The sequence below is a fragment of the Bos indicus genome, chromosome 4 (assembly GCF_029378745.1).
Source record: "Bos indicus isolate NIAB-ARS_2022 breed Sahiwal x Tharparkar chromosome 4, NIAB-ARS_B.indTharparkar_mat_pri_1.0, whole genome shotgun sequence".
Classification (NCBI taxonomy): domain Eukaryota; kingdom Metazoa; phylum Chordata; class Mammalia; order Artiodactyla; family Bovidae; genus Bos; species Bos indicus.
The window spans coordinates 68,278,117-68,811,173 of NC_091763.1; the positions used below are offsets into that span (position 1 = coordinate 68,278,117).

The 533,057-nt window shown below is 41.0% G+C and overlaps 2 protein-coding genes and 2 pseudogenes across 8 annotated transcripts; 2 read left to right on the plus strand and 2 right to left on the minus strand.

Annotated features, from left to right (window-relative positions):
- The first annotated feature begins 54,154 nt into the window (after positions 1 to 54,154).
- Positions 54,155 to 384,770, plus strand: JAZF1 (JAZF zinc finger 1). 3 transcript variants are annotated; one of them, XM_019958841.2, is made up of 5 exons: positions 54,155 to 54,465; positions 236,516 to 236,588; positions 340,809 to 341,005; positions 375,583 to 375,752; positions 382,397 to 384,770. In XM_019958841.2, the coding sequence occupies exons 1-5, from the start codon at positions 54,351 to 54,353 to the stop codon at positions 382,571 to 382,573; spliced, it is 732 nt and encodes a 243-aa protein (XP_019814400.1). In that variant the 5' UTR covers positions 54,155 to 54,350; the 3' UTR covers positions 382,574 to 384,770. The 3 variants fall into 3 exon arrangements, with proteins under 3 accessions (XP_019814400.1, XP_070643379.1, XP_070643378.1); XM_070787278.1 differs by lacking the exons at positions 54,155 to 54,465; positions 382,397 to 384,770 and adding exons at positions 112,878 to 116,799; positions 381,179 to 382,390; XM_070787277.1 differs by lacking the exon at positions 54,155 to 54,465 and adding an exon at positions 112,888 to 116,799.
- TAX1BP1 (Tax1 binding protein 1) lies at positions 384,762 to 468,909 on the minus strand. 5 transcript variants are annotated; one of them, XM_019958837.2, is made up of 19 exons: positions 468,756 to 468,907; positions 463,297 to 463,382; positions 461,852 to 462,020; positions 451,831 to 451,933; positions 445,742 to 445,929; positions 441,896 to 442,054; positions 433,036 to 433,184; positions 432,858 to 432,948; positions 427,689 to 427,874; positions 422,200 to 422,424; positions 421,512 to 421,658; positions 421,032 to 421,155; positions 419,666 to 419,769; positions 415,846 to 415,971; positions 410,724 to 410,795; positions 397,624 to 397,807; positions 397,133 to 397,281; positions 387,210 to 387,292; positions 384,762 to 386,627 (listed from the first exon to the last, which is right to left on the minus strand). In XM_019958837.2, exons 3-19 carry the CDS (start codon positions 462,011 to 462,013, stop codon positions 386,426 to 386,428), a joined length of 2,454 nt encoding a protein of 817 aa, XP_019814396.2. In that variant the 5' UTR covers positions 462,014 to 462,020; positions 463,297 to 463,382; positions 468,756 to 468,907; the 3' UTR covers positions 384,762 to 386,425. The 5 variants fall into 5 exon arrangements, with proteins under 5 accessions (XP_019814396.2, XP_019814397.2, XP_019814398.2 ...); XM_019958838.2 differs by lacking the exon at positions 463,297 to 463,382 and having other exon boundaries at positions 468,756 to 468,909; XM_019958839.2 differs by lacking the exon at positions 410,724 to 410,795.
- On the plus strand, positions 454,241 to 454,964 carry LOC109557492 (EEF1A lysine methyltransferase 2-like; annotated as a pseudogene).
- Positions 468,910 to 491,043: 22,134 nt separating the features above from the next.
- LOC109558105 (GTP-binding nuclear protein Ran-like) lies at positions 491,044 to 492,107 on the minus strand (annotated as a pseudogene).
- Positions 492,108 to 533,057: the final 40,950 nt, after the last annotated feature.

A 533,057-nucleotide genomic window follows, 5' to 3' on the forward strand; every position in this document is an offset into this window, starting at 1 on the left:
TTTTCTTAGATTCTACATATAAGTGATATCATATAATACTTGGCTTTGTCTGACTTACTATGATAATCTTTGGGTCAATCTACATTGCTGCAAATGACAATATTTCATTCTTTTTTATGGCTGAGTAGTATTCTGGATTTTATCACACTTCTTTATCCATTCATCTGTTGATGCACACTTAAGTAGTTAGCAGATATTTTTAAAACAGATTTTTAAGAAACTAGCATATGTAATTTTTTATATACCATGTGATTGCAATTATGTAAAGATATATACATGGAAAGGAATACACATCACAAAGTATTTGTATGTGAGACTATTGATACTTTTTCCTTCTATTTTATTTTTAAATTTTCAATAAGAGCAGGTATTACATCTGTAAGGGGAAATTTTTTTTTAATTAAGAAAAGATGGTGAGCTTGCCTAAAGAGAGCAAATAGATTGCTATGTGGATGCCCAAAAATTAACTACTAGTTACACACAATTCTCATTTTCATCAAAACTAATCAGTCAGTTTCTACTTATACTTCTACCAGAAGCCAATGTTTTTAGCTGGAAAAAGTGGAATTTTGTTTATAGTATTTTAAAGTTCAAACTGCTCACATAAGCTCTTCAAGAGCATTAGTGAAAAATCTGCACTGAGTAGGTCCACATTAAAAAAAAATTTTCTATAGGAGGAAGGGGAACAGACCATGAGTTGTAGCCTTAAGAGGGATTAAACACTCAGATCTTTCTAGGCCCAAAGCAGATCCTACCAGGTGCTCAGAAAAAGTGCTGGTTTTTCACATAAACCCCTCATATAGCTTGGTCCAATTTGGACACCAACTTATTCCTTAATTCTCTTCAGACCTCAAGGCTAACATTAGAAAGAATCAAAGAAGTAGGTTTCCAAGTTCATTGTTGTACCTTAGAACATGGTGTTTTAGGAGTTGAAATGTCCACCAAATGTACTGACTTTTACTGAAGGATTGGAAATGACAACCAAAAAAACCTGAGTTGTGAGAAAGAGCCCTCCACATAGGAGTCATGTGCTAGCTCTATCTCTCTCATCCCTGGCCTGAAGCACCAACTGGCAACGGCCGGTGCCTTCCCCAAAATGGACACCCCAGACCAGTTTTCTTCTGCTGGAGCCCAGGCCTCAACCAGGGCTTGCATGAGGATCTTGCAGTTGAAGATCTTCTACCTACTGGAATGGCTAACTATCCAAGAAGCCCTGACCTTCAGGAAGACCTCGCTCTTATCGCCAACAAGACAATGAATCAGGATCCAACCTGACAGGGTAACTTTCCCACAGTTTGGGACATTTTGTCTACAGTAACACCAAAGGGAGTCACGCACAGAACTAAAGGTGTTGGGCTTTGCCATTTTTAGTCCTACTCCCACTCTTTGCAGGCTTCACACCTGCAAAAGCAATCTAGACTTTCTTTCCTCCTGATCCTGTTCATCTCTGCTCCAGTTCTCCTAGTGAAACTATTCGGTAATTCTTTGGGAAGTAAAATAGTCCAGATTCATAGCAGTCTAAATCTGCATTAAGAACAATCACTTCCTACAAAAAACAATCTGCCAAAATTCTGCATCTCACTCACAATGAAGACAGCCTTTTATTTTACTTTGCTTATCTACTTAGGTTTCATTGTCTTAAATCTTTCCACTTTGAGTTTTTCCTTTGAATTTTTCATTTTCCCTTAGAATTACCAAAAGACTCATTAAAGAGACTTTCCCAAAACAGTGTATTCTCAAAGTGAAAATCAATGCACAATTTCTCCAGCCATGTTTCTCAGTTTGTCCACGGCTGTTTTGCCTCAGAACGACCAGGGTGCTTTTTCAAAATACAGATTCCTAGGTCTGGATTCCAAGGTCTTCTCCATCAAAATTTCTTAGGAAAGGGCCCCAGACATTGCATTTAAAAACAAATTTCCTGAGGAAAGAACATATGTGTCTCAAGTATGTTTGTAGTTAATATGTGCTGAATATATTAACAGAGAAAGGGGGCAAAGTTTTCTCAGTGCTTCTATTGCAAACTGAAGCATAAGAACCTCTGCTTTCTCTAGAAAAATTAACTGCAGTTTAAAAAATTTGGTCTGTTCTAAACACCCTCCCTTCAATGTTTTTCCATTCATTCCAAATTATTAGAGTTCAGACTCAGCTCAAGAACCCTCTTGTATTCCACTTTACAGATAGGAAAAGAGATTGAGGACATGCTGTTGTACGGAAATCACAGCTTCAAAGGCGTCTGACTTCAGAGGCAGAGTGACAACAGCCAGTATTTATCAAGCACTGAGTGGATCCAGAGTACTTTACAGACATTATCCTGTGTGATTCACACTATAAAAAGATAAAATCTTACAAAATAGATGCCATTATTTCCATTTTGTACTTAAAGAAACTGACACTCAGAAAGAATTTGAACCCAGGTGTTTTCTGTCTGTGGTCTGATGCCTGCGCCCACCTCAAGGTTTCTCTTCCTTTGTTTTGCCCAAATATATTCTATATGCTCACCAGTGCCTTCAATTGCTTATTTAGAGTTAGCCCTTTAACGTAAAGCTCTGTTTTCTGCTGAAGTTTGCATTTTATTACTCTCTGGGCATTAATATCAGATTAGTAATTGAAAAACCATTGAAAAGCAAAGGGTAGGAGAAGCATAAGAGGTTGGATGCAGAGAATGGGAAGGAAGCCTGTGACATCATCTAGGAGAGGGCATCAATGATCAGCGGCTATTATGCTCACAGTTTTACCCAGGACCTTCTTGTCCTGAAAGCCTGATCTCTTAAGGTCCATGGTCGCTGAGGACAATCCTATTATGCCAATAATGAAGCTTGTCAAAGGATTTCTGTATATGTATGATGGAGCGGGGGTGGGGGGTGTTAACCGCCTAACCAGAGACTAAGATTACAGTTGATATCAACTAAAATAGCTATGTTTGTTATTCATGCTCCTTCTCTGTTGATCTCTGTTATTAAAAGGGTGCATTGGGAGTATGCTTCAACCTGCCAAATCACTTTTAAGAAATTTTCTTTAAAAGTTAGGCCAGTACCCACCCCTACTGCCATTTTCCAAAAAGGAAGTGAACTGAAAAAGGTGGCTTAGCATCTGAGAAGACAATGGAAAGGGGAAAAGATCCTGTAGAAGTCTGGTCATTTGCTTCTTAATTTCATTCTTTCCATTAGAGTATGGTTTTTGGTTACAAGTTCTGTGAGTTCAGGAAAGGCTCTGTCTGGCTCGCTGGCACCTAGCCCTGCAACTAGACCACAGAAGGTGCTCAGTAAACATTTGTGATGAATGTTGTATTTGAAGCCTTTCAGAAAATCCTATGTTGGCTTTGTTACAGTGATTTTTGTATTTTCTAATCTCTTACAGAGCAATAGAATTGAATGCAGTAACAATGTCTTGAGTTGTTTAAATAACTGAGCCCGTATGTAAGATTTCAAACATTCCTTTTTGTTATTAAAGATCCAGCTAGAAAAATGGAATAAAACAGAAAGTATGATAGATTAGAACAGTGTTGAAAAATCAAATCAATCCAAATTTTAAAATCACAACAACGTTTGTTACTATTTTTCTCTTTCCTTTTGTTCCAGAATGATATTACTTGGCTCTAGGAACAATGAATCATTTGTCATCTGCATTATGCTCTCTTCCAAATAAAAGAGTTACGTAGGGTAGATTTATAGACAAAGCCTTCTTAAGTCTAAAGACATGCTAGAATAGCATGTTTAAAACTGGTGATTAATAGCAGTTATAGGAATGTCTTACTTAAATTTTAAAATCTAAAAATAATCAATCTTTAGGTTGCTCCAAGTTTGTTCCTAAGGATCATAAACATGGAAAATATATTACTTCTTTATATAGGTATAACTTTTTAAATGACTTTGTTTTGTTTTCAAAGTGTGTTAGTCACTTAGCCGTGTCCAACTCTTTGTGACTCCATGATCTGTCCGTGGAATTCACCAGGCAAGAATACTGGAATGGGTTGCCATTACGTTCTCCAGGGAATCTTCCTGACTCAGGGATCAAACCTGGGTCTTCTGCATTGCAGGCAGATTCTTTATCAGATGTAAAGTCATAAGCAATCTGTTTAATTATCATGGTTTATGCTTATTCTACAAGAATCATTGAGAATTCCGTAATCTTCCACTGTTGCATAGGGTGTTTCCAATTTCATATCATTATAGAGATATGATGTACCTATTTATACATATATCTTTATACACATTCTGATAAATTTCTTGAAGTAGACTTACTGGATCAGAGGGCATACATGTTTTTAGGACTTTTTATCATATTGCTTAGCCCATAATATGTACATCAACAAGGCCCATGCCTTATGAGCTTTTGAAGTCTTTTCTAACATTATTATTCTATAATTATCCCATTCTAATGTGCAATTATCAACGATTCTTGTAGAGGTTAGAAATGGTAAGGGGGATATATAACATTAGGACAAATACTTTTGTCTGCAGTATAAGAACACACACATATAATTATATTAACCCCAACAATAAATATATGGGACCCATATATCAAGAGCTGCCAAATTTTCTGAGGGATTATGAGTCTTAGAAAAATGGAGGGACTACCATGTGAAGGACTTGGAATCCTTAACCTAATTCCCTTTCCACCTATAATAGGGTCAGGTTCTTTGAAACCCCCAGTAGTTACAATGCAGGGCTTCAGACAATCTTAAGTTTGCCTCTTTCCCATTTGCTTTGTCTGTAGTTTCTAAGTGTGTGTGTACTATGTGTATGTATACACACATTTTTGTGTGTGCACACACATGTGTGCGCACACACAAAAATGTGTGTATACATACACATAAAATCATAACTATGAAAAGAAATACATCTAAAGGTTTAAAAAGTCTAGGTGTGGTAGATTTATAGTGACATTTATTTTCTTCTTTGTAGTTTTTCCATTTTCTAAAATAAAGCTATGTTTTATATTACTTCTATAATCAGAAAAGAAGTATTTAAAGTCAAATTCAAATGGGACAAACAGTTTTAGGCTCTCAGGTACTTATGCCTAAGTTCTCTCCCCTCAAGCCTGTATCACTCCCACCAGATGGCCATCTTCAAAATTCCGTCATCAAGTACAAGGCACCTGGGGTTCTAGACTTCATAAATCTAGCCTATATCAGTGGCAGCAATGGTCACAACGGAGAAGTTTAGAAGCTACACAGCTGAAATGAAAGTGTGGCTAAGCAATGCCTTGGGGTTTGAGAGATGCTGAGAGAATTCAGTGGCAGAGAGCTGCTCTTTTCCTGGGCAACTGGTTTATCTGGTGCTGGTTTATATTTCCCTCTTTCCTGAGAGTGTAATTCATGGCACAACTTTCCCAACTCCATCTGATCTTAAAGCATATATATATATTTTTTAAATTTTATTTTATTTTATTTTTAAACTTTACAATATTGTATTAGTTTTGCCCAACATCGAAATGAATCCGCCACAGGTATATCTGTGCTCCCCATCCTGAACCCTCCTCCCTCCTCCCTCCCCATACCCTCCCTCTGGGCCATCCCAGTGCACCAGCCCCAAGCATCCAGCATCGTGCTTCGAACCTGGACTGGCGACTCGTCTCATACATGATATCTTAAAGCATATATTTTTGGAAGGTATGTATTTTGCTTGCTCATAGTTTCTCTTTGATCTGATTATCTTTTTATTTTGCCATTATTGTACTGTATTTTATGTCTCTGTATATAATCTGCCTGAAATCACTTTTGGAAGAGAAAGGACACAAAAATCAACAAACTAAACAGAGTCAGGAACACACTGAGTTCTAAGACTCGGGGAGTTCCCTGAGATGCTCCACTCAGTGCAATAAAAAGAATTTAATGGGGAAAGGAAAACCAGTTTCTTAACATGCCTTCTCCCAAGCGAGCTCTCAGTCAGTGGCTTGACTTCCTTGGACCACAGTGTATGGGGGGATTTGCTTTCTTCCCCAAATTCTTTGGAACTTTCTCTTGTCCTGGCTTCCCTGACTTGTAGAAGCCATATGTATTACCTGCCGTAAAGTAAATATGGATGCTGAGGGTCACCACTTAACAAACATTCTATGGGGATGTGTATGTAGGCCCATGTGGGACGTTAAAATCTTCATACTCTTTGCCCTAAAACCCAACTTCTCTGAGTTAATTCTGAGAATTCCTTTCAACACCTTCTTGAAAGAAAGAACAACTTTATAACAGTTTCATTCATAATGGCAGAACATTTTGATACAGCATAAATATTCAACTATAGGGAACCAAGATAAGCAGTTTCTCAAATGTAATTTTAAAAGTATAAATATTAAGATGATATGGAAATGGCAAAAATAATATGTGTAGTAGAAACAAAAAGCAAAACGATATTGTTTACATACATATATACATATTATATATGTGTGCATGCATGCTAAGACACTTTAGTTATGTCTGACTCTGTGCAATCCTATGGACTACAGTCTGCCAGGCTCCTCTGTCCATGGGTTTCTCTAGGCAAGAATACTGGAGTGGGTTGCTGTCCCCTCCTCCAGGGGATCTTCCCGACCCAGGGATTAAACCCACGTCTCTAATGTCTACCTGTTCTTTGCCACTAGGTGGGTTCTTTACCAATAGGGCCACATGGGAAGCCCATGAATTATATATGTTTGTATGTATATATGTATGTACATATTATATAGTCAGTATGACTGCACAGGAATTTAAATGGCTGAGTTTGAATTAGAGTTATAGGTATATATTGGGGGGATGACAGGTAGAAAAAAATGATTCTTGCTAATATCAAGTCATTGATTGCTTTAAATGTTTAAGTTTAAAATTTTGGATGAACTTTTATTTATGTGAGTGTTAGTGCCCATGAGTGTGTTCAAATCATAAATTCTTCATCCACGGATCTGATTATCATTTGAGAAAATGTCAAGGTAAATTATTGCCTCATGAACAACTTTGGACAGCTTCGCTAACAATTTTAACAGTTTTCAGCTATTTTTGGCTTTAACAGGACTTAAGTTTTTTTCCAAGAGTTCTTTTGCTTCTGTTTCTTATTCTTTACTGTATGTCATAATTTTCTGTTTGTAGCAAAATAATCATTTCCATAGTAACCAACTGAACTGTCTCAAGGAGAAGACTATGACTTCAGGAAAGGAATAAACAACAGGAGAGAATGAATAATGACAATAATCATAATTCCTGTTCTCAATACAAATAGAACATTAGGATGAGAAAGTGTGTTATAGGTCTTCCAGAATTATTGCTGCATTAAAAAAAAAAAACCTACTTCAGCACAGTTTTCCAGGAGTCATCAGTTGTTCCAGGAGGAGGCTCCTCCCACACCACAGACCACTGCATGCATAAAAGAGGTCGGGGTTGGAGGCAAGCCTAATAAAGTCACCTTAACAGTTTGATTTACTATTATGTATTTGAAAGAAATGCATCGCTATATGTAAGTACACTACAGGCACAGAGCTCAACTACTGTATTTTTAAATTTGCTCTTTTCTAGAACAAAAGGAATTCATGAGGAGTAGGACAAAGAAGAGTAATCCATTTGAAGACTGTTTAAATGAAGCAGGGATTAATTTGGTCTGCACTTTTCCTGTTAAAAAAATTTCTGGAGGAAGAAAATACCCCCAATTATTGATATAATGTACTTTTGAGTCATCTCTATTTTAGAGCAAGTATCACATAGTAAAGTGATTAATAACATGGCACGTAGGCAACCCTAAATGTATAGCACTTCAACAAATAGCAATTTGCTCTTCGGCCTCTACACTAGAACTACCTGCATTGTCAATCACCTCAGCCAGCCAGCCAGCCAATGCCGCTGAATGAGGAAAGATAGGCCATCAGGACACCAGGAAATGTTTTTTTGAATTTGTTTTCATTGTGGTATATTTTATAGATGGTAAAATGCACATATATGAATTGAATAATTCTAGGAGCTTGACAAATATATGAGTGTCCAGGTGAATAACACCTGAATCAAGATAGACATTTCTATCATCCCCAAAAGCTCCCTCATGTCCCCTTCCTCCCCTCTTACCTCTACCAAGGTAACCAGCATTCAGATTGCTTTCATCCTAGATGAATTTTACCTGTTCAAAAACATTGTATAAATGGAATCATATGGTATATAACCTGTGTCTAGCTTATTTACTCAGTAGATGTTGAGAGTTTTTAAGATTCATCCACATGGCTGCATATATCCATAATTCCTTCCTTTCTATTGCTGAGTCGTATCCCATTGTATGAATAGTTCATTTTAAGTTGTACATGCCGATTGATCTTTGTGATCTGTCTGTATCATAGAAATTGTAAACCACAAGCCAGCCAGCTTATATGACCTACATTTCTTCTCTCATCTGATGATCAATAAAACTCTATCATTTGTACTGATAGAAAAAGTCAAAAGGAGAGAAGTTTTTTAACAATGTCTCATTACTTTCATATTTATACCTAAACTACTAACTACCCTTAGTGCAAAGCAGAGATTTCTTCTCAGGACTACTTTAATGAATCCACAGGGATTTTAATTAACACATCAATTACTTCAGTGCTACCATGGGGCAAATTTTGTGGAGCAGGCAAACTTCGATTTGGACGTCCACCCCTATCACCCACTTCGTTGCCCTCTCTTCCGTCTCAGGGCTCATTACTCAGGGCCCTCCCCAGGAAGGTTATCCCAACTCCAGTCTCACGTGGCCTTGACCACAGCTGACTATGACAGATGGAAATGGTTCTAATTAGTTAATTCTAGGGGTTAGATAATGAGGACTTAAGGGGTTTTCCTTGCCAACGGAAATTTACATTTTAAAAAGGGAACACTTGGAAAGGAATGCCTAGTGTGTGGAAGGTAATCAATAAATGTTATCTCCACTCCCTTGAAGAACCAAAGTTATGAGACTTTATAAGTAAAATTAGAGGACAGAAAAAAAAAAGATGTTTTCTACTCAGTTGCTAAGTCGTGCCAACTCTTTGCAACCACATGGACTGTAGCCCACCAGAGTCCTCTGTCCATGGAATTTCTCAGGCAAAAATACTGGAGTGGGTTGCCATTTCCTTCTCCAGGAGCAGCCTTTGAACTCTACTGAATTCTACTGACAACATTGTTGTGGAACTGCCAGCTAGCGTCTTACTGTTGCAGAAAGACAAGCAGAAGAGTGGACTATGGCACAGAGAGGAGCAGCCTGAGAAATCATCCAAGCCCTGGGTTCGGACATCCCGTGAACTTCATTTACTAAAGCTGCAGCTATGGCTATGTGTGATCTTCACAAATAGGGATGAGTGGAACTTTGAAATACTAACTGATGCTCTTTCTTTTCCTGATATCCCAAGCTATTCCCACCCTTCCCCCAATTCAGGCATCAGAGGGTATTTATATGTGCATGCCCGTGTGTGTGTGTGTGTGTGTGTGTGTGTGTGTGTGTGTGCATGCACACTCATGCACTCAGAGTAGGGTTGCCATTAACAGAAATGCAAAAAGATAGAAAAGAGATGCTAACTTTCAAAATGGACTTTTGAAACTAGAGACAATAGTTTGAGATAAAGCATTTTTGAGTTTTAAAAACCTGGATTATCAGAATCAAGACCAAGATCCTTAAGGACTAGAGGCATAAAGTTTATCCTATTATTCACAAATTTGGGGGAAAACCTTTTCTGAAGGAGATACAGACTTTTCAAGCTGAGAGAAGAGGAAGAATAAAGCTATTTAGACACTGATGGGTATCACAAAGAAGGAGTGAAACAGGGAGAGCCTACTGAGGAGTGTGGGGATCTGAGAGCAATCAATGGCTGTGTCTCACTCCTTAGCTGGGCAGCAATGAAACAGCAAATTGTGCTATGATCTCCCAACACCACCCAAGTAGGACTGCAGCAGCAGACAAAGTACAATCTATCTAGGCAGAGGGAGCCTTAGGTACCCTCACTCTCCAAGTCATTCAGGAGAGTATTTAAAAGTCTTTAATTTACCCCTAAAATCATGAGGGAAATTACCCTGATGCCATGGCAGCCTCTAACTATACCAACAAGAAAGTTCCCCCAGCAGTGCTGGATTGGAAAGGCTCAGAGACCACATTAAGATGTGCGAATCACACAGTTTATTAAACCAAGTTAAACTATACAACAAGAAACAAAGAGAAAGAAGTGGGATCAGGTAGGATACTTAGAAAAGGGTGTGAACAAGATGGTTGGACCACCCTACCTAAAACCTGGATTATACAATACTCATAGGGCCCCTCTCCCTGTCCCTTCAGCCTTTGCCGCTGCTGATGGTGTGGCTACAAGGACCAAAGATGAGGTTTGAGCAAAGAGATCCAAGAGACAGAAGATGCCTGGAACTCACACAGACACTATTTTGTAAGAGACACAGAGGTGTGTAGACCTGGCCAAAGCTGTGGCTCTCCAATTAGCCTGATGTGCAGCTGTGGGTTTTATCTGGCAGAGGACATCTGGGGCTGGAACCAGTGTTACATGAATATCAAGTGCTTCATACCTCCTGTGTATGTAGCACGTTGTGAAGATTAGGTGACACTGCTGCCCCACGTATATCGACTGTTTCATGACAATTAGGCATATCTTGGTTCTTGCCTTTCTTCTCATCTGTTTTCAGTACACATAAACCTCACTTTATCTATGTTTAACATGTCTCATGAGCTACTAACATAGTTAGTATGTATGTATGTAACACATTTAAATACAGTGTTATCCCATTTCTTTTTCTGTAACAGAATTATATATTCTCAAATATTAGAGCAAGTGTATATTCACACATTACACACATACCCACACACACCACAAGGTCACAAATAATACTTCTGAGTTCACCCCACAAAATAGAAGCTACAGTCAACTAACAGACCAATGACCAGAGACCAAGAAAGAACTCAGACATCTCAGCAAATGACAGTTGGAAGACAGAACCAGAGACTCTCAAGGAGCCTTGTCAAGCTTAGATGCAACTGATGGGATAAAGAGAGGATAGGGCTTCATTGAACTGATGGAGAAATCCTGACTTTGACTAAGTTTGCCCAACATTGATTATGTTTTAAATGTCTGGGAAGCATAGGAGCTCTGGGTCTGTGCTGTTTAAGGCGGAAGATGGCTACTATACTTGACAGTGGCAATATACGACTTTTCCATCATCTGAGAAAGTTCTGTGGGACAGCACTGCTCTAGATACAAATTCAGTTCAGTTCAGTTCAGTCGCTCAGTCGTGTCCGACTCTTTGCGACCCTATGAATTGCAGCACGCCAGGCCTCCCTGTCCATCACCAACTCCCGGAGTTCACTCAAACTCATGTCCATCAAGTCGGTGATGCCATCCAGCCATCTCATCCTCTGTCGTCCCCTTCTCCTCCTGCCCCTAATCCCTCCCAGCATCAAAGTCTTTTCCAATGAGTCAACTCTTCACATGAGATACAAATTAAGTTATAGGAAATAGAGTACATCCCTGGAACACCTGGTTTTATAGACACATTTTTACTTATATATATAAACATTCATTACTGGAGCATCATCACATGATTCTTTTTTCTGCTTTATTTTCTGTTTGTTTTTAGCAAATAGAAATACTCTGTTTCAGCCACTTACTCTTGCTTAATATTTTCTGTGTTCAGTGGCCAATATTTTCAAGAGAGCTAGCTGCAGGAAAAAAAATTCATACAGGACAGAGTGAAACAAACCCTGGTAAAAGAAAGAGAATCATGGTATCACTTGCTGTATAAGGTCATACCTGGGAGAAAATATAAAGACTTTGCCTTTTTTCTCTGGGTGGGATGGGAGACCATATATTGCAAATAATCCAGGCCAAAATGCTGGCTGCTTGGTCCTGGGTTTTGGTAATAGAGATATTGAGCAGTGGTCTTCTGAATATACCCAAAGGGAGAGCTGCACCATTGCTGATAGATTGCAGCGGGGGTGGGAGAGGAACCAGGGTAAATCCATGTGCTTTGGACTAGGCAACTAAGAGTGTTTTCATTTATTGAATTAGGAAAGCCTGCAAAAGAATATGGGTTGGCAGGGAAAGTGTTTTGGAATGTGTCAAATTTGAAATGACTATTTATTCATCACGCAAGAAGAGAACTTTGTAGGCAGCTGAAAGTACAAGTCAGCAGTTCAGATAAAGTTGAATGTTATCAGCCATGTGAAGTCATGAGCCTTGGATCATATCATTTCCAGAATGAGTAGGTGAGTGTAGCTAGAGAGGAGAGGAAGTTTGAGAACTGATCCCTGAGGCATCTGATGTTTAGAGGTGGAACCAAAAAGAGAGCTAAAAAGAAACAATCAGCAAAGTCTGAAAATCAAGGTGGTGGGGTCCTGGGAGCCAAGGGAAGATGGTGAAAGAGGTAAATGATCAGCTGGGGTTGCTAGATTGCACAGGTGTGCACCATGAATTGACCACTGAGGCTGGAAACCCAAAGGTCATTAGGACTTGAAGAGGTGGGTTTTGGACAGTGATGATGCTGACAGCCTGATTGGAATGTGACTCAAGCTTCCTGGGATGCCTGGTCATCACTGTGAAGTGTAAAAACACAGAACTTAGAGCACTGAAGGCACTCATAGGTGTTATTGATTTGGGTTGACCAAGTGAAACAAATCTATAGAAAGATACATTTCATACCTGGGAGAAAAAGGCAACAGCAACTCAAAATTAGACAAGAAAAGTAACAAGACAATCAAAGATTTTGTGATATTAACTTACACTGAAAATATATCAATTACTGAGGCTTTGGAAACACTCGAGATTATTTGTGTTCAGTTCAGTTCAGTCACTCAGTCATGTCCAACTCTTTGTGACCCCACAATCGCAGCATGCCAGGCCTCCCTGTCCATCACCAACTCCCAGAGTTCACTCAAACTCATGTCCATCGAGTCGGTGATGCCATTAAGCCATCTCATCCTCTGTCGTCCCCTTCTCCTCCTGCCCCCAATCCCTCCCAGCATCAGAGTCTTTTCCAATGAGTCAACTCTTCGCATGAGGTGGCCAAAGTACTGGAGTTTCAGCTTTAGCATCATTCCTTCCAAAGAACACCTGGGGCTGATCTTCTTTAGAATGGACTGGTTAGATCTCCTTGCAGTTCAAGGGACTCTCAAGAGTCTTCTCCAACACCACAGTTCAAAAGCATCAATTCTTCGGCGCTCAGCTTTATTCACAGTTACTGTCAGATGAACATTCCTCATATTTAATTCCCTGGCATTTCCTCTTAAAACTCCTGGGTTTTCAGATTTACTCATAAACTGTAGCTGATACTTTAAGAGGGATCAAATTAGTGACATAAAAAAGTGAGATTAATAGAGACTATAAATTGCTTCATAAGAAGGCTGTTAATTAAAAAAAAATAAACACTTTATTTTGTTTGTTTGTGGTCACACTGTGAAACCTGTGGGATCTTAGTTCTCTGATCAGGTATCAAACCCAGACCCTTGGCAATGAAAGCATGGAGTACTAACCTCTGGACCACCAGGGAATTTCCAGTATTTTTTTCTAAGTACAGAAAAGTGTTTAATTAAAAGTTCCACCCTGATCATCTCATCAGAGTAAATTTGTTCTAATTATTTCTGGGTTTGGTTATTTTTACACAATAAGCTTATCTTTCTTTCCAAAACTTCATCATTTTAAGAGACTATCTTTCAAAAGATTCAAAATCATTCAAGAGATTGCCAAAAAGGGATTGGAGACTTAATTCATTTTCATTCTTCTTTTCTCCCCTTGAAAATGTTGATGACTACTTTTTTAATTCTTTGTATAAGGTACTTGGATATCTATTTAAATAAACTTTCAAGGTTTTCATATTAACTTTAACCATTACCTCCTGACTCACTGCTTTGATAGCTAAGATAGATAAGTATATTAGGACTGTTTCAGAAGTGTTTCCAGATACACCTGATAAAAATAATTTTAAGAGCATGATCATTTGAGATGAGGGAGGGAATTACTTTTACTCCCCTCCTTCAATCCAGTCAATCCCCATCTATCTCTTTATCCCCATTTCTATCACCTTACTTCAAACCACCAATCCCCACTATTTCTTACCTGGATTATTAAAATAGCATCTTAAATGCTTTCCTTCAGTCCTTTCATATTTTCTAATCCACTGGCCCTCAAATTCTAGTGTGCATCAGAATTACCTAGCAGGCTTGTTCAAACACAGATTGCTGGGTTCCACTCCCAATGTTTCTGATTCAGCAAATGTGGAGTAAAGCTTGAAAATGTGCATTTGTAACAACTTCTGGAATGAGGCTGATACTGCTGGCCCAAGGTCACACTTTGAGAATCACTGTTCTATTTCTTCTCCACACTGACCCCAAACTCCTACGCACCAGCATAAAAGATCCTTCATAATCCGGACACAAATTGTTTCCTTTTTAAAATAGCTTTATTGAGATGTAGTACAAATACCATACAATTCACCCATTGAAGTATACAATTCAATAACTTTTAGTATAGTCACAGAATTGTGCATCCATTATCACAATTTTAGAATTATAAAAGAAACCCCACATCCTTCAGCCATCACCCCCAATTTCCCATATCCCCTACCCAGCCCTCAGTTCAGTTCAGTTCAGTTCAGTCACTCAGTCGTGTCTGACTCTTTGCCACCCCATGAATTGCAGCACGCCAGGCCTCCCTGTCCATCACCAACTCCTGGAATTCACTCAAACTCACGTCCATTGAGTCAGTGATGCCATCCAGCCATCTCATCCTCTCTCGTCCCCTTCTCCTCCTGCCCCCAATCCCTCCCAGCATCAGAGTCTTTTCCAATGAATCAACTCTTCGCATGAGGTGGCCAAAGTACTGGAGTTTCAGCTTTAGCATCATTCCTTCCAAAGAAATCCCAGGGCTGATCTCCTTCAGAATGGACTGGTTGGATCTTCTTGCTGTCCAAGGGACTCTCAAGAGTCTTCTCCAACACCACAGTTCAAAAACATCAATTCTTTGGTGCTCAGCCTTCTTCACAGTCCAACTCTCACATCCATACGTGACCACAGGAAAAACCATAGCCTTGACTAGACGAACCTTTGTTGGTAAAGTAATGTCTCTGCTTTTCAATATGCTGTCTAGGTTGGTCATAACTTTCCATCCAAGGAGTAAGCATCTTTTAATTTCATGGCTGCGGTCACCATCTGCAGGGATTTTGGAGCCCCAAAAAATAAATTCTGACACTGTTTCCACTGTTTCCCCATCTATTTCCCATGAAGTGATGGGACCGGATGCCATGATCTTCTTTTTCTGAATGTTGAGATTTAAGCCAACTTTTTCACTCTCCTCTTTCACTTTCATCAAGAGGCTTTTTAGTTCCTCTTCACTTTCTGCCATAAGGGTGGTGTCATCTGCATATCTGAGGTTATTGATATTTCTCCTGGCAATCTTGATTCCAGCTTGTGCTTCTTCCAGCCCAGCGTTTCTCATGATGTACTCTGCATAGAAGTTAAATAAGCAGGGTGACAATATACAGCCTTGACGAACTCCTTTTCCTATTTGGAACCAGTCTGTTGTTCCATGTCCAGTTCTAACTGTTGCTTCCTGACCTGCATACAAATTTCTCAAGAGGCAGATCAGGTGGTCTGGTATTCCCATCTCTTTCAGAATTTTCCACAGTTTATTGTGATCCAACAGTCAAAGGCTTTGGCATAGTCAATAAAGCAGAAATAGATGTTTTTCTGGAACTCTCTTGCTTTTTCCATGATCCAGCGGATGTTGGCAATTTGATCTCTGGTTCCTCTGCCTTTTCTAAAACCAGCTTGAATAACTGGAAGTTCACGGTTCACGTATTGCTGAAGCCTGGCTTGGAGAATTTTAAGCATTACTTTACTAGCGTGTGAGATGAGTGCAATTGTGCGGTAGTTTGAGCATTCTTTGGCATTGCCTTTCTTTGGGATTGGAATGAAAACTGACCTTTCCAGTTCTGTGGCCACTGCTGAGTTTTCCAAATTTGCTAGCATATTGAGTGCAGCACTCTCACAGCATCATCTTTCAGGATTTGAAATAGCTCAACTGGAATTCCATCACCTCCACTAGCTTTGTTCGTAGTGATGCTTTCTAAGGCCCACTTGACTTCATAAACTAGTCTGTCTCTGTCTACAAGAGTCTCTGTCTCTTTAGATTCACCTTTTCTAGACATTTCATATAATTGGAATCACACAATATGTGGTCCTTTGAGATTAGTATCTTTCACTTAGCATAATGTTTTCAAGGTTCATCCTATTAGAGCATGTGTCAGTACTTCATTTCTTTTCATTGCTGAGCTATATTCTATTGCATGGATACCCATTCTATTTCTCCATTTATCGGCTGATGGACATTTGGGTTGTTCTCATGTTGGGTCTATTACAAATAATGCTGCTCTGAACATCTGTGTACAACTTTTAAACAAGTTTGTGTGGACTTATGTTTTCATTTCTCTTGGGCAATTCCTAGGAGTGGAATTTCTGGGTCAAATGGTAATTCTTCGTTTAACTTTATGAGGAACTGCCAGACTGTTTCCCAAAGCTGTTACACCGAGTTACCTTCCCAGCAGCAGTGTATTTCTCCATATACTCACCAACCCTTATCTTTTTGAGTAGAGCAATGCTAATGGGTGTGAAGTGGTATCTTATTGTAGTTTTGATTTACATTTTCTTAGCAGCAGCAGTGATTAATAATGTTGAGCATTTAAGTTTTACATATTGGTAATTTGTATAACTTCTCTGGAAAAATGTCTATTCTGATCCTTTACACATCTTTTAATTTGGTTATTTGTCTTTTTATTATTAGTGAGCTGTAAGAGTTCTCTATATATTTTAAATACTATTCCTTCATCAGGCACGCCATTTGCAAAAACTTTTTCCTATTCTCTGGAAGTAATTTTCTTAATGGTGTCCTTTGATGCATGATTTTTAAAAATTTTGATGAAGCCCAGCTCAAATTGTGTCTTATTGGTCTTTGTATCCCAAGCACTTAACATAGTGCCAGGCATACAGTAGGCATCAACCTGTATTTGTCAAATGAATGAAAAAATTCAATCAATTTAGTTGATAGGCTAAGATTCTACAATATAATAAAGAAGCATAGACTATATTAGAGCAAATAGTGTTAGCTCTCTGAGCACACTTCCCACTCTCCCTTGTAATAATCAGCCATGTGACTAAGATCTGACTTCAACTGAAATAGAAATACTATGTAAAACAGCTGAAGTGTTCCCAAAGGAAAGGGGCCACATAGTTTTTTAGCCCTCCTTTAATCCTGATGCCTGGAATAAGGATGTGATATCTGGAACTCTAGCAACCACCTTGGACAATGAGAAAAAAAAACAGATAGCTGGAAGGACCACCCGCCACCTCCACAACCCTGAAAACCAATGTGTTTCCTACCATTTTCTACATGCAAAATAAATATACTTCTAATTTTTAAGCTACTGTTCTTGGAATTTCAATTATTCTGAGACTAATATAATTCTCCCTGATTTATAAAAGCCCATACTCTTTTCACTTCATTACAGGATTCAAGGCACAAAAATGTCTCTGTCATTATTTAGCATACTCTTAGAAATCATCTATTAGTATTCCTTAAGCATCCCTTGAACTTGGGGTCAGTGCCAAAGTTTCCCAGTCTCTTGGAGTAGCTCTGATTTATTGCAAGAGAAGGGGACCTGCAGTCAGACAATCTTACAGTCAGTCCTTATTCTGTCTCTTAACAAACCTTGTTGAGCCTCAGCTTCTTGAGTCAAAGGGTCATAACAAGACCTACTTGCAGGCTAGCTAAGAAGATGAAAGGAGCTGAGACATGTTAGGCAGACAGAGTAGCTGACACATAGCATTTGGGGTCTCTCTAGAGAGCTCAGTTCAGAAATTAGTTAATTTGAGACATCCTTGGGTATTTCATGGAGCCCACAGAAGACATGAGACAACTATGATCTAGAAGAACTTGAATAGGATTTTAAAGTCCGTGAGGACAGGGACTGTCTTATTTATTGCTATGTACCTATTGTCAAGGGATATTGGCTGAATGAATGAATAAGAGTGTGTAAGTTCCATGGCCCCAGTGCTTCAGAACCAATATGTCCCTGAATGTAACCCAGACTACATACAGGCCACTGTTTTATGTGAAAGTGACCAATCAGACCACATTAGGATCTCCTCAGGTCTATGCCAGAACAACCTCCAAAACATCCCCTATAGCTGTTTCAGGGTTCTTGAATTCTACAACCTAAAAGAAGGGCCAAGATGCTCAACCATCAATAATAAACAGTAAGTAATGGATGCAAGTGAAAGTCACAGTATGGCAAAATAGAGCCAACCTGGTAAAAATCAACTGAAATCCCAGATGCCAGGGAAGATTAAAATTCCCTTTCTTTCTTTTTTTTGCCACTTTTCTTTCTCTTCTTGGGGAGAGTCTTACAGAGGGTATAAATTCTGTACTCAGGTTCTGCTTTATCTGCTCTGTTAAAAAAATAAAAAATAAAACAATCTCTTCTCACCTCCAGAGCTCTTAGGAGCTAATTACTTAAAATTGCTGTGAGAGCCTTTAGCAAATATTATATCGCTATAGAGATACTAGTAGATGCCTCAGGAGTAAAGCAGCAATCTCTCTCTTGACTATTTTTACATTTTAAAAGGTTTAACTAAAGCTCCTTGCAGTCCCCCTGGAAATTCCCTCCTAAAGTCTGTGAATAAACTGGAACAGCTACCAGCATCTCTGACTTCAGATACTCATTCTGAAACACAGGTGCAAGATGCATATCAACAGCGTCAGTTTTGATCCACACAAAATTTTAAGGAAGCAGATTTTACAGAGGAGGTAAATTCAATATGTGGGGAAATTTTGGAGCCAAAAGCATGAGAAGTAGGGAAAGATGAAAAAATATGGCCTTTCTCTCCCTGGCAGTGCATTTACTGTCTTAGCTGGGCCCTCACTTCTCTGAGAGCGAGGACCAGGGCACTTTCTCACTGTGGCACCCACCAGTAAAAAGTTCTGGGCATGACAGCTTGCCAATCCTGTCCTTCATTTAGTTTCTTACTTTCCTGGTCCTCTGTCCATCTTCATTACTTTATTATTAAAGGAATGAAATGCTGAAACATTCTATTAATACATGAATGAACTTTGAAAACATTAGGTGGAGTGAAAGAAACCAAGTTTTAAAAAGTCATATGATTTCTTTCCTATGAAATACCTAGAATAGGCAATCTATAGAGATAGAAAGTGTATTCATGATTGCTTAGGACTAGAGTTCGGGTGGAATGGAATGAAGGAGGAGAGTTAGCTAAAAGAATAGATTTCTTTTTGAGATGGTGAAAGTATTCTAAGATTGACTATGGTGATGTTTGCACAACTCTGAATATCCAAAATCCATTGAGTTATTCACTTTAGATGAGTGATTTGTATAGTATGTGCATTGTATCTCAAGAAAGCTATTATCAAAAAAAAAAAAAAAGGCAAAAAATCCTTTATGGCTACTTTTAAATCACATTATTCTTTATGTAAAAACAATGAAATATCAGGAAGAGAAATTAAGCAAACAATTCCATTTACCATTTAAACAAATAATAAAATAAAATACCTGGAATAAACTACCTAAGGCAAAAGACCTGTACTGTAAAAACTATAAAATGCTGGTGAAAGAAATTGAAGATGACATAATCAGAAAGAAAAATATACTGTTTTTGGATTAGAAGAATCAATATTGCTAAAATGGCCATATACCCAAGGTAATCCACAGATTCAATGGAACCCCTATCAAATTATCAATGACATTTTCCTCAGAATTAAAACAAAGAATTTTTAAATTTGTATGGAAATATATGGGGGAGCTTCCCTGATGGCTCAGACGGTAAAAGCGTCTGCTTGCAATGCCAGAGACCCAGGTTTGATACCTGGGTAGGGAAGATGCCCTGGAGAAGGAAATGGCAACCCGCTCCAGTACTCTTGCCTGAAAAATTTCATGGATGGAGGAACCTCATAGGCTACAGTCCATAGGGCTGCAAAGAGTCGGACACAACTTTACTTTCACTTTCACGGAAATATAAAAGATCCTGAATAATCAAAGTAACAATTTTTTTGGATCTGTCTTCTAAAGTGAGGGAAACAAAAGCAAAAATAAACAAATGGGACCTAATTAAACTTAGACGCTTTTGGACAGCCATGGACACCATATACACAGTGAAAGACAGCCTACAGAATGGGAGAAAGTACCTGCAAATGATGTGACCAACAGATATTAATTTCCAAAACAGGTAAATAGCTCATACAGCTTAATATCAAAAAAACAAACCAACCAATCAAAAGTGGGCAGAAGACCCAAACATTTCTCCAGAGAAGACATACAAATAGCAAACAGGTACGTGAAAAGATGCTCAGTGTCCCTAATTATCAGAGAAATGCAAATCAAAACTACAATGAGGTATCACCGGTCAAAGTTGCCATCATCAAAAAGTCTGTAAATAATAAATGCTGGAGAGGGTGTGGAGAAGAGGGAATCCTCCTACACTGATGGTAGAATTGTAAATTGGTACAGCGACTATGAAGAATAGTATGGAAATTCCTTGAAAATCTAAAAATAGAACTAACATGATTCAGCAGTCCCACTCCGTGGTATATATCAAAAGAAAACTCTTAATTTAAAAACATACATCACCTCAGTGTTCATAGCAGCTCTATGAACAATAGCCAAGACAAGGAAGTAACTTAAGTATCTACCAACAGAAGAATGGATACACACATCTTACATATATATATATATGTGTGTGTGTGTATATATATACATATATATATATATATGGGCTTCCCTCGCAGCTCAGTAAGCAAAAGAATCTGCCTGCACTGCCTGCAATGCAGGAGATCCAGATTCAATCCCTGGGTCAGGAAGATCCCCTAGAGAAGGAAACGGCAATCCACTCCTATTAATAGGTATAATAATAATTAATTTTTAAAAGTTTCCATAGTCAAAGCAATTTGGGAATGACAGAGTTAAATAAGCTTAAACAGGATCTTTACTGTTGCTCAGAGTTTTAGTAGGCTGACATGCAATCTGAATCTCCAAACGCAGGATAAGAGCACGCATGGTTTACCAAACCGGTTTAATCTTAAAACATTTCATCACCGAGCATGGTGCCGAATCAGTCTTCCATGACATTATGCTGGTAAATGCAGGTATAAGTCTCTAATCTCAACAGGAAACCCTGGAAACAAACGTTATTACATAAAAATTAATCCAGGCCTTCACACAGTTGAAATATATTTCCAATTACATGCCTGCATCCATTTTTAAAATTTCTGTCACAAACGTTTTGCTTTCCAAATTCTTTTCATTCTATATTTAAGATCTGTAAACATCATGAGTGTGGTTTGGAGTAAAAATTCACTTCTTTACTAAATCAGTAATTCTCTGGTATAATTCCACTTGCTTGTGTGAAATGAATTTGTATTATTTTCCTCCTGAAATAGAAAGGCATTCTAAGAACATATAAAAATCCTCAGTAATCCTTCTGTCCCTGACCCAAAGATCAAATCATTCTCTCAGAATTCCACTGACTGCATTTCTCAGCAACGATGTGTTGGCAAGTGAAATGGGAGAGGTTTCAAGTTACTCAGGCTTTTAGTAATTTCACAGAATATGCTTTGAAATACTAAAATAATAATTAAAATTGAGTGGCACATTTGAAATTAGTGGGCAAAAGTGTGAGGGCATTACTCTTTCTACCCTATTGTTCTCTACTGACGACAGTACAGAAAATAGTCATCCAGGTTACCTCTTTCTTTCCTCACTGTTGGGTTCCATTGCCCAGACTGATGTAGAAATAACGATTTAAGAGGAAAGGGAAGGAGACTAATGATTACTGAGCATAAGAACTCGAAAGAGAGAAGTATGAAGAAAGAGCCCTCTAGGCTGAGGAAGCCACCAAGTTGAGAAACTTTAAATGACTCTTCGCAGTAGCTCTTTGGGTGTCTAAAAACAGGTAGCATTCCTAGGATTTTCCAGTGTATGAAGCACTGTCACATGCGATATCTTACCCCTCAAATCAACCATGAGATGTGAGCCTTCTCTCCCCATTTTACATATAGGGACACTAGGGCCCAGAGAAATTAAGAAACCAAGCCAAGATTCTCAGATAGAAAGAATATTGTCGTATAGCGATTTGACTCTGACATTTACGGATTCAAAATGTACGACCCCTCTTTCCACTGATACTCAACTGGGAGAAGTTAGAAAGCCAGGCTGGGGAGAGGTTGTGAAGGTCTTTGAACAGCAGAGAAGTTTATATTTTATTCTACAAGCAATATGACTAATTATGTTATCTTATCCAAATGCTTACAGATATGCTTGGACAAACGGATTAGCCATTTCTGATTCTCCTATGAAAAGTTCCTCAGTATGCCTAACCTTCAAATAAGTTCAGGTAATCACAATAAGCATCAAATATTTTACTTGCCAATTTTACAAATGTTCATTGTACAATTAGGAACAGCAAGCAAGTGGTCAATATCAGTCATTCACAAAGGATACAGTCTATTTCCTGGTATGTCTACTCCTCTCTAAGTTTTATACTAGAACAGAAAGCAGTATGACAGATGGTTTAAGTCCAGCTTTATGTTTTTATTTACTAATATGTGCAACACACATTAAATGAGCACCTATTATGTGTTAGGCCCCATGTCAGGAGCAGGGCATCCAATAAATGAAGATGATAGGCTCTATCTTTATAGATCTTACAGTCAGCTATGTATGGGAAAGATTACAGGCAAATACAGTGTTGTGTAATAAAGAATATCATAGGGAAAATAGAGAGGGGCATAAGAGGACATAATCTAGAACTAAAGGATGGGGAGGTGCCCCGGGAAGTGATGTAAAGGTTGAATGCCCAGGAACTACAACTGTGTCAGGACTGGATGCAGGGATTTCAATCCTGGCTTTGCATTAGACTCACCCAGGGAATTTTTTTAAACTACTGCTATCCAGACCCCACCCATGCCAATTCAACCTGAATCTCTGTGAGTGAGGACCAGGCAATGATCCTTATAAACCTCCCCAGAGGATTCTAATGTGTGGGCAGGATTGAGAATGGCTGACTTACACAGTTACTAAAAAGTTTTTCAAAGCAAAAACTATGTGACCCATTTCTAAATTCAGATTTAAGTCCCATGGAAATTCAGAAGGAAATCATTTTAAAATGATTTTCTCAGTTGCTAAATGGGACCTTTATCTTCATTATCTTGGAGTTCAAAATTATTTGTGGCTACAAGGAGATAATAAATTTCTTTACCAAAGTAGTGAATCTGAATAGTCTGACTATTGCTAGCTTTTCCTGACAGTGGGGAGAAAATGCTTTGTGGTAGTTATCCTCTTGTTTACCAGTATTTTCTACTCTCCTCTCAGAGGCAATGTGGAGGATCATTATTTGCCCCTGAAATGATGAGTGGTCACATGACTTTCTTTAATCAATAAATAGTGAGAAGAATTGACATGTGTCCCTTCCATAACAAAGTGCTTCAGAGTTGGTCAACTATGCTCTTTCCCTGCCTCGGAGGTCCCTGAAGGCTAGTGTTGATACAGGAGCATCAGAAGATGGAGGGACAATGAGGTTAAAGCAGAGTTACTGAAAAAAGAGCAGTCATCTGGCAGAGCCACACAAGAGGGGCTGAAGAAATAAATGTTTGTTATAAAGGGCTAAGATGTTAGGGATGTTTATCACTGCAGCATAACCTAGCCTCACCTGACTTATACTACCTTCTCAATCAGGTGGATCCCTATTGTTGTATTTTCTTTCTCTGATTCACAGACTTTCTATTCATATATTATACTTAAGCATAATCAGTATTATAATTAATATCCGTCCCTCCTTCCTCTATTCCATCCTTTCCCCCTTCCTTTTTCCCCTACTTAGTAGTTAATTTAAAAGCTCATTAGGGAGGCCCAAACAAGAGGGACAGCAAGAAAGAAGTTGAATGAATGGTGGCCCAGCAGGTTAGAGGCTTTGTTGCATATAGGTGGATTGAGCAAATAAGTAAATATATTGAGGATCGTGGAGCCAGATTTCTTGTTGTCAGAAAAGGGAATTATAAGTATAAAAAGAGAGAAGGATAATGAACTCTGAAGCATTGTGTTTGAATTGAACTGAAAATACTCTTGGCAACCCACTCCAGTGTTCTTGCCTAGAGAATTCTATGGACAAAGAAGCCTGGCGTGCTATGATCCATAGGGTCGCAAAGAGTTGGACATGACTGAAGCAACTATGCACGGATGTACACATGGAAATACTCTTGTGAATTCATTTTAGATAGATAGATAGATAGAAATATGAATACAGAGGTATCTCTGTTCTGTTGTAGTTCTGTCTACCAAGAGTTCCTGGAAGCTGCAATAGTCCATAGCAGTAAACATACTCAGCATGCAGAATCTTGATTTTTAGAAACCATTTTCCACTGACAATGGAATTAGATGAGGAGGTCTTAGAGAAAGTGACTGATTTCAAAACTAGAGCAGAAAAAGCACAAGATGAGTATGAAAGTTAATTTAATGTCTCAAAGTGATGAAGTACACAAAAATGATAGGGGCATGTCAAAAGTAAACAGGAGCCACTCTGAAGAGTCAACCACTGGGAAAACCTGGGACAGTATGAGATCAAAATCAACAGTGATAGGAATGGATTATACTCCACTGAATAAACTATCCTTTTAGCTCATGCAGGTTTAAACAAACAAATGAATAAATGGGAGAAGAAAAAGCTCTTTATTTAGTAGATTATTGTTGCTGTTAAGTTGTGTCTGACTCTTTTTTCGACCCCATGGATTGTAGCCTGGCCAGGGTCCTCTGTCCGTGGGATTGAACAAGGAAGTTCTTTACCACTGAGCCACCAGAGAAGTATTAAATGTAAGAGGAATAAAAAAAATCATGGTTATGCAACAATCTTAGCAATAATCAATTCAGGCAACAAATATCAATGGATGCTACAACTCATGGGTAAAAGATGACAAATAGAATATTTATATAGCCTCAAAGTATCTCCCCATAAAAGACTTTATAAGTAAGTGGAAAAAGTAGCCTTCCACTGAAGTAAAAACAGCAGCAGACACTACCTTATTCAAGTGTAACGTTAAATGTAACATCACCAGATTGAAATCATGTGCCATCTGACAAGATGCAAGGAGAAGTTAGCATTGTTTTTGTAATATTCCTGCCAGAAAGCACACATAACCTGAATCTAAGTGTAAGGAAACATCAGACTACCCTAAATCGAGGAGCATTCTATAAAATAACTTGCTAGTTGTCTGTAAAAATGTTTTAGTTCTGAAAGCCAAGGACGGACTTGTGGAATTGTTCTGGATTGAAAGAGACTGAAGCGTGTTGACAACTTAAGACAAAGATGATGCTGTATTGGGTCATTTTGCTATGAAGGACACTACCCAGGACACATTGTGAACGTGACTAGGGTCTCTGACTGATGGATAGATAGGAGGTCTTAATTCCTGCACCTTTACTGTGCTTTTGCAATTATTTCAAAACTAAAAGTATTGCAATGTGAAATACTTTCATAGACTTCCTATTCAGGTTTACATTATAAAGTGAAAAGATGTGGGAAGTTTGAGAGAAAGTTCAAATCGCTTGGTTTAGCTATAGTGTGTTTTATTTTTTTTGTTTGTTTTTAAATAAAGTACCCTAAGTTAGGGGTCTTGATTTTTGTAAGTTTGTTTTCTACAGTTAAGTTTGCAAATGTCTAATGCTTTAAGAATTATAATGGATTCTAGAGAAATGCAGGTATGGCAGTTAGGCATGTGTATAATACAAAGGATTTATGAAGAAACTATTTTCATCTAGGTCTTTAGCAATTTGAATGGATATCCAGAGCAGAGCATATGTCAACAGAATATGACTGAAGGGTCCTATATTTTACAATATTGTATATATTTAAATTCAGAATATAAAAGAAAAACAGACTGTAAGCATTAAGCCCTTTCTCTATGCTTAACATAAGTAAATTTCTTTGGCCAGAAGAACATCAAATGAAGAATTTTTTAAAAATCCTCCTCAAAAAATGTCAAATATTATGTTTTATCATAAGCATTCTGTAAAATAAACAATATGAAAATTTATTAAGCAAATAAAAGTTATTTTTTCTACCTCAATAAACCTATGTTAAATAGTTTACAAATTGTGTCCCCAAAGGCTGCGCTTCACCTTGCTAGTAAGCAGGTATCCTGTTGATAATCCCAGCATGCCTCTCCTGACACCTGCTGAGCCACATTCTACCCCCAAGTACTGAAGCAGACACAACAGGGAGTTCAAAATCTTGACCTAATATCTAGGGGTTGGTCTTTGAGTGAGCCTCAGATTGCCTTTATCCACAGAAGTGCGTGCAGTTCATCCGCTCTGTCACCCAGTCACCCAGGGAGGCATCTGTATTGAATGTCTACCTGTGCCAGGGACCCTGTCCAGGACCTGTCCAGGACCAATCTGGACTCTTTATTCCATTATGGCCAACACAGTACAAAGAGAAGCATAAGTCTGACTTGCAACCCTATTGAAAAGTTCTAGTGATCAATATATGTTATGCCATTTCATATCGCACTGCTTTCATAAAAAGCAAACATAAGAAAATATCACAGTTCTGAAAGTTTCACAAAAATTGATTTATCTCAAACTTGAATGACTTTGTGGACTCCTTAAGAAATATGATAAGTAGAGCAGAGACAAGGCAAGTATTGACAAGTTATCAAATAAGTTTCCACTCATGATATTTTCTTGATCTCAAAGCTGTGATATAAAATCAGGCATGATACACAATTCCTTGACCATCTCTGGCTGTGTTTATGTGCTAAGGTGGCCACAACAAAGTACCACAGACAGCGTGGGGTGAACAAGAGAAATTTATTTTCTCATGATTCTGGAGGCTAGAAGTCTAAGGCCAAGGTGTCAGCAGAGCTAGTTTCTTCTGTGATCTCTCTCCTTGGCTTGCAGGTGGCCATCTCCCTGTTTCTTTGCAAGGTGTTCCCTCTGTGCATGTTCCTGGTGTCTAATCTCTTTTTATAAGTACACCAGAAGATTTAAGGTTCCTCATAATGACCTCATTTAACGTTAAGTACCTCTTTAAAGGCATATCTCCAAATACATTCTGAGATAACGGGGATTAGGACTTCAATAAAGGAATAGCGGTGGGGGTGGGACACAGTTCAGTCCATGATACTAAGTGTTGCTTAAGAATTGTTCCTGTTGCCGGGATTCAGACTTTTATCAGTAATATGCACACCTTTTCAGAAGAGATAAAGTTCACCCCATGATGAGTTTCTAGAAAATTTTCACAGCCATTTGGACAAATTCAGTGTTGGAAAAATCACATTTCCTAGCCCCCAATTCAGAGCTGGCTCAGGTCACTCTGCACTAGACCTTTGGGAAATGAGCAGCATCATTAAATTCCAACTTCATCTCTGTCCTTCATGGCCTTACAGTTTTTGTTTAAGTCAAGACACTACAGGGCACAAGGATATGATTAAACACCCAGTATTCATTCTAAGGTGGGTTGTAAGAGGAGTCGTGGTCCATGCTTAGTAGGTCCCACCTTGATCACAATCTCATGGCCACAACTTCTAGACAAGCTAAGACAGCATTTGAGAACATAGTTTTAAGAGCTGTCTTCCTCCAAGTTCAAAAAGTATTAGAACACTCAGGAAGGTAATGATGAAACTATCATACATTGTTAGTACATTGGTGTGTAACTGGAAATAACTATCAAAAGTAAAGTTTTATGATACATGCTGGTCCTGATATCCATATCTGAGCATTTATGCTACAGAAATATATGTGTGTGTGTGTGTGTGTGTATATACATTATACATATATTATATATATCAATGGTAGAGGTGGAAATTTGATTGTTGCAGATTTATAAGACCAAAAGATTAGGAAAAAAGTCCCTCATAAGAAAGTGATTAAATTGCTCTGGTGTATTTGTATATCAAGAAAGTATGCAGTTGTTAAAACTAAATAAGTAATCATACTGCTATTTTTGATAATACCAAGCTAGGTTAGTCACAACAACCCTGCCACTGAAAGCAATTAAAAATAATGGAAAAACATTTTTAAAAAATATATCCCTTGAGACAAGGAAGATCTATCAAACAACAACAAATCTCTCTCTCTCTCTCTCTCTCTCTCTCTCTCTCTCTCTCAGCAAAAGCCAGAAAGCAAGACAGAAGTGAGTGAAGCAGCTTCTTGTACCCTGAGATTGTTCGTCACTCACAGCAACTTTGAAACTGCGTTTGTTGTGATGAAAGAAAGAAGGAGAGAAAGCTAAGTCTCAACCCCACCCCAAGTTGAGAATATAACAGAAAACCCCCACAATAAAAAGGAACAACAAGGTAAGACCTAACCGGAAGTAAAACCAACACATTCCAACCCTGGGGGAGGCAAGGAAATTGCTTTCAAGCTGGGCTGAGCAGGGGGGAAACCCATCCTGAGATTGTTTTTTAACCACAAAATACCCCTCACGAAGAATTTTACCTCAAATTTACATCCTGTGGGTGGTCCAAAAGAACCTCATACGATGGGTTTAGTTTGAAGTAATCCAGGCAGACAATAGTTATTCATGTGGCAACAACAAAGGCAACTTCTTTCTAGAAGCAGCATCTTTATTCTTGGCCTCAAAGAACCCCCATATATAATTTTGCAAAGGCAGGGAGAAGCACATAGTCAAAGTAACCAAACACCCAAGGAAGTCAGGCATCATATGTGAGAACAGCAGAAAAAACAGAAAGTAGAAACAGACCCACAAATAACTGAGGTCAAGGAATTATTAAGCACAAGTGACAGATAAAAAAAAAAAAACAAACAAACAACCCCACAAAGAGTGATCTAGCATATTTGAAAAAGAACTAAATTGAATGTCTTGAAACTAGTAACTCAAATTGAAAACTTTATAGATGGGGTTATCAGCTGTATTAGACAAAGGTATCTGGAACATAGCAGGGAGAATATAGGGGGGAAATGGAAGAGAGATGAAAAAGCACAGAACACAGAGTGATAAGGTCTGTATGTGTCAAGTCGCTTTAGTTGTGTCCAACTCTGTGCAACCCCATGGATTGTAGCCTGCCAGGCTCGTCTGTCCATGGGATTCTCCAGGTGAGAATACTGGAGTGGGTTGCCATGCCCTCCTCCAGAGGATCTTCCTCACCCAGGGATCAAAAAGATCTAATATACATTCAATAAAAATGATATTTTCTGTGTGCTGAAAGAATATAGTTACCAATGCAGAATTTTATTTACTTCCTAGTGAAAATAACTTTCAATAGTGAGAGCAATAAAGACCTTTGTAAAGAAACAAAAGCAGATAACTTATTACCAGCTGACCTTCATTTAAAGAAATTCGAAAGGTTACTGCAGTCAGAATGTAAGTGAACTCAGATGGAAGGTTTGAGATGTAGGAAGGAGTTAACCATAGAAAAAGAGAGAGGAGGTAAGAAAGTCAAGCAGAAAGGTGGGAGAGGGGTGATAACATAGGGGGATAAAACACGAGAGGTAGACAAAGCCTTTGGGTAAACTCAGCCCACATCTACAGCATCTTCTTTCTTGGTCCCTCACAACTTTTGGAGTGGAATTGACAAGTGCCTAAATGTAGAATTAGTCATAACAAAACTAAAACCGCCAGTTAGAAACTAAGATAACAGGAGACAGAGACGTTAATTTGTAGGCAAGGAAAGGGGTGATTGTCAAACATCCTCAACTGATGATATGGACAAAAGGAATAAAAATGAAATGAACACCAGCAACAACACTGAAAATAGTGGGACTAACCTATGTAAAAGTGGTTGTGAATCCTGCCAAAGAGTAAGTAAAAGGTTGCCATCCTCATCTGGAAATGAGAGAGGAAAGAGATGAAGATGTCATCTGTGCAGGCTGGCTGGCATGTCCCTGCACCCTCAGAGATGGCTGGCCCATGCTCTTGTCACCACCTCTCAGGTCTTATCCTCAATTCTGCAGGTCCCAGACCACAATTTGTCAGTGGACCCAAAGCGAACAGTTCTTTTTGACCTCTTCTCTCAGTTGCCCATTTATTCAAGTATAGCTTCTCCAGTGACCAGAATGCTTGCGTCCACTTTTAAAGTCATCTGATACTACCAGAATGAAGGTGAAATAAGCATGTATATTTAAATGTTCTTGTGTGTAGCCGAAGAAACTCTGAGCGGATGGCCTCTGTATGTTGGATGCTAACTAGCTAGGGGACAGGAATGAAGGCTTACTGGCATATATATTTACATGGTTCAATAGGGTTTGAGTCATGTGACTTACTTATAAATTCCTTTAAAGCTATTTATTCTCCTTCTCTGAAAACTCTTAAAGGCATAGACATTCTGAGCAACACAGTACCTTGCAGAGGTAGGTGGTAAGGGATCCTCTCTGTTCTTATTCTGCTACATAAATCTCAATCATATCTGCCTCTCTGCCTTAAATTGCACACTTCCTGCCACCTGCCACTCATCCACAAAACTACCTGAATCCTTCACTGTTGCCTCCCCTTGACCTGCCAGGGAAGCGACCCCTCCTGAGCCAGGAACAAGCCTGCAATCAGATTCCCTGCGGGGATGGAGAGATGAGCTGCCACTAGAGTGGCCAACTCATCCCAGTTTGCCCAGGACTCTCCCAGATTTAGCACTGGAAGTCTCATCCCTAGGGAAACCTCTTAGTCTCAGGCAAATTGCAGCGATCCATCATACTAGCTGCCACCAGCTAGGCTCTTGTTTCCTCTGGGAGCCCAGATAACTTCATGAAAACATAAACCTGGTTGAATAGAACTAAGCAATAATTACCAAACAGCACGTATGTAACAGTCACCACATGCTAGACACTACTGTAGGCAATCCATTCATGCAGACTCATTTAACCTGTCATAATAATTCTAACTCCATTTCAGGGATGAGAAAACTGAGGCCTGGATAAGTTAAGGAACTTGCCCGGGATCCCGGAGCTAGTATATGGCAGAGGTAGCATTCAAAGCCAGGTAACCTGGCTTCAGAGAACAGAACACATGCTTTAACTACTTCACTGTACATACTGCCTTGCTGATGTTATGTTCCCCACATAATTCCTGCTTCCTAAATGTTGTATCCCCTTCTACCATTATTTCTCTCTGTTGTCCTTGCTACTTAGATCTTGGCTCTGGGTCATGTATACATCTCCCCTTTACTTCCAACTATTGATTGATTCCACAAACATTTTTGATGTACCTACTGAGTGCCAGGCTGTCTTCAAGAGCTTGTGGTCTAGACGGGGTACCAGACATATAGGTGGACAACAAAATAGTACAGAAGTTTCCAAACTTTCTCTCAGTTCATACTACCTTTGGCATAATATTATGCTAATAATATTAGTAATATTTCACAGTACCCCTACATCAAAAGAAATATCTAATGTTTTTATTTATTAGTTTAGTTCCAAACAACTTAAGAGCAGGGGTTTAAGTGGTGTCTGATATATATCTTTGTATTTCCCTTAAAAATTAAAAGCTCCTACCATGGTCTTTAGTTCCCTGTAGTTTCTGGAGCATCTCAGCACACAGCTTGGGAAATGTGAACACAGTGATTTCTAGAGTCAGTTGCTTGGATTCAGACTGTGGCCTTTCCCCAGCAGTGTGAGCTTAGAATGGAATGAGGCTTCCCTGAGCTTTACTTTTCCTCACTGGTAACAGGGATTATAATAATAGGTATCTCACAAGTCCATGACCAGAATTTAATGAGTGTATATAAAGCCTCTGGACAAATACCTAGCATTTAGTCAGTAGAATGCAAGTTGCGCAAGAGTGGGATTTGGGATCCTTTCTGTCTACTGCTGTTACCTCCAGGGCCTGTTTTTCTTTACATTTTTCTTTCTGTATTTTAAATAAGCCACACACACACACACAAAGGGCTGTCCTGAATTTAATGTAATTAGCAGGGGGCAAACCACAAAGAAAGTAGGTTTCTATAACACATAAAAAGCAAGAACAAGTTCTGTGCTAGAGACCAAATGTCCAAGCCCCTCAAAATTCATGTGTTGAAACCTAATCCCTAATCCCCAGTGTGATGGTATCTGGAAGTGGGCTTTGGGAGATGATTAGGTCATGAGAGTGGAACCCCAAACACAGGCATAGTGCCCTTATAGAAGAGACCCCAGAGAGCTCTTTCATCCTTTCTGCCATGCGAGCACACAGCAAGAAGACAACCCTCACTGGACACTGAATCAGTCAGAGCCATGATCTCGGGTCATGGGTCCAGCCTCCAGAACTGTGAGAAATATAAGCCACCCACTCTATGGCATTCTACTACTGCAGCCCAAATGGATTCAGACAGTCTGGATCCAGTTCCTGAGTAGAAACATCATCTTTGTTATGAATGAAAGAGGCATGCAGTTCTTTGCACTGGACCCCTCACTCGTGGTGTATCATACTGTATAAGCTAGTGTTTTTCTTGGTCTTGCTCTGTGGGTTTTATCAATGAGTCTCTCCTGTTCTATCTTAAAGTTTCATCAGACTAACTCATATAGCCCAGACAATGTGGGGAGAGGTGGAAGAGACAGGTTCTCTAGGAGCCCCATTCCCAGTGGCAGACTTAAGGCAGCTATTATCATAACGTGGTAAGGCATTTGCCTCACCAGGATAAGCTGTGTTATTGTCTTCTATAGCCTTTCATTCTCCAGAAGGCCCTCTCTGATGAAGTTATAGCAATCCTGTTTCTCTCTGAATAACTGGCTTTTTTTCTTATAACTGGTGTCATTTGTTTAGTTTACTTGCTGAAATGTACCATTCGGTGGTTTTTAGTATATTCACAAAGTCATTCAACCATCACCACTATCTATTGGACATCATCCCCCATAGAAACCCCCTAACCACTAGACTATTGCCTTCTTCCCCGCTTCTCCAGGCTCAGTCCCTGACAACCTTTAATCTACTTTCTGTCTCTATAGATTTGCTTATTATGGGCATTTAATAATAATGGAATCATACTATATGTGATCATTTATGATTGACTTCTTTTACTTAATGTTTTCAAGGTTTATTGTTGTGGCATGTATTAGTACTTCATTTCTTTTTATTTACTTAGTTTCTTACTTAAACTAAGATACACTTCGATATTTTCATCTATGAATTTTATATTTTTATTTCTTATATGTAGGTCTTTAATTATTTTTGAGTTAATATTTATATTGATATGAGATAGGTCTAACTTCATTCTTTCCATGTGGTATTGTTAGTTGTTCCAATGCCATTTGTTGAAACATCTATTATCTCATTCAGTGGATTGTCTTTTGGCACCATTGTTGAAAATCACTTGACCATAAATGTAGGAGTTTATTTCTACCCTCTCAATTCTATTCCATTGATCTATGTGTCTATACTTAAGCCAGTACCACACTGAGTTAATTAATATAAATTTGTACTAAGTTTTGGAATTAAGAAGCACTGGTCCTCCAACTTTCTTCTTCTTTTTCAAGGTTGTTTTGACTGCTCTAGAGTTTTTGAATTTCCAAATGATCTTTAGGGTCAGCTCGTAAATTCCAAAAAAAAAAAAAAAAAAAAGTGGCAGCTGGGATTTTGTTAGGAATTAATCTGATAAGTTTGGGTTGTATTATTATAGATGATTTTGAGGAGTATTGTTATCTTAACAATATTATGTCTTTCAATGAGATGTCTATATCATTTAGTTATACCTTAACTTCTTTCAATAATATTTTATTTCTTTCAACATAGTTTCCCATGTCCACACCTGGCACTTCTTTGTTAAATTTATTACTAAATATTTCATTCTTTTTGATGCTATTGTAAATGGAATTGTTTTCTTAATTTCAGTTTTAATTATTCATTGCTAGTATACAGAAATACAATTGATTTTTATATATTGATCTTGTGTCCTGCAACCTTGCTGAACTCATTTATTAGTACTAATAGATATGTGTGTGTGTGTGAAATCCTTAAGATTTTCTATGTATGAGATCATGTCATCTGTGAATAAACAATTGACTTTTGAATGTTAAATTTGCCAGTCAAAAGTCCTGCCTGCACTGGAGTCCAGGAAGGCTTGCCAGTGAGCAGCAAAATGCCTATCTTGTTATTCAAGACAGAAGGAAAATTTTCATCTTAGGGTTTTGCTGGAATGTTTGATTAAGCAGCTGTTCTTGAACAGAGGAGTTTTTGCCCCAGGGGACATTTGGCAGTGTCTAAAGACATTTTCGGTCTTCACATCTTGATTGGGGTGGGGGTGTGGTGATGATACCAGCATCGTACATAGAAACCAGGGATGCTGGTAAACATCGTATAATAAACAGGACAGCCTCCAACCTCACCCTCCATCAGAGAATTATCTGGCACAGCATGTCGATAGCGCTGAGACTGTGGTGACTTGGATTACAGGAATGGCTTCCAAAAATGATCTCTTTTCTCATTGGTGCCTGAGCCACTCTTCTCAGATCTGAAGGGTTTTAAAGCACAAGTTTATTTATTTATTTAAATTTTATTTTATTTTTAAACTTTACATAATTGAATTAGTTTTGCCAAATATCAAAATGAATCCACCACAGGTATACATGTGTTCCCCATCCTGAACCCTCCTCCCTCCTCCCTCCTCCCTCCTCCCTCCCCATACCATCCCTCTGGGTCATCCCAGTGCACTAGCCCCAAGCATCCAGTATCGTGCATCGAACCTGGACTGGCATCTCGTTTCATACATGATATTTTACATGTTTCAATGCCATTCTCCCAAATCTTCCCACCCTCTCCCTCTCCCACAGAGTCCGTAAGACTGTTCTATACATCAATGTCTCTTTTTAAAGCACAAGTTTAGAGTGGAGTTCAGGGAGTGATTTCTCAGCCCACAAGCCTGCCCAACAGAGGTGGAGACAGTGTTCTGCACCCTGGGTCAGCATGTCCATGAACAACTGGACCAAATCGCACACAATCCCCAGCAAGACAGAGATCATCACTCAGCACAGAACACATTGCAGCTGCCCGGTGCCAATGACTGTGTATGATAATTACTATGACACCAGCAAGGCGTATTAGGTTTTGTGGAGCTTGATGCTTATACAGGTGGGAGGGGGAGCACTTTAAGGATACTGCATTTAGTCAGACACAGGGACTTGGTAGAGACCCATGTAAGTTCCAGGGCCCTGAAACAGAAGTGTCATTAGCTTTAGGGTGCACCTGCCTCGGAGCAGAGGTGGTACTGAGTGTGGTAGGACCACCTAAAAATTGCTTCACCCTTCCTGCTTTTGTGAAGGCCACTGTAGTCAATTTGCACTAAGGAAACTATAAGCAATATGGTGTGTTTTATCCTCTTACTCGTATATATTTTTTAACATTTTATTTGCTGAAAACAATCTAAAGTCCTGCAGCTTGGCTTTAAGATCGAAGTTGACAGTTGCAGAAAGATAAACAACAGTCCTAGACACTGAAAAGCAGGTGCTAAGTTAGAACAACAAATGGCTTTGATAAAATGTATTACCAAATGTTGTATGATGCATTTAGTACTGAAGCGGTAGACTTCACAGATACAAATGAGTCAGGTAACCCATACTGCAATAAAAGCAATGAAATGTGCATTTTTATAGTTCAAAGCATTATTATTTCACGTTTATATAGCACTTTGTATCTGCTGAATGTTCCTTTAATTATTTCTTTTAATGATCTAGGGAGGTCAGTCCTAGTGAGGATTAGTATCATTTCAAAGATGGGGAGAAGAGGAAGAGGTTACCAAAAAAAGGCTGAGGTAGGAAGAGGGGAATGTCATAGGACAGACTCAGAAGCAGGAGAATGGGAGAAATCCAAAGGAAGGCATGACTGAAATGGCTGCAATCATGACCATCATGAAACTCTGAATTTCTTGCCGGTGAAGAGGGAGAATCTTTCAGAATTTGAGAGGGAGAGCATCAGAATCAATAAAAGCACATATTGCTTGTCTCACTTATAAGTAAGCACACGGAGCAGGAAGAAGTTGTTCTTGGCCAAATACACGAAATAGATTTGGCCAAATTTACGAATGACCAAGCTGTGGCTAACTACTGTGAGAGTATAAAATTCTGTCCATGTCAGAGAGGAAATCCAGGCTGTCTGACTACACATTCCCTCACTGCCACTGTCCCATCCAGGGTCCGGGGAGGGCAGGCTGGGGCCCTGAACCAGGACAGCCATGTACATGTCACACCTGTCTCACTGACTGGTCAGACCTGGATAGATTCCTGCAAAGCACTGAACTCCTGCATGGTCTGTCCAGAACCAACTGAAACATTTAGATTCTTTCCAGGTATCTGAAATTCCAGCATTACAGTTATTTATGTTTACATAATAATAATAATGACTGGCACTAAGTACTCAGTAAGTGCCAGATTCTGTCCTAAACACTTAACGACATTAACTCATGTAATCCTCCCAATAATGTTATGACATATATACTAATTTAAGGGATGAGAAAACTGAGGCCCAGAAGGGTTAAGTAATATGTCCAAGGTCACACAGCTAGTAAATAGTGAAGTCTGGATTTGAACCCCATGTGGCCTGGCTGCAGAGCCTGTGCTACCGTTTTTCTCTATAATGCATTATTAAGAGGTTTTAAAATGCTTAATTTTGTTATTTACAAATAAAATACCAAAGAACAGTCCAACATTTCAATAGCATTAGAAAAAATGGACAATGAGCAAGCTGTTTTTAAAGACGGGAGAATAGTTTTTATTTTTTTACTTTTTCTTTTTTTTTTGTAATTTTTTAAAAATTTTTATTTTATTTTTAAACTTTACATAATTGTATTAGTTTTGCCAAATATCAAAATGAATCCTTTAAATTATTATCTTCAGGATCACTCACACACTGTATGTTCTTCTTTTGTGCCCTAAATTGCTTTGAAACTTACTGTAGTAATTGTTAACAGTTATAGTTAGTTGGTATTCCTGGGCTGAGTCCAATAAACACTTTTGTTTTCCTCCATTGATTTCTGACCTACCTGAGACAGGGACCTTTAAAAAAAATCATCTTGGTCTTCCCTGGTGATCCAGTGGCTAAGACTCTGAGCTCCCAATGCAGGGTACCTGGGTTCAATCCCTGGTCAGGGAACTAGATGCCAGATGCTGCAACTAAGAGTTTTCATGCTGCAACTACAGATTCCTTGTGCTGCAACAAAGACTGAAGATCCTGTGTGCCACAACTAAGACCCAGCAGCCAAATAAATAAATAAAAATAAGTGTTACCAAAAAAATCATCATCTTACGCTTTGCACAAGGTAGACATTCAATTAATTTTCACTGAATTAATGGAATTGAGTTAAGTGCGGTTTAGGCAGTGGGTTGGTTCTAACTTGATAGACGATCCAAGGCTCACTCTATAGGACCACTGTCCAGTGGAACCTTCTGCAACGAAGGAAATGGCCTACATCTGCACTGTCTGACGTGCTAGCCTCAAGCCACGTGTGACTGTCGGGCACTTGAAATATGGCCAGCGTGTGACCAAAGATCTAAATATCTAATTGTACTTAATTTTGATTAACTTTACATTTAAATAGCTACAGCTTTATATATTAGGTGTTTAGCCAAACACATTAATTTGAGTCCCTATTTTTGAAGTTGTTGCCCAAGATTTGTAGCCTTTGTTAAAGCCAAGAACCCAGCCCTAGCCATCACAGATAAGAAGCCAAAGAGAGTGAAATGATACTATCTTCTAAATGATTTTACGATAATTGTGCCTTCAGAAGTATCTCAAGTGCCTTCAGAAATATCTCGAGTACTATTTTAACAACCGTGACAAAGATATATTAAAATTTCAAATGCACATCCCCTTTGAAATTGTAACTCATCTTCAAGGAGTTGCTTCTATTCCTACACACAGTGTAAGGCATATGTACAAGGATAGTCATTAAGTTACTGCTTATAATAACAGCAAAAGACAATCTAAAATTCCATATTGAGGAAGCAAGTTACATGGAGGTAATCAGGTGGCATTAGTGGTAAAGAAACCTGCCTGCCAAGGCAGGAGACATAAGAGACGAGAGCTCGATCCCTGCATCAGGAAGATCCTCTGGAGAAGGGCACAGCAACTCACTCCAGTATTCTTGCCTGGAGAATCCCATGGACAAAGGAGCCTGGCAGGCTACAGTCTATGGGGTCGCAAAGAGTTGGACATGACTGATGCGACTTAGCACATACGCAAGTAGAATAATGGCCCTCCAAAGATGTCCACACCCTAATCCCTGGAATCTGTGAACATGTTACTTTACGTGGCAAAAGGGACTTTTCAGATGTAATTTAGTTAAGCATCTTGAGATGGGGAGAGTATCCTGAATTACCCAGATGGGCCTAATGTAACCACAAGTCCTAATACAGGGAGGCAGAAGGGTCAGAGTCAGAGAGAACAAGACGTGATGACAGACACAGAAGTCACAGCGACGCAGTTGCTGACTGGGCCCATAAGCCAAGGAATGGGGTGGCCTCTAGAAGATGAAAAAGACACAAAACAGATTCTGCCTGGAGCCTCCAGATGGAGCACAGCCCTGACAACACCTTGACTTTAGCCCAGTAAGGCCAGTTTTGGACTGCTGACCTCCAAAACTGTGAGGAAATTAATTTGTGTTGTTTTAAGCCACTAAATGTTGATGATTTGTTATAGCCGCAATAGGAAACTAAGGCAGGTATCTTCATACATAGTGAAATACTGGGCAACCTTTAAAAAGAATGAAGAACACCTATATGTTTTCATATAGAAAGATCACCAAGACATATTATTAATGAAAAAAAAAATTAAGGTCCAAAACATTGTGTATATCATGGTACCCCTCAGTTACAAAGGGTACGCCAAGTCCTATGTATTTCTGGAACGCAAAACAAAAAATTGGTGATAGCAACTTCCTCTGGGAAAGGGCAAGCTGGGGAAGGGGTGGTCAGTGTTAGAAGAGAGACTTGCTTTTCACAGTGTGCTTATCAAAACCATATTATATTGTGAAAAAATCAATTTTCACACCAAATTCTTTGGCAGATGAGATAAAGAAACCACACGAAGCTCTCTGGGCCTTTTGCAGCTGGGTGGCTCTGAATCTCAGGGAAGAGTCAGTTCAGTTCAGTCGCTCAGTCGTGTCCGACTCTTTGCAACCCCATGAATTGCAGCACACCAGGCCTCCCTGTCCATCACCAACTCCCGGAGATCACTCAAACTCACATCCATCGAGGCGGTGATGCCATCCAGCCATTCTCATCCTCCGTCATCTCCTTTTCCTCCTGCCCTAATCCTTCCCAGCATCAGAGTCTTTTCCAATGAGTCAACTCTTCACATGAGGTGGCCAAAGTACTGGAGTTTCAGCTTTAGCATCATTCCTTCCAAAGCATATCCAGGGCTGATGTCCTTTAGGATGGATGGGTTGGATCTTCTTGCAGTCCAAGGGACTCTCAAGAGTCTTCTCCAACACCACAGTTGAAAAGCATCAATTCTTCGGTGCTCAGCTTTCTTCACAGTCCAACTCTCACATCCATACATGACCACAGGAAAAACCATAGCCTTGACTAGATGGACCTTTGTTGGCAAAGTAATGTCTCTGCTTTTCAATATGCTATCTAGGTTGGTCATAACTTCCCTTCCAAGGAGTAAGCATCTTTTAATTTCATGGCTGCAGTCACCATCTGCAGTGATTTTGGAGCCCCCAAAAATAAAATCTGCCACTGTTTCCCCATCTATTTCCCATGAAGTGATGGGACCAGATGCCATGATCTTCATTTTCTGAATGTTGAGCTTTAAGCCAACTTTTTCACTCTCCTCTCTCACTTTCATCAAGAGGCTTTTGAGTTCCTCTTCACTTTCTGCCATAAGGGTGGTGTCATCTGCATATCTGAGGTTATTGATATTTCTCCCGGCAATCTTGATTCCAGCTTGTGGTTCTTCCAGCCCAGCGTTTCTCATGATGTACTCTGCATATATACAGAGAAGAGTAGATAAATAATATTTTCTGACATGAGCAATTAGCTGCTGAGTGTGAGAACTGCTAATGTGTGCTCTTGAGCAGCCAAACTTGACCGTCAAACGGAAGGGAAGAGAAAAAGCTCCAAGGTCAGTGTGGAAAAAATAGACACTAATTCCATGTCTAGAATGAGACCATCAGAAGTAGGAGATTGTGATACTTTCCCAGAGGTGTGCTAAGTCAGAGGAGGATTTGAGTTCTGTGAGCCGGGAAAACCAAAGTGGAAACCCAAGAAGGTGGTGAGGCTACCGCTCATTATTAAGCGTGAACTGCAGAAGAGAAGAAACCGCCTATAGCCACTCCTGCAAACAGGTGCGGTCATCACCTAACACCCGCATAGCTGAACAAAGGGACAAGCGTGCACATGGTTCCATAGGCTATAAGCTGCGCTGCCCCCTCTGCAAGGAGGCACGTCGCATCCCCCGGAGGTTTTCACCGCGAAGCTTGGGAGCACCTGGGAGAGAGAAGGAGCCTGACTGGGAGAGGATGAAGGGAGTTAGCTTTAGGAAAAGGCTAACGAATGGATCTGCAGTTTGAAGTGTGGAGAAACGACTTGAAAGCCCTGATACTAGTTGGAGAAGAAAGGTTACCAACTTTTCTCCAGGCTGTGGGATCTAAGGCTTCTCAGAGTAAGGGAGAAAAGGAGAGAAATCTCTGAGGTCCTCAAATGCGCAGTTACTTAACACTTGAATCATTTAATCCTTCTAAACCACGGTTTATTTATCTGTCAGATAGTACTTATTTCTATGGCTTCTCTGGTGGCTCAGATGGTAAAGAATCTGCTGCAGTGCAGGAGACCCAGGTTTGATCCCTGGGTTGGGAAGACCCCCTGGAGAAGGGAATGGCTACCCACTCCAGTATTCTTGCCTAGATAATTCCATGGACAGAGGATCCTGGCAGGCTATAGTCCATGGGATCGCAAAGAGTCGGACACGACTGAGCAACTAACGCTACTACTTCCCTGGGGAGGGTTAACAAAGCTTATCACCACATTGGGAAAACTCCGTTACACTCACTATGTTAATGTACACAGTGCATTGTTAGCTCCCTTAATTTCCATAGCAGTCCTGTATGGCAGGCTTGTTGTTGTCCCCATTCTACAGATGAAGAAACTGAGGTGCAAAGCACTCAAGTGCCATATTTACCCAGGGATTCAGTAGTACAGGCAGGATTTAACTCTAGCCAATCTGACATTGCAGGTTGTACACCTCTTGGAATTGTGGTTGTAGTGGTATAATGGCTGTGAGCAGCAAAGGCACCATGATTCCCATCTTAGCAGCTGAACTGAAGGAGGAGAGGGTGATTCAAATGTTAAGTAGCTGCACTTTTGAGATCTTATGTCAGGGGCTCAGCTGCCCCCACTAAGGGGATCCAGATGCCTGTCGCCTGCCCCAGTGACAGCTCCTGGGAGGGCTGGTGAGAGCCAGAGAAAAGGGACCACCTAAGCACATCTGGAGAGGGGGCAGTTCCTGGGGCAGTATGAGGTGGCCTGTGCTGTTGGGACTCCCCACCTCACTGGTGTTCCCAGGGTGAAGGGGGCCTTGATGGGCCTGGTGTGGCTCCAGGCTGAGGCTAGAGCAGAGTGGCACTGTGGTAGCACAGAGACCCTACAAAAGCCACAGGACTCTCCAGGGAAAGCTGCCAGGAGCAGACATTGATACTGGTGGGAATGGAAGATGTTCTAGGGCTCTCAGCGATCCCCTGTCTCAGTCGGGTCAGGAGGAGGAGATCTATATGGGGGCAGACTCAGAGCACGAGCTCCATTCCTCATCAGTACTTTGCCTCTACACCTACCTTGGTGGTCTGGGATACAGCTCCTAAAGCTCCCCTTAAAGTTCATGCACATTAAGGTGGTCTTTGAGTTAAATGTAGTTTGCAAAGCTTATCTCAGGCTCAGCTTCAGAAACCACGGGGGACTGAAAAGTTTAAAGCTACACGATTACTAAAATAACTGTAGTATTAAGGGAAATGGCTCAGGTAATTAATTTCATAACCGACAGGATGTAGGAAATGTCCTTATTTTGGAAATGGGCTCATTTATTTGCCAGGCTGGTAGGTCAGGCTTGCTTTTGTTTGTTTTCCCAGTTTTATTGAGAAGTAATTGATATACATGTTGTATAAATTTAAGGGGTACAACATAATGATTCGATACTGTGAAATGATCAGTACAATAAGTACAGTTAATATCCATCACCTGACAGAATTCCAAAGATTCTTTTTCCCTTATGACAAGAACTTTTAAAATCTATTCCCTTAGAAACTTTCAAATAATAGTATTATCCACTATAGACATCCCCAGAACTTATCGTAAAACTGGAAGTTTGTACCTTTAGAAAACCTTTCTGCCACTCCCCCTCCCTCACACCCCACTGTGGTACCACAAATCTGATCTTTGTTTCTATAGGTTTAAATTTGAACTCATTTCTTCTTCTCTTTCTTCTTTTCCTGCCTTAGTCTTCAATTTGCTTTAGCTTTGTGCCTCTATCAATTGCTTTTTGGAAGTTGTACTTTACAGAAATGTCACAGTATACTATTGACCTTTTTTGTTGATTTCTGTACACATTTTGATTTTTCTTAATCAAATGACGATTTAGGGAAACAAAATGAAAAAGGAGGGAGTGAGGAATAGAGATTGAGTAGAAATGATTCTGGCCCCAGGCATCAGGTTCATTGCTGACTGCAGGGACATCTCCACTAGTGGTGTTACTGGCGTAGGGGTGGGGGCTGGAGAAACACCCCTAGTCCAAGGCCAGGTGGAGGAAGGCAGATGCAGTGAGGTGTCCATGGGCTCCTTATAGAATTATTTTATATCTACCAGAAGATCTTGACATTTAGATTCAGGGGGCCTGATTAAACGAGGAGGCCTACAAGGCTCAGTGTAAAGACAGGAGGAAGTCTCATATCTGTTCTCACATATTGCCATGGATATATCTTTGCTGCCATGACAATGGGCTGAGAGCTCTGTTATGATAACTCTTAGAACTCAGCTTTTGATTCTGCCTTGTGGACTGCCCAGTATTGCCCCAGAGCAGAAGGACTTGCCCTGCCACTTAGTCCCCAGTTTCACAGTGGATAAATCAGCATGGTGGGGCCTTTAAAGTTTAATTTTTCATGATCCAGGCCAGGAACCTGAATGAGCTGTACACATTTCTGTTGTGTATGGCTTCTGTTCAAAGACGGTTATAAAATGTTGAACAAATCAAATGGAGGATTGCACTAAATGAATAGTTTGAATACCAGAGTTGCATTTGACTATGAGTAATAGAAATCAGAGAAGCAGTGGTTTAAATAAGACAAGAATTAATTTTTCTCACAAAATGAGAATTCCTGAAGTAGGTATCCATGGCTAATGTGGCAGTTCTAGATCATCCCCCTAGAATCCCCGTATCTTCACATTCATGAGATAGCTGCTAGAACTCCAGCTATCACATCATGTTCTTCTTGGAAGTGAAAGGAAGAAGGCCAAGTGAAAATGGTGCCTAGCAGTTGATTCTGTAAGATTTTTAAGAAGCTAATGCTGAAAGCTCACTCCAGTGCCAAATCGAATCTTGGAGACAGAATTTGGGGTGAAGTAGAAAAGAGTAGCTTTAGTGCTTTGCCAGGCAAAAGTAGGCTATTGCCCTCAAAACCATGTGTCCTAACTTGGGGAAGATAGAAGGTTTATGGTAATTGTTCAAAGAGGGTGTGATCTGCTTATGGATATTATTTTGATGGGTTGGTGGTGAGATAAGTAGGAGTCAACATCATCAACCTTCAGGTCCAACTGGTCTGGGGTCTACATGTTTGTGGGCAGCATACATCATTAATCCTTAACTTCTCCCACCTAGAGGGGTTTTCAATATCTTCAAAATAGCTCAAAGATATTGTTGTGTATCTGTTGATGGGGAACCAGGACCTTGCCCAGGGCTGCTCTTGACAGTTCGTTACCCTTGGCCTTGCATCCCCTCCCTTCCCTAATTAACAACTGCTTGAATCTGCCCATTGGAACTCAGAGAAGGTCTGGAGGCTGAATGAATGCTGTTTCCTATAATCAAAGAAATGGGGGACACAGAAAGACCTGGTGCCCAGGAGTCCCCCAGGGCCCTGTGCAGGATTAAAGCCTTCCTAGAATCCCCATCCAACAACATTCACTTATATCTCAGTGGCCAGAATTTAGTCATATGGCTACCCCTATCTGCAAGGGAGACTGGGGAATGTTGGGTTTAATTTGAACATACTGTTTCCCTTGACAAAATCTGTTACTAAGGAACAAGGAGAAGATGGCTATTGGCTAGGCATCTAGAAGTCTCTATGGTGAGATGACTGTTAATGAATGAAAATGTGAGTTGCTGAAAATGACCGAAAATGAGGTGGTAAGAATGAGGCCATGGAAGAAGCCAGGATTTTCTGAGGTCTGTTCATTAGCTCCCAAAGGCTAGCAGATAATACTGACTGCTAATCATGCCACTAATCTAGCATGTATGACAAGTCTATACGGAAGGACACTGGATTTGGGAACAAAGAAATCAATTCATGGGGTTACCACCCCTTACTCCAAGGATGAAAGATAACATAGGGATATATATTAGGTGCTAGTTGAATGAATCTGTACAGTTTTGTTGGTTTGCATGTTTACTTATTTTCAGTAAAAACATATTTAAATGAGAATATATGCCAGTTAAATTTATGTCAACTCTTCACCATTTTCAGGTAAATCTTTCATGCTTAATAAGCTACGGCCACTGGTTAACTAAGCCTAAGTTGATGAATCTTTTAGATAACTGAAATGCTATTTTAAGCAACAATTAGCAAAAAATTCCAAGTGTTAGCAGACACCATACAATATCTTACTGCCTGTTTCATCAACATATATTGAATAATTTAATGTAATGGAACATTTTTGACTGACTACCTCTTGTGCAGAAAACAGTTTTTCTTATCATTCTTCACCTGTTCACCTGCCACACACAGACACACACACCACAACCACAACTAAATATAAGGAAGGGAAATTTTGACACAGTGCTGATTTACCCCTGTACAATTTTGATCCAGTGGGTAGTCAGGCACTTGGGTTATACTTGTGTTTTTTTAAATAACTTAATGAAGATAATTAAAATGTATTTACCTCTAAATCACCACTCCAAATTACTATGCTACTTGAATTTGTATGCTTTTGTGTGATTGTGTGGGTGTGTACACTTTTTTTTTGGTGTGTCTTATTCTAGCAGCAACCTTTTAATTTGCTATTTGTAAATGAGTGTGCTCTGGTAAAGCCAGAACATCTCATTTATTAGCCTGTGGGCAAAGCCAAAGTAAGAGGCTCTGGGAACTCTCAAACACTGATGGTGAGTATGTAAATTGGTAAATCCACTTTGGAAAATGGTTTGGCAGCATTGACTAAAACTGAACATAGGCATATTCATGGACCATACTCCTGACCACCAACCTACTGACGCAGCTTTATCCATCCCCCCATTTTAAGATAACTCCAGCTTTCCTTTTTCTATGACAACGCAGGCCTTGGTGTTGATAGCCACGCCAGTGGTGCTCTAACCATCAGTTTAATCTTAGGCAGACTGCCTCAGCCCATCAGAGGCAAGCTCACAACTGTGAACCTACGCAGGCAAGATTAGGAGACTTGGGTAGCTTTACTCTCAGTAAAATCCTTGAACCCTATGTGACATTCCCACCCCTTCTCTGGAAACCATCCAACTTTCTGTGATTTAGAATGACTTCTCCATCGGTGTCTATAAAGCCCAACACAAACTGGCTTAGACAATAAAGTTGAGTCACTGCTGCTGCTGCTGCTGCTGCTAAGTCGCTTCAGTTGTGTCTGACTCTGTGCAACCCCATAGACAGCAGCCCACCAGGCTCCCCTGTCCCTGGGATTCTCCAGGCAAGAACACTGGAGTGAGTTGCCATTTCCTTCTCCAATGCATGAAAGTGAAAAGTGAAAGTGAAGTCGCTCAGTCGTGTCCGACTCATCGCGACCCCATGGACTGCAGCCTACCAGGCTCCTCCGTCCATGGGATTTTCCAGGCAAGACTACTGGAGTGGGGTGCCATTGCCTTCTCCGAAAGTTGAGTCACTGGCTTGTATAAATGCAAAGACCAATGTGGGCTTCAGGCACAGTTACATCAGAGCTCTTGTTCAGTTTCTTGGAAATCTCTCAACTCTGTTCTGTCAGGTTGGTTTTATCCTTGGGCTGACGTTCCTCATGGTCATAGAGGCCTGCTGGCATCAACGGGGTAACATGCTTGTTTAGATGAGGGGAGAGCAGGTCTTTATCCAGATAATCACTGATCTAAGCACAGCTCTTGAGATCTTCTGGGACCACCCTCCTGAACCAGTCATTTTGGTAGCAAGACCCCCATCTGCCTACAGAGTTGAAGTCCCAAGCCTTAGTTAAGCAAACAGAACAAACAAAAAATGACTCCTATTGCAACTTTTCCCAGAGTAATGGGTGCCTGCTCTTAACATGCCTACATAACTATTGATAAAAAGTTGACAATTTAAAATACCAACTTCCCTTCTGAAACATAAAGTTCTGCCTCTCTGCTGTAACAGATGGTACCACCCCATTCTCTAAGAATTGCAAGGACATTTGGTGAGATGACCTCAGGCCACAGCATCTGCAGCACTGGACACAGGATAATAGTAACAATAAGGTTTCATCTTGGATTAATATTTTACAGTTTCTAGTGTTTTCCCATGCAGTATCTCATTTTATCCCTGGGAGCTGGGTACGCTCTGTACTGTTATATCCAGCTTGTAGATAAGGAAATCTCATAGAGATTGAATGGTTGACTTAGCCAAGGTCAACGGCCTGTATAAGTGACAGAGCTGGCATTTCTTTTTGATGTTAAACTTTGGTGGGGACCTTTCCTCTGATTAGTCTTTTAAACCAGGGCACAGAGTGAAAAAGATAAGCCAGATGTAAATTTGATGGTGTGAGGCTGAGGAGGGGTTGTCTGAAAGGATTCCTCTGCTGCAGGACTTTGGTGTATATGAGAGAGAAGACAGAAAACATCTTTTCAACCTCTGCTTTTACCCTTTTTGGTTTTTCTTTCCCAGTTACCTTTTTATTGTGTTTCTTTCTCAAATTCTCTTCTCTGGTACAACTTTCTTAAATACAGTACCAAACACTTTTCATTCACAGGCCTTATTCAAGAATCAGTCCCGAAAAGGAATCCCAGGGTGGATGTGAGGGGACAAAGTGGGGGATGGTGGGAGGTTTATAAAATTGGGAAGCAGTGTGAGAAAGGGGGATGTTAGAGGAAGAGAAAAGAGAAACAAGACTGAAATCACGAGTTGGCTCTGACAACAAAGATTAACTGTAATATAAAATGTTTAGATTATTTAGTACATTTTTTAAGAGAACTAATGCCTTCAAGGCAATATGACGCTGAAGTGGGAACCCAGGAGTGGGAAGACTCAAAGATTGGGAAGGGTATTTCCCTGGTGGTCCAGTGGTGAAGAATCCACATTGCAGTGCTGGACGCTGGATATCCCGGGGTGGGGAGCTTGGATCCCAGGTGTTGTGCACCATAGCTACTGAACCCATTCACTCACTCTAGAGCCCTTTGAGGTGGTGTTCAGCAGGCAGTCTGTTCTATGACTCGGGAAATTAAAACTGCAACAGAAAATACAATTACACCAAACGATTGGATGAAAAGAAACCTAATTAGAGTTATTACAGACTGGAGACAAAGGCAAAGACCATGACAAACGCAAAAAGAGTTACCTTACCACATGATAGGTTGACTCCTGTGTTCCCCTACCCAGCCCCAAAATAAACAGTAGGAAGGTACACAATGCATGCATAAGTCAGGAAGTGGATGAAGAACCAAACAAGGGTATCTTTTCAAAGTCTTACTTCCCTATAAAGTTCAATTTTAAAATCAGGTACTTAAGGCCAGTAAACGAGCTTGGCAACAGCAATGAAAGAACCTTTCAAAGGGGACAGAAATGGAAAAGACAAGCCAAGTTTCTCAATATCTGTTGGAGGTCCCAGCCCCCTCCATCATCAATACCCTGTCCTGACACCCAGGACCCAATCCTAAGTACAGTTAGTAAAGTACGACAATTTTGCCCCTCAATCTTAGTGTTTTGATGTATGTGAGCCTAATCCTGCCTGTGGCCAAGAACCCAACTTCTCCCCAGATTCAAGGGGAGAGGAGGAAAATGTTCAAAAACACCCCAATTCAAGTAGGAACATCATGTTAAGAGCCAAGATGCTAGAATCAGACAGACTGGAGCTCGTTAAAACTTAGTTCCAACACTTATTAGCTTTATGGACCTCAGTAAGTTACCTCATTTCCCTGGGTCTTGTTTTTTTCTCATCCATAATCTGGGCATAATGTATTTATCTACCTCATAGGGTTTAAAAACAGATCTGTGTTAAGACATCTAGTCCAACAGTGCCTGACCCAACAGTAGGCACTGGATGAATAGTGGTAATTGTTATGTAAAATAATCATCATAATAAACTTGAACATCTGTGAAAGGGAAAGGGGTCCTAGTCAGTGAAATAAAAGGAGAGCTAGTGTCAGATCTCATGTCATGGCTCAATGCTTCCCTGCTTATCTCTGTCCAACTGAGCAGCTTTGTCTGCATTAGCAGAGCCTAGGAAACGAGTGCCATCAAAACCAATGAGACAAGCATTTTATAAGTGCCTGTTAGGGGCACAGGGCAGTGACACTGTGCTAGACCTGAAAAGAGGTCTCACTAAAGGTTGGGCCATGATCATGGGATATAACTGTTGGGGTATAACTGTTGTAATCTACACAAGGTGAGAGATGACTGAATACTTTCATTGATGTTGCATAAGAGAACAGTAACAGATTGTTGGAAATTGCTTCAGCATTGAAAACTGAAGTCTTAGTGCACTGCTTTATCACAGCGCTGAGTTATACGCTATACAACTTGTACTGAGCCCTGTGTACAGGCACAGTGAGAGATAGCCTTCTTTTTCATGGAGACTAGGATCAGTCACCTCCAAGGTGGAATGCATTCAACCCAGGATGTGGGCCAGACAATACTCTGGGGTGTGGGGTGAAGATATTAGACCTTCCATTTCTGTTTTTTAAAAGGATCTTCTGAAAGCATCTGACTTACTTTATAATATACATACTATATTTGAGTAGTAGTATCTATATATAATTTGTAAATAAAAGACATGAACGTTCATGTGATCACATTTTGTTTTTATTGGTGGGGTTCTTAATTTAAAAATTTTGGGAATGACTGGTCTAGAGGAGAAGGAAGACCAGTAAGCCAGCAGTCAAAATTAATGCAGAGGGAGCTTAGGTGGAACACAGATGATAAGCATGTAGCTTAGCAGGGAAGAAAGAGGAGATAGGATGCAGGGAAGGCTTCCTGGAGGAGGTGACAGGATGAGCTGCTGCAATGTGTTTGGTGAGGGGAGAGGAAGGGAGGGAAGGCTGTTTCAGGCAGACTATAAAACACATGCAAAGGCAAGGTGGCTTGTGTGTGTACAGTGAATGCATTTTGAAAACAAATAATCTGATCCATCTTAAACTGTTGATGTAAAGAGGGAACTACAGGAGGTAAAGCTGGAAGACTTCTGCAGAGATCCAGTTATTGAAGGTCATTAAATAGAGAGTTTAGTCTCATGGTGCAGGCCGGCGCTGCAGGATTCCAGCAGGGGAGGGGAGATCATGGAGCAGTATTCCCAACTTGATCCCCTCATCCATTCTCCATCAACACTTGTCCGAGTCCTAAAGGAAGAACATTGTACTTATGGAAGCTGATGAAACCTCCAAAGGCTAGGACAAAAAAGATGATAGAAGCCTTTGAAGGGATAGAAAATCTTCAATACTGGGCACTGCTGGATAAGCATCACTGGTGCCTAAAGATGCATCTCTGGGCAAAAAGGCTGTGCAGTCTCATGCAAGCATTCGTGCTTTAGTGGCTCCAATACAGTCAAGAGCAACAAGAGTTACCACCTGAGTGGCCAGAGCTGGAAAGGAGGGAAATGGCAGACACCGGAGCAACCAAGAGGACATATGTGGAGTCCACTGAGCTGCCCTAGGCAGGCTTTAGGAACCAGTTCAGGAGGACTTGCAAAGTCTTTGACGTTCCCTCACGAGAAGAGGCTGTACTTATTCAAATTGTATCCCCCATGTGCTGCATGACAGATCAGGCTCTGGTGTTTACAAATCTTGAAGTCACCGTCCAGGCAGTTCTTCTATAAATATTCCTTTGGGAGTTGTACAACAGGAGCCTGGCATAGCTTTTTGATCAAGATGTCAGGAATGAATAAAATAGTGATTGGCTGGCTGCTTTCATGACCGTAGTTAAACCTCAGACTGGGCTGGCCAAATCCCACCAGAGTTGAGCGTGGAGCTATTATTTGGGTGCACGTGGCAGACTGCAGTAGGGGAATAAATCCAGGAGCTCAGTTACAATGACAGTCAATGGCTGGGTATTTTATCACCTTATTCTGGAGAAATCTTACAAAAAACTAGAAATGTAATGCCATAACTATGTATACAGTCAGTAAGGCAGAAGCATAGGTAGAGAGATACAGGCTAACACCCATGAGGACTAGTCACTGGTGTTGTCCAACTAGAGAACCCCTGTTACTCATTCTAAGGTTAATGCTAAATTCTAGGCAGAATGAGACTAGGGGCCAAAATGGGAATTAATCACCAAAAAAGCAGATAAAACTGATTCATTTCTGAGCTGGAACACAAGCAGTACGATGAACCTGAAAACTTGGTTGCATGCATATTAAACAGGAAAAGCTGGAATAGACATTGTCCTCCCTGGAAGAAGGTGGGAACCTCAAGAAAACATCCTGTTGAAGCAAAGGTGGTTGTTGGCAGAACTGGAACCCTGGGTCTTCGGAGAGCATCATTCATTCTTAGAAGTGGTCACACTGGCATGAGCTGAAGAAGACCTACCTGGGTACATGATCTACTCAGTCTACATAGTGCTGGCAGTAATGGGAGTGTCTCAAGGCCTTACGGGCTGGTTTACATCCAGTAAACCTGAAAAGCTCCTTAAGTGGAACTTTGAAGAATGATACAGAAAACTTAAGAGCTGAGGGCAGTACGGATAGTTAATAGGATCTAATGCTCATAGACATACTCTTGTAGTGCTAACAGATGTCCATGCAGGACACAGGAAGTGCACACTTCTGATGATCAGTGTACCCCTAAATTAACCTAATCCTTTGGTGGCTTTGGCTGGCTCCGTTAGACCAACGGATTCACACCTTCTTGGCAGCTGCCCCCATCCCGTGGGCAATGGCCATGCTGGATTTTGGAGACTGCTACTGGATCCCAAAGCATTTGTAATGCTAAGCACCATGCTATGGGGCCACTTTATGCCTGCATTTTGTGTGGGCCTTCACTTCAGAAGGCACAGAGATCTGGGGAGAGGCAAATGGTTTCTGAGAAACGGATCTTAAGCCAGAGAGCACTTCTAGTCTGCAATCACCATCATCTCTGTCTGCCTCCTCAGTTCTCTCACTGTCCCTTTCATTTGACTATCTTCACTACTCAAATCAGGTAGACAAATAGTTTCTGTAAGTATCAGCCATCATCTTCTCTGGGACCCAACAGGTTGAAATGTTTGTTCTATATATTCTTCTACCTTTAGGCTGACTTTATATGAAAGGACACCCTTGAAACAAACATTTTTATAAATCTTAATACTGGATTGGCCAAAAAGTCTGTTGTTTTTCAGTAAAAACAAAAGATGCAGTTTTCATTTTCACCAAGAACTTTCATTTTCACCAAGTTGATGATATCAGTTAATGTAATCATTAACTGAATGAACTTTTTGGCCAAACTAATACATAAGGGTGAGCATGCCATGGTAAGGCATTTTTTAAAAAGTTTGTCTGTATTACCATATCTTTGTCTTTCAATTGTTTGTTGATGCCTTAACTGAATGCATTAAGAACACAGAGAGGAAAGTTGGCTGTGTGTATTTGGAAAGAATTCACTCTACGCCTCTGACCTCAGTTTATCACATCTGCAAAATCAGTGAGTCTGCTGGCCAGAGCATCTTCCAGATCTAAAAGACTATGATTATGTATCTAATACGAAGGCCAGAAATGCCTAGAGTGTGCAGATTTTAAAAAAATAGAATGGGCAGTATGTTACAAAAGCAGAGCTTCAATTCATACATGAAGAATTAGGGTAGGTTATTTTTTGCTAAATAAACTGAGTCCTTACAAAATATTAATGATTGCCATAGATAAAGAAAAAATTTTAATCTTAAAAATTAACATTTTTCTTCGTTTTATAGGTTATTTTGGCTTGTTCCATTTTAAAAACTCTATTCATTAAATTTGGCGTATGAAGTTTTTATTTTAGGAATACTCAAACAGTGGAGACTTAAACATTCATGAAACCCAGTCTCCTTACTTCATCTTTTACCCGCACATTTCTGGCACTTTCTGTCTGTGAGGTCTCTTGTCTGAACTACCTCTGTGCCTGTCCACACTCTCTCTAGAGTTAATAATTCCACATGGACAGTTTTTCCTCCAGAGGACAGAGATGCTACTTCTCCAAAGCTCTCAGTGCTTCCTAAATGCTGCCTCATGGTGGGGGTACCAAACACTCATCTCTAAGGGAAGCTGTTTTGGCATTGCTTTGGTTGAAGGATTTGCATTGCATTGCCCTGTTGGTGGTACTTGGTGTGGTGTGTATTCTGCCTGCTGTAGCTAAAGGCCTTCCCAGATTGGGCAGCTGAATGCACTGCACAGCTGCCAAAATTCTAATTCTGCTCTTTAGACCCTTGTCTGGCCCTCGCTCCAGTCTCCCGCCAACTGGGTCCCTGGCTCGTTATCAGGCCCACCCGGGCCCTGTCTCCACCCCCAAGTGGGCCCAGGAAATCATTCTTGGCACCAAACTGAACTTTAACCACATAACTGCCCCAACCTCATTCAACCCAACTCTCATCTCAACAAAAGTTTGTTACCCTGTGAGCTGGCAGACAAGAAGAGAGGGGCCAGAAAAGAGGAAATGCCACGGGTGAGGGCACTCATCACCCTCAATCACTGTGACTCTCAGATTGTAAAACGTTTTGTGGCGCCTTTCTTCTAAATTTTCAAATGAAAAGAATCAAGAATCCTACTAGAAAAAACAGTAGAAATGAATATAGTTTATTTTATGGAGAGGGGAATACTATTTCTCTGTGTATCTGCACCAGAGCATAAGTGAAATTTGTCTTATAGAAAAATACTAAATTCAGTATACTTCCATAATGAAAAAATGCACTGTGAGATCATAAACTGCTGATAATATGTAGGCACCTGTAAAACCACTATCAGAAAACAGATTTAAAGGTAAAAATATCAGTAATATTGTGGAGACAAGGAGGTAATTGATTCTTAGCAAAATGAGGTTTCAGATAACTACCTGATCCAACTTTAAGTGCTTAACTGGTCCACATTATGGTTTAAATACTCACAGAATGGTGTAATCTAGACTGATTGGAAGAATCTCTTCTCTTTTAGGTGAAAATATGTCCCTTGATTCTCTTTCTACTCCTTTTAGCCTTAACCAATCTGGTATCCTTTCTGCTATGATAGTTTTGCTCCCAAGAAGCCACATGGGTTAATTTGCAGATCTGCGTTGGGGCAGTGGGGTATTGTAATTTGGGGAAATGAAATTGTTTTAGTTTTTGTTTTCCCAAAAGGAGCAGGGAATATTACAAACGTGGTACACTTGTAAAACACAGGCAAATGCACTTGACAATCAAGCACTCTATTTTGAAATTTAAATAAAGCTAAGATTTTCCTCTGGCCTAGAGGGAAACTTCATTAAAATCAATTAGTACAATCCTCCAGAGAAAAATGGGCTTTTTTTTTTTTTTTTTTTAAGGTTTAAAGAGTAAGGTGCACACAATTACCTTTCCGGGATCCTTTGTGAATGTCAGTATCAAACCTAGCAGGTGGCCAGGTGCAAACAAATGTCCCCGACAGGGGCCTGGGTAACTCCCTAAGTTCTCATTGAAGGGATGTAAGTGTAATTAATGGATGTATATATACCAAGAATGTAATATACATAACCAAGGAGGCTCCAAACTGATTGCATGTATTACCAACTGTGAAGGGCAGGCCGAGTGAGATAAAGTTGGTGGCAGGCGCTCCCAGGTGAGGCCTCAGTCCAGGGGCGGAGGTTGGGGCCGCACAGCTGTTGCCGCGCGCCCTGGTCCCTCCTCCCAGCTGCGGCGGCTTCACCCCCACCCCCACCCTCCCCCCGCCGCTCCCAACGCCGCCGCCGCCTCCCCTCTGGCTCCCGGTCTCTTCTCGCAATCCTTCCATCGCTCTCGCCCCCTCTCCCTCTGTCCCGTCCTCTCCGCTCCCCTCACCCCGCCTCTCTCCCCCTCCCCCAGCCCCTCCTCTCTTCACCCCACCCTGCCTCCCTCCCTCCCTCCGCCCGCCTGCCCGGCGCTCGCTGAGCCGACACCAGGGGGGCTCTCGATGTAGCACCATGACAGGCATCGCCGCCGCCTCCTTCTTCTCCAATACCTGCCGGTTCGGGGGCTGCGGACTCCACTTCCCCACCCTGGCCGACCTCATCGAGCACATCGAGGACAACCACATCGGTAAATGGCCCGGGGTGGGCGGGGGTGCCCGGCGTGCGGAAACTCCTGCCCGGGCGAGAACCCCAGAATGGCCAGGGCTGGTTAGGAGCGAGGAAGGCGGCGGCGGGGCGGGGAGGGTGTGTTCGAGCCCAGGGCATGGGGGTGGCGGGATGCGGAGGCGCGAGGTGCCGGTGGGGTGTGGGGGGGGGCGGGGAGCAGGGTGGGGGAGGGGGCGGGCGCCCCGAGGTGCGGCGGGCGGGCTGGGGGGATTCCGCGGGGCGTGCGCGCCGGCGGCGAAGTGGTTGGGAGTGGGGCTGCGCTGCGGCGGGGGCGGCGGGAGGAGGGACTCGGCGGCGGGGAGATGCGGCGGCGGGGCCGGGCGCCGGGGGAGGGGGCGCCGGGCGGAGGGCGCGGTGGGGCAGGCTAGGCGGCCGGCCGGCCGGCGCTGGGCAGGGGCGCGGAGTTAGTTGGCCCTGGTGGTCGGAGCGGCCAGGGGCGGCGGGGGGCGGGAGCTGCACGCCGCCCGCCGCTTCCGCCCGGGCTCGAGCTGTCAGGGCTCGGCGGCGGCTGCAGCCGCTGGGAGGTGGGAGCGGGGGGGCGGGGGTGGCTCCACCGCGGCAGCCATTCCGCTTCCTCCTCCCGCCGCCGCCGCCACTGCGTCCTGTCAGCGCCGGTTGCTAGGTGTGGTGCGCCGGGAGGGGGCCCGGAGCCGAGGCCGCTGGCGGAGGACCGGCGCTCTCCCTCTCCACGGCGGCGGCAGGGCTCTCTGGCCTGGGGGCGCCCGCTTCTGCCCGGGCCTGGCGCGGATGCCCGGGCGCTGCGGGCAGAGGTCCCGGGTGCGCCCGCGGGCCGCGCCCAGTGCCCAGGGCCGCGCCGCCCCGGAGGCCCCTGCGGCTGCGTCTGCAGGAGAGCCATCCCCCGGGGACCGGGGGTCGGGCATTTAAATGCGCCCCGGCTCTGAGATTTGCCTTTCAAATGGTGCTAGGCCCGAGGTGCGTCGGCTGCGCAGAGGATCCGTAGCGGCGGCCTGCGCAGCGCCCGGGGCGCGGGGGACTTCGTGGCTGCGGGGGAGGGGGCGCCCTGCGGGGCTGCGACTTTCTCTTCCTTCCCAAGACCCCGAGGCCTTTCAACAAGTCCTTAATTCGCACAAGAGCTTGCACACATTTACACGCTCCTATCCGGAGCCCCTCCGAGGAGAGATGAGTCGGGTTCGTGTGGCTCGGCCGATCCATCCACCTGCGGAAGGTGTGGCCGGCGCCCACGAGTTGTTCTATGTGGACCGCGTGGTGCCCTAACGGGGCTGTCTAATCCAGAGAACCTGTGAATTGCCCCCAGAAAATCATTTCCCAGTGAATGCTGTGGATTCACCCATGTCGATGCTGCTCACGTTTCTACAAAGTTGAGAGAATAAATCACTACTGCTGTCTATTTATACACGAATAAAATGAGGCCGAGCCTTATGCTCCTTCTCTGAGTATGCTTTCTGTGCACACAGTGCGTGCTTAACAGCATTGAATGCTGCTTGAGAATGGGTATATGATGGGACGTCCAGGATGGGAAATACTCATAGAAAACGTCTGTAGAACGTCTTTCAAAAGATAATCTGGATGAGTAATTGTCCAGGTTTTGAAACTTACAAAGTTCTAAAACATCCGTGTAATAGCTTTCGCTATCTCCTCTGATAAAGGTGTGACAGAAAAGCTAGGCAAGTTTTGGTGGTCTTAAAAGCAGGAGTTTAATGGAGTAGCATATTTGCTGATTCATCATCATGATTGAATAGGCATAACTCAAGGTGCTTAAGGAATAAATCAGATTTTTCATGATGAGTAGTTTAAAATAATATTTAAAGTCCCATAATACAAAGCTACAGTAGAAGTTTTATTAGTTCAAGTCTCTTCTCTTACATTCAATGATAAGTAGAAAGTTATATATATATATATATATATATATATAATGTAAATATATAAATAACATTTCCTAACCTTGGGAGGGATGTCATTGCATATCCCATTCACTCACTAGCAATTTTATTTTAGAATAAACTATAAGTAATAATTTCTCCACATTGCCTCCCTGCTTGGACTAGCTAGTTAAAAGGAAATATAAATTATATTTATTAAAGTGTGTTAAAGACAGTTAACTATTTGAGGGTTTAAGTTTGTAATCAGATAATTTTGAAACTAACTCTTGGTGAATCACCAGTTAAGTTTGCAGAGATTGTCTTTAGTGCTGTGCAAACATTTTAAAGAGGGTTTACAGATTCTATAAATTTTATAAATTTAAATTTTAAGTAATGGTCACTTCCAAAGGGCTAGTATTTTTCTTTGTGAAAATATTGAACAGTTAAATGTACAACAATAGCTTAAGTGAATTTTGGGGCACTGCTAACAATTACTATACTTTGAAATTAGTTTGAAACCAGAAAACTTTATGGAAAGTAAATGTTAAACAAACACTTAAAATTCCTTGGGTGAAGAAACCAGCTGAAACTATTCTGTACCTTAAAGTGAGGAGAAGCCCCTCACTTTGAAAGACAGCCCCGTATGCAAAAAGAAGTAGGAACTGATTTCAAGAAGAATAAAAACAATCTGGTTTTAGTAGGCAGTATCATATAAATACACTTTCAATGAAGAGACATGAGTGAAAATACATCAGACAAAGCATTTGGTGAAAGTTCTATACTACAGGTATTTTTAAGTGGAATTTATTGTTTGTGGTTGTCTATATATTTTTGGAGAGAGATTGTTATTTTTAATGACTGATTTACCAGTTCTATATTCTTGTCATCAAGTGGCTGCAGTAAAAAGATGCATGAAAAGATTATCAAAAGATATAGTATTACCTGTAATTTTTTTAAGATGCATGTTATTTAGAAATCACAGGAGCATTAGAGGTGTGCCTAATGACAGGTCCATCTTGAGGACCTTTCTGAGTTACTGCCGTTTAACCACTAGTCAGAATCCTTAAGCAGTAATGAGATGAAGGTTTATGGATGGGAATATGGCATATTTCTTGCATGAGAGATTTTTCAAGGCCTTTAGTGTACAAGGCCCATAGTTTTCATAATAACTGTATTGTTTAGTTCAGATTAAGTACATTAAGTTGAAAGTAGCTGTTACAGATAAACACTCAACTCTTTTTGTTAACCAGTTAACCTTGTTAGCAAGGATTTGGGGCTGTAGGGCTGAAGAAAGTGTAATTTCCCCTTCCTCGGTTTTTCCTCCTTCCTCCTAGAGGAATTCCTCACCTGAGGTCCTGTTGTCTTCCTTGTGTTTCATTGCTGGTCTAGTCCTGGAGCACCTGTCTCCATGTACAAGCTGAATACGCCAACTAAAACCCTTCTCCCAACTTAAATTGCCTAGAAATTTCACTGCCCTGCAACTGTGAAGTGTTTCTATGTCAGCTTCGCTATTAATTCATTCATACCTTGTCTCTGTTTCCTGGAGATGAAAAAAGCTGATCAAGATTTGTTTGCTTCTTACTGTAAGTAGATACTTGAGTTTGTAAAAACACTCTTGACACGCACATCCTAGGTAGGTGAAGATGAGTTGATAACTAGAAATCATAGAAACACCAAGAGCACTAAATATGGCATTGAAGGTCTTGTCACAGACTCATGGGACTTCGCTTGGTCTGTGCATCCCAGTGCCCCAGTGCTGTGGAGTCTTTTGGCTTTTGGTCTCAGAAAGAAATCATTCTTACTAGATGTGATTATTTGGTACATTTGTAAAAGTACCTCTGCATTTTTTATTTATGTATTAATATATATCAAGCACCTGATTTGCAATAGGTATAGTTCTAGGCGCTTGGTATATTTTGGTGAACAAATTTCCCAACCTTTGGGGAATTTGTGTCCTAGTGGTGGGAGATAGACAATAAATAGTCAGCATAAAATGTAAATTATGTAGTATCCTGGTTAGTGGTATGGAAAGAGTCCTGTTACAGCAGGCTAAAGTGGGTTGGGAGATGAAATGTGGAATTTTAATTGGTTGGTCAGGATAGGCCTTACTGTGAAGCTGATAGGTGATTCAAAATCTTCACAGAAGTGAAGGAGTTAGCTATGAGGCCAACCAAGGACCATGGATGTCCAGGCAGAGGAAACAGACAGTGCAAATGCCCCCAGGTAGCCTGCATACCTTAAAGTGAAACACGGATTTTCCTGGATTCAGTTACTCTTGTGATAGTACTAAACTAGCAGGTTATTTAGAACCTTCTCCAGATGTTAGGGACTTCAGCTTTGCCATTGTTGATTGGGATTTTCCTGTTGGGGCTCCATAAGGAGATGGGTTATCATTGACTATAGTGGCTTGCCGTAGCTATGACTTGGTGGATCTGGACCCTGAATGTCAGCAGGTTTCTTGTTGTGAGTTTCTACTTGTTAGTTTCCTCATCTCCAAACCTGGGTAATAAATGCATGCTGCTTCATTTCATAGGATAGATTCATAGACCATCTAATTAATAAATATCAAAATCTCTGGAAAGAAAAATAAGGTAGTTATTATCAACAATGTAGAATTTGACTCCTAGGACAGTTTGGTAAAAATTTGCATTCTCTTAAAGCAGCACTGTTGTATATTAAATAGATCAGTGTATGATAAGCAGCAAGCCCTTATCCCTGTTTTATAGGTGAACAAACTGAGACATAGAAAAATTACTTAATTTGCCTAAATTTCCATGACTGGTAAATATGAGCAGAAATCTGAATATCAGACAGGTATGCAGAGCTGGCCTTGTGCCAAGCTGCCATACAGGTGAAGAACTAGAGCATACTGGCCCTACTGCCCCTCCAGACCAAAGTAGCTTGTTTCCTCCTTTACAAAGTAACTCTGAATCCTTGAGATGAAGATTATATGAGGGCCCCATAGTGAACCCAGCTTGCTTGGTTTTGAATATGGTCCTCTGCCACTTACCAGCCATTTGACTGTGAACAAATGACTACCACACTGAGCTTCAGTTTCCTCTGCTGTCTAATGAAGGTAGTAAAAGCATCTACCCCAGGGAGTAGCTGATGAGGATTACATGAGCTAATTTGTGTAAAGTACTCATTTTCTTAAGTAGTATTCGATTATATACGTCATCCAGTTTCTTGCCATTTTGTGTGTTTGCCAAATAAGTATGTTGGAAATCTATGAAGGTGTGCATTAGAGTTTAGTAGGACGTGGGTTGTGTCTACCTACAACTATGTAAAATCACTAGACTCATCCTAGGACAGATTGAGAATGGGAAATGGGACATCCTTCCACAGTCCAGCATTGGGGTTTCGGCCTCTGGCCATTTGTGCTTCTGTGTGGCCAGAGGTACTTTAGATGCTGGCAAAAGTTGCCGCTGTGGACTGGGAAGTGGTGTCAAGGCCAGCGGCTTCTAACGTGGCCTTTCCTTGTGGCCTGCACTTATTTGAAAAAAATGCAAGACTAGAAAGAGGCACTGTGCCTGGGCCTGTGGGCACATTCCCACGAGGGCCTTTCCTGTGGGGAGAAGGAATGACTGAATGAATAAATGAATGAATGAAAGGCTTGTCACTGCCTGCCCTGTTCTTTGCCTGCACCCTGTAGCTTGGTGGCAAGATGCCCTGTTATACCCTCCTATGGTTCACCAGAAGATCCCAGGTAGATAGTTGGGGGAATTTTTACGTGCTTGTGTGTGCACAGACCACACATTGGGGGACCCCTCACTGTAATGCTTCATGGCATTCTCCAAAGCACTGTCTTCAGTGGCTTTTCCATTTGCCCACATGTCTCCTGAAAACAGTCAAATCACCCTTTATAAAAACATTGCTAGGGAACATACTGACTCATAAGTTTCACAAGCTTCTGATTGTTTCTTTTAGTGTCCATTTTCTGATACGTGACTGAAATGTACAGAGAGGAAAACTCTGCCTACCACCTACTAACTCTATAGAAGCTCCCATATTCTTTGGAAACTAGTTTCCTTTACAGTGCATATATTTTGGTGACATCTGCCACCCTGACAGTTCTAGAAGAGCAAACTGACAGCTGTTTTCAGAAAAACCTATTCTTTCGTTGATGACAGGGAAGAAGCCTCCAGACTGAGAAGGCTGGTGACACTTGAGAGGGGCTTTCTTAGGACGGTCTGGAAGCCAAAAGCCTTGAGATTTAGATTCAGGTCCCAGAGACAGGACATAATGCTGTTGAAACCCTTAAAAATCCTCCCTTTCTTCCAGTTTTTGTCTTAAAGACAAGAACCATACCCTGGGCTTCTCTGGTGGCTCAGAATCAGGAGACCCGGGTTCTATCCCTGGGTTGGAAAGATCCCCTGAGGAAGGGAATGGCAACCCACTGCAGTATTTTTGCCTAGAGAATTCCATGGACAGAGGAGCCTGGCAGGCTGCTGCTGCTAAGTCACTTCAGTCGTGTCTGACTCTTCGACCCCAGAGACGGCAGCCCACCAGGCTCCCCCGTCCCTGGGATTCTCCAGGCAAGAACACTGGAAGGGGTTGCCATTTCCTTCTCCAATGCATGAAAGTGAAGAGTGAAAGTGAAGTCGCTCAGTCGTGTCCGACTCTGAGGGACCCCATGGAGTGCAGCCTACCAGGCTCCTGCGTCTATGGGATTTTCCAGGCAAGAGTACTGGAGTGAGGTGCCATTGCCTTCTCTGTCTCTGAGGCTACATGTCCTTAAATTTCTCTTCCCAGCACATCCTTACCCTTGCCCTCAGATCTTAGGAGTGCAGACATGGCCTGGGTACTACTGAAGAATCCACTTGCTGGATTGCATATAATACATTTCATTTCACGACAGGGTAATAGATTTGTTCTGTTGGCCATATTGATCTGGCTAAAGTGTGGAATAGCAAACATTGTTTTATTTAGAATTTGAAAATCAAACTGCAAATGTCAGAGTTAGTTTGTTTTTAAAAAGACTTTCCTTTAGTATGCTAAATCAGTTGAAAGAAAATTATGTTTTCCCCCTGCACTAAGCACTATAATCTTGCAGTAGTTTTCACCTGTTTTTTTTTTTTTTTTCTAAAGTCCAGATGCAAGCATGGAACAGATTAATGGATATTCTCTTTAAGAATGAAGTCTTCCCAGTAACTTTCTTTCCACTTTGGCAGGAGTCAAAGTGCTTCTTTTGGGTCAGACTACAGACTCTCTGTCCAGGACCAGAGAGCATTGAAAGTCTCTTGATGGCCTGGCTCACCCATTGGCCTCCTCAAGGAAGCCCTGTTCTTTGTTTGCCAGGCTCTAATGGTGACTTTCTTCTGAGCTAGATGATCTGGATACCATGTTGTTAACTTGAAAAGACTCACTCTTTCTTTGATATTATGCATATATATAATTAACATATATACATAATGTATAGATAAATGCTGTATATGTAAAATATTATACAAATGCATATATAAATGATACATGTGTTTTTACATGTATGTGTATATACACCACACATATGTGTACATTATACATATGTGTATTTATATGTGTGTATATAATATATTCATTCTCTAGATCACTGTGGATAGTGAGGATTACCACATACATTTTTGAGTATTTTCTGTCTATAGTACTTAAGACTGTACTTCCTGTTTCCAATGAATTGAAATTTATTTGGAGAAGTCAGACATGTATAGACTGAGATAAATGATGAACGATAATGGGGACCACAGAGACTGATTCAGTGTGAAGCTCATGAATTGCAAGCACCAGGGCCCCTCACTTGTACAATACATGTTTTACCATTTCTGCATATATTGCTTGGGCCCACCTAGACCTTTCCAAGGGCCTGGGGGGACCCTATACCAGTGTACACAGGCATGCATTCATGGATAACATCATAATTTGTAACTTTTGTAAGGCATAAAATTTTAATTGCAGGTAACTTACCCTTTTCCACTCTGACTTCCCTTCTATGACGTTTCTTCTTGGCTTTGGTGACATTGGAGTTAAGAGTGTTTCTGAGATACAGCTAAGGAAGATTTGAATTGCAGACACTTTTAGTTTGGGTTGAGTGGAATGTATTTATTCAGCTCACAGTTTTCTGTAGTTAAGTTATTCCTAGGCCTCCTAGGGTAAGACTCACTACCCAGGAATGCCATCCAGTGTTCCAGCTCACCTGGGGTCTGTCCACATGGTAGGGATGAGTTAGTATTGCAGCATGAGTCTATACCATGACATCTGCTGGTGGAAGCATGGTTTGAATATGGTTTGGAGCCAGAATCGAGTCTGGAAAATTCTTCTCCTTTATTAGATGTATAAAACTGTAAGTAAAAGATTCGGTTCTTATTTAAGTATATTTGATATGGAAGTTCTTTCTGTTAAGAATATACCCAATAATGCAAATACACGTTCATAACTGCACCATGTTTTTTAATGAGAATTTTGTGTTTCTTCTTCAATTGAACACACATACTCATACACACACACACACACACACATCAGTGACAACAAACATTACTGAGTGTTATCAAAACAAAAAATATTTAAACTTAGACAATTCACTAGAAGATGTGGAATGCCCTGAATTCTTATGGCTCACATGTGAAAGAAATAGGTGTTTACAAATTTGACAACAATCCTAAAAATTTATATGGCATTAAAAAGGACCTATGAGGCTGAAAGTAACTTTTCTGAATTATCAATAATTAAAAATACATTTTGATCACCCATGTTTGTGGTTTGTGTTTTATAGAAATGCTGTTAATATGAATCATTGTCATATGAGAAGTAATCAGAGTGTGCAGCCCAAAAGAAGTATTTACAGCAGTGTTGCAGTGTTTCAGATTCACATAGTGGATTCTTTTTCTGGATCTTGGTTTTGTGATGTTTTGGTAAGGTCAGGTTTAAAATTTGGGGTTTTAACTTTGTAATCTAAATAATCACTTTGCTAAGCATTTTGTATTTGTGATGTTGCATTTTTTTCATAAACAGAGTGTAAATCTGCATAAAACTTGGATACGGTTCTTGGTACCAGATAGAGAATCATTACTGTTCTAAACAATTTTAATAGAATATCTAATTCACCATCGTAGCAAGCTGTGAATTTGACATTTATTCCTAGAAGTGCTGCCTTCTAATTGGAAATTAAATATACTACCATATTAGTTGATTACCTTAACTTCATAGTGAAATATGACTAGAATGCTTATTTTGATAAGATTAAAAAATAAACAATAGCATCTTTATGATTGGTCCTTTCTTCTTTGTGCTGTAGTGTGGGCTCATGTCGCTACAGTGAGCGTATAGAATTATGTGCACCATACTTGATGATAACCACCCATGTACTTTGCCTCACGCACTATAGAAATAATAAGTTTCAAAGCTAACTTTGGCGGTGAAAAACATTTCTGAAGACTGTCATCTCTGGAGGGGTGCATTTGTGAGGACTTACATATTTATTTGTTCATGTGTATATGTTTATGATACACACAAACACCAGTTATGCAATTAGTCTAGGATAATTTACAGTAAGGAAATTGGAAGAGAAAATCCATTTCTTTATTTTTACACTTGGATATTGAACTTGGTTAGTCTTTTTCCAGGTTGAGGATATTGTGAAGTTTAATTGTATCATTGTTTGCTTTACCTACAATATTTGGTTGCCTAGAATATTCTAGGGCTAAAACAATGCTAGGACAAAAGTATATCTTGCATCCTTCCCATGTCTTGCCTGAGAGGTTTAGTATAAAGGAGGTGGGAGTGGGGTAGGAGGGGTTGCTGGGTGGGGGGCGGGGAAGCTGGGACTTCCTGAAGCTGGACAGAACTGGATTTTGAATCCTGAATCCACTTGGACAGTTCTGACAATCTTATTTACATAAAGTAGTAACAGTATCTACTAGAATTAAGCACCACATGAGTGAGGCACTGGTTAGCTGCTTTATGTGCATTGTCTGGAAGTTAAGTATTAGTCCCATTTGATGCAAGACACAGACCAAGACAGAGACCAAATAACCCAGCACGCAGTATACACAGCAGTAAAATGCTCAGGGGAGGGAGGGGCAAATAACCCAGCACGCAGTATACACAGCAGTAAAATGCTCGGGAGCGGGGGGCAAGCTTTGCTCTCTGCTGTCTGCATATCCCTTAGTACTTGCTCTTTATAAGCTGACTTTTTATAAAATATTTGCATTTTAATAGAAGGCTTTTGTGTACCTAAGTGTCTTAACGTTCAGAATGGCTGCATTTCCAAAGGGAAATGCTTGGCTGGCTGGGGAGATATTACTTTTGGTAGAAAAAGAAATGTTTTGAGGCTTCTAAGAAAATGTTAGGAGGATCCATGAGCATCCCAGTAACAATAATGAAAACAATAACTTGGCAGTTCTAAAATGATTATAATTACTGAATTGTCTAAAGATACTAACCAGTTTTCTCTCCTTTACTGATACTTTTAATCTGGGAGTAGAAGACTCTTTTCAAACACTCTTTTCAAAAATAGTTAACACTATTAACACTTATAAACATCTATTTTACTTTAGATTTTCAAAATTAAAATACTGTCATTATGTTCATGTGAATTATTTTAAAAGTTTGTTTGGACCAATGATACCTAACCAGACCTAGCTGTATGAACATTGTGAATTAAGAGCCGGAACCCTGGCCTCTTGGCGCGTGTTTCCAGCCCTCCCTGCTGGACATTTCGCTGGTGGCATTTACAGAGAGGGCACGCTGTAGGTCACGTTACTGTGTCACCAGACCTCAGATGGCTGGTGCAGGAGTGTATCTGAGCTTAAAAATGAAAGACCCTCTTTTCTTGCCAAACTCATTCAGTGAAAGTTTCTCGAATGCTAATTTAACTGCCTGATTCTCAATACATGCCATAATTATATAAGAAATGGCGAAATCAGGGGAATCTGTAGAGATGTATTTGTACAGCTTACTGTTAAGCAAATTGAATATCATGATAATAAGCATAAATTATGCCCATGTTCCCTCTGGTATCAAACAAAAATATATATTATGTAAAACCATCACCTCTGAAGTTGCAGATGAACTTTTCTAGGCCTCTGACTGTTTTGAGCTCATCTCTTACTGGGGTATCTGACAGGCTGGTGTGTCTATGGGCTGAGACTTCAGGACTCCCAGCAGGTGTCACACAGGTGTTTCATGGCCCCATATAATCTATAGCTAGTTTAGATTTTAGATCTTTATCAAATAGATCTTTTGATAGAATATTTTTGACCCTAGATGTCTGGAGTTTGGCACCAACTCAGCACAGTGGTTGACAGTGTGTGATTTACGTTAATATGTTTCAGTGTTCTGCTAGGGCTGGAAACCAGAGAAGGAAATGGCAACCCACTCCAGTGTTCTTGCCTGGAGAATCCCAGGGACGGGAGCCTGGTGGGCTGCTGTCTATGGGGTCGCACAGAGTCGGACACGACTGAAGTGACTTAGCAGCAGCAGGGCTGGAAACTCCCATTTATATGTTGGCTTCACTTTAGCACTTTCAGGGACTCACACCAGAAGGTCTGCTGGAAAAGTATGCAAATATCAGACCAAAAATTTTGGTCAAGAGATGTTAAGTCATATGTGCCTTTCACTTTGGATGTTAGAATAAAGAAATGATATTTTGTCAAAACCTGGAAAAACTATTCAGTTCAGTCACTCAGTCGTGTCCGACTCTCTGCGACCCCGTGGACTGCAGCACTCCAGACAAGATGATAGCATCGTAAATATTTATGTCATGTTGTTATGTAAATGATGAAAGTGATTCTCACCTGTGGAAATCAGTCTTATTGATTTATAAGTCATACCTGTATAGCAGTAGTGTTTAAGTAAGTAGTGCTCAACAGGAGCAGAATCACTTGCATGAACCTGGAAAAAATAAGAATGCCTGGGCTCCACCCCCAGACCTTCTGGTGTGCTTGACCAGAGGTGGTCTGGGTGTGAACTTCATAAAGTTGATTCTCATATGTTGCCAAGGTTGGGAACCTGTTGGCTTTTGAAATAATGAACATTGTGAGGTTTAGGGAGTATGAGAAAGGAATCAGACTTTTAAAGAACTGTAAATTTGGGGGGGGGTTCATTCAAATAGATGTAATTATTTTAATAGATATACTTTTTAGTTATACTGGAGGCAGGCATTTAATATAGGCCAATATGAAGATGTGATACCAACTCAGGTATGTAGTTAGAGCAGACGTGTTCAAACTAGAGAGCCTAAGAGTCTCAAACTCAGATGCCCTCAGGATGCAATATACATATGAGTAAACTGACCAAGTTCAGTGTTACTTGGAGTAGGGGCAACTCTGGCAGACTGAAGAGCCCTTCAGTTCAGTTCATTTCAGTCACTCAGTTGTGTCCAACTCTTTGCGACCCCATGAACTGCAGCACGCCAGGCCTCCCTGTCCATCACCAACTCTCGGAGTTTACCCAAACTCATGTCCATTGAGTCGGTGATGCCATCCAGCCATCTCATCCTCTGTTGTCCCCTTCTCCTCCTGCCCTCAATCTTACCCAGCATTAGGGTCTTTTCAGATGAGTCGGCTCTTTGCATCAGGTGGCCAAAGTATTGGAGTTTCAGCTTCAACATCAGTCCTTCCAATGAACACCCAGGACTAATCTCCTCCAGGATGGACTGGTTGGACCTCCTTGCAGTCCAAGGGACTCTTAAGAGTCTTCTCCAACACCACAGTTCAAAAGCATCAATTCTTGGGCACTCAGCTTTCTTTATAGTCCAACTCTCAAATCCATACATGACTAATGGAAAAACTATAGCCTTGACTAGACGGACCTTTGTTGGCAAAGTAATGTTTCTGCTTTTTAATATGCTGTCTAGGTTGGTCATAACTTTCCTTCCAAGGAGTAAGTGTCTTTTAATTTCATGGCTGCAGTCACCATCTGCAGTGATTTTGGAGCCCCTCAAAGTAAAGTCAGCCACTGTTTCCACTGTTTCCCCATCTATTTGCCATGGAGTGGTGGGACCGGATGCCATGATCTTGCTTCACTTAAAGGGGCAGCTGCTACTGACCTGCAGCCAAGTGCTACCATATTGGAGTGCAGGCCCTTTGTCAACAGGTTCTATTATTATTATTACTCCTGCTTTTGGAAATTAGGAATTAAGATTTTTATGTGAAATTTACCTTTGAATGTTTGTAACTAATATAGATGAGTTTTAAAACATTGTGCAAGAAAACTACAGCATTGCACGGAGATGGTAATGATGGGCCCTGTGTTTGTAATGGAGTACATTTGAATGCTGTGATGCAGAGTAAACTTTGAAGACCATTCTTTCCAGCAAGGAAGTGTGAAATGGTTCACTATTTTTTAAATGTGATTTAAAATTTTTCTTTTATACCAAATTCTAAAAAAAAAATGATCTTTAGCCCTGAAAGTGTATTAGTGTATATAATCTCTCTCTACCTTATTTTCTTTAAAATGGAGTATTAGTATGTATCTCAAAGTGTAATGAGGTGGCACTAGTGGTAAAGAACCCACCTACCAATGCAGGAAACATAAGAGACAAGGGTTCGATCCCTGGGTCAGGAAGATCCCCTAGAGGAGGGCATGGCAACCCACTCCAGTATTTCTTGCCTGGAGAATCCCCATGGACAGAGGAACCTGGAAGCCCGCAGTCCCTGAAGTCGCAAACAATCAGACATGATTGAAGCAACTTAGCAGCCAAGAACCAGTAAGGTACCACACATATATGGTAGCTGTTGGAACTCTGCAGAATTCTGAAAAGAAAGCTCACCAGTGCGTTCCCTTCATTGTCTCTAGGGGGAGCTGTGTGGAGGCGTTACTGTAGGGTAGTCAGGATGCTGCCTCCAGTCCCACTGCCTCCGTGACCTTAGCCAAATTATTCAGTTTATCTAGACCTCAGCTTCTGTGAGATGAGGAAAATTAGTATTTATCTCGGAGTGCTGTTATGAGGATTAAATAAAAACATGCATTTGAGCGGCCTGGCAATCAGGAAGCCCTCCGTAAATGTTAATACTGATAGGATTGTACCATTTTCTTATATACATGATGGTGCTTTCAATGCCACAAGTCCTCAGATTCTAATGTCCTCTTTATTTTCATAATACAATGGAAGAAGATGAATTCAAGTACCGTTACACGTTTCTGTTCTCCGTTAAGCATTTTTACTTTGATATATTTGATGAGATTTGATTTCCCTGGTAGAGTTTTGGTTTGTGTTTGAGTAAGTCATACTGAATGGTCGTCAGAATTCATGCGCTGTTAAAACATTCCACATACAAATTCTTGCTGTTTCAAAATATACCAGCCTTAATTTAGTATTGTTTGTCTGGATCTAAGTTTTTGAGACGTTAGATCATGTGATTAGAAAAATGACTTCCATGTTTGATAAATACAATTTTTTGTTTGGGAGAAAAGACAATTTGGGAGTCTAGAGAGATTTAAAGTATGTAAACAGAAAACATAATTTTTTCATGTTTTACTAAGTAAGCAATAGAAAAACGAGATGGCTTTGAATGTATTTTTTGTGATGGTTTATTGTGAAGGATTTGAAAGGGGATTTGTAGGGCTTTTATGAAGAAATCCAAGAACATGACTGTAGGACTAACAGAATGCCATGTTCTTGTTAAGTGGCTGTGCCTCTCTTTAATAATAGTTCTTGAAATTTCACATATGCAAATCCTGGAAGCTTCTCAGGAAAGTCCCAGGATAGGCCTTGTTTTAGAGGCTTGAGTGGCAATAGTTGAGTTGTTTACTGATTGCAGAAGACATTTAAAATACTTGATTCCTAAATGGTATCTGACAATGACTGAAATCTTTTTCAGTCCTGTAGCATATATTTCCACTGGGTTTCCCCTTTGAAGCGTATGCTGGGATCTGATACAGTTAAGTAGCTGGTCCAGGCTTCTGAGACTTATCAATAATTGAATTTAAAAATAGTTTGCAACTCTTTTATTACTGAGGGTCTCTTTAGTTATTTTCCTTCTCCCTCCCCTGAGAATTCAAAGTCTTGAAAGATTTTTGTCTAACAAACAACCTGACTTGGTAAGTAATTAAAAGCTTTGTTTTTTTGCATTTTCATGCAGCAGGAGCTAAAACTCTCAATTTTTATATTTGATACATATTTATGAGTAGCAGCTATACGGGTGTAACACAGTTAAAGTTTGTGCTCACGGGAGAAGCAGACAAAACACGTATATAATTTCAAACAGTCATATTGCTGTGAAGAAACAGTGAGTCTGGAGAGAGAGACTGAGAGGTCTATTTGAGATAAGGTAGGGGGAGGCATGTGGGAAGGGACATGAATGGAGTAGGGGGTGAACGAGCCATCTGGGTGTCTGGGGAAAGAGAGTGAAGGTGGGATAAGAGCAGTTGCCAGGGGACTTAGCATGCTGACCTGTGTCAACCAGCGTCACCTGAAGGAGTTAAAATAATCCCGGCCCGCAAAGATGATGTGGAATGTTGTATAGCTTTATTATGATTATAGTTTCCACTATGCTTTTTGTAACATCCAAATAGCTCAAGGATCCCATTTCCACTTACAAAACCCTGTAGAGATTAGGAAACCCTAATTGGCTTCTAGATCTCTTCAGATCTAGTTTGCTTTTTGCTTAAACTTAAAAGCTCTATTTACATTTTGCAATATGTGTTGAAGTAAAAGTTTTTGACTAGTAGAATTCATTTAATGTTTGCTATTTTATTTTGGAATGGAAGTGAACATAGGGATTATCAATAATCATGATGCAGTTAAAAAAAAATCTTTGGTGTAGTTTTCAAACTTTGGGGACCTATGGATTTAAAAAAAATTTTCTTCTGGAGCTTTGTGAAATCTTGCATAGATTTTAGTGGATATGTTGGCAGAAAGGGGGGTGTGGGGTAAAGAGAGGAGAGAATGGTCTTGACAGCAGTAAGTTAAAACATATTGACAGAAGGACAAACAATTACTGAGGGAGATTATATAGACCATGAGCCTGAAGATATTATTTCACCATCAGTTCCTTTTTTTTTTTATTCTGAAAGGTAGTATTTTATGTAGCTCTACCATGAAAAAAATAGATATTTTTAACTTTTTTTTTCTTCATCTTGTGGGGAAATACTAGTGTAAACATTTCACTGTCAAATCAAGTCACATGGCCAGGCACAGAGCTGATAGGAAAGGAAATTTATTCCTTCCTAAGGGGAGGAGGGTAGATGTGAGTGAACAGTGATCCATTATTGCAGATATCTTTTATCAGAAATAGAAAATATCCAAAAACATTTGACATTTAGTATAGAGAGGTATATAAATTTTCCCTAAAATGATCATGTGAAAGAAAAGTGTTATTGCTCAGTCATGTCCAACTCTTTGCCTGTAGCTCTCCAGGCTTCTCTGTCCATGGGATTCTCCAGGCAGGAACACTGGAGTGGGTAGCCTTTCCCTTCTCCAGGGGATCTTCCCAACCCAGGGATTGAACCCAGGTCTCCTGCACTGTAGGCAGATTCTTTACTATCTGAGCCACTAGGGAAGCCCAAAATGATTATAATACCGTATAAAATAATAAAATGATTATAATTATTTTAATTAATATGAACTATAATAATAATTAAACATAAAATTTATAATTAAATACAATAATTAATAACAAATATTTAATTACGACAATAATTTGATATATTAGTATAATATAATATAATTAATATTAACATAATGTAATAATATAATTAATATAAATATAATAATCAACATATTAATTTAATATAATTAATATGATTAAGTAAATATAATTTAATATATAATTTATAATTAACTATAATAATTATAATAATTAAACATAATTGTTGTAATAATTAAATATAATAATATTATTATTATTATTATTATAAAATAATAGTATATAGGAACTTGCTCCCAGAGGTCATGGGAGGCATACCTTGGGACTCCCAAGTGAGGAAGGAATAAGCGTTCCACATGGAGAAATTAATACTTAGATTCAGTTAAATGATTTTTAACAAAGAACAGGGAATCTACTCTCCTGATTAGGGACTACCCCATTTCCATTCTGAAGGTAACTTAATCCAAAGGCTTCAATTTGGGTGGCCCAATGTTCTGTGCTTATCTTGGGTTCCTGATCTGTTTGGCAAGGATCCGAAGGTTGGGAACACTTCCTGTGATGCCCTTTGCCAGCACACAGAGCTTTAGAAAAGCTTTGGGACCGCATTGTGGGGTGGATCTGGTGCTCCTTCTCTTGCCCTGATTCTGAGTCAGCATCACAGAGGATGGAAAAGGGCTGGCCTGCTAGTCCGGAGCCTGCTTTCCCTGTGCTCCCACTGTACATCACACCTTCTGGTGGCTGAGGGAGTGGCCACTGGTATTGGACCCCTCAGGTTCTGATTGGACTGCTCTTTGATTTGGGGCAACTTACTAATGTGTGTGTTTCTCATTTGCAAAGTGGGAAATGTGATATCTACCATGTTGGGCTGTTGTGAAGGTTAAGTAAGTGGCAAGTCCTAACACAGGGTCTGGAACATGTTAAACATTTAATAAATATGAGCTGATAATGCTTTTATTATTATCTGCCATGACAGGTACTACAGACAGCATTCCATTATTGTTATTCTAGTATTTCTGTTTCTCCTCACTAAATCCTCAGCCTCCAAAAAGCATGGTTTCATTTCTGGTCCCCTCTCTGCAGCAACACTAAATTTATGATGTAGGAACTTAAACCGATATCGACTCAATTGTATCCAGACATGTATCTTCTACCATGAAGCCTTTAGCTCCAAGGACCAGATTCAGTTCAGTTCAGTTGCTCAGTCGTGTCCGACTCTTTGCAACCCCATGAACCGCAGCAGGCCAGGACTCCCTGTCCATCACCAACTCCCAGAGTCCACCCAAACCCATGTCCATTGAGTCGGTGATGCCATCCAGCCATCTCATCCTCTGTCGTCCCCTTCTCCTCCTGCCCTCAATCTTTTCCAGCATCAGGGTCTTATCAAATGAGTCAGCTCTTCGCATCAGGTGGCCAAAGTACTGGAGTTTCAGCTTCAACATCAGTCCTTCCAATGAACACCCAGGACTGATCTCCTCCAGGAAGGACTGGTTGGATCTCCTTGCAGTCCAAGGGACTCTCAAGAGTCTTCTCCAACACCACAGTTCAAAAGCATCAGTTCTTCGGCGCTCAGCTTTCTTTATACTCCAACTCTCGCACACATACACGACCACTGGAAAAACCATAGCCTTGACTAGACGGACCTTTGTTGGCAAAGTAATGTCTCTGCTTTTTAATATGCTGTCTAGGTTGGTCATAACTTTGCTTCCAAGGAGTATGCGTCTTTTAATTTCATGGCTGCAATCACCGTCTCCAGTGATTTTAGAGCCCAGAAAATAAAGTCAGCCACTGTTTCCACTGTTCCCATCTATTTGCCATGAAGTGATGGGACTGGATGCCATGATCTTCGTTTCCTGAATGTTGAGCTTTAAGCCAACTTTTTCACTCTCCTCTTTCACTTTCATCAAGAGGCTCTTCTTCACTTTATGCCATAAGGGTGGTGTCATCTGCATATCTGAGGTTATTGATATTTCTCCCGGCAATCTTGATTCCAGCTTGTGCTTCCTCCAGCCCAGCGTTTCTCATGATGTACTCTGCATAGAAGTTTAATAAGCAGGGTGACAATATACAGCCTTGACGTACTCCTTTTCCTATTTGGAACCAGTCTGTTGTTCCATGTCCAGTTCTAACTGTTGCTTCCTGACCTGCATATAGGTTTCTCAAGAGGCAGGTCAGGTGGTCTGGTATTCCCATCTCTTTCAGAATTGTCCACAGTTTCTTGTGATCCACACAGTCAAAGGCTTTGGCATAGTCAATAAAGCAGAAATAGATGTTTTTCTGGAACTCTCTTGCCTTTTCCATGATCCAGTGGATGTTGGCAATTTGATCTCTGGTTCCTCTGCCTTTTCTAAAACCAGCTTGAACATCTGGAAGTTCACGGTTCACGTATTGCTGAAGCCTGGCTTGGCGAATTTTGAGCATTACTTTACTAGCATGTGAGATGAGTGGAATTGTGCAGTAGTTTGAGCATTCTTTGGCATTGCCTTTCTTTGGGATTGAAATGAAAACTGACCTTTTCCAGTCCTGTGGTCACTGCTGAGTTTTCCAAATGTTCTGGCATACTGAACGCAGCACTTTCACAGCATCGTCTTTCAGGATTTGAAATCGCGCAACTGGAATTCCATCACCTCCACTAGCTTTGTTCATAGTGATGCTTTCTAAGGCCCACTTGACTTCTCATTCCAGGATGTCTACCTCAAGGTGAGTGATCATACCATTGTGATTATCTGGGTCATGAAGATCTTTTTTGTACAATTCTTCTGTGTATTCTTGCCACCTCTTCTTAATATCTTCTGCTTCTGTTAGGTCCCTACCATTTCTGTCCCTTATTGAGCCCATCTTTGCATGAAATGTTCCCTTGGTATCTCTAATTTTCTTGAAGAGATCTCTAGTCTTTCCCATTGTATTGTTTTCCTCTATTTCTTTGCATTGATCGCTGAGGACCAGATTTAATGTTACTAAAAACAGTCATTCTTTTTTCCCTTTCACATTTGGCCTTGAAATAAAGACTTTTGAAGCCATAGAAATTTAAAGGTTTTTTCTCTAATATTCTTCTAACTCCTGTCCTTTGAGTTGCTTCTCAGATGGTGGTTGTGATCTTTTTTTTTTTTTTTAAACTTTATTTATTTTGGCCACAATGTGCAGCTTGTGGGGTCATTGCAGGAAATTAGTTCCCTGGCCAGGGATGGAAACCATGCCCCCTACATTGGGAGCTCAGAGGCTTAACCACTGGACTACCTGGGAAACCCTTCAGCCTGATCAAAAGTAATTGTAAATTTTCAGCTGAGTCATTGCTCCCAGTGAGGGGTCACTCAGAATAAAGACTCAGCCATTATAACGAACAGGCCCAACATCACATAGATTAGGGTCCAAGAAGCTTCTTTTTCACATAAGGATTCAAGGGTAGACCTGCAGGCTGCTGAGTTCCATATAGTCTTTCAGGGCATTGTGTTCCTTCCATCTTATTTCTCTGCTCTCCCACATCTATTCCCCTTTTTTATGGTACACGTTGGGTTCCCTGGGATCCTTCCCTGAAAATGACCCTTTGTGTTCATGTTGGAGGAGAGGAAAAGAGTGTGGTTCAGGGCACATACAATGTGTTATGGCCCAAGGCTCCAAGGGTAACCTGTCTTCCATTCTGATCCATTGGTGTGAACTTGATTGCATGACTCCATGTTGCTGCAGAAATGCTGGCACATGTAACCCCCAGCAGGACCTAAGTATTATAATTCCAGTACTATGTCCACCCTAATTTGGGTGGACAACTCTCTGGTACCTGCCCTAGATCAGCAAGTAAGTCTGCTTTTGAGAATTTTGCCTTTCCATTGAATAGCTGACATACAGTCCCGTGGTTTAATGAGTGGGTAGTTATAATAATTATTAATTGGATTTACAGTTTATTGAGCTCCAATGATATGCTGGGGACTATTAAACACAATTGAAAGCTTTATCTCTTTTGACCCTTTCAGAAAGGCTATGAGGGCGATTTTATTCTTATTATTACTGAACCTTAAGTAAGTTTGGTAAGGTTGACCTTGTCAAGTTGACTCCAAAATCTTCATCTGACTGTCTTAGGAATGGTGAGAGTCCTCAAGAATAAAGGATACCTGCATACTGCTTCTAATTCTGGCTTCTGGAGCTAGTCAGTAGCAAAGGCTACCAGGAAAAGCAACGGATTTTCTGGAAATAGTCAAGCAGGGGCTGTATAACCCTCCGTTAGGGATTCCACGGGGAGACTTTCTGCTTTGCACTGCAGGACATGGTGAACATCTTTGATTGTCTCTGAAGGTCAAGTGGTCTGTTTTGTGCACTCTGGTTTCTGCGTGTCACCTATGACCCCTCATTCCTGCGACAGTAATGCAGTTCCATTGGCACACACATTCTGGCCTTTCTGCAAAATGAGGAGGCACCTGATAACGTTGGGCAAGAGGGTCAGTAGTTGAGATGGGGTTCCTAGTGTGACTTTGAGCAGTCTCTTCAACTTTGAGTCTCCATTTACTGGGGAGTAAAATAAGTGCATTAGGCTTAATCACTGGCCTTCTCGGAGTGCTACTTGGGGCTCTCAAATTTCTGTAGAACTCTCTAGTGGTTTTTCTCCCCTACATATTAGAACTTTTGGGTAAATCTTTCTTTAAAGGATTTTTTTTTAAGTTTTAACAAAAGTGAAAATCACATAGCTGATTATAGTGAGAATGGATAATATTTGTAAATGCTATAGGGCCCTACGCATTGCTGCTGTTCTGAGTGTGTTCATGAATTAATTCACCTGTGGCATGCACCTGAAGATGAAGAAACTGAGCCGCAGGATGGTTAAAAACCTGTCCGTTGTCACTCACTAGAAAGTAACCGGAATTTCAACTTGGACTTTGAGACCTGAAACTATTCTTCTGCAGGAGTGGATAATTTCTAAGGTTTCTCCCAGTTCAAAAAAGCTTTGGTTCTATGCCTATTGTGGTGTATAGATAGCTCAAGAACTTTTCCTTCTCCAAGAAAGGCTCCCAGACATTTCAAGATCTCTCTTTTGACAAGTAGAGGCTGAATGTGAGTCATGAAGGTCCATATCTTGCTGATAATTTCAGAAATCCTGTCATCTGTTCATCATCACCTGATGCAGCAGGAGGTTCTGTTACACTGATGTTTCTGACCGAGGAGCTGCTTTGATAAATATACCAACGACTTTCTAAAACACAGCTGGTCCTGGGCAGAGGGAGTCATAAAGGGGACCACATTCTTATGAGATGATTTTGGTATGTACGGAATGGCCTCCTGGGGTGGATCAAAAAATGATGCTTTGTGGGTAATAGTGCTATTAAAGGCATCTTAGAATCAGGGAACATTACAGGAGAGGGAACCTTTGGGAACATCTGATCCAACAGTCTGCTTTCAACCCCACCTCCTGTGTGCCTGTTCTGAGTGCTGTGGACACAGCCGTGAACAGGGCCTGTGCTCTCTTGGACCCTACATTCTATTTGGGAGACCCAGATCGACCACCACCATAGTACGGAGTATGTCATGTTAGGTAGCGGTAAGTGCTGGGAAGGAAAGCAGGGTAAGGGGATAAGAGAGTGATCATGGGGGTTTGGTCTGAATTTTGTTTTGGATGAGGTATTCATGTGAATCAGTGTTTCTCAGCCTTTTTTTCATGAAGCCCCTTCTCAGAACTATTTTTGACATTGTCTCCTGTTCTTTTCACCTGTGCATTTTAATACCATGAATATACTGTATCTTTGTTTCTGTACTGTATGTTTATGTGTGCTTTATATATAAAGAGTGAGGTTCCTCAACCCTACTGGAGATCCAGTTTTCACCACCTTGGGGGCAGTATCACCCCATTGTTCTGTTAAATTCTGCTTTCTGCCATTGTAAACAAATCTCAACTAGCTGCTTTTAAAAGATCACAGTCTAAGCTAAAAGAGCTTCTAAAGTCAAAGGACTTTATTTCCTAATGATGTTTTATATAAAAGAAGTATCAGGGCTGTAGGTAAATTTTTTTGTTTGTTTAGGTGTTAGAAGTGAAGTCTAAGATTCAAGACTCCCAGTTTTTATGTAATATATAGTATAGTAGGCTCTATGTACACCGTGAAGGATGCAATTCATTAAGTGGGCTTCCCTGGTGGCTCAGACAGTAAAGAATCTGCCTGCAATGCAAGAGACCCCGGTTCGATCCCTGGGATTGGAAGATCCCATGGAGGAGGAAATGGCAACTCACTCTAGTATTCTTGCCTAGAGAATTCCATGGACAGAGGAGCCTGGCAAGCCACAGTCCATGGGGTCACAGAGAGTTGGACATGACCGAGCAACTAACACTTTCACTTTTGTTTCATACACACTAGGAAGGATGCGATTCATTAAGTGTAACTGATTCTTTACTGTCATTCAGGGAGGAGCCCGACAGCAGAGACTCCAGGCCACTGTCATGCAGTGCTGTGGACTCCTAACTGGTCTCCTTGCCTCTGTGTCAGTTCTTCTGCCCCCTAAAGCTTGTCCTCTGCAGCAGCAAGCATGATCTTTCAAAAGTGTCAATCATATCAAGCCCCCTTGCTTATCAGCATCCCCTTTCCAACAAGAGAATATCCAAATGCCTTATGATACTAACAGGTCTCACCACGTCCTACACCTGCTGCTTCTCAGATCCAGTGTCCTTTCCCCACTGTGTGCTAACTACGCTGCAACCACACTCACATCCCCTCCTTTCAGCACACCAGTGTCCTTCGTGCCTCAAGCTCTTTGCTTTTGCTCCTTCCACCTATGTTTCTCTTTAGGTTTTTAAAAAAATTGCATCATGATTTTTACAGCCATTTTAGATTTACAGAAAAATTGTATGATGGTAGTACAGAATTCCCCTCAACCCTGCCCGTAGTTACTTCTCTAAATTGTCCCATCCCTGTCTCCTTATCATTCAAGTTTCAGCTGTTCCAAGGCTTTCTCTCTCCATCTCAGGTAGTATCTCATGTCCTCCTCATTCTATCACATCACCCAGTTCAATTTTGTGTAGAACTTAACCTCTACTGGAATTATTATTTATGTATTGCTTGTTCACTGGCTCCCTTTACCAGCATGTGAGCTCATGGAGGGTGGGGACGCACTGCCAAGCGCACTGTGGTTTCCCAGGGCCCAGAGCAGTGGCTGGCACCTAAGGATGTGTGACCAGCTGGCTGGCTTTCAGCCAGGGAAGGCTGATCTCAGACCGAAAGCCGTTCAGTTCAGTTCAGTTGGTCAGTTGTGTCCGACTCTTTGCAATCCCATGAATTGCAGCACACTAGGCCTCCCTGTCCATCACCAACTCCCAGAGTTCACTCAAACTCACATCCATCGAGTCGGTGATGCCATCCAGCCATCTCATCCTCTGTCGTCCCCTTTTCCTCCTGCCCCCAATCCCTCCCAGCATCAGAGTCTTTTCCAATGAGTCAACTCTTTGCATGAGGTGGCCAAAGCACTGGAGTTTCAGCTTCAGCATCATTCCTTCCAAAGAACACCCAGGACTGATCTCCTTTAGAATGGACTGGTTGGATCTCCTTGCAGTCCAAGGGACTCTCAAGAATCTTTAATACCACAGTTCAAAAGCATCAATTCTTTGGCGCTCAGCTTTCTTCACAGTCCAAGCGTCACATCCATACATGACCACAGGAAAAACCATAGCCGTGAGTAGATGGACCTTTGTTGGCAAAATAACGTCTCTGCTTTTGAATATGCCATCTAGGTTGGTCATAACTTTCCTTCCAAGGAGTAAGCGTCTCTTAATTTCATGGCTGCAGTCACCATCTGCAGTGATTTTGGAGCCCAGAAAAATAAAGTCTGACACTGTTTCCACTGTTTCCCCATCTATTTCCCACGAAGTGATGGGACCAGATGCCATGATCTTCGTTTTCTGAATGTTGAGCTTTAAGCCAACTTTTTCACTCTCCTCTTTCACTTTCATCAAGAGGCTTTTGAATTCCTCTTCACTTTCTGCCATAAGGGTGGTGTCATCTGCATATCTGGGGCGGGGCTGGCGGCAAGAATACTGGAGTGGGTTGCCATTCCCTTCTCCAGGAGATCTTCCCAACCCAGGGATTGAACCCGGGTCTCCCGCGTTATAGGTAGACGCTTTACCCTGTGAGCCACCAGGGAAGTTCGAAAGCCATTAGTGGAGACCCAAAATGATGAGCTAGGTTCCTTGACACCCATTTGAACGATGGATGTCACTAGGCCCAGTCCATGTCCACATCAGACTGAATTCTCAGCTGCAGGGGGCCAGTCGGGAGGTGACTTAGGATCAGAGTAAACTGATGGTGACAGGACCCTCAGGCAAGTTGACCTTCCCAGAATCACCCCGGAAGACATCCACTCGACCCTGTGTATTGCTGCTCTCATATATCTGAGAATTCTCTGTCTCTGAGCTGTGTACTCTGCGGATGTGGGTATTGTCTTTGTTCATGTGTACAAATAGGACCTAATTTGAGGCCTGTGTGAGTTAGAATCACATTTGTTGTTGTTCAGCCATTAAGTTGTGTCTGATTCTCTGCAACCCCATGGACTGTAGCATGCCAGGCTTCCTTGTCCTTCACTATCTCCCTGAGTTTGCTCAAACTTATGTCCATTGAGTCGGTGATACCATCCAACCATCTCACGCTCTCTCATCCTGTCTCCCGCTTGGCTGCTGGTAACAGACACCTGAGCACTAAAGAATTCTAGATTCAGCTTCTTCTTTTTCAGTGGCCCAGGATGTTTGTGCCATCTGAGATCTTGGTCATTTTCTTCCTCTTTGTCTCATGGTCCCAAGTTAATGTTCCTGATTTCCAGGCTTCCAGGATGGCCAAAGGGGCTTTCTGGGAAGCCTGCCCAACAGCTACTGCTTATATTACATTGGCCACCACTGTCTTAATGGGAGGGAGGGGCCTCTTTACCTCCTCTTGGTCCCTTGTGAGCTATGGTTTGGAGAGAGTTCTGGAAAGTGCCTGGAAATTGTGTGTGTGTGTGAGTGTGTGCTTTCTCCTTAGGCCCACAGTCCCTGTTCCGAGCTGAGCTTGGGGAGGCGGAGAAGCGTAATTCTTCTGCAGAATAAATCATCCAGGGTTCTGTTATGAAGGAATAAGGAAAGAGTAGACATTGGGCAATCTCCGCTGCAGCCGCCAAGATAGATGTTTACGCCTATCAGTTCCACCACTGTGGAAGGTTATAAGGAAGCATGGAATTTAAGCTTATATCAGGGCTTTGAAAAAAAGACTCTTCCATTCCTGTAATTTTTTGTTCATTTTGAATAGTCCTAATATTTCTATCATACCAAAATGTGATTTTATATATGTAGATGCATGGTCTGTTGGTGCACACTAAACATTTTTAACAAGGACCCTGAAATGCAATTACTCGGACAAGTTTGAAGCCTCTTTCTCTGTTGTTAACAGAAGTTGACTGTTGTTTGGATGGGTAGTACTTCTGCTCCATGAGGCTCTCTCAGGACATCTCCCTTCTCTCTTGTTGCTTCATCATCCTCTAGGGCATGGTTGGCCAATAATGGCCCATGGGCCAAATTTGGCCTGTTCCTTGTTTCTTTATGGACCACATACTGAGAATGGTTTTTACATTTTTAAATGGTTGGGAAAATGTTTTCTCATGGAAATTTATATGCAACTCAAATTTCATGCCCATAAATAAAGCTTTATTGGAACACAGCCATGCCCACTTATTTTCATATTGTTTGTGCTTGATTTTGTGCTACAGTGGCAGAGTTGAATAGTTGCGACAGAGACCATCTGAGCCACAGTGCCAGAACATTACTGTCTGGCCCTCTACAGAAGTTTCCCAATGTCTGATCCAGACTGTGGTCCTAGACTTCATGGCTGAAGCCACCTTCTTCTACCTCATCTATTCTTCAACCTATGGGAAGTGGAACTTGTTATTTGGCATACATATCTGCAGGGAGATAGAGAAATGAAGTTTGCAACTGGGCCAGCCTTTGTCAAGCTAAAACTCTGAAACTCATATTATTAAGAGAAAGAAGGAGGGTTTAGATGTTGGATCCATTTAGCAGACCATCACAGGGGTGTGTGTATGCTACAGTCTTTTTTTCTGTTTTAAAAATCCATTGTGGTTGGTTTAAGGATATTGAAGGTTATCTTGATTCATATACAGTGTTTGGTAGTATAGGAACTGTAGTGTTGATGGAGGGAGACTTGCTCACTTGTATGTTCATTCAACAAGTATCTAATGAGAATGATTACTCTCTTTTTTGCTTACTAGTATGCTGTGTCCTAGGCTTCCCCCATAGCTCAGTGATAAAGAATCCACCTGCAATGCAGGAGCCACAGGAGATGAAGGTTCAATCCCTGGGTCGGGAAGATCCCCTGGAGGAGGACATGGTTACCCACTCCAGTATTCTTGCCTGGAGAATCCCATAGACAGAGGAGCCTGGCTGGCTACAGTACATAGGGTCATGTAGAGTCTGACAAGATTGAAGTGACTTAGCATGCATGCGTGCTCTGTCCTAGGCTCTGAACTTGACTTTCTTACAGCTGGGGAGGTATTCTTGTTATATAGAACAGTGGTTCTCAAAGTGTGGTTCCCAGAGCAGCAGCAGCAGTATCTACAGGGAGTGTGTTAGAAATGCAAATTCTCTTACCCCAGACTAGCCCAGAAACTTTGGGAATGGGACCCAGTAATTTATATTTTAACAAGCTCCCAGGCAATTCTGATGTGTTTTTGGGAATCATTGCTATAGAAGATGTAGCCTTAATCCATAATTATAATGAGTGAATGTCCACCCCCTTCACTGAATGAGCATTTTGTGCTTTCAGGGGGAATCAACAAACATTTTCTCCTCTTACCTAGTTTCCTTATCAATAGTCTCTTGTACTCGGAAAATGTACACAAGTCAAAATAGACAAATCATAGTTTGGCTCTGAGCTTGTTCCAGCAGACACTGGCAGACTCTGCCAAAGCCACAAAGTGACTCCCCTTGAAATTGGCCAGGTGACCACCACTACCACCACCACCACCACCACCGCACAGAGCGTTCTTAGTTCTTGACTCACTTCTCTGTGTGAAAAGGGGCCTTGACAGCCTTGACCCAGTGACTTTCAGATTCTGAGGAAAACAGATGCTTGATGCCCATCCAAAGTAAACAGGGCCAAGAGACCCTTTCACAAGTAAGGACTGGGTTAGGAGCCATGGCTCCAGCTGAAAGATTGAGGTGATTTGGTGTTTAAGTATATCATTGCAAAGCTCCTGGCAGCCACACAACACCAGTTTGCTGGAGTGTACAGCAATCTGGGTTGAATGAATACTGTGTCTGTCAGGGGTGTGTCTGTCTGTATATGCTCGGTACTGTACTTGGGACATTACCTGTATTAGCCTGAACAACCTTCACAGTCACCTTACGAGTTAGGTACCCTTATGATCACCTTACAGATAGAAAGCTGAGCCATTATAAGGTCGATGTGCTCAAGGTCATCCACCCCAGTAAGAAGGAGGATGAGAATTTGAACCCAGGTATTCAGGTTCTACAGACCATCTTCTTGACTGCCGTGTAGCACAACCTCTAAAAGTGGTGCCTGTGTTTATACTTCTCTGGTTACACAAACACACACGCACACACATTCTGACTCATCACAGCCTGGCTGTGGCGGTTTCTCCTGGCCTTCTTGGCATTCATCATTTCTTAGCATGAGAATTCAAAATTTGGGTGGCGGTTCTGTGTGTTGCATGGCCCTGAGCAATCAGGCCCTGCTTTCGGCATTCAGTCCCTTTGCTGACTGACTCTGAAAAGGGAAGAAAGGATTACTTACTGTGGGTCAGAGAGCTGTAAGAGGTTCCCATCTGAATTTCTTTGCTTGCCTCAAAACTAAAACACGCTTTCTAGGGGAAGGATGACAGGCGTATGGCTCTGTGGCTCCATGTTTTGGTAATAAATGGACATGCGCCTCAATCAGATGAGGAGCGCGTTATTCCAGAGTCATGCAGAATGAGTTAAACCCAGAGTGAATGATTCACTTTGACTGATGTGTGCAGTAACTGAAGACAGTTTATTACTGAAGTGGGTCTTAATCTTCTTTCAAAATGAGTTCTTGTATTTAGCCAAACTGCCCAGACCCTTTAATGGACCTGAAATTGAGTAACATGAGAAGGTGCTAAAATAGTTGAAACAAGAAGTGAAACCTTCTGTTTCATCCTTCATTCCAGAAAATATACAGTGTATTTTTACTACAGCCTTTCTTCCAGCCCCCTTCCAATCATTTTTATTAGTGATTGATGTGATTGCAGAGTGCTTTGGTGGGAAAAGCACTTGCAACCAAATTTGGTAAACCACAGGCCAATTTTATTTTTAGTTTTACTGAACAAGGGCAGATAGCAGTGGCAAATAGATTACTGTATCTGCTTCTAAACATTCACTTTTTAAAAATGTTTTGGCTCTTGGTCTCCCTAGTATATTTTGTCTATTCTGAATATATGTTTTCTTTGAGGAGAAAGAAATTTTTTCTATCATAGACACCCCATTTTTTATTTCAATATGTAGACTCCACCTTAGTTAAAAAAAGGATGTGTTTGTAGTCATTGATGCTGTAGAAATGTTGAAACTGAGAAATTACTATGTATCATAATTAATAAGGGCTTCCCTGGTGGTTCAGTGGTAAAGAATCCGCCTGCCAATGCAAGAGATGCGGTTTTGATCCCTAGGTCGGGATGATCCTCTGGAGAAGGACATGGCATCCCACACCAACTTACTGCCTGGAGAATTCCATGGACAGAGGAATCTGGCAGGCTGCAGTACATGGGATCACAAAAGAGTCGGACACGACTTAGCGACTAAACAATAACAACAACAATAATTAATAAATGATAGATAGGCATAGGGAATCATAAATAATGGCCTAATATTAATTGTGATCAATATCCTAAAGTTTCTCAGATTAATAAGGTACAAGTGGAATAATAAAGAAGGCAGTTAGATAGGGAATGTGAATGGGATTCAGTTTTCACCTGTACACACAGGAGCAGACATCCGGAAGATAGTTAATGAATGTGATTTGGTTAGTTGGTTGATTGTTGAGTGAATGTTTGAGTCCTGCACTCACTCCAGGGCACCAGATTTTGAAAATAAGATTAAGTTTGCCCAGGGATCTTGAAGGGCTTGTATAATTATCAAATCTTAAGCACTGGAAGGGTCATTAGAGGTCTCAAACTTACCCAGCAGCCCCACACAAGATTTCTTCTATAGGAATCCTAACAAATGGCCCACTGCCATGCTTAACCATTGTAATGATTAAGGGCACATCAATCCTTTTCTGGTCTTCTATTGTTGGACAACTCTGATTGTGGGACTGTGGCAAAAGCTCATTTGTGCTTTGCAGATTCTCCTTTATGTGGCAAGACATCCTCATGGGTAGAGGAAAGTCAAGCAAGACAGTATTTCCAAAAATTTTGGGAAGCCTGTACTGTATTAGGGGCTGCATTTATATACTTCCTTCATTGCATTTTGAAAAGACCTGGCACTGAGAATTTTTAGGATTTCCCAGCATTCTTGCTGAATTTTCCATAGTGAAGTTTTAATGGGGACTTCTTTTAGATTCCCATAATGATTGTTTAGGAAGCAACAATTAGAACTGGACATGGCACAACAGACTGGTTCCAAATAGGAAAAGGAGTACATCAAGGCTGTATATTGTCACCCTGCTTATTTAACTTCTATGCAGAGTACATCATGAGAAACGCTGGGCTGGAGGAAGCACAAGCTGGAATCAAGATTGCCGGGAGAAATATCAATAACCTTAGATATACAGATGGCACCACCCTTATGGCAGAAAGTGAAGAACTAAAGAACCTCTTGATGAAAGTGAAAGAGGAGAGTGAAAAAGTTGGCTTAAAGCTCAACATTCAGAAAACTAAGATCATGGCATCTGGTCTCATCACTTCATGGCAGATAGATGAGGAAACAGTGGCAACAGCGTCAGACTTTATTTTTTGGGGCTCCAAAATCACTGGAGGTGGTGACTGCAGCCATGAAATTAAAAGACGCTTACTTCTTGGAAGGAAGGTTATGACCAACCTAGACAGCATATTAAAAAGCAGAGACGTTACTTTGCCAACAAAGGTCCGTCTAGTCAAGGCTATGGTTTTTCAAGTGGTCATGTATGGATGTGAGAGGTGGACTGTGAAGAAATCTGAGCACCAAAGAATTGATGCTTTTGAACTGTGGTGTTGGAGAAGACTGTTGAAAGTTCATCGACTGCAAGGAGATCCAACCAGTCCATCCTAAAGGAGATCAGTCCTGGGTGTTCATTGGAAGGACTGATGTTAAAGCTGAAACTCCAATACTTTGGCCATCTGATGTGAAGAGCTGACTCATTTGAAAAGACCCTGATGCTGGGAAAGATTGAGGGCAGGAGGAGAAGGGGACGACAGAGGATGAGATGGCTGGATGGCATCACCGACTCAATGGACATGGATTTGGGTGGACTCCGGGAGTTGGTGATGAACAGGGAGGCCTGGCGTGCTGCGGTTCATGGGGTCGCAGAGTCTGACACGACTGAGCAACTGAACTGAACCGAATGATTGTTCTAGGAGGAGACAGGGGGAGGGTATTTGGGAGGCAGGAGAGGATCTATGGTGTGGAAAAACATTCTGGGCTTTTGGTTCCTCACAAATTCAGTATAAGCCCACATTGTTGCAGGCCTCCCAAACTGCCCTTAGTAGAGGTATTGCATTCCCCCTGTGGTGAGTGGTAGCCCCACCAAGATCATTGCTTGTTATCATTCAGTCACTATTTCATGCCTGACTCCTTGCAACCCCATGGACTGCAGCACACCAGGCTATCCTGTCCTCCATTATCTCCCAGAGTTTGCTCAAAAATGGAGTTTGTCCATTGAGTCGATGATGCCATCCAACCATCTCATCCTCTCTCAGCCCCTTCTACTCCTGCCCTCAGTCTTTCCCAGTATCAGGGTCTTTTACCATTAGTTAGCTCTTCGCATCAGGTGGCCAAAGTATTGGAGCTTCAGCTTCAGCATCCTTCCAATGAATATTCAGGGTTGATTTCCTTTAGAATTGACTGGTTTGATCTCCTTGCTGTCCAGGAGACTCTCAAGAGTCTTTTCCAGAACCACTGTTAGTTCTGGATGTGAGGAGGTCTGTCAAGAAGAGGGAACAGATGTGCTCAGTGTGACTGCAGAGAGTGAAGGTGGGGACACTGCTGTGAAGGGTGACCATTGAAGGTGGGGAGAGGAAAAACAGAGATTATGGCAGGCCAGGTTTACCTCAGAGTTTCCTGGTATCTTCATCTGCTGCTGCTGCTGCTGCTGCTAAGTCGCTTCAGTCGTGTCTGACTCTGTGTGACCCCATAGATGGCAGCCCACCAGGCTCCCCCGTGCCTGGGATTCTCCAGGCAGGAACACTGGAGTGGGTTGCCATTTCCTTCTCCAATGCATGAAAGTGAGAAGTGAAAGTGAAGTCGCTCAGTCGTGTCCAACTCTTAGCGACCCCATGGACTGCAGCCCACCAGGCTCCTCGGTCCATGGGATTTTCCAGGCAAGAGTACTGGAGTGGGGTGCCATTGCCTTCTCTGGGTATCTTCATCTAGAACTGACCAAACCCTCTTTTTTGATCCCTGCCTTTTTATTGTCTTTGGGGAAAAAGCTGCAATCTGGATATTAATCATGAAAATTTCCCCAATAGAAAAGTTAGTCTTTTTTTTTTTTAATCCTGATTTGAATGTAGACTTGAGGAAAAAAGATTTTTTTAAAAACATTGTTACCACTTTTTTAGTGTAAAATGGATGCTCTTGGTTAACATGTGCAAAAAGCTGCATGTTGTGATACATGTGCAAAAAGCTGCATCTGCTATGCAATCAATTTCAGTGAAACATTTTCTAGGAGCCTACTCCTGGCTGATACTGCGCTTGGAACTGTGTGCTCATAGGTGAACATACTTGGGTTTCCTGGGGCGGGGTGCAGTGGGGGAGCTGGTTCCTGGTGACCCCACACTGCTTATAGGAGATGAGTGAGGGCTGGGTGAGGGGAAGTCAGTGGGAAAAAGGCAAATTTAAGGGTGACCTTTGAGCAGGATCTAGGAGGAGGAGTCAGATGGTAGAGAAGGGCAGATGTTTCCACACCGCTCACTCTGTGTGCAGAGGCATGGGGTGTGGGACGAGCAGACAGCAGCTCTTAGCTCCCAGGGACTAGTACTGCACGAGACCAAGCCGACCTGATGGAGGGAAGGATAGGAGAAGCGTGCTAGGGCTTTCGTGGTAGGTTGGTCTTCCTTCTCTTTTGTTATGTTGGACTGCGGGCTGTATAGTTTAGTTGGAGACAGTCCCAAGCTGTTCTGTACACAAGCATTTTTCTCCACCTTTGCTTCTGGATCAAAAGAAAAATTGTCATAAATGGGAAGTTGGCCTCTGGAAGTTGGCACTTAGCCAGAGAGCTCAACAAACCATTTATATGATTTATAATTTTAAAAATTCTTCCTAGAAACTATGCAACTCAATAGTGCTGTGTCTGTTGTGAAAATGCAACACAGATTTTTTTAAAGCATGTAGTCATAATACTTCTAAAGCCTTTTCTATTCCAATAATCTTTATATCCCAGTACTTGTTTATTTGTGCATCTTTTTTGTGCTTTCTTACTCTTTATCATTTTTCCCCCTTCTCACACTACTGCCCTCTTGCTCTCTCTCTCTCCCTCCCCCCCCATCCCTGCTCTTCCATCCATTATTCTTCATTAATGTGCCACATTAACTCTTTTTTTTAAATTGAAGGATAATTGCTTTACAATAGTGTGTCAGTTTCTACCATACATCAGCATGACATTTACTCTTGAGTAGAATTTTATATTTTTGCCTTTCTCTTTTACAAAGGAAGACTAAAGCACAATTCAGTTTTTACGTCTGTGGCCTTTAATTTTCCCCCTCCCTCTGAGTCAGTGGGAAATAGAATAAACTAATAAAGTATCTTGCAGAAGTTAAGCATTTAAGTAAAATTAGAAGAAATTCGATTAAGTTTGAGAGAAAATAATGTGCTAACAGGTGGCTACCATAGTGGGGTAAAGGGTGGATAAGGTCCTCCTCTGAGGGTCGGAGGACCAGCTTACTTATACCAGGAACTAGACTCAAGGTTTCATGAGTAATAAAGCCATTTTGGGGGTTCATACTGTTAGGAGTTTATACTAAATGTAAGACTTTTAGGTATTCAGATGAATCTTAGTAAAACTGTTGGAATGATATGGTCAAATATGGGGAAATCCTTCACAGACGTTTGGCAACCCTTTTATGAATCCATCAAATGTAATTCATGTCCTTTTAAACCTGCCTATTGTTAGCTGACCTGTAGCCCTTTTTTAAAGTATAAGATGATCTGATTAATCAATAGATCTGGCTGAATTTCACCTCCTTGTAATGAAATAATTAAATCAAATTGAAATTCCTACTTCATCACATCAGCCTGAAACTACATGAAGACATGAGCCTGATGATTTGTTTTGGAAAATCTATAAGTAAAATAATACTGTGATAGATGTTCTAAAGCAGAAAGAAAAGCAATAAGTATATGTCACTATGAGCCACAAGTGAGTTTTTTTTTTTTTTTAACTAGTAAAGAGTATTTTTGCAAACTTTTACTGAATTGTGGGCTTCCCCGATGGCTCAGACGGTAAAGAATCTGCAGTGCAAGAGACCCGGGTTCAATCTCTGGGTTGAGAGGATCCCCTGGAGAAGGGAATGGTGATTCACTCCAGTATTCTTGCCTTGAGAATCACATGGAAGAGGAGCCTGGTGGGCTACAGACCATGGAGTCGCCAAGAGTCGAATACGACTGAGCAACTAACATTACTAAATTGTGGCCGTTTGTAAGTTTGAAATGAAGGATTTAAAAAAATTTAGTTTCAAACCTCAAAGCACTGAAAATAAAAATATTTTATCCTCAGGTTTTAAATGGATTGTAGAAAATGAAAAAGATACAGAAAATGGGAACATAAATTATAGAAAATTTAGAAAACATATAAGAACATAAAGTACATTGATAATCCCCCTTCTCAGGGCCAGTGCTATTAATATTTGGATGCATTTCAGTCTCTCTTTGTGTTTACATGATTCATTAATTATTATGTATAATTTACATCATGCTTTTTCCATTAATCTTATAACTTAATCATTTCTTCCTTCTAGTACAGATTCTTTGTCCAGGAACTTTTAATGGCTCCTTAGATTGACTTCACACACTGTAATTTAAAATAGTTCCTGAGTATACTTCACATTCCGGAGAAGGCAATGGCAATCCACTCCAGTACTCTTGCCTGGAAAACCCCATGGATGGAGGAGCCTGGAAGGCTGAGTCCATGGGGTCGCTAAGAGTCGGGCACGACTGAGCGACTTCACTTTCACTTCTCACTTTCATGCATTGGAGAAGGAAATGGCAACCCACTCCAGTGTTCTTGCCTGGAGAATCCCAGGGATGGGGGAGCCTGGTGGGCTGCCGTCTCTGGGGTCGCACAGAGTCGGATATGACTGAAGTGACTTAGCAGCAGCAGCAGCAGCATACTTCACATTCAGCCTAGAGACCCCAATACCCCTGGTGGAATTTCAGACCTCAAGGGCTGCTCTTTCAGCTGTTAGGCCACTGCAGGGGAACTGGTGGCCTCGTGCATGTGGCAGCCACTCAGGCCTGCCCCTTCAGATCCTACCTGAGTGCTTCCTAACCTCTCGCCATTGAGGACATTGATGAACTGCTTTGCCTCTTAGGGGGAAAGCCCCCTCCAGAGCTCTAGTAATCCTGCCCGAAGATGCAGACCTGGACCAGCTCAGGACATCATGTCCACTGGTCTGCAGCAAAATGAGCAAAAATGACAGAGCCACGGTGTGAGCGTTTCTTCAGGTTAAGTTCATCCTTTGCCTCCTTTATGCTGAGATGAGATCCTTGGGTGAGTGTGCACTGGGCTGTTGTTTCTTTTACAGGAGGAAGATGGTAGTGGTACATAGGCATCCTTGGCCTGTCACTTGTCTTTACAGCCCTGCTCTGTGGAATCCCCATTTGCAAGCAGCCCAGTCACAGCCCAGCTGTTGGCGTTTCCTTGTCTGTTCCCTGCATGTCTTTGCTCACCTTGCTTGCTCTTCCTGGGATACCTGTCTTCATCCTTTGCCAGGACGGAAAGTCTGTCTGGGTCCCTCAAGCAGAGCCTTCAAGCTTCCCAGACCTGCCTCTTCACCAGATAGAATGAGCAGCTCCCCCTTGTGTAACACACTTCCTGCTTCCTCAATTCCCTGAAGAGCCTAGATGCTCCTTGAGGAAGCCAAGTCCTGTCCCGAGGACCCAAAGGAGACTGGGGACAGGCAAATTAATTAGTAATTATTTAGCTCACTGTCATATCACATGTTTGTGTATGTGTGTGCTAAGTCGCTTCAGTTGTGTCCGACTCTTTTCGACCCTATGAACTCTACCAGGCTCCTATGTCCATGGGGATTCTCCAGGCAAGAATACTGGAGTGGGGTGCTGTGCCCTCCTCCAGAGGATCTTCCTGACCTAGGGATCGAACCTGCATCTCATATGTCTCCTGCTTTGGCAGGTGGGTTCTTTACCACTAGTGCCACCCTGGAAGACCCCAGATGGGTGAACAATGAATAGCCTCCTCTCCTCAGACAGTCCAAGCTCAGATTTTCACAATCAGAATGAGACAGTCATACCCCCTTTCTCGTTCTGTCAACAAATGCATGAAAACCTTTTTTTTTTTTCTTTTTCTTTAGTGCCTATCAGACTGGAAATAGTGTCAAAGAGGTATGTTGCCCTCTCCCTTTGTCTCTTGAACATATGGGGCCTTGGCTGTGTGGGCCTAGCAGGTCCCCCCTCACTGGTGAATTGCTCAGTGTCAGAAATTGGGGGAAGCATCCTGCTAGTAAGAGCATGGAAATAAAAAAGCAATGTTAGCCCAAACCCTTGGCTTCAAATACATTCCCACACAAGCAACAGATTTTAAACCTGGTATTTGTTTAAAATGCATGTATCTGTGTAGATATTTGATGTTTACAGGGAGATTGTCTGGTTCCAACTGTGAAAATCTGAGCTCGAGCTGTCTGAGGATAGGAGGCTGTTTATTACCACACAGCCCCGCTCATGTGTAAACGCTCCCTGGTATCACAAGAAAGGTCTAGATTCACCAGAAATGGCAGTGACAGTGCTTCATCCCAGAAAGAAAAAGATATACCGTTTCTGTGTTTCGTTTTGGATTGGTAGGAAAGGTTTGGACACCACCTCTTTGTTAGTGTCAGAGCAGAATAGGGGATGGGACAGCCTTACCTGTCCTAAGACCCCTCACCCATCTGTGTCTGACTACCTCAGGCATGGAGGCTTTCCTCCCACACATGCTGAGCTGCCCATGTCCTCAGGGCAGTGAACGTGACTTAGCAGCGAATCCTTTGTTGCTCTCTGATTGTTTCAAGTGTGGCAAGCTAGTTTGTGAGCTTATGGAGGGCAGGGACCATGTTTTACCCCTTTTAATTTATTTTACTAAAGACTTCTAACGTCACCTAGGAACTTGGCAATTTTTTTTTTTAATGAATGCTTAGATGGATGGATGAATTAATGAGGGAAAGCATTTCTTGGACCTCACTCTTATTATACCGAGGAGTCACTCCCAAGCCCAGTAATACTCAGATATGCTTTCTGAGTAGACTAAAAGTCAGGAGATTAGATTATGTGCATAAAGATATTCGCCGAAGTCTGTGCACAAGAGCAAAGAGTTGTAAATATCCTGAATGAGTAATGATGACATGGGATTGGTTCCGTAACTGGAATGTTTACTTGCTCTACTGTGCAGCCTCGAGAAAAATGATGGCTATGCAGCAACCTAAAGAAACGTGCTTGACAAAGTGTTGTCATGAAAGTGGCATTCCAAATGCCACAAATATTTGGGAAACCCAGATGTTCTGGGAAAAAGAAGGAAGTTTACCAAAATGTGAATACTGGTCGTTCAAATAGTAGGTTATGAGTGATTTCTTTTCTCTGGTTTCCCAATGCCTTGCAAAGTGTCTCAACTACTTTTATGATGTGACAAAAACCTTTTTTTCTTTGCAAATAGGGGGAAAATTATCTAAAACAAACATATCAGTTGTGAACAGTTTTTAAGTCTTGGAAGGTTAAGTACTCCAATACTTATCCTCTAGACTTTTTTTTGTATCCTGGAACTATTTTGATTAATTTTTAATGGGAAAATAGTAATAGGTTTGCAGCAGGACACAGCAATAGCGTCCAGAGTGCTAAGTAACATAGGAAGACGGAATCTTCTGTTTAAACATGGTGATAGTCTTGAGCTTTTTGGAATAGGGAGGTCCAGGTCTGCCAAACTTGGTAGCCCCTGAGAACATCTCTGTTCAGGAACTTAGCACAGCAGTCAGACTGTTTATAATGATGATTGTGTATCATCAAATATTTAATTATGTTCAGTAGACTCTGTTTAATAAGGTGTGGAGTTAGTACTTTTAGTACTTGATTAGTACTTAAAGGCACTAAATAAAATTTTCAGTTATCTGAAAATTCACTCATGTGAAACACCTGAAGATCATGAATCTTCAGTGCTGTGGGGTAGTTCACGTACCCCTCACAGTGGACAGGTGGCAGCTGTCAGGTGTCTCACTGTTTTTTTTGTAACACAACATACTGATCAGTCAGTGGGGAAATGGTGTTTCCTAATGTGCTGGTCTCCTCTTTCATCATCAAGAGATTTCACCAGGGTGTTGGCTTCCCATCTTCTCATTCTTTACTTTAGCATATCTAGTCATTTTCACCTCTGGGCTTAAATTCTTCCTGGCTTGCATAACATGGCCATCTAGGCAGTTTTTGTAACTGGCCAAGTGACCAACGTCATGTGGACATTTCTTTGAGGGACTAAATCAAGGAAAATCAAGAAATAGCTTTGGGATATTTGCACCAGGCTTATTTTTAGGGCTTCTAGGAAGGATATAAAGGTGATAGGAAAACATGGGGTACTTATACAGCAGTGAAAAGGAATAGGCTCTCAATCCACATAGCAAAATGTGTAACTCTCCAGACTACTGTGCTAAGCGAAAGTAGCCAGGCACAGAAGGCTACATACTGTATGATTCTATTCATATGAAATTCTAGAAAAGGCATAACTACAGTGGCAGAAACCAGATCAGGTTGCCTAGGACTGGAATGGAGGGAAGGGGCTTGCCTACGAAGAGGTATCAGGGAACTTTTGGGGGGTGATGCAAACACTCTTTTTTTTTTTTTTTTTACTGTGGTGTTGCTTACACAACTGTATGCATTTGCCAAAATTCATTAACTTGTACACTTCAAATGGATGAATTTTATATAAACTTTATAAAGCTGTTAAAAATAAGTTGATGTGGAGAAAACTTTAAATCACTTTTCGTGCTTCTTTGAGGATGAATTATTGCCAGACTATTTTCAGTATTGTTATGGCTTGTTGGATGCTTACAATAAACTCCATCCTAAAAGTTTAAAAGTGCCTCATCTGACTTTACTCAGAGTGGAGTTTAAATAAGTGATTGATTAAGCCGCAGGGGCAGGATATAATTCACTCCCAGCTTTGAATTTCCCTTGTCTCCATCTCAAAGTGTGCTCAGATGTGTTTTCGTATTTGCTTCTGGTATTTTGGAAGACATGACCTCATGGTATCATACCCTCAGGCCCTGGAGAAGCAGAGATTGTGCACTTGAGCCTTGGCTTGGAGACCTTTCAGTGCCCTAGACATTTTAGTTAGTTTTTCCTTGGACCTTCCACTGATTTAAATATGGATCCAGCTACAGGGTATCCAGGGTAGGGGCTTTCTTTTTCCCTAGTTCTCTTGGTTGCTTCATTCACCATTAGTTAGGGCAAACTCACTATGACCTCTTTACTTCCCACAGTATTGAATGGATGTTTTTATGTTTTGGTGGAAAATAATTTCTTAAACAGAAGGAGATTTCATTTTAAACGAATTAAAAGTAAATTGAAAAAGACCAACCAAAATTAATGTCTAAGTTTCATCAAAATTTACATTTTATTCTCCCTTCTTGGACTATATGAGTCATAATGCTAGGAAACCAAGGTCAGTTTTTCAGCAAATGAAATTTTAATTAAAAAAAAAAACCTGAACTCGAAAAATTAGGACTGTTTGCCATCTGTCCATTTTCCTTCATATTGGGGGTTGTAATTTGTAATATAAATGAGCATATTTGCTGCTCTATGATTGTACTGTGATTAAACTGTGATTTTATATATATATATATATTATGTCAGCCTATTGTTTATTTGTTGTTAATGCTTTCTTTTTTTTTAAGTTGTTGTTTTATTCTCTTCTCTTTCTACCTGCTGCATCCTCTCTATAAAGAGCCTGTGCAGGGCCTGGTGGTGAGCGAGCCCCAGTCTCGTGGTGACAGAGTGCTGTCACTGCTGATTGGCAGCCTGGGCCTGAGACTCTGGAACAACATTGCAGCTCCCATTGTTCCCTGCAAATGTCTGCCACTCTGGGCTTTGGAAATTGATGAGTGAATAATGTAGTGTACACACACTGAGAACTTACCGTTCCAGACAGAACAGTCTGTTTTTCTTTCGATGCAGTGTTCTAAGAATATGTACAAGGCTTTTCTGGTCCCCATGCCTTCAAATCTTTTATTTTCTCTAGTATTTCAGCCTCTTACAAATCAGCAGTATCTTTAATCTTATTCTCATTACCAGCTAGGGGCTAAGCATGGACTGAAGCTGATTTGCTGTGTGACCTTGGGTTTGAATTTCCTTATCTTCTAATTGGGAGGATAGCACTGCCTGTGTCTAAGGGGATGTGGTTTATGGTTTACTAAAGCTAATTAGTGACTATAAAGCAATTTGTAAGCATGCTTAGCAGTGCAAAATCTCTCGAAGTTTATTCTCTTCTCCTGATCCCCTCACTTAACAACTTTAATCTGCACAGGTTCATTTGTTAGCCATTTCATTTCTTGATTCAACACTTTTTTTTTTTTTTTTTTATAACAGAGTACATGCTAGGTCGCACCCACACTGCTTTGGGTGCTAGGAATTCAGCAGTGAATGAAACTGACTCTTCCTTTCCAGAGGTTACATTTTAGTAGGAAAGACAGATAATAAATAAGACATGGCTTTTGTTTTAAAAGCTCTACTCAGACTGCATTGATGAGACTATATCATGCTATGCTATGCTATGCTAAGTCACTTCAGTCGTGTCCGACTCTGTGTGACCCCACAGACGGTAGCCACCAGGCTCCCCCGTCCCTGGGATTCTCCAGGCAAGAACACTGGAGTGGCCATTTCCTTAGACTATATCATAGATTCCTTTAATAGATAGTTATCATTTTCTCTTATATTTAAAAGATCCATCTATCTGTAGTTCTAAAGGCAGAGCATGGGTAATGTCCCTTCTCCTCGATATAGGAGGACACCAGTAATTGCTAGAGGGTAGAAGGATAGTCTTTCTATTCATTAATTCTTCCAGCAAATATTAAGCATGGTGTACACCTGTACTGGGTGGTCAGAGGAACATCCTCTTCAAAGAATGTGGTTCCTACCTGTAATGGGGAGATGATAGACACATGGGCCAAGAATTACAACTCAGTAAGACACTGCTTTAAGGAAGGATGTACATTCAAAACATAGTGGAACCTGAGAGAGTCAGGGAAGTCTTTACCAGAGATACAGATAGCCTTAAACTAGAACTTGAAGGACATGGACAAGTTGGCAGTGTACAGCTGTCAAAAGGGACTCACCAAGCAGGGAACAATTGTACAACACAACAAAGGCCAGGTACGCCAGAGATCAAAGCCTGGTGATTCTGGCAGAAGGGTGTCTCAGTTGAGCTGGGTATGGAAAAGGAAGGTGTAGAGCTGTGCAAAAGGAGGCTGTACCCAGCGTGTTAGACCTCGGCTTAGGTAAAACCCTTCACTCTGTCTCTAAGGAGACTGCAGACCAGAGTAGCCCCTGACCATCCAAGTCATGTAGCTGGTTGGAGGCAGAATTGACACTGGTTGGAGCTCTCCGGACTCCTAGTGCAGTACCTGGGACTTTTATCACTGGAACCCAGAACAAGTCCTAGGCCAGGGTTGACCAGTCCAGTGAATTGTGTTGGATATGGTTGCCTGGGAGGGATTGGGGGTGCTGAAACCCAGCATGGTCTCTGCTGGCCATACTCTGCATCCAGTGCAGACTTATCTCCACTCCCCGCTGCAAGAGGAAGAGGCACTTCTTTGAAGTCCCAGACAGGGCTACATGAGCTAGCAGGGCCCTCGGTTACCCTAGCTTGAAGGGGCGAATTCAGAAATGAAAACGTTGTCATTCCAACACCAGGGCTTTCCTCTCTACTTGGCCTCTTAGTCTGTAGGTAAGGTAAGTCACTTCAGTCGTGTCCAACTCTGTGCAACCCCATAGACTGCAGCCCACCAGGCTCCCCCGTCCCTGGGATTCTCCAGGCAAGAACACTGGAGTGGGTTGCCATTTCCTTCTCCAATGCATGAAAGTGAAAAGTGAAAGTGAAGTCTCTCAATCGTGTCTGACTCTTAGTGACCCCATGGACCGCAGCCTATCAGGCTCCTCCGTCCATGGGATTTTCCAGGCAAGAGTACTGGAGTGGGGTGCCATTGCCTTCTCCGATGCTAGGACCTAAAAATGGGGATGGGAGGAGGGGACAAAAGGAAAGATGCCCACAGTAGATAGGCCTTGAGTATTTGACAAGGACATCTGGAGTCCAAGGGCATCCTCCACTGCCCTTAGAACTGATTTCTTTTCTTTTTTGATTCATAGCTACCATATTCAGCCTTCTTTTTTAAAACATTTATTTATTTTTAATTAGAGGATAATTGCTTTGCAATGTTGTGCTGGTTTTTGCCATACATCAACACGAATCAGCCATGGGTATACAGATGTCCCCTCCCTCTCAGCTTTCTGTAGTTTTTAAATTTTTAAAAGTAATTTTATTTATTTATTTTTGGCTGTGCTGGGTCTCCCTTGCCACGTGGGCTTTTCTTTAGTTGCGGCAGGCAGGGGCTCCTCCCTGCTTGTGGTGCATGGGCTTCTCCCTGTGATGGCTTCTCTTACTGCGGAGCGCTGGTTCGGTAGTTGTGGCACAGAGGCTTAGTTGCTCCTCGGGATGTGAGATCTTCCCAGAATAGGGATCAAACCCCAATCTCCTGTGTTGGCAGGCGAATGCTTTACCACTGAGTCACCAGGGAAGCCCAGAACTGATTTCTGATGTTGGAGATGGGTGCTCCCTGTGTGGCAGGCTCTCTGTGAGCCTCAGGAAACTGCTGCTCACCTGGCTCTCAGAGAGCACAAAGCTTCTGGCCTATAGCTGTGGCCTGACCCCTGTCATGGAGACTTCACAAGTGGCTCTCAGAGTGTTCTCAGACAACCTGTGTAGGGATTGTTGCACATGTGTACATTAGAGGGGTGCTACACAGGGGAAATTCAGGTTTCTGAGCCATACTCTAAACTTACTACATCAGCATCTCTGGAGGTGAGGCCCAGGAATTTCACTAACTCCCCAGATAATTTTTATGGGTGGTGACATCTGAGACATTCTTTTTTCTGGTGATTTTTTTTTTTTTACTGTCCTGCTGACAAAGAAGAGGGGAAAATGTTTGAACATCATTAGGAATTTAGCCCTAACATTTGAAAGTTAAGTTTCTGTCATTTAATAACCTGTCTTGGAAATTATTCCATATCAGTAGTAGAACTGCCTCATTACCTAAATGGCTGCGTAGTATTTCACTCTGCAGACACACTATAATTTAGCTAACTAGTATTTTTCTGACTGTAGTGTTTTTAACTATAATCCAGTTATAGGTTATAAATCAATTTTCCTTGACCAGCATGAATTTTTAAGTATATTTTTAAAAAGAAAAAAATTAGAAAAGAATATTTGTGAAACTTTTTTTTTTCAGTTTTCCATGCGGTTGAAATATTAAAAGTTATTTCTTAGTGTAGGCTGTGGTCAGAAGTCTGAAAGCCATAGATTAAGAGAACTATAAATATTTAAATTATCTCTCAAGCACCCAACATCAGAAACTTGCTGTTATCTTTCTGAGGGTAAGTTCATAGTAACAGCTGAACTTACTTTATATGAACATTTATACCAAAACCAGGACTTTAAAAAAAATTGTTATTAGTTTAGTCTATGCCCGATAATGAAGCCTTCCAGTTCTTAAGGCATGCTTTATTGAAAATGTCTATTTTGATCTTGGAACTGTAGATAATATAAGAACATAAAAGTTGAATTGAGAGTCTTGTTGGCATTCACTTGATGTTACTCTAAATACAGCCTTTTTTACAGAGGGAACTGGCTTGGTTTGAGTAGTTGCTGGCCCCTTACCAACACCTTACAGGAATTTTCTGGCATTCTATCACTGTGTACCTAAAGAACATAGGGCAAGTTCTTTGACTTCACTTCTGGAGCTCAGAAAACTGAGCCTTTAAAAAAATCCTTTTCTTAAACCGTCTGTTCTGGTTTTCAGGGTTTCTACACAGGAGCCGTGTGTTCAGTTTGTTTGCTAACTTAAACTTTCTAGAAGTCACATGTCTCTGAGCTGTGTCTAGATCGACTTTCTATTTAACATTTGGCTTAAGATTTCACTGGAACCGGATGCAGGCTGTGGCTGCATCTTTTGAGCCTATGAATTTTTGTTCTGTCCTGAATTGAAAGCTGGGATAATATAACGTAACTGCTGCTGCTGCTAAGTCACTTCAGTTGTGTCCGACTCTGTGCGACCCCATAGATGGCAGCCCACCAGGCTCCCCCGTCCCTGGGATTCTCCAGGCAAGAACACTGGAGTGGGTTGCCATTTCCTTCTCCAGTGCATGAAAGTGAAAAGTGAAAGTGAAGTCGCTCAGTCGTGTCCAACTCTTAGCGACCCTATGGACTGCAGCCCACCAGGCTCCTGCATCCACCTGAGAGCTTCCTATAACTATGAGCCACGAATGGCTTTCACATGTCACCACATATTCATGGTTGTAAATTTCTTACTGTGTTAAAATTTAATATTTCCTACAAACATTCAAAAAGTTATAACCATTCAAATTACATTTGAACATTGTTTGTAGGGCTGCCCTTGTAAACTTCTTGAATTTAGTGATATCAAAAGGTTATATTTGGAATATTTATAAAAATCCACTGTTCAGTGTTTTTCCTAGCGTTTTGTTTTTCTTATAATAATGTAATACAAAGAAATAAAATTGATTTTTTCCCCCACTGGTCCCTATACGTGTTGCCAGATCATCTCTATGTTAATTCAGTGTGTTGAAATATTATCATTTACTGTGTTCTCCCATGATGTGAAACATGTTGGAGGCACCAACAGAAAGCACTGCAGGCCAGATACTATATCCGGTAGAACTTTCTAAGTACATACTTGGGCTCTCCTGCCCCAGACCTACTGAATCAGAATCTCCATGGGGTTTGGGTTGAGGGAGGAATAAACACACCATCATGAGTGTTTCTGTCTCTGTCAGTTCTCCTTTATTTTGACTTGGCGACTAAACAATAACAGTTTTAACACCTCAGTCACTTTGCTCTCTGCCAGGGACCTGCAGTGACTTCACTGCAAGTGAATCTGGAACTTGGCACCCGGGACTTGCAGTGACTTCATTCAACCTCCGTGGGAGCTCTGTAGCCTTTCCTTTCCTCCTCCCCACCATCTCTTTCGTGAAAGAGTGTGGCCTCTCTCTGCCCACCCACAGCATCCACAGCATGCTCTCGGCAGACCTTCCTGACCACTTTGTCCACAGGGCTGCTGCCTCCTGCTCCACTCTGAGCTCCTTGAGGGCAGAATGTTTTCCTTGTCCTTCCTCACACAGAGCCTAGTCACATGGTGCACGCTCAGTAAACACAGTACTGAATGAATGAATTCCTCAGGGCAGAGCAGCTCGAGAAGCAAGTGCTAAGTATTCCCTGGTCCTCTGATTGGTGCAGAGGCAAGGGAATGAGTGGACCTTGCTAAGAGTTCCCTTTGGTCTTTTCCTTGAAAGGTTGGACCATTTCAGGCTTGGATGCCCTTTGGGTCCTCAGGCACTGATGGGAGCACATGAAAGTAGTGTTTTATGGCAGGATCTGAACCAGGATATGGCTCATTAGAGGGAATGGGGAAGTTTGTTTCCAATGCGAAGCAGAAATAGTGGGGCAAGAGGTTATCAAAGCGGGGCCCTCAGGGGAGTAACTCAGCCCTTCCATTTTAGGTCTACCATAACCCAGTGAGTCACCTAACCAATGAATAAATTAATCAATTAATTAATTAGCCAAGTAATTAGTTAGTTAACTCATCAGTTAACTAGTTATCTAATCAGTTCACATTTGTGTGGTTGCAGTCTCCAGACAGCGTCAGTGTATATTTGTGCCTCCTGCCAACCCCAGGAGGGTAGTTAGCTGGGGGCTTCTATTTTATAGATAGGAAAGGTGAAGGCAGATCCGCATATCTCCTAAGTGGTGAGTCTGGGAGTGAGCCCAGGCCTCTGGACTTCTAATTCAGTGTCCCTTTCCCTGTTTCCAGCGTCCATAGTTTCTTCAGGGCCTGTTGGTCTCGGCAAGTGCTCTCTCAGCTCAGCAGTGAAACCCAGGACCCTTCAGAGAAAGCTGGAGACAGATATTCTTTAGAGCACCAGTTTGGATCAAAAGCCTACTAGGATTTACAAATCAGATTTCCTTGCTGTCTTTGAAAAGTGTCTTTAATATGAAAAGCTTGTCATGCCTGTCAAAAGAAGCTCACGACAGGTGAATAGCAAAGCATTCGGAAAATGAGAATGAAGGGTTTTTATGAGGGAGGGAAGGCATAGCAACTTAATAATTACTGTTGAAATAGTCACAGCAATGCTGAAGCTTCTCCATAATTTAATCTAACTTAATACTAACCGCCTCCTCCCTAGTGGCAATACATAAATTAATTAATAGTAGGTTGGATTTGAAGCTGTGCTTTTATATTTAGGCCATTATTAACTTGTTCTCTGCGCCTTTCTTACTTGGATGGGTTTGTTCTCAGAAATGAAAGTAGCTTCTGGTTCTTATTTCTGTTGTGACTTCTACCAGCATCAGGATTTTGAAAACGTATGCTATTCTATCTAGTTTTTACTCCCTTCTTGTAATGAATGCCTGAGTCCTACAGAGAGGTTACATCACCTTGCTTTGTAGCGTGTGATAGCTGTGGTTCCACAGTGTGGGTCTTGCCTCTTTAGTTTTTCTCCTTAGAGGCAATTTGTTGTTGTTGTTTAGTCATTCAGTCATGTCCGATCTTTTGTGACCCTATAGGCTGTAGCCCACCAGGCTCCTCTGTCCATGGAATTCTCCAGGTGAGAATACTGGAGTGGGTTGCTACTTCCTTCTCCTGGGGACTTTCCTGTCACAGGGATCAAACCTGCATCTCCTGAATTGGCAGGCGGGTTTTTTTTTTTTTTTTTTATCACTGAGCCACCCTGGGAAGCCCCCAGGAGGCAATTAGTAGAAAGTGGTGAAGACTCTGGGCTCTAAGTGAGATAACCTGGAGTTGAATTTTGGCTCTACTACTTACTGATTTTGTGACCTTGGGCAAGGTGTATAACCTACCTGTACCTCAGTCTCCCCATCAGTAACATGGGTGATAAGTACATCTACGCTATGGGGTTGTCATGACAATTAAATAAATTCCTACCTGTAAAGTTCTTAGAAGAATGTCCAGTGTGTTCTCAGAACCAATATATATTGGTTAACATGACTAACAGTATCCCTGTGGGTCCCTTGTTGCTCTTCATTCCCAAGGTGGTGACATAATATTCTCTTGCTTGTCACCAAGTCTCTCCATCACCCAGATGGTCTGAAAGGAGCCAGGTTGGCCACCTGAGCTCCTGGATCCATTCCAGACACCACACATGTGATGACCGTTCAGAAACAGCTTTGGTGAAGAAGCAGAGGCATCATTCAGAGAGCATTGCCATCCATGTTCTGGGGATTTGCAAAGATGAATTGCGCATAATTTGAAATTTCACCATTCACCGGGGAAAAAGGACTCACAAGGAAGTACTTCTGATTCTGGAGATAAATGCTGTTGAGGAGCCTGGAGGCGTGGTGGGGAAAGGTATTTCTGGTTGTCTGTGGATCACCTATCCCAAGTAGATTTCACCCTCATGTCTTGGAATGCCACAAGTTTGTGAAGGGTGACTTGGAGCAGAACAGAGGAACCACCAATGAGGTGGGAAAGTCTGGCTACAGAGAAACTACTGCACCTTAGCAGTTGATGGGCCTCGTGCCCTGAACCCACCCCTTTCCCCTTTCTTTTCCTATAGCCGGACGGTGGTTTCTATCCTGCCAGTTCCTCGTGTAAACCACTTCTTGACCTCGGGAGCTTGCTGAGCCCATGAGGCCACACAGCACAGAGCTTCCTGTGGGCTTTGGGATAGGATGACTTGAGCCTTAGCGCCCCCAGCCTCACCACTTTGCTGTGCACTTCATGTGGTCACTGTCCCCTCTGTGCCTCAGCCTCACCCCTAAGAGGGCATCAGAGTGCCTAGCGCAGTGGGTTGTTAGGCAGCAGAGTGCTTTTGCACAGGGCCTATCACAGAGTAAGCAAGCAACATTAATCTTTATTTTCTGGCCCCCAGCCTTATCTCCTGCAGATGGGTGGTGTAGACGGCCCAGCCCACCCTCCTGCCCTTGGCTTGGCTGCTCCCCTTGCTCTGCTGGCTCCCTCATAGCTCATCTCAAGATCCAGCACCCCTGGGAAGCCCTCCTGGCAGTCCCTCTGTCTGCCTCACCTAACATAGTCCTGTGCCTGAGCAAGTGGTACTGATGTCAGTACTGGATCTTATTGTGCAGGTTTTAGTTATTACTCCTATGGGTCTCTCTCCCCCAACTAAACTGCAAATCCATGGAGGCAAGGACTGAAATTCTGGAGATTGAAGTGGCCAGTGTATGACAGGTGCTCTCTAAACATTGGTGGATTTGAACCACCCAGTCAGAGCACACCACACACTCAGCTCCATGCTTAAGGCTCCCCAACCTAGACCCACCTCACAAGTGTTGTTTCTATCTCCGTTGTAAACACATGACTGTTTCTAGACTCATCCTTGCTGGAGGGGCACAGGTTATATTCTTGTATGCATCCAGGTGATTTCCTTTTTCTTCCCTCTTCTCAAGAGGGACTGACTTCCTATTCAGGAGGTCACAAGAGCAAGAAAAAGTGTAATGTGGTGGATAAAGGCTTGGGTTTAGAGTTTGGAAGACTGGGTTTGAATCCCAGTTGTACCATTTATTTTTAGCTGGACTAGCTCAGACAAGTACCTTCGACTTTCCGAGTACAGTGCTTTCATCTGTAACTAGGAAGAGTATAGCTTCTTCATGGTGTTGTGAGGGTTACGTGTGATGATAAATGCACACCATTCAACACAGGACCTGACACCTAGTGAACTTTAATGATTGGTACCTGCTCTGAATGATCACTGTTGTGTTTATAGCTTCCATAGCAGCATTGTAGATTGGTGATGCTCTCCTTACATTTTGGAAGACTGAATTTTTTTTTTGCCTGAGGTAAAACAGAGCATAGAAAAAGGTATTTGTCCCGTTGCCAATCTCAGCCGCTTGCAGAAACTTCATTACATGGAGTTGCTTAAAATAAGAGACCCAGTACAATAGCACAAGACGTTAATACAGGAAGAGGACTAGAGATGACTCTGCTGATAACCTCCTTCTACCTAGATACGGAGCTACAAACAGAACTTTATGTTGGTACCACCTACTTAGCCAGAATACCACCAGCCCGTTTATAAGTATTTTGTTCTTGGTGTTGCTGTAAATGTCACTTCACCTCAGCCTGAAATGAGTCTTTTAAGAGGCATTTTACAGTTCATGCTCTATGCTATTGATCAGACTTGAAAAGTAATTGCTTCTTTTGAAGCTCTCTTTTGCCCTTGAAAACATCTCCTCTGTGTTCTCTCAGAGCAGTGCCTCACAATACCGTCCCCAGATGTCCATGTGTGGGGGTGTTTATCAGATAAGGTTTTGGCTCAGAGTTTCAAGTAAAGTTATTTTGCTGTAAATCCAAGCCAGTTCTTATTAGAACAGCCACAGAACATGTGGTTCTGAGCACGTGGCAGGGTGCTGTTTGCTCTTATAAGCAATTAGCTGACATAAGGACAGTTGTAAAACTTGTAACATGCAGCAACCCCTACATCTTAAACTCTGTGTTTTGTGACACGTGGCGAAAGCTCTGTCTAACGTCTGCTTTTCGGTTCACGTTTGTAGTAGCAACACAATTCTGTTGTTAGGCATACAGCCTGTTGAGGAGAAAGCGGTATTTCATTTAGGGGAGCAGAAACATTGAGCCTAGAACTTTGCACATTTAATGTTCACTCAAACCCGTGTCTGTGTGTATGCAGTGTAGTGCAGGTTTGTGTTTCAAGTAGTCTGTGTCTCTCAGTGGTAATTGATGATGTTATTGTAGAAGGGAAATATTAATTCCCCCACTTACTCAGTGGGGAAAATAGCTACTTTGCAGACAAGATAGCTCATCGTTTGCTTCATTTTGAATAGTAATGGAATATCATCCATACATCTGTTTGGTGTTTATTGAGCGCCTACAGTATACGAAACATAATGCTAGGCATTTGGGAGGTAGAAGGAATCAGGTGTGAATCCCATCCCTAAATGGGCTTATAGTCCAGGAGAGAGAATACAAATGTATTCTGAAAACTGTAATACAAAATAGAAGATGATAAATGATAGCATAAAAATGGATTGGACAATACAGTAGGAGTTATAAACCTACACACACACACACACACACACACACACACACACACACACACTTTTCTATCCTCTGTTCTCATATCCCTGGGAAGTCCCCTACCCTGAAACTTGTATTGTCACTATAGGATCCTGTTTTGAAACTAACTAGAATGACCTCATATGGATATTTTAAAAAATCACTTCGAGATTGGACCCTGATTGGTGCTTCTCAAAAACAAGGTCATGTTCTGTGTCTTCAGTAGAAGACAAAAACTGGTAAATTTTAAACCAACTGTAGAGACCCAACTCTGGATGTTAAAACTGTAAATGTTTAGTTAGAGATTGTCATTGTATATGCCTTTGATGCTTTATATAATGGTGAAATACCTAATGTAAGAAAAATTGTCATGTTTCATATGTCTGTTAAAGTTCTTTTTGAGACAGCCAGTATTCATGGAGTGCTTAGTGCATGCCGTTGCACAGGTTAGAGAACAGTGAACAAGAAATTGCACTCCTGCTTTGGTGAAAATTTGGCTTTTAGTGAGGAAGACAGGTGATCCACAAAATAAACAAAGAAATGAACAACGTTTCTGATAGGCCTATATGCTAGGAACCAGATCAAATAGGCCAGAGGACCAATAAAAATGGACAGGTACATTTGCGTTTTGTTGGTGGCAGGTGGGACAACATTGGCTAGGGTCAGGGAAGGTCCATCTGGAGAGGTGAAATTTATTCTGAGACCAGAGTGATGCGAAAGACTCTGGAAGACTGGAGAGAGAGAGAGAAGGAGCAGAGGGAAGACAGAGGGAGCAGCAAGTGCCAGGGCCCTGAGATTGGAACAAGTTGGCCTTTTCAGGGAACAGGATGAAGCGTGGTGCAGTTGGAACATTGTGAGTGAGGTTGAATGGGGAGGTGGGGTCCTGGGAGGTTACAGTGAGGAGATGTTATAGCAGGTTGGTTTCGAGGCTAGTGCACAAAATTCCATTTATCTTAAGCTGAAGTCGAATTCCAGTGCTGTTCATACTAGGTTGAATCCTGGGTCTTAAGAGCAAGTTGCTGCTAGGTATCAAAACGAAGAAAAAAAGAAAATTTTCTATTTCCTTTCCTGGGTCCTCCCAGCAGAATTTTAAAAAGTAAATACAATTTGCATTGTCTGTGTCATCATCTCTATCTGTATCCCTTTATCTAGGCGACAGGTGTTAATGACTCTAACTTGATTTCACCATTGTGATACCCCTTCCTTTTTATCCCTGCAACGCTTTATTTTCTAAACTTAATTTTGCCTTACTTCCCCTTTTGATGGTCCTCAATCAGAACTCATTTCTTCACAGCAACCGATTATAGCTGATAGGAAGCAAGTGTGGTTCATGGTGTATATAACTGATAGGGTTTAATCTGCTTATAAAATTATTTGCATGTTTAAAAGAGTGTTGGTTAAGCCAAATGAATCATCGGTTTTAATGAATAAGATGGTAAAATAAAGAGGAGTAAACTATTGGAGAGGCTTTGAACAGATGAGACCCAGCCTTGCTTGTTTGGAATTTGCTTCAGTTGGTTAAAAGTGTCTGCTTTGTGTGGCTTCTTCCTTCCCTCCACCGAGAGATTCCTTCAAGATTTCCATACCTACCCATGAAGATTCTTTTGTAGCAGGAAGTTTCAGATTTGGGAGTAGTGTGAAGGGTCAGAGATGGGTTGAGGGTGAGGGTGGGAGAGAGTGGTGGCTCTCCAAGTTTCTCAGTTTGTAAAGGGTTGTCTTTCAGGTATATCCAACTCTTTGTGATCCCATGGACTGTAGCCTGTCTGTGGAATTCTCCAGGCAAGATTACTGGAGTGGTTAGCCATTCCTTTGCCAGGGAAACTTCCTAACCAGGGATTGAACCTGGGTCTCATGGATTACAGGCAGATTGTTCACCATCTGAGCCACCAGGGAAGCCCTGATTGATTGTAAATTGATTATAAATTGAGAGCTAACTGTATTCGGGTGTTTTATTTGGAAATTTTCACCTGCAATTGGAGGATAAAAAAAAATTTGTTTATGGTTGACCTTTCTTCCACATCTATGTTTCATTTTCACTCTATGTTTATGCATGTGGATGCAGGGTAATTCTGAATAATGGTAATGATGAAGGGCCATCATTACGCAGAAGATCATTCTGGGCTTCTAATTAAAATTATGGCTGGAAATTGCTTCCTTATGTGTAGCTCAAATTGCCTTCACAGTAACTTCACTTTATAACTTCTATTTAATCCTCTCTTACCACCCTTAAGAATCCTGCCTCGTCCTTGAAGTTCACTCTTTTGAAATCTTTACGGGCAGCCCTGGTTTCCCCTAAACTATGAGTATCCTGATCCTTTGTTCCCAGAAGTCTTCAAGCTTGTAAGCAAAACAGTCTTTGCTCCCTTTAACCACCCTCCCACACACTTCTAATGAGTTCTGGTTCTGGAACACAACTTGATTTCATGTCGTGGTCAATATTATAAATTAACCGAGCCTTGCTGATCCTTCTTCTCCCTAATGAATTCATTGCTCACTGTCTTTCAGGCCAAGGCTGCCACACTCTGTTTACCCTAGTTAGTATTCTCTAATGGTAACCAAGTGACCAGTAACTCACATCCTTTCAAAATGAGCGCTTATTACATTCCAGCTCATCAGTTGCAGGAAAATTATATATAATGACCTTCTCCTTGGGATTCCAACTAAGAATGTTTTAGCCAAGCAATATCTGATCATGAGGGCAGTAGGATCCAAGAGGTTTTGTTTTTTTTTAAATCAATATTTTAGGTAGTCAGTCTCTGACCCGTATGTTCCAGGTGAAATTGCTCAGTACAATAAATTTGGAAGTTTATATGTTGACGTGTTTTTATTTCATCAGATTTCAAGAATGGTACTTAACAGTATTTCATTTTGAAAACTGTGCTCTTTCTTTTCCCACAGTAGAGGGAAGTTTTGAGAGAGAATGCCTATGGCAAAGGGACAGCCCAGTTTTCCAACCCTGAGGTTAGAAAAATCAGGCAATATTTGACTCGCTGAAAGAGTGGTAACAGAACTCCTATGCAAATTGTAGGATATGCTCTGTGGATTTGTGGTTGGTGCTGAGAAATGCTTATTTGGGTCATTTGTTGAATGAATAAAAGAATGTTGTGTCCAGAGCTTTGTCAGTATGTGCAGAGAGCAGGTGGTAGGGGCCAAATGTCTATCCTTTTGGCTTGTTGCTTATGGGAAAAAGAGAAGGAAAAATAGATGATAATTATGATTTTCAGGGTATTTTAAACCATTTATAATCATCTAGTGCACACTGTGGTATTATTTATGTAAGCAGAGAAGGCTGTGGTGAAATAAAAAAATGTTTTGGAAGGGAAGTGGCAATCTTTGTTATTTCCCCAACCTTGGTACTAAGGGGAAAGTTCATTGTGCATATGCAGGTAGTCCTTTATATAGATGTTTTTGTTGAAGTGACTAGAGGGTAGTTTTGTGAGGGCCTTCTGTCTTTGTGAATATATTTATAAGGTCATGGCATGCTCTTCAATCATGTTGTTTTTAGGGTTCTGAATCTTATAGAAACTAATGAACAATTTTTAATGTCGAGAATAATTTGGCTTAGAAACTACTGTGACAGGTCAGGCATCAGAAAATTTCCTGTGTGGTTACACTAAAAGCTTACCAGAATCTCTGATGTGGGGCCTGGGGATCTTTGTTTCTTATAAGCTCCCCAGGTAGTGTGCTGATCAGCCTGCTGTGGGACCCTTCCTGTCCCTCCCAGAGAACTGTTATTCATGAAGAACTGCCCAGAATACATCACTGTGACTTCTGATGACCATAATCAGAGACCCTTGGGTCTGATTAAGTTGTAAAGCAGTTACTAGAACAAGTATTGACAGGTTAAGTTATTCCTTGTTCTTTGGTCTGACAGTTTTGTCCAATCTGTTGTTGTCTTGAGAGATTGTGGGTTATGATGGCAGGGCATAGACTAAGAAATGGGGAGTTGGCCCCATTTCAAAGAGCCTATCCAGATACAGGCTCTGGATAACACTGGAGCCGTACTTTAGAACTTAACGTGTATCATCCCATTTGGCCCTCAGAAAACTCTTGGGAAATCAGTTACACAGACATACTTCATTAGCACTCCTCGTTTCCCAGATAGGAAAACCCAAGCGTAGAAGACATAAGGCTTGCTTAATTTCACTTGGCTGCTAAGTGTTGAAGCCCTTGCAAGCTCTCTGATACCTGGGAGCAGGGCAGTGTGAATGTGGCATAGTCACAGAAACTCATATTCTTTCTGCCCCGTTTATAAAACATCAAGAGTTTACCTTTCAAGTTATGAGGAGTGTGTTCTGTGAAATGCATTTATGTTTTGACCACTTCCTGGTTGAATAGAATTAAAGTTTATAGACTCTAGGGGCATGTTAAAAATTTTTTGTGTGTCTCAGTTTTGTTCCAATAGAGCCTTTTGATTCCTTTTGAATTAATGAGAAAAACCTTGGTCTAATAAGTTTCATTAAAGTGAATACTCATAGTATTTATATATTGTACATATGTCTAGAAGCCTTCAAGTATTGGGTACACATTCATTAAAATGAACTAATGAACTAATAAAAATTACTAATAAACTCTGTATCAATGCTAAATCACTTAATAAAAACAATAATGAGATTTTTAGCATACTTTTACAAATGACACAAATATTTGTATTTATGTGCTGGCCACATAAATAGAATTTTAATTCCTTGATTTAAAAAAAAACTCTTGGCAACAGAGAATTGATGTTTAGACATTCTGCGTTTTATATCTAGAAGAATCAAGGACTGGTAAAAAGATGTTGACAATATTATTAGATGTAAAACACACACACACACACACCCCCCACAACAACTATATATACTCGGATGTTGACAATATTATTAGATGTAAAACACACACACACACACACACACACACACACACACACACACACACACACACACACACACACACACACACACACCACAACAACTATATATACTCGGATCCCACTATTTTTAAAATAAGTGTGTGTATGTCGGTGTAAGCACCCTGCAAGTCATCTGAAGAATATAACGTACCACGTTAACTCATTGTGAGATTATGGGTATTTTTGCTTTATCCCTTTTGCTTTTCTTTTTCTTTCTGCAATGAATGTGCATAACTTTGGTAATGAGAAAAAAATTACTTATTAAAAAGTTTAAAATATGTGTAAACTTTCCCTTAACTTTCTCTCAACTCCAGCTTGAGCACACAGGTAGAGAAAAAGGACCTTGTAGTTCTTTTGCTACAGGATTGCTTATTTTCTTATGTAAAAACCTCTTATTAATATCCCTTGAAAATTGGAGAAATGACCATGTTGGTAGTTTAAATACAAACCCCTGCATCAAAATCACCTGGGCATGCTTACATAAAAGGTGAAATGCTGGCCCCCACGTCATGTGAATCAGAATGTCTGGTAATGGGGCTCAGAAGCATGCATGTTTATCACACACCACAGGTGTTTCTCATGCACAATCCAGTCTGAGATTCCCCCTTCTGATTGCAGGTTTCCTCATGTATATTTATCTTACAGTGATTAAAGCATCTTCTAGATTGCTTTTTTTCATCGTCAAAATTTTTAATGAATGCATGCCCACATAACATCCATTTTATTGTTGGGGACACTGAAGATTGAATGTTCTCTCTAAAATGTAAGAATTAGGGGGAGTCAGTTCATTTGGCAAGGGTTTTAGGCCATTTACAGTGAGTGCTCCTAGGACCTCTCTCCACCCTGAGGAGTGCCTGTTGCTCAGAAGGGAGCCCTGCCAGTGCTGGAACGGGTCCAGCAGGAGAGGATAGTCCTAGAGAACTCACTAGTTCTCAACGTTCTCGCAGAAGGCTACACTAAACTCGAGTTGCCTAAGGAATGACTGACTTTGCTTCTTTTCATTTCTCTCATTGTCAGAACAATTGGTTATCTTAAGAAATCAGTAAATCAGCATCTTGTGTTCTGAGTGGTGCATTCTTTGGAAAAAGTTACTGTGTCAGGAATTCACACAATTAGTGTGTTTATTTTGAATGCGTGCCATTGTGCCGAAGGTACAGAGCAACTATCCTTGGTTTCCTGTTGATTGAAATAATTTGCAGCAAGTTAGTGTTAAGTATAAACTCGGAGGTACACCATCTTGCTAAATTGGCCTCGGAAGGCCCTCAAATTTAGCGTGCACAGAATCACCTGGAGGGCTTGTTAAACTGATTTCTGGGCCCACTGCCAGATTTCTAATTCAATAAATGTGGGTCCCAGCCTTCTGAAGATGCATTTCTAATAAGCCCATCAGGTACTGCTGATGCTGCTTTGAGAAACACTGGCCTAAACAAAACATATCAATGGCCAGGACTGGGGTAACATGTACAGCCTATTTGATTTTTAACTCAGAATGCAGTATAGTCTCCTTGAACTGTGATGAGATGCTACAAATAGAGGATTATCCTCTATTCAATTGAGTAGGTTAACATGCTTTAAGGTAAGCCTGGCGAAATGTTTGTATCATCCACAGAAGTATGACAACTGCTCTGCAAACTGTGCCATTCCTGAAATAGGTTCATTCCAGGCCAACCAATTAGATTAGATCCCATCTCACTTGCGTTTATGTGCCCCAGGCTAAGCCTCACCCCAGCACCAGATGGGCTGCCCCTACGGTTTCATGTGTTTCTCTTATGGGCATGTGTGTTTAATAGTAACTTCTGAAGCCTTCAGAGACTTAAGGCATGAATTACAAGGCTGGAGAGTGATGTTTAGAAGAAGAATCTATCCAGATTTCCCTTGGCCCAGTACTCAGTAAGGTTAGTCTGGAGATCCTTGGCCTAGTATGAAGCTGTCCACAGAATCTTTATCATTTCTCTTCATAAACAAGCATCAGAACTTCTTGGAATATATGTTCTGAGCTTATGATCATTGCCTGAAATATCCTGGAGCCTTGATGGGTGTCTGGAACAAACTGTTTGTCTAATCTCCATTCCTTGGAGGCTTTAGGCAAGGGACTTCGGCCAGAAATGCTCAGTCCACCTCCTCCAGGGGTTTGGGGGGGGTGGGGGTGGTCTAAGAATGTCCTTTTCAGTTGGCTCAGAAGACTCTCAGGGGTCAGGAGGGGACTGAGCCTTGACCTAGAAAGGGAAGAACTTTTAGGGTTTAGTAAGACTGCCTCTCCCCTTTTTCTTCCACATATGTCAGACATCCTCCATCTTTAGTCCTAAAGTGTTGTCCTAAGGTGCTGCTGGACACAGCAATGTCCCTAAAATACTGTAAGGCAGGGGCTTAGGGGCACAGTTTTGTTGGCAGGTGGCCTGGAAACTTGGCTCAGAGCATCACTTCTCTCATATCACCTCCCCATCCTGTTCCTCATCATACTTAATGCCCCACTTCCACCTGTGCTTGGCTTCTTTCTTTTTTATTAATCTGTTCAAAAGACACTCTTGTGAGAGACCTCATCTACTGTGGTCCACCCAGCCCTGCCCATCTGCCTCTCCTCTTTAGGCTACTTTGCCTCTTCCTATTTTTTATCACTACCTGAAATTTTATTGTGTATGTGTTTCTTGATTTATTTGTCTCTCTTCTGCACTAAGACAGTTGAAGACAGGGATTTTTTTTCTTATTCACTGCTGTTTCTCCAGCACCCTGATCATTGCCTAACAGATTGTAAATATGCATTAAGTATTTGTTGCATGAGTAAGTGAAAGCATAGCCAGCACGTTGCTTTTCTTTGGAGTGGGTGTTACTGGGGTGGCTTTGGAGCCCATTGATGATTATAAGGGCTTTCTACCCCTTCTTGGTGTCTCTGTTGCCTGTGGAACGTGGTTGTTCTCTGGCTGCTTTTAAGCTGCTGGATGAAACTGGGTAGAGTTGAAGAAGAGTGCCTTATCTGACAGTTTTGAAGGGAATTTGTCTACTTGGGCTTTGATGGATGGAGTCATCTCAAGGCTTGGTTTTAAATGCAAAATCAAACTTGAGACCAACCTTGGTCTTGGGTTGGCAAGCCCCTTGCATCATCTGATTGAACTTTAAGCTGAAAACTAAATCTATCATTTAATGAGAAATAATTGTAGTGCCATTCAGTGAGGCCCAGCAATACCATTGTGGTATTTATCTCAGATGCTCGCCTTGAGGTGCGGGCATTGGTGAGGGAAGACAGGGAGGAGCCTAAGGAAGGTGGCTGCTGCTTGCAAAGGGAAGATCCTCAGCTCTGGTGCTTTGAACACCAAAATGCTGTTAATGGGGTGGGGGGGGGGGCGGCGACGGGGAGGGGGTGGAAGGGTGGGTTTGTATCAACATTGTCAACATTTACATTCATTTTACACATTGGATTTGCATCTGAAAAGACCAACTAAAATCAACATTTAAGAGATAACACTCATATTTGCATATGATTGAGCAGACATGTTAAGTAATTTTAGCCTGGCTGTTGCTAGGAAACCAATTAATAATGCTCTACATTTCATTAAAAAACTGGGTTCTATCTTTGCTTTCATTTAACTTCACAATTCAGCTGCTTGTACCGCACTTTTTCCCCTTGGTAAATTGTGACAGATAAATTATCATTTTACTAAATTTATTTCTGTGATTACAGTTGTTAGTCATATCTGTCAATACAACTGCAACGTTTTTTTTTTTTTTTCCCCAATGCTTTGGTGAAGGGGAGGGGGGCGCAAATTTTAACTGTTAATCATTTTTTTCTCCTCTATAGTTTAAGGGGACTTAAATCATATTTTTACAAAGGCCTCACAAATTGTGGGTTAACAACAACAACAAAAAAGCCATCGTCCCTGTTCTATAATTGCACCTTCTTAGTGTGGTGACTAATAATTAGAATATTAGTCACTATTCAGAAAGTGACAGACAGCTGATTAAGCATTCAACTGCGTTTTGTTTCTTATGTTTGCCATGGTTTGTGGGCTAGGCCAGGTTCTGTCCTTTAGCGGTGCAATTAAAATTTTCATGACTTTATTTTACATAATAGACTCCTGTTCTTATGAAGAGAAAATACCATCTGAGCTACCGTAAGTGCCTCTTTGAACCAATCACCTGGACAGTTGCATTGAAATTGTAATGACGTTTTGCAGTTTAGCATTTTGTAGTATTGATCTGGTCAGAATGCTCATTAAAAAGCAAAATTAACTCCTATTCACATCTGTTTCACAGGATTTCAGTCACTTTATTTGGGTGATGCATATAAATGCATTTGGTTCTTCAACTAAAATGGTGATCTTGCCCATTTTCTAAGGACAAAATAAAGCACTTAGAATCTGCTTTCACATTTTCTACTTGATTTGGGTCTGTAGCATCTGAAGGTCTAGTGCAAAAGAGGATATGGAATTTGGAAGCAGCCTTGGAGTGCGATTCTGGCTCAGCCCCTTTTGTGGCTCTGTGTCTCAGAGTTCTCATTTGTCAATAAAGAAGGGAGGACAGCTCTGGGGAAAGATGACACCCAGGACTGTAGAGAGCAGGGCGGGCAGGGGGTACTTGGCAGATATCCCTTTCCTTTTCCGCAAGAGCTGCTTGGGCACTGCATTAGTTTGCTAGGGCTGCCATCACAAAGCACCCCAGACCCAGAGGCTTAAACAACAGACACTTATTTTCCCACGGCTCCAGAGGCCAGAAGTCCCAGCTCAAGGTGCCAGCAGGGCTGGCTTCCTCTGAGGTCTCTCTCCTGGGCTCCAGGTGGCCATCTTCTCCCAGGATCTTCACGTGCTCTTCCCTCCATGTGTCTGCATCCTCATCTCTTATGAGATGAGGACACTGGTCACGCTGGCTTACAGCTCATCTTGAGACCCCATTTTCATTGAATCACATCTTAAAGGCCCCAGCTCCAAACACAGTCAAGTTCTGAGGTCCTGGGAGTCAGGGCTTCAACATACAGATTTCAGGGGGGGACACAGTTAAGCCACTAAAGGACAGACACTCACTGAGAAACTACACTTGGCACATGGCTGTATTCACTTGACTTGGGTCCTCTTCAGTGGTCAGAATAACGGAAAGGGAACGGAAGAGGAGGCAGGAAGTGGGCTTCTTTGGTTATGACTTTTCTGTTCAGGTCAGGGTTGATCAGAAACATTGAGTGATATTAACTGCCCCTTTATTTTTAGTTCTTATTTCACCCTTTTGGGATATATTCTAAGGCTACTTCTGCCTGACCTTAGTAATACGTGAGGATCATCAGCCCTAGGCGCATAAGATCCTTACATTTATCCATCCTTGTTACTATATCTGGATATACGAGGCAGTAGGGATAAATGTCCATTTCCTTTTTAAATGAATTGTAGAAAAGTGTTTGGGTTTGGAGAGGTGGGCAGAGGCCAGGCTTTGGGGCCAGTACACTATTGGGCAATTGGAATTTAGTGACACAGATACTAGAGAAAGTCATTCATTCGTTCAGCTACTGAGTGCCTACTGTATAACACTGTGCTAATCCCTGTGGTTACAATGATAAATAAAAATAGTCACGGTCCCTACTCTTAAAGAGCTGACAGTCCAGTGGGGGAATGGACTTTAATCAAATAACATGACAATCTTAAGAGAGTACCTCTAATAAGCACAGGGGAGGGAAGGCAGGTGATGCTAAGAGGGTGAAAACTGGTGAGGATCAGGGATGGCCTTTTGGTTCAGCTAAGATCTGACAGATGGTGAGGCTTCTCAATGAAGGGGTGAGCAGTAGGGACTGTGGTGCTGGGGGTGGTCATAGTTAGGATGTGAGCAGGAACACTTGAGGAGCACAGACTGTGTACAAAGGGCCTGAGGCAGAAAGCAGCTTAAGCGGAAAGGCAGGGGCTGAGTAAAGGCCAGTGTGCCTAAAGGAGAGACTAAAGGAGGGTGGAGTGGAAGATACAGCTAGAAAGCCTTCTAGGAAAACTGGGGAAGTTGGAAAAGACTTCCTAGAGAAGTGACATCTGTATTTTTCAGTTCAGTCGCTCAATCATGTCTGACTCTTTGCAACCCTATGGACTGCAGCACGCCAGGCCTCCCTGTCCATCACCAACTCCCGGAGTTTACTCAGACTCATGTCTATTGATTCGGTGATGCCATCCAACCATCTCATCCTCTGTTGTCCCCTTCTCCTCCCACCTTCAATCTTTCCCAGCATCAGGGTCTTTTCAAATGAGTCAGCTCTTCGCATCAGGTTGTCAAAGTATTGGAGTTTCAGCTTCAGCATCAGTCCTTCCAATGAATATTCAGGACTGATTTCCTCTAGGAGGGATTGGTTGGATCTCCTTGCAGTCCAAGGGGCTCTCAAGAGTCTTCTCCAGCACCATAGTTCAAAAGCATTAATTCTTGGGCACTCAGCTTTCTTTATAGTCCAACTCTCACATCCATACATGACTACTGGAAAAACCATAGCCTTGACTGGACATTTTTAAGTATAAATATAACTGATTTCTTCTAATAGAGAAAGGGGAGAAGCAATTTTAGATAGAATGTCATAACTTGGTGTTTTTATTATGGCTGAAGTATCCTTTTATGAAAGAATCCTGTTGTTCCAGTTAGTGGAAGTTCATACTTGAGTGTGTTCAAGCTAACTGGGAGTGTAGTAGATGTGCCATATTGACATGTGTCTGCCTAACCGTACTATGCCGAGGCTCATTTAAATAGAGAATGAATGAATGAACAAATGAACAAACTAATGAACAAATGTGTGCAGTTACTGAATGGGTGGCATTAGTGGGTGGTGCTCCAGCGTAGACCTGACCTTAGAAGCAGTAATAGTTAACTGATCCATCTGTTCAGGTCCAGTGGGCTAATGGAAGGCAGGCTGCATTGACATCTCAGGCCAGCTGTCCCCCAGCTATTTCCTCCTCCTCTGCAGTTCTGCAATGGCCCCTTAAATTCTGCTTGCTGGCCCAGTCTCACCCTAGTTGCCTGAACCAATCCCAGCTCCAGGAAGGAGAGACTAGACAGAACTGGAGCCCATGGTCTGGGTCAGCAGTTACTGTTAGGCTGACCTAGGTCACAGTGGCCCAGTTCTTGAGAGTAAGGTTCAGATAGTCACAGAAGCTGAGCTGCAGAGCATGTTCCAGACATAGTTAGAGTCCAGACCGGGTGGAAGAGGTCCTGCCTGCAGGGAGGGATGGGAGAGAAACTGGAGCAGAAAGTTGGGAGCACATCAGAGGAGACTGGCACCTGTACCACTGACAGAAGAACTCATATGTCGTTTGGTTTTGGCTCAGGCATGAATCTTTTCTTTCTTTCCCCAAAGAAACTAAAATCAGGTAAAAGAAGATTTAAAATTGGAGCTTAGAATGTTTTTTTTTCCTGCTTTTAATAATTCATTTACTTAAATAGACATAAACAAGGCCACTTGCTAGCTGCTGTTAGGTAGGAAATCTGTTTCAAAGGTTTTCATAAATGTAAGGAGTATTCTTTGATTTTGAAAACCAGGATTTTTCTTCCCATGTGATTATTGCCACTTCACAGTCCTCAGAAGTGGCCTGAGAGAGAACTATTGATGGCTTCCAAGATCATGGGATTCAGTTATACCAAAAGACCACGACGTCGAAGGATTGTTATAAATTGAGGGCACAGATTTACTTGTGAATAATGGACCAGCTGTCTAAAATAACATCTGAAGGGCAATTACCTCCAGTCTAATTTGATGAACATGTGCTTTATAATCTGTGGCCAGTTAAGACTATCAGTTCTTCAGGGCACCACAGAGAAATGTACAAACAGGAGACGCTCTTATCTACACTGGCCACATGTGCATAACTGTGCTTCTGTTAAATTTGACTTTTTTCAGCTCAAGCGATGAATTAACTGGTGTTTTACTTTGAGGAGATTCAGGAGATATTACTGAGAACCCATTGCCATTTCAGTAGGCACAAGGAGTAGGATGAAAACATCATGTGTTCCGCCCCCCACCTTGAGTTTCCTTATGAATAATGAGGAAGCAGACATAGAACTTATGATAAAGATCCTGGCATTTGTACATCATGTTACATCTCATGGGTTTGTAGATGACAAACCCATGAGACTGGGTTTGTCTGGACTCTACCAGTGTGTTCCAAATAATACTTATTCCAGGGTTCTTATTTTGAACTTGTAGATGTTTTAAACTGTATTTCCATTTTACCTGTGCCTGGGTATTCCTGCTGGTAACCAGCCATCTCCTTCAGACCACAGTTGGGCTTCCTGCAGGGGCAGCTCCCTGGCAGAGCAGAGAGTGTAGCCTTGACACGGCAAGATAGGGAAGCCCTGGATTTCATTGGTGCGGGGGCACAGTGAGGGGTGAGCAGTCTGGCATCTGGAAAATCTATGCCTTAGAGTTTAGTTGTTTAGCATCATTGAGGTCTCCAGCAGTCTTCAGGCAGTAAGGAATTGGAAAGAGAGCAACAGTGCAGAATGGGGCAAATCCATCAGTTGGGGTAGCTTTTTTGGGTTAGCAGTGGCTCTCAGCAAATTGTCAGACATCTTGGAAACAGATGCCTGGATTCCAGGGGGAAAGAACTGCTTGCAGCTATCAGTTCAGACATCATCTTCTCCCTGTGGAGCAAAGGGCAGGATGCCTGCCAGTCTGTCATTCATATTTATTCATTTTTTTATAGCACTTGATACTGTGACTTAACCTCTCTCTGCCTCAGGTTCCTCAAGCAGCAAGATGGGTTGGTGAACTGGAAGTCAGAGTGTTCCCTTCGTTGTCATGTTGTATGATTGCAGAATTCTGCTAGGAAAGGTGCATGTGGTCCTCAGAGACCTCTGCCCCATTTGGGAGTTTCATTAAACTCAGAAAAGTAAAACAAAACAGCATAAAAAATCATAAATACTTTCACACTTATGGTCAATGATGTTGCAAGACAGAAAGGAGCTGATGGCCCCTGCCACTGGCTGGGGTGCTCAGGGGAGTCTTTATGGAGTTTGAAGGTACAGAGTGTGTTTTTCAGGATAGGTAGGGTTTAGAGGGCGAGGAAAGGAGAAGGCCTTTGGAGTAGGAAGGTCAGGGAAGGCCAGAGAAGGGACACATGGAAAATCATCTGTCTTGTTCACTCCTGATTTCAGACTTAACTTGTTAGATTTCGTTGAATATATATCAGCATATAACTTCTATAAATATTTATAGGTAATGTTTAGAGCTGTCCTGGGGACAAGTACAGTAAAGGGCAGGGAGAAAACAGGCTAGGACAAAATTGAGCAGGGATATTTTTTTAATCTTGTTTATTGCTATGTCCCAAATTCCTAGAATAGTGCCTGGCACCCTGTGGGTACTCAGCAAATATTTATTAAATGAATGAAATAATCAGTGACATGATTTCAGACTGTTGAGAAATGGAGTATTTCATGCTATATCAGTAAACAAGGATGTCACAGTCATCTGTGGTCGCAGCCCTCTAATATGAGTTCCCGAGTCCTACGGCACTCAGGAAGAAGGCTACCTATGATCTAACAGCTCCCAACACTGCAGCCACTCCCTGTGGTGAGCTCCATGGGAGCTCAGGATGTGAAAAAATACAGGATGCTGGACCAGGATAGGTGAGATGCATATGAGAGGAGTGATTTCAGTGAGCCCAGACTCTTACATCTTCCCATACATTGAAAACTGCTAAATTCCTTAACTTGGGATATCTGGTCTTTCTTTTTTTTTTTTTTAAATTTTTTTTTGGTCTTTCTTAATTAACAATAATCTTTTGATGTTCAGACTACCTGCTCTTTGTTGCAAAACTTCTATATAACCTGGCTCCTCCCCTCACCTCCTCAGAACAGTTCTCTTGGGGTTACTTGAGATACTGGTCTCCTGGGCTTGAAGTCTGAAAAATTATCTCTTCAAGTCAAGAATCCACTGAAAAGGTATTGATGATGTGGGAGGAAAGATCCTGCTGTATGAATGCAGTTTAACAAAATTTGGCAGTTCCCATAAATAATTGAGGAGCATAACTTGTATTTACCTCTGTAATGTCTAGAGAATAAGAAACAAGAGTTTATTAAAAATCCAGACTGCTACCTATACAAATACAAAAGTATTTTAAAATTACGTTGCCAATGGGGGTAACAATGACATTTTTAGTATATGGTCTTGGACCAAGTGGGTAGTGTTGACTTGAAAAATATTCACAACCTAAAAGTTGAGTCAAGTATTATCCAACTCGTTGCGACCCCATAGACTGTAGCCTGCCAGGCTCCTTTGTCCATGGGATTCTTTAGGCAAGAATACTGGAGTGAGTTGCCATGCCTTTATTCAGGGGATCTTCCCAACCCAGGGATCGAACCCGGGTCTCCTGCATGCAGGCAGATTCTTGAGAGTTACGTTTTATTCAGTGGGAATTTTTAGGACTTCAAACCTGGCAGACAGCAAGTCAAGTAACCTTGTGAAAACTGCTCCAAGGAGGTGAGGAGAGGAGCCAGGTTATATAGAAGTTCTGCAACAAAGGGTAGGTTAGTCTGAAAGCCAAAAAATTGTTGTTAATTAAGGAAAACCAGATATCCTAAGTTAAGGAATTCAGTACTTTTCTATGTATGGGAAGATGCAAGCATCTGGGCTCACTGAAATCATCCCTTTCATAGGCATCTCAGCTATCCTGGGCTATCCTCAGCTATCCTGTGTTTTTCCAATCCTGAACTTCCTTGAGGCTCACCACAGGGGATGGCTGCAGTCTGATGACCGGTATTCTTCTCCTTCCTGAGTGCCCTTAGGGCTCACCAGCCCTCTTTGGAAGGCTGCAATCTCTGATGACTGTGACATCCTTGTTTGTTGATACGGCAGGAAATATTTCATTTCTCAGTAGCTATCCAAAGAAAGATGAACTTGGTTCTATGTCTCATACCATTCAAATAAATTCCATCTTAACAGTTCAGTTTATATGATGATCAGTGTGATATTCAAAAGAATTATGAAAAGAAAGAAGGGAGAAATCAGGAAGTCATTCTTAAAATGGTCTACTTCATTTGGAAAAAGTGGAGAAATGATATTTTTAACTAGGATTTCAAAAAAATGAATATACATATCTGCTTAAAGTAAAAGGACTGGAAGAAATATGTGTAAATTCCTTTTAACTTGTAGGTAAATAGTTAAACCTCTTAAATAAACTATGACTCAAAATTCAGAAACCATAAAAGAAAAAGATTGATAAATTTGACTAAATTCAGATTTTAAAATTTTACCTGGTTAAAAAAAAAAAACAATAATCAAATTCAAAAGATAAGTAACAGTTGAGGGAAGAAGTTTACAGTGGTCAAGGGCTAATCTCTATCTAGAGAACTTCTATAAATGAATAAGAAAATGACTGGCAAACCAATAGAAAAATATGCAAAGAACACAGATTATTCACAGAACAAGAAATTGTCTTTAAACCAAATAAAAGATCTTCAGACTCAGACATAGTAAGAGAAATGCAAATTTAAATTATGTAGCACTTTTTACTTAATAGGATTGGCAAAAATTCTGAAGTGTGATAATCATACATACATTGTTGATCAGATATGGAAAAAATGTCACTGTCCTTCTCATGAGTACAATTGCACAACCCTTATGAAGGCCAATTTGGCTGTATCTAGATTAAAAATGCAGTTACCCTTTGACCCAGTGATCTGGCTCTGGTACTTTTTCCCTCCAGGTACCTCTGAATGCCTATAAAGGCAGGTTTTTCATTAGATCATTGTTTGTAATAGAAAAGATTGGAAACAATTCAAATATCCATTAGTAGGAGACTGGTGAAATAAACTGAATCATCCATACAATTGAATATTGTGTAGCATTTAAAGAGAACATGGAAACTTTTTAGGCAGTGATGTGGAAAGTTCTTCAAGATATTGTTATTAAATCGACCTGCACCCCACTCCATTAATATTGCCTGGAAAATCCCATGGACGGAGGAGCCTGCAGTCCATGGGGTCGCTAAGAATCAGACACGACTGAGAGACTTCACTTTGACTTTTCACTTTCATGCATTGGAGAAGGAAATGGCAACCCACTCCAGTATTCTTGCCTAGAGAATCCCAGGGACGGGGGAGCCTGGTGGGCTGCCGTCTATGGGGTCGCACAGAGTCGGACACGACTGAAGCGACTTAGCAGCAGCAGCCAATGCAGGGGCCGCAGGAGAGATGTGGGTTCAGTCCCTGGGTCTGGAAGATCCCCTGCAGTAGGAAAAGGCAACCCACTCCTGTATTCTTGCCTGGAGAATCCCATGGACAGAGGAGCCTGGCAGGCTACAATCCATGGGGTTGCAAAAAGCTGGACATGATGGAGTACTCACTCACTCATCTTAGAAACCCAATTCATGTGGCCTCATTTTGATGATGCTTCCTTGGTTCTTCTGTTGTATTTCCTTACAGTGTCTGGCATACCTTTCTGTTCTCACGCTCATCATCTGATTTCACTATTCATCCTTTCAAAGCTATTGTTAGCCTCACCATACTATTAGCTCCTGGAAGGCAGAACCCATCCTTTTTGTATTTCCAGAACCTGAAACTGCCAGTAAATAAACTCCAAAAAGTCACTAGGAAAATGAATTTGGTTATGTTTTGTTGAGAGCACACCATGCCCATTTACCTGGCTAACACTCCTATTTGTCTGGTCTGTGTATTGAGGAAATCAGATTTAAACCTAGCAGGTCTTCCCGCGCTTGAAAATAGACCTCTTTGCATAGAAAACAATCTTATAGTTACCAAAGGGGAAAGAGGGATTATTCAGTTACACATATGTATAACTGAATCACTTTGCTATATACCTGAAATTAACACAACTTTGTAAGTAAACTATACTCCAATTATAAAAAAAAAAAAAAATAGCCCTCTTTGGAATGTTCTCGCTTTAAACAGGCCAGCCTCCCTACAGGCAGAAGACTGTAAACTACCGTAGCACCACACCCACCATGAGTCCTTGTTTCAGGGTTGTGTTCAGACTGGAAGATAGGAGGTGTTTGTTCAGTCAGAGAGCAGAAATCTCCTGGCTGGCCAAGTGCCCATGCTTGCAGAAGGTGAAGGTGGCAGGTGGTTGCCAGAAGGTGGAAGCGTGGGTGGAGGCTGGCTGGCCACAGGAAGGTGGGAACTGAAATAATAACGAAGTTCTCTTATCCTGTGGTCTTGTCAATTGGCTCTTTGGTGACTGTCTTTGCTGCTTTTTAAGATTCCTATTGTCCCTTCTCTTCTGCTGTGGGATCTTAAGCTTCTGCTTGAAAGAGAAAATAAGAAGAATAAACAGAATATCTAGGATCTGTGCAATGAAGATTTTAGGATGAAAACAAATTGGAATTTTGCAGGAAACTTCTCTCCTTAGCTAAGTAACCAAAAGGCTCATGTTTACACCCAGATTTTAGAAGTTTTCTTACCTTTGTTCAGGACCCATTTGTTTCTTGTATAAAAAAAATCCAGGCATTTTCACTAGGCTGAGCTGCTTGTGTCGCTGTCATAATCAGTCTAATGGGACTACTTCCTTTTGCAAAACTTGGGTGACTGGTGGTGTCGTAGGAAGCACTGTTTTTAAGGGGCTAGAGAAACTGGTCTGAAGCCAGGATTGCCACTTACCTAGTGCTGTGAGCATAAGCAAGTTACATCACCTCTCTAAGCCTCATTTTTCAGTAAAATGAGGTTATAAACACCTCCTGGATTGTGAGTATTGTAAAGAGAGTGAACCCTGGTCCTAATATGGCACCTGGCCCATGGTAGGTTTTGGTAAATTGGATTTATGGCTCCAGTGAGAATGTAGATTTTCCATTGCAGCTGTCTGGTGTTGAATCACCAAATGAGCACACCCAGGGTAGAAGAGGAGTGTGTCCTATCCTAGTTGTGATGGACCGCAGTGATTGCTGGACAATAGCAGTCCTTAGAAACTGCTCCTCAGAGCCTCCCCATCATCAGAAGGCGGAGCAGGGGGCTAAGGGTCAGGACATGCGGTTGGAGAACTGGCTTTACCATTAGTCAGTCTCATGAGAATTCATTCTACCTCCTCGGTCCTGAGTCTCCTCATTTGTGAAATGAACGTGTTGATCTTTTCCATCTCTAAAATGCTCTAGCTATATCTCCAGAAAGCAGTGGAAGTGGCCCCTGGTGGTTAGGCTACATTGTTTTTAGGGTAGCAGCAGTTCACTGAGCCTGACTGTGAGAACCTGAAAACTGCACAGCTGTGGTCTGTCGACTCTGAGTAGCCCTGACTCTGAGTATTGTCCTCCTTTCCCTCTGGGGTTGCATCCCGGGGCCAAAGCCTCCTTTCTGGGCTCCGCACGGTCTGCTCCCACATTCTCCTAGGACCCACTCAGCTGCATCTCTCGCCAGAGTTGCTCCCTGTTTTTCTGGAGTTGAAATCTGTTTTCCTTTTCATTCTTCAGACAAGAGACAGAGAATCATCATTTTTAAGAGGCACATCATCAGACCTTTTTTAAAAGTAACTTTTGTGCTTAGTAAACGTTGTGTGAACACTTTGCTTTCTCTTAGACACTTGGAGTCTGTGTGGTCGACCTCCTCTGCCTCCTTGTCTTATGTGACTCTTCAGCTTGAGGGCCCATTCTTCACTGTTGTTTGAGATGGAGGAACACAGTGCTTTGTGTGCCTCGTGACCAAAGAATTTGAACTGGCAGCAATCAAGATTTGGGGCTAATCATCATTAAAGGGTAATTTCATTGCTGCCCATAATTGATCTTGTCTTAGACCCATTATTGCAGTTCTTTTGTCACATGACTAAAAAAGAAAATGCTCTTGGCAATGAACTTTTGAAAGCAGGTTTCCTACATTCAGTTCTTTTTCAACTGACTTTATAAATTTCCAGTGTGCCTTTATTAGTGTAGTGATTTGCCTGCTTTATATTACATATTTGAAATAAAATTGAAACAGTTCATCATTGAAGTGAATGTTACAAAATCAGCATCTGGTTTGAATAATGAGTTTTTTGGTCCACGTTTTGCTTCATTGAATGAGGCTAATAAAACTGCCTTTGGTTGTTATGTGACTTCTCCTTCACTTTGGGCTCCTTTCAGTTCCCAGATTGGAGGCCACTAGGGCCTTCCAACTTTCAGAAAGTTCTTTCCTTGTTTTAAGGGACTCTCAGCTACTTTTTCATCACCAGGAAGGTAGAGTTGATGATATACCCCCGCCCTGATCCCAAAATCATGGGGTTGGGGATATTTCAGGTATCTTTACTATTGAAGCTCTTGGAGCAAGGGCAAAGTGAAAAAAGAGGCCTAGAGTTGGAAGGATAGAAAATTAGATGTTGGCATGGCAGCAACATACTAGCCATACTATTTGGGATCAGGTGTCTAGGCACCTGTCCCCAGATTTTGTTTCTACCTGGAACTTGGATGCTTGCAGAGAGGGAATTGTACCTGGGTAATGGTGATACTCCTTGGAGGACACAAAGCCATTCCTGCCACAGCTGCTGATAACACACATGTACACTCACACAACATGCTCCTGGGAAGTTTCCTGAAGGTAAATACACTTATTTTCTTCTTTTTAATTTCTTTTGTTTATCGAAGGCTAATTGCTTTACAGAATTTTGTTGTTTTCTGTCACACCTCAGCACGCATCAGCCATAGGTATACACTACTGATCCACACTGTAACACTTACAAGGCACTTTCAGGTTCAGCATTTGTTCTGGCTTTTGGAAAACCACGTAACCATTATCCCTCATGTACTAATGAGGAACCTCTTCCAAGAAGTACTGTGACTCAAAGATGTATAGTTGTTACCTGTTAGGAAGCAATGATGTTTTCTAAAGGCTTAGTTTGATGTTGTATCACAAAACCTATACTGCATGTAAGGTAATCCTGTGTGGCACATTCTACTTCAATGAAAAGCTTAATGAATGAATAAACAGACAAATGAAGAAACAAACAAGTAAAATTCTGACACAGTGAAACCTTAAAGAGAAATAGCTCCAGTAGTCAGGTAGTAAAAACAATTTTTTATCTAAATAGAAAAATAGCATAATATCCCTTTGTCTATTAATACTTTGATATAGATTGTTATCTAACAGAAACTAGGCTGGGGTTGACCATCAGTTCCCTACTTTTTAATCAGATGTAGTTGTCCACCCCAGGGAGGGCAGGGCAGGGTGGAGAGGGCCTTTCAGGAAGCTATAGACAAGAGAATCAGAGCATTGGTCCATCTTGTCAAGTAGATCATAAGCAATTTTCCCACACTATTCTTTAAAAAATTTTTCCTACGTTTTGTGTTTTCTCCTGTTCTCCTAACAAGGAGAAACCTTTTGGGTGGAATGGAAAGGTCCTGCCAGGTGAGGCTCGTGGGTGAGAGGGTGAGTCCAGATAACTGAGAGGTTGGACACCTGTGTGGTTGGCATGTGGGCACGTCACGATATCTTAATCTTTTGGGACATTGGGCAGAAGACAAGTCCCTTTCTCATCTCGTTGACAAAAGCCCACTTTCTTTGTCTGAGAATCCTGGAATCCTTGCTCTCTTTTTTTTTTAACTTTATAATCTTTGTAGTCAATTTTTCCCTTCTTGATCATGCTGCTTTTAAGATTCTAACTCTTCAAGAACCAGATGGATGTTTCCCCTCTAACTGATGAACATATGAGGCGTGCAAGTGTTCCTCGTATACTCTGTCATTGAACCTTTGCAGCTTCGTGTGTTCCAGGCTCTTTCCTGACAACTGCTTACTAGATCCTACTCTTAAATTCACTTAGGCCTTTAAGATTCCAGGCCTCAGATGCCTATCTCTTTGGTCTTGACTGCTTCTCTCTTCATTATTTCGTTTCCTTATGTGTAAAATGAGTTAAGTACTATTTCACAGTGTTGGTGAGGCTTGATTGAGATGATGTAATTGGAAGTGTTTTACAAAGTGGTCAGTGCTATCACTATGGACACTTTTTCATGGGGAGGTGATCGATACACATAGAGAAGGTGCTTAGATCATTTTCACATGAATTCTGTAGGAAAGGTAGGAGTTGCTTGAATAAGGGAAGGGGTGAGCTCCTGTAGATCAAGGCACCTTATCATGGGATGATTAGATTGATGAGATACTGAGTAAGTGAATGTTTGGGGAAAGGATAGAACTGGCAGGGAAGAGGGAAGACAAAGAACAGGAACTGGTTAGAATTTCTAGAGAGAGAAAAACCAAGGGTGGGGTCCTCTTGACATCAAGGTGTAATTATAGGATCATCATGAAGAGGCTCCTCGTTTGAAACTAGGATGCTGGCACCGTTGGGGACTGAATGAATTTAGCATTGCTGGTAAGGTAAACATGAGTGTAGAGTTTGGAAAGTTAATCCAATCAAGAAATTAATTGGACTTGGATACAGCTCTCTCTGCTAGGAAGAAGCAGGAGTAGGTGCTGGATGAATGTTTTTTGAATGGGTAAGTGGATGCAGTAGAGATGGTGTAAAGAACTAGTTCAAGTGAGCCGTATCCTCAAATTAACTATCCCTCTGCCTTGAAAAAGCCTGTTCTCTGAAGAAGTCACTTCATCCCGCCCAAGTGAACCCCTATAGCCTGGGGGGAAGGGCTTGATTTAACCCCTCCCCCCAGAGAGCATGCGTTTGTCTAGTGAAGGAAAGTGAGATTAGCCTGGTGAGATGTCATGGAAAAAAGCCTTTAGTCTTATGTCTCCTGTATTTTAATATGAAGATCACTGCTAGTTTAATAAATTACCCCTATGAAATTGTCTTAGTTCTATTTTAGGATCTGGAAAGAAGAGCTTTGTGCGCCTTCTTTGACAGTAAACTAGTTATACGTGTGTGTCCAGTAGTGGGAATGGTGACTGTGCAGTCCTTCCTTTGAACCACTCTAGAAAGACATTGATAATATTGTATCGTGTGGGGGTCACTATGTCCTTTATTCCTCCTTGGTTTAGACCTTGATGACATTTTTTCTTAATCTCGTATCTTTTCTCATCTCTGCTGGTCTGCTGTGGGTGGTGGTGGTTTCTGACTTTCATGGCTGCAGTGTAATTTTGGTTTAAGAGGACAGTTGGAACATTAGAGCCTGTATCCCTGACTGTTTCATCCCACATGTCACGAAACACATCCCCAGCTGAGGTTTCATCACTGTGGTGTGCAGAGCACAGTGACCATAGGTATAAGAAGATTCTCTGCCCTCCAAAGCTCTTTTCTTTACTATAGGTCACCTAGCATACAAGGATGAGCATGACTCCTGCTTCTGTTCTCTGCAGGCAACTTGGCTTAGTTGCTCTGTGACTTACCCTTTGCCTGATACGGGTTTGGTTTTTAAATATACAGAAGTGTTTTAAGAGACTGGCTGTAGAATTCTGCACAGGATGAGAAATGCCTCTAGATGCTTTATTCAGTAAGAACTGGAAACTTATTCTTGTGGGAGGTATGTGGGTTGGTTGATATTTTAGGGACAAATATAAAACACACCTGTAGTACTGGGAGATTTAGGTGACAGATTAATTTGATGTTTGTAGTTTGAGTCATTTGGAATTGCTTAAAGCTTAATTAAAATTGGTAGTCACCTCTGTTCCCTCTTTTCTGAGATAAAGCCACTGGGATATAATTTAAATAACTTTCTGAAACTGGAAACCCGTCAGCAGCTGAGAAAGTTCTATAAACCTTCAAATTTCTCCAGGCCTGTGCTAGCCCCAAAATCAAGGGGCCTGTGTGGAAGATGAACATGTGAGCCTGTGAACCTGTATTTCCTGAGTCAGTGGGATTTTGTCTCTGCTCATATGGAGTACAGTATTTCATAGTGGTACGTATGGAGTTCTGAGCTGAAAGGGATATTTATATGGAGCCAGTCAGAGGTATGCTTGGTATGAAAACCATAAGTGATTTGCCTCACTGCTTTGTATAAAATTCTCAGGCATCATGCTGAACTAACATAGCTTTAATTTGCTGAATCTTCTTTACAGTGGAGGGAAAATGACCCATGTGGTGAACGAAACAAATATACTGGACTTGCTCCTTGGAGCAAGAGAGACCTATAATATTTATGTTTAGAAGGTGATCCCTCTGTTCCTTCTGCTTGGCAGAAGGCCTGGATGTATAATGAGATATTCACATGTGTCAGAACTCTGTCTCCCAAGAATCCGGTGTTATCTTGGAACACTTGAGTTCTATTTATTGAAATGATGACATGCCATTATGGGGGCATTGATGCACACAAAGCCAGGTGCAAGGCTCTGTGAGGGGCTGATGGTAGGAGTGTCTGTTGGAACATTAACTCCAGATTTTCTAACTTGTGTGTGCTGAAAATATCAGATCCAGTGTGGAGTTAAGAGCAAGTGAAAAAGAAAAAAGAGCACTTTAAAAGAAAAAAATGTCATGTCAGCAATACTAGAGAATTTCTGTATTTCTAATCCTTGAGTATGGTTTCATTTATTTTTCTCTCATTTCTCTAGAATACATAAAGATGTCATGCACTGAAGTGAAGTGTAAGGTGTTAGACGCCGTCCACAGGGAAGATTATTCTTGATACCTGCCGAAAACCTCCACGTGTGCTCGGTTTGGCAGAATGAATCATGAACGTGCTTGTGTGTCGTCCTTAAAACAGTTTCCCCTTGCATCTGATCCTTCTTGGGACTGCGTTGTTACTTCTGGAAGAGAGTCCAGATGCAAAATAATTGGCATTATTCTGTTGTTGTTTATTTTTAATGAAGGAACAAGAAGCCAAGTTTGACCAGGATGAATTGCAATATTCTCAAGGAGTGAGTCACTCAAATAATGTGAAAGCTTTTTCTCTGTAGCAACTTGTGTAGTTCTTTCTGATTGATTCTCCTTCCTCCCACTTCTTGGGTAATGAAGCCTCAATGTCATGATGTGAAAGGAACATGACAAGCTTGGTATGCCGCTGACAAGCAGAACCTCACAATTAAGCTGATTAAGTCTTAAGTCGGTCAGTTTTCTGACTTTGATGTTAAGGTCTTTAATAGGATATAATTTTATAAGTTGCTTTTTTTCCAAAGGCACTGGAGGGTCTGATGAGGGAATCCTCTTGGAAAACTCAAGGCTGAGCTTGGTAAGACTGCCTTACTCTCCCCTCTGCCGGTTTCCTGAATGGAGCAGGCACTGCTGCTGGGCTCAGGTGTCCCAGGATGCAGTTTTATCCACTTGAAAACCCTTATCTGTTCAGCTCAATTAGATTAATTACCTTGCTCTTCAGGATTCACAATGCTCTGCAGTTTAGCTGCAGTAAGTAAATGTTACTTTTGCAAGTAAGATCTACTGTTACTGGCCTCTGAAGGGCTATGGTTTCTTTGAAACTCATAAAGAGGAGAACAGTCATTCTAGCCAAGATGGAATATAGGTTAGTAAATCTGTCTTCCAACTGAGTTTTCTACTGGCTGTGAGGCATCTGTGTTGAAAAGAGGGATATAACTCTTTGTCATTCCTGTTTGGTGCCTCTGAAAGTAATTTGGGATATTTCATCATAAAACATACTATTTTCTGTATCTCCTGGAGTTAATGGAGTATTCTGTATGCTCTTGGTTTCCACATGGAGATCACTGAACACAACCCAAGTTTCTGTACACTGAGAGTGTGCACAGAAGTCCACCCTGGGTGAGACATGGTTGTATCATTAGGGTTCTTATACACAATGAATGGAGATCAGGCGCTCTCTGGACTCTTAAGTGATCACACTTAATTGTTTAACCTCCCCTTCTCTCTTGTCATGTTCTTCTCCAAGGGAAGACAAAATGTGATTAAGATAATCATTTTTAGGGTTAGACATTGAGTGGATCTGTGAACCTCATCTTTTCCAGAATTCTAATGCTGTGGGAATTTCCCATTACCAACTTTTGTACTAAAACAGCTAAGTTACAAGGGAGGTAGGGAATCATACTTCAAGCATGACTAATTCAGGCCATATCTAGCAAGATTTGGGACATATCTTCAATATAATAGTAATGACAGTAATAGCATCCACATGTTGATCTAAGTGTCAAATTGTTCAGTGGTTCAACAGAAGGCTGGCGGGAGGGAAGAAGAGGGTAGTGGGAGTTGGGGGTGATGGTGCACCCGCAGGCCAACATAAGGGGTTGGACATTTTATCTCTGGGAGATGGAGAACCTTTGAGAGGTCGTACAGAAGATCCTACATGATGGATTGACACTTTAATAGTATCAGTCTGGCTGCTGTGCTCAGAAGAGACTGCAGGGGGCATGGGTGGGAGCAGAGAGACTGATTAGGGGGCTCCTGCAATAATCCTGGACTGAAAGGATAGTCCTGGACCAGAGTGGTAGCTTTGAAGGTGGTGTGAAGTGGTAGGGTTCTAGGTGTATTTTAGCGGTACGGTTAGAGGTTTGCATTTAGGGCATGACAGAAAGAAAGAAGCCCAGGATGATTCCAGAGCTCTTGGCCTGAGGAACAAGAAGGATTGTGTTGCCATCAGCTGTAATGAGGGTGGAGCATATTTTGAGGGCTGGAGGGAGGTTGCACTCTCAGTTTGGGCCACATTGAGTTTGAGCTGCCTGCCAGACCTCCAGATAATTATCTCCAGTGGGTAGTTTTTGTTATTCAGGCTTGGAATTCAAGGGAGAGGTCAGTACAGCAGATATTTAGAAATCATTAGGTCATCAGTGGTATTGAAGTCAGAGACTGGTGAGAGTGGACAGAGTGGAACACAGGTTAAGGGTTGACCCCTGGGCCCTAGGATGATGAGCAGCTGAGAGACGGAGAGGAACCAGCAAAGGAGACAGAGACAGAGCTGGGAGGAGAGCTAGGATGGGTGTGGGCTGCAAGCCAGATCTCAGTTCTCAGTAGGAGGGAATGGTCTTCCCTGTCTTGTTGTGATTGGTCAAAACTGAGTCTATCAATAGATCATAAACTGAGGCCGTGATAGATGACGCACCAGGGTCCATGACTGGGGAATAGCTGGATGAGGGCCCAAAGCCAAGTTCACTTTCTTTCTGCCGGGAGCATGCTCTGGGCGCACCTGACCTTTGTGTGCCCTTTTATGTCATCACATGCTTTTTGCATCGGAGGTGGTGTGGCACATGTCTGCACACTTTCACAGTTTTGGCAGCAGTGTCCTATGCTTTTGTTGTTTAGTTTGAGAATTCTGGTCTCTCATTTTTTGGTATAAATATGGAATGTGTGTTCTTTGTAAAAAAAAAAAAAAATTAGAGGAGCAAAAGGAAAAAAAGGTAAAATATTAATATTAATTGCATTACTCAGAGATGACCATGCTCACAGATTGGTAGTTATAGTCCTAGTTTTTTTCCAGCCATATATGTGGACATATTCTTTGCAAAAGCTTCTGTACTAAATATATAATATAATAGTTGTATAATATAACCTTTTCATAAACTTTTGTACCAAGAACAATGAGTGTCCATCATGGTGTCCATATTGTTTTATGTCTTAAAAGAAAACAGTGCATGACTGCCTATAGTATAGTTTGCCAAGATCATGGTAATAAGTAATCTAGGGATCACCTATGGGAATTAACCAAGAAATAGGAGTGATAATAGTGGGAAAAGTCTGTGTGCATGCAGCCCTACTGTGTGCCAGGCATTGTTGCCAAGCATTTTATTTGTTGTATGTCATTTAATTCTCCCAGCAACCCTGTGAGATAGGCCCATGTGCCCAGTTGAGACCCCAAGAGATGAAAACAAGAACAGCTGCTCATAGTTATGGTGCAGCCAGGACTGGGGCTGGGGTGGATTTAGACCCGGTCAGTCCGGCCCCAGCCAGGCCCACAGCATTCCCCACTGCCCTGCTCCTGTCTCGCTGTGCTTTCACGTTTGACTCCACACTGTCCCCTCTGCTGCCTGCCTTCGTGGGGGCTCTGGGTGTGCGGGGCTGTGGGTGAGAGCTCGTGCTGGGTCCCTCCTCACCCCAGTCACTGAGACACGTTTGATGAGGTGCTGTTTATTCATCTGTGGTTCATGTAGATGAACTAGGCTTTTTTTGCTTGAGGTTTACTCTGATGAAAACAAAGTTTTACATCTAAAAAAATCCTTAGTCATATTAATGCCTTCAGGCTTAAAAAAAGTGACATTTCAACCCATTAGTTAAATATGCTTTAAAAAAAAAACCAAAAAAACAGATTCTCAAGTACAGCAGACACACACCTTGAACGGGCTTAAACCTTTACCTGTCGGTTCCTTTTGCAATTCCTTTTTCAGACTGTCTTGTGCATCTTAGTTTCGTTAGGTATTCTCAGGGCAGAAATACACACATATATAATGTGTCATACTGTAAATACTGTATAGTATATAGCATCCAGCTGGGTATCTGTGCTGGAGAAGTGCTTTTATGTAGCACATAGCAGTCATTAAAATGTTGACGAGCTAGAGTGGTAGGTGTATCAGATGAATTACGTTTGAAATCATAGTGGTGGTATTTGCCAAATGAATGTGGCACAATGAGTATAAAAAGGGAACTTATTATTGATGCCCCTGTTGTTACCTGTAAAGCTGTTGGAATTGACAGCTCTCTTCATTAAGTCACTAAACATCGTGCTTTAAAGCAGTACTGAAAACGCACACTTCATGCAGGTCCCTTCAGTATTACTCTCCTTCTAGGTGCTCAGCTTTGTTATTGTTCAGTCACTAAGTCGTGTCCAGCTCTTTGTGACCCCGTGGACTGTATCCCGCCAAGCTCTGCTGTCCATGGGATTTCCCAGGCAAGAATACTGCAGTGGGTTGCCGTTTCCTTCTCCAGGGGATCTTCCTGATCCAAGGATCAAACCTACATCTCCTGCTTGGCAGGTGTGTTCTTTACCACTGAGCCACCAGAGAAGCTCTGGGTGCTCAGATTCTATAATCTCTAACTACTAGCACCAGATCAGTGTTAGATTAAGTAAAAGTCTTATCTTCATCCAAAAGTATATAAGCGGTGCTTAAGGTTTTTAGCTCAACAGAGAACACAGTGTTTCTACACAGATGCATCAAAGCTGCTTTACAGTGGTCCTGCGATCACTTTCCACCAGCTTGGTCTAGCTGTTCTCAGAACCTTCAGACTTTTGCTGTTCAGAATATTGACAGGAGGTTTTAAAAAGAGTGCGTATTGCTGGCGATCTTGTGACTCTGTTTTCTTTACCATCCTCATCCTCCTTTAGTGTTGCATGTAGAGTGATGAGAAAAGAAAGGCACTTCTGTGATGTGTTAAGTTCAGATGAACTCTTTCCTGGGAAACCGGTCATGCTGCTTACGGGCCTCTACATTGCTGTCTCTGAAAAACAGGACAGTAAATTAAACTTGCAGGGTCATCCTTAGCATCGGGTGCTGTTTGAGACCCCACATCCATGCCTCTGAAGGCACCCATTCCTGTTCATAAGCTGGAAACCTCCTCCTTCACAAAGTTCTGTCTCATTAGTTATGTCTCCATAAGTTCTATCCGAACAATCAGTAGTTTGAGAAGGAAGCCATTCCTTCATGTGGCTTGGTAGTGGCTTACTTTACAGAAGTCTTAGGCGGGCCCTGAGATGCTCCTCTGAACCCAGAGTTCATCTAAGGATTGTGGTTTATAGAAAGGCTCCTCTGTGTTGTTTTCTAAATCCCGGTTTATAGTTTGTTCTGAACATGATTTATGAACAGAAGTCTGCCTCTCGTTTACTAAAGCCGATGGGCTTCTCCTCTCATCCTCTCTTCAAAAATTGTCTGTCCCTTTTAATAAATTGGCAGTGTGGAACACACTGTTCATTTCTCTTCCTTCCAACATTGGGTTTCAGACTAATTAACAGAAGAAAGCAAGCATCTTTCAGAACTCTGACTTTAAGTACTTGGATATACATCATCAGAACTATTAAAAAGAACAGGATGTCAGGGTGCCGCTCCTCCTCAGCGAGCACAGAAACTTCTCTTGGCTGTTCCTAGGACTGAGGCCGGCCAAGCATAGCTCTGAGCACCTAAATCTTAGAGGCAAAAAAGGCCACATCTCTTTGTAGGAAAGTGAAGACCCTCTGCTTGTTCAGCAGTTCTAGTTTTGTAACTGGGCAGCCTTTGAGAATACGTTAACAAACTGAGCCACGTTATATACACTCCCTCTCCCTCCATTTTGGTGAGGTTCCAAAGCTTGGAAGATTTAACCTTTCTAAACTGGAATTTATTAGCTGTAAAAAATGCCTTTTAGCCTTACTGGAAGTTGTGAATAGACAGTGAAAATTTCATAGAATTTTTTTTTCGGTCAGCCTGAATACAAGTTAAAAAAAGTCCCAGTCCCTTTAGCAATGAAATTTGGAGATGGGACTTTGTTGACTGCATATAGGATAAGGGAAAAGACACTGGACATTTGGACAGAGTACACTGCACTCTTTAAAGAGACAAGTTTCAGCTCCACGAATGTGAATATTTGCCACATTATTATAGATCACGTTGGCCAAGTTGTCAGAAATAATGGAAAGTCAGGAATAGTGGCCTGGCAGCCCTCAGTCATGGTCCTAACTTTGCTCTTTTGCTCATTAGGAAAAGTCAGAGTAGCTCATGGCTGAGTACCATGGCAGAGAGAGAGAAGGGGATGGGGGTGTGCGGTGGCAGGTGGCATTTAGTTAGGAATATTTAGGCTTGTTGGACTTGTCTTTCGGGATCTTCCGGATCTGGTGCTGTCCTTGGAGTGCCCTGATGGTGAGACAGCTGTGGTGTGTGGTAGCCTCAGTGTGGGGCCTGACACATTGCAAGTGTCCAGGAAGTGTTAGCTGTTGCCCATTATCACCATTGTTTTTAACCACCTCCTGCCATCGAATGCTGATTGGAGAATCCTAATATCCTCTTATCCCCAGTGGGACACACTTCAAGGCATCCCCATGTTCAACAAAGCTAGAATCTAGGTATGCTTTAGTTAAAGGGGAGGGACCCTGAAATGAAAAGTGAACCCTGTTCCATAACAAACCAGGATTTACATTTTTATTAGGGAGGCTGTGGTTGAGCAGGAGTTATTTACTAATGTTTGGTAGTTACTGAGCATCTTTTCTGAGCCAGACACTTGGCTAGGTGCTGAATACATAAAAATGGTCCCTGCGCCCAGAGACTGTTTTCTTGGGACTAGAGATGGGTTGAGAGGCAGTTGCAGTGGCTGAATAACTGCAGGGTACAGGGTTCTCTTTGGTGCCTACTGTGGACGTTTAACCCAGACTTGGAGGCTCAGGGAGAGTTTGCTGGGGAAAGGGACTTTTCAGCTGGGACTTGAAGGAGGGAGAAGGAGTAACTGTGGAATATTCCAGCAGCCAGGCAGGAGGAGGACTGGCCTGCAGTGGAGAGAGCGTGGTGCACTAGAGGAACCTGAAGGACCTCATTATGGCTGGAGTGCAAGGTCAGGTGTGGGGAGGGGAGGGAGGGCAGGAGCCTGCAAGCCTTGGAGAGGAGAAGGGACAGGACACAGCCGGAAGCAGAGCAGAGGTATGATTAGGTTTGCACTTCAGAAAGGTCACTTTGGCCATGCTGTGGAGTCTAGAGAGAGGCAAACTGGAGGCAGGGAGGCCAGTGAGAAAGGGGTTGCATCACCCAAGCGAGAGGTGATGAGGGCCTGGACCAGATGGTGATGGTTGATGAGCATGACAACCACAAAAGGATCGTCTGCCCAGCACGGCACTGACTGTGCGGGCCACTGCTCTGAGCGCTTCCTTAATATTAACTGATTTAATCTTCCAAAGGTAGTTTCTGTATACTGATGACATTTTCACTGGACAGATGAGGAAACCGAAGGCCAGAACCTTGCCCAGTCACAGAGCTGTAAATGGCAGGGTTAGTGGGCAACGAGCTGAAGAATTGTGATCTAGTGGCTTATTCTTTACGGTGGTGGGAGGAAAGGTTAGTCATCTCTTGAAAATGAGGAGAGAGTTGATAAAGTCAGACGTTTGAGAGAAGGATTGGTTGCTAACACCTGCTGCCTGGAAATGGGAAGGAGAGGGCAGCAGGGGAGCCGTGGGCAGTGTTACTGGGAAGAAGGCAGTCCGATGGAACTGCTTTATACCAAGGTAGAGTTGGTTGATGTGTCAGTCCTTTGAAACACCAAGGTTCTCATCAGCCAATAAGATATTGCTGAACCTTACTTTCTTTCATTTATATAATTCAAGTCATAACAAATAGAAAAATCCAGATTTATTGAAAATGCTTTTTAAAACTACTGGCCCAACTCCCCTGAAGATTTTGAAATACTCCTGTAAGAGTCCTCGCCTGCCATCACCTGTTCAGAATGTAAAGGGTGGAGTGTCATATAGTACAGAGGAAATGTTTCAGGCAGCAGACCTGGTACCCACCTAGAGAAGAGGTATGTATGAGGGTATAGGTGTCTGCCAGTGTACCCCTGTGAGTCTTGCCCCTTTAGGACATCTTGTTTCCACAGGTTCCCATTCCTTCCCCTTAGCTGGTGTCATGTCATATTGTGGTTTTTTCTTGTTGCACATGCAGGTGTGTGGGCTTCCCCACCTAGTTTGAAAGGTGCTATTTAGTAAGTGCTTTGGATGAGTGAATGGAGAAGGAAATGGCAACCCACTCCAGTGTTCTTGCCTGGAAAATCCCATGGACGGAGGAGCCTGGTGGGCTACAGTCCACGGGGTCACAGAGAGTCGGACACGACTGAGCGACTTCACTTCGCTTTGGATGAGTGAGTACGTGAGTGCACCGGTGCTGCTAGGTCGGATGCCTGACTCCAGGCAAGTCCGTTACTGTGAGTGGGCCAGTGATGTCATCTTTGTCAACCAAAAATGTGCCATTACTATTGTAATTGTCACTATATTGTTTCCTGGTAGTCTTCTGAGGTGGTTTGCCCAATATTTCCACTTCTGCCTTCTTCTGGGCACAGAGGAAGGGCACACTTCCCAGACCCTTGGCTGGAGCTGAGTTATATGACTGGTAAACCAAACTGGGTGGTCCCTATGATTGGTTCAAACCAGTGCGTCCCAAGTAGGAAATGAATGATGCGGCACATGGGGCAAGAGCATTGTAATTGCTGACATGAGATTCTCTGGAGTCCCCTTGTCCCTGTTACATGGTGACTGACAGCACTCAATGGACAAGTAGTGTGGGCAAGAAACAAATCTTGAGGATTTGGGGGTTGTTTCCTCAGCAAAACTTATCCTATCCTGACTATACAGTGGTCTTTTTTTCTGCTTGGAGATCATAACATGCATTATATTCTTTTTGGACACAGCATAGCAGTTAAGAGCACATACTCTGAATGCTTCAGCTTGATTCCTGTCTCTGCCACGTACTACTTGTGTGAACTTGGGTAAAGTATTGGTTTCTGCGTGCCTCAGTTTCTTCGTATGTTAAATTGAGACTCTAATAATACTACCTATGTTAAACATGGGATGGTTATGAGAATTTAATGTGTTAATATTTGTAAAGATGTTTGGGTTATGGCTAGATATCTGTTGATTAAAATGAATAAATGTGCCGAAGAACTGTGGGACAACTTCAGGTATCGCCCATCTGCATGAAGGAAGGTTTAAGCCCTCAAAGATGACCTGGAAAGCAGGTCGGTCGGTGACATGGAGCTGACCTTGCACCTGTGTGTGGAGCCCTTTGAACGCCTCTGAGCCCGTCATGCCTGTGCAGAAAAGCACATGGTGTCCTGGACTTGAGTAGGGAAGGTTCCTTTGTGGCCTTTGGGAGTCGTGGAATTTCTGAGACCTCCTTTTTTCCTTGTTGTCCCATTCCTCTGTGCAGGGAGACCTCCCAGCCCGTGGTTGCCCCTTTGTTCTGGGCTGCCCAAGCCTCCCCCCTTCATTTAGCTACCTGGAAACCCATTTCCTTCCAGAGGCATCCTTATTCAAATTTTAGACACCCTTGACGTCTTCCCGCCCTGCCCTTTGTCACCATCCAGCTTGTAGGGAATGAGCTTTTTGCTCATCTTTTGCTGAGCTCTGTTTACCAGAGCAAACCACAGGTGCACTCAGGTAAGGTAATACACTTGTGCTATTCATTTCATTGTGTCAGTTTGTATGTTATTTCATCTGTTGAAGGAAACAAGCTTGGAGGTGAGGATTTTTCTTAACTCATTTTTGCTGGGCTTAGGAAAATGCTCTGTGGAACTGTGAAAATGCTCTCTGAAGACAACCTAGTAAGTGTTTTGGGGCTTCCCAGGTGAAGAAGTGGTAAAGAAGTGCCATGCAGGAGATGCAGGTTGGATCCATGAGTCAGGAAGATCCCATGGAGTAGGAAATGACAACCACTCCAGTATTCTTGCCTGGAAAATCCTAGGGGAGCCTGGCTGCAATGGGGTCGCCAAAGAGTCAGACGGGATGGAGCACGTAATAAATGCTTTACACTTTTGCATGATGCTATAACCATTTTAATGGACGCTGGTGTTGTGTATGTTGAAACAAATGGCATATTTTCCACTAAAATTCTGGCAAATTAGCAGCTTCTAAATTTAAAAAATGACTATACTTCAAAAATAAATTTTGTAAACTACAGTAATATGCAGTTATTTATTGCCAAACTGATTTAAGCAGAGGCTGAAATGCAGTGGTAAAACCAAGATTTTTTGTTTTTTTACTTTTTTGTTTGTTTTCTGAAAACTTGGTTGGCATGGCAGGGGTTAGGTGTGAAAGGGGGCAATTTAAAGGCGTTATTGTGAATTTAAAGCATATTTTAAAGTTAGTTAAAAAACCTTTTCTATTAGCTTAGCAGATGTGAGCTGGCACCACCTCTTCCCGCACATGTGCCCTTTTCATTAGGAATGTGTGCCTGATGTGCTGCAGATGGTATTTAAGCCACTTAGTAATATTTTCCACAACTTGTTTTTAGTAATTAGGCTTGAATTTGCTGGTTCAAAATACTGGACTTGTCTTTTGGCAACTTTGTAAACTAAGGAACTTGACATGTGGCCAGTGAACCAGCAGAGGGCAGTGTAAGTCAGGGTTTTGTTGGTAGTCGACTTTCCACCACTGGATTTCCACAGAGGAAAGCTAGAATGCTGTAAGTGTGTTTGAGAGATGTGATCTGAGAAATAAAACAACAAAAAATTGACTTTTCTTCTGTTGACTGTCCTCTAGTAAGAAAATAAAATTTCCATAACTTTTATGGAGTTGCACTTTTATGAACCGATTTTTCCCCCTGATTTCTCCTTCAACCAATACTCATGACTGTGTGAAAAACACAGTCCTGTAAATTTTTTTCATTAATGCCCTTGACATAGTATTTAATTTGATGAGAGATGTTTTTCCTCATTTAGTGGATGCTAATGGGTTTCAGTAATATGTCTATGAGGGATTTCCGTTGTTTTTATGAAAAGGGAGTAAAGATGATTTCCAAATTATGCGGTCCAGTCAAGTGTCAGTGACCTTCAGAGAGGAACACCAAGGACTGCTTCTCGTTATATACTGTCGTGCTCATAAAATAACATGGCTGGTTTGTATACGTAAGTTTTTCCTCATCACAAAACCTCTCAGCAAACCCAACCCCACGGCGCTCTCATTTTCCTTCCTAGTATTCTATCCAACAGAAGCAGACATGGTGCCTACCTTCTCTCTGCTCTCTAAAGCGGCCTCTCTACGAGTTCTCTGCCCCTCTCCCTCTTTGAGTCTTGTCTCTTACTCCATCCTCCCTCTCTGATGGACTGAATATTTGTGTGTCCCCACCCCCAGCAATTCTGATGTTGGAGCCCAAACCCCCAGTGTGACTGTACCTGGAGATAGGACTTGTGAGAAGGAGTTAAGGCTAAATGAGACTGTAAGGGTGGGAACCTAGTCCAATAGGGTCGATGCCCTTAAAGAAGGAAGAGATGCTCTCTCCAGCCATGTGAGGCCGTGGGAGAAGGTGGCCATCTGCCGGCCAGGCAGAGGGCCCTCACCAGGATCTGAACCGGCCAGCACCTTGATCTGGGACTTTGAGCCTCCAGAACTGTGAGAATATACATGTCTGCTGCTCAGGACACCAAGTCTATGGTATTTTGTCATGGCAGCAGGAACTAAGACATCCTCTTAGTATCAATGAAAAGCCAAGGTTCAGAGAAGGGACCATCATTGCATCCTCAAAGGCAGCAGAGAGTCTGCTGGAGTCCAGATAGGTTGAGGCTTAGCAGAAAGTCGGGGGACTGCCTGAGTGGGGAGTCTGACCAAGGAGGTCTGGAGGAATGAGTGAGTGCACGAAATGATGGTACGTTTGACAGAGCATGAAGAGATGGACTTGGACAGAAATGAAGAGTTACGGGGAAGGGTGGGGTAAACTTGGTGAAGCCTTGAAAATTAGTCTGATTAGTTTGGCCTCGATGCTCCGGGAGCTTCTCCAAGGGGGAATGCCAGACTCTTGGGAACACGTGGATGTCGGGGGTAAGCCAAACCACGGGATAAGGACTGTGCCACCTCTGTGGGGTGCCAGTTTTTCTGGGCAGGGCTTCTCTCTGGATGGGACTTCAGATAACATTTCCTGATATTGGTTCTCTTCTGCCTTACTGAGGTATTTTGATTAGAAAGCCCAGGGCCTTGGAGGAAAGAAGGCATCGTTAAAGACTACGAGGAGAAACGTGAGAAAAGTGGGGGTGGAGCAGACTTTGGGTCAGTTTGTTCCTATTTCCTTCTTCCAGAGATTTCCAAATAGTCTGTGCCTAATGGTTCATTCTTCCCTGGTGACATTTCTATAAGACAGGTGGCTGCTTTTTAGCATGTGAAAATAAACGGCTTCCCAGGTGGCTCAGTAGTAAAGAATCTACCTGCCAATGCAGGACATGCAAGAGACAAAGGTCCCATCCCTGGGTTGGGAAGATCCCCGTGGAGGAGGAAATGGCAACCCACTCTAGTATTCTTACCTGGAGAATCCCATGGACAGAGGAGCCTAGTGGGCAAGAGTCCACGGGGTCGCACAGCGTCAGACACGACCAAGCAACAGCACACAGACACACAATGTAAAAACAGACCTTACTGATGTGTGTAGGGTCACAAACACGATAGCTTCTGTTTCTAAGACAGAAGCCCAGGCCAGACTGAGCCTCTTCAGGCCTTGCAAGCTGCTTCCTGTTGGCTTTTAGATGATAGGCAGGTGCAGCCCTGAGAGATGGGGCCTGGAAAGAGCGTGACCTCTGATGTTGGGCAAGCTGGTCCTTCAGTTTCTGCCCTTCCATTTGCCAGCTGTGGACCCTGGAGGCTGACACACAGTCTTTATTTGGGGTGAATATAGGGATGTGTATTAATGGAAGATAGGGAGGGATGGGTGTTGGGTTGACACATGTGGTCTTTATTTGGGGTGAACATTAGGGATGCGTGTTAATGGAAGATAGAGAAGGATGGGTGTTTGTTTGGCAGATATTTTGTTTTTAGTTTCCTTCTTAATTAAAAAAAAAAAGTACAAAATACAAATGTGTCTATTGCCGCAAAGATAAGTTTGACTTCTGTTTCAAAGATTAAATTGCTGATTTTTGTATATTATCCTATTTACCATATTTTGGACACTTAGGCTTTTTCCCACTTCTGAGACCTGGGGGCATTTACCCCTGTCTAACATGACCTTATCTCTGTGTTTACATGATTCCTATCTGTCTCTTGTTTTCACTGTACAGGAGTAGAAGTTCCATGAGCACCAGAATCCTGGTCTCTCACAGGTGTTGCTACATTTGTGATGTGCTTGTGGCACTTGATAAATATTTGTGAGTGGAGGTATGGAAGAGTGAAAGCGAAGTTGCAAGTTTTACTGAGCACTGAATTCATTCTCTGTGCTGTGGTTAGTTGCTCAGTCGTGTCCAACTCTTTGTGACCCCCTGGGTCTGTAAGCTGGCCAAGCTCCTCTGTCCATGGGGATTTTCCAGGCAAGTATACTGGAGTGGGTTGCCATGCCTTCCTCCAGGGGATCTTCCCAACCCAGGGGTCAAACCCAGGTCTCCTGTATTACCATCTGAGCCACCAGGGAATCCCGAATTCATCCTCTACTCTGCTTTCTCTGTCAACCCACTTCTTGCTATAGTGTCAGTGAGACATTCTGAAAGACATCTGTGTTATCTGCGTGTTTGTAGGCATTGCCACGGGGGGGCGCTGCAGCACCTGAAAAGAAAGCAGCGCCTATCAGCTGGAATGTGCTCTGGGCTCTATGATGGACTGTGTCCTCCTGACTCAGCAGCTTAGCAAACCAACCCAGGGAGCCCACGACCTGTGATTTTAGCCCCATGAAATAATCATACATATCAGGAGAAATTTTTAGCAGATTGAAATGGAGAAATCTAAGCAGTGACAGATCAAGACTCTAGTTTTTCAGGAAAATAAGTTTGAAATTATTCAGTCAGCACTTTTTTGCTTGCCATACCAAATTCATTTATTGCAAGTAATGATGGGTGATGGGAGTGTTAAATTAGAGATTGAAACACACAACTGAAAGTGTTTTCAAAAAGATGTGGCCTTTGATGAACTTCAGATATACATGGTAACTAGAAAATGTTCATGGGCCATGTAGAAAATGTTCAAGGGACATGTTTTAATAAAGGGATTAAAATGATATGAATGTACTGATTATTTGCCTATGAATGGAAATTTCTAGGTAAAACTTTCTAGAAGCAGATCTGTGAAGTAGTTTAAACAGTGTCCCCTCTTAACAACTTTTCTTAGCAGTTTCTGAACACATGGATACACGCAAGGATGAGTCTAGCTCTGTGTAGTAACTAAACAGTCATCATGAAGTGAAGTGAAAGTCGCTCAGTTGTGTCCGACTCTACGATCCCATGCAGTCCATGGAATTCTCCAGGCCAGAATACTGGAGTGGGTACACTTTCCCTTCTCCAGAGGATCTTCCCAACCCAGGGATCGAACCCGGGGTCTCCCATATTGCAGGCAGATTCTTTACTAGCTGAGCCACAGCGGAAGAGTGAAAGCCAAAATGAAGGAAGTGTCATTTCTGAAAAAGAGATCTTTTTATTTCCTTCCTTTTCTACTTTGGCAGTGGTTAGTATGACTCTGTTTCTTTTCCCTAAAGTGGGATGTTAAAAGTTAGATTATTACTTCCAGATTAAAAAAAGCAATTTGAAACTAATTGAAGTTGATAGTTTAAATATTAACTCCTGTCCATTGAGAACCCTTTAAATATATGTGAACATAATGTTTACTTACATACACAAAGTCATATATAATACTCCAAATACGCCCCGAAGGAGAGGACAAAATATCAAAGAAGTTTCCAAAATCTTAACTTCTTTTAACTGGAAGTTGGATGTTGCTGTGTATTTGTGTAATTAAGCCATTCCAGCACAAAATTTTTTCTTGGAGTAACAACACTTGAACTGCATGAAATGTTGCTGTAAATTGATTTTACAAGGTTTTGACCTATGGGCATGCTAGGATAAAAGCTGAGTCCTTTAAGTTCCGTCAAGTGGGATTTAAGGACCTTATATGTAATTTAAAGTAAAAGAATATCTTCTTGACTGGACCACACACTGACTATTCTGATGGCAATATGAATATTGAAGTGTATTTCTGAATTAAAACCAAAAATAAATTTTATATGCAATGAATTTTCCTTTAATCCTAAATGTGTAAATTTACAGTGAGATCTTCATTCAGGATTCATTTTTTTCAAATTAAATTGATTTTAAGAGCACATAAGAAATTAAAACCTTATTCTGTTTTCTGTAAAGGTAGATTAAATGGGCATAATAACCTAAATTTAAAAATCTAAACTATTTAAGAATGTTCTTAGTGGTGAAAATTGTTATGGTAGCACATTGAGAGCAAGAGAAAATGCTTCATAAATACCTAATTTAACATCTGTAATTTTTAATAACCAAAAAATATTATCATCGTTAGAGGGAAACATTAAGTACTCAAGAAAACATAGACTTCTATTTGAGACATATTGAAAAATTGAAGTTCAAGGTGATAGGGTAAAGTGCAACTCAAAACTATATAAAAATAATGTTATTTCATCTGATAGAATTAGAAAAATGATAAATTAATTTTTAAATAAAATAGTTATTGATAAAACAAAAAACATTATGTAATAGGGAAAAGAATGATTTGAATGGGAAAAGAAGACAGAGGATGAAGAGGCCTGGTTAGTAGTCAGGTAACTTCAATCTGCATTCCATCAGTTGCTAGTCTTGTAAGCAGCTAAGCCTCATTCTTCTCTATGAAATGGGAGTGATAATTGATAATATCTGTTTCAGAGAGTGATGCGATGCTCAAATGAGATGATTCAAATATATAATGAGTTAGCTATTAACTCTTTGTTCAGACAAAATAGAAAACATTTAAGCATTGTAGGCCTAAAATAATCTGTGTGCCCATAAGAAAGGATCATTAAACTGACTGACAACTGAGGAAACTTCATTTTAGAGACGTGAAGTAATTGCCTGGTATTCTTAGAAGATGTTGGGTCAGAGTCCCAGCAGCCTGGCTCTGGAGCCCTACTCTTGATGAACATTGGCATATGACGGATAAAGGGTTGCTTGGGGTTATATTCTTGGAGACCTAAATGTAACACAACTTTTTCAGTCTGAATAGTATAATTCCACCATTGAATTTCTTGTTTCTCTTACCTCTTCTTTTTTTCTTATTACAGAAGCATAGTTTTGACAAATTGTGTTTGTATGTGTGTAAGAAAGAGCATGTAACTGCCTAAATTTATTTTGTTTCCCTAGATATCCAGTGCTATTTTTGCTTTAGTATCTTTTGCTCGTTGGAATATAATCGGATGATGAGGCATATCCAAATGGGGACCACGTCATAGATAGCATTTTCCTTCTTGTTGAAAATTGATGGTAGTTGACAATATGATGAGTATATGCAGTGCTAATAATTTGACAAGTTTCCTACCTCAGAGATGATAAAGTCAGATGACCTAGGAAGAAGAAATTAACATGGAAATCAAGTCCTTTAGTAGTTTAAGAGTGAATGTATTCTTAGAGAGATTATATAAACTCACATAAGTACCATCTCCAATAAAAAAAAGAAATGCATGAGGCAACAAAATGCAAATAGTGAGTAAGTGGAATAATGATGGTTTGGCAGGTGAGAGTAACAGCATGCCAGCAGAGGAGTCTCAGAGGCCTGCTCCCCAGAAATGGAGACAGGCCCCCTTCCTTCTGGGGAATGGTAGGGCAGGGTTTGGAAGGAAAGGAAGAGGTGATGCTCCTTAAATCTGGCCAGACTTTATCACACTTACCTCTGACTTTGATCTCCCTGGCAGGAAGCGCCCCTCTTAAAATGGGAACAAACTGAGATTTTCTTCTATAATTAGGAAATAGGAAAATGTGTTCCACCATGGAGCCTCGAGGTCTAATTTCCTGCAACTTAGTTGCTGTACCCTGATGGTAAGAAGTGAGCCACTGACAACATTTATAATGAATAGCTGAATTTCTTTGTAAGACACTGGGAGCCTGTTGGGAAGCTAGCTTCTGATAAGAAAACATCTCTGAGTCAACAATAGCAACAAAACGATTTAGTAATATGGGAGAGAAATTTGTAGAAAAATGAAGAACTGAACCATAAGAACTGGTGAAGCTTCTGGAGCACTGTTTCAGTAGGAGGTGCTCTTGGCTGCCATGCTCCTGTATTACTGCCCCTTTCCCAGCAGGTTGTAGCCGGGTGGCTGTTAACCCTGCATGGCCCTTAAGCTCTGTGGAGGGGTGTGTCTTCAGACCACCCCCCTACCTTGTGTTTCAAGTCTCTATCTGTCATGGTTGGGCTTCTAACCTGCATGAGGCTTTGGATGTAGTTCTGGTATTGACAGGGAGATAGCCACTGAGAAACGGGCTTGTCCGGGTCATTGCTTGGGAAGAAATAAAGACCCTTTGTCAACCCCCTCTCTTTACCTCCTTCATTCCCACTAGGAACAAATTGGGGAGGAGAAAGACAGTATATGAGTATACTAATGGTGATCATTTTTTTCCCTTTTAAAAGTGCTTCCTTAGGAGAGCAGTCAGAAAGCTGACTCATTGGAAAAGACCCTGATGCTGGGAAGGATTGAGGGCAGGAGGAGAAGGGGGCGACAGAGAATGAGATGGTTGGATAGCATCATCAACTCAATGGACATGAGTTTGAACAAATTCCAGGAGGTAGTGAAGGACAGGGAAGTCTAGTGTGCTACAGCCCATGAGGGTCACAATGAGTCAGGCGTGACCTATCGACCAAACAGCAACAAAAGGAGAGCAATCGTTCATCCAGGAAAAGAAAAGGAAATTTGACAAAAACAAGAAAATTAGATTTTAATATTCCTTGTTTCATATAAACACATGGCCTCTTCTCTCTTGGTAAATTTGAAAAACCACATGTAAAATGGTTATGTTCTGAAGCTTAATATTCTAAGTAATCAAGTCCTCAGTAACATTTTCTCTAAGAAGTAAGCAGTGGTTAACTGTATGCAAAGGCACTTCATTTTATGTGGCTTTTTCCTCAGAAACTGAGGAGATGAGTTGTTAATGCAAACTAACGGTGCATTTCCAAACCATGTTATTTTCTGAAGTGGTATTGCACCACTCTCTCTCTATATCCTGTTCTGGTAGATACAGGTTTTTCTTAAAAAATAAAAAGAAATAAAAGAAAAACTCCCCAAACAGCCAAGAAAAAAACAGGAATCACTTTGAAAACTGTTCTCATTCAGACGTGATCATGTTTATTTTACCCTCTGAAATAAAATGGAATATGATTTTTCACTTTGAAAAGGTGCTTTGGACCAAGTCACCTCTCCTGGTTTACTTCCTAGGATAGTTCTAGCTCATTTGTTCTTAAAATCAAAGTAAGATCCTGACTCATTGTCAATAAGAGGGTTTATGTAGCTTTTTGGAATAATGTTGGTCCTTGAATTAGCAGTTGGCACATACTTTTGTCTGTCTGATGTCTGCTATATAGAATGTCCATATAACTTGTTGAAGAAACAGAACACAAAAGTTTTATTTAAATCAGTCATTTGATATCGTATAACTGATTGTTTATAGCATGCATCTATTTTTTAAAAAGGAATTAACCTAACCAGTGTAAGTTACAAAGTACAGAGAAGAAGAACATAGCAGGTTAAATAAAGGAATCTGTGTTTGCTGCATGTCATTCTGGGAGGAAAATTTCCCAGAATATATGGTCCTTCTAATACTACTGTGGGTAAGTTGTTAACTCTTTTTAAAATTCTACTTCTAAAGGATATTTGTCATCATCAGAGGTAACCTTTTCTCTTGCTTCGATGTGTTAAGTCTTTACACTTATTAATTCTTTTATGTAGTGTTTGTAGTTGGTAGAAGGAAATTGATTTTCTTGTAATGGGAAAATCATCGCTCCTATTATGACATAAAACTTTAATTTGATGTCTCCTCCACTGACCCAAGCTAATTACAACAAAAACATGTTAACAAAGTGAGTAAAGTTCTTTCTTTCATGCATCAATTTTACTGCTCAGGGCTGCCCCAGAAAGTCTTAAATGAAGGTGCTGCTCTGTTACCCTGGGACTGTGGGGGTGTGGGGGGGTGGGGAGGGGTGTGGGTGTGTGTGTGTAACCACTGACAGCTTGTAAAATATTGATGTTCAGGGTGAAACTTGAACTCCTCAGATCATTGGCTTCTAAGGAGCAAACAAATATTAAAGGGGGTTATCGGTAATGGTCAGAACACACAACAGCTGAAACACGGACATGGCTTCCTCTTTAATTTGGACAGAGTGGAATGCACTCCCTTAAAATCAAACGGAAACAGTAAAATTTAAAAACTTTTATGAGTACCCAACTCAGCTGCACCTGGCTTCCCTAATTGCCTTCAACCAAGTCATTACTAGGGAGGCAAGATGTTTAGCCACCAACAGCCCTTATTAATATATAATAGGAATTTACTTGTAAAACAGTGTTATTGGGATGGCATGATATCATAAAGCCAGAGTGCTGACATTTTAGATTGTTTTATATAGGAATGTTGAATTATAATTTAGGAGAGGAATATTCCTTTGGTAATTAATCACAATTTGATGCAGTCTCAGTGTAAGTTAGGTGAGTGGCTACATGGAATTCATGATTGTAATGGACCTCCACCAAAGGCTGTGTTTGTGCAAATGTATGTCATTCTCATGAATTATCTATGGGAAAGAAAAATCTCTAGTACCTTGCAGATGTGCAGAGGCAAACCCTAGCAGGTGTAAATAAATGAAATGTTTTAGCAAGGCTATTTCCTTGATTTCTGGGGAAAAAAAAAGTCAAAGCCTTGCAATTATACAAATGCCTGCAAATTTTCTTCTTGGTCTCAGTAATGGGAGAAATGGGGTGCATTAATTTGGCTGGACCTCATACCTTAGTGTCTGTCACTATGACTCTGTGATGAATGGATACAGACTTTTACCTGCCTCATAAATATAATGTGCCTTGATTACTGGGCCCTGTTTGCAGAGCAATATTTAACATGATGTCAACACTTCCATTGTAAACTCTGTTTTTGGAGGGGTTTATAACTTGGTCATAAAAAGTCACTCAGGATGACATTTTGAATATGAGGTTTTAGTCCTGGGGGATGAAGATATCTAAAAGAATAGATTTAAGTGTTCCATTTACCTATTTGTAGTTCTGGATAGACCTAAACTGCTTACAAATAAATTCAAGTTGTATATACTTTAAAGATAAAATAGTTAAATAATACAGAGGGTTTCTTAGCATTCACTTTGTGCAGTTTTTTCTTAAGGCAATAATCTTTACTTAGATGTTGGATCATCTAACTTAGATGTTGGATCATTAAGCCAGAGGGCAACATTTTAAATGTGGTTGTGCCTGTGGTACGTATCAGAAGACATTTTTTAAGAAATCACTCAGTATTAATATGTTTCAGATCTTATGCCAGTTAGCCTTATAAATTCATGTTTTAGGTCAAAATCCATAAGGATTCTAGGACAGATCTTGAAATGTGCAAGCCTTGAAAAGTATAATATGAGTGAGCCACCGTAAGTAAGAGGCCCAACATCTTCTCTGAATTAGAACATAGATTTTTCTCATTTTGAAGTGAGAGGCCAGCCCTTTTCCACTTCGTGAGGCCTGACTCTCATAATGTGATGCTCACCCAACATCTTCGGGGTCTGGAGATGGAGTAAACCTACAGTTTGGAGATTTCTTATGTCGTGTCAGGGAAGGACTAAAGGACAGTTTTTAGGGTACAGAACTTACAGTTTGCGAGCGCAAAGGCCAAGAAACCAGGATTAACTCTGTTGGCATTTGTGGGGGGTTGGATGGGAGGCTGTGGTCACAACCCAGACTTCTGAAGTGGGTATTGAAGCTGCCACAATTTACTTGACTTGTTGGATAACCTAAGAGTTTTAATTAAAAAGTCATCTCACAATGTTTTGTAATTGATTCCAAAGCCACTAGTTAGCCTGACCAAAAGGGGTTTTGTGTTTTTTTGTAGTATGTGTGTGGGTTTTTTTTTTTTTTTTTTCTTTTTTTAACAGTTTTTTTGTCTTTTGAAAAGATGAGGAGGCTTGGTTGTGCTGTGAAATCAGTAAAGCAAGTTAAATCTACAATGCTGGGCAGATTTTAGGTTTTCTTCCTTCTTTTCTCCCATCTCCTCATCTTCCTTTGCTCCCTCCGTTTCTCTAGCCGTCTCTCCCTACTTTGATTTCCATTGGAAAATAGAATATTCCTTTAAAGGCAGTAATAAACCTTTAAAAGGAAAAAAAAAAAAGTGGGAGAGCTTGTCCAGAATCTTCTGCAGGCAGCAGGAAGGGTTGCAGTATGATAATTACAAGACTGGCATATATTTCACTACTCTTTGTACCAAAATATTTATCAAAATACACTCTCAATTGTTTTCTGCCCTCTTTCAATCATCCTGGGAAAGAACAAACTATTTTCTTTATATTGTTAAACTTGTTACCATAAGATGTACATTGCAGAAGCAATACCTTTAATTCTTGGGTTGACAGGCATTGCTGCTGCTAAGTCGCTTCAGTTGAGTCCAACTCTGTGCAACCCCAACAGCAGCCCACCAGCCTCCCCCATCCCTGGGATTCTCCAGGCAAGAACACTGGAGTGGGTTGCCATTTCCTTCTCCAACGCATGCGAGTGAAAAGTGAAAGTGAAGTCACTCAGTAGTGTCTGACTCTTCGCAACCCCATGGACTGCAGCCTACCAGGCTCCTCCATCCATGGGATTTTCCAGGCAAGAGTACTAGAGTGGGGTGCCATTGCCTTCTCTGTGACAGGCATTAGATGGACCAATTTGCTTGAGTAATAATGCTGGGCCCTGAATGAAGGGATTGGGTCAGTGGTCAAGCCTATACTTCTCACATAAAAAAACTTCAGAAACCTCCCCAATGGCCTAAAGGTTAAGGCAGCAATAGCACTAATTGGCACTGCAATAAACAAGTTCATAGCACTGAATTTTGAAAAATGAAAAATAATACAGTGTACTGTATTTTGTGTCCTATGTATTTAAATCCTCACAATAAGCCTGGTAAGTAAATGGTTAATTTGGCCTTGCAGCTTTGGATACTGAGCTTTATTTAGAAGGCTTCCTTACAGAGTACATAGCTTGTGAGCTGTGGGGCTAGATAGGAACCCAGGCCTGTCTTATTCTAAAACCCATGGTGTTTCCACTTTGTATTAACAACTCAAAGCTCCAGTGCTCATGAGTAAGATAGTAATCATCATTATGTCATCAGTAACATTTATTGAACACCTGTTATGGGATACATCTTTGTTAGGTTACAGGGGCACAATATGAACTAAACAGCCTTTGAAAATTTACAGCCTTCAAGAGTTTACAAACAAATGAAATGGGAGTGCTAGAGAAGGAAATGGCAACCCACTCCAGTATTCTTGCCTGGAGAATCCCGTGGACAGAGGAGCCTGGTGGGCTGCTGTCCATGGGGTCGCACAGTGTCGGACACGATTGAAGCGGCTTAGCATGCATGCATGCATTGGAGAAGGAAATGGCAACCCACTCCAGTATTCTTGCCTGGAGAATCCCAGGGACAGAGGAGCCTGGTGGGCTGCCATCTATGGGTCACACAGAATCAGACATGACTGAAGCGACTTAGCAGCAGCAGCCCCAGGAATTAAATAGGAAATTGCAGGCTATACATAAGGGTTGACCTGAGGGACATGAAGAGACCCAAAGGGAGCACCCGGACAGGCTGCCTGATCTAGATTTAAGGGTTCAGGCAAAACTTCCCAGAAGCTGAAAAGCTGAAGGAGGGGATGGGCTTTGGTGGAAGAGATTATTGGGTTGGGGTGATGCTAATGGATAAGGGAATGCATTTTAACCTGGGAGTACAGCAGATGCAAAGTAGGGGAGAAGAGTACTGAAGCTGGGAGAGGTTGGAGGCCTGGGCACTGGTCGGGACTGGGGGGCCTTTGAACTGAGTTTAAGGAGTTTTGATTTTCTTCAGGGCCAAGGAAGGCATTAGAGGGTTTTGAGCTGCGAAGAGGTGATCATGTTAGCATTTGAGAAGCTGGCCCTGGCTGTCTTGTGGAGCAGGGAGTAGATTTGGGGGGACCGGAGCCAAAGTTCCAGGCATAGTTGCTGTGCCTGGAAGCCAGAATGGATGCTGGGGCTCCTCTGTGATTGGAGCTGTGAGGGGTGAGGCTCAGGGAGGAGCTCCAGTGGTTGGCTGGGTGGACAGAGGTACCTTTCACCCAGGAGAGGACCAGAGGATGGTGACCAGGTGCAGAGGAAGGAGTGAGTGATGCTTCCGATCTTGAACATGCTGGAACCTGGGGAGTCACCAAGTATAAACATCTGATGGGCAGGTGGAGCCAGAGAAGGAGATTCGAGGGCCATTACTGTACAGATATGAATGAAGACCTCAAGGGAGGAAAGAACTGTGGAGTGAGAAGAGCACACAGGAAGGTCGTCGAGGACAAGGACATTCCAGAGGTAAACAGAAAGGGAGCCTGCATAAGAGCAAAAGGAACAATCAAGGGTGGGACAGCCACGATGCTACAGTCTCAATGCTTATTTTTGCCGCAAATTCATATGTTGAAATCCCAGCCCCAAAGAGAAGAGTATTACTTAGGAGGGGATTAGGTCATGAGGGTGGAGCCCCACAGAGAGGGCCGTCTGTGAACCAGCAATCAGGTTCTCATCAGACACCAGATCTGCCGACATCGTCATCTTGGACTTTCTCATCATCATGAGAAACAAATTCCTGTTGTTCATAAGTCACCAAGTTCATGGTGTTTTGTTGGAGCAGCCTGAATGGGCTGAAGACAAATGAAGCCAGGAACAGGGGGTTTCCATGAGGTAGGCTGGTCAGGGCAATTGAGCGCTGCAGAGAGGCCAAGTTTGCAGGGACACCTGCCTCCCTCCCCCCAGGCGACACTGGGAGGTGATCCTTTGACATGATTTTTTTCTGAAAAATTCTATCAAATCTCACTTCCTTTTGTCAGAGGGCACCTGTCTAAGGAATTCTTCAGTAGTCCTTAAAGTTTTATACTTTCTCATAATGATCAAACATTATTCTAAAACAGCATAGGGACTTTTCAATAATAAACATAATTGCTATTTGAAAATGTAGCATTTTTAGGTTGAAAGTAACTTTTGAGATGAACTTATCTAGCCCCTTAATATTGTCATTGATTTCTTCAGGAAATACTTACTCAACCCTGTCATCAGTCAGGTATGTAGATTAATAGACCTTTACTTTATTGATCTTATCAAGAGAGTATGAGAGTGCAGTTTTGTTAGAAAGTGTCATATGAATATATAGAAATAGTTCAATGTGTGTTAATTTTTTTTCCTATTTGGGAAGATGGAAACAAAAAACACAGGCATATTGAGTAATTCTTCATGAGATTTTGAGCACTTCACGTTTGTTTGCCTTTATGTTTCACTAAGTTCCTGCTGTCGTCATTGCCTCATCTCTTGTCCCACATCCCTCTCTAGGCAGAGTCAGGCTTGGAACTAAAGCTCTGGGGCCAAGTAGAGGCCACTACAAGTGTTCAGGAGCCTGGGCACTGCCTTCTGGTCTCTTTTAGGTCTCTGAGACCAACTGCCCTAAGCCAGAGTACACGGGTAGAACAAGCTGGTGGATGTAGCAATTACTTGCCTCATTGGCACTTGTTCAGTCACTCACCATGTCCAACTCTGTGACCCCATGGACTGCAGCACGCCATTCTTCCCTGTCCTTCACTATCTCCCGGAGTTTGCTCAAACTCATGTCCGTTGAGTCGGTGATGCCATCCAACCATCTCATTCTCTGTCGTCTCCTCTTCCTGCCTTCAATCTTTCCCAGCATCAGGATCTTTTCCAGTGAGTTGGCTCTTCGCATCAGGTGGCCAGAGTTTTGGAGCTTCAGCATCAGTCCTTCCGATGAATATTTGGGGTTGATTTCCTTTAGGATTGACTGGTTTGGTCTCCTTGCTGTCCAAGGAACTCTCAAGAGTCTTGGCCAGCACCGCAGTTCAAAAGCATCAATTCTTCGGTGCTCAGCTTTCTTTATGGTCCAACTTTTACACCCGTAAATGACTACTGAAAAAAACATAGCTTTGATTATATGGACCTTTGTCAGCAAAGTGATGTCTCTGCTTTTTAATATGCTGTCTAGGTTTGTCATTGCTTTTCTTCCAGGGAGCAAACGTCTTTTAATTTCATGGGTGCAGTCACTGTCCACAGTGATTTTGAAGCCCAAGAAAATAAAGTCTGTCACTGTTTCCACTGTTTCCCCATCTATTTGCCATGAAGTGATGGGACTGGATGCCATAATCTTAGTTTTTTGAATGTTGAGTTTTAAGCCAGCTTTATTGGCACTGGTTATGACGAAACCGTGCAAACTTCTGGTACTCAGCGGCTCTTGTCTCTTCCCCTCATGCGCATCCTCTGTGGATGTAGACCCCTTCCATGCTTTTCCCCAGACTTTCCCACAGATGGGAGAGGAGCAGGCTTGCTCTGTCTTCCAGGTACTATTTGTCTACATGTGTTTTGTATCATCATAATGTTGTTATCACAAGAGGGGAGCACTCTGTTCTAGCCCTACTACGGAGTGGAAGGAGTAAGTTCCCAAAACCTTACCCCTACTTGGTCACGTTCCAACTGTGATCCATGCTGCCTTGAGGGCAGAGGAATGCAGAGCACGCTCTCGCTTGGCCAGCAGCTTCTCCCTGTGCTGTTCTCCACTGGGTTTTCTTGCCCTTTCCCCGGATTTACCAACCTACTCAATTCCTTCTAAGGAACCTTGGTAAGCTCCCCTCATTAATACATCGCTTGTCTAATCCATGGTGCTCACTGTGGTTTATAAACTGATGTAGTTAATAAAGGTTGTTAGCAGCATTCTGGGTGTCATGATGAGGTTATAAGAAATAAAGAATTTAAAACAGAGCTGGCTGCATAGTGAGTACAATTAAATATTTTTTATTTAAGCATTTTAGAAAGGAGCCAAGTTCTTGAGTGCTTCTTTACACAGTTCATCAACAAGCCTTTATTGATTTGCTTGTGAACTGACTGTTGTTGGTGTTATTTTAATATTTGCCAACCCAGGGATAAACTCTCAAGTTATTTTTTGGAGACTTGGTGCTTCCATGATTTCTCCTGATGATAATATCAGTATTTTATTTTGTTCCCTCTAGCTTTTCAGTAGCTTTCAGTATTTCTCATTGCAGTGTTTTCAGTAGCTTTCAGTATTTCTCAAGTGTCACAGAGATACGGAGATGAAGATGTAGTTGGACCTTTGAGTTCAGACATGATGTGAACGGAAGCAGGAGGCTGTCTGGTGTGATGGTGTGTGCTGTGATGAGATTTGGGCTTCCCTGGTAGCTCAGCTGGTAAAGAATCTGCCTGCAATGCAGGAGACCCTGGTTCGATTCCTGGGAGTGGGAAGATCCACTGGAGAAGGGATAGGCTGCTGCTGCTGCTGCTAAGTCGCATCAGTCGTGTCCGACTCTGTGCGACCCCATATACGGAAGCCCACCAGACATCTCTGTCCCTAGGATTCTCCAGGCAAGAATACTGGAGTGGGTTGCCATTTCCTTCTCCAATGCATGACAGTGAAAAATGAAAGTGAAGTCACTCAGTTGTGCCCGACTCTTAGCGACCCCATGGACTGTAGCCCACCAGGCTCCTCTGTCCCTGGGATTCTCCAGGCAAGAACACTGGAGTGGGTTGCCATTTCCTTCTCCAGTGCATGAAAGTGAAAAATGAAAGTGAAGTCACTCAGTCGTGCCCGACTCTTAGCGACCCCATGGACTGTAGCCCACCAGGCTCCTCCGTCCATGGGATTTCTCAGGCAAGAGTACTGGAGTGGGGTGCCATTGCCTTCTCCCAGGGATAGGCTACCCACTCCAGTTTCTTGGGCTTCCCTGGTGGCTCAGCTGGTAAAGAATCTGCCTGTAATGCGTGAGACCTGGGTTCGATCCCTGGTTTTGGGAAGACCTGAGTTGGGAATATCCCTTCGAGAAAGGAAAGGCTACCCATTCCAGTATTCTGGCCTGGATAATTCCGCAGTCTTTTCAATTATCCACATCTTCGATTTCTTAACTGTAAAGAAAGGAAATGGAGCGACATGGCATCTCAGGTCCCTGCCAGCTCTGAAGGCCTGTTGTCCTAGCTCTAGAGACAAGTCTGTGGATGGCTTTTTGTTCCTCCAATTGGTCAGCAATTCCACTGGCTTGAATATCTATGTTCAGATTAGGGAGGGAGGGCGACTCCCCACTGTGACTCAGCTATCTCCAGAGACAAGTTCTCTTCTCATCTAGTGCTTTACACTTCCCAGAAAGTTTCCTATCATTGTCCAGTGGTACAGAAAAATTTGCAGGAGTGTATTTCTGGAGTCACTGTTCAGATTTAGGTTCCTTAAACTTCCTTTCTGTTCTGTGTCACTGAAATTCAGGTTCTGCTGTGTTATCAAGGTAAAAAAAAAATCCAATCAGATGCTTTTCATTGTGTATTCCATGTCCCGTGTTCCTTTCTCTACTAGGCTAGCAATCGTGTTAGTTACATAAAATTAATCCGGTAGTAATGGAATCATCAGCTCACAAAATAACTTGGTTTTTTGAGTAGCATTGCAGCTTGCTCACCACGAGAGGGCAGCACAGGTGATTGAATGAAGGAAATGGCTTCTGCAGAAATAACGTTTGTTCTTTGTGACACTAGTTTGCAGAGTGTTTGCATATACATGTGTGATGTTTTCAGCGGTTCTCTGTTATAGGTAAAACGGGCATAATTATTCACATTTTTTAGGTGGACTTCCCTGTGGCTCAGCTGGTAAAGAATCCGCCTGCAGTGCAAGAGATCTGGGTTCAATCCCTGGGTTGGGAAGATCCCCTGGAGAAGGGAAAGGCTGCCTATTCCAGTGTTCTGGCCTGGAGAATTCCATGGACTATATAGTCCATGGGGTCACAAAGAACCAGACATGACTGAGTGACTTTTACTTTAGGTGGAGAAACTAAAGCTAAAAAGGCTTAAAGATGACTCGTGTTGCACAGCTAATAATGCCGTCTGTGGTTGGATCCGGTCATGTCTTCTTACCTGGATCCAGGTCTCTTCCTACGACATCACCCTGCCCGTGCTGGTGCATTCTCATTAGTCCAGTGAGCTCCTAAAGTCGAGCTAGGAGGGTGTACAAAAGCTAAAAAACCATCTGTTCTATGGCAACAGTTCTCAAATTTTTTCATGTGATACAGCCTTCCAGACCCTGCCATGTCCTTCTGTTGCAGAAGGATGGGAAAGGCTAGGGATGTTTTGCCTCGTAAGAACCACGATGAACAGCATCATTGTGATAATCTGTTTATTTTACTATTATATAGTGGGCCTAAAATGGATAGGAAGACGGGAGCATAATGAGAGAGGCTGAAGTGAAGGAGAAACTGGACCTGGATGTACAGAATCCAGATGTCTACTTCAGTTTCCTTGGTGAACTTGGAAATTCCCTGTGGACTCCCCAGACCTCCACTCCTCTAAGCAGTTTTGAAGGAGACTACAGAGCACAATAATGGCACCAGCGAGACTGAATCAGAACTGAGCCAAAAATCCCACTATTGAACGCCCAGGTCAGATTCCCAAATGTCAAGTCCTAGCGCTGGAGGGCCTGCCAAGTGTCACACAAGTGACGTTCTTTGCTGGATGACTCACATACAGAATTTATTCTAAAGGGATTTTGCCACCCTTTTTTTTGTTTGTTTGTTTCTTCGTAGTTAGGGCGATTCTATCAGGTAATTAATTTTAAGTGGTTTTATTCGTTTCTTGGAAAGAACAGAATAAAAGGCTCAAGTAGCAGCTTGTGGTTATACCAGTTGCCTGATGATTCATGAATTCAGATAGAAAGCCGGAGTAGGTACAATCAATATCTGAAAAATCGGTGCTACCTAATTGCCTTTTCAAATCAGTAAAATAATTAAAGCCTTTATAGTGTGGCCAATTAATGTTTGCACATCTGTATGGTTGGCTTAAATAAAGAAAATGCTTGGGAAAGATAAAACTACAATACCAAAAGCAACTAATAGTTGAAAAAATTTCCGAGTGCACTTGATTAATTAGCTTCCTCTCTTTCTCTTAAGAGACTAAACATTTAGTAAATCTGTATAGTTCCAGTTTAGTCAGCATTCCCATTGTAAAATGCCCGTGTGATAATTTTTCATTCATCATTTTCTTATATCCCAATATTAGTGTCATTGTTGTGTTTAGTAAAAGAATACAAATATTTATTTTAAAAGTTTCTTTAAACAGATTCTCAGTGGAGGGTAGAGCTCACTAATGCTCTGCAGCTGGGTTTCGGGTTTTAAAATTGGTTGTCGTCTGCATACTAAGTCCTCTGCAAATACTCAGCCACAGAGAGCAAAATCCCCCTTGACAAGAAGTTTCTAGATATGGATTTATGCAATAGGTTGTAATGTTTACTTTGGACCTGCTCTGATGTACCTGGGAAATTTTTCCTATTATACATCTATTAAAAAGCTCTAAATATGTATTTGTCCAGTCTTTCCTTATAGAAACATCTGTATAAGGCATCTTATTTCCAAAAGGGGATTTTTAAAAGGCAGAAAGACAGCAGTGGTGCAAGCAAACTGGAAAAAAGGTGTGGACGTAGCGCATTTAAAACTAACACTCCGAATTCTGGCTGAATTTTCTGTTGTCCTAACCAGCATTCAGTACCTACCTCTCATTCTTTTATCCTGAAATAAAACATTTGATCTGTCAGGGGAGGAGTTGGGTGCTGGCTTTTTTTATCCTCTTTTTTCTTTCTGTTTAGCATGCATTGAACCTTTGGCCACCCCAAGTGTATGGGTGGTATATGGTTTAAAATTGATATATTAATGTTGAATTTTTATTGTCACAGTTTCTGTTCGTGCTCCTTTCAAACCTTTCATTTATTTGTTTCTGAACCCTGGATATCTCGTAAAAATGTCACCATTGTGGTTGAACATTAAGCACCTTCCCATTTTGCCCTGGGCTGTTGAAATAAATTTGGACCAGGTGCTCTGCTCATAATGGAGCCCCTTGAAGTGCCCTGATAATGAGCTGGGGAGCGGAAGCTGTCAGCCTTCAGCTGGCTTGAAGAATGCAATTAGAGCAGTTTTAATACTGTGGAGGGACCCCATCCAATCAAGGCCACTTGAGTGAAACTAAGTCTAGAATCCTAAACACTTTCTTTTAAGCATGTGAGCTTTGTCTCTGCCCTGAGAATGGGAGAAGGCATGCCTTCAGGATAGATCCCTTTTGAGTCAGAGAGAAAAAATACTCCAAATGCCAATGAAAGTCTCTTTCCCTCCCATCTCTCTTGTCTTGTTATTGTGACCTTATTTATGATCTGATGTCACTGTGATCAAGATAGCTAGTGTCGAATTAAGTTTCAAATCAATCAAGACCACTTAGCTCAACTTTTTTTTTTCTAGCAAAAAAAAAATGGATCCATCTAAATATCCATTAATATGGGGAATGCTCAAAGACAGTATATTTACTTTAGGAAATGACTAAAAGTAATATTTTCTATTATATATTGTTGAGTAAAGCAAGTCATTTGCAGAATAGCAATGTACAGTATGATCCTGTTTTGAGGGGGAAGACCAACCAACTACAATATATACACTTATAATGTGCAGAAGAGGTTTGGAAAACCACACATCAAAAGGTTAATGGTAAAAAAAGGTGGGGGGTAATTCGGGTAGAGAGAGTAGGCTTTTTACTTTAAATGTATATGTGTTTTAAAATTATTTTCTCACTTACTTAACCAATAATTTTTTTATATTCTTGGGGTAGATCGGCTCACTGTTAAGCTAATGACTTCTATGGAATAGGAGGAGCAGGGAGGAAGCCTTGATTCTGTTGCTACCAGAGATGCTGGGGTATAGTAATGAGAGGAGTTTCCCACCGAGGGAGCCTTGATTCTGTTACTACCAGAGATGCTGGGATATAGTAATGAGAGGAGTTTCCCACCGAGGGAGAGCTTTCCATATGCCATTTCAGATCATCCTTCCAAAAGCCTCACTCCATAGATACTAACACCCAGGGATACACAGGTTCAAAGAGATTCAGTGATGTACCAGGTCACAAATCTGTAGTGAGGTATCAGGATTTGAACCCAGATCAGCTCCAAAGACTATGGCCTTAACCCTCCTCTCCTCCCTGCTTGGTGTCTGAGTAGATTTCTTTAAAAATCAGATTTTACTTTCAGGCTTACATTATCCTTTCACCCTGGATTTCTTTCCAGAAAATGAGGATTTAATTCAGGAGTAGTTGTTATTATTATTAATGACATTTCTTATAAACAACTCTACCAGTCATTAAAAAGTCTCATTCTGGGCCCGTGGGATTCACAGTGGGTCCTCCAGTGAGTGGACCAGCCTTTGTCCCGAAATGAGGCTGTGTATAAAAATGTCAGTTCAGTTTCAGTTGAAAAATAATTTCACACACAGTGGGGAAGGTGAGGGTTGCTCTCATTGATAAAACTAGTATGCAAAATTTAAAGTACACAGTAATTATGAAAATATTCTTTTATAATCTCCTCATTGCTGAACAGTAGCTTACTCATACATACAACTCATTTGTTCTCCCATGTTTATTACTTGATAGGCCATGAATCTTTTTCCATAAAAATATGAAGCTTATTCTATAGACTGGAAATATCTTTCTCACTGTGTATACACATACACACACACACACACACACACACACACACAGACTCATATATGTATTTCTATTTTTTTAAGCCCAACAAATTTCTTTGTTTTTTGGATCTTCTTTAGCTCAAATTTCTGCTTCATATGGAATACTCCTTTCCTGTTGGCGTGTTATGCATAATATTTAAATCCCATTTCAAGTTTCAGCTCTATTCCGTGACTCAAACTTTAGAATTATTCCTATGAAAGAAATAATTACTCAGAGACAGAAAGTAGACAGGCAGCTGCCTGGTGCTGGAGTGGGTGGAGGGAGTTATTATTTAATAGCTATAGAGTTTCAGTTTACAAAATGAAAAGAGTTCTGGAGATGGTGGTGATGGTTGTACAATATTGTGAATATAATTAATACCACTGAACTGTACACTTAAAAACGGTTAAGGTAGCAAATTTTGTTATATGTGGTTTACCACAATTTAAAAATTAGAGAAAAATTTACTAAATTTAGCCACAAGTACGCCTCATTCAGTGACCTGAACGAATGTTTAATGATCCTTCTTCTGACATTATGACACTGACTTGTTAACTTATCTGGGGCAAAGCAGTGTATTTGGGCTAAATAGTTTAAATATCATCCCCTAGAAGACTGGGGGAAGAAAACAGCACTGCATGGGTGAATGTGAGGCATTTTGAAATTTAGGAGCAACTCCTGTATAATGCTGTTAGATATATCTTTATAAAGTGTAACAAAAGGATAGAATATATTAGGGAAAGCATCACTTCTGATATTTTAACTGAAGAAAACTATTCTTTTTTTCAGCGTCTACTCCAACAAATGCTGGTATTTATGTGGCTTTCGGGTTCCTTTTTTGTATACAGTTTCTTCTCAATTATGATTATTTTATTATATTTTTCTTCCTATCAGCCCATTTTGCCATGCAGTCATGAGGTTGTCTTTGAACCTGCTCTTCCTTGCCTCAAAGAAGAATTCACAAATCCAAGGCCTTCTGTGAGTGGAAGATTAGTTACTTTGAAACCAGCCACGAGATGGTGGTTATCCTTCCGGGGGTGACAGCCAGCCTCTCCCCAGGCAGGGAGCAGGATGCAGACACGAAGTCAGAGACTTAAACAGGTAGCTTCTGTGTGAAGGGGGTGAGGGTACAGTTTTCTTCAAAAGGGAGGATACCTTGGTAGTTTTACATGTATCTGGCAGAGTTGTGGTGGTGGAGGGGAAACTGCTTTAGGTCATACCATTAAGAGAACAATTGCTTTGGTTTAAAATGGAAATACAGCAAGATGCAAAAAGTCAGGTGGGGAGAATGTGGCCATGACTTAATTTGCCCACTGTGAGCGTTCCTGTGTTGGGGAGGGGGCTGTGGGCAGTCTGAAGTCGCCACCCCGAGGGACAGGTCGGAGGACAGGTCCGTGCAACCGCAGATGTGAAACAGCCCTGTGAGAGCAGCCTTGGCTGGGGTGGGTGGGAAGTCGCAGACCAGCTCTCCAGCCAGGTCTGGGCATGCGGGCTCTGCGTATGAGCTCTGTGTATGTAACTGTTCTGGGTATCGGTTGCTCATTTAAAAACTTAGCAGATTTCATAGATCTTCTCTCATTCTAATGGATGAAATCTAGAAAAGAGTAGTCTTGTATTTCACATGAGAGAAATATTACGGGTCACATTTTACTCCCCTGCTCATACCAAAAATAGTGCTGATTATCAAAGTCACATATCTCTATACTGGGACAGAGCTCAGGTTAGGAAGGAGGGGGATATAAGGTGAGAGAAGTTGTCTTTCTGCTTTTCCTAAATATATATTTTTCTGTGCTTCACACAATATAGTCTCAATTTTAGCTTTAAAAAAATATGTACCTAGAGGCAAGTCTGGAGAAGTATGTACATGCGTATAAACTAGTTTTTAAAAATTAAAATCATAATACATGCACATGATAAAAAATTTTAAATGATAAATTCATCCTCCCCTGATCCCTTAACCCCATCCCAACCTTTTGAAACAGCCCCTATTATTTATATCTTTACTTCTAAATTGTTAAACACAGGGTATTTGAGTGGTGGAGTGAGCTAAATTGTGGTTGGTTTCTATTTTCTGTTTCTTTTATTTTCCAATTTCTACAATTATTTCTAGGCTATTTTTTAAAACTTTTATATAAGAATTTGTATGTCTTGGGATATTTTCAAAGATGAAGCAATGCTAATTTACATTAAGATCCAATTTGAGGAATTATTTTGTGATATTTAGGAATGGAATTGCATATAGTTATATCTGTATGTAAATATGGTAACCATTATTTTAAATGAACTTTATTCTCCAGCTTGAACAGATTAAATTCTATAGTACACTCATGCCATTTCTTTAATTGCATTAATTATTTATTACATACTACCATGCATACAGTTCTGTTGGTCTGGGAAAAGTTGATTATAGCAGTTTGTTTCAAGTCAGTTTTACACCCTGGGCTGACAACATTATCACACTTTCTCACTGAAATGAAAGAGCTGGGCTAGTGCTCCAGGGCAGTTCTCACAGATGCAGGGTTAAGGTGCAAACTGTGTTTGAAGTATATCCACCCCGTTTGTGGTGGGATCTGGTTTATACAAGAAACATGTATTTGCTTCATGCATCTTCTTGGAAGTTCTTCATTTTGGCGGATTATAGAGTGGAAGTGAAAAGTGAAATGGAAGATATGTTTAATGCAAAACTTGTCATAGATTTCAGACGGCCATGTTAAACCTGTAGGATCATTAGTTTCTTCTTTAACATTTTTCATCTTCTGATTAAAAAAAAGTAAAAATCAGCTCCTTTCCATTAGTAGTAGTTTTGTTCCGTATTTTTAAAATTAGAAAGACTACTTAGATATTAAGCATGGGTTCCCTTCGGACGCTGTGCCGTGCGAGCATCTGGACTGGCCACCCTCTCTCTTTCTGAGCCCGGGCACTCAAATCGAAAGCAGCTTCCTCTGCGAATTTCTGCGTTTTCTGGTCGCAGATGTGCCCTTCCATGTTGCCCGTTTTTGTAAACCAAGCATATTTTTGTCATCGCCTCCAAGCCCTTTAATCAGCTCTAAGTGTTGTCACGGGATGAAAGGTCCATCTGTGGGTCTGTATGTGGGTGGCAAACGGTAAGTGAAAGGGTCAGCAGAAATATTGGCAGATTAGGAGCTGGGTTAAAAATACTTTTACGCAAAACAGTAACACTTGTATATTAATATATTTATTGGAAAATCAAAGCCTTTCCAAATGGTCCCATGAGAAAGAAAAGAAGTGAAAGTTTCACGGTAAACGTTTGTTTGGGAAGCGGATTAAAGACGTTTTAGAGGACAGTCGAGGCAGGATTTTTCAGAAGAATCTGAGTTTAGCAATTAAATTGTAACACCTTCTTGTTGTGATTGATGGAGGTGTCTCAGCTAAAGGTGTATTATATTTTCATGCAGGTGGATAAAAGCTGCAGAGAAACATGCTGTGATCTAAACTCTTCTCTGAACATTTTGGGGGGCTTTCCTGTACTGTATAAAACCCTGTGCACTAGCTCCGAGCTGCATCTAGCGTGGAGCCTTTTGTACCACATCACATAACCCACTGACATTTCAGATGCTTCTCTACATACGGGAGGCGGGAAAACCAACCCCATGCCCTGTAAGGCAGCCACATTCACCCTGGAGGCTTAGTCTGTTTATCTTGCTTTTACCTGGCACCCAGCTCTAGTTAAGATGCCTGCTGGTCATGGCCCTATTCCCACAAAGGTATTTGTAACTTTTAATTCCAGTTAGTCAGTTTATTGAGTGTCTGTTCTCTGTGTGCAATATGCTGAATGCTGGGCAGACAAAGATGAATAAACACACAAGTCTGTGCCCTCCAGGAGCTCACATTTTAATAGGGGATTTTAGATGATTCTCATGCTTCAGGATGTAGTAAGAAATAAGTCTTGTACTTGTGAAATTTAGGCTTTGTCAGTGACTGTTATGGAGGGAATTGGGTGCCTTCCAGCTGCCTTACACTCTGCTCCTGGCCCTCCATGCTGTTCAAATGCCAGAGACAGCTTTTAGCAGGTAGAAAAACAAATGGGGTAGGGGGGAAAAAAAGAGCTTGTTCTAAAAGATCAGAGGGGCTGGATGACTTGGCCCCCTCTGCTGACCACTGACAGCCTGCCTGGGGGCTGGACATCAGGCAGGATCACACAGCACTGCAGCAACTGGATGGTGGAAAATTTTGCAAAAACATCTGTTCTATTTGGATGGTCCAAATATTTTCAAAAACATTTGCTTAGCCAAAGCTCATATTTCATAAAACCTTTGCAAATATCTACGGGTTTTCTTCTTTTCCATGTGGACATGGAAGCAAAGGAGAGAGGAAAATGTGGCCACATGTATGTTTTCAACTTCTAATTTCCAATGGCTCGGCTTTTTTCAGGCATGAAAACCAATTGAGCGACTCTGCTGAGGGTATGCGGTGCCTCTAGACTGCTCTCTCTCTTTTGGATGGATACACGAAGTCTTCAGTGATGAAAAATCCCCCTAAATGCAGTGTGGAGAAATTACAGTAATGATATCAAGCTGGAGTTTTAATTGCTTGAAAATAAATGAGGGGAAGGGTTCACAGCTGTTGGAGGGTGAGGACCAGTCAAGGAGAGAGCAGCAGAAAAGCTCCCCTTTCCCAGGACGGCTGCCAGCCCTCTGCTCTCCACCTCTTCCCCAGGCGTGCTTCCCTGTGTGCAGGGAGGGCGAGACATCTGGGGAGGGGGTGCAGGGGCACCCAAAGGTGAGGAGCCTGGGTTCTGGCTTTATTCCAGGCCTGCAGGCCTCAAGGGTAGGTGTGCGGACAGGCTCAACTGGCGGGGCTTTGGGTATGAGTTCCCTAAGACTTGGTAGGGTGTGAAGTCGGGTACAAACTCCTCCACTCTCAGAACTGGGAGTGCTGTGAGCTGAGCATCATCCCCGGACACCCCAGAGCCTCTGGGAGAAAGCTGTGCCCAAATCCAGTGCTTTGGGCCCCTGTGTCTCAGTTTACCAGCTGGGTTGAAAATAACTTGGTTTCCTCTGCCCCCACTCTGTTTGTGTAGTTATGTATCAAAGATGAAAACAATGACTGGGAAAAGACTCCAGCGATCTAAATGAGAACTTAATCGTGAGAGCATGTAGCTGTGGTTCCCCTGATGGAGTTGAGTTTAGACATGATCCAGGTGCCCTGGACTTCGTCCCCCTCCATGGTGGCAGCAGCAAAGGCTAATACTGAGTCATCTGCAAGGTGGGTGGACCCCTTCACAGTGTTCATAAGCCCCGATAGGATATATGGAGGCACAGTTTTATTTTCTCCATGGTTCCAGTTTGGGCATGAGGAGAAGCTTTGAGGATATTTTGAATATGACACAGTACCATGAAACTGGGCCTGTTGTTGGTACATCTCACTTTAGCTGCATGACTCAGGTTTACTCAGACTCCACTCACCTTGCTTTTGTGCCTGCATGCTAGTTAGCAGGCCAGAAGGAGATGCTTAGGAAGGCTGAGGCATTTTTCCCTAAGGCCATCTTCAGTGATGTGGAAAGTGTAGGATCTGCCTTTTTTCTTTCCTGTTTCTTAAAATTTTTTGTTCTGTTTGTTTATTTGGCTGTGCCGGGTCTTGGTTGTGGCACACAGGATGCTTAGTTGCACCAGGCAAACTCTGAGTTGCGGCATGTGGAATCTAGTTTCCTGACCAGGGATCAAGCCTGGGCCCCCTGCATAGGGAGTATTCAGAGTCTTAGCCACTGAACCACCAGGGAAGTCCCTGCCATTTTTCCTGTCCATCTTAAAGCAAGGAAAAGTCCATGGGATGCAAATATTACATTTATGTCTGCTACTGAGATTTCTGGATTAAGAAGTAACAGTCACGAAGCGTGAATCTCCTTGTGTAGACAACTGGGTGGTGAGAAGATGTCAGTTTGCACTGACCCTGGGACGACTAGGCAGTGAGATAAAGAGGAAAGAGCACTGAGGTGGGAGCACGGATACCCGGGCGCTGTTCCCAGCTCTGCCTTGACCTGTTACCCTGATTCAAACACTGGGGCTCTGCTCCCCACGTTTGTCTTGATAAATGAGGCAGGTGAATGATGTGGACGACCCCGCCCGCTCTGAGAATCTGAACCGAGGACACAGAGAGGACCTGATTTCCAGAGCCCTTGGGAACGTCTTAGAAGTAGAGTGAATCCCATGGGACTTTCCCAGTGGAGGCCTTGATCACATTTTGCAGGACATTCATTCAGTGCAGCTGCCATGATGTCAGGCCCTGTGTTGAAACCATACCCAGGGATGACTCAGTTAAGGGCCGGGGCCATCTGTCTTTGCTATCAGAGCCAGCTTTTCTGTGCTTCCAAGGGGAAATACAGGCAATTGTTAATACCCCAAAATACCTACTATAGTCTTAAACAAAGTTGTCAACAGATTGTTTGTCAGTGACTCATGTTTTCTTTTTCTTTTCTCTTCCTTTTTTTTTTTTAAATGACATTTCCTTGACCTGTTATTTTCCCATTCTATGTTGTATATATGGAGATGAATCTTGAAACCTGAAGCTTAACCTCTATATTTTCTGTACTTACCTGGCTCATGAGATTTTCCTGTGGCCTTGGTTAAAATTTTAATTTTTCAGTAGTCAGATCTCATTAATTAATGGCATTGCAACAGTTGGGCACAGCAGTCATTGGCAGGTCTGTAGGGAAGTTTGTCTTCCTGCAGTTTAGGAGCCATTTTATTAATTAGATGAGTAGTGTAATTAATATGACAAGGGGAATGTTCAACCTAAAGGAACCGATTCATTTTGTATACATCAGGAAATTCTAAGTGTTGACTGATCAGTTTCTTGGCAATTAGGAATCTTCTTGTATTTTAAGGGAAAAACATTTCATGTTGTTCACTTCCTAGCCCAATTTCTGATACCCTTGAATGTAACACAAATAGTTTGTTCTTAAAAAAAAAAAAAACTTCAAGAGAAGCAGAGTGAGCCAGGGGAGAGACTAAGGCCAAAGTACTGACCAGCGAGTAACTGTAAGTTTTTTAGTTTTTCTGTAAAGCTTGTGACAGGGATCTAATGCCTGATGATCTGAGGTGGAGCTGATATAATAATAATAGAAAAAAGTGCATAATAATTGTAATGTGCTTGAATCATCCCGAAACCACCCCCACCACCCCCCACCACCACCCTGGTTCCTGGAAAAATTGTCTCCCATGAAACGGGTGCCCAAAAGGTTGGGGACTGCTGAGCTTGGAGAAGACTGAAGAGAGCACCTGCTGAGGGCCCCCTTCCAATCTTTTCTAACACTGAAGTTTTACTAATTCACACTGATTCCCATAACTTGGTTCCACATCAAGTCTTTCGAAGTAGCCAAAGCCCATCCTCCTTATTTTGTTTTTATTAGACTGGGCAGAAAACAAGAAAAGATTTGCCCAACCCATTCTCCATCACCTGTCCCCCACAGTGTCCCAGGGGCAATCATCAGATTACCTAACAGTGGACCTAGAAGGGGCAGCCCCTGATGAGATGCTGACCAGAGCCTCGATGTTGATGCTCCTTTAGTTGGTGGATGGTGGGGAGGCTGAGGTGGCCCCAGGGAGGGAGGGCAGAGCCGCAAAGGATTCCTTTGGGGATATGGGCACAGGGGCATTTGCCAGCTGAGAGAGCAATACTCCACTTTATTAAACGGCCAGCACCAGCAGAAATCAGCCCTGTGGGCGCCTACACACTCATTCCCTGGAAGCCTCCCCTCCTTAACACTGAAGTGGCAGGGAAACATTTTCAGTGAGTGTATGGGTCTTCCAATTCAATTTTGTCTGTACCCAGCCCCCCCTACCTCCATCTCCAGTGGGCCTAGGAAATGACAAAACTCCACTTAGTTTGCTGAAGTGGACACAGATTCCGGCAGTGCCCTCTTTGGTTGTCATCCAGGTGGTTTCATAGCTGAGGTGGATGGCAGGGAGCCCCGTGTTCAAGAGCAAGGCAGGTGCAAAGGAGTTAACTGGCTGGCGGGAGCATCCATCCCGGAATGGGTTCTGGCCCTGGGCCAAGATTCCGGAGGTACTTGCTGCTTCTCTTGGCTCTAAAGGAGTGGGGGCCATCTTTGGATGGATTTTGTAGGTTTATTTTTTGGTAAAAACCTTTCTTAAAAAGGCCATTCATCTCTGGGTCATAAAACAGAATCACACACTGGTTTTCCCAATTAGAGTCTTAAAACAACAAGAACAAAACCAGCAAGAGCACCAGCCCTCTGGGGAGTGTTGTCGTGTCGTAAAGGCTGAAGGGCACAGGTAGCTCTGTTCTACATGGAGATCGCGTGGTACTTCAGCGCAGCATCATTGCAGGGCTGATGTTTTCCATCATTCACTGTTGATGCTCTGCTCCCACCCCTGACCCAGACTGTGTCAGAGCCTTTGCAGTGTTAAGTATCCAGCAATTTTTGAAATACCTCTGGCGAAGCTCCAGAGCCTTGGAGATTTAGTTCTGTAGTTGTTTGTCTTAGAATCCAGTGCATCTAAGGTGTTAACACTTAGGTAATGTGCAAAGCAAAAGACTGAATCTGCCTGGGGTCATTTCCTCCGCATTTCTTAGCCCTTGGTTCTTGGAATAAAAACAGAAACAGAGATAGAAGAAATAGCAAGTTCCGTGCTTATGTTAGCAGTCCTCCTGCGAACATTTAACTGTGTGCTCTTGGCAAGTCTGCAGTCCATCTGGTCCAGTATTTTTTGTCACAAGTAAAAATTTGCTCGACTTTCCTTTTTATTTTTGTCCTTCCATCTTTTGTGTCAGATCTAAAAGGTACTGTTTGGGAAAGGAAAAGAAAGAAAAATAGCCCCAGGCTGAATAGCTAACACAAAAATAAAACATGTCAGTTTTATTTTCTCTGCTTTTTCCCATTTAAAAGGAGGACAAATATAGGACCTATATAACTTACAATTTCCTGGGAGAGGGAGAAAAAGTCATAATATGGCTTGGTGATTTTTCCCCCCTAGCTATCACATCTAACTGTTGTGATTTTACTAACCTAACTAACAAGATTTTAAAAATTAAAACATTTTTGGTAATTTTTCAAAATAGTTGCAAAATTTGTAAGTCATCTTGCACTGACCTTAACACATGTTGAGATAGGATCGTGACATTTACGGTCTGCTAGTTGGCCAGGGAGGGTCTGTGAAACGGCAATAAACAAAGCGTGTTTCTTCCATTCCCTCATTTCACCTCCAGAAAGCTCTCTTGAGGCTCTTCCCCCCTTCCCTCAGCCCACTCCCCTGCCCTTTTACTTTTACAAATGTAAGCTTTTACTCTGCTTACATTTGTCAAGAACTCCAAACTCCAAGTGTCTCTGACCCAAACCTGGCTCCCTTCTGGTCCCTCCTCTTATTCAAAACTTACCTCTTCTGCGTCTTATTCCCAAAGGATTCTGTACCAGCACTTATCTGAGTTGTCTGATTCTTTGGCCATTCTCACCAGCACTACAATTAATTTGCATTATTACCATCTGCCAGGCTCTGGGGTTATAGACACCCGGTTGTTCTGTAACAGATCGTAACCTACGTGTAAGTCAGATATGCACTTTGAATGAGTTCTGGGCTAGTGATGTATGAATGCCCTTCCAACTTCAGATTCTTAGATATAATGCACAGTGCAGTAGAATAAGTCTAATGACATGATTCAGGATAGCCTTTAGCTGCCCAAGAAATTGCACCCTATTTGTCCCACCTGTTCATAGGACCCGCCAGCTTTTAAAGAAAAGAAACTTCTCTGGTCTTCGATTTTGTAATCTGTTAGAGGAGCCTGAGTTAGGTGATAAGATCTCTTCCTGTGTTTCCCCACATTCACGATATTTTGTTTGGCAAACAGAATATGGGGAGCTCTGCTGAATGACTTGTATCGGTGACAGTTTGTTTTCTCAACTGTCATTGGGTTACTTTGAAACTTTACAGAATTTCTTTTGCAACCACTTTTGAAATACCTTGCTTTAGTTTTTTAATTTTCAAAACTAGTTCTTTGCTGAGTGGTGATGAGCAGGCTGTCTCTTTTCATTCTTTTCTAGTTAATAATCCATTTCCAGAAATGTTGTTCCCTGCTCATGTGGTGAGCAGGAAAAGCATTTGCTTAATATAATATTTTCACATAGTTTCTTTCTTTTTAAATTTTATGTAGGTTTCCTGCTGGCTGGTTAAAGTAGAAAATGCTGAGGGTTGAAATATATTTTTGTGGGAAATTAACTTACTTAAAATTAAAAAATGGAAATAAGTGAACGTATGGCTAGATTTTTCTGGTCATTGAGGGGATATTAGAAAATTCTCTCTTTTTTGATCTTGATGTGTATAAATTTTGCCTGTCTCAGTCATTTCTGTTTTTAAAAAATTATAATTTATAAGTTGCCTAAGTTTTTAAAAAAATTCTTGGCAGTTTCCTATCAGTATTAGACTGGTGTGACCTTTTAGAATTATTTGGGGGGAGAAAGAATAGAACATTTCTTGCAGTCTTGTTGAAGCTCTCTACGCAGACATGAGATGCAGCTCGTTATATTTGAAATTCCATTGTGATAACTTTCAGATGGTGACATTTCTTGAGGCCTCCCTCACATGTCAGAGAGACGCGTATAGATTGGAAACTATTTACTCAGGAAATCTCAAATGTTACTGAAAATACAGTTGTAAAATGTCAAGTTATTTGCATTTTGGTGAGTTGGATGTCTAAAAAATTTTGTAATCCCAGATATTTGCTTGTTTCCATTACCAAGGAATAGCAGGAAATATTGCAAATGAAGCATACCTTATATTCTCGCCTCCAACTCTTTTTGTATAGAAAGTGCTGCTATGATGTAGGTAGTTTTATTTTTAAATTTAACTCAGTTTCTTCATTTAAGAACTCAAGTCCAAATGGATGTGGTATGAAATGTTTACATTTTTATTCTTGAAGATATTTGATTCTTTTTTTCACTGGATATACGGATGTTTAGTAATACTTCAGAGGTATTTAATAATGTTTATTACTGATTCCAAGGGTAGTTTTGGGACTGGGGAGTTTCTCTCTTTTGCTACTAAGTGTCCCTTCTTTTTCCTTTTTTCACCTGCTTCTGGTCCTAACCCAGTGAAGAGAAGGGAGGATGCTTCATTTATCTTTTTATGCCATAGCAGCTATCTACGAGGATCATAGCCACTAGCTAGGATTGGTCTAGTACTGGGTTCTCAAAGAAGGTTGAATAAGTGAACAAACAATCTATATTTTCAAATGCACTTTGAGTATCTTAGATGCAAGTTGTTACCCTGGAAGTAATTACAATCTTCAAATTCCTGGGCTTCCCAGGTGGCTCAGTGGAAAAGAATCGGCCTGCCAATGCAGGAGACACAGGAAACGTGGGTTTGATCCCTGGGTTAGGAAGATCCCCTGGAGGAGGAAATGGCAACCCACTTCAGTATTCTTGCCTGGAACATTCCACGGACAGAAGAGCCTGGCAGGCTGCAGTCAGTCCAGAAGGTCACAAAGAGTTGGACACAACTTGCCAACTGAGCACACACAGAATAAGGCATAAGGAAATCTTCTATTCATTATTTTGATATTATGAACAAAAGACTGTCTCCTCGTCATGAAAGAAAGAAAAAGCAAGGTGTGAAAAGAGGATGAAATAATTCATTTGACTTGAAATCCTTGTGGAGGTGTGGTGCTGAGCTTAGAATTCTTTTATATGATACAAGAAAATAATAAACTTGGAAGATATTCCCTGGCATCTTACAAGGATTTTCAAAACATGTGAGAAGCATGGTTGACCAGCATTTCAGTGGCGATGTACATTATTAAAAGAGCATTTTTTTTAACCACTAGGGTGAGGGGTCTGTGATTCGGAAAGAGTACCTGCATGGCTATGTGAATTCAGAAATGCAGAGTCAACCACTATATCAGTCTGGGTCAAACCAGGTGATGATAAACCACAGTCATTCAAATAGGGGAAGTTTAAAATAAAGAATGATTAAACTAAGATAGGAAAGTGACCATAAGGATATAAAGAAAACTCTAATGGTCCTCTGGAGCCGAAGAAGAGTACCCACAGAAGGACAGACTTGAAAGGGGCCCCTGCACCAGGCTGAGGTTCCTATCTCCTTAGACAGAGGGATGCAGCGCCCTGTGATGCAGGAAGTTTGCCAGGTTGTCTGCGCTACCACTGGCCCAGAGGTCCACAGTTGCTGGACTAGCAGTAAACCGGCTCTCGGCACAGGCAAGCTGGTGCTGCTGGGTGTAAGAACTGCAGCACACAGGGTCTGTTCAGTGGGGCTTTGTTAGGTGGTTAGTAGGCCCAGGACACTGCTGTGTGGTCCCTGAAGGATTGTGTGCTCTGTTCTCCTGGCTGGAGCAGAGAGCACAGCAGATGTTCTGGTATGTTTGCAACACTGAGACCAAAATGATGCAAAAACGGTGTGCTGGAACCACTGCAGTGTCCCTGCAGCGCCCTCTACTGACAAAGCTCAACATTGTACTCACTGTAAGGCGTGCTTAGAGTCAAGTTCATTATCATGTAGAGGCTGTTAAAGAGTGAATTGGGAGTTGAGCCACAAGAAACTGTTATCTATCATAGTCCCAAATTCCAGTTGAGCTAAAGGTGTTCTGTTTTGTTGTTGTTAAGAAAAGTGATAAACAAATCAAAGGAGTGATTTCGCTTTGAAGCCTCACTTTCTACTTTGAAAAATCCATCAGTGCTGACAGTGTAAAAATAGAGTTCAGGATAGATTCATTTTGACGCTTTAGTTTTAAAAGGGGCACATCAAGAAATCAAGAAATGCTTCTTTTACTAAAACTCATGTCTCTGATTATTAAAAGATTAAGACATGCATAGGATAAGCCTTTTTACATTACTTGTAATATATTGGCTTTTTGTCTTTCTAAACATGTCTACACTGGGCCTGAAAACTCTTATGCTTCTTATTTGTGTATCTGTATCTCATAAAACTTAGTAAGAGCAAGGGATAACATACTTAACAAACTCCAGCCCAGTCTCCCGTGACCATCCTATGTGATTGCTCACCTTTACATTTATGGTAATAGCTGGCTCCCTCCATTCGACATCATCAAAATTACTCTTGGGTCTTTTTAAAATTTATGTCTTCTAATTTAATTGTGTTCTTCTTTGGTCCTAAATGGCAGAAGTGGGTAAGTTGGAGTGTTCCGTGAAGTGTTTCTACCAGTCACTGTTACACATGTATTTATGTGTACTGTGTACTTTCTTAAATAGAATCTTCCTAAAAACACATGGGCAGAAATGTTAACTGGTTGAGTTTGATTTACACAATGGTAATACAAAAGACCAATATTATGGAACAGAAAGTCATTGTAAGATCTCATTGTGGCACCACCATTTAAGAATAATAATGAAAACATTTATTTTTTGGAGTGCTGGCTATAGCCAGGCATGTTCTCAGTGATTCACATGTATCAGTTCACATTTAATTCTCATGAAAACCCAGATATTGTTGTTCAGTCCCTAAGTCATGTCCAATTTTTGCCACCTCATAGACTGTAGCACGCCAGGCTCCCCTGACTCTCACTATCTCCCGGAGTTTGCTCAAATTCATGTCTGTTGAGTCAGTGATGCTATCTAACCATCCGATCCTCTGCTGCCCTCTTCTCCTTTTGCCTTCAATCTTTCCCAGCATCAGGGTCTTTTCCAGTGAGTCAGATCGTCACATTAGATGGCCAAAGTATTGAATCTTAAGCATCAGTCCTTCCGGTGAATATTTAGGGTTGATTTCCATTAGGATTGACTGGTTTGATCTCCTTGCTCTCCAAGGGACTCTCAAGAGTCTTCTCTGGCATCAGAATTTGGAAGCATCAATTCTTCAGTGCTCAGCCTTATTTATGGTCCAACTCTCACATCCATACATGACTACTGAATAAACCATAGCTTTGACTATATGGACCTTTGTCAGTAAAATGATGTCTCTGCTTTCTAATATGCTGTCTAGGTTTGTCATAGCTTCTCTTCCAAGGAGCAAGTGTCTTTTGATTTTGTGGCTACAGTCACCGTCCACAGTGATTTTGGAGCCCAGGAAAATAAAATCTGTCAATAGCTTCTACCTTTCCCCCTTCTATTTGCCACGAACTGTTGGGACCAGATGTCATGATCTTAGTTCTTTGAATGTTGAATTTTAAGCCAGCCTTTTCACTCTGCTCTTTCACTCTCATCAAGAAGCTCTTTAGTTCCTCTTCACTTTCTGCAATTAGAGTGGGATCAGCTGCATACCTGAGGTTATTGACATTTCTCCCCGCAATCGTGATTCCAGTTTGCGATTCATCCAGCCCAGCATTTCCCATGGTGTACTCTGCATAGAAGTTAAATAGGCAGGGTGACAGTGTTCAGCCTTGACGTCCTCCTTTCCCAATTTGGAACCAGTCTGTTGTTCCATGTAAGGCAACCAGTCTGTTGCCTCTTGACCCACATACAGATTTCTCAGGAGGCAGGTAAGCTGGTCTGTTATTCCCATCTCTAAGAATTTTCAACAGTTTGTTGTTGTCCACACAGTGAAAGGCTTTAGCATAGTCAGTGAAACAGAGGTAGATGTTTTGCTGGGATTCCCCTGCTTTGTCTGTGATCTTCTAATGTTGACAATTTGATCTCTGGTGCCTCTGCCTTTTCTAAACCCAGCTTGTACATCCATAAGTTCTCAGTTCATATACTGCTGAAGAATCTTGAACATAATCTTTACTAAGCATGTGAAATGAGTACAATTGTGTGATAGTTTGAACATTCTTTAGCATTGCCCTTCTTTGGGATTGTAATGAAAACTGACTATTTCCAGCCCTGTGGCCATTGCTGAGTTTCCCAAATTTGCTGATATATTGAGTGCAGCACTTTAACAGCATCGTCTTTTAGGATTTTAAATAATTTAGCTGGAATTCCGTTACCTCCAATAGCTTTGTTGGTGGTAATGCAGTCAGACACATAGGTTAGATTATGAAGACTTTTTTTTCTATGTATTTTTATAATAATGAGGATGAAATCTCCCTTATATTATTACCATTCATTTACTTAGCTTTTTTTTTTTTAACTTAAAACATGGGTCACCAGTAAAATTCAATCTATTCCAATCTTCAGTGTGTACAGTAACCACTAGACTTTGCGTGGGTCAGTGATGAGGGTCACAGCATGATGATTCACTAGAAACTAACTTTAATCTTACTTTATATTTTTGAGAAATTGAGAAAAATAGCCAAATTAGTGTGTTTTTTTTTCACATGTTGAAGAACAAATTTAGTGACTTAACATTTTAACCTATTCTAGAATAGCAGCTCAAACTCCTATCCCTTCAAGGCTCAAAAATTGTTATAGGCATTTATTAATAAAGGATGGCATAGGTAGTCTCCAAATTAGAGATGCATGTGTTCTGATTTGTCATCATAAGTTATTTATGGAGACACAGAGATAAGGGACTACAGACTTGGGGAAGGATTTTAGGAGTAGGGGGATAAGAAAGTGTACTGGGAATTATCAGAATAAGAAAGACAAAGAGAAAAGAGTAATGCTCAGTCACTCTGGTTATCAGTGCCATATAGTATTCTGAGCCTCCTCTGAGGATAAAGCTGGAGAAATCTCTCTGATTTCATAAGCTGTGCTTGCTTTTAGTTTAAGCCACTGGTTTAGCGCTTGTGATATGGTGGATGTGATTCTTACGGAGTAAAATGCTTGGAATGATTTCTTCTTCTGTGAAACTTCATGCTCACATTCACATTATACATTCAGTCCAGCCTAAAAAGATCATTTTTATTTTTTTCCAAAATGGTACAAGAAATGAAGCTGCCTTCAACATATTGTTGCCCTTTGAGCCCTGTAGTTAATTTTTGTGTGTTACAGACTTGCGCTCCCAGGAGCCCCATCTAACACGGAGCTGTTCTCTACTGTCGTGGGTGCGTGGTGTGAGCTCCCTCTATTCCTCCTCAGTGCTCACTTAGGTGTTATGGCACACTTCAGGTCTGTTTGTTTTTAGAGAGACTCTGAATCATACTCCCTCTACCCCTGTATCATCTACCCTTCAGTATCTCACTGGATATTCACGGAGTCCCTACTTTGTGAAGTTCTAAGCTGGGTGTTTGAGAAAATGGAATAACTCTCTCTCTCTCTCTCTCTCTCTCTCTCTCTCTCTGCTCATCAGGAATGTGAACAAGAGGGAGTTTGGGGGGAGAATGGATACATGTGTATGTATATGAGTGAATCCCTTCGCTATTCATCTGAAACGATCACAACATTGATAATCGGCTGTACCCCAATACAAAATAAAAAGTTAAAAGAGAAACCATTCCCTGTCCCTGTACTAAGAAAAAAAGAATGGAGACCAGAAAGAGAGGACAGTGCATTCTGTAACCGCGGTGTCTGAAGATCAGTCACGGTGGTGCGGCAGTGTTTTCTGACAGTTCAGAAGCAGAGGACGCTGAGTCTGACTCCTGAGCTGGAGGCCTTGGACAAGTGAATGACACCTCTGAGCTTTAATTTCCTCATCTAGACTGTGGGGCTTGTGTTAGACATACTGCGAGGATATTTTGAGGAATATGATATGTGTGAAGCACAGTGTGTAGGAAACAGGCTCTCATTCATGAAAGTTACTATCAAATGAGCAAATAATTGTGCACCTACAGTGGGCCAGGCACTATTTTAACCCCATGGGTACATCAGTGAATAAAATAAGGAGCCCGGCCTTTGTGGAGCTTATATTTATTTTATGTGAACAATTGTATTAGAACATTATTAGCAAACTCATCATGGACAAGTGTTTGCTGCTGTTACCATTGCATTATCCATCTAGAAGAATGTGAAAAGAGATGGGTAGGGTTTTGACAGTCTGAGAAGGAAATGTGGAGGGGGAGGAGGTCGGGGAGAAGGAATAACATGAATTAAAGCATGGAGTGGGAAGTCTGCGCAGGATGGGCTCAGGGACAACTGCTGAGGGGTGTGTTGGGCCAGTGTGGGTGGCTGGTCTGGCACCAGGGCCGTTGCTACCAGACCAGGGGTTTCTAGACAGTGATAAGCTGTGTGAGCCATCGGGGATATTTACCATTGGGTGTGATTTGGCCAGATCTGGATTTTAGGAAATTTTCATGTGTGTGACTTATAAAGGAAATTGGAAGGGAGAGAGACTGGAAGTTGGAAAGCTCAGGTCAATTGCAAAAGTTTAGTGAAGAAAAAACCCAGAAAGGAATGATTTGAAACTAACCCCCTGTTATTTATTAAGTCTGTATGAAGAATTTTTAAAATTTAATGTTTCAAAGTCTTATTGATACAAAATACTGAAATCCTAAGTGTACCCAGCTTATTTTTATAAATATGTATTATATACATCCTCATGTGAACACCATCTGGATTGAGATAGAGAATATTACCGACACCTATATTGGGGACTTTGAACTCAGAGGGCAGGGTGGGCACTGTTTGCGGTGGCCCATTTCAGGATGGTGGCCAAGCCCACGGGTAAATCCCACCTAGCCAGCCGTCTTGTCAGCTCTCCAGTCCATCTCCCTCCCCTTCCTCCCTGAGCAGCCAGCTGCTACATTAACCAGACAGCAGGAAGAAAGGCAGACTGTGTGTCCCAGAGTCTGCACCTTTTCCTGAGTTAACTTTTTAAGTGGGATACACGAAGCACATTTACCCTAATGGCCCCAAACATGAGAGAATCACATTTTATACCAAGTCCTGGGTTTCCTAAAGGGAAACAGTAGAAATATTTACAAGTAGCTTTAGTGTGGCCAGGACCTACCTAAACAAACCACAAATAGAGATCCTGTCAGCCAGTGCACAAGCGTAGGGGGTCGCTGCGTCCCGGGTGTGACTAGGGAGCTGAGGGCCCCAGCTCAGTGCAGTTTGCTATCTCCTTCTCCACGTAATTGTACAGTGTTCTCTTTATGCACAGGCAGGGGTCCATTTTTATTCCAATGCTGGTAACTGCATTGCCATATAGTAGTTAAATATGTGTGTATCTGTTGTTGTAAAAGACCACTAAGATTGGTCAAATATAAGAGGGTTGATTCTCTAAGTTGTATTTATTCAACTTCTGTAACTATTGTGTGGTAAGTTTTATACCAAGGCAAATGGGCAATGCTTTCTAGATAAAAGGTATTGATTGAGCATCGAAGTAGTGTTTTGTATGTTTAAGTGTATGCAGAAATATATACTCTGGCAAATGGAATTTGAAGCTTTTGTTTTCCCTAATTGGTTCATGTCATAAAAGTTTACTTTTCCAAATGGACTTGGGAAATGTATGTTTGGGAAGGCATGAATGGAAAGTCAGAAGAAACAGACAAAGAATTGCATTGATTCCTAACCGAACTGAATTTTAACACTGGGAGGAGCTTGAAGATTAGTGGTTTTCCTTTTTCCTCTTTATTTTTGCTGTAGTCATCAGTTAAAAAAGATTAATTCTGAGCTGCTGTGGATGAGGATTGGGGTGGAAAAGGTGAGCGGGAAGGGTCCCGAAAAATCTTCCCAGGTCTGAATGGATTCAGCCCAGGTCTTCTCAGCCCACTCCAGTTCTTGTGCATGTCTTTGCATAATTCAGTCTGTTATAATCAGATGTATGTATGTATAGAATATTTATGAACTCTTCATGGTCGCCTAGCTGCCTGAGGTCTCTTGAGGAAGCCCCTATGGTTAGTTGGTATCCACTGTGTGCCTAGGTCACATGTGCAGGAGTTGGAAAAGTCTCTGTGGTTATTTTTGTAGCATATCTCTGATCTCTTCTGGGCATGTCTGCGATGGATTGAGAGATCAGCTTGCGCATCCTTTTCTGCAAGGCCACCCCTCCTTGCTCATGCCTAACTTCCTACCTGACACATCTAATTTAAAATCTTCTGTACATCAAAGGAAGCAATCAAGAGAGTGAAAAAGCAAGCTATGGAATAAAGTGCAAATTATATATCCGATAACAGAGTTAATATCCAGAATGTATAAGGAACTTCTTCAAGTCAACAACAGCAAAACAAATTCAATTAAAAAATAGGCAGAGGACTGAACAGAGTTTCATGGATCCTGAGTTTCAGTTTTGCAAGGTGAAAATGTTCTACAGACCTGTTGCACAACAGTGTGAATGTATTTAACCCACCGAACTGTACACTTAAAAATGCTTAAGATGATAAATTTAATGTTATGTATTTTTTTTACTACAATACAAAGAAAATAGTCTTCATGCTTGTCCCTGTTTCTTTGAGCAAAATGATTTCTCCTGTTTCTGAGTGTCCTTTTTTCTAAGACTGCAAGTCAGGGTGATTTTTGTAGATTTGATTTTAACATCCTGACTGATAGCATTTCATGTGATCTCAAGAAACACGTAGCTTGCATGTTGCTTTGCTCTTCTTGTGAAACTGGAAAGATGATGATTTGTTGTTTCATAATTTTTAAAATACTTTCACAATTCGTGCTGTGCCAAATGGCTTCATCAATTTCAGACAAAGCTAAAGATTTATTTAGCCTCACTCATTTATAGGTGAGGGCTTAGAGAGTAGATTACACATCTGGATGCAACATTCATGTCTCCTGATGTACTTACGTTAAGTGACAATGTCCATTGGGATTGCTTTCTCCCAGAAGTTTTTAGAGGAAAATTTATGCCTGTATCTCAATTGTCATATTATGAAATTGATTCCAGACTCAAATAAAATGAAAGTGAAGTAGGGATGAAAAGGTATGTAGTTTCCTTGGTGCAGTTCAACTTAGGAGGGGAAGCACCCAATTTTTAATACGAGCAGTTTACAGCCACTCATGGTTAAATGGTTTATAGGATTCTTTGCAACAAAAGGTGGTCTAATTATCAAGGAGGAGAGAATAATGTAGCCAGGTTATTTACAATGTGTGACTTACTTAAATTATGATCCTGTTAACTATACAAAAATGACAGAAAGCAGAAACATCAGAGCAAATTAAACATTTTGGCTTTTCATTAATGATCTTGAATATAGGAGGTGTGCACAAGGTTAATTTTTTTCCCCTTTAAACATCACATGAGGCCTGCCCTCAGAGTGAACCTGCTATTTAGAAGATTCAGTGCATTAGCTCCTAAACAGAAAAAGAAATGACAGTAGTTTTTTCTTTTCCACTGGGCCACACTAGAGTGTTTAGTTTCCGTCACTAAATCACACGGTAGGTTTTCTAATGCCCTTCTAGATCGATTCTAGGTGTGATTTCTTTCCTCATGATTATTGTTTTGCTGAGTTACTAGTTGATTTTAATTGTTCTTATTTGCAGGCTTTAAACATTGATGGTCTGTGTCATTTACAACTTTCTTTTGTGGCACTGACCTTTGTGAGTGTTTATACATATGAATCCCAGGACATTTTTTCAGCTCTTTAGGATGAAGGGGGGTTGTTAGGGAGATTTGTTAGTAATAAAACAGATGAAGAGTGTCCAAAAGGAACTAGAAAACTTAGTATTCAGTAGCCAATTCATAGGAGAAAATACAGAATTTTACTAGAGTAAAATATTATAGTAAGTTTTATAATAGAGATATTATAGTAAGTTACTGTTAAATTTAAAATTTAACAGTTTTTTAAAAAGCATAATCATAATGTTTCCCTCAGAAGTTGTCCAGAGAATTAATAACAAAAGAAAACATATAGAAAATACTAATAATTATTTATTTAATGGGAGCATTAATATTCAACAGAGAGAGAACACATATTCAAGTGCTTAACACAAAAATCGAGGTCAGACCAAACCACAGAGAAAATCTCTATACGTTTCAAAAGTTAGACCCCATATGTAGCATGAAGAAAAGTGGAAGTGTTAATCACTCAGTCATGTCCCGCTCTTTCTAACCCCATGGGCTGTAGCCCAGCAAGCTCCTCTGTCCATGAAATTCTCCAGGCAACAATACTAGAATGAGTAGCCATTTGCTTCTCTAGGGGATCTTCCCAACCCAGGGTTCGAACCCGGGTCTCCTGCATTGCAGGCAGATTCTTTACCATCTAAGCCAGGGGAGTCCCTATATGCAGTGTCCGTTCTTCAAACAAGCTATGATAATACTAGATGTCAGATCAGCCTTCCTTCAGTCTAACAACTTAGACATTTGAAAATATTATTCTTTATAACGGTTGTATTTAATTCACATGCCATAAAATATACCCTTTGAAAGTGTTCAGTTTGGTGGTCTTTAGAATATTCACAGAATTATGCCACCACAAACACTGTTTAATTTCAGGACATTTTCATCCCCTCCAGAAGAACCTCCGTTCCTGTTCAGAACATTCCTGTTAGTTAGAACCCCTGTTCCTTCTCCTTCACCTCTCTCCTCAACTCTTGGCAACCACTGCTGCTGCTGCTAAGTCACTTCAGTCGTGTCCGACTCTGTGTGACCCCACAGGCTCCCCCTGGGATTCTCTAGGCAAGAACACTGGAGTGGGTTGCCATTTCCTTCTCCAATGCATGAAAATGAAAAGTGAAAGTGAAGTCTCTCAGTCGTGTCCGACTCTTCACAACCCCATGGACTGCAGCCTATCAGGCTCCTCCGCCCCTGGGATTTTCCAGGCAAGAGTACTGGAGTGGGGTGCGATTGCCTTCTCCGTTGGCAACCACTAACCTGCTTCTTTTCTTGTCTTTATCTGCCAGCTCCAAAGATTTCATACACATGGAATATAGAAGCATAAACTATGTATTCTTTTCTGTCTGGCTTCTGTTACTTGGCTTGTTTTCAGGGGTCATACCTGTTGTAACATCAATCAGTACATGATTCCTTTCTACATAGCTTGATAATGTTCCATAGTTTGATCATGCCACTTTCCCTTCCCCATTCATCTATCAGTAGCCATTTGGGTTATTTCCACCTTTTGGCTATTATGAATAATGATTCTGTGAACATTCATGTACAGTTTTTTGTGTGTTCATTTTTTAAACTCTTGAGTTAAAGAAGAAAATCATAATTAGAATGGCAGACTATTTAGAAATTACTGAAGATGACAATGCCCCATACAGAAATCCATGTGCTGTGGTCAAAGCAGTTCTCAAAGTACAAATTAGTCTTAAAAGATATTTTTAAAAAAACTTAAAATTGCTGAAAGTAAACTAAGTATTCAAATCAATATTTGAGAAAAGAATAATAAAATTATCCAAAGTAAAATAACATGAGTAATAACTCTGTTTTTTCCCATAAATTATATAAAATAAGATAAAAGGAAAAATCCTTACAGACTTTATAAATAAAATTGAAAAAACACTTCTTTGAAAACATTGATAAAATAGGAACACCTCTAAGAAGCTTAACTGGAAAAGAAAGAGTTTACAAGCCTTTCTTGCAAACCTTTATAACCAAAGGTTTACAAGCATTTTCTATGCACCTATTTTTCAGTAATGAAGTAGAAATTTTAAACAACTATAAATTATCAAAATTGACTAGGAAGTACGTATGAATAGAAAATAACCATAGAAGAAAATTACTTTTCCATTATCTGTCCATCCAACCATTCATCCTTCCATTTCCATCCCAACCAGCTATCTAATGCTTTTTGAAAAGTAGCCAGTTTCCTCCCTCCTAAATACCACATACAGACATTTGTCCTGGCAATTTATTTACCTTTAAAGCGTCAATAAATACAGGAAGCAAACAAAGTTTATAGTACAAACTCACTTAAGTTGTTTTACCCAAACCAAACAAGAATGTGACCAAGAAAATGTGGAACCATCTCACTTATCAATACAGATTCAAGCCAAGTACAGAAAAATACCAAAAATAATACACAGAAGTGTTGTAGGCTTAATCTAAACTAGGAGGATAAGGGTAGTATAATATTAGGAAACCAATCTAATTCACTAAGTTAATAGGATTAAATACTAACATTTATATGTTCAATTCAGCTGCTCAGTCATGTCCACCTCTTTGTGACCACATGGACTGCAGCATGCCAGGCTTCCCTGTCCATCACTTATTCCCAGAGCTTGCTCAGACTCATGTCCATCAAGTTGTTGATGCCATCCAACCATCTCATCCTCTGTCATCCCCTTCTCCTGTTTTCAGTCTTTCCCAGCATCAGGGTCTTTTCCAGTGAATCAGTTCTTCACATCAAGTAGCCCAAAGTATTGGAGCTTCAGCTTCAGCATCAGTCTTTCCAGTGAATATTCAGGACTGATTTCCTTTAGGATAGACTGGTTGGATCTCCTTGCAGTCCAAGGGACTCTCAAGAGTCCCCTCCAACACCACAGTTCAAAAGCATCAATTCTTAGGCACTCAGCTTTCCTTATGGTCCAACTCTCAAACCCATATATACTACTGAAAAAACTATAGCTTTGACTAGATGGACCTTTTGTCAGCAGAGGAATGTCTTTGCTTTTTAATATGCTGTCTAGGTCGGTCATAGCTTTTCTTCCAAGGAGCAAGCATCTTTTAATTTCATGGCTGCAGTCACCATCTGCAGTGATTTTGGAGCCCAAGAAAATAAAGGCTGTCACTGTTTCCATTGTTTCCCCATCTATTTGTGGTGAAGTGATGGGGCCAGATGTCATGATCTTAGTTTTTTGAATGTTGAGTTTTAAGCCAGCTTTTTAACATTCATATGATCATCTATATATATGATAAATATTAGAAGCAGTCAGTTGTAAGCACTAAAGCTTCAATAAAATTGATTCATAATTAGGTTATTAATCAAGAAAAATGAGTCTTTTCTCGTATGATAGCATTAACCACATGTACAATATTGTGGGGGGAAAGATCTCTCATATTTGTATCCCAATCTATAAAAATATGACTGTAAACTTAGCAGAAAATGTATATGAGACAGCAGAACTTTCACTGAAGCGATGAGATGTTGATGAATAGAGATGCATCTAACTCCTGGCCTCAGTGCTACAAAGTACGTTTTCTCCAGGTTAATTTAACGCATGCAGTTCCAATAAAATCCTAATAGAATCTTTTTTAAAGCTTGACAGATTGCTTCTCAAGTTCATACAAAAGAATAAATAAAGAAAAATGGCCCCAAAATGTATTTAAAAAGTAGTAATTGTTGGGAGTTTGCACCCCTAAATTTTAAAACATGCTTGGAAAATCTATAAATAGATCCATGTATACATTAGAATTTAATACATGATAAAGAGAAAATTTTCACATCAGTAGGAAAGGATGGACTAGTTAATACATAGTATTAAGTCAACGGGCAGTTTCTTTGGGAAAATACATATCTAGATACCTATTTCATGCCACACACTGTATTTCAAATCTATAAAACCCTAGAAGAAAATAAAGCAATATATATCTATAGTTGTGGAGAAAGCCTTTAAAAGCATGACAGATATCTCTGAAGTCTTAAAAAGAAAACTAACAAATTCAGTTTTTTGAAATTATGGTGAAAGACTGTAATAAACAGGATTAAGTGAATAGACAACCGGGAGAAAACACGTGAAACTGTGTAACAGATAAAGGGTTAATATTCAGAATTTATAGAAAGCTCCCACAAATCAGTATGGAAAGACAATAGGATAGAAAAGTGTGAGGATGATACGAACAATTGCCTAAGAAATACAAATGGCTAATAAACATATCAAAATGCTGTCACCTTCCTTTATGATCAAGGAAAACGGCTATTGGATTCAGTTTTCATCTATCACATTGCCCCAAAATTACAGTGACTGATAATGTCTGGTACTTGGGAAGGTGTGGTGAGAAGGGCACACTTACATAGCCTTACTAGAAATTTGGATTTACATAGCCTATTTACAAGGATTGCATCTAAGCCAAACTTAAACATGTACTTTTGACCTAGCAGTTCTATTACCATAGCATAGAAATTCATTGTAGCAATATTAAAAAAAAAAAGAATAAAACTTGAGGACACCTTAAATATCCCTTAGAAAGGAACAAATTAAATAAATTTGGAATATTCTTTATCCGTTATACCATGCAGCCATTGAAAAGAATAATAAGCTGATTTTGTATAATTCGACATGGTTAGATGCTGCTAAGTCACTTCAGTTGTGTCAGACTCTGTGCGACCCCATAGACGGTGATGTCAGTTAAGAGCCCTGGTCTGAAACAGAGTTACCATCCACAAGCTGGTTACCCTTGAACAAGTTACTTCTCCAAGTGTTACTTTACCCACCTTGAAAAGTGGGACTGTTTATAGTGCTCACCCCCTAAAGGTCTGTGCGAATTAAATGGGATCTCCATGCATCAAGCTGGAGACAGCAGTAAGAAGTGGATATAAAATGTGACACAGCAGCTACATAGTTGCCTGTGTATTGACAAAGTCAAAGAAGGTCCCTATCACAGTGCTTGTAGTAATTAACCTAGGGGAGTTTCAGTTCAGTTCAGTCGCTTAGTTGTGTCCGACTCTTTGTGACCCCATGAGTCGCAGCACGCCAGGCCTCCCTGTCCATCACCATCTCCCGGAGTTGACTCAAACTCACGTCCATCGAGTCGGTGATGCCATCCAGCCATCTCATCCTCTTTCGTCCCCTTCTCCTCCTGCCCCCAATCCCTCCCAGCATCAGAGTCTTTTCCAATGAGTCAACTCTTTACATGAGGTGACCAAAGTATTGGAGTTTCAGCTTTAGCATTAGTCCTTCCAAGGAACACCCAGGACTGATTTCCTTTAGAATGGACTGGTTGGATCTCCTTGCAGTCCAAGGGACTCTCAAGAGTCTTCTCCAACACCACAGTTCAGAAGCATCAATTCTTCAGTGCTCAGCTTTCTTCACAGTCCTACTCTCACATCCATACATGACCACTGGAAAAACCATAGCCTTGACTAGACGGACCTTTGTTGGCAAAGTAGTGTCTCTGCTTTTCAATATGCTATCTAGGTTGGTCATAACTTTCCTTCCAAGGAGTAAGTGTCTTTTAATTTCATGGCTGCAGTCACCATCTGCAGTGATTTTGGAGCCCCCCAAAATAATGTCTTGACACTGTTTCCACTCTTTCCCCATCTATTTCCCATGAAGTGATGGGACCAGATGCCATGATCTTCAGCTTTAAGCCAACTTTTTCACTCTCCTCTTTCATTTTCATCAAGAGGCTTTTTAGTTCCTCTTCACTTTCTGCCATAAGTGTGGTGTCATCTGCATATCTGAGGTTATTGATATTTCTCCTGGCAGTCTTGATTCCAGCTTGTGGTTCTTCCAGCCCAGCGTTTCTCATGATGTACTCTGCATATAAGTTAAATAAGCAGGGTGACAATATACAGCCTTGACGTACTCCTTTTCCTATTTGGAACCAGTTTGTTGTTCCATGTCCAGTTCTAACTGTTGCTTCCTGACCTGCATATAGGTTTCTCAAGAGGCAGGTCAGGTGGTCTGGTATTCCCATCTCTTGAAGAATTTTAGGGATATTCATTTCTTAACTTCACACATCTGTGTGATTTTTAATTATTTAAAGGTTTTTCCATTTTAAAAAAAAACAGCAAATGCTATTTTGTAATTTTGAAAGCTAATAAAATGGTTTAAAAAATCCTATCACCCCTGCTGTCGGGTATTTCTACCAGCATCAATCTCCCCACCACCCCTGCATTCATTCTGATGGATCAATTTAGTGTATTGGGTAAACCAATAGGTCTTTCTTATTCCCACAGCCCTGAGTTTTGAATAATCCAGAACACAGGAATAGTAGTAAAGAAACTGTTTAATCTCAGTTCAGTGACACTTTTCTTTAAGTGTCCCTTAGAAGGTTTTTCCTTTCCTGGCAGCTTTTGTTATTCAGCGTGGATTGACTTGCCTGAAGAAAGGATTTAGCTGAAACAGAGTCAGAAGAAGAAATTTTGGGTTATAGGGAAAATGGGCTCTGAGTGAGGCCCTTAGCCTTTCAGCAGCTTTTCAATAGATGCACTTCTGCCTCCACCACCCCCACCCCTACATCCTGCCCCCACCTTTGAAGAAGCAAAGCATATTCTTTTCTTTTTAGTCTCTGTAATTCTCTCCTTCATCTTCCTTTTCCTAGCCTTTTTCCTTCCTTCCTTCATATTCCTTAGACTAGGGATTGATCTCACCTCATTCAGCATTTAAGAGGCTGATGAGCCCTTTTTTTTTGAAAGTTACTTGTTTTTCTAGCTATTGGAAACATTAAACGAAAACCTGAGACTAAGTTCCCAAGAATAAAGTACTCCAAATGAGTTTCAAATAAGGTTGGGTCAGTCTTTTGCTCAAGTGTGATAATAATGTCTCTTAATCTGTATCTTCCTTGCCCACTCCCCTCCCCAACAATTGGGTGGTGTGGAGAGACCTAGGAATTCTGTGATGATTCTAACCTTTCTCATTGGACTGCCACACTCTTAGTATCACCAGCAAATGACATCGCTTTTCATTACTATAGCTGCCTTCAGCCATAGATTCAGAAAGGTCAATTTTAATTAAAAACCAAAGAAAAATACATTTTGTGGGGGTTTTTTCCCCTTAGAAGAATAGGTTATTAGCTTTCTTTGTAACTCTTGCTATCTTGCTGAACTTTCCAAGAATGTAGACAGACTCTTAAAATTCTTTGGCAGATCACCTCTTCAGCTGGCACGCCGCAGGCACTTTGGAAGAAGAGGAACGCTCATCCGTGTTCCAGCTCTCTGCTAGGGGGTGTCCAAGAGTAGGATTTACATCATCCCAATAAATCATCTGTCAAATGTTAGAGCAGAAAAAGTTATGATCATCTTAGTGCAGCTCCCATTTTGCAGATGAAATTGAGAACTGATGGCTTTGCTTGACTTTGTCCCAGGTTCCTAGCAAGCTGGGAATGGAGAAAAGAGGGAGGGAGGAAGGGCAGATGGGCACGTGTATAGGCTAAGAGGTGGCGCTAATGGTAAAGAATCCTCCTGCCAATGCAGGAGACTCAAGAGACACAGATTAGATCCCTGGGTCGGGAATATCCCCTGGAGGAGGAAATGGCAACCCACTTCAGTATTCTTGCCTAAAGAATCCCTTGGACAGAGGAGCCTGGCGGGCTACAGTCTGTGGGGCTGCAAAGAATCAGACATGACTGAGCGACTGAGCACACACACAGAGATTAAGAGGGTTTGCTTACTTGGGTCTTTGGTGAGATTAGATTCACAAAGTTTTTTTTTTTAATTAAGGTATAATCACGTAACATAAAATTCACCATCTTAACCACTTTAAAGTGTACAGTTTAGTGACTTTTAGTGCATTCACAGTGTGGTATACCTGTCAGCACTATCTAATCCCAGAACATTTTCCTCACTCCAAAAAGGACCTCTATACCCACTAAGAAGCCATTCACTCTTCGTCCTTCCCTGTGGCCCCTGGAAATCACCAGTCAGCTTCCCACCTCTGTGGGTCTGCCTATTCTGCATATTTCATGTAAGTTGAATCCCGTATCTGGTCTTTGTGACTGGCTCCTTTCACTTAACATAATGTTCTCAAAGGTTCATTCATGTCGCTGCATGTATCAGAACTTTATTCCTTTTTATGGCAGAGTCATGCTCCATTGTATAAGTAAATCACATTTTGTTTACTCATCTGTCAGTGGATATCTGGGTTGTTTCTACTTGTTAGCTATTATGGATAATGCTGCTTTGAACATTTGTGTACAAGTCTTTGTTTGAATACCTGTTTTCGATTCTCTTGGGTATATACCTAGTAATGGAATTGCCAGTCATATGATAATTCTATGGTAACTTCTTGAGGACCTACCAGGCTCTTTTTCACAGTAGCTCTGTGATATTTTTAAAGCAGTATTTAACTGGCAGTGTTTCTTAAAACAAACACTGCGTTATGTGCCAGGCCTTGAGAACAAAGATGAATATAAAGCAGCCCCCATTCATAGACAAAGATTCTCAAGGAGAAGAAATAGTTAGGGTTGACATGGTGGAGGTGGGAGGTGCTGGGCTTAAGGAGGACATGTCAAACTCAGGCTTGGCTGTGGCACTAGTCAAGGCTAGAGATCACATAGGAAGAGATGGACTTAAAATACTTGGGATTCTTGCATGCAGAGAGCACATCTTTTGGATGGAGAGAGATGGTCCACCATCTCTAATGGTCCACCATTGGTGGGTAGCCATCATTATGGAAGGCTACCTGCTAGCCAGAATGTTGGTTTCCTAGCTTTTCATTGCCTCTAGTACTGACTTAGCTCTGCTTCTTAATGTGAACCCACTCTATACTTCTAGTGAAACTCCAATCTTTCGCAGCATTTTCCCACCCTCCTTATATTTTTGCAGGATCATAGCACTCCAGAGGCCTCTGTCTGCTAGATGGACAAAGAAAATACACACACTTAATTGTAAAATATGCTGTAATACACATGAAACAATCAGGAAGACAGTGTTAACAAAGCCCCCCTCCTACCATGTGGTAGGTGAAAGGTGACTGTGCTCAGTTGCTCAGTCATGTCCTCAGTTGCTCAGTCGTGTCTGACTCTTTGCAACCCCATGAACTGTTAGCTGCCAGCCTCCTCTGTCTGTTAGATTCTCCAGGCCAGAATACTGGAGTGGGTTGCTGTTCCCAACCCAGGAATCAAACCAATATCTCCTGCTTCTCCTGCACTGGCAGTCAGATTCTTTACCATTGGCCACCAGGGAAGCCTGGTAGGCGAAAGGCTGGTTATTATTTTGATTTTTTACTTGATCTTATGAGGCCTGGTGCACCTCTAAGCTCCCATCCTGACCCCACCCCATTTTCCAGCTGCTGCCAGTGCTGTTTCTAAAATGCAGAGTTAATCATGTCAGGAGCCCCACTCCCAACACACCCCGAACTCAGAATTGTTCAGTGCATCTTTATTTCCTTCAGGGGCATCACCATACCCCCAGGGCCCTTCTGTGTGGTGCTGGCATCCACCTCTTCTATAGTCTCCTCCCCGGCTCCCCGCTCCCCCCGATCCTGTCCTGTAACCCAGTGGGTCTGCGTTTCCCCAGACATCACCCTGCTGTCTTGTGTCTGTGTCCTCACACCACTGACTGCTTCTTTGAAATGTCGTCTTTGTCTCCCAGCCGTCTTAACCTGACTAACTCCTGTTCATCCTTCAAAACCCATCCTGTGAGACCCTAACACATTCTTCCTCATGGTTATAATTGTTTACCTCTCCCCACGAGGACTGTCTCTTTCAGGCACCCAGGGTGTTACTTTCTTGTGGGGACCCATCATCTTAGATTGGACTAGTGAACAAGTCTGAAGGCTGCACTTCACAGGGTGATCTAGATTCTGGCACCCAGTCAGCGAGACGTCGTCTTCTCCTGTAGGATGAGAGGAGCCATTCGTTCAAACTCCGACAGTTAGTGTTATTCCTTGGCAGTTTCTCAGGAAACATGGTCCTTACTAGCATTTGTAGGTATGAGAAATACAGTTTCTGAGGTTCTCAAGATGTGTTTTTAAGTCCTGTGTACTGCCAGACGGCTAATTACAGAGGAATTCTCTTCCCTCAAGATGTTAATAAAGAGGAAAGCGGCCCTTTCCTAAATGTTGGCAAGGACACTCAGATTCAAAACTCTTGGCCCTGGTGTGTATTATAGTCATAATCCATAAATTCAAATAATCTGAAGTATGTAGGTCTCTCTTGCCCTCAGGCTGATGAAGGTCAGACACAAAAATGTCTTGGAAAGTGAAGAAACACAAGATGCAATGATATTTTCTTGGCTCCAGAGACCAAGGCTTGGGAAGTAGATGCCGTCATAGAATTTTGTGCTGCCTCATAATTTTACACTTGAGTAAGATGTCTAGATTCATTTTTCCCACGTCTGTGTCACCTTAAAAAAAAAAAAAAGTATACCAAATCCATCTAAATTTGAGCTGAAAGAATCCCAAGTAAGGAAGTACCATCATTCGGGGCAGTGACTTGGAGAGGAGGTGGGGTCTCCTTCCCTCCTGCCAGCCAGCATCCCCTCTGCTCCAGGCAAACATACATACAAGCAGACATTCGCTGCCAAGCAACAGTTCTTTGTGTTGGGAGCCACAACAAAGTCTTTTGCTCCAAATTTCTATTGCACAACTTTATTGCATGTATTTTAATTTTTAAGAAATGTGCCACATATGTCTAGGGCACCTGTTGGTTTGCATTCTGTGAAAGAATTTGTGTGTTTGAGAGCACACAATAGCTGTAAAACAGAAATCATCTGTTTTGGTTTCCAGAAGGACTTTGTTTCCTTAATAGATGTTTTATAAACTTGCCTACTATATTGAATTTGGGGTATATGACGTTAAATATTGCTTGAGTACATAGAGTATCTGAAGTGATCCATGGGATGGAATAAAGCTGGCTAGAGAACTAAGGTTTTCTACCCAATGTGGCTAGCACCATCCATTCCAAATTCCTTGCTTAATGGTGGGTGATCATGTAATTGCTATAATTTGTTTTTTCTTATTTGAACCATTCTTCTAAGTGGGCATCGCATGTCTGCACATGTCTGAAATGGAGCTCTTGATCCCCACCCCCCACCGCCCAACAGACACACACACTCTACTGGTTCCTCGCCCAGCTGTTTCTGTCTCGGGCCAGGGGACACCATCCCCTGCCTTGCGGCTCAGTCACTGTCACCTTCCTGCCTTCAAAACTGCTGAGCTCAGCCTCACCCTTTCCCAATGACACCTTCCAATCCCTCTGAGCTGTTTATCTCTAGATCTTTGTGTGTCCCGCTTCTCATCCTTTAAGGCTTGACATGGACGCTCCTCCTTAGAGAGTTCTTCCCAATCACTCTTGCTCATATTATCCTTTTGTTTTCTTTACTGTTCTCATCACTCATGGATATTTTTCTTATCTGTTTGTTGTTCGTCATTTTCTATTCTAAGCTATAAGCTGCACAAGAACAGGACTTTGGTTGCCCTGCTCAGAATTACCTGCCTGTCTTGTAATTGGCACACAATAGATACTTGAATGAATGAGTGGAGTGAGTGAAATGAAATGGGCTTTAGATGTTTCATAGGAGTCTGAAGAGCCCAACTAGTGTATAAAATGGAAGCCTTTCTAAAAGTTGAATTCAGTTTTAATAAAATCAAAGATTTTTTTCATGTGTAAAGAATACCCTTTAATAATAATTTAGATTTGCATTATCTGGACTCTCAGCATTTTTTAATATGTTGGAGTCTTCAGTTCGAGGACTTTCTGAAAGGCTAACTTTAATAACATCAGACCTGCCATTTCCACGGGGCTTAGAATAGATTCTAAAATGCCAGAGAAAATTAAATGCAAAAAAAGCTCCAGTTAATTAATGTTTCAGAATAAATTAATGCTTTAGGTCTGACTTTAACTGACAAGAATGGTGAATTTCAAAGTTAAAACTGCCATCCTTTTCCCTTGTCTGTTTTGTGCTATGTTCAGTCATTCCAGTTATTTATCTCCTTGCGGGGAAATGGAAACATACTTACTGAATTTTAAATTAAAATGAAAGACACAGTTATACTGGATATTCTTAGGGGAATGGCTTTTAGCATTCCTCCTAACTCTAGTTATGTGATAATTCCTGAACTTTCAGAGTTGGGAACAGATCCCAAATATCTTTGTCTGTTGCAGCAATGCACATACAGAGAAGAGAGGACACTACCATTTTTGTGTATGTTGTGTTCCAGGGACTGGCTTGGCTTATTACATATATCTCAGTAAATTAATTTTGGAATGGAGTGTGCATTGGACATGGGGTAGGGGAGACATATTTTCATCTTTTCTGATTTATTTCTTGTTTATCCTTGGATCTCAGTCCATAGAATAGAACTGGCAACAACTTGTGACATTTCTTTCTTTTTCTTCTTCCTCATTGTCCCTCCTTCACTTTCTGAACCTCTGTTTCCTTCCTTGTTTGCAGGATTAATGATTAATATGTCTATCTCACAAGAATATTATGAGGTCATGAGACGATTGTGTGTGTGTGTCCAGTATAGTACTTGAAACTAAATTATTTGTTTTTAAATATGAGAATGTTCTTAGAGGATTCCTATGCTGAGGAGAGCTACACAGATCTCCAGAGTCTTTAAACCTTAAGATTCTGTGATCTTACTGGACTGTGATTCCATGTACTGCACTGTTATGAATCTATAAAAATTTAATCTTTTTGTCTCCAACTTACCATTGTTTATTAATTTGTTAACACAAATATTTCAGTATGAAATTATAATCAAGGTGCCAAGCAGTAGAGTTTCAGAGATAAAAGATACTCCCTATTTACATTCTACTTTGTTCCACAGAAGGGTTTGAGGTAGAGATGTTCATTGTGAACATTTGTTTTTCTTGTATAGTACTTTGTGTACCAAATACAGACAGGCTAGATATGTACTGACTTCTAAATGTAGTCAGCAAAGTCTTTTGCTTTAAATAGGTACCTGTTTTTTTTTTTTTGGTCATTTCCTACTTTCTTATAAAAGTCATGTGGAAAGGACAAGTTCCAGGTAATTTGAATTCTGTTTGGTTGGGTTCCAGTTTTTAGTTAATCAAGAACTTACTGGAGTTAGGAAGTGTACACGTTGCTTTTTTTGAAATTATAGTTATTTGATATTTGCAAGTAATTCTGGGGAACAAGCATTTCGAACACAGAATATTCGCAAGAAATAACAATATTATAAAAAACAGATGTTAAGTTCTTTTGTTTTTAACAAATATTCTCCATTGTTTATAAATGTTTGAAAGAAAATAACAAATACAATAGTAGCATTTTCATCTTTTCCTCTTTTCCTTCCTTTATCTAGTCCTTTTAGGCAAATAAAATTATCTGAAAATGAGCATAAATCTCTTATATTAATTAATAGGAGCACATGGTTATTTGCTAGGCATTGTGTAGCCAGTGTTCTTATTTAAATTAAGCCTGTTGATCTGATGTTTAAAAAGACAGCTGCAACACTCATTGGTGGCCTATTTTTGGCTAGGTAAATGAATCATGGACACAAACAGTATTAGAGTAATTCAGTTGAAAGAGAATATACAATATGTAACCTTGGGGGTAGAAAATGATTGTGGCCTTAAATGACTTACCTGCACAATCTTCTTTGCATGGAAAATTCCCTTTCTGCCTGCTCTTTGTCTGGTGTTGACCTGCTGTATCAGTTCTGATTCCCCACCCCAGCCACCCGCCCCACCCCGTCCTTTGTTTAGTACCAGTTGTAAGAATTATCAAGTGAGTTTCAAGCTCTTTTCAAATGAAAATGGTGACATTGTGACATTGCAAGTGAAAATCCCCAAATCTCCCTGTTCATTCCTAGTAAAGCAATTTAGATGTGCATGTGCCTAAAAGAAGAATGAATGATGAGTAGAAGTTACTGGAGGCATTTTGTCAGGAGACAGATGTGATCGCTACTGCTGTGCAAAAATCGAGTGAGTGACCTAACAGAAGATCCCACGTTGCTGGACGTGTTCTGAATGGTTTAGAGTTGACCTGTAAGAGTTGAATTAAGCTGAGTAAAAGTTGCATTTTTAAACAATTAATATATTCTTTATTCCCAAATAAAAGCTCTAGCAAGATGTTGCACATTTATACAAAGGTTTGGATGTCCCTAGAAAGTTCACAAAGAGCAGAAAACAGAGCCTGTTGTGACAGGAATGCCACGCTGGTCAGCAGGCTCTGATCTGCATTTGGCAAGAAGTGCCTCCTGAGGACCCCCATCCTTTCCTGGGGTGCCAGTCCCTGCCTCAGGGACACCTTCCGTAGAAAACCATAAGAACATAGGTCATTTGTCTGCAAGTACTGCAAAAAGTAAATAAATAAAAATATGAACCTAACAAAATGATGTAAAAATATGAACCTGACCTTAGCTCCAGGGCTTCCTGGGGGCTCAGACAGTAAAGAATCTGCTGCAATGCAGGAGACCCTGGTTCGATTCCTAAGTTGGGAAGATCTCCTGGAGAAGGGAATGGCTGCCCACTCCAGTATTCTGGCCTGGAGAATTCCACAGACAGAATCTGTTGTTACTGTTCAGTTGCCAAGTCATGTCCAGCTCTTTGCGACCCCATGGACTGCAGCACACAAGGCTTCTCTGTCCTTCACCATCTCCCAGAGTTTTCCCAAGTTCATGTCCATCAAATTGGTGACGCCATCCAACCACTTCATCCTCTGTCGCCCCCTTCTCCTCTTGCCCTCAATCTTTCCCAGCATCAGGGTCTTCTCCAATGAGTCAGTTCTTCACATCAGGTGGCCAAAGTATTGGAGTTTCAGCTTCAGCATCAGTCCTTCCAGTGGATATTCAGGGTTGATTTCCTTTAGAATTGACTGGTTTGATCTCCTTACAGTCCAAGGGACTCTCAAGAGCCTTCTCCAGCACCACAATTCGAAAGCATCAGTTCTTCGGCACTCAGCCTTCTTAATGGTCCAACTCTCACGTCCTATATAACTGTGTATGTTCTTTCCATATATGCTTCACTTGGGCCCTGACTATACTGCCCTGTCCTCTCTAGGAACACAGCCTTACCCGCTGACAACCCACACCCTAGAGTACCAAAGCAGAGTTAGAAATCTGTGGGCATCTAATAAAGGGAGATAAATGCCACTGGCCCATGTCAGGAAGGTGGTTTTTCCTTCCTTCTCCTGTCTGGGCAGACCCCCAAATAATGTACTTACTCGGAGGAAGCCCCAGTGCCTTCCGGAGATGATCCTGCCTCCTCTAAGCTATGGAGTTTTTGTCAAGATGTTCTCTGAGTCCAAAGCTGCCTGCAGAGTGACATTGCATTTAGGTTTGCATCCTCGTGGTTCCCAAAAGATAAACCAGGACAATGACACCAGATCAAGAAGGAGCAAGAAGGAGAACTTTGTTTTACTTGAATAGTCTTGAATAGTATGGGTGTCCCTAAAAACAGCATTAAACTGCAGAAGGTTAGATACATTTTAGTTTGTTACTATGTCTGGTTTGTTAATAAATATTTATCAAATAGCTGTAACCTGTAGTTCATTCCAGGCTGGGCTGCTTTCCCAGTAGACTTTAGTATGTAATAGAATCATAGTTATTACAAACAGTGACATGTTAAAATGACTGGTTTGGGGAAGATTTTATTTGCCCCCCCCCAATAGTTTTTACACACTAATGATTGCATCAAGACAAAGACATGATTGTAATTTACTGAGAAAAATTGCAAAGGTCCTTAATGATCATCTCTCATACATTTACTTATAAAGGGGCTAAAGGGACTTGATTTGACTTTTTTGTGTTACATAGTTCGAAAAAAGATGGTCATCTTGCTGAATGGTCAGAAATACAGTACACCTTCACTCAGTTGAAGATATTACATTTGACAGGTACTTTTAACTTTTTCTTCTTTCTTTATTTGGATGTGTTTATTGTCGTGCATGCCTGTGGTCTGTTCTTAAGAATTTCGGTTGCTGTTAGAGTTGGAACTGAGAATCGGCCAGGATAATAGTTGAAAGCTTTGGTGGGTTTTGGAACCCCAGAAGGAAAATGTATTGGTTTATACATTTTTTGGTTTACATTTTGTCGTTCTGTGTACTGTCTCGTGAGCACAGGCTAACAATCTCTAAGCATGTCATAACTTTTCTCTCTAAACCTTACCCTCTAGTTTATTCTTCCTGGCCCCTTCATCCCCCAAATATAACAAAAAACAAAATCAGCAGTGAGGAGGAAGAGTTCTGTGCCTTAATAGGGTAGCTCAGTTACTTTCTAGAGTTTATTCTCTCAGAAAATATATTCTGAAAAAGTTATTTTCAATGATGTGCTTCTTAATCCCCTAAGTTTCTCTTTTCTTGCTTTTTTTTTTTTTACTGTGCTTGAGATTAATGCCATCCTGATCTTTTTCAAGTGTTCAACAGATAAATTGGGGCTGTCTCTTTTTTTATATATGTATATAATATTGCAATTGGAGGATGGTCATTGTTCAAGCTGTATGTCCTCTGCTTCGTGTTGCAAGTTCCTCTGTCTCACTGGCTGTGATGATATTTCATTAATACACAGGCTAGTAAAAAAATCACCCTTTGTTTGCAGAGGCCGTGGCATGTTTACCTTTTCCTCAGTAACAAATTCCTTTCTGAGTGAATAGAGGAAGAAGGGTTTCTCTTTTGATATTTCATCCAGCCCTGTGTTTCTGTTAGGGAGTAGGGGGCGGATGATGGTGTCATTTGCATGTCATCCTAGAAAAGTTCATGGCATTTGAATTCAGAAGACCTGAGTTCAGATCCCAGCTTGGCCACACACCTGGGTCTGTGAGCCCAGGCCAGTCACTTTGGCAGTTCAGCCTTTCTTTTTTTCATCTGCGAATTAAAGACAAGAAGTCTGTCTCTTTTGTAAATCCTCTTTGGAATGAGGCAGCCTTAGTATAATAGGACTATCTTCCATACAAGGATGTTGTGAATATTCAATACAGTGTTACATAAACTGTAAATCACTGTGTATATGTTAGTTATCTTCTTTCACATTCGATTTTCAGTTGTAACTGACCACCCTCGGAGGCTGCTGCTAATTCTCAAAATAACAAGTAGTGAGATAGACTTATTTGGGCACAAAAGAAACTGAAAGGATGTGTTTCAAAAATATTCTTCCCCTCTGCTGTTTGTTTTAAAGGCAGTGGGATCCCGGTGGGCATCTAGGTCTTGGCTGAAGGGAGCAAAAACCTACCTTAACCCCGTGAGAGCTCATCAGTATGACTCCAGGGTGGGCTTGGCTTTAGACACTTTTTGGTAAGAACAGAATTACATTTTCTCAAAATCATTGAGTCAGTCATTTTTAAAAGATGTGTATAAACTTTGTACGGTTTGTGTGTTTTGCCTTAAAGCGTAGAGCACAAAATAATTTGAATTATTATGTATTGTCATGTTTGATTTCAGAAAGATGAGTGAAAGAGAATCCTTTTGTGGGGAGAGAGATTGGTATTCTTTATACATCAAGACTAGCTGATTTTTTTAAAAAGTTAAAAGTCCTTGAAGAGGGACCATAATTGTAAGTTCAAGGCTATTTCAAAATTACAAAGGAAATGGTAAATTACTCTTAAAATTTTATTTTTCATTGAAGTATGGCTGAATTACAGTGTTGTGTCAGAAATGGTAAATTATTGCAGTGTGGCATTTGAAAGAATTCTAACCCTTAGGATAGTATTAATCCTGTGGCTAATGTATTCTTGACTTCATCAGCATGGGCAGGGTTGTTGGGGGCTGTGTACCCTGTGGTCACATTACAGTAATTCCCTCAGATATCCACGTGCCACCAAGAGCTCGCTTGTAGGATATCCTCTCTTTTCCAGGAGTCCTGGTCCCTAAATAATTTTGTGAGTGGCTGGAGGGGCTCACATGTGCAGCCTCAGCATCTCCAAGGCCCAGCCAGATCTGAGTCCTGGGCTGTCTCCTGGATCAGAGCCACTGTCTGTTCCTCCTCTGCCCCGGTGTCCACCGCCATCCCCAGCCTGTGCCACTATCCTCTCTCTCTCTTGGCAGTCTCTCATTATTGCCCTACAGCACATACTAGGCTCCACATTCCACATGCCCGGTCTTCAACTCTTTGGAAATGTTTTCACTTTTGTGAACTTTTGATCCCAAAGTGGAAGTTCTATGCCAGTGTCCAACAGTCTTCTTATTTTTTCTTCAGTCCACGCTTTATCAGCTAAGTACCAAGATTTCTTTTACTCTAGGGATAAAAATGAAAAAGATGAGCTAGGAGTTCGCCACTTAGTGTGCGTAAGTGATTTTAGTCTAAGCCAATATAACTTAGGTAGGTCCTGGGCTAAATGCAGCTGGTAAGATGCCATAGTCACAGCTTTAGAAGATAGAGAGGGGGAGGAATCAGGGACCAAAGGAAATGTCTTAGGATGCTCAGCATCATGTGGGGAGCTGAGACGAGCTGGGCATGGGGTGGGAAGGCAGAGACACAAAGGGAGATGGTAGAAAGCTGTTTAGAGCGCTGATAGTCGAAGAGGCCCTTAGTGGTGATGTCCCCTCCTTACCTGGTCATGGTGTCTCTCCTTGATCATGGTTATCCAAACCTAAGTATTTAAAACATTCCTTCTCTTTGTGTTGACTTTTAGACCTAGCTTGAAATGCATGAAGCACAGAGACAGTTCTTTTGCTTCAGGGAAAGCCCTGACTCATATTCTAAACATATTGGACAGATTCTTATTAAAGTGAAGGTAAGGTTTCACTTACCACAGATGGAAGAGACAGCCAGATCCAGTGAATGAGGTAGTGGGTTTGATTCTCTCAAGCTGTCACTCACACTAGCAAAATGAAATATGCTGTTTACAAACATGCTGGTGCAGAGAAGGCCTTCGGCAGGCACAGCAGAACTACATATTTCCTTTCTCTTTAATTCCCAAACTTAAAAAATACATGTGTTCTTTGTGACTCTTACAAAGATTGCCCAATAGCATTATTTTTAATTTCCAAATTACAGGCCTGTTTGTTTCATTCTTATCTAATTCTCTCAAAGAATAGGTATTTCCTGTGTTTGGCTTTTATCCAAAATGTGGAGACTATTATTGATTTTCTTTAGAAAGTTCACAGTGCCCATGTGCAAGTTAAGAGGGAAAAAGAAGGTAAATGTGAAAGAAAAAGAAATGATGTTGTGAATGATGTGTTTTGTAGTTTGGTGCTACATACCCAGGATAAACTCTTGCAGAGGCCAAACCCAGAACTTACTTTAGATTTGTTGTAGATTACAGAACCAGCCCTCAGGCTGCATTTCTGAATATGAGACACTCCAGAGTGTTGGAAGAGAAGAGGCCCCACAAGGAGGGAGAAATCTTGATTCTTTGTCATTGCAAATCCTTCTGGTGGCAAAGCTTACAGACAACTGCCTCTCCCCAGGGGATCTTTCCCAGAGAGAAGAAGCCCAATTTCTAAGTGAAAAATTATACATACAGACATAAATATACAAATGGTGGACTCTACAGCAATGGCAGAGAAGGCAGTGGCACCCCACTCCAGTACTCTTGCCTGGAAAATCCCATGGGCGGAGGAGCCTGGTGGGCTGCAGTCCATGGAGTCGCAAAGAGTCAGACACGACTGAGCGACTTCACTTTCGCTTTTCACTTTCATGCATTGGAGAAGGAAATGGCAACCCACTCCAGTGTTCTTGCCTGGAGAATCCCAGGGATGGGGGAGCCTGGCGGGCTGCCTTCTATGGAGTCACACAGAGTCGGACACGACTGAAGCGACTTAGCAGCAGCAGCAGCAGCAGCAGCAACAGCACGGTGCTTGTAACCTGCGAAAGGTCGCTAGCTATTCATCCTGCTCTCTGCTTCCCATACTCAGAAGCAAGCAGTCTGGGGCTGAGGGGTAGGGAATTGGGAGTAGGGGGTCTTCCCACAAAATGCCTTGTCTTTCTTCTCTCCAGCAACTGCTCAGCATCCATCCTCCCCCACATGTCGGTGTTTGCTTTCTGTGAACGGTCACTGTGTGGACGCAAAAGCGGAAATGGCCGTCACAGGGATCCTCCCCGGCCCCTCTTGCCCATTACTTCTGAAGACTCTTGCTCACAAAGTGTGGCCTCTTTTTCAGAATGTAATGAATGAAGATGCCATCCATAGAGAAAGGCTGCAAAGGAAAGGTAGACCTGGGATGGATGTCTCTATAGCTCTAGAAGGCTCCACACCTTACCCATTGGAGGGATTCTAGGAAATGTTTATGGACTCACTTGATGTAAATACATTTCATGGAGAACAACCAGAATTTGCCAAGAAAAGGTACCTTGGGTACCTCTATGAACTCTTGACTACTTTTAAGGATAACTGTGCCCTTCTTGGCGTAAATCACAACACAAGAATGAAATCCTCATGTGGATATATCATGAGAAAAAAAATTTGTATCTTCATCATGGGAGCAGTTTAGTTCAAACTTGGCAACCTTCTTCGTAAATGTTTATGAAATCCTTTTGGTCAAGACCAAAATAGAAATCAAAACTTATTATCCTTTCCCCCGAAACCAAAAGAGTGACATTATTTAAAGTTTAAGTTTTAAACCAACACAAAGATAAATAAAAACTTTTAAAGTCAAGATGGTAACTGACGACCGGTGCTTCACATTATAAATAGTAGAAAGGTTCGTAGGAACTCATGCACTTTTTTTTTAATGGCTCAAGTCTCAATCTGACAGATAATGTAAAATAGACAAGATCTTCCCTTCTCCCTTCCAAAAAGTAGGAAAGCCAAAACTTGAAAGGATTAACAGCCCTTGCTTTTATACAGTGTTGTCCATAAGAAGCCACACTCACCTTGGAGATTTACCTGCACAAAAGCATCATTGCCTTTCTCAGAAGGGCACTGCCATATCTTCTGTGGTTTCATAAAGCCCTATAATTGGAGTAGCCAGGCTGAAATTTTCCAAGTCTCCCCTTTTGGCAGTGAACCTGGCTACAGAAACATCTTAGTTGTACAAGACATTTAAAACTGTTTATCTCTTACTCCTGTCCACATTGATTTGTTTGTATTCCATGCCTGCCTTCCACAAGCCTATAAAATGTCGACCACACTACAGTCAGGGCTGAGGCTGCATTCTATATCTGTGTATTTAAACTGAACACTCCTTTTCAGTTCTTTAAAAACTTTATCCACCCTGTGCCAACTGCTTAAAGGGCTATCTTGCTCCTTCTGGTTTGCTTAGATCTGAATCTGAGATGCAAAACCTCCAGAGTCCTTGTTCTTGTTCTCTGAATTCATCAGCTCGCATGCTTTTATACCCTGATACTTTCGTGGTCAAGCTATATTATTAATTCCTGCTATTTTTTAAGTCTTAAAAGTCAGAGTGCTCTAAACTATGTAGAATCTGAGGTTGGTGCTTTGACTGGGAAGGCTGTGTTTGACTGCAGACATCTAAGTTTCAGGGAATATGTCTGAGTATTACCTAGTTTGAACCTTCCACCTTATTCCTGTGGTTTGCTTTTCACTTAGAAATGAACTGCAGTCATTACTGAGGTGAATGTATAATCTTTACCTTGCTAGCAAGCTTGGTTCTGATTACTTTAAATGAAAATAACAGAAGTTAATACTGATTTCTTTTTTAAAAGCTTTGTACTTCTGCGGAATTGCCTACAAGCCTTTAACTGTGTAGATCATAAGAAACTGAAAAATTCTTAGAGAGATGAGAATACCAGACCACCTTACTTGTCTCTTGAGAAACCTGTATGCAGGACAAGAAGCAATAGTTAGAATTGGACGTGGAACAACAGACTTCAAAATTGGGAAAGGAGTACAAGGCTGTATATTGTCACCCTGCTTATTTAACTTCTGTGCAGATTACATCTGCGAAATCCTGGGCTGGATGACTCAAAAGTTGGAATCAAGATTGCCGATTGCCAAGAGAAATGTCACCCACCTCAGATATGCAGATGATACCACTTTAATGACAGAAAGCGAAGAGGAACTAAAGAACCTGTCTCTTGATGAGGGTGAAAAAGGAGAGTGAAAAGCTGGCTTAAAACTCAGCATTCAAAAAACTAAGATCATGGCATCCGGTCCCACTTCAGGCAAATAAATGGGGAAAAAGTGGAAAGTGACAGATTTTACTTTCTAGGGCTCTAGAATCACTACGAATGATGACTACAGCCACAAAGTTAAAATACACTTGCTCCTTGGAAGAAAAGCTGTGACAACCTAGACAGCATATTAAAAAAAGAGAGCGAGACATCACTTTGCCAACAAAGGTCTGTATAGTCAAAATTACGGTTTTTCCAGTAGTTATATATGGATGTGAGAGTTGATCATAAAGAAGGCTAAGTGCCGAAGAATTGATGCTTTTGAATTGTAGTGTTGGAGAAGACTCTTTAGAGTCTCTTGGATAGCAAGGAGATCAAACCAGTCAATCCTAAAGGAAATCAACCCTGAAATTCACTGGAAGGACTGATGGTGAAGCTGAAGCTCCAGTACTTTGGCCACCTGATGCAAAGAGCTGACTCACAGAAAAAAACCCTGATGCTGGGAAAGATTGAGGGCAGGAAGAGGAGGTGACAGAGGATGAGATGATTGGATGGCATCACTGACTCAATAGACATGAGTTTGAGCAAACTCTTGGAGATAGTGAAGGACAGGGAAGCCTGGAGTGCTGCAGTTCATGGGGTCACAAAGAGTCAGACATGACTTAGCAACTGAACAACAACTACAACAAATAATTAGCTTGTAAAATGTAAGAAAAGATCTGAACCCAAGTTGAAAAAACATTTTATATCTCAGTTGTTTGAAAATTTTAAATGGTTTTCATTTTACATAGCAAATTATTTCCATGGAATTTCATAGGTTTTTCCACTCTAGCCTTTCATTCTTTACCTTGGTCTTGTTTTGTAGTCATTTTTATCTACTGTGCATCCATTTGGGCTAATCAAAGTTAGCGGTTGCCTTTGTAGTAACTTCCCATAGGATTCCAGTATGTTCTGTTGCATGTTAGTATTTGATAGCTGATTATTCAAGGGGGGATGTTTAAAGGACTTGATTTTCATCTGTTAGCAATTCCTCTACAAAAAAACAAGTGTGATACCTAAGATCCTCACTGTTGATTGCAGTGCCTCATCCTGACTCTTTTGTCTTCATTCTTAAGATATTTCATAAGCTTCTGCCAAAGTTTTCTGAATAAAACATTGCCTTATTATTTAATGGTGTGGCATAAAAAAATGAATTGTTGGTTTTATAGGAAGTAACTCTGACTTGGCAGGACATTGCTAGGATAAATCCTGTGTTGGGAACCATTTTCCTCCAGGGGAAAATCCTCTAAAAGAATTCAGCACAGTCTATTGAATCACCCCACTCCCCAGAAGTAAGGGAAAAAAAAAAAAAAGATATTTCAGGAACATGGATATTAACAAAAGATGTCTGTGATTTTACTTCAAGTTAAATATATTGTTTAAAATCTTTTGCAAAATAATTCTCTTAGTATAAAATAAATACTAAAATAAATAAATTTAAGCAATTCGTATGGGTTTCTATATATCATGAAAACTGTCCAAAAGTGAAAATATTTTTAATTAAAGTTTTCCATTATAGGAAATAAAAACAAAAGTAAACAAGTGGGATCTGATTAAGCTTAAAAGCTTTTGTACAGGAAAGGAAATTATAAGTAAGGTGAAAAGACAACCCTCAGAATGGGAGAAAATAAGAGCAAATGAAACAACTGACAAAGGATTAATTTCCAGAATATACAAGCAGCTCATACAACTCAATACTAGAAAAACAAACAGCCCAATCAAAAAATGGGAAGAAGACCTAAACAGACATTTCACCAAAGAAGACATACAGATGGCTAACAAACACATGAAAAAATGCTCAACATCGCTCATTATTAGGGCAATGCAAATTAAAACCATAATGAGGTAGCACCTCACACCGGTCAGAATGGCCATCATCAAAAAGTCTACAAATAATAAATGCTGGAGAGGGTGTGGAGAAAAGGGAATGCTCTTGCACAGTTGGTGGGAATGTAAATTGATACAGCCACTATGACAGATGGTATGGAGATTCCGTAAAAAACTAGGAATAAGACCACCATATGAGCCAGCAATCCCACTCCTAGGCATATACCCTGAGGAAGCCAGGGTTGAAAAAGACACATGTATCCCGTTGTTCATTGCAGCACTATTTACAACAGCTCGAGCATGGAAGCAGCCTAGATGTCCATCGACAGATGAATGGGTAAAGAAGTTGTGGTACATATACACAATGAAACATTAGTTAGCCATAAAAAGGAACTCATTTGAGTCAGTTCTGATGAGGTAGATGAACCTAGAACCTATTATACAGAGTGAAGCGAGTCAGAAAGAGAAAGATAAATACCGTATTCTAATGCATATATACAGAATATAGAAAAATGGTACTGAAGAATTAATTTACAGGGCAACAATGGAGAAACAAACATAGAGAATAGACTTCTGGATATGGGAGAGGGGTGGAGAAGGTGAGATGTATGGAAACAGTAACGTGGAAACTTACATTACCATGTGTAAAATAGGTAGTGAATGGGAATTTGCTGTATGGCTCAGGGAACTCAAACGGGCTCTGTATCAACCTAGAGGGGTGGGATGGGGAGGGAGTTGAGAGGGAGGTTCAAAAGGGTGGGGATATATGTATACCTATGGCTGATTCATGTTGAGTTTGACAGAAAACAACAAAATTCTGTAAAGCAATTATCCTTCAATTAAAAAAATTTTTTTCCATTATAATTTTAAGAAGTAAAGTTTTTTACTATGTATCACCTGTCTACTCCCAACCAGAATGTAAAGTCCCTAATGGCTGGGGTTTTTGTCTGTATTTTTTAATTCACTTCTATGTCCCTATCACCCTGAACAGTGGCTGGCATTTAATAGACAGCCAGTGCATGTTTGTTGAACGACTGATTGCCTACTTTTATTCCCAACACTTAACAGAGTTGTTATGACAAAGGAGACATTTCATATGAGGTACACAATCCTACTATTATTCACAACAGTTACATATACTAATATTAATATACTAATACTAAATGCTGTGGTCCCTTAAGAATACAGCCATAGTGTGGTGTATGGCATTTTGGAAAGTATCAATAACAGTTACATCTGCAGATAATACTCAAATCAAATCTTTGGTCCTCATATTTTTAAAAATCTTTCCACTTCCACTCTTGATAGTTCTAAGGAACAATTATTTTAGTCATAACCATTTTTAGAAATGATGACAAGCATTTTGGGTTCAGATGGTTAAAGAATCTGCCTGCAATGCAGGAGACCCTGGTTTGATCCCTGGGTTGGGAAGATCCCCTGGAGAAGGGAATGGCAACCCCCTCCAGTATTCTTGCCTGGATAATCCCATGGACAGAGGAGCCAGGCGGGCTACAGTCCATGGGGTCACAAAGGGTTGGACATGACTGAGCAAGTAATACAAAGAAAATGAGGACGGCAGTTGCCTGGGTAGTTTAGATTTGCCTGAATAATATTACTTTGAAGAGTAACATGAAATTAGATGGATGTTTCATATTGAACCTATTTTGATAAAGGTCATTTCCAGAGATGAAGTATTCAAATAAACTGATAGCAAATACAGACAGTGAACAAAAGTCCACTGTAACCTGCTTGTGATCACTGAGTTTCAATAGAAATAGGCCCCCTGCACACCTCAGCAGTTAACTTGGAAGCTTTGTTGTGCTGGTTCATTCCAGGCCTGAAGCCGCCCTGCTTTCCATCCCACACTGCAGGGAGAGAAAGCAATCTTTGGCGCTGGAGCCCAGCCCTCCATCAAGTACTTGGTGTCACCTCCATGAGTCCTCTGCACCAGCGACCCTGCCTTTGTGTCCTTAGCTGTAATATGGGAAATGTCATATCTGTTTGACAGAGCAGTTATGAGGATGATCTGAGATGGAGTCAGCATGGAGCCTGTTGTGCAGTAGGTCTGAGGACATCTGTGCTGCCTTCTGCTTCTTGTGTTAACTTAGGGCCATGTTATCCTGCACTGGACAGACCAAAGTTCTGAAACAGGTGTTCTCCCTGCCTCTCTACCCCCATGGCCATTTCTCTGCTGTTCGAAAGGCCTGGAATGGAGTCCTGGGCCATGTTTCCTAGACTTCTGCCTTTTGTGGGCAAGCAAAATTTTACCAAAAAACTTCATCAATAAAGATGCTTTTTATTTTGCCAATTGAAAATTTACCAAACAAATAGTAATATCTACTGTCAACATCATTTCACGAACGATGGGATATTTTTATAACCCAGAGCGAGTATACACCGTAAGTAAGGACTGTTCTCATCATTGCTTCATCTCTCATCAGAGATTAGAAACAGTCCAGGGCCCAGCATTTTGGAAGCACTTTTTCCTAATGCCTGACACCAAGAAAAATTATTTCCTTCTTCACCATGGGAGTAGCTCTACCTGTCACATGAGCCCCTGTGGCAGCATCTCCTGAGACTGGCATGGGGATGGGTCAAGAGGCCTGTCCACTGAGGCCATGCATCCAGGACAGGAGGAAGGCCGCCACCCCTGACAAGCCTGCTCTGCTGTTCCCATCTAGGGGACTGACTGTGGTGAGCCTCAGGCTCGGAGACTTTCCCCAGCCCTACGTGCCCATAAGTTAAAGTGTCTGTTTTTAAACATGGGTAATGGAAAAACACACAGTGGTGAATAGAGGGGAAGGTGTAAAGCCCACTTGGGGCAGCAAATCAAATCAGTTCTGACTGATGCATTGAAAACTGGAGGTAAGGGGTGTATGTGGCTTCTGAGACTTCAGCCACTCCACGGACATCTCTTTACAATCACTAAGCATTGAGAGGCCCTTTGCTCCACTTCGTTTCTATTCAGTCAAGAGAACATTTAAGTAAGTGACTACTAGGTATAGAGAACGGTGTTGGGGGTAGGGTACTGGGTCTCCATTGTAATTATTCTTTTTATAAATAGACAAGTTATAAAATCCGTTCACAATTGCATTAATAGACTTGAAAGAAATAGCATTTGCATTGGCAGTTTTTTTTGCTACACTAACACTAGTGCTGTCAACAGGATTCCACAACACTGAGGATTTCTCGCCACCGGTACATTCTAGGGGGGTTCATTATTCAACATACCTCTTGTGTGTACATTAGACGTGTTCCAGTCTGGGACTTAAGGGGACAAGGAGCGGATATGTGTTCTAGAGCAGGGTTGGCCACAGGTGCCCAGGAACATAAAAAGTTTTGGTGCCCGGAACATTGAAAGTTCTGTGTCTGTGCTACACTCCCTTTGTCTTATGTTCATATCCCTCTCTGGGGAGGATATTCTCTTGGCCCGAGGTCTAGATACAGCAAGAAAACAGCCTGCCTCCAAGGCTCAGGGCAGGTGATTTAAGCTAGCTCTGGGCTTTAGAGAAGGATGCTTTTTGTAGTTTTGGTCCCCCCCCCTCCCCTTGTTGCTCTTGGCAACAGGATTAGTTTGTAGGCCTGGAGACCAGACCAGCCAGGCCTCTAGACTTGATACAATCTAGGCCTTAAGCTAGAGGCTAAGAGAGCTCCTTCTGACCAGGGGGAATAGAAGTTCTACTTCACCCTGGCCCAACCTGGATTCTGTGTTGTGTCCCCTTCCACTCTCAGAGGGGTCATGACGATTTGGACAGTAAGTTATATGAGCACTATGATCACCCTACTTGTGAAGCACTCACTCATACATAACCCACTGTGTCTTAGCAGAACCACGGTGAAGTTCAGTGCCAAAGCTCCAAATAATAACAGTGTGTGTGTGGCTGGAGTAATCCCAGCCCCACACCATCTCTCACAAAGCCATGGCCACTATGGAAGGCTGGCCTAGAATTTAGGTTTCCCCAAACCTAGACAGAAATCAATCCATTTCAGTCCAGCTTTCGGTACTGTGAGAGCCGTGCTGGCAAGACTAAATGCACCACCAAACCAGAAATGAAGGTTAGGAGTTGAGGGTATGAGATCAAAGTAGAATCTTAAACCCCAAATTAGGCCCTTGACCAGACTTCTTTAACACACACAATATCCTCCAACTTGAGAAAGACAGTATATTTTCAAATGACCTGTTCTTCTTTCTGTGTAATTAAAATGACATAGTAGAATGGGGCTGGGCTTGGTGTCACAGTGGGGTTTGAAGCCTACTTGTACTCTGATTAGCCACGTGTGTAAATTCAAGCAGGACAGTTTACCTTTCCCTGTTTTGTCATCTCCTTTGTAAGGACAACCTTATCTTTTTCTCATGCTGGTGGTTGTGAGGATTTAGATGTGATGTTGCTGTACGGAGCCTGTGTATCTACACTGAAAGTTTAATTTCCTTTCTCTTCCTCACTCAGAACTTCCAGGGAAAGGGAATAAGGGGTTGGCTGGAGTAATGTTAAGAATGAAAACGGAATATCTTAGCGAAAACTATCACTCATGAGTGGCATTTTTTTTTTCAGCAGCGAGGTGATGAAGAATAGGCCTGGAGAGTCATAGTCCTGAGTGGCCACTGTAAGCAGCTGAGGCCATGTCAGGACAGAGGGCTATGGGAGGGTGTGAGGGGTTGACCCTGTCATCCCCGGATTGTCACACCCAGAGAAATTCAAGGCTGTAGCTGCAGTCACTTTCTCTGTGGCCTAGGCTTTCTTTGCCTCCAGATGCTTGGCCGTCTTATAAGAAGGAACCCCAAGTTATGATTCAGTTGGGCACAGTTCTTTAGGAAAAGTAGCTGGACTGTGGAATCTCTGCCAAGGGCTGCAGAGTGCTTCTGGTGCCCTGATATGGTGGTGGCCTTGTAGATGATAAATCTCTTAAGGACAAAGTTTCTGTTTTATCTACCATATAATCCCTCAAGTTGCAGATTCAGGACCTTGAATGTCAGATGAAAGAAAGTGAGCCCTTTAATCTCTTTTGGAAGCTGGGTAAAGATTCCATCACCACTTCCTAACAGGCCTCTCTGACCTCCACTCTAGACCCCCTCCCCACCCAGAGCACTCTCTCCACTATATCAGCAGTACTTGTCCAGTGATGCAGGATTCATCTTGTCCCTTCCCGTACAGTATCCATTAACTACTTACTGTTTCTCACCAGCTAACGTTCTCTTGTGCCTCGGTATCTTTTAGAAGCTCTTGGTGTCTCAGGCAGCTTTATTTACTAAATTTGTGCTCAGTTACTTTTTCATGAAAAGCAAGATATTAAAATGTTTAGGTTATAATAAGTGAAAGATGAAGACTGATTTTAAATTTTAAAAATATATGCGAAGAAGACCAAAAGGAAATACAGCAACAGCACGAGTTGGACTGTATTTCAGTAGTTGATGGTGAATAACTTCCATAATTTTCTAGATTTTTCCACTTTTTCTATAACAATCATTTTTTATTATGAACAAAACCCCACAGATGTTATTTTTTAAAAGAAGTTTTCCCGCTCTATTTAGTGTTAGAACCTATGGCAGGTAGGAGCAGATGTTGGGATTAAACCATCTTACTGTGGCATAATTCACCCATTTGTTAGGATGATCAGAATGAGGTGGTGCCGACTGAATTTTGGGGGTGGAAATGTGAAAAGATTTTGTCTGGAAAAGCAGCTAAGGACAGTGCTGCTGTGGTGTGTATTCGGCACTATGCCTAAGAACTGAGAAGTTACATAACGCTGAGAAATTAAGATGACAACCCAGTTTTCTTAACAAATTCCTCAGAAATATTTTTGTGGTGCTATCATGCAGTCCCCTCTGATTTACCCAAAGCATATCCGTAAATCTTCGAGACTGGATTTCATAGAAGATAAGTGGCTAGCAAGTGTGGTTCTGATAGCCCAGTCTGTCCCACGTCACATATCACTTGCATTATCTCATCTTCACTGCCACCAAATGAGACACAGATCATTATTTATTCATATTTTATTGATAAGGAACCAACTTGCCAAAAGTGGCCCAACTCAGTAAGGGGCCAAGTCAAAGAAAGTAAAAGTGAAGTTGCTCAGTTGTGTCTGACTCTTTGTGACCCCATGGACTATACAGTCCATGGAATTCTCCAGGCCAGAATACTGGAGTGGGTAGCGTTTCCCTTCTCCAGGGGACCTTCCCAACACAGGGGTCGAACCAGGTCTCCCACATTGCAGGCGGATTCTTTATCAGCTGAGCCACAAGGTAAGCCCAAGAATACTGGAGTGGGTAGCCTATCCCTTTTCCAGCGGATCTTCCCGACCCTGCATTGCAGGCAGATTCCTTACCAACTGAGCTATCAGGGAAGCCAAACCAAGTGCTTATGGAGTGTCTGCTGTGCACGCCACCCTCTGCTGCGTGCACTGTGGTGTGGCCCATGCGGCCAAGAAGCCAAACAAGCCTCTCAAGAAGGGGGGACATAAAGAGATTTAAAAAACAATGTTATGAAGATTCAGGGACACTTTGGGAGCAGAGGAAGCAAGAAGTGGTCAAGATGCCTCAGCCTGGTGCCCAGTGACCAGGCTCTCCCAACCACACACCCCCCACCCCCGACTCCTGTCCTTGTTCATCATATGCTCACATGCTCCTGGTATCAGCAGGTGGCAGTGGCCTTCCCTCCCCACCTCCGCACCCGCTTCATCCCCCAGCTGTTAACAGCAGTCGTCAGCATTTGTGTGTCCTTAGTGTGTGCTGCCATCACTTGTACATATGGTTTCATTGATTCGTCGCAACTACAACATGAAAAGTATTATTCCTGCTTTTAAGATGAAGAAAAAAAGAGTTCGAGAGCTCCGCTAACATGCTCAAATGTATGGTTAGGAAGTGACAGGCCCAGGAATTCAGTCCGGTGTTGTCTGATTGCCGGGCCCGTGGCCTTAACCGCCTGCTGTCAGTGCCCTCGTGCCCACCTTTATGTGGCCCACGCTGCTTGTCCTAACAGATACGTGCTGCCTCCATGGAAGCCTCTCGTATCTCCCGCACCAGAACTCCTGGGGCCCAGGTGTTCTTTCTCTACTTCTGTGCTTCATGCCAGAAAGTCTGTGGTACCAGGACCCATGACTGCGTCTTCCTGGCCCCAGTACTGTCTGGGGTGCACCAGGGCCCCCAGGTGCTCTGGACTCTGTAGTCACTCCATCCAACCTGGGGTTCTGCAAGATGGAGGGTGTCTGGCCTCCATCCTTCACCAGAAAGCTCCGGGGTGTGCTTGGGAAGAGAAATATAACATTGAAATTCCAAAGAACTGGCTTCTTTTTCTGCTTCCTCCCCTCCTTTCTCAGACTTCATGAGAGGGAGATATAGTTGGTATTTGAATGCCAGTTCCATTTCACTTTTAAGTAATCAGTGTATTTCAGTAAGTCTGCTACCTGGAGTCTCAGGTGCCAGATAAGAAGCAGTGCTCACCCAAGAGTTTCAGGTACTTGAAAACGGTGACATTCATAAGAGGTGTTAGAACTGATACATTGGAGTACAAATGCCAATATCACAGTTAAACTGCCAGCCAGCATATATGTTCCTTGATACAGCAGCTGCTTCCTTTGCTCACTTGTGCTTCCGTGGTATGAAAACAGTGAGTTTGTGGTTTGAAAACATTGCAGTTCTTTAAATGCTGCCAAATGACAGATGGTGGCAATATCACGAAGCAGGTCCGTTTTGCTCTGGCGCCATCTATGTGTCATGATGCTTGTAGCCACAAGATGTCAGTGTGGTATCAGTCCTGGGTGTCTGCATGAAAACTGCAGCCCTAAGCATTTAAGTCCAAAGAGGAAGACTGTCCACGAGCTTGGCTCGCCTTGCCCCTTTCCTTGGGCTGCGGTGTTAGTCCACAGACTGCCTTTCCTATGAGTTTTCCCGGTACAGTTTTCCATTGGTTCACACCTCATCAGGAGGCTTTTCTTAGTTCTCTCTCTAAATGTAAATACTTTCCTACCTCCTACTTATGCACGAATAACCTCAGAAATTCCCCCCATTTTGGTGTCATCTCAGCACTTTACAGACTTTGCTAAAAGATATAAGTAACAGCATAGTTTTCTCTCTGTCTCAGGATGGTTTTTTTTAAGTAGTTAAGGATGGGGGGAGAAGTATCTCTAGTCATGGTACTGTTAGGGTTTTTTTTTTGTTGTTTTTTTTTTTACTTTCTCAGCCTCTCTTTATTTTTTGGCAAAAACTTAACCTCGAGAAAAAAAATCTTGTGTTAACTGTGCAAAGGACACAAAAGAGGGAAAGTAGTGCTCAGGGAAGATCACAGATATGTGGGAGCCCTGCTGTGCTCCTGCAGCCTTCACAGAGAAGGAGGTGTGTGATGGCCATTTTTCTAATGAAAGAAGATGAAATATCTTTCCCAGGGTCAATTAACTAGTAACCAAGTGCTAGAACCTGGATTTGAACCTGGGTCTATGAGCTTGTGCCTTCCCAAAGCCTGGTAACATTACTTTGAAAAATTTTCATTTTATTGAGTTACTATATTACATAAGTTTCAGTTATACAACATAGTGATGCATTATTTTTAAAAGGCATACTCCATTCATAGTTACGGTTGGTAACATTACTCTTGTTCGACTGTCTGCATCATAAGAAAATGAGGAGGAGCCTGAAGAACCTGTGCCCACATTGGTCAGCAAATATCTGTTGGGTTCTGGCTACGTGGAAGGTCCCATGTTGCGAATAATATCAAGACCTATTAAATACATTCTCTGCTCTCAAGAAGCAAAACAGAGTTAAGGAGAGGGATCAAAAAAGACATGGGCACGTAGGTCAGTAGAAAACCATCAGAGAACGGTGGCATTTCCTGGGAGTGATGGAGGGCAAAGCAGAGGGCAGTGCCATGGTCCAGCCCTTCCATGGGCTCTTTATTATATCAGCCGGAAATAAATCTGCTAAATGAAAAGAGTATTACTGAGGTGGCCTCTACCTTGACTGTGGTTCTAAGATGGAATTTGAGAAGGGGGGCTAATCCAAGCGGCCAGAGGTTGCCACCCATGCATGCCTTTGCAACCTAGACGTGGTAAGATTACACTTAATCCTCTCTTTAGGTGGTCTGGTCCAAGGAGGACAGGTGAAAGCAAGACAGGAGGCATGGTTTGGTGTGGCAGGGCTGTTTCCAGTTTCCCAGCCCACGGCTCAGATGTGGAGAACAGACTTGAAGCTTCTGGAAAGATTTGGTAGGGGAAATAGCAGAGTGCTTCTGGCGTACAACTTTAGAAGTACTGTGTCCGTGTGAAGAACTTGGCAAGGAGGAACAGAGGAGCCACAGGGATGACTGGACATTTGAAAAATAAGACCTGAGAGGAGAGGTTAGAGAAACAGAGGTTATGTAACCTGGAGCTCCTCAGCGGTGACTTTGGCAGACTTCTTCCAGAACAGGGCTCACAGTATCTCAGCCCAGAGAGCAGGGACTGACCCTGTTTGTCCATACAGAGTGAAGACAGCTCCAGCTGAGCCACGAAAATTTTTGATTTGATCCATGAAAAAGTCTGCCCTCTGCGGCTGCTGTGAACACAGAATATGTCATGGGAGGAAGTTGATAGAATTTTATTTTTTCCCTGTTAAAAGATACAGTAAAACCTTTTATTAATTACGGTGTTGGAAGGCAGGCTTGACTTGATATTATGGAATCTGTTGTATTGACTTCTGTTCTTGGTTTGAGAGGGACATGATCGACCTGGAGAATATCCGGTTTCATACAACAATGGATCATGTTTGTTATAATAATGGGTCTGGAGAGGATGACTACATCATTTTTCTTTGAATCTGTAACACTTTGGAGAGTGAAATAGGGTGCTATTAATAGCATCCTGAGGCATTAGGCATAAATGATATTGTCCCAACGAACTGATAAGTCGTTACCCTGATCCTGGGATTATCTTGTTAGAGTAACCTTCAAATATAAATTTCATGTGCTCTCCTGCTTAGACTCTTCTACCTTCCTCCCAGCCTCATCCCTGCACCCCTGTGCCATCCCCTGCACCTTGTCCTTTCCCAGCCTCATCCCTGCACCCTGCCCCCCAACCTCATCCCTGCACCCCTGCCTCTTCCCTTGTACCCGATCCTCTGCCAGCCTCATCCCTGCAGCCCTGCCCCCTCCTCTGTACTCCATCCTCTCCCAGCCTCATCCCTGTCCCCCCAGCCTCATCCCTGCACCCCTCTGCCCTCCCCTGCACCTTGTCCTCTCCCAGCCTCATCCTTGCACCCTGCCCCCCAACCTCATCCCTGCACCCCTGCCTCTTCCCTTGTACCTGATCCCCTCCCAGCCTCATCCCTGCAGCCCTGCCCCCTCCCCTGTATTCCATCCTCTCCTAGCCTCATCCCTGCACCCCCACCCGCTCCCCTGCATCCCTAAACCCCTCCTCCTCCACCCCTATCCTGCCCTTTACCCAGCTGGCTTCTTTTATCCTTTACATCTCAGCTAAAACATCACCTTCTCAGAAAGGCTTTCCCTAACCTCCTTGCTGAGATTCTCCATTTTACCTTCTAGCTCGTTCCCTTCAAGGAAGTGGTCACAGGTTGAAATTATTTCCTATTGACTGTCTTTTCCACTAAAATGTATACATCCTGCATGCTGGAATCATGTCTGGCTGCTTCACTGTGTCTCATCGTGGATGCTGCCCCGGAGACAGGGATGTGACACGGACGTAGCTCCACATCCACTCATCATTGTCCTGACTTTCCTCCGTGCCCAGAAGGTCTCAGGTTCTAAAACAGGACTTGGCTGCATCATATAAATTCTTTTGTTCAACAGAATCGATTACCTGTTAGGTATACAAACCTGTGTTCAGAGAAGCCTGAAACCCCTGTCCTTCTTGGATGTAGGGTATCTGGCAGGTTGAATAATAATAGTGTTTCCTGTGCCGATGAAGGGACCAGAACCTTCCCCAGCTGCCCTGCCCCTGTTCTTCCTGATGTCATATACATGTAGATGCACAGTCTACATGTCAGGCGTGTCTGACTCTTTGCAGCCCCATGGACTGTAGCCTGCCAGGCTCCTTTGTCCATGGGAATTCTCCAGGCAAGAATACTGAAGTGGGTTGCCATGCCCTCCTCCAGAGGATCTTCTCCACCCAGGGATCGAACCCAGGTCTCCCATACTGTGGGCAGATTAGTATATATTCACTTATTTCCTTATTGACCCTTTCCCTGTCTAGAATGTAAAGTCCAGAGCAGAAGGGGTTTATCTCTATTTCATTTGCTGCTATATTTGCAGTGCCTAGAGTAGTACCCACACATAGTAGGGTGTTCAGTCGGTATTTGTGGAGTGAAAGGATGAATGAGGTAAAAGCAAGCAGAGAACCCCTGGCTGCATTTAGGACTTTCATGGGCCCTTTGGTGAGGGCTGGATTTGACTCTGAGAGGTGGAGGACATAAGATAATAGCACAGATCAGGACAAGGAGGAACCAAGTAGGCACACGCTGTTGGTCTAGAAATCAAACCAGTAAGCTCTCAGTTTTACTTCTTCAACTCTCAAGTGATGTCTCCTGGGCCTCCCTCCCGTCATCCTCACTCACTCGGTCTGGGCGAGACCCAAGGCGGAGGCGTCGGGAGAAGGCTGGCCGCCACACGCATTCCTTGGTATTGGCACTCAAACAGCTGAGCGAAAATAGCCCTCCTCAGGAACGCGTGGGCAGCCGTGAATGCCCCACTATTGCAGGGATTAGATTCCAGTTTATGAGTCGTCTTGGCCTCTTAGCCCCTCTTATCCTACCCTCCCATTCTAGCAGGTCCACCACCTGTTTTTAACTCCTTTGGAGGTTGAACAATGTAAGAAATCAGTGTGTTGATTTTAACAACTTCAGGAATCATCGCTGAGTTAGGCCACTGGAGCACGGGGAATGGGCTTTTAGCTCTGCCCAGATGCGGTCCACTCTGAAGCCAAGAAGGAATCTGGGCAGGTCCTATAAGACACAGGTGGCCCCGTGTCTGTCCCAGTGCCTTGAAATTCCGCCCTTCACTTCCCTCCTGTGGGCTCAGAGACTCTTTTCTGTCATCGTTAGCAAGCCTCTGCTCTTTGGAGAGCCACATCCTAGGGCTGCTGGCAGGTAACACATGAAGGGGTCCAGCTGGGCTTCAGGGTCCGTGGGAATGTGAGATCAAATGTGGACGGCTCTGGTGGATGTGAGGGGAGAGGCAGAGGCTGGGAGCCTTGGGAGCAGGTGGGACCAAGTTTACATCCTTCACAGCTTTCCCCCAAGGGCACTCCTGAGATGGGGGAGGGTGTCCCCTCCACGGTACAGAACGAACAGTCCAAGGAGGCTCAGACAAAAGGGGGTCCAAGGGAGCTGGTGTCTGAGGGTGTGTTTCAGGCCTGCTTTCAGCATAGCATCCTCATTGAAACAAACACCAGCCCTTTTGTGGGATGGGGATTGGAGATGCATGTGTATGTGTAGTTTTCTTAGTTTTAAACTACATTTTGAATTAGGAAATATTTCAGAAATATTTTAAGCATACAGAAAATAATGCAACAGATATCTACTCGTGTGTCTACTGCCTTGCTTTAACAAATGTCTCAGAGTGTCCTAATTTTTCTAAACAACCTCTTATTGTAGAATAATTTGAGATTGACAGGAAAATTGCAGACAGTATAGAGTTAGGTGTTCTCACACCCAGTTTTCCCTCTTAGTGAACATCTTACTTTAGTATAGTATTCGTGCACACTCAGTCGTTTCTGACTCTGTGAACTTACGGACTGCAGCCCCCTTGGCTCCTCTGTCCATGGGATTCTCCAGGCAAGAATCCTGACCCAGGGATTGAACCCACATCTCCCGCATTGCAGGTGGATTCTTTACCGCTGTACTACCAGGGAAGCCCTTAGTATAGTATGCTTGTCACACTTATGAACCAAACTGATAATTAAGTAAAGTTCATACTTGACTCAGATGTCCTTTTTAACCGATTGTCCTTTTTCTGTTGTGGAATCCCATCCAGGACACCACATTATATTTAGCCATTGTGACATTTTCTAGAGCCATGATGTCACCATGGCTGAATGTAAGGCTTTATCATCGTTGTGTAGGTGAGTCCTCCACCTTCATGCCCCTCTCGTCCTAATAACAGAGGTCTTTTTCAGAAGCCACAGTTTCCTGTTTACTTCTGCTTCAGAAACTCCTTGCAGATTAGCTTTTTCACAACCCAAGAGTATTTAGTTTTCAGACATCCAGATTTATCACTGCTGGCCAGAATCCAGAGGACCAGTAACTAGCCATGGGAGCGAATAGCCCTGCCCAGGTCACTGTCACGATTCCATTTGTACCGCTCTTCAGTGGCTTGTGTGATTGGAAGGCAGTGGGAAGGGCCGGCGAGCATTCATTCCTCCTTCCCGTTCCTGGGAACCAGTAACCAGTACACTCGTGGGAAAACCTGATGCACTGGGCATTTTCTTTCTTCCTTACCTTTGTCTCCTAAGAAAGAAATCTCTTAACTGAGAGCAGTTGAAGAAAACTTGCATTTTTTTTTAACCCATAAGTAATTCTAATACAGCATCTAGTTGGGTGGCTATTAGAAGCTTGGATTTTAAACCACTGTATTTTTACAGCTGTAGAATCTAGTGTTTGAGTTGATTTAACAAGCAGCCGTGGGTTTGTTTTCTGGCCGGAGTCTGCCAGTGGTGCTCTGGGAAAATTTGATCATGGGTCTGTATTTCTAGGAAAGTGTTCTGTAATTTTTACTTACACGTTGATGCTGTCTATTGTTCTTGCTGGCCACACCTTAATCCTTGGCGTGAGCACTTGACAGATGATTCAGATACTTAAGCCATGAAAATGAAAGATCCCCTGGGGGAGTTGGGAGTCCACAGGGGTGGTGTCCTTGGCCCTGGGCTTTGGCCAGCAGTCCCTCCCGACATTGCCCACAGTACCACTTCCCTTCACCACACAGCCCCAGCTGTCACGTGTTACCACCTGTAGCTGAATCTAAGCTTATTAGGCAGCTTTGATCCTTTATAGTGTGATGGTTCTGGAAGTATTTGTGTCACCTGGGAACCTGTTGCAGTTGCATATTCTCAGAGGTGGGGCCCGGCAGGCTGAGCTGTAACAAGCCCTCCACCTGACTCGGATGCACATCCAGTTTGAAGAGCACTGTTAGTGTATACCCCGTGCCGGTGCCCCTCCTGGCTTTACCCTCACTCTGCAATCATTGGACAACATTTTATATTCATTCAATTAATACTCAGTGAGCAGGCACTGTGCTGGGTGCCAGGGTGGGGCTAGGTGGGGAGGGCGCGGGTGGAGGCCGGTCGAGGGTGAGCCGGCCACGAGGCATGTCCTCGGGGAGCTCAAGTCAGCAGTGATTCTCAGGCGTGGCTGCACATTAGAGTCACCTGGGGAGCTTTTAAAACTCCAGGTGCCTTCGTTTAGTGGCTCTTCCATCTCAGATCAATTAAGTCAGAATCGCAGGAGGAGTACCCAGGTGTAAACTAGTTTATAAAGCTCCCCACCCCACCATGAGAAACTCCGGCCTTGTGGGAGAGAACGCTAGTTGGGCGGCTGCAGAGCGTGTGGTGAGTGTGACGTTGGGGTGACTGGAGGGGTGCACTGGGAGCAGACGGGAGGGTTACTTTACCTAGGCTGGGGTGGGTAGTAAAGGTGGGGATATATCTGCAAAGTTTTTCTCAAAGTTTTTATGTAAAGAAAGGTAAAAACGTGGTTTAAAGGTGAATCCACATGTGATTTCAGAATGAGTCGTAGAGGAGTTCAGGAGAGTTGCTTTCTCCTACAGTGCGTGTAATTCCTGCTGCAGTGGCAAAGGGCCACACCTAGAGTGGCCAGCATGCCCTTTCATCGGAATTCCTTCCCTGGAAACGCTTGTCCTGGCTTTGTCTCATGGTCCGCTCAAATGCGAGGGCTCCCCACGCACTCGTGTTTGTAAGAGGAGGCGGCTGAGGAGTATAGCCCACAGCCCTCAGGGGTCTACAGTGACCATCCCATCAACAACCAGCTTTCTTCCCAAGGATTTTCATCTTTCTTTCCATGCTTTAAGAGGTTTTTTATTTTTAACACATAAAGGAGATGTTTATGTAATAAATAATTCCCTATTCATGAGTCTCTCTACTTTTGATTCAGAAGGTCAGGTGGGGAGATTTAATATGAAATATTAGCTGTCTTTGCCAATTGCTGTACCCTGTTACCCTGCTGTAAGCCAGAAATAGAAGCGACCTGTTTTCAATGACAGATCAAAATTTAGTGCTATGTTGATGGTCCAGAATGAAGATTTTTGACACAGTGAATGAAATACATACCAGTGCATTTCTGGTTGTGATTTAGCTGACCAAGTAGTTCAGTTATAATTATATTATTTTTACTCCTGGAGATCATTACTCTAAATGAAAAATGCTTCAGTGTCCAGACTATTAAGATGTAGATGGTGAACTTTATTTAAAACAAAATTATTATTATTATTTTTTTCTTTCTGGACTGTTAAACAGCTTTATGAGCATGTGGAGGCTAGAATATGGTTGTTAGCATTTAAAATTAAATGAAAACATGGAAATATTTTTTGGTGTAAAAAGTAAACTTGACTGTCAATTATTGTATACTGCCTTCTGTGACCCATCTCTCCTGGTCCCTTAAGCCCCTTATAATGTAATGGGGGACATGTCTAGTAAATATACAGTTGACATAAATCTGAGCATATAAATATTATAAAAGGGCATTGAAGAGAAGAACTGTAGGAAACAGGGCGATGGGTTTATCATTTTGTGTGAAGGACCATTGTCTTGGGGATTGAAGTATCTTTTAATAGTAAGTAAAGTTTGATCCAGAGAAGGCAATGGCACCCCACTCCAGTACTCTTGCCTGGAAAATCCCATGGATGGAGGATGCTGGTAGGCTGCAGTCCATGGGGTCACTAAGAGTCAGACACAACTGAGCGACTTCAGTTTCACTTTTCACTTTCATGCACTGGAGAAGGAAATGGCAGCCCACTCCAGTATTCTTGCCTGGAGAATCCCAGGGACAGGCGTGCCTGGTGGGCTGCCGTCTACGGGGTTGCACAGAGTCGGACAGACTAAAGCGACTTAGCAGCAGCAGCAGAGTTTGATCTGATCCCTGGTCACTGTGTTGTTTTCCATTGACAAACACTGGGGTCTTATTACTAGGGTGTTAGAAGAATTTTAAATATCCTCTCTCCCTCACGTTTAATAGGCTGAGTGTTTATAAGGGACAAAGATAGTGTAAAAATCCAGCAAACAGAATAGTGTTCTCATTGTGACACCTCTCTCCCTGCCTTTCATGTAAGAAAACAGAGGCTGGTATTTGAGTTGAGGAACCCTTGAGCAAATCAACATTTTCAAGAGACCGGGTATCACACCTTTTCATGCAATACATTTCTGTGGGTAATACATTTTAGAACCCAAAAGTTTAAACTGAGACTTCAGTAGGAGTCATTGGAGTAAATCTGAAAGGTAAACTTTCAGGAGACTGTAATCGAATAGATTTAACCTATATTTATGGAACGGAGGAATCTCTAGGTGATTATCTTTTTTCTCTTCTCTAAGGACCTTTCTTAAACTCTGCAGGTCTGTTGTCTGTTGACTTGATTAATGAATATTTTGCCCACTAAAATTGGCCATTAATTATTTCTTCTGGTTGCAACAATAATTACATCTTTCAAGTAAGATGTAATTAGCATAATAAGCAGAAAACACCCTGCTAGGTAATGTGGGGTTGTGGAGGAGCTAGTTAGTTACCACCAGAGATAGTTGGTATACCACATGGTAAGCAGCAGTTTTCTGGAGCTGACTTCCAGCAGTTATATTTAGAAAATACAGATTAGGTCACCCTGGGCATCCTAGGTGGCTCAGTGATAAAGAATATGCCTGTCAAGGCAGGAAATGTAAGAGACATGAGTTTGATCCCTGGGTCTGGAAGATCCCCCTGGAGGAGGAAATGGCTACCCATTCCAGTATTCTTACCTGGAAAACTCCATGGACAGAGGAACCTGGCAGGTTACCGTCCGTGGGGTCGCAAGGAGTCGGACTCGACTGAGCACGAATATGAGACTATGTCACCCCAGAATGGGAATTTCAGTGAAGTAGCTCTGTGACACCATTGTTAGAAAATACTACTTCCTGGCATTTAATTGTGATGTCATTTGATAATTAACAGTTCTTTTATCTTTCATTCATTTATTGATCCTTTCAGTGATCACAGTTACGTACCAGCCTCTGTACTAATGGCTGGGGACAAAAGGAAATGGGTGGTGGCTCTGGAGAAGCTGAGTTTGTTGGGATGTAGATAATTTAAGTGTAATTCAGTCTCTTAACCGAGGTGTGTACTAAGGTGAATTCTATTAAGTAGGTTCTGGAGCGCTTTGGAGGGGAGGTACCCCATGTAGTGGACTTGGGAGGATGAATCCGAGCATGGCTACAGAGAGGTTGGGAGGAAGTGTTCCAAGTTGGGGAAGCAGCCTATGTTACAAAGGCTTATCAGCAGAATATGTCTCTCTCTCACCCTCTGATTTCCTGCTGGTACTTTTCATTGGCTAACCCTGGCCAGAGAGCCTGGGTAGACTAGCTCAAGGCAGAGAAAGGCAGGCAGTGAATCTGGTGAGGCAAACAGGATCATTAGAACATAAGGTATGGAGTGTGAACGAGGTGTGTGCAGAGGACAAGATGAAGCTAGGAGCTCTATGAAGAGAACTTGGGAAGATGAGTTTGGAGCCAAATTGGGAAGGATCTTCTATAGTTACCTAAGTCTTTTGTCTTATAAACAGTAGTCGAGTGTAGGGTGGGCTTAATGCATGCTATTATTGACTTGTAATTTAGCAAGAGTTACATTTTTTAAAATATCACTATTTGGGACTCATGAATGGTTCATAAAATCAATTTAATGGATTGTCCCAATATTTTAAAAAATGAAATAATATCTTGGTTGCATACAGTGAAGTTGGGTAATGTTTTGTGAGCCTTCTGTATATTTCTGTGGGGGAGATGTACTGGTTACAATTTAAAATATGTATAGCACTGTTGAAATATTGAGAACACCCTCAGCTAGATCTTTGGGTAGAGTGAATTGAAGGGGGAAGAGAATGACAGGCAACATGGCTGTAGACAGCAAAGAACATATCTATTTTAAAAGTGTATGTTATCTGTGCATTCCTTTTTTAATATCTTTATGATATTGAATCCATGTCTAGAGTATTAAACCTCATCTCCAGTAAGCTGAGAAAATCCATCAGCCTCCCTGTGTTCCATTTTCTGGAACTCAGCTGATAGTAATGTTTACCAAATCCCTGAAGTCTCCTGAACCTCTCTGAGGAATCCGATGTCTTGCGATTACTTTGATAATGCTTGTTTTACTTAAGCATTATGGGGAGTTTTGCATTTGATTTGAATGTGTGATAAAATCATTTCAGTGTGTTTTGGTTTATAAATTGAAAGGCTTTCCTTTTATCTCTAAAGCACGTTAATTGATCACACTGTTTCTAGTTAGAGTAGCTTAATGAACACAGCTGAAAACTAGCCAAAAAGTTTTCTGTCTCCACTGAAAAGACATGTGACTCTTGGGAAGCGCAGTTGGAGAGCTTTCTGATGAAGGTCCTTACTCTGGTAGGAGAAAAGCGCATAAGCACATGCTTGCTAAGCTTCAGGAATGAAGGCAGATGAAGTCTAAGTCCTTTATACAAAGAACTCAGGTCACTATTTCAGTGTATAATTGAAGTCTTCTCCTCCCCGCATAGTATTTGTTTAAGATACTAACAAGTAAATAATGTTGCATAGGGTTATTCTTACTGGGGAGATGATACCTGCAAGGCCACCTTAGGTTGGCAGCCGGACTTGGGGCCTTAGCGTTTGTACTGGAATCGTTCAATTCACAGATGATTCTTATCTCAAGCTTGTGACGGCGGTGTGCACCATCATTTCACAGGAATCAAAACTAATTTGCTTAAAGCCATAAGTTAGAACTAGCTGGTTTCCTGGATGGCTCAGAGGTAAAGAATCCTCCTGCCAATATAGAAGATGCAGGTTTGACCCCTGAGTCAGGGAAGATTCCCCTGGAGAAGGAAGTGGCTTATTCTCCATTTTTCTTTTCAAAACACTCCATTATTCTTACCTGGGAAATCCCCATGGACAGAAGAGCTGGTGGACTACAGTCCATGTGGTCGCAAAAGAGCTGGACATGATTTAGTAGCTAAACAAGAACTGGTTAGAAGGAAGACTAGAATCCAGGTCTTCTGGATCCAGATCTTATGTTAAGATCAGTCATCCAGAGGAGAAACTGAATAGGAGGTGAAGGTGAGTTACTGTTCAAGCCTGCGTTGCAGATTCTGGCTTTCATCACAGTCTGTTTGGGGTTTTCATTCCAATGCTTCCATAGAATTCCAGTATTTTAATGAGAAGAAAAAAAAAAATCAAGAAAAGCCCAGTTGGCAATTTGAGAACATTGCTATTGAATATTGTGACAGAGCTAGGTGGTGCGTGCATGCTAAGTCGCTTTAGTCGTGTCCTACTCTTTGCAACCCCATGAAGTCTAGCCTGCCAGGCTCCTCTGTCCATGGAGTTCTTCAGGCAAGAATACTGGAGTGGGTTGCCAGCCTTTCTCCAGAACTAGGTGGTGGTCAGGGTCAAGTAGCTGCACTTGGAAGTCACACCTGGATCTAAAGTCCTATCTCTGAGCTGTGTGATCTGGACCTTTTCTGAGTCTTATATTTTCCTTTGGGAAAGGGGTAGGAGGTGTACCTCCCCTGGGTTTTCATGAAGATTGCACAGAGAAAGGAGCTCATTCTTCATGGACTCATAGTAGGCGCTCAGCAATGATAATCCTCTTAACTATCAGTTATCATTGCTGTTCATGCGTGCTAGGTTGCTTCAGTTGTGTTTCAGTCTTTGCAACCTTGTGGACTATGGCCTGCCAGGCTCCTCTGCCCTTGGGGATTCTCCAGGCAAGAATACTGGAGTGGGTGGGCCTTGCCCCTCTCCAGGGGGTCTCTCTAACCCAGGAATCAAACTCGCACCTCTTACGTCTCCTACATTGGCAGACGGGCTCTTTGACCACTAGTGGCACCAGGTAGGTTCTCACTGCTACTTAAGAACAATTGATCATTCACAGATGTAGTCCAATGGTGTAAACACTAAATGCTTTCAGACCTGACTACCTGCAATAATAGCAGGTATAGTTTATTAAGTATTTACCATGTAGCAGCCACTACACGCTCTGTGCCGCTTGTCTCTTTTAATCCTCATAATAATCTCATAACGTGTACAAACTATGAATCACTGCCTTTCATGTCAGAAAACTGAGACTTAGGCTGAGAAACTTGCTCAGGTCACAGAGTTAACTAGCCAACTGTGCCCATGATTATTATATTGCCTTGCTACAGAAATGAAAGCCCTGGAGAGAGGAAAAAAAAAAGAGCAACAGGAAGTCTGGAGTTGCTTCCCAGACGTTCTTCCACAGAAGCCAAGAATTCCAGGGGCCATCTGCCATGTGCCAGGGCCTTCCAGGCCCAGATTCACACCATCAGCGAGACTGATCTATGGACAGTCCAGCATGTGCCCCTCCTCATTAGCAAGTAGAAGGAGTGCACAACCCATGCAGATCGGGGAGGAATGAATCCCTGACATCTGTACGACCTTTGTGGCCCGGGAGCCTGCACGCCTTGTTCCTGGCTGCTATCTGGGCACAGAGATGCCATGAGGGATCCCGGAGCCTGCCAGGCAGAGCTTTGCAGATCAGCCATCCACCCCAGTGAACTGTAACTGATGTGGGCCCTTATATTTGATGGCTTTCAGGCAGAACAGTCAGGTCACTCCAAGTCCAGATGTTCAGTTGTTTCTCTCCTGCCTCTGCCTCCCTAGGAGATGAGAAGTAATGAGGGCGATTCCTTTTGCCAAATCCTTAACTGGCTTCCAAAATGCACAATGATTATGCTTGGTTATGACCTGATTTCTAAGTGAGGTGAATAATAACAGCAAGGAAAACTGCACTGGTTGGGGCCAATGTGAATGACAGAAAATTCTGAGCCATAGAATACTTCACGGAATGCAGTCTTACTATTTTAGGAACATACTGTGAAGAAAATGAGTGACCAAAAATAAAAGGTTGTGGAGGAGGGGATGGGGGAGTTCCCAGTAAGAGGGCTTGCCAGACTTCTTATTGAGTAGATAAAAATCGCTCACAATTCAAGGATTGTTGGTGTTTGGTTGATTTGTGATTTGCTTTTAAAGATATGTGATACTAATAGTCAACATAATCATTAAGCTTAGCACTTTCTTTATAAAATTTAAAGATTGGGGTGGAGGTGGTGAAGACCTGAGTCTTAAGTCAAGTCTGAATTCACACTTGGATTTATTTATAAAACTTTTAAATTATTTTCAATAAATCATTTACAGTTTTACAGTTTGTCTTTTTAGTTTGGGGGGAAAATGCAAACTGATTTAATGACTTTCTAAACCAGATCTTCATCCCTTTTCTGATTGCATGTTAAAATTTTTGGAGATTGGTTTTAGGCATCAGAATTTTTGAAAGCTACCCAGGTGATACTAGTGAGCAGTTCTAGTTGACAAAGAATCACTGGTCTCTAGGTACTTGGTGGCGTAGAAATGACTGAAACCATATGAGACAAACTTGCTTATAGGACCCATAAGCCTCACATCTTCAGACTCAGCACAAGGCTTTCTTCTCTGCTTGGAAAAACCTATTCCAAGTGGCTCACCTCTGTTTATTCCTGCCTTTTCTCAAAGTCCTTCCAAGTATTTAAATCCTGAAACATATGTAAGCAAGGAGTGATTTCTACACTTCAGCAGAAAGTCTTTTTTTTTTTTTTTTTTTTACATCAGCCCATTTTTTATTATAGATCACTGTAAGTCATTCTCCAGAGTCTGGTCTACTTGAGAACTGGGAGTTTGATGGGTAACTGAAGGGCCTTCAGTGCCTAGCATGCAATGCTTGACAGATACTTGGCCTCACATAAATATCAGTTGTTAACGTTAATTACTATAATCTTGATTTTGTGTTTTCCTAATCGGAGCTTACTTCCTTATCCACTTTTTCGTCTCTGGAATCCACACTTGCCCTAAATTTGTATTTTGGTCAGGGGATTAGGAAGGAACCTTCCTGAGGTGAAGATGAGAGGGATGTCATAGTGCATGTAGGTTTCAGGTAAATGTAATTCATGATATCAGAGCTGCCCTTTAAAGAAGTGAAAAAAAAAAATTTGGCAGGTGGGGATGGAATGGGTTACAGGGAAAAAAAGGAACAAATGGGAACAGATCTGCATTAATAAATATTCAGACCAAGTCACACTCTTATGTCAGTGTTTGTAGGTGATGTTATTACATGTAGTATTGGGTGATGGAAGTTGTGCACACTCTCATTTTTCACTTTAATTGCTTGCCTGAAAAGATCCTGACAGCTTCAAAGGTTACTGCTGGTTGCATTGTTCATAACTCAGAAGTAATATGCATGTGTAATTTGCTTCATTATTGCCCACTAATAACCAATTCTAGAGAAAGTCCTAAAGCCACCAGAGGAGCCATAATTTGACATAATGGTTTTCCCTTCTTCTTTTTCTCATTCTTTTAATTATCCCAGGCTAAGAGTGAGCCACAGATGGTGTGATGATGTGACTGTGATTTTACTCTGATTTTGTTTTCATCAGCTGGTATATTAATTTTTAAAGAGAATTTTTAAAGAATCTTAAAAGGCAAGACATAAAATATTACATAGTTCAGATCAGAACTTTGAGTCCAAGAAAATAAACCAGCATTCCAGCTATTTTGTTCAGATTTGGTTTGGCTTCATGTAACTGGAAAACCCTACATAGCAGTGCCTTAAGTGGAAGAGTTTGTTTCTTTCACTTTCAGGAAGTCTGGAGGGGGTCAGAGTGGTGGTGGGCCTCATGGAATTAGGGATCCAGGCTTCTATTGTGTTGCTTAGCCATGTATGACTTCTATTCCCCAAATTATTTCATATCCAGATTAGATGCAGGAGGGGAAAATACCACAAAGAAAGGCTCATGACTTTAAAGGGGCTTCCCAGAAGTCTTAAATCCTATTGACAAGGCCTTAGTCAGAGGGCTGCACCTGGCTCAAGGAATGATGGGAAATGTAGTCTTTATACCAGTCAGCCATGTTCCTAAGCATTATGAAGGAAAAGGGGGCTTCCCTGGTGGGCTCAGATGATGAAGAATCTGCCTGCAATACAGGAAACCTGGGGAAGATCCCTGGGTGGGGAAGACACTCTGGAGAAGGGAGTAGCTACCCACTTCAGTATTCTTGCCTGGTGAATTCCATGGACAGAGGAGCCTAGTAGGCTACAGTCCGTGGGGTTACAGAGAGTCAGACACGACTGAGTGACTAACACTTTCACTTTTTTCATGAAGGAAAAAGGGGGAAACGACTACTTGATGAAAAAGTAAAAGGGAAGTTGCTCAGTCGTTTCAGACTCTTTGCAACCCCATGGACTGTAGCCCACCAGGCTCCTCCGTCCATGGGATTCTCCAGGCAAGAATACTGGAGTGGGTTGCCATTTCCTTCTCCAGGGAATCTTCCCGACCCAGAGATTGAATCCAGGTCTCCCGCATTGCAGGCAGATGCTTTAACCTCTGAGCCACCAGGGAAGCCCACTACATTATATGAATGATGAGTTCTCAGATTTTCTGTGTATCATAATACCACTGACTATAAAATGAAGATAATCCACAACACTGCAGAGTTTGACTTCAAAATATTCTATGGGCTAAAGAACCAACTAGTACCTACACCTACATTGCTTATTTAATCCTCATTTCAACCCTCATGCAAAAGTACTATCCTTATCAAAATTGTAGATGAAAAAAACTAAGACTTAAAGAGGCTATACAGCTAATATTGAAAGGCAGCATTTTGACTTGTGTGGGGGAGTTGCATTATAATTCTTGGCAACACCAAGAAGTGGGAGCAGGGATTCCCATGGGAGGATAATTACACTAGTGAGCCTCAGAGACTTGGGCAGCAAATCATTTAAAACACTAAACTCGGGGACTATTTGGACTCCGGTTTTTTTCGTCCCAGTCTTTCATATTCACTCCCTTGTGAAGTTTACCAGTTACTTGGTTTCAGATGCAGTGCAGCCTCTGGCTTTTCTTTATCCCTGGCAGAATTCTACTAGGTGTACTGGGTCCTCAATCAGTACTGGTTTTTTTCTTTTTTTTCCTCCTCAGTTAGTACTTTCTGATGAATTGGCTGAGTTAATGTGATAACCGAGTTTTGACCCAGGATGGCTAGGTTTTTGCTGTATATCATTGTTTGGTTTGTGGTACATGGTCTGCTTCCAGTGCCTGCTGGAATGTGGCATTTTGGTGGGAATCTCCAGTGCTGCAGTCCCTATCTGTGTCCTGAGCCCTTTATCTCTTCTTCCTTTGAGTCGTCTTGCTTCTGCAAAATGTCTGCCCACACATCAGAAGCAGACCTCCTTTTCTTGCCTGTCAAACCCTTTTCATTTTCTAGTTACTTCCTTTTGGTAATGAGGCCGTCAGCTCTGTACACAAGAAAAAAAATTGTGTATTTCCATTTCTGCTTTCACCAAATTTTATACTTCTTTCTCCCAGTTTTTTCCCCATTTTCCACACCACCCCCCAGTTATTTTTCTAAAACATGGAACATATCAGTTTACTCCTTCTAAGGCTCTCTATTGGAGAACATTTGGAGAACATTTTAAACCTTCCAGGACGTGGGCCTGATCTGAATTGCAAGACTCTTCATGCAGAGTTCTAGCCACACCTTCTTGCCCCCATCTCTGCTCGTTTCTGCTTCTGCTCAGACCATTTTCTGATTCACCATTTTCTCACCTTTTCTGACTGTATATTTAGTTTCAAGACTTGTGTAAAATTTCCTTGCAAGAAGTTTCTCTGATGCTCCCTGAGAAACCTGTTTTGTTTCTCCAGCAGTTAGTATAGTCCTCTAGGTTGGCACAGAATCCAGTCTGTCTTGGATTATTGTTGATTGTGAATTGTGTGGTCTTTGCTGCTCAGTTGTGAATCTACTGACTTAGAATTTTCCTTACGTAGTTAGTGCATGACAAGAGGTCAGTATGTCTTTCTTGAAACGAATTCAGGTTCTTTGTCTCTGTGAGGAAAGTCCGAGCTCTTGTAAGTCCAAACAACCCATATCTTTTGTAGCCTCCTAACCAGCCTTTTGACTTAGACCACAGAAAAGAGAAAAAGTCTGGAAGCAAGAGCTCCATCATGATGATAGTCGTAGAGCTCTGGCCCGGGGTTTCTCAGTACCTGCACCGTTGGCATTTTAGGCCAGGTAACTCTTCGTTGGAGGGAGGGGAGTGCCGTCCGTGTGCATTGTAGGGATGTTCAGCAGTGGGTCTGGTGGCCTCGATCCACTAGATACCAGTAGCACGCCCCCCCGCGCCCCATTGTCTCTAGACCTTGCCAGACATCCGATAGGGGGTGAGGTGGGGGGAATTGCCCACAGTTCAGAACCTCTGTTTTAAAGGATCTCTATGAGAATCTTATAACTAAGGAATAGTGGCTCTTCCGCCCTACTACCTTTCCATAGTACCCACAGACTTCTCACCTGTGCTTTCTGCTTCACCCTTCTTGCCATTTTTGGATCCCCTAACCTCACCTATGAACCACTCCCTATGCCTAGCTCCCTTTCCTTTAAAACCCAACTCAGTTCCTTTTCATCAGTGAATCCTTCCCAAATTAGCTGCCCTCCATTATTCTGAATTTTGCATTATTTTCTCTCCCTCTGTACATCTGTGTTTACTGGTATGTATTTTTCATGTCAGTGTCTCTCTCTGCTGGACAGTCACTTACGCTTGAGTCTGTTTTCCTTTCCTGTCCTTCTAACTCCATAGGGGAACAGACGGAGCTGGATGCTGACCTTTGTGTCTTTTGTGTTACGCATGTACGGGGCATTCATGTGTTTGCTCAGCCTATGTTCACTGACTATTTACAGAGCACTGGGGTGCTAAGACAGATTTGCAGGTGTGCGTGTAGCACAGTGCATGGAAGAGGTAGTATATAGGTCAACACCTTGGAGGATGAGTAGTACTTTCTTGGGCAAACGATTTTAAGCAGAAGGAGTAGAAGGTCTCTTTATGAACAGCCATTTTCCTTACACCCTTCAAGAGAGGATTTCAAGAGCACCATTTTCCCTGCCTTATCATTTGTTACTTAGCCTCAGCCACCAACATTTCCCTTCTCTTCCACATATCTGCTTATAGGCTCTTCCCGTAGGCACGAATGACACAGAAGCTCCTTTATGGTCTTTTGTATGACATGTTACTTGGATCCATCATCAGGTTCATTTCTGGGGAAAGCAGACATGTCCATTTGTGTGTAAAAGCATACAAGCATGTAAGATCAAATGAGAGTAAGTTTTGGTCTTACTCCTGTATAGAAGAATTGTATTGTTGTGTAACCCCAGGACCTGTCTTCAGGGCTGCTATATGCAGATGTACAGGTTGTGGGCTACGTAAGCATTCCTGGCAGCCATGATGGACTCTGGCAGTCTCTCTTGTACCAGGTAACAAGGTGGAGAATTTGGTTGGAGAGTGTGGACTTGATAGTGTCATACATATAAGGCTCCACATCTTTTACTCAGGAAAAATAGCTGCCACTCTCAAGCAGTCATCAATAGGAGTTTGATGGGTTGGTGAAGAGTTAGAAAGCACTCGGGTCCAAACGGTCTATTTCTAATAACTTTAGCCCTCTGGCCACGTCGGAAACTGGAAAGTCTGCAGTACGCTGTGTTTGTTTATAAATCATGCTCCTGGAGCATTGTCCAAACGGTTCTTGATTGAATAATGTTTATTCATTCACTTGTGGAGGAAAACTCAGGCTACAAATGGGAACATGGATGCTTTTTTAATAGATGGTGTTATTATACTGCACAATGTCCCCGACTTTGAGATATTTAACTCATAAAGTTTACAGCAACACTTAACTGCATCTGGATTTCACATTGAATTTGGAAAGGCAAGAATCTCACTGTAATTTGCACTGACTGCCCTGTAATGGAAATTATGGCTTGGGAAAAGTTTCAAATGACGTGTCTATAAACGAAAGAAAAGTTGATCCATTCAAAGGCTGGTTATGGGCAATTGTAGGATTATTTTATTTTTATTTTTGGAAGGACTATTGCCAGCAAGAAATATTTATTTCAGCAGCTGAAATAAACTAGCTGTGAATTAAATGTTGGTCTTTGTAAATTGTTGATTCATCAAAATTCAGTCCTAAAAGTGGATCGAAAAGTTGCAACAGAACTTTGCCGGGCTTTTAAGAAAGCTATAAAGATTGTATGGAGGCCAGTGTTAACTGGATGGTAGCAACGAGTTGACTTCAGAGGATGAGCAGCCTTTTAAATGGTCAGAATACTGGCCTAATGGTTCTGAGGATGCAGGGCTTCTGGTCCTAGCCGTGCTGTTAACTGAGTTTGTGTAAATAGGCATGTCACTTAACTTTCCAAGTCTCAATTTGTCTGCTCCTTTGCTCCTGTCTCCCACCATTTATTTATTTTGGTATCTCCCATTTATGTTCAAGACTTACCCTCCGATGTCTAATGACCCTTCCTTGATTGCTCTTGGCTCCTATTTAAGACACTGAGGCAATAAAAAGCTGATGGGAGGCTCTGGATAGAGGCGTGGATGAAACTTGTTGACTTATCTGCAGGGAAATCACTTGATCAGGGAATCGCCAGATGTCAGCATCTGGCCATCTCATCTCTGCACCCACTTAGCTTAATCAAGAGAGGAACCCTCCCGCCTGGCTGCCAGTGTTCTGAAGACCAGTGAAGTAGGTATATTTCTACTTTAATCTCCTTATTTTCACCCCTGTGTTCTCCCCACTCTTCCTTGGTCTCCACTGTGCTTGGTTTCCTGGTTCAGTGTCTGTGGATAATCAGCCTTTTAAACAGTTCTCCTGTTTTCAGCCCTAAACTTCCCCTTCCTTGCCTTTGGCAGCGCCTGGCACCTCCAAGTCCAGGGCCTCTGGGGCTTCTACTGGGGGCTCCCCCCTGGCTCATGTGTCTTCCCAGCTGTGGGCACTTAAGACTGTGGCTTCTTCTGTACTCCCTAGGTCACTTGCACTCCTGTATGAGCTTTCCATCTTTCAAAACACTGGTTGAAATCACTTGTCTGCTGACATTGCCTCATTTTTTTCTACCCCTGGAGAATTTGTAATTCCTTTATTTCTTCCTTAGTGGGGCTTTGGATATGGGCTTCCCAGGTGGTGCCAGTAGTAAGGAGTCTGCCTGTCAATGCAGAACATGTAGGTTCAATCCCTGGGTCAGGAAGATCCCCTAGACTAGGAAATGGTAACCCACTCCAGTGTTCTTTCCTGGGAAATGATAGAGGAGCTTGGAGGGCTATAGTCCATGGGGTCACAAAGAGTTGAACATGGCTGAACATGCATGCACGAGACCTTGGATGGTGAGGGAAACAGATGCCTTTGATCCACCTGCCATGTTTGACCAAAAGTCTTCAATTTTTCACATCATAAAATTAGTATGTCCATTTAATAACGATTATGCATCATCTCCTATATGCCTGGTGCTGAGCTGAGTGTTGGAGAGAGCAGAGAAGTTGAGGTGGCTCCCCTCTGAGAAGCATGAGAAGCGGGAAGGATAGGCCCAGAGTCTGTGGCATGGTCACACAGAACTAGGACAGTGCTGCGGATGAGGTGGTGCAGAGAAGGGCGGAGGGGTGCAGTGCTCAGCCAGGGATGTCGTGGAAGGTTTTGCAGCTTTGTGAGTTCAGCTGTTAGGGGGAAGACTGAGAACAGACTATGCCCATTAATTGTTACCAAGTGAGTCCACAGAACAGTGGTGTTTTCATCCCAGACCTTCAGTATCCCTCATCTGGCTGGGTGGGCCTTTGCCTCTCCAGGGTCTTATCTTCGGGGGTTGCCTTCCCACCCACGTCGTCTCAGGCCTCCCACTGTTGCCCTCCACACTGAGCACAGAGCCCAGTGTTTCGAGGATATAGAATTTGAGGAAGGCCTTCTTGGGGGTGTGACATCCTGTCTCCTCCTCACTCCTGCCTCCCAGCCTACAAGTAGCTCATTGCCGGGAGAGGCTTCGTTAGGCTTGCTGAGAGACAGTATAGCTGGGTTTTTACTTTCTTTCTTTGGAAATAATTCCAGAGGCATATAAAATCCCAACTATGCAGACTAGCTGAAGCACAGCCAAAGCCCTTGAGCTCATCAGGTAGTCTCTGCTAACTCAGGAGACAACCTTGAGTTTTCCTGGAAGTTTGAAGGTAATGCTACCAAAGACTCGACACGGGCCCCAGATCCAGGCAGTTGGTCACCATGGTTCCCAACACCAGGGACAGCCGTGATGAACACATGCCTCCATCATGGAACAGGGGGTGCTCTTGGCCCTTCTTTCATCATGTGGGACTCTAGGTCTATCCAAAAGGGTCTGAAGGTTGTCCTTTCCTTATTCCTGCCATCTGCCTGGTTTTTCTCTCCACTGCTTGAGAAGTCATGGGAGTTGGTGCTATGACATCCAGCCTTTTGGCATTTAATTGAATCTGTAAAGCCACAGGACAGCAGGTCACGTGAGCTACAGCAAGCTCCACTTTGTGTCGCATCCTTAACTGTAGACCAGTATGTTCGCACCGTTACCCCGAAAAGGAATGGTGCAAGAGGCACGTTGGTGTCCACTCTAGAGGATACGGTGTGTTAGAGGCTTTGAAGTAAGTCACTGGGTTTTTATCGCTTGGGTATTTCAAAGTACATTTTCATATTTGAATTCTCTTAGCCTTCAGTCGGCTTGAAATCTGTGACTGTGCTGGGATGATATGAGACAGAAAAGTCATCTCTTAGTGGTTTATTGTATAGCCATGAAAAGTTCAAGTATTCCTATCCCACAGGCCATTTACTGAGGTGGATTTTACCTCTGGGCAGTGACAGCCAGTGTTCAAGGTTCACATTTTCATCAGTACCATAAGCAAGCCAGAGAGATATCTGGGAGAGCTGTGTACTGTAGCCCCTGCGGTTCATATCACATTTCTTGTTGTAGCAACTTATGCAAAAAAAAAAGAAAAAAGAAAAATCTCATCAGTGTGGCACATGGTTTAAGGATGTTCTTGGTAGAGTCAGTCGTCATCTCCAGTAGCTAGAGTTATACTCTTCTCCAGGTCATTCTGCTAAATGACGTCTGTCTTCACGAAAAGGACATCGTCATCCTGCTGTGAACACCCTATGCCCTTGTGACTCTAACCCTCCTGTGGAGAGTTTTCAGCATTAGACAGTTCCTTTTCTGTCAGGGAGGGAGAAATAATGAAGGCAGCTATTATACTTTTACTGAATGTGGAAGGCTCCCTGGTGTAATTAAATCCATAAAATGGTGAGTCATGATCACCACACACCAGTCAGCCAGGAAGCGGGTGAAGGAGCTGATGTTTATTCTTGACTGGCCCCTGATGCTTTTCCTTCAGAGGCATGCATGCAAACTTCTGCTGACTGTGGGCACCAAGTACCTAATTTCATTTTAAGAACGTGAAGATTTCATGGATGTCCTACAGGTTTCTAGGGAGACAGTAATCTGAGAAAGATGTCTCAGGCCTGGTGCACATCTGTCTGGAGGTTCTACTTCCCTTGCTGGTTACGGAGTCTGCATTCCAGAAAAACAGGAGAATCCTGCCTGAGGTGCTTGCAGTATTGTTGTTATGGAGCGGTATTTGGAAGCTTCTGGATGTCTTTTTTCTTCACCACTCATAATTTGAGGCTATGTGAGCATACATCTAGCCTAGGGTTTTGGAAGATAGTGGAATAAGCTCAGAAGACAGTATTTCTGTAGGTCCAGTGATCTACGGACAGCCTCAGTTGCATATGTAATCATCATAGGCAGAGGAAATGCTGAATTACTGATCTGTTCTCACTTGCGCTGCCAAAAACCTCAAGACCCGACTTGATGGAGCCATTCAGAGAACCTTTGTCTCTTGCTTCAGAATTTGGCTTTCATGGACTTGCCATGGCAGAGACCCAGGAAGCAGGATTTCTGAATAGTATGTCTCTGAAATTTCTTGGCATAGGAAAAACAATAAACTGAACATGAGATTCTTAACTTTAACACCAAGAATAAAATTGCCACTACTGTCTGGTTTTAGTCTGGAGTGGAAAGCATTTGTAAATTGATTTTTATGCTGTCATTTTGCCACCCTTGCCCTGTGCCACTGTGTCTGCATCCTCTACCCATCACCTGTTACCACACTTGGAATTAGCGTGTGTATCTTACAGCCGCCACGTGCAGTAAACACTGTCTGTACAAAGGTACTGGGAACAGCATCTGTCATTACATCAAAGAAGGTGCTATTGCTGAATGCAGCTGGAAGCGTTCTAATAATGAGATGGTTTTAAGCGAGGTTGTAATAAAAAGAAATCTGTGTGAAATGTCTGAACGTTTTTCTAAGAAAACAAAAATGTGTTCAGTTTCTTTATAGTTTTACTCTAGAAATATTGTTTTTGTGTATATTTAGCTCAATCAGTTCTTTACATGAGAAACTTGAGAATATATGTATAGTTGTAAAAGTGCATTTTTATGTTGTGTTGGAGAAACACTGCTAGAGAAGGTTGCTATGGTTTTGAATTCTGCGTCTTCAAGGAGGAAAAAAATCCTCTGATGAATGTGATGTTTGTGGATTCTGAACCAGCATGAGAATTTCTGATCAAAAGTCTAGAAAAGTTATAATAAACTCATTATACAATTAGGAAGGAGAAGCGTTGTCCTCTAGAATGTGAGCCCAAACCTAGAGAAGTGTTGAGGGAATATGAACAATACTCAGTAGATTTTCAAATTGATGGAGCTCTCCAACGGCAACTAATTTGTTCCAGCATTGAAGTGAGCATAATTAACAGAGACTTTCTTTCTTAGGCCGATTAACCGCCAAAAACCATGCCAACATTGTAACTGTAAGCAGTGAAAACCAATATTTATGAGGGGGATTGTGCAGGAGTTTGTGTGACAGATGGACATTTTATCACTGTTGATGTTTGGAATTCTCTTGAAAAGTAATGCAATATCTTGTTATTTATGAATGAATGAACAAATGATTATGTTTTGCTGACTGAGGTTTCTTTAAAAAGTAGTCTACTAAATTAATCTTTTTCTCCATTTAGCCTCTGTTACGTTAGGTTAGGTAGCCTCATATATTCTGATGCGAAAGCTGAAAAATCATAATTGTGTTTTTATTTCAGATACAGATCCACGTGTTTTAGAAAAACAAGAATTACAGCAGCCAACCTATGTGGCCCTCAGTTACATTAATAGGTAAGCCATTTTCAGAATTTATAGCAACCTCGTATCTGTCACGTTTATTTTTCAAAGGTATCTTTTTAACAGGGTAGGAAAAATGTTTTCAGTCTTTAAATATTTACAGGAGATTATTTAAAATCAACTCTATATGGAATTTTCTTATTTCTCTGTTGGGGAGAGGCAGGTTGTAGTTCTCTGTTCATGTGGCAGAAAACATGACTGATTTATAAGCTCATTCTGGAAGTATTTTGTATGCAGAGTTAGAGTACGCTCTTTTGACTTCATAGGGCAGTTTGGGAGATTAATGGATTTATGTGAGTGAAACTTTAAAACCTGGGGTAAAGAGTTGCTGTATGAATTCAGAACATTGTTGGAGTATCAGAATATATCAGGACATAACTAATAGAAATAACTTAAGATCAAAGTTACATAGTAGCAACTCCTTTTAGGAAAAACATTTTCAACTGACTCCTCTGTGTCTAGTCGCATGAGTTTTTACTGAAACTGAACATGTGAGCATGACCTCAGAGAACTATTAGAACTTATATATCGGGTCTAAAAAAGGACTTGGTGTTTCAGCCAACTGAAATAATTAAGGAGACAGGGATTTTTGAAGAGAACCTGAAATCAACTTATGTTAAGACAACGATCTCCACACAACCTCCCAAGAGAAAAAGGCAAAGTAAACCTAGCATTGAAGTGAATTTTTAAGGAGAATGAAAAAATCTCTGCCCGTAATTCAGTGCTTGAATATCTATTGACTGCCCCTTTTTTATATAAGGCAAAGAGTGGTTCTGGTTTCTTGGTGCCAGATCCTTGGTTCAGGGTTTGAGGTAGAAAGCTGGAAATGAATTATCTGTACTGCTTCATTGTAATGCTTTTTTAGTAAATTATTTAAACGTTGTCTGGAGAGGGCTTTGATTTGGAGTCGCCATACTCACTTTAAAGTTCTTTTATGAAGCATGCTTTCTAAAGAATTCATTAATGTAAACATCTATTTGCATGTCCTCTTGGGGTTTCCTACTTATCAGTCTGTTCTGAAACTGAGATAAAATATAGCTACAGTTTTTCAGTGCCCATAACCTTGGGGATGTTTTAAGTGGAACACCTTCAAAGTCACATTAAATACAATTATTTAAAGATGTATGTGCTTTTCTGGATTTCTCACAAACCTGTGTTTCCTGAGGTTAGGATGGGTTTTGAAAAGACTTTAGTTTCTAAATTGTAAAGTGTGCATTAGAATTATGTGACTGGAATGTATGTGAAATAGCCTAGTAATATTGAGGAACAAGATAGTCTTATAAGTTAATTATGGTATTGAATAGCATTCTTCAATAGCGTGGCTATTGTGTTTTGGGTAAAATATGTTATCTATGTATGTACAAAGGTGTGTGCTACTAAGCCTTATTCTAATGAGAGTCTATGGATTTTCACATTCATTCTTCCTGTTTGTTCCATCAGCCAGGTTGGCAGCAGGGATCTGCTGATCACACAGGTGTTATACTCACTAAAGGAATAAATACTCTGCTGGATGTGATTTCAGTGAAGGTGAAGAGCAGGAACAAGGGCCTCAGACAAAAAAATCCACCAGAGAATTTGAATCGAGTATGATAGTTTAGCATTAACTGTGCAGCAGAATGTGCTTAAATCTGAGAGAGCCAGGATGTAATCAGTGCGTGTGAACTTCCTGAGATGAGTCTTCTGCGAGAAAATGAGTCATTTAAAAAAAAAAAAAAACCCTTTATACATATATACAATGGAATATTACTCAGCCATTAAATAGAATGAAATAATACCATTTGCAGCAACACGGATGGACCTAAAGAGTGTCATACTGAGCGAAGTAAGTCAGAGGAGAAATATTGTATGACATCCCTTATGTGGAATCTAAAAAGAAATGATACAAATGAACTCATAAGACAGAAAGAGACTCACAGACTTAGAAACTGAACTTCAGTTGTGGGGGTGGGGGCATGGAGAATGATAGGTTTGGGCTGGGCATATACACATTGCTATATTTAAAATGGATAATCAGCAAGTACCTGCTATATAGCACACGGAACTCTGCTCAGTGTTATGTGGCAGCCTGGATGAGAGGGGAGTTTGGGGGAGATGGATACATGTAAAGTATGGCTGAGTCACTTCCCTGTTCATCTGAAACTGTCACGGTGTTTTACTGTTGTTCAGTTGCTCAGTCATGTCCACCTCTTTGCGACCCCATGGACTGCAGCACCATGGGGCTGTCCTTCACCATGGGTTTCCCTGTCCTTCACCATCTCCCAGAGCTTGCTCAAACTCGTGTCCATTGAGTCGGTGATGCCATCCAACCATCTCGTCCTCTGTTGTCCCCTTCTTCTCCTGCCTTCAATCTTTCCCAGCATCAGGGTCTTTTCTAATGAGTTGGCTCTTCACATCAGGTGGCCAAAGTATTGGAGCTTCAGCTTCATCATTAGTCCTTCCAATGAATATTCAGGGTTGATTTCCTTTAGGACTGACTAGGTGGATCTCCTTGCAGTCCAAGGGACTCTCAAGAGCCTTTCCCAACACCACAGTTCAAAAGCATCATATCCCCCAATACAAAATAAAAAAAATTTTTTTTAAACATCAACCATTTAAAAAAATAACCTTTTGTAATTGTAGTCATATGGACGCATTGTAGAAAATTAGAAAATGTAAGCAAACAAAAAAATTTATTAAAATATCACATTCCCACCACTCAACTAATCACTAGTTGTTACACCTTAGAACACATTTTTCAGATCGCTTTTTAAAAATACTACATAATAGCATCTATACTTCAATAAAAATAAATGCATAAATAAACATATGATTTTTAACCAAAAGCTGTACTCACTCTTTTGCAGTCTGCTCAGTTTTGTCACTGATCTCTACTTTTTCAGTACATTTGCATCTAGTCTAATAGCCAGATCATATGCAGGTTTCCCCAGATGATCTAAACAAGTCCATTACTGTAGTTTATCTGACCCAGTGTCCAATCCAGCACATCACATTGCACTTGGATGTTTTGTCCCCACAAGTTTCTTTTAATCTGATACAGTGACTTTTTGAAAAGATGGGCCACCTTCAGGGTTTCCTTTAGATTGTCTCCTTGAGGCCATTTGGCAGGTTCCTCTGTTTCCTTTCTTTGCTATAAGGTGAAAGTTAGATCTGGAAGGATGTGTCGAACTGGACATATCATTGCATTTAGAGATCTGATACAACAGAGAGTTCACTGTGTCATGTCCTTGCTGGCAGAGAAGCAGACGTATGTAAGAGACTGAGACATTTAGTCGTGATCTTTAAGTCAAGAGAAGACTGTGTATGGAAGGTTGCCCAGGTTAGTAACAACCCTTCTCACTGGGGATTCCTTTGTGGACAGTGCCACGTACATAAGATAGGACTGAGTACATGGTAGACACTCTAGATACTGGTTTGTAGGTGATAAATAAAAACCTGGTAGGTGGGAAAAGAGAGCTGAGCAAAGGTGAGCTGCAAGAAGGAAGCCAAGTCTGACCTTGGGGGAGAAATATGCTAAAAGGACCCTTACGGGTACCGGATACTCTAAAATTCCTGGAGGAAAACATAGGCAGAACACTCCGTGACATGAGTTGCAGTAATATTTTTTTAGATCCGTCTCTTAGAGTAATGGAAATAAAAACAAAAATAAAAACTGAGACCTAATTAAACTTAAAAGCTTTTGCACAGCTTTGCACAGCAAAGGAGACCATAAATAAAATGAAAAGACAACGTATGGAATGGGAGAATATATTTGCCAATGATGTGATCGACAAGGGATTAATTTCCAAAATATACAAACAGCTCATACAGCTTAATATCAAAAAGCCAAACAACACAATCAAAAAATGTGCAGAAGATCTAAATAAACATCTCTCCAAAAAAGACGTACAGATGGTCTACAGGCACATGAAAAGATGCTCAGTATTGCTAATTATTAGAGAGATGCAAATCAAAACTACAGTGAGGTATCACCTCACACCAGTCAGAATGGCCATCATCAAAAAATCTATAAATAGTACGTGTTGGAGAGGGTGTGGAGAAATGGGAACCCTCCTACACTGTTGGTGATAATGTAAATTGGTGCACCACTGTGGAGAACTGTATAGAGGTTCCCTAAAAACCAAAAATAGAGGTGCCACATGATTCAGCAGTCCCACTCCTGGACACATATTTGGAGAAAACTCTAATTTAAAAAGATAAATGCACCCCAATGTTCATAGCACCACTGTTTACAATAGCCAAGACATGGAAGCAACCTGAATGTCCCTCAATTGTTACTCATAATATTAGCATAAAAAATAATGCTATTTGTAGCAATATAGATTAACATAGAGATTATCATATTAAATGAAGTAAGTCAAACAAGACAAATATCATATGATATTGCTTATATGTGAAAATATTTGTACAGTGAACCTTCTCACAATATTGAAAAGCAATTATCCTCCAATTAAAAAAATTTTAAACAATATAAATCAACTTATTTATGAAAGAGGCCCATAGACATAGAGAACAAATTTAAGATTACCAAAGAGAAAATTGGGGGGAGGGGGACAGGGATAAATTAGGAGTTTGAGATTAACAGTATTATATATAAAATATTATATATAGTATATATTATATATAAAATAAGGACCTACTGTATAGCACAGGAAATATATTTAATATCTTGTAATAACCTATAATGGAAAAGAATCTAAAAGAGTATATATATATCTCATATGTATGCGTAACTGAATCACTTGCTGTGCAATTGAAACTAACACAACTTTGTAAATCAAAAGTCAACTATAGTCCAATTTTTAAAATTTTGAGCTTGGGGAGGAGTCTTAAGGGCTTTCGATACAAAAGGGAAATATACTGAAATTCGCATGAAGTCAGGAGAGATTCAAGAGAATAATAAGGGTTAGGTAGTGTAAAAGACAGAGAAGGCAATGGCACCCCACTCCAGTACTCTTGCCTGGAAAATCCCGTGGACGGTGGAGCCTGGTAGGCTGCAGTCCATGGGGTCGCAAAAGGTCGGACACAAGTGAGCGACTTCCTTTCACTTTTCACTTTCACGCATTGGAGAAGGAAATGGCAACCCACTCCAGTGTTCTTGCCTGGAGAATCCCAGGGACTGGGAAGCCTGGTGGGGTCTGTGGGGTCGCACAGAGTCGGACACGACTGACGCGACTTAGCAGCAGCAGCAACAGTGTAAAAGAACATCAGCTTGATAGCAATATACTGAATAGTGCAGAATACTGAACAAGTGAGTTTTTTTTCCCCTTTACCTCAGGGGGAAATAAAATCTTAATTTTGCTATGCAGTGAAGACAGAAAAAGAATTAATATTTTTCTGCTCATATATCTGTTTATGCACCTCTAATGTTCTTTGGGGCACATCAAAATTGAGTTGAAACTGTCTTTGGCAATGACACTGACTGAAATTGCAGAGTTAGGGTTCCTAAAATGGAGCTAGCTTTTTGGATTAAAAAAAGAACTGAGTAGAAATTGGAGAGCCATTGTTTATACCTATTTTAAATTGTTTTACTCATTTGAACATAATGTGTTGAACAAAACTTGAATTCTTTTACAAGCTGGTCTATTATAACACCTGGGCAAATTTTAAAATAAAAATAGTTTAATGAGAAAGAGGAAAATTAAATGAATAAGGGTTGTAAGAGTAGTGCTGGCAGGGGGTGGAGGGGAAGATGGATATAAGTTTTAAAGACAGGAACTTTTATTAATTTTGTGGCATGAGAAACAATGACAAGTTCATGTTATAGGAAATCTAATTGCTTAGTCTGTATAATATTTATACACTTGGGGGAAAAAGGGGCAAGAAGAAAAGCTAGATTTTGGATATGAGACAATATAGAAGAAATAATATAGAAGAAAAAATAGAGCAAATGTAACTCTTAATGCCTTGAGCTCTGTGCTAAGCATTTTTCACATTGCATGTTTCATTTAATCTTCACAGTGACCACATGAAGGTACTGTGATCTTCATTTTACAGATTCACAAGTTGAAACTCAGATGTTAAGTAACTTGTCCTAGGTCCCTGGATGGTAGGAAATGGAGTATTGGGTTCAGACCTGCACAGTTAGGCTCCAGAACCTGTGTTCCTAATGGTTCTACAATCTTCCATGTTGAAATATCAGAGAGGAAGGTACTAGCTTAGAAAACTAAGAGGAGGATTTGGAAAACTGATGATGAAAAAAAAAAAATCAGATAGGACAAGCTGAGCAGAGGGAATGCATAAAGACATAAAAATAAGAGTAATTTCTGTGTTGCAGACAATAGGTGGGTAACAGCCTAATCAAATTAAAACAGTAGGAGACAGAAGAAGCCAAAAAAATGCTGTGAGAGAAGTGACTAGGGGCTCCTAAGGGGTGTTTTGTTACCAAGAAACTAGCTCAAGTGTGCAGGGTACATGCTGCCCTAGCAGGCTTCAGCTGGAGTGGGAAAGGATGCCTTCGCACCTTAGACTGGGAGAACAGAAAGGGCAGAGCACCGTGAGGGCACAGGAAACTGTCCTCTACCTCCGGTCACCAGTAGGCAGGTGATAGGTGAGCCTCAGGGTGAAGTCAGGTATCTCCTTACAAAGATTGATGAGAAGCCCGGGGCTGCATCTGGGTGTTTCCTTCAGGTCGTTGTGACATAGATCAGGTAACTGCCTTGAGGTGACAAGATAAATTATTAACAATTTGTGACTTTCCAGAAATGGGTAACTGGGATGAGTTAAAGACGTAATAATGAACAAGAGCATGGCTGTTATACTATTTTCTCCCCAGAAAGTTTGATTAAAATAATTGAAGTCTCCAAATAAACTTAATTTTTAAAATGTGTATATCATTTTGGTATAAACTATAAAGGAATGCTATGCCTAGGCACAAATGGGTACTTTGCACTCAGTGCTTGTCATTTACTGCCTAATAAAAATGTAATTAATATTCTCTCCTTCCTGAACTACAGCTCTACTCGAATTCTCTTTGTTAAGACTCCCTGCACCATTTGGCACAGTAGTAGTTAGGTTTAACCTCCTCTAAAAATTAATTTTTCTTTAGCTTAGTGTTTGTCGTTAAACAGCAAATTCTAAAATAAGGTTCCTAGAGCAGTAATTCCAATGGGTGTTAACCAGCTCCTCCCTCCCTCCCTCTCTCTGTCCCTCTCCCTCTCTCTCACAGACAAAGCTCATTTATTCACAAAAGGGTTCTGTCAATCCATCTGGGGAAATCCTGAGTTAAATAACATAGATTTCTTTATTACAGGCTTTAATCAGATCCTCTCCTACGCCGAGCCGCATTTTAAGTCTCCAGGAGGGATGGTATAATTTTCATATGTACCTGATCCCAGAGTACTTTTTCTTGAAGCATCTGACGGGACTAGTTCTGCTGTGTGGGGATTCCTAGAGTTCAGTCACTTCCACCTGTATCAGCAGCTTCCCCAAGGAACCGGGAAGCCTTTCAGAACAGTCTGCTGTTCTTTTCCTGATTCAAAATGCAGGACGTTGCCATTTCCCTCATGATCACTGGGGAAAAGGAGGACAAAATCCTCACCTCTGTGCCAGCTCCATCGTCTTCTACTCTGTGCCTATTTGAATAGTGATCTATTTTCTTCTCTCAGTCTTCCCAGACATCTAGGTGGCTTCTATTAAAAATGGAGATTTTTTTGTTTGAAAACAATATTTGTTTCTCCCTACCCCCATCTCCTGGAGAAGGCAATGGCACCCCACTTCAGTACTCTTGCCTGGAAAATCCCATGGACGGAGGAGCCTAGTAGGCTGCAGACCATGGGGTCGAGAAGAGTCGGACACAACTGAGCGACTTCACTTTCACTTCTGACTTTCATGCATTGGAGAAGGAAATGGCAACCCACTCCAGTGTTCTTGCCTGGAGAATCCCAGGGACGGGGGAGCCTGGTGGGCCACCGTCTATGGGGTTGCACAGAGTCAGACATGACTGAAGCGTCTTAGCAGTAGCAACCCCCATCTCCAATGTCATTCTCCTCTTTCTCTCAGAAATAGAGCAATGTAGTGGTGAAGAATGTGCGAGCAAGAGTGAGACAGTGCTGTCTCTGCCTTGCATGAGCTATGTGAACAGGTTGGCAAGTCTCAGCCTCTGTGTCCTTAACTCTAATAATAATACCTTGCTAACTGTGAGTGTGAAATCAGTACGGACAAAGCACATACAGCAGGACCTGGGACATAGGAAGTGTTGTATAAGTAATAGGTCTTATTATTCTTTATATTCTGCCCATGCTGAGTCTCCCTTTTTCCTATCATCAGTAATTAGAGGAACAACTGCAAAGGAAGCACAGTTTTGCAGCAGGGCCAGCACAGTCCCCACCAGGAAATACGCTCCACAAGGGCAGGGATACTTTGTGTCTCCCATAGCTGTGTCCCCAGCTCCCGGAACAGTGTCTGGCTCATAGTAGACTCTCAGTAAATGTTTATTAAATGAATGAGTATGAATTTGTATAAGGAACGAAGGAGGGAATAGATCATTGATTCTAGGGACACTTCTATGAGACACCAGGAGGCTCTACTTCCCACATGCATTGAGAGGGCTATATGATAAAAATGGAGTGGAGGATGACTTTTATTCAGCATCCATATGGAGAACAGCATAAAGTATGCTAAACGTTGGCCATCGCTAGTTCTTCCACCGTAAACAACTGGACTGATGGACGAGATGATGGTTTTCAGGCTCAGTAGGAGAACATCGAGGACGATAGGCAGGACAAAGTTGATTGCTGAGAGAAAAGAAACTTAGAGGTGATCCCCATGGTCATCTGGCTCACTGCAGGACGGTTTCCTTACTGCAGTTGAGTGACCTAGAACCCAAAGAGTGAGAACAGAGTTGGGGCAACTTGAGCTGCTGGAACCTGTAGCACAGGGGCCTGGAGATGAGGTATCAGTACAGAAAGGGGCCACAAAAGTCTGGATGAGGGTCCTTCCTGAGTCCACGGCCGAGGGTGGATATGTTCAGGGTAAGACTGTGTCTTACCAAAGGACAGCAGCTCCAGCCGTGAGAATGGAACATCCGCACCAGAGGTCAAGCAGTCCTGTAGGCGTTGCATTCTAGCCAGCATGGAAACAGCAACCTGTTAGCCCCCTGGTCTTTTAACTGAGGCATCAGAAAGACTCACATTAGAAATAAGGACTTTGTCCTAGAGTATGACCAGCCCTAGAGACACCCTAACTGCTCCTAAAATCAAGACTCTGTAAGCTCTTCAGAGGAGACAGTTTGGAGGTGAGTCCTGAAAAGTTGAAAGAACACTTTGGGCTTTCCATGGCCTTGTTAAAGCATACGTGTAGGCCTACACAAGTTCAGCATGATCAGCCTGAAACTGAGCTACCGGCTAGAATAAAAATCAATAGTCTTCATAGAAATTAGGAAGATACATAATGTCTAATATACAATAAAAAATTACTAGACATGAAAAACATAGGAAAATCTTACCCTTAGACAAGGAAAAAATAACAGAAAAGCAATCAATAGACACCCTCCCTGAGATGGCTCAGGTGTTGGATTCAGGAAACAAAGACATAGAAGCAGTCACTATAAATGTGTTCAAGAACATAAAGGAAAAATATACTAAATAAGAGGTGGTTTTGAATGAAAACAAAATTAGTCTGGATGCTTTTTTTTTTTTTTTTTTTTAAGAAATTCTCCTACCAGATTCTGAACTGCTTAATGAAAGCTTTCTTCCTCTTCTCACTTTCATTCCCACTCCAAAACCTCCCCTAATTCCCCCAAACCCTCAATCTTGCTGTTGCAGTTGGACTCATTTCTGCCAGATTATAGTCAGTCATAACCTCATAAAAAATGTTGTAATTGGCCAAGTGTGTACTGCTCTTCTATTTATTCTATACAAACAAGCCTGAAACATTTGACTTTTTTTAGTCTTTCTGAAAGCAGTGGTTTTGTGTGTGTGTGTATGTGTGTGTGAGAAACCACCTGTTTGTGGTCTTCTGAGAGCAGTCCTATTTACTACAGTACAAGACATGCTTTCCCATTTCCCTCCTTTGTCCACCAGATCTGAGGTTCTGCTGCGTGGCCCGGCCCCAGACTGGAGTTCGTGGCCTAATGCATGCTGTAAACATGTTGCATGCTGTCAGATCTCAAACACCAGACATTGTGCTACCATATTCTTAGCCTAGGTTTTTATGAATGTCAGTTGAAACAAAGCCATGATGGCTGCCTGCCAAATTTCCCTTGTAATATCTGTAATCTGGTGTGCCTCGCTCACTGTGCTTTGCAAGAAGCATGTGCTCTCGGGAGACATTGGGAAGCCGGAAAGAGCCTTTATGTGACATTTTGGCTTGCTCCAACAGAATTAGCTTGTGCTACTGGCATAAAACACATGGTTGGAGAGGTGAGTCTCGGCAGAACTGGGCAATATAATTCTCTTCTTAGGTACCGGGCCTCCCTGCATAACTCACTTACCATTTACAGTTAAGGCAATCAGTATTTTAAAACAAACTGCTTATACAACTCCAATCATACCAGGGCATTTTTTAGTCTTTCTTATGTCTACCAGTCAGTATTTGTGACTGTTCTTTTTGTGCATCTTTTAAGTCCATTTCAAAGCAGCATTACATTTTTTTCAAAATCTTCAGACTTACTGATTGAAAGAGGTTGAATGATAATCGAAACCATCTAGAAATAGTCTTAGATTTCCTCTTTTTCCCCCATTTGTAGGAATTCATTTCCTGGACTTTTTCCTAAGCAAGATATTTTCAGTATCTCCTACTGTGATATTTCCCTGTGGATCAGGGTCTCTAGTGCCCCCACTTCTTTGTGCCCTCTTCCTGGTACCACATTTACCTGGAGACCTCTAGAATCTCAGCCCTTCCTTTCTTACCTACCTTCATATTTGGGCTGGTTGCCAGATACCAGCTTCGAATTTACCAGTTTAGTTGAATTCCCTTCTCCCAGGGACCTTGCCCGCTCATTGTCTCCAGTCTCAGCCTCGCTACCTGGGCTCGCTGCTGAGAACACTAACGTGCCTTGCAGCACGGTGTGTCCCACCACAAACACAGCCGTTCTAACCTCAGCTGGACCCGCAAGACAGTCCTCTAATGCTTTCAGCCCAAGTTAAAACCTTGCTAAACTTACCGTCATCTTGGTAAACGCGGCATTATCGACCCAGTGGACATGAATTTGAGCAAATTATGGGAGATAGTGAAGGACAGGGAAGCCTGGCATGCTGCAGTACATGGGCTTGCAAAGAGTCAGACGACTGAGTGACTGAACAACTAAACTTAACTACAGTCAGTTTCAAGTGTTTCCCTTTGTACCAGCGTTCCTAAAGGAATTCCCAGTCCCCTCCTTAGCAGATGATCTTAGTTCCTGTACTGAGAAGATAGAGACCATTTCTGCATCCTGTTTCAACTTCTCTTTTCCATCTCCACATTCATCTGGATTTTTCATCCATGTTCTATTCAGTCTTACTCTCCCTCGTGCAAAGCTGGCACCACAGCCTATACTCCACATCTGTCTCTCATCTCTGTGGCCTCAAACCTCTTAATGTCTGGCTTCATTTAGTCACACTTCATGTATCCTAAGATCTGCTCTATCCTAAGCATTCCCTGTCCATTTCTGTTTTGTTTTCATTGATAATATGGCGTCTTCCCTGAGACCTTCCCCTGTTTCACCTACTGAGTTTGATGCCCTTGTCTGCTTTCTGTTTCTGGAACCCTTTCCTCCTCGTGCCCATTAACGTGTTCTATCCTGGTTCTTCTCCTGCCTCTTTGCCACACAGATTTCTCCCTAAGTTTTGTCCCTTGTACTTTGCTTTTGCGTTGATATTCACTCCATTCCTACAGTTTAGCTCTCACCTCTGTGGAAAGGACTTCTGACCCCCTAGTCCTAGGTCTCCTCCAGTTATCATTTCCACCTGCCCGTTGGTACCTGAGTGTTTGGTGCAGGTTCAACTCATCCAGTGCTGGACGCATTGTTTCACAACTCCCTCCAAAATGGCTTCTCTTTCGGGCTAGTAATGTTGTTTCGTGATACCTATTCATTCACTGGGCTCCCGTGGTGGCGCAGATGGTAAAGAATCTGCCCACAATGCACAAGACCTGGGTTTGATCCCCTGGAGAAGGGAATGGCAACCCACTCCAGTGTTGGAGTATTCTGTGAACAGAGGAACCTGGCGAGCTACAGTCCATGGGGTAGCAAAGAATCAGACACGACTGAGCACCTAACACACACACACCCACACCCACACCCACACCCACCTACCCCTAGGAAGCTTAAAGTTTATTATTTTCCACCCATCGGTTTCCCTCACTCCCATTTCCAAATAACCAGGTGCCAGATCTGTGCTGTCTGCATCCTCATGACCTTTTTGAACTGTTCCCCTGCTACTGTCCTTACGTGAAGCTCTTAACTCCCTGTTTTGGATTATCCTAAGAACTCACTATTCTCCCTGCCTGCCTCCACCCTGAGTACCAGCTGCCATCAGAAGATGGGTCAGAAATATCAGTCATCAGCATCAGGTACAGAAACCTTCCATGCTTCGTTCTCAGCTTGCTGCATTCTCCTCTTTTCTCCACTCTTTCCTGGCTGTGAGAATTGTCCTCTTCAAGGCTGACTTTTAATGTTGCCTATTTTATGAAGGTTCCCCATGCTCCAGAAAGAACTGTTGAAATCTCTAAGGTCCATTTCCAAAATCATAGCATCAACATACTTTGCTGTGAACCTTGACTCATGAAGTTTAAATTTGTGTACAAATGTATTTAAGATCAATAGCTGCTCTTTTCTCTCCCTAACTCCCCACCAGTCCTCCTACTCCAAAGTAACTAATGTTAATGTCATAGAAGGTATCCATCACATTCCTACTGAGGTGCAGACATGTATGCAGGGGTTTGGTTGTTGGTAACATTTGTTTTTATAAAACACAGAAGCCTGAGGACTTCCCTGGTGGTCCTAAGACTCCATGCTCCCAATGCAGGGGTCCCAGGTTTGATCCCTAGTCGGGAACTAGATCCCACATGCGGCAACGAAGACCCAGTGCAGCCAAATAAAATAAATCAATAAATATTTTTTTTAATGAAAGCCTGAAATAAATAAATTATATAAATTGCCCACGTCTCTTCTTGATTTTCCATTTAACATCTTTCTGGGTCAAAGAGATAGCTCCATCTTATTCTTTTAATGCCTCCATAGAATTCTAAGATACAGATGTGTAACAGTTCAACTCTTCCACTACTGATCGGTGGACATCAGCTAGTTTCCAGATTTGTTTGCATGTGTTTGTGTTTTTGCCACTAATAACAGTGCTGCCACATGGATTAATCCCTGTTTATTCTACATGCCAAGAATTCTTTGCTTGTATTTCTTCATTAGTAGAACCTAAGTCGGATTGCCTCTCTCTCCTGCCAATGGCTTCCTGTCACATGGAGTAAAAATGAGCCACTCCTCACTTGGCTCCAAGGCCTCTGTGATGGAGTACTCCCACCTCGCAGCCTCACCCCTCACCAGCACGGCTCCTGCTCCGTGAGATCGTCCTGCTCCCAGCTCTTGTCCCCCTTGGCCCCTCTGCTGGGACACACTCCCTCCCTTCAGAACTCGACACAGTTCTTACCCAGCCTCCCCCTTCAGGTGTTTGGTCAGATATCAGCTGCACAACAGGCCTTCCCTGGCCACCAACTGAAATAGTTCCCTGTCCGCCTGTCCCTGTGCCCTTAACTCGGCTTTCTTGTTCTTCGTGTCACTTGCCACCACCTTAAATCACAGTTTAATGAATTGCTTTGTTGTTGGTACCTGCCTCCCCCTGGAGAATGGGAGCTCCCTGGAGGCAGGGACTTTGTCTTGGTCATCACTTTGTCGTCAGCTTCCGGAATAGGACCTGTTACATCATAGGTGGTCAGTGAATGTGTCTTGAATAAGTGTGTGTCTAACAATCATAGTTTTAATGTGTGTATCTTACATTGTCCTCCCAGTACATGTTTTATTCATCTGTTTCTTGCCTCTTCACACCTGACTGCATGATAAGTACTTTGCCTATGGTATGAGATGAGATCAAGGGACTGTTGTGCATGGTGGCGAATTTTTAACATAAGGGATGACCTTGGAGATACCCCTCCACCCGCTGCCATACACATTTACAAAATGACTCAAGGCACTACACCTCTCTTATTTCATTTGGAAATTCAGATCGCTGGCAGTAATCTACTTGATTTATCGTTTTCCCCTTATGTGCAGCACCTCGGAGTTAATTAAGAAAGCCATGAATCTTCCCTCCGTTGCTCTTGCGCACTCCCCTTTGCTGGATGTTCTCATATTGCTGAGACTGTTGATTTGGGACTCAAGTTGAAACATTACTTAATTTTCTCACATTGAAGTTCATTATGCTGCGCCTAAAGACTAGTCTTGCCTTTGAAGGCCCCTTCACTGGCAAGCTTTAAAATAGCTTCATGTTCCCAGTTTCTAAATAACTTGTTCTCATTTCCGCTACCATAGTCAAGACCTTGTCTGCTGGCTCCCTGTAGTGCAGCTGGGTCAGCCCCACGTCCCCAGAAAGACCTCACCATCCTCGCAGAGTAGACACCCAGCTCTGGTCCATGCGGAGGTTGTTTCCAGCAATAGCAATGCAGACTTAGAGAGGAGAGCCATCCAGCCGGGCCCCTAAACACCAAAAAGGACCATCTGTCCTGAATAAGAGAACACAGACAAATCATGAGAAAGCATCAGCCTTATGTCCTTAAAAGACCAAAGCTAATTTTATTGAAATTATCGTGTTAAGGAAGAATGAAATGTGTAACACAGGAAATTACTTCCCTTGGCTCATCATTTTCAGCATAGATTAGCTTCTCAGAGTCGGGCAACTATTGTGTACAGGGCACGGGGCAGTGCACTTAACTCTGACATTTGTAGTCTCACAATGACCTTGCCTCACAGCTCTACTCTCCCTTCTACCCCTAAGAAAATGAATTCCCAGGGAGGCTGTGGGACTTTTTAGTGCCTTGGACTCCTCTAGTTAGCCGGCAAAGCTGATGGACTATTTCCCAAAATTGTGTTTTTAAGTTCATAAGCTAAAATATATAATATTGCAAAGAAAACCAATTATATTCAAATGTAGATGTCAACATATTAAAATTATGAACTTGTGATATGGTAACTTGTGCTTCTTAAGGCCTTAAATAAGAAAGCTTGCCTCTTGAGAAATCTGTATGCTGCTCAGGAAGCAACAGTTAGAACTGGATATGGAACAACAGACTTGTTCCAAATAGGAAAAGGAGTACGTCAAGGCTGTATATTGTCACCGTACTTATTATATGCAGAGTACATCATGAGAAATGCAGGGCTGGATGAAGCACAAGCTGGAATCAAGATTGTTGGGAGAAATATCAATAACTTCAGATATGCAGATGACACCACCCTTATGGCAGAAAGTGAAGAGGAACTCAAAAGCCTCTTGATGAAAGTGAAAGAGAGTGAAAAAGTTGGCTTAAAGCTCAACATTCAGAAAACAAAGATCATGGCATCCAGTCCCATCACTTCATGGCAAAATAGATGGGAAAACAGTGGAAACAGTAGCAGACTTTATTTTCAGGGGCTCCAGAATCACTGCAGATGGTGACTGTAGCCATGAAATTAAAAGACGCTTACTCCTTGGAAGAAAAGTTATGACCAACCTAGACAGCATATTAAAAAGCAGAGACATTACTTTGCCAACAAAGGTCTGTCTAGTCAAGGGTATGGTTTTTCCATAGTCATGTATGGATGTGAGAGTTGGACTAGAAAGAAAGCTGAGCGCTGAAGAATTGATGCTTTTGAACTGTGGTGTTGGAGAAGACTCTTGAGAGTCCCTTAGACTGCAAGGAGATCCGACCAGTCCATCCTAAAGGAAATCAGTCCTGACTATTCATTGGAAAGACTGATGCCGAAGCTGAAACTCCAATATTTTGGCCACCTGATGGGAAGAGCTGACTCATTTGAAAAGACCCTGATGCTGGGAAAGATTGAAGGCAGGAGGAGAAGGGAACGATAGAGAATGAGATGGTTGGATGGCATCTGACTCAGACATGAGTTTGAGTAAACTCTGGGAGTTGGTGATGGACAGGGAGGCCTGGCATGCTGCAGTCCATGGGGTCACAAAGAGTCAGACCCAACTGAGCGACTGAACTGACTGACTGAAGAGAGCTTAGGCACTGGGTGACTAGTTTACATAATTTCAAGTTAGTCATAAGTATAAACTGTATTTTGAGATACGTGTTACAATTATACTGTGATATAAAAATATCTTGGACGACTTTGGATGTAAAATCATAGATTCTGCAAAGATACCATGATTAGTCACTTCTGTTCATAATGGAAAGAAATGCTGTGTTTCAGTTAAGTTAGTGAAACATATTCTTTTTATCCAAGATCTCCTGAGTTCTATCCATGGCTCCTTTAGGTCCACTGACCCCAGGTTAAGAACATCTCAGATAGTCGTCACTGTTACTAAGTAGCTTTTAGAGGCGAGCTTGCACCCAAAATGATGCACTTCCAAGGTCTGCTTTTTCTTGTACATCATGGTGCCCACCCCAATACTATTACCTTGCATTTCTAAAGAATTTCATGTATTTTACTCCTCATGCTGCCTTGTGAGGTAGGTCATGGCATAAATGATAAGAATTAAAATGTATATAATAGAAGTTTTTTTATAAGAAACTTTCACAAGTAATTCAAAGTAGTCTCATTTCTTCTGGAATTATACATTTACTCCATTGAGCCGTGATTCTATTACAAAAATTGCTCTGACCTAATTTTTTACAGGGGTCAGAGAAATTCAATGACTTTTCCACATTCACACAGCTAGTACATGACAGACTCAGGGTTTGACCTCCCAGATCTCTTTGTCCTGTAGTCTTATTCTTCATGATTACCTGGATACCATAGTAAAAAGATGTCAGACAGTTTCTCTCAAAAAACTACGTGGAATTCACGCAGTTCCAGGATAAGGCCCATGTCTCCTCATTTCCAGCTGTTTTGTCTTGCTTCACACACATTGCATCTAAAAACTTAATACTCAAAAAAAAACAACAACAATAAAAAAGCCGACAGCTCAGAATTTACTCACATAGAGCTCTTCAATTGGACACGCAAACCATGTGCAGTTACCAGACTTGAATAATTTAAATGCTGGCTTGTATTTTATTGTCATTGTCTCCAGGTGCTGGTAAAATCCAAACCACAAGCAAGGAGGATTTTTCATTCTACCCCGAGCAGGTGGTAATTTAATCTCTGGTCATTGCAGTCCTGACTCTCCTTCCTTCCTTGATGCCAGTTAGTACCTTTTGCTTGACAATCAGTTCACTCTGCACCGTTCCATTGCTCAGGCCGTAAACGTGATGTCAGACAAGCAGAATGATTTTCAGAGAAGCCTTCCCTGAGCGTCCACCTTTCCGTGATGACTGAAATTTCCGTGCACATTAAGGTGACAGCACGGGCCCATGTAATTCACAGGTGATGGGGCCAGTGTACAATCAGTTCTTGCCAACCTTCTCTCCTCTAATGAGATACGATCCAGCATGCCAAGACCACAAATTGAATCCGGCTTTTGGAGTTGTCCCTGCCTTCTCAGCAGTGTCTTGTACATGTTGTCTTGACTGTGCCTGGCTTAGCCAACTGATTTTTTTTATTTCAGGTTGAGAGGTTAGCAACTGTCAATACTCAGTCCTCTTGAAAAACCACACTCGCAGCAGAACAAATTGCATGACCATCCCTTTATGTCAGATGCTATCCAAGTTTGTCTTTTGCCCAAACTCAGGTTAGCTGGAAAGGATAATGGGTGTCATTGTCCCTACCACCAGAGAAGGAACACGCAGTGTTCTTTGGCAGTGTGTGTCAACTGCACGTGCCTCTGTGCTTGTGTCTTCCAGGAAAAATAGAATCCATTGTTGGTGCAAAGCTGATTTATTTTTTTCGTTGTCATTATTAGGGCAGATTCATCTGGAGCAAATAAGACGGCAAGTTGCTTTGACTTGTTCTTCATTGTGCCCATGCACACATGCCTCTTTCATTCATTGCCCATTTTATCATTGTGTTCAACACCAGCCACAGTAGTGATGTACAGTTCTCTTGGGCCAAACAAGTATGATGGAAAGCTGGTTTCTGTATCACATTCATCTTTGCTAGATGGCAGCCATATTTTTGAAAACTCAAAGCTGGAATGCTTTTAATTAATAAAGGCACATTACTCTCTTAGCTCATTTACCCTTTAAAAAATGTTATGATCTTGGACATAGATTTCTCTAGGACTAAGGCATCAAGTCTTATTTTCTAGAGTTTTAAAGGGGCATGCACATACTTACGTATAATATCAAAGTCAAAGAAATCTTAATTTTAACCTGAAAAACTATTGTAAACCCTTCATTTTCTCCCCATAGGTCACGCAGCATTCTTATAGCCCCTAAAAGATATTGAATAGAAAAGATAGGTCCTCATTCTAGAATTCCACCTGATATGCCTTCAAAATAACAAGAGCTTTGCCCATGGCTGTCATCTCTTCCCATCCGTTAATAAGTGTATTACGTGAACTGTGAGTTGTGGATCATTCTGTTACGTATAAACTGATACTGTTTATAGTAATGCAAATCAATCAGGAATTTCGTGTGGACTTCCATTAAATTTCCATTTAATCGTATCTGGTTTCTTTTGTTCAGCGTGTACTTTTGAGATTCATCCATGCTATGAATGAATGAATGAATCTGTTTGTGCTCTCTGTCTAGTTTTCCATTTTATGGATTACTAAACTTATCCATTCTCTTGTTGATGGTCTTTGGCTATTACAAGTAGAGAGTCGTCAGCATTCTCATACCAGTCTTTTTGTGGTTACAGCATTCTCTTTGGTGTATTTCTAGAAGTGGAATTGCTGATGTATGTAGTATGTATTATTAAGCTGTTAGAAGCAGCCAAACAGTTTTTACTGGCAGTTGAACCACACCGCTCTCCCACAGGCTAGGAAGGAGCCTTCAGTTGCTTCGTGTACTCATCAACACTGTACTGTCACCCGCATCAGGTTTAGTTTTAGTCATTCTTCTGGTTGTCTGGTGGTATTGAGAGCAACTTATCTTTGGTCCTTGGTACCTCTTTATTTTTGGTGTATGAAAACGCTAAAATAAGAATAGGAATTAAAAATAGAAATAGCACTTAGATTTCATCAACAAACTGCTTTTATATTTCAAGTGTTTATCTGTATGTTCAAAAAATTAGACTTTTTAAAATTTTGCTTTGTCACTTATGTTTTTCCAGATTGCTATGCAACAATAAGGTAGTTTAAAAACACTCTGGCTGATTTGCATCCACAAAAATGGCTGGTAAGAAGACTTCAGTCCATCTCTTTACAAATAAAAGTGAGAGTCTGTTGAATCCATGCCTTTACCGCTATAAGAAGGGGTGGGCAGTCAGAAAACTATGAGAAGGGGATCAGTGTATTCTGTCTTCTCCACCTGGACCCAAGCAGAGAACCCTCTAGGTGTGTCTGAGCTCTTCCCGCCAAAATCTTGGGGAGGGATGTGGCCAGTGCGGGGGAACCTGTAGTGTCTCCGCCACTGCTGTCTCCCAGAGCCTCATATACATCTTCTTCTGCTAGTGGTTTTGACCCACTGCCCAAAGCCATGCTTCAGGAGGGCTCAACTATGTCAGGTTTTTCTTTGAAAACATGAGAACAGCTTTTCATTCCTGAGAGTAAAAACAGTGTGCCTAAGTATACAGAAGTACATAATAAAAGTGTAAAGAAGTGCACGGCACAGCGAACTATGAAAACCAGGATCACAGTTGTCTCTGGAGGCAGGGGTACCATGGAGGGAGTAGAGAATGGGCTTCATCTGGGTTGGTAGCATTTTATTTCTTAAACTGGAGGTGTGTTTACCAGTTTTTGTTTCAGTGTTCTTTAAACCATTTTGAAATCTTAATGTTGCAGTCAATGCATTCTTGTTGTTAATGATTTACATACCAATGAATGGTATAAAAGAGAAGTGAAACATCATTTACATGTCCACCACCATACACAGCTGCTGCTGCTGCTAAGTCGCTTCAGTCATGTCCGTGCGACCCCATAGACGGCAGCCCACCAGGCTCCCCCGTCCCTGGGATTCTCCAGGCAAGAACACTGGAGTGGGTTGCCATTTCCTTCTCCAATGCATGAAAGGGAAAAGTGAAAGTGAAGTTGTTCAGTCATGTCCAACTCTTTGCGACCCCATGAACTGCAGCCTACCAGGCTCCTCCGTCCATGGGATTTTCCAGGCAAGAGTACTGGAGTGGGGTGCCATCGCCTTCTCTGACCATACACAGCATTCCACACCATACAAGGATTTTGGCCCATGTTCTTCCAGGATTTTGTATATTCTACTTATTAATGTATAAATATTTCCACAGTGAAATTTGTGTTTACATGTACACACATATAAAGAGTGTAATATATAAATGGACCATACTCTATATTCCATTTTTATATCCTTCCCTTTTTAAATAAATTTCATTGTAGAAATAATTATATATTAATAAATGTAGCTATAGATTATCATTAAAGTGGGTATGTTCAGTTCAGTCGCTCAGTCATGTCCGACTCCTTGCGACCCCACGAATCACAGCACGCCAGGCCTCCCTGTCCATCACCAACTCCCAGAGTTCACTCAAACTCAGGTCCATCGAGTCAGTGATGCCATCCAGCCATCTCATCCTCTGTCGTCCCCTCTTCTTCCTGCCCCCAGTTCCTCCCAGCATCAGTCTTTTCCAATGACTCAACTCTTCGAATGAGGTGGCCAAAGTATTGGAGTTTCCACTTTAGCATCATTACTTCCAAAAAACACCCAGGGCTGATCTCCCTTATAATGGACTAGTTGGATCTCCTTGCAGCCCAAGGGACCCTCAAGAGTCTTCTCCAACACCACAGTTCAAAAGCATCAATTCTTCAGGGCTCAATTTTCTTCACAGTGGGTATGTATTAGTCTACATATAGGTTTACTCTGCTGCTAAGTCACTTCAGTCGTGTCCGACTCTGTGCGACCCCATAGATAGCAGCCCACCAGGCTCCCCCGTCTCTGGGATTCTCCAGGCAAGAACACTGGAGTTGGTTGCCATTTCCTTCTCCAATGCATGAAAGTGAAAAGTGAAAGTGAGGTCGCTCAGTCGCGTCCCACTCTTTGTGACCCCATGGACTGCAGCCCACCAGGCTCCTCCGTCCATGGGATTTTCCAGGAAAGAGTACTGGAGTGGGGTGCCATACTCTAAATTTATGTAAACCAGGCCTTTCTTAATGAACATTTAGTTAGTTTTCTTTCTTTTTTTGTTGTTGTTAATGCATAAACAGTATAGCAATGAACAGCCAGAATTTACATCTTTTGCACACTACTGTAGTTATTCCCTTAGGATGAATGTCCGTCAGGAGAACTGCTGAGTCTGAAGATGTGTACAACTGAAATTTTGATAAATTTTCAGCAAAACCTCCTCTAGAAATGTGTTCCAGCGTAGGATGCTAAGAGTCTGTTCTACCCTTCCTTATCTTCAATGGGAATTAGAATTTTTTATGAATCTTTGCCAGCTTAAATATCTTAACCACCTAAAAGCATATTCTGTTGTTATAATTTTCATCTGTTTGATTCAGTATCTTAATAAAGTAATACTTTTGTAAAGAGAAAAAAAACTATCTTAGTGGAAGCTTAGTAAAATAAACAAGATAATAAACCTTAGCTTTCTTCACCCAAAGTTAACCACAGTTAGTATTTCTGGGTATTTTCTTCCAGTTTTTGTTTCTTGTGCGTATTTTTCCAGAATCATACCATACATAGAATTATGTCTCTACTTTTCCCGCTTACGTTTATTTTGGACATTTTTAGTCTCTAAATATTTTTTGAAACAATCATTTGGCAGCACTACTACCTAGAATTTATTCATCCATTTCCTGTGTTGGACCATTGGATGGTCTTATATTTTTCAGTGCTGTGAATGATGCCATGATTACATCTGACTTGTTTCTAGAATGGGATTCAAGACTGAACACTTTACAGTTTACCGATACAGTAAATTATCAGTAAATTACTGATAACTTTACTTTATAATCAGTAAATTACTGATAAAATTGTTTCCATAAAGGATATAGTCATTTTGATCCTTACCAGTAGTGAACGAGAATGTTTCACTATTTCCTTGCTGGCATTAAGGATTATCATAAAAAACTTCTGCCAATTTAATATTAAGGAAAACATGGCAGATGGTATTGATGAATGACTAGTGTGATAGCTCCCTGTTTTTCATGTAATAGGGCCATGGTACAGTCAGAAAAGGGCTGGGTCTTTTCAACACATGAAGGAAGTATAAAATTTCCAAGTTGTCTTCTGGAATCCCTTCCAAAAGGCTACTGAATATGAGATCCAGCTTGGAAGCCAAGATTTATAGCCCCAGACCCCACTGAACAAGGAACAAATCATTCATATACATTATAGAGTCCCTTGTTTGAAACTGAATGACTGGATAAATGTTTGGTTCCTGAGGGGTAAAAATCCTCCAGTGTTTAGACTTGTTCCTTCTTTCTCCCTGTTTGTGATCAGTCTGTGAAACTCCCACAGGTTCTAGAAGAATAGGGAACCAGAGGGTAGAAAGGAGAGAAGAAGTATGCTGCCAGGTCTCTGGCCCTCTTGTCTTTTTAACAGCCTCTCTCTCCCATCAGCTTCCCACTTCCCTCCCATCCTCTCAAAAAGAGCAGAAGTCTAACGTGAGAGGCTAAATAAGAAATGTTAATTGGGCCTATTCAGATCTCTGTTTGGGATTGATACAGAACTTGACTAGCCCAGCTCCTTAGAATTGTGCAATCTATACCATCTTGCAGTTAACCTGGGTGTCCCGGCCCATTTTCTTCTCTTCTCTGAACTTAAGCAGCTGGAAGTTTAAGCTGCTACCTCATCTTCACTGCTCGCATTGCTTCCCAAGATACGAGATCAGAATCCCAGACCCCGAAAGGCATTAAGAGAGGACTTTCCAGGCAGGGTACCACGGGAAGGTCAGACAGTCAGGATCATCCCTTGAGAGTTTCCGAAGAATTTTGTTTATTCAAAAGCTTCGACTCATATAAAAGCGTGAAAATAAACCTGCCTTTCCCACCAGAGAGATTTGGCCACCAGTAACGATCGTGGCAGACTCTTATCCTGCTTCTCCTCTGTATTTACAGAGGCTCAGAGAAGGGATAATGCATTTTATGGATTTCATCTCATTACAGGCCTGGCCACATTCCATATGTCATGGGTGCCCTTGCCTTCTAGGAGTCTTTCCTCCCTCCTCCCCCACCCCACCCACCCCCCTGCCGCCCACGAACATAACCGTGTCCAGGGTCAGCTTGAATTGTGTTTTTCTCACTTGTGACAGGAATAGAATTTTGCATCTCACTCTCCACCTCCATCCATCGCCAAACCACCTCGATTCCCTCATCACCACTTCAATCTGCACAAAGTGAGGTTTCATTACTATATTTGCAATAAAAATACTATAAATCATGTAAGGCTGCTGTAAGAAAGAGTGGGTGGGGATTACACTCTCTTCCCAAGTTAAACTCAAACCCAGCATCTGTACAAGGTACCTTCTCGAAAGAGCCTGGCATTGTGTTTGTCATGCCCTTCCATGTAGAGTTCCTGAGTGTACTGTATAGTGTTAATGTGTTGAATACTTTTTCTTTTAGCCAGTCTTCTAGAACTGAAAAGTGATGCCAGCATGCTGCTCATAAAGCGTTAGCTTTTCCTGATTACATTTCCATGTTTTGCAGTTGCAGGGGAAGGAGAATTTAGATCCATCCAGTAGCTTTCCAATTGGAAATACATGACAAACTGCAGAAACATATGTGTCCAAGCGACATGTCACTTGACAGTTCATATTTTCCTGTCCCATCTTGTTTTAGTGTGTGCAGTGGCCGCACTGGTCATGTGTTTTTATTCATGCAGTCATATCTTTATACTCTGCCGCCTGACTTGTTCTAGGGATGGAACAAGACGAACTTCAGAAGTTAAATTCAAACAAGATGTGAGGGAATGAATTTCTTTTAGGGATAAGAGAGGAATGCCTTCTAGTCAGGAAGGATTTATGATTTTTGGCTTTGTTTTCCTTTCTTTTTTCATTAGTCTTTAGACTTACCAAATTCAAATGTGCTCATGATTTATAAAATACAATGATCTTTGCTTTATTGTCAGGAGTAAAGATCAAGAAGGGTTAATCAGCCTGCATATACTAAATATACTCACAGGTACTCTAAAAGATGTGTCATGTAGAAATATAACATTTTTTAAACAGATACACTTGCCTCTTCTTGTAGTCAGATTTGGGGGAAATTTAAGGATGTTTTGATTCGTGGCCCTTATTCATCTTAAGCAGTAGTTTTGAGATGTCAGAAGACTTGAATGATAGGCATTTATGTGTATTAACATTAGCTATAAGGAAAACATATGTATCTATGCTGTGTGGGACAATTGGCGATAAGAATAAACATGTTCAGATCTTCCCTGAATGCCAGTCACCAAGTTCTCCTTTATCTTAGACTTTGCATAGAGAACGGATGCATTTTTATTAGATGCCTGACATTTTGTTTACTTATTTGTGTTATAAAAAAATCATAGAGCCAAGTTACCTTCGGTGTACAGTAATGTGAAAAAATAAGAAATGCAACAATTTGGTACTGTCAAAGAGTTTTGATCTTTGCTTGGATTTAGTGCTGAAGAGCAGTATGTACATATTTTAACCTTTGAGTCTGATATGTACTGAAATGTGCAGTGTCAGTGGCCTGTAAATGAAACCCTGTAGCTGTCACAGCTGTCTTGGCTTCTTCTGAAAAATCTACAGTGCCTTTCTTGTCGTTCTCATGCTGATAGTGTTAGAAAAAAGAAACACATGCGAACATAGTCCACACACTCACAGACAGAGATTCCATGATAAATTCCAGACCACAAGATACACTGGGAAAGCCTCCCTCTTTCCTTTTTTTTTTTTTTTTTTAATGAATTTTCTTGAGATTAGCTTCAGCATTTTAGCCAGTATTTTAAGGACTAACAGACTTATGAGTTACCATCATTGGCATCTGAATGTGACCCAACCAGCCATGTAAGTAGGATCCGTGATCACCAGAAGAGGTTGGTTCCTTTTTCCTTTGGTTTCTTTAGTCATCTCCTACTTAGCTCCTTTAAATTTTTTTTTTTTTAGCAAGCTGTGTAGACCATTAAAACCTGGATTTCTCAGTTATTAAGGAAATCCTAGAATAAGCTTTAAAAATGGTGGATGAGAGCGGAATCATTTATTTCCTACCCTTCTGGCACAATACTTGATGTGTATTTCTTTCCATGTTTTGTGTCCCATTCTAATTTTATAGGCATTTATGAAAGGTTGTCATCGAGACACACATTTAACTGTGTTATTTTGTGAGCATTTTTTCCATGTTGCTTCATCTTCAAAATTACTAATTTTTTTTAATGATCACATACTATTTCATAGGGTAGAATTCACAGAAACATGCCATCCATTTTGTCATGAGGACTGCTTACAAGCTCTCATGATTATAAATTACGCTGAAGCAGACTTTCATTGTGCCAATATTCCCTTTTAGATTATTTTCATATGACCTTTTCTCAGAAGGGGATGCTGTTTGCCAGTGAGTCTCCAACTTCTGTCCCAGTGTGCATATTTGCATGATTATCTTCATTACACATTCCCAAGGGAAAACTTAGATTTCTGCTAAACCCCAAAACATTTCAGGGAGGAGTCTCTAGGTCAGTGGTCCCCAACCTTTTTAGGCACCAGGGACTGGTTTTGTGGAAGACAGTTTTTCCGCGGACCAGGGAGAGGGATGGTTTCAGGATGATTCAAGCACATTTCATTTATTGTGCACTTCATTTGCATTATTATTGCATCAGCTCCACTTCAGGTCATCAGGCATTAGATCCTGGAGGCTGGGGTCCCCTGGTCTGGGTGAAGCCCTACAGAAATCTGCATTTGCCATCACTGTTTAATGTGTACGTGAGTAACGTGTTCATGTGTAGGCATTATTCTCCACTTAAACAATGTTTACAAGAAAGTACTGTTCGCATGAGGCTGACTTAAACCTACTTGAGTTTGTTAAAAACAGAGTCATTTACAAACACTAGTCCAGGTACTATCACTTGTAGGATTGTTTATGACACAGTTGAAACCTGTGCAAGATCCCAGGATTGACAGCCACTGACACGCCACCCTTTTCACTTAATAGGAATAACTGAGGGAACCAGGGACAGGCAATTCAGAACTTAAAATGAAATACAGAACAAGTGTTTTCTCCTCCAAAAATGAGCTCTGATCCTCTTAATAGGTAGAAACACACAGTCACCAAGATGTAGTGTTTCAAATTTGGGGTTAATTGAAATTTAGCTGTGATAGAAAGGTGATTATTTTTATACTCCTAAAATTCTCATTGACATAACCAATAGAAACTAAGTTTGCAAAATGCCATATCTGAGAATATTTTGTTGCTGTTCAGTTGTTAAGTCATGTCCAACTCTTTGTGACCCCATGGACTGTAGCACATCAGGCTCCTCTGTCCTTCATTACTTCCCAGAGTTTGCTCAAATTCATGTCTATGATGCTATCTAACCATCTCATCCTCTGCTACCCACTCCTCTTGCCTTCAATCTTTCCCAGCATCAGGATCTTTTTGAATGAGTTGGCGCTTTGAATCAGGTGGCCAGAGTATTGGAGCTTTGGCATCAGCATCAGTTCTTCCAATGAATATTCAGATTGATTTCCTTTAGAATGGACTGGTTTAATCTCCTTGGAGTCCAAGGGACTCTCAAGAGTCTTGACCAGCACCACAGTTTGAAAGCATTAATTCTTCAGTGCTCAGCCTTCCTGTATGGTCCAACTCTCACATCTGTACATGACTACTGGAAAAATCATAGCTTTGACTGTACTTATCTTTGTTGACTAAGTGATGTGTCTGCTTTTTAATATGCTGTCTAGGTTTGTCATAGCTTTCCAAGGAGCAGGTGTCTTTTAATTTCATGACTGCTGTCACCATCTACAGTGATTTTGAAGCCCAAGAAAATAAAATCTGTCACTGTTTCCAATTTTCCCCCTCCTATTTGCCATGAAGTGATGGGACCAGATGCTATGATCTTGATTTTTTTTATATTGAGTTTTAAGCCAACTTTTTCACTCTCCTCTTTCACCCTCATCAAGAGGCTCTTTAGTTCCTCTTCACTTTCTGCCATTAGAGTTGTATCATCTGCATATATGAGGTTGTTGATTGCTCCCAACATTCTTGATTCCAGCTTGTGCTTTATCCAGCCCAGCATTTCACATGATGTACTCTGAATATAAGTTAAATAAGCAGAGTGACAAATATACAGCCTTGTCATACACCTTTCCCAATTTGGAACCAGTCTGTTGTTCCGTGCCTGGTTCTGACTGTTATTCATCTTGACCCACATACAAGTTTCTCAGGAGACAGGTAAGGTCATCTGGTATTCCCATTTCTAGGAAAGCTCCACTCCAGTACTTGTGCCTGGAAAACCCCCATGGATGGAGGAGCCTGGAAGGCTGCAGTCCACGGGGTCGCTGAGAGTCAGACATGACTGAGCGACTTCACTTTGACTTTTCACTCTCATGCATTGGAGAAGGAAACAGCAACCCACTCCAGTGTTCTTGCCTGGAGAATCCCAGGGACAGGGGAGCCTGGTGGGCTGCCGTCTATGGGGTCGCACAGCGTCGGACACGACTGAAGTGACTTAGCAGCATCGGGAAAGCTCCACAGTTTGTTGTGATCCACACAGCCAAAATGTAGTCAATGAAGTAGAAGTAAATGTTTTTCTGGAACTCCCTTACATTTTCTATGATCCAATGAATGTTGGCAATTTAGTCTCTTGTTCCTCTGCCTTTTTTAAAGCCAGCTTATACCTCTGGAACTTCTCAGTTCACATGCTGCTGAAGCCTAGCTTGAAGGATTTTGACCATAACCTTACTAGCCTGTGAAATGAGCACAGTTGTATGGTCATTTGAACATTCTTTGGCATTGCCCTTCTTTGGGATTGAAATGAAAACTGACCTTTTCCAGTTTTGTGTCCACTGCTGAGTTTTCCAAATTTGCTGATGTATAGAGTGCAGCACTTTAATAGCATCATCTTTTAGGATTTTAAATAGCTCAGCAGGAATACCATCACTTCTATTAGCTTTGTTCATAGAAATGCTTCCTAAGGCCCACTTGACTTCACACTCCAGAATGTCTGGCTCTAGTGTGATTATCCAGATCTTTAAGACCTTTCTTGTATGAGAATATATTCCCCAGAAAAACTGCAGTCTTTACTGTGTTCACCGTGATTTACAAAAACTCAACCCCAAAGAATCCCACTTCAAAGCATGATGTACTTTGGAATTTGAATTCCCAGTTCTGAAAACTTCACTGTGCTTCAGTTTGCTAGGTTTATTAAATTTAAAAAGTGAATGCTAACCCTGTACAGTGATGTTTTTAAAAAGATGGCGGAGAGAATCATTTATGTTCACCTTTGAGGAACTTTAGCCTATTGGTTTAAAGAGGACAGAAAAGATTTGCTTTTTATTCCGAATAGGCGTATGTAGGATTATTCCACAACCAGGGCCAAAGTTCAAATTCTCTACAATATTAGGGGAAATTCTCTCTTCAGCATGTTACTGTTTTAAAAAAACAACTGCCTTTCTGGCTGATCAAAAGTGATTTTAACTCTAGCGGTAAATGCCACGATGAAGACAGCAGATAGGGAAGCGCTTGCTTGTCTATTTGCTTTCACCCTAAGCCTGGCCATTAAAGGTAATTAATTTATGGCCTGGCAAAGCCTGCTGCCTTCTTCTGTGGATTTGTTAGTTCTGCATGCAGGATGGGATTCCAAATATAACTTGTATCCACCAGTTCTGATCCCTTTGGTTTCCCTTGTCCCTTGGAGATTTCAGGATTAGTATGAAAGCCTTCTGTTTTTAGAAAAGCAAGTCTTGACTCTGGATTGGGGAAGGTTGTGAACCACTTAGTCATCAGAGCCAGTTGGATTCTTAACATGTGAGGCTCTGGGCCTCATGATAATTCTCCAGATACCTCCATGAACACTCTCACCCTTTTCTAATATAGGGTCAACAAAGTTAAGCACATTCACGATCAGAAAATGTTCAAGAAAAATTATTTGATACTTCTTACTGCCACGTATGGAGAAGGGAATGGCAACCCACTCCGATATTCTTGCCTGGAAAATTCCATGGACAGAGGAGCCTGGCAGGCTATGTCTATGGGATCACAAAGAGTTGGACACAGCTGAAATGAGTTAGCACACACACACACATTGCCACATATTTCCTTTTCTATGCCACTTGTCTCATATCTGGTAGATTCTCAATAAGTGAGACAGTCCATTTTGTGGTAAATCAAGTTTTGGGACGTGAATTCCTGAAGACTGTCAGGAATTCATATCAACCAGAAGTTGATGTGCGGAAAGCAGGAAGGTTTACAATTATTATTTAAATATTCTATCATTATGGCTGAGATTCTGCCTTCATTTTATAAATGAAACTGAAACTGAAAAGCTCACCAGTAGTGAGCTGAGATTTGAACTTGGGTCTTTCACACCGACCCAGCACAGCATTCTGCTTCTGGGTGATTACAGTAAGTCTTTGGTACCCATGATGGAAAGATCCTGCAAGCATCCTGAATCCTTAGATTCTTAACTCACATCATCCAGGCTTACGATTAAAGTACAGCATTCCCCCGGCTCAGGCTCCTACTGGGGTTTTAATAGCATTTCCTTGTTCTATATAAAATGTCTAATGGACACGTCCATATCAAAGATCCAAGCCAGCATTCCAGTCTTTTTATCCAAGAGTGAATTCTTCTGTAATCATGCAATAACCCATCTTTCCTGCCATCATTAGCTCTCACAGTCAGCTTTCTTTGTAGGGAATATTTTCCTGAAAAGTAAACTGTTTAATGTCATCACCAGCATTCCTGAGCATGTGTCTGGTGACAGACTAAAAACAGTTTCTCTCAGTTATGAGGTGGTTCAGGGCAGTCACTGGGGCCAAGTCACTCCTGTGCTGCTCACTTTCACGTACCAGCCTCGGACAGCAGTCAGAATTGAGAGTCCCGCCTCAGCTGGTTACATCACACGTACAAGTCACCACATGTAACTTCTCCGTGGGAGACAGTAGAGCTGAATGACTAAGAACACCTCTGGGGACAGACTTGGTTTCAAATTTCATCTCTCCCTCTAATGTGCTGTGTAGCCTTGGTCAAGTTACTTAACCTCTCTGTGGCTTAGTTTTCCTCATCTGTTAAACAGGGGTCATAATAGCTATCCTGTGGGCTGTTGTAAATACTGATAGATAATGCATGGAAGCATCTAGAACAGTGCCTGGCGTATATCAATAGTAAGCACTATATAATTGATAGTTGGCATTTTTTCCTCTCAGTTTCCCACAGAAGACAGTCCTCCAATGCCAGGTTTCTGTTCTGATGAAGAGGTTTTAGCCACACAGTTGACTGCTCCATTGCCTTCTCTCTCATGCTCCCATTGTGATGCCCTAATTTTTCGCCAGCTGTCTTTTGCCTGTCATCCTTCTTTGTGATTCCTCTGGTTCTCAGCTGTGCCTGTTATCCGTTCTTCCTGCCTTCAGGATCTCCCAGGGACTCACCCCTGATGATTTCTTCCTTTTCTGCTTACTTTCCACCAGTGCTCACCTCCCAGCAGACTTTTCTGCCAGGTCATGAGCAGGGGGAACAGTTTGAGGTGAAAAGGTGCTGATAGCCTCCCAGGTCTCTCCTGGAAGCCCAGCTTTCTCCTTCCAGAGTTCACTCTCGTGCAGCTGTACTTTCTACCAGGCTCCTCAGAGATTCATTCTGCAGATCGCCAACCCACGATTGTTAGGACAGCCAGAGCAGCCTCAGCTCTCTCTGCTGCCCAGGATGTGCGCACAGCAAGGCTGGCGTGCACCTCAGGCCACAGTATAACTTCTTTGTGTGCTGCAGACCACACCGGCAAAGCCCACCTGAAACCGTTGAGCCTACCAGTCCTTGTCACGTTTAGTATCGGGCCCCTTCCAAGTTTCATGCTGTTCATCATAGGTTATCCCCAAATGACTCTAATGTACAGAAACGTCATAAGCAAGATAAGTGCAGCAACCTCCCCCCGCCCCCGCCCCCCGCCACCACTGCCCAGAAAGGAGCAATACACAGGCTAAAAATTAGCATGTAAAACCAGAGGTTCTCTTCCCAGAGAAGTAAATAGCCACTGCTGGACTTTCGGGGTACTTTCAGTCATGTGGCTTAAAAGAGATGCATGGATTGTTAACTATATAATAATCTCCAATGAAGAGGCTGTTGAGTTAAATAAATGTGAATCTAATGAACCTAATTTAGGTTCTGAAATTTGTTTTCTTTTTTCCTGTTAGAAAGTTGCTCACAGAGGATCCTGCTGTGATGTATGTCAGAGAGTGTTTTGCCTATGTTCTCCTCTAGGAGTTTTATAGTTTCTGGTCTTACGTTGAGATCTTTAATCCATTTTGAGTTTATTTTGAAACGAGATGCCAGTCCAGGTTCAATGCACGATGCTGGATGCTTGGGGCTGGTGCACTGGGACGACCCAGAGGGATGGTATGAGGAGGGAGGAGGGTTCAGGATGGGGAACACATGAGAAATAAAGGAATAAAATTTATTATAAAAAAAATAAATAAATAAAAAGAAAAAAAAAAAGTTGCTCACAGATGTATGCCTTTTCTGAAGAGAAGAATTGAGGGATTCAAATGCATTTTTAGCTGAATAAAGTAGATGATGAGGTTATAGTATTTGCACTCCAACCCCACTTTGGACCCTCCTTACATTCCAGCACTGATTGGAGTCATCTGGCCTTATCATCTGTAAAATACAAATAATATATGCCTATAAATGTTAAGTACGTTATGGGAGACAAAAACTAGAAAATGAGGTCCATATGCTTAGGAAGGATGACATCCATGGAAACTTAAATAAAATGCAAAGTAGGGCATTGTGCCTAGTAGCTCAAATGGTCGGTGCTATGACTTCAAAGGAATTGAAGTAATCAGTGAAGCTTCATGAAGAGGGAGAAGTAAGTTGGGCTTTGCAGTATACATAGAAGTTGGCCAGCTAGTGAGGAAAGAGAATAACATTCCATGTAAAAGGAATGGAAGAATAAATGGCTCAGAGGGATTTCCTGAGATTTGTCCAGAGGACCCTGAGTATGACTACAAAGTATCCGAAACATCTCAATTAAAATCTTAACTCTACAGTTTAGTTTGTGGCAGTTAGGTTAAATTATAACCTCAGAGCCACAATTTTCTCACCTGTATCATGAGGATAATAAATGAAAACGAATACGTCTATGTAGTTGTGAACACTCGATCGCCATCTCCCCAAATGTTTGCTGGTGTCATTTGTATTACTGCTACAGTCACTCTTCTGCCACCACTCTTTCACTTTTCCTGTTACTGCTTTTACAGTCCTGTTTCTGTCAACACTACACTGATTCCTAGGAGCAAGTTGCAACTCAGTTCTTTGCTCAGTTCTCTCCCCCAACCCACCCTATCATCGTCCATTCCCCCTTCTCTCCCAAAATTATTTGTGAGGAGACCTGACTTAGACACAGCAGGGTGGGTCTGTCTGATGCAGGCCAGACTGAAAAATCAAATTCTAAGATTCAGTGCAAATCGAAAACATTTGACATTATTCACAAGTTGTGGTGAATAATGGGTCACATGGATCTGGACCCTCAGGTTCACAACAAGAGAGTATTGGAGAACCTAGGCTGGGCTGCGGGTTCCAGAGAGTTGTTGGCAGGGTGGCATCAGATGAGCTATACGATCTAGCCTCCGGGTGGTGGAACGACACCCTGTGTGCACACCGGGCTGACCTGATGGTGGCGGTTGTATCTGATAGCCCTGTTGTCACCCTTCCTTCTTTCTCCTGGACTTGGAGCTGGTTGTAGGGCATTTCAAAAAATGTTTTTTATCTACTTGCTTTAGAAGGCACTTCTTCCCTTACAACATTCGAACTGCTCTTTAACAGAAACTAAGCATCAGCCACCTTGATGTGTATTTTAAGCTTTTTCTTGTAGAACTATCCTGAATATCAAATTCATCCTTTCAGAACATCAAGAAATGTGAAAGTATATCAAACTGGTAAAACTCATGCATTATTTCTTAAATATGCCTATATGCCATTGCAGAGCAATGAATCTGTAAAGAATAAGAGGAGTAGATACATATGAGTAGATTAAGAAAGGTGACCCCCATTCCTTGCACCTGCTCCGTGTGATAAATAATAATAATTTCCAATTCTCATTCCTGATGTATTAGGCCACTCTCAAGGTTTCTGTGTGATGACCTATCCTCTCATTCCTTATTTCACTGACCATGGTCTCCTGCTGCACAGATATGTAGGACTTGTCTGGCGGGTGTGTTAGATACATGTTTTATTGCTGTATCTGGAGGTCTGGAATATTTTACATGCTATTCTTAGAATTTTCAATTAGCAAATTTTAATTAACTAATTGAGGTTTCTTATTAAGAAGCTTTTATGATTTGTCGTAGTAGTCTAGCTGTGTGTGCACCCTATTCTATTAAGAAGCCATTAAATTCTTAGAAGCAGCCTGTGAATTCATTAATCTTACTGCATAATTGCGATAGTCTGGGTATAGAGCACGAGTATTTTTAAGGTAGTGTCTTAAAATATGAGGCTCTTCTAGATGGTAGGACATTACAACAATAGAGCCGGGCTAGGGAAGAAAATATAGTACTCCACATAACCTGAAGCACCCCATTTGGATTTATTTTTGAGTCAGTTTTTATTCATCCATTTTTTATACAACTATATCCAATGTTCTAGAAATTTACAACACTTTATACCAACGTCATGACTTGAAATCCTGCAGAAGCATCCCTATAAAACAAACAAGCCTAAGATGTTGCTTCTTCCAAGACCACCTTGAGCATCATTCCTTGTGTCACCATTTCTTAGAAAATAAAAAAGCACAAAATGGGTTTATTTTTTACATAAAACAAGTAAGCACTAAACACCACTTTTACAGTGCCATGTGAAGCCTAGTATTTAGGATACAAAATCTAGAAATTTTAGGAGTAAATATGGCCAACTGATTCAGGTCCTAACCTGTGTTCCTGAAGGTCACAGGAGGAGTGCCTTGAGGATTTAAATACAGTTCACTTACCCAGGAGATTCAGAGATTTGTGTGTCAGATGCAAGCAGACCTTTACACCTAGATGGGCAGGGAGGGAAAAATCAAACTCAGGACAGAACAGAACTGAATCATCAGCACACACTTGCCATCCACAGATGGCTTAATTTCTATTAAAACTCAAAAGCGAGATTTGCCATTGTTCTTGTACAGCTTTGACTCTGTGGGATCTCAGATAAATAAAGCTGGCTTAAAATTCAACATTCAGAAAACTAAGATCATTGCATCTGGTCCCATCACTTCATGGCAAACAGATGGGGAAACAATGGAAACAGTGAGAGACTTTATTTTGGGGGGCTCCAAAATCACTGCAGATGGTGACTGCAGCCATGAAATTAAAAGACACTTGCTCCTTGGAAGAAAAGCTATGCATGTTAAAAAGTAGAGACATTACTTTGCCAATGAAGGTCCATCTAGTCAAAGCTATGGTTTTTCCAGTAGTCATGTATGGATGTGAGAGTTGGACTAGAAAGAAAGTTGAGCACCGAAGACTTGATGCTTTTGAACTGTGGTGTTGAATAAGACTCTTGAGCATCCCTTGGACTGCAAGGAAATCCAACCAGTCCATCCTAAAGGAAATCAGTCCTGAATATTCTTGGAAGGACTGATGCTGAAGCTGAAACTCTAATACTTTGGCGACCTGATGTGAAGAACTGACTCATTTGAAAAGACCCTGGTGCTGGGAAAAATTGAGGGTGGGAGGAGAAGGGGACGATAGAGGATGAGATGGTTGGATGGCATCACCAACTCAATGGACATGAGTTTGCGTAAACTCTGGAAGTGGGTGATAGATAGGGAGGCCTGGTACACTGCAGTCCATGGGGTCGCAAAAAGTTGGACACAACTGATCAACTGAGCTGGATTTATAAGGTACAAAGAGCACAATCACAGCCATATTAATATGTTACCCACCCTGATAGCATTCCATTTTAAATTATTTTTTGAATGCCTGAATCATAACCCCAAAGATCTTGATCTCGGTAGGGATCTTGGGACACATGACAGAATCAGTGAGAGAAATGATAGAGTCGGAAGACACCTTGTTTTACATGATTTACTGGTGGTGTGCTGTCAAGGGAATGCCAAAGGTAGTGAGTAGATCCAGATGCAGACCGTGTTAGTAGAGCACCTTCTACACTGGATTTCATGGCAACTCTCAGAGCCAGATAAAGGTTCTAGTCCTTGCTCAGTGCCTTTAAGATCTGCTGCACCTGATTCAAGGCCTTTCTTGGTCCATCCACGCTACATGCACTTGCCCCGTCAGAACACAAGTTCTTCTGCTCATTCTTCCAGTGCTCCATTAGTTCCCCAAATAGGCGAGCATGTCCCAAAATGAGGTCTTCACTCATCCCATGAGATACTCTTCAGAAGAAAGATTTTATGGTCAAGCAAGTTTGGAAAATGGTGTATGTTGTAGTTACTTATTCATAATGCAAGCTTGAAAGGTTCACAACGTAAATTTTAAAACTCTGAGAATTTTTTTTCATTAAAGATACCTGATTAGCCTTGTTAGCCTAGGGGCTTCCCACATATTTGACTATAGAATGCTTTCTGCTGCTGCTGCTGCTAAGTCGCTTCAGTCGTGTCCGACTCTGTGCGACCCCGTAGACAGTAGCCCACCAGGCCTCCTGTCCCTGGGATTCTCCAGGCAAGAACACTGGAGTGGGCTGCCATTTCCTTCTCCAGTGCATGAAAGCGAAAAGTGAAAGGGAAGTCGCTCAGTCGTGTCCGACTCTAGCAATCCCATGGACTGCAGCCTACCAGGCTCCTCCGTCCACGGGATTTTCTAGGCAAAAGTACTGGAGTGGGGTGCCGGGAGTGCTAAATTAAGGCAAAATCATTCCTAGTCGTGGCTTCAAGTGTTAGTACCATTTCCAGCTGACATTTTCATGTAAAATCACGCCTTTTAGTGACACCCTCACAATCATTTGTAAAATGAAAAATGCAGTCAAATCACTGAGCAGGAACGAGGGGAGGAGGCGGTGAGTAGAAAAGGAAGCCTGTCCAATGCAGTCTCACCCAGGTTCACAAAACAACAGTTTGTTCCTGACCCACAGAGAACCTATAGCTCAAAGAATCTGAGTCACCTTCTTGTTCTTTTTTAGAAGCCAGGAAACTTACAGGGCTTTGGGGAGGCAATGTCCATCAGGAAAACACTCTCTAGCAAGCTAATTAAGAGTCCTTGAGTACTGAAAGCATTTCAGGGAAACAAATCATCCCAGGCCCATTGGAAAGGTCTCTGTCAAAAGCAGCCAAGAGCATTAACTTAGCACCATTATAAATGAAATGATATAAATTACACCTCTTTTTCCAAAAAAAAAAAAAAAATATGTTGAATTCAGGGAATGCAGTTGGCTTCCTTTTCATATGAGCTACAAAGGATGTGTTTCAGTTATTACTGCTTTTTTCTATTACTTCACAAATCTGGCAGAGACGGGCATTGAATATGTAAAAGACTAATATGTGTTTTAAGAAGTGTATGGAGGCCAAACCACAGGAATTTATTGGCCAAGCCCCTTAATTGTCATGGATTTAGAAGAAGTCAATTAAGAGAGTCCTGTGTGAGCCCAGAAAGTCAGGCATGGTGCTGAGAGAGTGATCTTGTTCACAAATTGCAGCCGAGCCTGTCTGGTCCTCCACCCTCAGGCCTCAAGTTCATGCATTTAGTTTCCACGTGGTGGTCACTTTTATCCGTGGCAGCTCAGCACCCCAAACTACCTTTTTTTGAGTGGATTTGGCCCTCACATGTTGGCTGACCTGTCACGACAGTGGAAGATTGCTGGAGTCATTAAGCTGGACTTCTTGGAGCAGGAGGTGGGGGGTGGAGGACAGGATTGATACTGCAGGTGGACAAGGAGAACCCATAAAAGCCACCATCCTAAAGAAGCATTCCCTGGATTCAGTGGTCATGCTCACTGCCCAATATGCCCCATCCCGTGACCAGCATCCCTATACAGAGGGCGGCGGGCACTGAGCTTCTCCAGGGACATCTTTGTCAACACTGCCTTTAATCGCTGGGACCTCATCCGCCCCCAGCCAGGCTGTGCAGAGTAGCTGGGGTGGGAAGTCAATGACGGGAAGCAGGGAAGACATGGCGCCCACAGACCAATGTGTTTACCAACAGGAGCTATAAGGGTGGGCCCCTGTGGTGGACTCCTAACAGAGAGGGACAAAGAATGTCTGTCAGGAGCTTCTAGGATGTCAGCAGTTAGAAATTTAAAGCCTCATCTTTGCCTGAGGGGCCAGCTGAGGGTGAGCACACACACTGCCCATAGGGGCCTGGCAGGATACCAGTGCAGGGCAGAATTTAGAGGTTCTAAGAGCCGCCGGCCGCAGCAGCTAGCATTGGGGGGTACTACCTTATTCACCACTCTGGGGCAGCGGTAATACTGTCACTGTAGCTTCACTGATGACATCTCTGGTGAGAAGCTGAGGGCATTATGATCATCCAGGACAGTCTTCTCCCCAGGTCATTGGAACAGCATTCATTTCACTGAGTGTATGTTAAGTTACTTCAGTTGTGTCCAACTCTTTGTGACCCTATGGACTGTAGCCCTCCAGGCTCCTCTGTCCATGGGATTCTCCAGGCAAGAATACTGGAGTGGGTTGCCATGCCCTCCTCCAGGGGATCCTCTCAATCCAGGGATTGAACCCTCATCCCCTGTGTCTCCTGCATTGGCAGGCAGGTTCTTTACCACTAGCGCCTTGTGGGAAGCCCTCTCACAAATTCAGCCCGTAACTTAAATGGATGTTTTTGTGGGATTTCGTTTTAACAGATTTTTGGTCTGATGAGCTTTTAAACATCAGTTTCAGTCTATTTGTTTTCTAGTTGTTCAAGTTAAGATTCATCTTTCCTCCCCGTTCTCCTAGCCAACAGCAACATGGATGTGTATGTACATGTCACCTAATTAGAGCCTTATTTAAAGATTCCTGGGATCTTTACCCTTCTGGTTAGGTCAGTTCTGAGGTCAGGCACCCCAGTCAAACCACAGAAGCTTTTGAAGCCTGCTCCTTCCCTCTCAACCCTCAAAGCTGAGCTTGCAATAAACTGCAGGCACTTCAGCTGAGTGCAGTGTCAAAGGGCTGGATTTGTCATTTGCCTTGGTGACTAAAACAGCACATTTTAGGTTCACCTTTGAGTTTGTAAATCCTTTTTATACACATAAATTTTAATCTCAAATGTTAACCTTCCAAATGAATGCCAGAATTAGGTTTGGACAGTTTTTACCTCTTGGCTGAAGTTAACACAAAGCCCACACCTGAAAATGTTGTTCAAGCTTAAAATTTATCCACCTACATGTGGGATTAGAGGGGCTTGAAAAATGACCCGTTGGCAGGGAGTATTTTAGTACATGGGGCTATATGGCCTTGTATGACTTAACTTTGCAGACTGTGGTTTGCCAGCTGGAAAAACTTGAGTTTGGTAGAACTTGAGGCATCATCAAATATTTGTTCCATGCTTTTAAAATAAAGTAAGCTCAGGATTGTGCTAATACTGTAACTAATATCCCATGCTACTGCCTTCAGAGCCACAAAAAGAAGCTGTGCTTTTTTTTCCCCCTCTGTGCTAAAGATGATTTTGTTTAATATTATGAAGTCCTCTGTTGATCAGGATGTGGTTCCATTTGGTAACATTTAAGGGATCAAATAGGTAAGATTTATATTGAATATTAATAGCAGGTGCCTTCAAATCCCTACCATGCTTATACTCTTATAAGAATAAGGATATCATAATGTGTTTTTTCCTGAACATGTTTTAAACATGCGTTAAATGCACTTCTGCATCCGTGCTTATAAAGAGAAGAAAACAGACTAAAGTTGATACCATCTGATTTTAATCAAAAAGGAACATGCTTGTCATGTAGCTCTCCCAGCCCCGTGGCTGCTTACAGCTCGCTCTAGTTCCTTTTCCTCAGTGATTCACAGTCTAGAGAGACAGCTCCACTCCCAGCTAAAGCTCTGCCACTTTGGGAAGGCCTAAGGGGATTTGATTTCTCTTAGCCAGATCTGTATTTCAGCTGTTGGTTTCACTTACGGGACCCGCGAAAGAATGTAACAGAGAATCAGTGGATTAGAGTGTAATTCTGTGCTCATGGTCCTGTCTGTGTTGGCAAACCCTAATCTTAGGGAAAGTGGGAAGGGGCCCCTTCCTGGATTCATGACACAGGTAAAGCATAGGAACCATTTCACTGGGTGCCGAGATCAATGCCTGATTCCCCCTTTCTATCTGACAAACTCCGGTTGATTCCTCAAAACCCACCTTCTCCCAAAAGACTTTACTGAACCCTCCCACACTTAAAGTTTATAACTCCTCTGTGCTAAGGGCTGCTTCCCTCTTGAGCGCAGTGATTATGTTTACCTGCCTTCCTCACTAGACCTGGAGCTCCTTGAAGGCGGAGGCTATTTTCTTACTCATAGTTATACACAAGAACTGAGCCGCAAACCCATTCTTATGTTGAACTGCTGGCAATGTAGTTGCTTTGAATGCCCACCCCTGTTGCCTCATCATTCCCCAGTTTTTCATTCTACGAGCATTTCTTGAGAAACTTGAATATTGGGATTCGGAATGTTTGCAGAATGAAGTAATTCATTATGCAGAAATGGGCACATTTAGATTTTTGTAGAGACAAAGCAAGCATGGTTGCCCACAGAAGATGACCAGAATCAGAAAAGTAAGCAAACAGCTTATGCATTAGCATCTCGAATTTGTGCTTTTGTTTTTATTTTCATGTACTGTGGTAGCAAATGCTCTAGAACCTGGGAAAAATTGCACTTTTAAATAGAGACTTTGATATTTTATTAGGGTAATAGTATTCTTAGGGCTTAGCAGAGCTCAGGAATGCAGGGTAAAAACCGTTATAAGACATCAAAGCGTGAACTAGAATAGTATTCTTACACAGAAGTTATCACACCCAGATTAAAATGAAAGAGCATATTTAAACAGAGAAGATACGCTTAAGAAAAACAACTGTTTATTGAGCCCTTACAGTGTACCAGGCGCTGAGCCAAGCTTCCTGAGTCAGATGTGTAAATGGAAATAGTTGGTCTGATTTAGGTAGCTTACTGTCATAAAAGAATGGGCAAGGTTATAGAATACATACAAGCATTAAACACCATTTTTAAAGGAAAATGTAGTAGCCTAATTTTACATTTGCAGAAAATTAGAAAGGATGAGTTGTCTTGAATTCAAGAGATATATCTTTTCTATGATTGAAGTTCAGACTGTTTATGCCATCAGTGCATTTTTAATAGAATCTTATTATTGCATTGATTTTGTAATTATTGTCACCCTATCATTGACCTTGGGATAATTAATGTATGGGCTTCCCTTGTAGCTCAGCTGGTAAAGAATCTGCCTGCAATGTGGGAGACCTGGCTTCTATCCCTGGGTCAGGAAGAGCCCCTGGAGAAGGAAATGGCAACCCACTCCAGTATTCTTGTCTGGAGAATCCCAGAGGAGTCTGGCGGGCTACATACCATGGGGTTGCAAGAATTGGACATGACTTAGCGACTAAACTGCTACCACCATAGTGATGACTACTGGGTGTAGTTCTGTGCAGTGTATTGCAGGCCAAGAACCAGATTAAATGAAGTATCGTTCATAGCACATAGTACTCAGTAGGACAATACAGAATTCAAGTATTGTTAACTGAGGTTGGTTTGAAGTTAGAATGGCTTCATAAACACCAGCCCAATGTTTGATCTCAATTCCTGTAGATTGATGATTGTTGAGGCTATTATTATAAAAAGGCCATTTGTTAGTAAAAAAGTATGCCAACCTAGACTTAAACCTCCGATGAGCACTATAGTGGCCATTCGTGGGTAGTCTTGCATAGATGTATTTTTCACCGCATTAGTTGGGGTTATTGGACAATCCCAGCCCCTCTTGGGAGGCATGGAGTTCCAAGGAGATGGCTCCAAACATAGCTAAAGACACTAGACCATCTTGAAAATGAGGCAGCTTTGCATATCATTCTGCAGATGATTCACTGTCATTTGTCTTGGGTGGCATCTGGGTGTCCTGTGACTTCAAACTGGATAGGCTCAACAACTCTACAAAAAAAAATAAAAAGTCTTACATTCTGAGATCTGGCTGACCCAAGAAACCACTCCTGTAGTACTTGACAGATTATAAAGCGTTTTGGTATACATAATCTCATTCGCTATGCTCATGATGGTACCGTGAAGGCTGGAGCCTTGAGAATGTTAACAGATGTCTGTGAAACTCCAATGGACTCTGGTGTCTAACAAAGAGGGTTGGAGTAGCGGGTGGTGAGGCTGTGTCAGAAGTGTCTCGGAGAGCAGGGAAGTGTCTCTAACATACGTCAGACCCTGAGTGCCCAGTAAACAGGAAGGGATCCAACAACCAAGAATCCTGGGACGTTTATAAGTTGGAGTGGAGGAGGCAATAGGGAAAGAGTTTTGCCTGAATCTGAAGAGGAAGCTTGAGGTTCCTGACATACATTCTATGAAGCTGGCAGGACTGTGAGGTGGAGCTTCTTTAAGACTGGCATTGGCAAGCAGGCAGAATGTTAAAACGACCACAAGAGCCATTTTATAGGTCGAGACCCATGTGGCAAAGATGGGCCTCCCACTGAAAGCACAGTAGCATTTTCCCATGTGTAATTCGGATCCTGGGGCTTACCATGCATTTTGAAAGCCAGCAGTAGGGGGACCTCAGCTATCAACGAGGGGAAAGGAGGAAAAAAATCTGCAGTGGCAGGTGGGTACAAGTAGCCAAAAGATCATGGCAGTGAGGATCAGCCAGGATGTTTCTGTAGAGAATTGCCTTGTATAAAAACCCCCTTCCTTCCCAGTTCTCCCTAGCCTCCCAGAATCCTGATATGGAATCATGTTCTGAAGAATTTTCCTGATTGTGAGTTGGAGAGTTCATGGGGGGAGGGAGAAACAAAGAGTAACAATCCAGATAAGGAATCAGAGGATGTAACTGATGGAGGGAGCACCCTTCATGGGATATTTTGCAAATGACAACAGGGCCATTGAACACAGCCTCTTATCTAGCCTTGTAAATCTGTGGGTGCACCTTTTAGCATATGTCATAGCCTCCCAGCTATTCTGAAAATGGATATCTTCTAAGGGCAGGTAGTTAATGATGTTAATCACCAAATTTTCTCATTGCTGGCCTAGGGTAGAACACTGACACAATTACATTGTGTGTTTAGGCGAGAAACCTTCAAAAATAGAGCTCCCAAAGTCAACCACTACCTTCAAGTATGGTATTTTAAATCCAGGAGTCTCTCTATTGTTTGTAATCACCAAAAAGATGGGATATAGCTTGCAGGAAGGACTCTAGCTTGGTTAATATTAATATCAATATAATCTCATTTATACTGATAAATAAGACAGAGCTATATTCCTCCATAATTTGAAAGTTAAAGGAACCTATCTACAAGCCCTTGTAGATTACCAGCATATACAGACCATCACTGTATTCATTGGCCATAAATGCTCTGACATTATCGGAAGCCTATCTTCAGAATATGGGACATTTGGGGGACTTGCCTGCTGGTCCAGTGGTTAAGAGTTGGCCATGCAGTGTGGGGGACACAGGTTCAGATCCCTGGTCCGGGAACTAAACTCCAACATGCTATGGGGTAGCTAAGCCCAGGCGTCACAGCTACTGAGCCCACCCACTCCAAAACTCCATGCACCACAGTAAGAGAGTCCATGTGGTGGAACAAAAGATCCTGCGTGACACAGCCAAATAAATAAATAAAAATATTTTTTAAATGGGACATTTTTGCTCATTCCAACCGCTTGACAATACAAGCCTATGCAGATGCTAAGCCATCACTCCAGAGGTCATTACAGACCCTCACTAAGGTTCTGCTTGGGTTCTTTTTCCATAGGCCTTGTGATGTCATGGGAAAAGTTAATGTAGAAAAAAGTGCTTCATTTGTACCTTGAAGATTGTAGTATTTATTGACAAATTTGTTTGACTAGATGAGACTTCTATGAGGGGAAAAAATGAAACAGCTGCCTTCTGTATAAATTTTACCAAATAACCAACGTATAGTTTTTATTTGACTATCTTTGTGGTAAAAGATGTCTTTGTTGGGATTCCCTGGTGGCTGAGACAGTAAAAGCATCTGCCCGCAATGCAGGAGACCTGGGTTTGATCCCTGGGTCGGAAAGAGCCCCTGGAGAAAGAAATGGCAACCCACTCCAGTACTCTTGCCTGGAAAATCCCATGGACGGAGTAGCCTGGTAGGCTACAGTCCGTGAGATTACAAAGAGTCGGACACGGCTGAGCAACTTTGTGGTAAAAAGCTGAAGCATCAAGGCAAGAAACAGTAAGTAAAATGCCCAAAACGGAGCACAGGTGTTAACACCCCTGCATCTTATAAATTGCCCTGTAAAGCCCCTCAGAGAGTTGCTCTCTTTGCCCAGCCTCCCCAGGTCCCCTTAGTTGCCCACTATCCTACATCAGTGAGCTGCCTATTGCCCACTAGCAGAGCAGCACCAGTCACTGTTACCAGCGGGAAGGCCTCTGTGAGCCACACCCGCCCCCCACATTCTCCCAGGCTTTTTGGTATCCTTGGCAACCTGTAGTGCAGGTTGGCTTAGGCAAGATGAGGAAAGAGATATAGGAAGGCAAGTGGAGGTCAGCCCTGGAGAGTGGAAGCAGGGTTGGCCAGCTGAGATGCCCAGCTGTTAGTCATCAGAACCTCCATCTCCAGCCCAAGGCAGTGCTGGCGATGGGTACTGTGAGTGGCCAGGTGGGAACCAGTGGGCAGAGGCCTAATAAATTTTCATCAAGCATTCCAAGGCTTTGATCCACAGTGAAGAGTGGATGGTAATGGCAATTTATTACCATATGTCACCAGTGATGTAAATAACCAAATAGAAGGAGCTGGGAGAAAAGAGAGTAAATTTGCTACATTTAGAATTTTATAGTTTTTTGTTTTGTTACTTTAAAGATCATCACAGATCAAAAGGATCAAAGTGTGGACTTGACTAAGTTACACGAAATGTCAAGAAATCAATGCTGTATTAACACAGATTCATATGAAAGGAGCAGAAGCTCTTATGAGGCACAAATACAAAAAACAAAAAATAGTTACTGTGAGGGGTATATTTTTAGGAAACTGATTGTTCCTATTGTGGTGTTCTTTATGGACAATTACTATTATGTAGCAGTTATACATTCATTACGGAAAGAGTACGTCCTGTGATGAAATTGAACTGTCAACAGAGAGCAAAATAACACAAGACAATTATTCTAATCTTGGAAGCATTTGAAAGCATTTAAAACTATTTTTGCAAGTGTATGACATTTGCGCATCCTCGGGCATAGTGATGAAGTAATCTACCCTACTAGAAAGCAAGAAAAATGTAGACTCTCTAAAGATAATCAAAATGCATAATATCACTTGCTTTATTAGGTAACACAGCACATATAACCAACGTAAGTCTTTTCTTTTCACCTCAGAGAGGGAAAACAGTTTGGGGATTCCACTCTCAAATGATCTAGAGTTTAACCAAATTTTCCAGAAAGCAGAAGATGCAGAACCATTTCTGGTTAAATACAGTGGGCATAGATAGCATGGCTACCCAAAATATTCTGAATTCTTTTTTCCCCTCTTAGGTTAGTGGCACTTGTTGATAACACATATTTATGAATTAAAGGGATATTCTGTCCACACTTACTGGCATAATAAGTAAACCAACATAGCTTACTAAGCATATAGTACAACCTCAAGGACTGACATTTAGTCAACAAAACCCTTCTTGCCTTAGGAATCACAATTCTACCTCACCTAAATCTGTGTATAAATCTGTGTATGTGTGTGTTAGTCTCTCAGTCATGTTCGACTCTTTGCAATCCCATGGACTATATAAGCCCTCCAGGCTTCTCTGTCCATGGAATTCTCTAGGCAAAAATACTGGAATGGATAGCCGTTTCCTTCTCCAGGGGATCTTCCTGACCCAGGGATCAAACCCGGGTCTCCTCTGTGTTGCAGGTAGATTCTTTACCATCTGAGCCACCAGGAGAGTCCTTAAATCTTTGTGATGGAGGCTAAACAGCAACAGCATTCAGGCCACCTTTGGAGACACTCAGTGGCCTAGAACAGTGGCTCCCATTCCTCTCTGAATCATCTAGGGAGATCTCAAAGCACACATCCAAGGTTCTGACCTCAGGAGGCCTTGTTCTAAAGGAATGACATGCAGCCCAGACCTGTGTGTTCCAGTCTTCCTACCTGGCTTTAGGAAACATTGAGAATTCCACTTTCTCAAGGAGACTTAGCTGGTCATTCGAGGACCCCTGGAGACTCTTCACCTCTTCTTTCCAATAGAACTACTTCAAGTAAAACAGAGGCAGCTGCCTCCTGGTCCCTGCCAGCTGATGCTGAAGAGGAGTCACTGCAGGATCCCAAAGTGCCTTTGTAGTTGCATATTGATCCTTATTCGGTGTGTGTAGGAACTAGAAAACTTAACTTCGCTTCCAGACAGAAGGACTAATTTTACTTTAGATGTAGACATAGCTTCTTGTTCACCAAGTAAATGAACACACCACCTGTGAGATTTTGAAAGGTGGAATTTTTTTGTATTCTGAGGACTGCCCCAGATTCCTTGATGAGTAGTAAAGTCTGAGAAATCACTTTCCAGAAAGGTCTATCAGTTCCAGACCAGTGCTTCTCAAACCTAAACTACATGCATACCACATAGGTCTGGACTGGAGTCCAGAGTCTCCATTTCCAACAAGGGTCCAGGCCATACTGACGCTGCTGATCCTGAGGACCCCTAGCCAGGGCTCTGTGATGGACCAGGCATCTGAGATGTGTTGGTCTGGAGGGACTAAAATAACCATTAAAAAACTGACTGGTGTAACCAGACCTGGTTGGGGAAATGATGGTAATTTCTGAGAGGGGGAGGAAGAATTGCTGAAAAGGTCTGACTTACAGGGGCCACAGCTGAAAGAGGAGGTGCAGAGGGCCCTGCTGGTTTCCTTCAAAGCAGGAAGTTGGGAGACACTGCGTAGGAGCTCATTGGGGATCATCAGGAGAGCACTTACACAATCCAGAAAATGAGTGGCAGGAGTGGCTTGCCCACTAGGCTTCAATACTATTTTATGTACAAGCACCATCATAACTTTGTATAAAGTCAGTGCCCACACACTCAGTTTTTTGAAATAATATCTTCTTATTTTCCTTTGTCTTCAAACACTGTGCCCAACAGCTGTGTATTTAAGCTCTGATTCAAAAAGATTTTTTTAAAAAGCTTTTTTTTTTTTTTAATATATAACTCAGTGCCCCAGAAGTACCAAAATGGATTCTCAAACACATCCCCCAAAAATCTGAGATGGAAGGACTGTTTTCTTTTAGGTCTTGTGATAGTTTTAAGGTGATAATGCAAAAAGGGGAGGTGTCATAGATTATTTCTTGAAATCCAAAATGTAATAACCTCATAGTTAATTATCGATAGGGTTCCCCCAAAAAAAGTGCGGTTTGGAGAAACAGAAACTAGGCAAGGGGTTTCTTCCTGTGGATACAAATTCTCCAAAAGCTTTTTCTACCCCTTGGAAGGACAGCGAGGCCCCAAAATAGAAATGAAGCTCCCTGGGGCTGGCTGTATTCACTCTGCTGGGGCGCTAACTGCTGACATGTGTTGTTATGAATGTCGTTGCTAATGGAAACAGCTTCGGGCAAATGACAGCACCCAAGATTCTCATGTGACCCACGCACAATTTTTGGAAGAACGTGACTATACCAAAAACCATAAATGAAATCCTGCGTCCATATGTTTCAGGCAAATTCAAGGAACTATATTGTTGGCCTGAGACCAGGACTGTGAAACAAATAGCAGGCGTAATTAATTTTTAAGATGTGGTCATCATTATAAAATGAAAAAATTGATAATAGCAGCTCAAATCGGGCATCCACATACAAAACAAATGAGAGTCCACCGCGTAAGTCACAGTTTGTTTGTCAGATTACTTGATTTTTCAGTAGAAATGTGTCGACAGGCATATCCTTCAAAATAAGAAGCCAAATGGCAAATGGCCGGATACCCAGAAGATTAAGGGATTGGTCTGCAGGCAAGGAGAGGCCTGTTTAAACCTCAGGCACTGTGGACTTGGCCTTCAGGCCATACTTCTGTTGAACTGGACTCATGCAAAGAATAGTTTGGAATGCAGAGGATGCAAGTAGGACTCCGTGAGCACACTGGGCGCGTATCTTGCATTCCTATTACTAATGTGTTTGAAAAGATTTACTTCTCTTTGGAGTGTTCAGAGGGAGTTAAATGGTACCAGAGCATAGGACTCTGCCCACAGGGGCAGTAACTTTCATGCTAAACTTGTCTGCAGCAGATGTGTTTCCGTAGTTCCTGCAAAACCTTGTGTGACATTTGAATGGATGTTAAGGACACCCTGAGGAGAGAAGAGGTGCACAGTAATTTCCACATCAGCCTCGCATGGCGTCATAGTTGTTTAGTCACTAAGTTGTGTCTGACTCTCTGCGACCCCAGAGACTATAGCCCACCAGGCTTCTCTGTCTATGGGATTTCCCAGCAAGAATGCTGGAGTGGGTTGCCATTTCTTTCTCCAGTTTCCGCATCAACATTGCATGGTGTCGTAGGTATCACAGGACATGTGACGGTCAGGAGACAGACTTAAGCCCGGGGAGGTTTTATTCTCAACTGAAATTGGGTTTACGTGGACAGAACAGGATGATGAGAAGCTTTAGGAAGTGGCAGACAAGGCCACCATGTATCTCTGTGGAACATATTAAGCCTCGACCAGCACCCTAGAGGAAGAGCTTTGTATCTCACCCCAAATGACAATGAGCTGCAACTCATCAAAGAAAATGTGGGCATGCTTACTTTATGGGGAAACAGTGAACGCTGGTGTCAAGAGCTGGAAAGAAAATTAGCCCACGTGGTATTGATGAAACACTTGATTTACGCCCTCATGGCACTAACTTGGCATCCTATCGAGGGGAAAGATTGGCTTCCTAATTTGAGATCATCTGTGAAGGAAGTAATGAAACAGGGCCGAGGTGTTGGGGAAGAAGGAACACGTTTCAGAAGGAAATGATCACATTCCTTTCTTGCATCTCCCCGGATCTGTCGCCCTGAGACCCTCATCTGGGCCTCATTAGCCGGCCAGCCGCACAGCCTCTGGCGCGGTGAGGCCTGACACCGCCTTCCTTTCTCGGCACTGTTTCCCACAGCCCTGGATGCTCCCAGCAGGCCAGCCTTGGGTGTGACCACAGGGAGACATCACTTCGCCCCTCATGGAACAACAGGGCAGGTTCTCTGTCCCCTCCACACAGACCATATAGTCCAGATGTAGGGAACGTGAGCATCTGTATTTCGGTAGGGGTTCACCTTGATGGTGCCTTCTAATCTGGGGAATGTCAGAGCCTATTTTAAGAATGTTGTTTTGGGTTGTGCTCAGAAACTCCTGCACGGCTCCAGGCTCCTGGGAGGTCAGCCTGGGAAGGGCAGGAAGGTAAGGCAAGAGGCGGTGATGTGGCCAGTTGAACAGTGATGGCTATTCTCCTCGGAAGAGCAAGCCTCCCTGGAGTCATAAAAGCCAGGAGAGGGGAGGCTTGTGACCCCCAAAATTACCAACTGAGGCCGCAGATGCTTGCAGTCATGTGATGAAACAGTAACTCCTCTCACATTGCTCCCCAGAACCCCTGCCCCCCTGAAGAGACTGAGCTGGTGTCTCCGGATGGGATCTCTGCCCTGCGACTCTGCAGTTTGTCACTGCAGAGAACCAAAAAGGCACATATTATTTATTGTTCCTTATAATTAAATTGCCATATAACGGTGTAGTGTAACATGCTCAGACTGGTGTCGGCCTCTCCCGTCCTCTCTACTGAAAGCCTTTGTCGAGGAGCATAAACTGCATCCGGGCTCCTCCTGTTTGGGGAGGTGGGGGCTTTGACTCTCAGCTCAGGCCTGGGCTCTGAAACCTGCCAGTTATGGGATGTGGGGCGAGTCATCTCACCTCTCTTACCCTGTTTCCCAGTCCCAAAGGGAAGCTGTTGAGAGAGACATTATGTGAATTAAACAAAGGGGAGCATTCCCCACAGTGACTGGCCCGGAGTAAATGCTCAGTTCAGTCGGTGCTACTCTGACTTTTCAGCCAGGGTAGGTTGAAAGTGTTTGAGATAATCTTTGGGAGCTTCTCATCTTCGGTTTTGAATAGTTCAAGGCATTTGTCCCTATAAACAGGAGACTGTACTAAATGATCCATGGGGATAGCCCCAGCTCTTCTTTTTTAATTGACATAAATTTGACATACAATATTAGTTTCATGTGTACAAGAAAGTGACATTGTACACACTGTGAAATGATCACCCCACAAGTCATCAGCCCAAGTTACCCCAATATTCTTGACTGTATGCCCCACACCGTATGTTGCATCCCCATTATTCTCCTCAATTCTGACTATGGTAAAGGAGGAAGATTAAATGACAGGTACGTGTAAGACATCGTGCAGGGCATTTAGGGAGAGTGTCATTTTAAATGTTACTTGTCTCTCTTGTTACTATCTGTTACCTTGGTCATGGGAAGAAAAGCAAACAGGACAAAGTAAATGGATATTCATCACCCACCATGTGATCGGACCTTGCTCGGTGTCTCTATACTTGTTACCTCTTAATCCTTACCCCAGCCCCCAGTCAATGAGGTAGATAGTGTTGGCTCCATTTTTCAGTTGAAGTGATTTCTTCCAAGTCACAGCAGGTAAGTGACGGAGCTGAAATTGAACTCAGATCTAATTCCAGACACCCTGCACAACTGTAGAAAACAAATTGTGTAATTCTCTGCCTCCACCTCCCCAGTCCCGACTTTCCAGTAGCTTCCCTCCTGTGGGCCATGCTTAACCTCGCATAAATTTCAAAAAACAGCTAATTCTTCCTGCTGGACAGGCCGTAAGTAAGATGCATCATAATTAGCTCTGTCTGATTGACCTCCTGTTGTCCTAAACTGTAGCCCCTAATTGTATGGTGGTGGGAGTTTTGCTGTGGCTAGTTTTATCATTTTGACAGTTTGCTAATAAAGGGTCACCACAGGTACAAAGCTCTCTGATTTACATATGGCAAGTAAAAGGGCATTATGGGAAGTCAGCATCGAAGGTAGGCTTGGGCATTTGTTCCTATTGACACCCATGCTGAGATTCCATAATTGACAAGAAATGCTATTATTAAGCAGGTCTGTTGAGATAATTAGCACTCAGGGTTGCATTTTTAATCGGACTTGAGTCAGATAATTTATCACAGCAGTAGCAAGCTGTCAGGGTCACACAATAAATACTCATTAAGGCTGAATAAAGATTAACTGCAGGCTGAAAGAAAATTAGGCCAAGTAGTAACATTTGATTTCAATATTTACAGTGCTCATTTGGTCTTATATTGGCAAAAAGATCAGATCCCCAAATCGAGCTCATTTATGAAGGAAGCAGAAAGAGGGTGCTCTGTGAAGATGCCTGAGTGGAAGTCTTTTTAAAGCTTGAAACCGTGTTCCTAATTGATTGCCAAAGATATTAATTTTGAAAGGCTCATTTGGTGCGGCTGCTCTAGGAGCCTTGATATCCCTGCATTAATAAGGTGACAACTCCAAACAGAGAAATTGTGCATCTTGAAGGCGTGCCTAATTTGTTAGCATTAGTCAGATACTGCACTTTTAATTTAATGCAACTCACTTGTCTTTGATTCATACATGGGCATTTTATGGCACTTCAAGTTAATTAGAAACACCTACCATTAAAACATGCAACATCTTTAAAGGAAAAAGGAAGTCATTTCAGGCCACTATATTACCAGGCCAAGACATTTATGTACTTGCTGATAATTTACAGTATACTAAAGATAGCGAACCAAATGAGAACATTAGTATTTATGAATACAGTAAATTTTGTTGACAAAACCAGTGTAAAAGGTCAGATACAGAATCCACAGCAAATGTGCAGTTTGTTTATCAGACTTAGAGGCTTAAATTTTAATAGAAAATTAATTTCAAGGGCTGCTGTATTGGTGGAAAACCCTAGACCAAGGCAGCCCCAGCGAGATCCTGCCCCAACCCGAGGACCAGCAGCCAGTGGCTGCCGTGGACCATCGTTGGCATGACCGACCGTGCTGCCGTTAGACTTGAGGGATTTCAGCCAAGTCACCGCCATCATCAGAGAACTTAGATTAAGCTCAGTTGTGCTTGCAGTCCTCTGCAGAAGGATGGAGGGGGGCGCCCAGGACAGGGCTACTGGCAATGCTCTGCTGTGTATTAGAAACACAGGCTGTAGAAATACAGCGAACTGGGCTGAGGCAGGGATGCTGAGGTGGGTCCCAGCTCACAGAAAAGGCACATAAAAGAGTGAGGGAACCAGGCTGAGGGTGTTTTCAATATCCAGACGTCAGGAGTCAGCGAGAGGGAGGCTGGCTGCGAGGGGAAGCAGAAGAGCGGGCCCTGTGGAAGGTGTGCGGGTGTTTGGTTAGCCACGGCAAAGAGGTGTTGCCTTACTCCCAGCCTTCCTAAGGGACTTAGCAAATACAAACCTTCAAGAGGACCTTGTGTTCGGGGTTCATTTTCAGTGACACAAAGAGGACATAACACTCTCAGGCCTGGTGTTGCAAGCAGACGAGAGCACAGGTGGGCAGGAGGGTAAGGTGGCAGAAGGCAGCCTTCCTTCTTCCCAGGAGACGGAGCTGCTGGGTGCTGTCACAGTGGGGGTCCCCACCACACCTGCATTCAGACCTTCCCATCAGCCTTCGTCCTTAAACCCTCCTCATTGTCCATGGTGGCCGCAGATCAGGCTTTCAACCTTAGCTAGAACATGACAGGATTGATTAGAGACATGTAGAATAACAGAGCCCCCAGTTCTAATCTATCTATCTTCATAAACATGGTGTATAGAGGCATGATGGGAATCCAGGGATGAACACAGATCTGAATCCTCACTGAGTTTCTCATGAAGTTGGGAGCCAGGCCAATGAGTAAGTAAACCCAGGCTGCTCTGGTGAGGGCCAGATGTAAGAAAACGTGTCAGAGTGGCTGATGGCAAGGTGGCAATTAGCCTGTGGCATTGCCTGCAGGATCATCCCACTTTAAAAGGCTACCTTTATTTCTTGTCTGAAGCTGCTCAGGACTGAAATTGCCTTTGGAGGGAGGAGGACATAGGCCCGAGGCTATGGTTACCTGGCTGGCAGGACAGGACACAGGGCCATCTACTCCAGGTTTGTCCCCTGCTCTCTGGATCCAGGGGCCCCCTAAGTCTGGCTTGGTGCTCTCAGCATATTGCAGGCTGAGGCAGAACCTGGGAGTTGCAACCTAGAATGTAGCTGAGGCTCTCTGTCCTGTCCTGCTCCGCCCCCTGCCCCCTCTCCCCCACCCCCCACCCCTCCCGTCCCGGGCTTCTAGGCTGTTTCTCACCCAATTCTGCCTTTCCCCATCCCTGGGGTCATTACTTCCACCTGTTTTGGCTTAGCTCCCTGTCAGCTCATCTTGGCTAAGCTGAGAGCTGATAACTAAAGGATGTTCTTCATCCTAGGAATCTTAGTATTTTAAGCAGTGAATTCCTGATAACCAAGTAGCTCCCAAGGCCCCCAAGTAATGAATCTCTAACTGTCGCATTTCGTTAGTTATTCTGGAGTGGAAAGGTCTGCTCCGTGCTCCTCCAGCCGTATTGCAAGGCCAGCCGCTCCCTGGCTTTGCATCACCAGGGGTGTTTGAGAGATACAGCCCAAACATCTGGGTTCCAGTTAAAGAGCCATGGAGATGAAAGAGGCAGAATGCTGTTACAAAAACAAGAATGAGAAATGCTCCCCACATAGGGGCAGAAATCGGTGTTTTCAGGTCTTTAAAATAGAATCTTTAAAGGCAACCACACAACCGTTAACAATAATGGCTGCTATTAATGGGACGCATACCGCCAGGCACTGCTCAGAGCACTGTGTGTTGTGTTAATCCGTGTAATCCTCACCTCTGTATTATCCCCATTTCAGAGATGAAGTATCTGAGGCCCAGAGAAAAGTAACGTACCCAAGGCTGTAGCACCAGTGAGGGGTGAAGCTGAGTTTAGTAGGCACTGAACCTCCACAGAAACTGCTGCAGAGCACAGAACTGCTGAATGGATCTACTCAATGGATGAAAGGGCCAGGACAGAGAGACAGGTTTTCACAGCATTGTAACATAAATACGGATGCCCTGGTTTTTTGTATTTATTTCACAGGAGAGTGAATGTTGAAAAGTTAGAACAAAACAAACCACGCTCCTACGGACACTGTAACCTAAACGTCCTGAAGAGAGAAAGACATAAAATAGCAAAGTTCACTTGAGGATGCGTGTGGCCTTTCCAGAGGATAATGGTGAAACTTGGAAGAAACTTTCTTAAATGTCCAGAGAATAGTTCAGGCTGTGAATCTGCTAAGAATTTGGCAGTGAAAGTGTTTGTGATGGAAAAACCTGAAAATAACCAAAAATGCTCTTCAATATGAGATTGGTTCAGTCAGTTGAGTGTGTCCATCCTATTTAAGGGCTTCTCTGGTGGCTCAGCTGGTAGAGAATCTGCCTGCAATGCAGGAGACCTGGGTTGGGAAGATCCCCTAGAGAAGGGAACAGCTACCCACTCCAGTATTCTGGCTGGAGACCTCCATGGACTGTGTAGTCCTTGGGGTTGCAAAGAGTTGCACACAACTGAGCAACTTTCAGTTTCCCTAGACTTTCACTTTTCATCCTATTTAAAGCCATTGGGTAGATCCACATGTACTGACCTAAAAGGATGTCCAGGATGGCTGAATTTAAAAGAAAAAAAAAAAACAATTTACAATCATATATATATATATATATATTTTTTTTTTTTTTTTTTTTTAAGTTGGAAAAGAAAATGCACAGGAAAATGCAATCTGGAGTGTTTCCCAGCAGCTAACAATGGTTGGGATAGGACTATGGGAACTTCTCCTCTTTACATTAAAGATAATTCTGTGATGTTTGGATGTTTATGGCAAGATATGTTGCCTTTGGGAGAAGGAAATGGCGACCCACTCCAGTATTCTTGCCTGGAGAATCCCAGGGATGGGGGAACCTGGTGGGCTGCTGTCTATGGGGTCGCACAGAGTTGGACACGACTGAAGCAACTTAGCAGCAGCTGCAGCAGCAGCATGTTGCCTTTGAATTCCAAAGAAATAAAGAGATTAAAAAAAAAACAAAAACCAAGTTTTAATGTACAGTCCTATTCAGTGAGGTATATGAGATTTCCTAATGGGATATAAACCTTTTTCATAGCATATTGATTCTGTTGTTACATATCCATAAAAACAAGAGAGAGCACTTACTGCTTAATTTTTTTATTTTTTTTAAGAAATTCTTAATTTTTAAATTTGTAAGCAGTAAGTCTAGTGATTTTTAAGTGTTTTCAAGTCAGTAATTTATTTTCCAGTTAGGATTCTATTTTGGTTACATCTGAGCAAACCAAAGTAAGAGTACGTTGATGGAAGCATCCTGAAGGCAAAAGTTCAACAACCAAAAAATAGCCCCTGCCTTTACCTTATTTAATCCTCACGATTGCCAGATAGAGTGGGTATTATATCGGTGCCTGTGTTTTTTAGTTACGGAAAGTAGGCAGCTCTATGATAAGAGGTGTGCACAGAGCCAGTAAGTGGTGAAGTGGGGTTTCAAACCTTGTCTGTGAGTTTTTCATTTTTGGGTTTTTTAGGAAATATTTATTTGTGGCTGCACTGGGTCTTTGCTGCTGTGTGCAGGCTGCCCTCGTGGTGCACAGTCTCCTTGCTGCGGTGATTTCTCTCATGGAGCACGGGCTCTAGGCACGTGAGCTTCAGTGGTTGTGGTGCAGGAGCTTATTTGCGGCCTGTTCGATCTTTCCAGACTAGGGATCAAACCCGTGTCTCTTGCATTTGCAGGCAGCTTCTTAACCACTGGACCACCAGGGAAGTCCCCTGTAGTTCTTGTTAACCATTAAACTTAACTGCTTCTCTGTGGAATAAATGGCTTGGGTACATAGGCCTTCTTCCTAATGCCCAAATCGCTTTGCTTTCTAAGAGGTATACCCAGAAAGTCCGGTTAGCAAGACTTCAGCAAACTCTAGTTGTTACCAAGCAGTTTAAATGCACAAAGACATCCTAGCAGTGTTGGCAGAACCTTATGTGAAGACTTAGGAATGAGTGAAGTGCTCATCTGGGAGAACAGATGAAGCAAAACTAAATGTTGGAACAGTAAAGCTGGGCATCTATTTAACTTGCTGTGTAATGGGATCCTTGTACTTGGAGTTACCAAGCCTGTCTGTGATTTCAAATATTTGCTGTGATTAAAGCAGGAAGTGGTGTGAAAGTATGTTTAGCTGAAGCTTGCAGTTCATTCTGGAGGGGGTAATAAACAGAGAATCTTGGGCAACAGCCAATAAATAAGAACATGTAAATAGAAAGGCCGGCCTTCTGAGCCATTTTGTGCCATCAACAGGCAGGATAGGCAGTTGGGATAGACGTGGGAGAGCACTGTCATCCTTCCGCCCATCATCCGTGACCAGAATCAAGGTAGAAGTAAACCACAGGGCAAAAGAAAACTGCATGCCTAACACACTCTTTCAGGAATACATTGTGCAGTAAACATGAAGCAAAGTGTGTGTCCTGAGCTGGCATCAGAGAGAATACCTGAATGTGCAAATGAAAAACAAGGAATTGTTGAGCCACAATAACTCCACATTTTCACTGTAATAATTAGACCACATGCACTGATAAGCCATACTCTTCATAATGGGCACCTTTTATCATTGCACTCACAGAGAAGCTCGACCAGTGAAAATGAAGGAAGTGGTTGGCAGATGATGGTTGAGCTGGTGGCCGTGGGAGACGTGTTGCACAGACCGTGCTAAAGGAAATGGCTAAAACGAGCTGTATTCTTTGCTCAAGTCATCCGAGGAAACATGTCCTCTTGGCAAGCCTGTGATTTTTCTCACTTGGTTTTCCTTCCAAGCTCTGCCTGACCTCTCGTTCTTTGGGTCATCTCTCTTTTCCCTAAAGTAAAAGGAAAGAAAAAACTTGTGTTTTTCTTTAATGACTTTTGTAGGAAAAACAAATGAGGAATGAGGGTTGAAGCTTGAACAATAGTATTCGTATGTACAGATGTTCTCATTTTGACTTTCCCAGGGAAGTGATGTGAAAGGAGTGTGTCCAGAACCAGGGCAAGGCCAGGCAGACAAGGCTCGGAGGGTGGCGCCCCCTTAAGTGTCGTGTCCCAGGCGCCCCACCGCTCCCTCACCCCAGTTCTGATGGAGTAAGGAAGCCCAGGTTCTGGCCCCATTTTTGCTGACAGCGGTGGGACACACCACCTGTAACTGGGTCTTCCCCTGTTTCATGGTAACAGGGGCTTGGAAACTACACAATCACAGAGGCCATGACAGTTTTACTGTTTGTATAAATTATACCTTCCATTTTGCTGGTGAGTGGCAGTTGAGAACTGAGAATCTTTTCAACAACTTCATTGAGGTGTAATTCACATATCATATAGTTCATCTCTTTATACAATTCAGTGGTTTTATTCACAGAACTGTATGATCATTGCCACAATCTAATTTTATAGTATTTTCATCACCCTTAAAGAAGCCACATACGCATTGATTTTTACTTGATTCCCCCGCAATTTCCCAGCCTAAGGCAGTCTCTATTCTGTCTCTAGATTTACATATTCTGAATATTGCGTATAAGTGAAGTTATAATATGTAGCCTTTTGTGTCTGGCTGCTTTCACTTAGCATGATGTTTACAAGGTTTATCCACATTACAGCATGTATCAGCACTTTGTTTTTAGTGCCAAATAATGTTCTGGTATACAGACAAGCACATTTTGTTTATCATTCATCAGTTGTAGTACAGTGCCATTTTTGAGGATCTTCCAAACTGTTTTCCAAAGCAGCTCCTCCATTTCACTTTCCCACCAGGAATGTATGAGGATTCCAATTTCTCTGCATCCTTGCCAACACTTGCTATTGTCTATCTGATTATAGCCATCCTAGCAAATGTGAAGTGGAATCTCATTTTGGTTTTGATTCACGTTTCCCTAATGACAAATGATGCTGGGCATTTTTTCAAATGCCTATTGGCCATGTGTATACCTTCTTTGGAGAAATGTCTGTTCACATCCTTTGCCCATTTTGAAAACTGGTTTATTTGTCTTTTTATTGTAAGAGTTCTTCATATAGTCTAGATACTAGTCCCTTATCAGTGATGTGATTTGCCAATATTTCCTCACATTCTGGGCATTGTCTTTTCACTTTTTTGATGGTGCTGTTTTCAACACAGAAGTTTTTAGTTCTTAAGTCAAATTATCTATTTTTCCTTGTCATATGTAAGGAATCATTACCTAGCCCAAGGTCAGGAGGGTTTCCTCCTGTGTTTTCTTCTAAGGTTTTATAATTTTAGCTCTTATATTTAGGTCTGTCATCCTTTTGAGTTATTTCAACCAAGTTTTAAATTTTACAAAATGATCTTTTCTGTGGCTTGCACTGATTTTTTTGTCCAGTTTTCATATGGGATATAGAACTAGAATATAACTTCTCCAGAGACTACCTCACAACATACTTGTCAAACTGCATTCGTCATAGCAGTCTTACCCATTGCACCTTCAGGCAGAACAAGTTCTTACAGCTTTTCTAACTGGTTTAGTTTTCATTGGAGTTAAATGCCCTTTAGGTGGTGCTATTGCATTTCTTCTTCTTTTTGGCTTTGAACCTAAGAGCCATGAGGATTTACTTTCTGCTTTGATTTGCTACATAATTTACTGGAGGAAAGCATTACACCAAAGTATCAATAGAAAACTAAAATATTGCACTTAGATGACGTTTACCTTATATTCCTTATCTAACTGAAATTCTTAAACATTGCCCAGTGAAGGTACGTCTCCAACATGGTCACTTTGAATGAAGGCCCATCAAATGAGCATGCTGGCTTCTGAGAATCGGGAACGCAACTGTTAAGATCTCCATGTGGAATCAATGACGATTTCCAGCTCTTTCAACTTCCATGTGGCTAATTAAAAAGTTAAACTTTCAAGTGGTTGACTTCCTAAAGAGAAGTGCATTCTTCATATTGGCGGTTTGCAAAATGCCTCTCGCGTTAAGGAACCTGTGGACAGTTTTTGCATCTCATTTCCTGGATTATCTTCCCTGTGCCAACTCACAGTGTGGGACATTAGGAAACGCTATGCCTTTTTTTCTAACCACTTAAAAAAATTCCCAGGAAGGTTTTTTTTCCACTTCAACTGCCTTCCCATTATGTTCTGCAGTCTGCCAAGCTTGCCAGAACTCAGCAGGTAGCCCACATGGTATGCGTGTCTGTGTGAGAAAGCTCCCCTGATGTGGACAAGATGTTGGTTGTAAAATGAAGCCAACATCTTGTCCACAAGTGTGCAAAAATACAGTCTATCCACAAGCACCCAGGTCATAAAGAATGTTTAGTTAAATATGGCTTGCTAGAATGACTCTACTGTTGTAAATGTGATTCTTCTGTATCTATAGCCAGATTACTTGTTTTCCTTGGTACCTTTTCCTAAACACAAAACATTGTAATATTCATGTGTTTTTTATAAGCTGGAGGGTCCCAACGGAGGGTCCAGCAGAGATTTTAATGTAACTTATTTCCTACTGTAGAAGCTGCTCTGCTGGTTTTCTGGAGTTTGCATTTCAGCCAGTTCTTAACCTTCTTAGTGCTTGAAGTATTATTTTGGAGAAACATCTGTTTAGTAGTTATTGGTCAGTTAATGATTGTGTCTTATTTTTGCTTTCTCTGTCTGAATTCAAAATTATTATGCTGCATCACATGTCTACTTAGACTATGGATTTGATGTTATCTTTACATTTACACCCTCAACCACTGCTTTCAGAACATTTTAATAAGTATTTGATCTTCTTTGGCCTACTCTTACCAAGAACATTTTGAGCCATGTGTAAAAGACAAATCATTTGAGTGAAAATTCGGGTGTGTTTACTAAAAACAAACAGTGAAATTTCAAAAATGAAAGTGTTTGAAAGGAGCATTTAAGAACCTTGCTATATTTGTATATGCCTGAAATTGTATTTTCTCCGTAGTTTTCCTCATCCTTTGGACTGTATACTCCTTGAGGTGAGAGACTGCAATTTGTTTTACTGTCTAGCCTATGACTACCCCAAGGCCACCCCAAAGAAGGACTCAGAGTCAGTGTTTGTGGAATTGAATTCCATTCAGAGCTCCTAGAGCAGAAGCAATGGCCAAAAACAAGCACCAAAATAAGATTATGATGCCTTTTAGTATATTACTTAGGCCCTTACGTGATGAATTTTTCATTGTATATGCTTTTGCAAACTCAGTGTCTTCTTGGGAATTAGAGCAGATAGCTGCCACCACTTGGTTGAAATTAAGGTGTGATGTGAAGGAAAGAAGGTCAGATTTTGAGGGATAAAGATGGTCTGTTTTAAAAGGTGATAATTTGGTCTCTGCTTTTGTATTCCTGCATTTTACCAAGTTCAAATGAAAGTGTGGGTTTCTTTTGGCCCATACCACGCCTTGGGCTTTTTCTGTGCCTGTGAATCCGCTTACTTACCATTCCCCATGGTCAGGACTGGGAGGAGCTCTTCATTAACCCATGGGAATGTGGCTGTGTGAGAACGCTGTGAATAGCATAACCATAGAAGGCTAACCCAGGAGGAAAAAAATGCCACCTTCCACTTTACCTCCAGTGTACTGGCACCTCCTGACTTACAAATGGGTTGGATCCCAAATGTTTGTTTAGAAATCAATTAGTTAGGAAATAATGCACTTTCCATAGAAAGTGTTAAATACGGTGACCAGGGTCCCAGGTTAGCCTACAAAAGCTCATCTAACCATAATGGAGCCAGAAATTTATACACATGTGATAAACCAATGAAGAAGACCAGACCAATGAGAAAATGAGCACTTGAGTACAAGCAGTTCATGTTGAATATTATTGATGGTCCAAAAAGATTTTAATTAGGGAGGTCAATGGAAATGTTTGTGGGAAATTTTAAAATGAACTCTAGGGATATTAAGGAAAAGAACAAGAAGAGAGATTGTGAATAGTCCAAAGTAGGAAGCAAGAGGAAAAAAAGAGAAAGGGATAATAAGGATATAAATCTAAGCATTAAAAAAATAGTAATAAAAGACTCTCCCCAGAAGAGTTTTCTGAGCTGTGAAGAATAAGAGACAATGCAGGGAAGATTTTAATCATCCCTTGATGATATGTGGATAAAGACATTTCTTCCTAAGATTTCAAAGGCCCTCGTGATATTCATTTATTCTTACACCAGAATGGGTGTGGGAATTTTTTTTAAAGCAGTCTATCTGTGAAGAATACAGTATTATGAATTTAGGGAAAAAAATCATTCTTTTTCTTTGGTTGGTATTTGCTCACTTTAGAATTTATCACGTTTGCAGTAGGAGGAAGTGTAGCTTAACAGATTTTGGAGGCAGAAGCAGGCCCAGGGTTGAGTCCCACATCATTACATAGGATCTGGATCACCCTGGCCATCTTGACATCTCTGAGCCCACTTTCTTTTATTTGAAAATAGAAATAATAATTACTTATCACAGGGCTGTGAAGTGTGTCTGTCTTGGTAACATTTGTAACCTGGCCTGCCTAGTGAGATGCTCGATGAGTATCAGATACCATCTTTACCAGGTCTTAGAGTTCAGATTTGCATATCTCTGGCTCAGCCTGTTCATTTTTATCCCAGAACATCAAAAACATGATAAGCATAAATAAGAATAATAAATATTTAATGTAGATTCATATGTAAACTTCAAAGCTAGGAGGAAAAAAAAAACTTGTTTCTCAGTAGTCTAACAGATGGCCACACAGTGAAATGGTCATAAAATCATTCAAGCTTTAGGCTTGCAAGAGAGTGTATGAGGAGACTTGTTAAATGTATCATTACTATCTTCATTTGCACATCTTGAAAGACTTCATTTTTCATTTTTGGTCTTGATTTAGCTCTCACTGTAGCTATTTAAAGAGAAGATGAGTTTGCAGTAAATCACTACACATTAAAATGGTTTTGAATAAACCATGTGTGACTAAAACCTTCATTTTTAAAGTTCTTCTTTAAAAAAAGTCTGCATTTCGTGTTGGAAATCACAAGTTTCATTTAGTGTTTCAGGCTACATTAAAGGTGAATAAGAACATAACACATGCCCTTTCCCCACCTGCACCTGTGTTATAGATGATGGTATCTGTGATCTTACATAGCAGTAACCATCATAAAGTACATTATGGTACAACCTGTCAGACAGCAGTGCTTTTCTTAACTGTGACTGGCCATAGAGCCAAGGTTATGCTGCTACAAGCAACATGCTAATTATCCGTGGACTGACACAATCCATGCATCATTTTATCCAGGGTGGGACTTGAGAATGATTGGAGAAAAGGCCTCAGGTAACTAACTCTATGGTCCCTTCCAACTCCAAATGTTCTTCTAAACCTTGTTTTTCTCTTCTGCTTCCTTTCCTCATCTTCATACCCGGGAACTCTTCTCTGTCCTTGCCCGCTTTTCCCTACACTTATCATAAGCTCCCTTACCTGCTTCTTAGAAAGTCACCAGAGCTTACTGTGTATCAGATGAGTTTCTGCTCAGGACTCAGCCTGTGGTGAGGCAGGGAGAATTCTTCCCAAGCATATCCAGGCAGATCACCCAAATGTGGTTTTCACCATCATGTGCAAACATACGTATGTTGTACAAGAGAATCCCAAATCTGTCTTGACCCACGAGCAGAGTTTACTCTTGTCGTATGATAGTCTTGTGTGCTTTTCTTTTAGACTATTATTTAAAATAATGACTCTATAATTTAATAGCTTTTCTCTTTGTGTACCAGGGACCAGCACACTTAAAGCTTGTAAAGCATATCTGGCTCACCCCCTGTTTTGGTAAATAAAGTTCTATTGAAATGCAGCTACAGCCACTTATTTGCAAATCCACCATTGCCACTCCCACAGCATCATAGCAGAGTTAAGTACTTACAACAGAGATCATTTGGCCCACAAAGCTTAAAATATTTACTCTCTGGCCCTTTATAGAGCAAGTTTGCAGATCCATGTCCTATATCTAATCTCATTGTAGATGGCCATCCAGAAAACAGAGATTTCGTGCTACGCTGAGAAATTCTGCTTTGTCACAACTTGCCCAAGGAACAGTAGACAAAGTTATTTAATCCTCTTAGGTCTGGTTTCACATTCTGTATAGATGTGATTGTTAACACCTGCTTTGTTTTTCTGAGAACAAAGTGATAGACTTCAGATTTCTCTTCATGTGTATTTGAGGATCCAAGATGCTGGTGTTGGATATCAGGCCACTGCGCTGGTTATGACTGTTTTCATAGTTAGCATATACTTCTCAACACTTTACATGTCCTTGTTTTTTTCAAAAAGTCGTCTTTCAGTTTATAGGAGACAACTAAATGGACTGTTTGTATTCAGTGGTAAGATAGAAAACGTTTTCTTAAAAAATGCAGAACAAAGATTTTATGAACTGTTTCTTGGTGCTTGAGCAACTATCTGCAATATCAAGTTTTTATGAAAGTATCTGAAGAAAACCACTGAATAATCCCCTTTTTCATGAAGTAATGCTTGACCTTTTCTTTTTCTTTAAAGAAACCCAATAGAATTATCAAATAGTGAACGTGTTATCAGTGAATATTATCAAATATATTTCAAACCCAATAGAATTAGCAAACAGTGAACATGTATATGTTGCATTGACATTTTTGGTATCACTGCAAGAGCACCCTGTTCCATTAACATCAGAGTGACCACTTGAGATAAGTTCTTGGGAGAAAACAGAGGACCAGACTGCAGTGTTCCAGAGGCCGCCCAGGAGAACAGATGTCAGGCTTGCAATAACATTTCCTCATTTTGTTCTTGTAATCATTTCTTTATTATTTTATATAAGACATGCTTTAGTATTGTATTAACTTTGTACCAATCAAAAAGTATTACATATTTATTATTGAAAAATGCAGAAAATACAGAAAAAAAGCACATATAAGAAAATTTTTCTATAATGTCACCAGCCTGAGATAACTGCTGCTGCTATTTTGACCTATATCTTTTCAGGCTTTCTTTCGTATATACTGTGTGAATTTTAAAAAATTACTATTGTAGGAAATTCCCTGGTGATTCCGTAGTTGGAACCCTGTGCTTTCACTGCCAAGGGCCTGGGTTCGATCCCTGGTCAGGGAACTAAGATCCCATAAGCTACTCGGTACCGCTAAAAAAATAATTTATCGACTGTTTGGTGTGACGATGCACTTTGCTAACAGCCTTATATGTGAAATCTCATTTAATCCTTTCCATGTCCCTCTGGTGTATAAGTATTATAAGTCTCATTTTGAGAGACTAAGACACAAGAGGCTAACCCATTTGCCTGTGGTCACATAGCCCATGCCTGAACTCTCTCTTGCACACTATATTCCCCTGCCCGTAAACTTCTGCTTATAGTCAATAAGCCAGTGTTTGAAAGTGGCAAGCTTAGGAACTTCTTTGTGGTTAATGTCCTATTTAGTCAAAGTGGTTCTTCTGCACTGCCCCCTGTAGTGAGTGTTTTCATTGAAGATTCCAGAATGCCCCTCACTTCCTGCCACGAGCCTGGGTCTTCACCACATGGCCGCTGAGACATTCCCTGGCCCTCGGACCACCGCAGTTTCCAGGGTGGCTGTTACTTCTGTTCCCTCCCTGTGCTGGCCATAGCAGACAATATGCTGGTCATCCCACAGGCCACCAGGCAATGCCTGGCTGCCCGCTGGAGCTACACGACCCTAAATCACAGAGAAATATACCAAGCGCTAAATAAATCATCAAACAGAATGTAGCAGCTCCTCTAAAGGAGTCAGCTTCTGGAAGACTGCTTTGTTTGTGAGCTTTGAGGAAGAGTCCAGAGGGAGAGGTTGCTTAGAATACTTTTCAGTTGCAGGAAAACTGGGCTGCCAGTTTAAATCAAATCTTGCGTATATATCCCCCACCCCTGCTTGGTTTGGGGCCCTTCCGACCAGCCCTGTCCCTGCCCTCCTGTTGCCAATTGCCACGTGCTTTGTGGACGGCTGCAGCTCAAAGATAGTTAAGGAAAGTAATCGTGCTGTACTAGGGAGGGCGCTAGCAAAGAGCACAGGAGGGAATTAAGTGTCCTTTAGAGCACACTAAATTAGAACGTCCAAAACCAAGCTTTTACCAATGCTGTTTTCTTCTGTGTTAAAAGGTAAATCGAAAATCAATTGCGACATTCTTTAGTGAGAGTCATAAAAGTCCCTGCCTGCAACTGGCTTTCCATTGGGAAACCTAATAAAAATTTGTTAATGCATTGTGATTCAAAATTACTATGAAAGTTAAGAATAATAAAGCAGAACCTAAATAAAGTGCTCTTAACTGTGTTTATATCTGCATTAGGCTTAAGCTGTGCTGGCAATTACATGTTTTTACTTTTCATTGTTCAACAGTTTCAAATGTACCAGAAAATGCTGGCCGAAGATTGTTGCCTAACTGAAACCAGATAGGTCCAGACTTCCAAAAGCTATGAGAAGAAAATAAATCCCTCTGTTCGAAATAATCTGAACATTTTAAGTATAGCAATCACGTATACCATTTGACACAATTTGGTACAAGTCTGTGTTGCTTTTCAGTAAATACATGATTAAATAAATACAAATGAACTATTCAGATAATGTTGACAAGAAGTTATATGACTTCATGTTGTGTGTGAGCCTCATAGATGCAATTATTATTTCATTTTATCTGTAGCGTGTAACGTGAGACGTTTTCATTGTAGGATCCCTAAAAATTGATTCTGGGGAAGAAACTTCTCACTTTCAGAATTGGTTCTGACCTTCTTGTAGAATACTAATTAATTAGCATTTGGAGTGATTTAAAGGGTGCTGAGGACCCCTACCCAGATAGTATTTCCAAATCCCCCGTTAAGAATTATGCTGTTTTTGTGACCTTTCTCTGTAGTTCTTTTTAAAAATACAGGTGCAGTTCTGAGAGAGTTATTCTGACAGAAATATGGATTGATGACTCTGCGTAAGATACCATGGGCTTCCCTGGTTGCTCTGACAGTAAAGAATCCACCTGCAACAAGGGAGACCTGGGTGGGAAGATCCCCTGGAGGAGGGCATGGCAATCCACTCCAGTATTCTTGCCTGGGAAATCCCCGTGAACAGAGGAGCCTGGCAGGCTGCAGATCATGGCACTGCAAAGAGTCGAACACAACTGAGCGACTAAGCACAAAACACCATGGTCCCTGCCCTCAGTGGGCTTATAATGTACAGGTATCCCCCACTTTTTGAGAATTTGCTTTGCACCACTTCACTTTTATTAAAGATCTACATTCGTACCTGTTTTTACTCACCAAAAGAAATCTAAGAAAGATTTTCACTTTAAGAAAAAGGGAGGAAAGCAAAAATAGGGTTGAACATGTGTTTCACAGCTGACTGTTAACAGAGGCAGTACACACCCAAGCGGTGAGAGCACTACCCCCAAGTTCCTTCCCTGAGAGCTGCACTCAGCCTCTCAGCATCAGGCCACTATACCCTTGCACTACGTCTGTGAGCATTTGTGCTTTATGTTTATCTTGTGCTTTCGTTTGCAAGATGTGCCCTTTGGTCATTCTTCTTTGATTTATGCTGTTTGCTTACATTCATAGGAACCTCTACTTTCAGACAGAAGGGAAACCTATAGTTGGAAAAGAAGAGAAAAGGGGCATTAAAATTCCACCACTTGTTGAAGGCAGTATGTGATTCTGTGATCACAGAAATACTATAATACATTTGAGCACTTGTATGTATATATATATGTCTGTGTGTGTGTATGCACATGCCACTGTTTTCTAAACACTTTACATCTGTTAAATCATTTCATGCTTACGACAGTCCTACAAGGAAGGTACTGTTACCCACCGTTTTACAAATGGCCTAGAGATGTTAAGAAATTTGCCCATCATCACACAAAGAGATGATCAAACTGGGATTCAAACAAAGCCGAATGGTTCTGGAGCCCATGCTTCATTTAGCATGCCTCTTAAGGACCTTCTTAATAGTATGAACTTCATTTCTAGACTAAATGCTATAAATAGAATTTCAGTGGAGAGCACTGAAGTGGGCACTCCACAAGGAATTCTCAACTGAGCAGAAGAAAGATGCAGCTATTGCCGCTGGGGAGCCTTGGGAAACTGTGAAGAAGGAGATGGAGCAGCCTGTGCTACTCAGCACTTTTGAGTATTTAGAGGGTGAGGAGGGAGTAAGACTCCTAGTTAGGCCCCCACTTCCCTCAACTTCTAGGAGACCTTGAGGGTCAGCTGAAGCAGTTCACAGAAAAATCCATCTAACTCTTTGACCCTGGCAACACTATAAAGACTAAATGGAGAAGTATGTCCGTTACAAAATGAAGACCCCCTCCCTTTCTGGAAACCCTACTTCTGTGCGACATCCTGCCACTCTGCCTCCTGTCCCCAGTGCAGGATGGACTGGGAAGAGCACCAGCCTGGAGGGATCCTTGAACTCCTTGTCCACAAGCACCACCCTCTTAGCCATTCTGTGTTTTGGTTTCCTTGTCTATAAAAAATGGGTCTTAAAACACTTTTCCTGGTTATGTCACTGACGTTGTGAGGATTATGAAATCTTGGTCTGTGGGGACAAATATTTGTGGAATGCCTAATACGTGCAATAAATGACAGAAGATGACAAAACAGTGAGGCCAGAGTGCTGAAATGGTGATGCCTCTCAATTTTTCCAGTGAGTTGGGAGAGCACCCACAGAAAGTCAGGTTTGTTCTTAAGCTACACAGATTGTCCAGGGATGAGTCTTCTGCTGTTAGTGAGCCCTCAGGTCCAGGTGCAGCCCACACCAAGGCAGAGCCCCATGTGACACCAGCAGTAGCCCAGCCTCATCACCCCAGACTCAGCCATTGTTCCCACCAAACCAAGCACTGCTCAGAAAGCTGGGTACAGAGGAGTACAGTCACATGCTGTACTCAAACCAGCCCCCATCTCCATCTTGAGCCTGGGTCATCTGTCCACATCCTTCCTGCCCTAATGGTGACATCACTCCACTTTGGGACTGTCTTCTGTCACACACAAAGCAGTTCACATCCTCCCCAGGTTTCAGTTTCTGAAGTTTCGAGTATACCCCTAAAGTTGTATTTACACACACACTGTTATCAAGATACTCAAGTGTCTGCCAGAAGAAAGATGATCTGCCTCTCGGGAACCTCAGTAGAGGTTCGTAGAGGTTCATAGACGTAGGAGAGGCCGCGGTGATTTTTAAGGACTCCTCTGTTGGCTGTTCGGAGAAGGCAATGGCACCCCACTCCAGTACTCTTGCCTGGAAAATCCCATGGACGGAGGAGCCTGGTGGGCAGACTGAGCGACTTCACTTTTACTTTTCACTTTCCTGCATTGGAGAAGGAAATGGCAACCCACTCCAGTGTTCTTGCCTGGAGAATCCCAGGGACGGGGGAGCCTGGTGGGCTGCGGTCTGTGGGGTCGCACAGAGTCGGACACGACTGAAGTGACTTAGCAGCAGCTGATGGCTCTTTTGCTTACCCTCTGACACATACACACCAGAATGTATACATCCAAACAAGTGTCATCCTTGAGAAGCATCACACTGGGAGGTGTTGGCAGGTGTATTTCAATGATTCTCCTGTGGCTCAAAACATGCTTGCAGCTGCGCTTTTAGAATGGCCTTCAAAGGCAATTTCCAATCCTTATATGAGGTTTAGATGCGTATTTAGCCACACCTAGTTTGGGGGAGTTCTGCCTTGTGCGTTTTACTCTTGAGGCCTTAGGGGCCACCTTATTCTCCAGGCTTGATTACAGGTGGCCTCTGGTACAGAGTTCCCACCCTCAGCAATATTCCACAGGATTCCAGGCATTTTCCAAGGTTGTCTTCAAGAGGAAGTCTTAAGTATTTTTGCATAGCGAAGTGACAGCACAGTGGTAAATGTACATACGGCCGCCTCGGGTAGTGGCTTTAAAGATGAGCACCTTATCTTTTTATATGTGCTCTGGCCTTTGTCTTAAATTTAATCTGATTACTTTATGGTTAGACGTCCCATGTTGGTCAAGTTCTGTGTTCACGGTGGGTGGTATGATGTTTGTGTCCTAAGTGATTCTTTTAGCAAAAAAAAGAACAAGGTAAAGCAGCTTTTGCTGATTTGCCTGAAGAATGCACGTAGCACCATATTGGCTTCATGAAAACGAGAAACTTTTAGTGGCATTCATTTTTCTTCATATGGCAGCAAATTAAAATAACATTAGCTGCCTTCTTGCTTGCTTCTATTATCAGATGACACAGTTGTCTACATAATCGTTTTTTAAAAATCATTTTTTGGCCTTCCAAAAAGAAAAAGTCTTAGAACAATGAAAATACACTTAGCAGGTGCTAATTTATTTTTTTCTCTTTTAAAATCTGACTTCCATGAGAAACTTCTAAGATGTCTCCATGTTCAGTTTCTAAAGTACCCAGTTGTCAGACTATTTCTGACTTTGCCTACAGGCAAACAGTGGGCTGTATGATTGAGGGTCTCTTAAGGCTATACCATGTAGCTACCTGTACAGACATTGGTAATGATCAATAGCGATCCCCCCACCCACCCAGCCAACAAGCAGGAGGTGAAGGAGTCGTTTCTTGTGTCCGAGAATAAAGCCCGCTCATAATTTGTGGGTGAGTTGTAAGCAGCACTTTGGACCCAAGCTGGTTCAGTTCTTTCTGTTTCTTCCATTAACCCTGGGCTGGCCCATCCCCACCAGATGTGCTGCGTTTTCCATCTCGTTCACTCAGCCTCCTGGTGTTCCAAAAGGGATCTCGGGCTTTCTCGGGTTTAAGTTCACCCACTAAATCATGTCACTGTGGTGTTAATTTCCTTCCCCACGCTGAGGATATGCAAATATGCTCGACTTAATCCTCATCACCTGTCCTCTCCTAGTGGGCCAAGTCTGCATGCAGGCCGGTGCTGGGGGGTCGGGGCCGGGGAGCAGGGGCAGGAGGCATGACTGTAAATGTCGGCGGCGCCAGGCCAGGCCTTGCTCCTGTTGCTGGCAGCCCAGCATCTGCTGAGAAGCGTGCAGTTCCATCAAGTCAGCCACAGCCTCCCGGTGGGAGATAAGCCCAGGGAAGGAGGCTGAGCCTGGCAGCCGGATTCCAGGCCTGGTAAAGTCATGTCTGACATTCAGCTCTGTGAGGTTGGGCTGGGGAGTGTGGAGATGGTTCCACAGGAGCCAGCAGCTGCCCTATTTTAACTCAGGCTGTTGACAGTTCATGCTGAGAGCACTTGTTTCGGAGCTCAACAAAGCTCAAAACTCCAACGTTCTCATTTTGGGTCTGTGTTTGGAAGAGTTGTTGTACTGGAACCAAAACCTTTGCTGACATTATCCTTCACTGAGCTTGTCTACACCACTGAGTAGAGGAGAGGAGACAAACCTCCAATGAGGAGTATGTATCCTTGGGAACAGCCGCAGATAGTCCGATGACCAGAGAATGCATGGTGGGTTAGTTAGACTGTCCTCAGAGTCTCCCAGAAGCTTCTGAGAATCATCTAGAGGTTTGCTGCAAACAACTGCGACCTTGGTCCTTAGTCCTTGCCCCAGAGTACTGCCTTCTCTTAACTCCCTACAGGTCTTTCAGATAGATCCTGTTAACCCAATTACAAGTCCTGAGGAAGGACATTTTAACTTATGTAATATCCGGTTCTTTTCATCATCATATCATTCCCCATTCATTCTTCTTGTCCTAGCTCCCAGGCAAGTTTAGACTGTACAGTTTTCCTGCCAGGGAGAGAAGCTGTGAGGAGACGGCCCTACCTACTTTGAAACTTGATAGAAACATGCATCTCTGGGTTCTCCAGAAGGTATATGAGTTACCTGGCACAGAGTAAATGCAGTAGAAGGAAATGTTTTGTTTAAATGCTTCCTCATTTAAATTAATACTCTCTCGACTGTTGTGAGGGAAAAAAAAAAAAATACTATTAAAAGTTGTCTGTACTTTTGCTGACTTGAAAATGTTATGAAAAAATTTCCTATTAAAAGTTGTTGCTTATTTTGCTGACTTGGAGAATATTTTATAACCCACATAAAATGTGGTTCGAGAAGTACTGTCTCAATGAAAACGAGAGCTTGTTTTATTTGTTCTGTCTTCAGTGCACTTCCTCTTATTTTATCTTTACATATGGATTTCTTTGAGTAGTGATTTATATCTGCTCCATCCAAAAAGTTTAAAACAATATAAAATGCCCTGTAAAAAATTATACTAAGTTTCCTAAAACACTTGAGAAATTTACTGAGTTTTGCTAGGTATACATTTCATTCATTAAAATGAAAACTTGGCTGAAGAAATCATGATGTTTGTCTGTATAACTAACTCCTGGTTTCTTCTCCCTGGCCTTAAAAACCCAGATGTGCTAGAAATTACGTTTTTTCAAGTGAACTATTTAGAGCCCTGTATTCTTCATGGATGATCGTTAAGAACTGTGACGATGAGGAGGAGGATACTGCCCCCAATACTCTGCAGTACGTTATTATGTTCTCAGGGGCCTGCAGAAACGTTTCGGTCAAGGCTCCATGCCTTAAATGAGTTGACAGAAGTGCCCTTTTGAAAGAGTCAGCATCAGCCTGACCTTGAGATGAACAACTTTTCAATGAGCTCCAATGTGCACAGTTTGGACGGTTTCCCCTTTACTGCCACTCTAAGAAAAATCTTGTGATTAAGCGCCTACAAAACTTCTGACCTGCAGAGGGCTCCATAATACCATGTTTCCCTAGCTCATGCTTGGAAAAGAAGCAAAAGAAAAAAAACTTTCCAGAAGGGGGAAGGGGAAGCCTAGAGACTTTATAATGCTCCAACAGTCAGTCTGGTAAACAGACTAAGAATTGTGGGCAAAGTCCTTTTCCTTGAGTTTTGTACCAAGCCTGAGATCGGATGACTCTGTCCGGACTCATTACTTTAATAGCCTAGAGCTAGTTCACATAGCAGCAGGAGCCCACCAAAAAGGCATTTCATTATTGAAACTGAAACTGGGTACATTGTAACTGCCGATTAATAGTCTGATTTTTTTCAGTATTTCAAGTAATTTATAAAGCGTTTACACAAATAAATAGAAAGCTTTAAATGCTTATATTCCATAAAAAGTAAATAAAATATATTTTTGTGCATTAAGACTTAATTAAGTGGCATGATTTCATGTCACAAATTTAAAGCAGCCGGGTGAGACTTGCCAACATTACTGCAGCTGTGTTTTACATTAGGAAATTAATTAAAATAGTCATTTATGCTTTTTTCCACTTACATTTAGACCTCTCTGTATTACACCATATATTCTCCCTTCAATCATTATATTAATCTGCCTGAGCAGGTTCTGTCTTATTCTGTTGTTGGTAGAATAATAAAGGGGGGGTATTAATCTAATGGAAAGTTTGTCCTGTGCTACTGAGACAGGTCGAAGAGGGCTGAAGGGACTTCCTGCTGACTTTGAAAGAGGGGACGCCTTCATATTTATTCACATACCCACTCCTTTTTTCCCACCTTAAGAGAATTTCATTTTATGTTTCATTAGAACAGCCCCACGCCCACCCTTGGTGTCAGGAAGGGAAGCAGAGGAGAGCAGAAAAATATCTGCATGCCATATGACACATCATCATTTAGACTTGGCTGTTCTGTGAGAACTCATTTTTGAAGCGGACCTGCGTATATAGTACAGTTACAGAACGTGCTAAACCTAAAGCAAATTAAAACACACCCGCCTGGATCGTTGATATGCAGTTTGCAATTCATTAAATACTATCCTGACTTGGTCTATCAGAGCTAAATAATGACTCTCTTGAGATAACAAGAACAAATCGATCACACTGTACTTGTTGACTACAATTATTTCTGTTAACAACTGTCATAAAATTATTACTTGATGAAGTTTTAATGATGGAAGTAATTTTGTTCCCCAAGAGGCATCAGTTGCCAAATGAGGCTGAAGCTCTGAAAAAGCTCACTGTATGACAGTGTATGAAAACATGACCATAATGTCTTCACTCTTGGATATAGTTTGCAATACTGTGGACTAGTTTTAGGTCAGAGCCAAGGTCTTTTAGTTCCTCAGGCACCAAAGGTGCTTCCCTTAAGGCATTTACCCTGTGAGTTGGCTTGGATTTTAAGAGTGGCATTCAAGGAGGATTCTAAGGTGCCATCAATTATATGACTTCCACTCAGAGTAAACTCAACTATTGGGTATAAGGAGTGAGTTTTCCTGTGTATATGTTGTCATTAACGATGTTTAAAGTTAAACCCTATTTCTGACTTGTATTTCTTGAATGCATGAGCTGTGTTGAATTCTTTAATAAGGGTCTTAGGTAAAATAAGGGTTTCCCCGGTGGCTCAGTGGTAAAGACTCTACCCACCAAAGCAGGTCAGGATCTACCCTGAGTCAGGAAGATCCCCTGGAGAAGGAAATGGCAACCCCCTCCGGTATTCTGGCCTAGAAAATCCCATGGACAGAGGAGCCTGGTGGATTGCAGTCCATGGTGTCACAAAGAATCGGACGAGACTGGGCAAACACACAACACAGGTAAAAGTGACTCCTGAAGTCCTGAATCCTATTAAACTCTCTGGAGTCTTAGTCCCCACAGTCAGACAGGAGCAAATTGAGCCCATTCCTTCTTTTTTAGTTTATTTTTAACTGGAGGATAATTGCTTTACAATGTTGGGTTGTTTTCTGCCATACAACAGTGTGAATCAGCCGTAAGTATACATTTATCCCCTCCCTTTTGAGTCTCCCTCCCAACCCCCTAAGATGTCACATAGTACCAGGTTGACTTCCCTGTGTTATCTAGCAACTTCCCACTAGTTATCTATTTTACCTATGGTAATATATGTATGTTTCAGTGCTGCTTTGTCAATTCATCCCACCCTCTTCTTTCCCCGCTATGTCTACAAGTCTGTTCTCATGTATGCATGTCTATTCCTGCCCTGTATATAGGTTCACCAGTACTGTTTTCCTAGATTCTATATGTGTGTGTTTAGGTTAGGTGTGTGCATGCTCAGTCGTGTGCAATTCTTTGTGACCCTGTAGCCTGCATTCAGTGGCACCCCACTCCAGCACTCTTGCCTGGAAAATCCCATGGACGGAGGAGCCGGTGGGCTGCCAGTCCATGGGGTTGCTAAGAATTGGACACGACTGAGCGACTTCACTTTCACTTTTCACTTTGACGCACTGGAGAAGGAAATAGCAACCCACTCCAGTGTTCTTGCCTGGAGAATCCCAGGGACGGGGGAGCCTGGTGGGCTGCCGTCTATGGTGTCACACAGAGTCAGACACGACTGAAGCAACTTAGCAGCAGCAGCAGCAGCAGCCTGCCAGGCTCCTCTGTCCGTGGAATTCTCCAGGCAACAATACTGGAGTGGATTGCCATTTCCTACTCTATGGGATCTTCCAACCCACGGATTGAACCCAAGTCTCTTGTGTCTCTAGCACTGGCAGGTGGATTCTTTACCACTGCACTACCTGAGAATCCCATATATGCGTTCAGTTCAGTTCAGTTGCTCAGTCATATCCAACTCTTTGCAGCCCCATGAACCATAGCATGCCAGGCCTCTCTGTCCACCACCAACTCCCAGAGTCTACCCAAACCCATGTCCATCGAATCAGTGATGCCATCCAACCATCTCATCCTCTGTCGTCCCCTTCTCCTCCTGCCCTCAATCTTTCCCAGCATCAGGGTCTTTTCAAATGAGTCAGCTCTTCGCATCAGGTGGCCAAAGTATTGGAGTTTCAGCCTCATTATCAGTCCTTCCAATGAACACCCAGGACTGATCTCCTTTAGGATGGACTGGTTGGATCTCCTTGCAGTCCAAGGGACTCTCAAGAGTCTTCTCCAACACCACAGTTCAAAAGCATCAATTCTTCGATGCTCACCTTTCTTCACAGTCAAACTCTCACGTCCATATATGACCACTGGAAAAACCATAGCCTTGACTAGACAGACCTTTGTTGGCAAAGTAATGTCTCTGCATTTTAATATGCTATCTAGGTTGGTCGTAACTTTCCTTTCAAGGAGTAAGTGTCTTTTAATTTCATGGCTGCAGTCACCATCTGCAGTGATTTTGGAGCCCCCAAAAATAAAGTCTTCCACTGTTTTCCCATCTATTTGCCATGAAGTGATGAGACTAGATGCAATGATCTTGGTTTTCTGAATGTTGAGCTTTAAGCCAACTTTTTCACTCTCCACTTTCACTTTCATCAAGAGGCTCTTTAGTTCTTCACTTTCTGCCATAAGGGTGGTATCATCTGCATATCTGAGGTTATTGATATTTCTCCTGGCAATCTTAATTCCAGCTTGTGCTTCCTCCAGCCCAGCGTTTCTCACGATGTACTCTGCACATAAGTTAAATAAGCAGGGTGATAATATACAGCCTTGACGTACTCCTTTTCCTATTTGGAACCAGTCTGTTGTTCCATGTCCAGTTCTAACTGTTGCTTCCTGACCTACATACAGGTTTCTCAAGAGGCAGGTGAGGTGGTCTGGTATTCCCATCTGTTTCAGAATTTCCCACAGTTTATTGTGACCCACACAGTCAAAGGCTTTGGCATAGTCAATAAAGCAGAAATAGATGTTTTTCTGGAACTCTCTTGGTTTTTTGATGATCCAGCAGATGTTGGCAATTTGATCTCTGGTTCCTCTGCCTTTTCTAAAACCAGCTTGAACATCTGGAAGTTCACAGTTCACATATTACTGAAGCCTGGCTTGGAGAATTTTAAGCATTACTTTACTAACATGTGAGATGAGTGGAATTGTGCGGTAATTTGAGCATTCTTTGGCATTGCCTTTCTTTGGGATTGGAATGAAAACTGACCTTTCCCAGTCCTGTGGCCACTGCTGAGTTTTCCAAATGTACTAGCATATTGAGTGCAGCACTTTCACAGCATCATCTTTCACGATTTGAAATAGCTCAATTGGAATTTCATCACCTCCACTAGCTTTGTTCATAGTGATGCATCCTAAGGCCCACTTGACTTCACATTCCAGGATGTCTGGCTCTAGGTGAGGGATCACACCATTGTGATTATCTTGGTTGTGAAGATCTTTTTTGTACAGTTCTTCTGTGTATTCTTGCCACCTCTTCTTAATATCTTCTGCTTCTGTTAGGTCCCTACCATTTCTGTCCTTTATCGAGCCCATCTTTGCATGCAATGTTCCCTTGGTATCTCTAATTTTCTTGAAGAGATCTCTGGTCTTTCCCATCCTATTGTTTTCCTCTATTCCTTTGCATTGATCGCTGAGGAAGGCTTTCTTATCTCTCCTTGCTATTCTTTGAAACTTTACATTCAAATGGGTATATCTCCTTTTCTCCTTTGCTTTTCACTTCCCTTCTTTTCACAGCTATTTGTAAGGCCTCCTCAGACAGCCATTTTGCTTTTTTTGATATTTTTTTTTTCTGACTTAACACTTTACTCTGTATAACACTCTTAAGTTCCTCCATCTCAGTTCATCTGGTTCAAATTCACTCCTTATGAGCTTACTCCTCCTCTTCTAAGACTTCACCCAAACCTATTGTGTTTTCCAGCAAACTCAGTATTATTGTAGTTACTATAAAGCTATTATATTTTATGTTATTGCAAAGCTGTATTTTGCATTGTTGCCGTATTACCACAGAATGTATCCTCATGCTTGCTCTATTCTGTCTAGCACTAGTAGTTATATTTTAAACAAAATAGGCCGCTACAAGAGCATGAAGGCCTTGTTGGCATGCTTGCGTCTCAGTAGTGTAAGCTCAGTGATTCTCAAACCGATAACATCAGCATTGCCTGGGAACTTGTTATAATGCACATTCTTAGGTGCCACCTCCTACCTGTTAAATCTACTTACCTTTAAAAAATTAAATGATAGGTTTTTTTAAACTCTCACTGCAGATTTGAGCATGACTTGTGATCTCTATTCCTCATTGGTTTGGTCCCCCAGATTTCCCCATTTTAGTTCCTATTCACAGTTTGGGGCCAGGTCCAAAATACTTCTTTCTCTTGAGAGCTCAGAAGTTGTAATTCTGCAGACTGTAATATTATGTTCCATCTTGATGAACTAGTTTGCCACCTATGCTGAGTGGATCTGTATTTCACTACCTCCATCATTAACTAAACAGGTAACTTACAGTCAGCGTCTTAACATCTGCTTTTAAGAACTATAATACTCTGTGTTCTTGAAAGCAAAAAACTCTGAAGACAGAGGGCTGAGCCAGGTGATTTTGCAAAGTCCCAAAATTAGATTATTAATACTAATGAAACTTGAAAACTCAAACATTCTTTTTCAGTGATCAGTATCATTCCCACACTAGAGTTCACTGAATTTTAAATCCCACTAGCTGGTTTCTCCCTTTAGGCTATCACCAGTATTTTCTCTTCTGCTTGCTCATTTTGGGAAGAACAGGCCATGTTCTTCATGAACAGGCCATATATATAATCAAATTGTTCAGAGATAATGGAAATTTCCATAGGTGGTAAGAAGTCTAACCATGTAATAAGCAACCATGTGGTTGTTTGCAGCTCTGCTCTTAAATTTCCAATGTGACTCCAACATGAATAGGCAAAACATGCTCAAAAACTGCCTGATCATGTGCAAATAATGGAAAAGTTCAAATGCTGTAAATTAGTGACAGCTCCATTCTTTAGTTAGATTCTATCTGTAGCTGCTAAATTCCCTCCTTTCGTCAAGAGGATGTAAAGATGTCTGTGATATGATCTCTGCTCTCAGAAATCTCCACTCTAATCAGTTAAGTGACATTAATGTGTATGAGTAATTATAAAATAGCCAAGTACTTGGTGATTTTCTTATAGTTGGAATTGTCATCCACTTGAGATAAATGTTGGCTGGAGTCAAAATGAAAATGTAACTTGAGCCAAAGCTTGAAGGATAGTGAGGGTGTTGATCTGTTTGCTGTGCCACGGCTTTCTGGGATCCTAGCTCCCCAACCAGGAATTGAACGCAGGCCACCACAGGGAAAGTGCCGAGTCCTAACCACTGGGCAACCAGGGAATTCCTTGTTAGGGTTTTTAAAGAAAGGATGTTTGAGCTAAAAATAATAGTAGTACTTTAAATGCAGTATAAAGTTTGTATGTACTTCGTATTTATCAAGATGGGCTTCACTATACTATTTTAACAAATAATCTCCAAATGTTAGTGACTTAATACAAGTTTAAATTTTTTGCTCAGTGTATTTAGCCACTGTGACTCATTAGGAAAGCTTTATCTTGACACACATTCTGTAATCACTACAGCAAGAGGAAGTGTCGCTGTGAACTGTCATTACCATGCATATTTCACTGGCCAGATCAAGTCATATGGCCATGCCTTATCATGTGCCAGAAATGAGAGAGCCAGAGATAGTTAGGGAACAATGTCAGTGACTGCCACATCTTTCTGTGTAATCATTAGAAAAATACAACACTTGGTGTACCCCATAAAAAAAGGAGACTTCCCAGGTGGCACCAGTGGTAAAGAACCTGCCTGCCAGTGCAGGAGAAGCAAGAGACATAGGTTCGATCCTTAGGTCATTAGGTCAGGAAGATCCCCTGGAGGAGGGCATGGCAACCCACTCCAGTATTCTTGCCTGGAGAATCCCATGTATAGGGGAGCCTGGCAGGCTACAGGCCATGGGGTCATAAAGAGCCGGGCATGACTGAAGCAACTTAGCACACATGCATGCCTTAAAAAAATAAATCAACCTCTTTTATGCAAGCTGATCATAGCTTGATAAACTCAAGCTTCCTTTCTGATCCCTAGGTCAGAAAGATCCCCTGGAGATGGAAATGGCAAACCGCTCCAGTATTCTTGGCTAGAAAATCCCATGGGCAAAGGAGCCTGGTTGGCTACAGTTCATGAAAGAGAAAGTCACTCAGTCGTGTCTGACTCTTTGCAACCCCATGGACTATACAGTTCATGGAATTCTCCAGGCCAGAGTACTGGAGTGGGTAGCCTTTCCCTTCTCCAGGTGATCTTCTCAACCCAGGGATCAAACCCAGGTCTCCCGCATTGCAGGCAGATTCTTGGAACTAGTAAACTAATGAACTAGTGAATGAAATGAAAAAGAAGCAGACTCTCGAGTATAGAGAACAAACTAGAGGTTACCAGTGAGGAGAAGGAATTGGAGAGGAGCATTCGGGGTAGGGAGAAAGGGGGTATTATGGGATTATCTGAAATCATGTGTGTGAAACTTGAAAATTGTAAAGTGCTATAGAATTTAAACACTCTTTAATTCAATTAAAAGAAGACTGTCTGCAGGAAAAGATGTGATAACAGGAGATACTGCAACATTCTTCCAACAAGGAGGTGAGCACCCAACGTGCCAGGGATGATCAAACAAAAAGAGAGGAGGAAACTGAGTCCTCAGTGCTACTGAATTAACTAACAACCTTTAGCCAACTGCCCTTTAGCCAACGTTTTTGTAGATGAGAAATTCTGCATTAGTGAAGTGACTTGCAGCAAACAGCATCCTAGCTGTGGAAGAAAAGTTCCACTGTATTTTCCCAGCAGTGATCTCCCTGCTTTGCCACAGTTCTCAGGAGGCAACTTCTTTGGGGATCAGGGAAATCTGAATCACTGCCCCCTGCTACTTTGTTCTAGTCTAAGATCCCCTTTGGCTTTGCAGGCAGGCCTATTGACTCATTGATTCTCCAGCTATGTCAATTCATATATCAAAATTTGCTTCTTTCATTCTACACAATCAGCTCAGTGTTAGGGAGAGCTCCAGATTCAAAAAACAAGAGCCCACAAGCTCAAATGCATGGTCTACTGGAGCCTCAGCAGGTCAGTCTCTGCTCACCCTGCTGCATAGCCAGGCCCTCCTTAGAACAGGCTTGAGAGTGTGTCAACCAAGCCAACTGTGAAACCTAGGACGTTGATGCCAACTATCCCCTTTGCAGGTAGATCTATATATATTCAGAGGGGTAGATGAGCCCTGAAGGACTATTTAATGCCATTCAGAACCCATCACAGGATCTTAATATTTTCAAAGAAGACATGTAACAGAGAGGCTCTCTCTGCCCAACTGTTTTAACAGTACAAGAAAAACTCTTTCCAAAGTGAATCCACTTCCTTGTGTCCAGATAATTAAAGCACTATCTTCATAGACAGCACATCCCGCAAATACCATCTTGTATTGTGGCTCTTCACCTTCCGTCTGTCCCCACACATGTGCAGCACCCTCAAAGAGGAATCCCATTTGTGTTGGCCCTTGCCAACCAAACTCCTCTTGGTACATTTTAAAGCTTTATCTCTTGCCTTCCCTTGTTGAGATTCATGGATGTACTGGTGACTTTTTGGTCTGTTTGGTTTTCCTACCAGTTCAAGTTCTCCAAATTGAAAGGAAACTTAGCCGGTTAGTCTCAAAAAGCAAGCATGCTGTGTGTGCTTGGTCATGTCTGACTCTTTGCAACCCCATGGACTGTAGCTGCCCAGGCTCCTCCATCCATGGGATCTTCCAGGCAAGAATACTAGAGTGGGTTGCCATTCCCTTCTCCAGGGGATCTTCCCAACCCAGGGATAGAACCCACATCTCCTGCATTCCCATGCAGATTCTTTACCACTGAGCCATCTGGGAAGCCCAGAAAGCGAGACCATTTAGTAAATAGTTGTGAAATAAGTGTTGAAGTTTTGCCTGTGTAGGCAAAGGGTTGGAAGTTGAGGTTCTTAAGAATATCAAATGGATGATGTGTATAAGTAACTGGAGCCGACTGGGTACTAGAAAAACATGGAGTGAATTTGAGAGGCCATGTTCTATATGTCGGGGCCAAGTTGCTTCTCTGCCTCAGCTCACTGCTGTGTAAGAATTCAGGCTCAGTAATGCCAGAGCCATGAAATTAAAAGACTGCTTACTCCTTGGAAGGAAAGTTATGACCAACCTAGATAGCATATTAAAAAGCAGAGACATTACTTTGCCAACAAAGGTCCATCTAGTCAAGGCTATGGTTTTTCCTGTGGTCATGTATGGATGTGAGAGTTGGACTGTGAAGAAAGCTGAGCGCCAAAGAATTGATGCTTTTGAACTGTGGTGTTGGAGAAGACTCTTGAGAGTCCCTTGGACTGCAAGGAGATCCAACCAGTCCATCCTAAAGGAGATCAGTCCCGGATGTTCATTGGAAGGACTAATGCTAAAGCTGAAACTCCAATACTTTGGCCACCTCATGTGATGAGTTGACTCATTAGAAAAGACCCTGATGCTGGGAGGGATTGGGGGCAGGAGAAGAAGGGAATGACAGAGGATGAGATGGCTGGATGGCATCACCGACTCGATGCACATGAGTTTGGGTGAACTCCAGGAGTTGGTGATGGACAGAGAGGCCTGGCGTGCTGCAGTTTATGGGGTAGCAAAGAGTTGGACACGACTGAGTGACTGAACTGAAATGAACTGAACTGAATGCCAGAGCAGCTGATTTTCCAAGAGAATCTGGAAATCTGGATTGCCACATTGAATCTCATCTTTTAAATCTTGAGTTAGCATCCTGTAGAGCATCAATTTGTGATCTCTGGCCCAGTGCTCATATAACAACTAAAAAATACTAGTTGAATTTCAACTCACCTTGTTGTTCAGTTGCTAAGTCATGTCTGACTCTTTGTGACCCCATGGACTACAGCATACCAGGCTTCCCTGTCCTTCACCATCTCGTAGAGTTTATTCAGACTCAGGTCCATTGAGTCAGTGATGCAACCCAACCATCTCATCCTCTGTCGTCCCCTTCTCCTCCTGCCCTTAATCTTTCCCAGAATCAGAGTCTTTTCCAATGAGTCGGCTCTTCACATCAGGTAGCCAAAGTATTGGAGCTTCAGCATCAATCCTTCCAATGAATATTCAGGTTCTATCTCCTTTAGGAATGAGTGATTTGATCTCCTTGCCGTCCAGGGGACTCTCAGGAGACTTCTCCAGCACCACAGTTTGAAAGCATCAGTTCTTCAACACTCAGCCTTTTTTATGGTTCAACTCTCACATCTGTACATGATCACTGGGAAGACCATTGCTTTGACTCTGGACCTTTGTTGACAAAGTGATGTCTCAGCTCTTTAATACACTAAGTTTGTCATAGCTTTCCTTCCAAGGAGCAAGCATCTTTTTCATGGCTACAGTCAGCAGTGTATTTTGGAGCCCAAGCTCTGCAATGATTTTGGAGCCCAAGAAAATAAAATTTGTCACTGTTTCCACTATTTCCCCGTCTCTTTGCTGTGAAGTGATGGGAACATATGCCATTGTCTTAGTTTTTTGAATGTTGAATTTTAAACCAGCTTTTTCACTGTCCTCTTCCACCCTCATCAAAAAGCTCTTTAATTCCTCTTCACTTCTGCCATTAGGGTGATACTATCTGGTATATTTGAGAAGTTAAATAAGCAGGACAACAATATACAGCCTTGACATACCCCTTCCCCAATTTGGAACCAGTCTATTGTTCCATGTCCAGTTTCAACTGTTGCTTCTTGATCTGCTTACAGGTTTCTCAGGAGATAGGTAAGATGGTCTGATATTCCCATCTCTTTAAGAATGCTCCACAGTTTGTTGTGATCCATACAATCAAAGGCTTTAGCATAGTCAGTGAAGCAGAAGTAGATGTTTTTCTGGAATTTTCTTGCTTTCTCTATGATCCAGCAGATGTTGGCAATTTGATCTCTGGTTCCTCTGCCTTTTCTAAATCCAGCTTGTACATCTGAAAGTTCTTTGTTTATGTGCTGCTGAAGTCTAGCTTGAAGGATTTTGAACATTACCTTGCTAGCATGTGAAATGAGCACAATTGTACGGTAGTTTGAAAATTCCTTGGCATTGCCCTTCTTTGGGATTGAAGTATAAACTGATCTTTTCCAGTCCTGTGGCCACTGCTGATTTTTCTAAATTTGCTGATGTATTGAGTACAGCACTTTGACAGCATCTTTTAGGATTTGAAATAGCTCAGCTGGAATTCCATCACTTCTACTAGCTTTGTTTTCAGTAATGCTTCCTAAGGCCCACTTGACTTCACACTCTAGGATATCTGGCTCTAGGTGAGTGACCACACCATCATGGTTATCTGGATCTTTAATACCTTTTTTGTACAGTTCTTCTGTATATTCTTGCCACTTCTCAATCTCACCTGCTTCTGTTAGGTCCTTTCTGTTTTTTTTGTTCTTTATTGAGCCCATCTTTGTATGAAATATTCCCTCTGTATCTCCAGTTTTCTTGAAGAGATCTCTAGTCTTTCCCACTCTATTGTTTTCCTCTGTTTCTTTGCATTGTTCAGTTAAGAAGGATTCCTTATCTCCTTGCTATTCTCTGAAACTCTTCATTGAGTTGGATATATCTTTCCCTTTCTCCTTTGCCTTTTGCTTGTCTTCTTTTCTCAGCTAATAGTTCTTAACTGAACAATGCAGGACAGAAATGGAAAGACCTGGGACTGACTGTGGCTCAGATCATGAGCTCCTTATAGCAAAATTTAGGCATAAATTGAAGAAAGTGGGAAAACCACTTTGGGTTCTTGCGTTTCTTTTTCTTTGGGATGGTTTTGGTCATGCCCTCCTGTACAGTGTTACAAACCTCCATCCATAGTTCTCTGTCTACCAGATCTAATCCCTTGAATCTATTCATCACCTCCACTGTATAATCTTAAGGGATTTGATTTAGGTCGTACTCGAATGGTCTAGTGGTTTTCCCACTTTCTTCAATTTACGCCTAAATTTTGCTATGAAGAGGCAGCTCATGATCTGAGCCACAGTCAGTCCCCGGTCTTGTTTTTGCTAACTACATAGAGCTTCTCCCATCTTCGGCTTTAAAGAACATGATCAGTTTTATTTCGGTATTGACCATTTGGTGATGTTCATGTGGAGAGTTGTTTCTTATGTTGTTGAAAGAGGGTGTTTGCTATGACCAGTATGTTTTCTTGGCAAAGCTTAGTTAGCCTTTGCCCTGCTTCATTTTGTACTCCAAGGCTAGATTGAGTTATTATACATTACTCATAAGATTAAATTGTAATTATCCTTCCCATGAAGGTAACAGGCAAGAATCGTTTGTTAAGTCTTTTATATCAAAAATATCATGGTTGATTTAGAGCTGGACAAACCCAGGGTGTTACTTAGTATCTCTTAGTGGGAAATGAAGGCCCCTCTCTGAAATATGCAGAGAAATAAGAAAATATTTGACAAGAACTTGAAATGTTCTCAAAACATATATTACTTGAAGCTTTAAATAGTGTTCCAATTCTTCTAAAACTTGATAATTCCCAGAAATTTTTCAGGGTTTAGTAAATAAAGTATGTGTGTTCTGGGCCGTGTCATTGCGCAAAAGGCTTATAATAGGGCTAAGATTGTCCTGTAAGTGTAAAGAATTAGAGCAGATAAGCAACTATAGTGCATGGGTGAATGAATATGGGCTTGTGGTGTAAGGTCCAGTCAGTTCTCATCATTTGCAGATTCCATATTTGCGAACTTGTCTACTCACTCAAGTTTCTTTGTAACTCAAAATTAGTACTTGCAACACAGTGGCTCTGTACTCACTAATGCAGTGTTTGCAGGAACTTTATAGAACATAACTGCTGTGAATAACCGAAGAATCAACTGTAATCCTATTTACAAGAGTTTAAAAAACACATTCCTCTAGTGCCCTTTACATTTAATGAGTGGGTGTTTTGCTCTTTCCCCTGAACCATCACTGAAGTGTTATGTTTGAGTATTAGGCTACAGACCACCTTTTAGGTGTAACTAATATCTTCTTGGCAGTTTATTATGAACTCCTTTTGGGTAGAACATAAGAGTGACTTAACCTATATTGGTTCACCAGAGAATTCCAGTTCAGCAGGCTGCTGAGTGATGTGAAAAGCTGTCTTAGGACCCCTCCCCACCTCGCTCACACCTATGCACGTGTGTGTATGTACATACACAATTAAAACTCTTAAGGAACATGTGAGATACAGGGATAAGAGGTTTGAGATTGAATAGTTTTCAAAAGGGTTTCTCTGGTGGCTCAGATGGTAAAGAAACTGCCTGCAATGCTGGAGACCTGGGTTCAATCCCTGGGTTGGGAAGATCGTCCGGAGGAGGGCATGGCAACCCACTCTAGTATTCTTGCCTGGAGAATCCCCATGGACAGAGGAGTCTGAAGGGCAACAGTCCATGGGGTTGCAAAGAGTTGGACATGACTGAGCAGCTAAGCACAGCACAGTTTTTAAAAGGAGCTGAAATTTCAGTTGAATTCATTTGTTTCACAATCAGATCTTCTCTTGCAAGAACTTTGGTATTTACTAGATAATATTTCACTGTTATCTTGAATAAGTCAATAAATCAAGTCCATCATGTTTCAAATTTAATAGCTGCCTTATTAACCAAAATTGAGTATTAATAATAAAGTCAACATATTTACTGCCCTTTTCAGTGGGATGATTTTCATTCTTCATTACTCAATTACTTTTGCAGTAAAAAGAAATGAGTTATGATTTGTTTTGGATGAGCATGTTATTAAATTAATGACTTGTTGCAAATGTTTTAACCTAAATGTTTTAGTCGAAAAACATTGGTAAAACTTTGCACTTTACCTTATGGAGGATCATAAACCTGGTCTAATCAAAACCTTAAAATTCATACCATTTTAAATTACTCTACAATAATAGAGTATTGTTACATTATACCTGGAATATGAAATTTTTAAAAAGTTGTAGCGATCAAATTATGCACCTCAATTAATTAGGCAATAACCCATGAAAGATCTATTGTTACCAGTGCACGAAAACTAGTTTGCTATTTAATGACCCAGGCTGAAGTCAGGCTGAGCTAAGCTGAAAGAAGGCACTCGTTAACCACAGGAAGGATGAATTTTGAGAATTATAATTACCATATTAAATGGAATTTGGTGGTTTATTACAGCCCCCCTTTGAAACATAGCATTATGAAGAATTCCTGCCCTCAGCAATGCAGGAAGCTTGATACCCTCCCCTGTTTATTTTGTAATTACTCAATAAAACTCAGACGAAATTAGTTGTTAAACCAGTAATTAATGACCAGTTTAATAAAGGGAATCGAGCAGATGGTGATTATTTTTTTAATAGGGCCTGCTTGAAGGGATCATCCTGATAGTAAACCCTTAACAGCAGTTTGTGAGTAAAATGGCTCGTGGTGGCCCACTTACTGGTTACTGAGGCTAGTCTAATCCTTGCTTTTAAGATCTAGGGCTCATTTCTTCACCAGCTAAAATTCTTAAAGTAAATGGCACTCTGTTACTGCCCCAAATAGGTTCCATTAAAAAAAAAAAAAAAAACCTAGGGGGCAGGAAGGATTCTAAAAGGAAGACAAGCACTGTGCATGTCTTAGAAAGTCCAGAGGCTTTTTGTGAGGCTGTTGAGCGGGAGATGGAGTCAGAGTTGAACAGGTATATTAAAGATGCTCAGAGAACCCTGTGTGAAAAGGAAAGTATCATCTGGTTGTTTTTGAGAAGTGGTACATGTATATGGGAGATGGGGTAAGAATGGCGAGGTCATTGTTGACTATGCTGCTCTTATCCTTGGCCGGCGAGCAGGATTTTACATTTTAGTAAGAGACGTGAAATGGCAACCCACTCCAGTGTTCTTGCCTGGAGAATCCCAGGGACGGGGGAGCCTGGTGGGCTGCCGTCTATGGGGTCGCACAGAGTCAGACACGGCTGAAGCGACTTAGCAGCAGCAGCAAGAGACGTGAAGGTCTGCTTTCCTGGCAGTCATACTTATTAACACCTGAGAGTCAGAGATGCAGACTGAAAACAGAACATACACAGAATTCGCACAGATCTAAAAAGCAGACACTGAGGGGGCCTGCACACAAGTCTCAGTACCCCAGACCCTGACCCCACCTTACACGGCCTCTGCCTGGAGCCTCGTCCTGCTCTGACATGCTGCCCATGCTCTGCTGTAACGTCACTTGTGCTGTCCCCTAGACGCTCCCCACCAGGCTGTTGGCAGGCCTTGGAGAGCCAGGACCGGCTTCCTCCTCTCCATGTCTCCCTCAGCACTTGTACCTCCATACACACTTATTAAATAGAATCACGGCACGTAGTCCTGAGCTTAGTAGCTGCTGAAAATGTTGGTAGCCTACATTTGTTCACAGTTTTCCAACTTACAGAGATTTTCAGGAACAGCCAACCCACATGGCGGCTGTGTCAGAGGGTGTCCTCAGCCCCGTTTCTTTCAGCCACATCCCTGACCCTGTGCTGCATCCCTCGTGTGTGCCCTACCTCTTCTGCCCTTCTTATCCGTCATTCTGTTTTACTGTTCTTTATGAATCCCAGGAAACCACCTTTCATTCTTCCAAAGCTGGTGGAGATAAATAAATGAGTAATACCTCCAGTTCACAGATAAGAGAACTGGAACCCAGAAAAATTAAGAATTTGATCACAGGCATGTGATTAGCACTGGCGGTAGAGCTGGACGCCGGTCTTCTCTGCAGTTCCCTCTTTGGTCTTTCTGCACCACAGCCGCTGCTGAGTCAGAACCTCACTAAGAATGAATGAGAGAAATCAGGCTTCAAAAAAGAAGAGCAGGTCAGACTTAAAGTGGCTGAAGTACCTCTTGGCTCACATGTAAGAGGAACGGGGCATCTGGAATTTTCAGGCAGGAGATGGAGGGGGAGGAAGGGTTTGAGCTGAACCTTGATGCAGTGTGAAGGGGACAAGGGGTTTCCATCTTCAGTGCAGGAAGCGCACCCACCATCCAGCACCCTCGGTACCCCTCAGAGGTCTCCCAGGTCTCGCCCACCCTGCACTGTCCGTGAGGGGGTCTCCCTGTTCACGTCCCTCCTCCGCCTACAGGCAGAGAGGGAGAGAAGCCAGGCCGTAGAAGTGACCACCCTCTCCTCACCTGTCCTGCTTGCCCAAAAGGCATGACCTTATCCTAATTTTTGTTTTTTCTTAATAATGTACCATTGTGGTGGTGGAAATTTTAAAATTAAAAAGAATCAGAAAAATCAATTTGGTTACCAAAAAAAAATCATATATGTCCCTCTGTAATGACCTTCCATTAGGCTTGATGAAACACATTCTTGGGGAACCTCAAGAGATGGATCAACTCTTTCAAAGTAAAACTGGGGTTCCATTAGGTGAATTTCCCACTTAATGGCTCCTAGGTATCCTGGAAGAGAAACCATCTCCTCTCAAACTCCTCATGTTCTGCCAGGGAGTGATGCAGACACAGAGAAAGCGTGGTTAGTTGCATATACAAGGCAGAAGCCAGCTGTATGTGAATTCACCACTGTGGCTGCAAACACTACCCACAACAGTCAGGAGTGAGGGTGGGGAGGATGGGAGCTTCCTTTTGGCATTCTCCAGTTTTCCCCCTGTTTAGTGGGCCATGCTGCCATTCTGTTCGTATGCTTCCTGCGTTTCAATCCCCAGAGCTCCTCTCACTCCAATTCTGTGTTGTGTGTTTTAGGGTCACTTGGCGCTGTGAAGAATTACCAAAGCCTCGTAAATTATACAGGGGAAAAAGTTTGAAATGTCTTAGTGGGCTTTTCAGAACTCTAAACTTCAAGAGTTTTGTTTTAATTTTAACTTTAATGTTAGCAGGCACCTTTATGACCTTGCTCATATCTTTCCCACTGCCTCCTCTCCTTCCACCTGCTGTGCATCACCCACCTCCAACTACGTGAAAGTCAAAGTCACTTAGTTGTGTCCAACTCTTCCAACCCCATGGACTTCTCCAGGCCAGAATCCTGGAGTAGGTAGCCTTTCCCTCCTCCAGGGGATCTTCCCAACCCAGGAATTGAACCCAGGTCTCCCACACTGCAGGCAGATTCTTTACCAGCTGAGCCACCAGGGAGGCCCAAGAATACTGGAAGGGGTAGCCTATCCCTTCTCCAGGGGATCTTCCCGACCCAGGAATCGAACTGGGGTCTCCTGCATTGCAGACAGATTCTTTACCAGCTGAGCTACCAGGGAAGCCACACAACTACAGGAGTGGGTGAGAAATTCCCTCTTGAAGTCAGTGGGGGTTCCAAATGCTATCATTTTATAGGATGAAGAATATGGGATAGACTGGCCCAAGGTATGTCTTACCCTCTGTCCAAGGGAAAAGAAAGTTTGGTCTCAGATCTTACTGAAGTAAAACTCCTTACTAAAGGCATTGTGAATGGACTTTTCATTCCCAACAAGACTTAGACTTATTCTGTGGATAAATTTGATTACACAGTAAGAAAAGTTACTGGATCAGATAACTTCATGAAGACTCCCCCAGGCAACTGAAAGGGAGGTTTAAGTAAAAGTCGTAGTGAAGGTCTCTTCACAGCAAGGAACTTCAGAGCTTTTATTTCAACAAGTTGTTGGGATCTCATTTCTCAGGAAGTTTGTGTATAGTTCGGAATTGAATTTGAGCCACTTCCTGCATTGCATCAAAGCCGTGGAGTGCTGTGTCTTGGGCTCACATGTTTCTGCACATAGTGTACCTGGCTCTGAGCGGGAGGGCGTCTTTCAAAGGGCTGATGTCTTTGCATCAAACCATCATGTGAATGAATAAAGAAATGTACTTTTCTGTTACAAAAGGCAGATCTTCATTCTTTAGCAAAATATTTGTTGTCCAAATGCTTGCATAGAAGTGTAAGAGGAGAAGTAAATTATTAAACCTGGAAAGGGTATAAGAACTCCATTCCTCAGTGACTTTGGAGATTCCTCTTCCTTCTGCCATCTAAATGGTAGGCATCCCCCCCCGCCAGTTTCTCTTCTCAACCCTTGTGCCTTCTCTGCCTCCCTGTAGGCTCTCCTGCTTTCCTGGGTGGATGGCTCCTAAGTCTAGGTCGCTTACCTGTTTGTTTATCCCCTTGGATGTCCCGCCACCATTTCAAACCCAGCGTATGCAGAACTGAATTTCTATCAGCTACTTCAGCACTGTCCTACAGAAGTTTCTGTGATGATGGAAACGTTCTATTTCCATGCCACTAGCCACATGTGGCTATTTACATTGAAGTTAACTAAAATCAAATCAGGAATTCAGTTTCTGAGTCACACAAGCCAGATTTAAAATGAGCAATACCCTCATAGGGTTAATGGCTGCTGGATTGGACATCACAGATCTTGAGCATTTTTATTTATATCTTCCCTTAAGCAGTTTATTAGCTGTGGGTCCTTGGGAAAACTACCTGATGTCGTTGTCCAGTCGCTAAGTTGTGTCTGACTCTCTGTGACCCCATGGACTGCATGCAGCACACCAGACTTCCCTGTCCTTCACCATCTCCTGGAGCTTGCTCAAACTCATGTCCATTGAGTCAGTGATGCCACCCAACCGTCTCATCCTCTGTCAGCCCATTCTCTTCCTGCCTTCAGTTTTTCCCAGCATCAGCATCTTTTCCAATGATTTGGCTCTGTTGTCTCTGAAGCTCAATTTTGTCATCTTAAAATGGGGCTAATAATAATCTCTGAAAAGGTGGTTGTGAGGATTCAGTAAGTAGTATCATTGGGCTAGACAAAATGTTCATATGGGTTTCCATTACATCGTATGGAAAAACTCAAACGAATTTTTTGACCAACCCAATAATTATAAGGTACTTAGCATAGTTTATACTGAAAAAGGCTTTTTTTTTCCTATTGTAAATCCTTTTCTCTTCTCCAGTATCAGTGTCCAAATATCCATCTGGAGCTGAGATGATGTGAACTCACCAGAGCCATTATGGCTTAGTTTACACGTTGTAGGAAGCACCTAGAAGTGCTGTGGGTTTAAGCTGTGGACCTTTGGGTTTCAGTTGTTGGAAAAGTTCTGGGTAGTACTCTGAAAGCAGGTTAATACAGGAGTGCTCTGCAGGATCTCTATTAGTAACAAGATTCTCCTAGGTTGCTGGGAAGTATTTTAGTTAAGACATTAGACTTGTTCTTCTACGTTAGTGGCTAGCATCTGTAGAAACATTGAGACAGATTCTGGTTCACTTTGGTAAATCCTGGAGGGGTAGGGGTGGGGAGCAGTTCGGTTTGTGAGTGTGAACCTGACGAAGAGACTCCCTGGGCATCAGAAATGGCTGGGGCGTTGGGAGCAGAGGTGTCCAGGCCCTTCCGGAGAGCAAGGCCTCAGTGCCTCCACAGGAAGCCCTCTGCCGTGGAGCAGGCCTGCACACTCATCAAGCAAGGAGTTTAAAAGCGGGGCTGCGTGGTTTATATCCTGGCTGCAATCCATTAAAGCTTTAATTACACTAATTAGGGATTTGGAATAATCAGGTTGGCCAGCCTGAAATGAGGACCTGTGCTCTCTGTGAAGAAAAGCTTTGCTAAATAAACCAGCAGGATAAACAGGATTGTGGGGGCACATGTATTTCTGGGAGCCAGCTGATGCTATGGATTAGTGCATGCTTTTGGCATGCAAATAAAGACTGCTCATTGTAAATCCACAGAAGGTCTGGAATCCCCTCCAAGAAACACTTCATTAGCAGTTGAATACAGTGACATTCTTGAAAATTTTAAACACACCCCCCCACACACACCCTGTATTTTTTTCCCCCAAATAATTTGTAGAGTCCATGTTTGGGATGGAACATGTGAGAGAAAAGTGATTAGGTGATCTTGTAAAATACAAATTAATTTGAAACAATGATGACTAGTAATTTTGCATTATTCCCTTTTCTTCCCTCCCAAATTTAAAGGACACCAGAAGTACCATTATGATATTCAAAGCACCACACCATTCAGCACTATAATAGGTCCCCTATAGCCGAGACTTGGGAGCCATTGGCTCAGACCTTGCATATTAATAAAGCTTTGGTGTGTCATTCAGCATATGTATGTATATATGTGTGTATAATAGTGTGTATTATATATACTGTGTATAATAGTGCTCAAACTTTGCAAGCATTATAGTTTAGCTGTGTCTGTGTCAGAGTGAGATGGCAGTTATGTCACCAACCATCTTACTCATTTTGAATCTTCATTAGATATTGCCCAGGGACCATGTTGAAATTTTTTTTCTCTTTCTCTTCCATTCTGCTTTATTCTTCTTCCAGTTATTTTATCTGTATATATTTTTCAAGGGATTGCATGAACATGGATAAGAAATACATGAAGGATTATAATCGTGGCCTAAAAAGGGAGGGAGGGAGAAAGTTTAACAAGATGGCAAAATGTTGTAACGTGGCAGTTCATCATACCAATCTCTCTACTTTTTTGTGTTTTTAAATGATCTCTAATGAAAAAAAATTTTGTCATCATCTTCAACCCCCTCATCCTCTTCATCCCCGGCATTTACTCACAGTTTACAGTTTACCAAGTATATTTAGCATTCACAAAGTCCTTGGGTTAAGTCAAGCAGGAAGAAGAGACACAGACATTCATATCCCTGTGATGTTTTTAAAATGGTTATTCAGTCCTCAAAAGTGTGTGTACTTACAGAAGAACCAAATACCTAAATGCATCTGTCGGGTACAAATCTCCTAGAAAACAGGGAACACCAAGCCCTTTAGTCCAGAAGCAGCTTAACTCAACTAACTCTTGCAGCAAAAGGAAAGAAAAATCACTTGGGAAAAAAATCACCTTCCACAGCCCATGGAACTTGAAGTCTTGTAATGTCCTCAGGCATATACTTGTAAAGGCACAACACATGTATAGAGCTGAGTTTGCCTCCAAAATAGTTTCATTGCCTAAGTGAATTAATCCATTAAAGAAAACTCAGATGACTCCACCCTGTTCCTGAACAGTGTTGGTCTGACACTCTGAGTGAGTCACGTATACACGAAAATAAATTTGAGTGAGCTATTGGCCCTGTAATTGTATTCACGAATGCATGCAGTTATCTGAATGTGTGGTTAATATCCTTTCCTCACTTAGGGACATCTTTTGTCTTGGATAAAGTCAGCTTTCTGTCTCAGCTATTATGTTTATTGTCTGCCATCATTGCTCCCTGATTCTCTGAGGATGGGTAATGTATGTACCAAATGAGTTTGGATATGCCTCGGCTAGGATCTTAGTGGAAATACCAGTGGATATTGGGGGAAGTATGTAAGTCAGAGATGGCACAGACTTTCAAATTACATATCACCATAATCAGGGCCTGGAAAATCCCATGGATAGAGGAGCCTGGTAGGCTGCAGTCCATGGGGTCGCAAAGAGTTGGACACAACTGAGCGACTTCACTTTCACTTTTCACTTTCATGCACTGGAGAAGGAAATGGCAACCCACTCCAGTGTTCTTGCCTGGAGAATCCCAGGGATGGCGGAGCCCGGTGGGCTGCCGTCTATGGGGTCGCAAAGAGTCGGACACAACTGAAGCTATTTAGCAGCAGCAGCAGCATAATAATCAGGGCAGAGTGGCAACTTAGGACCTGATGATAAGATTGTGAGGCTGAATCCATAAGCAGCAGAGGGAACAGCTCCGGGATGGAGTTGCAATGGCTTTTAGGGGCTGAGTGGCTTGTAAATGGCCATCTTCAACATAAACAAACCCTCACTGTGTGAGATCTCCTCTGACATTGAGTCCCCTTCATCTCAGGTTTCCATAACCAGAGCCCTCCAGTTCACCCCATCCCCTGGAGCTAGATTCATTCCAAGTCACTTGTCTTAACCAAATGCTGACTGTCACCCAGCCCAGCTGGTCAGAAGAAGTGACCTAAGTGGATGGTCAGAGAACTGCTTTTCTTCAGAGACAGACTTTTCACTCCAGACTTAGATATCTGCCTGAGTCCATCTTAGATAGACTAGACTGCATAGATTCCCCCCCACAAATGACCTCTTACATAAGAGAAAGTGAAGTCGCTCAGTCATGTCCGACTCTTTGCAACCCCATGGACTGCAGCCTACCAGGCTCCTCCATCCATGAGATTCTCCAGGCAAGAATACTGGAGCGGGTTGCCATTTCCTTCTCCAGGGAATCTTCTCAACCCGGGGATCGAACCCAGGTCTCCCGCACTGGAGGCAGACGCTTTAACCTCTGAGCCACCAGGGAAGCCAGCCTCTTACATAGGAATTATCCAATTAAGTGGTGGTTACATTTTTAACATAATTCCTGGGTAAGAGTCAGGGGCATAGGGCCAACACCCATGGAAATACCAAGACTCTGAGCAGCCTCCTGACATATGTGCAACAAGATATTGAGCCAAGTGCTTTTCGTGTTTTTATCCAACAAGATCTTGACAATAAACCCCATGAGGTAGGAGTTAGGGTTTACATGAGTGCAGTCACTCAGTCATTTCCAACTCTTTGTAACCCTATGAATTGTAGCCCGCCAGACTCCTCTATCCATAGAATTTTCCAGGTAAGAATACTGGGGTGGCTTGCCCTTTTTCTCCTTCAGAGAATCTTCCCAACCCAGGGATTGAACCCATTGTCTCCTGTGTTGCATGCAGATTAAAGGCGCTAGGCATTAGGCTTGGTTTTATTGTATAAATGAGGATCCCAAGACAAGCAGGGGTAAATAATTTGCCCTTGAATACCTAAATCAGATTAAGAGTTTGCCCCCAGAAGCCAGACTTTCAACCAGGCTGAGTTCACAGCTGTTAATGATACTGGAACTAATACTCCAGAGACCCTAAATCAAATTTTTTTTCCTTTAGTTTTTAAACCTCTCTCAGTTTAGGGGGAGAGTTCTTCATCATCTCATTAGCAGTTTACATGGAAGCCTCCAATAACTCATTTAATTTACTTCCAGAGGAGGTACAACAAGGAAACTCAAACGCTATTTGCAGTTTCGTACCACAAAACCTCATAAAATGCAACTTTCTTTGTTTTGTTCATTGGTTTTTACACGGATGTCAAATTAGCAATGAAAACCATGTGTAAGAAATAGCCATAGTCATTTCCAATTCGATGGGAGTAGAAAGGAATGGAAAGTATGGTAGAGAGTTGCCAAGAGAGGGATATTCCAGTTGGCCATTGAACCAAAGATTTGTGGGCGTCATTTTCAGAAGTGGTTTTTATTCTTGGCATTGCCGATGAAAGAGACCATGGTTTACTCTATTCAGGCTAAAGTAAATCAAAATTAATTGCTTCACTGATAATTTATGCTGACCTGTGACTTTAGGTCATGACTGCTGGAACCTGAACCAGAGCTTTCATTAAGGAATAATAGATTAACTATATTATTCTTTAGTTGTGAGAAAATACTCCGTATTTATTGGGCATATAAAAAGTAGTAGTATTCAGGGATGAGATTTTGTTCATTATTGCAGTTATTCAGACTTGGTGCATGAATTTCATTTGAGTGCTAAAATTCCGGGAAAGAGATTATTGGTTTAAAAAAATAATAATTCCTAAGTAGTATTCAGAGACAGCTTGCTAGTCTCTGAATGACGATGTTCATAAGGGTATTTCTGTTGGTCTGCAGTTTCCAAGTTGCCGCGGGCGTGTGGGGCCCCGGAGCAGGGGCACCCAGCCCCTCTGTGTGTCCTTGCTCCCAGCTCTTGGAAAGGAGAAACTCCTGGATTGGGATGCTCTTGTATTTGGTTTCTTTCAGTGTGCCAGCATATTGCAAATGATTCCTTCTAAATTTAATGTTAATAGTTCCATTTTAGTCAGCATTCCTTGAAACTGAATTTTAGCAAAGGATATGATAAAAAATAAAGTTGGATATTTTTAATAACATATCTAGAGAATAATTATAAACCACATATTATAAACAGTGTATTACAGTGTACATATGTGATTACAAAATAATAAAACTAAACTTGATATTGTAGCTTCTCTGCATCTCAAAAAAATTTAAGTAAATTTATTCCTCTCTGTTCTATTGTTATAATCTCATGACGGTCTTTCTCATGAAAGGATTATTTTATTCCAGGGTTATGTCCTTTCTATATTTTATGTTACTATGGCCTTTTCTTTTTAATGAGTAGCTAGTGAAGGTAGATGGTAGTTAGATAAGGAATGCCACTTGGCAATAAAAATGGGCAAGTGAATGTTAGTTTATTAATTATTTTTAAGGTTTTAGAACATTCAGCCTATACTGTAACTGCCCTTAAAAAAAGAAAAAGAAAATATAGTTGTCAAGAGAGTAGATGAAAGTAAGATCACTTTTTGTCTTTCTCTTTTCTCTTCTCTTCCCTGTCCCCCAAAATACAGTGAACTCTTATAAATTAGCTGCTCTTATAAATTAGCTGATACAAAATTGACTTTCCCCAGAGTTAATTTATCTTGTTCAAATTGGACCGGAACTACTCCTCCAAGTCCAGGAACTATATCCTCCTGCATGTGTCAGATATAAACTTAGAAAAGAAGGCAGGGCAGGGTATGTGGGAAGTGTCTCACTTAAATCTGTCAGTTTTGGTTTGATACCCAAGAACAAAATCTGATTCACTGGCTAGGTACTTCACAAATTATGCCCACAACCCTTGTGAATATCAGATGAAAATCTCACACACAGATACACAAAACCCTCATAAGTTAAGTACTAAGCTGATCTAAACAGACAGTGTAGGTTTTTTTGTGGTACTCAGTTCAGTTCAGTCGCTCAGTCGTGTCCGACTCTTTGAAGCCCCATGAACCAGGACTCCCTGTCCATCACCAATTCCCAGAGTTTACCCAAACTCGTGTCCATTGAGTCGGTGATGCCATCCAACCATCTCATCCTCTGTCGTCCCCTTCACCTCCTGCCCTCAATCTTTCCCAGCATCAGGGTCTTTTCAAATGAGTCAGTTCTTCACATCAGGTGGCCAAAGTATTGGAGTTTCAGTTTCAACACCAGTCCTTTCAGTGAACACTCAGGACTGATCTCCTTTAGGATGGACTGGTTGGATCTGCTTTGTGGTGCTACTTTTAGTTTTATTATTGTGCACTAAATTTTTAATAGCATATTAAAAGAGGCTCTGAGTTTTGGTGGCACTGCAAAAATTTTTATGAAGCTTCAGAATCCATCCCATAGGCCTCAGATGGTGAAGAAAGAAATTCTGAGATGAGAAATGAAACATACGATTGTTTGAAACATTACTAGGGACTCTGTGAAATTAGTGTTATTTGGGAGTCCACATTATTTTTTGTCTTTGAAAAGAACATTTATTATTTATTAATTTCCCCCAATCGCTAGTAAAAGTCCTTTTCTTAATCAAGGGTCACAGACAAGCAGTCCCTCCACTTGCTGCCAGCAGGTCATGTTTCACTTGCCAGCTGTTCTAACGAAACACCTCTCAACCTCACTGAGGCTTGAAGTTGCTAAAATGAGAGGAGCCACCCCATGAATTTATTAGCAGATGTGTGTTTGGAAACCCACCATTACTTTGAGACCTAGAACAACCAGATCCTCTGACATGTGGACCACACATGATCACATGCTAAAATGTACCCATCATTCCCATAGCCTATTTGAATGCCTTACAGGTCATTCAGGGCTTCCCTGGTGGCTCAGATGGTAAAGAATCTGCCTGCAATACAGGAGACCTGGGTTCAATTCCTGGGTTGGGACGATCCCCTGGAGAAGGCAATGGCAACCCACTCCAGTATTCTTGCCTGGAGAATTCCGTGGACAGAGGAGCCTGGCTGCATTCAGTCCATGGGGTCACAAACGACTGAGCACAAGCACAAGCACAGATCATCTTGCTTCCTGACTGGCTTTCTGTCTGTCCTTGTCCTGAATTTTGCATCGTAGTTGCTGGAGAAAAGGAAAATCCCTTAGTTCTCTTCACTGGAAAGATTGATTGTTGTCCTTGTCAGGTCAGAGATCCCACTGTCTGGAGCAATGAGTTAGCAAATTGGAGAGTACTTAGAATTGTGGTCTGTCTGCCAGCTCCTCATGGCTTTCCTCAGAGACCTTCTTGGTTTCACAAACTTTTTTCACCAAAAAAATGTTAATGCCCAAAGGGCCATTGAAAAGGCGGAACAAAGCTTTTGAACTTCAAATGATGTAGTTGGATGTTGTGCTTTGTACAGAGGTCTGGTTGTGAGCCACATCTGAGCCTGGTGTAGCTGTATGAATCTCCCAAGTAAAGGGCGGCCTTGCATTGCTTAGAAAGAAGTCTTTCCATCAAGTAGCAGTGTCTCCCATCGCCTGCCCTGCTAGAAAGGCCTTCTACAGTGGATTCTTCTCAAGAAATTAAGGGGGAGAAGTAAAGAAAAGGAGGCATGTGGCTCTATAGATGCCCCGGCTTCTAGCATGTTGTCCTTAAAGGAGAGGAGCTTTCTGTTTGTATTCTGGTTACTGTTACCACCTTTTTCAAATTTACCTATGATGGAAGCAGTCATTTAATCAATGCATGCAGAATCAGTGAAGGTGGTTCATTGCTTTCAGAATCAGCAGAGCTCATGATGGCAGTACGTATCCTATAATGCTCAATAGTTTAGCTCAGAAGTAACTGTTAAAATGTCAGTAAATCGCTGATGTTACATAGAGAGATGAAAGATTTGTGAGTTAGGATTTCCTGAACAAGAGTCATTCACATGATGTTTGTCAAACACCGAGTACCAGGCTCTGTTCCATGTATTAATTCACTTCATCTTTGCATTCTGTAAAGCAGTCCTTATTATTTTTAGCATTTATGGGTAAGAAAACTAAGGCACAGAGAGATTAGGTAACATGCCCAAGGTCACACAGATGGAGAACATAGAGGAGAAATTAGCATCTGAACAGTCTCCTTACAAAGCCCATTGCTACACGAATATTTTCTGCTACACGAATATTTTCCAACTGTAGTCTATCACCAGTTAATCTACAGGTTATCACCTGTTAGTCAAGAAATTAATGTGGAGGTTGTGACCACGATATTTGGTTAAAATGAAATAGAATAGAAAAATATCAGAGTGTATCACATATCATAAGGATTATTTAATGAAATTTTTGTTTCAGATGCTTACATAAAATTTCTTTATCTTTTCACCCAAACATGTTGCACAAGTCAAAATTGTTCTAATTTCAGAAAGACAATACGGTGCAAATACTGCCTATTAGATAACTCTCCCTACCGGCAGGGCAGCCCCATGTAATCAAACACATTTATGTTTACTCAGTGAAGTATATGAATATTCACACTAAATACAATAAATAAAGCATATGAACAGCTTTTATGTAGTTCACATCACAGTTGGTTTCCTCATGAATTTTGCTGTTGAACATTAGAAATTTCCCAACTTTCAGAGCTCTGGAGATTTCAAAATTACAGATTGTGGACCTAATTATACATATGTGTGTACAGGCTTTCTTAGATTGAGGCCAAAGAAAAGTTTGGGAAACACAGCCCGACGCTGCTGCTGAAATCATGGACTGTTGGAGCCGGGAAGGAACCTAGAGGTGATATATTCCTTTTACCCATAAAACTGAAACTCCTCAGTTTTAACAAGAAGAAAAATCAGGGGCAGAACAAGGGGAGCACTGGGGCTTCTGGAGGTCACCCGCTTCTTCACTCTAGAGCGAGCCCGCTGACACACAGCTTGGGGCGTCTGGACCACACGCCCTCTCCAGCGTCTTATAATAACAATGAAACCACACCATGCATCTCAGACCTTGGATCCTTTTCAAGTTCTGCTGAGAGAGGCTCGAGTTTTGAGTGGTCACTTCCATCGCTGGCTTCTCCAGAGCCGGTGGAAGCTGAGTGGTTTTGCACCAGCAAGACACTTGGGCTCAGGTGTTTGGCCCGAGAGTGAGGTGCAGCAGGGGACCTGCCCAGGCTCCAGCCAACTCTGTAAATTTCCTGAGTTTGTGGTTGAAACTGGTCTCCGTGGACCAGCAATTTGACATTTTCCCCCTGTGGTGTTACATTCATGTTTCCACGTTTAACATGTCAGACTGAATGAACATTGTGGTCTAAGGATTTAAAAGATTTATAATGGAGTCTTGAAAATTTACTTAAGGAATATGTACTTCCCCAAGCAATAACAAATATTACTACAAATGACCATATTAAATTAAAGTAACTTGGGCATTTCTGATTTGTAGGAGAGTTAAAATTAATCTTATGGCAGTTTCAGTTTCAAAATGAAAACATGACTTTGCCTGACCACAGATTTCCAGGCTGTTAGTCAACAGTGAATGAACCCTCAAGTGACTTTTTTTTCCCTTTAAGAAATATCCAGTTCTCTTTATGTGTAGAAAAGTAATACCAGAAGGAAAATACCCTGAAAAATCAACTGTAGTTGTATCTGCAAATTTCCAATATTCTGATGAAAATTTTTTTCATAAGCTGGGTAGTAAGTACATGGATTGTCATTTTATTCTTCCTTAAACTGTGCTTTAAAATATGTACAGTCAATTTGTGTGCGTACTACCAGATTTTTTAAATGTTTTTAAGCACAAGTGACAAATCCATGAAAAATCTTCTATAAGTGTTCTTTAATGAGAGGTCTTATTTTTATACTTTTAAAAAGGAAAAGAAACTTTCCTTATCCATCCTTCATTGCTTCCCTGATTAGCTCCTTTAGTAGGTAGGCAAGGAGCCTGGTTCAAATGCTTTTTCCCACACATTAAAATAATAATAATAACTGTAGGTATATTGGTAAATGTTTAACAGTTGACTCTTGGGGTGGGGGGAAAAACCCCAATTTGTAATATTTGCCAATTTCCATGGTGTAAATACTCCATCATGGCCAATTTCAGGCTACCAACATTACATCACTGCACAGAGTAGGGAAGTAACGTGCTGTATAGCATCATATAGTAATTCTACCAAACAGATACAACTTTATTAATGTAAATAACCTCAATAGCATAAATAATAGTAAAATGGAAGAAAATAAGAACTAATAAATCTTGAGTATTGTTATCTTTGTTTTTAATATACTTGTTTTAATTTTAACTTCACATGATTTAATTTTTGATAATGGGTATATTTAACAAATGGCCTAAATCCCTAAAAATTTAATGATCAGCTCTCACAAGCCAGCATAAGCCCACACTAGCACACTACTGCTACAAGACCAGAACAGTTCCTATTGCAAAGCAGAAAGAATTCAGGAAGGTGGGCACAGCCAGCCTTCCCCATATCACAGCCCAGTGAGGCTACAAATCCAAGACCCCAAGAACCTAGGGGTGCAACACAGCAGAACTTGGATGCTGAGAGGATAAAGACCTCCACTCTAATGGTTGCCCCACTTCCAACAAGTAAACCCCTGCATTTTCCTAGGCCCTAAGCTTCAGCTCTTTAACCCCTTTCAGCTTTGAAAACCATGACTCTGCAGCAAAAACAAGAAAGCTCAGAGTTCTTTGATGTGCAGTAGGCAGCCTGGCAGAGCAGGAGCTTTTGATTCAGTCCTAAGGCTTGACTTCTCAGCTTTGCCATCAGCCAGCAAAGTGACCTTGCACAGGCCCCTTCACCTCATTTCCCAGTTACCAGGAAAAATGAGGGGGCTAGACAAGGCAATCTGTCTCACCCAGCTTCCTTCCTGCTCTAAACCCCACGTTGGCTGCAGTTACTCAGGGCTTTGGGAAAGATCACCAATCATGTCAGAATCCACTGGGAAAAACTCATCAGCCTGCAGGGTGGTGTGACTTCCCAAGCCTGAACTCCATCTCCTCTAGGAATACAGCAGAACGTGTCTAACCCTGATGATGGAACAGTCTGGGCTGTGGTCCTTCAAGGATGTCACAGTGTAGCTGCCCCTGAAGGTGGAAAATGCTTGGAGCCAACTTATTTGAGTCCAGTCTAGACCACAGTCACAGACAACCTTTATTCATTCTGCCTCATCAGGTCCTTTATTAACTTGTCTCCCCAAGTGGTTTTTGCCATTGGGAATTCACCCATCTTTTGACAAACAGCTATACTGATGGAACACTGCTTGAAAAGTTCAGGGTTTAAATAAGTCTCCAAAAAATAGGTAAAGTCATGGGTGATAAGTGAAAGAGGAACAGTGCAAAACCACCAGGGAGAAACTGGCAAATTTTATCCAGTGTTCTACAGGCATTTTTATGCCCTTCCGTGTGTATGTTGTCACCGGGAATAAATTCTGCAGCTGTGTATCTTGGTATAGTGAGGTTGCCTTGATTTATGGGTATAGCTGCAAGTTCATAACCACCAATCCAAGGGAGAAGGAGGGAGGGTGGAGGGAGAGAAGGATTGGCAGAAGTGTTTTATGAGTTTCATGTTTAATGCTTTTAACATGGTGCCTCGTTCTCGCTTCTAGAAAGCACTTAGCAGATACAAGCCAAAAATAAATGGCTGTCCGTAGCTGACCAAACCCATGAGGGGGTGAAGGCGAGGGATATGTGTGTGCACGTTGTTATGGTTGTTTATAGTTGTTTTTATATCTGAGCTGTAGGAGAGTATTTATTTTACAATAAAAACCATGAGCTATTGATACTTTTTAACCAGAGTAAGAGAAGACACTGCTAACCTCTCTCTCTCTGCGTCTCTCTCTCTTGCAAGACTGTCTTGCTGACACTCTCTGTGCACTCTCGGATCTGATTCCCAGTCTTGTAAGCTATGCATGAGGCAGGAACGTGGTGCTTTCAGAGCCATAAACATGCAGCGCACCCTCAAGAAACTTGAAGTAAGGTAGACGGAACGTACAGCAAAAACCACATTTATGAAGCGTTCTGTAACAAAGTCACTTCCTACATGACAGGCACTGCCACCTTGTTTAATCCTCACAATATCCTCAGAAGTCAGCACTATTGTTGGCTGGTCCACCAGCAAGTGACCTTCCTTGACCATGAATAGCCTCTCAGATGATCCGGGACCGTCATGGTTTCTGGGTCTTTTCAGAGAGATAAAAGGTAGAGCCTGCCCACCAGCAGGGCCATGTCACACCTTCTATGAAGCTCTCATTGGTACACAATGGCAGTCTGTCCAAATGCGGGTAGAAGGTGCCCCTTGGGCAGAGGTGGGAGCGTCCCTGGAATCAAAGCTGTTATAACACTCCCTGGGCACGTTCCGCATTCCCTGCAGGGGCCATGTTCAGGTGCAGGATCGCCATGCTCCGGAAGCCCAAAGCTCCTGCTTCCTATCAACTATGTATAGATGGTTTCTAGCTCCTCCCAGGCCAGACGCCACTTACCAGTCAGGGGGTCAGTCTTATAAGCAGCGCTGCCCAGTAGCATCTTTGATTTACCATCTTGGCAGGTTACCAGAGTTAATCAAAACCTCTTGCATAAAGGAAAAAGGGATGTGTTAGCCCTTTAGCTGTTACACAATTTCTTGTCCCATTTTATAGAGAATAAAGCTGAGGTTTAGAGAGGATCATTGACTTGCCTTAAGTCACATTTGTAAGTAGCACAGCCAGGATTTGAAGATAGGCTTGCCTGACTCCAAGTCCCGTGCTCTTAACTAAGATGCAAGATGTTTATTTTTCATTCTACTCCATAGCATATCTATCTATATTTTTTTACTATTTAAAAACTAACTTGAATTACCTACGCTAAGAACACTTGGCCTTCCTAGAACAAGCAACATGTTTAGCCTGTGATTTTGGCCACTCCCCGGCACACTGTGTGCCCACCTGAAGAAGCTCAGCATTGTGCAGTTAGCAGTCATACTTAAAATAATAAAAGAAAGCACTAGTTCCTTACTTTACAGTCCATATTTTAAGTGTAGAGGTTTATGAGAAGAGGAAAAAGCAGTTTTAAGAGCAGTAGAACCAACTTTATATCTGAAAATAAATGAATACCTGGCTACCGAGTGCAAACAGTTCTGGTTTGCATTGTCATTCCTTTCTCCCTTTTCAGTCAACACCATCTTGTAGCACAAAAACATAAGAGCTCAAGACAAAGCATACAACTTTATTACAGTTTGGTTCAACATATAAAATCCAGTTTATACGTATAGATTATATTGCAAAAGCCCTTCAAGAAATATGCCGTCCATGTTCCAAGTGTAAAAGTAGACATTTTAAGACACTAACACTATTGTAATATTGTTTCATTGTGTGTTTGAGCAACTGGAAACTTTTACCCGGGCATGAGAACTATCTATTGACTTCTAAAATGCCGTAGTGTAATGAAGACGAATATAAAGGAATTCTGTAAGCAGAATGTGAAATGTGTTGGGTAAAATACCATGTCTAAGCACAATGGTACCCACTCCAGTGTTCTTGCCTGGAGAATCCCAGGGACGGGGGAGCCTGGTGGGCTGCCGTCTATGGGGTCGCACAGAGTCAGAAGTCAGACTGAAGCGACTTAGCAGCAGCAGCAGCAAGCACAACGGTATTAGTTTATGATGAATTGTATTAAAATAGACAAAACACAGTTGATGGGAGGGTGGGGTACAGAGGGGCCTTGAGAGGTATGGTTATGATCTGTTTTTGAGCGTAGGTGGTGGGCATGAGTGTATGCTTTATTTACATAAATATTTTCATAAACTCTATTCACTAGACTTTCCATCCCAATTCTCAAAAACTGTAGTCAACATTTGCTGTTTAGGGAGGAAATACCATTTCATAAGTGGTTTTGAATTTCATTATATGAATTCATAAAATGCTAGATTAAACAGGGAGAAAAGAACAAAGCTTGAATATTACTAACTTAAGAGAAGTGTTGAAAGAATGTAACTTTGAAGTTTCCAAAGTGAAACTATCGAAAGAAGTCACCTTTCCCTTTTATGAGTAATAAAATCATGACATAAACAGACCTTTCTCAGTGATCTTCCTTGTACTGTGCCTGTTCCCTCTTACTGAATTTTCTTGGGCAGAATTGTTCAGTCATTTGATAAATGTATGCTAAGATGTGCTTGGCAGCATGCTAGTAACGATTATAGAGACTTAAGTCCTTTCTTTTCAGCTAGTAGCTGGGGAGACAAGACCTTTAAGCAGCCAAGAAAGTGTTAAAAAGCTAGATACCTGTTTGAGAATCCAGAGTACAAAAAAGAATCAGAGTCCTCATGAAGCCATGTATGTTCAGTGGCACAAACAATAAATACTGCCAACCTGCAGATGAAGGAAGTCCTCTCTAGTTGACAGTGGTGGGGGGACTTTGAGAGCAGGTGTACTTTCTGAGGATTGAGAGGACCTTCCAGGCAGTCCTGTAGCTGAAAGCACTGTAGTGAGGACAGAGGCTTGGCCCAGGGAACTTTCAGGAGCTAGAAGATAATTCTATCATGTAGGAACAGGGCAGCTGTTCTGAGTTTTTGAAGTTGGGACTGACCTGTGAACAAGTCCGTACCCCAGGGTGGAGCATCTGTCACATTCAGGTTAGCAGTCATAATTCCTCCTGCTCTGTAGATGGGTTATTTACAAATAGTCTCTTCCACTTACAGATTCATGACGGATGCTGCCCGCCGAGAGCAGGAGTCTCTGAAGAAGAAGATCCAGCCAAAGCTCTCGCTGACTTTGTCCAGCTCCGTGTCTCGAGGGAATGTGTCCACGCCACCTCGCCACAGCAGCGGAAGCCTTACTCCCCCAGTGACCCCGCCCATCACCCCCTCCTCTTCATTCCGCAGCAGCACCCCGACTGGTGAGTAGGTTAGCCCTTAAGGAGGGGTGTGCGTGCGTGCGTGCATGCTGTATTGGGGGCTGGGCACAGATCTTGCTTGAGATCCACCTCTTCTTTGACCCTTTGTTGATTCATTCATCTATTTATTATTAAGGATATAGTTAATAAGTTATCATTTATAATGTGCATGTGATAATAGTTTTATAGACATGTTTTCTTTTTTTTTTTTTTTTTTATAGACATGTTTTCAAGCCTTTACCATTTGTTACATATAAAGTGATGCAGTGTCTTGGGTTTGCTTCAGTCAAGTGGAGAAATAGATCAAACAAGATTGATTGTGTTGATTATTGCCACGTGTTGATTATTGTTCAAGCTGGGTGATATATACATAGGGGGTAATCATCATACCATTCTCCCTAGATTTACTTGTTTAAAAGGTTTTCTGTGATAGAATGATCAATTTTTAAAACTTAGAGTCCCTCTTAGCGCCAGGCCTGAGTTACAGTAGTGAACCCAAGGAGACCAGTCATGTTCTTTCTGATGGGCTGAGGCATAGTAGAAGATGTTGGCATTCTAGGGGGCCAACAAGAACACTCTTTCTTGTCTTCACCTCCCAAATGGAAGCGATTTGAAAAATAAGACTCAAAGGTAAAAAGTAAAATCAACTTTATTACTGCATAAGGCTAAACTGCAGAATAAAGCTAGGATCTGTAACAACTGACTTCTTAAGTTGTCTTCCCTAAGTTGAACTTATTCCCGAACGCTCCTCTTAAGCTTGCCTGTGTAGGAACAGACCAGCGTGTGCCCAGGCACAGAGCTGAGCAGCACAGAACCTTCTCCCAAGTCAGAGATCCACTAGTCAGTGACAGAAGATGGTAGAAAGAAGCTGGAAAAGTCCCTCCTCTTCTTTTTCCCATCTGAGAACAGAGATTATATTTCCCCTCACTCCTGTAGGGGCATAGACAGGTATTCATCAAAGAAGTACACCAATAACTATAACATTGTAACTCAGTGATGGGAGAGAGGTTTGACAGAATCAGGAAAGACTTCCCCAAGAAGGAGAGAAGGAGCATCCAGCTAAGGGGACAGCATTTTTCAAAGGCTCCATGAAGGGAAACCTGGCAGGTCCCAGGTTACTGAAGGTAGACCAGTTGGTGGTGAGGTGTTTGTTAGATGAGGCCAAGGAGGTCTACAGGGCCCGGGACTCTGAGGGTGTTATTAAAGATTCTAAAAGCAGAAAGAAGCCATTCAGAATCATGCCATCACCCCCTCAGTAGTATCGCCCCTTAATGGTGGATGAAAATGTTTATTTTCTCTTAGAGTTTATGTATTTCTCTTTTATCCAGCTCCCATCAAGGGAGGTGGTGGCAGTCCTGTTTCTCAAAGTGTGCTTCAGAATATGACTTTCACAAAATGGAAGTTGAGGAAAAGGGTTCCCTAATAAGTTTGGGAAAGTGTGATGGGTTTAATACACTGTTAGTCTCCAAGCGGAGGATTTAGAAAACTTGCAAACTCGTCACTCTGATTATAGGAGCTCTTTTTCTAGGGGCATCTCGATGGGCTCATGGTTGAGAGGGTACCCTGTGTTCCATCAGAATTGGGCATTTTGAACACAGAATAGGTGTGGGAGGCAGACAGAGTTCCTACCTGAACTTTGCCCTTTACAGATCACTGTTAATACCCATTATTTAGGTTTTTGTGTGAGAGTTAAATGTGATAGCATACACATGCATTAAACATTCAGTAAATGTTCATCCCTGTGGTCCAGTTTTCAACTAGCTGTTTCAGAAATAGAATTGGAGATTATTCTATACAGGATGAATTGGGTTCATTTGTGTGGGCATTTTTCCCTTCCCTGAGATAGACCACCATGTTTCTCTTACATTTCTTTCTGTGAAGATTTACTTTCCAGGATTTCTGCTAACATTTAAATCTAAGGAATGCCATGAGAATGTAGTGTGATTCTTCAATTCTCTTTTCTGAGTATTTCTATGAATATTTATTCATATGACATGTGAATTATGGGGACAGTTTTATACCTGGGTATGTTTTATACCTGACTTAATAAGGATTGACTCATGGCCAGTACCAGATAACTATGACTACCCCAATTAGTAATGGGAGTTTTAGAACCCCATGAAAATAAAGACAGTTTAAAAGTGAGAGTTTATTATTTTTCATGTAAGAATATTTGGAAGAAATGGAATCATTTCCTCTCCTTCAGACATAAAGAAATCTTTCTGACACCTTGTCTATTTTAGCAGTTTCCCACTGAGAGAATTAATTTATGTTGTGGTAAAGATGTATCATTTTCAATCTGTCAAGATCATTGGTAAGTTATTTGCTGCTTGAAGAACATTCCATGTAAACATCAAAAATTAGCAGGGGAAATGGTTTCTTAAACCCCTACCCTGTACAATTTTGATTGTGTACATTTTTCAATGTTTGAAATGTTGTTTTACCTGTAGTTAGAGAGATCAGCTTATTTTGCCTGACTAATGTGGTTTCAGTCACTTTCATTGCCAGGTTATAAATAATTTTCCATGTTTCTACCTCCTAAATTCACTCTTCCAAGTTTCATATTCAGGATGCATTCCTGGTGCAGAAGTAATGGTCATCTTGCAGGAAAGTTCATTTATAAAGTATTCTTTAAAATATGCCATCTTAACTAGACGGAATCAGATCTCAGTTTCATCATAGAGTTTCAAGTATGTCTTAGGAATTCTTAGAATTAAGATTTATTGTGTGATTTCTAAAACTCTAGAGAAATTTTCTTTTCTCAACTTTTTCATTTCCTGTCTTTGCTTTGTATTCTTTTTTAATGTATTTTTTAGTGTTCATTTAAGAAAAGCTTTGAATGGTTTAAATCACAGGTCAACATTGTTTTTTATGAAGGCACAGGGGCCTCTGTTTCAGCTACTCAGCTCTGCCACCATAGCAGTAAAAGCAGCTATAGAACTTCACTAACGAGTGGACATTCTGTGTTCTATAAAACTGAAAGTTTCTGTGAAACCTTATTTACAGATTTGGTCCATAGGCCATAGTTGCCAACCCCTGATTTAAATTATAGAGATAAAGAATTAAAGATATATGTGATTACTATGTATAAAATATATAGTCAACTGTGTAGCACAGGGAAGCATACTCAGTGTTTTGTAATAGCCTATACCAAAAAGAATCTGAAAATAAAAAAGATCTATATGTGTGTGTGTGTGTATGTGTGTATCACTGAATCACTTTGCTGGAAAGTGTTGGCTGGATTTCTGGTGGTAACAGCACTGCATAGTCTCTACTGGAAAATATTTGCATATATATTTTGGCCCATTTGGGGGGAAAAATTCAAGTATCACAACATTGTAAATCAGCTATACTTAAATTAAAAACGTATATTAAAAGTGAAGATAAACATGATTGAATTCACTGAAAATAAAGTGTTAAAACAATTCATACCATTCTCCTTTGAAAGTAGTAATAATTACTGAGGAAAGGCAACCTAGATTTTTTACTATGTATGCTTACTGTATGCTTTATGTATGATTACTTAATCCTAGCACCAGCCCCACTGAAACAACAGTATTAATTCCCATGTACAGATTAATACCTTTTAAAAATTTATTTTAATTGGAAGATAATTGCTTTACAACATTGTAATGTTTTTTGCCATACATCAGTATGAGTCGGCCATAGGCATACCTGTGTCCCCTCCATCCTGAACCCCCTCCCACCTCTCTGCCCACCCCATCCCTCCAGGCTGTCACAGAGCACCTACTTTGGGTGCCATATGTCATATGTCAAACTCCCATCGACTATCTAATTTACATATGGTAATGTTAATACCTTTTTAAAAACTCTTGAGACCTTCAGCCACTTAGCTGCCTCAGTTGCTAACTTGACACTTCTAAACCCAAAACACAAAAGTGATTAAGTTATTGGAACTGTGGTTTACCTTTATTCACAGTAACCCTCACTTTTAACCCACTTCACCATTCAGATAGCAGATGAGAACTTGAAGAACTTAATCGATTTCGTTTACTCAAGGTTTTTTTCAAGGGTGAGTTGGAGCTGACTCCAGGCAGTCAGTTGTTAACTATTCAGGCTTGCAGACCAGTTGTTAAAGCTCATCCTGAAATTGGTCATGGTGGGAGTCTTAAACCTCCCTTTGCCTGGGCTCCACCCCGAGACTCTTACTCAGTTGATGGATCAGGCATTGAGAGTTTTCTTAAAGCTCTTGCTAGGGAATTCTAACCTACAGCCAGAGGTGGGAAACCACTGCTTTTAAATGCTGGGTCCCATCTTGTCAGAGCTGTGTGTTTTCTTGCCTAGGTTAGCCTATTTCCAGTTTGCTAGGAGAAAGGTTACTGTAATCTACTTGCTTAGCCTCCAAGCGTGAGTCCAATGGGACTGAACAGATGCTTGCTTATGTCTTAATGGAGAAGCCGTGGAAGGAGTTGGCTGAATTTCTGGTTATAATAGCACTGCATAGTCTCTCCTGGAAAATATTTGCATATATATTTTGGCCCACTTGGGAGGAAAAATTCAAGCATTAAACCAGAGAAAGGTACCCAAGGAAATTAAACCAATTTTTTTGTTTTCTTGTTTCAGCAGCCTATAATGACCATGAAGTAGCAAATTATATCTGTTAATCTGTAATTTAAGTTCCTATTGTACATTACGTTGTTTCGTTTCCTGCTCCTGCTATTTCGTTCCTGTCTCCTGCTATTTGGCGTGATAGTACACCTTTAACACTCCCTTATGGCTTTGGCAATAAGTTACTCAGATTGTAACTTTGCAGTTCTCAGGAGTTGCTAACAAACAGCAAAATCATTTTAAAAAGTAAAGTATTAATTTTACCCTCAAGATGGAAATTACTGCCACACAACTAATAGAACTGACAAGATTTAGCTTAACATTTAGAAGCTCTGTCTGAATGGAGCTGAGGTGAACTCTCCCCCAATCCCTTTATTTTTAGAAAATAAACCTAAACAACCTTACTAAAGGGAGAAAATCTCAAGGAATAAAAGATAACTAAAGTAAGGTCTAAACTCGCATAATTCCCCCATCCCCACCCCAAAGAAAAGAATGAAACAGAAGGGAAAATCTCAGAGAGATCAATCCTGTCCTATTTAACAGTGGAAAGGGAGAAAAACTAAATATTTTAGGCTGACTGAATTTTGTGACCTACTTATAATAAATTCCTAAGGCCGGGATTTGGTATTTCTAATGGATTCTGCCCTAAAGAGATGAATATCTGGACAGTGCCTAAAAAACATTCCCTAAACTCTTCCCATTGAGAAAGTAGCCTTGATTTATATTTCCCTTTTCACATAAATGTGTTTACTTAAGCTGGAAAATGACTTCATGTTGCTCTCCTATCTGGCTTACATTATATTCAGGGTCACCAACACACCCTTTCCTGGCCTATGACTTGTTTTCTTGTTTGTTTATATACTGCTTTGTTCCAATCATTGTCCTTTCATCTTCTTTATTGATTGACTTGTAAAACCTTCATCCTGCTTCCTGAGAGTTATGGCCCAGTCTTGTCACTAATTTTGCTTCCTTCCCCACCGTCTTATGCAGCTACTTATTTATAATCTCTTGCAACTCAAAAGTGTAGGATAGCAGCAACAAGATAGTAATTACAAGTATTTTTCTCAACTACACCACCTGCAAGAGACCTTCCCAAACAAAACATGTTTTTGACTTGAAGAAAGCAAATCAAATCAGTGCCAGTCTATATTAGTAGATTTTATCTTTAGAGTTCACAGAAACTTAATCACCATTTGTTTACCCCACTTTAAAGACAAAAGAAATTGAGGCTCATTTAAATGAAACCTTGCCCAAGTTCAGTCATCCCCAGTTGAGTGGCCACTGTTTTCCAGAGCACCAAGACTGGGCATCTTCTCAGTTCATGTAATTTACTGATCATCTAGTTTGTTATAATCATTGTTCCAGGTACTGGGAGTACAAAAAAGCAGAAGGTATAGCCCTTATGGATTAGAATTTACGTCTCTTAGGAAAAGCAGGTTATACACATGTGGAGCAAATACTTAATGAACATAACATACATGCAGAGGGACTAAATTACTAGCATGATTATTGCTTAGATAAGATGGAGGTACTCATGGGCCATTCTTTCCATACTGTTTTAAGGCAGTTATAAGCAATATATTCACATCCACAAAATGTCTTAGAAATTGTAAGGCAATGTAAATTCCTAAAGAGTTGGAATCAGGTGAGATCAGGGGGAAGTGATTGGCGGCAAACAATTTTAGAGCATGATCATTATGGACTGCCGGGGGATTCATTAGCAGACCCAGGTATGTTGATGGGGGGGTAGTTATGGAAACCTGGAGTTTTCTGGAGCATCTTCTGAAACTCTGGGAATAGAGGTAAAGTGATGAGAACTTTTGGTATCAGAGGGATCTGGATTCAAATTTTATTCTTCAGTTTGAGAGAGAGATGATCTTAAACCTTTGCAAGCCTTGGTCTCCTCATGTATGCATTGGAGACAATGCCTACCTTCCCATGAGGATTAATGAGGTAAAGTTAGGGATGGAAACAGCTACTTATGTTAATACTGTCTCTCCGTAAACCTCTGGTTCAGAAAGGTTCTCCAGGGCTTCAGAAACAAGTGATATTGGCTGAGCAGTTCCACACTGCGTAGTTACCCAAGAGGAATGGAAGTATATGTCCACAGAAGACGGGGGCAAGGATGTACAGGACGACGTTATCTGCAGTAGCCCTGAGTATTAGCTAGTCTGTCTCCAAGTACGTGGATAAACAAGTTGTGATCTATCTGTACAATGGAATACTATTTAGTGATTAAAAGAAAAAAACCATAAATGAGTCTCAAAAACATTTTACTGAGTGAAAGGAACCAGACACAAAAGAGTGCATTTGAAATTCAAGTAGAGATAGCTGATCTGTAACAATGGAAATCTGAACAGCAGTTGACTCTCGGAACAAGAAGAAAAAGTTCTCTCCCTTCCAGAGAACTTTCTGGACTGATGGATATAGTCCATATCTTGATTGAGATGTTGGTTATACAAAGGTGTATATTTATCAAATTCATTGAATTAGGCACTTAAAATCTATGCATTGTATTTACCTCAGTTAAAAAAAAAAAAAAATTGTTGGCCCAGGCAGAAATGAGGAAAAGGAGCCCACAAGTTCCACTCATTCCCTGAAAGAGCAGAGAGCATTTCCTCTACTGTAAACAAGCCATTTAAGAAAAAGGGAAGTAAATACATGCAGTAGTTTGAAGAAGAAAATCTCTGGAATTTCCTCTCCATTGAAGAAAGACAGTGAAATACTTTATTCTCAGCTTTCAAACTCTACAGAAACAATAGTGTGGTCAAGTAAAAACAATTGCTACACTTATTAAATGAAGAAGAACTAGTTGCCAGACGCTGGGACACAATTAGAATTAGTTGATGATTAAAAATGTTTCTAATAGAAAATTATAGCATATGGATCTTCCAGATCCAAAATGCTTTCCATGAGACAGAATTTTACAAGAAAGAAAAATTAAATTTTTAATTTAAATTTAGTTTTTTTTTTTAATTAAAAACTATCACTGCCCAGTTTCAGCCCCTGGATGTCTTCTGGAACTCTAAATGAACTCCATTTCTGTAATTGGAAGCCAGTTAATAACAGCTTATCTTCAGACTTAGAATTTACAGTAACAGCCATCAATAACTTATCTTCTAGTGACAATATTTTTGAGGCCTGCCATTTTAGCAATACCATGCTTAACCATTCACATTTAATTATAAACCTGAATTTCATCTCTACTGTAACTGTGTTATTGCTTAATCAAATTCAACAAAAATAATATGTCCACTGTTAGGAATTCCCACAAGAAATCTTGACAGTCTTTACATCATGTTTAGGCATGTTTCACCTGATGCTAGAAACGTAGTTCACAGCGTGGTTTTGGCCCTCAATCATTGTTGCTCTTTCTATGTCCCAGTAGGGGTCTCTGCACTGGCCCAAAAATGTCAAGAAATATCAAAAGATAAAGTTATTTTCAAGGGCACACCCCCTACCCTCCAAAAGAATGCCGTCTCTTTAAGCTAGGGTCCAGAGCTCATTCGTATGCCAGCTCCCATCAGTACACACTTTGACTAATTTTCCTCTGGAAGCAAGTACCAGAACGAAAATAGGAGTGCTAAAGAGAGCCACATATTGTAAGCATGGAAAACGGCACGGATTCCACTGAAAACACAAACAAGCAGACACCCAGTGCTGCCACACACCTCTGCTGCGAAGCTGACAGGGATTTAACACCTGATGAATTCGTAGCCCAGCCAAATGTGTGTGTTTCCAAAGAAGCCTTTTCATTTTCCTTCCCATCTAACACACAGCATATTAAAATCAGAGAAGCCCTTTCATCTTCGTGGGTATCACAGCAGCAAACTGATTTTAATGTCTTTTCCATGTGGGTCTACTTTTAACAATAAAGGGATCCCCGGGCGCACCCAGCTGCACAGCATTAGAGGCAGAATCTGCAGCAAAAAAAAAAAAAAAAGAATGCTTTAAGCTAATTTGTTCTTGCTAAAAAGACTATCCAGGTACAGAATCTCCCTGGATCTGTCTCAGGGCTTTGTTCAAAGTCCTTGGAAAGGCACTAAAAGCAAAGTGGTGTCTGACAGGAAGGGAGAAATAAGCTGCTGGGACCTGTCTGATACCTGGCAAGGAGAGGATGCTGGCTGTGCACCTTGAGCCTCTTACCACCACACTCAGTTACTCACTCCTTGGAAAACGGGATGCTGGTGTTAATGTATAGTCATCAAAGCAGCAACAAGTTAGCTTGATCTCATCAGATCAAAGATGTGTTTCATACTCCACTGGACTGAATTTTCTTTTTAACCTAGCCAACTCAGGCTCTCTTTGGTATGGAAGAATAAAACATAACAAATCACCCCAAGAAACTAAAGTTGGTTGGGAGACCACTGTATAGGAATTTGAGATCTAATCATGATGTGCTTGCTGTGTTTTCTACCTAGATACCCAATCATTATTATTTTTTACAGGCAAAAAAATAAAAGAGGTAGCCAAGGTGTTTCAGATGCTTACAGACCCCAAAATAGGTCACTCTCAGGGAAATTGTGTTTCCTCTTGTCAAAATAGTTTTGAGTAAAATAGCTACAGGGCATCTGTCAGTGGCCTACTAACTAAGATATATCTTTTTGAAGCCTGGGTCTGGGAGGACCTTTAGTTTTCAAATAGATATATTTTCCAAAATTAAAATATTTTCAAGTAACAAGATGAAATAAGTGTAAAGCAGGTTTCTCTTATAGCAAATAGTGGAAATGGTATTTTCCATGTAAGATATTTTGAGCTCTTTGTATGCTGTATAACTGGATCCTAGTGAAAATCCTCATCACAGTGTTTAACTTGAAAGCAGTTCTAACCCTGGAAGTCCAGGATTAAACTCTGTGCTTCCACAGAAGGGAGCCCAAGTTTGATACCTGATCACGAAACTTAGATCCTGCAAGCCACAGGGCATAGCCAAAAAAAAAACTTTTTAAAATAAAATTTTTAAAATGTTTTAAAAAAAAAAAAAAAGGATAGGGGACTTCCCCGGTGGTCCAGTGGTTAAAAATCCACCTTGCAGTGCAAGGACACCGGTTTGATCCCTGTTCCTGGCAGATCCCTTGCACCACAGAACAACTAAGCCCTTGGGCCACAACTACTGAGCCTGTGCTCTAGAGCCCACGAGCTGCAGCTGCTGAAGTTCGTGCACACCTGGAGCCTGTGCTCTGCAGCAGGATAAGCCACCACAAGAAGAAGGCTGTGCACCATAATGGAGAGCAGCCTCTGCTCCCTGTGACTAGAAAAGGCCCGCACACAGCAACAGAGGCCCACCAAAGCCAAAAGATAAAAAAATAAATCCTTTTTTAAAAAGGTAAAAGAAGAAAGAAAACAGTTGCTTAGAATCTTAAACTCAGGGGTGGAAAGGACCTCGACACGCTTTTCTGTTGGCCATCTTTTTCCAGTTTCTGTCTGCCAGGCAGAAGTGTACTGTGTTACTCCAAGGCTCTAACAATTGCCAGGACCAGTGCCAGGTATTCAGTTTAGGATAACGCTTTTGAAGCACAGTCATGATCCTATATCTTGAACAGGCCCCCCCAAATGACACCCTTAAATGGCCACTTTCTAATTTAAGAACTTTGCATAAACTTCTAGGCCATTATTGTGTTGACAGTCTCCCTAAAATTCACCTTGATGAAGTTCATTTTGGCAGAGCATGCCGTTGCTACCAACAGTATTTCACTGCCATTAAAAGGAAACAGGCTTTGAAAAATGTTTAATTAAAGCCACTTGGTTTCAGTAATATACATGCATATAATTTAGAATATGCTATTTATACCTAAATTGTTTTTGTAAGACTAACAAAACTTGACAAATGACTAACTTTAAAAGCATATAATTAAAATGTTACAGCTCAGTTGTGAGTGAGCTGCCAGAGGGCGCCTGCCTGGGGATGTTTGTGACAGGCTAGGTGGGTTCCCACCACCACCTGTGGACAGCACACCTCAGCCTGGAGGTTTTTTTCTTCCCCCTAGGAGATGAATAAGCCCTTTTTGGAAACTAAAACCATAAAATTAAAATTATGAAGTAACTGCAAATATAAAAATTGGGATTTAAAAAAAATTTTTAATAAATCAGAGTTTCTGGAATAACTATATAATAAGCATGCATTGCAGAAACATAAATATACCATTGGTAGCTAATACATAGTACTTGGCAAGTAAATTGCAAATTAAAAGTTTAGTAGAATCCAGTTAACACATTTGTAAATAATCTATAGGGCTGTGTTTCCTAAAATGAACAATAAATATTCCAAAAAGGACTTTTTTTCTCTTTTTTTGGGGGGGAGGGCTCACAATAAAGACCTATTTCCTGGCATCATCAAAAAAGGAAGATTTGCCAAGACTAGAAAGCTTCTCCTTTGCCATGTAAAAGCCCTTCATCTAAAGCTACAAATGTGGCATAGTAATGGACATTGTCATTTTCTGCCAAGCAAGGAGGACAAACTGGGAAATGAATTATGTTACAAACTGGAAAGTAGCTTCATTTTCATGGTAGCTGTGCCTCTTTAAAAATAACATCTCACAGCCTCCTAGAATTTCTGTTCACTTAGTCTGTATTTTCTATTATATAGTAGTCATTTTGGAAAGATGACAGGGCTGAAAAGTGAATGGATATTTTTTCGGAACATCTTTTGTCATCTAGAAGATGGCAATTTGTGGCTCCTTCTGAGTGATATTTCAGATTCTTGTCTATAAAGTGCTCTGAGTGGCCTGAATTTATTAACCTAATAAGCCATATTGTTACTTAGGTGCCTGTGCCTGGTTAATAGTTGTTGTTGACTCTTCTCATTGACAGACCAAGATAGTGAACAGAATAAGTCCTGCATGCCGGTTCTTGGCAGACTGGTAGTAAGTCATCTTCCCTCACCCAGGGGAGCTCCAGGACTTAAGTTGGCTCAGAGGGCCGGAGCCTGGGATTAAATCTGAGGTCCTGGGTTTGATTCCTCTGTGAGCCAATTCACTTGGCTCCATCCTTGAGCCCTGAATTGTGTGTGCCCTTGAGGCTAGTTGAACGTAGCCCCTTCGAATCTCTCAGGAAAGAGATGGTGGAGATCTGGTAAACTCATGTAGGACAAATCAGGTTCCCAAAGATTTGCCTTTCCCTCTGGCTTGGCCCAGGGCGATCAAGGTCAGTGTAAAAATATAATCATGAGAAAAACCAACTCAGATAAACAAGGTCCTACTGTATAACACAGGAAACTGTATTTAATATTCTGTGATAAAACATAATGGAAAAGAATATGAAAAAGAATGTATATGTGACTGAGTCACTTTCCTGTACTGCAGAAATTAACATAACACTGTAAATCAAGTATAGTTCAGTATTAAAAATAAGAGCTCACAGTGTATGCCTGTGAAGCACTCTGAATGGCCTCGGTTTATTCAGTGACAGAGCAACAGTATTGCTTTGACATGTTCTTCTCCAGTCTTTTGTGTTCAGTACAAATGCCCTCAGAATAGTCAAAAGAAGATGACAAAGGAATTGGTAAAAATAAATGTCTTAAGACTGGCGAAGCCTCAAACCACTCTAGTACTTGTTGCCAAGAAAGGACAGAGATTCTGTGACTTGGATGGAAGGGGATCTCTTTCACTTCCTGCTCCCCTTAAAGTGATGGTCAGAGAGCAACTCCCGCCCCTCCTCCACCTCAGGGCAGAGGATTCCTGGGAGAGTAGTGGGGGATGCGGCAACTTCATTGCATCAGTTGTCGCTCCTTAACACCCCTGAATTTAGGAGATGCTTACTGCCCAAAACTTCTTCTGGTGAAAGGAAGCAATGGAGAAAAACCATGGCATAAAATAGCATGAGATCTTAACACTGGAATTTTAGAACCAGAAATATGTGTCAAGGTCATCTTGGCTATTGCAATTTATAAGTTATGACCAGCATTTTTTAATATAAGGAAAGAAAGAAACAGAAAATAGGGTGCTGCACACTTAGTAAGGACAAATACTGTCTGAGGAAACTTTCAGTTTCGTGTGTATGTGTGTGTGTGTGATTTTCTGAGTTGTGATTTTTTTTTTCTTTTACTGAATCATGGTCAGAAAATTTGAAATCCAGTTATCCAGATTCACCACTGCATACAAGTGTAAAGTCCAAGGTCGTGTGGCCAAATGGATCAAAAAAGTACCAAGACCCAACCTTACTGATTTCCAGTCCAGTGCATATTCCTCACATTCCAGCCACAGCAAAATACTGAGCGTGTTCTGATCATCAGCTGTGTTGTAATCGTAGTTCTTTGTTCATGAGACTTCATCAAACCATAGCTATACAGTTCTGGGCCTGCAGATCCTGGAATGTTCTCAGACTCGCCATCCTCAGAAAGAACACAAGGTCCTTCACTAGAGCTTAGTCATAAGGAGGGGGGGAAAATCATGTTTCTGTGTGCTTTTGTGGGGGTAGAGATTTCTCTTTGATCAGTTATCCATCTTAGGCAGTAACTGAGTACCCAACCTGCAGCCCCATCGTTAGATACCTCAGCGAAGTAAAGGTGGGAAGAGCTACAGTCTACGCCCTGAGGGACTTGAGGGGAAAAGAGAAGAGACTGTGTCACAGTGAAGATGTGAGTGAGGAGGGATGTGGACCGGAAAGAGGCTCTTTTGCGGGAAGGGTGTGGTCTGGAAGGGCTTCTGGAGGTGACCTCCCAGCAGAGGCGCTCTTCCTTTGGATGAGAACCTTGCCAAGTGCAGGCTTGATCTCCCTTCACAGAAGGCCATTCCCCCACCTCTCCCCTTTCCCTATTTGTCAGCTAAATCAGAACCCAGGGGCTTCTAGACAGGTGTTTTCCCTCGGCCCCTTCCTGCGGGAGGTGAAAATGATGTCTTCCAAGTATTGAAGGAACAGGTACCACCACCTACCTCTCTGGGTCCCATAAAAGCTGAGGTGAAAATAGTTGTGAGCTCCTCTGGGTTTTAGCGCTGTGAATCTCTATTTTGGGAAGCATTTTACCCCATACCCAGTTCAGACCCTTGTGTCTTTACTCATTCGCTTCCAGAGATTCAAAGTTGCTTAGAACGCTGAAATGATCATTGTAAAAGCAGACAGATGGCCGGTGTTTCCCTGTCCTTAGTGAAGGCACGGCTCTCTCGGTCACAGCTCTGGGCAGCCTCATTCTTTGTTCTCCCCCAGCACCCGAGCTGATCTCTCTCACTACCACTCTTGTTCCCTTTTCCTGTCCTTGTTTTGACAGGGAGGAAAGTAAACGTAGCCAGTGATAAAGCCAGGAGTGTGGCTTTCCAACCGCAGCCTCTGCCAGAGGCTGGCGCCCTCCCGGTAGCCTGCCCTCTGAATGGTAATTAGCTGGATGGGAATTTTCACAGGGGCCTCCCCCCGGAGCAATTTTGCCAAAGAGTAACCCTCTTGTCTAGACCGTACAAACCCATAAAGTCATCAGCTAGCTGGGATTTCCAAGCTACAGAGCAGTAATAGAAAAGCCTGCCTCTAGCCTTGGAGGGTTTTTCAGTATAGAGTGTTCATTGTGGAAACCTGCCCTTCACACAAGTGCACAGACCTCTATCTGAGAAGAGGGATGGAAGGTCACCCACCGCCTCCGTCATCCCCAGGAAGACACCCGCTCCGCATCTCTGCTGTGTTGGAATCTACACAGCCTCACCCTCGCCTTGCATTTTAAACCCAGGACACTCTCCTGGTTTTTATTTGGGCAGTTGGTTTTTGAGAGCAGTCCAACTGTGCCTTTTAGTTTTCTTGCTTGCCAAAGCTAATTATTCATTAGTGAGATAAAAGCACTTTAATACTTGGCATTTGAAGAAACTAGGCTGCTGTCACTTACCCAGAGAGCAATGAAAAAAATTCAGACTTCAAATCCAGTGCTCTACCATTTTCGGGACTTTGCAAAGTTTTGATAGCTCTTACGACAACAGCATTGATGAGACTGGAAAATGGAAACACACACTTTGGAGGGGGTGGTGCAGAACGGGCAGGGGCTGTCCTGAGCCCCCTCAGATCTCTCCTAAGCCTAGGTGTAACTGAACTCTAGCAAGTCCTGTGCAGTTGGTTTTCAGAAATAATGTTAAAACAGATTACCTAAGGAGGAAACCAAATCCAGATATACAATTTATGGAAAGAAAAATCAGTTACGGAAGGAGATAGAAGAGAGCTCCTCAGGTGTCTACGCCAGCCTGGTGAGGGGCATTAGAGTTAGCTCTGTGTGCCCGCCTGGAGGAGTAAGAATGCAGTGTTAGTCACTGCATCAGGACATCTAGATGCATCAGGATGTCTAGAATGTGTGCGTGCTTCGTGTGCATGCTCAGTTGCTCAGTCATGTCCAGCTCTGTGCAACCCAATGGACTGGAGCCCACCAGGGTCCTCTGGCCATGGGATTATTCAGGCAAGAATACTGGAGAGGGTTGTCATTTCCTCTTCCAGGGGATCTTCCTGACTCTTGGGTGCTTTGCCAAGCATGTTATTCACATTCCCATTTTATATATGAATGGAAACCAGACGTTCAGAGATGTTAACTGACTTACCCAAGGGCACATAGTAAGATTGGGTATCTGGATTTTAACCCAGGTCTGCCTTTCTCCAAAGCCCACTCCTGTGGGCTGTCCTCTCTCCGACTCCTGACAATGTGCTATAGGACTGTAATCCATTTATGTGCCTTTCAGCAGTGCTAAGGACTCCTTTGCTCCTAGAATGTTATTTTTCAGGAGACAGATGATGAAATCCACACAGAATGCCAGGTTGCCCGATAGAGTCAAGTTTGGTGTGTACACAGCCTTGGGGTGGGGAGTCACAGGGAGGCTTTTTGGAGGGAATAATAGCCAATGTGAGTGTTAAGAATGAGTATCTCCTAGTCAGATGAAAAAGAAGAGGGTATATTCAGCTGGCTGGTTCAAATGGGTGGGGAGGGAGAAAAATGCCCAGAAGACAAGAGTTTGCCCAGCTGTGTAATGTGAAGCTATTGGAGGGTTTTAAGCAGGAGACTGTTGTGGTTGGCTTTATATTTTTAAAAGATTATTCTGACAGATGAATGAATATTGGGTGGGGATATCTACTGAAGCAGTAGGAGAGGTAGCAATAATGGGACCAGAATAATGAGGGGACGTGGGTGGACTCTGGATACATTGGAATAGAGCCTGGAGGACTTGCATGAGGATCCGGAGGAGGAAAGAGAGGAGTGACCCCTGGCTTCTTTGCTGGAACAGCTGAGTGGATGGTGGAACCATTTCCTGGGTTGGGGGTTGAGGCACAGGAGCAGGTTTTCTAGGGTGGTGCACAAGCAAGAATTCTCTTTTAGAATCAGAAAAAAGAAAATGTAGTGGCTTGGTCGTGTCTGACTCTTTGTGACCCCATGGACCAGGCTTCTCTTTCCATGGAATTCTCCAGGCAAGAATACTGGAATGGGTTGCCATTTCCTTCTCCAGGGGATCTTCCCGACCTAGCAGATTCTTTACTCTCTGAGCTACCAGGGAAGCCCTTAGAATCAAAACATGACCTTAAATCACCCACCAACCACCTCTGTCATGGTACACTGTTTTTCAGAAGTTCCCTGACTTTCTCAGTGACCTTAGAGAATCTTAAAAATATGGATTCCTGGTACCTGCCCTAGATTTCTTGAGCCAAATTCCAGAAATAGAGCCAGAAATTGGCAGCTTTCAGCGGCTTCCAGGTAACTTTAGCACTGCTAGCCCACTACGAGTTCAGGGACATCGTTTGTGAACCACTGCTCTATTTCATAGTTGCCAGGGCCAGTCGTGATGATCTGAAGGCCATTTGAGCAATATTGCTGCCCAGATGTAAAACCTGTGTTGCCCATACCATCTCTCCCATCTCTCTTTCCCCAGTGAATCACAAGCCACTTCCCCTGATAGGTCATTCTTAAACTAAAGGTTTGCTGATGGGCTGATTCAGACTGTGCTGTTTTGATGATGTTCCCACAATGTCAGGCATATCCTAACAAGTGGGGAACCCTTGAAAGAGTGGTATTTCCCGAAATGACGGGAATGTTCCTGTATATACATGTTTTTCCTAAGAACCCAAGACTCTGATATCTGTCTGAATGGTCTGGTCCTCATAAATCTGTGGGTTGGTTCTGGAAATCCCACAAGCCTGGGCTTTCTTGAGAGATTTATGGCCCTTCCCGCTCGTCGGGGCCAGGAATAACATCGCAGCTCCCTCGGCACTTCTGGTTTTCATCCCTGAGGGGGTGGCAAGGGAAGGGAAAGGTGTGCTGAATCAATACCACTTTGAGAGAAGACTGTCCAGACTTATTTTCCAAAACCTCAGAAAAAGCTCCATGTTCTATTAAGTGTATAACAGTGTTCTGCCCTCTCCACCCCTCTCCCTGGGGTTTCCCTGGCCTCATCTCCTCTCCTGGGCTGGATTCTGTGGTGAGGGAGCTGGCTTGAGCCCACAGACACACTGCAAGATGGGACCGATCCCCTTGAGCAGCGGCCTTAGACCTTTGGCAGGCAAAGTGATGCTGAACTTTTAGATAAGCTCATTGACACTGTGTTTTAAGATTATTCCAAAATAATGTCATTTCATTTCCTCTCACCCTGACCAAGAAAAGGGACAAACTAACATGGCCATTCCAATTATATTCCCACACCTGGAAAATCTGTTTGATCAAATTACATGTTATGTTGATGGAAGGCAAGTATGACTGATTTTTAGTCCATATAATACTTGACCCAAAGTATCTGCATATACCTTAGCAGAATATCAGACAAGAATTTAAAAATATTATACCAACTCTCTAGAAGGTAGATGGTCAGGGAGCTGGGTCTAATGACTATGACTGGCAGATCCAGTGCTGAGGTCTGCAGGGGATGCAGAGATGAGTGAAAAAAGATCAGAGCCTTCAGGGAGATAAAAATCTAGTTGCAAAGGAAGATGAGTGTGCAAATAAAGTTCCTATCAGACCCTGAACCTGAGAGCCTTAAATTACGTTTATAGTGGTCAAAGAAGTCACTTTTACTTGGCAACAATTCAGTTAGCATTTCATTACCTGGGGAAAGTCGCTTTGGAGCAAGGCGTTTAAGGATGAGTACAGATAAGGGTTAGAGGGTGGGGGTTGTGTATTCCAAGATCCCAGACTTAGCTGGGTAACACAGAGATGGTTTGGGGACCAGTGATGGTTTCCACACTAATTTGATTGGTGTATTGAACTCACAGAGCATACATCTGGGTATAAGAACCTTAAATGCTAGGTTAAGGAATTTGTATTTAATAGACTTGGCAGTGGGGAAACATTTTTAATAAGAGAGGCAACTCTTGCTATCAAACAAGAGTGATATTATGAGGCTCTTTGGGGGAATGTTAACTAAGCAGCAGAAGGAAGATGACTTGGAGGGCAAAGAGGCTGGGGCCTGATGTATCAGGGAGGAGGTTTTTTTCAATAGCCAGGGTGAGGGTATGGAAATAGATTTGGTTTTCTTGATGAAGTTTCTGCATGTTGGACGGGAAATGACTTGATGTGGAAGACTTTCCAGCACTGTTCTGCGTCACCCACGAATCCCTCCCGGTTGATAGAAACCTGCCCACTGGCTCAAACAGAAGTAAACCTCGCAGACATTGGAATGTTTATGTTCGGCCCAAAATGGCTCTGGTTTTTTACACAGCCGTAAAGTGTATTTAACTCCCAAATATAAAACACTTCTTGACTACTGTTTCATAGCTTCATAAAATGGGGCTCAATTGTGTAGGTGCTCTGTGTTGTCATCCCCTATCTTTCTACGCAAATCTGTTTCCTGAGATTGTTATTCCAGCGGAAAAAAAAAATTCAACCCAGCATAAACTACCTTTTTTACAAGCAGCCGTAAGAAGCAAGCCCCGAAGACAATGAGGAGCCTCCACGTTTATATTTTTAACCCAACATTACAGCTCTAACTAGGAGGAATGCAAAATTGCTTTAATTATGAATGTTTTTCATTGTGGTTGTGAGTGTAAGTCAGTAACAGATGTTCATTTTCCCCCAGCTCAACTGTTTTTAATTCTTTCTTGAACATGAAGAGAGAAATCTTTAAACATGAGCCAAAGTTCAATTAACATCCCTGGCTGAGGGTGGAAAATGCCCGACTTTGTTTTTTTCTCGGCTGTATACCTGCTTTGGCTGCCTGTGCCACAGAGGACCAGGGGAAAGAGTCCAGCTGGCACGGGTTTTATGACTGCAAAGTTAATTTGCAGAATAAGCCTTGGGCAGGAGGGGTCTGTGCGACCTTTTATATATTTATTTATTTGCTCTCTTTCAGGTATAAATAAAATTGCACTGTAAAACACTGCCGCTTAATTGCAGGAAGCCTTGTGCATTTTCTTGTTGTTGTTGTAGTTCTGCGGGTGGTTAAGAGCCTGCATTTTCTTTATATGGAGTTGTAGAAATCTCGTGTAAGAATATGTTTACAGCCAAGGTGTGTGACTCGGTTTATCATGTTTTTCCTGTACTCTGTGGAACAGACGGCTGTTCATTATTGAAAGAACTTTTTCTGCAACTCACAGAGCGGTTGTGGGGGGAACGTTTATTGAGAATGCAGAATGATTCCAGAGTCTGTGGCACTCTGACTAGAAGGCCTCAGCAGCACCCAGTGCCCTGATCTGACAGCAGTTGGCTTTAGACCCTAGAAGTACAGATTTCGGCTGCATTTTCTGAAGTGCATCCTGCTGACAGAGCACATGCCTGTGATGAGTTTCCATGAGGCAGAACCACGACTTCATACATTCATTCTGAAACCCACCCCAAAAGATCGGCACCATCATGTCATTTACGTTTGTGGTTTCGCTTTCTAAACTTTCACCTTGTATTGGGTTGGCCAAAAAGTTTAGAAAGCGAAACCACAAATGTAAATGACATGATGGTGCCGATCTTTTGGGGTGGGTTTCAGAATGAATGTATGAAGTCGTGGTTCTGCCTCAGATGATCAAATGGAAACTCATCATGATTTACTGGCAGTGGGTGTAGAGAGCACCGCACAGCTTTCAGGATCTTAGTTCTCCAACCAGGGATCAAACCCAGGCCCCCTGCAGTGAAAACATGGAGTTGTAATCACTGAACCACCAAGGAATTCCCCACTTTCACCTTTTAGGAAAAAAAAAGCCATGTGTTTCTCCTGGATGCTAAAACTTGAAAGTTATGCCTCTGAAGTCTTCTGAAAGGGCCTCTCATAAATGCAGAATGTGCAGGTTGCTCGGGTTCTGATGACGTTGCCCACGCCAGAGGTTTTCTTGTGTCTCCCCAAAGGTCCGCTGAATATTAGTTCATTAATCCTCATTTAGGCCACTGGCAAATGCTTCCTTTATAGTCTGTGACAAGTGGATTATCCCATTAGGAAATCTGTGGATGACATATGGCTTATAGGATTTGCAAAGAGTCATTGGTTTGTCTTTGGATAAAAAGGAACATCCTCCTGATAGGAGGAAAACCAATTCAAGGGAAGAAGTAGTTAGTAGACCTGAGTTGAAAAATGGGAGGTTGGCTAGGGTGGTAATAATCACATTTGCAAACATCACCCTCCTTTGGCACACAGCACTGGCTGCCTCTCCGAAGTCGACCTTATGCCTCTGGGCCAGGATGGATTTGAAAAACGGATCATCTGGATTTAGTGCCAGCCACAAATCAGACTCCATAATGAAGGAGGAGGAGGAGCATGGGGCAGTAAAGCTGTTCAGTGGCGTGAGAACTTAGAATTGAATATTCTTAGCTTCATCTTTCCCTTGACATTAGAGTGACATTTAGAGAGGTGTGTGTCAACCTCCTCCTCCTTGAATGTTTGTGATTCTGCATCTGTGTATACAGATCATGGTTGGGGGTCACATGGACTTGTCAAAACTACCTCAGAAGCATCAATTTCAACCTGTAGTTTCCAGAACTTGCTCTTTCAGTATCATGAATGGTCCCTGTGAGATGGAAGTTTCTGTTGCCTGGCTTGCAAATGCTGGGTTTTCCATATATTTAACTCAGGCAAGCCACTGACAGGACATCAGCTTGGGGAGGTGGGGGGAGGAGTCCAGGACCTGGCTGTTAGAGTTTTGCCCCTGCCTGGACCTTTGCTAAGTATGTGACCAAGGACACGTCACCTCCACCAGCCTCAGTGCATCTGTCCTCAGTGATGTCCCCGTAACAGGGGAGATGGGCACGAAAGACCTGAGGTCGTTTCCAGGTATCCTTGCAAGGTCTTGCAGGGTATATTCTTTTATGACCTAGCATTGACAGCTTATAAAGGCCAAGCTTGGGTGTTTTAAAGTCAGTCGGAAAGTAAGTATAGACGGTACACTCAGGACTTAGAGGTGTAGGAGAAAAGCTCCAAACAGCTCAGGCTCTTTGGGAACTTAAAGCAGAGCTGGAAGGCATTTATGACAGGAGCAGGTAGAGACCAGAGCAAGGGAGTAGGGCAGGAGCTGAGCGAGATGCTGAGTTAGGGCCGTGAAAACACCTCCTGCCGAGGAGAGAAGCTAACGGGGGTTGGGGGCAGGCGTCGGGGTGGGGGGCTCTTTTAATGAGGCTAGAGGGCTGGGGCCAGCTTGTGGAGGGCCTCGGAAGACAAAATACAGAAATTCAAAATAAAGTCTTCCTTTATTTTGCATAGAGGATCAGATCTTGGTACAGAAATGCCATTTCCTAACTGTAAACATGAAATAAATGGCAAAAGGACAGTGAGATGGTATCTTATGTCACTGGGTTTCTATTTTTTGTTTTTAATGGACAAAGCCGCCTTCCTCCCACATGAAAATGGCAGGTGGGGCGTCTTCCTGACCTGCTCTGTCCCGAATCATTTTGGAAAATGGGCCAGAAGCAGTTCTCAGCACCCACCCCCTCCATGGGATTTGCACACAAGGAAGCCACCCAAACAGAAGCCCCTGCTGCAGTTTGATAGTCCGTCTTGGAGACTCTAGAGAGGAAGGGGAGGAGTCTGTTTATGCCACAGTTCTGCGTGTCCACTTTGGTGCCTTCAAGATATAGCCGTCTAGGGTCTCAGAAATCTCTGGTCCATCCTCATCCATTATATTAAAAATTCCCATCCAGACCAGTCACAGGCAGTAACAGGCACAATAGAATTCAAGCGCCTGATGATTTTGGAATCCAAACTGTAAATAGATCATCCATCACATTTCCATATGAGTTTGGGCCAAGCAGACAGATCTTTTGTTACTTCTGTTGCAGCCTGTCCGGGGACCAATAGCCGTGGTTTATTAGGCCAGAACTGTTCCTGTTTTCAACTATCAATAGATGTCTAATAATAAACCCTTAGTCTTGTTACTAAGCCATGGGAAAACATCTTGTTTATCACCATGTGACGCTTATATGGCATCATTCGGTTAAGTGTGACATACTTACTGTAAACACAGTGAGAGGAAGCACTCTGCCTGTGTAGGATTTCTGTACAACAATGCCTGTGTCCAGGGAACCCTGAAGTGACCCGGGGAGGGGCAAGGATGGAGGAGAGGAAGGAGCCCACCACCTCTGTTTTGGACAAGGAAGGAAGAGGTTGTGTGACCAGGTCTGTGCTGAGCTCGTCCTCTGCTGGGCACCGTGAAAAGCCTTTTCTGTGTTCCAGCTCAGCCCTCACCACACTGTCAGGCCGATCCTGCTGCAGGCCTCTTTGTTCAAGTGGGGTAACAGGGCTTAAAGAAGACTGCTACATTTCCTGGGATCCCACAAAGAGGATCTGAATTTTGGCTTCTGAGTCTAAGAACCATGTTCCTGCCACCAAGCAGCCCCTCGCAGCCAAAGTTAATGCATATGATGTCACAGCAACAGGGAGAACTCAGAGCCACTTCTGAAGTCAACTCTGATCAACTGAAAGGAAGCCAGCCTTCCAGGGATGTGGTATCATGTCTTTGTCACAGAACATCTGTAGGATGGACTAGGACAGAGTAGCCAAGGGAGTCCACTGCCAGGCCATGGCAGGCCACATTCTTGTCCAAAGTGAAGGGAGTACAGGGGGATTGACCCACAACAACACACAGGGAAGGTGAATCTAGTGGACAGTGACCAGGTGGCCAACACACAGGCTAGAGCAGGCTGGAGGAGAGGCAGGAGGGCAGGAAGCAGCCCCACGTGGAACATGGGAGCTGGGCCTGAGGGTCCCTAACCCACGGGGCAGGAACCAGCCATGGACGCAGGAGTGAGAGTGGGCAGGGGAAACCAGGCAACTTCATAGACCCCTGCTGCTCCTGGGGTTCTGGAAATACTAAGAGAGTGCTGAGTGCCAGGTGCTGGTTTAAGCACTTACCTATATGTTGATTCATTGAATTGTCTGATGTGGGTTCTTAGGCAAAGAAAACTTGAGCGAGTGTCCCAAGGTCAGTGAACAATCGGTGAAGGAGGTGGCATCGGGATCCAGGCTGTTGGGCTCCAAAGTGTGTGCTCATGGTCATGTGAGATATTGCCAGAAAAATAGAAATAGAGGAGAAAGCATCATTAAGGTCACTGGATGCTCACTCTGCGACCTTGGACTTCAAGGTCTGCTGCAACACTGGGGCCCAGGAGAAGCTGGATAAAATCGTATAGGGAATGGAAAATGCCAGAAGCAGAAGCCACGCTGTCCTCGTCTCACTCGACCCCTTACCCTCATGCAAAAAATCAGACTACTTTTTATAGCACACTTAACACAATCTGTTTGACCGGGAAGTTCTTGCCCCTGCAGTTTCTCCCAATCGCTTTTGTCGAGGTTTGTCACCCAGGCAACGTTTCACCAGATTTAAGTGTGGCCCTGACGATTATGGAGGCAGCCTGCGATGTGCAGTATGTAAAAATGACATCCCGGGGCTCTCAGGAAGCTGCCCGGTTATGAAGCCAAATAGCCTTCTTAAAAATCAGAAGTGCTCTCATAAAACTCGTTTTTCATGCGGCCCAGGCTGTGGGTTCCACATGGGACAAAGTGTGAAACAAAGCTTTTACGGGAGACCTCCGAGATTCCTGTGAACTTTCAGTGACTCTTCATGACATTCTTCCCCAGAGAAGCACACCATATTTTCTGCGGTGGCTCGTTTCCACGTCCTCGGCTGAGTCTGAAAGAGACGGTTACTCTGATGCAGCAGAAACGGGTTTTTGCCAGTGGACCCTGATTATTTCTTATCTTGATTATTGCATCTTTCTTCTTGATGTCCATCATCCTCCTTTTCCCAACCCTACCCTCTGAGCTTTCTCTTGGCATAAAAATATCCACCCTGCATGTACGTATAACACATTAAATCTGTGTTAGAAAGGAAAACACCATTCCTGTAACCAGCCCTGGCAAGTGCCTCTGTACCACAGAGAAGGCTGCACTTGTTTCAGAAAGACAGTCCTCTGCTCTCATTGTTTCCAGAATTCACATTATTGAGAGCAGGGCACGCCCTCGCTGCAGGAACCCACAGTGCAGAAATGAGCCACTGGGGGGCCCTCATCTCACTGCACACCTTGAAGGCAGAGAGATTGCATGTCTCTTTCACCCCCAGGTCTCCAGGACTGTGGGTGAATTAATGAAAAATAAGTTCAGCCATATAACCCCGAATCAGCCATTTGTTTATTTCTGACAGCATAAGAAAGCAGTATTCTCATCCATTGTATTAAAAGGGCAAACTATATCTTAGGCATTTTTGTCCATGCATTTTAGACAGATGACTCTAACCAGATGATTTCTCACTGGCTTTGTCCATACCTGGCCTTTTCTTTCAAGTCTAGACAGTTTTAAATTACTGATCAAAACAATAATACCATCCAGAGCTAATATACAGAACTGAATGCCACGAATTAATGTCCCCACTTTATACATATTAGTGGTGATGGTGTAGTTGCTAAGTCTACTATCCAACTCTTGTGAGCCCATGGACTGTAGCAGGCCAGGCTCCTCTGTCCTTGGGGTTTCCTAGGCAAGAGTGTTGGAGTGGACCACCATTTCCTTCTCCATCTCACCACAGCCCTATGAAGTTAGTTCCAGTTTTTTCCATTTCACAGATGCGTTGAAGGTGGAATATTGAGTCTGAGGGTGGCTTCCCAGGTGACACAGTGGTAAAGAATCTGCCTGCAATGCAGGAGACTCAAGAAATGCAGGTTTGATCCCTGGGTGGGGAAGATCCCAGGAGGAGGAAATGGCAGTATTTCCTCCAGTATTCTTGCCTTGAAAATCCCACGGACAGAGGAGTCTGGTAGAGGGCACCAGATGGTAATAGCAGAGCCAGATCCTAATACAGGCAGCCTGCTCCCAGGTCCCTGAATTACCTGCCCCAACGCAGCCTCTGGCTGGGATCCAGCTGGTTTCATAGTTGTATTCATCAGGTTTAATGGGAGATAGAGCGTTGTGTACGTGCATCGTACAGATTGTGATCCCTGATGGCGTCACTGTTCCTCTTATTTTGTTATATACAAATGGTAGTGTGTATTACATAAGCACAATTACGAAGCGCAGAGTCTGTATGTTACATACACATCCCTGTGTGCATTGTGGCACGTGGTTCCATCCCTCCAGTGCTCAGGGCCTCTGCCATAGATACCTTCATCCCACAAGGACTGGCGGAGCCCTGTTCACAGTGCACACCATGCTGGGTACTGGGGTTTGGGGACAGTTAGAGCAGCCCAGCCTTGAGGAACCCACAGTCTGACAGCCATCTCCCAGGAGACACAAGAGGGTGATAGGCAGGACAAGCCAGTCACCCTTGGACACACCCACACCCCCCTTCCAGGCTCCCCTGTGCCTCCTTCACAGGACTGAGCAGGCCTGATTCTCTGAGTCTGGACACACCCTCACGGGCACCTGCTTGCTGGCCAGCCCTTCTTAGCTCAGCTGCAAGGTTTGAAACTCAGAGAACCTATTCTATTTGGCAGTCTGACAACAACTGGTAAGAGAGTCCAGGGTGCCCTGTAGGACCCTTTTTAAAAGAGCCCAGTGGGTGACTTAGGACCATGTCTTAGAACTAGATTTCACCCACCTTGCAAACAAAGATTGGCTTCCCTAGAGAATATTCAAAAAGAATGAGAAGTGGCATGGGCCAGAAGGACACCTGAAATGGTGAAGAGCTGTCATCATACTTTCTCTCCATGATACACCTCTGTCACTTTCACAGTGAGATCTTGTCTGTGTCCTCCTGGTGGGCCTGAGGTCGGCTTGCCAACAGCCCACCTCCCCTGTTCGTTTGTAGGTTCCTGCTAGCTGACACAGTGCCTTACTGGCAGGCACCAAAAATGACCTTTCTCTTCTATTTCAGCCTCTCTATACCCTATTAAAATGTCAGTTAAAAATTGTTTGATTCCCCCCCCTCCCCGGAAATGAATGTTGGTTCTTGTAGAAAGAAGCTCTATACTGGTGGTTAAAAACGGCTTCATGTTTTTCTTACTGTGACATGTAGTCAGAAGAATCTTTACACTGAGACACACACCTGAAACAAGTTTTACAAACACATCTTATACTCTGATACTTTCTATTCCATTCTGTCCATTTAAAAAAAATAATAATTCTAATTATGCCCCACAAAAATGACTTCACGACCCACTTAGGAGTCACAATTTGAAAACATTGGGACTCTGCATCGGAAATAGGTCTTGAGAGTTGCCTGTTGTGACAAGAAACCTTTATGTTAAATCTTAGTGAATCTCAAGCAGCATCTGGAAGGTTCAGGGGAAAGAGCCATTTTAATCTCCCCTCAAAGTGAAATAGCAGAGCTGATGTGGGTAGGAGGTGGGGCGGCGATGTTACCGAGATCCTTGCAATACTGAAGGGACGTCCTTGTTTCTTATTGTTCATTTTGTTTTCCCTGAAAAATAGCCAGAATATGAGAACAATAAAGGAGACAAGATGTTTTCTTGTGCTTTGGGGGTAGTTTGTTTCTCTTCTCACCAAGATGGAGAGCTGGGGAATTAGGTACCAAAACTCAGTCAGGAACAAACTGCAGGGGCTTGACTGCAAACTGAGCGGGTGAGAGAAGAACAGAGGCTTCTCTGAAGCCTCAAGGAGAAAGAAGAAGAGGACGGAGGCAAAATAAGAAAGCACTGATAAGAAAACGGTTAGTTTTCCCTTTACATCTTTTTCTGGCAATGTGCCTATTCAAATAGAGGATTTCTTACACTCGCTTGGTGGAGTTGTTTTAAAATCTGAACACCCAGGTTTTAGAAGCAGCTGATTTCCATCACCTTAACCCTAAGGCTTCCATAAAGCTTAAGATTCCGTAGATCTTAACCTTAATTCAATCATGGGCTGTGGAGTGAGAGTGACAAGGAAGGAGCCAGGAGCAGGGTCACAGCTTCCGAGCACTGCTCAGCCCTTCGGTGATGGCAGTCATGTCATGGTGGCTGGGCGGCAGTCAGGGCTGTGCGGTCCTGGCCAGTTTGGGGGTGGCGGCCTCCACATCCCTCCAGCGTTCCCCTTGTTATGAGTGTACCAGCAGGAGTGCGGCTGCCTGTGACCACATCATCAACTCGTCAAAAATCAACACAATGGAAGGTGATGGGGGCCTGGACTTCTGCATCTCATCTGTCTTGAAGTGGCAGACCCTGGATGTCAGATACCCAGCCGCGTGTGCATCTCCACAATGCCTTCATCACTTGCAGTGTCCACACACAACCCTGTTACGTGGTTAGAAAACAGTGACCTGGTGTCAGGAGGCCTGTTTCGTCTTTGCCTTTCCTTTGTGTGTTTAACAAATACATTCCGTGTGACTTGGGTGTGCCAGGTACTCTCAAGGCCACCGTGAGTTCAGTGACATGCGTTTGAACATACTGAGAGATGTGCACTTCCATTCGGGTGGATTCAAGTTATTAGTGGGACCATAGGCAGGTTAGGAAGACAAGCTCTAGAGCTAAGACGGCTAGAGTAGAACCCTTGCTCTGCCACGGAAGAGCTTTGTGACCTTAGACAAGGCGCTCTGCCTCTCTGAGCCTTTGTTGTATATAAAATGAAGATATTGTAGTAGGTATCAGCCTCATAGGGCTGTTGTGAGGTTTAAATGAGTGTGCCCCCAGTAAGGGTCAGCTGCCCTTAGGACAGTGATGGTGGACCAAGGAGGTCAAGAATTTTTGAGACTTGGCGATGGTCCCTGGAGCCACTAAGTGTGTCTTCCATTGTAATCACTTGTCAGTTCATTTAGACTGTTGTTGCTTCAGCTCATATCAAGTGGGTCGGTACCAATTAAAGCTAATTATAATTATAATTCTATAAGACAGAAAGGCAACGCTTTGCTAATGTCTTTGCCAGAATTTGACATCCCAAGAGAGTTTTGGTTTGCTGTCACTGCAGTTAGAACTTGTGCATGAATATTAACGATCTGAGTTAAAATTGTGGCATATTGGATTTCTGGGAAAGGTTGACTTGTTTTTATCCGTATGTCACTCTGTTTATGAATACAAAGAACAAGAACACTGTAGGTGCTAGAATGGGTTTGGGGCCATCTTCACAGAGTAGAGGGGTGAGCAGGGGACAGAGGTGGTGGGCAGAGTCTGGAGGGAAGTGGGCTAGATATAAGGTGGTCCTTGTGGCGCATGAGGCACTCAGCTGGCTCCTGGGCATGAAGGGGACTCGTCCAGGTGGGTGGATATGGATATAAGTGTGCACAGGCACTCTGGACCCCCTTGTCTTTTCATATAACTCATGAAATCAACTTTTTACTTCCTTGGCCGACACCCAGGCAGACTCTTCCCGCAGTCCTGTAGAGTATAGTTGCCCTCTGAAATCCTGTCCACTGGGTTTGTTCATTTCCCCAAATGAAATGCTGGCATGAGCTCTTGGGGCCACCCACCCAAAGGTACCTCTGTCAATCACTGTCCTGCCCACCTCCGGTCCCCACAGTGGGGACTGTGCAGCCATGGAGGATGACAATGGAAAGCTCAACCTGAGAAAGATTAGTGGCTGCTAACGCCCACCTGTGACCGTGCAAGGTGAAATTAATTTTCTTGTAGAAATTCTCATGTTGGTAAAGTTATTTGTAAATTGTTTAATGATGCCTAAGAATATGAAAAGCCTGGAAAAATCAACTCATGGGGCTTTTCTTTGCAACACTGGAATGCTAACACCCAGGAGGGCAGGCCCCACACTGAGGTTGAGACTAGCCCTGTGCTTCCCACACCCCAAGCTGGACTCCGTCCCGCTCCTCTCCAGTGCTTCCAGGGCTTCGCTCTGTGTGTCACATCTTTCTGTCAGTCAGGGATATTCCATTCAAAATTAAATAAAAAAGCACAAACTTTGAAACCAAAGACTCAAGTACCAGTCCAGCCTGCCTGTTTCTAACTGGGTGACCTTAGACAGGTCCCTCACCTCCTGAACTCCAACTCTCCCCTTTGCGAAACTGGGGAAACAAAGGTTGGTTCCATGAAAAATACGTCTCCACACTCCAGGCTTACAGGAGCCACCCCACCACCACCACCTAAATGACAAAGGCATCTCCTAACTCCTTCCAGTTCGAGAATGCAAGTGTCAAGCAAAATTTGCTCATTCTTAGGTAGCTACAATTTTTATTAAATCCAGTAGGCACAGGTAAGTTTAGGTATGGAAGTATTTGCTAGAAGTTAAGGAACAAATGATTTAAAGCAAAAGTAGGCCAAATTAAAAGAAGCCTGGCATTTTGGCTATCATGCTTTTGTGCATCCCTCAAAGCTTCATATTGTGCCCATTAGTGCAGTAAAAATGACAGTGCTTAAAGGAGAACTAGGGTTGGGCAGAGCCTTAAAGCCATGGGACTTTGTAACCAGAGCATCAGTGAAAACAGTAATCATCCTAACAGAATAATTGCTTGGCTGAATCCCCACTGTAAATCCCCCCTGGCACATCCCCCCAGCATCCCAGTCCTCTGACCTTTGTCCTTGGGATGCAGATCTTTGCGGGTGTTCTCTCTCCTAGGAGAGCAAGTTCATCCAAATCAGAAATCTCACCCAGTCGGTTTTTGTTGTAAAATACAAGGGCGCTGTTTCTGCAGTTCTTGTCCCTGTGCTGTCGGCCCTCTCAGGTGCTGTAGCCCAGAGGAAAGGCTGGCACTTCTGGAAGAACAGCGGCCATTGCTCTAAAGAAGCCACGGCTGTGGGTTTTTCATCTGCTTTTCCTACTGAAGGCCTTCAGGCTTTCCCTTTAGTTATGAGAATGCCGTCTTCTCGACCCTTCGAGAGAGTCAGCGTGGGGAGAGCTGCTGGCCTGTGGCAGGTTTTCTGTTTTGTGCTTAAGCACTTGTCTTTTTCAGTTGGCATTGCCAAGGCTTAGAGCTGACTTGTGGAAAGGAAAGGGCGGGGGTGGAGAGATGCAGATGAACCAGTGCTCGTGCCACAGCATAGATTTACCCTGCTGGAGTCCCCAGCCAGCAGCCCTGGAGAGAGAGACCTGTGAGATAAACCACCGAACACCTCTCACTTCTGCGATGTTAACTTGAGGGTGGAGTCAAGGGCTTGTCAAGTTCCTTCTCGTTGCAAAATTGCGACTCACCAACTCACTGTTCCCCAACCCTGCTTCTGAGAGGACACCTGCCAGCCCGTCCCCAGACACCTGCTCTGGGCCCAGGGAGTGAATTATTCTTGTGACTCGCATGCTTTCCTCACACCTACCTGCCCCAATCACTCCCAGCTACAAGAATGGGTGTTGGGGGTCTTTTCCTTTTTTACACAGAAGAATGCTTTATAATTAATGAACATTTTATGGATTCTGGGTGATGAGGGCTCAGAACCAGGAGCCTGGCTTGATTCTGCGTCCTCCCTCTGCTGGCTGGAGCCCAGCACCACCTCTGCTAGACTGACAGGACAGAGATCACACGTGCCTCCAGGATCACCTGCTCAGCCAAGATCAGGGTTAATGAATGAGCATATGCATTCCTTAACACCCCATCCTGCTTCCCTGGAACAATCCAAAAGCTCACTGGAATGTGATGGCCTCAAAGCAGGCAGTGATGGGCCTGTTTGACCCCTCCCGCTGGCCTGAAGGGCAGTGGGCTCCAGAGTAGGTACACAGGACAGTCCATAAGGTGGAGGAAGGAGATATGGAATCTTTACACTTACTAAGTAAAATATTTCTCATGTTATTATGTATATTTATTAAACTATCAAGATTGCCAGGAGAAATATCAATAACCTCAGATATGCCGATGGCACCACCCTCGTGGTAGAAAGCAAAGAAGAACTAAAGAGCCTCTTGATGAAAGTGAGAGAGGAGAGTGAAAAAGCTGGCTTAAAACACAACATTAAAAAAACTAAGATCATGGCACCCGGCCCCATGGCAAATAGATGGGGAAACAGTGGAAACAGTGACAGATTTTATTTTCTTGGGCTCCAAAATCACTGCTGATGGTGACTGCAAACGTGAAGTTAAAGGACACTTGCTCCTTGGAAGGAAAGTTATGACCAGCCTAGATAGCATATTAAAAAGCAGAGACATTACTTTGCCAACAAAGGTCCATCTAGTCAAGGCTATGGTTTTTCCAGTGGTCATGTATGGATGTGAGAGTAGGACTGTAAAGAAAGCTGAGTGCCGAAGAATTGAGGCTTTTGAACTGTGGTGTTGGAGAAGACTCTTGAGAGTCCCTTGGACTGCAAGGAGATCCAACCAGTCAATCCTCAAGGAAATCAGTCCTGAATATTCATTGGAAGGACTAATGCTGAAGCTGAAACTCCAGTACTTTGGCCACCTGATGCAAAGAACTGACTCACTGGAAAAGACCCTGATGCTGGAAAAGATTGAAGGCAGGAAAAGGGGGCGCAGAGAGGATGAGATGGTTGGATGGCATCACTGACTGGATGGACATGAATGTGAGTGAGCTCCGGGAGTTGGTGATGGACAGGGAAGCCTGGCATGCTGCAGTCCATGGGGTCGCAAAGAGTCAGACAAGACTGAGCGACTGAACTGATTAAACTATTTAATCCTCATCCTTTTATTTGCTTATCTGTTTTACACAGTAATATATTAGTAAATGTTGTTGTTCAGTCTGTTCTAAATCCTTTTAAAAGCAGGAACTCAATTGGCCCTCACAACAACCTTAAGAGGTTGTAGTATTATCAGTCCATTTTACAGATGAGGAACCTAAAGCTCAGAGAGGTTACATCACTTGCCTGGGGTCACACAGCTTATCTGTGGCAGCACCATGGATCACGTGGGCTCCCAGACTGGCCCCTGTAGATGTGTCTGCATGAACAGTCCTCAGTGAGCACCATGCCTCTCTTGTGATATGGAATCCTTCTTGTAGTTTTTCTACTGGAGATTCCCAAACCTCTGAATTTTCTTATTTTTTGTTTGGTTTCACAACAGGCTTTTCTAAAAAACAGTATCATTTTACGTGTAATATTATAGGGTAGTATTATTACAAAAGCGATATTACACTGTCTTCATTTTTATTTATTTTTGGCTGCACTGGATTTTCACTGCTGCACGAGAGCTTTCTCTAGTGACTAGCAGGGGTTTCTCTGTTGCGGTGCACGAGCTCCTCACTGCAGTGGCTTCTCTCACTGCGGGGCACAGGCTCCAGGCTCGCTGGCTCAGCAGTTGTGGCACACCGGCTCGGTTGCCCTGAGGCACGTGGAATCCTCCCGGACCAGGGATGGAACCCGTGTCCCCCTGCACTGGCAGGCAGACTCCCACCCATTGTACCACCGGGGAGGTCCTGTCTTGTTTTTTGAGCACTCATTATGGCTTCCTGTGCCAGGTGCTTTATCAACATTAATTTTAACCCTTGAATTAAACTGAAGGGAAGAGTCTTTCCCCCATTTCACAGAAGAGAAAGAAGAGGCCAGGTAGTCACTCAGCTGACTGTCCAGCCAAGGCATAAACCCAGGGCCGTGCACTGCTCAGCTTGTGTTACAGGACAGAACTCAGTAGAAACAGATCCTTCTCGATCCCCATGCCAGGCAGGCAGTTTCACAAAGCACCCAGAGGACCCTGTGGTGTGTGAGCATGCCTATACTCGCAAAGGCATCCTGACATGGATGGTGACTCGTGGTCCCCATTCCTGCAACACTTGGGACTGGATGCCACGTGGTTTCCAAGCAGCTGTGTCTACAGGATCAATCCCTCGGGCCTGGCCCCTTTTGATCCCGAGGAGTTTTGAAGTTTTATCTTCTACTGGGCTTCATTAAGCCCTCGGTTGGTCTGAGGCTTTCTTTCCCACCCCCTGTGCCCCAGTTGTAAATGTTGTGCACTTTTCAGTATTCAGGTTAACAAGTTAGCCCAATTAGATGGGTAAATTAGTCATTCTCACTTTCTCAAGTCCTACTGGAAGAGCTTTGCGAAACAGCATTTATAGTTTTCTAACAAGCAATTTAAAGGACAGCGGCATGTGGCATTTGTTTAAGAGTAAAATGTCCTAAACGGTGCCCTACTGGAAAACAGATTTTGAGATTTGCTCACAGACCGACTCAGGGCCTCGGCAGAGTGGCACCCCTGTGCTGTCTTGATCCCTGGGGTCTCCAGCCAAACACGGCTGGGGGCTTACTGAAACCCACACTGAATGCCAACGCCTCCTTTTGGCCTGGTGGTTTTTTCTGCACTGCCCGAGTTTCTAAACAGGCTGCTTTGAATTCTGAGTGGTAGATGGTGGAGGACCAGAAACATGGAGGTTGAGAAACACCCCCCTCCCCACCGCCCCAGAGAGCTGCTGGCATTGGAGGCCAGGAAAGTGTCACCTGGGGAAAACTGACTCCCTTAATCGCTAATTGAGAATGTGTAAGCTCTTGAAGCACACGGTTCTCAGTTTCTTTGTGTGTATGAGAGTGACAGTCATCCTCACCTCACTGGGTCACCAGAGGGTTAAATGAGATGATGCATCTCACATGCCTAAAACATACGAGGCCCTCGTTCACCTTGAGGTCCCTTCCTCCCTTCCTGGATCCTTTTAAGTGTTCACCTCATGCTGGCGTCCTTGTTCCTGGCTTGACTGGCTCTTCAAACAATCTTATTAATGCCTATTAAAATGAAACCCAATAAAAGTGCCAATATTTGGTGTTGAAATAATTGATGTAGCAGAGGGAGCCCACGGTGAGCACCCAGGCAGGCCCCTGCTGCAATTTAGCTTCACACCTGGGGGATGAATTTCACAACTGTAATTGCTACCATATAATTCTTATTAATGTTGTGCTATAATTCCTATTTATTCCACGAGGCTTGTAAATGCATTAGAACTTGTCAACATATTATTTTACACTGTTTATGATCTGTAGAATTATGTCCTTCAGGATTGTATTGTGCAAAAACTCCACATAAATGGCTGTAGACCTCGTTAAAAAAAAGGGGGGGGGGGTTGCTTGTTGAAGTGGTTCTCCATCCCCTCCATGCTGAGCAGAAGTTGGTGAGGCAGATTTTTAATTCAGTTCTGAGCAGAGCTCTTAACCTCAGGGTACAAGGGGATCCCGACATGCGTCTTAGCTCTGTGCTGCGGTGGCTCAGCCGGCCCTCCCTCCCAGGAAAGGTGGTGTGTACTGAAAGGCAGGTGCTGTTCACTGGGGACAGGTGTGGTAGGGAATTGTCGGGTCTTCCTCTAGCTGGACCTGCATTCTGATGATGACATTGTGTCCTCAGAGCTCTGGGTGTTTCAGCCCCCTGCCTCCCTAGCTTGGGGTAAAGCCCCCTTTAGTGCCACATTTCTTCGTGGTCTTCCCAGCTCAGCTTATAAAGGAAGAGATCTGAAATGAATTCCCACCAAAGTGTAAATACCTAATGTGTAAAATGTAACCCCCTCCCACAGATTTTTGTATTTACTATGGTGATAAAGCAGGAAAATTAAGGGGACAGGATTCTGTTCATTGGAGTGTCATGTGTATCCTGTGTGTGTGTATGTGCGTGTGTGTGTGTTGGGACAGGGGTTTGTCTGTCGTGGTCGGTTATATTTGGTTTCAGCATCTTTGCAGTCACCTTTGCTGAAGAATTGCATTCACGTTCTTGCACAGCTAACTCCTTACCATGAGCCCTGGGCTCTCTGATGGGAAAACAGATACCCTCCCCCTCAGGGCTGTCCTCGGGACTAGATGCCCTTGCAGTCCCTTAGTGCCCTAGATGTCCTCTTCCAGGGCAGTCGGAGCTGCCTGTCCCCTCACTGCCATGCCTCCTGTCCTAGGGTTAGGTTTAGGGCGAGAGGGACGCTCCTGACGCTCCTTGATTTCTGCTCTGGCCCTGCAGGCAGCGAATACGACGAGGAGGAGGTGGATTATGAGGAGTCAGATAGCGACGAGTCCTGGACCACAGAGAGTGCCATCAGCTCTGAAGCCATCCTCAGCTCCATGTGCATGAACGGAGGGGAGGAGAAGCCTTTTGCCTGCCCGGTTCCTGGATGTAAAAAGAGATACAAGGTAAAAGAAATACCCTCTCGCTTGGCGTAACCAGATGGAAGATGGCAAGCCCTGTGTCAGTCAAGTCTGGGGAGAGGTGCTTCCCTCTGTGGAGCCGATTGGGTGTGTGGCTGCCCTCAGGTCAGGGCTAGCTCTGGTCTCTGGGTGAGTTTTTCCCTTTGCTGATCTGTGCGGGAACTATAGGTCAGGAGATTTTTGTTGTTGTTGTTGTGGGAGGATCATGTTTTTGATATTCTTCAAATTCATGTCAAATCAGGCAGAATATCAAATGTGTTTGCCAAACACTTTTCCCCGTGGCTGGCTCTGCAGGTGGTTCAGAGAGACCACTTTGAAGTCTTAAAAGCCTACAGACGGTTCACAGGGCTCTTTTGGAAAATGTTGTAGGGTATTTTCTTCCAGCTGAGGAAGCCCTTGCCCACTTCCCCCAAATGGCATGAAGAGACGAGGAAAAAGGGGGCCTTTGGTATTTTTCACACCTAACCATCAGCTCTAGCTTTAGCAAAGTCTCTGTAGACGGCCAAAACCTGTGTCTCTGCAGGCCTGACTGGGTGTCAGGGGAGCCAGGGGCACTATATTCTCTGTTGAGAAAAACTCCCAAGGGACAAAACACTGAGAAACACCGATACATTCGGGTCCAGAGGACATTACAAGAAAACAAATCTGCAAACTTTCCCATGAAGCATTAGCAGCTCTTTAAATCCAACTGTGAAAAACTAAAAATCAAAAACAGATTCGGTGCCTGTGATGAGATGCTAATTTCCCCAAAGCTCAGCAGATTGACTATTTCTAAAGAAAGGCTTGAAAAATATGATAGCATAAGCACTTCCTGTATTATTCCCTCTTCAATATGTCTCTGCACGCACACACACACAAGATTATTTCAGTACTTTATACCTGCTCCTGATATTAAAGCATAAAACACAAATGTATCGCAGGTAAGTGGCTCAGGGTTTCACCAACTCTGAACACGATTAAATGTTGATCATGGACAGTCCAGATGAAGCCCCACGATGGAGATGTGAGGTCCCATAAGTGTGTCCTGATGCACTGTGCCGTGTCCCGACTGCACACGTACATTCCTGTGGGTCAGAAGGCATCGTGGTAGTGGAGTGGGGGTAGGAAGAGAATGAAATGGTTACCTCAGGAAGCCAGGAGCCCAAGGGATTGTTCAAGAAGCTACTTTGTCCAGAGGACAGCTCTGCTTGCAGAAAGAGATTTTCTCTTCTTTCTCTATGTGAAAATGGAGAAAGCTGGACAAGGACACTGCTCTTGTATCCTACCTGCCCTCCATGCTTCTCAGGAGCTGGTGCACCGTGCTCCGCTGTCTTGCTGCCTTCTCTCAAGGGTCCAAACACTGTTTTAGGGGTGTCTTACACGTCAGCTAAGTTAAAAGAGGGAGCAAAGTAATAACCCAGACCGCAACTGACTGAAAAACAAAAAATGAGGTAGGGGAATGTAAGCTACACCCTTTATTTTGGCCAAAGAGGATGAAGCCTTCTGTCTTTGCCACCTCTGGCTTCATTTTGTTTTTCCATCCCTTTCCCCTGGTCATTTCTATTTTCTTGTCATTACTCTCTCGCTTCTATTTTTCTTGAATTTCCAGTAGTTTCTGCCTTCCTGCAGTTTGTTTGCATCTAGGTCGATGAGGGCTTTGGGGGAGTGTTCTTTCTCCATCTAAGGCCTAAAGAAAATTGCATGAAACTTGGGCTATAGAGGCTGCCTGTTTCAGTACCACAGACTGGCAGATGACACGGGTGGCAATTAGTGGTCGTGATTTCCATGAGGGAAGTGTGAGTTTCCTTTCCTGGGCCAGAATACCAGGTAATGGTGCATGGGACAGGAACAAATGCATAACTGCTTCTCCTAACCAGCTGCTTGAGGAAAAGGTAGTCATATTACCTAACTCTTTAGTCTCACTCTTTATCCTGGGAAGTTACTGGCTGCAGGGCAGTGGTGTTCTCTAGTGTAATTATTTCATCTTATTTACTGCATGGTTGTTGGATTAGATTTTGGTGAGAGGAGGGCATAATGAGCTAGTGCACTGTGGTGTCAGGCAGAATCCACAAGGGCCACCATCTTGTTCATCCCCACAGCTACCTTCAGACCTGTCTCATTCCTTGCCCTGCCTATTGGCAGGGGGTTTCTCATCCACAAGGCTCTTGGGCACTGACTCAGGATCAGCTCTTCTCACCATTTCACTGGCATTTGCAGAACTGAGAGAAGATGAGCATCCAACTCCCCAGACTTCATATAGAGTAGGGCACAGGAGGAGCAGTACAGTGGTTTCCCATGTTAATTCTTTCGCCTCTAAATGCCCCCTTTCCCTCCTCTGTCAGCATTCCTCATTTCATTCCCATTTCTCAAAGCACAGCTCAAATGTTTGTGGGAGCCCTTACCAGCTTCCCAGACTGAAGTTCCCCCCCATCCTGAAGTTCTATCATCTGACCTTTCTACCTCATCTGTTCACACGACTGGCAGAGCCCTTACGATCTTATTAGCCCAAGTGCTTACAGCTCAAAGACCCTTCTGCATGTAGCTCACATCCAGAACATTAAGTAAATACCCTAAGGATAAAGGGACAAAGACAAAATGCATGGGGGAAGAGGGGGGCAATGTGGGCTCCCCACTGACCAACGGAACCCCAAAGCCACAACATGATTCATTCTTCTGTGCTCCTCGCAGACATTCCAGGCCAGGAGCACAACTGATTCCATCCACCTTGGTTCTGCACAAAGTTTCTCTGAGAGTCCTCGGCTACACAGAGAACACAGCATTTCAGCAGCATAAAGCAAGCTTGGTCTCTGGCATCTGTGTAGATACACAGTCAAGCACACATGTAGCTCCAGATTTTCCCAAGAAGGACACTTGAGCCTTTCTCCCCTTCAGTGGATCTAAATCTCCTTGCCTCTCCTGAGGGTCCCCCTAGAAGCCCTGGTGGGAGCATAACTGACCTTTCTGGATAAAACTTGGCAGAAAATAGAGCTTTTAAAAATGTCCAAATTCTTCAGTTCCATAATTTTCCTGGAAATTTATGCTATTTTCAAAAAATGTTGATGAGGGAATCCAATCTGTATGTGGTGTGTATTTATATATATACACTTACACACACATACATACACAGCAAAAAATACTGAAATACCTCAGATGTTAAACTATGATTCTGTTGTACATTCTTATGCTTCTCTCTACTTTCTCAATGTCTACAATTACCTACACTGAACACAGATTACAGTAATAACCATGGGAGGAAAAGACCTGGTTCCCACCTGACTTGCCCTGGACATCCCATGTGCTGCCATGTCAAGTGTGACAGAGGAAGACTGGCAGTGCCGTCTCTGGGGCAGGTGGGGTGTCACCATGCTGCTCCACATGCCTTCACTGTTTTAACTTTAACTTAAATGGCAACCCACTCCAGTGTTCTTGTCTGGAAAATCCAACGGACAGCGGAGTCTGGCGGGCTACAGGCCATGGGGTCCCAAAAAGTCGGACACGACAGAGCAACTAACACTTTCACCATCTCCAAGCCCAGCTTTGGTTTTTTCATCTTTCTTCCACATCAGATACCCAAATGACTTCATCCTCTCCTTTGTGTAGGACATAGAGGTTCACAGGAAACTGAGAGTTAGGATTTTATATGGTACACATTACATATTGTACTTACACAAGCCTGAATACCGACAGACATCAAATAGTTAAGGCATGGTGGCCCAGTGTGTGGTGTCCTAACTTTAGCTCTCATGATTTGATTTGGAGTAGAATTCTGTTGTTCGATTGGGTCAGTTCCCTCAGCAGACAGGGAGTGCCTGGCATGGAAGAGAACCAGTGCCACCTCAGGTCCTCCTCTGTACCTTATGCCGTGCCCCTTCCTGGGTCAGATCACTGTAAGTCATAGACAGTTTTCTCTAGACTGAGTGTCCCAGTCCTTCCCAACTTTTAAGAATTTTTCAGCTTCGTGATCTGGTCAAGTCAGCTTCTCTGAGTGTCAATTTTTAGTTAAAACCTGAGTGCTGAGTAAGACAGTAGATATCAAGTTCTCGGCATGAGGAAAAGTTCCGTTAGTGATGTGCCTTGCCGTGTAAGAGCTTAATCCTCTTTCTCCTTTTCAGGGATCAGAGGATTTAATAAGAATTTCAAGTTGCCTGACATTTATTTATTTTTGTCGTGAATATTTTTGAAAGACCAAACTCATTTCAGGATCTCTGCAGTTAGAACTGAGTTTCAGCAAAGCTTTGGAGTTTTGGAAAGTGAAGTTCCCATAGTTATCTGTGAATGAACAGATAGGGAAATGTTACATCTGATTAGAGATATAACTAACATCTCTGATAAGGTTGTCCCATGACACTTGTGAACATTTTAAGTCACAGCAAGAGAGAGAGAGAGTTGCTAAGGTAGTTTATTTTAGGCCCTTTGGTCAACCCAGAGCTGCCATGTTTCCACACATGTAGCCGGCTTCCTGATTTTTCCAGAGTAGTAAAGTTGATGTATAATATCAGTCCCACAGCCACACACAACACAGCATTTACATTCAAGCTGGGTACAGACCACAGACCCTATTGGAATCACCTCAACCCTGCACATGACCTTCCCCTGCTGAACTCCAGATCTGGATTCACACTGGACAGGTTTCTCATGGCTTTAGCAATTTCTAGTTTCACACCTTGCCTCACGTATTTAAAAAAAAAACCACCTCAGCCTGGATGGAGTATCTTAAGTTCTGGTCCTGTTGGAGTTGCTAAACACACAGGGGTACCTGGATTTATAATGATCCTTCTTACAAGTTCCCTGTGAAATGTTTTAGTAACTCCTCATCCACAGGAAGCAACAACCCTGAGGTACTCCATTAACTATTGGGCTGATAGACAACGCTCATCTTTGTATGTTGGCCCTAGTGGCTCTCACCTGGGTCTCTCATGCCACTGCAGTGGGGTACTAGCTGGGGGCTAGATGCACAGGTTGGCTTCTTTACCCACGTGCCTGGGCTCCTGGTGGGATAGCTGGAGCGGCAAGGGGTTGGTCTCTCTTAATGGGTCGGATTCTGCACGGTCACTGCTCTCTCCACACCCTACCACGGCAATCTCCTAGTTGCTGGCATGCCTCTAGAAGGCAAAGTGAAGGGCTTCCTCACCCTGCATGCAGGAACTAATGCAAGACCCACAAGGGCTGAAGGGGCAGAAGGCTGACAGCTGGGCCTTCAGGGAGGAAGTTTTGTCTGTCCTTGAGCTTCAACTCACCAGACAGCCTACAAGATTTTTTTAAGCATAGACAACTGGTTGCTATCTGTCACCCCTGGGTTCCAGTGTGAAAAGGATTCTCTTCCATAGGACTTTTGAAAAGAATTAATGTGCACGGTGCATCTCCAATAGGGAAATATAGTGATAACCACTGAACACATTTTGTTTCATGGCAAATCTCTCAATTTCTTCCAGAATGAAGCATGTTCTAACAGATTCGCTCAGATACTTGTGGAGCATCTACTCTGTGCCAGGCACTGTGCTTGATGCTCATTAAACAACAGCAGTTTGTTCCTTTTCTTTGGGAGCTCAACAAGGGCATCCTATGAAATAGAAGATGGTTATGTTGGAATCCTTTAGTTGGGCATAGGACTGGGCTCAATGGGCCTACACTCAGGTAATACTTTGAAAAATAGCCCACTCTTCCGGTGATCGATGCTCAACAACTCAAGCCTTTTCTTCTTTCCCCCTACTGCTCCACCTGACAGTAGCTGACCTGAAAGTGGAGATCTATGTTCCAGTACCACCTCTGCCGTTTGTTCTTCCATAAATCTTCCATCAGTTTACTAAATGCCCCGAGTCTGTTTACTTGCCATTTAATTGGGATAAAGGAAAAGTAATTTGGTTAAATCTATAGTGATTCTAGGCATGACGTCTTAAATAGAATGTGCAATGTGAACTAGCAAAACCAACCAACAGAAATCCAGATAGCATGCAGATACTTCATGTATCATTTAGGATTTATATGCCAATTTGAAGTTCAGAAGTCTTCTGCTGCTAAGAATTTCATAAACTGACATTTTCAAAGTTCAATATATGTTTGGAATGTAGTACATAAATAAAAGCAGAGTCCTGTCTGCCCACAGGTGCTTAACACCACACACCTGTACTGGGGCAGGATTTAAACGGGCAGAGATACAGGCTTAATGCAGAGTAGAAAAAGAACAAAAATTTTCTAAGGTAGGAATTAGCATGATTGGCTGGGAGCAAGACATGCTGAGTTTCCAGTCAAGAATTTATACATCTTGAACTTTTATTACCCTAACCTTTGTTTTCTTTCTTTAGATTTTTTTGTTTTCGCTATCTTGGATGGATTTACATAATTGTTCACTGGCAACATTCTTCAGACAAAACTATGCCTGTACAGTCCATGAGTCTTAACTATGTATTTTATGTAAAACTCAAACTCAGTACTTTCAGAGTAACTGAAGCCTACCTGAAATGGCCTTGGGGCACAGACCATGGTGAACACACTGGACTGCTTTGGTCACAACTGGCGTTAACGAAAGCCTATTCTGTATACAGTTGCCATCTGAGAGAGGTCCAATTGCAGTCAGACCCACACTAAGGTTTTCCCCCATCAGACAATTGGGTGACACCATTTAACAGATGATATTTTTGTCTTCTCCACAGAATGTGAATGGCATAAAGTACCATGCTAAGAATGGTCACAGAACACAGATTCGTGTCCGTAAACCATTCAAATGTCGTTGTGGTAAGAGTTACAAGACAGCTCAGGGCCTGCGGCATCACACAATCAATTTCCATCCCCCGGTGTCGGCTGAGATTATCAGGAAGATGCAGCAATAACATGCTGGTCGTAACTGTGCCAAGAAATCCTCACCAGCAGTTGCTGATTTTGAAAACAGCCACCTTTTTTCAGGGGAAGCATTCAGCAACCCTTTAAAGAATTAAATGCATGCTTTAAATTTTTTCTGTAATTTTGGAATGATGTATCTTTGTAGAGTTAATGATTTTGTACATTTGCACATGTAATCATCATACCCATTTTCATTACTTTGATATAAGGTGCTAAACAAAACAAAAAGCTCTAGGTTCTTCAGCACATTTTCCCCAAACCAAGATTAAAATTGAGGGCATGTTGCATATTGTTTAGTTGTATTGCAGTGATATCAACTGGGGAGGGGGGAGGAGGGGCTAGGCACTGAGGTTTTTTTTCCCCCAAGATTATAATGTGATTGAAGTTTTCAACACATCAACTCATTGTGTTCAAAACCAAAATAATACCTTCATTATCCAACTGGTTACCATGCCTTACATAATGGAGTTAGTACTTGTGAGTAGAAAGACTTTAGGTAATGGAAATATAAATAAGAATGTTTAACATAATATGCTAAAAATATTTTCATATTTAAATAACATACATAAAGGGTGTGCTTTCTGTGTTTTATATTATTGTGCAAATCCTTTTGCCCTTTAAAAGGCTGAAAATCTTGCCATCTGACTTATCATGTTAGAGTTATAAAATAGCATTTTTGTACAAAAGTCTATTCAGTTCACTCATTAGTTTAACATTCATTGAGTGCCTGCTGGGTGCAAGGGATTCAATTTATGCCTATTGATATCTGTGGACCAAGATACTAGTTTAGTTAAATACTTTTCCCTTAAATCTGTTAGGAAACACTTTGAAATACTTAAGTGCAAATTTTTTGTGTGTAAAATTTAGTTCTATCTTCATCTTTAGGTGAAGTTTTAAAGCACTTTGTAGTTCTCTATTGCCAACAGATTAATGTTTTATGTGTTGCCAATTCTTGCAACCACTGCCCAACGAACCTGTGGGTTGCAAATAAGAAAATTCCAAACACGTTTCAAACAGGAACATTTTATTAAGACCCCATCACCTGTTCATGCTCATTGTGTTTTTAGAATTTTTTTAAAAGCACTTTTTTCCATCACATTGTAGATGTCTGTATTCTCATTGGAAACGTCTGTTTAGCTTTATAAGACATTTTGCTGAAATATGAAATTGAGCCTTACTGACAATTAAGTGCTTATTGCAGCAGGTGGTCAAAGAGTGACTAATACAAGACCCGTTAAGAGTGTAACTACGTCTGGACCATTCCTGAAGTTTTTCTTACCAACAATGCCATCATGCCTTGAGTGTTCATTTCTCCCAAGTGCTATTCCTTAAACATGAGTTTACCAATTGCCTAATTATGCAATAAAAATTGCTTTGAGATGGCTAACTGCCCACAAAAGTGGTGAAAATCAAACTCGAAATGCTTATAAAAAATAACTTTCTTCCTGTGTTTGCATTTGTTGAGTCTTACAGATGGGAGGAAGCAGGTGTCCCTCCTCAATTTTTCAGATGTTCTGAAAGGAAGATAATTCTGTTAGCCAGATGGGTAAGCTTCTATATCATTAAGTTGTGAATCCCTCATAATGAGGGAATTAAAAGTATTTATAAAGACACTGCCCTCTAAAAATTTCCTTGGATCTCTTAAGAGTAGTCTTGGTCCTGAACGTAAGTGTTACCCTTGTGTTAAAGGGTGATCCAGACGTGAGAAGCAAATAGTTGGTGCATAAGAAGGCCCTACTTGGCTATTTCATATCTACCTATAATTGACCAAAATTTTTTTAGGCCAACAATTATCATCTAGCTTTGCTCCTTCTAGTGCAAGAAACTTGTAAGCTGGGTCAGTAGTTCAACAGCTAAACAGTCATTAGTCATTGTGCATGTTAGATTTCTTTCAACTATAAAACAAATTCCAGTTTCTATTTACTTATTCATTGTGACAGTATTACTAAACAGGTAAGGATGGGAATATTTTGTTATACCGTGTATAGTGAATGTATTGTATTGTGTCTGTGAAAACTGTGCTTTAAATTATATTTTCATATGTTTTGTTCGGGACAGAGCACATTAAGTTTGAAAGCAACAGAGGTTTGTTTTAGAACTGAAGGCAACTAAATAAAATTCCTGTCAAGAAAAGCTGCTTGTAAATGAAATCACATTTAAAATAAACTGCCTCTGACCCAAAATAAACATGGCTCTTTATTTTCATTAGCATCCATTATCAAGGCCAGTATCCAGTTTGCCACAGAAACGAATATCCATTTAGTACCTTGCTTTTAGGGTGCCCAGTTTTTGGATTCAGCTGACGCATGTAGATGTCATCGGTGTTTTGCATGAATCACATTGTTTTTTCTATCAATAGTAAACTACTTATAAAGCCTGGGGCTAGAAGCTACCTAAAAATAGGTTAGTATGAACAATTTCATTTCACTGGTAGTGAGTAGTCTATACTATTCAAAGTATACTTTTAGGTTAGCATGGTCTACAATTATTAACTGTTCCTACTGTTGAACATATTTTACCTGAATATATTCTGCTTAGCCTATAACCTATCCTGAAGCTTAAAACATGGATTCCTCACAACAGCATCCCAGATCTGCCATGTCCTAACATCTGGCACCTGACTGCCTAATACTGTTTTGCCCCAGACTCAAACCTTTTAAAGGAGTTCAATGATACACAAATACAAGTCAGATGGTGTATATACAACTTACATATAGCACTTCATAATATCTTAGGTAACTAGTATGCTTAAGACAAGCTTAAGTATTTTAGTAACTACAAAAAGAAAAATCAAAAAGTCTGTATTTTAAATTCTTAACATTTATATTCTAAAAGAGTACTATATTTCAGAAAATTCAAGACCCAGGACCAAAAAGACATTCAAGATGATCACAAATAGATTTGAGTGAAATTACATACCTCTAAAAATGTGTCCACTTTAATGTCAATACTATACACATCAAAGACATAAAAAATACATTAGTTTGATTTGGGTTTATGCATTACATGTTTAATCACTTAGAACATTTTTTTAAAGTTACACTCTTATCAGGAAAATGAGGGAAAAAAAATACATTTTCTGTGATTTTTATGCCACAACCACCACTGTTCAGTAGATCATTTAATATAAAACAATTACACCAACATATCTTGTTCCATTTCCCCATCAGACAGAAATACAACTTTAGGATGGCTTTAAAATAATTATTCAGGTATTCTAAAGTTTTTCAGTCATAAAATTAGCAAAATATGCTTTCTATTAATTCCTAAAGCAAACATCTCAAATATAAAAGGACAGTTGCTATCACTGCAATCTTGCAAACATATGATCTCATTCTACATGCAGCTCCCTTTCTAAAGAGGGTTAAAAATTTTTTTCATGGGCTAAATTATGAAGTTTCTGTATTCAAAGAATTACTTTGCAAGACTTATGATAAATTCTTTTTACTACATAATTTTTAACAGTCATGCTTAAGCAACAAGGTCAACAATCTTGTAAATATTCTGCTAAATAACACTATACATTTTTTTTTCAATGTGGTAACACTAAAATAATCCCTATTTCCTTCATTCATGTAATTTTGCAAAATGGGAAATAAATATACAAACACACAAGAATTTCCTAAGCAGGTAAGATTAACAGAGGTTAAAATTACATTTATTGATAGTGTTAAGCCAAAGACTGACCCTGACCCCAGTAACACCAAACTCAAAGTAGCTCTTGGTCAAAAAGTACGCTAGAGGGTACATGGAAGCGACACCTTGTGGTCTTAGTGCTCTATTTGAGGTGATTTTTTTTTTTAACTGTTAAACTGTATTATTAACTCCTAATACAAAAGTAACTAGTCAAAATTTAAAACATTCTGATCAAAATGGGTCTGTACATGCCTTTCAAACACCTGCTGGTCATAGTCAGGAGGGAACTGCTCGCTGCACATTGGGCACACCTTCCAGTGACTTTCAACATGTTCTTCGAATTTGCTCTGATCATAGTTGGGAGGGAACATTAATTCACAGAGTGGACATTTCTTCTGAACATCAAAGCTTGAGGAAATAAAATGAAAGAATTACATGTCTGATAAGATTTCTAACAGCAGTAATCTTCAGATATGGCAAGACTGCATTTATCTAGTTAGTATCAGTATCAGCTTACCTTGAAACTCTTCAGTTACTCCAGGAACCTCTCTTTCTTGGTCCTAGAAGCTTGCTATTGACAACTGTGTAACCCACTTATAAAGCTGCTAAATTTATTTTACAACTAGATTGACAAAAACCTTTTCTCATCAAATCGAAAAAATACAATTATGTGAAATGAGGCTCAGTGACAAGAATTCTTCAATTGTTAACTAACAGAATATGCCTTTTGTAAAACTATAAAGATTAATTGAGCTTGTAATTTCCCAACAGCGCTCACTCAGTTTAACAACTAAAGTTTACAGCACTGGCTCTCAAAGGACTGTATGTATCAGCACCATCTGCACGGGCACACTAAAATACATATTGCTGGGCCCCACAACAAGAATTTTGGGTTCAGGAGGTCTGAATCATACACATTTCTAACTTTCAAGGACCATACCTTGAGAACCACTGGTAATCCCAATTCTACACAGAAAAAAGAGAACTTACCTGGGATCAAAGCAAAAGCCTGTTCCATGCCCACGTAAATGCTGACTTGGAGGATCAGGAGCAGTGGGCACCTTCTCATCTTCCTAGGCAAAGAACAATTTTTGCAACTTTGAGAAAAAGTGAAACCAAACAGAAGTCCCTCAATTTAATCAAGCACTGTATAAAGGAAGTAAGATTTTACTTTAAAAAACTTGACTTCTGTTGTTATCAGGTTTTCCTGTAAATAAAAGTTTGAAAGTAATTTGTTTTTACAGAGTATTTCACTGTGGACTAAGTCTTACCTTGAAATAAAAAGCAATATTCAGTGGAATGGAGAGTGTACCACACCAGAGTGTGTGAACAAATGAAGATCAATAGACTTCTGACCTATATGTAGGTAACTTTACTGCATTTTTATCATCCATACATGGGCCACTTTCAAAAAATCTTAAGACTATATTACTTTTCCTATTATTCTCATTAAATACCTACTAGTGTGTAAGACAGGCAGGATCTTTGACAATATACATCCACTGTACAATATGTAGAAATTAAAGGAAAACCAGCAATATCTATGAGGTTTACGTGTGCATTTTGTTGGCAAATACATGAGAAAATTCAACTGGAAAACCATGTTAAAAGCAAAGCAATGCACCAAACTACAAGTCTCAAAAACCCTGTTGTAAAATCATCAGATTAATTTTTTTTAATATATAACTACCTGATGAACAGATTATCAAGATAGCCTGCTGAAAACCCTGTACATCTGAGTTGGGATCAAAACCAAAATGCTGGTTTGGATTTCCATGCCTGCACCCAGTGGTCACTTTACAGACTTGCACATTGCTGCTACATCAACAAGGGTGAGGATGGCAGAACACGCGGTTACTCTGACAATTATCCCCTCCTGAAATGGGTCGGGGGGTGGGGTAACACAAGGCTCCCCACTCTCCCCCGCCCATGTGCTTCACCTGAGAAAACACTTCTGTTGGCAAATGATTCTCTTAGGCTATACTTGAGCAAAAGAAAAACAGGATTAGTAATCTAATAGTAGATTGAGAAGCTGAGGAATATTGGACAAGTACTTCGTATACTTCAAAAATTAAAAGTCTTTAACTAAAATCCAGTTTTAAAATCTAAGCATACAAAGAGGGAAGATGATGCATAGCTGAATCTGCTAAGCTTAATATGTATGACAGGTAAATTGTGATTCTGTGCCACATTACTCTGGCTGCCAGATTTAGGCCTTCCAGTAACAATACCTGAAACATGAATCGGCTTAAACAACTACATATAAGATAGTGAACAAAATTTTCTCATATATATAAAATATATTAATTTTTTTAATTTTGAAATGCTATTTAAGAAAATAAAAACATAATGAAAGGTCTCTTCATATTCTACATTTAGAAATCATTCAAGAGATATTTATAATAAAATACAACCTTCTGGTGCCAAATATATTAATGGAGCCAAAAATCTCATAACTACTTTTTTTTTTTTCCCTAGTAATAGCTATTTTTCTGGGCTCCAAAATCACTGCATATGGTGACTGCAGGCATGAAATTAAAAGATGCTTACTCCTTGGAAGGAAAGTTTATGACCAACCTAGATAGCATATTCAAAAGCAGAGACATTACTTTGCCAGCAAAGGTCCATCTAGTCAAGGCTATGGTTTTTCCAGTAGTCATGTATGGATGTGAGAGTTGGACTGTGAAGAAAGCTGAGCGCCGAAGAATTGACGCTTTTTGAACTGTGGTGTTGGAGAAGACTCTTGAGAGTCCCTTGGACTGCAAGGAGATCCAACCAGTCCATTCTAAAGGAGATCAGTCCTGGGTGTTCTTTGGAAGGACTGATGCTCAATAAAGCTGAAACTCCAGTACTTTGGCCACCTCACGCGAAGAGCTGACTCATTGGAAGAGACTCTGATGCTGGGAGGGATTGGGGGCGGGAGGAAAAGGGAACGACAGAGGATGAGATGGCTTGATGGTATCACCGACTCGATGTACGTGAGTTTGAGTGAACTCCGGGAGTTGGTGTTGGACAGGGAGGCCTGGCGTGCTGCAGTCCGTGGGGTCGCAAAGAGTTGGACACGACTGAGCGACTGAACTGAACAGCTTATACCAATTTATTGCCTCCATGAATCAGCTAACAGTAGAGTCTGAAGCAAAGGTGCTAGATTCAGACCAACCTATCAGACCTGTTAACCCAACTGATAAAATGTGGACAAGGGGATTAAAAAGCAATTTATATTTTCTAAGCCATATACAATTTGGTAAGGATAACTCTCTTATTATATTTTCTACCAGAATAAAAGAGTAGAGGGACTCGAGTAGAATTCTAGATAGAATAATGAGACGTTCATGAAATAAGAAACCACCTACTTAGAGAATAGGTTAAGTATGTAATAAAATCTGAGGAGTCCATTGATATAATATAGTCCCTGGCAGTCTTGTCACGCAAAAGGACCAAGTTTTCACTCACAAATACAGTTACTCCATTTTATTCATTGAGCTTGGGTATTTCCAAACCATACTAGCTTATATACAACAAATTAGGGAAATGAGGCTATTAACAGGCTCACTGCCAGCAACAAAAAAAGGCTACTGGTAAAAAAGAGAAAGGCAGGCAAGAACCAAAAACATCCAACAGGATTTCAACACTGCATCATACAGCTTTACTATATACATTAAAAGAATGTGAGGACATCATTCAATACTGATTTTTTAATTAATAAACTTCAAATTTATTAGTATTCTAGTTTAGAAAGCTTTCACTTAAAATAATCAAGTTTTAGCACTGAAAGTTGTCAACTCAAAAGGATTCTGAATAGCAGGTTTTAAAATATAAGTACCTAGGTATTTTCACAAAACTGCTTAATACCACACTGAAATGTATTTATGAACAATTGCAAATAATTAAATTTTCCTTAAAATATTTTCAATAGAATTTTAATCTACAAAGGTCTAAGCCACCTACTTGTTCATATACCTTTAGACCCATCAGCATAATGCTCTTTCTAGTGCAAACTGGTTTTTAAGCAAAGGAAATATATTACAGTAAACTGAAGCCCTACTTGAAACCCAAAACTTCTTACAGGATGCTCAATTCAAAATCTAGTGTATAAAAATATTCTTGTTTTTTATCAAAGCATGCTGCTGCTGCTGCTAAGTTGCTTCAGTCATGTCCAACTCTGCGACCCCATAGACAGCAGCCCACCAGGCTACCCTGTCCCTGGGATTCTCCAGGCAAGAACGCTGGAGTGGGTTGCCATTTCCTTCTCCAACGCGTAAAAGTGAAGTCGCTCAGTTGTGTCCAACTCTTAGCAACCCCATGGACTGTGGCCCATCAGGCTCCTCCATCCATGGGATTTTCCAGCCAAGAGTACTGGAGTGGGGTGCCATTGCCTTATCAAAGCATATCACGAGTTTAACTAATCTCTTAAGACAATAAGATACATTAAAATCATACTAAATTCAAAACACAATCATGATCATAAAAATACAATTACTATATGATACAACAATTCCATTTCTGGGTTTATGTCCAAAAGAACTGAAAACAGGAACTCAAATAGATGTATTGGTACACTTATGGTCATATCCACATTATTCACAATAGCCTAATGGTGTAAACAATTCAAATGTCTACCAATGGATGTGTGGATTAACAAAATGGCATATACATACAATGTATGGTGTACACGTACATTATTTAGCCTTAAAAAGGAAGGAAATTCTAACACATTATAACATAAATGAATCTTGAAGACATATGTTAAGTGAAATAATCCCACCACAAAAAGATAAACACTATATATGATTCTCCTTATATGAGGTATCTGCTGCTGTGCTGTGCTTAGTCGATCTGTCATGTCCGACTCTTTGCAACCCCAAGGACTGTAGCCACCAGGCACCTCTGTCCATGGGGACTCTCCAGGAGTGGTTGCCACGCCCTCCAGGGGATCTTCCCAACGGAGGGATCAAACACAGATCTCCCACATTGCAGGCAGATTCTTTACCGTCTGAGAAACCTGGGAAACCCAAGAATATTGGAGTGGGTAACCTATCCCTTCTCCAGGGAATCTTCCTGACTCAGGAATCCAACCAGGATCTCCTGCATTGTAGGTGAATTCTTTACCAGCTGAGCTACCAGGGAAGCCCTAGGTACTAGAATAATCAAATTTGACAGCTGACAGGCTGAAGCAGAGGGAAGAACGGAATTGCCATTTAATAGAGTTTCTGTTTTGTCAAGATGAAGAGAGTTCTTAAGATTGGTTGCACAACAATATGAATATACAGTTGACCACCAAACGATAAGGATTTGAGCTGCGCAGATCCACCTATATGTGGGACTTTTTCAGTAGTAAATACTGCAGTACTACATGATCTGCAGTTGGCTGGATCCTCGAATGTGGAGCCATGGATATAGGAGAAAGTGCAGATACAGGGGACCGATAGTTATACTCAGATTTTTAACTGCACAGAGGGCTGGCACCCCTAACCTCCACGTTGTTTAAGGGTCATCTGTACTTACTGCTATAGAACCATGTGTTACAAAATAATACATAGTTAAGTTTTGCCAAGTTAAGATGGCAAATTTTACATTATATGTATTCAACCACAATAAAAACTGCAATTGTGATCAAACCATCAATATGCACCTAGTTACACCATTTGAATCATCAGGATTCAGATAGTCAGCATTTCTCAACCTTTGCCAGGAATTATTAATTGAAATAATTTAGATATCATTGTTTGTTTGTTCAGGTGCTTAGTCATGTCCAACTCTTTGCAACAACCGCCACCCCCCACCCCCCCACCATGGACTATAGCCCACAAGGCTCCTCTGTTCATGGAATTTCCCTGGCAAGAATACTAGAATGGATTGCCATTTCTTTCTCCAGGGGACCTTCCTGACCCAGGGATCAAACCCGTATCTCCTACAGTGGCAGGCAGATTCTTTACCACTGAGCCGTTCAGGAACTAGTAACAAAGATCTACCACCTAACAGAACTTTTACTAAGTTGATAATTATTACTTTAGCTCAAAACCATCCTTTAAGAAACATCTGCTAAGGCCAAAACCAACACATAAGAACAGAGTACCAATAACTCTGGGTAACTATTACATAAAGTTTTAAATAAATGTTTATCTTTATCCCTCATAACTCTGTATTATTAATACTGGTCAACATCCTCTTTTCATGAGATGTTACTATTCAAACTCCTCCAAACTTCCCTGAGTTTGAGCAAACTCCGGGAGACAGTGAAGGACAGGGAAGCCTGGTGTGCTGCAGTCCATGGAGTCACAGAGTTGAACACAACTTAGCAACTGAACAACAACAAACATCCATTTCCTGTAATATGTCAGTGAAGGAATATCAACTGAATTTATAACTATAAAGATATTTTTAAAAAGGAAAATAATTTTATAAGATCTCTATTACTTTTCAATTGTCACTTTTCTCAGATACATGCACCCCTATAGTCACAGCAGCACTGTTTACAATAGACAAGACATGGAAACAACCTAAATGTCCACTGACAGATGAACAGATAAAGGTGATGTATATATACACACACAAGAGAATATATAATATATATTATAAATATAATATTCTACTGTATATATACACACTATATATGTACACACACACACAATACAATATGTAGTAGTGCTCAGTTGCTCAGTCAAGTTTGACTCTCTGCAACCGTAGGTTCCTCTATCCATGGAATTTTTCAGACAAGAATACTGGAGTGGGTTGCAATTTCCAGTCATAAAAAGAGTGGCCATTTGCATCTACACGGATGGACATAGATTTTATCATACTAAGTGAAGTCAGAAAGAGACAAATACTAAAATATGACACAAATAAAACTCATCTATGGAACAGAAACAGACTCACAGAGAACAGACTTGTTGCCATAGGAGGGAGAGGGGAGCTGGATTGGGAGTTTGGGACTAACAGATGCAAACTATTATGTATAGAATGGATAAACAACAAAGTGCTATTGTATACTACAGGGATATTCAATATACTGTAATAAACCATAATGGACAAGAATGCCCGCAAAAATGTTACTCTTTTCCATATCCAAAAATTAACTCAAAATGGACCAAAGACCTAAATTAAAAGCTAGAGCTACCTTAGATAAATCAATGGTTTCTGAGATGTGGCACCAAAAGTGCAAGCAAAGAAAAAGGATAGGTAAAATAGAAAAATGAAAAAAAAACACACACACACACACACACACACAAAAGAAAAAGGATAGGTAAGTCTGACTTCATCAAAATGTAAAACTTTGTGCTGCAAAAGATACCACCAAAAAGAATGAAAACACAACCCACAGATGGGAGGAAAGATCTTTTAAGTCATCTATCTGGCAAGGGACAAATAGTTCTATTTTAAAATGGCCAAGAGACATAGGTATTTTCCCAAAGAAAATATACAAACAGCCAACAAGCATGTTAAAGATGCTCAACATTATCAGCCATCAGGTAAAAGGAAATCAAAGTCACGGTGATGCACCATTCCACATAGCTCCTCTGAAAATCACAGATCCTTCTGAGAACAAAAACTAAAAAGCTCATCAGAAAAAAAATGTCTATATCAAAATTCTCTCTCTTCAGTTGGGGGATTCACAGTGAAGGATTCATGGTAGCTGCCAACAAAACTGCATACTAGATTCACAGTGAAGGATTCATGTAGAAAGCTGCCAACAAAGGACACATTAATAGAATGTGTGAGCCTCAGTCTTTCAGAGATAGAGGAGAAGGAGGTAAAGCTAGTACGGGTGGAAGGGAAACACATTCTACAAAGACATGAAAACAACTGGAAAGTGAGATGTATGTTAAAGAAAGTAATTCAGCCTTGCTTGATGGACTTTGGTCTAAACATCCTAGTGTACTCAAACTTTATTAAGCATATGATCACTAAAAGATTTTGTCTGATTCTCTGCAGATCTGGAGTGGAGGTAAAGATTCCTCATTTCTAACAAGTTCCCAGGAGATGACAATGGTGTTGATCCAATAATTTTGGGTATTAAGGGTTTTTACCATGATTCCAAGAAGTGTGCAGAAAGCTAGAGCACCAAAGCAAATTCACAGAGGTACTATGGATTATTTTTAATTTTTTAATTGTCAGATACCATGTAAACAACTAGTTTAAGACAGCTCACAGTTTCAACATTAGACAGTGCTGTCTGTGTTCCTTTCGATGACATCTTATCCTTAAGATTTTGGCAGTTGCTAAGATATAAAGCAGGTGCCTGGTGAAAACCACTTTGAAATAGAAAATGAAAATGGCTTCAATTTGATTTCAAGGTTTGAGAAGTCATCAGGTGGTCAACAGCCATATAGATCCCATTTGGAACAGGTTATTTAAGAAAAATATGACTTTCTTTCATGTGTATTTTTTTTTAATGGTTAATTACTACACATTTGTTAGGAAATCATTAGTAGTTCTTTTGGCCTATGAGGTTCTATGAAAAAAAAATTTAATGAGATGCTGAAGGTGCCCATGAACTGAGAAAGTTTGGGAACCTCTGATTTAGATAGATTGATAGGTGGTAAAACCACAGCTTCCACAGTCCAACTAACGAGGCTGTAGTACACTTATCAGCTGTATGAGCTGAAGCAAGCCAGTTAGTATCTCTGTTTCCTCCATTTTCAAATAGAAATCGTAACAGTTCCTACCTCATAGGACAGCTATGGAGAGTTAAAATATTAAAACATTAGCTGTCAAAACTACAGAAACATCTGTAGCTATCACCATCATCATAATTACAGTGTTACAGTTACTGCTATTACAACTATTAGGTAAAGGGGAGTGAGTCATAAAAGGCTTTTTGATCTGATAGAAACAAATGTTTTTGGTGCAGAAGGGAGGGAATTATGGCAGTATGGGGGATATGGTGCAATATAACTATAGGGGCCTGTAAGTGTAGCTGCTTCAGCCCCAACTCAAAGGTGCTAGGTCCCATGGCTGTTACATACTTCCAAGGGCAAAGAACCAGAGAAAAGGAACAGGTCAACTCAAATCTGCTTTCTTTATTCTAACTAAAACGACTAAAATATTTCATGTGCAAGTGATTTTTGTTGTTGTAATGACAAGAATTTAAAAAAAAACAGGTCTGAATATAATGAAAATTAGTTTGTCTAATGTGAAAAATTTTCTGATAGCTAAATACAATTACCAAAATATGCCTATTAAGAGCCCTTCTATCTCATTATCAAATTTAAGCATGTCAGCAAACGAGCACAAGATTCTAACACTGTTTCTCATGGGTTTGCAGGAGGGCAAAGCACACAGATCAGAAAGAACATTCTGCTAATTAAACTGAAGCAGATGACTACAGTAGAGAAGGGCTTGTCACATGTAACATCTGTGCCAAGAATGATCAGATTAAATATGCAAAATGTGAAGTGAAGGTGTGAAAAAGCAGTAAGATAATACTCTAGACTTCAAATAGGCTACAAAAGTTCTGACAGTTTTCCTAATTATTCCCAGTAATGGACACAGGAGGCCAAAAGGCAGGAGAGAGAAATACATTTTTCTCCATTATGGGTATTGAGCTCTAGGGCTAAAATCATGCCTGTCTGAACACTGATCAGTTTCTGCAAAGGTTAATAGCAATTAAATGCAGCAAACTAGATTAAATGAGAAACAGGTCATGATACCACTGTACTTGCAAAGAGCACGATAAAGCATTTCTTTTAAATTCTTAATGCACAGAAAATCCAACAAGAGCTGCTATAAAAAAAAAAAAGGTCCATCTATTAAATGGTAAAGAAATCTCCTAAATGAAAAAAAGAATGTCATGCTACATAAACTGATTCAATTACCATCAGTCCATCAGTATTGTGCTGCCGAGATTAAATACAAATGATGTCTACAAGAGTGTTTCTCTAAAAAACTATGATACACACACTTCTTCCTCTTTCTAAGCTAAAGATAACAAAGAGTTCACCTTATAATTTAAAATGGGATATATTAGTTACGTGCAAAACTGAAAAGATGCACACCAGAGGATAATATTGTCATTAACACTTTGCTTCTTCCAATCTAGAACATCTATAATCAAAAGAATATAAATTACTCTGATAATTAAGATTAAACCATCTATGACTACAGTTAATAATGTATTATATATTTGAAAGTTGCTAAGAGAGCAGACCTTAAATCTTCTCATCACAAAGAAAAAAATTATAACTGTAGATGATGGACGTTAACTAGACTTATGTTATTTTGTAGTATACACAAATACCATTATGTTGCACACCTCAAACTAGTATGTTACAGGTCAACTGCAGCTCAACTTTTAAAAAAAATTTTAAGATGAAATTATGTTGGGGGCTTCCCTGGTAGCTCAGTGGTATAAAACCCACCGGCCAATGAAAGAGACACAGGTTTGATCCCTGATCCAGGAAGATCCCACATGCTGCAGAACAAACTACACCCACGCATCACAACTATTGAGCCTGTACTCTAGATCCCACAAAGCACGAGTACTGAGCCCAAGTGCTGCAGCTACTGAAGCCCACGTACCCTGGAGCCCGTTCTCTACAACAATAGAAGCCCCCACAATGAGAAGCCTGGGCACCACAACAAGAGAGCAGCACCTACGTGCCACTTTTTGAGAAAAGCCTTCACATCAACGAAGACCCAGCACAAAAATAAAATTATAAAAAATGATTCTTGGGAGAATGAAGATTTATAATGAACATCATTTTTAGAAAAAGATTAAACTATCTTATAACTACAATATTCTGAGATCATTCTCCAAATAAATCCTAAAATATCCTTCTGAAACTTATTCAAAAAGATGAAGCAAGCAAGCATGTATACACACAAGCACACATATTCTCTCTTCCCACACACACGTAACTCTCTGCACCGGACAAAAATAAGAGACGAGCTCAGAAAATGGAAATTCAATTTACTTTACTATCCTCAGGGTCTTCTAAACCATCAGGGCGGCTTAGGTTTCGAGCGGGCTGGCTGCAGACAACATTATCCTCCAGTCCCCAAGAGGGTACTCTCACAGGTGGCCTTTGGATTTCATCTGGGTAAAAAGCACCATCTGCTCCATCTGAAATAAAAATTTTGGAAAGGTAGGGTAAAAACTGGTCCTAGAATTAGAATCCCTGTCTATTGCAAGGATGAAAAGAATATAAAGAACCATTTTAGTGTATCCAAAAAATGTTTTTCTTTTTAACCCAAATGACCTTTAAACTATGTGTAATAAGCAAATAGACTCCTCATTCATGGTGTATCGCTTCTAGATGAAGCCAGTTAAAACTGCTTGTTATAAAACAAGATTTCTATTAGAGTTGATTATACCAACAGAACAGTTCTCTAATCCCACAGAGATACAAACAAAAAAAAAACACCTCCGTATTTGGCTAATGTCAACAAAAAACGTTTTAATAACCTCTTGTTTCTGGTGTTGCATAAGGATTACCATACTGCAGAACTGGTTGTGTATTTGACACTGCAGGAACATGACCACTTTTCTCTGAGCTTGTTTTGAGACACTGTGAGATCTGATGAGGACTTTGGGAATTCTGACCTTCCAATTTCCTTTCTGCTTGATTTTCTACACTTCTTTTATGTTCCTAAAATTAACAAAAAAGAAGGTGAAAAAGCAAAGCAACTGAGTATTTTATAACAAGAAAAGCTTAAACATTTAGCCAAAATATTACAATGATTTCCCTATTATATTTAAAGGATACAGTTGGAAATGCTGGTTCTCAACTTCTCATACATGTCCCTTCCACATTTAACAGAACTAGAAAGCAAGGCAAAGTCCAATATATATTTTCAAATTGTGCCAATTAAAGTAAGCTTTTCATTGAGCTGAGGGGAAATTATGAAATCTCTTATAATTTAGCTATTAGTAAAAATCATAAAGCAAAATCAACCCAGACTACTTCCCTAGTAAATTCTATCAAACATTTTAAAAAATATATTAATCCTATATTAATATAGGATTAAAAAACTCTTACCAAAACACTTTCTCAGCTTACTTTTATAAGGCCAGTATTATCCTGATATCCAAACCATTGACATTACAGAAAAACTGCAGACTGCAACTGCAGACCTTCATCAATACTAATGTAAAAATCCTCAACTTAAGAAATCAAATTCAATATTAAAAAATAATATATCATGACCAAGTGGATTTTATCACAAGAAAGCAAAATTAGTTTAACATACCAAAATCAATGCAATTCACCATGTTCACAGACTAAAGGAAAAACTGATCATTTCAATAAATTTACAAAGAAACATTTTACAAAACCCAACATGCACTTATGGTTTAAAAAAAATAAAGTGAAGTTAACAAAAACCAACAGTGAATCTTAATGGTAAAAAACTAAGTGATTCTATCTAAGATCAAATATTAAGGTAAGAAGGTCTGCTAACCATTTCTATGAAACATTATACTGGAGGTACTAAACAGTGTTAAGATTAAGGCAGACAGATTGGAAAGGAAGAAGTAAAACCATCTTTATTAACAGATGACATGATCATAGAAGTGGGAAAATCCTAAGGAATCTACCAGAACTAGGAGAATGAGTTAATTTAGCAAGGCTGCAGTATATAAGGTCAACATAAAAAAAAAAAAAACAACCAACTGTATTGTCAGCAACACACAACTGAAAAATGAAATTTTAAAAATTCTTTTTATTTTAAAAACCATTAATAGATAAAAATTAAATACTTAGGAATAAATTTATCAAAAGATGTACAAGGTCTATAAACTAAAGACCACAAACATTACTGAGAGATACAGAAGAGAGGCTCAACAAATGGAGAAATATATCACATTCATGGGCTGAAAAACCTATTTTTATACTATTAATTTCCCCTCAGATTGATTCACAGATTCAAAATTCCAGCAGGTTTTTGTATAAATTGACAAACTTGATTCTAAAATGTACATGGAAACACAGAAGTGCTGAAGAGCTCATTTTTAAAAAGCAGAAACTCAAAACTTACACAATCTGATTTCAAAACTTATTATAAAAGCTATAGTAATCAACTGAGTAATTTGGGCATAAGTATAAATAATAGATCAGGCATAGGCAAACTTTTTCCATAAAGAGTCTAATGGTAGATATTTCAGCTTCGTAGAACACAGTCTGTCACAGCTACACAAATCTATCTCTGCTGTTGTCACAGACAATTACCTAGAAGTGAATGGACATGGCCATGTGCTTTAATAAAACTTCATTTACAAAAACAGACCACAAGCCAAATTCAGATGTAGACTTTAGTATGTTGACCCTAATATAAATAAAACAGAAGAGATCCCAAAAATATATCCATACTCATTGCCAATTAATTTTCAAAGATGAAGATACAATTCAGTGGAGGAAAACACATTCTTTTAGACATCTGATGCTAAAAAAAAAAAAAAAAACCTGGCTATCTGCATATAAATAAAAAATTTTTGACTGTCATTCCATACACAGAATTTTAAATAAATCATAAATCTAAGAGCTGAAAATATAAATATACTAGATGAAAAAATAGGAGAAAAATCTTTGTAACTCTGGGTTAGGCAAAAATTCCATATAGGACAAATATAGCCTGAACCATTAAGAAAAATATTGCTGAACTGTACTACTTCAGAATTAGCAGCTTCTGCTCTTCAAAAGCTAGTTTCTTTTAAAAATGAAAAGATGAGCCACAAATTGGGATAAAGTATTTCCAAAATATCTAACAAAAGAAATTGGATTTGGAATATATTTTTTAAAACTCCAAACCAAAAACCAAAAAAGATAACCCAATTTAAAAAATTAGGTAAAAGATATGAACAGACATTTCACAAAAGAATATATATGAATGGCCTGAGGGCACAGGAAAAGATACTGAGCATCACCAGTTAGTCATCAAGGATTATTCAGGAAAAAAAAAAAAAAATTATCTTAAAAGATATATACAGCCCAATATTTATAGCAGCACTATTTAAAATAGCCAAGATATGCATGAAAATAACCTAAGGCTCATCAACAGATAACTGGATTAAGATGCTGTGTATGTGTATATGCAAGCACCTGATGAAATAAGTCAAAGATAAATACTATATGGTATCACTTATATACACATGAATCTAAAAAATATGCACAACTGTACATACAAAAAAGAAACAAACTCACAGATATAGAAAACTTGTGGTTACCAAAGGAAAAGGACAAATTAGGGGTACAAGATTACAGATGCAAGTTATTATATATAAAATAAACAACAAGGATTTACTGTGGGGCATAGGGGCATCCATTATCTTGTAATAACCTATAATGGAATATAATCTGCAAAAATACTGAATCGCTATGCTGTACACCAAAAACACAATAATGTACATCAACTATACTTCAATTTAAAGAAAAATTTTAAGGTTAACATTAAGAAATTTAATAATAATTTAAGAAAACCCTAGTACAGGAAATTCAACTATAACTGTAACAAGGCAACCCTACATAGCCAATAGGATGACTATAATTAAAAACTGACAATACCAAGGGCTAGTAACTGGAATGCTCACACACTGCAGTGGGAATGCAAAGTGGTACAGCCTCTTTGGAAAACAAACTTGTTTCTTAAAAACATACACATACCACACAAGCCAGCAATTCCCTTCCTAAGTATATACTCAAAAAAGGAAAAACGAAAACCATATCCACAGAAAAACTTGTAGGAGAATGTTCATAGCAGTCTTAGATCATAACCAAAACATGAGAAATAATTTGAACGTCTATCAGCTAGTAAAAGGATTAATGTCCATAATCAATGAGTGAATAAATTCTGTATGATCATATTTTTATGAAATGCTAGAAAAAGTAAAAGTGTAAAGTAAAAGAAAGCAGATCAGTGGTTGTCTGGAACTGGGGGTAGTTGGAGGAACTGAGTACATATGAGCACATATATGTGCAGCAATAAAACATTCTATAGTTTGAATGTAATGATAGTTACAGAACTATATATTTGCCAAAATTCATTGCATTGCACTTAAAATGGGTGAATTTTATCATATGTCAGTTGCACCTCAATAGAGCAGTTTAAAAAAATAAAATCAACCGAAAATATTAACAAAGGATGTGAGGATAAAAATTTTCATCTGTAAAGTAATATTTAGCTGGTTTTGCTGACTGTCAACCCTTGGGAGTACTTGAGATGAGACTCTGTTAAATTTTTACCTATAAAGTGACCTTAAAATAGGGTAAGTGGCCTTAAAATGAAGTAAGTCACTGACAGCAAAACTAGTTTGTGTGTTAGTTGCTCAGTCATGTCCAACTCTTTGTGAGCCCCGTGGACTATAGCCCACCAAGTTCCTCCAAATTCTCCAGGCAAGAATACTGGAGTGGACTGCCATTTCCTGCTCCCGGAGATCTTCCTGGAGCAGGGATCGAACCCAGGTCTTCTGCATTACAGGCAGATGCTTGACCATCTGAGTTACTAGGGTAGCCCTGAGAGCAAAATTGGTAAACATGAAAAATGCAAGTCAGTTTAGGCTTGAGAAGAGAAATGGAAATTAAAAGTTCTTCCTAAGCACGTGAAAGCCTCCTGATGAAAGAAAGCCTCCTGATGAAAGTAAAAGTGGAGAGTGAAAAAGTTGGCTTAAAGCTCAACATTCAGAAAACGAAGATTATGGCATCCGGTCCCATCACTTCATGGCAAACAGATGGGGGAAACAGTGGAAACAGTGTCAGACTATTTTTCTGGGCTCCAAAATCACTGCGGATGGTGACTGCAGCCATGAAATTAAAAGACACTTACTCCTTGGAAGGAAAGTTATGACCAACCTAGATATGCTTTTCATAGCATATTGAAAAGCAGAGACATTACTTTGCCAACAAAGGTTCGTCTAGTCAAGGCTATGGTTTTTCCTGTGGTCATGTATGGATGTGAGAGTTGGACTGTGAAGACGGCTGAGTGCCAAAGAATTGATGCTTTTGAACTGTGGTGTTGGAGAAGACTCTTGAGAGTCCCTTGGACTGCAAGGAGATCCAACCAGTCCATTCTAAAGGAGATCAGCCCTGGGATTTCTTTGGAAGGAATGATGCTGAAGCTGAAACTCCAATACTTTGGCCACCTCATGCGAAGAGTTGACTCATTGGAAAAGACTCTGATGCTGGGAGGGATTGGGGGCAGGAGGAGAAGGGGACAACAGAGGATGAAATGGCTGGATGGCATCACTGACTCGATGGACGTGAGTCTGGCTGAACTCCGGGAGTCAGTGATAGACAGGGAGGCCTGGCATGCTGCGATTCATGGGGTCGCAAAGAGTTGGACATGACTGAGCGACTGAACTGAACTGAACTGAAGCACGTGAAAAGAGTAAAGAAGGCATAAGAAATACAACATAATGCAGGACTGGTAAGTGAATGACTTACCTAGAACACAGGATTCATTTTAAAAGTAGAAGAAATATACCTAAAAACACAGCTCAAGGGCAATATGCCAGATCTGTCATACAGTTTAAGACCTACACCACTCACTACAATGGGCCTATCAGATCCTGAACAGCAACACCACCATGAAATAGTTCTTAGTAAGGTTAATCTAGCAAACTATAGCGAGCACACTTGAATACAAACAATTAGGGAGGCAGCATGACATGGTGGACTGGAATCAGACCAGAATTTGCTTGTCAGCTCCAGTACAAATAACCCTGAGGAACTTACCTTCTGCAGGCCTCAGAGGACCACTGAGAAATAAGGGGATTGTTTAAAACATAGCAGGCCCTCAATGGATGTTCCCTCATCTCCTGCCAATCAAAAACCCCATTCACACTGCTGTAGTGATTCAGGATGTGAAAGTGACAATGTGAACAGAGAAAAAGGGAGAGAGTAAATTTTAAAAATATTTCAAAGATGATTCAAGAAAAGAGGGGGGGAAAGGCATGAAAGCAACAAAAGAGTTAGACATGAGAAAATACTTCTATATAAGTACAAATCAATTTAAAGGACTATTTTTCTATAAGCAAACAATAAACTAGTTAAATGAAGTCAGGGTTTCATCAAAAGATTTATACATGCACTAACACAGTCAAGGAATATCATAGAGAATTTCAATCTAATAAAGAGTTTACTCTCGGCTCATACTCCACTCCTTTATGATCAAAGATGCAATAAATCCTCTGCAAATAATATAAGGGTAAGAACAGGAGTAATAAGCAGCTTTGATTCCTCATGGGGGAAAATGGAGGCAGGCTAAACAAAATATAGGAACATGGACAAAATTGTTCTGATTGGGCTGTTTGGCAAATCAGAAGACTGAACTGTTAACTTAGAGAAGAGTCTTAAATTTATATTCACAATGCACCCACTCCCCTCCAAACGATTTATGTTTAGAATTCAGGATATGCATGAACTTAGAAAAAAAAACTGCATCTTTTCACTAACTTCTAACTTAAATTTATCATTTTCTTCAATTATGAATGCAGGTAAAAAACACTGCAGCAGTTGCACTGTGCTGTGCACAAACTGTAGCCTTTGTCACCCACAAAAATCACAGATTTACTTGAGACAACTTCCATTAATCATTTATGCTGCTGCTGCTGCTAAGTCGCTTCAGTCGCATCTGACTCTGTGCGACCCCACAGATGGCAGCCCACCAGGCTCCACCATCCCTGAGATTCTCCAGGCAAGAACACTGGAGTAGGTTGCCATTTCCTTCTCCAATGCATGAAAGTGAAAAGTGAAAGTGAAGTCGCTCAGTTGTGTCTGACTCTTCACGACCCCATGGACTGAAGCCTAGGCTCCTCTGTCCATGGGATTTTCCAGGCAAGAGTACTGGAGTGGGGTGCCATTGCCTTCTCCGTTAATCATTTGTATCTATAATACAAATATTACTCTTCCAGTCTCAAAAAGGAAGCAGATCATCTGGTAATATGAAATGAAATTCAGAAAAATTGCTAGTCAGATACCTGATATTAAAGAACATTTTGAAACAGTTTTATTTTAAAGATATTTTTAATTTTTTCTCTGGTAATAGTCAATAAAATACTTTCCACCATCATTTTTATCATCCTTTGCCACTGTTCTTTCTGCTTTATTTCTTTTCCCTTTTCAAATTTCTAGTAAGGGGGTTATACAGAATATCTGAAACAGTATGAAAATGGTAAATAATAAGCAGTGGTTTTTGGAATGACCGAAGATATTTTAAGATATATTAAACTTCCAAATAAATTTAAATTGGTAGAGTTCCTAAGTAAGATATACGAAATTACTTCACACTATTAAAAGTTACTTTTAAAATATATTTTTTATGATACTAGAGAGCAAGCTACTCTAAAAAACAATGAATTTTTATTCACACGTATGTTCAATAACTATGTTATTGAGAAAGAGGAACCAGACATCAAATTGCTAACATTCACTGGATCATAGAGAAAGCCATGGAATTCCAAAAAGACATCTACCTCTGTTTCATCAACTATGCCAAAGCCCTTGACTGTGTAGACCATAATAAACCGTGGAAAGCTCTTAAAGACATGGGAATACCAAAGCATCTTACCTGTCTCCTGAGAAACCTGTATGCAGGTCAAGAAGCAACAGTTAGAACCCTGTATGGAACAACTGATTCATTCAAGGTTGAGAAAGGAGTACGACAGGGCTGTCTGCTGTTACCCTGTTTGTTTAATCCATACACTGAGAACATCATGAGAAATGCCAAGCCGGATGAGTTACAAGCTGGAATCAAGATAGGCAGGAGAAACATCAATAACCTCAGATACACAGATGATACCACTCTAGTGGCAGAAAGTGAAGAGAAACTGAAGAGCCTCTTGATGGGTGAAGGAGAAGAGTGAAAGAGTCGGCTTAAAGTCAAATATTAAAAAAACTAAGATCATGGCTGCTGCTGCTGCTAAGTCGCTTCAGTCGTGTCCGACTCTGTGTGACCCCACAGACAGCAGCCCACCAGGCTCCGCCATCCCTGGGATTCTCCAGGCAAGAACACTGGAGTGGGTTGCCATTTCTTTCTCCAATGCATGAAAGTGAAAAGTGAAGTTGCTCAGTCATGTCCAACTCTTCATGACCCTATAGACTGAAGCCCACCAGGCTCCTCCGTCCATGGGATTTTCCAGGCAAGAGTACTGGAGTAGGTTGCCATTGCCATCTCCAAGATCATGGCATCCAGCCCCATTACTTCATGGCAAACAGATGGGGAAAAGGGGGAAGCAGTGACAGATTTCCTCGTGCTCTCAAATCACTGTGGATGGTGACTGCAGCTGTGAAGTCAGAAGACGTTTGCTTCTTGGCAGGAAAGCTATGACAAACATAGATAGTGTGCTGAAAACCAGAGACATTACTCTGCCAGAAAGGTCCACATAGTCAAGGCCATGGTCTTCCCAGTGGTAACGTATGGTTGGGAGAGCTGGACCGTAAAGAAGGCAGAGCGCCAAAGAATTGATGCCTTCAAACCATGGTGCTGGAGAGGCCCCTGGACAGTAAGAAGATCAAACCAATCTTAAGGGAAATCAACCCTGAATACTAACTGGAAGGGCTAATGCTGAAGTTGAAGCCCTAGTATTTTGGTCATCTGATATGAACAGCTGACTCACTGGGAAAGTCCCTGATGCTGGGAAAGATGGAGGGCAGAAGAAGATGGCGATGGCTGGATGGCATTGCTAATGCAATGGACATGAACTTGGGCAAACTTTGGGAGATGGTGAGGGAAAGAGAGGTCTGGTGTGCTGCAGTCCATGGGGTCACAAAGTCTGACACAATTGGGTGACTGAACAACAACAATGTTCAATAAATATTTATTAAGTATCTAATATGTGGCAGGCACTGCTCTTCAGGCACTAGAGATTCAGGTACAACCAAAACATACAAAAATTCCTGCTCATGTGAAGTCTGTCTCTAGAGCAGGGAAGATGGACAGGAAACAAAATAAGTAAAATACACATTCTGTTAGATGATGATTCATCTTTTTTTTTTTCATTTTCTCACTCAACTAATGCTTAATGATCATTTGGTTTATCCCAGGCACTGTTTGGATTTAGGTTTCAGTGCTGAAGGAAAAGGATTTAATCCTAACCTTATAGAGGAGTAAGGGTTCTAAAAAAACACTGGGAAAAGACAAACATTAAGCAAGTTGCAGAAATAGCAAACAAAAATTCTTATAAATGCACTCTTTAAAAGTAATATAAAACTATAGTGTCACCAGCAGGAAAATTAAGAGTAACTCAAGAAGACAGGAAGTAGAAAGCAAACTGGCCTACTTCTAATTGCATTCCTGACACGGTAGGGTATTAACAGATAATAAAACTGCTGATGCCAGTACATTTCTTTTACCAAATGTTTTTATAAGCAAATGCTATAAATTATGTTTGACCCATTAACATTAATTTGTTTAGTCATTCAACAAATATTTAACTTCAAATTATCAAACACTATGAGTGAAAGTCACTCAGTCATGTCCAACTCTTTGCGACCCCATGGACTATACAGTCCATGGAATTCTCCAGGCCAGAATACTGGAGTAGAGACTACAAATACAATGGTGAATAAAACAGACATAATTCCTGTCTTCATGGATCTTATAATTAAGTGAAGGGAGTTTTAATTAAGAGAAATACGTACAGAAATAAGTATTAGTAAAAGTATAGTTCCCAGGTGTAAGTTTAATCAGATCAGATCAGATCATTCGCTCAGTCGTGTCCGACTCTTTGCGACCCCATGAATCGCAGCATGCCAGGCCTCCCTGTCCATCACCAACTCCCAGAGTTCACTCAGACTCACGTCCATCGAGTCAGTGATGCCATCCAGCCATCTCATCCTCTGTCGTCCCCTTCTCCTCCTGCCCCCAATCCCTCCCAGAATCAGAGTCTTTTCCAATGAGTGAACTCTTTGAATGAGGTGGTCAAAGTACTAGAGTTTCAGCTTTAGTATCATTCCCTCCAAAGAAATCCCTAATTGAGAATGAGAGGTTGAAGAAGGCCTCTGTGAAGAAGAGTCATTTAACCTGAGACTTTAAGCATTAGTCAAAGAGTAGTAGGAGTACTTAAATATTTAGAAGAAAATATTTAAAAATTTGGGGATATACTTGAAAAAAATACCACTGGGTTAAGACAGAAGGGAAATGATTGAACAGGTAAGATGGCCATAAAGTAATATCTGTTGATTGCTGGGTGAAAAATACAACAGAGTTCATTACATTATCCTCTTCTTATATATGTTTAAATTCTTCCGGGACATCCCTAGTTTAAAGTTCACTACCAAAGAATTGTAGGCAAGAATATTCTTGGCAAAGTACATGAACAAGGGCCCTGAAACAAGAAAGCAACTCATGAGTTTTAAGGCCTGAGTGACTATAACAGTTCTCAAAGTGCAGTCTCCAGACCAGCACCATCAGCAGCAACTTGTCAGAAATGCAAATCTCAAGCCCTATCCCTGACCTACAAATCAGAAACTCTGATTTGTAGAACCCAGAAAGTTGTGCTTTAACAAATCATACAGATGATTCTGATGCAAGCTTAAGACTCAGAACTACTACCGAGAGGAATTCTACAATAGAGAATCAAACAAACTGTGGCTTAAAATGGGTCTAGAGAGAGAGCCTAGTCATATAAAAGATTATAATCTATACTAAGAATTTTGGAGGGACCCCCTGGTAGTCCAGTGGTTAGGACTCCATGGTTTCACTGTCAAGGGTGTGGGTTCAATCGCTGGTCAGGGAACTAAGATCCTGCAAGCCACACAGCACAAAAAAGAATTTTGTCATTTATCTTAAATGCACAAGTACATGGGAGGCCCATAAGGGTCTTCAAGCAAGGAAAGTGTCAACTTTACATTTTTAAAGGTTACCTGCCTGTGGTTTGAATAATCTGTCAAACACAGAGCAGAGGGAAGAGGAATAAAAAAAGAGAGGACAGGAGTGACCTCACGGAAGATTGGAAAATGGCAGAGTACGAAGTATGGCCCTTATCGAACAACCCCCAAGGAACGAATCCCAGCAACAAGTGAGCTCAGAAGTAGGTCTTTACTGAGGTGACAGAGCCCCATCTAACCGGCTGATTGCAGTCTTGCAAGATTATTTAAACTGCAGCATAATTAATAAGTCACTATATATTATTTTCTGTGATTTGAGCCATTTGTTACTCAGCAAAATGTACAGATGGTTATAACCATTCAGCACTTTCACTATCATATATGAAACTACAAAACTATAAAATATATTCTATATGTAAATATATAATTTTGTGTTATATTTTTATATATGAAACATATTTCATATATGTAAAATGTATAAAAATAAAGTATCTTATCTGCTTCTCTCCAACATTAGCTAGTAACTCCAAGCACAAAATACACTTAGGAGTTGGGTTTCTTACCAAAAATTACTTAAGTAAATTCATATTTCACAAAGTGGTCTTCAGCATTTGAAATACATATTTTGTCAACTTCCTGTCAAATCTAATTAGGTCATCATTGCTTTAACTTTGAAATACACTTGACCAAAACTCATACCCGAAATAAAAAATTGTTTTCTTACTCTTCATTTGTGCTCCTATTGTTTTATTAGCTTCAATCCACCATTTAGGGCTTCCCAGGTGGCACTAGTGGTAAAGAATCCACCTGCCAATGTAGGAGACACAAGAGACATGGGTTCACTCCCTAGGTAGGGAAGATCCCCTGGAATATGAAACCTAACTCCAGTATTCTTGCCTGGAAAACATAGACAGAGGAGCCTGGAGGGCTACAGTTTAAGGGTCTGCAGAGAGTTGGACATGACTGAGCAACTAAGCACACAGAGCGCAACCCATTGTTCATTTGCAGAAATCTTTTTAACCCACCTGTCATTTTATATTACCATGTACTGAGGGTAGGGAGGAGGATGAGAGGGTGAGGGAGAGAGAACTAAAGCGAATAACAATCAAACACAATATACTGACAACCCAGGGATGGGGTGGGGAGGGAAGAATTGCAAGCAATCTTGAATTGAATTCTACTCTTAACAGGTTTCCTTGTCTTAATGGATATAGCTCTAGCAGTTTTGAAACTGTTTTATGTGAGATGCTGGAACTACCAAATAGATTAAATGTGCTGACTCCGTTGGGCACAGGATTCTCACTGAAGACAAGGTGTATAAATAGGAATTAAGGAAGACAATGAGGATTTCCCTGGCCATCTAGTGGTTAGGATTTTACCATTCCACTGCCAGGGCCTGGGTTTGATCCCTGATTGGGAAACTAAGATCCTGCAAGCCAGATGGCATGGCAAAACAAGAACAACAACACAACCAACATCCTCATCCTGATAATCACTCTGTAGCTAGATGAAATTACTGCAATAACTTCTATTAAAAATGCCTTAAAAAAAAAAAAGCAGGAAGAACTAGTTGAATTGGACTAGAATTCACAATATCTAAAATACAAACCTTTCTCAGCTCTGGCACTGAAAGGATCCAGAAGCAATGGGCACCAGGAATAATGAAGATACACAGGGCCTGAATTCTGTGTTCTAAACAGCATTTCCCAATAATAAGCAACCAGAACTCCTTGGAGAAGTTAATTTCAGATTCTTTCTTATAAAACATGGCCAACTCCAAAGATGAGTGGTGAAATAAACATATGAGAATATCTTGCAATGCTAGAAAAAAATTAAGTGCTCAAAAAACCAACACCATCCTTTTGATATTGGGGCATACCAGGGACCAGTTTGAAAGTGTTCCCACTGACCAAATCTGGTACTACGTGAACAGCAAAAAATTCTTATCACACTACTAAAAGGAGCTCATATTGATGAGTACCAATTAGGAAAACGATATCTAGTAATATCAGATTAGATGAACACACAGGTGAATATAAATACCCAAATATAAACTTAAAATACAATTGGCCCTCCGAATCAGCCAATGCAGAATGCATGGATACTCAGGGCCAGTGGTACTACACCATTTCACATAAGAGACTTCAGCATCCTTGGATTCTGGCATCCTGAGAGGGGGCTCCAGAAACCAACCCCAAAGACACAGAGCAAAGATTGTACATACATAACTACATACATACATACATAAATGCATACTGTAACATAAAAAATATTTTTGGTCTTGTCCCCAATTCCTGGCACTGACCTCCTAAAACTTGTGGAATTTTCTCAGTGATAGGAGTGTCTTTTATCATTCATAACATGACCCTTTAGACCCTACTGTGAGAAATGTTGCATTACAGTACATTTTATATTATAAACGTATGCACTGTCTGAAGGTCAGGTTATGCTAGAAATCATTAAACAGCTCCTAAAATGTTTCCTATTACAAAAGAAAACCAAAATTCGTTAAATCCAAACTATGTAACAGAAGTCAAACTAAGTTTCGACACTTAAGCATTTTTCTATCAAAATATTTTTAAAATATTATAAAACTAAAAAGCATTTTCTACCTGTTTGTCTTTTCTTCATTTAACTTAAAAAGAAAAAATTACCCTCATATAACTGTAAACTGTTATGTCCCTTCAAAAAGCTGTATTATCACATTCAGTGTCGTATGAAATTTTTCAAGGACATTATTCAGTACCTTCTCCCTGGAGAGGTTTTCCCAATATGAAGTTAGACCACTTATCTCTTTTTCTTTCTCTGCCAACTGAAGCTGAGGACAGAAAGAAATGATCATTATTATTTTTCATCATCTACCCTCTCTTTACCCTTCAAGAGCTGGATCTTATTCTTTGATATCTCTGAACTTGTCACTACTGTTTTTCTGATGTGTTTCAAGATTACTTTATTATTCTTATTTTGCCACTCTGCAGTATGCAGGAACCTGGATCCTTGATGAGGGACTGAACCTGCACGTCCTGCAGTGGTAATGCAGAGTCCTAGCCACTAGACTGTCAGGGAAGTCCCTGAATTACTTGTCGTTTTTTATGAATGTGCCTCACTCTTAAAACTTCTCTCCTGGCTTTCATGAAATGGTACCAACACTGTCATTCTCTAATGCTCTTTTTTAAAGTACACTTCTTCACAATTACAAGTATTCTGCAGTTTCTTCTTTGGTTTCTTCTCTCTGAATTTTCAGAAAACTCGCTTTCTTCTATGCCTTCAACTATCATGGTCATATGACTAAATCACAAATATTAACTTATGTGCCACATGCGTTCTTTCCTAAGGTTCAGAGCTTTCCTTGATAAATTCAATGGATGATGATTGGGGAAGGTACCCAAAAGAGGTGGTCCTTTATCAACTCATTCTAAGCATATCTATACCTAATTTTCTTACCTTCAAAAATTCTTCCCACCTGTAAATCCTCTCCATGCTAGCAAATTATTTTCATTAAGACCCACTCTGGTTGGGTCTCTTTTTCTCCTAGAAAATATTTAACAGCAAATAGCACCCACATTCCAAACAGTTAAAATCTGGATTCAACCTATCTTTCACAGTGATCTGCTCCATCACAGATATTACAGATATTAAAGACCTATTACTATTACTCAAGACTGTTACAGCTCCCAGATTATGCTCTCTACTTCTGACCTCCAAACCTGAATTAATTCTTTTCCATCTGTTAGAAAGATGCTCCTTTCTTTCGCCATTTGTTTATTATCCTCCCTTCCTGTATGGTCTTTGACAGGTTTTTGTTGTTGTTGTTCAGTCAACTGTGTCCAACTCTTTGCAACCCCATGGACTGCAGTATACCAGGCTTCCCTATCCTTCACCATCTCCTGGAGTTTGCTCAAACTCATGTCCATTGAGTCGGTTATGCCATCCAACCATCTGATCCTCTGTCACCCCTTCTCCTCCTGCCTTCAATCCTTCCCAGCATCAGGGTCTTTTCAAATGAGTTGGTTCTTCGCATCAGGTGACCAAAGTATTGAAGCTTCAGCATAAGTCCTTCCAATGAATATTCAGGGTTGATTCCCTTTAGGATTGATTTGTTTGATGTCCAAAGGACTCTCAAGAGGCTTCTCCAACACCACAGTTTGAAACCATCAATTCTTCAGCACTCAGCTTTCTTTATGGTCCAATTCTCACATCCTTACATGACTACTGGGAAAACCATAGCTTTGACTAGATGGACCTTTGTCAGCAAAATGATGTTTCCGCTTTTTAATAGTCTAAGTTTGTCATAGCTTTTCTTCCAAGGAGCAAGCATCTTTTATTTTCATAGCTTCAGTCACTGTCTGCAATGATTTTGGAGTCCAAGAAAATAAAATCTGTTACTGTTGCCACTGTTTCCCCATCTGTTTGCCATGAAGTGATGGGACCGGATGCCATGACCCTAGTTTTTTGAATGTTGGTTTTAAGCCAGCTTTCACTCTCCTTTTTAACCTTCATTAAGAGGCCTTTTAGTTCCTTCTCACTTTCTGTCAATAGGGAGGTGTCATCTGCATATCTGAGGTTACTGATATTTCTCTTGGAAATCTTGATTTCAGCTTGAGCTTCACCCAGTCTGGCATTTCCCTTGATGTACTCTGCACAGAAGTTAAATAAGCAGGGTAGCAATGTATAGCCTTGAAGTACTCCTTAACAATTTTGAACCAATCTGTTGTTTCATGTCTGGTTTTGTTGCTTCTTGATTTGCATATAGGTTTCTCAGCAGTCAGATAAGATGGTCTGGTATTCCCATCTCTTCAAGAATTTCCCACAGTTTGTTGTGATCCACACAAAGGCTTTAGCGTAGTCAGTGAAGCAGATATTTTTCTGGAATTTCCTTGCTTTCTCCATGATCCAACGAATTTTGGCAATTTGATCTCTGGTTCTTCTGTCTTTTCTAAATCCAGCCTGCATATCTGGAAGTTCTCCATTCACTTACTGTTGAAGCCTACTTTGAAGGACTTTGAGCATTACCTTGATAGCATGTGAAATGAGTACATTTGCACAGTAGTTTGAACATTCTTTGGCATTGCCCTTCTTTGGGACTGGAATGAAAGCTGACCTTTTCCAGTCCTGTGGCCACTGTTGAGTTTTCCAAATTTGGTGGCATAATGAGTGCAGCACTTTAACAACATCATCTTTTAGGATTTGAAATACCTCAGCTGGAATTCCATCACCTCCACTAGCTTTGTCCATAGTAATGCTTCCTAAGGCCCACTTGACTTCACACTCCAGGATGTCTGGCTCTAGGTAAGACCACACCATCATGGTTACCTGGGCCATTAAAACCTTTTTTGTACAGTTCATCTGTGTATTCACAGGTCTAGTTTCTCCATAATGTCTAACTCCTAAATATTCCATTGGAAACAGCCCTAACATACTTAGACTTGTAGTTTATGTAGAACTTCATCACACTTTACCCTGGCTCATGGATGTTTGTGTCTAAACAGCACAAAATAATAGGCAGGGCACTAAACAAAAAAAAATCAAGCGCCTTTACCAGTTGTACAGCCATGAATATGGCGTTTTATCTGAACATTGATTTTTATCATTAATTTATTATTCATAAAATAAAAATATTATTTAGCTTCCCATGGGTTTGAAAGGTGATTACCTAGGTCATGAATGTGAAAGAATCGTATCACTATTTCACGTCTAGCAACTCCTACTAGATTATAAACTCTATAAGCATAGCATTGTGTCATTTTTATATGATCACCCACATAATGCAGAGTACATCATGCGAAATACCAGGCTGGATGAAGCACAAGCTGGAATCAAGATTGCCGGGAGAAATATCAGTAACCTCAGATAGGCAGATGATACCTCTCTGTCGGCAGAAAGTGAAGAGGAACTAAAGAGCCTCTTGATGAAGGTGAAAGAGAAGAGTGAAAAAGCTGGCTTAAAACTCAACATTCAAAACATTAAGCTCATGGCATCTGGCCACATTACTTCATGGCAAATAGATGGGGAAACAATGGAAACAGTGACTATTTTCTTAGGCTCCAAAATCACTGCAGGTGGTGACTGCAGCCATTAAATTAAAAAGACGCTTGCTCTTTGGAAGAAAAGCTATGACAAACCTAAATAGCCTATGAAAAAGCAGAGACATTACTTAGCCAACAAAGATCCATATAGTCAAAGCTATGGTTTTTCCAGTAGTCATGTTTGGATGTGAGAGTTGGACCATAAACAAAGCTGAGTGCTGAAGAATTGATGCTTTTGAACTGTGGTGTTGGAGAAGACTCTTGAGAGTCCCTTGGACTGCAGGAGATCAAACCAGTCAATCCTAAAGGAAATCAGTCCTGAATATTCATTGGAAGGACTGATGATGAAGCTGAAACTCCAATACTTTGGCCACATGATGCGAAGAGCTGACTCATTTGAAAAGACCCTGATGCTGGGAAAAATTGAAGGCAGGAGACGAGGACAACAGAGGATTAGATGGTTGGATGGCATCACTCAATGGACATGAGTTTGAGCAAACTCCAGGAGATGGTGAAGGATAGGGAAGCCTGGTGTACTGCAGTCCATGGGGTTGCAAAGAGTCAGACATGACTGATCAACTGAACAAGACCAAACACATAACAACTAACACAGTGCTTTATATATAACAGGTTTTGATAAATATTTATTAAATCATTTTCCCAATCTGCAAAAATATTTTGTTCTGTATAAATTCAGTATTCACACTTTTTAACAATAAGGGAAGTTGCCAGGCAATAAAAACAATACCCACGGGGATCCCAAATACAGTAACAACCTTATGAAAGAAGTTTCAAATTTTCATTCTGATAGCAGATGAAGATAAAAAAGTACCAGCAGTATACCTATGGCTGATTCATGCTGATGGACAGCAGAAACCAACACAATACTGTATAAAGCAATTACCCTTCAATTAAAAATAAATAAATTTAAAAAACAGAAACTGACCACCATTAAAATTACCTTAGCCTATAATGTACCACCTCAAACAAAGTAACTTTTGGTCTTTAAGAGTGCTGTATTTAAAAATTAGATTACAGGTACAATTAGCTATGACAGAGCAAATTTAAATCACGTAGAACTTCTAGGCCTTTAATCATACACCCACAAAATGCAAAGTATACACACATGCACAGGCCTTAAAATATAAGATTATACTTTATTTAGAGGGAAAATATTTTTCTACTTAATTAATTAGACAGCCTACTGATTTTTTTCCCAACATTTTTACAAACATCATTTACCAATCAGTCTTGTTTGTTGCCTAATGTTACCTCAGCAAAAATAGTCTTCTTAATTAAGACTGTATTGCTTGGGCTTCCCTAATGGCTCAGACAGTAAAGAATCTGCCTGCATAATTATTAATGATCAGAAGTAACATATTTTGGTTAAAAATTTTCAAACCTTTACATAAATTTTTAAGATTACTGATCATATCTTATTATACTCCCAGAAAAACACCAAAGCTCTAGAATAATTTCACACACCATTTTAAGTGAACAAGGATTATGACATAATCACTTTTCATCTTAAAATCTAAGCATGATTTAGAGATACAATTTTAATAGCCATGTTGCTAGTGTTAAATTGCTTCAGTCATGTCCATATGAATACACAAAATGAAAGCCACAAGCACAATGCATATGGGTAACCACTTTCTCAGTTCACAGTTAATGAACTATATTCAACATAACTACATAGTACATATTTATCTATATTATGAAAATGCTATTTCAGTTACCCATGTTAAAACTTTAGACTGACTAAATTATAGACAGCACTTTTCAGAAGTATCACTTTTCACAAGTAACAGAAGTATCAAGTTATATAAATATTAAGCTTACTTTGTAATTGTCCACTACTTCAGCTAGTTCTAGTTTTATGTTTTCAGCAATTTTCACTTGTTCTTTCCATTTCAGCTCCATTTTTGCAAGTTCATCAGCATATTTATTGCATTTTGTTTTCTCATCCTAAATGAAATTAGTGTAATTACCAAAAGATTTTAAATCCATATACAGCCAATATCTATACAAACATATTTAGGCTGAATGTTTACTATAACACTATAGTAAAGGTATAAAAATTGAAATAACCAAAATGTCTGTCAGTATAAGACTGGATAAATCATTTTATATTCATACAATGGAACAGAATGTATTTACTGAAAAAGAACAAATGGATATACAAATTACAAGGAAAAATAACAAGATATGTTAATTGAAAAGATCAAGTTCCAAAACAGAATATACAGTATAATTCCATTTTTGCTTCAAAAGTTGTTTAACAGTTTTATATGATATCTATGTAGAAAAAGATAAACAAAAACATAATTTTTTTGGTTGCATTGCACAGCTTGTGGGAACAATCTTAGTTCCCCGACCAGGGATTGAAACGTGGCCCTCAGTAGTAAAAGGTCAGAGTCCTATGGACTGCCAGGGAATTCAATAAACCAAACTATTAATAGCTCTTATTTCTGGGGATCAGGATCATAATGGTATTTTTTTCACCATCGTTATTCTTTATTTCCATAATGCCTAAGATATCACAATAAACATAGATTACTTTTGCAAAGGAGGTAAAGCAAGCATGTATGCATGCTAAGTTGCTTCAATTGTGCCCTACGCCTTGTGACCCTTTGGACTGTAGCCCACCGGGCTCCTCTGTCCATAGGATTCCCTAGGCAAGAATATTGGAGTAGGTTACCATGCCCTCCTCCAGGCAATCTTGCCAACCCAGGTACTGAACCTGCATTTCTTATGTCTCCTGTACTGGCAGGTGGGCTCTTTACCACTAGTGCAACCTGGGAAGCCCAGAAGGTAATAAAAATCACATATTTATAATGCCACTGTTTTCAGATATTAATTGGGGTTTCCTGACCAAGACAATCCCTAGGTAGATTTCTTAAACACCGCTCTTCTCTACAACTTAGAATGTTAAAGGAAAAGAGTTTTAAAACAAGATGAAAAGGTAACTTGGCCAATTTCATTTTGAGTGTTTTGTGTAAGGAAAAAAAAGTTTAATATGCCTTATGCTAAAAATTCCCTAGTGGTCCAGTGGCTGGGGCTCTGTGCTTCCACTGCAAGGGACATGGTTCACTCCCTGGTAAGGGAACTAAGATCCCACAAGCCTCACAGCACAGTCAATTAAAAAAATTTTTTAATTAAAAAAGAAAGAAATATGCTTTATGCTTTGAGCAATTCAATAGAGAAAAAGTCTTTTCAACAAATAATGCTGGATCAACTGAATATTCTTACTATATGTACCACAACTCACCATTCACAAATAACAGGCTTAAAAGACTCTAAGACTACAAAACTTAACAGAAGACAAGAAAAAAATCATTACAAGTTCAGTTAGTAAATTTTTTCTTAGAAAATAAGAACAATACATAAAGAATAAATTAAGAATCTATACTTCAGCAAAACTAAAACTTTTTCTAAAAACACCACTGTGTGTGTGTTAGTTGCTTAGTCGTGTCCAACTCTTTGCAACCCCATAGACGGCAGCCCACTAGGCTCCCCCGTCCCTGGGATTCTCCAGGCAAGAACACTAGAGTTGTTTGCCACTTCCTTCTCCAAAAGGAACTACAGAAAGTGAAAGAAGTCGCTCAGTCATGTCCGACTCTTTGCGACCCCATGGACTGTAGCCTACCAGGCTCCTCCATCCATGGAATTTTCCAGGCAAGAGTACTGGAGTGGGTTACCATTTCCTTCTCCAAAAACACCATTAAGGAAATAAAAAGGCAAGCCACAGACTGGGATAAAATCACACATATCAAAGGATTTGTATCTGGAATAAAGAACACAACTCAATAATAAGATGAAAACAATTTTTTAAATGGCAAAAAAATGAACTCTCATAATAAAAAGGAATCAACTACCAATAATAGGCAACTATATAAATAAGTCTCAAAATAACTGTGATGAAAGGGGGCAGGAAAAGAAGAACGTACATATGATTCCATTTATAGAAACTGTACAAAAGGTAGGCTAATCTACAGTGGCAGAAAGCAAGCCAATGGATTCCCAGGAAAGGGGAAAGAGGGAGCAATGAGTTGCAAAAGGGTACAAAAAAGATTTGAAGGTAGTGGAAATGTTCATTAGCATGACACTGTGATAGCTCCACAACTATAAATATAGCAAAACTAAACAAACTGCAAACTTTAAATATGTGCAGTTTACTGAATTTCAATTGTACTACAACACACAAGTTTTGAGGTTTTTTAAAATATTCATCCAAAATTTACTGAAAAATAGTTTAGTCCCTTATAAACAACTATTTTGACCTCAAGGGTAATCAATCCTCTACAAAAGGATCTTCTGAAGCAACAAAAATGCTCAGCTTAAAGTCTTATTAAGGATTACATTAAACTATTATTAAGATTATAACATAAAATATTTTACATTAATTACTGTAGTGTGTTAAGTCATTTCAGTCCTGTCTGACTCTTTGTGACCCTATGGACTATAGCCCACCAGGCTCCTCTGTCCATGGGATTCTCCAGGCAAGAATACTGGAGTGGGTCGCCAAGTCCTCCCCTTCAGATCTTCCTGACCCATGGACCGAACCGTCTCTCTTATATCTCCTGCATTGGTAGGTGGGTTCTTTACTACTACCTGGGAAGCCCAATTACTATAGTAACGTTGGGCTAATATGTGAACTTCATTCCACGGCTCTAAAAATTACCCCTTGCCTCTCCACATGTACAGAGAAACAAACACAGAAAAAAATATTTAACTGAACAAACGAAAACCACATACTACACAAAACACCTTTTCCTCCCTTCCCCAAATCAGATACAAATGAAAAGCATTTTCCCTTTGTCCTTTATATACTCCAGAGTGAATGCTACTAGGACAATTGCAAAATTTAAATGTTTTATTATTACAGTTTAATAGAATCAAAATAAATAATAGTAAAGGCAACCATTCACTTGGTTAACATTCCCTTTTCCCACTTTACAAATCTATTCATTTTAGGATGTGGTGAAAGTCTTTGCTATTATTACAGTATATATAGAAAAAAAGAGTACTTTCCTTTTACGCAGTTCAGAGATTTTTCATATATCCTTAGAAGACAGACAACATCCAACATCAATTAATCCCTTGCCCATTATCAAGAGAAGGATATTAGGGGAACAGAAAACAATCACGATTTCCCCACCCACCCCTACAATTTAACATTTGCAGGATCTTAGTACCTCAACCGCAGATCGAACCCACGCCCACAGCAGTGAAAGCACCAAGACCTAATCCACTGGACACCATGGAATTCCCTAGATCATGATTTTACACACATGCCTACATGAATAGGTACACAGAACACCCCCCACTTCAAAAGTGAAACTAAACATCAGGATACAAGGGTAAAGAAACTCTGAGGGCTTCCCTGGCGGCTCAGTGGTAAAGAATCCCCCTGCAAATGCAGGAGACACCAGTTTGATCCCTGGTGCAGGAAGCTCTCAGAACAACTAAGCCCATGCGCTGCAACTGCAGAGCTTATGTCCTGCAACTACTGGAGCCCGTGTGTCCTAGAGCCACCTCCCGCAACCCCCCTTAAAAAAACAAGACAAAGAAACAAACTCTGGGGTACCCAATCAAAACAACAAAGATAAGCTAAGCCATTACATTTGATAAATCTCTTCCTTACAAGGAATTAGTTTACCTGCAAGAGTTGTTTACATTTATTATATTTTTCTGTTTTGTCAGCAATTTCTTTGGTCATTTCAGAGACTTGTCCCTTAGTTAGATTGTCAAAATCTGTCTCAGCTGTAACAAGGCAGAAAATGAGATTACTAAAAATTACTTTGCTCCGTATATTAGCTTTCTGACTTGAAGGTCAGTATACTGTGAAATAAATGGAATCCTAAAGGAGAGAAACATTTATTTTAAAACATTTATTCAAAACCATCTATTCATACACTAAGTAAACAAAGAAGGAACAATATAAACATTAGATGAGAATCTCACTATAGTTTGGCTAGAATCAAGTTCACATTCAATAAAGAAAAAAAACTGCTAGCTAAAAATATTCTAAAATGCCACAAAAATTGTTCTTTATATATTTATTATATAAGATATATAGGAAAGCCACATTCTTTGAGAAAAGATTTTAAGCCATTTTTCTAATCCTTCATACTATTCAGTAAGTCTTAAGTCAATATAACACCTTTCTTGGTACTTCTATTAATACCGTATAGAAATGAAAGGCAGGATCCTATTTCCACAGCAGCTGAATCTAAACATTTAATAGTATACAAAACTTACATTTATTAAGTCTAAAACATCAAGTGCCCCAAACATTACACAATTAAATATACTTTAATATACTCCAGCATTTATTTTTGTTATTGTGTCATCTTTAACATAAGGTGAAAAAAAGACACTAGGAAAAGTGAAAACCTCGAGTTAATTTAAATTTTCATGTGTTCATGTACTCATTATGTCTCTCTAATCCGTTCTAAAAGTTAATAAGCTAATAAAAATTTTAACTTATCCACCAACAGGTGTACTAACAAGGAAAGTACTCTAATGACCTGAAGCAGCCAAAACAAAACAAAAACAAGGCAAGAAAGAAATGTGAATAGAACTAAAGGGATTTTTAAGTTTCCCTCCACAGAACTATACAATTAAAGTGCCATAAATGGTTCAAAAGTCCACACATTTAGGGAAATATTAATTAAAAATTATTTTTTTAATTTGCTATTTTAGCTAGCTAAAACTAAAATTTCAATTCTTAGCTCTTTTCCTACAGACTAAATACTATAAGCATTTGCACTTAAAAACACCAGCTCATCTAATTAACACTTGAGAACGTGCTCACAAAGATAAACATGAGTTTACATTCATATTTTGTATATTTATCCACATGGATGACTTTTAGACCTTACTTTCCCTTTGCCTCAATCCCTGACTTACAAGAATTTTTTACAAGCTCCCTAAAATTCTTACCCATGAAAGAGGCAGTATAAACAAGCATAAATATTTTTCAAGGCAGAACACTTTATACAAAAAGTCTAAAAGATTTCTACCTGTAGAAGGCAGTGGCTTTACATCTACAGTAGAGGCAGTCGCAGCTGGGTCTGTGTTTATTGAGGCATCATTCACTTTCTGCTGACTCCCAATTTTCTTTGTGAAGACACTATTGCTATTAGCCTATTCAAAATTGTTAACAATCAACTGTTAAATGAGTTGCACATCTATCCTTCCCCTTAAGTAACTATGTATCTTATAAATAAATCCTGGAAGTCCATAAAGCTATTGCTGTCTTAAGGGTTAAAGTCTAAAAGTTACACACATCCCTTTACTGACTAAATGTTACAAGAGAACATTTTATTTCTCCAACAAATAAAAATTACCAATTTTTAAAAAAATGTATCACAACAACACTGGGCCAATAATGTGACATAAAGCAGAGAGAAATTATATTCAAAAGGTACAATATTATAAGTCTGATTTTCAAACAAAAATAATGATGAAGGAATTATTTTACTATGATGAATTACACTTACCGATTGATCTGAAAGTTTATTTATTTGTTTTTGGAGCCTTTGGCATTCCTTGAATTTTTCTTTATAATGATCTGCTGCCATCTGAAGACGAAGTTTCAGATCCTCAACTTCTCTTCTCAGTTCATGTTCCAGTGTATCAGTCTTTTCCTAGGAAACAAACTTTTTCTCTAAGAGAAACATAAAAATCTCATATCTCACAATGTGGTAGTAAATCCAACTTCATTTTCCCTTTTTTTGCTCTTGACAATTAATGTTATTTGTTTTGGAGTTTTGGCTACAGAGTCACATTAGCTCTCCTAATAATTTCAGCTTTATATTCCAAGGACTAAGGTTTACTAAAGAAAAAACTAGAAAAGAATCATCTACATCCTGAGAAGTAAGCATTACTATGTTAAATAACCACAGTATCATTTTATGCTGCAAGTAAATAAGAAATTCTAAGCAAAACAATATATACCTGTTATCAAAGCAGTTTTTACTAACCATTAGGAATTTGCTTACAGAAAATTTTCTAAAAACTTGTATTAATTTCAACCGAAGAAGTTACAATGACTAAACAAAATGAATGGAAATTTAAAATTCTGTGACCAGGAATCTGACCTCAATTACTTTAGCATAAGTCATTGTCTTTCATAAGCTTATAATGAGTTTTTGACCAAAATGGAAATTCAAAATTAACTGGCTTTACCTGATCTTTATTCACAGCACTTAGTTTAAGCTCTGCCAGTGCATCAGTTAACTGCTTTTTTACTTTCTCATTTTCCAAGTGTGCAGTATGAAGATCTGCCATTGTTTTATCCCGCACATTTACAGCATCACTAAGTTCTTTAGCCAGAAAGACAGCTTCTTGCCGTGTTGCCTGAATCTGTTCTTCAGCTTTACGAAGTTGCTCCTTTAAAATAAATGTATCTTCCTGAAGAAAGGCAGATAAATGTATTTGTAATTAAACCATTCAAGTAAAAAACAGAAGCAGAAACAATGTTTATTTCTATTTCAACAGATCTAAAATTTTAAATTAAATATTGCTTTTATATTCACAACTGAGATGAAGTATTGTTGTTGTTCGTTCAGTTGCAGTAAGTAGGGTCCAACTCTTTGCAGCCTATGGACTGTAGCACACCAGACTTCCCTGTCGTTCACTATCTCCCAGAGTTTGCTCACTTTCACGTCCACTGAGTCAGTAATGCTATCTAACCATCTTATCCTCTGCCTCCCTCTTCTCCATATATAAGCATATAAAAAATGTGAGATGTGACTTTGTTTTAGAGACCCCCATATAGCAACCGGAGAAGGCAATGGCACCCCACTCCAGTACTCTTGCCTGGAAAATCCCATGGACGGAGGAGCCTGGTGGGCTGCAGTCCATGGGGTCGCGAAGAGTCGGACACGACTGAGCGACTTCACTTTCACTTTTCACTTTCATGCATTGGAGAAGGAAATGGCAACCCACTCCAGTGTTTTTGCCTGGAGAATCCCAGGGACGGGGGAGCCTGGTGGGCTGCCGTCTATGGGGTCACACAGAGTTGGACACGACTGAAGTGACTTAGCACAGCATAGCATAGCATATAGCAGCCCTATGCATTGGCTATCAATACTATCACTATATGTGTAATTCAGGACACTGAAATACAGGAAGTCAAGCAACATAACCAATGCTTACAGTCTTGGCTGAACAGAGACTCAAATGGAGGCTTCTGTCTCGCAGAATCTCTCCAGCTAGAACTACCAACCCTCGTTTTTTATAACTAATAACAGTAATTATAAAAACCTCATTGTAACTCTAAAAATTTTGGTTAAAAAAACGTTTCCTATGATCTAACCTGTAATTAGCACCTTTCTCCAAACCTAAAAGTATCTTTGAAAAGTTAAAATCGCCACTTTCTGTAATATAAACAAGACAATATGAGCTCAATAAATCTAGCTTATTCCAACATTCCTTTTTATTCTAGAAATAAACTCATAAAGAGTGCAACCATTCTGTTTTTAAATTGTTAGCTCCTTAGAAGGAAATGTATATGATTATTTATGTAATGCTGGGTGAAGAAAATCTTTCTAGTATAACATTAATAAAGATAATATATAAATGTTATCAGTTTCTATATGCCAGAAAGGGGAAAAAGCATTGAAACTATTTTCTAACCCATAAAAAATGAAAATATTAAAAAAAAAAGAAAATATTTTAAACAAAAGAAAAAAGAAATTTGGAGAAAGGTATGGATTTCTTTAAATAGCTATTATGCATAGAAAAAAATGTTCAACTCATCAACAGTCCAAGAAGGTAAAACAAATACCATTCCTCTTCTTTCAAACTAAGACTGAAAACCAATTAACTCTAATATTTGGATGGTTTAGGAAAATTAGCACATCTGCAAATATGTGGGCTCATTATTATCTACAAGTGATACAGCCTTTATCAGATTTTTGAAACATTCATCAACACCTTTGAAAAACACATGGCTTTTCATCTTTTATTTTCATGAGTTCCTAAATACAGCTTTAGTTTGGCAGGGTTAGTTTTGCAGGGATTAAGTAAAATATTATGAAAAATTATTAAAAATAAAAAATCTCTAACAATATGAGAATTTTGTTATAAACTATGATATACCCTCCATAAAATGAAAACCTATGCAGCCATTACTAGCAGTAGTATATGTCATACACTGTTGATATATTAATTTTTTGGAAAGGCATTTGAATTAATTATGAAAATTTAAAACCTCAAACTGGCAACTGTCCTTTGAGCAATTTATTCCACAGATTTATACATGTACCTAGATACTGTACAAGAATGTTTACTGAAAAAAAAAAAAAAAAAAAAGAATGTTTACTGCACCATGCTTTTATAATACCTAAGGATTGTACACAACTAAAAAACATTACATCAGTTCAGTTCATAAACCACATAAAACTATTCCAATTATAATGAATAAATCAAATTAAATTTATATAACATAGTATTATATACCCTTTTTTTTTTAAGTGGGAAGATCTCTATGAACTGATAGGGAATGATTTCCCATCTATATATAGTTCAATGAAGAAAAGCAAAGGAAAAAAGCGTATAAACAATATCCCCCTTTAAAGAAAGGGGCCTTCCCTTGTGGCTCAGATGGTAAAGAATCCACATGCAATGTGCAAGACCTGGGTTCGATCCCTGGGTTGGGAAGATGCCCTGGAGAAGGGAAAGGCTACCCACTCCAGTATTCTGGCCTGCAGAATTTCATGGACTGTCGAGTCTATGGGATCACAAAGAGTCGGACACAACTGAGCCACTTTCACTTAAAGAAAGGAGACAGAGAAGGCTATGTGCATGCACACACATGCACCAAGTTTATTTTTGTAAAAACAAACATGAAGGATATACTAGAAACTAATGAAAATATTTTACCTATGAAAACAGGTAAGAAAGGGTTTTTATAATTTATTTTTAATTGGAGGATAATTACAATATTGTGTTGGTTTCTGCCATACATCAACATGAATCAGTCACAGGTATACATATGTTCCCTCCCTCTTGAACCTTCCTCCCACCCCCCCAATGCTGAAGCTGAAACTCCAATACTTTAGCCACCTGATGCGAAGAACTGACTCACTGGAAAAGACCCTGATGCTGGGCAAGACTGAAGGCAGGAGAAGGGGACAACAAAGGATGAGATGGTTGGATGGCATCACCAGCTCAATGGACATGGGTTTGAGCAAGCTCCGGGAGTTGGTGATGGACAGGGAAGCCTGGCGTGCTGCTGTCCACAGGGTCGCAAAGAGTCAGACATGACTGAGCGAGTGGACTGACTGAAGTCTCTACGTCCTTAGTGAAATATATTTTAAGATAAAATCTGGAAAAATCTTAGTTTTTATTTAGCAGAGATACTGATAGAAATGGTGTTGAGATAATAATTCTGAAACTAATGGTGCGTGCAGCTAGTTGAAAAGTTAAAGTGTTAGTCACTCAATTGTGTCTGACTCTTTGCTGGTCCATGGGCTGTATAGCCCTCCAGGCTCCTCTGTCCATGGGATCCTCCAGGCAAGAATACTGGAGTGAGTAGCCATTTCCTTCTTCAGGGGATTTTCCTAACCCGGAGATCAAAACCCAGGTCTCCTGCATCGCAGGAAGATTATCATCCAAGCCACCAGGGAAGCTGGTTAAACAACATGAATAAATATAATGTTTGAAAGCTGCGGGGGCTTCCCTGATAGCTCAGTTGGTAAAGAATCCACCTGCAATGCAGGAGATACCGGTTCAATTCCTGGGTCAGGAAGATCCACTGGAGAAGGGATAGGCTACCCACTCAAGTATTCTTGGGCTTCCCTTGTGCCTAGCTGGTAAAGAATCTGCCTGCAAAGCAAGAGACCTGGGTTCCATCCCTGGGTTGGGAAGATCCCCTGGAGAAAGGAAAGGCTACCCACTCCAGTATTCTGACCTGGAGAATTCCATGGACTGTATAGTCCATGGGGTCGCAAAGAGTCGGACACAACTGAGCGACTTTCACTTTTGGAAGCTGGGAGAAGGTATACGTAAGTATGGAAAGGAAGAAGATAAAGAAGACCCCTAGGAAGTACTGGATTTGAATTGGAGACATCAATATAAATTTAAGACTTAAAATATCTAATTAAAGCACAAAGTACAAAAGGATTCAGTTCTTGGTTTCGAAATACCTTTCTCGAATGTAAAAAAAAAATCAGGCTCTTTGGAAAAATTGGTAATACCAGATTTAGGTCTGAACCTAAAACTAAAACCTAACACAAAGTTCTAACCACAAAACAAGGAAGTATTCAAAGCATTAGGGGGAATATATCAGAAAGATACAAATGTAGGTCTGGAAAGGCTCCCCCCTAGCTATAGGACAACTTAAGTATAAAAAAGAATGATGATGTATAATGTATAATATACTGAACAAAAAATAATCAGGGAGTCTACAGTGATTAAAAAAAAAGGAATAGAACAAAAGGGAACCACCTCATTATAAAAGAATACCTACGAACACAGAAGGAATGACAATTTTTTAAATATCCACTTTGCAATCATTAATGTAATAACTGATACAGGTAAGGATCATTGAAGTATAAAAAACACTGGTCAAAGAGTATTGCGGAGTAGGATGTTCACATGATCTCAAAGTATTACCCGAGATTATCCAATAAATCACAAAGAAGGAAAGACACCAACGTAATGGAGAGATAAGCAGACATAACTTCAAACAACAGATTAAACCTATCATCAGAAAGAAAGGAACTGGTATTATATGACTTCTGATGTAACTGCAACAGAATGTACAAACGATCTTTTTCTTGCCAAAAATATCTAACTGGAATCTGGTCATGAGGAAACAATAGACAAAACTAGAATATAGAACACTCTCTCAGACCAGTCTGAATTCTTCAAAACTATCAATGTCATCACAGACAAAAGGTTTAAGGACACTGTTCTGTAAAGCAGACCAAGAATATAACAATAATCATTAATGTATGGTTTCTGACTACCCAGCATCAAGAAATTTTAAAGAAGGTTTTACAATATAAGTGGACTAATTTCAATGTGGACTAAAACTACATATGTGTGTGTGTGTGCGTGCCTGCGTGTGCACACGCGTGCTGTCGTGTCCAACTCTTCTGTGACCCCATGGACTCTTTTGCGACCACATGGACCAGCAAGATCCTCTGGACCTGGAATTTTTCCAGGCAAGAATACTGGAGTGGGTTGCCATTTCCTATACTCTAGGGGATCTTCCCAACCCAGGGATCAAACCCACGTCTCAAGTCTCCTGCACTGGCAGATGGATTCTTTAACACTAGCACCACCTGGGAAGCCCCATATACAAGTATGACTATTATCATATCAATATAAAGTTTCTTAGGTTACATTTCTTAGGTATTATGGATCTACAACAGAATGTAACTGTTGATAAGAGAGACTTTCAAAAATATTTAGGATGAAATGTCAATGCCTACAACTGACTTTCAAATGGCTTGTAGGGGGCATATAAATAGGGGAGATAAAGGTGGCAAAATACTGAAGGATATATGTATTCAATTTTCTGTTCTTTCAACTCTTCTGTAAGACTGAACTTTTTCCAAAACAGAAGTTGAGGGGAGTTAAAGACAAAAAATAAAAACACACTGCATACATTTAACAGGGATAATACTTTATAGTCTTCAAATGCGTATTGCAAAAGTACTTACCTTACTTGAGGTTGTAAGCAAGAAGGTCCTTTGCAGATTCTCCTTTTCAGCCAATGAGAACTGTAGTCTGCTAATCTCTTCTTTGAAATGAGTAATCATGTTTTCTTTGTTCCCATCTAAATTCTTTAAAGTCTGGACCTCTGACACAAGCTTGGTATTTTCTATTTCTGTATTCTTCAAATGTACCTGTAACAGTGATTGAAAATGCCAAGAATATTCTTTCTAACTCCATAGCCTAAGTTCCTCAATAATTTAAAGTATCACTATTTATCTCTAACCCAAATATGATCAAGGAAAGGAAAGACTCACTAAGCAAGGAATCAGGAAAGCAAATTTTGCCAAATGATTACCCAAGTATATGGAAGCAGAACACAACTTTTCTAAGTTTTGCTATTGTTTTAGTTTTCCACAGAGATTAATTCTAAGGTCTAACATTACCTGATCTCCAAAATCTTCCCTTTTACTAATTTTACATTATTTCTTTTTAAAATTACAAATGAATTTGGTTGTTCTTTTGGGGAAACATGTTACAGGCATATTCATATATAAAGGCATGACCAGATTCAAGAAAATCAAAGTACATTCAAGAACGATACCGTAAACAATTAAATTTCTTGCTTATGGAAAAAGTACTATGTCATTTACCTCCTATGTGCCTAAAAATATATTTATTGACTAATTAACCCAACTATATTGATTTTTCCCAGGAACTCTGGCTGCTGCTATTCACAGTACATATGCAAATCAAATTCTATAACTGAAATTATAAAGAGTACAAGTATCTTTAAAATTTAAACTGCAGTTGAAAGTAGTTTTTAAAAAAATACTGTATGCAACTGCATACTGCAACTTTCAACTGCAGTATGCAACTGCAACTTTCCTAAGATATCAGTATTATTAATATTTCCCTTTTTCACAAAATCTGTTCAAAAACCAAATATTCTATTTGGGCACTACTCCTTGAAGAGTCAAACCATAAAATCATCCATCAGTGAGTCTTTACTATTTTATCTCCTGTTCTCTCTCCTCTCTCTCTCTCTCACACACACACACACTCTCTCTCTCTCTCTCATGCTCTGAAGATGGTTGTTCCAAGAAACAGAATGGGTATAACCCATAAACATGCAAAATGTTTCTATGTTCTGCAGTGAGGTGCAGAGTAGACCTGATTTTTTTTTTTTAATTTTCAAAGCAAAAATTTTTAAAGATTAAAAAAGAATTAACCAACCCCCAAAATAAGAGGGAGACAACTGTAGTTTTGTGGTATAGTTTGAAATAAGGGAGCCTAATATCTCCAGCTGTTTTTCTCCAGACTGTTTTGACTATTCAGGGTCTTTTGTTTTTCCAGACAGATTTTAGAATTATTTATTCTAGTTCTGTGAAAAAATATCATTGATATGTTGATAGGAATGCACTGAATCTGTAGATTGGGTAGTATGGTCATTTTAACAATGTTAATTCTTCCAATCCATGAGTACAGTGTATCTTTCCATATGTGTTACCTTCATATTTTTTTTTTTTCAATCACTGTCTGTTTTCTCACTACAGGGCTTTTACTCATTAGATTTATTCCTAGATATTTTACCCTTTTTGACTGTAAATAGGATTGTTTTAATTTCTCTTTCCAAGAGTTTGCTGTTAGTATACAGAAATGCAGATGATTATTATTATTCTATATATTATTTTTGTATCTTGCAACCTGACCAAACCCAATGATGAACAGCAGGTTTTCAGTGGCATCTTTAGGGTTTTCTGTATAATGTCATCTGTAAACAGTGACAGTTTTACTACTTCCTTTGCAATTTGAATTCCTTTTCTTTGTCTGATCACGATGGCTATGACTTCCAATACTATGCTGAATAAAAGTGATGAGAGTGGGTATTTTTGTCTTGTTCCTGATCTTTTAGGAAGTACTTTTCAAGCTTTTCGCCATTGAGTACATTATGATGTTAGCTGTGGCCTTGTATATGACTCATTATGTTGAGGTATGTTCTTTCTTAACCACTTCGTTGAGAAGTTTTATCACAAACATGTTGAATTTTGACAACAGCTTTTCCTGCATCTACTGAGATGATCATATAATCTTTATTTTTTTAATGCAGGATATCACAGTAACTATACTTTGTATACCACAAAGCTAGAGTAATCAAAACAGTATGGTAGTGGACAAAACCAGACACACTGATCAATAGAACAGAGAGCCCAGAAATGAACCCCACTTATATAAGCAATTAGTCTATGACAAAGGAGGCAAGAATATTACAACAGGGAAAAGAAAATTTCTTCAACAAACTTGTGTTGGGGAAACTAGACAGCTACATGCAAAAGAATCAAGCTAAACTACTTTCTCACACCATATATGTAAAAATAAACTCAAAATGGATTAAAGACTTAAATGTAAAACCTGAAACCATAAAACTTCTAGAAGAAAACAAAGGCAGTAGATTGTTTGATATTAGTCTAAGCAAAAAATTTTGGATATGCCTCCTCAGGCAAGGGAATCAAAGGCAAAAATAAAATAAATGGTACTACATCAAACTAAAAAGCCTTTCCCCAGCAAAGGAAACTATCAACAAAATGAAAAGGACACCTACTGAATGGGAAAAGATATCTGAAGTGATATATCCAACCAACATGGAGTTAATATGCAAAATATACAAAGAGCCCATACAACTCAATATCAAAAAACAGGCAGAGAACCTGAACAGGCATTTCTCCAAAGAAGACATACAGAAGATCAACAAGCAAATGAAAATGTGTTCAAGATCACTAATCATCAACGAAATACAAATCAAACACCTCATCTCAATGATACATCACCTCAGTCTTGAGAATGGCTACTAACAAAAAGACAACAAATAACAAGTACTGGTAAGAATGTGGAGAAAAGGGAACCCCTCTGCACTGCTGGTGGGAATGTAAATTGGTGCAGTCACTATGGAGAAACAGTAGGGAGATTCCTCAAAAAGTTAAAAAGTAGAACCATATGATCCAGCAATTCCACTCCTGGATATTTATCTGAAGAAAACAAAATACTAATTTGAAAAGATATAAGTACCCCTATGTTTACTGCAGTATTATCTACAATAGCCAAGATATTAAAGCAACCTAAGTGCTCATCAATAGATGAAAGGATAAAGAAGATGCTGTGTGTATGTGTACACACACACACAGGTGTATTACTCAGCCATAAAAAAAAGAAAAACTTTGCCATGTGCAACAACAATATGGAAGGACCTAAGTGAAATAAATCAAAGACAAATACCATACTATTTCATTTACGTGTGTTATCTAAAAAACAGAACAAATGAACATAAAAAAGAATGACAGATGAAGAAAACTAACAAGTGGTTGCTGGCTGGGGGATGAGAGAAACAGGTGAGGAAGATGAACAGGTACACAGTTATAAAAACAGAATCAGTCACAGGTATGAAATATATAGCATGTTGAATATAGTCAATAATCATGCAATACCTTTGTACGGTGACAGGTGGTAGCTAGACTTATTGTGATCATTTTGAAATGTATAAAAATATAAAATCACAATGCTATGCACCCAGAACTAAATATAGTTTTGTGTGGGTCAAATTAAACTTCAAAAACAAACTCATGGAAAAAAAACAGGTCAGATTTGTGGTTACCTGAGACAGAGAGTGAAGGGAGGTGGCGTTAGACAAACTAATCAAAAGGTACAAACTTCCAGTTAAAAGATAAATAAGTATTAGGGATATAACATATCACACAGTAACTAAAATTAACACCACTGTAAGTTATATATGAAAGTTATTGAGAGTAAATCCCTAGAGTTCCCATCACCAGGGCAAAAAATCTTTTATATTTATATGAGATGATGAATGTTCACTAAACTTATTGTGGTAATCATTCCATGATATACACCATTATGCTTATGCCATAAACTTATAAGTACTGTATGTCAATGGTATCTCAATAAAAATGAAGAAAAAAAAAAGGTGATTCTCAGAAAAGATTTGGAATTTCATACTTGGGTACCCAATGATGGCACAGAGCTTATCAACAGATATAAATAAGTGAATAGTTATTTTTTAATAAGAAGAAAGGGAAAACCTACTGGCAATAAATAAATCATATTCTACATTTTTAGTACAAATTGAGACGAGACTCTCAAATACTGAATATATGAAGTTATGCTTTATTTTTAACATATACCATAATTATATAAATGAGTGCTGTTCTCTTCTAATAAAGAGATTAAATCTATCCAAGTAATACTTAACTCAGAATGTTCTTGAAATTCCTAATCTTGAACTGCCTTCAAGAACTGCTTCAAGTCCCAATATGTATCCACAATATTGACAACTAACACTCACTATCCTATTTTAGAGCTGCTTAAACAGGAAAGGAGAAAAAACTCTGAAAGGTGAAGATTTGTCTACAGAATCCTTTTTTAAAATGAAAGTCTCTTAGATATTTCCAAAAGGCAAACTAAAATATGATCATCACTGAAATAAATTAATCCTCTCACTAACATTTATATACTCTTAAAAGGGGAAAATTAGTTGCACAAATCCTGATCAACGGCTATCTTATTACCATTAAAAATCTCTGACTTATTATACATTACCTGCTAAGTATCTAAAATACCAGTAACTTAAACTTCCTGAAAACTTTTAGGGACTATACACAATGAGGTAGTTTTAAAATATATCCCTAAATCCTTTGATTCTCCTCTCTTAAAGAAGTGGAGCCTAATTCCCCTCTCCAGTATCAGCTGGAGTGACTTGCTTCTAATTAGTAAGATAAAGAAGAAGCATCAGTGCACAACTTGCAGACCAAGTCATAAAATGTATTGATTTCCTCCTTCTCTCCCTTGTATGGCTCACTCTGAGAGAAGTTGATTGCCATACTGTGGGGACATTCAAACAGCCACTGAAGAGGCAACATTCCAAGAAACTGAAGGACCTCCTGCCAAAAGTCATGTAAGCGAGCCACTCTGACAGCACATCCCCCAGTTCTAACTGAGAGCCTTTAGTGGACTTCAGCCCTTGCCAACATCTTGATTGCAACTACACAAGAGACTCTGAGCCAGAACCACTCAGCTAAATTGCTCCCAAATTCCTGAACACTAAGTTTTGGGGCAATATGCTACACAGCAAAAGATAACTAATAAAAATGTAAGGAATAAATTACCTTATAAAGTTCCTTCTCATCCTTTTCTGTCTTCAACTGACATTCAAGTTGTTCTCTTTCACACTGTGCCTTTTTGAGTTTGTCCTTTAAACTGAGTTAAAGTCAAATAACATTAACATAAACAACTGTCTTAAAACATTTTTAAAACATGAAGATGTTTTTAAAATATTAGAAATACCTGTCTAATTCAGTTTCTTTTTCAATCGCTTTATGAGTCACTGACACAATATCTTCTTCAAGCTGGAGAGCTTTGGACGTAACATCATTGTATCTCTTCTTAAATTCTTCATTTTCCATTTTTAAACTTTGTGAGACTTTAGTAAGAGCCTTAGAAACAATAATAAAATATTTTGAGAAACAAAAACATAATCAGAAATACAAATTTGTATATTTCTAAGAAATCTATCCTTAAAATTTTAATCCCTCATTTGTCCCCTCCAAACTTTATAAGAATAAAAACTAAAATGTTATGTTATGTATGTTACCTGAAATGGTAACATACAATAAACTTTTTAAATACTAAATTAAACAATTACTAACTTTTCTCCTGGACTTTTCACACACTCTGTGGGATGATTTCAGGCCTTTCTCCACCAGAGGACAGGCAATGAAAGTGAGGAGAACTTGAAAATTAGTCACTTTGGTTTTTTTTTTTTTTTTTTTACACATCTTGCTTTCTACTGTTACTCCAATGACAAAACAGTTTTCATGATATTAACCAAGGTTAACACCCACTTCTTCTAGCATAAGTCACTAAGCACCACTGATAATTATGAAAATACAATGGGTACTGTGAAAGTGTTAATTGCTTAATCATGTCTGAATCGTTGCAACCCCACTGACTGTAGCCCACCAGGATCCTCTGTTCATGGAATTCTCCAGCAAAGAATACTAGAGTGGGAAGTCACTCCCTTCTCCAGAGGATCTTCCTGATCTAGGCACTGAACTCAGGTTTCCCACCTTGCAGGCAGATTCTTTACCATCTTAAACAGATAACTAAAAAATCTTATCACGTCAATTTAGACAAGAGATTGGTGCACTAAGCAAGGGCAGCTGCGACCAGCGCACTAAGCGCGGGCCAAGCGTGGCCAAGAGGAGCTACCCCACGTCCGAGGTCAGGAGCAGAAGCCGGGAGGACCCCATGCCCGAGGAGAGGCGGCCAAGAGGAGTTACCCCACGTCCGAGGTCAGGGGTAGCGGCTGAGTGCCAGGCTGCGACGGCGCAGGAACGGCTGAGGGGAAATACCCCGCGTCCGAGGTCAGGGGGGGCGGCCGGCAGGAGCTACCCCACGTCTAAGGAGCGGTGGCTGCGCGGGCGAAGGAGGGCCTAGAGGAGCTATCCCACGTTGAAGGTCAGGAAAGGCGGCAGTGAGGAGATACCCCTAGCCCAAGGTAAGGAGCAGCGGCTGAGCTTTGCTGGAGCAGCCGTGAAGAGATACCCCACGCCCTAGGTAACAGAAACCCAAGTAAAACGGTAGGTGTTGCAAGAGGGCATCAGAGGACAGACACACTGAAACCATACTCACAGAAAACTAGTCAATCTAATCACACTAGGACCACAGCCTTATCTAACTCAATGAAACTAAGCCATGCCCATGGGGCTACCCAAGACAGGTGGGTCATGGTGGAGAGGTCTGACAGAATGTGGTCCACTGGAGAAGGGAATGGCAAACCATTTCAGTATTCTTGCCTTGAGAACCCCATGAACAGTATGAAAAGGCAAAATGATAGGATACGGAAAGAGGAACTCCTCAGGTCAGCAGGTGCCCAATATGCTACTGGAGATCAGTAGAGAAATAACTCCAGAAAGAATGAAGGGATGGAGCCAAAGCAAAAACAATACACAGTTGTGGATGTGACTGGTGACAGAAGCAAGGTCCGATGCTGTAAAGAGCAATACTGCATAGGAACCTGGAATGTCAGGTCCATGAATCAAGGCAAATTGGAAGTGGTCAAACAAGAGATGATGGCAAGAGTGAATGTAGACATTCTAGGAATCAGTGAACTAAAATGGACTGGAATGGGTGAATTTAACTCAGATGACCATTATATCTACTACTACGGGCAGGAATCCCTCAGAAGAAATGGGAGTAGCCATCATAGTCAACGAAAGAGTCCAAAATACAGTACTTAGATGCAATCTCAAAAACGACAGAATGATCTCTGTTCGTTTCCAAAGCAAACCATTCAATATCACAGTAATCCAAGTCTATGCCCCAACCAGTAATGCTGAAGAAGCTGAAGTTGAATGGTTCTATGAAGACCTACAAGACCTTTTAGAACACCCAAAAAAGATGTCCTTTTCATTATAGGGGACTGGAATGCAAAAGTAGAAGTCAAGAAACAACTGGAGTAACAGGCAAATTTGGCCTTGGAATACGGAATGAAGCAGGGCAAAGGCTAATAGAGTTTTGCCAAGAGAACGCACTGGTCATAGCAAACACCCTCTTCCAACAACACAAGAGAAGACTCTACACATGGACATCACCAGATGGTCAACACCAAAATCAGACTGATTATATTCTTTGCAGCCAAAGATGGAGAAGCTCTAGAGAGTCAGCAAAAACAAGACTGGGAGCTGACTGTGCCTCAGATCATGAACTCCTTATTACCAAATTCAGACTTAAATTGAAGAAAGTAGGGAAAACCACTAGACCATTCAGGTATGACCTAAATCAAATCCCTTATGATTATACAGTGGAAGTGAGAAATAGATTTAAGGGCCTAGATCGGATAGAGAGAGTGCCTGATGAACTATGGACGGAGGTTCGTGACACTGTACAGGAGACAGGGATCAAGACCATCCCCGTGGAAAAGAAATGCAAAAAGGCAAAATGGCTGTCTGGGGAGGCCTTACAAATAGCTGTGAAAAGAAGAGAAGTGAAAAGCAAAGGAGAATAGGAAAGATATAAGCATCTGAATGCAGAGTTCCAAAGAATAGCAAGAAGAGATAAGAAAGCCTTCCTCAGCGATCAATGCAAAGAAATAGAGGAAAACAATAGAATGGCAAAGACTAGAGATCTCTTCAAGAAAATTAGAGACACCAAGGGAACATTGCATGCAAAGATGGGCTCAATAAAGGACAGAAATGGTATGGACCTAACAGAAGCAGAAGATATTAAGAAGAGGTGGCAAGAATACACAGAACAACTGTACAAAAAAGAGCTTCACGACCCAGATAATCACAATGGTGTGATCACTCATCTAGAGCCAGACATCCTGGAATGTGAAGTCAAGTGGGCCTTAGAAAGCATCACTACAAACAAAGCTAGTGGAGGTGATGGCATTCCAGTTGAACTATTTCAAACCTGAAAGATGATGATGTGAAAGTGCTGCACTCAATATGCCAGCAAATTTGGAAAACTCAGCAGTGGCCACAGGACTAGAAAAGGTCAGTTTTCATTCCAATCCCAAAAAAAGGCAATGCCAAAGAATGCTCAAACTACCGCACAATTCCACTCATCTCACAGGCTAGTAATCAAAATTCTCCAAGCCAGGCTTCAGCAATGCATGAACCGTGAACTTCCAGATGTTCAAGCTGGTTTTAGAAAAGGCAGAGGAACCAGAGATCAAATTGCCAACATCCACTGGATCATAGAAAAAACAAGAGAGTTCCAGAAAAACATCTACTTCTGCTTTATTGACTATGCCAAAGCCTCTGACTGTGTGGATCACAATAAACTGTGGAAAATTCTTCAAGAGAAGGGAATACTAGACCACCTGACCTGCCTCTTGAGAAACCTATATGCAGGTCAGCAACAGTTTGAACTGGACATGGACACCAGACTGGTTACAAATAGGAAAAGGAGTACTACATCAAGGCTGTATATTGTCACCCTGTTTATTTAACTTATATGCAGAGTACATCATGAGAAACGCTGGGCTGGAAGAAGCACAAGCTGGAATCAAGATTGCCAGGAGAAATATCAATAGCCTCAGATATGCAGCTGGCACCACCCTTATGGCAGAAAGTGAAGAAGAACTAAAGAGCCTCCTGATGAAAGTGAAAGAGGAGAGTGAAAATGTTGGCTTAAAGCTCAACATTCAGAAAACTAAGATCATGGCATCTGGTCCTATCACTTCATGACAAATAGATGGAAACAGTGTCAGACTTTATTTTTGGGGGCTCCAAAATCACTGCAGATGGTGACTGCAGCCATGAAATTAAAAGATGCTTACTCCTTGGAAGGAAAGTTATGACCAACCTAGATAGCATACTCAAAAGCAGAGACATTAGTTTGCCAACAAAGGTCCGTCTAGTCAAGGCTATGGTTTTTCCAGTGGTCATGTATGGATGTGAGGGTTGGACTGTGAAGAAAGCTGAGCGCCGAAGAATTGATGCTTTTAAACTGTGGTGTTGGAGAAGACTCTTGAGAGTCCCTTGGACTGCAAGGAGATCCAACCAGTCCATTCTAAAGGAGGTCAGCTCTGGGTGTTCTTTGGAAGGCATGATGCTAAAGCTGAAACTCCAGTACTTTGACCACCTCATGAGAAGAGTTGACTCATTGGAAAAGACCCTGATGTTGTCAAACATTGAAGGCAGGAGAAGAAGGGGACAACAGAGAATGAGATGGATGGATGGCATCACCGACTCAATAGACATGAGTCTGAGTTAACTCCAGGAGTTGGTGATGGAGAGGGAGGCCTGGTGTGCTGCGATTCATGGGGTCGCAAAGAGTCGGACACGACTGAGCAACTGAATTGAACTGAAGAGGTCCACACTAGACAGAGCCATTATATGAGAGATCTTTCACGTTCTCTCACTCATGTACTTATGGTAACTCCCAAATGCCTGGTAACGTTTCAAGGTACCCTACACCTTGCTGTTTACTCACGAAGTCATGTCTAACTCTTTGTGACTCCATAGACTGTAGCCTGCAAGGCTGGAGTGGGTTGCCATTTCCTTCTCCAGGGAATCTTCCTGACCCAGGGATCAAACCCACATCTCCTGCATTTCAGGCAGATTCTTTACCCTACCTGATTTGTGAAACTTAAGAATCAAAACAATATGAATATAAACAAGAGTTCATAACAAGCTCCTCATATTGTTTAAGCAATATTGTTTAAAAGTGAAGTCGCTCAGTCATCTCTGACTCTTTGCGACCCCGTGGACTGTAGCCCACCAGGCTCCTCCGTCCATGGGATTCTCTAGGCAAGAATACTGGGGTGGATTGCCATTTCCTTCTCCAGGGGATCTTCCCAACCCAGGGATCGAACTTAGGTCTCCTCCAGGGCAGGCAGACACTTTAACCTCTGAGCCACCATATTGTTTGAGTACCACCCAAAAAAATTTGGTTTCAAAATATCTTGAAGGACATCTTAAATTACCAATATTCAAGTTAAGAATGTAATTTATTTTATGAAAACATTCCATTCATAGATGGAATTCACCAAAAGATTATGAACTAATTAGAAAACTTAACAGGGTCATAGCCCATTTTAGTCCTATTTGAAAAACAGGATTCAGGAGCATTGGTTCTCTGAGCCTCAGTTTTCAATCTTCTAATTTCAAATATATATCCAGCACTTCAAAACAAAAACCAGAACACAATGAATAAATACACAAACTGCTAATTTTTACACAAGTCTAATAAATGTAAAGTGAAAGTCACTCAGTCATGTCAGACTCTCTGAGACCCATGGACGCATGAATTCTCCAGGTCAGAATAGTGGAGTGGGTAGCCCTTCCCTTCAGGGAATCTTCCTAACCCAGGGATCGAACCCAGGTCTCCCACATTGCAGGGGGATTCTTTACCAGCTGAGCCACAAGGGAAGCCCAAGAATACTGGAGTGGGTAGCCTATCCCTTCTCCAGCAGATCTTCCAGACCCAGAATCAAACCAGGGTCTCCTGCATTGCAGGCAGATTCTTTACCAACTGAGCTATCAGGGAAGCTAATGAGATATCATTTGACATTAAAAAGAATGAAATACTGATCCATACTATAAAATGGGTGAACCCTGAAAGCATTGTAACTGCAAGAAGCTAGTTCCAAAAGTATACAATTTAATGGTTTTTAATATATTTACAGACTTGTGCAACCATTACCATAACCTAGTTTTAGAACATTTTCATCACCCCCAAAAGAAACCCTTTACCTACTTATGGTCACTGGTTCCCACCAGTCCCAGGCAACCACTAATCTAAATATCTATAGATGTGCATATTTTGTACATTGCATAAATGATCTATCTTAATAGTCTTTCAGATACTCAGCAGTTTATATACTCATACTTTAAAACTATTATACGAAGACTGTTTTTTACAATTCATACCACAGATTTTAAACCAGATTTCACACCAGATTTTAAACAGGTGCCAAGAAATGTCACAGATTTTATAAGTCACTCAACTAACCCAGGTTTAAAAGTTTCTGAGCTATTCTAATGCCCAGCAGGCCTGCCTGATTAAGATGGAGACTATAATTTTGGAAGTAAAAAGCAAATTCATAAAGAACTAGAAGCCCCATGACTAACAGCAAAGAGGAAGTAGCTCTCCTAGCAAGCATATTATTTTATCCCCAGAAATAAGCAACTGCCAAAATATAACTCAGAATTGTTTGTATATAACATTATATAAACATTGCTTTTAAAATCTGGGGAAAATGTTGTCAATTCTTACTCCTCTTGGATGACATTATTTTATTTCTTCATTGATTATGAAAATTAATATAACAATATTAGCTGAAGTTAGTGAGAATCTATTATTCAACAAATACCATTCTAAGTCTTTTTGTCACCATTTTCTATAGAATAACTTAAAAAAAAAAAAATCACTTCCACATATCTATCTTCCCAGATTGTATATTCCAATGGAAGAATAGTAGCAAGGAAGAAGTCCCCTTCATGATGGGTGACTGTCATCAAGATTTGTGAGTTGCCATAAACTTCCAAAGATTTCTTCTGGGTACCTTAGCCACAGTCTCCTACAAATTATGCTTCATTAATCCCCTGACCTCAGTCTACCATTTTCTCAACCCACGTCTGTCAGCATAATCTTTAGTCTTATCTATAGTGCTTAACCCGTCACCTGGACAGCAGAGAGAACCTAAGACTGTTTAAATTTCAGGTAATACTCAACTGAACCAGAAAAATGGTCTGATGTACATGAGTAATTTCACACAATTGAAGGCCTCTCTTTCTGCCATTCCTACTCTCTAAATCATCCATTCTTCCCATTTGGATTTCAAGGTGAACAGCGTCTAACATCAAAGGCCATACTTCAGGGTATTCTTGATCTCACAGGCTAGGTACAGGTTGTAATGGGCCATTTTGGAAAACTGCCAAATTCAGGTAACAGCAAGAGAAATGTGTGAAGAATAGAAAGAAAAGGGTTAGAACTATACAAAGGACAGCAAGAGAGTTACAACAACTGGATTAAAAATTTACCTGGATGTTCTAATAGTCAAGCTAGGCACATATAATGAGATTTTATTATAACATTTATAATACTTGGGTATACCTACTTAAAAAGTTCAAATTTAAAAAGTGGTTCCTTAGAATTCCCTGGAGGTGGTTAAAAGACTCCAAGCTTCCACTGAGAGAAGCACGGATTCAATCACTGGTCAGGGAACTAAGATTCCACATGTTACACCACCCTCCTTCCCACCCCTCCCCACCAAAAATGGTTCTTTAACCAGAGTATCTACCCCTACTGTAGGACTGCAATTACTCCCCAGGAATAAAATTGGGAGAATAACTGTGTATTTTAAACTAAAAAGGCTAATAGTAATAAGGACAAAAGACTTGACAGATGTTTATAAGGAGACAAGGAGGACATGGCAACCCACTCCAATATTCTTGCGTGGAGAATCCAATGGGCAGAGGAACCTGGTAGGTTATAGTCCATGGGGTCGCAAGAGTCAGACACAACTAAGCTACTAATCCATAAGGAAATAAACAACTGTACACACTGCCTGATATTATGTTTACCCTCTAATTCAAGCAATCCTCAAACAGAATAAGGTTAATCTTTTTTGTTTGAGCCCTATCTGTATATCACCTCTGCTCAAGCGTACAATATACAATCACTCCACTAGAGTATAAAATGGCTCAATCAACAATTATTAAGCAACTGTTCTAGGTCTTGCTGCACAAAAGAATAACTGGGAGAGGGGGATAAATTGAGAGGTTGAGACATATACATTACTATATCCATGTAATGGCCTACATGGGCAAACAATCTAATAAAGAAAAAGTAGATATATGTGTAACCAACTGACTTTGCTGTACACCTGAAACTAAAACAACGCTGTGAATCAACTATACTACAATAAAAATAAAAATAAAAAAGAGTGGAACAGACTCCATCCTTAGGGAACAACAGGTCAGTTGTCAATGAGCATAAGCATTTCCAACTACTAACAATGTAAGTGAGATTGTGATATACATATAAAACCATAATCTGTGCAAGTTTGTCAATAAACTTTCTTATGAAAATATTAAATAAACAAGTCAATTACTAGGTGACTGCTTTTTCCATTGTTTTTGACTATTGTCTTAAATCCATTTTTATCCCTAAATTACACTGTTCTATGCTTAAACTTTTTTTCTTAGCTTAAGACTGTGCCAATTTTTTTTAATTAGGTGGTTTTTAGGATAATTTATTGCCTTTCTCACATCAATGATTTCAAAATTATATTAGTACATCTTATTTCACTGAATTCTGATTTTTAAAAAGTAATTTTAATTACTTTATTCTACTCTTCCCTTTATTCAGTGTTTATCATTCCTAATTGTATTTCTAAGCCACCTCCCCAAGATCAATCACATATTCTACAATGAGATGTAAAGCATCTAGAAACAACTGTCAAGGACTATGTCACAAGCCTGATACCAAAAATCTCAAAAGTATTTTAACCATTCACAACATAGAAGAGGCTGTGGCAGAAGGCTGACAGGATCTGACCTATCCTTGTACAAATATCTATCCAAATATATTTTTCAACATGGGATCTTCACTCATTTTCATTGGTTCAGTTTCTAAAAAAACTGGATTTCAGACAGTATAACTCCAATCAGTTACACAGGACACAACTAACCTTCTGCTCTGCTTGCAACTGATCACCTCTTTCTTTCTCATGGTTAAGTTCTCTTTCCATTCTTCCAACTTGTTCTCGAAGTTGTGTTGTTTCCTTTTCCAGAACGGCAATTAACTTTAACAGTTCTTCTTTTTCTTTCATTGTTTTCTCAATTTTCAACTATAAAACAAAACTCAAATTGTTTATAATCCTACAATATATTACAAATTCAGTTTTCCATTTCAAAAAAAATAGTGAAGAAATTTGTAGAAAGAACTTTTACAAACTATCTTCATATGAATCAGTCATCAGTTAAAAATACATGAATCTGTCAATGTATGGCAAAAACCACTACAATACTGTAAAGTAATTAGCCTCCAATTAAAATTTTTAAAAAAATTAATCATAAATGTAAACCATTTTTTATTGGGCAAAGAAGAAAACATTACAAGAAGGCAGGTGCAGAAGTAATGAATTTTATTATGAAGTTGCCTGCTAATCACTTTTCAAATCAGTACTAAAAATAAGGCATATTTAGTTTCATGAGTGACAATTCTAGGCTTTCTTATTTGGGGTAAAAAGGTGAAAAATATGTACCTCTTCTTGAATGGAAATCTATGAAAAGTGGCAATTCTGGGCTTTTCTTATCTTGGGTAATAATCAATGAGAAAAACATGCACCTCTTCTTGAATGGAAACCTTTGAATTTATTAAGAACTTCCTTGGGTGTTACATAAGGCCTTCACCTGTCAGATTACTATGAACTTTGGGTTCTTTAAATAAGTTCTTAGGAGTGGGAGATGGAACAAATATATACCTATGACTGATTCATGCTGATATATGTGGAAGCCAACACAATACTGTAAAGCAATCATCCTCCAATTAATAATAAATTTAAATAAGATACTAAGAAATAAGTTTCTGCATGTACAAAACAGCCTCTATTTAGGTAAATTAAAACAAACTTTATAAGTAAATGCAAATTTTAGGAAAAAATGCAGACTTTAACAACATAACTGACTCTTACATGAACCCTAATAGTTAACTGAGTTCAGGAACTCAAGTATTCTAAAAATGACCAAATTAAGGGACCTAAAATAGAAAATAAATAATATGGTCAATATTTTTTTTTCAGCAAGTTGTCTGATTCTAACAGGGGAAGAAGAATGGAGACTCACAACAGAAGCATTATACATTTAGCTAAATAAAAACATTTTCCCCCAGTACACCCCAAGTTAATTTCCCAAGGTCGTGGAAACAAACTCTAATTATTTAAACACTAAAATGGCTCTTACAAAAGTTAAAGAGTTGGAAAATTTTTAAATGCCCCATCTATCTCTTCCATCAGACTAAATGAAAATGACTAGAGTAAATGCTCTCAAAAGAGAAAAGTTTAAGTATTCACTGAATTTCTTTTTACTCTATTTTTTTAAAAAAATTATTTCGGGCTCTAAACTTCCTGGCAGCTTAAAGATTCACCTTGACCCAGTATGACAGAAACATCATAAAAGAACTACTATTTCCCAGTGATTCATTTAATTGACATATACTTTCTAAAGAGTTCACTGACTCTTAGGCAGAAAAAGCAGAAATTTTTAACTAAAATTAGATAAAACTGTATAGAAGTCCAATTCCTGGCCCCATCTTTGTATTCTGGGATCTTTCAAGCATACAAAATGGTTAATATTTTACAATGAACCTCCATTCACCCATAATCTAAATTGAATAGTTATTTCACCATGTTTATTTTATAAATACACAGATATGTAAGTTTATGTAATTTTTTTTTTTTTTTGCTAAAGCATTTGAAACATAAATGCAGACACTTCACTCCTAAGTGCACAGGGCAAGCTATCACCTAATAAGTACAGTCTCATACTTAGCCACTACAATTATTATAGCTAAGAAATTTAACAATAATTTTCTCACACACAATGGATAGCCCATACTTAAAATAACCCACTCTACTCCCAAAATATCTATTTTTTAAATACCTAAGATCCCATCATCAAGGTTCACAAACTGAAGAACCATTACTCAATCATTTGTAATGTCAACAGTGCCCTAAATAATGTCTCACACTTGTATTAATTTGGTGCATTTTTAGTAAACTCATTAAAGATTTTCATGAATGTGGAAATTTAAAAGATTTGTCAAAAAATTGTTCAGACTATAAATACTTTATCTCAAAAACATTTACCTAAGAGAGAGAAATTTAAATTTTCTCTATAAAGTACATTTTAAAAGTAGGAAAAAGAGAACTAAACTGTGCAATGTCCCAATTTATTTGGGAGCACAAAAGAGAGGTAGAAGCCAAAATGCCTGTTGCTTTTCTGTTGGAGGTCTTCTGAAATCAGGGTGGTCTAACAAGTATTCAAAAAACTCCAATATAAACACTGCATTCTTTGTAAGAGCTAGGCCTATTTCAGCATCTTTGACTAGCATTCAAATACCAGGCTAAAAACCTTGATCATCAGGCAGTCGTCACCACAAAATGTCTTAGTCACCCTATAAAAGTTACATTTCTTTATTTAAGATAAGAGAGGAATTTCTGGAAGGAGGAAGGGAATATATGAAAAAATTCACAATAAAAGTTACAGGTTCCTTCTAACTTTCTTAGTTCAACTGTACAGTATCTATAATCTAGTCTTTTTTCTGCAGTTTGTTTTTGAAGGTAAATAAAATCAAAGACATAAAAGAGATTTATATATAAAAATCCATGTGAGTATGAAGAATAAGTATAAAGAATAAGACTAAATAGGAATGTAAATTAATCAAAAATTAATCAAAAATGTATACTGAACCAATTAAAGTATTTTTTCACAGAAACTCAAACATAACATTCTAATTTGCTAGGTTTAGGGTAAAGATATTGAGAAATATCATGAAATATGAATGATGTTCTAGTTTTTCCTTTTCAGTAAGTACTAAAAATTAAGACATGGCATTTTTTACACCTCTACACAGTAAATATCCTTTGGTGAAATGACTCCAAAATATTTAATAAAAAACAGTAAGAAGATTTTTCACTTTTTAAAAAATTATGGTTAATCCAGCTTATTCATTTGATAGGAAAAGAAATCATTCTAAAAATGCTCAACCTAAATTAAAAGACCAGGATGCTTCACTGCCACATTTGGGATAGAGCATGCTTGGAGTATAGTAAAATAAGGTTCACATCCAATTACAGTTAGACTTACTGTTTTACAAGGGCTTCCCTGGTGGTTCAGACAGTAAAGAATCTGCCTGCAATACAGGAGACCTGGGTTCGATCCCTTGGTCAGGAAGATCCCCTGGAGAAGGGAATGGCTACCCACTCCAGTATTCTTGCCTAGAGGATTCCATGGAGAGAGGAGCCTGGTGGGCTACAGTCCATGGGATTGCAGAGAGTCAAATATGACTAAGTGACTAACACACACATTATTGCTTTATACTGCTTTCCCATCAGCTTCACCCCCACATCTGTACTATTCTACAATCAACAGATTAGGTGATCCCTAAAGGAGAAAGGTTAGGGTAAGGGAACATTAGGAGTTTTAGGTCTAAATTCTCTCAGTAATTACTTATCGCCAATCTATATACTATTCACAAAATACTAATAAGCCTAGGACAGTCCCTGCCACAGTGAAATCAGTAACATAATTGTGACAAAAAATACACTTTAAGTTCATTAGTTAAAAAGCATATGATTCTCAGGTTATACTCTTGGACAACCTGAAAATTCTTAAAATGCCAACCAACAAGAACTCTGCTTCTAATTGAGCAATGACTGATTTGTCTTTAAAACTATTTTAAAGCCACAGTTCATAACAAAAAATATAGTTCATAATGTAAATTTATCACTCACTCAGTCACTGTTGGTACCTACCTCAAGAAGGCCAGCTTTTGTGGTCACCACCAACATATCAGAATTTCCTTCATCTTCCATAGTGAGCAACTCTTCAACTGGAGAAGCAGCTCGAAACTGAAAAGGTGTACTTGCTCCACGAATTTCGCCCTTATGGGTAACATAGCAGAACTGATAAAACTCTCCATCATCATTTGGAAGGTAATATCCTAAAAGGAGTATAAACAAAATTTATTGTTATAAAATTATTTGTATTTAACAAATCTCGCCATCTCCTCTTATTCCTGATCTTGTTTCTAGACACTCAAGATGTCTTTCTTTCCTCCTTCATAAATCGTCTATCAAAACCAGACTCTTCCTTCTTCCCTAAATATGCCGTATTTTTCTTATCTTAGGTCTAAGATTATACTTTCAGAATATTCTTTCCCTGTAGTTTCACTCGGATAAAACCAATTCATCTGGGAGAGTCAAGTATGTAGTTTTCAATGAGAAAGAGGCTGGAGGAGGAGCAATGAAAGAGTAAGCATAAAAACCTAGGAAGACTAGAGGTAGAAATATATCAATTAAAGAAATGTTCTCTCCAATGACATTAATTAAATGCAAAGGAGAGATATTAACAGAAGGAATATACCACACATGTGAATTGTGTAAGGGCAAAAAGAGGATGAGGTCTACTTGTGCAGAACAAAAATAAGCTTTGGAACCACAAATATTTATTCTGGAATCCCAGCTCTACCACTAATTATTATATATTTAACCTCCCTGAGCCTATTTCTTATCTGTAAAAGAAATCTGAAGACAGCTATCTCAAAGCTTCAAAGTATCATGGATTATGTATACCATCTAGCCCACTATCTGACAATTGTTTTCAATATTTGTTCCTTTCTTCTTTAGCTCAAGTGCTACCCTCTTAAATTTTGCTGTATTACAGCTCAAAATGAATCTTTACCTCCTCTCCAAAGCTCCCATGGTTATTTTTTACATGTAAAAAGGGATAAAAAAGAAAAAAAAATCAGAGGACTCTCCAGGTGGTCCAATGGCTAGAACTCTGAGCTCTCAGTGTAGGGGACTTGGCTTAGATCCCTGGTCAGGGAACTAGATCCCACATGCCACAACTAAATATATAGTGTTTTGCAACCAAGATCTGGTGCAGCCAAATAAATAAAAATTGAATTCATTTTTTTTTTCAAAAATCCTCCACAGTATACTCTGCATTACCATTACATATATGCTTTATAGGCAACATCCATCCCTGGAGGAAGAAATGGCAACCTACAGAGGAGCCTGGTGGGCTACCATCCATGAGGTTGCAAAGAGGTGAGACACAACTGAACACATACACATAAACCTCAGAAATGTTGCTGCTGCCACTGCTAAGTCGCTTCAGTCGTGTCCGACTCTATGCGACCCCATAGACGGCAGCCCATCAGGCTCCGCCATCCCTGGGATTCTCCAGACAAGAACACTGGAATGGATTGCCATTTCCTCCTCCAATGCGTGAAAGTAAAGTCGCTCAGTTGTATCCGACTCTTCGCAACCCCATTGACTGCAGCCTACCAGGCTCCTCTGTCCATGGGATTTTCCAGGCAAGAGTACTGGAGTGGGGTGCTATTGCCTTCTCCGTCAGAAATGCTAAGAGCAGATTATTAATAAATATCAAAATTCTGAAATCTCCCAGAATGACTTGAAAAAAGAAAACATTCAATGATAGTGAAATGAAATACATAGATCAATCTATTCACCTTATCTTCAATATTGATTTCGACCCAGAAATCTGTATTCACTATGCCTATTACTACTTCATATCTTGAAAATTTTAGCCTTTATTATTATGATATCAATTTCACTTGACTTCCTTCTTTAAAAATTAGCTGATCTTTGTCCATGGGGATGGGGAGGCAGAGAAAATATAGTATTATCCTAAAATATCTGGTGGTTCTTGAAAATAAGAAAGAAGTTCTCAAAAAAACTGGGGGAGGGGGATGTCAAAAAACCACGGGAGTCCATCTGATAGAGCTTCCAGTAGCCAAAAAAGCCAAAACAATTTGAGCAACAAAAAAAAATGATTACATTAGACTTTATCCCACAGAAGAAAATAAATTTCCATGAATCCATGGAGAAGAGGACAACTCTTCCTAACATAATAATTCCAACTAATAATGTACAAGAAATGAGAATAAAAAGGCATCATCAGACAAACACAACAACAGTAATTGTTGTAGGTAAGATCCACTGATGGATACTAAAATTAATGGGTCAAAGTTTGAGGCGAAACAACATTTGCTTATCTCAAAATTGCTCCCCATAATATTCATTAAATTACAGAGAGAAAAATACTAACTTGAATATAGAGAAACAGCAGACATCACCTTAACCAAGTGATCAAAACTAACATTACTAGAAATTAGACATTCAGACATCAAGTAATCTCTAGTACAATGCACTGAAAAGAATACATCACTTTCATGGTAATCTTCCTGAAAATGTATAACCTCTATCTAATCACAAGAAATGATCAGAAAAACTCAAAATGAGGAACATTCTACCAAAACAAGACTGAAAAGTACTCTTCAAAAATGAAAGGTCATGAAAAACAGAATGAGGAACTATCACAAACTGGAGAAGATGATGATGTGACAAATACAATGTGGGATTATGGACTAGATCCAGGAAGAGAAAAAAGGAAAACTACTGGAAACACTAGTGAAATCTGAATAAAGTCTGTACTACTGTAGTCAATAGTATTGTACCAATGTTAAATTTCTGTTTTTTAAAAAAATAAATGGTTATACAACATGTCAACACTAAGGGAAGCTGGCTGAAGGGTAGATGAAAATTCTGTATACTATTTTTGCAACTGTACATCTAAACTTATTTCAAAATATAAAGTTATTTTTAAAAATAACATAGAATTCCCTATGGATCCAGTGGTTAGGACTGAACACTTCCAGTGCAGGGGGCATGGGTTCCACCTCTGGTTGGGGAACTAACATCCTGCAAGCCACAACAAATTTATCTAGCAATAAATTTTTTAAATTTTTAAAAACTCCAGCCTCTTAATAACTTCTACTAAATTTATTAATCTGTGGCTGAGTAACTTTGCAAATGGCCACTACATTTACTTTAAAAGCTTAAACAGAAAACAAAAATACAGTTTGACTAAGCAGCTCTGGTTCGGACATGACTGAAGCGACTCAGCATGCATGCATGCACTGGAGAAGGAAATGGCAACCCACTCCAGTATTCTTGCCTGGAGAATCCCAGGGACAGAAGAGCTGCTGTCTATGGGGTCGCACAGAGTTGGACATGACTGAAGTGACTTGCAGCAGCAAGCAGCTCTGGTATCATGGCATTATCTACAGACTAGATATTCAAGGTCTGCTTTTTTTAATATCACAAAAATAACTCACTAGAAAACATGGCCCCGGATTTCTCTGGTGGTGCAGTAGACATAGGTTCAGTCCCTAGTCTGGGAAGACTCCACATACCACAGAGCAACTAAGCCCATGTGCCACAATTACTGAACCCGTGCTCTAGAGCCCTCAAGCCACAACTACTGAACCACGTGCCGCAACTACCGAAGCCCACTCTCTTAAGAGTGTCTGTGCTCCCACAACAAGGGCAGCCTCCACAACAGGAAGCCTGCACACTGCAACAAACAATAGCCCCTCCCTGCTCACCTAACTAGAGAGAGCCCATGCAAAACAATGAAGACCGGTACAGGAAAAATCTACAAATGGTTCAACACCATTTAAGACACAAAATATAGTTATTCAGAGTTGAGATTTAAAGCTACCTAGAAATAGATCTCATCAGATCAATAACACTGAGAACAGGAAAAAGTAAAAACCAAATTCCAAGTCAAATTTTATAGCCTGTAACATTAGCAATCAAATTATAGTAAATAAATACGGGTTCATTTAGAAAAACAATTATACCTATTTATATTTTATTAGTTGTTTTGAGTTTTGCAGTTCAGGATTTTCTCATCACTACTCCACAAAATGAGCAAAATTATTTGGATTATGCTTAAAATTCCTTCTACCTCTAATATTATATAACCAAGTTTTTCATGATTCTATCTTGAGTTCACTATATAACAAACAAGTCCTAGGCAAGCAGAAGCTTCTCTTTCTGAATTTCAAAGTAAAAATTATGATGAATTTTCAAAAACATGTAAATTAGCTCCCAAGAAAATCCTTTTACAGTATAAATAGAAATAAACTGGATGCATTTCTTTTTTTCAAAGTGCTTTTAAACTTTTTGCTGTCATAAATAAGCAAATTCATTAGTCACTATAACAAATTCTGTTAAGCTTCTTATTCTAAGAAAACTAATCACATGAACAATTACCAGAAATAAAGCCACAACTTTGTATAATATCTCATAACAAAATCAGTCCCAATATACACATTTGAATTTGATCATCTAAAAAAAGGCCATGAATTAAAAGAAACTACATATACAATTTGTAAATTTCTTAATCTATAAAACATCTATGATGACCTAAATCTTTGTCTTTATTACAAGTACAAATTGTATCCTCTGAATATGTGTTTCCTGTCACAGTACATAATGAAACTTTTTCTATTAATATATATGCAAGCTATATGTGATCACATTGCCAACTGATAAACCTCGTTAAGTATTTTTAAAAACATAAACCACCAAGAGCCAAAACACTACCACCACCTAATGCTGGCAAAGATGTAATCCACAACAACTCTCTCTCATTGCTGGTGGGAATGCAAATATTGCCACTTTGGAAAAAGTTTGATGGTTTCTTACCAATGCATGCTAAGTCACTTCAGTCATGTCCAACTCTTTGCAACCCTATGGACTGTAGCCAATCAGGCTCCTCTGTCCATGGGATTCTCCAGGCAAGAATACTGGAGTGGGTTGCCATGTCCTCCTCTAGAGGAAATTCAGAAAGAGAAGCTTCTCTTTCCATGTAGCACTAGTGGTAAAGAACCCGCCTGCCAATGCAGGATCAAACACACGTCTCTTTACATCCCCTGCATTGGCAGGCAGGTTCTTTACCACTAGTGCTACATGGGAAGAAAATATTTCAAAATATATTCTCACCATACCAGCAATCATACTCTGATATTTATCCAAATAACCTGAAAACTTACACATCCACACAAAAACCTGTATATTGATGTTTCTACCAGTTTTATTCACAACTACCAAAACTTGGAAGCAACCAAGATATTAATAGACAACGAATAAATAAGCTGTTACACCCATATAGGTGACTTTATGTGTATTAAAATATTATACTGAGACAGTCCATTAGCTTCCCCAGACCAAAAACAGTTCACAATATAAATAAGACTAAGAAAGAGCTTTAATACGATCTGAAGTCAGTTCAATTTTAATGCAAAAATCACTCTGCAGCAAATTGTTACAGATTTCTAAATAAAATTGTTGTGTTTTGTTTTTAAAAAATAAAGCAACAGGGTTTGTTTGTTTGTTTTTAACATAACAAGAAATCTGAAGGCAGTTGCCAGCTGACCTTGATTTGGGAGCTCAGCCATGTTAAAACAAACATATATGTGCTTGTCTTGGCCTTCTACCTCATGGCCACAGGAGGGGTACTGGAGTTCTAGCTATCACCTTTGTGAAGGTGGAATGTGTGGGGAGGGACAATACTAGGTCTATCTTCCTCAAAAGTATTTTTTAAACTCTGTATCTAACACCAAGCTAAGACAAAATGAATTTTGTATTATTCACATCCATTTTTATAGGCAACTTTCCCTATAGAATTTCTATTCTATAAATCCCATTAATCATCTTTGTGATTTTCATACACAATATTTTTCTCACCTTTAATTTTACTATCTAATACCAGTAACAGCATTATTTTCTCATTTGAAAAAAAGTGATCAAAGACTTCAATGAAGAAATAAGGAAAACAATGTTTAATTGTCTACATAAAGTATCATGAGACCGTCACCAGATATTTACATTCTATGACTTTTGATAAAGACAGACACTAATTTAACTTTAGTCACTGGACACACCTAAGCAGATAATTACAACAGGGTACAACATTTTTAATGGCAATAAAACATCTAATTTCATTGAGTTCTGTTTTCAGTTCTTACCTTGAAATGCTAACTCACAATTGACTGCTGATCCTTCTACATAATGTTCAGGCATAGGGGACCATAAAAACGTGTAATAATCACGAGCAGTACTCCATCCAACCTAAAGGAGAACAACAAAAAGTAGATATTATAAAGTAAGTGGCTTAATATGAGTGATATCTTACAGCATATTGTTTACTGCATCCTGAAATTAAAGCATGCATTAATATGTTTACAAATCATGGGCATTTTAACAAGCACATCAAATTTTTATTATAATTCTTTATTAAGCTATAACTTACTGCTATAAAAATCTGTAACAGTAGAACTTCTATGTATTAAAATGCAATTTGATATCCAATTTCCCATGGAAAATCTTAGCACACATATGATAAAATATAAAAACTTATGTTTCATTTAAAATTTGATTTCACTAAATGGTAAGTTTTTAAGTTATTTTATGCCTCAAATTTAAGTGCTTTTTTAAAATTAGATTTCTCCTTCTTCCTTAAATCCACTAATTAAATTTCACTAGTCTCTCTAAGTCTTGCCTACAGGCATGGTAAATTTTGTAAAACTTATTTTTACTTTTATTCCTAAGGTGTTCACACATACAAAATAACCACCTATATCCCATCAATCTCTAAAATATTTCCAACTAACAACATGAACATATACATTACATATCTCAGTTATTTTCCAGATGAACTGTGGTAATAATATTATATATGTTTTAAACAGAAAATAGATATACATTTGCCAGTATATCATGGCTTCCATGATGGCTCAGTGGGTAAGGAATCCACCTTCAATGCAGGAGACACAAGAGACTCAGGTTCAATCCCTGGGTCAAGAAGATCCTATTGGAGAAGGAAATGGCAACCGACTCCAGTATTGCCTGAAAAAATCCCATGGACAGCAGAGCCTGGTGGGCTATAGTTCAAAGGGTCACAAAGAGTCCAACGTGACTGTGCACACACGAGAAATTATGCATCATCCACAGGGTTTGATTACACATATGTTCTATAATTCTGATTGACCTAGGATTGGATATTCCAGACTACTAAAGATGGAAGAATCTTGTATTACTATCTTTAGTCTCTAAAGGAGTGTTTTCAAACTGTAGGTCACAATCCAGTAGAGTAAGTGGTGATTCAATTTAGTAATTCATGCCCACATTTATTTTTTTAATTAGAAAGCATCAGAGTGCATGAAAGCTAAGTATTGCTTGATGAAAATTTGTTTCAGTATATATCTGCATGCAACTCTGCTGGGTCAAATCACAGAATTTTTATTTCTTTCTGTGTCATGGTCAAAAACATTTGAAAGAAGCTTAAGGAAACCATCATGTTTAAGTGATTTCCCTGACCTAAGGCTCAGTTTTTTTCTCTCAAAATTTTCAGAAGGATTAAATTAGATAATAAACATAAAAGCAGCACTTGGCAGAGTGCCTGACCCAAGATGGGCACACCATAAAAGGTAGTTTTTGCAAGCACTGTATGCTGTAATTAACAGCACAGAAAGTAGGGTCAGACTGCTAAAAAATATCAGTAGTTATAAGATTTCAGACAAGTTATTTTTGTTGTCTCGTCTTTAAAATGGAGATAACAGGGCTTCCCTGGTGGTTCAATGCATGAGACACAGGTTCAGGGACGATCCCACATGCCTTGGAGCACCTAAGCCCATGTGCCACAACTATTGAGCCTGTGCTCTAGAGGCAGGGACCAAAACTACTGAAGCCCAGACACCATAAAGCATGTGCTCCACAAGAGAAGTCACAACAATGAGAAGCCCATGCACCACAACTACAGAGTAGCCCCTGCTCTCCACAACTAGAGAAAAACCTGTGCAGCAACCAAGACCCAGCACAGCCATAAAATAAATAAATAAAATGAAGCTAACAAACAATCTCAAAGGCTTATATGTGTATCAAATGAGGTAAGCCCTGTAAAGACACTTGGCACAATGCTGGCACGTGAGTGTCCATGAAATGTTACTATTCATTAATAACCAAGGGCACATAACCTATTAGGGACAGTGATGTTAACTCTAAGATGTTCTGTCCCTCATTCCCTATCTCCCAATGCTTCTAACATCTCCTGAAAAAGAGCCCATCTGAAGTATTCCCCAAAAGATAAACCTGGTACAAGTTATACCTTGTATTCTTTGTCCCCATGCTGGTCCATATGCTAGTCTGGAAAGAAATACTATTCTAGAGCTACATGTTTTTTGAAAAACATCTCCCTACCTGAAGAGGCTCTACCTGGACCAGGTGGTTAGAAAACATGCTTAGTGAGCCATATATTTGTGATGGCGGACACACAGAACTGCTAATATCACAATTATATATACCTGATTCCAGCGGCACAGGGAACAGCAGTAATAAATACATTTATTGTTTTTGAAAAAATACTACCCTTATGTTACAAATTAAGAAACTAGTAGAGGGCATGGATGATGACAGCGGCTCTGGAGCCATGGTGCGGTCCCCAGGGGGCAGTCCTAGAGGGGAAGGCTTTGTCCCATCTGCTCTGGGAACCCGAGAGCATTGGGAGGCTGTCTATAAGAGAGAACTGCAAACTTTCCAAGAATACGGAGATACAGGAGAAATATGGTTTAGAGGAGAGAGTAGGACTTGACTAATAAGGTGCATGCAGAAACACAAGATTACATTGGATGCTTCAGTGCTTGATATTGGGAACTGGCGTTTTCCTGGTTGAACTTGCAAAATTTGATTTCTCTGATGTTAATGGAATTGATTACTCTCCTGCAATACAGCTTTCTGGAAGTATTACAGAGAAAGGAGGTTTATCTAACATTACACTGAAGGCAGAAGATTTTTTGAACCCTTCCACAAAGTTGTCTGGGTTTCATTTGTGTTGACAAAGGGACGGATGTTTCATGCCATAAGCCTTAATCCTGACACTGCAATTGAGGAGAGAAAGTATTTGAAATCTCTCTCCAGAGTGTTGAAAGTGAAAGGTTTTTTTCTAATAACCTCATGTAATTGGACCAAGGAAGAGTTGCTGGATGAATCTGGTGAAGGATGTGAACTTTCCGAAGAGCTGCCCACACCCAAGTTCAGCTTTGGCAGCCAATCTGGAAACTGGTTTTCCAAAAAACATGAGACTTCACTGGACAGATTCATTTAGTGCTTTTTAAGAAGCTCTGCATCAAGTAGACCTGACACATAAAATGCAAGTGCAAGTAAATGTTTAGTAAGTACACAGGATGCACATTTTGAGTAGAAATAATGGGTTGGTTTAAAAAAAAAAAAAAAAAGGCTTGTAAGTGGTTGGGTCTTAGAGATCAACCAAGAATAATTTTAAAATTTTCTTTTGTATTTGAGATGTAAATATTTTTCTTCAGATTAAAAAAAAAAATTCCTGTTAACTGCTGAGTTAAAACTTTAAAGCAATAAATGAACTTACAGGGGGGGCGGGGGGGGCAGGAAACAGTAAAAGGCAAAGTCAGGCTCTAAACCTGAAGTTCACTCACTCTTTTCCTAGCAGGATATAAAATAATCTCATTAAAGTTCAAGCTCTTTACCACTAGGACTCTACTCACTCTTCTCCTAGTAGGATATACTCTCATACTTTCTGAAATTCCACCTCCTTCCTTCCAACAGAGTCAATGACTATACTATTCCTAAATAAAATGTAGTTGACTAAAGACAGAAACAGTAAGGTAAAGGTGGAAAATGCTGTTTCTAGCTGTCTTTCATGATAAGAAAAACATTAATGGGGAAGTGCAATCTTTTACCACATAAGAAAAATGTTTGAGAGATATGTTAAGTGGTTTGGTCCTTGCTGTTTCTAACTGAATCACAGTAATTCAGGCTGTTTCTTTTTGTGTAACTACAATGCTAACTTATACTTTGCTTTCCTTTAATGTATAAATCTGGGCAACTCAAGGGAGTGGCAGACCATGCTCTAAAACATCACAGGTATCCCACGCTAAGCCAACCAAGAAATTGGGGCAAGATGCAACTCAATCTGAATATAAAAATCAGCAATATAGAACTATACTTTAAATTCCTTTTGAGAAGGAAAAACTGAACAAAAGTTATGTGAGGTGCACGTCAAGCAAATACTTTAAAAAAATAATGTAAAAGTCTCTCAATATGGAAAGACAGAGTACAGATCCCTTTAGGATAGTTATGTCTGACATCTAAACTCCCACATACGATAGAAGGACAAACTGGAAGAAACAGAATTTGGACATCTAGAAATCATGCATGCATTCATGGTAAGAACAGTAAACAAATTAGAAAAATCACACCACAGTGTCCAAGGCATACACTATTTCTCTTTTATTTTTTTGGTTATCTTGTAAACTTGATCAGATTTCTGGAGTGCAGAGTCCAATCCCTTGAAATGCAAGGGAATTTGCCTTTTAGTCCCTTAGCAGCAAGCATAAAGAAAATTTAGAGTTGATAACAGCAAATTTTATAACATTGATAAATGGCAGAGAGAATTCTGATGATACTTAGAACAATGGGGCAAAGTTACCTACAACTGTCAAAACATATTGCTTTTAGGAGCTACACTTGTATCCAGTTAAGAGGGCCTATCTATGCTCAGAAAATAACCGAAACAACAGATATTTCACTATTTAGTCCAGTTTGGGGAATTAACAATAGTACTGGACATCATTCTTCTGTTACTAATGCAACTGGCAAAGTAAGAGCAAAAAAGGAAATTAAACAAGAATAACAGAAAAGAAAAAAATGGCAAGTGTGTTTCCTTTAAATAGGATTAACATTTTAGAAAACATGTTGGTATTAATCATTAGTAAATTCTGAAAGCAAATGTAAAGAAGATCAGAAGGACAAGTTTATCAAGTAAAAATACAGGTACTAATAAATTCTGGAGAAACCTCAGAAGAAAGAAACATTAGGAATGAGCGCACACAGAGAGCACTTGCAAAGACAGAGACAGTGGGGACTGGTTTGGGGGAAGATAAAGATGGAGACAGACAGGGCATGAAGCAGGTAAGGCACTGAAGTTTGCTGATTATGTGCAGATGAATACAAAACCTAAAAAACAGTTTAAAAATGAGCCTATGAATTTTTAAATTCTAGAAAAACATACACCAAACAGCAACAGGTATTTGTGGGGAAGGTGAGGGTACACTTTGTAAGGGTATTAATTTTCTTTTGTATATACTGTAATTTTCAAACACCATTACAAGAATAAAGGTCCTTCTTTTTTAAAAGGAAAGAACTGCAAAAATGCCTAGATACACAAAGGGAGATGCAATGCTCATTCTAAGAAATATCATATCATAAACAACATAAATGTCCCTGCATGAGATAATATGTTACAGAGCTACTTATTGAGAAAGTGGCTACAATCATAAGTGAAAAATTCAGGACATAAAATACACCATATACTACTGCTACTACTGCTAAGTCACTTCAGTCGTGTCCGACTCTGAGCGACCCCATAGACGGCAGCCCACCAGGCTCCTCTGTCCCTGGGATTCTCCAGGCAAGAACACTGGAGTGGGTTGCCATTTCCTTCTCCAATGCAGGAAAGTGAAAAGTGAAAGTGAAGTCGCTCTGTCGTGTCCGACTCTCAGCGACCCCATATACTACTACTTTCAACTATTTTCAAAATATACGCATTCAAAAAAGACTAAAAGTATTCGCCCTTTAGTTAAAAGGAAAAAAAAAAAAAGGACTGAAAGGAAACACTTTTAAAATATTAATAAGGGTAACCACTCTTTATTAAGAAACTAGGGTCTGATCCCTGGGTTGGGAAGACCCCCTGGAGGGCATGGCAACAGACTCCAGTATTCTTGCCTGGAGAATCCCACGGACAGAGAAGCCTGGTGGGCTACGGTGTCAAACACTGACTAATGCAACTTAGAGCACATGCACATAGATGAGCGATGGGACTGCTGGCCATCTTAAATTTTTACCTTTTGCATCCCCTGTTTTGTTCTAAGTTTTCTAAAATTATGATAATTTTTACAACAGGAGAATATTTTTTTTAAAACAAAATAAGAAAGGACTGGAATGGAGACAGGGCAGGAAGACAGAAGCAGAATGAAGACAAATATGAAAAGGAAAAGAGAAACAAAGAAGAGGGGAAAAACTTGAAACAAGATATTCAAGTATAAAATCACTGCTTAGTTTCACTTTCCATACCAGGAAATTAAAGTTTTTTAATCTGGTTGTCAGTAAGGTTTCAGTGAGAATAGTACCTTACTGGGAAGGCTGGTTTTGCCTATGTGACTCTGGACAACATGACATAATCACTTTGCATTCCCAATTTCCACAACTAGAATAGTATCTCTGAAACATGAGAATTGTTATAACTCCTTTACAGTTCAAAAAAAAGTCTCATGGACCTTTAAAGTATTTTAATTATAAGTTAATTTAATTTGTACCAAGCATAGCCTAAATATAAATAAATTCTTAAAAATACTTATACAATCAAGACCAAATCAAATTGATAATGATAAAACAAATATAATGGGACATATTAAATATTTTATTGCAATTAATGTTGGGTTTGATAATAAATATGACATCATGTATAGTTCTCAATCTTTTCCTGTATTTTTTTTTTTAACTTCAATCCTATCATTCATAAAATGCACACAGAACTTTTTAAGAATTCTGTTGTTAACTTTGAAAAACTAAATCTCTCACTTAACCAAACTGCCAAGAACAGTTCTTGAAGTTTTTACACGTGGTTTACATGTAGTTCAAACGTTAGCTCCAAAGTTTAATTTGGAGTGACCAAGACACTTCTTTCTGGACCTCAGTTCCCCCATCTGCAAAATGTTGAGTATAATGCTCTCATGAATAGATCTTTGCAAAGTATAAAGAATAAACAAACATGCTACATGTTTTAGTTATAATTTAACCAACACTAGAGAAGAGGAAGAAAACCTGAAAGGAAAAAATGAAAATCTCCACCCCAGTCTACATCCCTAGTCTGGCTTCACTCATTCCCCTACCCAACCTGGACTTCACGGTCAGTTACCATTCCAGTAATGCACCTAAAACCATGCTAGTAACCTTTGCCCTCTTGACTTCTCTTTCCAAATCCAGTGTGAATAATACTCACTTTTGGAATTCACTCAATTCTAGGTGCTCAATCTCTAGACAAACTCACAAAACGGCTGCTCAACAATCTCCTGGTTAACCTACTCCAATTCTCCATTCTTCCACAGTAGCAAGACCAAATCTTCTCCATACTCAAGATCCCCACCCACAGCCCCACTCCTCATCCCAACTCAGCACATGACCTTGCTCCTCCTCACTGAGGATATTTAATGAATGAGTTTCAGTCTCAATACATTCAGTTAACTGCTGACAAACCTTATAGATGCTTCCTATGGATTATTACCCAGAATTGATCCCCTTCTCAAAGGCCTGCATTATCTCACCTAGAAATTAAGATGGTCTAAACATTCTCTAAAATTCTAATTCCAATTTATCTTATTCAGCACTGTAAGATTAAAGTTCACTTCTAAACTCTATTACTCTCTGCTTAAAAGTTATTCCTCAGCTAAATATTAAAACAAACTTTTCCCATTCATTTTCTAAAACTGGTACCTGTCCCAGGAAAATTAAATTAAGATTTTCTAAAACACACAATACACTTTCCCTTCATTCCTTCCCCTTACAGGTACAATCTAGGCTGTTTCTCCCTGCCTGCCTTGTCAATATATCCATCAAAATCATTCTAGACAGCAATATGCAGTACATATCTAGTATTTAAAAACATTCAATGCCATAAACATCGTAATTCCTTTTCCAAGAACTTACCCTATGAAATAAATGGACACAAAATTTTAAAAAAATACAGTCTGTATTAAGGACTGTTTAATGGTAAATATTTAGAAACATTTCCATGAATTTCACAATGCAGCAACAGCATATGTGTATACTTTTTATAGACAAAGTATAATTATTATTTACAGATATATACCAATATGTTAACAATGCTTATTGCTAGGTAATAGTATTAAAACATGATTTTTTTTTCCTGAGTTTTTCCTGTACAGTTTGAAGTTTTTACTACATGCTTAAACTTCCCACTGAGTAAGTATCATCCAGGCAAAAAGATGGAAAGGGTATTCTACTCAAATTTATTTATTATTTATTTATGTAAGTACTACTGCTTAAAAAAGAGTTAACAGTCCTTGGAGTGCACAAGAGACAATACATTAGCAATATGATAGCCAAAAATAAGCAGGCAATGTAAAAAAGGAAGCTATAAATCAGGTCTTATAAAGGAGCCCTATTTGGCACCCTAAGTTATTTGGTCTTGACATTATCCCACAGAGGATGAAAAGCCACTTAAACAAGAGGAAGATATGTTCAGATTTTCATTTTCTATTATATATAGAGCATTTTGCAGAACAGATAAAATTGAGGAGTGGCATTATGAAAGCACGGAAAACAGGAAACCTACTGCAATCGTCTTAGAAGGAGATAAGGAGGGCATGAATTACAGCAGTGATATTAAAAATGTGGAAACAGGCAGTAAAACTGACACGATTGTGTTCGGCTGAATCTGATGAGATGGTCATAAACTTTTGGCGTAAACAATAGGTTATTAACAAAAAATGGGAGGGGGGACCAGAAGACAAAAATAAGTAGTCTGAAAAAAAAAAGTAAAGATTTATCTTCTTGAAATACAATTTATCACCCATCAGCCAACATATGCAGACTTCTCACTGCACATAATGAAAAGTCTGCAAACTACTTAGCTTAACACTGAAGGTCTTCCATCAAAGACGGACACTTCATCTCCCTCCACTTCACTAACTTCATCTCCCTCCACTTCACTAACTCATTCTCATTAACATTCTCACCCCTGTGCCTTTGCTTATGCCATTTTCTTGCCAGGAATGCCCTTTTCTTCCCTCAATCTCATTTCCCTGTTCTATTCTTCCTCTCTGTCTCACTCTTTAAGAAAATACCAATTCTTAGTGTCTTTAACTTGTTATTCATCTCTTACATAAAATTAAAAATGATATTGATTTCATAACAAGCTTATAATAAATGTATCTTCATATTGGATTTTGACTAGCCTAAAGAAAACAGAGTAAACAACTCACCAATCCAGCAATGCCAAGGGATGAGAGATTCAAAAAGGTACTGAAATGTCATTAAAGGCCAGAACTTTGTTTTGTCCCATACAGTTTTTCTGCCCTCCTCACTCTATTAGGACAGACTTTGACTACTTGATACTCTCAATGTACCTAATTCTAGCAGCTACTTTTATTTCTTTCTACTTTACTATTTAACTTATATAGACCACACAATTAAAATTTCAATACCTACTGGTCTTGGTTTTAACAAGTCATATCTAAAATAAAAATTGCTTCCAAGGGAGAATCTAGAATAACCCAAGAGAAAAGTAAGTTTTACTACCTGTACATTTACAGCATTACTTTGCTCAAAGCACATTCTTATTTTCTGGTTCTCCATTACATTCTGAAGACTTGAAATTGCCAAAAAACTTCCACCACTGTAATGATCATCTCAGTGTAATTTTCAACTAAATGTAACACATAATGGCAAAATATTAGAACTAGGACTCTTGCCATCAATGAAATTACTAGTCATGTAAAACAGAATACTCTTATTAAAGCATGGGACAATATGAGGAATATTTTAACAATGTGGGACAACAGAAAAGATAGTAACACAGCTGTAGAGCTGTACAAAATTAATTACAAATGACAAAACCGTAAATGATATAGCAATCCAAAGGAAAAGATCACCTTTTTAAGGTAAGGAATGGAGAAAATGGGAGAAAAAAATTTGAAAAGAATTTTAAGTCAAACCTTTTGATCACAGAGAGGCAAGTCTGGTGAACTGAAGTTCCTAACATTTGTTGTACACTACCCTGCACTATTAAATATTTCAAGTTTGCATAATGTTTTACATTTGACATTTATAAAAATAATCCTTAACGTAGAGCTAAGACAAGTATAAACTAATTGTGAACCTCTTAAGAAGAAAATAAAGAGTGCCTACATGGAAGAAATATGCAGAAAGTTCTCTTACCTTGAATATACCAACCCAATCTTTTGGATGTGGATGGATATATGGAGTTAAAGTATAATGACATTCTAAGTGTGCATTAGGAAGATAACTCTTGGCCACATTTTGAAAGATGACATGGGCAAAGTTGGAAGTCTGCAATGGAACTTCTTGAAAGGATGTCATTGTGAATCTGAAACAAGTAAATTATACATATTTAATGATACCAACTAAGAAAAAACCTTGAGAAAATATATAGCTTTAAAAGTAAATTACATGGATATTCTCAGAGAATTATTGAAAAGACATACTTCTTAAATACTGGAACTCCTTTAGATATGATTAAATATAAAAACACAAACTGGGAAGTAATTAATTTACAAAATGTTTCAGAAAGTTCAACGAGTTAAAAAAACTTAAAAACCAAACTTTCACCTCTCCTGCAAAGCCTAGCCCTCTGCTTCTCTTGCAAACCAAAAGCAGTGTTTCTATGTTGAACCCCTGAACTTGCATCACTTTCCTCCCTAATCCAACCTATTGTATCCCTCCACGTTAGGTTCTAGGCTCCTGTAACCTAGAGCCTAGTCAACCTCTGTGTCATGCATTCCTGACCCACATTCACGATCCCCAGGTTTTCTGAACCCCGGCTACATATTAGAATCATTAAGGGGTCTTAGACAATGACTTTTTGGGACCTGGGCACTGCATGCAAGTTCGTGTACACACATTTTTTTTTAAGCCTCCCAAAGTGGTGGTTCAGAGGTTAAAGCGTCTGCCTGCAACGTGGGAGACCTGGGTTCAATCCCTGGGTTGGAAGATCCCCTGGAGAAGGAATTGGCAACCCACTCCAGTATTCTTGCCTGGTGAATCCCACGGATGGAGGAGCCTGGTGGGCTACAGTCCACGGGGTCGCAAAGAGTCAGACACGACTGAGCGACTTCACTTCACTTCAAAGTAATCTTAATCCTGTATACAGCCAGCACAGAGGACTACTATTTAGACTATGACTCAAACCATCAATTTAAGTCTCCATTAGCAGCTCTCACAGATTCCCAGACCTGGGCTGTCTTCTTGGGCTTCTGGTACATACTTGTTCAAATCTCACAAATGATGTAAAAATCTCAGTTGGTCTACTTGAAATAGTTCGGCCTACTTGTTCATCTCTACCTACAACAATTCTACCCTTTCATTCTATCTTGATTCCAGGATTATTGTATCCTTTCCATACAGTTACTGATTAAAAATACATGTATTTTTAAATATATAGTGTCACTGAAATACATTCTGTTGAGAATCTATTATAGATTCAGTGAGTGCTCACTAACTTAGCACTTGCTAGCAGATGAATGGTGAAAGCGGCCTAAAAAAATCTTCAAAACCTAAATGTTTTCCAAATTATTTGCTCTACATTTGAAAAAATGATATAATTTACTCAAAAAATATATCTCTACAGTGTGTCACAGACTCACTTCAGCCGTTGTTTCTACAGGACCACGCAGGAAACACTGCCACTGACACAATGGCACCTGCTTCTGAGTCATCAAAACAAGAATCTCTGTAATAATGGGAAAAACCGGGTTAAGACATTTGCTAACCAAATTATTCTAATTTACTTCACAAACCCATGAAGTTTCTACAGAAGTAACACTAATCACATTTTTTTTTTTTTTTTTTTGCCACACTGTGAGGCTCGCAGGATCTTAGTTCCTGGACCAGGGACTGAACCTGGCCAAGGCAGTGAAAGCATTAGAGTCCTTACCAGTAGACTACCAGCGAATTCTCAACACTACTCACATTTTAACAATTACTAAGAAGTCTTATTTCTAGAAAGATCTAGGATAAAATGCTTTTCCACGTTTCTTTTGTTGATCTGAAATACTAAAGCTCATCTTTAAAATTCTGAAATAACACTTCAGAAAATGCCCAATTTTCCTTTTGTCTCTACTCTGCTTCTGTTATGGTCAAGATACTGCTTTGTACTTATAGGATATACAATATACTGGACATCCCACAAAGAGACTGTCATTCATGAACCTGAAAGCCACTGTGGCAGAATACCAGGCTGGATGTCTTATCAGCCTCTCCCACCTGAGGTTTGCCAGGATTCTAAGGTAAAGAGAATGCATTCAGTAGTAAATTTCCTGTATCTCTGCACTAACAAAAACGCTTTATTACCAACAACCCTACTTCACAGAAAGACTTAACAGTCAATAGTCTCCAGCTGGCAACCTAAAGTCTTCAGGAAAATGAAAAGGTAGCACAACACTAGAAACTTCCTAAAATAAGTGTTCATTACTTTGTTTCTTTGAATAGCCTGAGCAAACCTGAGCCCAAAGAGATGTCATAATGTTAATGAAACCACTAATAATAATCTCCTTTCAAATTTAGTGGCTTCCTAAAAAAAACAAAAAGCCCTTGATTCCAGTTTTGAAAAAATGTTCACTACTTGTTATAAAAAAACCCATGAGAAAGACTATAGCTAAATTAACTGAACCAAACTCTTTTAGATACAACTACCAAAACTGAGTCAAGTGAATCAGTAATGTTTTTCTATGAAGAAAGTGAGTATAAGTTTCTCTGAGGAAGATACTCAGCAAGAAGAAAACAAAGTTAGCTTAGGGTGAGTTTCCCGTGTTGTACATTAAAAGTCATTTAAGAATGAAACTTTTTTCATAAAACTTAAATATGTTTCCTAAAGTAAACTAAATCAACAAAGCAGTATATGTTATACAACAAGGTAGTGGAGGTTAAACTTTTGTTTAACCTCAATTACAAGAGCGTTTAAAAATCAATAATTAGACTTTTACTTCACTGAAAAGCTTTTAAGATGTAAAATAACATAAAGGTATATACACATATGTGGGCGTCCCAGGTGGCTCATGGTAAAGAATCTGCCTGCCAAAGCAGGAGACACAGGTTCAACCCCTGGGTCAGGAAGATCCCCTGGAGAAGGAAATGGCAACCCACTCCAGTATTCTTGCCTGGAAAATTCCATGGACAAAGGAGCCTGGTCTTTTATAGTCCATGGGACCGCAAAAGAGTCAGACTCAACTTAGCAACTAAAACAACAATACACATATGTATTTATGTATGTACATGTGTATATATGCTTATAAATGTATCAAAGGGACTAAAAAGCACACACTACCGTCTTTACTCATGAGTTATGTGTGAAAAGAGGACTTAAAAGAACTTCAACTTTTAATTCAATTGAATTTTTACCAGTATATTTAATGTACTATTTTCATTATTTTAAATAAATACATTAACAAGAAATTTCATTTTTAAACTCTCTCCCCAAAATTCAAGTTTTTAATACAAAACTCTATCAGATATTAAATATATTCATGATGCTTATAAATCTTTAGAGTAAGATAATTTGCAATTATCCCATTAATAACCTTCATTAATCTCTCTCCAACACTAACCTTTTTAAACATTTCAATCTGACTATAACTACAGAAATATTTTTACAGAAGTCACTTCATTCTCATTACTTTTTAAATTAATTTAATTCCAATATAACTTATACTCATAAAAAAGTTAACAAGGATGAATGTTATCTGAATGTAACTACATGAATCGACCCATTTTAAACGGTAAAATATCTAATTCCCATACAGTTTATGTTTCATTCTTCACACAGATAAGAAACGCAGTGAAAAGATGGTAAACCTTTTAAAATCGTTAAAATTCACTGAGAATGTTAATGCATCACAATGATTCACAGGCACACACACAGACCCACACACCATGCGATGGGGAAATAATGTGCAGAGTCACTGCATCACCTTGTGGTAGTGTGTGGGAAGTGTAGCTTCACTGATAGCACGAGAAAAAGAACAAACTCAGCCTCAGCTGGAGAGAGGAAATACAATGCCTACCACAAAAGTAGGAATAGCTTTACCATATCGAATTTCGTTTCCCATTCTCTATAAAGTACACCTCTAGAAATATGGCAAACAAAAAATAAATAAATAAACCAAACCGGACTTACCAAGAACAAGAGTAAAGGGGATGGAAAGAGCAAAGGGGATCAACTGTATGCTGGCAGATGGAAACTATATTTTTGGTGGTAAACAAGCTGTAGTATATACAGAATTAGAAATGTTATACACATGAAACTAATGTAATAAACCAATGTTACGTAAGTAAAAAATTAAAAATACATGAGAACAGTTCAAAAAAAAAAAAAAAAGACATGCCTGGCTGGGAAATAAAGTCTGAAATACTTTTACACGCCGTCTGCAGTGCCCTCTTCCCTATTTTCTACTTTATTCCCTAACATCTCTAGGGTTCCTTTTAAGTGTTATGCTGTAAACTTAACTCTGTTAAGTCTTTGGTCTAAAATCCAATGTTTGTTATTTTTGAGGACTCATCAATATCTAAGGAATAATAGACAATATGCAGTGGGCCCTCAGGTAAGTAGCTAAAATAAACTGAGGGCGGGGGAATATCAGTGTTATGTTCTTCCTCTTGGAACTTTTTCAAGCCCAAGCCTGATCTGGCTTTTCTGCTAGCATTTTTCCAGTGACTTCTGATACTCATTTTACTTAACTAGCCCAAAATGTGTAAACCTTAATTAAATAAAGTAGGAAGTTGACCATACTAAGAACTTCTGTGCATTAAATGTACAGAAGAGCAAACTTTCTAATTTGGATATTTTATATACTTTGCTAATTCTAACATTTAGAATTCAAAAAGAAATAAGATAATTTTATTCTAGGTGATACTATTATTATGGTGATTGTGTTTTTTTCAAAGTCCTTACCAGTTAAAGATGATAAATTATAGGTGAAATATCCTGATGTCCAGGATTTGCCTTAAAAAACTCCAGGGGTGATAAACCCAGATTAGCAAAATAGTGAGTCCTTAAACTCTTTTTGGGTATTTTGAAAATTTCCATAATAAAAGTTAGTAAATCCAAAGTAGACAAAGACTAGTAATAAAAACTCACATATGACCTCTTGCAATAGAAACACATTACATACAGTGGTTGAAATACTTAGTAAAAAAATTTTTTTTTTAATTTTCAGTTAATTATACATGAACTTTCAAACTTATCTCCAAACAGTTCGGGAAGAAACTGAGTATCTGAAGGGAAAAACTACAGCTAATATTCTAATTGCTTCCAATTACTCACAGTTTAGCTCAAAGACTATATCAGCTGGCTTACAGACCAGAAAAGAATTATCAGCGATCTTTCTGGAAGGCAGAAGCAAATCCACCAATTTGTCAGTTTACACACTTAACAGTCCTCCCAATCTCCACAACTCTTACAGCTGAGTACCACTACTCATTACACTCTGCCAGGTGTCATGCACACCACTTAACTTTGTTTTAAATGGTGGTTTCTAAAAAGCTGTGAAACTGACTTTTTATTAGAGGGGAGGGAATCTTTGCCATCCTGTAAGAGTTTGAGACAAACTAAACTTTAAAAGGCCAGAGGTGGATATAGCCAAAATTTTACTTAGTAATATTTAAATTTCAAAAGAATGCAATCCAATAAACTTCATATGTGAGGCAATGCCCCCAAAGCAGTAAAAAGGGAACATGGTTAAGACCTTTCAAAAATATTTAACATCATTAAAAAAGGTCAAAACTTAGAATTCCAAAATATCTGTTATTTTGTTAAGTAAAGGATATTTACCAGTTACTACTACGCAAATGGCTGCAGCCATAATTGTATAAACAGGGGTGTGCAATTTAACAATGGAATGACTAGAAAACTTAATCAAGTATTCTTTCAAGAAATCAACTCTATCCTTGATAAGAACAAAACGAAGGCCCCTTTCCATACCCGAATAGCACCCCAAGGGTAATTAGCCCACTTTGTTTTTAGATTTACATGTTACTCTAATAATCTCTTTAAACGCTTTTGGAATCGGGCTCCAAAACTACAATTAGTAATTCCTGCATGCAGCTATTCTACAACTAGCGAGTGGAAAACTTAGAATTTCCTGTCCCGGACACAAAAGCGATTCGTAACTACTTCGTAAAACCTAAAATATATGTAGAAAATCAAATGTCACGGCGTTCTCAAATAAAATGATTACCAATAAGGTAATATGTTTATCAGGACACACACACACACGCATACTAATCTCTTAGCAAAGATTCCCCAAAATGACGAGCTCCTGTCGGGACTTGTCCACAACCTGCGGACCTCTGGGGTGTTGGGAGGGAGTGTTGTGAAATCAGGACAAGTTGCCTAAGCATAGACAAACATGACTCTTCTCGGAAGATTTAAGATCCCTTCGAGCACAAGGCGTGACAGTCATTTATTTATAAGCAGACAAGAAAAGTGTTCACTAACTCTATAACCCAGTTGACTTTGAAGATCGAGCACAAACAGCTAACTCCGCCCAAGGCCCGCGGCGCATGGAGTCCCCGCCTCCTAATCTACTGGCGACTCAAAACAAAACACAGGTTTCACTCCGCACGGGCAAACCTGAGTGTCCCATTTCGACACGACCTAGATGTTTTCCTAAGCTTACCTACCCCAGCAGCCCAGACGTTACCCACTAAGCACTCACCATAGAGTAGAGCCTCCGCCAAAGCACTTTCTTTTCCGGGGGTCTCTGGCTACTCGTCCCCAAAGGGCCCACACCCCACACGGCTCCCCTAAATCGCCAAGGCCTATCCTAGGGCCTCCCCGCCGTGTGGGCCGGCCCCCCCGTCCCTTTTTCCAACTCCTTTGCTAACCAAAGTCGTAAACACTCCCGTCACAATCACAGTCCGGGAAGAAAGGTTTGTCCTCGGGAAGGAAAGCATCGTCATTCGGCAGCATCGTCACTACGGAGACCATTCCCGAGACTAGTCAGGCCCCTAGACTCCAGAATTGAGGGGCGTATCACGAGCCCCTACAGAGCTCCAGGGGACGTCCACCCCACGCGAGGCGCAGGGGCGGGCTTGGAGAGGCGCTTACCGAGTGAGGAACTCTCGGGAAGAGTGGAGTGTTAAACAGGTTTCCGAGCTTCAGCCGCCATCAGCCTCCAAAGCTCTTCCGCCACCACAGCCTCCCTCTACCGACCGGCTACACCTCCCCACAGGCCAAAAGCCGGTGAAACGCCACTTCCTGCCATGGACCCGCCCCTTCCGCCGCCGACGTCGCGAGGAGTTGGTCGGGCCTAACCGCTGAAATATCAATCTGGTTGCCCCCGGCGGTTAACTACCCTAGCTGCAGACTGTAGGCTCCTGCTGCTGCTGCTAAGTCACTTCAGTCGTGTCCGACTCTGTGCGACCCCATAGACGGCAGCCCACCAGGCTCCCCCGTCCCTGGGATTCTCCAGGCAAGAACACTGGAGTGGGTTGCCATTTCCTTCTCCAATGCATGAAAGTGAAAAGTGAAAGTGAAGTCGCTCAGTCGTGTCCGACCCTCAGCGACCCCATGGACCCTAACAAACCCGAAACGGCCTGTTCCATGGGCTCGGCTATTCCTCCGCTTTCTCCCGCTTCGCCGCTTTCAGATACCTGTGGCAACAAAACAGGATCCGTTTAGATAATGCATTTTTGACGTTTTAATTATTATTTTAATTGAAAAGTAACTTAACAGTTAAGTGGAAAGGGTAGCCCAGAGATATAGGAACTAGTGCCGTGTCATTGCCTAGATGTTTATAAATCTAAGCGAACCCAGTTATTCTGTGGCTCGGAAAGTAGACAATCATAGAAGCAAAGGAGGACCACGCGCTTGGGGCTGCTGTAGCCCCTCGCTCCTGGGCACTTTCCCAACTCCTGGTGGTAGACCAGTCCGGTGCTTACTTAACTAAGGGATTTTGTTCTCTGTAAAATCTCGGTTTCTCCTAGGAGATTTTCAGTTCTAGTGCTCTATGATTCTATTTCCTCTTGTTCCAGCAATGACCTAGTTCTATGAGTTAACTGCTTTTGTTACCTGTTATTCTGTGTGCGTGAATGTAGGTTGCCCTGTATTCTCTGTCCAGTTGTAATTTCTAAAGTCACTTTGTTATATAGCTTACCGCCTTAAGAGTATTCAGTTTAAATCCTAACTCCACGGAAGCAAGTACATTCTGTTCTAATTCCTTATATTCCTGCATTGCTGTAAAGCTCTTGATAAAATTTGCAACATCACCATGAAGAAGGGATGGTAAATGAGATCAAGTCAAATGTTGAAGCATCTCCTAAATTGAGAAGATACAAAATCCTCTTCAGTATACTTTACTTCCACATACTTAAGATAATGATGTCTGATTATCTGCCGACTGATTTGTTTCGTATATATTGAAATCTTTGAACTTGGTATGGTTCTGTATATCACACTTGATCACAGATTTCAGAAGAATCTTTACAGATGAGTACCAATCTCATTTTGCAGATGAAAATGATGTGGTAAGTTCAGTATTCACTGGCATTACTGGTAGCAGCCTTCTAGTAGTAGTTTAGATGCTTGTGTAAACAACACACTGCTCCTGGTAGAGGTAGATGTAGACTATTAAGTACGGTTTTGTTGAAGACATGGAAGAAAACGTCAAGTCAGGGTATAAGAGCCTGGGCAGAGGAGTCAGGTAGGGAGAGGATTGTTCACAAATCATAATAAGTGCTGTCTGTGGGGCACACAGTGCTTCCCAGTCCCTGCATAAGTCCTTAGGTTGCCTCCCTTCCTCACAGCAACCCTGTAAATTTTTATCCTCATTTTGCAGGGGAATATGGCTTCAGGAAAGTTAAATAACTTGCCCATAATCCCCCAAAAGGCAAACCCTTTTTACGCTGAATTCAAATTTATCACTCCCAAAGTTTCTGCATTTCCTACCACGCCAGGATGCTTCTTGATAAGTGCTTTTTGGTCATTTACTATGTGCTCTTGGTTATGTTAATACTATATACTCTGAGGAAAGCAAAGAATAATCCACAGTTTCTTCCCTAAAGCTGTTTTAAATCTAATCAAGATATTATAAGATGGGACAGCAAAGTGTTAGATATGTAGGAAATGGACTCCTAGAAGTAAAGTGGAAAGAAAGATTGGTAATTATTATTATTGCTATTATTTGGCTAAAAAACTGGACTCTAAGCTCTGAAAGAGTAACAGGATCTGAAAGGGCTTATGTAGAGAGAATAATTAAAAGGGCACAAATGAAGAGCTTCTCTGGTGGTTCCAGTGATTAAGAATCTACCTGCCAATGCAGAGGACATGGGTGTGATCCCTGCTCCGGGAAGATTCACATGCCCGCGTGCCATAACTACTGTAACCCAAGCACCCCAGAGTCCATGCTCCACAACAAGAGAAACCAGCGCAACGTGAGGTCTGTGCACTGCAACCAGAGAGTAGCCCCAGCTCTGGGAAACTAGAGAAAGCCCATGCACAGCAACAAAAACCCAGCACAGCCATAAAAATAAATAAATAAGGAAATCTTTTTTAAATCTAAAAATGGGAACAAACGGAACAATTAGGTGGTACAACATGGATTGAAAATTAGAAACAAATTCACAAAGGCGTGTTATAGAAGTGTCATTATTGGTTTTGAAAGCATGTAAAATGAATTGTCTTCATCTTTTGAAACAATGACTTACATTGGTATTAAAGGTACCCATTGCTAAACACTATCCTTTCCTTAGAAAACTGATAGATATGTAAACCTTTTTTTAAAAAGTGCTTTTAAAGACGAGATTTGAACAATGGTAGATTTTGGTTAAACAGAAAATTCAAACACTCTAAAGTAGCGTGGTGTACTTCCTCTACCCTATGCTAGGAGATAGTTGATATTCTCTCACTCCTTATAGTTCGCCTATCATTACTCTCCCAAATGTTTCTATAAAACTTTGCTCCTTTGAGTTGCATGCCAACCAGTTAAACTCCCTCTGCCCTTGTTGTTGCTGTTGTCTGCTTGAAACAGGACGGAAGGGGGCAAGGCACAATCTTTGAAAGCATGACATAGCCCAAGGACACAACATAAGCTGATTAGAATCAAATGGGTCCAAGATGACAGACAAGCCAACTTCGACCTGACCTTGATTCTCAATATATGCTCATTGTAACACATCAGCAAGCTAAGCGATACACCCAGAGGTGCCATGACAGTTCCAAGACTCACTATCAAAGATCAAAAAGTCGGCTGTGACTCAATTCCTGGAAATCTCCCCCTCGTCCTAAAAATGTTTGGAAAAATCCTCAAACTCATTAGCCTATGAAATTACCCAGCCTATAAAATCTAACCCCACCACATGTAGAGGCTGCACTGGCCTTCTGCAATGGCCCACACTCTGTCTGTGGAGTGTTTGTCTCTCTGAATAAACCTACATCTTACCTAATACTTTGTCTAGAACCTGAGCTTCATTAGGTCCTAAAACAATGTCTGTCATCTCAGTTGGAGGACCTGAGTTGGAAGAATTCAGTTTTGACTGGGTTCAACGTCCAGCCACATGAGTTCAACTCCCAAGCAGGGTTTTTGGCTGGGCCCCAATCCTGGTGGTTCAGATGGTAAAGAATACTCCTGCAATGCAGGAGACCCAGGTTCAATCCATGGGTTGGGAAGATCCCCTGGAGAAGGGAACAGCAACCCATTCTAATATTCTTGCCTGGAGAATTAAACAGACGGAGGAACCTGGCAGGCTACAGTCCATGGGGTCACATAGAGTTGGACACTACTGAATGACTAACACATAGTCCTACCACATTAGTTCAAGTCCCAATCTGAGGTAAACAGTTTCATCAGTTCAGTTCAGTTGCTCAGTCGTGTCCGACTTTTTGCAACCCCATGGACTGCAGCACGCCAGTCTTCCCTGTCCGTCACCAACTCCCAGAGCCTACTCAAACTCATGTCCATTGAATCAGTGGTGCCATCCAAACAACTCATCCTCTGTCGTCCCCTTCTCCTCCTGCCTTCAATCTTTCCCAGCATCAGGGTCTTTTCTAATGAGTCAGATCTTTGCATCAGGTGGCCAAAGTACTGGAGTTTCAGCTTCAACATCAGTACTTCCAGTGAATATTCAGGATTGATTTGCTTTAGGATGGACTGGTTGGATCTCCTTGCAGTCTGAGGGACTCTCAAAGAGTCTTCTCCAACACCACAGTTCAAAAGCATCAATTCTTTGGCGCTCAGCCTTCTTCACAGTCCAACTCTCACATTCATACATGACCACTGGAAAAACCATAGCCTTGACTAGACAGATCTTTGCTGGCAAAGTAATGTCTCTGCTTTTTAATATGCTGTCTAGGTTGGTCATAACTTATCTTCCAAGGAGTAAGCGTCTTTTAATTTCATGACTACAGTCGTCATCTGCAGTGATTTGGGAGCCCCCCAAAATAAAGTCTGTCAGTGTCTCCATTGTTTCCCCATCTATTTCCCATGAAGTGATGGGACCAAATGCCATGATCTTAGATTTCTGAATGTTGAACTTTAAGCCAACTTTTTCACTCTCCTCATTCACTTTCATCAAGAGGCTCTTTAGTTCTTCTCACTTTCTGCCATAAGAGTGGTGTCATCTGCATATCTGAGGTTATTGATATTTCTCCCAGCAATCTTGATTCTAGCTTGTGCTTCATCCAGCCCAGCATTTCTCATGATGTACTCTGCATATAAGTTAAATAAGCAGGGGGACAATATACAGCCTTGACGTACTCCTTTCCCTATTTGGAACCAGTCTGTTGTTCCATGTCCAGTTCTAACTGTTGCTTCCTGACCTGCATACAGATTTCTCAGGAGGCAGGTCAGGTGGTCTGATATTCCCATCTCTTGAAGAATTTTCCAGTTTGTTGTGATCCATACAAAGGCTTTGGCATAGTCAATAAAGCAGAAATAGACGTTTTTCTGGAACCCTCTTGCTTTTTCGATGATCCAGTGGATGTTGGCAATTTGATCTCTGGTTCCTCTGCCTTTTCTAAATTCAGCTTGAACATCTGGAAATTCACGGTACACGTACTATTGAAGCCTGGCTTGGAGAATTTTGAGCATTACTAGCGTGAGATGAGTGCAATTGTGTGGTAGTTTAAGCATTCTTTGGCACTGCCTTTCTTTAGGATTGGAATGAAAACTGACCTTTTCCAGTCCTGTGGCCACTGCTGAGTTTTCCAAATTTGCTGGCATATTGAGTGTAGCACTTTCACAGCATCATCTTTCAGGATTTAAAATACCTCAACTGGAATTCCATCACCTCTGCTAGCTTTGTTTGTAGTGATGCTTTCTAAGGCCCACTTGACTTCATATTCCAGGAAGTCTGGCTCTAGGAGAGTGATCACAGCACCGTTGTTATCTGGGTCGTGAAGATCTGTTTTGTATAGTTCTTCTGTGTATTCTTGCCACCTCTTCTTAATATCTTCTGCTTCTGTTAGGTCCATATCATTTCTGTCCTTTATTGTGCCCATCTTTGCATGAAATGTTCCCACGGTATCTCTAATTTTCTTGAAGAGATCTCTAATCTTTCTCATTCTATTGCTTTCCTCTATTTCTTTGCACTGATCACTGAGGAAGGCTTTCTTATCTCTCCTTGCTATTCTTTGGAACTCTGCACCCAAAGGGGTATATCTTTCCTTTCCTCCTTTGCTCTTCGCTTCTCTTCTTTTCACAGCTGGAGCAATGGCTGCGTAGCATTGGAGTGGCCATGAGGAGATATCCCACGTCCAAGGTCAAAGAAACCCCAGCAATATGGTAGGTGCTAGAGCGGCGGCTGTACTTCACTGGAGTGGCTGTGAGGAGATACCCCATGCCCAAGGGCAAAGGGGAAGCCCCAGCAAGACAATAATAGGGGCAAATTCTCCTTTAGAATTAAACCCCATTCCCGCCAGAGAGGTCAGAGGACTCAAACAAACCTTGTGTGCACCAGGACCTAGGGACTCCACAGAGGCTGAGACAGAACTGTGTTTGAGTGTCTCCTGTGGAGGTACGGGTCAGCAGTGAACTGCCACAGGGACAGGGGCTCTGGGTGCAGCAGACTTGGGTATGGCAAAGCCCTCTTGGAGAAGGTTGCCATTAACCCCACCACAGAGCTGCCAGAACTTACACAGGATTGGGAAATAGACTGTTGGAGGGCACAAACAGAACCTTGTGTTCACCAGGACCCAGGAGAAAGGAGCAGTGACCCCACAAGAGATTGACCCAGACTTGCCTGGGAGTCTCCAGCAGAGGGGTGGGTCAGTGGTGGCCTGCTGCAGGGTTGGGGGCAGTGAGTGTAGCAGTACATGCATGGGATCTTTTGAAAGAAGTTGCCATTATCTTCATCACCTCCACCATAGTTTGGCCCCAGTAAATAGCAGGGAGGGAACACAGCTGCACCCATCAACAGAAAATTGGATTAAAAATTTACTGAGCATGGCCCCGCCATCAGAACAAGACTCAGTTCCCCCCTCAGTCAGTCTCTCCCATCAGGAAGCTTCCATAAGCCTCTTATCCTTCTCCATCAGAGGGCAGACAGACTGAAAACCACAATCACAGAAAACTAACCAATCTGATCACATGGACCACAGCCTTGTCTTAACTCAACGAAACTATGAGCCATGCCATCCATGTAGGGCCACCCAAGACAGATGGATGGAGAGCTCTGACAAATTGGTCCACTGGAGAAGAGAATGGCAAACCACTTCAGAATTGCAAACGGTTTCATGCTGATCTCCAAGTCACTCTACCTCGTTCATTGAAGACTGTTACCTTCACAGCACAGCCTCCCTTTCTATTCCAAGCCTCTCCGTGTTTTTTTGGATGACATTAAAATTAAAAGAGTAACACCTTGACCTTAAAATTTCTTGAATCCCTCATCTCTAATAATCTCCTCCACTCTAGTCCAGATACCTATTTCCATGCTCATACCTTGGGCCTTACCATCACCCATTCTTTCACCTTCATGATCAAGGATCCTGCTCTCTGATGAAAACTTCCTATTCCTCTAACTTGCTTATACAAATATAGCCACTGTAACTATTTTTCAAAGACCTCAGTATCTCTTTATGCTTTCTCCTTTTAATACTTCCCTCATTATCCAACTCAGAGTCCATGGACTATCATTTCATTAACATTTTTTCCAATACTCTAAAAGCCCTTGATTTTTCATCTTGCAGATTTAAGAGCAATTTCCCCAAACACATTTACAGACTCTGTGGTCATCATACTCTTTACCACTAAAAGTTTTGTCTGGGAATACTAAGCAAAACCTTTGAAGTTAAAATTGAATGTTTTGAGAAGTTTCTTGCACGATCAAAAAGGGAAACTATGTAATTTGTGATATTGAGAAACTATATAATTTATGATATTAAAGAACAGAGCCTGCAGAGGTTTATACTTTAGTAAGACCTTTGCCCCCATCTGGCTCCTAACAGTATTCTTTGTTCCCTGTGCAAGGGAGAGGTCACTGGTATGTAAATAATCTCTAACCTTTCTTCCTTATCTTACTGAGAAAAGGAATTGTCAGCACAATATTTTGAATTCTTAAGGTACTTATGTCAACAAGGTCTATTTCTCTGTGTTTTTCATCACATACCTTTATTCTTTGAGTCACTTTACATAGCAATGATAATTAAAATCAATAAAGTTATTTTATTAATTATTAGTTATTTACTAATTAATAAAATGTTACTAAGACCATCTTCTAAAATTGTAATTTAAACAAAGTCTAAATCAAAGTTTTAGGCCGAAATGTGTTTTCAGTTCCACAGATCCTGTCCCCTCCCACCTTCTCAGGAACTCTACATTATCTCTCTTATAACCTAGCCCTCTATCTCCACTGGATCTTTTCCCTTGTCTTTTCCACTTGCTCAAGGCTCTATAATTTACCTGTATGTGTGTGTACTAAGTCGCTTCAGTTCTTTCTGACTCTTTGTGACTCTATGGACTGTAACCCTTCAGGCTCCTCTGTCCGTGGGATTCTCCAGGCAAGAATACTGGAGTGGACTTCCATGCCCTCCTCCAAAGGATCTTCCTGACCCAGGGATTGAACCTGCATCTCTTACCTCTCTGGCATTGGCAAGCAGGTTCTTTACCACTAGCGCCACCTGGAAAATTGTTTTTAATTCCCCAGCTTCACATTGCCCTCCAACTACAGCTTTTTTGTCCACCTCCACAGCCAAACATTTCACTAAAAAGAATTGTTTATATGTGACTCCATCATTTCCCACCTATCCTATACGCCATTGTTCTGAATGCTGCTTCATCACAACAAAAAAGTTGCATTAACATCATAATGTGCATAATGTGCTCCAGACAGGCAAGTCCACCATAATATTTATGCACGTTTCATGGATTCTAACCAGGTGTTTGCTCACATCCCATGATTTCACTATATCTCAAGAGATCCATGAAAAGGAATTTGTATTTTGCTTGTGACTGGAGAGTTTGGCTATTTACCTGATTGATACCCAGTCTGCTTCATAAAACATGTTTGAGAGGCCTAAAAATTGGGGTAGAGGATGGAATTTGGAGATTATTGCTGTATAAATTATCAATTCATTGCCTCTCGATTCTAAATTTGCCCTTTTACCTGCTCTGTGAGCATGCACTTGTGAAAGAAACTGTGCACCTTAGATGGGACTTGAACCTGTGGCTGGGGACTTGAACCCAGCCAGAATCCCACCTGGGACTTGAACCCATGGTCCTTTCATTGAGATTGCACACCTGGACTCAAGACTTAATGAAACCCAGTTCTTTATGTCTCATCACAAAAAGAAACCATTGAGAGATAAAGAGATAGGTAAGAAGTAGACTTATTTAGAAAGAAACACACTCCACAGACAGACTGTGGGCCATCTCAGAAGGCAAGAGACCCTGAAATATGGGATAGTTAGTTTTTGGGGGCTGGGTAATTTTACAAACTACCGAGTGGGATGATTATTCCAACTATTTTGGGGAAGGAGGCAGAGATTTCCAGGAATTGAGCCATGGCTCACTTCTTGATTATTGATGGTTGTCTTCCAACTGTCAAGGTGCTACTGATTATGTCATTTAGCTTATGCTAATGTATTACATTAGCTCCTGTGCCACGCAGCCATGCCATGTGGGGCCCTGCAAAACAGACAGGTCATGGTAGAGAGGTCTGATAGAATGTGGTCCACTGGAGAAGGGAATAGCAAACCACTTCAGTATTCTTGGCTTGAGAACCCCATGAACAATAAAAAGGCAAAAAGATAGGACACTGAAAGATGAACTCCCCAGGTCGGTAGGTGCCAAATATGCTACTGGAAATCAGTTGAGAAATAACTCCAGAAAGAATGAAGAGATCGAGCCAAAGCAAAAACAACACCCAATCGTGGATGTGACTGGTGATAGAAGCAAGGTCCGATGCTGTAAAGAGCAATATTGCATAGGAACCTGGAATGTTAGGTCCATGAATCAAGGCAAATTGGAAGCGATCAAACCGGAGATGGCAAGAGTGAAAGTTGACATTCTAGGAATCAGCGAACTAAGATGGACTGGAATGGGGGAATTTAACTCAGATGACCATTATATCTACTATTGTGGACAGGAATCCCTTAGAAGAAATGGAGTAGCCATTATAGTCAACAAAAGAATCTGAAATGAAGTACTTGGATGCAACCTCAAAAACAACAGAATGATCTCTGTTCATTTCCAAAGCAAACCATTCAATATCACGGTAATCCAATTCTATGCCCCAAAAAGTAACGCTGAAGAAGCTGAAGTTGAACAGTTCTATGAAGACCTACAAGACCTTTTAGAACTAACATCCCAAAAAGATGTCCCTTTCATTGTAGGGGACTGGAATGCAAAAGTAGGAAGTCAATAAACACCTGGAGTAACAGGCAAATTTGGCCTTGGAGTACAGAATGAAGCAGGGCAAAGGTTAACAGAGTTTTGCCAAAGAACACAGTAGTCATAGCAAACACCCTCTCCCAACAACACAAGAGAAACTCTACACATGGACATCACAAGATGGTCAACACCGGAATCAGATTGATTATATTCTTTGCAGCCTAAGATGGAGAAGCTCTATAGAGTCAGCAAAAACAAGACTGGGAGCTGACTGTGGCTCAGATCATGAACTCCTTATTGCCAAATTCAGACTTAAATTGAAGAAAGTGGGGAAAACCACTAGACCATTCAGCTATGACCTATTTCAAATCCCTTATGACTACACAGTGGAAGTGAGAAACAGATTTAAGGGACTGGATCTGATAAACAGTGCCTGATGAACTATGAATGGAGGTTAGTGACATTGTAAAGGAGACAAGGATCAAGACCATCCCCAAGAAAAAGAAATGCAAAAAAGCAAAATGGCTGTCTGAGGAGGCCTTACAAATAGCTGTGAAAAGAAGAGAAGTGAAAAGAAAATGAGAAAAGGAAAGATATACCCATTTGAATGCAGAGTTCCAAAGAATAGAAAAGAGAGATAAGAAAGCCTTCCTCAGCCATCGATGCAAAGAAATAGAGGAAATCAATAGAATGAGAAAGACTAGAGATCTCTTTAAGAAAATTAGAGATACCAAGGGGACATTTCATGCAAAGATGGGCTCAGTAAAGGGCAGAAATGTTATGGAGCTAACAGAAGATATTAGGAAGCAGAAGATATTAAGAAGAGGTGGAAAGATTACACAGAAGAATTGTACAAAAAAGATCTTCACGACCCAGAAAATTACAAAACTGTGATCACTCACCTAGAGCCAGACACCCTGGAATGTGAAGTCAAGTGGGCCTTAGAAATCATCACTACGAACAAAGCTAGTGGAGGTGATGGAATTCCAGTTGAGGTATTTCAAATCCTAAAAGATGATGCTGTGAAAGTGCTGCACTCAATATGCCAGCAAATTTGGAAAACTCAGCAGTGGCCACAGGACTGGAAAAGGTCAGTTTTCATTCCAATCCCAAAGAAAGGCAGTGCCAAAGAATGCTCAAACTACCGCACAATTGCACTCATCTCACACGCTAGTAAAGAAATGCTCAAAATTCTCCAAGCCAGGCTTCAGCAATACATGAACCATGAACTTCCAGATGTTCGAGCTGGATTTAGAAAAGGCAGAGGAACCAGAGATCAAATTGCCAACATTCGCTGGATCATTGAAAAAGCAGGAGAGCTCCAGAAAAACATCTATTTCTGCTTTATTGACTATGCCAAAGCCTTTGACTGTGTGGATCATAATAAACTGTGGACAATTCTGAAAGAGGTGGGAATACCAGACTACCTGACCTGCCTCCTGAGAAATCTGTATGCAGGTCAGGAAGCAACAGTTAGAACTGGACATGGAACAACAGACAGGTTCCAAAGAGGAAAAGGAGTACGTCAAGGCTGTATATTGTCCCCCTGCTTATTTAACTTATATGCAGAGTACATCATGAGAAACGCTGGACTGGAAGAAGCACAAGCTGGAATCAAGATTGCCAGGAGAAATATCAATAACCTCGATATTCAGATGACACCACCCTTATGGCAGAAAGTGAAGAAGAACTAAAGAGCCTCTTGATGAAAGTGAAAGAGGAGAGTGAAAAACTGGCTTGTAGGTCAACATTCAGAAAACTAAGATCATGGCATCTGGTCCGATCACTTCATGGCAAAAAGATGGGGAAACAATGGAAACACTGACAAACTTTATTTTTGGGGGCTCCAAAATCACTGCAGATGGTGACTACAGCCATTAAATTAAAAGACACTTGCTCCTTGGAAGAAAAGCTATGATGAACCTAGACAGCATATTAAAAAGCAGAGGCATTAGTTTGCCAACAAAGGTCCATATAGTCAAAGCTATGGTTTTGCCAGTAGTCATGTATGGATGTGAGAGTTGGAGTATAAAGAAAGCTGAGTGCCAAAGAACTGATGCTTTTAAACCGTGGTGTTGGAGAAGACTCTTAAGAGTTCCTTGGACTGCAAGGAGATCAAACCAGCCAATTGTAAAGGAAATCAATCCTGAATATTCATTGGAAGGACTGATGTTGAAGCTGAAACTCCAATATTTTGGCCACCTGATGCAAAGAACAGACTCACTGGAAAATGATCTAACCTGATGCTGGGAAAGATTGAAGGCAGGAGGAGAGAGGGACAACAGAGGATGAGTTGGTTGGATGGCATCACCGACTCAATGGACATGACTTTGAGTAAGCTCTGGGAATTGCTGATGGACAGAGGAGCCTGGCATGCTGCAGTCCATGGGTTGGCAAAGAGTTGGACATAACTGAGCAATTGAACTGAACTGAAATGAGTGAAACAGGAGGGATGGGGGCAGGACACAACATGTAAAAGAATGATATAGTCGTAGGACATGATGAAAAGTGATTAAAACCAAATAGGTGCAAGATGGTACAAGATTTCACTTCCAGTAAGACCTTGAGCCTCATTACATGCTCATTGTAATACATTCAGTCCAGTTCAGTTCAGTTGCTCAGTCGTGTCCGACTCTTTGCAACCCCATGAACCACAGCATGCCAGGCCTCCCTGTCCATCACTAACTCCCGGAGTTTACTCAAACTTTCCCCTGATCCTAGAGGGCAGATTTTGGCAAGTTCCAAAAGGCATATTTCCAGCAAGATGAAGAAGGCTGGTTTTCAGCAAGTTTGACATAGATGTCCAGAAGGTAAATCTCTGGCACATTCCAGAGGGTGAATTTCCAGCAAGTTCTACCTCCTCAGTAACACAGGATCTTCTCTGTGAGATTCTCTGGGGAACTTCTTCATTTAGTGACCCATAGCCATGGCCTCTCTAAGGTCTGGGTTTCAGCCCTGAAAATCCTCCTACTGGAATATGTATCTCAGTCATGGGCATAGTGTCTGCTCCTTATATCTGCTATTCTTAGCATCTTTAGAGTTCTCCTTACTCCTCACTAGCTTAGTACTATGATCCACTGTTATAGTTAATAATTATTTACAATAAACTTTCTCTGTTCAAATCACTTTCTGGTTTCTCTCTACTGATTGGATACAGGTTAATGCAACCATTATAACATTTCCTTTAGTTTCATAGACCTAGATTATTTTTCCTTCTCCCTAAGTACTTCCTCAGTGAGTTAATTTAGTTCTGACCAGCTATTGCCATATAGCTCTTTGTTATACTGAAGTTTTGGACTGCTACTTGAGGTTAATTGTGATGCATAAAGGTTAGAATTTCTTCTGTAACATACAGTTTAGATTGTAGAATCCAATTAATGATGATTTATTGCTATTTAGCATTGGGTTTCCTAGACAAAAAATTACTTTATTCCCAGAAGAGACCATGGCCATGCTGATCCTGCCATGAGGACAAAAGGAAAAAATGAATTTATTGCTAAGTATTTATGCTGAGCATCTTTATAAAGTGATTTATATTTTATTAGTAAATTGTGAAAATTGATTTTTGTGATTGGTTTGTGTGATGTAGCAAGTTCTAACAAACTGATAGTCAACAAAATTCACCTTCCTAAATCCTTCTTTTTCCATACTTCCCCCACCTTTTCAGGTACCCTTCCCAGACTCAACAACCCCCACCCCTCAGGCAACAGTCTAGTCAGGGAAAAAAAACTGATTGTCAATAAATTAATCTCTGTGACTTTGAGAAACTTAATCCAAGTATGAGATTCTCAAAATAAAACTTTTGAGCATGAAGAAATGAGCATGTTATAGCAGGTTTTTATGCATCCATAGGGAAGATTCTTTAGATAAGGGACCCTCTTGTGCTTTTAAAATCACAATTACACTCATTCCAGGTGAACCTTCTTTTATCCCTATCTTCTCCCAGCCATCACCCTATTTTATCTCGTCCATTCCCAACTTAACTTCTTTAAAGGCCAATCTGTATGACAAGATAATATATTTGAGATGCTAACCCATTTTTTAAGCCCATTTTTCTCCTTCTATAACTTGCCAATTTCCCAAATCTTGCCTCCTATCAAATCTATAGTTTTATTGCCTTGGGGAGGGATATAGAAAGAAAATTTTTCTATTTGTTTTCGAAATCGCAAGCCTCCAGATGGAAAGACAATTTAAGCCATGGAGGAAAATGCCTTGAAAAGGAGCAGAGGAATAAAAGAGCAGAAGAGCAGGGGGCATCTTCCTCCACCAATCTAGACATAGATTTCTCTGGGCTGGAGAAATGTGGAAGGGTATATCTAGGTGGTCAAAACCACCAGCCCATCTAAACTTCCTGAGTCTCCAAAGATCCCCTGCTCTATTTTAGTACTGAGTAATCTTCCAAAATCCTGACAAAACTGGCATTGACAGGTTCACAATAGAAATTGAATTGGTAGAATGTATCAACACTTTTTTTACAGACTTGAGTTTTGAGCTAATATTCATACTGTATGTGTTCATTAACCTTGTACCTCCACTTCTTCACTGACCATTCATTCCTCACATCATGGAGTATGCTTAAACCCCACTAGTCCACTGAAAGATCCCATGATAAGATCACCATAATCCTAAGATTTCCCAGCTTAGTTTTCAATTCTCAGATATTTTTGATTAAGAGGTTTTTTGGTTTTCTAGTATTTTATCTATTTGTCAGGGTTTCCGAGGTGAAGCTAGCTAGTGGTAAACTGTCCACCTGCCAATGCTGGAGATGTAAGAGATGCAGGTTCGATCCCTGGGTTGAGAAGATCCCCTAGAGTAGAAAAAATGGCAAACCACTCCAGTATTCTTGCCTGGAAAATTCCATGAACAGAGGACCCTGGCAGCCTAGTCCATGGGGATCACACAGATTTGGACACAACTGAGCGACTGAGCACACACATTTATTTGTTTGTGCTGGGTCTTCGTTGCTGTGTGCGATCTTTTTCTCTAGTTGCAGAGAGCATGAGCTACTCTCTAGTTGCTGTGCTCAGGCTTCTCATCGCAGTCACTTCTCTTGTTGTGGCGCACAGGCTCTAGGTGTGTGGGCTTCAGTCGTTGCGGCACGAGGGCTTAGTTGCTCCATGGCATGTGGGATCTTCCTGGACCAGGGATCAAACCCATGTCCCCTGCATTGGCAGATGGGTTCTTAACCATTGGACCATGAGGGAAGTCTCAAGAGGTTGATGTTTTCATTTTGGCTGTTCCACAGGGCATGTGAGATCTTATTACATACATATTAAATTGTGACTTCCTTTGGGAAGGTGTGTGACTTCCTCTGGGAAAGAGTGTGAGCTTACCTGGTGGTAAAGAATCTGCTTGCAATGCAGGAGACCCAGGTCGGATCCCTGAATCATGAAGATACCCAGGAGGAAGAAATGACAACCCACTCAAGTATTCTTGGCTGGGAAATCCCAGGACAAAAAGCCTGGTGGGCTACAGTCCATGGGGTTGCAAAAAGCTGGACATAACTGACTGACTAACACACCGGGAAGCAGTGTAGCTTTCACCTTTAATAACATAGACTTCTATATCAGCTACAGAAGCAGTTGATTTTTGTTATTGTTCTTCACCGACCAATATCTGAACCAACTCACTATTTCTGGAGAATCCTCACCTAATGGAGCAGTCCAAGCATTCCACTATAGACACTGAGATGGAAGGTTTGTGCTTTCTCAGACTCCCTTGTGCTCAGGGCATGGGTTACCCCAATCAGATACTTACAGAATCCATTTTGGTGCAGCAGAGGCAGCAGCTTAGTGGCAGCTACATTCTGTCTCCAGAGGAAGACAAGGCAGCCATTGCAGCATCAGTGGCAGAACCAGCTGTGAGATCCAAGGGGAACAGAGTGAGGAGTTCACAGGACATCTGCGATACTATGATTTTCAAGCCATCCCCAAATCTGTAAGCTACCCACTATTTTTTTCATAAAGACCTTTTTCCTAAATTAACCAGAGTTGGTTTCTTTACCGGAAACTAAGGTCTGTATAGTCAAAGCTATGATTTTTCCAATAGTCACGTATGGATCTGAGAGTTGACCCATAAATGAGGCAGACCTCTGAAGAATTGATGCTTTTGAACTGTGGTGCCGGAGAAGCCTCTTGAGAGTCTCTTGGAATACAAAAGTTCAAATCAGTCAATCCTGAAGGAAATCAACCCTGAATACTCATTGGGAGGACTGACGCTGAAGCTGAAACGCCACTACTTTGGCTATCTTTTGCACTGACTCATTGGAAAAGACCCTGATGCTGGGAAAGATTGAGGGCAGGAGGAGAAGGGGGTGACAGATAATGATGAGATGGTTGGATGGCATCACCAACTCAGTGGACACGGGTGTGAGCAAACTCAGGGAGATAGTAAAGGACAAAGAAGCCTGGCATGCTGCAGTCCTTGGGGTCACCAAGAGTCAGACACAACTTAGCAACTGAAGAACAACAAGAACACTGACGGATGATGTATTTGTGTGTGTGTGTGATTTTTTTTTAATAGTTGACATAGCATTAATTTCAGGTGTTGGTGGAATATCCCTCTGAAATTTAAAAAACTTCCCAACTTTTTATTATGAACAATTTCAAACATATAGTAAAGTTAAAAGAATACTAAAATGAATACTTGCATACCATTCACCCAGATTCACCAGTTAGTAATATTTTGTTATATTTGCTTTGTGTGTGTGTGTGTTTGCTGAATATTTGAAAGTTAGTTTTAAGCAACTAAGAAAATAAATAATAATGCCACAGTATCCTCGTATATCTGGCCCCATTCAGATTTCCCCAAATATCCCAAGAATGCCTTTTTTTTACCTCTTTTTGTTTTTTTTCGAGCCAAGTTCCAATACAATATATTGTATTTGATTATGTCTGTCCAGCATTTTTAAATGTAATTTTAAAAATACACATGAATACACAGTATTTGGTCCTTCTTTTATTGGTTTCTACCTAATAATTGAGGTGATAAATATAGGAACTATTGCTAATTAAGCACTAATCTGAGGCCAAGTTCTGAGGTGCTAAACATACCAGGATGAATAGGACTATGTCCCTGACTTCAAAGATGCAGGCCCTTTGGGTTTCTCCAAATGCACATAAGTAGTTGGTCTCAGTTTTAGCCAGCTTAAGGAACAGATAGAGACAGGGGATGTCAGAGTTTATCATTTCCTAGGCTCAGAGCTACATTATAAAGTTAGAGAGCTGAGCAGGGCTGGTTGCACAAGTCCAGCAATTTATCACCAACTGGGAAGTCCATATATGTGGTGTGTATAATCTACATATACACACAGCCTTATTTCTGGAGAAGGGAATGGCTACCCACTCCAGTATTCTTGCCTGGAGAATTCCATGGACAGAGGAGCCTGGTGGGCTACAGTCCATGGGGTTGCAAAGAGTTGGACACGACTGAGCGACTAACAAACACACACAGCCTTATTTAATTGGTTAATCAAAAGCTATTTTTAATTTTGTAAGAAAATTGCCTTGTAGCCTAGAGCAATGACTGACACTGTGTCTTATCTGATGAAAGTAAAGTAGACATTTAGCAACTGTCTGGCTCATGTGATAAAGACACTTTCATTATAAATATAAACCAAAAAACCAAAGTGTCTAAATGACTAGCTTATTTACATGGATTATATCTTCCGGGTGATTTATAAATCTTCATTAGGAAGAAAGTAAGCCTAGTTATAGATTTTTCTTGTCTAAAACTTATCATTAAAAATAATGAAGAAATTTCCTTTTCAGAGCGCTTTTAATACTCTCCACATGAGTCTGACACCGCAGACTGCAGTACAAGTACTGTCTTTGTCACACAGCTAAGGTCACATGTTGTTAACATTCCTTATTAAAGGAAAAGTCTTAATGTGTGTTTTTGATTTTCATTTCTGACACTTAATTAGAATAAATGAAGTTACCCCATTTATATATTGCAAGAGCTGCCAGGACTCCTGAAACTTCTAGAAAGAGTGATGAAATTAGTGACTTTTCTCATATGAGGCCAAGTGTTATCAGACACATTAATTCCACAAGTGCAGTTGAGCATTTGTGTACCTCCTTGTATGTGGAGAAGAGCCTAAGCGAATCTAAAGGCGTGATCTTTAGCAGCTTTATACAATACGATGGGCATAAAGAAAAGTGTTTATAAAAGAACGCATTTGAATTCCTGGTACCTCTCAGTGGGATCACCACATTGTCAAACAGTAAAGGAATGTTTAAATACAAATAAATTACACTTTCTCTGAATGAAGTCTTCTCTCTGGTGTGCAATTACTGGATGTGTACTTGGGAGTTCCAAGTTCGAGTGAATGTTTTCTTTGTCACTTATGAGATTCACCTCACCTCTTGGCACCCATGGTGCAGTAAACAACAGCTTCCAGATGCTCCAAGTACGCCCCTGACAGCAGCCAGCAGATGGCTGTGAGGATGACAGACAGTGCCTTCACACACAGCTCCATCCTGGCCTGGCTGGCTTGATTTTGCACTTATTTGATAGCCAATACATAGAAAAGAAGTCACATCATTTGTATCTAAGATTTGAAATGTGAAGTATTTTCATAAGCAGTGATGAACACACCACCCAAACTTAAGAACTAGAACATTATTGGGTGGGTTTTTTTGCATCTACTCATATGTTCCTCTCCAACCTCTTTCATCTGTCTCCTCTTCAGAGATAGCCACCATCTTCAATTTTTGTGTTTTATTTTTTCTATGCTTAAAAAGTAGTTGTGGTATGGCTGAGTTGCTTTGCTGTACACCTGAAACTATTACAACATTGTTAATTGGCTATATTCCAATATAAAATTGGAGAAGGAAATGGCAACCCACTCCAGTATTCCTGCCTAGAGAATCCTGTGGACAGAGGAGCCTGGTGGGCTGCTGTCCATAGGGATCACACAGAGTCAGACACGACTGAAGTGACTTAGCATGCATGCATGCATTGGAGAAGGAAATGGCAACCCACTCCAGTATTCTTGCCTGGAGAATCCCAGGGACAGAGGAGCCTGGTGGGCTGCCATCTACGGTGTCGCACAGAGTCAGACCCAACTGAAGCGACTTAGCAGCAGCAGCAGTAGCCAATATAAAATAAAAAAATTTTAAATAAAGTAAAACTCACAACAACAACAAAGTAGTTGTGGTACATATGCATGTATCTTTAAATTGTGTATCATTTTGTTTTTTATTAAAATATCATATTGAATTAATCTTCTATAACTTCATTTGTTTACTCTTTTTTTTTTAAACCCAAGAATGTGTTTCAAAGATCCATCTGTATTGTTCCTTGATGATAGCAAAGCTTATGAATTCACTCTAAAGTCCTTGGACATTTGCGTTCCTTAATGAGTTTTAAATTTTATTTATTTTTTGCCATTGTGAACCAGGCTGCTGTAAATGTGTCAGTTGGTAATAGTTATGGGTTCTCTAGAATAAGGTCTGGGAGTGCCGGGGTGGGAGTTGGAACTGTTGAGTCTCAGAGTATGAGCAAGTTCAATTTTAGAGGCTAGTACCAAACTTTTTCAAAGTGACTGTATCAATGCATATTCTCACTGGTGGCATATAAGAATTCCTGTTAATCCACATCCTCACTAACATTTGATGTTTTAAGACCTTCTTTTTTACCAGTCTAGTAGGTATAAAATAATATCGCATTTGGGATCAATTCAGAGCTTTCTTCACCTTGACCACCCGTGATGACATTCCAAGCCATCCCAGTGCTGTGGATGTAGCAAGAACTGAAGAAGTAGAGAAAAAGTGGGAAGTCTCATATTGCACCACGAAGACCCTGAAATTTGTAGAGTTAATCCTTGTAAAAGCATTTCCCGTGAGATTCAAGGTATATAACATGTACTTTACTCATTGAATTAATATTTTTAATCTCTCCTACATGCCAGGTATTTTTCCTATACTCAAGGTTCTTTCTCTAGGCCCAGGAAGATCACAGTGAATAAAATAGACAAGATCCTTGCCCTTATGGAGCTTATATTCTGGTTGGGGAGGATACAGACAATAAACAAATCCATATATAATACATAGTATCAGAAAGCAAAGACCAGCTTTGGAGCCACACGGCCAGTGCTCAATTCTGTTCTCTACACCGTACCAGACACTTGACCTCTCTGAGCCTTAGTTTCATGTTTTACAAGTAAGAATTCATATCTTGCAGGGTTATTGTGAGAATTAAGAGCTGGTGTAGAAAGGTTCCCAGTTTAGTGCTGAGCACAAAAGTTGGTGTTCTCTCCAGTCTGGACACTTTGAGGAGTGTCTGAGAACAAAGAATTCAAGGACCTCAGGGGTGGGGCATCTCATCTTCTAGTTGGCTTCTTCTGGAACTGGGCAAACCGGGCAAGCGCAAACAGAAGCTTGTGCACCCCTGCCAGCCAGGATCAGCCTGTTCATTTCCTCCTGGTAACTAACCTCTGCTACCTTCTCTCACTTACTTTAATGGGCCGAGACTTGCTGTTTATTGGGTTCTATTCTTTCCAGCTACACTATCCTCCTTGCTATTCTTAGACATTCCAGATCACCTCATTTAAAAATTGACTTTAACAAACCAATTAGCAAAAATATATATGAGCCAGTATGGGGAAATTGAACACTAGTGAATACTGGATGATATTAAGGAATTGTTGATAATTTTTGTGTGGTAATGATGTAGCATCAAGTCAAAGTAAAGTGTTTGCACCTTTATAAATCCATACTGAATATTTATCTGATGTCTTGGATTTGCTTTCAAATAATCCAATATGTGGAGGGAGACTAATAAATTGATTGGAGGTATAGAAGCAGGGTGATAGATACGTGGGGTTCATTAAGCAATTCTATTTACTTTTGTATATGCTTAAAATTTTCCATAATAAAAAGTAAACAAATGAGGTAAATGTACTTCTGTCTCAGAATATACTTTGTATGTGCTGTTACCTCTGCCAGGAATGTTGTTCTTCTAGATAGCCACATAACAAACTTCCTTGATTTATGCCAGTCTCTGCTCAAATGTCATTTCCTCAGAAGGGCTTTCCCCTATGGAACATGGAGCCTCTTTTTCCTGGAGATAACGTAACCACCCCATGCTTTGAAGAGAATAATTTTGGATTGCTTATATAGTAGCAGTATTTAGAGCCAAATTTAGAGCAGAATAGTATATAGAGCAGAATTTACTCTCGGCTCCTGATAGCTGTAGACCCATGCTTCTCAGGACTAGGCATGCACACTCATATGAAACTGACCAGGCTATAGTCCACAGAACTGAGAAAACCAGAGTCCTGGCTTCATTCCCCAAACCACAAAGAACTTGCAGGATCCATGCTCCTAGTTCCTTTTGCTCTGTTTAATATGACAACAGTGTCTTCCGGGCACTCTTGGCAGTCTTTGACTTCTTGTTCTTCCTTGGCTCCCCTCCTGGTATTCTCCACATCTCTTTTAAGGTTGAGAGGAGAAATAGCTACTAAGTCAGCAGGCCTTAAAGCTGTTCATTCCACAAAGACCAGCCCACAGGCAGAGGGTAAACGCCAGCAACAGAACCTAGATGTCCTTTTCACTAAGCAACAGATTTTGAAAAGCATGAGCTTGTTTGAGGATTTCCAGTTTAGCATATTGCTCTTTGGAAAAATAAACATACTTTCCCAAGATTCTAAGAACAATCTTATTGCAAACATAACTGTTGAAGAAAGCTAAGCACTGAAGAATTGATGCTTTTGAACTGGGGTGTTGGAGAAGACTCTTGAGAGTCCCTTGGACTGCAAGGAGATCCAACTAAAGATCATTCTAAAGGAGATCAGCCCTGGGTGTTCTTTGGAAGGAATGATGCTAAAGCTGAAACTCCAGTACTTTGGCCACCTCATGCGAAGAGTTGACTCATTGGAAAAGACTCTGATGCTAGCAGGGATTGGGGGCAGGAGGAGAAGGGGATGACAAAGGATGAGATGGCTGGATGGCATCACCGACTCAATGGACATGAGTTTGAGTGAACTCCAGGAGTTGGTGATGGACAGGGAGGCCTGGCGTGCTGTGATTCATGGAGTCGCAAAGAGTCAGACACGACTGAGTGACTGACTGAACTGAACTGACTGAACTCTTGTTTTGTTAAGTCAGTAAGCTGTGTCCAACTCTTTGCGACCCCATAGACTGTAGGCACGCCAGGCTCCTCTGTCCATGGAGTTTTCCAGGCAAGAATACTGGAATAGGTTGCCATTTCCTTCTCCAGAGAATCTTCCCAACCCAGGGATCAAACCCACATCTCCTGCCTTGGCAGGCAAATTCTTTACTGCTGAGCTACCAGGGAAGCCCAACCCATATGTACATGATATTAAAGAGGTTTCTTATCTGAACTATACTCATAACAGACTGTTATATAGCTACTGGGACAGTATCTAAAAGGAAAACAAAATTTTATTTTTTAATTGATTTTTAATTGGAAGATAGTTGCCTTACAATGCTGTGTTGGTTTCTGCCATACAACAACATGAATCAGCATTAAGTATACATATTCCCTCCCTCTTGAACTTCCCTCCCACTCCCCTCAAATTTTATTTATTTATTTTTTAGATATTTGAAATACAACTTTATTCTGATTCTAAATGAAAAGGAATGGGAATGACAGAAATAAACAAGATTCCCCCTCTCAATACTGTCATGTGACTATAGCAGTCTTGTATTTGAAACTCAAGGAGGAAAGAACTGTGTTCCAAAACACCTAAATATGCAGGTTCCAAAAAATGAAGGTATTTTTTTTTTAAACTCCAACATTCACTCCAAAGCCCATCCATCTCCTTCAGCATCCAAAGATTAAGCACGTGTTCTGCGTAGCTATGTTATAAAGTGGCAAACACGCTGCACCACTGACGTCACAGGACAGTTGCCTATAAAACTCGACTTCCGACGCTGGGCCCCAGCTTCACTTTCTCACAGGTCATCATCTTCATCCGGGAGAGCAGTCGTCTGAGCAACCTCTAAATCGTGCTCGTACTGTGCTGCCAAGGCTGGGTCCATGACCACCTCTGGCAGGGCAAGAGCAGGCATGGCGACAAACTCCAAGTTAGGGTCTCCAATCAGTTTTCTAGCAAGCCAGGGAAGGGCTTTTCAAAGCTGTAGTTACTTTTGGCAGAAATGTCATAGTACTGAAGATTCTTCTTTCAGTGGAAGACAATTGACTTTGCCTTAACCTTTCTGTCTTTAATATCCACTTTGTTGCCACACAACACAATTGGGATATTCTCACACACTCGTACTAGATCTCTATGCCAGTTAGGCACATTCTTGTAAGTAACTCTTGATGTTACATCAAATATTATAATGGCACACTGAGCTTGTATCTAATAGTCACCTCTCAGTCCACCAAATTTCTCCTGATCAGCTGTATCCCATACATTGAACTTGATAGGTCCTCTGTTGATATGGAACACAAGAGGATGGACCTCAACACCCAAGGTAACTACATACTTCTTCTCAAATTCACCAGTCAGATAACGCTTCACGAATGTAGTTTTTTCCAGTACCACCATCACCAACCAAAACAAGTTTGAACTGAACTTGGGGTTCTCTTAGGGCAGCCATCGCAATGTTACTTCCAGAAGCGTTTCCGCGCCCGTCTGACTGAGGGCTGGAAAGATGGCGGAAGCACAATTCCTGCCCCCCAAAATTTTAATATGAGAATGTTAAATGTAAAAAGTTTGTGTAAATAGTGCTAAATAAGCACTTTCATATATGTTTGTTTAGCATTTGCTTCCAAGAAGATTTTTCTGCATACCAAACAGAACCATGATTAGGTTCCCACATCTTGTTAAGGCTGACTAATGTGGACTCTGGCTTTTTTTGCATATAAACTTTTATGGGAGAAAGACTGGGATTCTGGGAAAGGCCTCTTTCGTGTAATAATGATGCCTTATTTTCAATAGTTTCCATGAGAAAGGAAGCACAGAACCAAAAATGCAGATGGCAAGACAAATGACCAACTTCTGCAACATACAAAGGTAAGGCTAGAGGGGAAATGCCAGAGGCGACTGAAGGGGCAGGAGTGTGATCACAGTGGCTTTCAACCTCCCTCTAAGAATAAAGTGTCACACTTCATATTCAAAATGGAATCATTTTCCACAGACACTTTATTTGCAGGCCTTCCCTTTTATCTGCCAACTAATTCCTACAAAGAATGCTGAGCATGAAGAAATATCAAGAAGCAAATCCATAAAAGTTTGGCTAAATAGTAAATAGTTCATCATTCTCAAGATATTTGACATAGAAGCATATTTTGTGCTTATTTTGCCCTAGCTTAGAAAAATTAATGCAAACTGTACATGTATATTTATCATGAAATATTTCAGGCATTCAAAAATATAAATAATAATAAATACCCACTTACCTTGAATCCAGTTCAAAGAATAAAATTTTATTTATCAATACCTATGTAGGTGCCTATGTAATTTTTGAAGATGGCATTCCCTTTCCTACAGGAATAAATACTATTCTGCATTAAGTGTTTCACATCCCATGTATTTCTTAAAAATTACATTTCATGCCAAACATGCAGAAGTTATGTACATATGCTTTCAATTCTAAAGCTCTAGGGCATTTTTGACATTGTACTAAAAATACCTCTTATTGCTCTAATAAGTTATACTAAAAATATTTTTAGCCTAACATGAAGATTTCTACAGTGTATTATTTTAAATAAGTCAATTAATTGATAGTAAATATCTTAAGTTCAGCAATAAATGTAAGAAATCTGAAGACTCTATATTAAATTTATAGTTTTTATTCTACCTTTTTTAAACTTTTTTTTTTTAATCAGCCATTCAATAGTAGAAGGAGCTTGGTCAAAGTCCACAGTGTATATAATCAAGCAACAGTAGCCAGAATGTAATACTTTAAAAGGACTAATAACTAAGGGTGTACTCTATGCTCTTTAAAGTGGATAGAATTTCCAACGAACTCAGCCTTGTGCCTGACACACCATGGTTATAATTAGGCATGTTTCAGAGTTGTATTAGTGCTTGTTAAGCAGCAGGGCACCATTTAATACATTTCTGTACTGTTACAGTCATCCAAGAGGCCTGTCTGCTACACACCAAGTCCTTTCGCCAGAGAGAGGTAGAACAATTGACGCACTTAGAAAGGGCGTTGTTTTCTGCTAGCAGGTAAAACACGAATGGGTCAAATGAAGCACAGTTTTTTCTGTAAAGGGTTAGATCAATGATGCATTGTTGGGAGTAGGCAGTGAGTCTAGTGACTTGGTTTTCAGTTCCCAGGACAAACACCTTGTATTATTAATTCAAGTCCACAAACTTTTTATCAGAAACTGAAATCTAAGGAACTCTAAAAGCTGACAATTTGTTCACAACTCATTTGATGCCAAAACCTTATAGAGATCTGAACTCACTTAGTGGCAAATCATCACCTGCATTGACATTAAGTTATTTAAAGTCTTTACGTAAACCCGTTACTGTGACTATTTATATGTTTTACTGCAGAAGTATTAATGTACTTGATTAGAGGGTTTTGCTCCAGAGACCCTGGGGGTGCTATATAATACATAGAATTACCATTTTAAAACCCCAAATCTTATGAATTCTGGAATTGGCCCTACAGGTTTAAAATTTGAGGTTGTTGAGCTATAATGGCTGCCACTGATTTAATAGCCACTATGGGCTGGACTGTCAGCCCTATTTCATTTTAGTTCCATATTGACCTACGGTTGCAAGAAGCATAGTTCTGCACCCTTGTTATTGGATTAAAACACATCGAACCTTTAATAAGACTTTTCCTGCCGCCTCTGCTCACTGGGAAAACCCCAAAGCTGACAACAGTGCTAAAAGTGAGGAAGATAAGCGCTTGTACTTTCCACCTTCAGTTCTGAAAAAATCTTCAGATGTGGGCCCACGAACTTACTAAAAAAGGGTTAGATTGCTTCTCCAGCTATCACCCTGTCACCAAAGAGTCTAAAAGAAATACCAGGGTTGTGAGTTCCTTCTCTCTACCATGCTTTCTTTCTGCTTCCTCTTTGCCCATCCCCTACCCGACCCAACTGGTGCATGCTGCCTGTGTGCTCAGTGGTGTCTGACTCTTTGCAACCCCAGGCAAATCCCTGTCCTAGGGATTATTCTGGCAAGAATACTGGAATGGATTGCCATTTCCTTCTCCAGGGGATCTTCCTGACCCAGGGATTGAACCTGCATCTCCTATGGCTTCTGCATTGGCAGGCGGATTCTTTACCATTGAGTCACCTGGGAAGCCCACCCAACCCAAGGGAGGAGGACACTAAAAAAACCACAGGGAGACTCATACATTTGGGAAATGCCTGCAAGAAGAAGGGAGATGATTTCCAGCTGAAGTTATGATTATGCCCTGAAATTGGTAATCTGCCCTCTGTATCTGTTTGACCAGAGGAAAAGACACTGGGTGTGATGACAAGGAGGACAGAATGGATAGTCGAGGAGTAAATTGCTCCTTTACTAAAGTAGTATAGCCAATGTAGTCAAAGATGGCACGGTTTTAGACTTAGCCGGTATAGCATCAATTAAACTACAGTTTTTTGTAGTTGTTTTTTTTAACTAGTCAGATTCCCAACAGGCATGGCAAGGATGTAGGATTTTTCTTTGACAAAGTGTACAGTGAAAAAGATTATCAGGCTTGGGACTTTCCTGATAAATGAGGAAGTCTCCACACTCAGTGACTAAGACTCCACGCTCCTGAAGCAGGGGGCCCAGGCTCCATCCCTGGTCAGGGAACTAGATCCCACGTGCCTCAACTAAAAATTCCTCATGCTTCGATGAAGACTGAAGATCTTGCATGCTGCAACTAAGACCTAGTGGAGCCAAATAAATAAATAGTTCTTAAAAAGATAGGCAGGCTGGAGCTATCTTGTGAGCACCCTACTCGAGAAGTCTCCTTGTGGGGCGGGAGGACACCAGCAACAAGTTTAGGGTCATATGGGAGAAAAGAAGGAATTGATGGACTTCAGCATACATCAGGCTAGTTTATCCCAAGTTAGAGGAATAAACAGTGGAGAGGTCAATGATGGAGACCCCTAAAGAACCCCTGTATATGCTCTACTGGACGCCTAGTTCCAAAGAGTACAGCCACAGTCAAGGGAGGACAATAGTTTAAGTAAGTAAAAGGCCATTTGCCTTCTTTCCCTTCTCTCCCTCTTGCCACCACACACAGAAGAGCAAAGGACCCAGGAGTGCATGTGTGCACGTGGGGCTCCCTCTCAGGCTTCTCTCACTTTGATATTCACCATTCTCCCCAGGCTGCCTCCATCCCATTCCATCCTTTCCTCCACCCTGACAGAGAAGTGTTGTTCCCTGCTCTGTGGCTCAGGACTGAACAAAAGAACATTGTTTCTCTCAGCTCAGCAAAACAGGTTGGAATTTTCCAAAGGAACCTGACGGAAGACAAAGAGACACAAGCACAGAAAACACAAAGCCTGATAGTCAGGCTAACAAAGTACAGGTTTCCAAACCCACAACAGCTAGACAGTGCCAGGCTTTCAACCACTGTGCTTACCCCCTCTCTCAGAGTCCTGCCCAGAGAAATTTGCTTCAGATCATCCACAGACTTTCTCTGCAGACCTTTATCTGCATGCCTTGTCAAAGGAGGGTTTGAAATACATCCTGGTTGAACGGGGGATGCTTACATAGATTAAGAAATAGTACACTTCCTTAGCTTTTGAGTCAGACAGACTTGAGTGACTTTACAAGAATTCCTTCTCCTCTCTGAGCCTTATTTTTTTTTCATCTATATTGTGCATATTTGGTATACTTGTGATGTGCTCACAGAAATGCTTGCATATGGTAAGTACTCAGAAAGCATTTGCTCTTTTTACCATTATTCAGTGCAGGAAAACAAGGCTGGGCAGTTTCAAAACCAACCATCACTGTCTTCCTTCTCTATATTTATGTTTCCTCTCTCCATTCTTCGTCACATACCTTCTACCCTCGCAGAGAGACAAGGTTTTTTTCCTCATACCTGAATGCATCTAACAGGTTGCCTTACTAATTTGAACAAACCAGGTCAAACTTATCAATCCACTCACAGGTGAAGCTTGTCTTCTTAAAGTTATAGCTTGGCATCTAGACCATGAGACCTTAGTATGACGACGCATTATTACATCCCAGGATTAGCTGACTATTTCCATCCAGCTCTTCTCTGAAGGAAATCTTCATTTCCAAAATCCAGGTAGTGGACTTGATCAAAGTCAGCCACTCATCACACTTTCCCCCAAATCATATGGCTCATGTTTGAGCAGGTAAACCACACCCTTCTCATCTCCAGCCAGGTGTCAGAAAGACCCACGCTCAAACTTCAGTACTAAATGACTAACAGCAAGTGCTTAATCTTTCCAAGCTTCGGTTCATTCTTTATGGAATGATAATTAGGAAATCTCCCTAACAGTCTTTGAAGATTAAATAAGAAAATGAATGTTAAGTACTCAGGGTGGACACTGACCCACAGTACCACAGACACAATAAGTAATGGCCAACAGTGTCATTACATGTTTATAATATCACAATTACCTTACATGATCAATTAAGTGGACAATTTATATCAAAAGATCAAAAGGGACTTTCTTTTACCTAGTATTTCACCCACATAGAACCTACTCTGTAAACCAGTGGCTCTCAAACATGTGGTCACCTGTTTACACTGAACCCTGATAAACCTCCTACTCACTTTAGATAGCAGTCCAAATGACACATTTATGGACCTGGTTTCCTAATTATGGTCCATTTTTATTGCCATTTCCAGTCACATGACTAAGCAGAGTTTCCCTGCATTTATTATTCTTGGAAACCTGTCGGTTAAGGGCAAATAATTTGAACAACTATTAATAGATTTACATTTTACATTCATGTATTAGAGCTGGAGCCCCCTTTGTTTCCAGACAAAGTCCCTTCTGCAAAATAAAGCCATTTCTGCTGCATAGTAGGAACTGAAATATTTGTTAAATAAGTGGATCCACAGGCAGAGGATGGCTAAATGTCCCTCAAGTTGCCATCTTGTCTGAACAATGAATGGTTCATGGATAGCAGGTGTGGCCAAGGCTCTTTAAAGTACACCAGTGGGATGCGGTGCATTGAGCTTCTGAATCTGGCTCACCTGGTTTTAAGGTTTAGTTATCTCTGTGACACTGGAAACTAGGATAAGAAAGAACAAAGAATAAGGTTTAAGCAGAACAATTGGGAGTCTTTGCGATGGGTTTGCATATAATACCAGAGGCTGAGAAGTTCATTGAAAATTTACACACCAGATAAAAACTAGATGGTCCCCGGAGTGCTTTCCAAATCTGAAATTTAAAGTACCAAAAGAATAAAGGTAGAAAAGGGCCAGGGAGAGAATATTAATATAAGGGAAAGGAAGCAGTCGTAAAATACATAACTCTTAAACCCAGATTATTATTAATAACAAAACTGCAAGCAGAGCCTTGAGGGATGCATGTGTTAGTCATTATTTCTTGGCCATTATCTATGTGTAGGCAAGCCAATGTAGAACCAATCTTTATAATACCCTTTCCTTTGTGTTGGGAAAAGTCTACATAAATCATGTACTGGCTGACTAGGGTCACAAGCACTGATGTAAGATTACAGGGACTCAGGTGATGCTCCTGGCAAATAACTGTTAACAATTCTCTTTGGCAAACAGGAAAATCAATTGCATTAAACATTTTCATTGTAAAAAACTATTTTAATTATTAAAATTTTAAATGATGTATATATTGTAGATAAAGTTCAGGTCCTCTCAGAAAACCATCTACATCCCCCTCCCAGTCCTACTTCCCCAGAAGTATTCATTGTTATTAATTAAGCATCCATTCTTCAAGATTATTTCTATTCATTTATATGCATAGGAAAGATATAGTGGTGTTTTGTGCATGTGTCTACTATAAATTTAATCATCAGTGTCATTAGACCTTCATAAACATGAAGTTTTACACATGAGACCCTAATGGCAAAAATTGCATAAATTATCCTCATTTATTTGGCTTTGTTACTTAACCTATATCTATGTAAAAATGTTAAGAATTTAGCATACTCAGGGTATGTGTATATTTTACATATAATACATGAATATTTACATTAATAAATAGAAATACATTACATTAACCTTATGTTCCCCAAAGATTATGACTGATTTCCAATATAGCTCCAGGGAGTGTTGTAAAGATTTATGACATAATTCATAAAACTATTTCAGGTTTAGAATGCAAAAGCTAAAAGTAAAGCAGTAAGCTTTAAATGACCAAAAAAACACCTAGATGCATAAAAGCCATATATTGTCTTTAGTGGAAAATTGATTATTACTTAATAACCAGAAGGCCTACATACACTCACAAAGTACTTATTCAACACTAGAGAAATAATATGTGGGGATATCACTTATTTCTCAGTTACCTACATAAAACTTTAGTTTGTCTCTGTAAATGGGCTGTCATTACGTGTGGAATTTTATATTTTATAATAGGAAGATCACATTCATGCTCAATAATTTTATTTTAGCAGTATCTTGAAGCTTTTCCAGCCAAACACTGAGAATGCGTTTCTGAAATGTATGATGAGAAAGTATCAAGGAAGGATGAATTGATATGCTCACAGTTGGAAAATATTACTTGTTGTTGTAGACTGTATTTACTAATAAATTGTGTCTTAAAATCTGCAAAGTTTTTAGAAATGCAATTAATATACACATGAATAAGTATTCTAGGAACTCACCTGCACAATATAAAAATAGTATGAATAAAATACATAGTCAATGTAACACTTTATTTATATAACCCTACCTAATGTGTGAAGGCATCATCTGCCCTAAACATGGCTAGAATAGGCAAGGCACATTTATATCCAGCTAAAAGTTCATTCTTTCCCTACTTAATCATTCTGGTGAGTGAGCAGGCCACTGGAGATCATTCTGACATTCATAAGAACCAATTAACTTTTGCCTTCAACATGAAATCTGCTGGTTCTGAGAAGCCCTTCTAAGTAGACACTGGCTCCCAATCTCCTCTTGTAAAATGACTTTTCAGCAGATGGCAGTGCTTGAATCCCTGATGACTTTGTGAAGTCATTACACCAGCCCTAAATTGACATGTCTAGACTTTTAAAAATTATTAACATACAACAACATAGCATTGTATAAGTTTAATGTGTTTAAGGGTGTTAATTTGATAATTTATATATTGCAATATGATTACTACCATACCTTGAGCCAACACCTCGATCCTGTTACATAATTATCATTTGTTTTTTGTGGTGAGAACATTTAAGACGTAGGCTCTTAGCAATTTTGAAGTATGTAATATAGTATTGTTGACTATAATCACTATGCTATGCATTCAGTCTTCAGAACTTGTTGTTGCTCAGTCAGCCAGTCATGTCGGACTCTTTACTCATCTTTTAGTTGCAGATGTGTTCACTTACTACCTTATTTTGTACCTTATTTTATGAGAGATGATAAACAGTGAATATGTTTAAGCCTTTATTAAGCTGTTAACCACAGCTGAGCCTAAGCATAACTGATATAAGATTATAGATTGCTTGGGGTTAACTCAGATTTTCCAAGCTCACAAGGGAGATTCAGTACTCCCAATGATATTTCCCATATTAAAGAACAGGCTATGAAGACAGAGAATATAAGACAAGGTGATTTAGTCAAGGTGTTATATTTACCCTCCAAATTAATTCAATAACAGCTTCAGGATAGACGGAACTATCTCTAAGTCAACCCCCAAGACATTTAACGTCCTTTCTACGTTTTGTTCTTCTGCCTAAACAAATAATTGTGATGCTTGTGAGAAACAGTAGGGGTTTTTTTTGCCAATTTTTCTAGCTGAGAATAGATGCAGAAGATTCCATTTGCTAACGTTCCTGAGATCAACTCAAAACCCCAGGTTTAAATATGTATATTTAATTTCTTGTTTTTTGTGATTATATGAGAGTGAATTGTATGAACAAAATGTGGAAGTCAATCCTGTTTTCTTTTTAATTTCTTATCATTACTTTTGGTGTTCTTAATAGCTGTGAATCTCATCTTTTCATATTTTGCATTCCACAAGCTATTTTATCCACAATGATAAAATAAACACATATCTTTTCTGAGATTCATATTTTTATGTCCACAGACATTCTACTTTATGTTTGTAAATGTATCAAGGAGAAAAATTGCATTTTTCTAATTAGATTTTACTTAAATCTCGATAAGTGGCATGTACACTTTTGGTTGAAGACTGCTTTTCTGTTGCATCAAAGAAACTGGGTTGAGAAATAACCAAGTAGATACTATAAACTGTCTGAAAGGCAACTTGAATCATCTCAGAGCCAGTCTCTTTGTGTTGGCAAACTATATGTGATTTTGAGTAAATATTAGTTAAGATGCTTCCAAGTGGAAGTAAATAAAAGTGACTTTAAAAATAACTTATTTTTATCACACAAGAGAAATCCAGAAAGCTCTAAGCTGACTTTCCTGCAGTTTCTTGATCTTTATCCTCCTTGTCACAAGTTGGTCTCCTGGGCACCAAGGATCACAAAATCACATTATAAAACAAAAAGAGCTAGGGATGAGAGGCGGGGAGAAACTTTTGTTTCTTTTCTTCTTTCCTAGAAATTCCCAGGAGACTTCCCCTTACATCACAGGCCAGAACTGAGGTTGTAAGAGAGGCTGAGAATGCAAATACTTGGTATTTTCTGCTCTGCTGCTTCCTGGTTCTGCCAGCCAGGAAGACAAGGGAAAGGAAGTTGACCTTGGGAAGGCAGCCAACAGTGTCTGCTATGGGGGCTTATAGCTGTGGTCACTGCATGTGTCTTGCTGGTTTCTAATGGCCAATGAGATAAAATACAGAGTGTGCGATGTCAGAGGGAGTAGCAGGAAGAGAATGGAAAATACATGACTGGTATAGAAAGGCAGTCTGATGAATTGGTAGCCTGCAAGAGTCAGAAAAGTTGTAAACTCTCCCTAATCCACAAAACCACTCAAGTCAGTAGAACAAATCAGTCAGAGTAATCAGCTGAATGGGCTTCCCAGGTGGCAGTGGTAAAGAGCCCACCTGCCAATGCAGGAGATGTAAGAGACGAGTGTTGGATCCCTGGGTCAGGAAGATCTCCTGGAGTAGGAAATGGCAACCTGCTTCAATATTCTTGCCTAGAAAAGTCCAAGGACAGGGGAGCCTGGGGGGCTACAATCCATAGGATCACAGAGTCAGACATGACTGAGCACGCGCACACACACACACACACACACATGATCAGCTGAAAACTAAATACTATACTGAGTGTTCCCTGGGAAATCCTTACTGGATCTTTTCCCCACTGTCTGAAGCCTCACGAATATTCAAAGCGATTTTTCTGTTGGAATTTTCCCCTCTTAATGGTTGGTCTGGAAGTTTACTCTCTATTTGTTTGTTCACATAATTTTATTCAGAAGTTTCCATGCCCTGCTGGAGGATCAGTTTTAGTAGGTAAATTAGGAATTCAGTTAGAAATCCAGAAGCCAAGGGACAGAGCGTAATATACTCTGTTATTAAAGATAATAATATGATATCTCATTGGTATTTATTAATATGGACACCTTCCCTTATAGAATCCAGAGAATGATGCCATGCCAGATTTTTGTAAAACTCAGTAGAATTCCATCTGCCCAGCAGCTTCAATGGAGCCATTCTCGGTATTTCCATTAAAACAGAACAGTTAATGCATAGCCCTGCAAGAGGGGGATTGACTGGTCATTGTACATTGTAAATTGCAGACAAACATCTTTTGTTGTTGCTGTTAATAGAAACATGATAATAAACATCCTAATCAAATTTAAAAGGCAAGCATTTGAATATATTTAATTAGAAGGACTAGTGCATACTGCCACATTTAGTCAAATCTAGAGTTCCCATTTCAAGCTTAAATCATAAATGTGGGCATTATTGCTTTTTACAATACACCATTGATAGAACACCAACTTTAAAGCCAATTAAAGGTTGGCAATCTTCCTACCATTGGCAAAGTAACACTTGTTAACAGTTCCCCTTGTGACACGTTTCAGCATAATCACTGATTTCTGGAAACCTTATTTAGCACTTACGGATATTTTGAAATCTCTAATGAATTTCTTTTTATAGACATTTTTACATTTTACTCTAATTTTTTAAAGGTGTTCAGGTAGTTTAATTTTATACACTCAGATGGTGCATGTACTGAGATATTTATATGGGGAGGACAAAATGTTAGAGTGTAGAACGATACTCTATAAATATTGGTTTGCTCATATTACTCAGATTTTAATGGTTCCAATTCTGAAATTTAATTATACCCAAATTCATTAAAAAAAACTCCACATTAGAATCTGGATATGCATATATTGTTCTTTTTAATAAATTACAAGTTGTCATTTAAGAATTGGCTGATACATTTTTTTTCACAGTTATTTACTCCAAATAAGTGTTTTGGAGGCTAGTAAAACTTTTCTTTTTTTAAGTTTCATATGGAAATAATTTGATAAACTTGGCAAGGATGTAACAAACATGAACTAAGACCATTCAAGTTATTTCAGTCTTGACTTACTAGCACTGAACAGAGAACTAGCTTTCACCAACTAAAGAACAGCTTGATTACATGCTATGCACATGCTAATGGGAAAATGAACAATAGCTAGTTCTCACTTAGGTTTTGTATTCTGGCAAGCTTCAGATAGATTATATTAATTCAAGATGACACAATGCATCCAGATACTCAATATCAGAAATTCAATAACATTAAGACAAGAGCATAGAAAGCATCCTGATAGTATTAGAAACAGACAATATGAACACAAAATGATAAAGTATCCAGATAGTGACAGTAAATTGATTCAGGTAGAAGTGATCTTCACAAAGTCAACAGTCTTCAGAAGTTGCTTATATCATTTTTGCTTTTTGTCATCTGCATGAGCGTGCACTGCATTGCTTCAGTTGTGTCCAACTCTTTGCAATCCTAGGGACTGTACCCGGCCAGGCTCCTCTGTCCATGGGATTCTCTAGGCAAGAGTACTGGAATGGGTTGCCATGCCCTCCTCCACGGGATCTTCCAGCCCAAGGTCAACCCACATCTCCTGCATTGACAGGCAGATTCTCCACCACTGCACCATCAGGGAAGGCCCCTCTGTTAGGAATATATTTTTTAAAAATTAGAGTAAGTTTAAAATTTAAACTTAAATTGCAATTTAAAAGTTTTAAAATGATGTTAAAAGTAGTGAAAAATCAGAAACAACCCACATAAATAAAAATTAAGGTTAGATTAAATAAATTATCTTTAAATTGCCATGGCAGGAACAATTAGTTGTCCACCCATGTCCTTTAACCTTATTTATTTTTTTAGTAACAACCTGATTTCATTCCAGGTATTCAGGGTGGTAATGCACCCAGAAAAAAAATCTACATTTCTAGCTGCTGACCTGTGAGTTAAATGTAGCCTTGTGACTAAGTCCTGATTAGTGAGGTAGAAGCAGAGCTGGGCTTCTGAAAAGACTCCTTCAAAGCACTGATTCAGGAAGAGTTGTCCTTTTGCACTTCTCCCTTTCTCCTTTCTTCTGGTGTTGGACTCTAGCAGCTCACTTGGATCATGAAGTGACATTGAGGATGGAAGCCCCACACAGAGGATGAAGGAGCAAAAAGAGAAAAGAAATCCACATCTTGCAAACTTGGTGGAGCATGCCAGCTTCATGTGGAAAAGGAAATGGCAACCCCCTCAAGTAGTCTTGCCTGGAGAATCCCGTGGACAGAGGAGTCTGGAGAGCTACAGTCCATAGCGTCGCAAAGAGTCGGACACAACTGAAGCAGATTGGAATGCACACATGCTGGCGTCACAGGCATGGAAGCTGTGATGTTACAAAGGACCTTGCTCAGAAGGACTCGGCATTGGCTAATTTCCTATTGTCGCTATCCTGAAATTCTTAATAATTGGGTCTTTGGACTTGTGCTTTGTAAATGAGGTCTGATAGAATGATGGAGCATGTGTGTGAGAAGAGGGTTACATGCAGTATGCTTGGTTGCTAGTCCTTGTTGCCCCATATACATGAGCCCCATGAACTCAGAAATCCTGTGGTTTCACAATGAGCTAGAATTCAGCAAGACTCAAAGTGAGTCCAAAGAAAGCGTGTTACATCTACGACTGTTAAAGCCGGGGCCCTGACGGCCCTTAGAGGTTACACTTTTGGTTTGAACCAGAACTTGCTACTTAAAAAGAAGGCGTTGGCTTCCTAGAAACATGAAAACCAAGGATCCCTATTGTATTATTCCTTATTCATGCCATGTTGACATCATGGACAGTCGAGAACTTATCCTGAAAATGACACTGAAGAAAAAGGGAAGATAACCCGAAGTTCCTTTTCCTTTCAGTAGTTCGTACTCATCAGTAAGCTGAAGGTAGAGTGCTAGTAGAAGGTGTGTGTATCAAGAAATGTAATAAAGGACTTCCCTGGTGGTTCAGTGGTAAAGAATCTGCATGCCAATGCACATGGATTTGATCCCTGATCTGGGAAGATCCTATATCCTGCAGAGAAACTAAGCCTGTGTGCCACAACTATTGAGCCTGTGCTCTAAAACAAGAGAAGCTCCCACAATGAGAAGACAACTAAAGAGTAGCCCCTGCTCTCTGCAACTAGAGAAAAACCCACACAACAAAGAAGACCCAGCACAACCAACAATAAAGAAATAAATTATATAAAAAAGAAAGAAACGTAATGAAAACAATTGATTTCACTTTGAGCAACAATTTAATGTTCTTATATTTATATTTCTTTTGGCCATGCAAGAAACTTGCAGGGTCTTAGTTCCCAGACCACGGATGGAACCTGGGCCTAGGGCAGAGGACCTGGGCCCTAACCAGTCGACCACCAGGGAAGTCCCTTGTATTTGCATTTAAGTTGGCAATATGCAATATAAAGATGAAGGGTAAAATGCATAATAATAGCTTAAATTTTTTTTTATCTTTTTGTTACTTAGGATGACTTTAAATAGAAAATAAAAAACTCCATAAGAAATTAAGACAGAGATCTCATAAGGAAACAATCTTTTGTTGGGGGGGTGGTAGGAGACTTTATCCCAAGCTTGCAGGATCTTAGTTGCCCAACCAGGAATCAGATCCATACCTCATGGGGAAGAAGGAGGAGTCTTAACCACTGGACCGCCAGGGAAGTCCCCCCTGTGTTTTAGTAATTCTAATGTTTGCCCAATGAGTAGCAAGTTTATGCTGAGACTTTGAGGTTTGTAGCAGAGAAAGAGCTTATTCATAACGCAGCCAAGTCAGGAGACAAGAGAACAAATCTCAAATCTGAATCTTAAATCTGCCTCCCGGAAAGCGAGAGGCTTGGGATATTTAAGGGGTAAAAGAAGCAGGGTGGTCTTATGTGTGGGGAAAGGTGACTGGATGTAGGGACAAGATGAGATAATCAGCATTTTGGGCAGCCATATCCGAGTTATATGCTTCTTCATGACATACACGTTTGAAAATGGGATATTCAGCATGATTTGAGGGTGGAGTTTTGGGCCCTTTGACATCCAACGGTCATTTATCAGATACTTGAGCAGGCCCAGTTTTAGGGTTGATGGTGTTAACCAGTCTCATTGGCTTAAATGAGACAAGAGTTGATTCTGAGTTTCTGAAAAACTTAAGTTTCTTGATCCCCTGTTACAATAGCAAGGAGTTATCTATAGAGTGGTTAAAGAGTCAAAAATAATTAAAACAATTCAGCAAAGCAGGTTATAAGCAGAGGGATTTTTAACAAGCTGTTCCCTTACCTGCTGTTCTATAAGACAAGCTCAAGAATTTTTGTTAGTCACCAGTTTCTGTTAACCCTGTGGGGCATGGTTTCAGAATTCTCTACTTTTTAAACAGGAGGACCCACATTCTCAGTTTGAACTGGGCCCCACAATTATGTAGCCAGCCTTGACTTCTTGGAGCCAGTTCACCATATGTGATCTGCCTACTTTTGTGTTGAAGAAACTATCAGTTTTTTATAGCCAAATCTAATCCTAAATGACACTTATAGTATACGGGGTAGCCACTAAATCACTGCTAGGGAAGAATATTTGATTAATGGGAAAACTTGCTTTCAATAGGTTTTTTAAAGTGGAATATGTACAATATGCAACTTAAAAAAATGCACGAACACATAAAACACACATAGAAACAAAAGACCAAAAATAATTATACTGAAATATTCATAGTGTTTCTCTTTAGGAATTGGGATTATTGATAATATTTATTCTCTTATTGTGTACATGGTTTTTCTGCATTTTTTAATCTTCCTAAAATAAATATTGATTACTTTTATAAGTAGATAAAATTTAGAAAATTTACAAATGAATCCTGAACCAGTATAAAATTTACCATTAAATCTAGAAACTATGTGAAACTCAGCCTCATGTAGTTTTTTACAGCTTCCTTAATTTGGGACTTTTCAAATTACAGCATTTATCCAGGCTGGTTTAACAACTGAAACAAAACAAAGTTATATAAACAAAAACTAATTTCATCTCTCCATTCTATCCTTGCCATCTGTCTAAGTAAACATGTTAAAAGATTAATATGGGGAATTCCCTGGATGTCCAGTGGTTAGGACTCTGAGTCCTCACTGCTGAGGGCTGGGGTTCAACCCCTGGTCTTGGAACCAAGATCCCACAAGTGGCATAGCCAAAAAAAATTTTTAAATAAATAAAATTGATATGTATCTCTCACAAATTATCCAGTAGTGGGACCAAGCCTATGTGATTTGTTCATCACACACACACATACACCGACACACACACATAGGCTGAAAAAGAGAGAGTGATTTTTTAGTTTGCTTGTTTTCTGTGAAACTGAATCCTATTAAAAACATTATGACTTCCATGAACTTCTCTACAAGTCAAAAGATATAAATTTAACTTTATAATTTTTCTTATTTCTCCATGCACACATAGAAATATATCATTTTATCTCCCACATTACCCGTTTTATTTTGGAGCATTGAGGTGTCTTCTAAATGTAATTTCTTAAGCATTCTGTCTATTATGTTGCAGAGGCAGGAGGTGGTTTAGGTGGGCAGGATTTTGCTTTTGAGTGAACTCCCTCCACTGATCTTGATCAGAAGTTCATCAAATAAGTTTGTGTTTCCAAACAAAATAAATACCTTCCCCATCTGTGTGTTATCTCCTTGCCTCTACTTTCTCAGGCCATAATTCATCTTATATCCTACTACAATGTTCAGTCAGTCCCCTGGTTTGCAGTTTGCTTTCTGATGCATCTTCCTCTTACTCTTTAGAGAGAACCTAGATTTTGTGCTTTGAAAAAGACCATATATAGTTTAATATTCTTTAGTTTAACTTTAGAAGATTAGGGAAACCAGAAGTTTTCAATCTAGCAGTACTCAGTGAGGAACTGAGGGAATTTGAGGTGGGGAGGGAGGCTGCAAAAGAATTATCAATAGTCCATGTTGATACTGAAATGTAAGGTTATTCCTACAAAGAAACCAGTAAGGGATTGTCTCAAAACTGACCAATCTGAGACTTTGGGTAGACAAAGTCTTCCTGAATTCTCAGTGATCTTAATGTTATTAGTAAGAGATGGTTCAAAGAAGATTCTTTTCTCACGTGGACGTGCATGTGCTTGCTTGTATACATGCTGAGCCACTTCAGTCGTGTACCACTCTGCGACTCTATGGACCACAGCCTGCCAGGCTCCTCTGTCCATGGGACTCTCCAGGCAAGAATACTGGAATGGGTTGCCATGCCTTCCTCCAGGGGATCTTCCCGACCCAGGGATGGAACCCATGTCTGTTGTGTCTCCTGCATTGGCCAGCAGGTTCTTTACCAGTAGCGCCACCTGGGAAGCCTGTGCATGTGCTTACCTGCAGTTAAATCTGTATTTAATCTGAGCTGGCCAAGAGTTACTCTATAAATCAATGGTTAGTTTATCATTTAAAAATATATTACATACATAATTAGGTCTTTTCTTCTTGGTAACAAGCTTACCATTGCAATCATCTATGGATAATGAATTCACATCTTCTTGATTTTGCTTATTACCTTCTCTTTATTAGCGCAGCTTCCCTGGTCACTCAGATGGTAAAGAATCTGCCTGCAGTGCAGGAGACCTGGGTTCAGTCCCTGGGTTGAGAAGATGCCCTAGAGAAGGAAATGGCAACCCACTCTGGTATTGTTGCCTGGAAAATCCCAGACAGAGGAGCCTGGCAGGCTACAATCTATGGGGTTGTTAAGAGTCAAACACAACTGAGCAACTAACACTTTCACTTTTCATCATTAACAATTGTTTATCTTGCTTTGCAGTATCAGATGATAAGATTAGAAAATGTTCCTGTCACAACAGGGAACATGTAGTTACCTTTTGGGGATTATTTTCTTAAAAAAAAAAAAAAAGAAAGATGGAGTTGTTACTCCCCAAACATTGGATATAAAAAAAATCTTTACAGGATTTAAGTGCAAAATATAGACACAACAATCATAACATTGAAAATACTGTGAAAATAAGAGAAAGTAAGAGAAATCCTTCAAAATCTATAGCTATAGTATTTTTTTGAAAGCTAGATTTCTTCTTTTTTTTTTTTTCTTCTTTACTCAAAGATAGAGTTGGGCCACTTTGTTATTTTAAGGGTTGTGCCCACAATCCAGATCCAAAATAAATATTAAACAAAGAAAAACTGAAATTAAAATTAACCCTCTACTCCCAATGCATATCAAGAATTTGCTATTTCTCCCCAAACCAAGATTATGCCAGGCTAAATGTGGTGCTTAAAGAGGGCCTTGTCCTCAGGGACTGGGCTGGCCAGAGGTAAGCTTGCACAACAGGAAGTTTGGCCCTGGCATACTCTCCAAACAGCTCCCTTGGCCCTTGGTGGCCACCTCTTCTCTTTCACTCTTGCTCTCAGGGGACTCTCTGTCCTGGCTAGATGTTGCTCCCAGCTGGCTGCTAATTAATGGGTTAGAGGGTATATTGGTGGAGAAAGTGTGCTGCTAAGGATTTACAACTTCTTTATATGTTTCAACCTTTTTCAATTATTAGAAACAGGAAGGAAAATTTTGATAGTAGAAAAACCATTTTGGCTCTGGGTCAGTAAGTCTGTCTGGCAATTTAATAGAATCAAACCTTAGTAATGAATTCTGCATCATATTGTGGTAAAAGTTCCTACAAGGTGGAAGAGGGAAGGTCAGAGTTAGTAGCGCTTTTATAATTTTGTTTTTCATGGGGTCCAAACAGTCATGGGATCCACTGGAGTCTGGAAAAATTGCTCTTTTTCTTCGTTGATATTTAGTGAAGGAGGGAAAACCACCAGCAGGAGAACTGTAATCAGAAAGTTTTGGTCTTGTAGGGGCACAGATATAGACTTCATAGGCTTAAATATGGGGAAAATGGAATTTAAACACCAACCACTTCCCACCTACAGCATAAACAAAAAGGCTGAAAGATGGTGAGATGGAAAGATTTAGTATGCCCTCAGGCCAAATTCTATATATAACTGGGAGAAACCCACAGTTGATTAGACCCAAGAGTAAAAAAATTAAATCAACAGAAGAAAAATGTTAGCTTAGTTAAGTATGAATTTTTACTAAGATGTTACCTTCTTTTCCATCCTTCTTTTAAATGGGATGTTTTTCATAGTTAATTATAGCTGTAGTTAATGTACAGCAGTGTTTCCTAATGAAGAGTTTAAATTGCTTGAGGTGGTTGTTGGTTAAAGTGCAGATCTTCAAAACTCTTTGCATATGTAATCCTGAATGAAGTCTGAAAAACATATGGCCCCGTGAACATTTTACATTGATATCTAAAAATGATTTATAATATCTTAACTTGAAATCATTGCAAAGAATGTACTTCCTGGTGTACTGTAATTTGAATTGTAATTCAAATTGTAATTTGAATTTATACTTTAACTTTGTTTTTATCAAATCTTGAGGCCGTGCTCATTCAGTTCATCAGTCAGTCAGTCAGTCAGTCAATTCAGTCGCTCAGTCGTGTCCGACTCTTTGTGACCCCATGAATTGCAGCACGCCAGGCCTCCCTGTCCATCGCAAACTCCCGGAGTTCACTCAGACTCATGTCCATCGAGTCAGTGATGCCATCCAGCCATCTCATCCTCTGTCGTCCCCTTCTCCTCCTGCCCCCAATCCCTCCCAGCATCAGAGTCTTTTCCAATGAGTCAACTCTTCACATGAGGTGGCCAAAGTACTGGAGTTTCAGCTTCAGCATCATTCCCTCCAAAGAAATCCCAGGGCCGATCTCCTTCAGAATGGACTGGTTGGATCTCCTTGCAGTCCAAGGGACTCTCAAGAGTCTTCTCCAACACCACAGTTCAAAAGCATCAATTCTTCAGCGCTCAGCCTTCTTCACAGTCCAACTCTCACATCCACACATGACCACAGGAAAAACCATAGCCTTGACTAGATGGACCTATGTTGGCAAAGTAATGTCTCTGCTTTTGAATAGAATAAGTCAAATGTATGAATATAACACTTTTTAAAAGAATTTTATTCATTTATTTATTTTTGGCTATGGTGGGTCTTCACTGCAGTGCGGGCTTTTCTCTAGCTGCGGCCAGTGAGGGCTACTCTGTAGTTGTGGTGTGCAGGCTTCTCATTGCCGTGGCTTCTCTTGCAGCAGAGCATGGGTTCTAGGGCAGGCTTCAGTAGTTGCAGCACGTAGGCTCAGTAGTTTTGGGTTTCTGGGCCCTAGAGCACAGACTCAACAGTTGTGGTGCACAGGCTTAGTTGTTTCTCAGCATGTGGGATCTCCTAGGACCAGGGATTGAATCCATGTCTCCCGTGTTGGCAGGCAGATTCCTTACCATTGAGCCCCCACGGAAGCCCTGAATATAAGACTTTTGAAGCCAGTCTTCGTTGTCAACCCAATCAGCTAAATCCGAGTTACTGTCTATCTTTTTTCCCCCTGCTGTGCTGAGTCCTTTTTGCTGCATGGGCTTTTCTGTAGTTGTGGTAAGCAGGGCTACTCTCCAGTTGCAGCACGTGGGCTTCTCATTGCAGTGTCTTCTCTTGTTGGGAGCACAGGCTCTAGGGCACTCAAGCTTCAGTAGTTGCAGCTCCAGGCTCTAGAGCACAGGCTCAATAGTTGTGGTGCACAGGCTTAGTTGCTCCACGTGTGGGATCTTCCTGGAATAGGGATTGAACCTATGTCTCCTGCACTGGCAGGCAGATTCTTTAGCACTGAACCACCACAGAAGCACCTCTCTATCATTTTAAAATTTAAACGATTGAGATGATATCCTTCTGAAGCCTAATTCCATGTAAGAGAGACAGAAGACAGAGAAGGCATGGAGACTTAGCAGGGGATGTTACCTAGATAAAATAAGACTTTAGTACTTTTTACTGAGACTTTCTTTGCTTTTTGGGGGAGGAGTTTAGGGAATGGAAGGATGCCTCCTCAGATGCAGTGCCTGTCTGTCTCCTTTTGAGTTGGTTCCAAGATTTGTATAGCTTGGAGCAATGCACCAAGGTAAGATTCAGGTAGGGAGAGAGATGTGTCTGTCTTCTCTGAGGTGGGAGAGGTGAATGTGTAAAAGGGAGACATTGGCAGGCCTTGGGAGGGGGCTCTCAGGAAACAGACCTGTGGAAGTTGAGAACTGGAAATTCACTGTATTAAAACTATCCAATCACCATATGTTTGGGGAAAGTTTTCTTACTCTAGGAGCATGAATACCCAGTTTGAAGTTGGCTACTTTAAACCCTTTTTGGAAAAGTACATGTGGTGCAAAGATTCAAGATACAAGACAGCCTTCCAATAGTGAGACACTCAGAAGCTCAGTAGGACAAAAGGAACTACTTTATCTATACTTCCTATTATCAGAGCAGCTCACATTCCCATCATATTTTGATACAGAATATAATCATCTTTTTAAAAATTGGAGGATAATTGCCTTACAATGTTGTGTTAGTTTTTGCTATACAACAACGTGACTCAGCTTTAAGTATACATATATCCTTTCTCTCTTGAGCCTCCCTCCATCCCCCCAACCCACCCCTTTAGGTCATATTTTGATACAGAATATTTAAGAGATGAAATATCCTATAGTATGAAATCATAAAGCTAGAATAGTGATAAGTAAATAGCAGTGAGATCATTTGCCTTTTTTGTCTCTGCTTAAGGGCTTCCCAGGTGGAGCAGTAATAAAAATACACCTGCCAATGCAGGAGATGTGGATTGGATCTCTGGGTCAGAAAGATCCCTGGAGTAGGAAATAGCAACCCACTCCAGTATTGTTGCCTGGAAAATTCTATGGCCAGAGGAGCCTGGCAGGCTACAGTTCATGGGATCACTAGGAGTTGGACATGACTGAGCACACACACATGCATGCAAGTAGAATAAAGTACCTTTTGATTTAATGTTTCCACTGAAGGTTCTAAAATATTGTCACAATAAGCGAAAATTTAAAGTAATACCACATGTCATGGGGTTTGAAAGCATGCAAAACTTGTGTCTCACTTTGAGAACACCAATTGTACAAAAATCTGAACTTCATAATATATAAACTAATATGTCACAGAAATGCTTCAAAGTGAATCCTTCAGCGTTACTTAGTGTTAAATATGTTTCCATTTTACAATTTTTTTCCTGTAAAGCATACCTTTCCTTGTTGTTCCCTAGGAATTGTTGAAACACCCAAAAAAGGAAAAACTAGCCATGAGGAATGGTCAAATCTCTACCAAAAGTGATGTTTGTTGCTTTTGTTCTTTGAGCGTTTCTGTCTTTCATCTTTAGGTAAGATTTCCCCATTTCCTTTGGAGTTTTCTTCTTTTCTTATTCCATGCAGCTCTGGGCTGCCACCCATACTACCACCATAGAAGCTGCTAAGTGATACAGGTCTGGTCAGTCATACTCCCATCCTCCTGACCACACACTGACCCAGTGGGAGGCACATGACCCAAGCTGGGCCAATTAGAATCTTTCCCTGGGATATTTACATGAAACTGGGAACAATTTGCCCAAACAGAAAAATTCTGAGTTTTGTTAAATTTCTTATGGAAGATGATAAAGAATGGAGTTTTTCCATTGCCGTCTAATGTGAAATGAAACCTAAGAGGCCACATAGATACAGTGATCAGCAAAAGACAGAAAGATACAAATAAGTAAGGACAGCTACATTATAGAAAGGACTTGGACTGGTATTCAAAGATTACCTGCACCACAAGTAAATCTGAGACAGGGTGGCTCCCAGTGACATAAGAATGACAGGGTTTGAAAACCAGAGGCCAACAAGTAGAACTTGCTGGGACAGATGCCACTGGAAGGGCCTGTTATATAACTTTTAGCAAGCAAACCGTGCATTGGCTTGTTTGCATTGATAGAATTTCCTGTGTTGGAAGGAACAGTGTGTGAAAGAGGAGGGGGACGCTAGGTTTGAAGAGGAGATGCAGGTTGGTTCTCTGTAAAGCTTTGCATACCTAGGAGCAAGCTGAGGTGGGGGTGGTACGTGGGGGGGTGGGGAGGGTACTGAGGCAGCTGCAGTACCTATGTTTCAATAGTGCCACCATGTGGCTGTGATGTCAGCAACAGCCTAGGCCCAGCCTAATACACCACCTCCTGGGTGGTGGAATTTCCTGCGTTATGTCACTGGGAGCCACCCTGTCCCAGATTTACCTGCAATGGAGGTAAATCTTTGAATACCAGTCCAAGTCCTCTTTATAATGTAGCTGCCCTTACTTATTTGTGTTGTTCTGTCTTTTGCTGATCACTGTATCTATGTGGCCTATTAGGTTTCAGAGATCAAATTGCCAACATCCGTTGGATCACTTAGAGAAAGCAAGAGAATTCCAGAAAAACATCTACTTCTGCTTTATCGACTATGCCAAAGCCTTTGACTGTGTGGATCACAACAAACTGTGGAAAATTCTTAAAGATATGGGTATACTAGACCACCTGACCTGCCTCCTGAGAAATCTGTATGTAGGTCAAGAAGCAACAGTCAGAACTGGACATGGAACAATGAACTGGTTCCAAATTGGGAAAGGAGTATGTCAAGGCTGTATATTGTCACCCTGCTTGTTTAACTTCTATGCAGAGTACATCATACGAAATGCTGGGCTGGATGAAGCACAAGCTGGAATCAAGATTGCCGGGAGAAATATCAATAACCTCATATACTCAGATGACACCACCCTAATGGCAGAAAGCGAAAAGGAGCTAAAGAGTCTCTTGATGAAAGTGAAAAGTGAAAGTGAAAGTGAAGTTGCTCAGTCGTGTCCGACTCTTTGCGACCCTATGGACTGTAGCCTACCAGGCTTCTCCGTCCATGGGATTCCAAGAGGAGAGGAAAAAGCTGGCTTATAGCTCAACATTCAGAAAACTAAGATCATGGCATCCGGTCCCATCACTCCATGGCAAATAAATGGGAAAACAATAGAAACAGTGACAGACTTTATTTTGGGGGGCTCCAAAATCACTGCAGATGGTGGCTGCAGTCATGAAATTAAAAGACGCTTGCTCCTGAGAAGAAAAGCTATGACCAACCTAGACAGCATATTAAAGAGCAGAGACATTACCTCACAAAGGTCCGTCTAGTCAAGGCTATGGTTTTTCCAGTAGTCATGTATGGAGTTGGACCATAAAGAAAGCTGAGTGCCAAAGAATTGATGCTTTTGAACTGTGGTGTTGGAGAAGACTCTTAAGAGTCCCTTGGACTGCAAGGAGATCCAACCAGTCCATCCTAAAGGAAATCAGTCCTGAATATTTATTGGAAGGACTGATGCTGAAGCTTAAACTTCAATACTTTGGCTACCTGATACAAAGAACTGACTCATTTGAAAAGACCCTGATGCTGGGAAAGATTGAAGGCAGGAGGAGAGGGGGATGACAGAGGATGAGATGGTTGCAGGTCATCACTGACTCAATCGACATGAGTTTGAGCAAGCTCCAAGAGTTGGTAATGGACAGGGAAGCCTGGCGTGCTGCAGTCCATGGGGTTGCAAAGAGTCAGACACAACTGAGCGACTGAACTGAATACACCACCTTGGATGACCAGCTGAATTTCTCTTTTTTTCTTCTGTAAGTGATCTAAGTAGGTCAAACCTCTTAGTCACTGAGGTGTACAGATTTTGTACAGTGGAAATGGGGAATGGTCAGAGTGGAGATTACAGAGAAAAATGATGTTTTCATGATATCAGAGAAGTACAATTTGGATAATGAAAATAGAGGGGTCCTCATTTTGATCCCAGAGAAGGCAATGGCACCCCACTCCAGTACTCCTGCCTGCAGACTCCCATGGACAGAGGAGCCTGGTAGGCTGCAGTCCATGAGGTCGCTAAGAGTCGGACACGACTGAGGGACTTCACTTTCATTTTCACTTTCATGCATTGGAGAAGGAAACAGCAACCCACTCCAGTGTTCTTGCCTGGAGAATCCCAGAGACGGGGGAGCCTGGTGGGCTGCCGTCTATGGGGTCGCGCAGAGTCGGACACGACTGAAGCGACTTAGCAGCAGCAGCAAGTTGGTAAAGACAAGTGAATTTCTATGACATCTATGGTAATACTTTACAACCATCCTGAAGTGCTAAGTGACTAACATTTCTAGAAGGTGACATTTTATTTCCACCTACATAGTTTCAATTTATATAATTATATAAGGGGTTAGATGTCATCATGAGCTACTTTTTCATGGAAAAAGTAGACAAGTGAATTCTTACATATGATGACGATGAATAAAATTACTTTGAGACTGAAAAATAAAAAGGACTAGGGAGAGGCTTCCCACTTGAATGGCAAACTGCACACATGTGTTTGCTCTGGATGCAATTAAAATAATAGTAAAAGAGCAAAACCCAAAAAGGGAAATAAAATCACATGAATGAAGAGAATAGGAAGAGAATCACCAATGGATGAAATACTTTTAAAATCATATGAAAATCAGAAAAGCGATGGAATCATATGAGGGATTAAACAGAAAGAAAGAAGCCACAACCCAGATACAACCAGGAGGGGCTGCAGTGGCAGTAGGAATGAATCTGTCCAGTAAAACCTCAGAGATTTTCTGAGGTTGGAAATTTGGAGTCAAATTGTCAAGTAAGCAATAGAACAAGATATGGTCATCTGTTGGTTTTCAGGGAGTTCATTCCAGGACCCCTGGGGACACCAAATCCACAGATGCTCAAGTCCCTTACAGTTGGCCCTCCATAATGGTGGATGCCAAAACCACAGATAGGGAGGGCCCATTGTAAAGATAGTCTGCTGCTGCTGCTGCTGCTGCTGCTGCTAAGTTGCTGGAGTGGATTGCCATTTCCTTCTCCAACGCATGAAAGTAAAAAGTGAAAGTGAAGTCGCGCAGTCGTGTCTGACTCTTCGCGACCCCATGGACTGCAGCCCACCAGGCTTATCTGTCCATGGGATTTTCCAAGCAAGAGTACTGGAGTAGGGTGCCATCGCCTTCTCCAAAGATAATCTAGGACTCAGAAACTCCCTTTCTTAGGAAGTTACTTGATGTAATTGAGAAAAAAACAAGAGGTAGGGAAAATAGAAAGAAAATGAGCTGGAGTTCAGACAACACAGACCTAACCCAGGCTTCAGCAAACAGAAATCCCAAAGGACTGCGAGCGCTGCAGGTCTAGAAATGTCTTTCCAAATTAGAGTAAGAACTCAGTGGGGGCCAAAAAGAATATCTGTAATAAGAAAAGAATACATTCCACACTGTAGATAGAATAAATAAGGTGTTGGAAGATATTTGGATATGGTAAGAAGGTATATTCCTTTTCCCAAAAGAAAACAAAAAAGAAGTTAAAAACTCCAGAAAAACTGAAATAAAGTTGTGGTCTAAATAGTTATCAGTCTAAAATGCACTATAATTTTGGGCAATTGGTAAAGTACAAGGAAAAAGAATGTATTTGAATATGAACATCAAAAAACATATGCATTTTATATCTTAATAGCAATTACCAAACATCCCTTCTAAAAAGATTCTATTTTGGCCATAATTATTAAAATGTAAAATGTATAAACTTTTTGACCCAGATATTCCACCCTAGGAGTTTATCCTCAGATTTATATTCATATCTTTGTTCAAATATTTAAATTTAAGAATGTTCATTTCATCACTATTTATAGTGGCAAAAAATTAGAATTGGTTAAATGAGTTATGGTATATCTATACAATAGAATACCATACAGTCTTTATAAAGAATGAAATAAATCTATTTTTATGATTTGAAATAACCTCCAGGATATAGAAAGTACAAAAAGCAAGATGTTAGAACAGTGTATACATTGTGCCTCTATCTGAGTAGAAACAAGAACACACACATTTATATATGTGAAGCTTATTCTGTGGTTGACTCTGAAACGAGATGGACATTTTCTTTGTCCTTTTATGCTGCTTGAATTTTACCACATGCTTGCTTGTAAAAATTGTTCTTAAGCCTTAAAATATTTTGATATTTTGAAAATGAAACAAAACTAAAACTAACTCAACCTTTTTAGTTAAGATACTTTTCCCCAAACGTAACAGAAAATCAGATTCCACTTAGTTTTTATTGGCTTATGTAACTGAGAACTCACTGGTTCACATAATGGAAGTCTAGAGAAGGTGGGCACCAGGTTCAGTCTAGTCCAGCCTGCCAGAACTATTATTCCTCAGTTTGCTGGATCCATCCTCACAGGGGCTTTTCTTACGGCAAAATGCTACCTTCGTATACGCTTTCCTCAGTGTCCAAAGAAAGAGCATTTCTTCCTGTGATTCTCTTGGAAGAACAAGGAAAACTCTTTCTCAGAAGTTTCTTCATGTCTCTTCTCATTTCTTATCAGCACAAACAGGTTTATTATGTTCTTCCTGAACCAGTCCCTGGGGCCAGAGGAGTGCTGTGAACAGGCCAGCGTAGGCCTGGGTTCCTGCACCAGTAACTATAGGAAGGGACATGGTATTATCCTTAATTCAAAACAGTTTTTCTCTGGAGCTGGGTGTGCCGGTTTCCCCTGACGTACATGAAAAGAGTCATACCGGTACCCAAATTAGGATGCTGTTAGGAATGGGAGAGAGGAAAATGGAAATGGGTGTCTTGCAGGAAAACTAATGACCATTACTCCCACCCTAATCCTCCTCAATGCCTCTTTACTACGCCTTCATAAAATTATCCTAACTCATAAAATTACTGTCAAAGAAAAAAGTTTATCTTTTGCAGCAACAAAGTAAAACCTGCCCATAATGGTCATGATATATCCTTTGGAAAGATATAATTTATGGGAAACTCTCCCCTTTGATATAGAATAGATCATTTGTTAGATTACCCCATTCTTTAGAATACAATCCTCAGGGAAATAGGACTATATCCTTCAAGACACCAGGCTTTAAGAGAATATAGAATAAGCTCGTCATAATGCATGCACAATGCTTATAAACTCCAAAGTGGAATTCATTAGGCTTAACTTCCCCTTACTACTGATTGGCTGCAAAGAAACAATGTAAAGTTTACAGGAAGAGTCGCACAGAGTCGGACACGACTGAAGCGACTTAGCAGCAGCAGCATGGTTTAAAAGAAAACATATCCATTTTCTTTGTCTTAGCTAAAGTATAATTTCACTGTATCCATTAAGAAATGGCACTTGATCATATATAGAACCTGAATTAAGTCATGGAGTGAGGTTTTTGCCTTAAAAAAAAATCTTACTACTTTCTCAAAATACCTCAGCTTTTTTCTTTTTACTGTAACAATCCAAACTTATAATTATCCTTCTAACCTAAAAAAAAAAAAAAAAAGTTTACAGGAAGAAACCCACAGAAAGCCTGATTAAACTGATTAGATAACCAGCAGATATTTCCTTGCTAATAAGGGGATCAAGTTAAAATACTGCAGACATTCTGTCTCTTCTAGAACCTAACCAATTTAGAGTAAATATTGGTATTCTCCAGGGAAGGGACAGCAATCCTGAACATTCTGGTTTATCTGTTTTTTGTAATATGCCTAGCAAAAGATGACATTTCTGAAGGACTGCAGAGTGCAAACAAAGCTGAAATTTCATGGGAATCATCTACAAAACAATATCGTTTAGCCATATTTCAGACTTCAGAGTCCAATCATGCAGGTCTCAAAAAGCCTGAAGCTTCTCCTGAACTCATGAAATTCTTCTAGGTAGGTTGCTGGAGTGGTGATCAAAGTAAGTAACAGAGAATTACTTGGAGTGAAACCCATAATTGCAGTAGGTATTGAAATACTGGTTGAACAGAATCAGAAAAGTTACATAGTGTGAAGGTTGCTCTATTAGGGTTAACTGCCCTATTAATAAGTTGGCCTAAAACTGAAATAGCCCAGTATTTGGTTCATAGTCTCTTGGCCATGAGTTTAGAGGTGATGACCAGTAGACTTGGACCTGGATTTGAAATGCCTATGGAAGGATTACAAGTCTGTGCCCCTCCAAGGGGAAAGAAATATATTCGGTGCTTTGTACTGTTCCACTGCATTTTGCACGTGTGTGGTCCAGGGGCATCTTGCAGGTGCATGGTTGAGTGGCCAGTGCTGTGTGAGCAGGCACAGGTGATGTATAAACTTTTCACCAATAGCCCCCTCACTCTGAGGTGGACACAGAGAAAAAGGAAGGTTTACGATTAAATTGCATGACTAACAGCCTTAGGGGCAGGAAAGGGAATAATAGCTCCTTGGGGATCACTGACTTATCTTTAGGCCGTCAGTATCCTCTGTCTTTGTCTGATTAATGAAAGAAGTTATGTTGCATATGGGACTATTGGAGCCCCTAATGAATCAAATTAGTTCTCTTGAAAAGGCCCTAGTGGCCTTCTCAGCTTGCATCCTGGCACAGAAGAAAGGCCTGGATCCAAGATTTGTCTACTGGGACATGTAACTGGCTATAGTCACATAGGATGCCTTCCTTATCCCCAGTTCACAGTGTCTGGGTGTTCCCAGAGTTCTGCTGAGCATGGACAGAGGCAGAAATTTCCTTTTGGTGGCACTGGATAGGTTTACCAATTCTTTTGAGGTTGCAGGACTGTAAAGGTTTTTGAATGGACATTCTAAGATAGGGTAGCTTTCTGACTCCTTGGCCTCAAAGCACACTCAAACCTAGAATTAACCATTGGAAGAATTAAGCTTTGCCCTTAATTTCTAAGGGCAATAGTTGTTCGAGGCTTCATTCTGAACTTCCTAAGAGTGCTTGGTCTTTTTGAGGTATGCCTTTAGGGGTTAAACGTGAACTTCATGTGAGGAGTTACTTTTCTATTCTAATTAAGGCTATCTGGCATTGCATGAGTAGGTGCTAAGGTGCTTCAGTTATGTCCGACTCTTTGAGACCCCATGGACTATAGCCGACCAGGCTCCTCTGTCCATGGGATTCTTCAGGCAAGAGTACTGGAGTGGGTTGCCATGCCCTCCTCCAGAAGATCTTCCTGACCCAAGGATCAAACTTGCATTTCTTATGTCTCCTGCATTGGCAGGGGGGTTCTTTACGACTAGCACCACTTAGGAGACCCTCATGTGGCATTAGTCTGTATGAAAATACTGAGCATACATCAGGACACCTGCCCAGACATTTTCTTGGAACAATGGCATTGGAGGCATCAGTCTCTTTTACCCCTACTAAAAGGTAGAGTACATCACAGCGTGTCTAGGCTCCTGACTGGTCTGGCCATAGTCAGATTCCAAGGGACCTCCTGGGCCTTCTCTTGAGCTGCACTGTCCAATACAGTAGCCACTAGGCAAACATGGCTATTAAACTTTTTTTTTTTTCACTGAAATATGGTTGATTTACAATGTTGTGTTACTTTTAGGTGTGCAACAAAGTAATGTCATGGCACTGACTTTCTAAGGCAAGCAGACACCTCAACGACCAATCTCAGTCATTCTTCCCTGAGATACCCTTGTCATGCTGTGGGGGCACCTGGAGAGCATTTTCATCTTGACTGTACACTTTCAAGCATTTAACTCAGCTACAGATCAGGAGGGGTAGCCTTGGGCATCCCTTGGGTAGCATTTGGAATCAATCACCTCTGATCAAAACCCTCAGTGGGTTTTACTTCAATCAGGTTCCTGTTTGGTTTCCCATTTCTGTTTTTTTTTCTCATTCACTGTCCAGTGCAGACCTTTGGACTTGACAGTTATGTATGAAAGCTCCAGCCTCATGTTCTTGGTTTTCCCTCAAGGACTTTGGCTTAGACCTGTTTTACCAGATCTTTATTTGTATGCCACCAGTTGCTGGAATCAAGATTGCCGGGAGAAATATCAATAACCTCAGATATGCAGATGACACCACCCTGATGGCAGAAAGTGAAGAGGAACTAAAAAGCCTCTTGATAAAAGTGAAAGAGGAGAGTGAAAAAGTTGGCTTAAAGCTCAACATTCAGAAAATGAAGATCATGGCATCTGGTCCCATCACTTCATGGGAAATAGACGGGGAAACAGTGGAAACAGTGTCAGACTTTATTTTTTGGGGCTCCAAAATCACTGCAGATGGTGATTGCAGCCATGAAATTAAAAGACACTTACTCCTTGGAAGAAAAGTTATGACCAACCTAGATAGCATATTGAAAAGCAGAAACATTACTTTGTCAACAAAGGTCCGTCTAGTCAAGGCTATGGTTTTTCCCGTGGTCATGTATGGATGTGAGAGTTGGACTGTGAAGAAAGCTGAACGCCGAAGAATTGATGCTTTAGAACTGTGGTGTTGGAGAAGACTCTTGAGAGTCCCTTGGACTGCAAGGAGATCCAACCAGTCCATTCTAAAGGAGATCAGCCCTGGGTGTTCTTTGGAAGAAATGATGCTAAAGCTGAAACTCTAGTACTTTTGGCCACCTCATGCAAAGAGTTGACTCATTGGAAAAGACTCTGATGCTGGAAGAGATTGGGGGCAGGAGGAAAAGGGGACGACAGAGGATAAGATGGCTGGATGGCATCACCGACTCGATGGACGTGAATATGGGTGAACTCCAGGAGATGGTGATGGACAGGGAGGCCTGGCGTGCTGCGATTCATGGGGTCACAAAGAGTCGGACATGACTGAGAGACTGAACTGAACTGAACTGAGTTATTAAAAAAAAAAAAAAAAAGAGTTAACACAGCAGACTGAGTGCCATCCTTTCAAAGTCCTCCTTACAAGCTTGGCCCTTGACTGATGTCTTTCTGGCATGCTGAATCCTCCAAAACTTCCTTGGCCTTCTTCCAATGACTTCTCTTCAGTGTACCTTTCCAAGTGGGTGTCTTTTGAGAAGTCTGTATCATTTGCCAATTTTCCATGTACCATGAGCCTCAGCTTTCATGCTTTGGGTCTCCCAACCACATTTTGCAATATTAGGTGTAGCAAGAGATTTCACTTCTTACTCTCTTAAGAGAGAAAATCAAACCAAAAATCATTTACATTCAAGTCTTCCTCTAGTGGGTTCTGTGTATTACATCATGTCTCATGGGGTCTCCAAGACCACCTCTCAGTCATACTCATGGCTATGATTGATTTCAGCAAAAAGATACAAAGCAAAATAGCAAAGATAAAGGGGACATGGGGCAAAGTTCACAGGAAACCAAGCACAAACTTCTAAGAATTCTCTGCTGGTGGAGAGAGACAGGACCCTCCTTGAACAGAACCCAAGGCCATGTCCCAGAAAAGGAAATAGAGAGATAAAGGCTGGTCTTGTCCCAGCCACAATGACAGAGTAGGCTAAAAGGAGGAATTCTGCTGAAACAAAACAAAACAAAAAACTAGTATCAGCACACGGAAAAACTTCTTTCTTAAGAAATACTGTTCTTGATAAAGCTTCAGTCAGAAGTTATTTTAGGAACAAAATGTTCACAAACAGAAGATTAAAAAGGGATAAAGGGAATTATCGAAATATTTTCATTTTTTATCTCAGAAAATGCAAGTTACTTTTGTATTTCTATGCTTAGGGTGAATTAGGTTTAGCATTGAATGTTTTTAAATTGTCAAATATTCAAAAATATACTAGGCCTCATTAGTTTTACTATCATAAAAAACCCAGGTTTAATTTCCCAATGAGAAGACAGCCTCTGATTTTTCAAGAGACATAATATGAAAACGGACTTTGGAACCAGACGCCTGCTTTTAGTTTTAGGTCTGGTTGCTAGTTATGTGATCTTGGACAGATTAATAACCTCTTTATGTCCTAATGATTTCATCTTAAAATGAAAATAATAATTACAGTTACTTCATAGAGTTATGAAAGGGCTACTCAATCTATATAAAGAATTCATAGTGCCTGGCATACAGTATATGCTCAAGAAATGGTAGATGTTATTGTAATAAGATATACTTCTTGTGTTCTTAGAAAGTAAGTTTACAGGATGTTCTAAATACTTGAGGATTATAAAGATATGCCCTGTTAACTTGTAAATGAGATAAAATAAAACCTCTAAGAATTTAGCCTTAAAATGAATAAAAAATGAATCACCCGAAAGATTGCTTGAAGGTACAGTGTAACCAGTTTGAAATCATTATGATATCTTAAGAACATATCAATCAAAACAGTGTTTGTTCCTCTGGGTGGATAGGATAGTAGTTCCAGGCCTTTAGGTTTTATGACTCAGTTTAAAAAAAATAAAAGAGGACCCAATGAAGTGCTGCTAACTTTTCAATTTACCAAAGATGAGTGTAAAAAAGATCCACCAGTCTCTTGCCACCATCATGGCGTAAAGGAAAAGATGTTTTGCCATAAAAAATAACAAATGCCGTATTCTCAGAACAAACACAATTGTTCCCATAAAGGCCACTAATCCAGAGAGATATTATTTTCTTTTCTTTCAAAATAGGTGAAAATCTCATTAAAGGCAAGCAACACTCTCTTGGACTAGCCCTCGGGGTAAGAAACAAAGAATCACAGAGGGAAGTGTTGGAACTGCCCATTCTCTAGGGAAAAGGAAGTTTTAGCATCAGTCTTTGACCACTTCTAATGTGAAGATAAACATAGGAGATTTAGGCATCTGATTTTGAGTACTTCCTGTCACTACAATCACAAAGCGGCATTCACTAGACAGCTGATTCATTGGTTTCTCCGTGTTTGATTTCATGTTCATGAAGCAGCCTTCTAAGTTCCATGTAGGTCTGCCAATAGGGAGAGAATATGTTGACTCCATGAACCTTACTTTATTTATTTTTTTCTGGCCATGCCATGTGGTTTGAGGAATGTTAGCTCACTGACCAGGGATCGAACATGCACCCTGGGCAGTGAAAATGTGGAGTCCTAACCACTAGACAACCAGGGAATTCTTAACTCCACAACTTTAAACATTTCTGGCAAGTCACTGGAGTCCAGAAACATGGGTGGATCTGGAGAGCATTACCCTAAGTGAAGTAAGTCAGAAAGAGAAAGAAAAATACTTTATGATATCACTTATATGTGGAATCTAAAAAAAAAAAGCAAACTTATGAATGTAACAAAAAAGAAGCAGACTCACAGATACAGGGAGCAAATTAGTGCTTAACAGCAGGGTGAGGGAAGGGAGGAGGGACAATACAAGGGCGGGGAATTAAGTGATACAAACTACTAGGTATAAAATAAGCTACAAGGATATATTGCACAGCACAGGGAATATTGCCAACATTTTAAATATCTATAAATGGAGCAAAACCTGTGAAAATTGTGAGTCACTATGTTGTATACTTGAAACCTATATAATGTTATACACCAACTATACTTCAATAAAAGAAAATTCCCTGAATTTACTTCCTTCTAATTTCTCCTTTCCTTCACAGGCCAAGTTTCCTGGGGGAAAAAAAAAAGACAATATTCATTGTCTCTGTCCATTTTGCCATCTGTCATTGTCCCCTAGTGTATTGTGAGCTGGCCCTATCATTTCATTGCAAGTGTTCTTCTTTACTAAAGGCGACAATAATTCTTAGTTGCAAAAGCCTACAAAGACTTTTCTGTGCTTATCGTATCTCTCACTTGATAAGCACTGGCATTAGAAATATTTTCTTTGAACTGTTCTATTTTAACTTCTCTGACATCTCTCTGCCCTCATTTCCTGTCTTCTCTGGACTCTCCCTCTTGGTCTTTACATGCTCTAATTCTTCTTCCACTCCCTAGAGTGTTCTCAGGATTTTTATCCACTCTAGAAATATTCGGAGGGACCCCATCTACACTCATGACTTTCATTATCATCCATTAGCCCATGACTTCCAAATATATATGTCTAACTTCAACTCTCTATCTGGCCAACTGCCCCTGGACACATCCACTTCAAACTCAAAATAACCCAGTTCCCTATTGTGCGAAATGGCATTTTTGTCTAACCAGTTACCCAAGTCAAACCCTAGGAATCTACCTCGATTATTACTTCTCTCTCTCTCTTTTTTTTTGGCTGCACCATGCAGCATGTGGGGATCTTAGTTCCTCAAACAAGGATCAAACCTGTGCCCCCTGCAATGAAAGCAAGGAGTTTAGCCACTGCACTGCCAGGGAAGTCCCTTTCTTTCAAATCTCCTTCAGTTTTCAGAAGTAACAGGTACTATCAGTTTCACCTCCCAGACGTCTCTCCTACTTGTCCCTTTCTCCCTATGCCCATTGTCATTGCCAGCATGACTAGTTCCTGAACATCTCTCATGTCTTAGATCGCTTTACCTTATAAGGCAGCCGCTATCAATGCTCATTCTGTGGCAGAACTATTTGAGAAAATTAAAAAATAAAGGCAAATGCTCAATGACTCACCCCAGAAATTACTTTTAGTTGAGCCCTGGGCTTTAGTATTTTGGAAAAGTTCTAATATGCATTTGGGACTCCAAACCACAGCTTTATGGTCTTCATAGATGAATTGGACCATACAGAAATAATCTAAGAAACATCAAAGTGACTGAAGGCTACCAAAATTATGTCATGGGTCTCTGGTAATTATAGCCTTAAGCAAAACTAAATAAACAAAAGCAAAACCAAAAACCTCTGTTATTTTTGTTATAATTGATATATTGGATATAGAATCAAAGTAATGCACTGCATCTTCGGTCACGAAAGGGTCAATAGATTATATGAGCACATGACATGAATATTGGAGAATGCATGACTTGTTCAAAAGGCATTCTGATGCCAATTTTTTAAAAGCATCTAAGAATGGCTAAGTGACTAAGTTGTGGCCAGTGGGGAAGGGAAATTGTGGCGTGGCTTATAAAGAAGAATTCTGAAAATGACCGTCCACCAGCATATTCCTTTTCTTTACCTTTTCCCCTCCTTTTCTTTTATGTGGGACCACCAGCAGCCACCTTGGATGGTGAAGTAAGCATGAAGCCAGATACCAGTGGCAGACAGTAAAACAAAAAGAGGAGCCTGGGTTTTTGATAACTCAAGAGTTGCCATAATGATCCTGGTTTGTCTATGTTTAGACTTTTTATGCGATGATTAACCAGACTGCTATTATTTGGCCTCTCTGCTTCATTCAGCTAAACCTGATGCTGTTACAATTTTTGAAGGTACCTTTAGGTATCGTTTCTTAACCAGACTTTACCATTTTCTTGACTGCTTATTTATTGTTGTGGAAAAGAAAGAGAATGAGAGAGGGAGAGAGAAAGAAAGAACCTGGTATTTCAGAGTGATCTGGCAAGAGAGACAGTATCATTTTATGGTGGAGGTGAGTGAGTAAGAAAATAGCTTGGAGACAGATGTAAAATGATTAGATAGCATGGGTCTTTTTGGGGAAAGCTTTTTTTTCCCCTCTCTTTCCCAGATTCTGAGGACATGAATGTTAGGTCTTTTGTCACATGGATCCCTGAAGCCAAGGTTTTGTTTTGTTTTCAGAATATTTTTTTCTCTGTTGTTGAGATTGGGTAATTTCTACCGTTCTAGCTTCTTGCTCGCTGATTCTTTCCTCTATTCTGCTGTAGAGCTCATTCTTTGAGGGTTTGTTTTTTCTTTCAGTTATTACATTCTTCAACTCCAAATTTTTCATTTATTTCTTTCTTGTATCTTCTTTTTTTTTTTTTACTGTGCTAATGTGCTTAGTCACTCAGTCACGTCCGGCTCTTTGCGACCCCATGGGCTGTAATCTGCCGGGCTCCTTTGTCCATGGAGATTCTCCAGGCAAAAATACTGGAGTGGGTTGCCATGCCCTCCTCCAGGGGATCTTCTCAACCCAGGGATCAAACCCAGATCTCCCACATTGCAGGCAGATTCTTTACCATGAGAGCCACCAGGGAAGCCTGTAAATACTGGAGTGGGTAGCCTATCCCTTCTCAGGGGATCTGTCTGATCCAGGAATTGAACTGGGGTCTCCTGCATTGCAGGTGGATTCTTTACAGTTGAGCTACCAGGGAAGCCCTATCCGCCCCCCCCTCCATTTAAGGGTATTCTAACTGCTTATTGAAACATTTTTTGATGGCTGCTTTAAAATGTTTTTCAAATAATTTTAACTTCTCTGTCACCTTTGTATTGACATTTTATTAGTTTTCAATCTTCCTGGTTCTTGGTATGATGAATAATTCTTATTGAAGCCTGAAAGCTTTGGGTATTGTGACATTCTGGATCTTATTTTAATCCCCTCTTTTAGCTGGCTTTCCTGACACTGCTCTGGTGAGGGAATGGAGGGGGGCATTGTCTTTGTTAATGCCTGGTGGGGATAGAAATCTAAGCTCCATTTTTTGCCTCTGTTGATACCTGTTGGCGGGGGTGGAGGGGCAGCCAGGGCTCCTCGTTGCTCTTAAGTGGTAGTGGGAGTTTCAACTCCCCACTGGGCTTCCACTGATATACCCCTAGCCTAGAAGGGTAGGAGTGTTCCCTAGGTGGCCTCCACTGACACCATGGCAGTGAGGGGTGGCCTCCTTACCTCTGATGGTGGAGGAAGTCCAGTCATTCCACACGGCCCCTCTGACTCTGACTGTCAGGTGGGGATGGAAGGCTCACCACGTGGTTTCCAATGACATCTTGGGGATAGGGGAGAATGTGTGAATGGGTACTTGTTACTATCCAGCAGTGGGAAAAATCCTGCCTTTCTACTTGGCTTTCTCTGAAACACACGAGTGGAGCTGAAGTGTAGAGAGATTGGGCTGTTAAGATGTTGGGGTGTCTCATTATGGCCTTGAGGGTGTGGAAGTTGGTTCCTCACCTGGCCTTTACTGGCGTGAGTGCGACTGGGGCTGTAGGTTTTTATTATATGGTATCTGCAGTAGTGTGGTTATTTTCTAAAGGTTTTCTATCTTGCTGCTGCTGCTGCTAAGTCGCTTCAGTTGTGTCCGACTCTGTGCGACCCCATAGACGGCAGCCCACCAGGCTCCCCCATCCCTGGGATTCTCCAGGCAAGAACATTGGAGTGGGTTGCCATTTCCTTCTCCAAGGCATGAAAGTGAAAAGTGAAAGTGAAGTTGCTCAGTTGTGTCCGACTCTTCACGACCCCATGGACTGCAGCTCACCAGGCTCCTCTGTCCATGGGATTTTCCAGGCAAGAGTATTGGAGTGGGGTGCCATTGCCTTCTCCATTCTATCTTGCTAGGCTGCCCCTTTTTTTGGCCCTTTGGCTAACAAGAGTAGTCTTTTACCGGGGCATTTGGGTTTGTGCTTCTTGGCTATTCGGGGTTTCTGGTTTTGGGATTCTCCAGTACCCAGTATGTGATATAAAATGCTAAATGAAAATCCAAGAACTTGCCTCTGTGTTCCTATTTGGATCTTGAGGTCTCTAGCTAGTATGCCTTCTTTTATTCACTTTTCAGAGTCTTCTTATTGTTACAGAGCAAGGACTTGTGTGCTCACTGTGCAGAAAACCAAACTCTGACAGTGAGTATTTGCAATAAAGTAAGGGTTTATTTGCTGGGTGCCAAGCAAGGGAAAGGCAATGGCACCCCACTCCAGTACTTTTGCCTGGAAAATCCCATGGATGGAGGAGCCTGGAGGGCTGCAGTCCATGGGGTCGCTGAGGGTCGAACACAACTCAATGACTTCACTTTTACTTTTCACTTTCATGCATTGGAGAAGGAAATGGTAACCCACTCCAGTGTTCTTGCCTGGAGAATCCCAGGGATGGCAGAGCCTGGTGGGCTGCCGCCTATGGGGTCGCACAGAGTCCGACATGACTGAAGTTACTTAGCAGCAAGCAAGGGAAACAGGCAGCTAGTGCTCAAAACACCTGAGCTTCTTGATGGCTTTCAGACAGGCTTTTTAAAGACAGTATTAGGCAAGAGGGCTATAGAATGCATAATCAGCTTGTGGACCTTCACATCAGTTGATGGTGAGGATAACATTTCAGGAATCTCAACTTTCTGATTTCAACCAGTCTAGGGTCTGCCTGCTTGCAGTCAGCACGTAAGTCACCATCCTCTATCTGGGTCAGGGTCTTACATTCTATTGAGCAACTCAAAGATTTGCATCAGGTTGTTATCAATGCCCCGTTAGGAGGGATTCCTATGATTAATCATTCATTAACTGCTTGAGCCTGCTCTTTAGAACCCAATGAAGGCCATGGAAACGAAAGAGTTTTTTCCTTTCAAATAAGAAATGGGGGACATGCAGGGGCTTTTGTACCTGGGAAGACCCCTCAGGGTCCTGATCAGTTTCAACTCTCCCTTCCCCCCACCCTTTTTCTTTGACACTCCTCAATCTTGAGGGGTACAGGGGCAGGATAAGAAACGGAATAAAGTTCTGGATAAAGAGATTAATCATAGACCTACTAAGGGAATTTGGTTTTAGAGGGACTTGGTTTCAGTATGTTTATTTTAGATGTAATGTCCAGAGTTTTCAGTTGTACTGTGTGGGAGGAAAAGAGAAAAATACATCTACTGCATTTTCCCAGAAGCAGAAGTAAAGATCCTATAATGCACTAAAACACAATTTCAAGCAAAACTACACGGCAGTGACTTAGGGAGAAGTTACAGGGCCTTTCCAGCAAAAATATCAGGAAGGCAATCAAGTAAAGCCAGACACAGGAGTAACTGTTTTTTCAGATACATTAAGATCTGTAAGCACCTTTAAATAGGAATAGTTACTTTAAAAAATCAAGGTGCTTATGGGAAAACTTTTATGAAAATCTCAGAGCCTTAATTTATGAAGCAACATAGGGCTTTTGAGAAACTATACTAAACTACATGATGTAGGAATATGGAGAAATTATAACTTATCCCTGGTCCTAGTTGAGCAAAACAACTCAAACTTTCAATGCCATTCAGTCCCTTTTCAAAACCAGCACATTCATTTTGTTTTTTAAAAAAATTAAAAAGCTCTCACGTGCAACCTTAGGTCTGCTTCCTCTTCTTTCTGAGTTATTTCTTCTTTTTCTTTCAGTCCTAGGAGAAAGCAGTTAATAAGAGGGGACTTTTGTAAAGAAAGATTCGTTTTCTGAGAAGAGAGTCCTACAAACAATTTAGAGAAACAAGCACTGTAGCTCACAATAAAAAAGACAAAAATCCATCTGATTGGATATAAAGTCTCAAGAGGACTGGGATACAAACTTAAGGAGTTGGGAGATCAATTGATATGTGGGCCTGTTTTCTAAATACCTCTGCTATGTAGGCTCACATAGTTGAAAGGCAGACTGCATGTCAACAATTATATAAACCTGTAGTGCTACATTGTAGTACTAACAATTGTAGTTCATTGTTTGCAGGAGGTCTATTCAAGCTGAAACCTAAATAAACCAGCAATAGATGATCAAGTAGGAAATGCTCCAGAAACTAGTAAGTAGATTTGGGTGGGGACCCAAATCTAGGAGACTGTCCCCATGGCTGAAATAATGTTTTCTTTCCTATCTTACTCCTTTCCTTGGTTTTGGTTTGTGTGGAGTAGAGGGCTGGGGTGGAGAAAAAGTCAAAGAAAGGAACTGCTTCTCTATCAGTTATAAACAGCGACCTTGCACTCTGTACCAGTTTTTGGAAACACTGCTACCATGCCAAGAACCCTGAGAGAGCATACTTGGAAATCATCCAGTTCCTTTAGATACTTTGAACTATGTGTGGCTACAGTGGAGGTTAAAAAAAGTCAAATCTGTTGATTCTGCTACATAGATCAAAAGGTTGGGTAAAAACAACCTAGGCAAATGAATAAATAAAATGAATTCAGGGGAGTGGTTTCTATTGCCCTAGTCTAGTCTCACTCTTTTTCCTTCTGTACTGTGCGGTGTGCTAAGTTGCTTCAGTCCTGTCCAACTCTTTGTAACCCTATGGACTATAGCTTGCCAAGCTCCTCTGCCCCTGGAATTCTCCAGACAAGAATCCTGGAGTGGGTTGCCATGTCCTCCTCCAGGGGATCTTCCTGACCCAGGGATGGAAACTGTATCTCTTACCTCTCTTGACTTTGCAGGCAGGTTCTTCATCACTAGTGCTACCTGAGAAGCCCCTTCCTTCTGTACTATGCTATGCTATGCTAAGTCGCTTCAGTCGTGTCCGACTCTGTGTGACCCCATAGACGGCAGCCCACCAGGCTCCGCCATCCCTGGGATCCTCCAGGCAAGAACACTGGAGTGGGTTGCCGTTTCCTTCTCCAATGCATGAAAGTGACAAGTGAAATTGAAGTCGCTCAGTCGTGTCCGACTCCCAGCTACCCCATGGACTGCAGCCTACCAGGCTCCTCCGTCCATGGGATTTGCCAGGCAAGAGTACTGGAGTGGGTTGTCATTGCCTTCTCCGTCCTTCTGTACTACTTTTCCATTAAAAACAAAAAACAAAAAGCAAGTCTTTGTTTTGGGTGTCCATGGCTGCCAAACCTTCCATGGGGTTAGTGAGGAAGTGAAGCCCTGTAATCATCGCCAAAGGTTTCAGAGATTCAAATATGTACACCAAGCACAGATAGAAGAATGAATACATCTCCTTTCTGACACACAAACATACTTTCTGCACTTTCATTTGCCTTTCAGTTCAGTTCAGTTGCTCAGCTGTGTCTGAGTCTTTGCGACCCCAAGGACTGCAGCGTGCCAGGCTTCCCAGTACATCACCAATTCCCGGAACCTATTCAAACTCATGTCCATCGTGTTGGTGATGCCATCCAACCATCTCATCCTCTGTCATCCCCTTCTCCTCCTGCCTTCAATCCTTCCCAGCATCAGGATCTTTTCCAATGAGTCGGCTTCTCGAACCAGATGGCCAAAATATTGGAGTTTCAGCTTCAGCATCAGTCTCTCCAATGAATATTCAGGACTGATTTCCTTTTTGATTGACTGGTTTGATCTCCTTGCAGTTCAAGGGACTCTCAAGAGTCTTCTCCAACATCACAGTTCAAAAGCATCAATTCTGGAGCTCAGCTTTCTTTAAATTAAATGGATGCAGAATTTTCAAACATTAGAGAAATATATATTTGAGGAGCAAGTTCCTAGCAATTCTATACTTCGAAGAAAACAGTATTGTTTTCCTACAATTTTTCAAATATGTGGAGAATCTATTCGGCAAATTAAAATAAACTCAATCTGGTAAAGTTACTGCATTCATGGTAGATTTCTGCGCAATGAATAGACACTAAAAACACAAATGTTAACATCAAGAGGCCCACGTTTTATTGAAGTTAAAACGGGATCACTGTTTTTGGAAAGCATGGGAATTTCTGCTCTTGCTTAAATATTGCAGCAGCTTCCGCGAGCCAAAGTTCCGTCCTTGTCTGCATGGAAGCAACACGTGCAGTTATAGCACTCGAAGAGGCAGTTCTGAGGGGCAGGTGTGGCAAGGAGGCGCTGAGCGACAGCCACCGCCTCCCACACGCCCTCTGCGTTTTGGTAAACGAGATT

Coding starts and splice junctions, on each gene's coding strand:
- JAZF1 (XM_070787277.1), top strand. CDS start 116,658: ATGGGAGAGAAACTGGAGCAGAAAGTTGGGAGCACATCAGAGGAGACT. Junction 116,800..236,515: donor CCCAAAGAAACTAAAATCAG/GTAAAAGAAGAT, acceptor TTTTTATTTCAG/ATACAGATCCACGTGTTTTA. Junction 341,006..375,582: donor CCGCAGCAGCACCCCGACTG/GTGAGTAGGTTA, acceptor CTGGCCCTGCAG/GCAGCGAATACGACGAGGAG.
- TAX1BP1 (XM_019958838.2), bottom strand. CDS start 462,013: ATGACATCCTTTCAAGAAGTTCCATTGCAGACTTCCAACTTTGCCCAT. Junction 433,185..441,895: donor AGTTGCAAGCAGAGCAGAAG/GTTAGTTGTGTC, acceptor ATTGTTTCTAAG/GCTCTTACTAAAGTCTCACA. Junction 419,770..421,031: donor AAAGCCACTGCCTTCTACAG/GTAGAAATCTTT, acceptor GCCTTGTTACAG/CTGAGACAGATTTTGACAAT.